The 576,716-nt window shown below is 34.6% G+C and overlaps 2 protein-coding genes and 1 pseudogene across 3 annotated transcripts; all 3 read left to right on the top strand.

Moving 5' to 3' along the window:
- Positions 1 to 135,835: 135,835 nt before the first annotated feature.
- SPOCK3 (SPARC (osteonectin), cwcv and kazal like domains proteoglycan 3) lies at positions 135,836 to 457,017 on the top strand. The gene is made up of 9 exons (XM_064585249.1): positions 135,836 to 135,875; positions 187,493 to 187,607; positions 276,203 to 276,326; positions 295,968 to 296,082; positions 400,935 to 401,054; positions 444,656 to 444,877; positions 449,613 to 449,675; positions 452,511 to 452,648; positions 455,404 to 457,017. Exons 2-9 carry the CDS (start codon positions 187,525 to 187,527, stop codon positions 455,571 to 455,573), a joined length of 1,035 nt encoding a protein of 344 aa, XP_064441319.1. The 5' UTR covers positions 135,836 to 135,875; positions 187,493 to 187,524; the 3' UTR covers positions 455,574 to 457,017.
- Positions 193,107 to 195,072, top strand: LOC135362887 (probable ATP-dependent RNA helicase DDX43; annotated as a pseudogene).
- Positions 377,920 to 379,520, top strand: LOC123848109 (quinone oxidoreductase-like). 2 transcript variants are annotated; one of them, XM_064585248.1, is made up of 2 exons: positions 377,920 to 378,069; positions 378,223 to 379,520. In XM_064585248.1, the coding sequence occupies exons 1-2, from the start codon at positions 377,959 to 377,961 to the stop codon at positions 378,949 to 378,951; spliced, it is 840 nt and encodes a 279-aa protein (XP_064441318.1). In that variant the 5' UTR covers positions 377,920 to 377,958; the 3' UTR covers positions 378,952 to 379,520. The 2 variants fall into 2 exon arrangements, with proteins under 2 accessions (XP_064441318.1, XP_045736133.1); XM_045880177.3 differs by having other exon boundaries at positions 377,920 to 379,520.
- Positions 457,018 to 576,716: the final 119,699 nt, after the last annotated feature.

The raw sequence follows: 576,716 nt of genomic DNA, 5'->3' as shown, positions 1-576,716 counted from the left end.
TGTTGAAAGGAAACTTCTTAACCTGATTTTATAATAAAAATACAATGTTAAGAACAATTATTTGGAAAACACCTGTTGAAAAGATACAAATGCTCTGAGATATATACTATGTAGCCTGATATTTTATTTTGTGAATTAAGAACATAACATTTTTTAGTACCTCAAATGAAATTTAAATTACAATTTCTCACATAAACCTCTCCTCCTTTTTACTTGTAATCTTAAAATGTTTATGATATGCATTCAGTTTAGGAGAATCTAAAATACCAACGAAAGATTTTTAATCTGTAACATAAAGTTACTTAAGAAAGATAAAGAAAATAACTATGGTTTGTGGATATTTTATATTTTAAACTATGTAAAAACAGTAATGACAACAGGGCGCCTGGGTGTCTCAGTAGGTTAAGTGTCTGATCCCAGGGTCCTGGAGCCTGCTTCTCCCCCTCTCTCTCTCTCTCTCTCTCTCTCTCTGTCTCTCATGAATAAATAAATAAAATCTTAAAAAAAGAAACAGTAATGACAACAAATATGAGGCAAAAACCAAGAATTATAGTCACTTTGTATTGAGTGGTTTTACTGTTATGCTTTGCTATTTTCTTAAAGTCATTTCTAAATTTACATCTTGGAAGATACCTTGAACCAACTATCAAGGAAGCAGTATGTATACCCTTAAAATTGAAAACAGAAATGAGGCCTTTGGACATAATTTGAAATCAAGTCGTGCTCTAATTCCCGGAATATTACCATTGCATGTTATAGTGTAGTAGTATAGGATTAAAGTGCTTTGATTGTTATTATAATAAAAATTCATAGTATTTGAATCATGCAGTCTTGCTGGCAGTGCAATAGATGAACTGATGCATGTGATGGAATGTCATCTTGAAGTTTATAATTTTTATAGTGACAGTTTGTTGTTTGTTAACATTATGATAGTTTATATTTAGTGCTCTTTGGTAGAATTGTTAAAGATTCAAGGATTAAATGCTTTATTTCTTACAAGTTCAGGATCTGAGGTTTGTAATACAAGGTAGTTGAATTTAGTTATATTGAAACCATAATGTTGTGATTTATAATTGTTTGTTCACAACCTTGGGAGTTCTTCCTGCTGAAATTCAAAACTGGCCCTGCACTGGCAGGGCAAGGAGATACTTAAGAAAAAGGCAACCTACTCCAATTTGTAGGTGGCAGGTTTAACAGGCAAGGGACTGACTTATGAGGCTTGTCGCGGGTGCCCCAAGACAAGTAGATTTTTCTGTATCTGTCTGTCAGCATCTGAAAAGCTGATTTTATAGCAACAGGAAGTAGAATGGTGGTGGCCAGCAGCTAGGGCCTGGGAAATGGGGTGGTGTAGGTCAAAGGATACAAACTTTCAGTTCTAAGAAGAATGAGTTCTGAGGATCTAAGGTACAGCACGATGCCTTTAGTTAATAACATGGTATTGTTTACTTAAAAGTTGCTGAGACTAGATCTTAAGCATTCTCACAAGAACAACGTTAACTACATGGATGGATGTGTTAATTATCCTGACCTTGGTAATCATCCCACAATGTATATGTATATCAAATCATAGTGTTGTGCACTTTAAATATATACAATTACATTTGTCAATTTTCTCCAATTACTCTTTAATAAGGTTTAAAAGAAAAGGGAGGGGAAAACGTTTCTATAGATGCCTTCACTGGGTTCAGTGGTGTACAAGGTGCAGAGGGTCTCAACAGCACATTACTCTCTCAAGGCTGCATCCTTGAATGGGCTCCTAGTGTGGGAATAGTTGATAGAATGTACGTTCTAAGAACAGGGGAGGAGGGAAAGAACTTTTGATGTCCTGGTCCCGCTCTTGGTTCAATCAGTGGTCATGTCCTTTCAATGACCTCCTCCAACAAATTGACACTGAAATTGATCATGGGGGAAAGGAGATTTCTATTTTCTTCATTGTATTTAAATGAATAGTTCTGGCAATAGTATTTATGTTTCAAACTAGAGCTCCAGTTTCTTATTTAGCATTAAACAGCAGCTGATACTAGTGGGAAAAAAACAGGACATAGAACAAAAAAAAGTTCTTGTTAAATATTTAAGTTTTCTACATTTTTTGAAGAGTTATTTTTATAATATCACTTAGAACATGTGTTTAGAACATGTATTTTTAAAGTTACCACTAATGCTGTTAAATGACGTGCAGAAAATAAATACTTAAAAATATCTTCATATAGACGCAGAAAAGATTTAAGAATGATTTCAACGTTTGAATACATTATTGTACATCTATAATATGGCAATATCATAGTAATTTCAAACGCAATTCAACAAAATTGTGTTACATAAAAATAATCAAATTCTAATCAGAAAAGAAGCAAATGAAAAAGTTTGCAATCTAACTACTGTTCAGGAAAAAAGAAATAAAAGAAGATTAGGTACCATTTTGTAAGTATCAGACATGATGGCAAAATGATAGAAAAGGGAACATTTTAGTTAGGTACGATTTTATTTTCTTGTATGAAAATACTGAAAAACTTCTCCTTTTCCCATATGCCCTTAAACTTGATTAAATAAAGTCATGATATGTAAGGTTAAAGGTAGTTGTTTATTACTATTGTTATATTGTTAATAGATGCAACCATATAATTAATGGTTGCAATAGCTATAAATGAATTGGCTGTTTATTTTTAATTAGAGCTTTTTGGAATTTTACAGGAAATAAATTTACCTGTAAAATTGTAAAATAACCTCGTTATGACTCAATGTCACACAGAATGACATCCGTCTTTGCACAAGCATAGGACGAAATTACACGTGTAAAAAGCTCATTTTATGCCAAGAGTAAAAATTAGAAATAAGAATTCTCACATATTAGTGGCTGAGTTTATTTCAAAAAGCTACAGAAGAAGGGCAGAGCTATTTCCCTAGCATGGAACTGAGAGCCACAGGAGCAAATTTGCCATTTACTATGTTATCACTGAGCATAAACTGATACTATGCCATCTATGAAAAACCTAAATGATTCAAGTACATGCTGCTGAGAGCACTAAAATTACTATGAATTAACACCTGGAGGTTACATGTAGGTTATACTTCAGCATTTTCATTCACAGGCGGGGGTAATGGCCAAACTAAACATTTTTTTTTTTTTAAAGATTTTATTTATTTATTTGAGAGAGAGAATGAGAGACAGAGAGCACGAGAGGGAGGAGGGTCAGAGGGAGAAGCAGACCCCCCGCCGAGCAGGGAGCCCGATGCGGGACTTGATCCCGGGACTCCAGGATCATGACCTGAGCCGGAGGCAGTCGCTTAACCAACTGAGCCACCCAGGCGCCCAATAAATAAAATCTTCAAAAAAATAAAAAAGAAGTACTCTATTTACTAAATTCTAACTATGAACATTTCTAACTTTTAGAAAGACAATCCTGAAACTAAAATGAATTTTTAAATAGCTGTGTAGGTTAATATAGCAATTTTTTTTTTGTTTCATTTTTGTTTAAAAAAACTGTTATCAAATAAATAGAAAGGTAGGAACAATCCTAATATGATTTAAAGAGACTATTCAATCTATCTTAACTGTATACAAAGCTGGTTTAATTAAGTGTACTAAGTTGCCTGTTAAGATTTATAGTTAAGGGGCGCCTGGGTGGCTCAGTCATTAAGCATCTGCCTTCGGCTCAGGTCATGATCCTAGAGTCCTGGGATCAAGCCCCGCATTGGGCTCACTGCTCAGTGGGAAGCCTGCTTCTCGCTCTCCCACTCCCCCTACTTGTGTTCCCTCTCTCACTGTGTCTCTCTCTGTCAAATAAATAAATAAAATCTTAAAAAAAAAAGATTTATAGTTAAACCCCCATTCATTAATTGTCCATTAAGAGACCATTCAAATAAGTATAAAAATACAGTATATATACTTGGTCTTTGACATAATCTAAGATAATATTAGCAATTGGCTCATTAGATTACATGGACAAATATTTGCATTTTATTTGAAGAAAGATAATTTGAAATTAGCTATCTCATCTAGGGAAAACAGAGTTGTTCTCCTTTGCTCAAATAATTATCTATTTTAAGTGAAGAGATAATCAACATCAGAAAGTGTAGTGTCTCCCTTACTAGAGGGTTAGGCATGAAAGCGGACATGATTCCAAGGGGCTTCTTGGACTACATATAATACTATATTTGTGTGTGTGTGTGTGTGTGTGTAGCCAAGTTTATAAAAATGAGAAATAATTTATAAGAAAAAGTAGAGTTTATTTTGTGCTATTTTCTGAAATACTGATGAAACATGAATGAGTTTATTCAGAGATTCCTAGATTCTATTATTCAGAGATTCTTATGGATATCTGTTTCTAAAACAGATATGTTTCTTCTTATGCACCTGTTTCTGAAAGTTCTTCTTAAGTTCTGTATTAACATCTTAGGACAATCAAAGCCTGATGTTATTGATCTGATTGATTGCTGGTCCGAATACATTCAACCAAAGTCAAGCTAGAAAATGCTTCAATACACCATAACAGCAAGGACCTTATTATAGTCCATAAACATAGTGGAGATGTCATTTATTTAGTTCAATACAACATAATCTTGCTGTTGAGTATTGTCAGGTTAAATCTAGCTGCTGTAATGCATGTATTATAGGATTACTGTCATTTTGCAGCCAGACTCCCTGAGACTGAACCCTGACTTTACCACTTATTGATAGATTAGTTTGAACTTTGAATCTGCCACTTACCACTAAGTGACGCTGCAAATTATCTTCTGTCCACATTTTCTGGCTCTGTAAAAGGGGGATGATATTAACCTACTGCATGCTGTTGTATTGGAAGGTTATATATTGATACATAGAAGTTCTTAGTTCACATTGGCATGTGCTAAGTACATGATACATGTTAATTATAATTATTTCTATTGTCAACAATACCTTGGTATTTAAGTTTATAATTTAAGTTGAACTCTTAAGAAAAATTACTCACTGTTCAACAGCTGAACTTACATTTAGAGTAAGCATTTTGTCTAAAATATGTATGATTTGGAATTTTCCAACAAATCACAGGCATCTATGCAATAACACAAATTTTATCAGATATTAAGAGCAAAAATATGTATAAATTAAAAGCATTTTGCACTTACCTACATGCCCTAGAGATAATCACTAACATTTCTAAGACTCAGCTAGCTAGAAAATGAGAACAATATTTTGTCTTTCAGGAAATCAGAGGATTATTATAAATATCAAATGATCAAATGCACATGTAAACCTTTGGAAAATAATAAATTGCTAAAGCATGGTATCATTTCTAAGACAAACAATTTTCTTCCATTTATAAATTTGTCTCTCTTTCCTAAATATACACATTTACTTTTCAATATTTGTAAAATTTATAATAATCATTGAGACTAAAAATAAATCAAAAAAATGAGGAAAAGACTGCTTTGTTTTTAAATAATTATGCATGCCATTTTTAGCCCTCCACCCTAGTCATGTCGTCTCCTCCCTGAAGAATCTTTGGAATAGTTGAAGAGATTGACATGTTGAAGAATGATTAGAATGTATTGTGACAATGGAAGTAAGATAAGCACATGCAAATTATATCTGTAGAAGTAGGTGATTCAATAAAGCCCTCACAGAGTCCATGACACCTAATCTGGGTTTTGATGGATTAATAGAGTTTGCCATTTGGACAAGTGGAAGAAAGCATATGGAACAGGGACCTGCATACACAAAGCTATGGAGGTATGAAAAGGCACAGCATGTGTCATAACTGCAAGAAATTAAGTATGGCATAAGTGAAGAGTGAATGATAGGGAATCATGGGAGATGAAACAAAAGTATTAGGACTAGACTTAAAGGTATTTCTAAAACCTGCTAAACATCTTGTCCTTTATAGACAATGGAGGGTTCCCACAATTACCACTTAGCAGTGGCTGCTTGACTGATTTTTATGGTGTCCAAAGGGTCAGAGTAAGACCTTTGCAGATCTTAATCCCTGAATGGCCTCCTTTATTTCCCCATATGCAATTAAAAATAAAAATGAGAGTGTGGAATTAGGTATAAGGAATTTCAGTGAAGTTCTGCCTCCCCCCATGATATCTGCTTTGATTTAATTATTTCAGAAAAATTAAAAATGCAAAATTTTTAATTTTTAAAATTTTTAAAATTTTTAAAATTTTTAAAATTTTTATTGTGTTGATACCTCTAGTTTTCTAGGGTTCTAAGTGCATGCTTTATCTCAGGTAATAAATTATTAGTCTTTCATGTAATGGCTTGTGAATGCATTCACATCTTATAATCTGCCTACTTAGTGAGAATGAAGACTGGTGTAATTTTGTATCCTAAACTGGGCAATAAGAAATCTCTAAAAAAGAGGGAAAAAAAGGGAATATTTTGAACATAAGGACTTACATAGACTTGAAAGTTTTCCTTCTAGCCTCCAAGGACAGAAAACACAATTTAATTGCCACATTATATCAGATTGCAAACTTAAAAATGTTTGCATTAAGTTTCTTCGAAATAACATTTTTCTTTAAAATTCATATGCCTTTTGAGTTCCATTCTGGTACAAATGACAAACACTACCCATGCATCAAAACCCAGATTAAGTATCATAAATCAATCACTATTTCAATTTAAAAATAATATTTTCAAATACCTATTGCTTGGAAAATGAATGTGTTGGGAGTTTAGAAAGAAACCACTACTTTTCCAGTGACAATGAGCATCCTACAGAATGTCATCCAATACATGGACTTCCATCTGGTGAGCACAATGTTAACCAAAGCTAATTTCACTTTCTCCTTATTGAAACTAAATTGCTGATGAACTTCTGGTTTCAGTTGTAGCTGTAATAGTTGTTTCACAGCAAATGAGAGAGAATAATCTGAATCTAACACTTCTTATGCTGTTATTGGTATGTTAAAATGTCAAAGAGGAAATTTAGTTGCTAGTGATTCATATGTAGAATACAAATGAATATTAACTAGTGTATATCATTTTTAAAAATTGTAATGTATAGGCTGTTGTGTTTAATGTTTCAAGCTTTTAATACATCTGCCTTGTTAGGATACTGCTTTAGATTCTTATTACTTGTAACTGCTATAGGAAAGAAATTTTCTTGGCAAAATAGCAATAAAATAATCACTATTCATTTTAATAGGTAAAGTTATGCTAAATTTATATAAATATTTTATCATATTTTCAAGAAAATCTAAATTGTCATTTGACTTACAAGCATGAAGTAATAAATATATTTTTCCATTTCCAAAAATGTGCTTAGTTCAAAAAGGTATAAGAAGAAAAAAATTTATATAGATTCCAGGTAAATTTGGAAAATAAAGTTCAGAATTTGGAAATAAAGTTCAAAAGTAACATATTACTTTGGGCAAATATCTTAAATTCTGGTAGGACTCAGAGGTAACCTGTCTCACTCTGAAGCCCAAGATCTTAGTCACTGTTCTCTACTGACTTCCTGAAATAGGTTGAATTTCCTGAAAAGTAAATGACTTGAGTCTCTAACCATTTGGAACAAAATAATAGCTCCAAGATAAAATACCTACATTTCGTATTATTCCTGCTCATAGAAAGGAACAACTATACATATAACAGCAAACGACAAATAATTGAAAAAAATGTTACCTCTGTTGCTATAACATTTTAATTTCACTTAACATTCAATAATCTCTATGAGATTGCCCCTCACCATTTTTTTTTCCCCTACTGTGTGTTAGGCAATGGTGATTCAAAGACAAATATTTAAGAGCTCTGCCTTCTTTCTTCTTTTTGGTCTAGAAATGTCTCATTGTGGAGGTTCCTGTGGTGTATTAGGAAATGAGAATGTGTTTATTTGGTGCTTAAGGATTGAAGTGTGGGGTAGCATTTAAGTTAGAGGGAGCAGTGAATAAGAGCATAAAAACTCCAGGAAAGTTCAGAAGGTCATTTACAAATCAGGCGTCCTATGCTTCATATTAAGATGTGTTTGCATTCCTTCATCATAAATTAAATGAAAGCAGCATGGCTCAAATTTTACTGGTTAGGAGATGCAATCTAGAACTTAACTTTTATTATGTAGTAAAATATGAGTGATCCCAAACTGATAAATATATATTAACTTACTGAAATAGATTTACATTTATATTAGCCATTGTTCAAAAATGTCTAAAATGCTTCACAATATTTAAAATGACATATTAAAATAAATATTTTTAATAGGGCTATAGTGGGTGATAACTGAGTAATTTTGCTCATTGATTTTTATATTATGCTCATCACTAATTAAAGTATTTAAAGGTTCATATAAAAAAATCACATGCAACCAAATACCTACCACATAGTATAATAATTGAAAGATAATTATTACTTTTATTTTCTTATATTAGTTATAGATTTCTTTATTAGAAAGCAAACCAGGGCGCCTGGGTGGCTCAGTTGGTTAAGCAACTGCCTTCGGCTCAGGTCGTGATCCTGGAGTCCCGGGATCCAGTCCCGCATCGGGCTCCCTGCTCAGCGGGGGGTCTGCTTCTCCCTCTGACCCTCTTCCCTCTCGTGCTCTCTGTCTCAAATAAATAAATAAAATCTTTTAAAAAAAATATAAAAAAAAGAAAGCAAACCAATAGTGTATTAATATATACTTTATTGCATTCATATCCTTTTAAAATACATTCATAACACTATCACTCCAAAAGGGCTAGTACTTAAAAATTCATTTACTTCTATGATCAGGTCTTGATTTCTTTCGTCAAAGTAATAGTACCAGTTTACTCTGAAAGATCATAAGCAAATAATAGTGTATATCTAAGTAGTAAATCAGATCAATCAAGATTGTTGGCTGTGTATTTTCAGAAAATTTTATTTCAGAAAATAAAAATAACTTGAAGACAAAACCCATGGAATATTTTTGAATTGATAGCTGACCCCTTGGTTATTTTATTTTGATAATTTTCAGCCATACAACTAGCTCATTAGACTAAAAACCTGCCAAGAAGTCAAGCATAGGAATAGAACAAAATATATTGTAACTTAAAAAAGAAGAGAACGTTGTTAATATAAATGTTTGAGTTTTAAAATTGAATTTGATTATGTTGAATTGATGCAATATTCCTTTTAATCAAATAAGATCCCACATTTCCCTTGAAATATATTTGATTATTTACTATTTTTTTAAGAGGGAGAGAGAGAGAAAAAAAAATTATGTGATGGGGGAGGGGCAGAGGGTGAGGGAGGGAGAGAATCTTAAGCAGGCTCCATACCCAGCACAGAGCCCAACTCGGGACTTGCTCTCATGACCCTGAGATCATGACCTGAACAGAAATCAAGAGTTGGATGCTTAATTGAGCCACCCAGATGCCCCTTCACTGAAATATTTATTTTTCCTCAAATCTTATTAGTTACCAAAGCAAACATCTACTTTTGTTGAGGAAAGTGACGTGTTCCATTCCCCTTGATGAACTTTTTGAACACAATCATTTTATCTTTTTATGTTGTGTTTATATATTTTCAATCAACTGTTACCTAGTAGAAATAATTTAATTTTGTTTGCAGAAACAAATACCTTTTTTTCTGAATAAGTATTCAACTTGTATGTGGAACATATATAAACATATTTTAAAATACTTTTTAGAATTATAGGTACATAATGTAAACTTCCAACAGGTAGGAAGCTTAAATAAGTAGAAAAATAAAAACATTTTCTAAAGTATTTAAAATAACTAAAGCTGAAAAAAAAGTGCCATTTTTTCCCTTTTTTTTTCTCTTTAAAAACTGTTTTCATTAAGATCAGGCTAAGGTGCAAAAAAAAAAAAAAAGAAAAAAGAAAAAGAAAAGAAACCCAGGGGCACCTGGGTAGCACAGTCGGTTAAGTGACCAGCTCTTGTTGGCTCAGGTCATGGAATTGAGCCTTGTGTAGGGCTCCCCGTGCAGAGTCTGCTTGAGATTCTCTCTCTCTCTTCTTCCCTCCCTCTGCACCCTCTCTCTCAAAATAAATATATCTTTGAAAAAAAGACATCCGAAAAAACAGTGATTTTAAACAGAAGATTATTTCTCTCACACAGTCAACCAAGGACAGTCATGGTACCTGCACACTGAAGAACAAACTCTTCTTTCCTTCTTCCTTCTTTTCTCAGGGAAACCTTTCCATAAATATCCAAGCAGATTTCCTTTAGGTTTCAGTGACCAATATGGGGTCACAAATTTTTGCCATGGTTGCAGGGTCTATTAGTTTTGTCACTTATCTAACTAATATTTAATTAGTATTTCACCTTGATTGTGAAATGTGCTCTACCAGAAAAGAAGATATTTGGCAGTCTGCATGAATGACATCCAAGAGTATTTACCACCATTAGGTTACACAATTAAAAGAAAAATGAAATGTTTACTTATTTAATTTAAAAAACATTTCTCTAGAAAGCTCATCTGGCAGTTAATTAAAAAATGGAAGTGTTTTGCTTCTTTGATGTTGGATTTCTAATAAATACAAATTCTTTGTAGCTTTATATTATTGTAGTAGTGCTTTTCCTAAATGTTATTAATAACTAACGGTATATAGTTTCCACATATAATAATAAAAAAATGCAAATAATCTGTAATACCTGAAAAAATGTCTCTCTTATGAAATCACTATTTAATTTGATCAAATATTCTATAACTTATTCACATTAAAATAATAATATATCTTGCTTTTTACATTCAAGGATATAATTTTAATTTTCTTCTTTGTGCTTTTTCCTATAATTTCTAAATTTTCTATAATACATTATCTTTAAACATATAATTTGCATTTTGTGTAAAAATACATATTATTCAACTTATAAAAGCATTTAAAAAACAGGTAAGAATATAATTAGTGGTTATTCTTTGGGTGATGATGTTATGAGTAATTTCTTTTTTACTCTCTTCGCTTTTTCAAATTTTCTAAAATTAAAAATTATCTTTATTATAATTAGATTGCACTGATTTTTGAAAATAATGCAAATCAATTTAAAATGGTGCTGGAACAATTGGACGTCCATATACAAAACTATAAACTCAGCCTTCACATCATATTTTATACAAAAATTAGCTCAAAACGGATCACAAACCCAAATGTAAACATAGAACTAGAAAACTTTTAAAAGAAGACATAGGAGAAAGTCTTTCTCATCTATATTTTTTGTTTAATTATATATACATTGATAGTAATTTTGATATAACAAAACTATTATTTTGCAAATTTTATAGAGAAAAAGAGCAAATATAAGAAACTTAAAAATCTCAAATGAAATGTTGAAGGGAGAGAAAAAAAATCGTAATATTAAAAAACTTTCAAATACACGCCAAATGGCTTGGTATTTCTCTTCAGCTATACCTTAATATTGCTGCCTCTGGTTTTGAACTAAGAATGTTTGAATAACAAACACACGAAAAAAGGCAATCTCCCTAGTTTTATTCATTAAATGCTTGTGAGACTGTTTCAGGAAGCGTTCTTTCATCAAAACTGTAAAAAGACATTATTTCATAGGCAGGAGGGAAACATGCATATCCCTACCTTTCACAGTTGATATTGACAGTATGCTCCCCCCACCTGCCCCCATGGAGGCTTGAGGGTTTTTTTAAAGAAAAAAAGTCATACACGTAAAATGATTTTTCATTTCTTAGAATCTCACATTCTAAATTTTTGGAAGAGTAGCAATAATGTTTCACAAAGGTTTACCCAAGGTCTATTAATTTCAACTATTAATCTTTTTGTGTGCAGTGCTTTGAACCTTAGCTACATAATGAAATCACCTAGAGAGCTTACAAAACACTGTAGTCTGTGTCACATCCCCAGAGATTCCAATTAATTATTCTAGTAAATGATCTAGGAGTTACAATTTTTAGGAACTCCTCCAGTTATTCTAACATGAAGCCAAGGTCGAGAATTATTGTTACAACACCTGTTTTTTGACAGTATGCTTTTTAAGCCAAGTATAAAAAATAGAAGAGAGTGTTACAAAAATGGATCTCATTGCAAATAATGAAAATTAGACTATTTGAACTGGTTTGTGGCATAAATGGTAGGATTCATGCGGTATCTCCAAATGCCCCAATGCATTGGTGGGAAAAAACCTCAGGTATATGTGCTTTTTTTTTTTTTTTTTGTAATAGACAATGTCATGTTTATTTAAAATACGAAGCATTAACTACAACCACCGACATCAGTAACAAAAATTCCTTGTTAAAAACAAGTGAACTAAAAACCTTCCAAAATTGCATTTGATTCTTGAAAGTCTATTTTTAGTGAATACCAGCATGGCACTTCATTCACATCAAATAAAAGTCCGATAACATTTCTAACTGCCCACAAAACATGGACCCTTCCCCCAGGAATTCAATCTTATCACAACGTGTTTCAAAGAGCTCACTGGGAAGATTTATTTTATTTTATTTTATTTTATTTTATTTTATTTTATTTTATTTTATTTTATTTTATTTTATTTTTCAGTATAGTCAACACACAATGTTACATTCGTTTCAGGTGTACAGCTTAGTGATTTGACAATTTTATGCATTAAGCTATGTTCACCATAAGTCACATCACTATTACAATATCATTGACTGTATTACTTACTCTATGCTTTTCATCCCTGGACTAACTCATTCCATAATTGGAAGCCTGCATCTCCTTTTCCCCTTCACTCATTTTGTCCAACCCCACCCTCCTTCCCTCTGGCAAATATCAGTTTGTTCTCTGTATTTATAGGTCTGATTCTGCTCTTCATTTGTTTATTCATTTATCTGTTTGTTTAGATTCCACTATGAGTGGTATCATATGGTATTTGTCTTTCTCTGACTGACTTATTTCACTTAGCATAATACCCTCTAGGTTCATCCATATTGTCTCAAATGGCACAATCTCATCCTTTCTTATGGTTGCCTAATACTTCCTTATCCTTATCCATTCGTCTATTGATGGACATTTAGGTTGTTTTCATATCTTGGCTATTGTAAATAATGCTGTAGTAAACATAGGGGTACCTATATCTTTTCAAATTAGTATTTGTGTTTCTGTGGGTAAATACCCAATAGTGGAATTATTGGGTCATATGGTATATTTATTTTTAATTCTTAGAGGAACCTCCATGCTGTTCTCCACAGTGGTTCTACCAAGTTACATTCTGACCAACAGGGCACAAGGGTTCCTTTTTTCCCACATCCTTGCCAACATTTGTCATTTTTATTTTAGCCATTCTGACTGGTGTAAGGTAATATTTTATTGCACATGAAAAGATGCTCAACCTCACTAATCATCAGGGAAATGCAAATCAAAACCACAGTGAGATATCAAGTGTGCTTTTATGTTATCTGCTAACTAATTAACATGGTCACTTTCGCAAATCTGACTATATTTTATGTGCTTTGGATAAAGTGTCATGTATACAATATTTTTTTCTTTCTCATATTTACATATCTATATCTTATATCCATCTACATCCATATCTATATATATCTATTGGTTAAAACTATACCAAAATGATAACATGATTCTATTCATATAGCTTTAGTCAGAATGCTATTTGATTAGCATACATAATGGATTGCAGTTGTTTTATAACTGCAATTGGAACACAATTTGATGAAAATAACTTGTCTTAAGTGCACAGGCAGGATATGGCATCTAGGAAGAAAGTTTAAGACTTAATGCAATAATACTTGAGTTTTTGGATGAGGGCAACAAGTGAGTTCTCTAATAATGGTTATGAAATTATAAAATAACATTTACTCCCCCATGATTTAATAATTTATATTTATTTTTGAAGGCAAAATATATTGAATTGACCAAAAGATCAATAAATTCTGGCCTATACACTAAATAAAGTTCACAAGTTTGAACAAAGGTGAAGAAAAGTAATTATATTCTCATGAGTCTATGATAATGATATAGGGAATTGAGAAATTGTGCTAAAGAAGTCATACTTAAATCATATCAATTGCATTTATTCTGGAAATGTCTGCAGGTACAACTCTAAATTTTTTTAGTCGAGATCATTAAAAGATATTCTAGTTTAAATGTCATTTTACCATATTGCTAAGTTTGAGTATGTCACATAACTACCTGGTAAAATGTTTGGTTTTAATTTCCAAAATGGGTGAAATAACGCTGCATTGGTCGTCATTGTCGGAGAAAAAAAAATTAACTGAATTCCTCTTCTGTTATAATTCAGAAAATGTGCTTTTAATATGAATATTATGCAAGAATACATTTCCATATTCCATTCATTACATACATTTATACAAATATGTCTACTAATTAGATAATATTACTCTTGCAAAACCAGGCAAGCATTCGTTTATTTCCAGTAATAGTTTTGGATTTCAAGTTAAGAAGTACATCAGATTCATTAAGGAAAATATGAGAGGTTTTGTGATCAGTTTTCATATTTATTTTTTTCTCAACTCTCATTTATTTTGTAGACATTTTGGATGCAGATTGTTTACTATACATTGCTCTTTTAAATGACCAAGAAAGATAGTATCCTCTTCATACAAAATGACTTTTAATCCATTAAAATGCTATAACACAGTATAGTCATTATATTCATCGTACTATTAGAAAAGAGAATTAGAAAAGAGTTTTGATTTTTCAGATCTTTTATGTTCTTACTTAATTCTTAAAATGCATTTTTATTTTCCCTCTCTTGGGCTTCTTTTTATACCTTTCTCTTCCAAGAACTTGCATTCTCTCTCCTTTTCCTCTCTCTCCTTGCTTTTCTCTTCATAGTGCCACCGAGGAGAAATTGCCAGTATCCCAAGGAGGAAGTTTTATTCAGCTCAATTGTCTCAAAGTTTGATAAGAAGCTTTAATAAACTGTGCAGCAAAGTTAAAATTAAGTTGTTTCATTATCGCTGGTGTGTCTGTGCAGAGCCACCGTAGGGTGGCTTTCGCAGAAGGACTGTTTTGGATGAAGTACCGTACAGTATACTCTGAAATAGGATCCATTTGATATCTTGTCAATTAAAAGTTCCAGGTACTTTTACTCTTTTTTTTTTTTTTTTTTTTTTTTTTTTTTAAAGATTTTATTTATTTATTTGAGAGAGAGAATGAGATAGAGAGAGAGCATGAGAGGGGGGAGGGTCAGAGGGAGAAGCAGACCCCCCGCCAAGCAGGGAGCCCGACGCGGGACTCGATCCAGGGACTCCAGGATCATGACCTGAGCCGAAAGCAGTCGCTTAACCAACTGAGCCACCCAGGCGCCCCTGGGTACTTTTACTCTTAATAAAATCAATATTATTATGTTTCATATGAAGTGACTTATAACTCAACAGAACTTCCAACTTGTTTTCTCTATTTCCAAGGTTAGAAATTCAAAGTTGCTGTTGTGGGATCCTGGGTGGTGCTGAAATCAGCAACTCTAGAAGGCAGCTTGCATCATTTGACCTCTGCTTTGTAGGATCTGCTGATTATCTGATGACCTTATTATCCATAGCTGTTATCGGTTGTAATATTATATGTGTGTTATTACAGTAAAAATGCTTAAGTATAAAATCTATGAAAAAGATATTTGTGGGGAATACTCTGTGGTGTATCTAGTGACTGACTCCATTGCCTTTTCAGTTTAGCATCCCCTGCTGTATTTTGCAGTTTGTAATTTCAGCCTGTGGGTTTAGTTGTTAATGAGATTGAATATGGCATCCTTAAACAACATAAAGAGCATATTTCATAGTTGCATTGTACCTGTTTCAGTAAAATTGACTAGATTCATTCTTCGTACTATTCCTATGTGTTTAGGCAAGGAGGAGATAACATTGTATTTCTTTGAATACATAGAAATTTCTAAGCGGATCACCCATTTTAAGCAGGATTTCAATCCATCAAGTAGATGAATCCCCTTTTACTTCCTCCTTTGCATCCTGAATTTTCAGACAGGCAGTGATTATTGGAAAAGCTTCATTGTATTTAACTAATGTACAGATGAACAAATACCATGTGCTGGTACTGATTTTGCTTTCTGAAGAACTATAGAAATAGTCTTCCTTGGCCATATAATAATCACACAAATATATGAAGGCATTTATTATATCTTCTTTTTTCCAAGACAAACATTTACTCTTAAAGATATACCTTCCATACATTGTATATTATGCATGGTCTTTTTTTTTTTTTTTTTTTGGCATTCTTAGTAGTTATGCAGTCATTGTTATCCTTTGTAAAATTTCTCTATAGAGAAAATATTTCTTTTTAAAGCAAAGCTATACAAATACTCAGGGTTTAGAATAGAATATATAGTAAGTACAGAAAAGCACAGAGAAGAAAAAATATTGCCTATGATTTCATCATCCTGTGATAACCATGATTATTTGTATTGACACTTAAAGTTATCATTTTTAAAAATTTCATACAGGGACACCTGGGTGGCTCAATCGGTTAAGTGTCTGCCTTCGGCACAGGTCATGATCCCAGGGTCCTGGGATCAAGCCCCGTATCAGGCTCCCTGCTAAGCAGAAGCCTGCTTCTCCCTCTCCCTCTGCAGCTCCCCCTGCTTGTGCTCTCTCTCTCTCTGTGTCAAATAAATAAATAAAATCTTAAAAAAAAAAATACATACTATAATTGGTTGGGTTCCCAGGAAGCAGACTCAGAGATCTGAAAGTGGGAATTCCGTTTATTGGGTAGTGTTTTTAGTAACATCACCTGTCAGGGATGAAGGAAGCACGGCTGGGCGGAGAGGGAAGCTGGCCTGGAATGAACTTGCAACAGAAGCCTCAGTCAATAGTTTGAGGAACCGTGGAGCTAAATGGCCCTTAAGGATTAAGCCACGTGAGGCAAGGGGGCCAAGACTTTGCTCCGGTGCATTGATTGGTTTTTGAATATGGACTGGCTCTAGGGATGGGATGTAACAGCCAGTTAGGCAGCTGCCTTGCATGGAAAGCAGCGTCTGCAGAGGGACTGACCTGCGGCCATCTTCAGCTAACACCTCGCAGCTGGGTAATCAGGGCCTGTGTCCTGAAGAGGCACGTAGGCAGCCGCACCAACTACACGTGCCCACAAAAATATTTAGCATTTTGAGGATCATAATTCATACTCTTCTTTGAAATTTTGTAAACCTAAAAATGATTTCTGTGATCGTATGTCTTTACAATTTCAGGCCACAGTAGATCTCATGCTGCACTCGTATAACTTGAATGCATTTTGAGCTTTTATGATCTGTGTTTCTGAAGATTCTGTACAAGTAATGATTATTTCATGTATTCAAAAATCTACCTAAGGGCAACACAATACGAATTATGAGATCTTCTCCATAAAAAGTGAAGGATGTTTTTAGCTACTACCTAATATGTTTTTCTGGGCCTTCTTAAATTAAGACGCAAGTTTTAGGGCTATATTTTATAGTCCTGATTAAATAGGATTGAAATCTATTACTTTTGATCCAACTTACTACATTAGAGTCATTAATTATTTGAGTTCAATTTTGTGAGCTAAGTATGTGGCTGTCCAAAGTCTGTACTTGAATGGGCTGCAATCTTGGCTGTGAGATTTAAAGTGTGGTTCTTGGAGATTGAGCTGGGCAAAGGTAGAGTCAGTCACTGAGATGCAAGGCATGGACCCATAAGAGACCGAAAAGAAGGCCCAATTTATTTATTTCTGATTTATAGAGAAAAATGCAAATAAAAACAATCACAAAAAATACTGTCTTCCTTAATTATTGGCTTTATTATGTAAATATTATATACAAGGTCCTAATAGTAGATATATTCTGACATTGTATCAACTAAATGCAAATTTTGGTACTTCTGCATCTATTTGGAAATTTGGTCATCTTAGAGATGGGTGTGAACTGATTTGCTTAGAAACATCCATGAATGCTCACTTTTTTAAGAAGCTGTAAGGTGCAACGAGGTGTGAGTTTATTATTTTCTCCAGAAACTTTTGAGACATCTTCTATAACCAAATTACCAGACAGGACTAACACTTAGCAGGGTCCCAGGCCATTTCAGGGATTCTAGTTTGGTTTTGGGGATTTTGACAGGGATTGCCACAGAAATATATTTTTTTTGTTATGTTTTTTAATGCTAAGTAATGAGGAGTTCAATTTGCATTAATAAAGACCCAGTGGATCTCATCTTAGCCCCATTTTGATATTCTTATTTTCAAGAACAAAATATATTTTTCTAGATAGTTGGCTATAAATATTCATGATCTGATTCCAGTTATATTAGAGGGAATTTGGAGAAGCCATCCACATAGATTTTCAAAAATGTATAATGTAAAATAAAATAAGCAAAACACAAATGACTATAAGACATATTCTTTATTGAGACAGCCTGTATCAGCAACTTAGTGAAAGAGTTGCCAAGAGCCCTGCAAAGCCACTCAAAGATCTTCCTGCTGGCTGAGAAAGCCAGGTGTTAGCATTAGACTCCGGACTTTCGCAGTTTGCATCAGCCCTTTGTGGATGGTAATGGGAGAGCAATGTTTGTTTTAAGGATCAAGATGCTTCTTTGCAAAGGCCCTAAACGGGGGCTCACCTCATTTAGCATGCTTATATCTCAAGCATATCATTGAAATATAACATATAATTAGGTGAACTTCGGAATGGAAATAGTCAATTTGTGAATGAAAACTTATGTTCATCCTTGTTCTTAATTATTTTACTTCTATATAAATGACTTATAAAAATGTATTGCCACTTTGGTTTGTTGCTTTTTTTTTCTGATTACAAGCAATTAAGACATTAGAGTACAACCTTCAAATGATTTTAAAGAGATTTAACTTTCAAGTGTTTATATAGAAATATAAAATTAATGAACTATAGATTTCTCATACGTGAATTCCCCAAAATTTTTTTTCACTTTCTTTGTAAGTTCACTTACCTTATGAGTAGTAGTGGAAGATTTTGCGTATCATAAATTAAAGTATGTAACTTTAAATTACATTCTAAATTTTAAAACCGTTAGGTCTGTTTTGCCTTTAGTATCATTTTTAACAGCCCTGAGTATATTCCTAGATCTGTGATGTTGAAATCAATGAATTTATAAAGTTGGACACAATTCTGCCCTTCAGATAGATTTGTAACTTAATTCTACCCTTCTTAATGGTAAATTGGCAGTATGCTTGAAAGCCTTAAAAAAATGTGTCTAACATTTCATCCTAAGGTTCAAGGTTCCAGATTGGATAAATTGTCATGTTTGTACAGTGAGCTTACCCAACTGTAGCAGACATACCTTAAGGTAACCGCTAATCAGTCACACCCTTGTATAATCCCCGCCCCGTGAGTACAGGTGGACACTGATGCGCTCTGGCTAATAATATTTGGAAAAGGTGGTAGAATGTCACTCCTGTGAGTAGGGTACATTTTGTGGCAACGGTGATTAGTCACTCTTGTGATTACCTTACATCATAGGAGACTCCATCTTAGCTGACTGTAGGGGGAATTTTACCCACCTTGAGGAAGTAAGATGCCAGGTTGTGAGAGGGCCTCTGAGTATCACTGCAGATCATGCCAACAGCCAGTGAATAAGCAATGACTTCCCCAGTCCTACAATAGCAAGGAACTGAATTCTGCCAGCCACCATTTAAGTTTGGAAGAGGATCCTGAACACCAGAAAGGATGCAGCTGGCTGATACCATGATCAGAGCATTTTGAAACCCTGACTTGAGGACCCAACTAAACTGTGCCCAGACTTCTAACACATGGATACTATAGGATTAATAAATGCTTATTGTTTTAACCTGCTAAGCTTGCGGGTAATGTATTAATCAGTAATAGATAACTAATATACCAAAGAAATTAATTATAGCAGTTTTATACAGTTCAAAAAGAAAAGAAACAAAACACAAGGAACTGAAAAAATAATAGCATATACTCTAGTATCTATCCATATATTAGAGTGCTCAGTTATTAAAGAAATGATATTGTAGTTCGGTATATTTTTAATTGATTAAAAAGAGGCTGCAAACAGTATGACATAATTTTTTTCTTAGGCAAAAATAGTAGATACACATACATTAAAAATGATAGAATATACAGTAATGTGGAGAATAGGTTTATGGTCATTTAAAATTCCATTTAGATGGGCGCCTGGGTGGCTCAGATGGTTAAGCGTCTGCCTTCGGCTCAGGTCATGATCCCAGGATCCTGGGATCAAGTCCCACATCGGGCTCCTGGCTCAGCGGGGAGCCTGCTTCTCCCTCTGACTCTCTCCCCTCTCATGCTGTTTGTCTCTCGCTCGGTCTCTAAAAAATAAATAAAATCTTAAAATAAAATAAAATAAGATAAAATTCCGTTTAGCTTATGAATATTTTTATTTTTATTTATTTTTTAAAAAGATTTTACTTATTTATTTGTCAGAGAGACAAAGAGAACACAAGCAGGGGGAGTGGCAGGCAGAGGCAGAGGCAGAAGCAGGCTTCCTGCTTGGGGAAGAATGATGCGATGCGGGGCTTGATCCCAGGACCGTGGGATCATGACCTGACTGAAGGCAGACACTTAACCAACTGAGCCACCCAGGAACCTCTAGCTTATGAATATTTTAAACATTTATATAATAATAAGATTGCCATTTGGGTAAATTCTTGGGAATGGGTTTACTGGATCATATGGTAAGTATATTATTAACTATGTAAGAAACTGGCTAACCATTTCCAGAGCAGCTTTGGTATGTTGTGCTTTAATTTCACCTAATTCAAAATATATTTTTTTTAATTTCCCTTATGATTTTCTTTTTAAATCATGTGTAAATGGAACATGCACAATTAGACATGCATTATTCATCTTTGAATATTTGGGGATATTTTCTATATGTCTTTCTGTTACTGATTTCTAATTTAATCTGTTATGTTCAGAGAAAATATTTTGTATGATTTCAATTGTCTTAAAGTTATTGAAACACATTTTATAGGTCTAAGATATGGTATATCTTGGTAAATCTCTTTGCACTGGAAAACTAAATATATCTTGCTATTTTGGGGTGGAATTTTCTAATAATATGCTAAAGTGATTGATAGTGTTTCAGCCCATGACCCAGAGCAGTCTTTTTTCCGTGCCTCACCCTTGCATGGCGACCCAAATCTACCTTATATTTGTACAGTATCTAAGGTGAAATAAAGTGTGTTGCGTGGCCTTGCCTGCTAAGAGTCATCTGTGTCATCTCCATGTAGGAACCAAGGTGCAAGTAGGTTTCTTGTCCCTATATCAATGGCAAATGAGTTTTTCCTACTGTCAGTTTAAGGTGGGTAGGCTGGTTTCTTTCTCCCCTTCCAAAGACATCAGTTCTTAGTCTGGTGTCAGGTCAGGGACTGGTTGGAGGGAGTGGAATTCCCAGCCTTTCCTTCAGTAGAGGTCATCTCATGTCCTTGTTCAGAAAGAATATGATCTGACACAGAACCATGTTTCATAGTCCCTTCCAGCAGCAGAAAGCTCTTTCCTTGTATGAGCACAGGATATAGAGCATGGGCAATCATTGTGGCAGTCCCCTAGTGGTAGTCAGTCCACACCTGTAGTCATGCAGAATCTGGAGCTCACATGTGCTTCCCTGGGTGTTCTTCCTTCATCATCAAATTTTGTTGGCCTTTCATGAAGCATCAGTCAAGGGCTCTCTTAGGACTCCCTCTGCTCCCTCAGTCTCTTTTGCGTGCAGTCAGTGAGGTCCTGGGGAAAGAGCTGGTGAGTAGATGTGGAATCATCTTGTTTCTGGGACTCTTACTGGTTTGAAACATGCTAATCTTCACTCAATCATTCAAAGTTTGTTAAAATTTATGTTGTCTTCTTTTTACCCACTTTTATGCTAGCTTCTCTTCTTTCCATGCTGTCAAAGGTAGAACTGACAAAGTATCTTGTCTTTCCTTGAAGAGGCTTATTATTATGGAATGCAGTTCTCCTGGTTGCCTTACAATCTCAGAACTCTCTGATGGATTAAAGTGCTTGATTTTATAGATTATATGTCTTATTATTATGGCAGTGACAGTGTTCCCTTGTGGCTTTCTACATTCTAAGCTGTAGTGGAAATTTATCTCATTTGTCAAAGATTGTCTGATACAAGGAAAAATGGATCTGCCTCCTTTATTATGGCTGCAGAGTACTCCATCATTTGGATATACCATCAGTTCTTTAATCAGTGAAATATTACTAGACGTTATAGGTGTTTTTCAGATCTTTCTTTTTTGTTATAAACAATGCTGTGATTAATTGTTTTATGCATTCTTTAATACTTTTATTGAACAGTAAGATACTATGTACTATTGAACAATAAGATACTATGTATTAATTTTTCATTTCATTTCATTTCAAATCTCTTGATTGTGAACTTCCATCTTTATATATATTATTCTGATCAATAAAAAGTAAATCCCTTTTTATCAAATGATCAATCAAATGAAATGGGCATGAGTTTTATATAATGCTGCTTTGTGAACATTTCCATGAATCACTCTGATATATTAATTACTTACATGAATATCACAATACCGTAATGAGAACATTACATTTAATTCCACTATATATTTCTGAGTAGTTTTATAGAGGATTGCTTGAATGAAAATAACAACCCTAACTAAATGATTATTTTATAAAACAAAAGTCACTTTTTTTCTTTTGTAATTTTTTTCTTTTTTTTTTTTGAATTTATTTATTTATTTAATTGACAGAGAGAGATAGCAAGAGAGGGAATACAAGCAGGGGGAGTGGGAGAGGGAGAAGCAAGTTTCCCGCCCAGCAGGGAGCCCAATGCGGGGCTCATCCTAGGACCCTGGGATCATGACTTGAGACAAAGGCAGTCACTTAAGCAACTGAGCCACTCAGGCACCCCTAATTCTTTTTTTTTAAAGACTTTATTTATTTATTTGAGAGAGAGAGGGAGAGAGAGCACGAAAGAGCAAAAACAAGGGGGAGGGGCGGAGAGAGGGGAAGCAGGCTCCCCACTGAGCAAGGAGCCCAATGCAGGGCTCCTTCCCAGGACCACGAGACCAAGACCTGAGCAGAAGGCTGATGCTTAACTGACTGAGCCACCCAGGCATCCCGACAAATTCTTGATTTATTTTCATATCAGCTAAATTTCCTACCTAGCATCACCAAGAGATACAAACAGAGCCTTATATTAGAATTTAGGGTTATATATATATTTTTAAAGATTTTATTTATTTATTTGAGAGAGAGAATGCACATGAGAGGGGGGAGGGTCAGAGGGAGAAGCAGACACCCTTCTGAGCAGGGAGTCTGATGCAGGACTCAATTCTGGGACTCCAGGATCATGACCTGAGCCAAAGACAGTCGCTTAACCAACTGAGCCACCTAGGCACCCTAGAATTTAGGGATATTCAACTACCAGTCCAGTTCCATTTCCTCACCTTTTCCTAATACAACTTCTTTTGTACCAAGAATCCTGTTTTCCTTAATTAAAAATGAAAGTTATCTGTAATTCTTGGAGAATTATTGAATGTTCTGAAAATCCCACATGGATAAATATTTTCATCCCTGTGGGAAGAACTGAGAAAACATTCCTTCCTTGGAAACTTTTTTTCCCAGGATTTATTTATTTATTTGAGAGAGAGAGAGAGCAGACACAGTGGGGGTGAGGGGCAGAGTGAGAAGGAGAGAATCTCAAGCGGACTCCCCGCTGAGCGTGGAGCCTGATTTGAAGCTCGATCTCAAGATCCTGAGATCATGACCTGAACTTAAATCAAGAGTCTGACGCTTAACTGACTGAGCCACGTATGTGCCCCTTCCTTAGAAACTTTTAAAAACATATTTAAAAAAACCCCAGCATCATAGATAGCCAAGTACACATGCACAACACTTAGAGGATACCCACTTGGCCAAATAGACCAACCAACTCAAATGTTATGAACAGTGGAGTGGAGGAGCAAGTGACTATATGGAAACTTTACTGAACTGTTTATTTGCATGATGAATATTCATTTTTATTGTTCTAAAACATATGGAAATCCTGGAAAACCTTGGAATTACCTTAGCAAAAAAGCATAAATGTTCAATCTATACATATCTTGCTTAACTCTGTGCTGGGTTCCAGGTTTTAGTACAATTTGGAAATAAAACCTAATACACTTGAAACATTAATATGAAAATAATTTCAAGGACTATATATATGCATATATTGTATTTATTACATATATATGTGTTAAATACATATGTATGTATTTAAATATTTGGGTCACAGGGACTAAGTTTAGGCTGGAATGGAAAGTAGACTATGAATAAGTGTGAATGAAAAAATGGAATATTTAAGGTGTTAGTTTATGGAAAACATGAACACATTAGTTTCATGATTAGGGAAGTAATATCATGAGAAAAGCGTTTAAGAAAGAGCAGTCTGAAAATCAAGGAGCAAGAACAAAATGAGGGAGGCCACCTGGCAAATTGTTGTTGGGTAAAAATAAATCCTGGAACCTTAAAGTTTCTTTCTAGAAAGAAATGGCAAAACGTTGTGCCATTGAGTATGGAAGGTGAAACAGCAGTTGGAGCATGGTGTCCTAGATGAATGGTAAGGTCACCATTATAACTGAGGTGTCATTTCATGAATGTTTTAGGGGAATGAGATGATCTCTGCAACTCTGTGAACTGCATTTTTTTGTAACCTATTTTATAATTGTATATTTTATATCCTACAACTGGAGTACTATCTTGAATGGAAATTTCTTTTAAATATGAACAACTATTAATGAAACATGAAAAATGTAAAGCTGGGATATCTATTTTAAATCTAAAATAAACATTTGAATTTTTTATATTTATATCTTATTTTTTTTAAAGATTTTATTTATTTATTTGACAGAGAGAGAGACAGCGAGAGAGAGAACACAAGCAGGGGGAGTGGGGGAGGGAGAAGCAGGTCTCCTGCGGAGCAGGGAGCCTGATGCAGGGCTCAATCCCAGGACTCTGGGATCATGACCTGAGCCGAAGGCAGACGCTTAACGACTGAGCCACCCAGGCGCCCCTATATCTTATTTTTGTTTTGCATTTATATTTTCATATGAACATAAGTTGAGTTGTAATATCCAGGTCTAAAATTTATAATTAATTGTTTCATGTGATTTTTATTTTACTGAAGGATGCTTATCTTAAAGAGAAGTTCTATATGCTATGGGAGTTTTCTAAATTATTCTCCCATATTTTTTCCTTTTTCCAATATCAATATCATATATTTTTATATTTTTAAAGAACTATTGTAAGATAAATCTGAGCAAATGGGAGGAGTGTGGGGTATATGTTATTTTTGAGGATGTACATATGTAATTTGGAAGTAGTAAAAATCATTTAGCTGTCCCTTTACTCTAATTAATACAGTAGTGTTGGTTAGTGTATATGCATCCAAATCTGGGAGAAAGGTGAGGGAAAGGAAAGATATGACATTTTCCTTTTTTAAAATTTTTTTTAAAGATTTATTTTTTAATTTATTTAATTGAGAGAGGGAGGGAGTAAGGGAGAGAGCAGGAAGGGCAGGGGAGGCAGAGGGAGAAGCAGACTCCCTGCTGAGCAGGGAGCCCAATGGATGCAGAGCTCCATCCCAGGACTCTGGGATCATGACTTGAGCTGAAGGCAGATGTTTAACTGACTGAGCCACCCAGGCGCCCCAACATTTTCATTATTATTTGAAAAAGGATTTTATTTTAAAAAGTTAATGGCTAAAAGCACTATTTTAAAATGATTGATTTTCCAAAAGCTGAACGCAGTATTAGTTAAATGTATTTAGATTTATCCTCAATCACCACTAAAAGTTTTTTCCTACACTAAGTGTTGTCAGGATCTAAATTCCAGTTTGTGTGAAGGGGCAGCTGTTACAATGGAGGACTGCCCCTTCCACACTACTGGTTTAAGCTGAAATACGGAGGGCTTCAATTTACCCTGGTTTTTCATGTTTTCTGTTATAGGTGTGACTTCACTGAATACTGTATTTTTTTAATCAGCCCAATTATTAGTAGGAGCAGGACCCACACAACAGATGGCATTTACACAGGGAATCTTGACTCATGGCCATGGCAGAGCTCTGAATACTTTAGAGTTGGTTCAGTGGTGGAAAAAGAGATGGGGAGGGAGGAAGGGCGGAGAAAGGGAACGTGAATTAAGGGAGAGGGCTGGAGAGAAAGAGTCACTGTTGTCACATGTCTGGGTCGAGGTGAGGCACCTGCTTCCAGGAGTATGAGTGCTCTTGGAAGCCTGGATGAGATGGCTGATTCATTTATCAAGTGTAGAGGATGTTACAGTAAAAAATGAATGTGTGATATACTTGTCAGCTGAGTTTAGCCAGTCTGTTAATATTTAATTAAAAGTGTTTTCCATTCTTCCGCCAACATTTCATGTCCTGATGAAAGTCCAATGCCTTAAGAAGGTTCTTAAGATTGCTGTGCATTTCCAAGAACCTGACATTGTCACGACCACTGCTGCATTTTAGTCTCTGCTTTCTGCTGAATTCATTTAACCTATTCACCTAGAGACAGAACCTAGACCTTTGATTTCTAAGGTGCCACAATGCATAAAGCAAACAAAATATCACTCACACAGGGTTGGTGAATGTAGCGAACTTGTTGAAAATATGGAGGGTTTGTATAACACAGGTTCAAACAATTTAAAATTGAGTGTCAGACATCCCTGTTTTAAAAATAACTTCTATTTCCTTTTCTGCCGAACAAGTGTCCAGACTCAACTCTGTCCCTTCAACACCAGATTGCCATGTATTCCATATATAAAGGATGTTAACGATAGATTTTATTTTTTCCCTAGAAAAACTAAAATAACGAATTCTCTCAGCTTCCAAATGAAGAAAATTTTCAGGATTTTTTTCAAATCAGACTGTTCTCTTCCTAGGATGAAATCTGGTGACATCTGTTTTATCCCCCCCCCCTTTTTTTAGAATTGTGAATTGTGATATAATGGCTAAGAGAGTCAGTCAGCCTGGTGTATTATTCTGGTCTTGGTTTGGCAATGCTAATACTCCTTTGTCTAATCTGTAAAATGGAGATAATAGGAAAATCCGTTTTATAGGGTGGTTATGAGGCTTACCTGAGTTAATTCTGGTAACATACCTACAGTGGTGTGTGTTTGGTGTGAATGCTTAGTAAAAATGACCTGTTCCTAAATCCTGCATGAATATAGTTTTGGCTGGATACTGAAGAATGTCAGTTATGATAGGAGGGGATGCTACACAGTGAGTTAGGAACATTTGAAACACAGATAACCGATGTTCGTGCTGTTGGCCTTCTGACTTTGTGAGTTGAAATATGCCACCTAAAACTGAATTGGCTATTTCCAGATTAAGTCTAGTGATATATTCTCTGTCAGACTAAAAGAATAGCTAATGTCCAGATATATGCATGATGATTCTTTCAAGAAAATAGGCATACGAGTGAAAGGGGATGAATTTCCAAGTCCCTCCAAATTGAAGTCTCTCTTTAAGAGATATATTCAATGTGCACATAAAAAGGCTAATCTTTTTCAGTGTATATATATTTAACAAGAACAAATTAGAATTTAAGCAAATTACCTTCACAACCCTTTTGATTTATGTAAACCATCTTGGTAACTCATGAACCATTTGGGCTGCAAATAAATGATCCTGGTATGATATTCAAAGAGGTTTTTCAGTCAGTGTTTTATGACAAACTCTAATAAAAGTTTCTATGTCTAGATATTTCTTCTATATCTTTTTTTTTTTTTAATGGGCCCTGAGGGTAATATTAGGTTGATTCTGGTTAGCTTTTTTGGCTGAAGACTATTTGCTGGCACTATTCTCATAGGTTTTTAGATAATCTCTTATTTACAGTCTGGTAAATTGTATGCTTCTCTTCATTACATTTTTCAAAGGATAACTTTTATCATTCCGAGAATTCATTTCTTTTAGGCAAACTATAGTTTTATATGGCTATTATATGCTAAAATTCTTTGTGGAATAATAAAATCCTAACATCAATGAATATTACAAGTCTTCTATTCTCTTTCTTCCTATTTTGTTTTGTTCAGACTCCTTTATCACAAAAGCACTTCAGTATCACATTTTATTCATAGTTTATAAGAAGATAATTCATTAGAAATTCTTGCTATGCATTATGTTTTTTTAAAAAAAAGTATCATTTTTTCATGCTGAGTGTTTTGACCTAAATTTTCCCTGGAAATCATTTCATATTTTCATACTTTGTTGAACTTTTTTTTTGACTTATCATGAAGAAATCTCTTTTAAGAAGTTTAAAGGGATATTTTGGGAAGGAGATTATTTTGGCTAGCTCTTGATGTATAACAAACTATCTCAAAACTCAGGGCTTAAAACAATGATCACTTATTCTTCAAATGTCTGTGGCTTAGCTGGGCTGAGCTCAGCTCAGCTGAACACTTTCTTCAGGCTATTGTGGCTGGGAGACTCTTCTTGTCACTGTAATTCTGTGGGCTGGTTGGAGTTGCTCTGTTCCATATACTTTATTTTTTCTTAGACCCCCAAGAACAGCCAAGGCCAGTTTTAATCATTGGGATGACCAAGAAACAAAAGGACAATTAGAAACCTGCACAGCTTCATTGATTCTGTGCTCAGAACAGGCAAACTATCACTTTCACTTCATGCTATTTGTCAAATCAAGTCACATGACAAAGCCTGAAGTTAAGGGATAGGCATCTCCTTTTGTCAATTATAAAGCCACAAAAAGGATGTGGATACAAGAACATGTGGACAATTGAGATCAAGGACACAATCTACCAAAAAATAAGAAAGGAAACCAGAACTTTGTTTTATGGGTACTTGTCAGGTGTACTTTTCATATTTGTAGCTTTTCACCAATCACTTCTGACTTCTTTCAAATATCCTTGAACATGAGCATGAAGAGTAGCTTTTTTTTTTCCCCCTTTATTTTGGCTGCAGAGAACTCCTCCTGACATTCTTTTGCTCATACATAAATGTGAGAGGATTGGGTGGGGCCATGTGGGGATAGTGTTAGTTCTGGCCTCACATTATTATGCTTAAATATGAATATTTCCTATTCTGCTGGAAAAGTGGCAGGTATTATAGTCTGTGGTTGTATTTTGAGGTTTAGGAAACTAAACATGGATTCAAACTTGATAACTAAGGAGAATATAACTAAGGAAGACTGTGCAATGTATTCTCTAATAATTTGTTAAAGACAAATTTCTAGAACTCTGTGATTGTAACTCTGCACAGTAAGTTATTTAGGAAGTCATGAAAGGATAGGATAAATCAAGTAGATTAACTATTACGAAGTTCTAATTTTTTGCCATTTTAAAATATATCCAATAGATCTTTATTGAGCATCTGATACACATGTCCTGGGGATACCATGGTGGACATAATAAACAGTAACAGGACCTCACGGTACTTACATTCTAGTGGGGGAAGACAAATATAAGCAAAAATGAATTTAACTTGGGTGATTATTGCAATGAAAAAAATAAAAGACGAAGTTACCGAAAGGAAGAAGGCATGCCGTATTGTATTGTAGCTTCTGAGTATAGCTTAGAAAAAAAAGGAGCAAAGGAGCCATATGTATATTTCATTGAATAGCTTTTTAGTTAGAAGGCAAAAGCAAGTGAAAAAGCACTCAGTTGGGAGTATGGAAATTTGAATTACTCCAAGGAGGTCTTGTGGCTGGAAAGAAGGAAGCAGCAGAAGAAATTGAAGGAGATAAAGTCAAAGAGATATTAAGGAGCTAGATCAGAATATAACCTTATAGCCAAGGCAAGCATTTTGGATCCCATTATCTTGGAGAGATGGGAAGCTCTTGGAAGATTTTAAATGGAAGAATCATTTGATCGAATTGTTTGCAAAACAAACTAAAGAGTAGAAGCTTGGAGTCAAGCTAGAAAATTCTACTAATGGTCTTATAGATGGTATCTTTGTATCAAAAGAGATCGTGAGAAATGGTCAGACTTGGAATATATTTTGGCAGAGGAGTCACAGGATTTGCTGATAGATTTGATGTAAGCCTGGGAAGAATGGAACCAGAATGACCCACGGCTTTTTGTCCCATGCATTTAAAAAAATGGAAGCTGCCTTTTAAAAAAGATGGGGAAGTTGCTGCAGGAGCAGGCTTCCAGGGAAGGTCAAGTTTTATGTTGTGCATGTTAAGTCTAAGATTTCTTACAGGCATCCAAATGTGTCAGCAGGCATTTAGATACAAGTACTCATCTGGAGTAAATAGGGCCAATATATAAATTTATATAGTTCTAAGTTCATATTTAAGGAAATACATCTAGTTGAGGCCACTTTTAGTGAATGAAAATACTGTGCATCAGTGCATGATGGATTGGTCCTTTTCAACATGATCCAAATTATAGTAAAAATTTAAATGACAGCAGAATAATTTTAATTTAAGTTAGACAATTTGTACATATGGCTGAAAATTTATCTGTAGCACATGCTTTTAAAACCAAAATATCTTCTCTTATATGGATGTTCTCAAAATGTTAAGCCATGTCTTCCTGAATTCAATTTGAAATGTATTAAATACCTGGATTGTTGGGCTCGTAGTCATATTCTTAACTATTTTTCCTGTAGCTATTGAATATAAAAAAAATCACTAACCAGGTTATTGATCTTTAAAATATAAATGCTGAAATGTCAAGATGCCCCATTATTCCATGCATAAAAATGAGACCCTGACATAGAGGCAGCAATAATTCTTGCTTAATAGAACCTACTTCCATATTATAGGAACACAATCTCAAGGTTCCCTTTATTTTATGCTTTCTCCTCACAGATAATAATTCTTGAGCCCCTGATTGTGGCTTGATACTAACTCTAGGCTACTGTTCATACACATATCCCATGGTCCTGTCTGGCCACTACAGCTTCTACTTTTGTGGGCATTCCTTAATGTTCAGCTGCTCCTACTGTCAGTAAATACAACCTGGAACTGGAACACCCTCAGTTCTGCTCCTCGGTCTTAATCGCAGATGCTTAGTTTATTTTGCAAGGTTGGATGAAGTATATTCCTTTCTTCTCTGAATGCTTCCCACTCAGAAGCATCTCAGCTCAGTGTATTTTAGACCCTGAGTGGTTACTGTTTTTTCCTATCTTCTCTTCTTTTCTCTCTAAGATGCTCCTAAGGAAGGCTATGTTGAGGTGAAACAACTCTGTGGCAGTTCTACTCAGAAGGCCCATCCTACTGTAATTGGGTCCCACTGGTCAACTTAATCGCTCTGTGTGGGGTGGGGTCACTCCCAGGAAATCCGTGTTCCCTTCTTGTAATATATCTTCCTTTGGAGCATTAACTCCTCTCCCCTCTCTTCATCCCATGCCAATTTTATGAGCCATTGTGTGAGTTATTTAATTCTTTCCATGATATTCTGAGTGTCTTTCCAATAAATCTTACCAGCTTCCATGTAAATCAGTAGATGCAAATAAATTTTAAAAGAAGGTAAAATATGTCTCTTAAGTTCTCGTCACAGACATATTGAAAATTTGGTTCTGGCATAACGAGGACACCCGCCTCTTGCATATTGTGAATGAAAAGATCTTGGCTACTACAATGTACTATCGTTCTGATATGCACATAACAAAATGTGTAATGTCCATTTCTTTCTAAGGTTAAACGTACATTAAGTGAAATCAATACAGATTATCATGGCTGTTCATTAAATTTTTATATTAAGATTATAAGAAATCCATGCATAATAAATTAGATAAAGAAAATAGAACAGTCATGAATGAAAAAAAGTTATTTGATTATAAAAAATATTTCCTCTGGGAAATCATTTTAACAACTCAAAGAGGTTTCTGGGATCAAAATTGCTCAGGGACAGAATGGAAAGTAGATTTATATTTGTGTGCCTGCTCTGATAAATTTTTAGAGCCTGCCTCTGATGTTATTTTGAGCATTGCAAACTGGGTACAAGCTCTGCAGCAGAGTCGAGGCACATTGGCTATAGCTAGCATGAGCATGGGAGAGTGGAAGCTCAGTTCTATGCATTTTCCACTTTGGCCTGTAGGGAAGAAAATGAGGAAAATGAATTTCAGTAACAATGAATGGACTCATAATATCTAATCAGGGCCTATCATCAGCATAAGTGCTGGGACTCTATGCTCCTTGTGTTCCTTTTTTCAGAATTTCAGGGAGTTTAATAAGCTGTCTTATACAAATACCAGCAGTATAAATCAGTCATTTAAAAACATCTCACTCATGTAATCTCTAAAATAAGTAACTGAACAATAAGTAACTAGTCACAAAACTTTTAAATTGTCATTGAAATTTTTAAAATCAAGTATAATTAAATAAGACATAATGTAAAACATATTATTAAGATTAATACTTAAAAATAAAACTCAACTTTATAGAAAATTTTAACATTTGGAGAATTTTCTATTGGACTGAATAATATAACAACTAGTAAAATAACAACTATATCAACCATTCTGTGTTGATTCAAAGAGGAACATATATTACTAACGTGTTCCAATAACTATTAATATTTAAAGTAAGAAAGGATTTGGAACTGAGACTGTCAATGAGATGTATGGGAGTGTTTAGTGACTTGATTAAAAGTAATTTCAGGGGCACCTGGGTGGCTCAGTCAGTTAAGCCTCTGACTACTGATTTCAGCTCAGGTCATGATCTCAGGGTCATGAGATCGAGCCCCAAGTGGGGCTCTGTGCTCAGTGGGGAGTCTGCTTGGGATTCTTTCTCTTCCTCTCCCCACTTGTTTTCCCTTTCTAAAAATAAATAAATAGCTCTTTAAAAAAGAATAATTTCATTGATGACAATATTTTGAATTGTCCTTTTGACTTCTATTTAGGTTTTCTCTATCTTGAGGCAATGCTCAATCTATAGTAAGACTCTAGATAAATGAAAATTGTTTAAATAGAAGAATATTATTGTTTCAATGGCAGAATGGTCAATGTGAATGTTGTGGTGTGAACCCCTCATCGCAGATACTAGCTCAGGTAGAATCGCCTTGAGAATAGAAGTTTAAAGATGTGGAAATCGATTTCTGTAAAAACATCCATGGCATTAGACCTCTTGGTAAATTTTTGTGGTGAGCTCTGGGCTGGGACACTAGCAGGAGAGCCTCTACCACAGGGGTGGGTAGCTGCTAATTATAGCACCGTGGCTCAAGGCTTGGAACCTGGATCTCAGTTGCTTGGGTTCAAACCCCTGCCTTGCACTTAACAACTGTATGACCTTTGGTGAGTTACTGAAACTTCCTGTGCCTCTGTTTCTTCGTCTGTAATATGAAGATTGAGAAATAGAAAAGCAGTCTTGATATTTAGGATCCTAATTTTAGGCCTTGGTGTTTTCCTATTGAAAATAAAGAAAAAAATCTCACAGAACACCAACATAGTCATTCTATGACCATACCGAGTTAAGGCAAAACAAGAGGTTGATTATTTTGTCCAAGGGCATACAAAAGACAAAGTCACCTTGTAAAACAACACCTGCTGAAATGAGTGAGTGCTACTTCATTAGCCTCATTGTAGTCTGTTCTCCTTCTAAAAAAGCTTCTTAATATACCCAATAATAGAATGATCCCTGCTTGCTGACAGCACCCAAAAGTGAACCATTGGTTCTGGAACCCTCTTCTAAAATCCCCTCACCAAAGCCCAAATCCTAAAATCAGTCTGTCACTCTTTGAGGTATGCCATGGATCTTCATGGGTCTCACTTCCTGCAAGAAGAATTAAACCAAACTTGTATAACTACAGGTGCTTCCCCCTTGTAGTCTTTGACAAGAGAATGAGGGTTGGTTCCATCTGAGGGCTGTGAGGGGAGGATATGCTTCAGTTTTTTCTCCTTGGCTTGTAGATGTCTGTCTCCTCACCTGGTCTTCACATGGTCTTCCCTCTGTGTTTCTGTGTCCAAATTTCCCCTTTTTATGAGGATACCTATCAGATTGGTTTGAGGTCCACCTTCATGACCTCAATTTAACCTGATCACTTCTGTAAAAATCTTAACTTCAAACAAGTTCACACTACGTGGTACTGGGGGTTAGGATTTCAACATATGAGTTTTTTTGGGGGGCAAACAATTCATAACAATTATTATATGCATTTATTTTATATTTTAAAGTTTATTTATTTATTATTATTTTTTTTAGTAATCTCCACACCCATGATGGGGCTTGAATTCACAACCCCATTCTCCCGAGGACCTCTGCCTGCCTCCATGTCCGCTTCCCAGCAGGGGAGGCCAGGGACCCAACCCCTCCCTGACACAGTGTACCTGAATGGTGGTGCCAGTCCATGAGCATTAGGGGAAGGCTGGGTGTAGGCAGTGTTGACTGCTTCAGCCCACCCAAGCCAGCTAGGATTTGATTAAAAAAAAAAAAAATAAGAGTCACATACTCTTCTGACTGAGCCAGCCAGCCACCCCTTACTATGTGCATTAAAAAAAATATCCTAGAATGTAAAAGCTGTGACTATACTCTCAGAAACAGGAAGAAAAAAAATCAAAGAATTATTTTAACCATAACTTTCATTTGACTGAGGTGGTTCTTTTAAAGGGCAGTCTGCTTGGGAGTTTACCATGTTGTAAAGTTACTGTGACTTATTGGTTTAATAAGAAGTGGTACCATTGATACTACAACTGGGATTCAGTCTCAATTATGGGAAATGACAATTTAATAGTTCTAAAAACAGCTCCCTTTTATAATTATAGAGAATTTCCTGAGTGGTTTTGGAAGTTCTTTAAGTCATTCATGTTTTCTCATGAGGTCTGCTTAAATATGTGGTTACTACATCATTTTGAGCATCCCCAGCAATTCTGCAGGTGGTAGGCAAAAAAGCATGTTTAATACATATAGCAAGTGGCAGCTGTGTTCTACTTTAGAACAAGCAAACTGAATCATATTTACCACTGGAATCTGACTTTCATTAGATTTGTCCTCGATCAATGGGGCTTAAAACTTCAAGGAGTCCTTTGAGAATATATAACACAAAAAAGCTTGGTCTCTCAACAGGAAAGGGCTCTGTGTGTGTGTGTGTGTGTTTGTGTGTAAACACAAATTTTGTGTAAATGTCAAACCAGTTGAAGGTGCTTCAAAGCTTATTTACAAGCCCACCTCCCCCAGGGCCCTACTCTAAAACCTTTTTTTTTTTTTTTTTTTTTTTTGTGAGGCAGTTTCTGCTGAAGGTTTCTTGTTTGCTTTAGCCTCATCTCCAAATTTGGCATTTTTATTGGCTTCTAGAGCCTCAGTTCAATCCCACAGGCTCTGGGCTCATCTCCTTCATCTTGGTTCCTTGTCAGCGCTCAGTACCTCATATCTGACCTCACTGGTCCTTGGGAACTTCTCTGAATGCCACACTTCATGCGCTGCCCTCCTCCTTCTTTCATTGTGGAATATGAGAAATCAGTCATTGTAAATCCCTGTGCATCTTGGCAAACTACTGCCTAAATTATCTATTTTCTTTGGGAATCTTACTTGATTTTTTTTCAAAAATTTAGAGTACAATTTGTAGTGCATTTTTTAAATTTTTATTGTTATGTTAATCACCATACATCACATCATTAGTTTTTGATGTAGTGTTCCATGATTCATTGTTTGCGTATAACACCCAGTGCTCCATGCAGAACGTGCCCTCATTAATACTCATCACCAGGCTAACCCATCCCCCCACCCCCTCCCCTCTAGAACCCTCAGTTTGTTTCTCAGAGTCCATCTGTAGTGCATTTTTAACAAGCATGTTTGCTCATACCCTGGTTCCCTGACACATAGACTGTGTCTTTAAAATCCATTTTCTCTCATATGTAGAATCACATGTATCATTAAAGTCCTACACTTTTTTTTTCAAAATTTTATTTAAATTCAAGTTAGTTCATATATAGTGTTAAGTCCTACACTTTTTATTAACCTTTGAAAAACTTAAAATTTGCGATTTGTTGTATGAATAAAACAATTCCTGAGTAATGGGAATACCATATTGGACAAATCATATAAAAATACATCATATACATATATAGCATCTTATGACTACTTTGAAAAATCAGTATCATATAAGTATATGTTTTATTTGGATTGGCTCTTTTTCATTATGTTCTTTCCTAAAGAACTGACAAATAAAATCCTGTTGTATTATTTCCAAAGCTATTAAAAGTACATCTATGTACTTAAGTGTTGAAAATTGCAAAATATGCAATATTGTCTTTACTTCAGCCCTTCCTTCTGCCTGGAGTGTCTGGTTTATCTCCTTTTCCTTCAAGATGAAGCTCCATCCATAAAGTATTTCCTGAACCTAATATGGTTCTCTGAATCTGAGTACTTTTGTTTCTGCAATTATCTCATTACATTATAATCACTAAGTTTTTTTCTTTCTTTTTTATCAGCCTCTCTCAGTGTACTCAGATTTCTGAAGTCAGAGATGGTTATTGTTTGTTGGCCCAGCATGGACAGAGTGCCCTTTACTTAGCAGGCACTCAATAAATGCCTGTTGAGTTAACAAAAAGAGGCCTAAGTCAGTAGAGAAATAATTGGAGCAGGGGTTAGGGCACTCTTCAGATTATGACAGATGTTTCTTTTTGTCATTGTCACTATAGAATAATTTTAGAAGATCATATGAAGAAATTCAGTAACAGTATCTAATAAACATCCTTTAGATTTGGAGCATTGGCTGCAAACACTTCTTTCAAGAAATTTACAAGGTAGTTGGAAATACAGGCTTAAAATACCAGAAAGAAAAGTTACAAAATGCAAAAGAACTTAAAAATATGTAAGGCAATGTTGTGCAAGATATTTACATATATATTGAGAAGCTGTAATAACAGTGATTGGACCCACTGTAATAGAAAGAGCAGAAAATAATAAAAAGTAAAAATACAGAGATATTTCAGTTTTGGTACTGCCACTTCAGATCATCAAATGGAGTGCCACTTATGCATAGATAAACAAAGTGCTTATGGGCAACCATTCACTGTCTTTCATCCTCATGAATGAAAGCAGGAAGTCACAAAAATATAACTAAGGCAAATGAAACATAAACAGGGATTACAGCCCTGGATTGCAGATACCTGGTGCTAATGAATGGTAGAGATGGAAAAAAAAAAAAAAAGAAAGAAAATATGGGATTTGCATACGGTTCTGTGAATTTGCAGTCTAATTAACGTAAAGAATATGAAAAAAAGTAAGAGGCATGGATTCATTCTTTTGATCAATTTTGTCAGATTTTTCGTATTTAGTATATGAAAACTTATTTAAAACAACTTACTCTTGAGAAAGTATGAGTTCTGAAATCTTGCCACATTTCCTGAAGTCTTCGATGAAATGTCAACCAGAGACTTCTTTCCCAAATGAAATGCTCTTATAATTTCAGTTTTTATCAACCTATGCATATTGTGCACACTTTTAAATTTATAACTGGGCATTAAGAATTAAAATAAATCATTTGTCAAATAGATGAACTCTCCTTTCCCAACTTCTCTACTTAATAAGTCAGATTTTTATTTATAGAAAAGTATTTTAATGGAGAAACATAGGGAGTTGGATGACTTGGTCTGTCAAATCATCTGTTCTCGATATAGTTTAAAAAAATGCTTGGAGTTAATCTCCAGTGGATAATTTCTGTTTCTTTGTTCCTTATTGCTTGCAAGTTTCTCTTTTTTGTCCTCTTCCTCCCATCCCACTTGCCTCTCTTTGAAAATCATGAACACTTAGAGCTGACTTGATTTGTTTCCAGCTATCAGTCAGACCTCCTGTACTGTCTTGTGATTTTCTAACACAGGAAATTGCATAATCCAAAGCTTGAACTTGGCACAGCTTCAGTGGTTGAAATTGGACTCGTCTTCACTTCGGGGGCTCTTGTTAACTCCACGTTCTGAAATGTGATGTTCCTTCTGGGGTGTTTGCAGGTTTCAGATGATTTTATAAATTTATCATTTTATCAAGTTTCTTATAAAATGATAAACATAAAATTGATACAGAACAGTAGCTTAAATCTATATTGGTAGCTCTATTGTCAGAATTCAAAGATAAGCTGTACCACTTCCTTGTTGTGTGACGTTAGCAAAATATTATTAGCTGTGTGTGCCTCAGTTTTCTCATCAGTAAAACTGGGATAATTAGGGACTCAGTGGGGATTTAATGAGTTAATAGAAGTAAAGTGCTTAGATCAGTGTCTTTCCATTGAAATTAATCAGTACATGTTTGCTCTCATCATGATCTCAGCTTGAAAAAGTGTGTAACATATCATGGGCATATATAGCAAATACTGGTTGAATGAATGAATGAATGAATGAATGAAATGTTTCAACTCAGTATTCCCATAAACACCTGTGCATTTTTAGAGCTTTCTCTTTGACTTACTTAAAGATATTAGATGTACAAAAACTGTCTTAGAGTTTGTAAAATTCAGGGTGATTTATTTTGGCATTTTATGTAGGTCAAATCAATTAGACAATATCCTTTATTTATATTTAAAATAGTAAAACAGTAGCTTTCACAAATGATGACCCTAGGTATAAACATGAGGAGTGACTAGTCTTTTGGATTGGATTTCAGCAACTTTACCACTATTTTACTGCTATTATATATACTACCTATTTAACATTATTTACATGTGTGTTAAAGGAGCAATATGGGCAGTACCCTGGACTCCCAATGCCCAAGATATTATATTTATGGATATATACACAAAACTAAAGCTATTTATTGATGAAATAAATCTATTATTCTCAATCACGTGATACTGGAATAAATGTTCCCTGTCTGCATCCTTTCCTTCACTGAATTATTCACATTAAATCAAATGATCTTGTTTTTCATTAGACTCAATTTAATCCTGTTGTACCTTCTCAATATACATATCTTCTGTCATAGAAAATGGGGTTTCATATTTTTTAGCCTGGACTCTTACACAAAAAATATTCTATTTTTTCTCTTCTCTTCATAATAGTGGGAAATACCTTACCCTCTAAGTTGATAATTTATTACAATTTTCCAAAACTATTTTAACAGGCAGATGAAGTTTGACTCAAGGTAATTATATTGAATTGTGACGCACTTGCAGAAATAAGTCCCTGCTTTTGAATCATATGTAATAATTAGGAATTGCCCATGGCAGCTGGTGAAGGAGGAATTTTGCTGAAAATCACTTCCTAGTCTCACTACAAAACTCAGTCGGCTTTCATAATGGCAAAGGGACTACTCCCTGGATCCCCACTCAATTCAAAATCATTTATAACAAATTCAAGTTCAATACTGTGACCATTGCTTTTTGTATACCTATTTCTCAAATTATTGATGATCCATTATATTTCTTTATAATCTGTTATCATTCTTAATCAGGAAAGATATAGAAAAGGGGTACTAAATACCAAGATGGAATTTGCAGGGAAAAGATAAGTGAAATGTTACTGAAGGAGTTTAGGCTGGTCCAGCAAGAAATAAATAAAATGAGATGTCATGTGAGGGCATTTGCTTTGGGAGTATTCTGTAGACTCATGGAAATGTACAGGAATTTGATTTTTTATTGCTTCTTCAAACATATGTAGAACATGGAACTCCATTTTAAGTATAATTCATTATGAAAAAAGTCTGTTTTTATGATTGAAATCTTTGGGAAATACTCAGAATAGACCTGCTTTATACTTTATTCCACTATGGAACCATGGCACAAAAAGACTTGAGTAAACCACTGCCATTTTCAAAATCCCGTGCATACATATTTAACAGTTTTCAAAAGAAATATGTAAGCTGCTCTTCTCCTACTGAGGAATGAAATTAATGATTGGTGGTCTGCATTTCAACAGACCATTTACCTTCCATTCTCATAAATATTAGCTATCTGACAGGACACTATTAACTAGTCCCTAGGAAACTAATTGCTGAAGAGGCTTACAGGTGGTTTTATAACTAGAGTTATAAAAATGCAGAGATTCTGACAGTAAGAGCACATGAACTCTTGAGAGCTTAGCAAGAAAATCAACATTTTCCTGCCCCTGAGAGATGGATCATAGTACCAGTGTCATCGACAGATCAGTTTACCTTTTAGTGCAGTACAAAGAGAGAGGGTTGTAGGCTGTCAAACATTTCAGCAAGTAGGAAAAATTGTAGAGCCTTGAGGTAAAGTTGAAAAGAATTGTGCCCGTTGGATTCTGTGGAACACTCAGTTATGTTTTAATTTCTTAGAATTTAGTAGGCATTGATTTCTTAATTAATTAATTAATTTATTTATTTTTTGATTTCTTAATTTAAAAGACATTTCTAATGATGTAATGTATGGGGATTAACATAAGAATAAAAAAAAGACATTTCATCTGACATGTTCTATTTTTGTCTGGAGAATATTGAAATAGGGCAAATATTTTCAATTCTCTACAATATTAAAATATTTTGGGTTCCATAAAATACAAAGTTTTATAACAGTAACATTGTTTCCCTCATTTTTTTTTTTTTCTCCACAGAATGCCCACTTGAGTTATGAGTTACTTTGTTTGCTTTGGTTGTCTGTGTTGAATAGTAATTTGCTTTTTGTCTTAGAATGTGTTGCCTTCTCAGTAATGGCATGTAAACCGTATAAATTTTCATAAATCAGTTTCCAGAATTCATTGTTTTTACTCTTTGCTTTCATTGCTTTTGTTAATGATGCCAATTATTGGATAAAAATAACTACAGAAAATTTAGCCCTCCTCGAGGCCCCTCAATCTTGAATCTCTATGAATACCTATTTTCCTGACTATTCTCAAATAGGTCCTTTCCTAAAGGAATGCACAGGCATCTTCTCAATTATATCTCTATCCACTGACATTTAGATTTTTCTTGATCTCTGATAACTCCCACTTGTATGCATGCAATATTTTTGGATCTATAATATTTTGTTGTACTTGACATGTTTTTATGTTATTACATTTTCTCATATTTAATATGTAGAGGATTACCTAAAATTTAGGTTTATTAAAAAAACAACAATTTTTAATTGCGAGATTCAGATCGACTAGTACAAAAACTGTATTTAAAGGAAAAATATAATTCGGGTGCGTGGGTGGTTCAGTCAGTTAAGCATCCGACTCTTGATTTCGGCTCAGGTCATGATCTCAGGGTCTTGAGAAACAATCTGAGAGTTCAGAATAAAAATATTTTGATGACCTTTACCTCAGTTGTATTTTTAAAAACATCTTAGGTGATACCTACCTTTATCAAACATTTGGAAAATAAATTCAGGCACAAAGAGTTGATAATATTTGTAGATATAATTTTACTATCCATTTTGTTTCTCCTATACTTGTTCAAGGGAAGAGTTTATTTGAATTGAACTGTGTGAAAAGTAGAATATTCTTTGACTATTGTTAATAACTATTACACATCACATTCTGAAAGAAAATCACCTGGGAGTTGGTTCATATCCTAGAAGCTCTCAGAGGTTATTTACTTGGTTCAAATAGAATAGTAGCCTGGTAAGGAGAGTGATCTCCTGTGTATAATAACACATCCTAACAAAACTCCACTATACATCAGAATGAAAACAAGAAGGGTGATAGATTGTAGCTGACGAGCTGGTGATGACACCCACTGTATCTCTTACAAATGTGTATGTGCAATCTCATTTGTTGACTATGCTTTGTATTTTGTTTTAACATATTTTTAGTATTGGAAAGTATTTTTAAATGATTGTGTTAAAAAGCACAACAAAGACCATTCTTAGAGGTGTTGACATGATGAGGGCTCTCTATCTCTGTGATCTGATGCCAATGACTATAGTGTGTTCCCCATTTCCATACTTATAAAAGCAAAACCAAAAAAACCTATTTTATGGCAGTGTTAAAAAATATGATAAGCTACAACTGGGTAATCTTAGAATTATTTTCTGTGTTCCTATAGTCCTCTTTTCTATATTCTCCTCTATCTATAACCAATCATGTTGGCCTCAAATAGCTGTGTTAGGATTTGGATGTAAAATGCTGTTAGGATATAGTGATTTTACACTTAATTATACAGCACCACAGAGTATTTGCCATTTTTAAGTAAATATTGTAAAAGATTGAAAGGAGGATTTGGATTCTTAAGGATAAAAAAATACACAATGACTTGCACATGTGGCTTATTAAAAACTTACTTCAAGAAAACTTGTTAGTGCTTGGAATTGTGTGACACAGAAAAATGTAGGCAGACTGAATTGTAGATGTTCAGTATTTGGTGAAGTATCAAAGAATATAAAATAAACTTTTGTATGTATATAATCAAGATAGTTCTCTAGGGAAATGTTTCTAGAATTGTTCTTTTCAGAACTCTAGATTAGTAGTATTTTTACTGATGTAGCATAAAAAAATGGTTAAAAAATTCAACCTATTAAATTTATTATGTGATTCTCAAAAACCTTCACTATGTGAAAGTGCTTGGCAAAATGTTCAGGAAATAGGACATAATATGTGACATTTCCCAAACATTCACACCAGAAACAGCACTCCCCCCTTTTTTTTCTGCTGACCAATCAACGGAGTTATTAAAAGTTTAGAATTTTATGAGTGTATTATTTTTCAGGGACATTTCTAAATACTATTTGAAATTTAATTTTATTCCTTTGCATGGGTGCAATTTAAATAATAAAGTCTGAAATTGCTTTAGATCTTTATTTGCTTCATATTTTTAACTCCCCTCTCCCTGAGTCATGCTATTACATGGTACTTAATGTTTATTGAACTCAGGAAATCTAACCTACCACTCTTTGTAAAGTTGGGTTGTTCTCAGAGATATAACAGCTAACTAAACTTTGTAAATTTGTATTTCCCCTTCTTTTTATCTCTATCTTTCTTTGGCTCATATTTTATTTCATAAGTTATTAAAGCAGAATTTGAAAAAAAAAAAAGTACAGACAGGGGTGCCTGGGTGGCTCAGTCTGTTAAGCACCTGCCTTCGGCTCAGGTCATGATCCCAGTGTCCTAGGATCGAGCCCCGCATTGGGCTCCCAGCTCAGCGGGGAGCCTGCTTCCCCCTCTCCCTCTGCCTGCTGCTCTGCCTACTTGTGCTTTCTCTTTCTCCCTCTCTGACAAATAAATAAATAAAATCTTAAAAAAAAAATGACTTGATGTTAAAAAAAAAAATACAAACAGATTTTGAAGGTGTGGTTCTGGAAATTACATTCTCTGCACCACCACTGCTCTCCCAGAATAATGCAGTGACAAATGTTTGCAAATAATTTCTTTGCTGGAGATCCTACATTTTTTTTTTAAGATTTTATTTATTTATTTGAGAGAGAGAATGAGAGAGAGCACATGAGAGGGGGGAGGGTCAGAGGGAGAAGCAGACTCCCTGCCGAGCAGGGAGCCCTATGCGGGACTTGATCCAGGGACCCCAGGATCATGACCTGAGCCGAAGGCAGTCGCTTAACCAACTGAGCCACCCAGGCGCCCGAGATCCTACATTTTACTCTCAGAATCTCCGATTAACATACAGCCCTGTGATGTTTAATAAAAAACTACAAAACATTTTCAATGAGTGCTTTGAATAAAAAAAAACAGTGTTTGGACAAATTCCAGTTCAAGTAGTTATATTCTCCTTCCCTAAATCTTACCCTATAATTTTCATTTTTGAATCATGGAAGAGTCTTAACAGTTGGGATCATTTAAGTCTGTGCTTCAGTTTTAAGCTCTTTAGATATTTTGGATGGGAAACTCTGGGTACTATCAATGCTTAAAATGACATCAGGTTGTTGGTAATGCTTTAGGGCATATTTCTAAGACATTCCTTTAAACGGAGTAGAGAAATTATGCAGACATTAGTGAGTTACATTATCTTATTTTCATGTTTTTACTTTTAACTAGATCCTATATTTTATATTCTTTATAAGGAAAAAAAAAACACCTCTTTTGTACCTCATCGTTTTTCCCTATGAAGTTGCTATTACACATCTCATATGCCTGAACTACAAAAAGGGGGCTGATGCACTGTATGATGAACACCACCCACCCAGCAAGCGACTGTTCAGAGGAAGTAAAGTTGCACATGTGAATTTATAAGTGCAGATATTTAAGTTATTATAATATAAACAGGAGGTAATTTAGAAGAAAAGAGTTACTAACTTTGTTTTTATAAATGGAAGTTGGAAAAGTGAGGGGACAGAGTCACTATGATTGCACTCTGATTTCTCATTAACTATCACTATCTGCACTGTACAATATGGTGATTATTGAGAGCCCGAAATGTGGCAGTGTAAGTTGAGATTATGCTGTAAATATGTAATAGAAAATAGATTTAAAGACTTAGTGTTAAATTAATGTAAAATATATCAATTCTTACATTGATTAGATATTACGTATTTTGAATCTATTGTATTAAGTAGAATATATTATTAAAATTCATTTCACCTGGATTATTTTGTTTCTGTTTTTTACTTTTTATATGTGGTTACTAGAAAATCTAAAATTGTGTACGTGGTTTACATAATATTTTTATTAAATAGGGATGCTCTATATCTTCTAAATATTGCAGTCATATTTTCTCTGCCATTTTAGTTTAATTTTTTTGAACTTTTCAAGTCTTTTGTATTTGCTTGTTAATGATTCCCTATTTATTTATTTTTTTATTATTTTAAATATTTTATTTATTTATTTGACAGAGAGACACAGTGAGACAGGGAACACAAGCAGGGGGAGTGGGAGAGGGAGAAGCAGGCTTCCCGTGGAGCAGGGAGCCCAATGTGGGGCTCGATCCCAGGACCCCTGGATCATGACCTGAGCTGAAGGCAGACGCTTAACGACTGAGCCACCCAGGTGCCCCAACAATTCCCTATTTAATACCTCCTGCCCAGTGATTTAAAATTTATTCTGTGAAAGTGGTAAAACTCAAGTGAATTAATAGCGTGTTCTAGGAGCACTAGACTTTTATGAATTTAAAAGAGATAGTTTTTGAATTGCTTTACGCAGCAATTTTTATTGCATCTCATGTGTTATGTTTTCTTCTAAGCTTTTGTTATAACTTCAGTTAAAACATTTGGGAATATGGCTTTGTTTTATTTTCTGCATTTTAAGGGACTAGACACATGATGAAATTCTGGAATAAATTATATAATATTACGAGACACACCATATAATTTCCTGTTCTGAGGGTGATAGCCACTTACTTGGATGGACAGTTTAACACAGGTAGTATGTTAAAATAATTTCAAGGCAAAACATTAGAATAATTGAACACTGCTCTTCCTCCCATCACCACAACTACCAAGCACAAAAGAAAGCAGGAGAAATCAGATAGCACGTTATTGTCTCTGGTTTGCTAGATGTTAGTAATTTCACCTAAGATTCATGCAATCATATTTCAGAGCTGTTATTCTGCAGGGCTTGTTTCTCAATCATTGACTCCAATAAAAATGGTATCCTATAGAGATGTCCTCAAAATCTGCACCAGTTTTAGAACATGAAGAAGATTGATTTATTGAATAGACACAGGAAAGATAGAAATTTTCAATTTTTGTTGGATCCCACATATTCATAGGCATGGAGGATTTTTGAAGAGGTCATGACAGGATTGTAGTACTAAAAATGAATGTTGAACAGACTTTTTTATTCCCCTCTTCTATTGGGGTAATTTGTTTCTTTTGTTCAGTTGCTTAATTCAATGAGAGCTGCATATAAACTGAGAACTCAAATACTCTTTTAGCATGGTAGATAGGTATTATTTTTTCTTTCCTCTAACTCTCTCATGTTGGAACAAAACCCCCATTTCTCTTGTTGCTACACCAGATTCATTTCACATATATGATTTCTGGTGGAGCATTTGTGTGTTCGTAGGACATGACCCTGATCCCAAGATAGGCACCTGACCCATTTGGGCTGTTCAAACTTTTTGGGGGGAATTATGGAGTTGAAGCCAAAGAGAATATAACTTTAGTCTCTCCCTAGATGCACCTATTCATAATTTTTTTTTTTGTTACAATGATCACTTTGTGAAATGCATATAGTAAAATACTAGGGATTGCAAAGAAAACAAATTGTATTGAAATAACAGTTTTCAAAATATGAAAGAAAACCTCAAATTTGATATACTATTACATGTGATTCTTATCAGAGAAAAAGCACTGGCATCGGGGGATTGGGGCAGAAAATGAGATTGAAAGCAGAGATGAGAAATGGAGAGATGGAGTTTTGACAGCGATTAAAACACTGGTTCTAGTTTTTCCCTGAAACCCAGACATATTGCTGTCATTCCCCAACACCCCAACTTGTAAATTCTATTTGTGAGTTGATGACTTTGAAAAAAAAAAAGCTCCTTTGTGCTTTGATACTGTGTCATTTGAATGCTAATGCTATATTATGTCTGTGTTATATTACAGACATTAAACGTGTTAGGAAAGTTGTTGCTAAAATTTAGAGTCACAAAGTCAAAGATCACACTATACTTCCTGACACTAAGATTTTTAAGATAATGGCATATAATACTGTCCACTAGAACCTTCTGTGATGATGAGAATATTTCATATCTTCACTCTCCAATACTGTAGCCCCTAGCAATGTGTGGTTATTGAGCACCGGAATGTCACTAGTGCGGCTGAGGAGCTTAATTTTTAAATTTTTGTTTTATTTTAATTAATTTGAATTTGACCTCAAATAGTTGCCTATGGGACAGCAGAGGCTATAAAGCGATCTAATTTATATAATCTAACAGTTTCCTAAGCAGAAATGTCTCAAATTATGCCAAAAGTTGCTCCAGTTACTGTCCCATGGACATTCCATTTATTTTGGGTTTTTTTTAGAGGGTTGCTAAATGCGTTGTAGGAAGACAGCCTCAGGTAATGGACAGACCCTTGGCTTAGAAGTCAGATAGATGATCTGTGAGTCAGTCTAAGCCTAGTCACATACTGTGTGTGAGTTAGTAACCTTAGAGAAATTATCAGACCTAACTGGACATCAGTTTCATCATCTGTAGAATGGGGATTATAATATCCCTCTCATGATGTGATGTGAGAATAAAATTAAATATATTGAGAATATAGTTTTAGAAGGAGTTTAGCACAGTGCCAATCACTGTTGTCAATCAGTAAATGTTTGATATTGTTGGTTTTTTGTTTTTTGTTTCTTTTACTTTGGATAATTGTTATAATATCCAGATAGATGAGTTTATTTTAGTTTATGCTAGAGAAATGATAAACAATAAAACCTGCCTTTACCAGAAGATTGAATTTTGTCTCAATATACTTGATATATTTTGAAAAGCATACCCTGGTCAAAATATTAAGGGATAAGATACCCTGAAACTCTGGTCACTGTAATATTTTGGAAGTATGTGATGCTTCATTTAATCATTATGTTGAGATGTTTCTACATTTTGAAAACAGAATTTATACTCTCAAAGTGGAAATTCTGTTCTTAGCTCTCAACAACTGCTCATAATTATATTCTATTTGAATCAAAGTGTACAGTGATTATTAAAGAAGTTTGAATTTCAGTTTTGTCCAAGTTTAGATGATTTTAAAGTGTTCAAGTGATGGTTTTATCACACAGATGTGTCTGATGTCTGTTACTGAACTGTCAGGGAAATGAGCCTTGAATGATTCTATTCAACAGTCCTGATTATTATACTCTCCATATTCAATAAGTTGAGAAGAAGTTACTCCATGGTTCATTATTATATATATAAAATATTAGCATTGGCCATATTCTCCTATAATGTTACTAACGTTTATCATTTTGGTAGTCTCTATTTATATAATATAGATATATATGTACACTATATATATACACTGAAATTTATATTTATCTAGCAAATGTGCCACAAGCAGTTTTCTGGAACATTTATATTAATAGCATACCTTAGCTGATATCTCAAGTTGTGAAATTATTTATGGGTGTCCTGTAACTAATAACTTTAGGATATATAGCTCTATATTTTACAGTGATGTAAAATATTTGTATTCTTATCTTAAAATACTTGATCTCACATTCTTTAAATTGTATTGCTCCTCTTTATTGATTTGTACTTGGGACTCTATTATGTATTATATTTTAAGTTCTAAGTAAAAATTAGAGAAACCAATTATTGTGTTTTCTATAAAAAAAAAGAATTATTACTAGGGCCCCTCTCTACTACCAAAGTTGAAAGCCACCCTGCAACTAATTTTAACTGAAGTTATTATCTGTGGATGGTTTATTAGCATAGCATAGCACCGGATTTATACTACTATTGAATATGACAATATTTTCAGCTTCAGAGGAAAGATATTTAAGGACTGGTTTCACTCTTTTTAATTCCCTCCTATATAAAAACTAAGAATGTGGAAGAGAGATTGCTCTATAAACAAAAAGCTAGTCCAGGCAACCTTAGGCATGGCAGAATTGCACTCTGTTTCCGGCGGCTCTCTCTTGCCTGTATAGTCTCGTCCAAAGTCAGAAGACTATGTAAAACCTTGGCTTCTGACTTTTTCAATGTGATGGAAAGCACTGAGTCTCAGCTTGGCAACATATTGTAATCACCTAGAAAGCACTACCAAAAATTAATGCCTGGAACCCACTACAGAGATTCTGATTTAATTCACTGTGGGTGTGGCCTGGGCATTGAGAATCTTTTTTTTTTTTAATATCTCCAGATGATTCTAATAGGCAGCATGATTTGAGAACAACCACAGTAAGCATCCTAGTCTAATTGATCATGCTTTACCAGACGATGGGCTCAGTGTTACCTTCAGCTGCTTCAGATGAAAAGATAACACAAGGCATTCAGTTCCTTTGAATTTTTTACTCTTAGCATGGTACTCTTAAAATAAATGGCATACTTATCACCCTTAGTAATTTGGACATCCATGTTGATGATCTGGATTCCTTGAATTCATTGTTTCTCTTTTTCTTTTCTGGACATAATGAATGCACCGGCATTGGCCATGGTACTAACTACTCGTCATGAAGACCACACTTGGGAAAATCCCACCTCTGGGAGCACTAATTCCATATTTGCATTCTGACAAAACCAGATGGGCCCCTAGACAGTCTTACTCTCTCACTTTGTGGACCAAACATAAAATCTTTACATCTTCAGCAATATAAAATATTTATTTCTTGTTACACATGCAAGGCTATATTCATTTGTCGCCACCCCAAGAATCTGTGTTCTTCTCTTTTCCTACTATCTCTGTTTATCCTTTTCAGTACCGTCAAAGCCAGTTTGCTCCTGTCAGACAGATCAGCCTTTTGCTCTGTGTCTCACCCATTCCACCGTCTTCAGAATATCTCTTACTCCAGTCACTTCTAATTTCAACTTCTCCTCCTTCCATCATTCCTGGTGGTGCAAATTTCTTTTGAAAAATCTGTGTCTACTTCTTTGTGACCTAAATGCCATCTATTCCCTCAATAATTTTTCTGCCAAGCTCTTCTAAAATTTGAATTGTGCTCATTTGTATATTTTAAAAATCATTTGTCAATAGGCTTATCATAGCCTAAAAACTGGCTTTCAAACTAATCACCCTTCTAACACTTCTCTCTAAAAACTTTTAATAAATTCCTTATTCCCAAATTCAAGGATATGATTTCAGGGCTTATACAGTCTAGGAAAATGGAACAAAAGGCTTTATTCCATTCATGCATTACTTTGAACAGTTATAGAATATCTACTTCATAGATGTCTCTTGAGAGAGAAAATCGGTAATAATTAAGAGAACAATTGAGCTAATATTTATTGAGCTGTTATTGTCTATGAGACACTTTGCCCAGATCATCCCATTTAATCCTCATTACAGCCATTTAAATGAAACACCTGAAACTTAGACAAGGCAAGGAACCTGCCCGAAGTCACAAAACAAGAAAGTGGCCAAGCTCAAATTCAAATCCAGGTCTTTCTGATTGCAGAATTCAAGCTTTTGGCTTAGCTATATCTATACCTATAACGATAGCTAAATGTGGAATGTTCCCTACAATTAAGGAGCTATACTTTAATAATAATAATATTTAATATTTGGTTAGCATTTTACAATAATGTTGTCTTTACACGTGTAGTTTTATTTGACTTCCCCACCCAAAAAAAGCCACTATGTGTCCCGCAATAGTAGCAGCCGTGTGTTCATGAATAAACACTAACAGACATAATAAACATTTAACATTTCCACTTGACTTGAAAATGTTAGTGTATAAATCAGCTATTGAAAATTATGCCTTGGGGCGCCTGGGTGGCTCAGCCGTTAAGCGTCTGCCTTTGGCTCAGGTCATGATCTCAGGGTCCTGGGATCGAGCCCCGCATCCGGCTCCCTGCTCCGCGGGAAGCCTGCTTCTCCCTCTCCTACTCCCCTTGCTTGTGTTCCCTCTCTCACTGTGTCTCTCTCTGTCAAATAAATAAAATCTTTAAAAAAAAAAAAAAGAAAGAAAATTATGCCTTAATAAGCAATGCAATTGAATAGAAGAATCTATAATTTTTCTTCAAAACTTAATAATTAACCGTAGTCCATTAACATGCTTCTTTTGACAGATCGTCCCCTTATGATGGTGTCACAGGAATCTTTAATTGTGTGCAACTGAACAGTTTTTAACAAGAAGGATGGTTCTCTATAGCAAATAGGGATTGCTGAGAAAAAAAAATAATAAAAAAAGTGAGTAAATGTATTCAGCATGAGAGCAAAGATCATGCCTAACTTATTTTCTGTTGTGTTCTCAGTACTCAGGAAAAAATTTGATCTTAGTTGATAAATATTTGCTGTAGAGAAGAATGATTAGAGAATTAATGCAAGAACTGGATGAGATGCAATAGTAATTGCTTTCCAGTATCTTCTAGACCAAAAGCAGTCATTGCTCTCACAGTCATATGGCCTAGAGTTCTTTTTGATTTAATTTTCAATATGCATTTTTAATGCTTAGTGAATTGAAAAAGACATATCCAGATATTCCTTTTTATAAAATAGGTGTTCAAAAGAAGTACCCAAATTAAATTAATCCTGTCTTCAAAGTGAAAGAAAATGTTTATTTGGAACTGTTATATAGCATATTTTAATTATTTTTAGGTGTCCTTTGTTTCTTAAATGCTGTTCTACATTTTTTTAACTTTTCAGAACAAATATATTTGCCTTATTCGCTTTGTCTTGCAAATTTTTTTTAAATTTGCATGAATAACTTTATGAAATTAATTTGCATGAATAACTTTATGAAATTAATTTATTCAGTTTGGTTTTGAAGAAGACACAATATTCAAAGGCAAATACAGTTTACTAAGTGATTTCAAAATCTGAAGTAAAAAAACACACATATCCCTAGAGGCTCTTGCTTTGTGTCTATACATACAAGTGTGTACATGAGACTGCAAGCCGGTGCTGTATTTATAGGGGGCTTACAGAGACAGCAGGGTAACAGGACTCTAGTCAGAGAATCATTTACTTCTATGGAGAAGATTATCTTGTCTATAGTCCTCATTTTAATGATAAAACAGTTAGGAGGTAGTAGAGTAATACCTTCGGGTGACCGGCTAAAGTCAATTAGGTTTATTGCTTCATAATACTTAAATTTAGGATGCCTCATTTGTAAACCCTGAGAGTTATCCTGTCTCTGAAGGACCAGGTAATGATAGAACACACCTTTAGAAAAGGGTTTCTCAATCTCGTCTCTGTTGAGTTATCTGGTCAAATGCTTCTTTGTTGTGAGGAGCTATTTCAGGGCCTTTTAGGACATTTAGCAGTGCCTCTGGACTGTAGCTGCTAGATGTGAGTAGCAACGCCCCTGCCCAGGCTGCGACAATCAAAGCTGTCTCCAGATATTGCCAAATGTCCTCTTGAGGCAAAATCACTGTTGGGGAACCATCAGATCCCTGCTGAGAGTGATGAAATAGGGAAATGAGGCTTTTGCATCCAAAATTGCACTGCAATTGCTATTTTCAAGACCACCGTGACCTGCAGGTTGCAGTGGTCATTGTTTGGACCTCAGGATATTGATCTATCTGCTGCATTATCGGTTGATCTTGCTTCCTGCTTATAAAGGCCTTTGTTCACTTGACTTCCAGGAAACCACACTCTTGATTGTCCTCAGCCCTCACTGGCATCACTCAGATCCCTTTCCTGATTCCTTCTTTTCCTTGGCCTTTAAACATCAGAGTAACACACAGACTCCCTCCTCACAACTCTTCTCTTTTCACACGTTTCCTTGGTGATCTTATCGAGTCCCATGACTTTTCAAAAGCATTTACATGCTTCCCACATTTATGTCTTCAGATCTTACTACTGACTCATATATCTAATAGTTTAATGATTCCTCTGCCTGATTATGTAATAAGCATCTCAAAATTAATTATGTCCAAAGCAGAAATACGGGTGTTCCCATCCAACCAATCTACTTCTTCCAGGCTTCCCCATGTCAGTAAATGACAACCCTGTTCTTTGATTCACTCAGATAAAACAAACAAGCTTGGACTCAACTTTGACTCCTCCTTTCTTTCTTTAATATTGCGCATTCAATCCATCAGGAAATCATGTTTGCTGTACCTCCAAATAAAGGCAGAATTCATCAATTTCGCTACAGCTCTACCACTACCACCCTGGCTATGTTATCATCTATCACTTGGATTAATTCAGTATCTCACAATTTGTTGCCATGCAATTTTTTCTCAACAGCACTTTGATGTTTTTAAAATTTAAATGATCTTATATCAGTGCTTTGCTCCAAACCGTTCAGTGATTTCCTGCTTGATTGAGAGTCTTTAGTATGCTTGATAACTCTGCCCTTTGTGGCTTCTGGTTAACTCTGACCTCTTCTCTTTCCAATATCGACTTCCACTTTCTGCTCCAGCGTACCTGTGTTTCCCTTTCCCTAAGATTCTTTTCTTTTAAAAAAAAGATTTTTTTTTTTTAATTTATTTGAGAGAGAGCCCATCTGTGTGTGTGCACAAGTGGGGGGAGGGGCAGACGGAGCGGGAGAAACGGACTCCTTGCTGAGTGTGGCTCTGGACCCGGCACTAGAGGGAGGGCTCCATGAGGGGCTTGACCTGGGGACTCCTACCTGGGGACTCCACCCTGGGATCCATGAGGGTCTCAATGAGAGGCTCCACCAGGGGTTCCACACCAGGACCCTGAGATCATGACCTGAGCCCAAGCAGACACTTAACTGACTGAGCTGTCTGATGCCCCCCTCCAAGATTCCTTTTCCCCATATCTGCATGGCTATCTTCCTCATATTTCTTTCAAGGAGACTTTCCCTGACCACTGTGTTTAATATTATAACCTCCCACTTTTTCCTTATCTCTGTTCCCTTCTTATTTTTATATAGTTTATCACCTATCATCACTGACACTATGTACTAATATTTTCTTTCCCCTACTTTTATATCTTATGCTCCCTTATTATACCCAACCTAGAGCATTTGCCTGGCCAACTGTGTACTTTTAAATATTTGCAGAATGAGCAAATGCATATATGAAATGTAAGCACTATTGAGCAGTTACATATTTTTTTTTTCAGTAGACATTAAGCATTTGGAATTATTTGAGGTTGTTAGTGCATAATTTCACAGAACATGTTTCCTATGTTTGGGTAATTGACTGTGCATTATAATGTAAAGGGTATTTTTAGTCTAGTTGAGTAGCTATTTCTATTAAAGCACAAAGGTAATTGTTAGGGTGCTCTTTAGCAGCTTATTAATAGGAAAAAGTAGAGACTGTTCTCGGCAGTTCTACAGTTTTCTGAATTGAGGCTATTGTAGATATCACTGAAAGACGAGGAAGAGCTAAAAACAGGAGGAAGGGAAGGTTCAACACAAAAAATGTGAAGCAAGTGAGTAGCAAGTAATGTTCTGAGGCACAAATACTCTGACTCAGTTGTATTCCAGTGCCTCCCACAGTACCTGGAGTGTGGCACATGCTCAATATTATTAAATGAGTGATTTGTTGGGTAAATATCTTCAGTGACTTTGAACCATCATGAACTGTCTTACGCATCTGGCTGGCCTCATATTAACTCTCATGTACCACCTCCCTACCCTTGTCAGACCTCTCATTTTGTTGGTTAAATACCTAATTCTTTTGTAGAAAGGAATTATGCACATAAACTAAAGGTTTATTTATACTATTTGGCCTATTTTACGTTGAAAAAGTTTTGTTCTTTTGGGCACTGGGGTTGTGGTGCCTGAGCTAGGGGTATGTTCCAGTGTGAAAACTGATGTTTTGGATTTTTTTTTTTTTTTTTTTTTGTATTACCATATTTCATGGTATCCAAGATGTCAACTATCATAAACCAACTCAAGTTCAGAGATGATAAAATGTAAACAATGGTAGCTGGTAATTGTAGGACACAATTATTTCATACATTCTCAACTCAATGAAGCTAAAGTTATATTTCAAACAATAAAATAGAGTAATGGTTTCTTACCTACTGCCTGCATTGTGTTGTTGAGGACGGGAGGGAACTCAAAATAATAACCATTACTATGTGCCAGATACATGTTGAGGGCTTAACTTTTCTATCACTTGATTCCTAACAAGTTATATAATAACAGATAAAATATCAGAAATTCAGAAACTGAGATCCAAACCCCCATCTCTCTGAATTCACAATCTACAATCTTTCCACTTTACAAGTTACATGGAGATGTCTGAAGGGTAAAAGTATCTTTGGCACCTTGCTCAGTTTGCCTGTGATTCTGCAAAAAATTGGGAGAGTTGCTTGGTCTATTGGACACAACTAATTTTGTGTTTTATTTGTATGCATTATTTGTTAACTTATCAAAGTAACAGAAGCACAGAGTTTTAAAGACTCAAATATGCTCAAGGTACATAACAAAACATATGTTTCTGCTCCTTTTGCTTCTCCCTGATGCAACCATGATCTACTTTTTAAACCATTATTCTGGCATTTACACATATCTGTATTTCTAAATAAGTGTGAAAACAGGTAACTCTTGATTCACCAATTTGTGATATTATGTATTGACTTCCTGTTGTCATAAATGAGTATTTGATTGTTTTGTATAGTCTACACCTTTGCTGCCATCCTCCATTCTCCAATATATTCAGTCAAAATTTTTATTAAAAAAGTTTTATATTATTATTCCTGTGCTTCTACTGTTCATATCTGAGTACTATTGTATGCTGTGATCGTTTTTCATTTTTTACTTTTTCTCCTAAAATTAATAATTAGGCAATTCATTTTCATTTGCTTGGTTTTCTTTGTATCTATTGCTAATGTCCCCCACACCTTCCAATAAACTCTTTGTACAATTTTCATCAAGGCAAATCACATAAGATAATCTGTCAATTCCATTCTTTTCTTCAAAACATCTCTCCTAAAAATAATCATATTTTTTTTCTTTCTGAGTCCTGTTGTGTGACTGGCATTTGGGACATTTTTTATTAGCATATTAGAATTATTTTGCTTCTTTCTGTTGCTGATTTTTTTTTCTCATGTCTTGATCTTTCTCAATTTACTCACTTGTTATGAGAATGAGTAGCTTCCAATACTTTCATTATGTTAAAACCATGGTGATGGCATGCCCATTGATTAAGTCTTACTGGATTAACTGCTTATGCCTGATAAATAGTTGGCACCCTGGGATCTCATTTTATTGCCATTTTGGAGATTGTCTTGACCTCTTTCTTGATGAATCGCTAGTTTTCTTTATCTTGTGCTTGCCTTTTTTTTCTTGTATTGCTTAGATGCCTCTTCCAATAGCTTCCTGTGAAAGACTATATTAAAAGGAAAATTTTGAGACTTTGTATGTCTGAAGATACATTATATTCTTCTCACATACTTGGTTGATAGTTTGGCTGAGTAAAAAATTCTAGATTGGAAATAATTTCCATTCAGAAAATTGGAGGTTGTGTTTCATTGACATCTTTCTTCCAGTGTTGCTGTTTGAGAAAGCCAAAGTTATTTCAAGTTGTCCTTTGCAAATAAGCTATTTTTTCCCTCTCTCTAAGATCGTCAGATCTTTTCTAATACACTTACAACCATTCTCTACCCATACAACCATTCTGTTTTCACTTTCAGTGCAGTATTCAATAAATTACATGAGCTATTCAACACTTTATTATAAAATGAGCTTTGTTTTAGATGACTGCCCAACTGTTGGCTAAGGTAAGTCTTCTGAGCATGTTTAAAGTAGGCTAGGCTAAGCTGTGATGTTTGGTAGGTTATACGAATAGCATTTTCAACTTAACGACATTTTCAATTTATGATGGGTGTATCAGAATCTAATCCCATCATAAGTCAAAGAACATCTGTGTTCGTATAAAATAACTTGGCTTTAGTTTTGTTAGGATACAAACTCTCTCAACTGTGCCTGATATCTTTTCTCACTTCCCATGCACAGATCCTCTGTTTAACTCTTTTCAGTGACTAAAACTTCATACCTTTTCCAAAGTTGGGAGAGTAGTGTTAATCTAGAGATTAAATTGTTCTCAAACATGTTTAACTCAATCATCTTTATTTTAATAACTCCCTTTATCCCAAGTTCCAAATGTGCCTAGTGCTGCTGATTACTGAGCTTTTGTAGATTCTGTAGTCTCTGTCAGTTTGGTCTCAGCTTTCCTGTCATGGATTTCAATTTGCCCCTCATCTGTCTTCATCCTAGCTCACAAGGTTTTGTCACTATGTTTCCTCCTCTGGTTTTTCCGGCTTTGGGACTTACAACTTAAAAACATTCTATCTACTGTATTGTTGGTGGGGTTTGGGGAGCAAAACTGCATATGTTCCAGAACTAAAAACTGATTTTCAATCTTAAAAACTCTTGGGCTCATAAGAAGTTGAATCTTAAGGTTGAAAATCATAAAAATAAAGGCATGAATTGACTTATGTAATAATACTAATGAAAGCAAAAGCAGCTAACACTTAAGAATATGTGTTTCGGATCAAGTGCACTTTACATGCTTTATCTCATTTCAACCTCAGAACATCTATTAGAGATAAGTACTATTAATAGCCCATTTGCAAAAGAGGAAGCTGAATTTGCCCTACTTCACAGATCTAGTATAAGGCAGAGCTCAAATTCAAACTTAGAACTCTGGTTCTAGACTTATAGCTATCCCTTTGTCATATGTCCTCACCAAATTATCATACTGAAAGGAAAGAGTTGGATTCACTTGGGGCATTATGAGCCCTAAACATTTGGATTCTGTAGTGGCTTGATAGAAGAAGCTAAAATGATTTTGATTCTGATTAAAAATGGAGGCAGTATAATTTATTACTTACTGATGTAGAAGAGAAGCAGATAGTGCATATTAGTAAGATCAACCTATATAGTAAATGTGGTTACTTAATGTTTCTTAATTTTACATTATAGTTAATGTAGAAAACTGTACCTATGTATTATCAGTAAATTGAAGTATTATCAGTTCTCTGTCAGTTACCTGTTATAGCTATACATTATTAGGTTAAAAAAAGGATCGATTTGAAGAAGAAGAATAAATGATTTGCTATGTATTATTTAAGTGCAGCCAAGCTATATGCATCATAAGACTAGTTAGATATAAATTGCATTTGTTAAGGTAAATGTGTATAACATTTTTTAATAAAATTAATCTTCCAGAATATTTACACTTGTCACCAACAATGTTCTGGAAGATTTATTGTCTTTAATGCATTTGTTGGAGCATATACACTCATTCAGTATTATCCAGGGTGCTTTGTGCTACAAGCAACTGAAAACCAAACTCAAATTCGAAGTAGATTGATTCATCATCTCACATAAAGAAATCAAAGGGAAGATGGCTCATTTGGTTAATTCAGCTCAGTATATATCTGAGCACCCAGATTCTATCTACTATATTCTGCTATTCTGTGTGGCAACTTTACAGACTTGTATATATCATGATTGCAGACAAGTCCAGGTATCATATCAAGATATGAAGATGCCTAGGGGAGTATGAAGGGCTATCTATTTGTTTCTCTTGATAAGAATGAGGAAATTGTCCCAGAAAACCCTAGCACAAAATTGGTTCACATGGCCACAACTGGGGCATATGACCTTTCCTAACATAAAAATTGGTTAGGGTAATGTAAGTTAACTTGGAATAACAATCTGAAATATCATGCATATAAGGAATAATGGATATGTTATCTGAATTTCCTTTTTAAAATTGAAGTATAATTAACATACAGTGTTATATTAGTTTCAGGTATACAGCATATATTTTTAAAGATTTTATTTATTTATTTACTTGAGAGAGAGAGAGAGAGAGAGAGAGAGAGAGAGAGAGAGAGAGAGAAAACAGCTTGAGAGGGGAGAGGGTTGGAGGGAGAAGCAGCTCCCTGATGAGCCGGCAGCCTGATGTGGGACTCGATCCCAGGACTCCAGGATCATGACCTGAGCTGAAGGCAGTAGCTTAACCAACTGAGCCACCCAGGTGCCCCTCAGGTATACAGCATTTTGATTCAACAATTCTATTACTTAGGGCTCACCACGATAAGTGTAGTCACCACCTGCCCTGTACAATATTATTACAATATTATTGACTATATTCCCTATGCTGTACTTTTCATCTCTATGTCTTATTTATTTTATAACTGGAAGTTTTTACTTCTTAATCTTCTTTATCTAGTTCACCTACCCTGCAACCACCACAGTTTGTTCTTTGTATTTAAGAGTCTGTTTTTTTCCTTCTTCTCTCTTTGCTTCTTCATTTGTTCATTTGTTTTGTTTTTCAGAATCCACATATAAGTGAAATCATATGGTATTTGTCTTTTTCTGACTTATTTCACTTAGCATAATATCTTCTAGGTCCATCCATGTTGTTGCAAATGGCAAAATCTCATCCTTTTTATCGCTGAAATATTATTTTATTATGTATGCAATATATATATGTATATATATGCCATATGTATATGTTACATCTTCTTTATCCATTCATTTATCAGTGTACACTTGGGTTGCTTCCATATTTCGGCTATTATAAATAATAGTGCAATAGACATAGGGGGTCTCTATATTTTTTCAAATTAGTGTTTTTGTTTTGTTTGGGTAAACACCTCGAAGTGAATTGCTGGGACATACAGTATTTCTAGTTTTAAATTTTTGAGGAGACTTCAGAGACTTCATATTATTTTTTACAGTGGATGCACCAATTTACATTCCCACCAACAATGTATGAGGGTTCCTTTTTCTCTACATTTTCACCAACATTTTTCATTTCTTGTCTTTTTGGTTCTGGCCATTCTAACAGGTGTAAGGTGATATCTTATTGTGATTTTTATTTGCATTTCCTTGATGGTTAGTGATGTAGAGTACTTTTTCAGGTGTCTGTTGGTGAATTGCCTTTTAAACATTTAAGTGAAATAAATTCACTCAATGAAATTTTTTAGAATTACTTAAAATTTCACAAAAAAATGCTTGTGAAAATATGTCATTGCTGATTGTATTAAGAAAACTTTTAATTTGATGGTATTATTTTGAAAATCCCTATGATCATAGTCTCCATTTTCACATTTAAAGAGAAATAAAAGCAATTTTTTACATTACAAATATATGAAGAACTTGATGATTAACTATTATGCAACATGTCTTCTTTCTTGGTTCAAATGTCTCTATTCTATACAAATGTAACCTGCAGAGTGGCAATAATTTTAAGTGAAAGTTTTTCTGGAGTTACTTTCTGTTCTTTCCACCAGAATTATTTTGTTTCTTACAGAAATTTACGCCGTATTTAGAAACACATTTATACGTGTATCCTTTTCTATTTCTTTCTTCTTTCAGTGTAGCTCACTCATGCTTATGTATCAGTTGAGTGAATAACACTCAATTATAGATGAATAAATTATTTTGTAAGCACTTTCTGAAAAATTGCTTAATACAATAATGTCTTTAGATTTACACACTCAGCTTTATATCCGATTTCTTATGTGGTTCTAAATGGATCATTAGATGAATGTAGCTATTATATGGTCTTACAAATGAAGCATGGATTTAGAATTTAAGGACTTCTGCTAGAATCCCTTATATTATAGAAAAGTAACTTAGTAGTAAGGTCTTTTTAAAAGTCATCCTGTTAAGTGAAATTTTCCCCCACTCTTACCTTCTAACAGAATTTTTTTATGCTGTAATGTTGACCATTTTTGTTGTTGAAAATTTAATGAAGTAATTAAAGTATAAGTCATATTAATTGAATATCATAGATCTATATTAATTTACTCCAGTCCTGTGATTTTGTTTTTGTTTCTCTTTGCATGACTGACTATTGTAAATATTTGGAAGAGAAAATATGTGAGATAAGAATTTCCTTCCAGTATGTTTCTTCATTTTTTCATTTGTTCTTTTCTTTTTTGAAAAAGCAATAACATTTCCAAGAGTGTCTTATCAATGCAAATATACTTTTTCTTAAGGTAACTCTTTTTTTAAGATTTATTTATTTGAGAGAGAGAGGGAGAATGCAAGCGGGGGGAGGGACAGGAGAGAGAGAGAGAGAATCCCCAAGCGGACACTAGGCTGAGTTCAGAGTCCCACCTGGGGCTTGATCCCAGGACCCTGAGATCATGACCTGAGCTGAAACAAAGAGTCAGAAGCTTAAGTGACTAAACCACCCAGACGGCCCTTAAGGTAACTCTCTATTATGGGTGGGGATACAGCAAAAAGCAACCACTTATTTATTCCAGTATTATGCTTTTGTGATATGATCCTATGCATATTTTTATTTACTGTGTGTACAACACTGTTTTTCTCACTAAACCCTTACAGAGTAATCCTGGATTATGGCAATGTAAGCAGTCTTTTCTTCCAGTGAAATAATGTTATTAAATATCGAGTCTGGAAGAAGAGATGAATGAAATCCTGAATCTAAGTATTGCTTTTCAATTACCTCCCAAAGGCTCTGTGTCTCTTCAAAGACAAAATTAATCTTCAGTAAAATTTTGCTCTTTGTATAAACAATTACTAAAGTAATAAGAATGTTAAAGAATCTCATTCACACATAGAAATTCAGTAAATAGGTCTACACATTAAAGGAAAAATTACTAGATATAAGAAACTCTCAGATTAACACTTGAATGTTTTTATTGTTTCCTCACTTCCCTTCTCCTCCTGCCCCCAACTTCCCTCTTTGTCATTCCTGATTCTGTTAGGTCTGCAGATACTGCAGAATGGTAACTGCAGAATGGTGAAGAAAACAGGCATGGCCTTCAAGGAGCTTGCATTCGAATTGCCTAAAAAATCACTTGAAAATGGTGACTTCTCAATGAAAGGGTCCTGGGATAATTGGTCACGTATTGAAAGATAAATTTAGAATACGTTTAATGTCAAAACTAATATTAAAATAAATTTGAGATTTTTTAAAACGTTAAATATTAAAGTGAGATATCAAAAATGTCTTAGAAAAAATGGGTATTTGAATTTTGGATCTCGTAATAAAGAAGAATCACCTTAGCTTAAAACTAATAGAAGATTCACATCAGAACAGATGGATAAATTTGAATACATAAATATGTATTAAAACTATTTTGTATCAAAATATGCATATTTTAATATACAGTGTAAAAAACTGAACATACTTAAATAAAAATATTTTAGTAGATATTTTTACTGTTTATATATATATTTAAAATTGTATCCCACTCCCTTTTCTGTATTTTACATAATATCTACTTTGGCCATGGCTTAACTGTATAATCAAAAAATAAACAAAAAATTTTGAGTCCTTTTTGAAAAGGATGATAGCTAAGAATGAGGTCAGGCTACAGTATTTGATAACTAAGATAGCCAAATTAAAAATTCATTTCAGATTTTAAATAGCATATACTCAAAAATCAAATTCAATCTAAAAATTGAATCAATAAAAAGTAATACTATTTTTCAATTTTTAAGTGAAAGTAATGGGTTTTAAAACCTATTTTATCCTCCTTCATACTAAAATTTTAAAAAGATGTTAAGCTAAGAGTAACAATATCAAACCTATTATATTCTATTAATTCATGTCCTTTTTTTCACTTGATGCCATGGATGAGAAATACTCAGAAAAAAATCGCTGTAAGAATATTCATGATTCTTATTTTTACTAAGCTTATTTATGTATATATATATTTATGTACATATGCATGTATTTGCTTCAAGATGTTTTAGAGGGGATACAAGTTTCTTCTCTGCTCTGTCTAGATTAGCTTCAGAGAAACACACACCTAACAAGGAGGAAGGAGAATGAAAGGCTCATTTATGGACAGTTCTGTACTATACATAAAAATTACTTATATTATGTATTTGGCAAAATAGCCTCCCTGTGAGTCCAGAATAATAATGCTGGATTGTTATATAATCAAAATTGTTAATTCTATGGATGTGAGAATTGAGATGCCAAGATATTAAATGACTTGATCAAGGCTATTCATTCAGCACACAATTACTGAACACATGCCCTGTGCCAGCCACCTTCCTCAGTAATGGAAACCTACCATTAACAGAACATGAAACTTTCTACTCTCCTGGAACTTACATTCTAATGGAAATGGCTCAATTTTCCTAAATGCTATTCCCATACACATACCATTGTATGGCACTCCTTTAGCAATTGAAAATTTTATGAATATGAGTAAGCATTCATGTTTGGAATTTTAAAAAAATCATAAATGAGATATTTCTCAGCTTTTTTGCTATTCAGATTATCTCCAGCAATTCTAAATATGCCAGAAGTACCAGAGATTCAGCAAAAATAACTCTACAATACTAATCATAAAAAAATTTGAAAATGTTTTGATTGATAGATATTTTTCATTGAAATCAATACTGGTGGTTAAAATGAATGTTAGGAAATATGATTGAAATATACAGAATCTTTGATATGATAATAAATTTCACTTTCTCTCTTGACTACCTACCTTACTTGAATGCTTTTATTGTCACATTTATTTTATAATTTTATAGAAATATACGTTATTGTTGTACAAGGTCCACAGAAAAGCCTTAAGAAGAAATTTAAAAGCACTTATACTCTCAGAACTAGGAAGTAAGTGGGAAGTTATCCTGTGGTTCATATCTTCATTTTTCTAGGATATATTTATGATCTATAGATTATGTTCTCTGCATATCGAGTATTTTTAGATGATACAGAGTTCAATTTTCTTATTAATTATGCAACCAACATTCACATATTATGTTTGTTTTAGCTTTAAAAATATTACTAATATTAACATAGACTGATCAATTGAACATAGCCTCATATATGTACAATTGAAATATAACTATAAAATATATACAGAAATAGAAAATTTATAATAGAAAACTCATAAAATACATACTTTATAATTTTAATATATTAAAATTTCCATTTATTGGCATTGTTGTCTAGTTAAAGTTTCCAATGAGCAAGTATTATAGAATAGCAAAGTTTAATCCATATTAACTTAATTTCATGTGCAGCTTTTACTGATATTTTGGCAAATATATCACTGAATAACATCAGCATTAAAGTTTTATGCCTTTGTTCTCAAAAGTTAGCAAAAGAATAAAAAAATCTATAAAAGTTGAATATTCTCATCACTCAACACCTACTCACATGGAAATGTGACTGTAGAATAAGGAGAGAATATGAAAAATTAGCTGGCTCTACATTACTAGGTATAAAAGGAATTAGTATTGCTCAATGCATTTATATAAATATCCCCAAATATAGGCACCTCAGAAAAGTTCAGAGCCCTGTGATACAACATTATGGAATCTTTAACTGAAAAATGAGTCTACTGTAAAATGTGAAAAAATATATAAAATATGATTTATATTCTATTGACAATTTACTATTCTTTAAAGTGTTTACTTTTAGGGATCCTGGGTGGTGTAGTCAATTGAGCATTCAGCTCTTGGTTTTGGCTCAGGTTGTGATCTCATGGTCATGAGATCCAGCCCCTGGCTAGCTCCGAGCTCAGGGTGGTGCGTGCTTGAAATTCTCTGTCCCTCTCCCTCTGCCCCTCGCACTCGTGCTCGTGCTCTCTCTAAAATAAATAAATAAATCTTAAAAATAAAATAAAATAAAATGTGTACTTCTATGAAGACATGACATTGATGGATGCCTCCCTCCCTGACAACTTCCCAGCCCTATTCTGCCAAATGTGAAGATGTGGTTGCTCAATCAATACAAACACTTCCACAGCACATCGTTCCTTGTTTACTTGATATTTTTACATTGCTGATTTTATAGTGGTATTTCCATTATTAAATGGTAGTTTGGAAACCAGACAGCAAATGAGTGTGTACTATTTTCAAGAATGTAATTCCGAGTGTGAGAATACACACACACACACACACACACACACTCAGGTGTCTTCTATTCATAGATAGTGATAGAACAGTGGTTCTGAAACTTTAGCTTGCATGAGAATCTTGTGGGGACTTTGAAAATCCCTGGGCCCTACCACCACAGTTTCTCAACTTCCTGGTTTGGGGTGTGGTTACGATTTGCTCATCTAACAATATTCCAGGTAATGCTGATGCTGTTAGTTTTGTAGTCCACATTTTGAGAACCAGTGCTTTAGAGGGAAAAATATTGGGCATAAAGACATTTGGACAGTAGCTGGAGGGTGGCATAGTCCTTTTGTTCCTTGTGTATTTGTTGTTCAGGAGGATTTTTTAAAAATTTACATTTAAAAAATTGTTTATTCCTATAATACATTGAAAAAATATGGTTGCTCTTTTTTGCTTATTGAAAGATCAAATCAGAGGTGGGATGACACCTAAACCAGCATTATGCACATGGGAAAATGATTTTTTTTCATACAGTCATTCCCTTGACAAGTATTTATTCATCAGTAAATCATTAAAATTGATGTTGGAGTCTCTGGTAGATTAAAACAGCCTAACTTAATTTCACACACATGCATACAAACACACATATTTTATATGGGAAAACAAAGATATTGATGTGTCTAGGTTGGGAAAAAAAAAAAGTTGTGAAATATTGCCTGTGTGCCTGGCTTTTGAATTGCTGTGAATTTCTGGTCAATTCTCAATGACATGACTCACACAGTATCTTGGTAGAATGTTATTAAGTTGCTAAGACAAGCCACCTCTCTCCAGTGATGCTGCTGAAAGATGAGGAAGATTACAACTACTTGTGATTGAAACTGATTGAAAATTATTATCTTCCACTGAGGAAAATCCCAAGCTATTCTTATTGATCTGTGTACTTTCTATGAAAAAAAATGGTGAGAACAGGAATTATTTTTTTTCCTTCAGTGTGCACCAAATTTTGAAATTGAACATGTTCATATTTTTAAAATTTCCAAATCTTTAGTATATTTTGAATATTAATGGATATTAAGCCCTGAAACAAGATATTTTCATATATGCATTGTTAGCCCTTGTAGATTAAGTGATAGAATGAATGGCCTTTTCACTTTTCTTCTAGATTTGAGGCAACAAATGCCCTTAAAAATATTCCCTTATGGGGCGTCTGGGTGGCTCAGTTGGTTAAGCGACTGCCTTCGGCTCAGGTCATGATCCTGGAGTCCCTGGATCGAGTCCTGCATCGGGCTCCCTGCTCAGTGAGGAGCCTGCTTCTGCCTCTGACCCTCCCCCCGCTCATGTGCGCTCTCTCTCTCTCTCATTCTCTCTGTCTCAAATAAATAAAAATAAAAAAAAAAATCTTAAAAAAAAAATATTCCCTTATGTTCTACTCACAAGCAGAAAGTCAAAACAGTGTTGGGGTCAATCTTTTTCACTTTATGGATCTGTAAACTCTAAATAGAACTAGGCATAAGGTATTAAATAATGCTGACCAAAGCACTAGGATAAAGTCAATAAATGAAATGGAGAAATAATCCAAGTTACTAAGGTAGACTTGCTTAATAGGTGTATTCTTTCATATTACTTCTAAGGAAGTCTAATATAATGAGACCAAGTGGACAATATAATAACAACTGAAAGAATATATGCAAAACATAGAATGTTCTAATTAATGGTAAATATAATTTTCAAGTACCTTTGAATACTTTGATAAACTTTGAGATAGATTTTTAGCTTTAAAATGGAAATTAAAGTTTGTGATACTTGGAAATTAAAGTTTGTGATACAATGGAAATTAGAGTTTGTGAAACCAAAAAATTTTAATGTGACATATATTTATAAAAGCTATAATATGAATAACCACTCAGATTTAATTTTCATGCTCTTAAAATAACATAGGAATAGAAAAATGACAACAAACAAAAATTAAATGGAGAGACCAGGTCATTAATATCTGCACGTCTTACCACCTCTTCTCTCCACCAAATATCTTAGTCTCTTTCTTCAGGAAAATTTAAATACAAAGTGTACAAACCATCAAAATTATAAGGCAAGGTATAACAAAGGTAGCATACACTGGAATCTTGATTTTTTTATGTTAATTAATCTTATTTTAAAGTAGAAAAATTGGTTATTTTTAAATTTAACTATTAATGCTGTCAAGTAGATTTTTGAGTAAGTATACCTATTTATCTCATAGTTTTAAACAGAGATAAGAATTTTAAACACTGGCTTACTGAGAGGGCTTGGACTCACGAGAGTGACCCCATAAAATGCTGTGTCCATCTGTTATGTCTCCTCTTGCAGGATCAACCACAGGTATTATCTAGAAGGCAAGGAAAAACAAAACAAAACAAAATTCAAATTCTTGATTATGTTAACATTGAACCCAACTAACGTAAAATAATTCCTGTGAGTAAAAATAGAATAGACTTTACTTCACTTTTCTCAAATCAGGCAGCCCTAGCAGTAAATTAAAACCATGGTAACTCAGGCTCTGTTCTTAAAGTCATACACACAACTTTAATATGCCCTAAAAAAAAGGAAGTTGCCTAGTGTATCATTTCCAATGTTCTGTAACAAATTGTCTCAAACTTAGTGGGATAAGGCAACACAAATTTATTATGTTACATTTCTGGAAGTCGAAGTCTGAATGGTTTTACAAGGTTAAAATCAAGGACTATGTTTTATCTGGATGCTGTAGAGGAGTATCTATTCCTTGCTAGGGGCTGCCTTCATTCCTTCATTTGTGGACCTATCACTCTGACCTCTGCCTGTGTAACCACATGTTATTTTACTCTGACCTTCCTACTTCCCTCTTACAGTGATTCTTTCCCTCTTACAGTGATTCTTTCCCTCTTACAGTGATTCTTCTGATTATATTGGGCTTATCTAGGTATTCCAGGACAATCTTCCCATCTCAAAATCCTGAACTTAATCACATCTGCAAAAGCCCGTTTGCATTATAATGTAACATACTCCAAGGATTAGAATGTAAACATCTTTGAGGGGCCAATATTTTTCTTACCATAGATAGGAACAAAATTTTTACGTAATAAAAACGCTTAGTTTCTGTGGTAAGTTAAATGGTGTTCCCCTAAAAGGTATACCCATGTCAAATCTCTGGAAACTGGGAATGTCATCTTATTTGGAAGAAAGGATCTTTGCAGATTTTAAGTCAAAAATCTTGAGAAAACTCCTTACACCTTCCCCTGTCCTTGAAATGTACCTTTGAACTACTATTCCCATGCTAACAGCCCTTTCAAGGATGCAGTTTTGTGAGAGTAAGGTGTTCTTGAGACTATTGAGTAAGGTGTTGTTGAGAACAAGATTTTGGGGGCACCTGGGTGGCTCAGTCAGTTAAGCGTCTGCCTTCAGCTCAGGTCATGATCTCCAGGTCCTGAGATCCAGCCCTGCCCTGGGCTCCCTGCTCAGCGGGCAGCCTGCTTCTCTCTCTCTCCCTCTGCCGCTCCCCAATGCTCATTATCATTCTCTCTCTCAAATAAATAAATACAATCTTTTTTTTTTTTTAAGATTTTATTTATTTGACAGAGAGATACACAGCGAGAGGGGAACACAAGCAGGGGAAGTGGGAGAGGGAGAAGCAGGCTTCCCGTGGAACAGGGAGCTCGATGTGGGGCTTGATCCCAGGACCCTGGGATCAGGACCTGAGCCGAAGGCAGATGCTTAACGACTGAGCTACCCAGGCGCCCCAAATAAATAAAATCTTAAAAAAGAGAGAGAGAGCAAGATTTTGTTAAGAATAAATAACTAAACCCAGTTAAGTCCTCTATATAAACATTTTTTTTTTTTTTTTAATAAGTAGAGCCTGATGCAGAGCTCCATCTCACAACCCTGAGATTGTGACTTGAGGGGAAATCAAGAGTCCGATGCTTAACTGACTGAGCCACCCAGGCGCCCCTAAACTTTTCAGATCCTACTGGGTGGGTGTGGAAATGTTCTTGTCTTGGGGCCACTCAAGACAAACCTCATACGTAAGTTCCCTTGTTTATTAAAACTGCCACCTATCAATCTGGAATCATCTGCTTCTTTCTTTGGTCTTTCCCAGCCCTCTGTGTATGGAGGCCAGTTTCAGATTTCACCCGGGGAACTTCCAAGGTTGCAAACCAACATTATAGCAGTCATAGGAAAATAACATAGTCTCTAAATGTAAAAGTTTTTGAAAGACATACTTCACATTCTAGGAATTTTTCAAAAGAAGATTAAAAACAACTTTAATAGTCACAAAATTCATATACTGTACATTTATAATCTTAAAGATATTCATATGTTAACACATCTTTAAAAGACTGTATAGAAAGGATGCCTGGGTGGCTCAGCCCGTTAAGTGTCCGACTGAGTTTCAGCTCAGGTTATGATTTCGAGAGATCAAGCCTTGTGTTGGGCTCTCCGCTCAATGTGGAATCTGCTTGAGATTCTCTCTCCCTCTCCCTCTCATTTTCTCTCTCTCTCTCTCTAAAATAAATAAATCTTAAAAAAAAAAAAGACTGTATAGAAATATCATGCCTTGAGATATATCCAAAGGGGATTTCTCATTTGTGATCATAGAAAGATAAATACTTATTTCTGATATGAAATGTTTCAGGAGTTGAGTAAAATTTTACAAAATTGAAAAAAGATTTACTGTAGATTTTTGTTGTGGATTAAGCAAAGCAAACCTATAAATCCCTTTCTTTCATACTGGTTGACTAAAAATAATTTGTAAGAAAAGGAAGAGATTGTATATGACATTGTTACTCTGGGTACCAAATATAAACTTTTATTTTTTATTTTATTTTTAAATATTTTATTTATTTATTTGACAGAGAGAGACACAACGAGAGAGGGAACACAAGCAGCGGGAGTGGGAGAGGGAGAAGCAGGCCTCCCGCTGAACAGGGAGCCCGATGCAGGGCTCAATCCCAGGACCCCGGGATCATGAGCCGAAGGCAGATGCTTAACTACTCAGCCACCCAGGCGCCCCAGATATAAACTTTTAAATAAATTCACAATACAATGAGTATTTAAGAGGATAGTTGATAGAAGAAGTCATTCTTTATCGGTGCCATTATTTATGTTTCTCATTTTTTACAAATTTTCTTAGAGAGATGCTAGATGGAAAAGTAAATTTCAAATGTTATAACACCTTGGCTTCATTAAAATTTTCTAATGAGAAACCTTATACTTACAGATGTACTAAATATTATAGGAATACAAATTGCAGATGATTTTTCTTAGTTTTTGAGATTAATAGTACTTATACTTTGTGGGCTCTTTTTTTATTATGTTTTTATTATTTCTTTTGAATGCATATCTTATTTTTTACCCAAGCCTGAATAACATCTAAATTGTTTCCAACCCAGAATAGTCAGATGGTGTAAAGGAGTGCAAGAACCATACATAAAGTGTGTAAAGCAGAATGGCCTGCAGTTGTCATTGGAGTTAATGTCATAGAACTGTTATCTGAACCACTTCTTGTTTTTATGCCATGGTTTAGAATGTTTTTATATTTGGTTTGGTTCATTGGTATTTATTTAATTAATTTATTTATTTTTAAGATTTTATTTATTTATTTGACAGAGAGAGAGATAGTGAGAGCAGGAACACAAGCAGTAGGGAGTGGGAGAGGGAGAAACAAGCTTCCTGGTGAACGGAGAGCCCGATGTAGGTCTCTATCCCAGGACTCTGGGATCATGACCTGAGCCGGAGGCAGATGCCTAACTGACTGAGCCACCCAGGTGTCCCTATTTATTTTTTTTTAATAATTTAATTTTCAATGTACTGGGGAAAAAAACAAACTTTAGCCACAAATAATGAAGATAAATGGCTCTATCACCCACCCTGAGATCTTGTGCAAGTCTCGTGTGTGTGTGTGTATGTGTGTGCATGTAATTGATTTATGGCATTTGCCAATACTCTGGGTCTTAGATTTATTCAAATAATATTACTTTAGGATATACACTCCTTTGGGGGTTTGTTGATTTTTGTCCATCATCAGTTCCAGAGTCTCAAAACTGTGCATGGCAACAGTGTGTTTGCTTTAGTGAACAGGTGTTAATGACAGCTATAACCTGCTTATACCTTGAGATCTATCCAAAGGGGATTTCTCATTTGTGATCATTGAAAGATAAATACTTATTTCTGATATGAAATGTTTCAGGAGTTGGGTAAAATTTCACAGAATTGAAAAAAGATGTACCGTAGATTTTTGTTGTAGATTAAACAGAACAAACCTATAAATCCCTTTCTTTCATACCGGTTGACTAAAAATAATTTGTAAGAAATGGAAGAGATTATATATGACATTGTTACTAAATATTACTAAATATTTCTACCTATGGTTAAAACATCTTTTTAAAAAAATTTTTTTATTGTTATGTTAATCACCATACATTACATCATTAGTTTTTGTTGTAGTGTTCCATGATTCATTGGTTGTGCATAACACCCAGTGCTCCATGCAGAATGTGCCATCTTTAATACCCACCACCAGGCTAACCCATCCTCCCACCCCCCTCCCCTCTAGAACCCTCATTTTGTTTTTCAGAGTCCATCATCTCTCATGGTTCAGCTCCCGCTCTGATTTCCCCCCCTTCCCCTCCTGCTATTTTCTTCTTCTTCTTTTTTTAACATATAATGTATTATTTGTTTCAGAGGTACAGATCTGTGATTCAACAGTCTTGCACAATTCACAGTGCTCAGCAATGTACATACCCTCCCCAATGTCCATCACCTAGCCACCCCATCCCTCCCACCCCCCTCCACTCCAGCAACCCTGTTTGTTTCCTGAGATTAAGAATTCCTCATATCAGTGAGGTCATATGATACATGTCTTTCTCTGATTGACTTATTTCGCTCAGCATAACACCCTCCAGTTGATCCACGTTGTTGCAAATGGCAAGATTTCATTCCTTTTGATGGCTGCATAATATTCCATTGTGTATATATATATATATATATATATATATATATATATATATATACACACCACATCTTTTTTATCCATTCATCTGTCAATTTTTTTTTGAAAGGTCAGAATTTTTTTTTATTATTATATTAACCACCATACATTACATCATTAGTTTTTGATGTAGTGTTCTATGATTCATTATTTGCATGTAATACTCAGTGCTCCATGCAGAATGTGCCCTCTTTAATACCCATCACCAGGCTAACACATCCTCCCACCCCCCTCCCCTCTAGAACCCTCAGTTTGTTTTTCAGAGTCCATCATCTCTCATGGTTCGTCTCCCCCTCTGATTTCCCCCCCTTCATTCTTCTCTTGCTATCTTCTTTTTTTTTCTTAACATATACTGCATTATTTGTTTCAGAGGTACAGATCTGAGATTCAATAGTCTTGCACAATTCACAGCGCCCACCAGAGCACATACCCTCCCCAGTGTCTATCACCCAGTCACCCCATCCCCTCACCCCACCCCCCACTCCAGCAACCCTCAGTTTGTAAAACATCTTTTAAATAAAGATTAAATTTTATTATTTTAAACAACACTGGGATCTAAAATTTCCTAATGACATGTTTATAATACAGTATTCTATAATTCAATCATTTTCTTATAAATCATATTTTTATTGACTGCAAGACACACTGATTTAAAGTAGCATATATATATATTTATATATATATAAAAGAATAGTGATTTTACACAGATTAATGTAACATTTAATTGCAAATTTATGGTGGAAAGATATTTAAAGTGTAAACCCATCCAAATTACATACCTCTTTTATTTGAAGCTCATGAAATTTGCCTTAGGTTAAAATATTGATAATTAGTGTGAACCATCAGAAATTTGTGGTATTATGTGTAAGGGTTTGACATCATTGTTTTCTCTATACTGACTTTACCTCTTATTTCTCATATTCTGATGTTGTTTAGTAGTAGTGTATTAGATGTTTTTTCCCTAGTAAATGATAAAAGGTCCCAAATTTTGATGTCTAATTAAAATAAATTTAACTTTGCTAGTTAAAAACTAGAACAATCTAATATTAACTTTATTTTTGAAAATCATATTTGGAATTATACTTTATCCTTAGATTAACTCCAGACATCACTGAAACAACCCATCATGACTAGATGACTTCCAAATTTTCAATATGGAAGCCCAGATGGTAATGAAACCGAAGCCTCACAATTTTAGGTTAAGAAATCTCAGCACAAATTTTAAATAATATCTATTCTGAATGTCTGTGCCATTTAAAAGTCAACAGTTTCCCTTTTTTCATTATGGCAAATTTATATTTTATTTTTTATTTAGATTCTTTTATTTTTTATTTAGAAATATGGACTTCTAAGTTTGCAAATTCTCAAGTCCGTATTTTAAGTGTGTTTATTGACTGTGTTTTATGATTCTACATAGCAGTCTGTTCTCTAACTATTGTATTTTTAAAATATCATTGTACTTGGAATAACAGAGAAAGGAAGAGGTATTGCATGAAAAAGGGAAGGGAAGGAAAGGTAGAAGGAAGAAAAGAAAGAATGCTTGGAATTACAAATGGAATAGATCAGAGATGTAGAAGGAAGAGGGATTGCTCAACCACTAAATGGAATAGGATGAAAAAGATGACATAGAACGCTGGCAAGGAGGAGCTGCAGGAACTAAGGAGAGCTGTGCTTGCCTCTGTCAGTGAGCAGATGATTGTGGAGACAGGGAAACCAACAAGAGTGCATTCTCAGCCATGTTACTGAGGGGTGATTCTAGTGAGTCTGGAGTCAGCATGCGGGCGCTTAATCCTGGTAGGAAACAGTTGTATTTTTCAAACTCAGGCCTACATTAGAATCATAGGATGGGTTAGTTAAAACACGGTTTGCTGGGGCCTGCCCCCAGTTTCTAAGTCAGTAGGTCTGGGGTGAGACTTGAGAATTTGTATTTCCAACATCATCCTGGGTAATGCTGATCACACTGATCTGAATCAATCCTTTGAAAATCACCGCTATGTGGGATTTGCACTCACATGACCCTCCTGCTCTGTTAGTGCTTAGGGGACTGATGACAGGGGAAGACAGCCACCAAATAATGGGTATGGATCAGGGATGCAATAGGCTCTCAGGGTCATTGCTCAAGAACTCATTTAACCCTTCAGTCTGGTGCCCTGTTGCCCACAAGAATCCAGGGAAGCCCAGACATCACACTTGAGTCCTACATTTAGGATGGGTCTGAGGGATGACTGCTGGGTTGTAGTATGGAGTAGATGGAGTAGATGCTCCTGGTAGATCTGGTGGAAGAGATAAACTACATATGCAGGGTGGGCTTCAGATTCTCTCCTGGACATGGCAGTCGGGAGTAGAACAAGTATCATATAGAAATGCACTATTGGCACAGAATATAGGAGCCAGAGGGATGGATTTTGAGAATATCAAGGCCACTACTTTGTCCCACAGTGTGGTGAATGCTGTTGCCCCAAGAATTCACGTGGAGAAAAATCAGAAGAGGAGTGAGATGTACAACGGGAGATGTGACAAAGAGTTTCAGTAAGATAAGGGATAAAAAGTCTAGGTTTGGCAATAAGGGAACTAATGTTAGAAGAATTTTGGTAAAGTGATCCTGTGGTCCTGGTAGTAGCAAGATGGCTTTGGGCTTACGAGGGAATGGACGGAGAAGCACAGAGCTTTTCAATTGCTTGAGTATGCAGGGGACAAGCTAGAAGATCTGAATACTTTTTGCAATTTATGGATGGAAAAGAAGCTTGAGCATTTTTATCTGCTGAGAAAGATCTAGTAAAGTGAGTCTGAAGACACAAGATGAAAGGGGTAATTAATTCCAGAAGAGGAAGGGGATAATTGATTTTGTAAGTTTCTTTAGGAAATCGGAGGGGTTCTGTGTTCAGAGCATCAAGGAGCTATTAAATGTCACATGCTATTTCTAAGGTCTTTCTTGGGATTATTGTTATAAGTATGTGGTAATTTATTTTGATATTTTCATTTTGTCTCAGCTATAATGAGAAATTAAATTTGGAGGAGTTAAGTGCAAATTTTTATTTCTTCTCAGCTTATACTCAAGGTATTGCTATTTATCATCACTTTCTTTTTGTATACTTCCATTAGGTGAATAATTGGTCACCAACTAAGAAATTTCCCAACACAGACTTTTTGGTTGTTTGCTTTTGTTCTTTGCCTTTTAGGTGGCTTACTTGATTTATTTTTTTCCTATAATATAAAAAGTAGTCTTGGAAGTACCTCAAAGTAAAACGATCAGTTTGATTCAATTAAGTGTGTGTGTTTTGTTTGTATGTTTGTTTTTGCTTTTGTCTTTTGTTTTGGTATCCTCTATTTAAGTTAGGATACCAAACTTTAAAAAAAAAAAAAGTATCTGCTTACATATTTCATGTAAAAGAAAGTGTTAAAACTTGATTGTGGATCAAATCTTAGTTCTGCCCTTCAGGAACACTTCTTTGGAAAACTTTATATCATATCTCCTTTTAAGCTGATTTTTTTCCCCTAGAACATATATAACAAATAAATAAATTCTGTTCAGCTACTTGACCATTCTGTAGATGGTTCATATAAGTCTGAACAATCTATCAGCTGGGCATGTCCTGGGTGTAACTTGCAGGACAAGGGTGGAGTTGCCAGAAAAAGAGAGAAAGGGATATTTGGACCCAGACACAGGGAAAGGTTTTTGTTTTGTTTTGTTTTTCCCACCCGAAACAGTGTGAGACTCTGTAAGGAGGGAGAAGTCAAGGATGAAAGAGAAGCCAGGGGCTGAAAATGGAAGTTGAAGTAGGATTCCAATGCTTGGCACAGGTAAAAGCCAAGAGATTTTGCTGATTTTATTGCAATTGTGGCTTTTTTCATAAGTCATATGCTAACTAGGACTTGGTTGGAAGGATGAGCGATAGGCACGCTTAGGCTAACTGGGGTATAGGGGTCTTGAGAAGGAGATTGCTAGTCATTTGAAGACTGTGTTTTTGAGTATTGCAAGAGTTGAAACATCAAGCTTGTCAATGTGTCAGCAATAAGGGTTCTTTGCAGGCTCTCTATCAGACTGGATTGACTGGGTTTGCCTTAGGTGCCAATCATTGTGCTTAAGTGGGGTTGGGAGATAGAAGCTTGGGCAAAAACTTTTGCCTGTGTTATCTACTAATATTTTCACCTTCTTTGTTTGTTTGCTTGTTTTTTATTTATTTATTTATTTATTTATTTATTAAGATTTTATTTATTTATTTAATTGACAGAAAGAGAGAGAGAGACAGTGTGAGGGGGAACACAAGTAGGGGGAGTGGGAGAGGGAGAAGCAGGCTTCCGGCTGAGCAGGGAGCCCGATGCGGGGCTCAATCCCAGGACCCCAGGATCATGACCTGAGCCGAAGGCAGTCACTTAACCAACTGAGCCACCCAGGCGCCCCTGTTTGCTTGTTTTTTAGCTAAGTATTTAGTAACTAACGATAATTCTGCATTTCCAATCTTCTGCTATGGTTAGATTATTTTGACTAAGTTACTGCCAATGATATATAAATAGAAATAAGGTGTACAACTTCAGGGTTGAGCTCTGTAATGGAAAGAGGATCCTGCCCTCCACTTCTCTTTTCCTTTCCTCCCTCTAACTGAAAATCAGAAGTAATAATTGTGAGAGCATCTTAGACCATGAAATGAAGCCAATATAGTGACGATGACAGGGCAATATGTTAGAAGCAGCATAAGACATCAATGCTGCCCCACTGACATACCAATTCTCTCTTGCCTACTCAGTCATGAGATAAGGTGAAAGAGATAAGGTGGTTTTGTATTTTTGTTTTGTTTTGTTTTGAAGTACTACATTTTGTTTTTTTGTTACAGCGGTGTATATCCTCATCAGTACATTTCTCAAGATGTGTCATCAATTCATTCAACAAGTACTTATTCAATACTACATGCCTACCCCTTTTCTAGCAACAGTAAATAAGAGCACAAAGAAAATCCCTACTTTCACAGAGGGTACTTTCTAGTTAAGAAACTAGCCAGTAAAAGGATAAATTTTGTGAAATACATAGTTTTTAATTGAGTAGTATGGATAAAATATAGTAGGAGTAAGAGAATATTATGAAAAACTATACGTTAACAAATTGGAAAATGTAGAAGAAATGCATAAATTCCTAGGAATATATAAACTACCCAAACTAACAGGAAGAAATAGAAAATTTGAACAAATCAATTACCAACATTAAAATTGAATCAGTAATCAAAAAACTCCCAACAAACAAAAGTCCAGGACCAGATGGCTTCACAGGTGAATTCCACCAAATATTTAAAGAAGAGTTAATGGCTATTCTTTTCAAACTATTTCAAAAAATAGGAAAGGAAGGAAAAGGGGCACCTGGGTGGCTCAGTCGGTTAAGCATCTGCCTTGGCTCAGGTCATGATCCCAGGGTCCTGGGATCCAGCCCCAGTGGGCTTCCTGATCAGCGGGAGCCTGCTTCTCCCTCTCCTGCTGCCCCCCCCCCCCGCTTGCTTGCTCTCTCTTGCTCTTTCTCTCAAATGAATAAATAAAATATTTAAAAAAAGAAAATAAAAGGAAGGAAAACTTCAGATTCATTCTAAGCAGCCAGCATTATCTTGATACCACCCGGATAAAGACACCAGTAAAAAAGAGAACTACAGGCCAATATCCCTGATAAGTAGAGATGCAAAAATCCTCAATTAAATACTAGCAAAGTGAATTCAACAATAAATTAAAAAAAGCATTCACCTTGATCAAGTGGGATTTATTGCCAATTTGCAAGGTTGTTCAGTATTCACAAATCAATCGACATGATACACTGCACTGATAAAAGAAAGGATAAGAACCATAGGATCCTCTCAGTTAATGCGGAGAAAGCAATTGACAAAGTAAAACATCCACTGATGATAAAAACTCTCAACAAAGTAGGTTCAGAGGGAACATACCTCAATATAAAAAAGGCCATATATGAAAAAATGACAACTAACATCATACTCAATGAGGAAAAACTGAGAGCTTTTCCCCTAAGGTCAGGAAAAAGACAAGGATGTCCACTCTCACCACTTTTATTCAAAATAGTATTGGAAGTCCTAGCCACAGCAATCAGAAAACAAAAAGAAGTAAAAGTCATCCCAATCAGTACGGAAGAAACAAGGCTTTCACTATTGGTAGATGACATGATACTATATATAGAAAACCCAAAAGACTCCACCAAAAAACTGCTAGAACTGATAAAATGAATTCAGTAAAGTCATAGGAAACAAAATCAATGTACAGACATCTGTTGCATTTCTATATACCAATACTAAAGGAGCAGAAAGAGAAATTAAGAAAACAATACCATTTACAATTGCACCAAGAATAATAAGATGGGAACATTAGTCACACATACAATGGAATATCAGTCATAAAAAGAATGAAATCTTGCCATTTGCAATGACATGGATGGAGCTAGAGAGTATAATCCTAAGCGAAATAAGTCACAGAAAGACAAATACCACATGACTTCACTCATATGTGGAATTTAAGAAACAAAACAAACAAGCAAAGGGAAGAAAAAGAGACAAACCAAGAAACAGACTCTTAATTATAGAGAACAAATTGATGATTACCAGAAGGAGGTTGGGTTAAATAGGTGATGGGGATTAAGGAGTGAGTGCACTTGTCATGATGAGTACAGGTGATGTACGGAATTGTTGGATCACTCTTTTGTACACCTGAAACTAAAATAACACTATGTGTTAACTAACTGGAATTAAAGTAAAAACTTAAAAGAACAAAACAAACAAACAAAAAGACAAAAAACCCAAACAAACAAATAAACAAAAAAATATAGTAGGAAAAGGGGAGGGATAAATGCTAAATGGGAATTAACTTTAAGATAACATCAACAGAAAAGACCTGACTGAAACAAGTGATTTTAGAGTTAAATCCTGAAGTAAGTAAGAAAGCAGCCATGCAGATATGGGATAAGGAGAGAACATTCTAGGCAGAGGCTTGATGAGTGCAAAGACTATGAGACCATACTGTGCCTGATATAGTAGGGAGTGAGTGAAGGAGGGAGAGTCATGAGAGATGGGATTAGTGTAATAAGGGGGCCAGGTATTGTAAAATCATGTTACGGACTATGGATGAAATGTGGAAACAATGGAGGGCTCCAGTGGATGACATAATTCAATTTATATTTTAAGAGGATTACTCTGACAGATTTGCAGAAAATAGAAAGTTTCAAGAAAAAAGCAGGCAAACCATTTAAGAATCTACTGTAATAACACAGGTGTGAGATGATGCTAAATGGACAGGATGTATTTTAAAGGTAGAGCCAGCCAAATGGGGGACATGAGAGAAATGGTTCATGAAAGATGTTTTCAAAGTCTGTGTTATGGGGCACCTGGGTGGCTCAGTTGGTTAAGTGTCTGCCTTCGGCTCAGGTCATGATCCCAGAGTCCTGGGATCAAGCCCTGCATCAGGCTCCCTACTCATCGGGGAGACACCCCCACCCCACTTGTGCTCTCTGGCTCTCTCTCTGTCAAATAAATAAGTCATTAAAAAAAAGACTATATTATGACTAACTCTAAGAATAGAGTTGACATTAACTGAGATGATTAAGGAAAAAAAAAAGTGATGACAAGAAAAGCTGATTGGGGGTGGGAGCCAGGCAATAGTGAAGTTCTGGACATGTTGAGTTGGGACGCCTGTTGGATATCTCAGTGGAGAGGCTGAGTACAGAACGGTATATGTGTCTGGAATGTAGGGGGAATCTGAGATGGAGAAATATTTTAAGAAGTCTTCAGCATGTAGACTATATTTTAATCATAAGTCTGGAGGAAGTCCCTGGAGATTGAAAGGTAGAAAGGAAAGATATGCAAGGACCAATCCTGAGGCTTCAGGCTATTCCAACATTCAAGGTCAGAGAGATGAGCAGGAAGCAACAAAAGAGAATGAAGAAAGTGGGTAGAAAGGTAAGATGAAAACCAGGTGAGTGTGGTATCCAGGATTCTCTGAGGAGAAAATGTAAAACATGTCTTTCTGGAGCTCTTCTTTCCAGGCTCTGGTTATAGCAAAAGACACAATTGACATGGATAGTATGTTCTATCAGACATGCCACAAGTTAATGGGACCATCAACCCAGTTTAGAATGTCAGAGGTGGATGAAATCGTATATAACTAAGCCTAGAATCATAAAACAACTTGATTTAGGCAGAGAGTTGACAATTTTGAAGCATGACTAAGTCCAGCCTGGAGTGTAGAATATCAAAATTCCCGCAGATCTGTATGTTTTAACCTTTAATTCAACGACATTTGACACCCTGCTTGGAAATGTAAAGAACCTAACCTGAATAGCTCATCAGATAGAACGCCACACCACCATCTTCAAGAGATTAGTTGTGAGAGAAAATTTAAGCCATGATACCTCCCCTTATGAAATGATGCTGGGCCCTTAACAATACGCAGGTACTGATGATGGTCATTAGCCTGTGAATTCCCATGTCATTCATGTGTAAAATTCATAACAAGCAATTTTCCTATCTTTACATTGAAATAATATTTACCACTTTAAATGCTATTTACCTTTTGTATGTTACTGTGTTTTGCCCCCCTCATTTAAAGCCATGTATCTTAAAGACTGGAATAATGTTTTTAAACTTTTTATACTGCCTTCTTCACCCCTTCTCCTTCTTTTTGCTTTCATAAAACTAGTCTTAATGAGAACATTTTTTAAAAACTTTTGTTGTTGTTGTTACCATCCTTTTACTTCTTAAAACTCTAAACATATTTTTGCTAATTATTTGGTAACATAGTCTCTAGCTCTGTTTACCATTATTCTAAGGCTGGTACTGTTATTATTTTGAATACAAGATAAAGATGTTTGGAAAAAACACTGCAATAGTGGGTAAGTTTTAATGAGTTGATTATTGTTCTTTAGCACTACTGATGTGAAGATATTGATAATGTATTCCTCTTTTTTAATGTTCTTTAGAAATTCTAAATGAGTTTTGCAATAATTATGAATCTCATCCAAATACCTCATCACTATATTTACTTCATCCTTCAAATGCCAGCTAAAAGGATGATTGATATGTATGAATATTATGTCAGTGGTGCATTTCATTTGTCTGAATCAGTGACAATCTCACAATGTTTTTATCCTACGCTAGTTTTATAATGTTCATTGAGGTATTCAGTTTCTAAAGGAAGCAATAGTGACCCCCCTCCAATGTATACGGAGGAAAAAGTTAATGAATGGCCCTTTAAATTCATTTAATAGGCAGTGTACTAGCTAAACAAACATGCTCTTGAAAATTATTAATTATTAATTAATTAATAATTAATGATGAGTACGGGAGATGCATAGAATTGTTGAATCACTCTTTTGTACACCTGAAACTAAAATAACACTTTATGTTAACTAACTGGGATTAAAGTAAAAACTTAACAAAACAAACAAAAAATTATTAATTATTATTAATTATTGAAAATTATTAATGGGGAACCTGAAATAACAGTTCATAGGTTTGTTTTTGTATTATTTTGCATTTATTTGTGGTTATGTAATCAATTTTACATTTTATTCATACTATTTATTCATAATTGTCATAATATTTTTGTTAAGGATATATGAATGAATATGCTAAAATTGCCCATGTTAATATTTCATAGGGTGTGACTTCTTTGTTCCCTCAATTCGTGAGAAATTTCACATTAACTGCAACAGGATTGCCATTTCAAATCATTCTTATGGCTTCCTATAGTCAAAATGAAATAGTCCCTTTGGAACAGCAAACTATCACTGCTGTGTCACTGTTCTCGAAAGAGGAGAAATTGTGGAGTGAGTAGGTGAACATGAATCCTACTGATAACATCTACCCAAGACTATAAAATTTTGTGACTCAATCAGAGAATGCAAGGAATCCTGTCAGATAGAATTTTGCCCTCTACTATCTCTTTCAATATTCTCTTTTTAACCTCTTACTATTGCTTTTTATCATTTTATTTATTTTTTAAAGATTTTATTTATTATTTATTAAATTCTATTAACCCATTCAACTACTAGATTACCATATTGTACGTAATGAAGACAGATAGAGAGAGAGAGTGCAAGTGTGGAGGAGGGTCAGGGAGAGAGGGAGAAGCAGACTTTCCGTTGAGCAGAGAGCCAATGTGGGACTTGATCCCAGGACCCTGAGATCATGACGTGAGCCACTTAACCAATGGAGCCATCCAGGCACCCCTCTTATCATTTGATTTATCTCCAATGTACAAAAATTAATCTCAACCACATCTTTTTTTTTTTTTTTTTAAATTAAAATCTGAAAAGAAATCTCTATGAAGGGACGCCTGGGTGGCTCAGTTGGTTAAGCGACTGCCTTCGGCTCAGGTCATGATCCTGGAGCCCGGGATGGAGTCCCACATCGGGCTCCCTGCTCAGCGGGGAGTCTGCTTCTCCCTCTGACTCTCTTCCCTCTCATGCTCTCTGTCTCTCATTCTCTCTCTTGCAAATAAATAAAATCTTAAAAAAAAAAAAAGATTAAAAAAAAAAAAGAAATCTCTATGAGGCACTAACAGATTCTGGCATCTCTAAGCCACCACTATCACATAAAACTCAAGGGAAAAGACACTGGGGTCCTGACAGAAAGCAGGATGAGACTTGGCTAAAAGAAATTTCTGTGAGGAAGTTATTATTATTACCCATCCTGTGATCTGATGGGAGAAATATAAGCTATTTACATGAAAGGAATGAGCTTCTTTAACCTAGAGAGGTCTTGTGCAGTAAATGTCAATATTCCAAAAACCACTTTAGGCATTCATATATTTATACAAATTGTATATTCTTAAAATATATTCTTAGATTTAGATATGAGGGTCTTTGATTCACTATTAAATTTATTTAAATTTAAAAAATCCAACTTTGTTGAACTAGTCAATATAATAGTATGGATTTTGGACCTGCATGAGGAGTACCATTAATTCTGTGGAGAGAGGAGTTTTAATTTTGAAAAAAAAAATGAGATTTGTCGGGGCACCTGGGTGGCTCAGTTGGTTAAGCGTCTGCCTTCGGCTCAGGTCATGATCTCAGGGTCCTGGGATCGAGCCCCACATTGGGCTCCCTGCTCTGCAGGAAGCCTGCTTCTCCCTCTGCCCCTCACCCTGCTTGCGTTCCCTCTCTCGCTGTCTCTCTCTCTCTGTCAATTAAATAAATGAACAAAATCTTTAAAAAAAATGAGATTTGTTACAGAATTGCATATTTATTACAGAAGTAATCCTCGTATAAACTAAGATGTTACACAATGCTGAAATTAATTCAATGGTAACATTAAGGTTAATAATTCTATACTCTATAGGGCATGACTTAACATAAATGAACTCTTTCATTCATGTGAGGATAATAATTTTTGACATTTAATTTAAAAAAATGAACTGGTGTTAAAATGAATGCAGTTATGACCATTTAAAACTGTGTTCTCTATTACATCATAGGATAATACCCATTAAAATGTATAGCTAATACTAAATTAAGTCACAAATTCTAAATACCAGGGCAAAAAAGAAATCTTTTTTTTTAAGAATTATTTATTTGAGAGAGACAGAGAGAGTGAGAGAGTAGGGGGAAAGGCAGAAGGAGAGGGAGAGAAGAGGGAGAGGGAGAGAAGCAGACTCCCCACAGTTTGGGGAGCCCAACACGGGGCTCTATCCCAGGACCCTGAGATCATGACCTGAGTCAAAATCAAGAGTTGGATGCTTAACCGACTGAGGCACTCAGGCATCCCCCGCAAAATCTTCTGCATTATTTCTTGACTAGGTGTGTTAACACAAATTACTATGTACAATACTAAGTATAAACCTTGAGAGTGATTAAATTACTTGTTTTCAAAAATCACTTTAACAGTGTCTGATTGCCAATTCATCACTTTAATATGATAGAAACATAAATGTAGTCTTCCTTTATTTTACAAAGGCTCTTTGGACATAGGTATTAATAATAACTATAATATCTAAAATTTTCATAACTACCTATTATCAGATACTGTGCTATGCTCCTTCCAAATATTAACTAATTTGATCCCCCACAACTAACTTCTAAGAAAAAATATCATCATCATTTTATACTTAAGAAAACTGAAGCACAGCTGTAAATTACTTTTCCAAAGTCACTCACAGCTAGAAACTGATAGAACAGGAATCTAAACTAAGGTAGCCTGGCTCCAGAGTCATTCTTGTTAATCACAATGCTATTGTGCCTTTAAAATTAGATGTAATTTTGAAACTTTCATTTTAATGTGTACAGAAATCTATGCACTCATGCTCGTGACCCTCGTTTATAGAAACACAAAGCCTACCATGTAAAAAATTGAGGTGTGTACTTTTTAAACCTAAGATAGTTCCATGGAAATCATTTAACTTTTTATTTTTATGTAGGTGTTTCATCAGCAAGTAATTTTTCTTTAGTTTTCTTTTCTTTTCTTTCTTTTTTTGTTTTCAACAACACCTTTGGGGCATTGGTAAAAAGAGCAAGTTTACTTGATGGTAATGGTTATCATACGAGATCACAATCCACATGCCTTCAGGGCTCAGGCAGGTAATGAAAATGATTAAATATATAAGACAATAGGGAATAATGGATCCACTGGTAAATTACACACAGAACAGTCCCTTTCTACACACTTCAAATTCACTGTTTTTTCACTGAACAACAAGTCTATGACTGATGTCAGCCTCAGGCCTTCATGTTTGCTGCATATTTCTGCTCTAGAATTATGTAAGTATTCCTCATGATGGTTTAAATGACTTCGATAGAAATTATTTTAGATATGACTATTTGGTTAGATCTCAAGGTGTAACATCAACAGGCATTTCCTTTGTTATTCTTTCTGACAAATTTCAGTAACCTTTATTTTCAGATGGTAAAAGTAATTTTTAAGGAATATGAGAAGGAAAACCTTCCAAAAGACTCTTCTTTCTAAGGCCCAGGAATGTTCCACTCTAAAACATCTGATCTAGCATGCATTTATTAGGAATTCTTTCAGATGCTCCTGCTGTCTTTTCACCAAAGTCCTCTCCTGTATTTACAATCATTCTTGGGTCATGTCTTTTATGTGTGAGTGTTGGTTAAAACACTGTCTTCCACTGATTTTGGAGCCTACATCCCCACAAAACCAATAGAAATGTTACCTCCTTTTAACTCCAGGATTGCCATTACAAATCATTCTTGTGACCCTCCATAGTAGAAATGAAATGGGGCTTTTTTTCCCCCTTCTTCTAGTTCAGAACATAAAATTGCAGTGAACTAGCTTTTGTGTATTATAGTTATTTATGAACTGGAGCTGTGGTGAACTTTGCTATTCAGTTCTGACTGCTGGCTGTGTGGATTAATCCACAGGACTGAGATTGATGGCAGAAAGACCAGTTAGAGCCTATAATAATCTAAGCATAGGTAAGAAGGACTGGGACTGAGGAGATAATAGAAAAGGAGTGATAAAAATTGGAAAGTTGGTGTGGATTATTTTAAATCCTTCTCCTAGATTTGCTGTTGACCTTCGAGTATTTAAGAAGGAAGTAAGAAAACAGCCCAAAGAAACCAGCATTTCTGTTTCCAGGGTTTCTGTTTCCTGAGCAATGAATGCCAAGTTGTCCTTTTTTTTTTTTTTTTTTTTTTTTCCTGAAGGGAAAAGAACTTAACATACTTGTAAAACAGGACGTAATGCCACTTTGATGAAGCTTTTTCAAGAATAACTAGTACATGAAACATGAGCAATTTGTCTATTTAAGATTTAACTGGGATGGCACCTGGTGTTCAGAAGGATTCATTGACATGAATTTTAAAGTTGAAAATGCTACATAAGCAATCATAAAATATAGACAGTCAAAATAAATGAGACAGTCTCTTAAGGCATAAACTATTCACAGGAAATTTCAACCCTAAAACTATGCAACCTTTTAAAGTGAGTAATATGGGTATTTCTAGGTCTCATTAGAATGAATTTATTTAATTAAGAACAAACTTTAGTGATAGGCATTCTTTGAAATCTAATAGTGCAGTAACCAAAAGAAAAGCAAGGAAATAATTATGTTGGATTTATAGGTGATTATGGAGATCCTCTGATAAGAATGCTTTTAAAGAAGTGTGATTCTCATTATGTCATATAAGGTTTAAATCCCTTTTAACAGCTGGATCTAGCCAGTTCGTATTTTGGATTAATTATAATCATATACATGCAAAAAAAAATACATCACATCCGGATATATTATTGCTCAGCAAAATTCAGAAAGGCTGGCAAATAGGAGACGGTACATTTTAGTTAAGACTTGATTCTCCACTAGTTTCAAATGCTTATACAGTGAGACCAGGAATTTCTCTGAAATTTCTATATTGGCAGCTCCAGAAATCTCTGTATGCTTTACAACCCAGTTCTTCGGGTGGCAGGACTGTACTTTGATCTCCAGCATGTGCCTGGGGTTTCCACTTTCTCAGAGAGCCCTCCCACTCTCTGCTCTGCCCCAGACTTCAGTTAGTTGCTGCTTTGCCCTTGATGGAAGCCTTGGGCACCTCTGGTGGGACTCCGTCCACCTTCCTGTTGTGACCTAAGCTTTTGGCCAGCTCTAGACTTCTAACACTCTGTGGGGGTCCTGTATACCCCCGGGGTGTTTCTCTCAGCTTGGTGGTCTATCTGGTACAGCCTTCTCTGCTTTGCACACTTGAGGCCGATCTTTCAGCACTCTGGCCCCGCTCTCAGCCTTCTCCATGATGACACTGTATATTCAGTAAAGGGCCTGTGGGAAAGAATTGGCAGTCTGACGCGGACGCACATTGTGACTGGGGTATTTCAGAATTCTACTCCCTAATCCCAGCCGCACAAGTGGCAGTTTAAATTGTGACAGGTTCTGCTATCTGTGTTCTTTTTTATGGCAGGTTTTGCTCTTGCATTCACATGGCCCTAGAGTTCAGGATAGCTATGGGTCACTTCTGCCCTAGGAAATATTTGTCCCCATGTGGAACTTAGTACCTTGAGCTTTCTTTAAATCCTTAACTCCATGAATGGGCTTTATTTATTTATTTTTTCTTAAAGATTTTATTTATTTATTCATGAGAAACAGAGAGAGGGAAAGAGAGGCAGAGGCAGAGGGAGAGGGAGAAGCAGGCTCTCTGCGGAACAGGGAGCCTGATGCGGGACTTGATCCCAGGACCCCAGGATCATGACCTGAGCCGAAGGCAGATGCTTAACTGACTGAGCCATCCCATGAATGGGCTTTAAAACACATATGTTTTTATAGGTTATCCCATTTGTTCTCATGAGCTGTAATTGTAAGTAGTTCTGGGAAGACATATTTACATTGTTCCAATTACTAGAAAATTAAAATTAATATTGTAATAAATTTTATTATAAACATCTTTTGATATATTTGTGTGTGTGTGTGTGTGTGTGTGTAAATACCTCTTGGGTATATCTTTAGGAATGGAATTCTGGACCATAGACTATATGTAGGTCATACATATTAATTTTACATGTATCTTATACTCCATGAGATATTGTTATTGCTCTTAGTTATGATTTACTTATATTTGCCCACATATTTTTTTCTTTCCATTACTCTATTCCTAAATGATTTTAGGGTTTTTTTTTCTGTTATCATCTCTTTGTATTGAAAGAACTACTTTTAGGGGCGCTAAAAGCCACTTTTAGGGTGGCTCAGTTGGTTGGGCGACTGCCTTCGGCTCAGGTCATGATCCTGGAGTCCCTGGATCGAGTCCCGCATCGGGCTCCCTGCTCGGCAGGGAGCCTGCTTCTCCCTCTGACCTTCCCCTCTCTCATGTGCTCTCTCTCTCATTCTCTCTGTCTCAAATAAAAAAATAAAATCTTTAAAAAAAAAAAAAGAAAGAACTACTTTTAGTAATTATTTCAAATGAGAGTCTACTGCTGATGAATTCATTCAGTTTTACTTTTGTTCCCAATATTTATTTTTATTCTTCAGTCCAAAAGATATGGGTATAGAATACTACTTGGCAGTCATGTTCTTCCTGGAATTTAAAGGTTATTCCATTGTCTTCTGGCTTTCATCATTTCAGTTGATAAATAGTTAACTGTCAATTTTATTGTTGTTCTGTGAAGGCTAAACTTCTCCCAGTGCAACCCCCCAGCTGCTTTTCAGTTTTTAATTTCTTTTTATCTTATATTTACTATGCTCAGGTATCTTATGCTTGTTTGCTTATTTGTGTTTCACTACCTGGCATCTATAATAATTCTTGAATCTACAGATGATACATTTTACCAGTTTAAGAAAAATCTCAGCCATTTTTTCTTCAAGTATTATGTTAGCATCACCTTCTCTCTTCTGTTTTTCTTCAGTTACAATTACAGCAGTTAGACCTTATTCTCTGTACACACATTTTATCTTATTCTTCATTCTTTTTTTTCACTTAAAAAAAGATTCTTCTGGTGCTTTATTCTGGATATTTTTTTCCTGAACTTTATTCTAATCATCTATTCTTCTTTACCGAATCCATGAATCAGTAATCTTTTTTTGTAAAAGGCTAGATAGTAAATATCTTTTTTTTTAAATTTTTTTAAAAGATTTTATTTATTTATTTGAGACAGAGAGAATGAGAGACAGAGAGCATGAGAGAGGGGAGGGTCAGAGGGAGAAGCAGACTCCCTGCCGAGCAGGGAACCCGATGCGGGACTCGATCCTGGGACTCCAGGATCATGACCTGAGCCGAAGGCAGTCGCTTAACCAACTGAGCCACCCAGGCGCCCTAGATAGTAAATATTTTATGCTTTGTAGGATATACAGGTTAGAAAACTCTGCATTATAATACAGAAAGAGTCATAGACGTTATGTAACCAGGTGGATATGACCATGTTCCTATAAAATATTAGCTATCAAGTATGCCATATTTGGACCATAGTCTGTAATTTGACAATCCCATGTCTAATATAACCTATAGAGCCCATAATTTCAATGACTATATTTCTTGTATCTAGAGTTTATATTTGACCATTTTTATAGTCTCTAGTTCTCTAGTGAAGTTTAACATAATACCAAATATTTTCTAGCACACTAATTGTTATTTTAACATTTGTGTCTAATAATTTCAACATCTGAATCAACTCTGAGTCTAATTCTATTGCTTGTTTTTTTCTCTTAACCATATCTCTTGCTGTGTCTGTTAACTTTTTAGGAAGCTGAAGTCTTAATAGGAAAAACTGTAAAGGCTCTAGATGAGACATTATCTTCAGCATGTAGTTAGCATAGGGACATATCCAGGTTAAGCTAGATCAAGATTGAGTTTTAGAGCTTTTAAGACCTGCTGTATTTCTACTTCTCCCTTATTCCCACGGTTATTTATTTTCAGAACTCCCAAGTGAAAGTCCTGGGAATTTACTAGAAACCCTATTCAGTGGCAAGCCCTACATGCCACATTTTTTCTCCCCTGTACTTTGTGACTACTGAAAACTACATTTAAGTCTTCACTTCTTTAGTATTGGGTTCTGTATGGCTTTTCTGTACCTTCACAGCTTATGAATTGGTGAGGGCCTAGAGGAGATATGCAGTGCTCACTTACTTGGTCTTTCTTTCTCAAAGAGATCTTGTTACTCTATCCTGGCCGTCTTAGAAGCCCTGGACTTCTGGATTTCACCAACCAGTTTTAAGAAATGGGGAGAAACTCTGTTTAGGTTTTCCATCTCTTAGCAGCCATTCTGCTTAGCTTCTCAGCTTCTCTTTCTCATCTTAGAAATGGATATATGTCTTGTAGTGAAGAGTGGCATAGGGTATCAGGTTCTCCTCGGTGAGTTTCTCTTCTCCTGGGATCATGGCCTTTCAAGTACTGACTTACTTGCTAGCTTTTGAATGCCTTTAGATAGATGTTTGATTTTTGTTGTTTGTTTGCTTGTTTGATTAATTTCCAGATTCTCTGTTTTTTTGTTTTGTTTTGAGGGGACATTTTAGTCTGCTATAAGCTAGTCCACCATTATAGGGGAATGAAAATTTACCTATTACATTTTTAATCTCTTGAAAATAATTCAACATGATATTTTCCCCTCTTTTTATCACTCTGTGCAGTTTATTTTCAGTTTGCTGTATCAGAGTCATGCTCTGCATTTTTCTTCTCTGCTCTGTGCCTGAGCAGGTCCCTCAAACTATATTACCTACACTCCCTTGCTGCCTGGCTTCCTATTGGGTTTGGAGAGTGGGAAGCACCAACCGGGAATCAAAGCAGGCTAGCTGAGAGGCTGAAACATCCATTCCCTTTCTTCATGGAAAGCATTCTCAACCTTTGGCCACAGGTACTGTGGGGAGGCTGCTCCTACATAGGTCTAGTTTCCATTTGGTTAGAGTGTCATCATGCTCTGCCCCTTTCATGTATTTAGGCCTAAGTGTAGATGATGGGGTTTCTTGCTGTTGCTTAAAACTTGATGTTCAGCTTGACCTTGGATATCCCCTTAATCCTATCAATTACCCTTTTAACATCCCCTTAGTTAAGGTTTTATCAGTTAATCTTTTGACTATGCCATCTGCTCAGACCCTGACTGATACACATTCACATTCCTCATTGGGGTAATTTAGAGGGTCTTTTGAGGATATAGAGCTAGGATGCTTAAGTTTTTGTCCCAAACTATGGACTTTTAACTAATGCAGGCTTGTATTCAACAGAGTAGAACCTAAAAGATAATAAAGAGTAATAATTTCATAAAAAGAACTCCCGAAATGCAAGTGTGCATTAATGGAAATTGTACAGCTACAAGACACAGGATTAAAAAACAAAATGTTAGTTATTAAGTAGAACAAGATACATAGTTGTTAAGTAAGATTCCAAGTGGCAATGTACTACAAAGATAAGTCAGTAATTAAAATGCATTGGCCTGGACTAAAATGGGGTGGAAAAAGCTTGACTGGCTTTAGTTTGTCAGTGTCATTGACTTCGAGTATTTTTCATTACTACAACAATTAGTCTAAGATTTGCAGTTCTTCCCTTGACATGCTGACCTTTTCACATTGATTCTTTTCACCTGCTGCTAAGATACAAAATCAATATAATCAAGCAGGCAAATCACTTGATACTGAAATTGCCTGATAATAGAGGAGAAAATCTAGTTACCCAGTGTCCTTGGATGTGCTTATACACGTATAAAGACAGGCACATAGACCTACTTTAAAGTAGGCCTGATTTACACTCACATCCTAACAGAGGACCTTTATTTTTAAAGAAGTGCTATTGAACAGAAGCCAGTGAGCAGACATGTCAGGTTCATTTTTGATGCCATCCGTCCTTGATGACATCATATGGTATTTCTTTTTCTTTTACTTGTAGAGTAGTTTTGTTAGATTTCCTCCAATCCCCATTTTTCTCCTAGTTCTGCATTTCATCTGACATAGAGCTAGTTGAAACCAGATCTGCAATGAAAAATTTTAAAGGGGTGATGCAAAGAGATGGTGGACCCTGGTCATTTTTTTTCCTTTTCCATCTCTTCGCTCCTGTGGGGGACATGCTGGTTATTTGAAGTATTAACAGCAGCCCCATCAAGCCCTGTGTTTTTCCTGCCAGAGACCTGGATCTTGTTCACAAAAATCCAAAGCAAATGGTTTTCTCAGTAGGGGTACCCTGACAGAATTCCTTAAATCATAGTACATTAGCCATCATAGCCATCAATTTATCAGTTAGCTTTAATATACTACTAAACAATCTATATAAAAAAAACTGACTAGAGTACTTGTAAAATCTGTGAAAAATCATATTTATTTATTTATTTATTTATTTATTTATTTATTTATTTATTTATGTCCAGTTAGCCAGCATATAATACATTAGTTCAACGATTCATTAGTTGCATATAACACCCAGTGCTCATCACAACATGTGCCCTCCTTAATACCCATCACCCGGTTACCCCATCCCCCCACCCTCCTCCTTTCTGTAACCCTCAGTTTGTTTCCTGGAGTCCAGAGTCTCTCATGGTTTGTCTCCCTCTCTGATTTCTTCCCATTCAGTTTTCCCTCCCTTCCCCTGTGGTCCTCCGTGCTATTCCTTATGTTCCACATAAAAATCATTATTAGAACACTAATGCTCTATTTAGAAAGTCTTTTCTTTTACCATTTTACCTCCTGAGAGAGAAAATCCTATAGGGATTCCTATGACTTAGGTATTTGCTGGAAATTATATTTTATTTAGGTGTGTTATGTGTTAATCATTTTCAAGAGTGATAAAACATATATGCTGATTTAAGATGCTAGTGCATTTCCTTTTGAATATTTCATCAAAGAAAAACTTTTTAAAGTTACTTTTTAAAATAGTGGTGATATATTTTATAATCCTTTACTATGAATCCAGGAATCAACCTGGTAACAGGATAATTTAAAAAATTTACAACACATTTTTCCCTTTGGAAGCAATCTTCGCATAACTCATATATGATAATGATATTACATATTCTCAACATGTAATGCATTAACGTTAACTGATGATAAGTTGAGATATTCATTCTTAATGTCTGGTTGGAAACTAGTCCCAGCTTTTAAAAACTGCTGTTTAGCAAATTAAACAAGTCTTATATATTTTTATAGCTTATCTGTAATTCATTCCATGAATAGGGCAGATGGGGCTAGTTGGAATCATCATCTCAACTAGTGCCTTATATTTGCTGAGATTGGGTCTCATGACTGTAATATAAAAATGCATTCTGACTAAAGACCAGTTGTTTATCTCAACTTTTAGTGGAAAAAAAGTGATTAGTGTTGGTGTTTAAATTATGAAAACATTTCAGAATTGAACTGCAATTGAAAAATATATTCTTTTATTAACTTTATTTTTTAAGAGTAGTTGAAGCTTCACAGAAGAAATAGGAGGTAGATAGAGATTTCCCATCATTGCCCACTGCCACATGTGCATGGCCTCCTGCATTATGTTAATTTGTTAATTAACAAATTATGTGCATTTATTAATAAGGATGAACCTACATTGAACTTCAAAATCACCCACAGTTCAGAATTAACCTTAGGGTTCACGCTTATTGTATATTCTGTGGGTTTAGATAATCCTATAATGACACATACCCATCTTTCTAATATCACACAGAGTAGTTTCACTGCCCTAAATGTTCTCTGTGCTCTGTGTATTTATCCTTCCTTCTGCCTCCAAACCCATGACAACCACTGATGTTTTTACTATCTCCATATTTTTTTTTTCTTTTTCCAGAAGCATATAGTTGTAATCATACGTATATGGCCTTTTCAGACTGGCTTCTTTCACTTAGTAATATGTATTTAAGGTTCCTCCATATCTTTTCATGGCTTGAAAATTGATTTCTTTTAGCACTGAATAAAATTCCCTTGTCTGGATGTACCATAGTTATTTTTCCATTTACCTACTACCAAAGATGATAGATAAAAAACTGATGGGCATCTTGGTTGTTACCAAATTTTGGCAATTATGAATAAAACTGCTTTAAAGATCCATGTGTACGTTTTTATGTGGACATGTTTACAACTTTTTTGAGTAAATGCCAGGAAGAGTGATTGCTGGATCAAATGGTATGTTTAGTTTTGTAAGAACTTGTCAAACTATCTTCCAACATCAGCACTGTATGGAAATTCCTATTGCTTCACATCCTCAACAGCAATTGGTGTTATCAGTGTTCCAGACTTTAGTAATTCTATTTAGTATTCTATCTATTCTAATTCTATTCTATTTAGTAATTCTAAGGTCTATTGTGTGGTATCTTATGCATTTTCCTGATGGCATATGATGTGGAATAATTTTTTCATATGCTTATTTGATATTTGTATATATTTTAAGGTCTTTGGCCCATTATTTCATTGGGTTGTTTTCTTAATTTTATAGTTTCATGAGTTCTTTGCGTATTTTGGATAACACTCTTTTGTCAGATGTATTTTTTGCAAATATTTCCTTCTGGTCTATGACTTGTCTTCTAATTCTCTTGACATTGTCTTTCATTGAACAGAAGCTTTTAATTTTAATGAAGTTCAGCTTGACAATTATTTCTTTCATGGGTTTTGTCTCGTGTTGTATCAAAAAGGCATCACCATACCCAAGATTATGTAGACATTCTCCTATGCTGTCTTCTAGGAGTTCCATAACCCATTTTTTTTCTTTGTTTAAGAATCATTCTAAGTACATATTCTATATAACCACTTTTTAAAATATATCATATAAGAGAAAAATAAATGACACATTGTTTTTATATTGGATTATATTTAGATTTTTTTTGACTGTGAAAGTAGCCAGTGTCTTATGAAATAAAATATATTTGCATGACATTCTGAAACATGGTTATTATAACTATTTAGCATAGATACTATTGATAATTAAAAATTTTTCAGTGAAAAAAATTATCTCACCTAATACAGTAAGTTATGTAGTACCATTGATGACACTGATAGATTCATCTTCACTTGTGGGAATAATTACTAATAATTCATAATCCTATATTAAAGGATTATTTAGCTACTTTATTAAAAGCATCCTGGAATTTTGTGCTATATTTTACAAGTTCCTTCTCCTGCCTCTCTATCAATGCCTTCATTCATTCACTCAGAAAATATTTATTAAGTACTTTCATAGACACAATAGAGGTTCAATGGATATTTGTATTATGGATAAATGATTAAATAGAATGCAAATGAGAGTGATATACATTTTTGATGAATACTTATCTATTACCTTTTATTTTTTTGGCTCACTGATCCTCTATTTATGAAGAGTCTTTCATTTGTTAGCTCTTACTCTGGAATATTTACCTATAAGTTTTAGACACAGGATTCATATAAATAAGAGATAAGTATTCTTTCTGTACATGGGTACTTTTTAAATAAAGTAAGATTTTAAAAGACATTTTTGTGCCCAGATCCCTTTCTATCCTAAAAGGGAAGACAGATAAGGTGGCAGGAGTTTGTGGAACATCTCTTATTTCTTTCTGTTTGTTTGCTTGTTTTCTCTGAGAAATAGGGAAAATAAGAAGGCATAAGCTCAGTAAGGATAGGAGAGGATGTATTGTTAATTTGAGGAGAAGAGGTCTGGCCTGGTCTTCCAGAAATGTAGAAGAGTGAATGAAACAGGAAAAAGATACTGGGTACCATTAAAGTTCCACGTGTGGTGAGACGGTGAGATTCAAATCACGACACAACTCACGTGGTAATGTGTTTTTCTCTAGCTGCATGAAGCTTTGTGAGTTCAGACCCCAAGGAGGAGGAAATTTGGCTTAGACTACGATTGTGACTTATCCAAGCACATAGTTTGAAGGGAGCATAGCATAATGGAGTTATGGGTACATGCCTGAAAGAAATGAAAACTTACCATGGAATTTAAGCTAGTAATAAGAGAAAGGAAGGCATAAGAATGGGGTCATAAAGAACATTGAAAATATAGTAGAAATGATGGATTGAAGGTACAAGTGGGTCTGAGGCATTTTTGGAATTAGACTACTAGAGGAAGCAAGCTGGAAAATAGGAGATAGTGGTTGGTGAGTGGGATATTTCAGCTGAGTTTTTAAAGCAGTGACAATTATTGGTAATTAAAAACATAGGCATGATTATGTGAGGAGCTGAAGTATGTGGAGGGCAAACCCATTGAAGAAAAGGACATCAAGGAGCTGAGTGAGACACCAAGATCAAAAGTCATCAATATAGATAATAAAATTATCAAGGATTTTGAATAGAGTTATTGCAGTTATAAGTTTTCAAGGAATAAGAGGAATCACAAAAGAGGAAGAAAAAGATTATAATTATGGAGGAAGATAGTGAGTGTAACAAGGATGGGTAATTCCTGAAGATTATTATCAAAACCATGAAATTTTAAGAAGGAGGAGGGAGAGAGAGCATGATCTTAGCAATGATTAATAGGTCTTGTGACAATTCCTGAAACTCCAGAGGAACAACTACCCTCCTCATTCACCTCCCCTGACCTTCCCCCTGCCATCCAGGCTTTTGTGGGAAGAGTACAATGGAAGAAATAGCCACCACTGGAGAAGACTTTAGGGGAAGCAATATCCTCAGTGGAGAGACAGTTTTAAATAGGGAAAAATATTAATAAGAATGTTGAGCTAGGGGTTAAAAATATAGGCAGTTTTACCAAAGCTTGATCATGAATTTTGAACATCACTATGCAACAGTTTCAGGAGATATATGTAGGGGCATTACATAACAGAATGGGAATTTGAGACTAATGTCAACATATTTAGGGGTTAAATCCTAGAAAGTTATTATGTAAATGTAAGAAACTGAAGATTTGCTTAGTGTTGCAACATGCTCTGTTTCTCAGAAATAACTTTTAGAAATAGATTCCACTGGTTACTTGTTTGGAAATAATTTGGTTTGGGAATAAAATGATCTGATTGATGAATATTTTGCTTAACTGAGATCATCTCTTCATAAATTAACAAACATTTAAATAATTAGTATAAATAAAATAGAAACATTAAAACTTTTGAGAATTTTTTCATCTTTCTTTGAGTACATTTAATGCTTTGAGTTTATATTTATATCTTTTTTAATATATTCTAATTATTACTGCAGACTTTTGATGCAGAAGGATTGGGATGGATGGGTGGAGTGATAAGGTTGAATTGACATTAACTCTTTATTAAATCTAAGAAATAATTTTCTGAGACAATGAGGTAGTGTTTGTGTGTGTTTGTAAGAGAGAGAGAGACAGAGACAGAGACAGACAGAGACACAGAGAAAGAAGTAGAGAGGGGGAGAAGTGGAGGGAGATATAGCGCAGATATTTTTCATGATATTTTTTCATCACTGAGTTAAGCAAGCAGTGAGAAAATCACTTTTAGCAATAAAGAAGAGAAGATTGGCAGCTACTGAGTAGAAGAAGCTGGTTAAAAGGGATCAGTAGTCAGAGAAAGAGAGAGAACATCTAACAATAGCTACCTAAGTTAAATGGCATTTGAAATTACTGAGATATGAGACCTTGGTAAAAGTACACCTTGGATCACATTATTTATTGATGGAAATAAAATATTTTATAAGAAGTAAGTTGATAGTGGGAATTTGGGATTCACTACTTTGAAGAGGACAGGCTTATGTTTCAGTAGCACAAGCATAAATTGATACAAAATGTGAGAATAAATGAACTTCTGAACACATTATAAGACAAAAAGTAAGGATTGGGTGATATTAGTTTATACTTATTTTGAGAGCTCAAACCAAACTACATAACTGAGTGCTGTGTAGAAAGAAATTAATATGTATGTCAAATTGTTCTTCAATTTTGGTAGGATCTTCAACTATTTTCCAAAGTGATTTTGAATATACTATCTAATATCATTTTCTCTGTGAAGTAATATGTGAATTATTCAAAAAGGAAAAAAAAATAAACCAAGAGAAGAAAAAATTGTGGGCACTGGCAAAAATCACTGATGTGATTTGAATTGAAGTCCATTAAATGCCATTCAACATTTTTCTACATTAAAAGAAAAAAGTAGAAAGATACAACAATTTTTAATGACCCGTCCTTTTTTCAACACTCTTTGTTGGTTTTAGGGGGCAAGGAAAAGGACAAACTCTGATCAAAAGAAGCTTTAAACTCATTGTGTAATGAATAAGATAACATAATTTTGTGTGTGTACTACCAATTCCTGAGCCTTTACAAGTTCTTGTAAGTCACATAGGCTTGCTTTACATTCACTTCCACTCTGCAGGATTAAGATTCCCTATTCCTCTGATCTGCTAAGTCATATCACATACGCATCTAATTTTCAACAACAGAAATTCTGTTGATATGTCTTTTTTGTTCTGATCGGCATTATATGTGTCCTTGTATGCTTATATTTTTGTGCCTTTACAATCACTTTAGTAGGAAATCAGGAAATACATGCTATGTTAAGTTTGCAATATTTAATTCCAAGTACTTTTTAAATATATAAATAAAAATGAATTAAAAATCATAAACCTATTTACTGACAAATGAGGGAAACATTGAAATGTTGCAATCTGTCTTGGTTTCAATACGTTAACTAAGATTCATATTTATAATTGTTTATGTTAATTATGGCAAGCACAATGAAAATAAATGGGGAAAATTCTCTAAAAAGAATCAAAACCAATTATTATATTTTTACTCTTTCAGAAAATAATTATTATAGATATTCTATGTGAAGAACTTTACTTGGTGATTTGGAGATTATAAAGATGGATTAGACAGTGATCCCTGACTTTGAGGGGCATTGAACTTAGTAAAAGAAATAATCCATGAGATAAATAATCATAAGATTTGATAGAAGAGGCCCCATGCATCAAAGAGTTATGGTAAAATGTCCTGGGTATTTAGAAAAAAAGAAAGAGTGGAGTCTTTTTTCTGAGGGATTTGAAAAGCCTCTATGGAAAAATTGGAATGAGGTTGGTCATTAAAGTATGGCTAAAATATGGAGTTGGTGACAGTAGTGAGAGTAAGAATGGACCTACCAAGAAAGAGACAGGAACATGAACAAATTAAAATTCTGGAACAGGAGGCTCAACTGAGTCAGAGGGTTGGAGATGTAAAGCTGAATGAAAGATGATATGGGAAATTGCTTAAACTTGGATATTTCCTTCTGTAGGCAGTGAGGAGCTTTAAAGATTTAAACAAGGCAATGAGATGATAAGAGTGGTTCATCAAGGGGTGCCTGGGTGACTCAGTTTGTTAAGCGCCTGCCTTTGGCTCAGATCATGATCCCAGGGTTCTGGGATTGAGCCCCACGTCAGGCTCTCTGCTCATTGGGGAGCCTTCTTTTCCCTGTCCCTCTGCTTGCCTCTCTCTTTCTCTCTCTCTCTGTCAAATAAATAAATAAAATCTTAAAAAAGAAGAGTGGTGCATCAAGATTAGTCCTGTAACTGTTGAATGTTTTATTAAGTGGGGAATTATTATCCAAAAAGTTGAAAGTAAAAATTTCTTTAAATAAATATATTTAATAAATAAATTTATTTATTTAAATACATAACAATTTGTATCCTCTTACCTGGAACAGAAGCCAGTGAGCCATTAACTGGTAGGAACAGTTAAATAGTAATTGAGACAAATTTCCTGGAGACTGAGTGAAGACTAGCGTAAGAATGCAGAAACTCCTGTGGGTAGGCTATCTTAGTGAGAACCAACACTATGATGTGTTTTACTTATACACCCAGAGCATTCTCTGTAACAAAGACTAGTCTCAAGGGGAAAAGTTTTTACAAAAGGCCATTTCTAGGGCTCTAGAATAAGGACATAGTTCTTACTAAAGGATACTCTAGCTTTCCTATTACTCCTGAAAGGAGAAGAAAAACAACCACTGGAGAAACATTTATGAAAGTCACAGGCTAGAGATACAGGCACGTTAAAAGACTAAGATTTCATCTTAAGGTAATAGAGTACCTCCCCTCACTGACATCTTGCCAAGACACCAATGAGGATGATACAATAGTAATTCATTATAATGGAAAGAGATGCAAGACATAGACTCTGAGGAGGTGTATTGAGGGAAACCCATAGTCAAGAGGAGAAAGAACAAGAGGGACACTAGAAGAGAAGTACCACTGATATGCAAGAAAAGAAAAAAAAAGAGTTATTTAGATGCCCACATAAAACTAGAGAGGGCAGAAAAAGAGGTGTTAAAGAACAAATGCAGCAAATAGAAATAATTAGGATAAATAAAATAGAAACATTAAAACTGTTTTGAGAATATTTCATCTTTATTAGCTATAAATTATAGCTTTTGAGTTGGCATGTATACATCCTATTAATTCTGTTTCTTTGAAGAACTCTAAAACACTGTTTATTCATAGATGACAATATTGTATAAGTAGAAAATCCCAATAAATTGACAAGAAAATTTCCAGCACTATAAGCAAAGGTACAGGACAATATAGCTTACAAGAATAATACACAAAAGTTAGTTGTTTTCCCATATACCTCAACAAACAATTAGAATTTGACTTTAAAGAAACAAAGTCATTTACAGTATCACCAACCAAATGAAACACTTCAGTGTAAATCTAACAAAATATTTACAGAATCTATCTAAGTGAAAGGGATACAACTTAAATGAAAGAAAGAAAGTGATCTAAGTAAATGGAGAAATATGCCAGGTATATAGGTAGGAAGACTCAATATTATTTACATGTAATTCTTCCCAGTTTTAACTATAGATTCAGTGTAATCCCAATCAAAATCAGGGCAAGCTACTTTTTAAAATAGACTTCATTTTTTGGAGAAGTTTTAGGTTCCCAGCAAAATTTAGTAGAAGATACTGAGACTTCCCATATACCCTTTACCCTCACACATGCAGAGCCTCCCCCATTATCAAAATCCTAGACCAGAATGGCACATTTGTTATAATTGATGAACATACATTGACTCATCATAATTACCTAAAATCCATAGTTTACACTTCTGATGTTTTACATTCTATAGGTGTGGACAAATGTAAAAGTAACCTGTGTCTACCATTATGTTATACAGAATAATTTCAATGACCTAAAAATTCTCTGTGTTTTGCCTATTCATCCCCCCTTTCCACTAACCCTGGTTACCCACCGACATTCCTTACTAATTCTATCATTTTTTTTCCAGAATGTCCTATTGTTGGAATCATATAGTACATAGCCTTTTCAGATTGGCTTCTTTCACTTAGTAACATGCATTTAAGATTCTTCCATGTATTTTTTTTTTTAAGATTTTATTTATTTGACAGAGAAAGACACAGCAAGAGAGGGAACACAAGCAGGGGGAGTGGGAGAGGGAGAAGCAGGCTTCCCATGGAGCAGGGAGCCCGATGTGGGGCTTGATCCCAGGACCCTGGGATCATGAACTGAGCCAAAGACAGATGCTTAATGACTGAGCCACCAGGCGCCCTGTTCCATGTATTTTTATAGCTTGATAACTCATTTCTTTTTAGTGCTAAATAATAGTTACCTGGATATACCACAGTTTATCTATTCAGCTACTGGAGGACATCTTGGTTGGTTCTAAGTTGTGGCAATTATGAATAGATTTTCCATAAACATCCATGTGTAGTTTTTTCTGTGGATATAAATTTTCAACTCATTTGGGTACCAAGGAGAGTGGTTGCTGGATTATAGGTAAGAATGTATTTAGTTTTGTATAAAACTGCCAAATTATCTTCCAAAGTGTCTATACCATTTTGCATTTCCATCAGCAATGGATTAGAGTTCCTTTTGCTTCACATTCTTGCTGGCAGTTGATGTTGTCAGTGTTTTGGGTTTTGGTCACTCTAATGTGTGTAGTGCTATGTTGTTTTAATTTGCAATTCTCTGAATACATATGATGTGGAGCAGTTTTTCATATGCTTATTTTCCAACTATGTACCTTCTATAGTGATGTGTCTATTCAGAGCTTTTGCCCATTTTTAAATCAGGTTGTTTCTTTTCTTTCTTTTTTTTTTATTATGTTAATCACCATACATTACATCATTTTTTTTTTTTTTAACATATAATGTATTATTTGTTTCAGAGGTACAGGTCTGTGATTCAACATTCTTACACAATTCACAGTGCTCACCATAGCACATACGTTCCCCAGTGTCTATCACCCAGCTACCCCATCCCTCCCACCCCCCACCACTCCAGCAACCTTAGTTTGTTTCCTGAGATTAAGAATTCCTCATGTCAGTGAGATCATATGCTACATGTCTTTCTCTGATTGACTTATTTCACTCAGCATAATACCCTCCAGTTCCATACGCGTCATTGCAAATGGCAAGATTTCATTCCTTTTGATGGCTGCATAATATTCCATTGTGTGTATATACCACATCTTCTTTATCCATTCATCTGTCAATGGACATGTTGGCTCTTTCCATAGTTTGGCTATTGTGGACATTACTGCTATAAACATCGGGGTGCACATACCCCTTCAGATCCCACATTTGTATCTTTGGGGTAAATACCCAATAGAACAATTGCTGGGTCGTATGGTAGCTCTATTTTCAATTTTTTGAGGAACCTCCGTACTGTTTTCCAGAATGGCTGCACCAGCTTGCATTTCCACCAACAGTGCAGGAGGGTTCCCCTTTCTCCGCATCCCTGCCAACATCTGTCATTTCCTGACTTGTTGATTTTAGCCATTCTCACTGGTGTCTCATTGAGGTTTGATTTGGATTTCCCTGATGCAAGCAATGTTGAGCACTTTTTCATGTGTCTGTTGGCCATTTGGATGTCTTCTTTGGAAAAATGTCTGTTCATGTCTTCTACCTAGAGCAATCTACACATTTAATGCAATCACTATCAAAATACCATCAACTTTTTTCACAGAAATGGAACAAATAATCCTAAAATTTGTATGGAACCAGAAAAGACCCTGAATAGCCAGAGGAATGTTGAAAAAGAAAAGCAAAGCTGGCGGCATCACAATTCCGGACTTCAAGCTCTATTACAAAGCTGTCATCATCAAGACAGCATGGTACTGGCACAAAAACAGACATATAGATCAATGGAACAGAATAGAGAGCTCAGAAATGGACCCTCAACTCTATGGTTAACTAATCTTCAACAAAGCAGGAAAGAATGTCCAGTGGAAAAAAGACAGCCTCTTCAACAAATGGTGTTGGGAATATTGGACAGCCACATGCAGAAGAATGAAACTGGACCATTTCCTTACACCACACACAAAAATAGACTCAAAATGGTTGAAAGACCTAAATGTGAGACAGGAGTCCATCAAAATCCTAAAGGAGAACACAGGCAGCAACCTCTTCGACCTCAGCCACAGCAACTTCTTCCTAGAAACATCGCCAAAGGCAAGGGAAGCAAGGGCAAAAATGAACTATTGGGACTGCATCAAAATCAAAAAGCTTTTGCACAGCAGAAGAAACAGTCAACAAAACCAAAAGACAACCAACAGAGTGGGAGAAGATATTTGCAAATGACATATCAGATAACAGGCTAATATCCAAAACCTATAAAGAACTTAGCAAACTCAACACCCAAAGAACAAATGATCCAACCAAGAAATAAATCAGGTTGTTTCTTACTGAATTTTATGAGGTTTTTTCTTTTCTTTTCTTTTCTTTTCTTTTCTTTTCTTTTCTTTTCTTTTCTTTCCTTTTTCTCCTTTCTTTTTCTTTCTTTCTTTCTTTCTTTCTTTCTTTCTTTCTTTCTTTTTTCTTTTCTTTTTTTTTTCTTTTGATATGTTTTGGATATAGTTTTTTTGTCAGATATGTGTTTTGCAAGTATTTTCTCCCAGGCTGTGGCTTGTTTTCTCATTTTCCTAAGAAAACTCTTTTTTACTATATAGAAAAACTGATTCTAAACTTCTAAACTTAATATAGAAAGATAAAACACTTAGAAGAATTAACACAATACTGAAGAAGGAAAACAAACTTGGAAGACTTACACTACCATATTAGAGGAATTACTATATAACTACTGTAATGAAGACAGTATGATATTGGCAAAAACAATACATATATAGGTGTCTTCATCCACTTAGCTGCTATAACAAAATACCACAGACTGGGTAGATTATAAACAACAGAAATTTATTTTGCCAGTTCTGGAGGCTGGAAGTCCAAGATCAAGCTACCATTCTGGTGAGCACCCACTTCCAGGTTCATAGCTGGTGCCTTCTCACCATGTCCTCGCATAATGGAAGAAGGCAAAGGATCTTTCTGGACCCTCTTTTATGAGGCACTAATCCTATTGATGAGGGCTCCACTTTTTTGACCTAAGCAACTCCCAATATTCTACCTTCTAATGCCATAATTTTGGGGGGTTAAGATTTCAACATATGAATTTTGGGGATAACAATCATTCAGACCATTGCAATAGGTCAAGGAAACAGAAGAGTCTAGAAATAGATCAAAACAAATATATCAACTGATCTATGACAAAGGAGCTGAGTCAATTTAATGGAGAAAAGAATAGTATTTTCAACAAATAATGCTGGAACAATTGGAGGTCTAATTGAAAACAAACAAACAAACAAAAAAAAAGATTTAAATACAGACTTTTCACAGAAGTTACTTAAAATGGATCATAGGCCTAAGTGCAAAAGCACAACTATAAATCTTCTTAAAGGAAGCATAGGGAAAAATACATTACTTTGGGCTTGGGGATCAGGTTTTAGATACAACACTGAAAACATAATCTGTGAAAGAAATAAAATGATAAAGTGGACTTTATTAAAGCTAAAAAACATTTGCCCTGTCAAACTCACTACTAAGAGAAAGAAAGATAAGCCACAAATTAGTAGAAAACATTTGCAAAACGTATATCTACTAAAGGACTTGTATCCATAATTAACAAAGGGCTATTAAAACTCAACAATAAGAAAACAGATCCATTTAAAAATGGACAAAAATATGAACAGACACTTCACCAAAATGATGAAGAGATGCCAATTAATCATATGATAAGAAGCTCAACATCATTTGTCAGTAGGTAATTTAAAATTAAATGAACAATTAAATACCATCTATATACCTGTTAAAATGGCTAAAATTTGAAACAAACTGACTTCAACTGTTGGTAAGGGTGCAGAGCAATAATAATTCTCATTCATTTGCTGTTGGGAATGCAAAATGTTACAGCTACTTTGAAAGACAGTTGGGCACTTCTTACTAAGTGAATCTTACCAGTATCCATCAATTACATCCTCAGGTATTTACTCAGCTTATTTAAAAACTTATATCCACAAAAACATTGTACATGAATGTTTATGGCAGCTTTATTCATAATCATCAAAAGCCAGAAGTAACCAAGATGTCCTTCAATAGATGAATGTATAAATAATGTACACATATATAGTGGAATATTACTCAGCAATAAAAGGAAATGAATGATCAAACCAAGAAAAGACATAGGTGATTTGAAATGCCTAGTGCTAAGGCTCTGTAAGATGTTATTAATAGGGGAAACTGGATGTGGGGTATACAGGAACAATCTTTGCTATATTTTCAATTTTCTATAAATCTAATACTGTTTTGTAATAGAAATTTCATTTTAAAAGTTAAACGTATTAGAGGCTATCTCAGTATATTTTGGAATCATGAGTTAAGGCTAGCCAAGGAAATTTCATGATGTATTGTCCTCTGTTTCCCTCAAAATCAAAAGAAGAAAGTAAAAACAGAAATTAAAGTAGTATCAGGTTCTTGGAATCATCATGTTATTGAAATCCCCATGTTTCCTAGGCTCATCTGGTGAATTAAGTGGAGAAAACTCATGTAGTTATTAAAGTATAAGTTTTAAAATTGTCAGCTCTTCATGGTGTCATGATAGCTTATCCTTCTAAGCAGAATTCTTAGAAGCAGAACTATCTTAACTGCTGAGAGGCTTTTTTTTTTTTTTTTATATTTGGTAAGATCAACAAAAATTCCCTGGTTTCAAATATGGTAAGTTGAATTACCTGATAATTACACATATATTAATATTACACAGACAAAATTTAAATACATACGTCTTATGTCTTCATTATGTACAATATGGTAATCTAGTAGTTGAATGGATTAATAGAATTTAATCTTTGAATTCCTGTAATCATATGCTACAGCGATTTAGAATGTTGATCCTCCAGATTCATATTTCAGGGCGATAAAAATTGCTAATTGTTGCTTTTACTCTATATTGCTTGTGTTCTGTCAAACACAATAGTTTACTTGATTCAGTTTATATTTGAAATTTAAAATGAATGATGACATGATATCTTGCAAGTCAATCATTTAAGTTGATTATGACATCTGTGTTTGAATTTTTTATGGATTCTTAAAAAGAAGTGTTTTCATTTCTATGGAATTTTAAGGAATTTTGTTAGATTTTTTTTCTTTTTATTTACTGCACTAATCCTATAGCTGTCATTAAGCAGAATCTAGGAGCTGACAGTTTTATTGTGACTATTGATTACATATATTTTTTCTGATTTTTAAAATTTATCCTATGAGCATCATATTCCAAACCCAGATTTTGCATTTATATTAACAATATTTGAAGAAAATACATATTTACAAACTATTTTGTTACTAGAAGCTTTAGGGTTAGACTTCCTTTTCAGTATGGGGTGTTACGTTTTTTACTAATTTTCCAAATAGATATTTGTGGAAAAGAGTTGAGGAGATATTGAAAAAGTGATAATATCTTGGTTAGTCTGTTTATAATTACATTTGCATATACTTTATAGCTTAAGAAATTTATCACAATTGTTTTGTGTTTTTTTTTTTTTTTCACAGAAGCCATAGATCAAACTCTTACTTATTTTTAGACTATGGTAAATAAATATACATCATTTTGCTTGTGTAAATAATCAAAATAAGTCAATCAGAGAAAGACATCTATCATATGACCTCACTGATATGAGGAATTCTTAATCTCAGGAAACAAATTGAGGGTTGCTGGAGTGGTGGGAGTTGGGAGAGATGGGGTGCCTGGGTGATAGATATTGGGGAGGGTATGTGCTATGGTGAGCGCTGTGAATTGTGTAAGACTATTGAATCACAGACCTGTACCTCTGAAACAAATAATACATTGTATGTTAAAAAAAAAAAAAGAAGATAGCAGGAGGGGAAGAATGAAGAGGGGGAATCGGAGGGGGAGACGAACCATGAGAGACTATGGACTCTGAAAAACAAACTGAGGGTTCTAGAGGGGAGGGGGGTGGCGGATGGGTTAGCCTGGTGATGGGTATTAAGGAGGGCACGTTCTGCATGGAACACTGGGTGTTATACGCAAACAATGAATCATGGAACACTACATCTAAAACTAATGATGTAATGTATGGGGATTAACATAACAATAAAAAATTTTTTAAAAAATAATGATGTAATGTATGGTAATTAACATAACATAATAAAAATAAATAAATGGAAGTGGGCAAAAAAAAAATCACTTATAATTTACTATGAGGAAAGTAGAAGTAAAGAATTCCCCTTTTATAGAAACTGTAATCTCTGATCTTAAGGGGTTTCCCCCTTAGTATCATAAGCAGATCCTTTTTGATGTGCCTTCTGGATCATTTCCTTCTAATTTCCCTATGTAATAGTCCCAGCCTCCTCCCTGATCCTTATATACTCCTGGTAAGCATTCTCTTTTTATTTTAATGGCTTCCAATGAATTACCTCTTCTCAAAATTACTGCATTGATCTGGCTTGATAAAATCCATTTGAAACTTGCAGTGATTTGGTTTTGATCTTCTTTTTAATTTAGGTAGCTCTTAATTCTTTATGGAAATTGAGAACAGTGATAGCTCAGAGAATAAATTACCAGAATATTCTAAACACTAACTTTAGCCAGGTCTTTCAATGTCTTTGTCACTATTTTTGTAAACTTCCTGTTCTGTTCTGTGCAGTTGGTAAATTTCTGCATCTTTTTTACTTCATTTCTCTATACACTGAGGGAGATGCTGATAAGCAGTAAAATGTCCAACAATGAAGAATAATGGAGAGAATTTTTCATTCAAAAGCTTGAGTAATCCATAAATTAATAGCCAACTCCTAAAATTATTACCTTTACCAACCCTGAAGATTTCTCCAATCTACAATGGGTCTCTTTTTCAATTTGCATAGTCCTCATAGTGTCAAGTAAACAATAAGAGTTTTTCTTGTTTGTGAATTCCATTTTTTACCTTGCCAAATCATTTGTAAGTTTTATAAAATCTTACATATAAATGATAGAACTATTCCAAAAAAATATTGATTGGTGGTTATGATTCTGCTCAATTATTTCAGTATTTTTCTACTATCAACATCATAATCCTAAGTTATTAAATCTTAAAAATTTGAGATGTTGCCTATCACAAGGGAAAAATGTATTATTTACTTTGCTTTATTGCACCTGCCATACTGTATCATAATCGTATTAAAAATCTTAGATGGGATACTTTTTGTTTGTTTTGGTGACTGAGTCCAATTTGTATTGTGAATAATTAGTGAATATTATAAGCAATTAAAATAATATATTCCTTATTTTTATGTCTGTTCTATTTTATTACATCCTAAAGCCCAAATAAATAAATATGTAATATAATTTCAGGTATAAATGCTATCTGGAAAATGAAATCAGTCTAAATGGATAGAGAGTGATGGGGCAATTTCAGTAAGGGTGAGAGAATGCATATTCTGAGATAGTGAGTTCTGATAGATGAGTGTAAAGCTCTGGAATAGGGACAATTATGATTTGTTCACAAGTGTCGCTAGCGTGGATGAAAAAGAGAATGAATAGAGATAAGCTCCAAAAGGAAGGCAAGGGGCAGACTATTTAGGACCTTGTAAAACAGATGTTGACCATTCATGCAAACCATTGAATAATAAAATGGAAATGAAAACTCCTTGGGCCCAGCTCCCAGTTCTCAAATAACATCAGGGACAATTTCTGGTGAATAGGAATAATTTATAAATGAAATGTTTAGGACTTCATAAATCAGTAACAATAAATAAAAGGGGGAATAATCCTTGAGAATCATTCCAAGCACACCTCCTTCCCCTCCTGCTACCATTGCTGTTTCTGCCCCTTCTTTTCCTTCTTCTCCTCCTCCTGCTTCTTCTTCTTCTTTAAGTAAGGAGATGAAAGCTCTTGAGGTTATTTTTGCTTACTCATAGGTCCCTAAATTCAGTGCACTTTCCAATTTACAACTACAAACTCAAAAAGGAAATTTGTAGTTGGAAAATTCTTTTTAGGACCTAAACCTCATATGATCCCACTCAACACCTCAAAACCCCTCAGATAAGCAAGTCTTCCAATGAACAATTTTTATTTTCATGTATGTTGCTTTTCTAATGTAGCATACATATCTTCAGGTTTTTCTACTATCCAGGACTTGAGGCACTGAATATCAATTATTCATTTTAAACATATTTTTGCGGAGGTCCGGGTGGTTAGAATAGAATAAAAAGCTTGAAACTTAGATACTTATACTTTTTTATATTTTTGATGTCTGAGGACTTTGTCTTAATCTATGACAATGCAGTTCAAGAACATAAAGCATTTGACTAAATATTGAAGATCTGTTCTAAGTCAGCAATCCCATATCTGATGAGTGCACATGGGAGCCTACTGCCATTATACAAACAGAAGTCTGCCCAGCATTCCCAAGCCCCTTGCCCTGTTCTTATTTTTCATACTTCTCATAACATCCTAACATATACCCAACGTAATACTGTAATTAATCTATTGGAAAAAAATTGTAGTCTCTTTCACTCCCATCATAATATACTCTCCACAAAGGTAAGAAGTTTTGTCTGTATCATTCCATGATGTACACCCTTTCAAAAAAAAAAAAAAGTCCTGGCATTCAGTAGTTAATAAACATTTGGATGAATAAAAAGTGAACATTTACATGAAATTATTGCTTGAGTTTTCAAATAATAGCGAAAAAGAACTTTGCATATTATATAGATATAATTCCAGTAAATAAATATATTAGTAGAATCTATAACATTTTATATTTTATATTGTAGTGGTGAAGTATTCGTTCATTAAAACACTATACATCAATGATAAGTAATAAAAAACAATTGTATATCGTGGAATGTGCATATCGTCACATTTAGAAATGTGACAGCATGCATAGCCCTGAATAATGAAAATTCTACATCTATACCAACACTTGGCATTATCAATGTAAATATAAAATAAATAAAAGCCAGTATACTGGGCTTCCAATATTATATCATGTGGTTTGTATTTTCCTGACTTGATAACTTTGAGACTTTTAAAAAATTGTTTTTTTGCCACTGGTGTTTCTGTTCTCTGAAATGTCTATTTATATGACTTTTACTTATTTTCTGGTTTTGTTCAGTTGCCACTTTTAAAAAATTCTATGTATTTTTGTTGTTGCTCTTGATTTTATATGTTGCAAATAATTTCTTTTGCTTGGTGGCTGCTTTTTATACTTTTATTAATGGGTGACTTTGATGACATAGCTTTGAATTTTTAATGTGTTTAAATTAGTAAATATACCCTCTTTCTTTTTTTTTCTGTTTTTTTTGTTGTTTTTTCTTTCTGATTAAAGAAACCTTGCCTAATTTTCAGGTCACAGTGATAGTGTTCTAAATGCAGTACAAAAATTTTCAATATTCTGTGTTTAATTTTAAGGTTTAGAAAGTATTTTTGTGTATGTAAAGTATGAGATCATGATCCAATTTGATTTACTTCTTTATGGATAACCTGTTCTGACAGACCATTTTCATAATAATGTATTGAAAAGCAATCTTCAATGAATAATCTGTCTTACAAAAAGTTTCCTTATATGCATACATCTGTTTCTGGGCTCTCTCATCTCTTTGAATTATCTGTTCACACTAACATCAAAGTACCTAATTACTGTGCGTTTATAAGTCTTTATAACAAATCTTGGTATCCATCAAGACAAATCATTCCCACTTTGTTCTTAGATATTCTTGATTTTTCTACTTCCAAAAGATTTTTGGTATCAAACTGTCAAATTTCATCAATAGATCATGTTGGGGTTTTAGAAATTGAACTATCAATTTAGAAAGAAATGATACGTTACTTCAAGTTTTATTTCATCTTCTTCTATAAATATAATGTAGTTATCCATCTATCGGGGTTTTCTGAGTGGCTTCTAGTTTACTAATTGTCTAAGTGTTTTAGTGTCTCTAATCAGTTATTTAACATATTCTAGGGCACCTGAGTGGCTCAGTCAGTTAAGCATCTGCCTTCGGCTCAGGTCATGATCTTGGGGTCCTGGGGTCGAGCCCCCCGTGAGGCTCCCTGCTCGGCGGGGAGCCTGCTTCTTCCTTTCTGTCTGCCTGCAGCTCCCCCAGCGTGTACTCTCTCTTTATCTCTCTGTCAATAAATAAAATCTTAAAAAAAATAACATATTCTATTAGATTTTAATGTTTACATTTATTTAACTTATTTCAAGAAATTCTATTGGTTCTTTTTCAATTCTTTGTAACATAGTCCTTTGTTGCTTGCTTTTTTGTATAATTATTTATCTTGATGTCTTTAATACATAAATATTTTGTATTATTAATCTCATAACTTAATGTTTGAAACTTTGGGTCAGGAAGACTTACTCTTTTATTAGTTATTAATTATGTTTTCTTTGTCTTAGACTTGTTTGGCTTGTTTCTTCATTTTTTTAAATATAATTATGAATTTGTTAAACTTAGTCTCAGGAATACTGAGGAACTTGCCTTGGTCATGCTTTTATCTTAAAGAAGATTTGCTGCAGATTCACTATCTAAGTCTACTTTAATTGGCTATCTCAGTTTAGAGGTTCCTAGAAAGTGTTGGTTGTGTGTATTAATGCATGGGGTGCATAGGGCCCATGTAAGAGAAGAATCTATGGTTACAAATTACAACAGAGAGTATTATTATTATTGCTGTTTTTAATTTTTTTCATAAAGAGGATTTATTGGTTCTTTCTTGCCTGTAACTGGGGTTTTTATAGCTCAACCCTTTATAATATGTAACTACTCATTTTAAGTATCTTGACTTTTTAAAAATTTTTATTTATTTATTTATTTTTAAGATTTTATTTATTTATTTGACAGAGAGAGAGAGAGAGAGACAGCGAGAGAGGGAACACAAGCAGGGGGAGTGTCAGAGGGAGAAGCAGCTTCATGCGGAGCAGGGAGCCGGGTGCAGGGCTCGATCCCGGGACTCTGGGATCATGACCTCAGCAGAAGGCAGACACTCAATGACTGAGCCACCCAGGTGCCCCAGTATCTTGACTTTTTTTTAGAGCCTCTAACTCAACTGCTCTAAATAATGCAAACACAGAGTTTAGACTACTATACTCCTATGTGGCTAAAAAAATTCTGAGATTCTAGGTTACCAATACTTGTCAGCTCTTCCAAAGTAGCCTAAATTTTGTGTTTCTTTCAGTGTATTGATTTAACATCATATGTGTATATGTGTGTGTGTGTGTGTGTGTGTGTATTTGCCTTTGGAGATTTCTTGCAAGCTCAGTAATACATTCAACAATATGTTTCCTACAGTTTATCCATCAACCAGATATTTTATAGAAGCAAGATCTCTCAGACCATCTAGTCTTTTCATGGGTATATGCAGGTTTTATGATGTTAATTCCTGTTATCTCTAAAGCTGATTGCTCATAATTGGTATTTGATGAATAATATTTACTGTAACAGGCTAAGTTAAAATTTGTAAACATTTTCACTAACTTTTTGTAAAAAAATTTTAATTCCTTCTTTTCCCTCTTTCTCTATTATTTTATTCTTATTCAACTTCCCTCTTACCATCTTACTATCCTCTTACCATCTTACTATTCTCATTAGAGGGATAATTTTCTATAATTTAATTTTATAATTATTCAGCAAAATATGAGGTTAAAAATTGTTTCTTCTAGAACATAAGTAAGGAGAAATGGATAGTTAGAAGATTTTCACTATCTTTATTCTTTAGAATTTCATTATTATTTGTCCATAGTATCACAAAAAAATTATGTTATTTTATGTCTTTTATGTTATTCTCTATGATTCATAAGACTGCATGTGTTTCTGATGGAAGCATTGTGTATAACCCACAAAACTTTGTGTCCACTATTCCATTAAACAAAACTACATCCTAGTGAGGGATGTGAATTTCATACTTCTAATAATATATGAATAGAAATAGTATTAATATTTAAGTATCAGTATTTAGTCTAGAGAGTGATTTTACATTTTAAATAATCCTGTGAGGTAGATATTGATATCAATATTTGACAAATGAAGAAATCAAACCCCAAGAGTCAATATAAGCTTATCACATAATTAATAATTAACAAAGGTGTAATTCCATGGTAACTTTCAATATCTCTGATCCTGCAGACATTTAACACTTGATTATCAAATAATAACTTAGTATCTGATTAGTGCTTGTAATCAGTTCATTGCCATAATACACTATTTGTTTGTGATATTACATAGGTATTTAACATTTCAGTAATTTACTATGAGTGGAATACATTTTTTGTCGTTGTTGTTTGAGGCAAAAGAAAATGAGAAAGGCTTTCCAGGTCAGTCCCTTAGGGGACAGTTGTAGCAGTTTAGTGTGAAATGCTTGAAACACATGATGTTTTTTACTGTCACATTTTATTCTTGTAAGTGTTTGTCCAAGTATGAAGTAATAGGAATCAGAGGCATTTTTATGTGGTTGAAAATTGGCTGATTTTTTTAGTTGTTAAAGTGTTAAAGGCAGTGATTCTTGGTCTCTGAAATATGTCCTCATTTCTACTTTAACCTTTTTTTATTATTTAGACCTGAATTATTTGTTGTAACAATGTAAATTTTGAGGTTATTACTTTTGGATTTTAAAACAGTCGAGTTACTTATACTTGGTAGTGAAATTCTTTTAAAAAGATCCATATCTTCTTATAATTCCTCAGAAATTAAAAAATATTATGTGACAAAATGTATTTACAGAGACTTCATCAAAGAGGAGATATGGATAGCAAATAAGCATATGGAAAATTGATTGGCTTTATTAGTCATTATAGAAATTCAAATTAAAACTAAAATGAAATACCATTATATACCATTGAATACAATTAAATACCATTAAATGTCATTATAATTAAAGCAGCAAGGAAAAAAATAATAATCCCAAGTGCTGATGAAGATGCAAAACAATTGAAACTTTTATACATTGCTGGTGGGAATATAAAATGGTTCAACCAATATGGAAAACAATTTGTCAGTTTCTAATGAAGTTAAACCTACACTTATGTGACTCAGCCATCCTACTCTAAAGTATTTATCCTGCAGAAATGAAGACAATTGTCTACACAAAAATGTGTCAAAATATGCATAGCAGTTTATTTATAATTATCCCAAATTGAAAACTACCCAAATGTCCCTCAGCTGATGAATGGATATATAAGTTGTGGCATACACATACGATTGAATATTAGTTGTATCAATAAAAAGAAAATAAAAGAGTGGCTCCTGACACATACAATAATATGGATGACCCCTAAAAGTATGCCAAGAGAAAGATGCCAGAATTGAAAGTTTACATATTCTATGATTCCATTTAAATAACATTTTGGAAAAGACAAAACTATAAGGGCAGAACACAGGTCAAGGGTCACCAAGACTTGGGGAAAGAAGATTGACTACAAAGGGCTATGAGAGGACACTTTCAGGTGACAGACTGCTCTGTATCTTGATTGTGGTATTATTTGCATATTTGCATACACTTGATAAAACTCATTCATCTATAAACTTAAAAGAGTGAACATTAGGCATGTAAATTATGTTTCGATAAATCTGACAAAAAATATTCATGATTTTATTTTTTCAAAAGTCTTATTTGTGGATTTAAAAATTCCCAAATATACTGAATGAGTGGAATTAAGTATTATGGGCTGAAGCTGCCAAGACCTCAATTTTAGACTTTGTTTAAAAGGCATGTAAAAAAAAAATAATAGTAATAAATAAACGGCATGCAAATTTTGCAAGAAAATAAAAAGGGTGCCTGGATGGCTCAGTTGGTTAAGCATCAGACTCTTGGTTTCATCTCAGGTCATGATCTCGAGATCCTGAGATCCAGCCCCAGCCCTGGGTAGGCCCTGTGGGGAGCCCGCTTGAAGATTCTCTCCATCTTGCCCCTCCCCAACATGTGTGTGTGCTGGCGCACTCTCCTTGTCTCTCAAATAAGTAAATAAATCCTTTAAAAAAAAAAGAATGTAAATTTTCAAAAGTAACCAATCAAAAAATAACTTCTGCATCATGTAAGGGTTAAAGAAATTAGAAAACAAACACACAAAACAAAACAAATTTGATTATTGTTTCATTCAGTAAACATTTGTTGAGGATTTACAAGGCCAGATACTGCTCTAGGCCCTGTAGATACAGACAAAAGGCACACTGACCGCCCTCAAGGAATTCATTATTTAGTTGGGGGCACAACTAAATAAACAGTTAAAATACAATGTGATTAAAACCATTCACCATAAAGAAGCCCCTTTACTTCAGTCTTGGAAACGGAAGATGTTACTATATGATTTTGAAGAACTCTTTAGTCAAATACATCTGAGTTCAAATCTGAGCTCTATCACTTGTCTAAAATTGTATCATTAAGTAAATTACTCATCACTCTAAGCCTCAGTTCCTTTGTCTATAAAATGGGGAGAATAACAATTACCAGTTCACTAATGCATAGTCTTTTTTATTTTTATTGAAACATAATCGACATACAATAGTATATTAGTTTCATGCCTACAGCACACTGATTAGATACTTGTATGCATTGCAAGATGGTTACCACAAGTCTAGTTGCCATATGTCACCATATGAAATTAATACAATAGTATCAACTGTGTTCCATGCTGTGCTTTATATCCCCATGACTTATTTATTTTATAACTGGAAGTTGGTACCTCTTGATCCCCTTCACCCATCCCAACTCCCTTCCCCTCTGACAATCACCACTCTGCTCCTGTATCTATGAGTCTGGATGTTTTCTTCTGTTTGTTGTTATTGTTGTTTTTTGATATGTGTATATGTTCCACATGTAAGTGAAATCACGTGATATTTGTCCCTATCTGACATATTTCAAAAGGCCCATCCATGCTGTTACAAGTGGCAGGATTTTGTTTAATTTTTATGCCTGTAGTGTGTGTGTGTATGTATATATACATACATATATATCTATCTATCTCACATTTTCCTTGTCCATTCATCTATCAGTGGACGCTTAGGTTGGTTCCATATCTTGGCTATTGTAAATAATGCTGAGATGAACATAGCGATTCTTATATCTTTTTGAATTAATGCTTGTTTTCTTTGGATAGCTATACAGAAGTATAATTGCTGCATCATATGGTAGTTCTAAATTGATTTTTTAAAAATCAGAAAAAATAAATATTGACAAACTAAAATTCAAAAAGTAAGATGAAACTCATGAGGCCTTAACTCGTCCCTTCCTGTGGAAAGCCTTCCCTAGACATCCTATCTGAAATTGCAGCATCCCAGATATTTCTTATGTCCTTTCTGGCTTTTTTGTCTGCTTTACCAAATATGCTACCTCAAATATTATGCAAAAGAGCAGGGGCAGGGGGGAGGGGCAGAAGGAGAATTAGGCTCCCCGCTGAGCAAGGAACCCACCCTGGAGCTCTATCCCAGGACTCCGAGATTATGACCTGAGCCAAAGGCAGATGCTTAACTGAGCCACCCAGATGCCCTTCAAATATTGTGTTTTAAAGTTATTTTAATCTTTATTGTAAATTACATATGAGAAGGTTTTATTTATTATACTTATATAACACCAGCACCTAATAACTAAGCATAAGTTTAATATGTATTTATTGAATGAATTAACAAATTCTTGAACACAATTAATAAGCTTGGTTTTTGACATACAAACAATAACTACAAAAAGAAACAATTCACCCTTTAGTGCATAGCAACATATTTAAATGACCAAAACTAAACCACATATTTACAACCTGCTTAATACAACTGCAAGAACTGTGAAGGTATGAATCATTATCAAATGTAATTAACAGCTACTATAAAATGAATTTTTAAAAAAATGCAAAGAGTTATAATGCCTGAACTGACCTTAAAAATGCAAATGATTCATTCAGATAATATAAATATTTCAAAGGTCTTATTTGCAAGACAGCCTATGTGGTTTCCTTCATGGTTAGAAAAATTTTTTAAAGTTTGCTGGCCTTTCCTCAGCAGAGTTCTGAGGTAAGATGAAGCTCTAAAATCTTTTTTTTTTTTAAGATTTTATTTATTTGACAGAGAGAGACACAGCAAGAGAGGGAACACAAGCAGGGGGAGAGGGAGAGGGAGAAGCAGGCTTCCCACGGAGCAGGGAGCCCGATTCAGGGCTGGATCCCAGGACCCCATGATCATGACCTGAGCCAAAGGCAGACGCTTAACAACTGAGCCACCCAGGCACCCCAAAGCTCTAAAATCTTAAAGCAGTGACTCTCAAAGTGAGATCACAGACAGGAGAATCAGTATCACCTGGAAGCTTACAAGAAATGTAAATTCTCAAGCCCCACCCAAGATCAATTTTTTATTTTATTTATTTTATTTTATTTTATTTGAAAGAGTGAGTGAGAGAGAGAGAGAGCACAAGCAGGGGAAGGGGCAGAGGGAGAGGGAGAAGCAGACTCCCCTGCTGAGCAGAGAGCCTGATGTGGGGCTCCATCCCAGGACCTCGGGATCATGACCAGAGCAGAAGGCAGACACTTAACTGACTGAGCCACCCAGGTGCTCTCCAAGACCAGTTTAATCTGAACCACTGAGTGTTGGTTCCAGGAATTTATTCTAAAAGTCCTCCAGGTGATTTCATTTGAACTAAAGTTTGTGACTGTCTTAAGGGATCCATTACATGTTCATCTTTCTGTAACACATTTCGAATGGTACTAGTTATATGTGATCCTTAGGCGAAATTAAGAAAATAGTCATTTTTCTTTTTGCTTCTGAAATATTTCTTCTGGAATAATTTGCCTTCCTTTTGAATGACATCATTCAAAAATCCCCTTAGTGTCTGTGTGTTGGTAGTATATACTATTAGCTTTTGATTCCATAAAAACCCAACAGAAAAAAGAAAAAAAGAAAAGAAAAGAAAAAGAATCTATATTTACATCACTGATTTTATTAAGAGCAGTTGTGATAGCTAAAAATATAAACCTTTTATTTGGATTATAAATAAGCAATGTTCTGAAGCAGTGTGTTCCAGGATTCCATCATGAAATGCCATTTTAGCTCCCTAGTATGTAGAAAGTAAACGAAACATGAAAAAATGAAGTATCTTCCGTGTCAATAATGGTGTTTACTTTATATATGATAACTTGAAATAAAGTCAATAACCTGGGGCAATTTACGGCAGGAGCAGTCTCAGATGGCATGTAATCACCATTGAACAGTTCTAAATGAGACTGAATGGTTCCCAACATTTATTTTGTGAGAAATGTTGTAAGATTTGTTTAAGCACCTAAGGGAAAAGGAACAGAGGTGTTCTTGGGATAAGATTTGTGGATGAAATAGGTTCTGTTGCCACTAATAGTAGAAAAAGTAAATTTCCTATCAGTGGTTTTTGCAGTAACCTTAATATATTTATTGCAAAAGTCAGAAGAATTACACTCTGTATTTTTTTTTAAAGATTTTATTTATTTATTTGACAGAGAGAGACACGGCGAGAGAGGGAACACAAGCAGGGGGAGTGGGAGAGGGAGAAGCAGGCTCCCCGCAGAGCAGGGAGCCCGATGCGGGACTCGATCCCAGGACCCTGGGATCATGACCTGAGCCGAAGGCAGTCGCTTAATGGACTGAGCCACCCAGGCGCCCTACACTCTGTATTTTGAGAGGGTAGTGATGCTACATTTTTAAAAAAATATTACATCATAATATAATGGTTAGGAAAGCAGAAACTGAGGATCTTCTGCCTAAATCCAGATTCTGGCTCTGAAATCAAGCTCTGTGATCTTGGGCATGTTACTTATTTAATCTTTATGTTGCGATTTTCTCATCCATAGAACGGACATAATAGTAACACTATACCTTCTAGGTTTGTTATGATTATTAAATGAGTTAAGATATTAAGTTACTTCAAATACCCTTGGATCAGAGTGTGCATTATGTAAGTAATAAACAAAATGATGTGCAGATAAGTTACCTAGATAAATTTAAGAAAACGTTTCTTAACTATATACCTATATATGTAGGTAGGTCAAATATATTCTGTCCTTTTTGCATCATTATTGTAATCTGGGTAGTTTATTTCAACAATGAACATTTATTAGTAAGCACCCACAATATGTATCAATTTCTGAAGTCGTTAAAAGTCATACCTGAAATAGTTTCTATTTGTTATATATTCCCTAATTCAGTGATCAAATATTTCTTAATCAACTATTTGTGTATGACATTGTGCTAGGGAATGTAGAAGATATGAAAATAATGAAAAGTTGTTAGTCTTCAGGAGCTTTTCGATTCGGTAAATTAGGTACAGACACAGTATAGCAGATCACTAGCACATGTGGAAGGTGAGTCCTTCCATCTTGAACAGGAAAAATAGTGACGATTTTAATGACATTTCCTCAGAGCTTGGGAGGATAAAGGACAATCGAGTCTTACAAAAATCCTGTGAAATAAAAAGATGATTGTTATTCCCATTTAATAGTTGTGAGAATGACAAATCAGAAATTGTAAGGTAACTTTCCAAGTTACAGAGCCTGTCACAGTTGACAAAACTTAGAACTGTATTCAGACTTATTTGATTCCAAAGCAGATCCTTTTTTGTCTACTTCATATAAAATCAGTTTCAACTTCCACAATAGTATCCTTTTGTTTTAACCTCTGTTATATCTTACTGGTTGATTTTAGTGATTGGAGAGTACTGAGTCCTTAGGTCTCACTTCAGTAAATGAATGTATTATATGTAACCATGATGTAATTAATGTTGCTCGTTTTGCAATAGCAAAATAAGAACTGAAATTAAATTCTTCTGATGTACTATTATGGCAGAAAAATATGAACAAAGAAAACCAAGAATTTGCATGCATTTCTATTACTCTTTTTGATTATCACTATTTTTCTGAAATTAATCTTAATATACATTTGTTAATGGCTTTTCACGTTATTTACGCAGACTCATTAGTACTCTGCTGAATTACATAACCCAGTTTGACTAGAGGGTTTCAAGTGGACAATTTCGCTAGCAAAAGTCCTAAGCTAGGCCTGCCCTTAATACAAGTATACTACAGTGAATCTGAAATGAAGGGCTGGTCTTGTTGTATTAACAAAATGGTGATATAGTACTTCCCAAAGTTTAACAGTCTCTGCATACAGAGACCGGGTTGTATACTTGGCTATTTTGCAGATGGGGGTACTGAGAAAGAAACTGCCAGTCTGCTTCATCCAAGCACAGTCAGGAGCACTGATAGTTGAACTGATTGGGTTTATTGATCATCATAGCAAGGGAGAATACACACCATGGGAAAATGTTGGGTATTTTAGTGAGAGGGTGTCATAAAGATACTGATCAGGATTTGGCTTTGATTGGGTAATCTTAGAAAGGGTCTAAGGAAGTGGAGATTCACTTTGGATTGGGTCCTGTCAGGAAGTGGGGGCGACTCTATGGTCTATCTCAACAGATCTTACCTACAGGGAGAGTAGTCTAGAGGGAGGATAAAGCTGTAATTAGAAAGGAAGTAGCAGTCATTCATTTAGCAGAAGAGGAGGATATTTTGTATTTTGTAGTTTGTACAGTGACTTTGAGGAAAATGTTTTATGAGATTGTTAATATCCAACAGAAAAATATGCCTTAGCTGTAAGTCAGAAAAGTATACAATAATATTGAGACCAAGTCAGGTAATTTCTGGATGTTAGGACTGTCTTTTCTTTCTTTCCCCTTCCTTCCTCCCTTCCTTCCTTCCTTCCTTCCTTCCTTCCTTCCTTCCTTCCTTCCTTCCTTCCTCCCTCCCTCCCTCCCCCCCCTCCCTCCCTCCCTTCCTTCCTTCCTCTCCCTCTCTCTTCCTTTCTCTCTCTCTCTCTCAATGGAAAAAAAAAAAGCCCTGCTAGCCTGGCACTCTTTTGGGCTTGGTGTTGCTACTGTTAAGAACTCATTATAGGGCAATAGAGGCCACTGCTCCCTCAACCTCACCAAGAGGTGAGAACAAAAAAGTCTTAAGCCATATTCTGCCAAATTTACCAAATTCATTTTAGTCAGCAGGCACGAAAACTGTCATATGACCTGCTCATATGTACTTAGAAACCCTTGCATCCTCAATCCTCAGAATCTAACAACTCCTTACGGGAGAGGTTCCCACTTAGAAGAACACAGTGATGTAAAGCACAGCTCAGAAAACTTTTTTCTGTGAAGGGCCAGATAGTAGATATATTAGGTTTTCTGTACTATGTGGTCTCTGTCACAACAACTAAACTCTGCTGTTGAAGTCCCCAAAGAAGCCGGAAGACAATATGTAAACCAATGAGCTGTGTTCCAATATAACTTTATTTACAAAACAGTCAGGGGGCCTTTTTCTGGCCTGTGGACTGTAGTTTTCAGACCCTGATGAGAAGGTGAGATCAGCCCATCTTCTGGTCATATGGGGCAACTTCCTCTGTGAAAAGAGATACAGAACCAAACAGATCTCACAAGAGCTTTAGGACTCATGGACTTTCTTTCTTCCTTTTTTTAAAAAATCTACTTTTTTTTTTAAGATTTACTTATTTATTTAAGAGAGAGGGAGAGAGAGAGAGAGAAAGAGAATGAGTGGGGGGAGGGGCAAAGGAAGAGGGAATTAGAGAACCCATAAGCAGACTGCGCTGAGCACAGAGCCGGATGAAGGGCTTCATCCCAGGACCCTGAGATCATGACCTAGGCCCAAACCAAGAGTTGGATGCTTAACTGCCTGAGTCACCCCAGGCTCCGCTCTTTAAAAAAAAAAAAAGATTTATTTATTTAGTTTTGAGAGAGAGTGAGCAGGGGGGAGGGGTAGAGGGAGAGAGAAATGCAAGCAGACTGCACCGAGCACAGGAGCCTGATGTGGGGGTGGATCCCATGACCCCAGACCACGACCTGAGCCAAAACCAAGAGTAGGACCCTCAATCAACCTGACCTGTAGCACCCAGGCACCCCAGGGCTCATGTACTTACTATCTGGCATATGAATATCATATGGTAAATTAATGAACTATCTTATGTAGATTTGCATCCCAAAATCTGCAGTGAGTCCACAGCTGTCCCTACAATGTTGATTCTTGTTTAGGGCAATTCAAATTCTAATTAATCACCCCCAGAGTTTATACAAAATTAAGTTATCTGTGATTCAGACTATTCTTACCAAAGTACTTTAAATTAAATTACATTCAGATGATTTATCTATTAGACTTTTGTTTGTTAGGATAGAAATTCCCTCTGGTACCTTAAGTATTAGATATTGAATATGGAGATGCATGTATTGATAAGAAAGACACACAGGGAATTCATGGGAGGAGCAAGAACCATACTACATTTCGTCTTTAGGAAGGGTGGTTGGAAAGGAATGTCATTCAGGATGAGACAGGAGCTGTTCAATTTCTGTTTTGTTTTGTTTTTCTATCTTTTAATATGACTCAGTTCTGCTCTTTCTCTGATCCCACTGCTTTATTCAGTACATATCCTTTTGCTTTCAAAACTTCATATTAGTCATTTGTTTTACTTATGCATCCTTTTGGCTTTCTCTTTACTTTGGCTCTATCACTGCCTCTCCCTTCAGGTATTCCCACTGGTGTTCCTGCTTCCAAATATTTAGTTCTCCATACAGTTCCCATTCACATTCTCCAGAGGGAGAGTTAATTGACAGAACATGAAATTGTGGTGTAAGAACTTTTCTGCTCTTGTTTGTTTTTTAAACAAAAGTTTTTTGGGGAGTGGGGGCTCTATATAGTATAATGTCTTTTTTTCCATATTAACTAGACATTAACATTTTACATATTAATATACCAAATTCCATGTATGAGTGAGTGAGTGAGTGAGTGAGTGAATGAATGAACTACACGTTGAAGCTATGAAAGTATTAACTTTCATTGTCAGGGGAGTGCTGACAATTTTTAATTTAAAATTATTTGGGAATCCAAAAGAAAACAGCAAAGATTTATTCATTTGAGAGCTCATTAAATGCCAGAAACTGAGCTTGGTATATTTTCATGTTCCGTTATTTAATATCCACAAAAGCCCTGTAAGGGTGATATCATCCAGAGTTTTTCATTTGAAGAAATTGAAGCTAAAATCGTGTAGCTTTTTTAGTATACTTCATTAGTTAATTGTGGAACTAGACATTTTATCCATGGCTATATTATTCCTAAACTTCCTGCTGTACCATGTTGCCCAAAAGCCAGAATAGTGGCAGGAACAGGGATTTATGGAGTGAGCTTCCAAGTGCCTAGAATATAGGGTATCATCATCAAGACAAGAAGTGGCATAGAATACAGCAATCACAATGACTCCTTTCGATTTTCTTTGTGGGTGCTTCCGCCTATCCTTACTGACGGGAAGTAATCGCAACTTGTTTTTCAGTGTCAGTAGGTGGAGGTAAATGTTATGGTTTTATTTCCAAAATCGGAGACAAAATTGCTTGGCAGATGATAGATTTTTGCCATTTCACTTACGCTTCTATATCTCACACTTAACTCAATCCCCTCAAGCTGCCCTATGGATTTTCAAACACTCTGCTTAGACTTCTTTCCAGGGCTCTGCTCGCCTAAAATGACTTATAAAATTCCCTTGCCTTTATTTATTTATTTATTTATTTATTTATTTATTTATTTATTTATTAAATTTTTTAATTCTTATGTTAATCCCCATACATTACATCATTAATTTTAGATGAAGTGTTCCATGATTCATTGTTTGTGCATAGCACCCAGTGCTCCATGCAGAATGTGCCCTCCTCAATACCCACCATCAGGCCAGAATCTAGTACTACTAACATTACTGTAGTTGCTTTTTAGGAATGACTGATTGTATGCACTCAGGGGACATTTGCAATATAAAAGGAGAGTTTATCAATCCAAATAACAAATTACTGGGAGTGTTAGAAACTTGTTTGCAGGTGGCATTCCCAGGGTCACTTGACCTCGTTAAACTATCTCTCACTTCCGTAGCTCCTAGTACAACAGAACATATGTCACTACATTGGGACGACACTGGTGGGAAACTGCCCCTTCCCACTTAAGAATGTGGAATATCTTACCATAAGAAATTGACTATTAGGGACAAATATGGTTATATCTAAGGGTGAAAACATGAATAATCAGGTTGAAGAAATTGTAGGAGTGGAGAACATTTGTAAAAAGAGAATTTGCCATCGATGCATTTGCAAGAGCCCTTCTAAGTGAGGGATTACCTGCTCCCCCCAGAGAGATTTTCTTACCTTCTTGGTTATAGTGATTTTTAACTGTTCACTGCTTTTTCAATTGTCTGAACCCTTTTATCTTTATAGCACGTATATCCTACTACCTGAAGCTGATAAACACAGTTCTGATCTAATTTAATACCTGCATTAGAGTACGTTTTAGATGTCATATCACTGTCCATGAACAGCTATGCTAATGTATGAAGGAGCTCAGCACTGCTCGAAACACATTGCTGTTGCCAACACCATAAAATCCTATTTACTTTTGCTTAAAAGTGTTTGATATTGAATTTGCTTTCCCCTGGACTGTAATTAACAACATTCTCAGCTGCTTACAAGATTCAATTGACTGGCAATATTAATCACACAACACAGAGAAACTGGCTATTGCATTTGATTCTTTTTCTTATGTGTTCTTGGCATCTAATCACTGATTAAAACTAAGGAAATGGCTCTTTTCACCATGCTCTGTGGACATTTATTTTCTCGGTTTGTTTAGTCTATAAAGATTCCCCTCCCTTTTCCCTCCATGTTGGATCTTGCTTCTAAATTTCTATAGACATGGAATAAAAACCAAGAAACAGTATTTCTTGTCAAGAGGAACAGTTTATTCCAGATAATTGAATCCAAGAATGTTCAAAGAAAACACAGCAAGGAACATAAATTAGGTTCCATCAAGGGATATAGGTCGTTCCTCATGAATGGATACTGACAAAACAATTTTGTGTAAAGCTTTGAAAAGTCATTAATAGTTTTGAAACTTTTGAAAACTAGCACATTTTGTAGAAGAAAGCAACAAGGTTTAGTTTTGTGTTTTTAAAATGTACTTCAGACACTCACAAATGTTTCATCTTTATATTTGACAGTATTTTTGAACTTGCACCTAAGATTTCTGCATACATACTCTTATGAAAACTAGGGTAGATTTTTCTTTTTTTCTTTTTTTTCCCTCACCTTTGCCCAAATGCCATTTGGAGAAACAAAGAATACAGTGTAAATATCAAAATAAAATAAATTAAAAAAAGGTATCTTTCCAATGATTATAGAATCTCTTTATTATTCATAAACATTTTATAGAACTGTAATATGTAATAGCACCAGAGTCAGACTCTAAACTCCAGGAAGACAATGACACTTTATTTTATTCACTGATTTTACCTTCTTCTTTAGAACTGGAGAATAATAAATAAATCAGTGAACACAAATAATTTAGGAATTCCAACCTAAATTATTTTGCTCACTGATTTATTTATTATTAGGTTGGAATTCCTAAATTATTTTGCATGGCAGATTGCTACTTGCATTTGGAAATTAATTAACAAAATTAAAACTTAGGAAATGGAAGCATAATAAAAATGATTACGAGAATGGACTCCAGAAGCAGATGGTTTGGGTTTGTCCCTGGCTGGGAGACTGGTCTCATAGCCTTTCTTCAACTGTAAATTGAGGTAAAGAATTATACCTATATCACGGGGTAATTACAATGTTTAAAGAGTGACTGGTATAGAGTAATTACTTTATTAGAAATTGTGGTGAATTTATTGTTATTATTCTATGATTCTGGACTCTGTGTAGGTATTAAGGACTCATGCAAATATACCAATGTCATAATGTTTCTAGAAGCCATGTGACAACCTTAAGACATTTAGACTGGCTTTGAATCTGCAAGTAAAGGAAAAAATATATATCCTGCAGTAGCAAATCTGGTTATGAATTTGCCTATCTGCTTAGCCACTGTATCTATCTACCCACCCCATCACCATTCCTTTCTGACATACCTGATCCTCCTACACCCGTATACACACACACACACACACACACACACTTATGATTAAGTGATTCTGGCACACATAGATACACACTTACATTATGATCCCATATTCTGAAACTACTTTCAGTTTTCCGACTTTTCTGTGCTTTCTTGTATCTACCTGCATGTCTTTTAATTTGCTGGTGCTTCTGCGTGATACATTTCCATTTGCCCTTTTTCTTTTCTTTCTTTTTTTTTAAGATTTTATTTATTTATCAGAGAGAGAGGCACAGAGGCAGGCAGAGGGAGAAGCAGGCTCCTTGTTCAGCAAGGAGCCCGATGTGGGACTCGATCCCAGGATGCTGGGATCATGACCTGAGCTGAAGGCAGACGCTTAACCGACTGAGCCACCCAGGCATCCCTCCATTTGCCCTTTTTCAAGCTGCAGTTCTCAGGCTATGTACTCTGACCCTGATTATATCAGGATGAAACAGATTTAACACTTTGTATATATTATGTTCCTACCATGACTGTGTCTTTATAGACTGTAAATTACATGAGAAGAGAGACTATATCTATGTGTTTTCATCTTCTAGTGGCCCATCTACCATGTACCATGTACCATCTACCATGGTACCTGGCACATAAAAAGTGTTACATGAACATTTGCCTAAAAACACCTTCCCTCCCTCTCTCTCTCCCTCTCTTATCTCCTTACTTCCTTATTTCTTTCCATTTTTTTCCTCTCTTCCTTTTATAAATGGATTCAATACAATAATTAAGTGTAATAAAAGATGAAACCAAATATATGAAATATATTACAGTGGTTACTAATATTAATCTTTTCTTACATGCTATTTAAAACTTACTTAAATTTGGGCCTTATTGAAGGACAAATGAGGAGCCCAGATCACCAATAAAACTAGACATTATATGTTAAACATTACCATTGAGCCATATTAAAAAGTTGTTCGTTTTTGTGTACATTCAGAAAAAGGAAAAAGGAAGCAGAATTGTATGTTCTATATCTCAGATGTGTAAAACTTTCTCTTAAACTTAAAACACCTGTAATATAGTATTTCTTGCTTTACATCAGATTATTCTAAGTGGAATCTTGTTCTCTTAAAAATATTCTGGTGATTTGAGCTACAAGATGCAATTAGGTGAGAACATCTTGTGCATTTCCTTATGAATTTCATTTTTGTAGTCCTCACTTGGGCAATAGCTTTTTGTGTTTTTTTAAGGATGAGATAGTATTAGTGCAAAATAGTAATCAATGTAGGATTATTTGCAAATCTGAAGAATTGTGAGAAGTGTATGTGTTTGTACATACATACATGCATACTTCTTGAGAATTATTCTCCTTTCAAATTGATTTTTGTCAAATCGTAACATAAGTACAGAGGATTATCATATTTTATTATTTAAAGTGCATATATTATTTAATGGTTTGCTTAATATATAATGAAGCAGGTGAATTTCAACCATACAACTTTTTGTTTTTTTGAGTTTGATGGGTGTATTTTAATGCAATTTCCTGAATATCAACTCAGTTTCATGCATACTTTTACATGTAAGTGTCAGATTTTACTTCAGTCTCTTATGTGTGGACTTGATATAACTATGGTAATTTGATTTTTGCTGGTAGGGTGCTAAAAGGGTGTAAAATAGCAATCTAAGTTATTAAAAAGACTATAAATTTAAAGGTTGTAATTTTGGGCTGCTGCTATCTGAAGTCACCCTTTTCTGACTTCCTAATTATATATTTTATCTATTAGAGTGCTTAGTGGAAAAAAAGTCTCACAGTGAGGCATGAACTCACTTAATTAGTGGACACCTCATAAAAGCAGTTTGTGCTGTTCTAAAAATTTGTTTTCTATAGATTGCTTATCGTAGAAGAGTCTATTAGCAGTCATGCAGATTATAATTTTTGTATTGGTTTCTATCATGTGTAGTTTAAGGGTGATTTAAAGTTTTCTATTGTGTGTAGTTTATTATAATTAGAGCTATAAAATACACGACTCTTTATAAGATCACCTGTGTCATAAAATTTTACTGTGATTTATTTTAATGTAAGTTTTAATGTGCAAACACATTTTCCCATGATTACATTTGTTGGTAGTTCTTGCTTTTTGAAAACTATAGTCTAAGGCAAGAGAGAATGAACTGATGTGTGTCCTAAATCACATGCAAATTAGAAGCAAAATATTATTGATTTTATCTCTCCTTTGTCATAAGGAAAATATTATTGTAATGTAATTTTTTACAACTACCAAATTAGATAAAAATTTTCAGACATTTGGAGTTGTGGCATTTTATTATTCACTGGATTCACACCATTTTATCAGAAAAAAACTGCAAACCTAGATGCATGAAGTTTGGGTGACATATGTCTAACTGCATCCCCCGTATTATATCAATCAGTGCTGTGCAAGGTATGGTCCACAGATGGATGCTGGTCTACAGCCTGTGTGGAAGGGGTACAGAAATTGGGAGTAAGGATTGAAAAAAATGCCATAGCAATTTGAGAGGAAAACAAATTATATTAACTCTAATAGTAATGAATTTGGGTTCATATTTTATGTGTCTGTTTTTATTTCATTTTTCAAGTAATTCATCTTATTCTCTTTTACAAAAGGCTTGTTCTGCAGTAGACTTGGAAAAATAAAACTGATTCTTTACCACAGATAGTTTTTGAAGCGCTGCTCTATAGTGAGCAGGCATGTACAGTGAGGTTACTGAATTCTGAAATTAAAGAACGAATGAGATTTGAAGAACCTTTTCTTGAAAATGCTGACACTAGAATACTGAAGTGTCAAATGAAGAAAAGAGTTTCCAGCACCCCACTGGGGTATAGAACCTCAAGACTGCCCCCAGTGATGCCCATACCTGGTATTTGAGCTGGACTTAGTGACTCACTTCCAAGAAGTAAAATAGTACAATAGTGAACGCCATTCTGAAATTAGCTTTAAAGAGGCCACCTTCTCTATTAGACATCTCTCGCTGAAGCACTCGGTCCAAAAGTTAGGAAAGAAAGAAAACTTGGCAAAAAACTGCATGAAAGTTCGGATGATCCTCCCTTGGTCAGACCTTCAGAAGAGAATGCAGCCCTGGTTGGCATCCTGACTGCAGCCTTGTGAGAGATTCTTGACCTTTGGAAACTGTCGGAATAAACAGCCACTAAACTGTGGCATAATTTAGTATGCAGCCAGAGACAGCCAATATGGCCTTGTTTAAGAAGAGGGGAGGAGGTGTTTCATCTACTACCAGTGCACAGGGAAGCAAGTGGATTCCTGGGGACTGTTTTTTAGCCGCCATCGTCCATATAATCTTTGACTACTGACTGTAACTATCCGGTATATTGGGCTATTTTTTAAAAACTACTGTGTTGACTTTTTGATGGTATTATTGTTACATCAGTGTTTTAAGACATCTGAAATCTAAAACTTAAATATTGGGACAAACCCCAAGATATATACATAGCACTATTTTTTTTTTTTTTTTAAAGATTCCATTCATTCATCTGAGAGAGAGAGAATGAGAGACAGAGAGCACGAGAGGGAAGAGGGCAGAGGGAGAAGCAGACCCCCTGCCGAGCAGGGAGCCCGATGCGGGACTCGATCCTGGGACTCCAGGATCATGACCCGAGCCGAAGGCAGTCGCTTAACCAACTGAGCCACCCAGGCGCCCCCATAGCACTAAATTTTTAAATTGAACAAAGCTTCATTTTTTTAGAAAGTTTTCTTTCTCTGTAATGCTGAGAAGGGAAGAGAAGATAATAGTCACAAGGCAAAGCTGGTAGGGCCAGATAAGTCATACTTTAGATCCAAGATTTTGCAAACCAGTGAGCTATGAAAGTAAACACTCTTACTATGGATAATAGCCACTATGCATTAGAATCTCCATGTATATATGAGGAAATCAAGTGATAATAATAATAGTAAAACCAAGTAACAAAAATTGCCTTCAAAACAAAAATGAAAATTCAAAGTGAGAAAAACAGCTTCCAATTTGTGTTTAAAAATAGATATTTTCAAAAAGGTATTCACAGGTATTAACCATGATAAAGGGCCCAGTTGAAGTAACTGGAGTTAACTTCTAAATATATTCTTCCTACTACTTAGTCTGAAGAGCTTATTTTTTTGCTGTGAGAGAGGAAGAAAAGCACAGAAATAGATTCTTGATTCAATAATGAAATAACTAACACATTTTGTTTCTTAAGACAGCACATTCTAAAAATAATAGTTTGCTTTCATTTATGATTAACTTTTCTTTTTTTACACAGTATTTAGCTTATATTTTGAATAGTACTACATTTTCATTGACTAAATATGCTAAGGATTTATATCAGACTGATAATATGTGTTTAACATTTTCATATTATATAAATTTATTTTTATTTACATTGTTACAATGTTTAACATTTTCATATTATATAAATTTATTTTTATTTACATTTTTTAAAGGTTTTATTTATTTATTTGACAGAGAGAAACACAGCTAGAGAGGGAACACAAGCAGGGGGAGTGGGAGAGAGAGAAGCAGGCTTCCTGCGGATCAGGGATCCTGATGAGGGCCTCTATCCCAGGACCCTGGGATCATGACTTGAGCCGAAGGCAGACGCTCAACGACTGAGCCAACCAGGTGCTCCTTATTTACATTTGATATGATGAACAATTGTCATATTTGTGCTATATTCAATATTTAGTTAAGTAGTTTTTTTAGTTACAAATTATGAGCACTCAAAGTGCTGTTATAAATACAAAAAGGATATGAAATAAATAGGAAAATAATACTTTATTATTTGCACTATTGGCTACTGTTTTACTATTAATATTTTACAATTTGCTCCAATAAGTACAATAACTATAGTTTTGATTTACTAATCTGAGAAGTGTTCTAGAATTAGAAACACTTTCATGATACCTACAGGCATTTTACCTTAATTTATCCCTTGGTTTCCACTTTAAATTGAGGATCATGATGTCATATAGAATACCACATTTGTAACCTGCTCCTAAAACAATTTTTTAATATAACATATCATAAAGATTTTGAGAATCATATTATTACTTGATTCTAAATTATATGCCTTGATTTCTTGTGCTGAAAATATGGCCCACTCACCTGTAGATTATATCCAAAGCTAGAGGATATATTTATGGCCAGAAGGAGGAAATGAAATACTTGAAAATTTATAAGCTTTAAGATTTGAGGATTGAATCACATAGATCTGGAACATTAAACACCGTAAACACTTTTTCTTCCCTCAAAAAATTTTGTTTCCCTATGCGGAAATAGGTATTCCATTGAATATTGTTTTCTCATTTTTAAATAAATGTTCTTTTATGGGGGGCAGCACCGTATAGGATAGTAGTACAAGGGTCTTTCTCAGTATAAGACCAGCGTGGCAGGACTTCCAACTTTTTGGCCTACGGTCTCAGTCGTAACTACTCCACTCTGCTATGGTAGGCATCCGAGCAGACGTAGACAAGGTGTAAAAAGATCGTTGTGGCTGTGTTCCAGCAACACTTCAGTTATAAAACAGGTGGGGCCTGGCCCATGGGCCATAGTTGCTGATTTGTGGTATGGAGAAATGTTTAAGCCTACAGGGCCTGGGCCCTACCTCTGGGGTTCAAATCCTACCTCTACTTCTAACCTGCTATGTAAGCTTGAGTAGATTACTTAGTCTCTCTCTGCTTCATTTTCCTCATCTATAAAATAGGAGTGATATTAGAAACACTTACCTCTTACAGATGCTTATAGAACAGCTGCCGGTATGGGGTAAGAGAACAGTGACTTCAAGTCACTGTTTTACTCTATTTCTTTGTTTGTTAGTGTCCTTATAGTTATAATGAAGTTTCCCAATATTTTTTTTTTAAGATTTATTTATTTATTTATTTGAGAGAGAGAGAGAATGAGAGAGAGAGAGCATGAGGGGGGCAGGATCAGAGGGAGAAGCAGACTCCCCGCCGAGCAAGGAGCCCGATGTGGGACTCGATCCCAGGAGCCCGGGATCATGACCTGAGCCAAAGGCAGTCGCTTAACCAACTGAGCCACCCAGGCGCCCAAAGTTTCCCAATATTTTAAAGTCCTTATTTTATTTATTAAGACAATGTATTTTTTGTGTCTTTCGCTGATATTAAGGAATTACAAGTTTTGTATATCAATGTAAAAGTGACCATATATATTCTGAGGGAGTTTAACTTCAATTTGCAGAGAGGTTCAGAGACAATTGAGGAATTCGCTCAATGGCACTGCCCTTTTGCACAATTCATTTTATTTAGGTGTCTAATCTGTGGTGAGTCAGGGAGCATAAAGTGCTTTCTAAAAAATAAAGGGCTCATCAAAGTGTTATAAATGAATTCTTTCAGGGTCCTACGACATCACTTGGAAAAATGAGTGGTACTTGGGTAATAAATGGGACATTTGGGGGCCTGAAGCAGATAGTTTGTCTCGAATAGATAATTCCTTTATATCTAGACAAAACTTATTTACTCTATCTTGTGATCTAATCATGTGTTAAGTATTTCTGTACAGCGAGCTTTCCCCTTTTGTGAAATAGACTGGCCTATTAGACGAGGCATTCTTCCTATCATACGGTGAAATGTGTAAATGAGTTTGTCATAATATATAACATATTTCCAAAAAAAAAAAAGCAGATTTCCATTGCTATTTTTTAGCTTATAAAACTAGCAGCGCCTCATGATTTGGCTTAGCTATTGAAACACAGGAAGCAGGTGGCTCAGTTGGTTAAGTGACTGCCTTCGACTCAGGTCATGATCCTGGAGTCCCTGGATCGAGTCCCGCATCGGGCTCCCTGCTCTGCGGGGAGTCTGCTTCTCACTCTGACCCTCCCCCTCTCTCATGAGCTCTCTCTCTCTCTCTCTTATTCTCTCTCTCTCAAATAAATAAATAAAATCTTAAAAAAAAAAGAAACACAGCAAGCAATAAGACTTAATGTTAGTAGGGAAATTCTGAAGTTTTGTACAAGAAGGTTTGGGGAACATAATCACAAAATACAGAAATCCTAGAAAATTTAACTTTCTACTCCTCAACATAGATTCACATGAGTATCATCATAGGGTCTTTACTTTTGTGTACATATAAAAAGGCTAACCAAGTTTTTGTCAATAATTGAAGCAATAGCTTATTATATTTACCTTTGCTTTGATTCTAGAGATTTGAATCAAAAAACAAAATTGTTGTCGAAAGGTTAAAAGTTAGGGATCTTTCTGTCTTTTATATTTCCCCTAAATATAAACCTTTTACTGATTTACTTGCTCCTCGGGAATAAATGGAATCTTTTGAGTGTGGGAATTCTGGCCCAGACTCTCCTCCCGTGAAGAGGACTAGGGCCCAGAAACATTCTCCCTAATTCCCTATATGTTTGTGTCCTCTGAGCCTGAATTTCTCCAACTACGGGCATTTCTTGCACTTGTTTTCTCAATCCCAGGTTGGCTTATTTTTTATCTAAACCGAAGTTTGAGAACAACAAATATTCACACAAAGCTTTTTGAGACAAAAGGAATTGTGCCTGAATGAACACCTACATGAAAATACTTTTATCTCTTATTCTGGCAAAATTCCTAGATTTAATGAGGTGAAACCATTTTCAGAAAAAAAAAAAAAGAAGTCTAGTGATGTGAGAACACAAAGAAAAATATCTAAAAATAGTTGATAGGCTAATTACTTTGCTTTTCTAAACTGTGTCAGATCTCCACAATGGCCAGACATTGACATTGCTCTTGACTTATCCAAAAGAACTAGGTTCATGGTTTACATTATGATTATAAATTTTTAGATAGCTATGGCCCCAAACTAACCTAACATGAGCATGTTATTCTTTATTTCCCCCAAGATTTATATTTCTTATTTGTAAAGCAATCTTAGAAAATGGCATACTTCAAATGAGATAACAGTGGTTACTTTTTTTTATTAAGTTTTTAATTTTAATTCCAGTATAGTTAACAAACAGTGTTATATTAGTTTCAGGTGTACAATATAGTGATTCAACAACTCTATACATTACTCAGTGCTCATCATGATGTGCACTCTTAATCCCCTTCACCTATTTCCCCCCTCCACCTCCCCTTTGGTAACCATCAGTTTGTTCTCTGTAGTTAAGTGTCTGTTTCTTAATTTGTCTTTCTTTTTTTTTTTCCTTTGTTCATTTGTTTTGAATCTTAAATTCTACATATGAGTGAAATTGTATGATATTTGTCTTTCTCTTATTGACCTATTTGCTTCACATTATACTCTCTAGCTCCATCTGTGTTGTTGCAAATGCATGATTTAATTCTTTTTTTATGACTGACCAGTATTCCATTGTATATATATATTCCACATCTTCTTTATTCATTCATCTATCAGTGGACACTTGGGTTGCTTCCATAATTTGGCTATTGTAGATAATACTGCAGTAAACATAGGGGTGCATATATCTTCTCAAATTAGTTTTGTATTATTTGGGTAAATACCCAGTAGTGCAATTACTGGATTGTAGGGTAGTTCTCTTTTTAAATCTTTCCACAGTGGCTGCACCAGTTTGCATGCCCACCAACAGTGTATGAGGATGCCCTTATCTTCACATCTTTCATATCTTCTCCAACACTTGTTGTTTTTTGTGTTTTTGATTTTAGCCATTCTGACAGTTGTGATGATTGTGTTATTCTGAAGGAAGTTATTTAAATATGGTTGAGGCTATATTTTGCCTCTATCTATCTATCTATCTATCTATCTATCTATCTATCTATATCATCTATCTATCATCTATCTATCTATCTCCACTTAATTCCTGCTCATCTGTACAGATGCTGGGTATTTCAAACACTGTGTGTTGTATCAAACATGTTGTTTTCACATTGTTGAGCTTCAGTGCTAATGATGTCAGCCTCACCTTTATTCCTTCTTCTACTTTTATTTGGTATTTATATGGATGGAGTAGCTACGGCAGTGAAAACTTACCCACACCTTCTTGGGGGATGTCACTGATAGCTGTACCACTTCAGAAGAGTCTGAAGTGGTAGCAGAAAATTTGCCTTCTTGCATTAACTACAATTATAAATGGTAGGCTTTAAAAAAGTTCACTGCATCTCATGTTCAATATTTTGGAGGGTGTTCACTTTCAAAAATGTTATGAGGAGTTCATAGTTCTTTCTAAGCAACCAGAAAAACTAAAGGACTTTGTTAGCAGTAATGAAAGGTTGTCCAATGGTGATGTTGCTCAGAGATACTAACAGAGATGAACCTGGTGCTTCCAATCAGCAAGTGTGCGTTAGCAGCTCCTTTATGTCAGATGTTGTGCAGATATTTACGTTTTTTTTAATAACTAATCCCCCCAGCACCTTTGTCAGATAGGCAGGTATTTTTTTTTTCCCAACTTTAGTCACAGGATCTGAGGTTTACATCATTTTCTTTCTTTTTTTTAAGATTTATTTATTTATTTATTTGAAAGAGTGAGAGAGTGAGCAAGTGAACATGGGCAGCGGGGAGGGGCAGAGAGAGGGGCAGAGGGAGAGGGAGAAGCAGACTCCCCGCAGAGCAGGGAGCCAGACGCGAGACTCATCCCAGGACCCTGGGATCATGACCTGAACTGAAGGTGAAGGTGACGCTTAACTGACTGAGCCACGCAGGTGCCCCAGTTTACATCATTTTCTAAAGTAATACAGCTAATAGGTGGTAAAGTTAGACTTAAATTTAAGTTCTCCAAATCCACCACTCATTCTGTCTAGTTTAGTTTAGTTTTGTTTTGTGTTTTGTCTTGTTTTGTTTTGTTATGCTTCAAGGAGAAATTCCAACTCCTCTCTATGCTTTGAATGAGTGCTAGTCATCATCCCCACATAGTTAAGATGTAATTTTAAAAAATAAAAGTTATTAAATGAGTGTATTGTGGTCCTCAGCCAAAGTTTTGAGACTGGAGTGGAGGAATTTAATTTGAAAGCTTAATTTCCCAAGAATTCTATCATTCTATAATTTTTTACAAAGATATTTTAAAGAGAGCCTAAGCAATCAGTATTTATTTAATTATCCAGTGATGTTTTCTTCCCTTCATCTGATCCTAGGTAATTTATTGCATAACCTGTCAGTGTAGACTACCATAACATGCCACTGTCTTAACATAACCTTATCTCAACCTAAATAAAAGATTGACAGAGATGATTTCTGAAGTTTTTTTTTTTCTTTTTCTTTTTCTTTCATTTAAAATTGTTAAGGTGGGAATGCAGAATGTGGTGATGAGTGATTAGTCACAATAAGGAAAAGCTTTTGCTTTTTAAAAATTTAAAATTTTTGAATAAGTAAGTTAGGAAGTGTATTTATTTCCATAATTAAAAGGTGCTACATTTTCTTCTTTGTATAAAAGGGGGTTTTAGCAAAGAGGTTAGAAAGAAGATTCAGAGAATCTCTACTTGACTTTTTTAGATGCCCTGGGTTCTGTAGATTTCTAATGCCCTGACTTCAGTGGGTTTAAGAGTGTGGAGTTAGAAAACGTTTAGTCAAGGAGCCTCACCATGATGTACTACTCTTTCTTACTATAGTGAAAATAGCTTATTAATTTCAACAGTTAAGTGTGTTTTATTGACCATAAAATATGATATAGCTTATTAATTTGAACAGTTAAATTTGTTTTATCTACCATAAAATATGATATGTATGCAGTTCATCTACAAGGCTTTTAGGGTGGTAAACCAGTAAATACAATAGATTGAGTCAATGTGTTTTGCTTTTTAAAAAAATTTTCTCAATATGCATTGCCTCATCTTAGTGTTGTATAGTTGTATTTACTAAATGTATATATAGTAAATATATTGTAATGATTCTTTTCCATATCAAAGATTTAAACTTTAGACAAGATTTAATTAGGTGTGAATTTTTTTCAAACTTCCAATTGCATTTTGATGAACTCCTTAAATATCCAATTATCATGTGACAGATTTACATAAAGTCAATTTATACTATATGAGCTAGATCAGACTCACTTGGTATTTTTGCTGCTGTATTGATGGTTCCATTTACTATTTTACTAGTGGAAAATGAAGTTGTGTAACTGGAAACTGGTAAGATACTTTTATAGCTTATTAGCTTAGGGTAATTATCTCCATGTTCTCTTGCACATTGAATTGCAATTGAAAGTATTACATTATAATATTTAGGTGAAATGGCAACCAAATATAATTAAATTATTATAGTAAACATTGACTTGCAATGAAAATGAACACATTTATTGAAAAACATTTCTATAACATGTAAACAGTATGTTCCCTTTTGATAACTATTGTTTTTCTCTTGTTCCTTTTTTTATTTTTATTTATTTATTTATTTATTTTATAATTTGCTGCTTGCCATTATAGGAAGTAGAGGTTTGTATTCAGCTTCTGTATTTCATATTTTATTCTAGATTTTATATGAATCTTTACAATTTAATTACTCATATACACTCAATTCACATTATTTTCCTCCTCAGGATGATTATTTCCACACTTGGAGTCCAGGAAAGGCCTTCGATCAGGGTAAGAATCTAATTATTTTAAAATAAAAATGTTCACATGTTTATAATCACTATACTTTCAACATGATATTTATTGTTTGTTAGATTCTTAAAATACTAAGTAGGAGAGCTTAGATAATGGAAAAATCATATAATAATTAGTTGCATTACAGAATATGTAGTCAGTAATAAGTGAATTAGATATCGTGATTATATCAGAACGTCTTTCATTCTTAGATACGTATATTAGATTACTGATTTGGCTTCTGAACTTTATCGTGCCCATTATTTTTAGCTGATACAAGTCACTTCATTCAGTATTCAAATATACTCAAGCACATTCAGTAGGACATAGATTTATTTGTGCAAAATTTTAAAACAAATGACTTTGCAATCTGTGTTTCAATTAATAAAAACATTCATTTAAAACAGCACTGACTGGAAGTTAGACTCAGCTAGGGTCTTAGTAAGACCCAAAAGGGAAAGTCATATGTAAAACAGGTTCTCCTGCCTCCATACACAGTTTGTACTTCTGGTTATGTACTTGAGAAGGAAAAGCGGGAAAGATGCATGGGGAAGGAAGATGTGGAACAGAAACATCAAGTGCAATGCAATCATAATGATATAAATGATTAAACAGTTTTGTTTGCTAAATTCTACACTATTAGAACCAGAGACTCTTCCTTTTTAAGTCTGGTACAAAAGAAATTTCTACTTTACATTGACTATAATAACCTTACAAAAGATATTACTTCCTGAAGTAGAACCATTTAAAAATAGAAATTATTTTTAAGAATGAGTTGTAATATGTTATGAAGGGAATCTTAGGGAATTTTGCTATGTCTCCAAATTTTTGACTTAATATGTGCAATGAATGCTACAACAGCTAATTTCTCTGAGTGAGAACCAACCTGGATGGACCTAGCTGGGGACATTGATATTAGCCTGTCGTCTGAAACAGTCATTCACATCCAATCCCCCCTTTAATATTATTTCTTTTTTGCTGTACTTCATGTGATTTCACTATTATTATCTAGAGTATTTATTTGTGGAATCTGTATTTTATAATTCTAATTTTTTTTATTTCACTAATAATATAAGTCAAGCCAAATGTACTAAAAGACAAGCAATAAAAAAATGACATACAGACTGAGATATATTTGTGAACTTTCTTGGGAAATAAATTTTTATGATGGATTCATAAACCTTGAAAAAATCAGAATTATCCATGAAATGGATGTTAACACTTAAATTTGCCATACTTGGTGCATCCAATTACAATAAAGATGGTTTGGGCTTTGTGTGTGTGTGTGATAATTTGTTGAACTACAATTTATCTCCTGTTAAAAAAATGAAGAAAAAAAGGTTGCAGTAAAGAGGCTTCCAAACCCTGGTAAGATTGGCTTAGTTTAATTTTCAAAGAGGTTTTTAATATACTAATTTGTCAAAAATATATTTATCAGACAGAGAGAAGCTCGTGACATAATAATAGCTAATAGAGTGCTCTATATCCAGTCACTATTCTAAGTATTCAATACATGAATTCATTTAATCTTTGCAATAACCTTGTCAAATAAATGAGTAAGGTGAAGCACTTAAGAAGCTTAAGCTCCTACTCAAGGTCATATTCCTGCAAAGTGGCAGAGTCAGGATTTAGATCCAGGCAATCTGACCCCTGAACCCCATTTCCTAACTACTATGTGACACTCTTGCTCATATGATAGCATTAAAATGAAATAATGACATACTAGTGGTATTTTGAAGTCTATGTTTTAAAAATAAATATTTGCAGACGAACATAAGAGGCTATGGACTCTGAGAAACAAACTGAGGGTTCTAGAGGGGAGGGTTCTAGAGGGGTGGGGGGATGGGTTAGGCCAGTGATGGGTATTAAAGAGGGCACGTTCTGCATGGAGCACTGGGTGTTATGCACAAACAATGAATCATGGAACAGTACATCAAGAACTAATGATGTGATGTATGGTGATTAACATAACATAATAAAATTAAAATAAATAAATAAATAAATAAATAAATAAATAAATAAATAAATAAATATTTGCTTAAGTGAGTATTAGAAATAGAGCTAGTAGCTGTGTTTCTATGTTTTAAATAATATTTTGTAGATTATCAGACCCAGGGTTTTGGTTGATTGAACATACGTAGTTGATAAACGTATATGGGAAAATTTAGTATCAACAGATAAAAAAGGAAAATGGAAAAAAATAGACTGAGATACATGTATTTGTTTTGTATTTGTTTTGACTTTGAGTCATATTAACTAATCCATTGGTAGACCATACTGAGGAGTGAGAAAAATTATCCTGTTCTCATCTAGCTCTGAATAAGATAGACAGTGTGCATCACTTGGATAGAAGAGACTTGAGATATGCTAATTTCTCATGTTTCTTGTTTTTTTTATGAAGGAAGAATCTTCTGTTAAGTACCGTTTTCAAAATCAGATTGAACTTTTAAGCATAAAATAATTTATGATTTTTTAGAAGTATTTATAATTTTTAATGTATTTTTATGGTATATGGACATCCATATCACATATCAATATAAATTGATTTTCTGCAGTTTTTTTGGGGGGGTGTTTGCATATTTCTTGAAAGGAATGAAGAAAAAGTTACTTTAGTATTACATTTTTTTAGCATTACATTTTTTATGCTGATATTTATACCATTTTACCATATACATTTCAAGTTATGTCTTACTTTGTTTTCTACAGAATGGTCCACAAAATATGCAGAAATTAAAGTACTACTAATGAAAATATTAATATTTTTATGACAGAAAAGGTGCAATTTCTCATCACCAAACCCTTTGTATGTGTATGCATAAATATGCACATGCATACATAGATAAGCATATACATAATTTGCACATGCATAGACACACATATTTGCATGTATAAGCTTTCTTCTAGGTAAAACTCAACTGATTATTCATATATAGCTTATCTACCTTGTGGCTTAACTGTGACAAATTTTTCATCTTGCGAGTTTCTTTTCATAAATCAGAATGTTTCTATATTGTTTTTGTTTTTTGTTTTACCAGTAAAATAGTAAGAGTTTTGGGAAAATATAATAGTTTTAAATAAATTTCAGTAAAACCATTTTGATGATGGTAAAATCTGCTTTATAATAAAGGAAAGCATACTGATGCCCAAAATAAATTTGTTTGTATTTCTCCACGTAGAATTTTCTGTGCCATTACTTCTGTTCATTAGTGTGGCTAATCATGAGTTGACACAACAGAAATTGACTGAAAAAGAGTTTTAATGAGGACATGCATCTTCTTGAATATGACATGAAAACTTAATGTTTACTACGACAAACTTAGAGGGGAAATGCATGGATGAACCTAGAGTGGTAGCATGATAAAATTTTAAACAATTTAATAAAGACTTTAAATAGATAAGCTGTAGCTTAAAGAAAAAAGAAAACAACACTTTTTTTTTTCCTTTTCATTTCATTAACCCTGCCTTGTTTTTGGTCATGGATTAATTTGGGTTAATAATAGCTAAGTCACCGAAATTTTTAGCAGGAATTCCTGTCAGTTGTTTAGAGAATCCACAGGTACTAAAGTGCTATCTGTACAAGGAATCCCTTTTATTCAAAAATTCTTTTTCTCCAGGATATGATATTCAGGTAGCCTGAGATGAAATAGTTGGAAGCAAAATGTGTTTTGCATACATTTCCCTCATTTTACTATCCAATCCAGCTTGGAGTTGTTCCCCTTGGTATCCTCCATGGCAGTGAATTACAATCAATAGATTAATAACAAAGAAGCTGAATTTAAATAGATGCAGAGATTTCAAGACAAATCCGTTTCACATTATTGATGTGTTTCTCCTGCTCAGGCGGATTTCTGAGGTGTGGAAAGAGGGGCAAGGATTGTGCCTGTGGCTTAGATCAGGATCCTTCAGCCATTTCATAGCAAACCAGTCAGGGGCTCTCTTCTTAAATCTGGACCTCTGTGTGCGAAGGGCAGCCTAAATTCTTCTGGCTCATCAGTGGCATGTAATTCAACAAAATTTCCTCAAGAACTGGTGTGCTAGGAGACCATTGCTAAACTCAAACTGCTGAGTCTAGGCAGGAGAGAGAGACGTGGGCACATGTGCACCTGTGCACATTATATCAATAATATCGATATATTGGTAATATTACCACCACTATCTCTCTCCATTCTTGCAAAGATTAGTGGAGAGTGAGAACAAAGACTGAGATCTTTGAAAGGACAGTGGGATGCTAAGCCATATGCTTATACATTGTTTCTCTCTTTTCAGGATCAGTTTGTAGAGCTTCATTTGATTTCCATAAATTTTCTCATCCTTTGCAAAACATCTCACATATACCAATAGTCAGATCCTGATGTCCCATTGCAATCAGTCTCTGGCTACAAAGGAAGAACTGTTGAGATTTCCTCTGGAGCTTTTATTCCCTTCAGTGAACAGAGCTGTTCATTGTATGATGGCTATAATTATTTTTGAAACTGAAAAAAACTAGTGTGTGAGAAAACACCCCCCCCAACTTATCTTTCCCTTCGTAAGCTACACTACCATACTTTTTAAGGTAGAGTATATGTGTATTGCAAAATGGAGGTAGTGCCTCTCTCCCAGATGACTTTAATTTTCACTTGTTTACATGAGGGTCTTTTTTTTTTTTCCATGTTCTTAGATGGTATTTATTGATAGTAGCCTCAAACAATAGATAGATCTGATCCATGCCTTACAATAGAGGCATGGTTGTGCCATAATGCTGCTTTGTGTCAGGGCTTGGGGCCTTTTGGCATTTTTTCTAGTGGAAAAATTGGTGTTCTTAGAATTAAAATTCAGTGTTGACAACACACAAAGATAATTATATGGTCACAATATTTTCTAAAAATGTCTTCAATCATTTAAAATGTGAATTCTGAACCATAATTTGATCTGAATCATTATTTGATCAACTCACAAGACTTGATTTAGTATTTTTGTATCGTTTTGGACAAATTACTTGTTGGGTATTTAAGTGCTAATAGCCATGTCAGTTTGCATTATACATTAGTTATATCATCCATGGTGGCAACTTTGGCTCATAGAAGCCCTCTAGAAAACCTGAAAAAAAAATTCAACCTAGAAATGAACAATGCATGTTCATTTATTCCATGTCAGGTTTAGTACATAAGAACTACATAGGGCTTATAAATGAGAAATGTATTTTCTCTTCCTATCCAATTCTGATTTTTTTATACAAGAATGGTATTTAACCTGTTTTACCCCCAAAATCTAGGAAAATAAATATAAGATTTTCCATAAAATGTAGGAATCAGGAATCTTACATTGCTCTATTCTATGTCAGTGCTATTTTCTCCATTGAATAATAAACATTGCATAAAGGTTTGCATTTTTAATTTACAAGATAAAATCAAGATTAATAATGCTTCATTTGGTTCATATCACAGTAACCTACATACATGTGCAAGAAGGTAAATTATATTTATTTCTTTTCAATGGCCTTATGTTACTAAATTGTGAATCAAATTTATAGAGCAAGAGATTGATTACATATACCTCAAAGGTGTTCAGATTTTAAGAAATAAGATTCTTATCTCAGACTATGTTAACCTAACATAGTAGTAAGTATTGTGAAGATTGAAAAAAAGAGTAGATATATAGGAAGTCCTATTTTTTAATAGGAAACCTCCATTGATTAGAGAGGTGATCAGTCCTGCCTACACATGAAATTTACTAAGCATTCACGTAAAAAGCAGTTGCTAATCTGGGGTAGATTCTGGGCACTTTGTGTATGTCTTTGTGTGTATGTGTGTGTATATGTGTGTGTGTTTTAATTTTTAAGAGTTATAATAAAATATACATAACACAAAATTTCCTATTTTGACCATTTTTATGTGTACAGGTCAGTGGTATTAATTCACATTTTTGTGAAATTACCACCACTATCTCTCTCCAGAACTCTTTATCTTCCCAAACTAAAATGCTATACCCATTAAACCCAGTTTCCCCTCTTCCCAGTTTGCGGCACGCAGCATTCTACCTCCCACCTCTATGAATTTGACTATTCTAAGTATATTATATAAGAGGAATCATACAGAATTTGTCCTTTTGCGACTGACTTACTTCACTTAGCCTTATCACCACAGGGCTCATCCGTGTTGTAGAATGTGTCAGAATTCCCTTCTTTTTAAGGGTTATATCATATTCTATTGTATGGATACACTACATTTTTTTTCCATTCATACACTGATGGATACTTGGGTTGCTTCCACATTTTCGTCATTGTAAAAATGTAACTATGAATATTGACATGCAGATATTTATTTGAATCTTTGCTTTCATTTCTTTTAAATATGTACTCATAAGTGGAATTGTTAGATCATATAGTAATTCTATGTTTAATTATTTGAGGAACCACCATATCATTCTCCATAATGGCTGTATCATTTTACTTTGCCACCAGCAATACGGAAGAGTTCCAATTTCTCCACATCGTTACAATATTTGTCATTTTGGTGTGTGTGTGTGTGTGTGTGTGTGTTTTGATAATATCCATCCTGATGGGTGTGAATGTGTTTGTTTTTTAAACTCTACAGTTTATTATTTTATGCAGATACAGTTGAAAATCACAGGGTATAAGCAATGACTTATCAAAATAATTCTCCTCAGTGATTCTGTTTTGGAATACAAATAGGTGTTTTTTTGTTTTTTTTTTTTTTTTTTTTTCAAAACAACCACAAATGTCAGAGAATTTTAAATTACTTAGTCACATTTTCAGATCTGATGCCAGAAGTCCCCCAAAGATAAAATCATCATTTCCATTGAAGAATACTTCCTGTGTGTCAGGTATTATAAATAACACAATCATTGGGCTAAATTAAAAAGTAAATATATTCCTTAATTTGCAGAGGAAACTGAAACTGAGAGGTGTTAATAAAGGTGACAAAGCTAATAAGTGTTGTAGTTGGGTTTGAAATCTTGTTATTAGTGGATTAGAAGTTCATTTGCTCTTTCATTATGCAATATGGCTTTAGATTTAGCTCATCTGTATGCACATTTTTGGTCTGTGTCTCTATTCAGAGATACATTTTTTTCATGAAAAGACATGGTAGGAATGACACAGGGGAACATAGGTAGCTAAAAGGTTAACCATCAGGTACACATTGGATCACATTTAGGACCACTACCAAGGAAAGGAGGTGTTTGTAACTTGTATTCTAATTTTCAGAATGGAGGAATATAGATTTTTAAACTCAGTTATATAATTGTTATCTAATAAGTACAAGGGTTGTTGCATTGAGGTGTATTTCCATCACTTGGGAATAACTTAACAGCATATCTGTAGGACAAGAATGTGTTCCAAAGATGTACAAAAGCTTCTGAGGAATACCTTCTTGGAAGTTACTTTTCACTGAAGTATCCTGAACACAATTCTCAACCCACTCTTTTATATGAAATGTGGAAAAGAAATACACGTTTTTAGTATATTAAATTATTGGCATTGAAACTTAGAGGCAACTTTGGCCTAGCCACTTATACTGTTTCCAATGTGCAGGCTTAAATTTCTACTTGGATATGCTATTCCACCTTCACATAGCACTTATTACTTGAAAACTGCTTCTTAAATTAAAATAAAATCTGTTTCCTTGTGTCCAATTCTTGCTCTTACACCCTTGATCAGGAGTGAGTAAATTCATCCTTCTACATGAAAATTATGTGAATATTTGAAAGTAGCTAGTATGGTACTCTTTCTAGAAGATTTTTAATTAATTAATTAATTTTAAAATTAATGAAAGATTTTGATTAGATACTCTGCTGCTCATCATATAGATACTGGAATATCTCAGCACAATCTCTTCTAGTTCTAACATTTCACACTTTTTTTTACATAGATTGGTAATTTTGCTATTTAGCTCTAGATTTTTTTTCTCTCCTCTTAGCATATTTCTTGATAATTCTACCAGGTTCTCCTCTTCTGTGCTTTAATATTGCATTGCGATAGCTAAAATAAATGGTTGATAGGCAGGATAGTTGAGTGGGCATTTGATTAGATCATCTAGACATGAATTTAAATCACAATTATGGCAAAATAGGCTATATTACCTTATGCAAGTAATTTAACCATTCTAAAGTTCTTTTCTCTTCAATAAAATATGAGTAGATTCCTAATTTACAAAGTTGTGTAACTGAACAAAAAAGTATGTAAAACCTATGCATACAATAATATGTGAAATGTTCAGTATTTTTCCTTCTCTCTCATATTTCTTCTGAAGACAATTAGTAAACTTTCACTACTTTTATGTATTTGAAAACAATGTTTTTGTCCTGACATAATAATTTGTTCCTTCTATACAATATTTCAATAATCAGAGTGGCCATGTTAATTATTGGACTTAATACTGTTAAACAGTAGTTATTTTGAGAGTTTTTATGAAAAATTATATTCCTTGACACATTTGAAGGAATTTGTAATTTTCAAGACTTTGGGTTAAATAAACTGTTACTTTATTATATTAAGTAACATACATTACAATTTTGTAATTAATACAATGAAATGTCTTAGATTTTTTTTTTTAAAGATTTTATTTATTTATTTATTTGAGAGAGAGAGAGAGAGAGAGAAACAGCATGAGAGGGGATAGGGTCAGAGGGAGAAGCAGGCTCTCTGACGAGCCGGGAGCCCGATGTGGGACTCGATCCTAGGACCCTGGGATCATGACCTGAGCCGAAGGCAGTCGCTTAACCAACTGAACCACAGAGGCGCCCTGAAATGTCTTAGGTTTATAAGTAACACATATGGTATGGTAAAAAAGAATACCAGTGTTGGAGTCAATAAGTCAGGTTTTGTTTTTCTAGTTTTTCCAGTTGTTAACATAAAACTCAATTTTATACAATTTAAAAAACAGACTTTTTAAAAGAGTAATATCAGAAAGTCTCCCCAGCTTTATTACTTTTCTTTTTTTAACTTTAAGTAATAAGAATATTACTAAGGCTCTTTTTTTTTTTCTTAAAGATTTTATTTATTTATTTGACAGAGAGGGGATACAAGCAGAGGAAGTGGGGGAGGGAGAAGCAGGCTTCCCACGGAGCAGGGAGCCAGATGCAGGCTCGATCCCAGGACCCTGGGATCATGACCTGAGCCGAAGGCAGACGCTTAACGACTGAGCCACTCAGGCACCCCACAAAGGCTCTTTTTAATAAACTTTCTTTTTCAGAGCCATTTTAAATTGATAGCAAAATTGAGCAGAAGGTACAGAGATTCCCACACACATGCACACACACATGCACTGTCTCCCCCATTATCAACATATCCCACCAGAATGATGAACGTAAACAGACACATCTTCATCACCCAGTGTCCCTCGTTTACATCATATTCACTCTTGGTGTTATACATTCTATAGGTTTGGACAAATGTATAAAGACACGAATCTATCATTATGGGATCATACAGAGTACATTTACTGCCTTGCCTATTCATCCCTCCCTTCCCCTAACCCCTGGTAATCACGGATATTTTTACTGTCTCTATAGTTTTGCCTAATACAGGATGTTATATAGTTGGAATCATGCAATGTGTAAGCTTTTCAGACTGACTTCATTCACTTCCAGTATGCATTTAAGTTTCTTCCATGTATTTCCATGGATTGGTAACTCATTTCATTTTAACATTGAATAATATTCCATTATCTGGATGACCACAGTTTATTTATTCATGCACCTACTGAAGGACTTCTTAGTTTTTCCTAAGTTTAGCAATTATGAATAAAGCTGCTATAAACAACTGTGTGCAGGTTTTTTTTGTGGACATAAGTTTTCAACTTAATTGGATAAATACCAAGAAGTGTGATTGCTGAAACATATGGTAAGAGTATGTTTATTTATGTTAAGAAACCACCAAAAGTGTCTTCCAAAGTGGCTGTACCATTTTGCATTCCCTTTAGCAGTAAATGAGAATTCCAGTTGCTCCACATCCTCACACCATTTATTTGCATAATTTATTTGCCCCTTAGGTATTTCATTTGGTAACCCTTTCAAAGCACCTGGAAATAAATGATTACTTTTTTTCTATTTTATCTAGAAAATCTGTGTACATGTTCAGAACCAATTGATTATTTTTGATTATATGATACCCTATGTCTTTTTAATCTTAAGAATTTATTATTTTACTTTTTGGAAGGGGCTTTAAGTATGAAAAGATCTAAATATGGATAATTTTTCTTCCTACATATTGATTTCTAATATGATGGTAGATCAGGGATATTACAATCAAGCCACTCATCAAACTCAGGTGTGGAGTATTTTGTATACATAGTCCCATACCCTCCCTACCCATTGCATCATTAGCTCAGGGCGTGGATCCCTGCACTTTCTACTCTTCACAAACTCTCCAACAAATGCATCTGTCCTAGACCGTTTCGAGCTTCAGTTAAAAAAAAAAAAAAGTTGCATAACTCCTTATTCTATTGTTTTTGTTCTTTTAACTCAATGCTCTGCAAGCAGCAAATACACCTGTCATTTGGCATATTTATTACTACATTTGATATAACTAATTGAAGGACTGAATAAAAGTCTAGAGTGGAAGAATGGAATTTTGAGTATGATTTTGTTTCATTCAAATACAAGCAGATGAATTTATTTGATATAGTGCTTATTTTTGAGGAAGCTATGCTTTATTGTACTTAAGTTATAATTTACATTTACTCTTTTGTTTATTGACGGTAATTTGACTTTTTAATGGAGGAGCATTTTCCTAGCATTTTCGTGTACATTGTTTCATTTGACCTTCACACACACAAAATCTTTCAAAGTTTGTAAGGGGAGTAATATTGTTGCTAAATGCAACATGAAGAAACTGGGAATAATTCGGGTTTTGATTTGCTCAGGTTCCACAAATATTGATAAATACAATTAAAATTAGTATTCAGATCTCCCAGATACTAATCTTGTTGATTTCCAAGATATCATACAGTTTCTGTTAATTTATTGTTTAATTGCAAAACAACTTATTTATTTAGCTCATTTTGTTAAGCATAATTTTCAAGAGTCCAAAAAAAAGCTGTCATTTGTTGAATACTTACTACATACCATAAGCATTTAGCTTTTATCTCACTCAGTTTTCAATACCACCTTTGATTTTTATTGCTTTTATTTTGCTCCCATTTTTATTCCTTTCATTGTTCCCATTACAATGAGAAGGAAAATTGATGTTCAGTGAAGGCAAATAATTTGCCTATGATCATGCAGCTATTTGGAGTAAGAACCAGAATTCATATCTATTTCATTTGATCCCAAATTCTGAGCCTTCTCCAGATCATGACCTGGGTCAACATTTATGCTGGGGACTTGCTATTTCCATGATCATTCATTGCAACTTCAAGTTAGACTTCTTAAGGAAGCTGCTGTTGCTACTAGAAAAAGGATGGAATTCTTTCCACTTACTGTAACTTTGTATAAAATTTAATCAAAAGCATTTGCCTTCTAATTTCTGATCTTTAAAGTGAGAAGTTTGCAGAGAATGATTTTTAGGCTTCCTTTTATCCCCTAAGTTTTATCTTTCTAGTGCTCTGTAAGCCCTGTGAATGGCATGCTAATGAATAAATCTTTGAATATAAATGTTGACATGTTGTAACACTTAATTCTGCCAATAATTTTTATTCATATTATTTTAAAAAGATCAGTAGTTTGTCATTAGAAGGATGAGTTTAGTTTTCAAGAGAACTTTGCGGAAGCAACATTTTAAAATAATATTTGGAGAAAACTTGGTTAGCAACTTAATTTATCAAATTGATTTTAAAATACTTTATCATCATACATATAGCTGGCTAATTATCAGTTAGTATGTATTAGGCCTGTAATATTTTACAATGTTCTTATATGTTTCATATGATTCAGTTTCATATGATTGGAAGAATGGGGCTTGCTGTTGCTAAATTTGCAGTAACTCAATCTGTTAACGGACTTGCCCAAAGTTACATTAAAGAACTATAATGCTAACTATTTATCTTAAATGGCACATCTAGAACTAGACTTTATGTCATTTATCACCTACTCGTGTGCCATCTCACTATACTATATTCTCCACAATTACTACCTGCTACCTTTAACCGTCATCATAAAGACAAGCTAATTATGGCTCTATTGCAGTGGAGTTGGTTGTATATCCAGTTAAGAATAGAACATTTAAATAAATTTAATGCAAGATGGGCAACAATGTGTTTATAATTCCAAACTTTTATGCAGGACAAGAGGTAACACTACTTTAGGAAAACTTTGTGGGCATGGGAATCAGAGAGCACTAGGTTTGAGTCTGGGCTATACTATTTGTATTAGCCCTTCAAACTTGGAAAAATTAATTAACCCAAGGCCAAAGGTAATATTTGCAGATTAACATTTAACTTAAGCCCTGAAGGCTTTCAAGAGATAGTTAATAAAGAGGCAGGGGAAGAGGAGATGTAGGAAAACTCATAGGCTGTCATTTAGGCTCAAAGCATCTTAATTATTTACACAACGTTGTCATATTTTTTTCACACATTTTAAAAATGTTCTCTCAAGAACACTTAAACTATGCACAAAAGCTTTTATCCTAAAATGTTGAGAATTCCTATCAAAAAAAAGAGACAAACCAAAAACCAGACTCTTAACTATAGAGAACAAATAGATGGTTACCTGAGGGAAGGTGGGTGGGGGGATGGGTTAAAGAGGTGATGGGGATTAAGGAGTACACTTGTCATGATGAGCACAAGGTGATGTATGGAATTGTTGAATCACTATATTATACACTTGAAGCTAATATAACACTCAGTTAACTATACTTAAAGTATTAATTAAAGAATTAAAAAAAGAATTCCTATCAAAAAAGGAACTAATGAACATATAGATTTCCACTTAGTTTTGACACTCTATACTGTAAATTTTGTGTAAATTTTGAGCATTATTTTTTAGTAAATGGAGGTGCATCTATGCACAAAATTGTATTCCTTAACCATTTTAAATTGAAAGCATTAGGACTAAAATAGACATTAATTATATATATATGTCTAATTTTATATGTATACACATATATGTGTGTATATATATATGTAGTCCGCTAAGTGTTAGTCCTGAAATTAAACTGTTTCCATTAATTAAGTTCTAATTATTAGATTTTGATCACTATTGTCTCTTATAAGGTAAAAATCAGTATTATGGGTTGAATTATGTCCCCCCAAAAGATATATGTTGAAGTCCTAACCCCTCACACATGTATTTGTGACCTTATTTGAAAATAGAGTCAGGTGCCTGGGTGGCTCAGATGGTTGGACATCTGCCTTCAACTTAGATCATGATCCCAGTGGGTTCAAGCCCTGCATCAGGCTCCCTGCTTGGCGGGGAGCCTGCTTCTCCCTCTCCCTCTGCTGCTCCCCCTGTTTGTGCTTTTTCACTCTCTCTCTTAAATAAAGAAAATCTTAAAAAAAAAAAAAGAAAATAGAGTCTTTATAGATACAATCAAATTAAGATGAGATGATACTAATTTAGAATAAGCTGTAATCCAGTATGGCTGGTGTTTTTATATAAAAAAGAGCAATGTAACAGATGGACACATAGGAGAAGGCCATGTGACCACGGAGGCAGAGATTAGAGTTATGCTGCCACAAACCAAGGAACACCAAGGATTGCCAACAGTCATCAGAAGCTAGGAGAGAGGCATGGAATAGATTCTCTTTCTGAGTACGCAAGAAGGGACCAATACTTCTGACACCTTGATTGCAGGCTTCAAGCTCTCAGAAATGTGAGAGGATAAATTTCTCTCTTCTTAAGCCACCCAGTTTGCAGTACTTTGTTATGACAGCTCAAGGAAATCAATACAGTCAGTGTTATCAAAATGATGTTTAAATAATTCCTATAGGGCTCCTGGGTGGCTTAGTCAGTTAAGCATCTGCCTTCGGCTCAGGTCATGATCTCAGAGTCCTGGGATCTATCCCCACATCTGGCTCCCCACTCAGCAGGGAGTCTGCTTCTCCCTCTCCCTCTGTTGCTCCCCCTGCTTGTGCTCTCTTTCTCTCTCAAACAAATAAAATCTTAAAAAAATAATTCCTATAATTACTAAATTGATTTCATTTCATAAGCATAAGAGCTGATGTACAAATAGAGACTGTCTTCCTTTGATCTAAATATTGAAAATAGTATATATTCATTATAACTTTTAACTCATGAATTTTTGAGTATATAAAATTTTATATAATGTGTGTGTGTGTGTGTGTGTTGGATGAATGTTCTTGCTTAAGCAGCATCTGTTTTTCTGTCTTCAACAACCTGATTTTCTCTTGGAAAAACATACCTCACTACACAGGTTTTTATAGGTCGATGTCACCCAAAACCTGGAAGTGCTTATGTGACCTACATCTGAATAAATAGGGTCTCCCTGGTCCCTCTTCTCAGCAAATAGTTTAGGGATGAGAACATGACCCAAATCAGGCCACTTAGATTTGGGAGATATACAGGGGAATTATAGGAAAGAGAAATTCTCTTTTTGCAGGCGTAGCTATATAATATGACACAAGCCTGGAAATACCCAGAGTGATTTTGACAAGACCCCAAGCACAGAAGTTCAGTGTTAAAAATGAAGCAAGTAGAACTCATCCTGAATATGGTTTGGGGCATGTCTGAAATGGGCTGCAACCATAGGTTCCTTTAACTTTTCTTTCTTTGGTTAAGCCGATTTTAATCAATTTCTCTTATGTCCAACTAAAGGATCCACACTATATAGAAACTAATACCTGGAACTGACTTGTAAGAAATCCTAAATGTAGGGCGCCTGGGTGGCTCAGTTGGTTAAGCGACTGCCTTAGGCTCAGGTCATGATCCTGGAGTCCCGGGATCGAGTCCCGCATTGGGCTGCTCGGCAGGGAGTCTGCTTCTCCCTCTGACCCTCCCCCTCTCATGCTCTCTCTCTCTCTTATTCTCTCTCTCAAATAAATAAATAAAATCTTAAAAAAAAAAAGAAATCCTAAATATAGTTGGTTGAGTAGGGACCAGGGCAGAGAGGATACCTAATCTTGTATAAGAGGTAGTCACACCATCTTTATTATAGGGATACCGTGGCTATTACGTGGTCTGTTGAATCTGGAGTCTCATGACCTGTACCTATTGAAGCTGGTCCTTTCTTGGACCTGTGAGTTACTTGTGCTTTTTCCTGGAATTTCTATATGTTGATAACATATTTGACTGCATATTTCCCAAAGCTTTACTTCATTTCTGTGGCTGCTCTTGTCATTGCATCAGCAGCTAAAAAAAAAAAGGACATGAAAAGCTTTTGGCCTTCATAAAACCTAAAAGTTCACTTTATGGAATTATATTTGGATAGAGGTTCAGGAAAATATTCAATTTAAGTTCTATCAGATTAAATAGTTGATATGAACCAGACTTTCTTCAAAGGTCAGAGCAACTTCCTCTCAATTAGTTGTTCTAGGTGACACATTAATCTATAGCAGATTCCTGGTTTCTCTTCCATTGGGCCCTTGTGATGGAGAGTTTGAGGGTCTCCTGGGAGCTTGTGCTGTAACAGTGTGCATTCGGAGCCTGACTTCTGAAAGTAGTGAACTCATCTGAGCTATTATGCTGAAAATGCCTTGAGATGTTTCAAAAAGTCCTTGAAGAAGATTGGACAGTGTTACTGTAAAATCTTTGATTTGGATAATGTGGATGAACCACAAGCAAATATCCTTGCTTTTCCCTGTTTTGAGAATGACAAAAAATTGCCTCAGTGGAGAGAGAACTAAGCAGCAACAGTCTCCAATTCCCAACCCAAAGATCTCTTCTCTAAGAAATGCCTAATTTATGAACTTAAGTCATCAGCCTGTATTACCTCTTGGTAAATCAAGCTCTTTCAGGCAGTAAGAATAGAATAAGGAACTGGATCCAAAATCTCATCCAGAGAGAAACAAACATTGAATGTGATCTCTGAGACTGGGATCCCAAAATATGGAGGCAATATGGACCTCTCAAAATGCTCTGGTTGTTGGCATAAGAGGATAACTGGGCAACCATTCCTCTGATCCACCGTTTTTTTTTTTTTTTTTTTTAATTTAAAACCATAAAAATCTGGAAAGTTATACTGATTTTTATTAGACTCTAGAATGATACAAACTGTGTATGACTCTATAAATGTGCTTGGCCATTAGTTGTATATTTTCATTGTAATGGCTTATACTTGGTAGAGAAGAGTAAAAAAGCAAATTCAGTTTAAGAATAGAAGTTTTATATTTCAGGACTTGTTTGGAAGGCATTATCACAAGTCTTTTATTTGAGAGCCCACTTAATAACCAGCTGAAACCATCCCAAATAACTGTATCAGCAAGAGTATTTTAAGGTCATTTTTTGTATTTTCTTCTGCACCTGGCTTAGAGTAGGACTGAAAATTATTTCTGGTTGAAGCTGGGACTCGGCACAAGACTGCGATAGGGATAAAAATAAAGAAATGAGGTCAAGGAAGATGAGTGGCATGCTTGAAGAAGAAACTCTCAAACTTTGGGTGCTTTCCACTTAATTTAGAACACAGAAGAAAAGCAGATAAAGTCAACTGTGAAGCTGGACAATCAGTCCTAAATATACAGGGAAATTCGATATTTTGGCATATCATAAGGTGTACTAAACAGAACTCAATAGTTGAGGCAGTTTGTCTGTCTTATTAGGAATGTCATCTTCTATCAGTGGGTATCAGAAGGGCAATTCTGATTGAAATTTTTTTGACAAGATATGTTAAATGGTATTTCATAAATATTTAAAATATGAAAGTGAAAAACAGGATTATCTTATTGGGAGTTTCATTCAACAGAAGGTCAAATATAATCCTATCTTTAATGATTTTATTTAAACTGTGGTGAGGAATTTAATTCAGTTCTAACCTGTAAGAGATGGGGGAACGGGAGGTTATTTAGATAGATGCCTTCAAAAGAATTACCTATACAGAATGATGTGGAGTTGCAGAAATCTGGAAGAAAAAAAAAGTTGTATTTGCAGAACTCCTGATAGTATGCACATGTTTAAAGACAGGAAATCTAACCCATGGGGAAGAGAATGAATATTTAGCTAAACTAGAACAGGTTCAGTTCTAGAGCCAGGAAACTAGGAAGAGTCTCAGAATAAGGATCCTGGCAGGGAAAAAAGATGAAGAACTAATTACCAGAACAAAGGAAATTACAGACTAGGTCTCAGGGTCAGAGAGCAGGGTGATATCACATGAGAGACACATGATCAGAGGTGGGTTTGAGGAAGTAGTTATATATGGTTATCCATCTGAGAATGTTAAACTGGACCTCTAGGGAAGCAGGTCCTATAGGGACTTCTATTGAGCTAGCTGGAAGGTGACATTTCTATTTCATACCCTAGGATATATTTTTCATTATCTCTTACATAATTTCATCTGCTAATTGTGATACTTAAACATGCCCCGCTTCAGTCCAAATATGGAGTCACACTTAGGTGTCATGATAACCATATAGAAATAATGAAAGGCATAAGGCAAAAAATCAAACACCCAAACAAACAAAAATGTACTGATATAGCAAGTCTATGAGGGATTTACAATCTATAGAAACAAATGGCAAGTTTTTTTGTGTTTTTTTTTGTCCTTTTGTCCTTAACCCCCAAAACTTTACCCATATTTGTAATTTTTTTTTTCTATTTGGAGATAACCTGTGCTGAAGTTGACACTCAACCCTCTCTCACTAATCACTAATTTGTTTATTTTTTAACCTACACTGAATGGGTTCCTACAGAGTTTTAAACTGATTTATGGAAACAGTATATTTTATCAATGAGTAGATGTTAATTTGAAAATTAATACATTACTCAAAGTATGCTTAAGTACAAATGTATTTGTTGACAAAATAGTTGTTTAATATATGAAGTTTCAAGATTTAAAAATTCTATATGGAGATAAATTACCTTTTTATTCAAGTATCCTGACATTTTTTTCACCCTGAAAACTACATTACTGTTGATTAGTTTAAAATGTCTATGCCTTTACAATAAATTTAACACTGCTTTATATGCAGTATATTTAAGTCCAATATTTTTTCTAGCTAGAGCATTATTAGTTTAAGTTAAATTGAAATTCTCACCAGATTTAAATCTCACAGGCCATATTTTATTTTTATTAAAAAGTTTCCTATTGACAGTGCACATGTGAGAGCTATAGTTTTAATCACAGAACATGACTTAAGTCTTGCTGAGCTGATAAAAACTGAATCACCATGCTGCCAAGTTAGGTTCCATATTGCAGCCCTGTTTTTAATTAGATGGTTAAATTGCTGTCAGACGGTGCTTTTAAACCTTATCTTCACCTTTCCATTAAGCAAAGGACATTCAGTATCTCATACAGAGAAATACAGGAATGATCTTTTTTTTTTTTTTTTTAAATTGGTTATTCCTTTTCCATACCTACTTTCTTTGGTTTTAGCAATTTCTTTTTTTCATGTTTTGTTGTTGTTGTTGTTGTTGTTGTTTTTGGATAAAGCTTGAGTATTTGGACTCAAATTTCAGTCCTAATTTCAGTTTATTATCTTTTCAAGAATGACTTTCGGGACATGAAAAATTAATAAATATTATTTTATATGTGGATTATTTTGTCTATTAATCCTTGGTTGACTATACTTAAATAGCCTTCTAGAATTCAAGAGAATTCAGAGGTTTTTCAGAATCTGGAAATCATTTAGTTCCCATATTCAGATTCTTTCTTAAAATTATCTCTTATTATATGACATTTCAGAAAGAAGGTAGCGGTTACTTCTAATACTATTTATTTTCTTATATGTAACTTTTGGTGGATGGAAGGGAATTATGAAGTTCAGTCGTGTATAGTTCAGTAGCATATAAATGAAATTAATAATTAAGAATATGTATAAGACACTTTTATTGAGCTAAAACAGCTGATGAATTGGAAATGCAATTATTGGAAAAAAACAAAAAATTGATTATAATTTTATAGAGGACAGACTTCAGTTAAGTAAATTTGAATGGCAAATTAAAATAGTTACTAATAGCAACGACCTTAAATTCACTTTAAATTCATATAAATTTTTTTGGTAACATGGACAAAAGTAGGCAAGGAGTATTCCTTTAGCATCCTTGGTAATATTGTGCTGTTGTGTTGAGAATTACTCTGAGACTCCCCATGGATGGAGCGAGGGCCTACATGCCATATGTTTACTGATTCAGCATAATCTTTTCAGTTATTAAGGGTTTGTTTCTTCCCACTCAATTTCACTTTCACTTTCGTATCTGAAAATGAGCAATAATTCTTCCCTCATAAGTCTTGTGAGAGGATTAAATCATATGTATGAAGGTTTGAGGACTGTACTTAGCCCATAAAAACACTTTATTATTAATAATACTAATAATAATATAATTACAATATGATGGCTAATTATATAATTATAATGGCTAATAACATATATCAGTAGGTAATTATAGCTCTTGACTTATATTTCCAAGTACAACTATACCTTTTTTTCTAAACATAATGCTACCTTGAGCATTTATTTAAAAATATAAACCCTTAAAAATGCCCAAAGGCAAATTACTTTAGCACTAGGCAAGAATTCTTTTTAGTTTTAAAAAGTCATGTATTAATGCTTAGCAGTCCAGATTTCCTACTGCTAAATTAGTAGTAATGTTTATTATGATGATGATGTCATGATACCATGATATTATGACTAACATATCCTGCCAATGACTCTGAACTAAATTAAATCACAGTGGCAATAATGGGCAATCCTGCTGAGTATCTCTGCTAAGCACGGACAATTAAGAAAGAAAATCATTAGTTGTAATTGGAGAATTCATGTTTGTATGTGGTAGTTTTTCACAGGAAACTAAAGAAGATGAATCCAAATAAGCCCAAAATAATACAATAATCAGTCCTCATTGCCTCATTAGCATCTTAAGAGATAATGACAATTGAGCCCTTTAGTGTGTTTTCCAGAACCTAATTAAAAATGCAATTTATAATTCTTAGAATTGAATATGGAAAAAATATTTGTCAGAATGTGACTTAAGTTGAGCTCTTCTAAACTTTTTTGGGGTTTTTTCTATGATAATTAATATAATTCAGATGAAATAAACTCATGTCTCTTACACTATTTTCCTTTTTAAAGCTTGGATGTTTTAGCTGTAAACACACAAGTATGTTTGTATATGGTAAGGTCTCCACAATCAGCAAGCATTAACTTAGCATGTAGTAATTGCTAAGGGTGATGTAAAATACTTTTCATGATCTTAGGAATTGCACAAATCACTATATGGCTTTACTGATGAAGAAGCCAATATTCACTGGTGGTGTAATATGTGAGCTGATTAACTTTTAGCCCTGTGTACCAGCTTTTTCGATGGCTGGAGAGCCTCCAAGCTTCCTCGGTTTTTTATTTTTCCTCCCATTACTAGCCTATTTGCTATGCCTGGAAGCATTGCCACCTCCATTTTTGCCTATAACACTCCAACCAATAATTGAACATCTTTATATTAAATAATTAAATCACATATAAAAATTAGACTCTTTACGTCTGCCTCACATACCCCCCCAAAAAATGCCTTAAAGTCTTGATTAATGAATGGTATTTACATTATTGATTTCTCAGACTTGTAAGTTTAGCCTGTTTTTCAGCCCTTTCCTCTTCACTCAGATTCACTATTAATTTGTTGAAGTAATTTAGCAGTTTCTCACTCTATAGTAAATTTATATAAATTTTGATTTTTTTTAAATTATTTTTAGAGAGGGAGAGTGAGAAAGCAGGGGAGGAGGGGCAGAGGGAGAGAGAATCTTAAAGTTTCCATGTAGAGCCCAAGGTGGGGCTCAAGCTCACAACCTGGAGACCTGAGCCAAAATCAAGAGTCCTATGCTTAACCGACTGAGCCACCCAGTCACCCCAATTTTGATCTTTTAGTGTCAAGTAAGATAAACCAGCCCTGGCTAAGTTAAGCAAAAAGGTAATGGCTAAAGGGACTCTGAATAATCTAAGTAAGAGCTAAGATCGTCAACCTTTGGCGTGGTCCATATTCAAAATCCTGAGAAAGTAGATCTCACTGGCAGAGGTTAGGTCAGATATTCAGTTTGTGAGTCAGGTAGTTTCAGTTCACCCATTGGAATAGAAGCCACACTGACGAGGGGCAGATCCTCCAAGGAAGAGAAAGGTGGTACAAAAAGGAGAGGGAATGATTGCTGTCAGATGAATAAAATCAATGTCTTTATTTTTTTTTCCTTTCTTTCTCCATTCTTGGGTAATAATATTCTACTTCAGATCTAATCTTCTTTGTCTCTAGCTTTTTTTTTTTGCTCAAATCTATAATCCACAGGAGGGGACCAGATATCCTCAGACTAAAATTACAGTTCTGTGAAACAACTGCTTCCTCCTCTTCTCTGTCACACATTCTCTTGACTGTATGTGATTTTCTATTGTCACTTATCACTTATAATATTAATATCATAAAGTGTTCTTAAATACTTTGATCACAGAAACTGTGATTTTCATGACCTTATATTGTTTGTTAGAGAATAAAACACTTTAGTACAGTGAAGATATATTTGCTGAAGATCATAACAAAGCAGATTTATTCCTTTCATCCTCAGCAAATGTGAATATCCCTTTACTAAAATAGATTGTCTTAGAATAAAATAATTAAAAATATTTAAAATACAATAAATGTGTTTATTTTACTCATCTTTGTCTTTTTTTAGACTTCTAATAGAGGCAGTATCTTTTGACAGAGTAGGACTCAATAAATTTGAAAATATTATTAGACCAGGTTTTTATCAAATGAATTCTATTAATATGAATATTAAAACATATAAATAAATAAATTCATAGAGATATGAATATATAAATTCATAAGGATAAACAGATAAAGGTGAGAATTAAACTCAAATTAACTTCTTATGGTGTTTACTTTTAAAATTTATTTTGTTAATCATGCTTCAAAAATATTATAAATAAAATATGCAAGACAAAAAATAAAAAAGACATGGTCTTATTGAACACAAGACAAACATCTCATGGATGAAAATGGAGCCATGAGCCTGGTTGAAGCTGTAGGCTCCTGGACTTTAGGTCTGACATTATGCAGAGGAGGTCTGGAGTTCAACTTATTGGGTTAATGGACTAAAGGTGCCCTTGCACAGGACTTTATTTAAAAATTAGAGTTGCTATTTGAAAACAGGGGTAAAAATAGGGTTCCTTCCTACAAGTCAGGCGGTAGATGGGGAAATTCAGCATCTATTTGCAGTCATCTCATGCTTGAAGTTCAGGATGACATAAAGCTGCAATTGAAGCAAGAAAGAGACTTGTGCCCAGGATTGAACAAATTTTTCAGGGCTATAAGCTCAGGGACTAGACTAATAGTATCATTGGATGGAAGTTGGATCACCAATTTTAACTGTAGTTCTTGTTTGGGAGCCTTGAAAGTCCAAATGCAAGTAACTGCTCAAAGAATACAGGAAAGCAGGGAAGGAGATGGACAGAGGGAGAAAGAGATTGTTTCCTGACCAAAATGAACCTCAAAGTTCTAAAAGACTAAATAAATAAAGCAGAGAAACATTAACAAAGTTAACTAGCAAAATTAGAATAACTAGCAAAATTATGTTCTGAAATATATGCTTCAAAAGAATAATAAAATAAAATCTGGGAATAGACAGAATGCGAAAAGAAAAATATAAGTGAATTTGGAGGGATTACCAGAAATTGATAAACTGTGTTGGTAAGTTTGACTCTAAAAATAAAAGGTCAGAGACTAATTTTATATTGCTCAAATTTTTGAACAAAATGTTAGAAAACGGTAATTCATTTAAATGTAGGTGGTGGTTGGTAAGTGATTAAAGACTGCTAAGATCCTAGTGTTGTTTGGGAGAATAGTTAATGAAAACTTAAGTTTTTGTTAATGAAAACATAGAGTTAACTCAGTTTGTGAAGTGTGAAGTATTGCCTATTAAAGACTCCACCTATGACTCAAGCTTCCATGGCAGGGACTGTATATGCCATTTGTTTCTATCATCTGTTCATAATAATAGAACCTCATAATAGAACCTCAAGTGTCTGCTGGGCACATTGAAACTCAGACTGAAGGTTACATTTCTGAATCTCCTTGGAAGCTAAATATGGCCATATGACTAAGCTCTGGCCAAATGTAGAACTATTAAAAATGTCACATGTGACATTTGGCAATTATATGTAAATAGAACTCAAGAGGTCATCATGGACTAGGAACAGAAAGCCAGGTGCCGGGGATGGCAGAACAAGATAAGACTTCCTCAAGTCTGTGTCGCTGTGTAGCACCAAAATGGCCCAGACTGCTTGGTTTTTTATTTTATGGGAGGAAAAAGTAAGCTTATCTGTTTAAGCCGCTATTACTTTTTGTTTCAACCACACATAGGCAGACTTTTTCTTAAGTGATAAAAATTATTAGTCAGAAAAATTAAAAGAGGGGGAGAAACAAAGAGAACATAACCAGTCCCACAGAAAATAAAGAGAAAAATAGAGGCTATGGTAAATCAACATAGAATAAGAAGATAAAGAATTCAAACACGTCTATGATCACAATAACCATAAATGTATGTAACTTCACTGTCACACTGAAGAAAACAGAAAACAAAACCTGAATGTGTAAAAACAAAAACAATGCTATGTTTTAAAGCAACACAGTACTTTTTTTTATAACAGGGAGATGAACTATACATCCCAGGCCAAAAAAAAAAAAAAAAAAAAAAGGCAAAAGAAAGGACATCACTTAATAATAAAAGGAATTTTGCTCTAAGAAACATCAAGCATCAGGGTTTTGCATGCACCCAATCACATAGTCTTTACTTTAACATGCACACATTGACAGGATTGATGGGAAAATGGATGAAAGCTAAAGTATGGAAGATAAATTTAACACATTTCTACGAGAAATATCATAGAGCAAGTGGGAAACATGCCAAACCTTTAAAAGTATTTTAAAGAAATTTTTCAGGGTGTGAAGGGGTCATATAAGAAGGAAATCTGATCTATTTTATCTGACAGAGTTGTCAAAGACTTCTCTGAAGAATGACACTTTGAAAAATATGTCAAGAATAATTAAGAATTAATCAAGGTATAGCCAAGTTCCAGGCAAAGGAAACATGAAAGAAAAGGTATAGTGACTTCATGATTCGAATAGAGACTGAGAGAGAAAATGATGTAATAGGGAGTGGAAAATTCTGCACGAAAAATATTATACAAGGTCTTCTCTGATTCTCTCCAGATCACCTCATAATGTCATGCTACAGAAAGGAAAATATCCTTTAGTTTAGAAATAAAAGCCAGAAAATTTGAAGAAAAAAAAAAAAAACCTCAAATGCAAGAATTTATCTTCAATTAGTTCTGTGCATTTAAAGTAAATATAACAAATTTAAATTCAGTACAGTATGAATTATATCCATAATGCATACAACATCTAAATGTGTTGTCATGAAGTATTTTCACCTTTACCATTTATAGAAAATTTTATAGTTTAGTTTGTTTTTATGTTATCTTCAATGGTAGCAAACAGCTGATTTCAGAATTTAATGGTTCATTTGCTAGTATATATTGATATTTGCAGTGTGTTTAGAGCTATTATCAGAATTGTTCATAGGTCTAATCCAAATGTTTTTATTTGGCAAAAGGCACCACTGCAATGATCATCCTTCCCTGTCTCAGGCAGAATTTCCAGTAGTCAGAAAAATTACAGATCTTTTTCCTTGTTTTTTTTTTTTTTTTTTTTTTTTGAGAGAGAGAGAGAGAGCGCATGCAAGTGTGGAGGAGGGGCTAAGGGAGGGAGAGAGGTAGAATCTTAAGCAAGCTCCACACCCAGTGCATAGCCCAACTCAGGGCTCTAGCTCACAACCCTGAGATCATAACCTGAGCCCAAATCAAGAGTCGAATGGTTAACCAACTGAATCACCCAGGCACCCCACTGTGTTGCCATCTTTTAAGAATTTCTTTTAGATATTTCATATGATTTTTAGTAAAGATCTAGGATCCTCTAATATGAAGAATTTCTTGTGAAATAGTTATCTAACATATGACAACTAAGAAATTTTAGGAGAAAGTTTCACTGAATCACCTACATTCAAAGGCTAGATCACCCTGAGAGATCTCCCCTTCTCTGTAGCATGTAGCTAGTTAACCAGGCACAGGGCTCTACATATATTCCACATTAATTAATTTATTTATAGTCAATCTTACTTAAAAATGTAAGAAAGGTTAAAGAGATCATTGTAATTTCAAATATATGCTCGGGGGAGCTATCTGGTAAATCTTGTTTGTAGTGGTTTGGGATCACATATTCTTGGTGTGAAGTTCTGTGATAGGACAGTCTCCATGGCTGCCTCCTGCCTTTAGTTCCCACAGATCTAAGTATCTGTCCTCGAAGAGAAGCCTCTGGATGATCAAATGGGCCTCAGCCAATACTAATGTCAATAGTTTTGTTAATATTTATATACCTAGTGTTGCTAAATCAGAGCTATGTTAAAATGTCATTACTTTAATTTCTTTTTTTTTTTTAAGATTTTATTTATTTATTTGAGAGAGAGACTGAGAGAGAGAGAGCATGACAGGGGGGAGGGTCGGGAGGGTCAGAGGGAGAAGCAGACTCCCTGCCGAGCAGGGAGCCCGATGCGGGACTTGATCCAGGGACTCCAGGATCATGACCTGAGCCGAAGGCAGTCGCTTAACCAACTGAGCCACCCAGGTGCCCGTCATTCCTTTAATTTCAAAAAGACATTGGTCTACATATTATTATATTTAAGGCCATGGATGTAGTGCATTTTTATCAATTCTACTTGTTTAAGACTGCCAGTTTCATGTCAAATAGTTTCATGATAGCTGTTTTCACTGATTTATAGTTTTGGTGGGCTTGGCCTGCTGGTTATTGGGGGAGTTTGGGGCTTGATGCCAGAGTGAAACCTGGAAATAAGGAGAACTATCTAAGGAAGGATCAGTCAGTGGCTAAAAATTTATTCATATTGGCCAAAGATCAAGAGTGGCCATGGATCAAGGGTAGAAAAAAGAGGGCTGATTTTACATTTCTACCACCTACCCAGACTGTATCTGTTCCTAGAGGACTACCCACATATTTCCCCCACAGCCTTCTTATTCTTTGTCATTCAATCCAAGTTCATAACCAGCCAGCCAGAGAGCTTTTTATAACACTGGGCACCAGTCTAGGACAATAATAATTTACAGTTCTACCACTTAAAGGTAAGCACAGTTCCAAACATTTAAGAGGCAAAATAATAAAATAGGACATTCACAAACAGGATTTTTTGTAGAGGGTTGCCTAGTATCTTATTTGATAGATTATTTGGATATGCCTTAATATATTGGATTAAATTCCTACTAAAGAATATATTTCTTTATATCTTTTGTTTATATATTGTCCAATTATTATTTCAGAATTTATTTCTAGAAATGTAATTGTTGGCTTAAAAGGAATTTTTAGGCATTTCATATAAAATTTAATAGATCTTATCAAAAGAGATTTACAAATTTTTTAATGTTGATACTTTTATACTGTTTGAGCTCTTGTTCTCACTTAAAAAAGAAAAATAAATTTGAAAATAATTCTAATAATTGAAATTAGTATTTATGATATTTCTGAACTCTTAATTTTTCTTTCTCTGAGCAAACCTTTCATTTTCAGCCAGAAAATGTCAGGAAATGGATTCTGCAAAGAGGCAATTAAAGAAAGAGGGAGTTAAACAATAGAGATTATGCAGAAAGGTGTGAGAAGGTTAAGGATCCAACAAGGGATGGTGAAGCACTCAAAATAAAGTCTAGCAGTATAGAAAGTTGTCACCATTCTTAGGCCTTAAGGGACACAGGGAATCTAGTGAGACTTATAGCCCTGGAGAGATACTCTCCAACAACATGTTCAGAGGTAGAGATGTACAGATATAAAGTGACAGGGAGGGAGAAGGGAAAAAAAATCCCATATTTTTACCTACCTCTCCTTGATTCTCCTTGAGGAGAAGGAAGCTAAGATGGTAAATTTCAAAGAGGTCAGATTTACAGCATAAAGTAGGATGGGAAAGGGTCTGGATTTGCAATCACAGAATATTCAAGCACAACCCGCTATCCTTTCCCCTTGGTATATAGTCTTGTCTCTATCTTGCCCTTTTCCCCAAATGGGAAAAATACATAGTCCTGGTAACCCTGCCATACCACTATGGAGAATGTTAATTTTTTTCACTCCTTATAGAGCCAAAATTGAAATATTAACCACTACTAGTGCTCTTTATATAATGTAGCAGAGAAAACAGGAGAAGAAGAAATTACTAAGAAATATAGCTAGTTAAGTCACCACCTCTGTCATGAAGTCTAGATTAATAATTAATCATAGCTTCCTACTTCACCCCCTTACCCCTTTACTCTTTGCCAACAACTTTCAGCTGGTTGGGTATTCCTTTTCTCCCTCCTCCTCTCCTTTCCTCCCCTTCCCTTCCCTTTCCTCTCCCCTCCCCTTCCCCTCCTCCCCCTCTTCCTCCTCCTTCTCCTTCTTTTTCCTCTTCATCCTCTACTTCCTCTTCCTCCCCTCCCCCTCCCTCCCCCTTCTTCTTCTTCTTTTTCTTTTTCTTCCTCCCCTTCTTCCTCTCCTCCTCTTCCTCCTCCTCCTCCTCCTCCTCCTCCTCCTCCTCCTCCTCCTCCTCCTCCTCCTTCTTCTTCTTCTTCTTCTTCTTCTTCTTCTTCTTCTTCTTCTTCTTTCTTCTCCTTCTTCTTCCCTGGTGGAGTGACCCAAATCTTAATTCCCACAAGATCTAAATCCTTACACCATCTTTTATTTGGTACTTGCAATATACAACTGACCAGTACTATTAGACATAACAGTACTGAAAGGCACCCGAGTGGATTTTCTGGTTTTCAGACACAGTCCCCCTAGTCATAAATAAGGTCCTTTTTCTAAGTTTATGAAACATAGTCAAGCAGAAGAATTTTGGGTTCCAAGGGGCCAAATGGTCCCCCTGAAGAATGGTGCCATATTGAGGCCTCAGCAATGACTTCTGTCCCAGGCAATTTCTGCAAATGGCAGTGATAGTAGCCAAGTAAGTCTTGTGAGAGAAAGACTGTTAGTCAGCATGGACCAAACAGAAACCCACTGAGTCGACAGAACTTTCCTGTGCATAGTCTCTCTACATGTTACCATGACCATTTTGTATACATGGGATTCTTGAACAAAAACTGGGAATGATGGAGGAAAAATCTTGAGGGACTAGAGAAATGGCTGCCATACGATTGAGAGCTTCCTCAGGGTGGCATTTATATGGAACGTAAGTATCTATTACTCTGTGTCTATTCCTAGGACTACTGGTATGTCTCTTCCACTGACCTCTTGTCCACATTCATTCATTCTTGTTCTTTCCATACTCATAACCAGCCAGCCAGCATATAGCCACAGCCCACAATTCAGTATCTAATTGTAACTCAAATTATCCCTCTTCCCACATGAAGTGGATAAGGTGATGTACTGCTCTACACTGCTTAATGGAATGTACTTTTATCACTGTATTTCAAGATTATCCCTGAATAGGACCATAAGGCACTGGAATTCATTTCTGACCTATCCATAAGCCTGGGCCATACTTTTGATCTTTTTTTTTTTTCACCACATGAGGCGATAGTTGTAGGTTGAAAGAAATTTGGCACAGCAATAAGACAAAGTACCATGGGTATCTGGGTCACTCATTCACTTAGCTTATTTTGTTATCCTACTCAGACCTGCTCATATATATATATATATTTATTTATTTATTTATTTAATAATGAAATGTGGTTACACATTAGAAGTTATGCATTTATAATGGGCCAATTGGGCTACCTAGTTGTTTGGGTTCTTCTGGTCAGGTCTTGGAGATAAGCTACAGAATATTTTTCTTTTTTTTTTTTAAAGATTTTATTTATTTATTTATTTGACAGAGAGAGACACAGCGAGAGAGGGAATACAAGCAGGGGGAGTGGGAGAGGGAGAGGCAGGCTCCCCGCAGGGCAGGGAGCCCGATGCGGGGCTCGATCCCAGGACCCCGGGATCATGACCAGAGCCGAAGGCAGATGCTTAACGACTGAGCCACCCAGGCGCCCCTCTACAGAATATTTTTCAAGGGAAGAATAGTTACCACAAAAGATTTGCCTCTTGTGAAAATCCTAGAGTTTTGTAGTACGATTCTCCTATTTGATCTTATAAGGCTCAAGTAGCAATACTTCTTGCATCTTACCCTGGATCTGATACAGATCCTTCCTTTGCTCTGGGTCCTACCAAGACAGGCAGCTTTATGGGTTATTCAGTACATGGATGGGGCAGCACATTCAAATGATGTGGGGATATCACACTGTTCTCCAAACTAATAGCACTATAAACTTTACCAGTGTGACAAGTCCCAGAACTTCTACAGCATTTATTTCCTATTCTCTGGCAACTAAATGAATGATTAAGATCTAAAGGTAGTGTTAGAGTAGTCCAGGTATTATTTCTGATTTTATATGGTAAAGCCCCTCCATATAATAAGTGGGGTCCACAAAACATAAGCAGTTAAAATGTCCTTTTTGTATTATTATGGGATTAAGGAACTATCTAGGCATGTCTGCGTGTCTGGTTGCCTGGCAGCTCCATGGGTTCAATGGTGCCATCCAAAATTATCTTGATTTGGGTTACGGTTTGATGCCACCTGGCGGTGGCTGTTGGACCTGTCCCCACAGAGTTAATGGATCATTCTGGATCATGCGGTTTGCTGAGGTACTGGTACAGTGGCTGTAATTCCAGGAATCTCCCAGTTAGTTGGTGCCAGTTTTGTCATCCTGATCTGGGGAAATCGAGCTGGAGAGTAGTGGGGATATGAGAGCTCACTGCTTCCTGACATTTCCCTGCTCTGGCTTTCTTGACTAAGTTACCTTCCTTAGGTAAGGACTTTAGGCACCCACTTTTGAAAACTTAACTGGGGAGAAATAAGAGTATATTGCCTGTCACTGTTTATATCTACATTCAAAGGATGGATAGATGGGCTAACAGAGATTTTAATATAATTATTTTTCCTAATATTTTTCTCCCATTAGGACCGACTGGCAAGAAATGGCAGCAATGAAATTTGGGTGACTTTCTTTAAAAGTAAATTATGTAAGGTGACTTAGTTAAAAATTCAATGAATAAATATATGTTATTTTTTAAAATGTTTTTGGAATAACATTTGCCCTAAGAAAATTGATTTATTGTTTCAAAAACTCATTTTCCCTCTGAATATTTGTTTCAAGATGAATTTTTTTTCAAGCTCCAACATTCTTACCACTTATACTTGATGAATTGCATAGGCTTATAATATTCTATTAATCTGGTTTCTATGTAAGCCAATTTAACAAATGTATCTTCAATTATATGTTCAAGAGTAGTCATCTAGTTTAAGGAATCCAACAAATTGTGAGATATTTTCAGTTAGGATTTGGAACTGACCTTTTTTCTCTTTTTATTCTGGCTCAAAAAACTGATGCATCCCAACTTATTCCACTCCTTTTCTTCATACTACCAGAACCAGTTTTGCTTTGGTTGTTGTTTTGCTTGTATTAGTGGTTATTAGAGGTGAGATTGTTTTTTTCTAATGGGAAGTAAGGAGATGATTATTTTTATGGAAAAAAAGTTAAACAATATCATTGAAAACAATGGTCTTAAAGTTACTTTTCATACGCTTGTAAACTTGGAGAGTGGGATATGGTAGAGAAACTTTAAAACTATATTGTTATTCTTTTTGGAAACCTACAAGTACTATTCCAAAAACTTCCCTTAGAGGCTAAGTAGACATTGTATTTGCCTCAAAAGTCATTTTTACAAAATATTTTCTTACTCCATGACATGGGTCTCCATTTCTCAAAATGGCTGCATTTCCAAACTACCTGCTACCTGACCAGTAAGGTGATGCTACACATTTTAGGTTTTTGTTAGGTTGGCACCCTACTTCGATATATCAAGATCCGTGTCAGGGAGGTTATTCTAGGCTGTAGTAGCAAAGGGTCAGAAAGTTAATATCTCCATTCAATTAAAGTTTTACTTATGTAATATCCAAAAGCGTTTCCAGGTTGTAGGGGCTTGTGCTCCAATCAGTGATAAGGGACTTACACAAATGCAGCTTTGTCCTCTTCAGTATCTGATTTTCTAAAACCTTGGGAGATAATCATTTCAGTTGAAATGGAAATATACCATGGAGGATTGTGAATGAGATATTTATGGGAGAAGTCTGAAATTGGTGCACATTTCTTTCCTTTACATTTTTATGGGAGAAGCCTGAAATTGGTATACATTTCTTTCCTTTATATTCTAGATTAAATTCAGTCACATGGTTACAATTATTGAGTAGAGAAGATAAAAGAAAGTGGATGAATGATGTGTTCAGGAGAGGAAGAAATGGAATTTAGGGAATGGCTAGTATTCCTGAACATGTGTATTTTAATATTGTGTAAAAAATAACTTTTCTGTCCATAAGGACAGAGAATTGAAGAATACATGACTTTTTGTTTAATACTTTTCTATTTAAAACATTAGGATAAAAGACTAAATGCAAATTATTTAAAATAGAAAACTGTGCCCATTAGAATATATGTAAAATATGCAATAAAATTATATACTATAATATATTTATGTTATATAATTGTATACATTTAACACTCTATATAAATGATACATGATTATAAATGTTGACATGATTTATACATATTAAATATATATGTATAATAAGTAGAAAAATCACAGAAACCATACATTTGCATCATTTTACCATAACCCTGAAACTTTTCTGAAAACTTAAGCTTTTTATTCCTAAGTATATATAACAGGAGTTATTTTTTATTTTTTTAAAAGGTTTTTATTTATTTATTCATGAGAGACAGAGAGAGAGAGAGGCAGAGGGAGAAGCAGGCTCCCAAGGAGCAGAGAGCCCTATGTGGGACTCGATCCCAGGACCCTGGGATCATGACCTGAGCCGAAGGCAGACGCTTAACCATCTGAGCCACCCAGGCGCCCAACAGGAGTTATTTTTGTCTCTTCTTGTTGTTTAGGGGTTTCATTGGAGGCCTCAATGGCCATCCACAATAGAATGGGTAATAAAGACTCAGAAACTTTAAAGTCTAATCCAAGTGTAAGACTACTTATTTGGGAGGTGCAAAGAGATTATGAAATGGCTTTTGTAAACCGCAGTTTGAAATTTTAAATGGAAATGGAAGGTGATCAGAGATGGAGTTGCATTCTGCTATGAAGAGTTGTTAGTGTGATGTAGTTCCCCCTCCACTGCCGCTGATGGGGGGAAAGAGAGCTGATTCTTGTCAGTTGAAGTGGCTTCATGGCAACAACGTGGAGAGCCTTATGTCTATAGTTTATCCTGAGGGACTTGAGGACTGGTATTAACTCGGACCTGAATATTTTATTCACTGGAAGTTGCTGCTCCTGTCTTCAAAGGGTCAAACTGGGGTGGCTCTACTGAAAAAGAACAGTTCTTCCACCAAAGTTAGAGCTAATGCTTACATTTGTGGGGCACTCTGCTGACAGGGTCCATCATAAAGATATTTTAAAAGGACTAAGCGGACCACCTGAAGAGCGGGTGGGATTGAACCTGGGAGACAGATGATAGGGTTTCTGGATTCCCAGAGGTGGATGGGAGAGTCAGAAGTGGCTAGACAATGTGAAGAAATGGGCCTATCTAGGCCACCTGCAGCCACAGGTGCCCTGTTGGAGAATCTCCATGGAAACCACACCAGCATACCCTGAGGAAGAATCAGCAATTGAACATTTCTCACACATGTCGGGAGGACTGTGTCCTTTAGACCAAGGACTATAGCTGTCAGAAACACTTATTAGTGAGTCTGCGGCTGAGGTGGGGGTAACAAGAACTTCCCTTATTCCACTCCAGAATTCCAACACTGAAGTAGGACCCCAGCTAGAGAATGAATGGGACATGGAGACATTCTAAATTGTATGGTAGTTAAACTGTCAAACATTTCATTATAAAAAATGACTGAAAACACTGCCTGAGTTTTTTTTTTAACTTCCATAGTTGTGTGAGCCATTTCCTTATAATAAATCTCTTTATATATGTACATATATCTCCTATTGGTTGAGTTTCCTGGAGAATCCTGACTAATACAGAATCCTTTGCATCAGAGCGCTACTTTGGACCTCAGGTGACAAAACTGGGAGGCGATCTATTCTCCTACATTGGAAGAAAACCTACCAGCACCTTTGGCATTCATACTAGTGAAGGTACTTAGGGGAACTGAGAGACTTCCTATTTGGCATTTGAGTAGGCATTGGAAGGAGCATCAGAAATCTGATAGCTTGAAGAGGAGGCCTGGTCAAAAGAATTTAAGTGGATTTGTTACTGAGATTTAAATTCAGAGACTCTCAATAATAATTGGAAGTCATTTTAGAAGGTTACCTAAATCTATATGTAGTTGAAGTAATGTTTTATAATTTGAGTATAAATTTAAATGAGAGTTAAGTGTACCATCTTCAGACATAACAGTTACATACAATATACTCTTTTTGTTGAGATATAAATGACATACAATATTGACATAAGTTTTAAGTATACAACATGATTCAACATTTGTATATACTGTGAAATGGTCACAATAAGTCCAGTTAACATCCATCCTTATATATAGTTACAATCTTTTTTCTTGTGATGAGGACTTTTAAGATTTACTTTCTTAGCAACTTTCATATATGCATTTATTATACTATTAGCTATAGTCACCATGCTGTACATTACATCCTCATGACTTACTTATTTTAACCTGAAATTTTGTACCTTGACCCCATTCACCCATTTCCCTCCACTTCACCCTCATCCCAGCTTCTGGTAACCACCAATCTGTTCTCTGTTATCTATGAGCTTATTTTTGTTTGTTTTTAAGATTTCACATGTAAGTGAAATCATATGGTATTTGTCTTTGTCAGATTTTATTTCACTTAGCATAATGCCCTCAAGTTGCATAATTGCCCTCATGTTGTTGCAAATGTTAAGATTTCATTCTTTTTTTATGGCTGAAGAGTATTCTATTGCTCTTCAATCTATCTATCTATCATCTATCATCATCTATCTATCCTTACATTTATATATGTATATATGTGTATTTATATATGTATCTGTATATATAGATTTATATAGATCTGTATATATAGAGAGATACAGATATCTATGTGAATATCTCACATTTTCTTTATCCATTCATCCATCAGTGGACACTTAAGGTTGTTTCCATATCTTGACTATTGTAAATAATATTGCAATGAACACGGGAATGCATGTATCTTTTAGAATTAATGTCTTTGTTTTCTTTAAATACCCAGAAATAGAATTGTTAGATCATATGGTAGTCCTATTTTTAATTTTTTAAGAAATCTCCATACTGTTTTTCCATAGGGGCTGCACCAATTGCATTCCTACCAACATTGCACAAGAGTTCTCTTTTCTCCATACCCTTGCCAACATTTTTTTCATATCTTTTTGATAATGGCCATTCTAAAAGGTGTGAAATGATATCTCATTGTGATTTTGACCTGATTTCCCTGAAGAAAGTGATGTTGAGCCTCTTCTTATGTACCTGTTGACCATCTGTATATGTTCTTTGGGAAGATGTCTATTCATATCCTCTGTCCATTTTTAAATTGGATTGTTTAGGTTTTTTTTTTTACTATCAACTTGTATGAGTTCTTCATACACCCCTCAGAAATATAATTTGCAAGTATTGTTTCCACTCAGTAGGTTGCCTTTTTATTTTGTTGATGGTTTCTTTTGTTACAGAAACTTTTTTTTTTAAATTTTATTCTTATGTTAATCCCCATACATTGCATCATTAGTTTTAGATGAGGTGTTCCATGATTCATTGTTTGTGCACAACACCCAGTGGTCCATGCAGAATGTGCCCTCCTCAATACCCACCACCAGGCTAACCCATCCTCCCACCCCCCTCCCCTCTAGAACCCTCAGTTTGTTTTTCAGAGTCTATCATCTCTCATGGTTCGTCTACCCCTCCGATTTCCCCCGCTTCATTCTTCCCCTCCCGCTACCTTCTTCTTCTTCTTCTTTTTTTTTTTTTCTCAGATCTGTACCTCTGAAACAAATAATGCAATATATGTTACAGAAACTTTTTAATTTGATGTAGTCCCACTTCTTTATTTTTGCTTTTGGAATCAGATCCAAAAAATCATCACCAAGACCAGTATCAAGGAGTTTACCACCTATGTTTTATTCTAAAATTTTATGGTTTGAGGTCTTGTATTCAAATTTTTCAATCCATTTTGAATTAATTTCCATATATGGTGAAATAGTAGTCTGCTTTCATTCTTTTGCATGTGGCTGTCCAGTTTTCTCCATACCATTTATTGAAAACACTGTCCTTTCCCCATTGTACATTCTTGGCTTCTTTGTTGTAAATTAGTTGACCATATATGTGTGGATTTTTTTCTGAACTCTCTATTCTGTTCTGTGGATTTATGTGTCTGTTTTTTTTTTTTTTTTCTTTTAAGATATTATTTTTTAAAGTAATCTCTAAACCCAATGTGGGGCTTGAACTTACAACCCCAAGATCAAAGTTGCATGCTCCACTGACTGAGCCAGTCAGGTGCTCTTATGTGTCTTTTTATGCTAAAAGCATATTGTTTTGATTACTATGGCTTTGTACTATAGTTTGAAATCAAAGAGCATAATACCTCCAGTTTTGTTCTTCCTCAAGATTGCTTTGGCTGTTTGGGATTTTTTTTTTCTGGTTCCACACTAATTTTAGGATTGTTTTATTTATGTGAAAAATGCCATTGGAATTTTGATAGGGATTACATTGAAGCTATAGATTGATTTGAGTATTAGTATGGAAATTAACAATATCAGTTCTTTCAGTCCATGAGCATGGAATATCTTTCATGTATTTGCATCTTTAATTTCATCAATGTCTTATCATATTAGTGCATAGGTCTTTCACCTCCTTGGTTAAATTTATTTCTAGCTGTTTTATTCTTTTTTTATGCAAATGTAAATGAGATTGTTTTCTTAATTTCTTTATTTTTGATAGTTTGTTATTAATGTATAGAAATACAATTGATTTCTGTATATTGACTTTGTCTCCTGCAATTCATTTAGTAGTTCTAATAGTTTTTTGGTAGAGTTTTCAGGGTTTTCCATATATAATAGTATGCCATCTAAATTCCAAAACTGAAGTAGGACCATGGCTGGAGAATGAATGAGACATGGAAACATTCTGAATTGTATGATAATTAAACTGTGCTGGACGTTTCATTATATAAAAAACTACTAAAAATACTTCTTGAGTTTTATTGAAAAGAGTGAAATATTAGGTGCAAGGAGCTAATTTAACACTTTCTGAAAATTGGATAGAGAATCTGGTTGTTTCTTGCACTCTTTAATCAAGATCAATGTACAACTATATATCACATGAAAGCTGAACTAAATGAGTAAAATATATATATAATACAAATAAATAAATATATATATTTATTTATTAATTTTTATTTTATTATGATATGTTAATCACCATACATTATATTTATATATATGACATATATAATATATATGTATATATACAGATATATACATATATAATATATATATATATATATATGTAAAATCTCTTGGTCTATATTATCTGCCATGTGCCAAATGAGAAAAGTCCCTTAATGTGTCCTTTAATTAGAAAAAACAACAAAATATAACCTAATTCAGTAATTAGATAGCTGGTTAAAATAATTCAATTCAATCCCATTTGGTTATTAATATTAAGTCTCTCAGCTGCCTGCTCACTTCCTTTCTCTCTTTCCAAGATAATGCCTACCTGGGAATATGGTGGAAAGGGCATGGTGAAGGATAGATTTGACCTCATCTTAGCCCTGTTGGGTATAGACTATTACCTATGTATCTTAGCCTACAACCATCCTACTGGCCCCACTCTATAACTTACGTGGCGCAATTAACTTGGCAAGCCCTAGCAGACCTCAAGTTAATGACCATGCTGCATAAGAACTGAAGGTGGCCTTAAAGGTCCACAGGGGCCTTTTGATTGATCAAGTCTGCCAACAATAGTTACTTAGACATACCAGTGCCCCAGAATATTATAGGAGTCTTTGAAGTGGTGGTAGCGTTCAGAAGATGGGGCAGAGATTGTCAAATGATCCCATCCGCCTTCTGTTTTACTCTCATTCATCTGAGCATTGCCCAAGAGTTAGTTGGCTTGAAGGAAACCTAAAAAAAGGGAAATAAAGACTCTGATTTTCTTTTTCTTTTTTTTTGCTATCCGTCATCATTCCTCTTCCCTTTTTTCCCCTCGTTCACACCCAGAAAGAGAAAGATAGTCTCTTTTTTTTTAAGATTTTATTTATTTATTTGAGAGAGAGAGAGAATGAGAGAGAACACATGAGAGGGGGGAGGGGCAGAGGGAGAAGCAGACTCCCCGCCGAGCAGGGAGCCCGATGCGGGACTCGATCCACGGACTCCAGGATCATGACCTGAGCCGAAGGCAGTCGCCTAACCAACTGAGCCACCCAGGCGCCCAGATAGTCTCTTAATCAGTGTGGTGGGCTGCTATAATAAACCATAGGCTGGGAAGCTTATAGACATTCTGACAGTTCTGGAGCCCACAGTTGTAAGATCAGGTGCCAGCATGGCAGGGTTCTGAGGAGATCTTCTCCTGGTTTGCAGACTGTTGTCTTCTCATTATATCTTCATTGAATTCTCATGTGAAAAAGAGAGGCAGAATTTTCTGGGGTCTCTTTGATGAGGTACTAATCCCAACCATCATGATCTAATTATCCACAAAGGCCTCACCACCCAATACAGGGGTACTCCCTTATCCTTGGGGGATATGTTCTAAGACCCCCAGTGAATGCCTGCAACCATGGATAGTACCGAACCCTTTATATACTATGTTTTTTTCTATACATACATACTTATGATAAAGTTTAATTTATATATTAGACACAGGACTAGATTAACAACAATAACTACTAATAAAGTAGAACAATTATAATAATATGCCATAATTAAAGTTATGTGGATATGGTCCTTTCCTTCCCTCCCTTTTTCCAAAATATCTTATTCTACTGCACTCATCTTCTTGTGATGATGTGAGGTGATAAAATGATAAGATGAAGTGAGGTGAATGAACGATATGGCATTGTGATGTAGTTTTAGGCTACTATTGGCCTTCTGATACATGAAGGAAGACCATTGCTTCCAGACTGTGGTTGACCATGAGTAGTAGTTAACTAAAACTGCAGAAATTGAAACCATGGCTAAGAAAGGACTGCTGCACCATCACATTGCAGGTGAGGATTTCAACAAGTGAATTTTAGGGGGACACAAACATTTAGCCCGCAAGAAATGAGAAAGCTCTTCTTTCATTCCTTTGTTATTTTAGAACTTTTCTCTACTACATGGTTAGTCTAAAAGAGATCCATTCCATACCACAGGATAATCCTATGATCTTAATCTTTCAGACTCATTGTTAATATGCTAGAGTAGGGACAGCAATGGTGTGATTAGAATCTGGAAAACACTTTTCCCAAACCATTTTCTCATAAAATAATTAAATTTGTAAGTTTAAACTGAGTATTTTCTAAATTCTTCTTCTTCCATCTCACAGTGACATATCCCAGTTTCTTCATGGGAATATTAATATACAATAGAGTGGAGGTTTCCAAATATCCAAATATCCAAAAAAGCAATATTAACAGTTTTCAAATTATTTTAGCCATCATGTAAGTTTTAAGGTTGAAAAATAATATACAGCAACATTGTTTCCTTTTTACTTTGATCTTGCTTCCCCACGGATCAATCACAGAGTCCCTTAGAATTTACCATGTTTCAGTTTTGTTGTCACTGTTGCATATGGTATTATTCTAATCATGTTCTTTTTATTTTTAATAATTAGTAAGAAAAATATATTTCTAATATTTAATATCAAAGAGTACTTACAGAGTTAACATCATATCATAGCCCTTTGTATCCTCTGGTCCCATCTTTTTTTTTTTTTTTTTAAGATTTTATTTATTTATTTGACAGAGAGAGACACAGCGAGAGAGGGAACACAAGCAGAGGGAGTGAGAGAGGGAAAAGCAGGCTTCCCGCCGATGTGGGGCTCGGACCCAGGATCCTGGGATCATGACCTGAGCCGAAGGCAGACCCTTAATGACTGAGCCACTCAGGCACCCCCCCTCGTATTTGATATGGAGCCACATTTTGTAATTCTATAGTCATTTATGTGACTCACTAGATTCTAAATCAAAATCCAATGATTGTGCTCTAATGATTTGAGTCAAGCCCTATTGGATCCTATTGCATTGTCAATTTATAATCCCAAGAATATGACTAAAAAGACTTTTTTTTAGTATTTTGAATATTTGGACAAATACCTTAGGCAACAAAAATTTCCAGTGTTTTTAGATGTATAAATTAGACATTTTGTGATATTAAATTGCCAGATACGGCAAACCATTAATTTGATAGATAGTGCTAAAGATGCAGTCCTTTAGTAAATAGCAATTAGAATTTTCATTTGCACCAGAGTAAAGTACAGATTAAACTGTCTAACAAAATAAGCTGACTGAAAGGTCTGTATCAGAAAATGCACCCTCATTTGATTTAGTCATCTGAGCAACCTACAGGTTTTAATCTAATCGCACCTAAGTAGGTGGCAGTCAATGAAAGCTTCATTTAACAATAGTCAGATCAGGATTATTTTTGTGTGTGTGTGAGCCATGATATTAATTAGAAATGACAAACTGAAGGCTATGAAAGACCCATAAGGTTTACCTACCTGCCAGGGTAATTATCACCATTGCTTTACTAAGAAAGTCTGCTATTGTTGAAGCTGCAGTTCTGTTTAAGCAGCATCTGTTTGCTGAAATAAGGAATATTTAAAAAAGATTTTAAAAACTTTAATTCATAGGGGCATCTAGGTGGCTCAGTCAATTAAGTGTCTGCCTTCGGCTCAGGTCATGATCTCAGGGTCCTGGGATTGAGCCCTGAGTTGGGGTCCCAGGGAGCCTGCTTCTCCCTCCCCCTCCACCACTCTCCCCTGCTTGTACACTCTCTCTTACTCAAATAAATACAATTTTAAAAAATGTAATTTGTAAAATATGTTCTGAATATTACTATGTATATTAAAAAATATTGTTAGTTTGGGGCACCTGGGTGGCTCAGTCAGTTGAGCATCCGCCCAATTTTGTTGTTATTTGTTTGTTGTTGTTACTTGTTGTTGGTTTCACCTCAGGTAATGATCTCATGGGTGCTGAGATCCAGCCCCAGCTCAGGCTCCTCACTCAGCATGGAGTCTGCTTGGGATTCTTTCCTTCTGCCTCCCCGTCTCTCACTTGCTCACGCATGCACTTTCGCTCTCAAAAACAAAACAAAACAAAACAAAAACTCTTTAAAAAAGTGAAAAGTATTCTTAGTTAGAAATTCTATTAACTTGTTGCGTCAGTCAGTGTTACCACTGGTTCTATAAAATAGTCTTAGTTTTAAAGATTTTTGGACATGTGTAAAACTCTGTTTTTAAGATAGTTAAATTCTGGCAGTTTTATCTAAAGTCTTTTATAGACATTATAGTATCTGAAAGCAGGTTTGAGAAAATGAGACCCAGTTCTGCATTCTCTTTCCAATTATGATGTGTTTTTCATTAATTTAACCTATCTGCATTGTGCAGTATTCATTACAAAAGAATATGCTCAATTGATGGAGAATTGATTTTTAGTATCTAAATTTCAATGGTGAAATTTGTCACCTTTGATTTTTGATTGTATGCTCTGTTGCCCTTAAATATTCTCACGGAGATTAAAAAAAAAAAAAAATGCCCCAGGGGGGGAAAAAAGTAAATTGTTTCTTTATAAATGCATAACTTACATACAATAAAATGCAATAATTTAATAACTTACATACAATAAAATGCAATAATTTAAAATGTACAATTTGATACATTTTGGTGAACGCAAATAATTGAATTAACACTAGTTCAATTAAGATAAAGATAATTTCCATCACTCCAGACATTCTTCGAACTACTTACTCTACCTCACTCCTTCCAGTTTCATACCCCCGATCCAGGCAATCACTGTCTGAACTGTTCTGATTTCCTTCACTTTAGTTTAGCTCATTCTATAACTTGATGCAGATGAAACTATATTACTTGAATACTTTCATTTATGCCATGTTTTGTTTGATATAATGTTTTTGAGATTTATCTAACATTATTGCATGTTTCAGGGGTTTGTTTTGTTTGTTTGATTGCTGAGAAGAATTTTCTTTGTATGACAGCAGTCACCCATTGATGGATATTTGGGTTAGCTCTTATAACTAAATATACCATGAATATTTTTGTAATAGTTTCTTTGTGAACATTCAAAATATTCTCTTGGATAAATTCAAAGATGTAGTATTGTTTAATTATATGACAAACTGCCAAAATATTTTCCAAAGAGATTGTGCAAGATATCAATTTACTGCCTCTTATCTCTCAATTCACTTTTCATTGCCTGTTCTACAGTAATGGGACTGGATTCCGTAAGCATGGCCAATAACAAACAAAATGTTAAGCTTCATCAATATAGGGAACTTCAAGGGTCTGCAGAGTGAAGGACTTCTCTTTCTGGCTCTGGAGTACTTCTGATTCTCCTTCTATTCCAGTGATGCTTGAAGGAGAGACATGTAGCGGTGCTCCACCACAGATACATGACTAGTGTGTACAATCCCGTGGAAAGCGTGCATATCTGGTCTTAGTTAAATTAAGGAATTTAACTTGGGTACCCTAGGTACAAATCCTAGGTACACACCCCACTTACAAATGGACTCCTAATGCCCCAACTCCCCCCATGCACCTGCCTGCTGGCTTCAGCTCACTCGCTTACTGGATGAGTGTTGCCTACTTGCCATCCCAGCTGTGGTTCCCTTCCCTCCAGCCTCTGTGCACCTAGACCAGATAGGAGGGGGGAATATGTGTGGTATCGCCCACTTTGCCAGTGACTATGGGCCAACTGGCTCTGGCCCCATCAACCAAATAGACTTCTGGGCTACCCACTGCACTGCAACCTTCTCCAATGAGAACTGAATCCCAAATCTGGGGAGGAAGCACACTTTTCTAGTTTGGCTCTTCTGTTGATACTCTGTTTCATTATTAGAGTATGTTTTAGAGCTTTCTTTATTCCTTTACATTTATTCTTCTACTATAATTAGAAATTCTTTATTTTAAACTTTCCCCATTTGAGGTACTGTGTCTTTTGTCTCCTAATTGGACCTGGACTAATAATAGTGATTATACCATTCTATACTCCCACCAGCCACATGTTTGGGTTAGTTAATCTACATTCTTGCAAACACTTCTCTGTTCAGTTTTTTTATTTTAACATTTCTTATAGTGGTGAAGTGGAAACTTACTGTACTTTTAATTTTATATCAGATTGAATAGATGATTTCAGGGGACTATCTTCCGATTCACACCCAAGATTAAATGGCCATTGATACAATTCCTTGTTTATACATATACATATCTGTGTATGTGCACACAAGTGTGTAAACTATCTAATGGGAGTAGTGTTTGACACAGCATTCGGAGGAAACAAATCTGTGTTTAGAAGTCTCGTTTTTTTTTTTTTCCAGGATTAGCTTCATTGTTCTTTAAAAAGAGTTCATGTAGAAATTATCATCTTTACTTTTAAGTAGGCAAAAATAGAAGAGTAAATTTTATTTAGGAAAACAGTGAGTTAAGAGTCAGTGGTTTTTATTGGATAGAGGTAATTCTGTGTCCTAATAGAGAGGTGAGAAAAGGAGAGTGTCACTTAAAGTGGGCCAGATATCCTCCCATAGGGTGGTTAGAAGAGGTGTATAACAAATTACAAGAGATTTTGTAGGACCTTAATAGCTATCAATAAAAGTACAAATGATAATGTCAAATGTTGTGCTTTCTATATGTCTGGAAATATTTAAGGCACTGAACACACATTCAAGCAGAGTCACATGAACATTTTTTCAACTCAGGGCTAATTTTTAAAAATATTTCTTCCTTTTTGTATAACAGCTCCCAAGTAAATTAAAGTACACAATTATAGAATATGTTATTTTGTATTTTAGAATGGTCTTAGTTAAATTAAGGAATTTAACTTGGGTACCCTAGGTACAAATCCTAGGTACACACCCCACTTACAAATGGACTCCTAATGCCCCAACTCCCCCCATGCACCTGCCTGCTAGCTTCAGCTCACTCGCTTACTGGATGAGTGTTGCCTACTTGCCATCCCAGCTGTGGTTCCCTTCCCTCCAGCCTCTGTGCACCTAGACCAGATAGGAGGGGGGAATATGTGTGGTATCGCCACAGGTAAACTACAGGTAAACATTATTTCAATAAGCCAAGACATTATTGCCCCATTAGTAGGGATTTTTCTTTATGATTCTATTTAGTCACCTTCTTAGTAAGTGCTAACTGAATCATAGATATATTTAGCTCAAATATTAGAAAGAGAATCCTAAATTTAAATCTTTATGATGGGGATTCAGTATCATAATTTTTATATATCAAATAGTATTTTGAAAATGGAAATTAGTAAAAATAATGGTTTTTTACACATAATCAAGTATTCTGATGTATCTCTTTTATAAAAGAAACACTGTTAACATTTATCGCTTTAAGAAGTTTTGAAGATAATATGTTAGTAAAAGAATAATAACAGAAAAGAATGACATTTTTAAATTGTCATCAATACTTTAATACTAGAGTAGAATGAATTTTGGATGAAATTCTGTCTTGTAATAGTATCTAGAGTTTTTTATTAACTTTGAGTTATCAATGTAGTAGTCAGTTTCATTTCATACAATTGTATAAGATAGGGTATTATTGAAATAAACATTGTGATATTTTGATATATATTTATGACAAAATAAATTAATCCAGCAATCACATCGAAATCTGCTAATAGTGTAGACTTCCGCATTTAATGTTTGTAATGGGGAGACCAGAGTTAGAGTGGAAGGATTTTATAAAACTAAAGTAATATTAAGGTTTAAAACTAAGAAAAGTCACTCCAAAGACTTGCAGCCACATTTAATCACATTGAGCACCACAAAATTGGCTGTCAAAAGTCTAATTAACTATCAGGCATTAGCTCTATTTTCCATGCAGCTCACTTGCACAGCCTTTCATTATAACACCTGGCAAGTTTAAAAAAATTCCCTAGAAAACTACTTCTTCCTATAGTTTTACAACATAGAGTTTTAGTGAAATGAACTGTTGTTAAAACAACAACAAAAGCATATTCAGTGCTTCATTGTTGAACCGTGAAGGTTTTTAAAGCATGTTTGAGCTACTGGTCGCTTCATTTTATGTGAAAACACACAATTAAGCTTAAAGAGACATTTCACCAAGTGAATGCTGGTGCATACTTTGATTTCACTATTTAGTGATGTAATTTTTCCAACATTTTCCCCAAATTGAAACCCAGTCTTCAACGGCACATGATGAGTGTTTAACTTAGTTTTTGTTTTCTTGAACTTTTTTTTTCAAACAGTAAAAGAGTTCTTTATTTACTTAAGTATACTTCTGTTACTAGCTGAAATTCAAAGAGAAGGACATATTTGCTTATGTGTTTGCTATAATAGTTGGAGATAAGCATTTCACAACACAAAGTTTTGATGATAAGAAAATATTATAATATCCAGGGAGTAAAGGCTGATGGCTTACAGAGTACTACAGACTAAAAATAGACTTAATTAGTGGCAACAGAGGGCAAAATACCATGAAATAATATTTTTTATTGTGACTAGAAAAAAGTAATTATCAAATAAGAATTCCAGACACAGCTAAACTACTCTTTAAAAATGATTAGAGGGGTACTTGGGTGGCTCAGTTGGTTAAGCGTCCTGACCTTTGGCTCAGGTCATGATCTCAGAGCCCTGGGATTGAGCCGTGTCTGGCTCCGGACTCAGGGGGGAGTCTGCTTCTCGTTTTGCCTCTGCCCCTCCTCCTGTTTATGCTCTCTCTCTCTCTCACTGTCTCTGAAATAAATACAATCTTTAAAAAAATAAAAATGATTGGAAAATAAAGATACATTCAGAAAAATATATAAAAGTTATAGCACAAATTGCATATGCTAGGAGAACTATAAAACGATATGCTTCCACAAATAAAATTATACAAGAGAACCCAAAAAGGAAGTGTGAATTGCAAGAAGCAATGATGGGCAAATAAATTGGTAGATTTGATCATTTTAAATTAGCTCTGTCAGTAAAAATAGTAATAGAAATAATGACTATTTCACAGTGGTTTGTTAGTAAAGTGAGGTGTAGCTCATGGAAAATGGTGTGGAAGTTGAATATAAAAGATTTGGTGTTAACATGTTCTAAGATCTTGGTACTCTTCAGACGGAGGATAATCTCTTTTCTAGAGAAAAGTTAAAAGTATATATATAATTAACACACTATGAGGCAGGAAAGAGGAAAGAAAACTGAAGGGAAAAAAAAGAAACATTGCAGAATAGAAAGCACAAAATAGGGGCCCTGGGTGGCTCAGTCGGTTAAGCATCTGCCTTCGGCTCAGGTTATGGTCTCAGGGTCCTGGGATCAAGCCCTGAATCGCTTCTCCCTCTCCCTCTGCTGCTCCCCCTGCTTGTGCTCTCTCTCTCTGTCAAATAAATAAATAAAATCTTAAAAAAAAAAAGCACAAAATAAAGTGAGGGGAAAGAGTACAATTGCATAAAAAAAAATCACATTTGAAACAGAACAAGAGATAGGTCACCTTAGATTGGGCTTATAAATCCATCTAAGAGTTTTTAAGAGCATTCTTAAAATATAAAATTAAGCATTGAAAATAAAGGAATTCAGACAAAAGTTAACTGGGCAAATACTAATCAAAAGGAAATTAGTTATAGCAATATTAATATCAGAAAAAGTCCACAAATGGTGGAAGTGAGGAGTTGGACATTTATTCAGTTGATTCAGATTTGGTTGTCTCAGCATACCTATTCTAACAGACCAATGCTTGACCCTCTCAAAATCCTCTTTTTTTTTCTGCTCAATAGGCAGCATGGTTCCCATGCCCATCTTCACACTCAGTTCCCCTAGAATGGATTCTTACCCTTTCTCTCCTGGACTTTCGTTAGTTTCCTTGTCTTGACCAATTTTATTCAAAACATAACTAAATTTTTGTGAGTGATCTCTTTATCATAAAACCCAATTATGTCACTCTCCAAATTAAAATCATTCAATGACATGGCATTTCTAAAAGGTAGAACTCCAAAAGGTAAAAAGCTTCCATCTGCCTCCCCCATGTTTTTTCATAATACTTGCAGGCAGCATGCACATTTTATATTTCATCAATCCTAAACTATCGGTCCTTCCAGGGATAGGGCATCCTTTTTATACTTTTATGCATTTCATACTATCTCCTTATACGGAGTTTTCTTTCATTTTGCACATTGTACATGTTTCAAAACCTACCTAAATTTGTATTCATTCTAATTATCTCTCATTCACCACTATATGACTCCTTCAACTGTGTGTGTATGTATTTTCACATAGCTAAATATATATATACATTAAATATGTATATATATATATACATTAAATATGAATGTGTATAATTTCCACTTAACAATGTATTCTAATTGTTTTTTTATATATCTCTTTTCCAATTAAAATGTTGAGTCTGTTGAGGATAGGATCCATTCCATGTAGGATATCTGGTGTCAAAAATGTATGCTGAAATCCAATAACATTCACTCTTGAAAGAAGAATGTGAATTTGGAGATCATTTAGTCCAAAAGCTTGACTTTTTATAGATGAATCTATCAGGCTACATAGAAATTACTATTTTTTACTACATTTGTCTTTGAAAAATCTGAATCAATATTGGGAATGTTAAGTTTTCATTGTATTTGTCAAGTTTCTAAGAAATCTTTTCTCTGGCATTGGCTTAACTATGGTAACTGGTTCATTATTAGCCCCACTAAAAATAAAATGCAGAATTATTTAAGAGGGCTTTAGCCTAGAATCATTGGGATTTAATATTCTAAAAACCTAGGCTTTTTTTACTCTTAAACACTCTTAAATTCCAGAAGAGATTTTGTGCGGATTAGGAGTTCTGATCTTCCCTGTTAAAGCTTATTTCAGTTTTTGATACTAACAATAATACCTATTTTTGCACCTTAATGACACCACTTTTTGCCTTTTCCTCTTTTAAGACCACCTGCATGAAATATGAATACTAATGATTCCTCAGCTGCATTGGGAATTCAGCACCTTTCAGTCACAGTCCATGTTTGTTTTCTTGACCTAGCATCTGCATTACGTGTCCTTGCTTTTCGGTTACCCTGATGTAAGGACCTCTCCTCAAGAATTAGATCTTTTTTAACTGACATACCTGTCTACACTCAACGTTTGCTTCCTGCTCTCACCTACCCTTGCTGGTTCAGGTACTTCCACCATTATAAGCTGGGTCAGGCTGGATATGTCCTAGATTTCCCTGGTCTAGCAATGAGTGGGGGATTCTAGACTAAAAAACAAATATTCTGGTGAAAGAGTGAGGGAAATCTATATCACAACTGAAATGCAACTACATAACAAGTGAAAGTATAAGGCAATTGTTTGGAATTCAGCCTGCTTTTTTTTTGAAACAAAGCAAAACAAAAAACAGTATTAGTTAGGTCCCCAGGTTAGTTCACATCAATCAGAAAGATTACAAAAGATTAAGACAAAAAGAACATGGCCAAATGAATTCAAGTATGCTAGCTGAAGTCTTTCTAGGGATCATTGTACTGGATGCTTGAGAAAAACTGAAATGCACTAATATGGTAATAGAGAATAGAATAGGAGATGTTAATTTGAAAAAGATGGAAAAAAGAGGATAGCAACAGAGGGAGGTGATGAATTTATGCCAGGCTTTTTTTAAAATACAGGATTGATTCTAATCCATGGGCTTCAGCCAAGGGGAAGATGGTTGTGTTATTGTTGTGATTTCAAGAATAAAATCCCAAGCATCTGTATTTACAGTGTGTGATGTTTTATAATTTTTTAAGCTGCCAACAATGTAAGTTCTGCTCAAAAATACAGATGGTTAAAATCACATGCACAGAAAGTGATCTTTTCCTTATTGCAGATCCTATGTATCTGATTCTTCATGTTCACTTTCTATTATATTTTTCAACTCCTGACAAATACTACTACTCTTTTATTTGACCATTTATGTAGAATTTTATGCAAAATTTTATTAAATTAATTTTCATGTGCTATATTTGTTCTGATAATTTCCTCTCATTATACACTAATTTTTGAGTTCTCACTACTTTTATTAAGTAAATATAATGTAAGAAGTCCCATGGAACTTTAGAAAATTATCTAATGTAAGCTGTGTAAGGTAAATAAAACCAGAAGAAATAAGTAAAGATAACTACTAATGGTCTGCATTTGGTGTGTAACTAGATTAACTATGATAGTTTCACATGTATCATACTATTTTATTCCAAAACAAAAACACTCCCTTTTCAGAATATTATGTCCTAAGTTAAATATATTCACACTGAGTGTAAGACATATGAATATAAGATACAGTGGTAGGTATAATGACATTGCTTTTTATGCAGAATTGTTTAATTTTAATCAATATTTAAAAGTGATATTAACCATTAAAAGTCAAAATAGGGGGCACCTGGGTGACCCAGTTGGTTAAGTGTTCAACTCTTGGTTTCAGCTCAGGCCATGATCTCGGGGTCCTGGGATCGAGCCCTACATCAGGCTCCATGCTCTGCGTGGAGTCTACTTGGGATTCTCTCTCTCTCTCTCCCTCTGCCCTTCCCGCTCATGCTGCCTCTCTCTCTCTTTCAAATAAATAAAATATTAAAAAATTAAAATAGGCTAATGATTAGAAATAGCACCAAACATTTTAATGCCTTCTAAGTTATCGTATGTTTTTCTTTTATGTTGTTTAACAAGAAGTCATGCAGATCTAAAGTGCAATAGTTCAGTGAGACAGTTTTCTAATTAGTGATAATTTAAACTGTGATAATATAATGAGAATGTTCTAGGAACTTGCATTTGCATGGTGAACAAAGTATATTGAACATTTCATAAAGAATAAAATTACTATTGTTTGTCTTAAGTTTTGAAATTACTTGGAAATTAAGAGAAGCTATAATTGATCTAATCATTGATTGTCAAAAATTTTTTTCTTAGAGGAAACTTAAACATTTATGTTCCAAATAGATGCATTTGACCATTTTATTATGATGTAAGATGTCTACTAGTGAACATGTTATCAACTATATGTGTTAGTTTTTTTAATTTTAAATCTCATGAGTATTTGAAATCTCATGAGTATTTGAAATCTCAAGAGTTTTGTAGAAATATATATATATATTTTTTTTTTAAGATTTTATTTATTTATTTGACAGAGAGACACAGTGAGAGAGGGAACACAAGCAGAGGGAGTGGGAGAGGGAGAAGCAGGCTTCCCGCCGAGCAGGGAGCCTGATGCGGGGCTCGATCCCAGGACCCTGGGATCATGACCTGAGCCGAAGGCAGACGCTTAACGACTGAGCCACCCAGGTGCCCCGAAATATATATTTTTGAAGTAAAAAAATATGTAGGTTTTCTACAAGATTTATTTATTTATCTATTTTAGAAAGAGAGAGAGAGCATGAACGGGGGTCAGGGGAAGGGGAGAGAATCTCAAGCAGACTCCTCGTTGAGTCTGAAGCCTGACAAAGGCACAATCCCATGACCTCAAGATCATGACCTGAGCCAAAATCAAGAGTTGAATGCTCAACCAACTAAGCCAACCAGGAGCTCCAAAATACGTGTTTTTATATATATGCATCTATATATGCAGTTTATATCTGTATTTGATTGAAATTGGTTTTATTTATTGTTTATGAAAATGTATTAACTTTAGTTAGGTTATTGACTTAACACATTCATAAAGCTAAATTTGATTTGCACACCAGATGTTAGCTTTAGTTTACGCAGGTTTAAGATTTGAAAAACTTGGCTCAAATCCACATTTCATGTTCAGTGAAAAGTTCAGGGCTCTCCCAAATACTTCTTCATATTCTAAATACACATTTTTTCAGGTCACCTTGGCTCCATTTTTCTACATGCATTAGAATTTTATTTTCAGTTTCCATCCTGCATGGGTTTTTTTTCTCTCAGTTGTGACATGTACCCAAAGTGGACACTCAGTGCCTTTTTCTTATTTGTGCCAACTCCCTCCCTGGCTTTCTACCCACAAAAATCACAACATAATATCACCAAACATCACCAATAGTGATTACCAATAGCAGTATTATTCATAATAAACAAAAGGTAGAAACAACCAAAATTCCCCTCAACTAGTGAATGGATAAATAAAATATGGCATATCTATACAACGGAATGATATTTAGCAATATAAAGAAATGAAGTAGTGATGCATACTAGGACATGGTTGGGCCTTGAAAACATTGCCCCAAACAAAGGAAGCCAGTCACAGAAGACCACATATTGTATAATGCCATTTACACAAAATATTCACAATAGGCAAATCTATAGAAACAGAAATTATATTAGTGTGTGCTCCTATTAGAGGCTGTGAAGGAGCTGGTGGAGTATCGTTTCTTTGAGCTGATAAAAATGTTCTAAAATTGATTATGATAGTAGTTTCACAGCTGTTAATATACTGAAAACTACTGAATTTTAAACATGAAAAGAATGAATTGTATGCAAGTTATCTTATTAAAACTGTTATTTAAAATACCACCAACAAGGGGCGCCTGGGTGGCTCAGTCGTCAAGCGTCTGCCTTGGGCTCAGGTCATGATCCCAGGGTCCTGGGATCGAGCCCCGCATCGGGCTCCTCACTCCGCGGGAAGCCTGTTTCTCCCTCTCCCACTCCTGCTGCTTGTGTTCCCTCTCTCACTGTATCTCTCTCTGTCAAATAAATAAAATCTTTAAAAATAAATAAATAAAAAATAAAATAAAATAAAATACCACCAACAAGTCACACAGTCTTTGTGTTGGCATCCACCAAGAGAGTGGATGGTTTTGTCTAGAGAAATGGTGGTTCAAACATCAGGCACAATTTAAAAATGAAAATGAAACATCTCAGTTATTACCATGATGCACTCAGCCAGTTCCTAGTACAGCTGTAGACTTTTTTTGCATATCCAAAGACTTATTAATGCCCACTAACATCTTTTGGGTTTAATTCTTTATCTCTAACCACCTGCATCTATCTAGGGAAAGCAGAAGCAGAAATTATAATTCTCCACTGACAGAGGTATTACATTAACATACCCCAACTTTATTTCTGCACCTTTACTGCCTAGAAGATAGTAACAACTATAGAAAATTTTGGTCTTAAAGTTTGTTTTGTTTACACATTTTTTGTTCATAGGGGTGTATGTTTGCTTCTGAATAGAATAAATAAAACTAAACTGCAGCCGTCTATGAACTCTGAGTTAGGCAGGTAGAAATAGAAGCATCTCTTAAAAGAGGAAGAATGTGAAGAAAATTTAGAGCTGAACTGCTATGTAAATTCCTTGATCAAACTGTTTGATGAGATTAGATACCTCCATTTTGCAGAAACATATCTTAATATTTTCTGAACAATTTTTTTTTAGCTTTAGATCCAGCTAAAGATCCATGCCTAAAGATGAAATGTAGTCGCCATAAAGTATGCATTGCTCAAGATTCTCAGACTGCAGTCTGCATCAGTCACCGGAGGCTTACACACAGGTAAACATTATTAAATTAAATTCCACTGATTGAATAGTACTCTTTACCATGAATAACTGCAGAGTGTAAATATTTGGCAATATCTGCTAAGCTTTTATCCAGAGTTTTATTGAAACAATTTTAGAAGCTTGGTTAATACAATTATGATTCACTTGGGTTAAACATTGTAATCAGTCAGAATTACTATAGATTACAGAATTTAGGCATATATTATTAAATAAAGAAGATTTTGTGAAGATTGGGTTAAAGTGTTACACTTTTTCCATTTTAAAGACTAAGTATAATTTTGGTACACTCTAAATATTTATGCTTATGCCTTTTGAAAGATATTTTCCTTAGGGAAGAATTGGAAACAAAGTTAAAGGGAAAAAAATGAGAGATGTTCATAAAAAAAGATGAAAAGTCACAATATAGAAACATGGACTTAAAATCCTTGAGGACACCTTCCTTTAAGGAAGCACTCATACTCATACTCCACTCATACTGGTGGAGTCCTTGTAGTCTGGAAGCTGACACAAAATTTAAAAAGAAGAAAGGGCTTTAAGTATTTTTTTTATAATGGTATCACTGCTTCTGTCAGATATGCTCTATTTTGAAAAGGATCAGTAATTTAGAAATAGCCTGTGTAGTTTCATGCTGAGTCCTAAGGATTGAAACATGCCATAACCAAAAGTGAAATCACTGGGTAACTGACTGAAGCAAGAAGGTATATTCAATCTTTAAAAAAAAATTCTCTTTATGAGAACTCTTTTTTGTGATATCGGACCTGTATTGCTCTTACATCAAATGAGCAAGGAAATTTCGCTATTTGGGTATGTTCAGAGATTAAATGCATTTTGACTTCAGTGTACTTACTCTAAAGTATATTATTCAAACACACCAACAGAGATTAAAAACATTAGAGGATAGGAATGTAAGTAACATTTCTAGAAAATGGCAAAATTTAAATTTTGTTGACTTTTCTTATTGAATTAAAAGCACATATGCATAAAGCCTGTTATTACATGCTGAATGGAGTAGAAGAGTTTATTCCATAATGCCACATCTACAGTGGCAGATTTCAAGTGCCAAGGCAGGCTAATGCAACCAAGACAAAGAGTTTAGGAATGAGTTCACTTGGGACAAAAGAATCATGGCATACCAATAGTGTACTTGCAGAAGTAAGAGAGAGAGGAAGAAAGAGAACAACAGTTTGGGGATGTGAAGTGTAAAAGACTTCTAGGAAATAGCATTGCTATAAAGTCAATGTACTGTGGGAGGGCACAGAATGGGAAAGCAGAATTATCAGCAATATATTCCCTACTCAATCATGTCCTCTATGTTAATTTTATCAAGGGATACCAAAACTTCAGGCCAGGATTTTATTTTTCTATTTATTTCCTTAAGATTTCAAAAAGCTTCTGCATTTCTTGGATTCATATTAATTAATCATCAAAAAATTAAATATTAATATGCACATGTATGTATGAAGGGGATGGGGAAGAGTTGATTTTTACTTGAGGGATCGATACAAGGGTGGTGTTGAAAAGAATTCCTGTATAATCCCTCACCTAAATTGCAGAGACTTAGTCAATTCATTTCATATAAAAGCCAAAACTGTTTTATCACAACTTTCAGAGACCCTGGGAAGGATTTTCATCTACACACATTTAACACCTCATTGGCCATTTCACCCCTGGTCCCCTGAACCAAGTCAAAGAGCAACTGAAGAACTCAGTTAATCTCATGCTTGGGGCAGGGACTCTTTCCTTTCCACAACTGCTGAACACTGAAGCCAGGAGAGGTTAAAGTAACTGACTCAAGATCACAGAGCTGGGAATTTTCAGAGCATTGATTCCAGTCTGTATATACTGACACCAAAGTCCATGCTTTTTACAACTGTGCTGTCTCACTGCTTCTCTAAATTATTAAGAAGAAAACAAGGCATAACTGCAGACAGAAAGAAACTTCCTTAACATGATAAAGGCTCAGAACCAATAGTTAGAATATTTCTTTAATATAAACAGGTGACGTGTCTTGAATTGAGAACCATTGCCATCTCTGCCTGTGGTGTAGTAGGGGGCTGGGGCAGTGGGGGAGACTACTATGTTTTCAGTAGGTGGACTTCCAAGTGTTTTATGTAAATAGTATTTAGCCCTGTTCTATTTCTGATAGACACTATTATACAATTTGCACTCAATACACACTATATTCGATAAATAAATAACTAGTTTCCAAAGAATTGATTTTAAGATGAATATTTGGTATGTTTTATTCATTTTGAGGATGTCAGTGCATAGTGAATATTTATACAACACTTAGGGAAGGAGAGATTTACCAAGCAGTTTGATCAATAAAAGTGGCTAATGTAAATAAAGCAGGTCTTAAATCTGGGAGTTGTGTGTGTGATATGGGGATAGGGTACAGAAAAAAAGGAAAACAGTTTAATTAATCAATTCTGGCCACTTACATAGTTTAGATTAGAAATTACTACTGTTTTTATTTAAAGGAACAGCTTATTAATTCTTTTTTTCTTTTCTTGATCTCATAAAAGAGAAAATGGAATTTTCTATTTGCTCTGTAGGGAGAATCTTATTTTTCAAAGAAGTTTTCCTAATTTCCCACCCCTCCCTAGATGACACATCCATTTTCCCACTACCTTAGAACCCTGAACTCATTTTGAAATATTCATTACATTTGTAATAAGTTGTCTAACATTAATCTCCTTCAACTGACAGGAAGTTTCATGAAGGCAGTGTCTATGCCTTACTTACTACTTTATACTCAACTTGACATGCTGGCTAGTATATATTTTCTTTGGAGAATGTATTAAGATAGCTTTTATTTTTGAATAAGCTAAGAGAAGAAAATTGAGTAGTTTGATCAGTTGAACTGGTCAACCTAGATAATCTAAGTCTGACGTTTTTTTCTGTGTGCCATGTGCTTATTGATTAAAGATAGTCTGGAAAGGACGTAAGAGTCAATCAACAAACATCTTTAAATAAATTCATTGAGAAAGAAGGGTTCAAGATGGCAGTGTAGGAAAATCCTGAACTTACCTCCTTTGGTGGACACAACAAATTTACAACTACATATGCAATAATTTTCTCTGAAAAAGACCTAAAAACTGAATGAACAGAGCCTCCACAACAACGGAGAAAAGGGTACATTAGGAAACAACAAACACACACACACACACACACAACAGGAACAGCAATCCATAATCAGGATGTATTTCAAAAATACAGAACTTTTCCCTAAGAAGTGAAAGATCTATGCTCTACATCAGGCACCCCAACCCCGAGATACTTCACAGGACAGATGAGTGCCCCAAATGCCTTGCTTTCAAAACAAATGGGAATTACATCCAAGAAAACCATTTGGTTTGTCCTAGGATCCAGCACAAAATCAACTATTTGAAAGTACCTAAAACATATGTGAAGGAGATGTAACTACTGATCTTAAAGCATCTGCTGGAAAGACGATAACTTGTTGGGACTCTCTCTGAGGACAAAGTCATTGTTAGGTACCATTTTTGCAAACTCATTGCAAATGCAGGCACTGGTGGATACCATCTTAGAACTCTCCCTCTAACCTGTTAGCACCAGAGGGTATGCGCTACTGAGGGCCCCACCAACTCCCATGCTGCAGCCACACATCACATGTGGGCTCGAGTGAGAGCCATGCCCACCCCTATGTCACACAACCACATGCTACAACTGGGCCAGTGAGATCCTTGCCCACTCCCATCCTGTACTGCAGCCTCACAACAGCAGCTCACACAGGGGATGCCTCTGGCTGCCAGGGAGGATAGCACTTCTAAGCCTTACATTATCTCCTACATTAGGATATGTCCTACATTAAACCACTCCTTTGAGATGGGAAGAGGTAGCTGATTTGCCTAATACATAGAAACAAACACAGAGGGTCAGGCAAAATGAGGAAAGAGAAGACTCTTGCAAAAAACAGACAAGACAAAACCTCAGCAAAAGACATTAATGAAGCACAAATAAGCAATTTACCTGATAAAGAGTTTGAAGGAATGGTCATAAAGATGCTTCCTGAACTTGGGAGAAAAATGGATGAACACAGTGAGAACTTCAACAAAGAGATAGAAAATATAAGAAAGCACCAAACAAAAAAATATAAATTTGAAGAATACAATAACTAAACTAAAAAATTACCTTTGAGAGTCTCAACAAGAAATTGGATGAAGCAGAAGAATGGATCAGTGAGCTGGAAAACAAAGCAATGACACTCACCCAGATAGAGCAGAAAAAAGAAAAAAAAATAAAGTGAAGCTATTTTAAAGGACCTCTGACAAAGAATTAAGCAGAATAACATTTGTATTATAGGGGTGTAAAAAAGAGAAAGGAGAGAAAAGTCCAGAAAACTTATTTGAAGAAACTATGGCGGAGAACTTCCCTATCCAGGAAAGAAAACAGACATTCAGGTCCAAGAAGCCCAGAGAGTTCTAAACAAGATGAACACAAAGGGATCCACACTAAGGCACATTATAGTTAAAATGTAAAAGTTAAAGAGAAAAAAAAAAAAATCTTAAAAGCAGCAAGAGGAAAACAACTAAAAGGGAAACCCATAACACTATCAGAAAATTTTCAACACAAACTTTGCTTGCCAGAGGGAGTGGCATGATGTATTCAAAATACTGAAAGAAAAAAACAAAAAAAAAACTTTCAGCCAAGAATTCCTTACCCTGTAAGGTTATCATTCAGAATTAAATGGGGAGATTAAGAGTTTTCCAGACAAGCAAAAAGCAAAGAAGTTCATCGCCACTAAACCAGCCTTACAAGAAATGTTAAAGGGACTTCTGTGAGTAGAAAAGAAATGGCCCTAATTAATCACAAGAAAACATATGAAAGTAAAATATCTCACTGGAAACGGTGAACATATAGTAAAGACAAGTATGAAAGTTAAAGACAAAAGTAGTAAAATTAACTAAAACTACATTAACTAATTAAGGGATGTATAATATAAAAAGATCAACTTAGGGGCACCTGGGTGGCTCAGTCTGTTGGGCATCTGACTTTGGCTCAGGTCATGATCTTGGAGTTGTGGGATCAAGCCCCACATCGGGCTCTCTGCTCAGCAGGGAGTCTGCTTCTCCCTCTTGCTCTCTCTTTCTCTCTCTCTCTCAAATAAATAAGATCTATACAAAAAAAATCACTTAACCACCTGTTACATATATACAATGTTATATGTGAAACTCACAGTAACCACAAAGCAAGAACTTATAGTAAAAATACAAAAGAAAATGGTAAAAGAATCTAAACATAACACTAAAGAAAATCACCAAACCACAAAGGAAGAGACAGGAGAAAAAAGAACAGACTGCTAGAAAACAATTAACAAAATGGCAATAAGTGCATACCTATCAATAATTGTTATTAATATAAGTGGATTAAACTCGCCAATCAAAGACATAGAGGGGCTGAATGGATAAAAAACATAATCCATCGGTAGAAGACTCTACGATGGCACCGCGGAGTGGTGCAGAACCAGATGGGAGTGAAGTCGGACGTGCCGGATCTGCCTCACCGAACCACGTCAAAGCAAGAAGCAGGCACCAACGCCTCCTCGTGGGTCCTTGCTTTCCGGCGAAACTTGGCAGTGTCCCGTGCTCTGGAAGGGAGGCCGATGGAGGACCCGAATCGAAGAGGTCAGGAGGCCGGTAGGGGTGGCAGAGGTGGAGGCTGGAGGAACCCCTCTGGCCTCCAGCAACCTGTGGCTGCTGGCCTCCGAGAACCGCCGCTTTGCTTTGGACTGAATAACGTGTGGGTCGGTCCTGTGATCGGTCGTGGAGGGTCAAAAATAAAAGACATCCAAAGAAAATACAGATAATAAAAGGTCATCCAGAAGAAGTAGAGGTCAGAATCTTTGGCAACAAGGTGATGCAGGCGAAGGCCAAAACAGTGATAGATAATCTTGTTAAAAAACAAGAAAATCACAATTCAAAACTCAGAACTGATACTGTTGCATTCCAACCTTCTGTTGGAAGAGATGTAAAGACAGGTAGTAATGTTAAAGAGAATCAGCCATTGATTGGGATCAAATTTGAGAAGATGCTTTGAAATGGGGGGAAAAAGTGGGAAGACTTACCACCAATTAAGAAAAACCTTTACCTGGAGTCAGAAGCAACAAGTTCAATGTCACAAGTGCAAGTAGACACTTGGAGGAAAGAAAATTATAATGTGTGATGACTTGAAAGAAGGGGAGAAGTGTCCTATACCCAATCCTACTTGTAAATTAGAGGATGCTTTTCAGTGTTATCCTGAGGTTATGGAAAACATTAAAAAGGCAGGCTTTCAAAAGCCAACACCGATCCGGTCGCAGTCATGGCCAATAGTTTTACAAGGTGTAGATCTTATAGGAGTAGCCCCAACTGGAACTGGGAAAACACTGTCCTACTTAATGCCCGAATTTATACACTTGGATTCACAGCTTGTAATTAGTGGAAAAAGAAATGGACCCGGCCTGTTAGTCCTTACACCTACGCGCGAGTTAGCACTTCAAGTGGAAGCTGAATGTTCTAAGTATTCATATAAAGGCCTCAAAAATGTGTGTATATATGGCAGTGGAGATAGAAATGGACAAATACAAGATCTGAAAAAAGGAGTAGATATTATTATTGCAAATCCTGGAAGACTGAATGATCTACAAATGAATAACTTTGTTAACCTCAGAAATGTAACCTACTTGGTTTTAGATGAAGCTGACAAGATGCTAGATATGGGATTTGAACCCCAGATAATGAAGATTTTATTAGATGTGTGCCCAGACAAGCAGACTATTATGACAAGTGCAACGTGGCCATATGCTGTCTGTCGACTTGCACAGACTTATTTGAAAGAGCCAATGATTGTATATGTTTGTACTTTGGATCTAGTGGCAGTAAGTACTGTGAAACAAAACATAATTGTCACCACCAAAGAAGAGAAATGCTCTCATATCCAAACTTTTCTAAAAAGCAAGTCTCCCAAAGACAAAGTCATAGTGTTTGTCAGCAGAAAAGCTGTTGCTGACCACCTATCAAGTGACTTGATTCTGCGACATGTATCAGTGGAATCCCTTCATGGTAATAGGGAACAGAGTGACCGAGAGAGGGCATTAGAAAACTTTAAAACAAGTAAAGTAATAATATTGATTGCCACCAACTTGGCATCTCGGGGTCTTGACGTCCTTGATATCACACACGTCTATAATTATGATTTCCCCCAGAACATCGAAGAATATGTGCAGAGTAGGGTGCACTGCAAGAGCAGGGAGAACTGGGATATCTATTATTCTCCTCACTAGAAATGACTGGGGGGTTGCTGGAGAGTTAATTAATATTCTGGAAAGAGCACAACAGAGTATCCCAGAGGATCTTGTGGCAATGGCCAGGAGGTATGAGGTGAATAGACTGAAAAAAGAAATGGAGAAAAAATTGAGGAAACCCCAAGGAAAACCCCAGAAGTTTTATTATTAATGCCCTTGTTAAAAAGTGGTACCAGCCTCCTGAGAGGAGATCTCAAGATATATGGAAGTATGGGAAACATGCTGGCACTATGAAGAAATAAGTGATTCTTAAAATAATAGTGTTTAAAAATGTAGAATTCAGTATTTTATACTTTCTTTAATAAAATAAAAAGTATTTAAACTTGAGTTAATTTTTTTTTCATGGATATTAAGGAATGTAGCATTACATTTTTTCACTTTTTACTATCTGTATTTAAAAATGTAAATTTTATCTCCTGTAATATTGTTATATTAAGGTCAGTCTTTAAAGAGTTGAAAGCCTGTTCAGATGTCATGGAAGTGAAAGATACTATTAACAAATAAATGTTTTTTTTTATGATAAAAAGAAAAAAAAACCATAATCCATCTATTATGCTGTCTACAAGGGACTAACTTTATTTTTTTTTAAGTTTATTTAGTTAGTTAGTTAACTCATTAGTTATGTAATCTCAACACCCAGTGTGGGGCTCAAACTCATGACGCCAAGATCAAGAGTCACATGCTCTTCCAACTGAGCTGGCCAGGTGCCCCAAGACTCACTTTAGAAGTAGGGTCACACACAGACTGAAAGAGAAGGGATGGAGAAAGATATTCTATGCAAAAGGAAACAGAAAGCTGGTGTAGCTATACTCATATCAGAGAAAATGGACTAAAGACTGTATAACAGACAAAGAGGGGCATTACATGATGATAAAGAGGACAATCCAACAAGAAGATATAACAATTTTAAATATCTATGCACTTAACATAGGAACACCTAAATATATAAAGCAAATATTAATGTACCTAAAGGGGGGAATTGACAGCAATACAATAATAGTAGGAGATGTTAACATCAGAATTACATCATTTCATATATTATTCAGACAAAAACTCAATAAGGAAACATCAGACCTAAATGATACATTAGACCAGATAGACTTTATACAGAACATCCCATCCAAAAGTAGCAGAATATATATTGTTCTTAAGTGCACATGAAATATTCTCCAGGGTAGATCACAAATTGGAACACAAAATAATTCTCAATAATTTCAAGAAGGTTGAAATGATATCAAGTATCTTTTCCAACTACAGTGGAGTAAAACCTGAAATCAATTACAAATTGAAATCAGGAATAAAAACATAAAAATGTGGAGATTAAAAAATGTGCTATTGAACAACCAAAGGGTCATTGAATAAATTGGAGAAAAAGAAAAAAAAAAAAGACCTAGAGGCAAATGAAAACAAAAATAGGACATACCAAAATCTATGGGATGCAACAAATGCAGTTCTGAGAGGGAAGTTCATAGCATTAAGGCTTACTTCAAGAAAAAAGAAAAAAATCTCAAATAAAAAAATCTAACTTTACACCTAAAGGAACTAGAAGAAGAGGAACAAATGAATTCCAAAGTTAATAGAAGGAAGGAATTAATAAGGATCAGAGTAGAAATAAGTAAAATAGAGAGTAAACAGACAATAGTAAAGATCAGTAAACTAAGAACTGGTTCTTTGAACAAAATTGACAAAGAATTAGCTAGACTAACTAAGAAAAAAAACACACAGAAGGTTCAAATAAATCAAATCAGAAATAAAAGAGTAAGTTACAGTTGATACCATAGAAATACAAAGGATCATAAAAAAATACTACAAGTCTATATTAACAAATTGGACAACCTAGATGAAATAGATAAATTTCTAGAAACACATGATCCTCCAGGACTGATTTATGAAGAAATAGAAAATCTGAATAAACTAATTTCTAGTGATAGTGAATTAGTAATAAAAAATCTCCCAAGAAATGAAAGTCCAAGACCAATGGTTTCACTAGTGAATTCTGTCAAACATTCAAAAATTTAATACATTTTCTTTTCAAACTCTTCCAAACAATTAAAGAGGAAGAATACTTCCAAACTCATTTTATGAGGCTAGCCTTATCCTAATTCCAAAATCAGAGAAGGACAGTACACGCACACACACACACACACAAACACACACACATGAAGGCCAATATCTCTCATGAACATAGATGCAAAAATCCTCAACAAAATATTAGCAAACCAAATTCAACAATACTTTAAAAGGATTATGCCCCACAATCAAGTGGGATTTATTCCTGGATTGCAAGAATGGTTCAACATCCACAAATCAATCAGCATAATACTCACATTAACAAAAAAGAAGGATAAAATCATATCATTTCAGTTGATGCAGAAAAAAATTGGCAACAATCAACATTCATTTATTATAGAAACTCTCAACAAAATGTATATGTAGAGGAAATGAACTTAATAAAGGCTGTATATGACAAATCCACAACTTACATCATTCTCAATGGTGAAAAACTGAAAGTCTTTCCTTAAGATCAGTAATAAGACAAGGATTCTCATTCCTTCAACTACTTTCATTCAACATAATATTGGAAGTCCTAGCCATAGCAATAAGGCAAGAAAAAGAAGTAAAAGCCATCCAAATTAGAAGGAAATAAAACTGTCACTATTTGCAAATGATATATGATACTATATGCATAAAACTCTGAAGTTCTTACCAAGAAAATCTAGATAGCTAATAAACAAATTCAGTAAAGTTGTAGGATACAAAATCGATATACAGAAATTTATTGCATTTCTACACATTATAACAAACTATCAGAAAGAGAATTTAAGAAAACAATCCCATTTAAAATTGCATTGAAAAGAATAAAATACCTAGGTCTGAATTAAATCAAGGAGGTGAAAGACCTATACTCTGAAAACTGTAATACACTGATGAAAGAAGTGACAAAGATGAGAAAAGATGGAAAGATATCCTGTGCTCATTGACTGGAAGAATTACATTGTTAAATAGCTCATATTACCTAAAGCAATCTACAGATTCAATGAAATGCTTATGAAAATCTCACAGAAATATAACAAATAATTCTAAAATATATATGACACCACCAAAACAATCTTGAGAAAGAACAAAACTGGAGGTATTATGCTCCCTAATTTCAAATATACTGCAAAGCTATAGTAATCAAAACAGTATGTTGTGGACTCACAGATGAATGGAACAAGATTGGGAGCCCAGAAATAAACCCACACATGTATGAACAATTAATTTACAAAAAAGGAGTCAAGAGCATAAAAAAGAGAAAGGATGGTGTCTTTGATAAATGGTGCTGAGAAAACTGGATAGCCACGTGCAAAAGAAAGAAACTAGATGACTGCATTATACCACACACAAAAATTAACTCAAAATAGATTAACAACTTGAATGTAAGACATGAAATCATAAAATTCCCAGAAGAAAACATGGTGAGAAGGTCCTTGACATTCATCTTAGCAGTTTGTGGATCTGACTCCAAGGGCAGGGGAAACAAAAGCAAAAATAAAGAAATGGGACTACATCAAACTGAAAAGCTTCTACACAGCAAAGGAAATCATCATCAAAATGAAAAGGCAATCTACTGAATGGAAGAAGACATTTGCAAGTCATTTATCCTATAAGGGATTAATGTGCAAAATATATATAAAAAAACTCATACAACTAAACAATAAAAAAAACAAACTTAAAAATGGACAGAGGACCTGAATAGACATTTTTCCAAAGAAGACATCGGATGACCAACAGACACATGGCAAAATTTTCATAATCACTAATTATTAAGGAAATGTAAATCAAAATCACAATGAGATATCACCTCACACCTGTTAGAAGGGCTATTAACAAAAATACAAGAAATAGCAGGTGTTGGAGAGAATGTGGAGAAAAGGGAACCCTTATACATTGTTGGTGGGAATGTAAATTGTTGCAATCCCTATGGAAAACAGTATGGAAATTCTTCAAATTATTAAGAATATATGGAAATTCTCCAAGTAATTAAGAATAGATCTACTATATAATCCATCTATCCCACTTCTGGGTCTTTATCTGAATAGCATGAAAACACTAATTTGAAAAGATGGTTGGATGTCCATGTTCACTGCAACATTATTTACAATAACCAAGATATGGAAAAACCTAAGTATCCACTGATGGATTAATGAATAAAGAGGATATGGTACACACATACACACACACACACACACGGGAATACTATTCAGCCCTAAAGATAAATGGAATCTTGTCATTTGTCATGCATGGAACCTAAGGGTATTATGCTAAGTGAAATAAATCAGATGGTGAAAGACACTGTATGATTCACTCATATGCAGAATCTAAAAAAAATGCCACAAATGAATAAACAGAATAACACAAAAACAAACTCATAGATACAGAGACAGACTAATGATTACCTAATGGGTGAAGGGGGTATATTTTGTGGTGATGGGTGGTAACAAGACTTTTGGGGGTATTCACTTTGTAGTGTATAGAGATATCAAAGTATAATTTTGTATACCTGAAAATTATGTAATTTTATATACCAATTTGACCTCAAAAAAAAAATAAATGTATTGATTGAATGAATAAACAAATAATTGCCAACAAAAAAAGTGAGAGGAGTATATAAAGATATGAGGAAGAGGTCAGTCCCTAACAATTGGTTTTACGAACTAGTAGACCCTTGCCTTAGATATGTGAATAATAGAAACAATTGATAATGCATTAATTAACAATACTTGTCTTTGAAATCGGAGAAAAAGATTGATCGGGAGGCTCATGATGTGTTTTACACTAGCTTTGAACACTATTGCCAAAGTGGAGAGGGGTGTAAACTCTCCAAATAAACCATGTTGAAAATCACATGTTTGGCTATTTGTCTCCTAAAGACTTTTTTGTGAAGAATTGGCCTCAAACAACTGTGATACCTGCGTGCTTGTGCTGGTTTTCTGTTAGCATTATCATCACCAATTAAGACAAAATGGTTTTATGAACAATCAGAAAAACTTAGACTGCATCATGTTTTCTAAAATTTAGATGTTTGATATAAAATATATGATGGGATTGCCGGTCTTTGAAAATTACCCACTTTATATTGTTATCATGGGGAAGAGCTCTGGAGATGCTTACAGCTGAGGGTTTTTGTTTCATTGTTTTTGTACATTGTGAGCAAGAAGCCTAGTGTTTTATGCTCTCTTTGCTGCCTGTGCAGCTGCAGATAACTGACACTATTTCTAGATCCGTGTTTCAGGCCCCAGTCAATGGATGCTGCTGATATTTAAAAAAAAAAAAAAAAAGTTTTGGCATAACACGACAGAGTAAGGTTGAAGAAGTTATTGTAGGAAAAAACTAGCTATGTTAATTTCTGCTCCATTTACACCAAAGGTTGAAAAAGAATCAATAAGGAAATGCTTTGGGCCTTGTAATAAGGCATTAAATAAAAGAATGATGAAACTAATTTAAAATGCTATTTATTAAAAATAGATGTCAAAAGAATGTGAGTCCTAAAACTCCTCTATTTAAACTATGCACTGTTAGCATTCATAATTTTAATGGCCATTTTTGAAAGATCTGAATTTCTTTATGTAATTATTAAATGTATTATTATGGTATTTATATTTCCATTGCTGTAATGTTTTAATATTTATGATGGAAAGATTTAATCACAGGGCTTAATTTATAGTAAAGTCTCAAAAAGCATTGTTTTTTTTTTAAGATTTTATTTATTTATTTGAGAGAGAGAGTGAGAGAGAGAGCACAAGAGGGGGGAGCAGGAGAGGGAGAAGCAGACTCCCCGCTGAGCAGGTAGCCCAATGCGGGACTCGATCCCGGGACTCCAGGATCATGACCTGAGCCGAAGGCAGTCGCTTAACCAACTGAGCCACCCAGGAGCCCTCAAAAGTATTTGTTGAAATTGAACTCATAACTATTTTAAAATAACACTCCTTGTACTTATGTAAGATTTAGCTTATGTTGTATATGAATGCACTGGTACTTCCCTTAGGGAGAATGAAATGCAGCATTTACTACACACTTAATACGTGCAAAGATTTTTACTAATGCCTTAAATTTATATATTTTTACAACACTCTAAAAGTTTTAGACTAAAGATTATTATGCCCAATTTATAGAAACAAAAACTGAAGCTCCAAGATTCTCGGTATTCTGCTTGAGATTAATTATACAGAAAGATGCTAGTTTACTAGCTAGATTAAAGGGGCAGATTTAGGTTTGGGAATCAAGTTTATGTTTTATATATGTACATTTCTTTTTATAATTATAAATTAATTATATGTTTATGAACAGATAATTGCGTGTATCTTTATGGATTGATGTTTATATAGCATTTTTAGTACTTACTGTCCATAGATCTTTCAGTTAGTATATAGTATAGAGAGGTTTTACAACACTTTTTTAAAAATAGACTTCATTTTTTAGAGCATTTTTGGGTTTGCAGCAAAACTGAACTTACAAAAGATTTCCATATACCCTCTGTCCCCACATATGCATAACCTCCTCCATTACCAACAACTCCCACCAGGATGGTACATTTGTTATATTTGATAAACCTGCACTGACATATCACTATCATCCAAAATCCATAGTTTACATTATTTTTTAATATTAATTACATTTAAATAGAGGTCATAGTATTTTGGATAATGAATTGGTTTAACTCTTTAAAACACAAACAATACCTAAAGTTAATCATGTTTCATTATTTCTTGAACTTTTCTAATGTGTATATATAAGTGCAGAATTATACATATAGGTATAGACACACACAAACACATATATATACACCCACACATGCTTGCATATGTATGCATAACTAATTTAATCTCACAACACTGTGAGGTGAAGTGGGTTAAAGTTATTACCCCCATTTTACCAATGATAAAAGCCAAGGCACAGAATTTACATAATTTGCTCAAGTGAAAGACTTGGACATTTATCCTGGCTATTGAGGTTCCAGAATTTGTTCTTTTAATTATATTATATATTTTGGTACGTAATATTTATACTTATAAAAATGTCATATAAATGAGACAGTTCTATATATTTTATAGATGTTAAGTCATTTTATCTTACAACAACCCTATACATCTTAAAAAAAATCACTGAGTAACTCTTGCCTAATGTACAATTTCTCAGCATATTTTAATCCACATTTTTTTTTTTTGTGATGAACATGCAATTCTTAGATTCTCTGTATTCTGATATCACCTTCAAGAGGGTATCACCACATCAAAAACTAATGATGTATTGTATGGTGACTAACATAACATAATAAAATTCAAAAAAAAAAAGAGGGCATCCCTAGATACTTGAGTACTGCTCATAAGAAGAAAATTTAATTCATTAGACTAAACATTTAGATCAGTCATTATAATGTGGTCAGCTTTTATTTCAGGTGCTGTACATTGGCAAAAACAAAGAGCATGTTTCTCAAATATAAAAATAAGACAACACTGACTATATTTTTAATACACAGCACATCTTACCATTCCTATCATATTATCTCCACTCTTGTTGAAAATCAGGGGCTTGTTGATTAAAGTCCAAAATCCCCAGCATAGTCCCTTATACCCAGACCTAGGTAGCTTTATAACATCCTCTGCAACGTCCTCCTGGTGGCACATTGCAGTCTTATCACAGTAGGAAGTTCATTTGTGTAGAGTGATGTAACAGAACACAGAGGCCAGAGCCCCTCTCTGCTAGCTGTGTGATCTTGAGCAGGTTAATTGAATTCCCTGTGCTTCAGTTCTCTGTAAAGTAGGGATGAGAATAATGGTACTTTCTGAAGATGTTGATTTAACGATTAATAAGTTAATATACAAAAACAGTTTTAACAGTACCTAATGCATAGTAGGCATTGTGTAGGGGTTAGTTACTACAACTTTTTCCTAAATGGGTTATATATTTTATAATCATAGACTTTTGCTATGTCTGAGGTTTTTTCCTAGGAAATGTTCTGTCCATTTATTTCCTTGTTCTGGCAGATACTCCATATCTGAAGAGGCTCTTAGCATGATGGTTTCTAGTATGTAATTTGAAATGACTGACTGGCTTTGAAGTTGGTCTCCATCTCTTGGTAGCAAAATGATTTTGAGCCTATTAAACTCCCCAAGACTCAGTTTTCTTGTTTATAAAATAGATGATTAGTTGTATTATCTATTCCCTTTTGTTTTTGTGAAAATTAAAGACATAATTTGTGTAAAGCCCTTTGCACAATGTAAGCACTCAATAAACTTTAATTATTGAGAAATCTCTATCCAACTTTCTCCCACACATTTCCTAGCACAAGGTAGAATTAAATTCTCCTTTATCATTGTGCCCATAGCACATGAAAAACAATTTTATCTACCTTTGTTAATTTGTTTATATACTTAATGGTTTAAGGTTGAGCTGCAGTTGACATAGTATTTGAAAAAAAAAAAAGGGTGACATCTGACATTTTTTATCTACCTTTATTAATTTGTTTATATACTTAATGGTTTAAGGTTGAGCTGCAGTTGACACAATATTTGAAAAAAAAAAGGGTGACATCTGACATGACTATTGGAGGTGAAATTTCAGGTTACTTTGTTTTTCAGGTAAAAGGAGTTATATGATTTTGCCAGTTGAGAATGGAGAGAATGGGAACAATGTGTTATGTTTGTGTTCGGGAAAAATGTGAGGGACAGATGCTTCAGGGAAATAGCAAGGAAGCAAACATAACTTTGCTTTCCTGGAGGTTATTAAGGTGCTATATTTTGAACAAATTCACTACCTCTCGTGATTTTCTAGTTAATAACATTTACCACTGTCTAGAAAAGAGGGACTTCAGACCAAATAGCTCCAAAATATATGAGAAGTATTCATGTGTACTAAATTCCTCCTCTAATACTGTCATTTACAACTGGCTATGCATAAGTCCTTTCCTATCTTTCCAGATAGCTCTTATTTCCCTAGTGGGCCCAAAGACTGGTACACTTCTGCTTAGCTTAGCTGCTCCTTGTATTTGGAGGAAGGAAATGCTGAATCTGAGTGGAGATTTTTTTCTAGCATACTGGCTTTGAAGTTTGTAAAGATTTTAATTAATGTACTTCTGTGTATACTTCTCAGTCTCCTGATACCTAGATTTCAGCTGTGAGAACAGCGTTTGAATTATGCTGGTTAATAGAGAAGGGCAATATGAGCAGCCAACTGCAAGAAGCCTATACTGTAATGACACAGGGGATAGATAAAACTCAGTTGATTGCATACTATAAACAATGATCATAAGGCATTCATTTACATGTAAGCAATTTTCTCTGTGATCCAGTTCTTGCTTCATGAATGTCTGTTATGCAGGGAAAACAGTGAGAGAAAAAAAATGCAACAAAGAGTATTCAAATATTGCTTAATGGAGCATGGTTTCCAAAATAAACAAGAAGATAGTGACCTTGGAAGAAAGGAAAACCTGGATAATTTATGAAGAAGGTAACTTTTAAAGAGGTAGTTTAGATGGAACTTAATGTTTCCTACGCCAACATCTTTAAATGATGAAGACTAAAATACTCAGGTTCAAAGTCCAATTACATTACTTAGATTTCTGATTTATAGAAAGAGAGCTAATTACATAGGTTATTTTTTTCTTGTTCTTTTTATTTTATTATGTTATGTTAATCACCATACATTACATCATTAGTTTTTGATGTAGTGTTCCATGATTCATTGTTTGCATATAACACCCAGTGTTCCATGCAGTACGTGCCCTCTTTAATACCCATCACCAGGCTAACACATCCTCCCATGCCCCTCCCCTCTAGAACCCTCAGTTTGTTTCTCAGAGCCCGTAGTCTCTCATGGTTCGTCTTCCCCTCCAATTTCCCCCCCTTCATTTTTCCCTTCCTGCTATCTTCTTTTTTTTTTTTAAATGTATAATGTATTATTTGTTTCAGAGGTGCAGATCTGTGATTCAACAGTCTTGCACAATTCACAGCGCTCACCATAACACACACCCTCCCCAATGTCTTTCACCCAGCCACCCCATCCCTCCCACCCCCCACCACTCCAGCAACCCTCAGTTTGTTTCCTGAGATTAAGAATTCCTCATATCAGTGAGATCATATGATACATGTCTTTCTCTGATTGAATTATTTTGCTCAGCATAATACCCTCCAGTTCCATCCACATTGTTGCAAATGGCAAGATCTCATTCCTTTTGATGGCTGCATAATATTCCATTGTATATATACACCACATCTTCTTTATCCTTTCATCTGTCGATGGACATCTTGGCTCTTTCCATAGTTTGGCTATTATGGACATTGCTGCTGTAAACATCGGGGTGCATGTACTCCTTCGGATCCCTACATTTGTATCTTTGGGGTAAATACCCAATAGTGCAATTGCTGGGTCATATGGTAGCTCTATTTTCATAGGTTAAATAGATGCTTTTTATGTTAAAATAATATCCCATCCTTTGTCTCTAAGGAGGTTAAAATTAATTGCCTATTAAGAGCAATGATGATTCTTGCTTTTCTAAATATAAATCTGTTTCTATAGTTATAATTTACTATTTTGAATGAACAGAGAAAAGCCATGATCATTTATTAGCTAAATGTGAAAAGGTAGGAAAATATTATATAAAGATGCTATAAATGATACCAATTTTTAATATTTTATTTATTTTTAAAATTTAAAATCTTACAAAAATAACATGTGGCTAAGAAAAGAACTTGATATGATAGAAAAGGGAGTGCATACTGTATTCTTTCATTCACCGGCCACTCAGTTTCACTCCCACTCTTGCACAAATTTTCTACATGCACACATTCATACAAACATAATTATCTCCTAATGGGAGTATTTTATGTATGTTGTTGTGCTTTGTTTTATTAAACTTATTTTTCTTCATGTTTGCGATTCAGCATATGGATTTTATCATACTCCTTTAAATGGCCATAAAGATACCCATTACATATATGTACCAAAATTTATTTAAACAATGTCTGATCAATGGACATTAAGGTTATTTCTAGTTTTTCATCTTATATGCTACTTACAACACTCTTGAGCATGCATTTTTGCATATGTTTGTGTGTATATTTTTGCCTTGAATTCCTAGCAGCTGAGTTCCTAAGTAAAACAGAAAATATATTTAAATTTTGATAGATATGGTCAAATTCCCTATAAGTAGAGTGTACCAATTTCTCTGCTTCAAACAATGTATCTTGACACCTGTATGATCTCACCCTTGCCAGTAAAAAAATACTGTTTAGATATTAGTCATTTTGAATTATCAAGTGTTACAGCTTGTTCTTGACTTAAAATTGGTATATATATAAAATCACATGATCATATCAATAGATGCAGAAAAAGCATTTGGCAAAATCCAACACCCATTCATGATAAAAACTCAGTAAACTGGGAATGGGAGAGACTTCCTCTTCTTGATAAAAATATCTACAAAAAACTACAGCTAATATCATACTTATTGGTGAGAAACTCAAAGCTTGCCCTCTAAGATCAAGTACAAGGCAAGGATATCCTCTCTTAGCAATCTTTTCAACATCATATTGTAAGTTCTAGCTAATGCAGGAAAACAAGAAAAGGAAATAAAAGTACACAGATAAGGTAAAAAGAAAACTAAACTAAACTAAAGCAGAAATCAACAAGTTGGGACTACCTCAAGCTAAAAGTCCTCTGCATAGCAAATGAAACAATGAACAAAATGAAAAGGCAACCTCAGAAATGGGAGAAAATATTTACAAACCATATATCAGAAAGAGGTTTATATCCAAATATATAAAGAACTCAGACAACTCAATAACAACAATAACAAAAAATCTGATTTAAAAATGGTCAGAAGAACTGAATAGACATTTTTTCCTCAAATAAGGCATCCAAATGGCCAATGTATACAGAAAACAATGTTCAACATCACTTAAATCAATCAGGAAGTGCAAATTAAAACCACAATGAGGTATTACCTCACACCTGTTAGAATGGCTATCATCAAGAAGATAAGAGATAGTAAGCGTAAGTGAGGGTATGGAGAAAAGGGAACCCTCATGCACTGTAAATGGAAGTGTTAAAGAAGATGTAATGTATACATACACGGAATATTTTTCATCTGTGATAAAGAAGGAAATCCTGCCATTCCTGACAACATGGATGGACCTTGAAGACATCATGCTTATTGAGATGAACCAGACAGTGAAAAATAAGTATTCTATGATACCACTGATATTTGGAATCTAAAACAGCCAAACTTGTAGAAACAGAGAGTAGAACAGTGGTTACCAGGAGCTGGAGGTTGGGGAACTGGATAGATGTAGTTAAAGGGCATAAACTTGTAATTAGAAGATGCATACGATTGGAAGATTTAATGTATAGCAAAGTGATTATAGTCAACAATACTGTATTATATATTTCAAAGTTGCTAAGAAACTAGATCCTAAATGTTCTCACCACAAAAAAAGGATAAAATTATGTGACATGATAGAGGTGTTAGTTAAATCTAAAGTTATAATCATATCATAATATATAAATATATTAAATCAACCTATGGTACACCTTAAACTTACACAACGTTATATGTAAATTATAAGTCAAAATGAAAGCAAAACAAAACACACTGCCATTAACATTAGCACCTCCAAAATGAAATACTAGGGATAAATTTAACAAAATATGTACCACATTTATATAAGGATAACTACAAAACTGATGAAAAAATCAAAGAATAACTAAATAAATAAATATTCCATGTTCATGGATGAAAAATCCAGTGGTGTCAAGATGTCAGTTCTTATCAAATCCATCTATAGATTCAATGCAATCCAAATCAAAATCCCAAGAAGTTACTTGGTGGACATTGACAAACTAAATCTAAAGTTTATATGAAAAAAGCAAAAGACCCAAAATAACCAACACAATTTTGAAGAAGAACAAAGTTGGAGAACTGATACTACCTGACATCAAGATTTAGAATAAAGCTACAGTAGTCAAGATAGCATGGTACTGGAAAAAGAATATACAAATAGATAAATGAAATAGAATAGGGACGCCTGGGTGGCTCAATAGTTAAGCGTCTGCCTTCGGCTCAGGTCATGATCCCAAGGTCCTGGGATCGAGCCCCGCATCGGGCTCCCTGCTCCGTGGGGAGCCTGCTTCTCCCTCTCCCACTTCCGCTGCTTGTGTTCCCTCTCTCGCTGTCTCTCTCTGTCAAAATAAATAAAAAAAATCTTAAAAAAAAAAAGAAATAGAATAGAATGCTCAGAAAGAGACTCAGATAAATGTAGTCAACTAATCTTTGACAAAGAAGCAAAAGCAATGGAGCTAAGGTAGTCTTTTCAACAGATGGTGCTGGAACAACTGGACATCCAAATGCAAAAAAAAAAAAAAAGAATCTAAACACAGATCTTGCATCTGTCACAATAATTCACTCAAAATGGATCCCAGACCTAAATATAAAACACAAAACTATAAAATTCCTAGAAGACAACATAGGGAAAAACCTACATGACCTTAAGCATTGCTGACTTTTTATATATGACACAAAAATCACAATCCGTGAAATAAGTAATAAGCTGAACTTTATTTTTTTTTTAAGATTTTATTTATTTATTTGACAGAGAGAGACACAGCGAGAGAGGGAACACAAGCAGGGAGAGTGGGAGAGGGAGAAGCAGGCTTCCTGCTGAGCAGGGAGCCCGATGCGGGGCTCGATCCCAGGACCCTGGGATCGTGACTTGAGCCGAAGGCAGACGCTTAATGACTGAGCCACCCAGGTGCCCCATAAGCTGAACTTTATTAAAATTAAAAACTTCTGCTCTGTGAAAGACAATATGAAGAGAAGTAGAAGACAAACCACAGACCAGGAGAAAATATTTGTAAAAGACACATATGATAAAAGAATGTTATCCAAAATATACAAATAACTCTTAAAACTCAATAGCAAATGACACAACAGGATTTAAAAATGTACCAGAGACCTTAACAGATACACCTAAGAGAATATATAGGTGGGAAGTAAGCATATGAAAAGATACTCCACATTGTCTCATCAAGGGAATAAAAAATAAAATGACATGATACCACTACATATCTATTAGAATGACCAAAATTCAGAACACTGAAAACATCAAGTACAGGTCAGGTTGTGAAGCAACAGGAACACTTGTTCATTGCTAATGAGGATTTAAGACAGTTTGGTGGTTTCTTACATAAATAAACATAATCTAACCGTGTTTCAGCAATCGCACTCCTTGGTGTTTACCCAACTGAGTTGAAATCATATATCCACAAAACAGCTAAAAGTTGGGAACAACCAAGATGCCCTACAGTATGTGAATGGTAAGATAAACTGTAGTATATCCAGACAATGCAATAGTATATAGCACCAAAAAACAATGAGATATCAGCCATGAAGAGACATGGAGGAATATTAAATGCATGTTATTAAGCAAAAAAGCCAGTCAAAAAAGGCCGCATATGATTCCAACTACATGACATTCTGAAAAAAGCAAAACTACGGAGACCATAGATCAGTTACTACCAGGGACTGGGGTGAGGGCACAGGGTCAGATAAATAGATGGGACACAAAGGATTTTTAGGGCAGTGAAACTACTTTGTATGTTGACATAATGGTGGATACGTGTCATTATACATTTGTTTAAACCCAGTGAACGCATAGCACCAAAAGTGAACCATAATGTAAACTATGGAGATTGGGAAATTCTGATGTATCAGTGTAGGTTCATCAACTGTAACAAATGTACCCCTTTGTTGAGGGATGTTAATAATGGGGGAAGCTATGCATATGTAACGGCAGGGGGTATATGGGAAATCTCTGTACCTTCCTCTCAATTTTTCTGTGAACCTTAAACTGCTTTAAGGAAATAAAGTTTTAATTAAAAAATGGTATAGATAAAGTCTTATCTCTTCTTAGTTGTAAGAACAAATGTATGTGTCTTTAATAATGGATGGGTTGTGAAGATAGTGGTGTTTAATACCAATCATTCTTTCTAAGTCGTTACATGGTGAAGCACGATTCAAAAATACTGGCAAATTAAAGAAATTCGACTGTACCAATAACATTTTTGGAGCTGCAGCTTTTTATTTTTTCAGACAATAGGATAGTTTTATTATAAGATAAGGAAGTTTAAAGATTCCCCATACTGGGAAAGATGTGCTAGGTATTTAAACTATAACAAAATGTGCCTAATTTACTTATTCTCACTTATTATTTAGACCTTTTTAAAGTAGTTGATGTTTGATGGACAGGTGATGTGATGAACCTAATTACTGTTTTACATGTTTTGTTTTTGATAGTCTCATCAAATGCATTTTTCTTGTTCTAAATACTTCCCTCTCTAAGTAATCAATTTTATTTTTTAGCATTTTAGAAAATGTAATATTATTATTATTCTTAAACTTATTTCTAATGATCAATTCTGCTATGAATTCACTTAATTTTAAACATGGCATTTAAAATATTAAACCCAAACTTTCTATCACCAAGTTTTTATTAAGGAATCCAACATTTTGGATATATTGCAGCTGAACCTCATGCTAGCAAAATGTTGGTAGAGACAAAATAGTACTTTTGGATAATGGATATTAAAGGCCAGAGCATGTAAATTTTTAAAGTTAGTAAGAATCCTCTTTTCATACAGCTGACTAATGTAGATAAATAATTAGATAATTTAGAGTCATGTGCTGCTGTATTTCAGGGAATTATTTGTCTTTTTCTAGAATCCTGCTTTATTTCCTTTAAATTTCTTTAAAATATTTTCTAAAACATTTTTAATGTTGGGCTTATCTAGGGTCAAAATATGGAACTCAATACTTCCTATTTTATCTCTATTCACATTATTTTGCATATGTAATTTGTATTCATTGACATCCACCTATTGGCAGGGCCAGCTAGCCTAAAACAAAGGATCATGTTCCCCTTTTATATGGTAGATTTATTGCTGCAAAGTGGCTTCCAGGCCACATATTGCAATCCTCAGCAGCTCTTTCCACTAGGCCTTATGTGGGAGGTCATGTGACTAGTTCTTGCATGTTGAACCAGAGTAGATGGAATGTTTGTCACTTCAGAGTCCAGATTATTAAGAAATGGGTGTGGTTCAAAGAACTTGTCTACTGCGGACCTCATCTGGACATGATATAACCTTTTTGCCACATAGGTACCATTGTCATCCCAGAACATGATATACCCTAGCAATTGCACATAATTTATTCCCAAATGTAGGCACTTTGTTTACTCTTATTGATAAAATTATAGCATATAAGGAATGAGAACCACTGATGGAAGCTTTCAGATGATTAGAAAAAATTTCTCCAGACTATGGGGTCTCATTAAAGTTAGAGGCATTTTACCTACATTATAAAGAAGATTTTTGCCTATTTTATATTCAAATAGCATGTAAGTTGTATTAATTCGAGTCTTAAGTCCCAGTTGTAGGTTCAAAGAATAATTATTTAAAATGGTTATAATTTAATGACAAATATAAATAACCAATTTCTGTAGGTGCTGGACATTGTTGATCACTTTCCTAGATCCCCTTGTTTTAGCCTTGGGATCCACTGTTATCTATATAAGGTTTGTAACTAGAATGAAGTAATTTTGCATAGAAAGCTCTTTAGAGATAATTTAATTCCATCCTGTGTCCTAAGTATAAGGCAATGATTGTTATGATTAAGACAATGATAATAATGAGAATGAGGTTGAGAATCACAGAAATAACAATGCCTAAATATTCATCGCTAACAAGATTATTTGGAAATTTGTAGGCACTTCACATGTTACTTTTATTAGGTATTACTGTTATCCTCATTTTATAGATAAAGGCATTAAAACTCAGATTGTTTATAGGAATTGCAAAAGGCTACACAACTATTCAGTAATAAAGTCAAGAATTGAATTCAGGTCTATTGGATGTCAAACCGTCCATTATTTGCTGCCATACTTCATTGCATATTAACTGACTTGCCCGGAGTCACACAGCTCTCTTTTTATTAATATATTTAAGGCAAAAATCTATGTCTTCCACATACAGATATTATTATTGAGACTTGTGTGGTTATAAGAAGTGATGTCACTCTAGATGTTGTCCACTCCTAGTTAGACCATTCACAATTTCTGGTAATCATTCTCTGTTTCCTGAGTCAGATTTCATCTCTATTTCTATAAACTGCTGTTGTAAAAGTATCTACTCTTGTTAAGCTTCATATTTTACTTTTTTTTTTTTTTTATGTTCTCATTGGGTTAACTGATTGTCTTGTTCACAGAGATAATAGCAGCCATCAGATTTTGTCCCCTGGGGCCTCCTCTGACATTCAGTTTACTAACTTATAGAGTTATTAGTTTAATTAATAGTTGTGAAACACACTCAGAACAGTTTTGTTTATTATTATTGCTTTTATTACTATTTTTATTATTGGCAGCCTTCATCAGTCTTTCCTATACAACCCAAATCCGTCAACTTGTGTTCTAGACTTTAGACCTATTATTTCCTATCTCTATAATCCTTGTCCCAGTAATTATCCTTCCACATAGTATCTTAAATATTTCTATATCTAACTTAGTTTTTTGAGCATATAAACAGATTCAAGTTCGGGATGCCTGGGTGGCTCAGTCGGTTAATCATCTGCCTTCAGCTCAGGTCATGATCCCAGGATTCTGGGATCAAGTCCTGTGTCAGGCTCCTTGCTCAGAAGGGATCCTGCTTCTCCCTTTGCCTGATGCTCCCCCAGCTTGTGCTCTGTCTTTCTCTCTCTCTCTGACAAATAAATAAATAAAGTCTTTAAACAGATTCAAGGTCCTATGATCTAAAAAAACAATAAGTATGCAAAACTCCATGTCCTCTCTTTACCTTCAGTCCCCTTCTAATTCATACTATGCATTTTTACTGCCATTTGCAGGCAAATCTCTTAAAAGTATTTCATTTTTATTTCATTGTCTCTTGCTTGTTTCCTCATCTATTGCACACTATAAAAGTTCCTGCAAATTATATAATTTTTCTATAGAGACTTTTTCTTACTTGCAATTATTTCACTTACTTAACTTACAATTTTTATGCAGCTAAAGCAATGAAACTACTTTTTCATAAGGCATTGTAATTTGTATGTTGCCAAATTCATTTTGTTCTTATCTTATTAGAGCTTTCTACTATATTCATTTATTCATAATTCATTCATCATTGAATACACATATTGAGCATGTATCATGATCCCATCATTTATAAAGGCACTTGGATTACAGTGTTAAAAGGACAGAGAAAACCCCTAGTTTTGTCACTTTCACATTTTGGAGTGAAAGACTGAAACTAATGAAATAAAATAACACTCAATATACTTTAAGATGATGATGAATGAAAAGGTAAAAATAGAGCTGACAAGGGAGAGAGAAAGGGTGGTGGAAGGAAGACTTCTCAGAACAGACAATGGAAAACTTATCCAAGTGAAATCTGTGATTTTCAGATATAAGGGAAGAGTGATCCAGGCATAGGGAACAAACTTGGCATGTGCCTGTAAAACAGCAAAAAAGGCCAGTGTGGTTTGACCAGAGGTAAGATACCAGTTTTGAAAAGTAGACAGCTCTCAGATCTCATAGGGCTTTGTATGTAAAGGTTTGGATTTTATCCTAAGGATAATAGGTGAACCGTGGGAGGACTTTGGTCAAAAGAGGGATAAGAAATGATTTTCCTTTCTAAAGGATCACTACAGATGTCCTGAGAAGCAAGAGTGTACCTAGGTGCAGCTAGTTAGAAAGTGAGTCCAATAGCTCTTGGGGATAGATGCTGGTAATGCGGAGAAGTGAGAGACGGTAGTTTACAGAGCATATTTGGAAAGCAAAACTAAATGGACTTGTGGATGGACTGGATATCTTTTTATGAAGTGTGTGGTGGGGGGATGGGATTGGGGGTGTTGTGTATTGTGAAAGAAAATTGTGAATTTGTGGTACATAATTACAAATAGCCTTAGATTTGTTGCAATTACTATGTAAAATCATAGAACAGAGCCATATAGTGTTATTACATCACCCCGGATATATTCTATTATTTCTCTTCTTGGAGATTAGGGTCCCTTTAACTTCCCAGTTACCCCAGCTCAGTTGCTAGCAGTGATCACAAATTGTGAGCCTGCTTTTGTGAGGATACACAACATATGATTCATGTGCTATAAAATTATGAATGAAAGCATTAGAACCTAATCCTGATAAGGCGCAGATTTATATGCCATTTACCACAGCTAGGCTGGTGGGACACTGTGACTAGGTAATCTGTGCAATATTTGCTCCTTTGTGACTGGGATGCCTGGTGTTATAACTGGGAGTCCCACTGGAATCACATGGAACATGGGGAGGACAATTACAAGAAGTGCGCATGTATTTGTGTGTGTGTGTGTGCACGTGCATGTGCAGGTGTATGGGAGAGTAGAAACATATTCTCTGTGAGCAAAATCACTGTGGGAAATTTGAGAAAAACTTTTTCCCCAGAATTTTAAATTGTTTCCCAGAATTTTACTTTGGCTCTGAACCAGTGAGGATTTATAGGAATGCTAGGTTTAAAAGTTTGGGAAATTTGGAAAAATTAACTTTGAAGTAAAATTATTTCATTTGTAGATTCTCTCTGTGACTCAAAATCCCATACGTTTTGATGCACTCTATAGAAAAAGGAGGAAAGGCATGTTAAACTTTTAGAGCCTAGAGAAAGAAAATATAATATCAACTTAACATTTATCCATTCCTTTTGAATGATGAACCAGCACAGAAATCTTGATATTCTAGTATTTGTGAGATTAAAATTTTCCATTGAGTGATAAGAGGTATCTCCTTTTCCCATTTGGCTTCATTGAATAAATAGCTCTCATTACAAGTCTTTATATATTTTAATGTGGAAATAAAATTGTCTCTTTTTCACCTGACTATATTATTCTCATGTTAATCTAAGTGCCAGAAAATGTGGTGCATTATGATTATTTTATTCTCACACACCATATTGAAACTTCAGAGCTTTATAGAATGGTTTCCAAGTATTATTATTATTGTAGGTGTTTTTCCATTTATAAAATTATAATATTGAGCATAACGTTGTCTTGAATATTTTCTAAAAACAGAAAAATTAATACAAATTGACATGTATTCTGTAAGCAGTTTTCATTAAAGGAGTGCAACACAATGGAAAGTGCCATCCCATTTTAATAAAATGGTTTAATGCAAATACAAGTTTCTACTGGAACCTCCATGTGTCCATATCTTCCTGAAGAAGATATAACTTGTTACCACTTTGCCTGGTCAGACAAGTCTACTTATAGCAAGCTAATGATCTTTGCAAGCATTTTTTTATTATAGTTGACAATGTTACATTAATTTCAGGTATAAAACATAGAGATTCCACAGGTTTATACATTATGCTATGCTCACAGCAAGTTTAGCTACTGTTACCATACAAAGCTATTATAGTATCACTGACTCCACTTTTATGCTATGTCTTTTATACCCATAATTTATTCATTCTATAACTGGAAGCTTACATCTCTTGTTCCTTTTCATTCATTTGCCCATTCCTCTACTCCCCTCCTTGCTGGCAACCATCAGTTTGCTTTCTGTATTTATAGGTCTGATTCTGAGCTTGCTTGCTTGCTTGCTTGCTTTCTTTCTTTCTTTCTTTCTTTCTTTCTTTCTTTCTTTCCTTTCTTTCTTTCTTTCTTTCTTTCTTTCTTTCTTTCTTTCTTTCTCTCTCTCTCTCTCTCTCTCTTTCTTCCTTTCTTTCTTTCTTTCTTTCTTTCTTTCTTTCTTTCTTTCTTTCTTTCTTTCTTTCTTTCTTTCTTTCTTTCTTTCTTTCTTTCTTTCTTTCTTTCTTTCTTTCTTTCTTCCTTTCTTTCTTCCTGATTCCATATGTAAGTGAAATCATATAGTATTTGTCTTTCTCAGTCTGACTTATTTCACTTAGCATAATACCCTCTAGGTCTCTCTATGTTGTCACAAATGGCACAATCTCATCTTTTTTTATGACTGAGTAATATTCCTGTGTGTGTGTCTCTCTGTGTGTGTGTGTGTGTGTGTACCACATCTTCCTTTTCCACTCATCTATCAATGAACATTTGGGTTGCTTCCATATCTTGGCTATTGAAAATAATGCTGCAAAGACACATGTGGTGATGAGCACTGGGTGTTATAAGCAACTAATGAATCATTGACCACTATATCAAAAAAAAAAAAAAAGAAAAGAATGCTGCAATAAATATAGGGGTGCATTTATCTTTCTTGATGTTGGTTTCAATGTTGAATTCTCCTTGTGAAGGATTTATTAGGTATTTGGTTTCAAACAGTCCAGGGCTACCCTGTGAGTCAATAGGCTGGAACATGTCTATTTCTTTCCCAGTCTCAGTAGTAATTCAAAAAACTAATAAATATAAATAATAATGAAATTGTCAATTATAAAGAATATTATGCCTGAGGCTTCTCTTCTGGAAGTTAAAGTATCTATCTATATATATATATTTTTTTTTAATGTAGACAATCTTCAGTCTGTATTCTGAAAGGCTCCTAGATAACAATTACCTATTTTCTTTCAAGCTAAATGTTTCTATTCTGCTTCATTTATAAAAACAGAAATAGATGTATCCATGCAATGAACTAAAAGCTTGATAATTAAGACAAAAATTGAAGAATTCTTGTTATAAAACAAAGTTATTAGAAATGACAAACATTATTTTTTTAAATGAAACTTTAACCAAGATACTACTATAGACATTTCATAATCTATGGTTAATAGTATAGAAAATATAAAATGGGGATGCCTGGTGGCTTAGTCGGTTAAGTGTCTGACTCTTGATTTCAGCTCAGATCATGATCTCAGGGTTGTGAAATCGAGCCCTGCATTGGGCTCTGCACTTGGTGGGGAATTTGCTTGAGATTCTCTCTCTCTTTCTCCTTCTGCCCCTCCCTCTCAGTCTCTCTCTCTCTCTCTAAAATAAATAAATAAATCTTAAAAACCATGGCTGCTAAGAAACAAAAAGGAATTGTTTATGGTCTTAGAGTAGAAAAGGATCTTACATGTCTACTCCATCTTTGCACTTTGGAAATGAACTATTTTACATTGTGCCTGTTCATCAAGTTTATGCTATTTTGATGATCAGAAATCTCTCCCTCATATTGAGCTAAATCTAGCTATATACCATCTATTCTGTTGATCCTTATACCAAGACTTTTTAAAAAGGGGACATAGCTACACTTGTGGTGAGCATAGCATAATGTATAAACTTGTTGAATCACCATGTTATACACCTGAAACTAATGTAACATTGGGTGTCATTGTATATTCAGATAAAAACTTTAAAAAAATAAAAAGTAAAGAAGAGGATGTCAACAAAATAAAAAGAACTTCTCAGTATTTTATAATGAATTTAATACAAAGTGTTTTGCACTTACAAATTCAATAGTGACATTTGACCAATTTAGGAGCTTATTAAAAAAAAAAAATGCACAGCCCAGGAGGGCCAGAGCGCTACTTATGTTGGAATTGAATTATATAGTTTATCAAATTATATACTTGACTTTTTCCCATTTAGAATTATTTTCTATACTTGTAGAACAGTTTATCAGAAGATGGTGAAAGCAGTTAATTTTATTAAAAAGTATTTTAGCAACCCAGTTCTGTAGCACAGAGTGGAAATGCTACTTTGGGGCAATCTTCTTTATTTGCATCTACTGAAAAGTTCTGTCTTCTTTGTTTTGCTTTCAGTGTTTTAGATGCCAGTGACCAATTCTTCTCAGATTTTAATGGATTCTGAAAAGCCATTTAACCTTATTGTTCAATCTAGTAAATTATTAAAAGAAAGATGAATAAATTGAGAAAAATATGAGCATGATAATTTAAAATTAATTTAAATGTATTTGTAATATCAGATTTATAAGAAGAATCATTTTCTAGGTAGAAATACAGCTGCTTCAGTTAGCTTGAATTATTCTTTTTCAACATAATTGTCTGAAGACTGGTTAACATATTGCTGAAAGGAGATACTATTTCTTAGGTTTTCTGCAATTTTCCTAAGAGAAATCATCACTGCATTACAAATACCTCTGTGATGCTTGGCCTTTACTTCCTGTTGCTTTATTATATCCAATTAATGGGGAAATATATTTCCAACTCAGTCCATATTTATTAAGAACTTATAAATGTGTAAGACCTGATGCTAGCCACTGCTGGAAATCCTAATTAATAATAAAATATACTACAGTCATGGCTTCAAATAGCATTAATTTAATAGAGATATAACTGCATAATTCCACAAAGAGACAATATATGTTTAAACATAAATGTAAAGCATTTGTGAAAGAATAATTGATATATATTTTAGTTTCATACAGTCCTGTGCTATGCTATCTATGTAGAACTAAATAATGATAATGACAAAAGCAGAAACTGGCAGAGATGGAATATAATGGTCATTAAAATAATCTCTCTTCTACTATACCATTGTTATATTTTACTTTGTTGAGTATAGATTCATTCCATGTGGAAAAAAAAATCCTGAAAGCTAATGATTGTATTATTAAAATGGAAATCCATTTTATGTATTTGTACAACTCTACCTTATTATTTATACTTACTGAACAATTACCCCAGGAAAGGACTTGGGAAAGAGGGGTCAATAAATTATAAATATTGCCAGTTATCTTTATCAATAATTGACCACTATCCTGGTTCCTAGGAATGCATTATTTGAGTACAGATATGGGATCCCTAACCATAGGGATATCACATTTTTAATAAAATGTCTAAAAGTAAATATAACTTAAGTTTTACATCTTACATCTCTACTCATTTTTATAGTTCTTCTAGATTGTGAATGGAAATGTAATCATAATAATTCCAAACTCCATTTTCTCCAATTAGTATAATTCAGAGTTTATGTAAAGTCATTTATTTGGATGAACGTAAAAGTTGATATTTTCATTGATAAGGGTGATTATTTAATGTGTTTACTATTACGTGGGGTTACAAAAAAAGGTGTTTTGATTTTTCCACATAAATGGGAGAAAAAAAACAAATACCAAATCATGGAAAGACAGTTTTATATTATCAGTAAAATGTGTATTAAGGACATGGAACATCCTTCACTGCAGTGAGGTCTTAGTTGACCTGATGAAGCAAATTCAAGGTGATGATAATGGAAGAAGGCTAAAGAAGATAGTCCTACATTTGTTTGTTTATTCCTTCATTCACTCATTTGTTCATTTATTCATCCAGCCATTATTTATTATCTGAAATATGCCAGTACTTCTTGGCATGACATATGCACTAAAAGCAATATGTATTTTGCCCTTGTGAAAGCTAAAATTTAATATGATATTTCTAGAATAAAGAATGGGTATGTGAATACAGTATGAGATCATTGCTATGATCAAGATGGAATTGGTATGATACCCTAATTGATAGAGGTGTCAGACTTCTTGAAGGCATAACATCAAGGCATGGACATGGAGGATTAAATGGAGACCATCAGACAAAGTGCAGGAAAAAGAGTGAGGCAGAAGAAACAGTATATGCGAAGGCCCTGAGGAAGGACAGAATGTGACATGTTTGAAAAATTAAAGGGAAGGGAGTGGAATTCTCATGGACTAGGATAGTAACCAGACATACCTGGAGAGAAGTAGATACATCAGTGATGTATTTTGAAGACTGAAACAACAGGGCTCACTGATTAATTGCACATGAAGAGTGAAGGCAAGGTAATAATCAACAATGATTTCCAATTTATTGGTTAATTATCTGGGTAGATTGTGACATCATTGTAAACATCAGATAAGCCTAGAAAGGGAGAAGGAACAATAATCTGTAGCTTCATCTTGAACATGTTAAATTTAAAAGGTCAATGAGATATCCAGTAGAGATGTGCAATAAGCAGTGAGTTTCACAAAGTCAGAGAAGTTTGGCGTAGAGTTAGACTTCAACATATGAATTATATTATAACTCACAGAAATGGATAAGAGACAGCCTGAAGACAAAGAAGAAAAGAGAATAGAGCCCTGGGAAATTTCAGTCTTTAGAGGCAGGCATTGAGGAAGAGTCTACCAAAGAGAACTGAGAAGGAGCAACTAATGAAGTAGGAAGAAAAGCAGGAGCCCATGGTGAAACAGAAGCCCAGAGAGACATTTTTAGAGGGAGGAAACTGTTGACCATGTCCCTTCTGCAGAGAGGATGAATGAGATATTTATAGGAAGGTAACTACTGAATTTGACAATTCGGGTTTGGAATTCATAGCAAACTAGGCACGAGCAGGCAGGAAAATAAGGAAATTGAAAATATATTCTGGGGAGAAAATAATGGGAAAGTCTCATTAAAGACCAAGGGGTTTTTGTACTGTTTTGTTTTGGTTCATTTTTAGGGTAGGAGCTTACCATCAGAAGCCTCTTTGGTATCAGTGGGGAGTTCAGTAGACGAGGAGAGATTTTTGGTTTAGGAGAAAGAGAATCAGAGTCTTTGAGAGAGTGAGAAGTGAGAGATCCTATCTACCTGTGGGTGGGTGGAGGTTATTCTGTGTTGGAAAAAGGGACATTTCCTTAGTCTTATCAGAAACGAAAAAGAGAATGTGTGAATTGTGAAAGTATTTTCCCCAACAACTTCCCTGTTCTAAAAGGAAATAAGTAGGTCATTACAATTCTTAGCATACAGTAAGTATTATTAGGTTTCTTGTTGCTATTTGAACAAGGATACATTACCATGTTTCAAGATAAAATATACTAAAGTATATACAGGGGACAGTCTCCCTCCCAACCTGTTATATACCACTTAGTTCCCTTTCCTAGACTCAAATGATGTTTTCAAAATTTTCTGAATATTTCCAGAAAGATTTTATTTGCCCATAAATGGATGCATTTTTTTATATTTTCTTTTTCCCTTTAATTTCCCATTATCTTCACTGTATGTGTGTATGTGAATGTGTGTGAGTTTACTTAATAAAGTATTTCAAGATCATTTTGAGTAAATGGAGCTTCTTTTTTTTTACACCTACATTACATAGATTTTACTATTTTTAAACTGCTTGTAAATGTGATAATTTGTATACAGTGTATAACTCTAAGTTTGGCACATGTTGGGTATACCATAAATGTCAGTCTCCTTCCTTTTCCCTGTATTTTGGAGACATTATGAGACTGCAACCCCAAACCAGAGGCATGTCATAAATTAATTTATCTTGGTTATTCAGCTCTGCCCTTAATTCTTTGTTCTAATAACTGAGCTCATGTGCTATTCTCAACATCAAGTCTTGCCCCATTTCTTCTAAGCCTGTCCCTATATGACTCATGAGGACTTGTTCTGCTTTTTATCATCCTTTTCCCCCACTGGAACTGAACCTCTCTTTGTCCTTGCCTAGTCCTGTCTTTGGCAGGACTCTTTGGTTGAGATAGGTTCCAGAGATTCTTCCAGATATATATATATACTGTGTCCCTTCTGCAGAGAGGATGAGTGAGATATTTAGATATTTATAGAAACATAACTATTGAATTTGACAATTTGGGGTTGGAATTCATAACAGAATAGATACGGGCATGCAAGAAAATAAGGAAATTAAAAATATGTTCCGGGGAGGAAATAATGGGAAAGTTTCATTAAAGACCAAGGGGTTTTTGTATGCTTTGTTTTGGTTCATTTTTAGGGTAGGAGCTTACCATCAGAAGTCTGGTATCGATGGGGAGTTCGGTATACTGGGAGAGATTTAATAATAGTATATATTATTAATAATATATATACATTTAATAATATATATATGTAATTTTTAAAAAGGCAGTGGAAAAAAGAAGTAAGACTTTTGGAGAATAAGGTTCAATTGTCTTAACTTGAGAAACTGCCACTCCTAATATTATAATGTGGTTCTTGGTCCAGCATTAGTGAAAACATTCTTATGATATACTTGATGATAGACTAAATCAGAAACCCTGGATCAATATCTGCTTCCTCTATAATGGAAGACTTGTCCTTTGTTTCAAAAAAGTCAATGTAGACTTTTAAGCAGATTTGTAGCAACAACTTTGAATCATGACTAGACGTGAGTCAAAAGCTTGTGTTACTAATAGGAATCTAAAATCTTTGAGTATATGCATTTGCAGTTTTGCCAAGAGAGAGAAAATTGATGTAATGCTGTACTGATTCAAATCTATTTTACATCCTTCTTCTTAAAGAGAAGAGCTTTGGCAGCCTTCCCAACTAATGGAAGATTTCCAAAGCAAAAGTTAGTAACTATCAGGTTCCGGCTTCACTATCAATGGAACAATCACTTAAGAAGCATTAAGTTTAAATGACTTACTCCAGAATTTTCATTCAGACTTATCTGATACCCAAACTCTCCAAATATCCTTGAAAGTATGTATTATGAAATTGAAAACAGGAGCATTCAGAATCAATCCATTGCACATAACTATGAAAGTAATAGGAAAAAAAAACACTAGAATTTCTGTAATTTAAAATGATAGTTATTTTAAAGATTGGCTAAGAAAAATTATAGTATTGTTGGAGAATGCTATGCTTATAAACTTTGACAAGTCATCCTTGCTTCCCTATTTAATAATATCATAATGAATGTTTTAAAGTATTCATGAGATTTACAAACCTTTATACATTTGTGGTCCTTATCATTCTATCTAAATTTTCATAACTGAGATTACATATAAATAACTGTGAGTTAGTTTAACTGACTCCACAAAAATAAGACGTTTTAAAACAAATGAATCAACCCCTAACTTGTATACTTCTATTAAATATGTGATTATAAAGAGGTTAAAAACCTATAATGGAAAAAATCCTCAGATTTTAATAAAAGGTATGTTTTGAGTAAAATGTCTGAAAATAACAACGGTAACAATCCATATTTAGTGCATTTAAAAAATAGAGAAACATCATCAGATACCTTGTATTATTGTGAAAATAAATTAAGTTGTCAAAAAGACTCATAAGAAGACTTTGGCCTGAATTCCTGCTTTGCTTCTTTTTTTTTTTTTTCATATACTTTTTAAGTTTTATTGTGGCATCATGCAAGCTCACTTTTCCAATAAAATTCTGCATGCATTTTATAGAGAACTTATTACTGCATCTTGGCTTACTTTCTAACCTGATTGGAAAGCTCTTGAGGCAAAGAACACCTGTATCTGTCACTCTTCACTATCACCTTATTCCTAAGAACATCAAAGTCTGTTAAATAACCACAAACAATCCAACTCTCCATACATATCTCACCAACACCAATCCCTTTCCGGTCCACTTCAGAGCCGGTCTGCTTTACTTCTTATTAACGCTCTGAACCTGGGCATACTGCTCAATCTTTGTGAATCTCAGTTTCCTGACATAGAAAAATTGGCTAATTTTTAAGAATAGTTTAAAATTAACTTTATGAGACAAATGTTGTAAGAAGAGAATGCGATAACATATTTACAATATCTGGGACATCTTCTGTGAATATTAGCTTTCTAAAAATAGCAAGTGTAGAGATAGTAAAATGAGTGGTTAAAACATTTAGTGTTTAATGGCTAGAGTGAGTTCTCAAACCTAGAAATAATAGCACCAGTCTGGTCCTTCAATAAATATTTATTAAGCGGCTCTTCGTTTTTTGTTCCTTACTAGACAGTACAGGGATACAAACTAGTTTTATGGATAAAAAGGAAGTAAAGAAGGAGGACAGACTGTGTTTGTGAGGTGGAGGGAGAAGCTGTCAGATTTAAATAAGGTGACAAGGAGTGGCTGCAGTAAGAAGATAATAACCTACAGGCAGTGAGAGGTTGAGTCATGTTGTGTAGCTAAATCATAATCTGAATATCAAATTCTAAGGTAGGAGTGAGTGTTCCGGCAGCCACAAAATTCACAGTCATATTAGATTAAACTTTGCTTAAGCTTTTCAACTATGCTGACACCAGGGTGAAATGGCAAAGGCAGGAGCATGGAGACAAACTGCTGTGATTCAGGCGGCAGGTGATGATGGTTTAGGCTGAGATTATAGCAGTATAGGGTGGAAAAAGGGATTAAGCTCTGGAAATATTTCTATTATAAAGCCAGGGGGGTTTACATGGGGTATAAGAGAAAGGTTGAACGTGGGGTATGATAGAAAGAGAGGAGGCAGTGATCGCCTACAAAAATTTGGCTTGGGCTACTAGAAGAATGAAATTGCTGTTAATGAGAGAGGAAGAAAATAGTAGGAACTGTTTTTTGTTTAGTGTTTTTTTTTTTTTTTTTTTTGGTCAGAGAGCAGGATGTTATATGTGGGGGATGAACAGCTCACTTTAGGACATATTAAGACCGAGATATCTAAGCAATTGGACACATAAATCTGGCATTTAGGGTGGAGATTTATAAGAAAATTGTGTATAAGTGCATGTAATTGAATAATAACAGTATAGGGTATATAGATAAAAGTTCCAAGTTTAGAGCAATGAGGAGGTCCAGTATTGATAGGTGGGCACAAAGTTGAAGACCCTGGGATACTGGGAAGGAGTAGCCATTAAGGTCATATGAAAACCAAGGAGCAAGGTGTGATCAAATCTAAGTGTTTCAGGGAGTAGTTTACTACTATCAAATGTATCAAATGTTCCTGAATGTCAGGTCAAGGACTGAGAATTTACCATTTGTGTTTTAGTAATGTGAAAATCATTTGTAAACTTGACAACAGTATTTTGGTGTGGTGAAGGTTCAAGAAAGCTTGGTGAGAAAGACATTAGAGTGTAACTAGTTTGAGGAATTTTGCTATAAAGAAAAGGAGAAATGGTACACATGTTATGATTTATTATTAGCTTTTAAAACAGTAGTTATAAAGATTAGTTTGTAAATATGTTTTAATTAATCTAAGTAAATAATATTCAAATAGATACAGATGATTTGATTGTAAATGAGTTTTGCATGTTTTTGCAAATTATCTGAAGCATTTTGATGTTGTTTTAACATTAATAATTTAAAAGCTAGAATTACAGCCCCACCACCTGCACCGAACTCCAAGTTCCATAATCTTAGTATGCTTGAAAGCATTTCATAACTAAAAAGTAGATCTTGGTGGATATTTGATTATTGTTTTTAGTGGAGTTGTCATGGCTCATGTAAAAATTAATATTTATTCACAATAATCTTACCAATTTTAAAATTATATTAAAGAATTGCTTAGGCTTTGTTGGGTTTCTTCAAAATGACTTTTCAGATCTGTCTCCTGAAGAAGACAAGCTGGTAGGCTCTGACTTTGATAATACTTTTCAGTTTGCTATTTACCCCATGAATACTTCTTAGGCAGTAGCTTCATATTTTAAAGAACTGTTAAATGTATAAATATAAATAAGCAATCAGGTATATTCATCAGGAGTATTTCTCAGCTATCCTGAAGTATTTTTATAATTAGAGTATTTAAATATATATTTATATGTTTTATATATTCCAAAGACTTGTGTTATAATTTTCCTTGGTAAAAGTTGTTTTGTTTACTCTCAAAATTTAAAAATAACTTACATTTCCATTGAAGTTATCCTTTTTCACTCTTAAGTCCATCTTTTTCAGTGGTAATTAAATAAACTGGTGATCAAACGACTTTTATTCTATCTTATTGTCCTATGATGATATATTTAAGACAAATATATATTTTGCATGAAATTTAATCCAGGAAAATGGACAACTATTTTCCCTTAGATTGCATTTTATTCATATTTTTATTAAGCTATTTGATAATGTTTAGGAATTTAATTTAAATAACTTCTTCCTGTGACAACAACCTGTAATGAAGTAAATTACTACTTTCTACATGGCAAAGAAGTGTCCCCCCCCAACCCCACCATAACAAGTTCTTTACACTGCGGAAATCTTGAGTGTATTTTGGAGACACTTCTTAAATCACAGTTATTGTGTCATGGAAATAATAACATGTATATCTAGAGATGCCTACGCGTGTTTGTTTAAAATAGGGAAAATAGGGGCACCTGGCTCATTCAGTCAGAAGAGCATGTGACTCTTGGTCTTCGGGTCATGAGTTTGAGCCCCATGTTGGGTGTAGAGATTACTTAAATGAATAAATAAATCAAAACTTAAAAAAAATAAAATAAAACAGGGAAAACATACTCTTTTCAGGCAGAGTTTACTCAAGCAACTGAATTATTTTTAGTGTGATTGAAATCAAGTGTAAGGTGATTAATTTATGCATATATCACATATTTAGCATTTAGTTATTTTATATATTAAAATTATTCTACATATTTTCATATATTTTGAAGTATTTCATATAATTTAATATATTGCTAAGACTTTCATGTAATTGTTCCATTGTTGATCAACAATTAAAAAAGTAATAAAAGTCCATGTGTGCTTACTTCAAAATAATGTTGAGGCTTAACTGGGCAACATTTGGTATGTATCAAATAGGTTACATTTTTGAAATAGGATTAAAGAGCTTTTTTTATTAAATATAATCGATATACAATATCCTATTAGTTTCAGGTGTATACCATAGTAATGCAATATTTTTATACATTATGAAATGATCCCCACAATAAGTCTAGTTACCATCTGTCACCATACAAAATTATTACAGTATTATTGACTGTGTTCTTTATGCTGTGTTCCCCATGACTTATTTGTATTATAGCTGGAAGTTTGAAACTCTTAATCCTTTTTATTTTAATACTGTTTTAGAATTTTAAGAGCTATCAATATGGAAAAATAATCATTTATGCTTTTGTTTTTCCCTCTCAAAGTGTTAAAAAATGGTTGATGTTCTTTTGATTTGTCAGTTTTTCTTTATGACGTGCTTGTTAAAACGGGGAGCTAACTTGAGACGGAGTAATCTGAAGCTGCCAACACTGCTGTTTAGAATGTCATCATTTTACATTGTAATGTCGCTGTGTGATGAAGACCAGCTGGTGCATTTAAGTTGCGTATTGGAAAATTTCATCTGATTCGTTATTGTGATTTGTGGTTTTGTACAGAAACGCTTAATCATTCTTATGTAGCAAGCACTTCTGAAGCTGCTGAAGGGTTTCTCTTTAGCTGAGTAATGTATGTTATCAATCTGCCAGTTTGGAAGAGTTTCCAAACTTGTATTATCAATGTTTTTTTTGCACAGGAAGTGATGTACCGCAGAGGCTGAATTTATAGTAATGGTTTACAATGGACTAATGAGCATTACTGAGTACTTTGTGATGATATTATTATATAACTTAGCTTAGAGTAATTATTGTGTACCTATCCAGTCGTAATTCTCTCTTGCACCATCTCAAGATCCAACAGGGAATCACTTGTTTTCTTGCAAAGTTGCATTCCTTTATTCTAAAGATATTGAGCCTTCATAATTTGGCATGTTTCTTTAGAAGTAATAACTTACCATTAGTAATTAGTAATCACATAGATTAATTCTGCTTTTGTTACATTCAAAAATTGCTTTAACATTTGTGTTCAGTTGTAAGCTGAAGCTACTGATTTTAGTATGTTTCAGGAAAATACATGTAAAATATAGTGCTTTTACTGTATTGATGAAGTGTTAGATTAACTAAAAGGGTTATATTTTTAACCATTTCATGTTTTGGGTTATATCTTTTTTCAGACTCACTTCTAGCAGTTCTGGGCAAATGAAAGGGATTCACAGAAAATCAAGAATGAATAAAAAATTCATAGAAAATCAAGAATAAAAAAAAGCATTCATTGAATGCTTTAAAATATCTTTCATTATTGGGGCGCTGGGGTGGCTCTATCAGTTGAGTGTCTGACTTTTGGTTTTAGCTCAGGTCATGCTCTTGGGGTCATGTGGTCCTTCTGCCCCCCCCCCCCGCTCTCTCTCTCTCAAATAAATAAATAAATCCTTTAAAAATATATCTTTTGTTATTAGTTAAGAGAAACTGTTCTTGTGAAAAGAGAAAATGTATGGCTAAAAAAATGTATCCTTTTTTTACTAATTGGGAGAAATAGGGACACGTTAGACACATGAATGAAAATACAAAATGTCAGGTAATCTCCAAATACCTGTTAAAGACATTTTTTTTTCTCTCTTTTCCTCACATCTGCCTCCTAAAATTATCATGCACTTTAAAAAACAAAATCTTTTTTATTAATCTGCTAAACATTACCAAAATGTTACTAAGGCAGAAGGACACAGAAGACAAAATAAAAATCCACATTAGTGAAATCCTTGACCCATTTATGAAAACTCTGGGGAAACTATCTGTAGGAATATTTATGTATCAGAAAACCTTTGGATCTTTTACCCTTCTCTGTGTCACATCTTATAGACGCCTCTAGATCTTTTGTTCTGAATTGTGTGCATTGCACACTGAAATCCAATGCTAGAAAATCTCTATACCCATGATCTATTTCAACTTTTCTTTCTTAGTTTAAGAATTTATATGACTAAAGCTGGGATTGTAGCAAATTACTTTGATATATTTTATAGGATTAGGACTATGTAACTTTTTTGACATACTACAAGTTCTCAAGTTCTATATTACTCTGTTTTCTGATATCTTATCCCTGGAATCTATAGTTATCAGTAGACTTTTGTGAGCATGGCAAGAATTTAAGAGACTGTGATAGTACATTGATATTGCAGTTTCACAGGGATTAAAAAGAAGTGCAGACAGTCTATAAATAAGTCCAAACCCTAAATGTCAAAAGGAAGGGCTTAATGAATGTCAGGCTGAAGGTCTGTGTAACTGCCAACTGACCAGAAAATGAAAATTCTCATATAGACATGAAAAAAGTCAATGAACTCAAACCAGAATCTAGCAAGATGATGAAGATATACTAGGCAACTGTTTTCACATATTAGAACAAGCCTGTATTGGACTCTAGCCCCTGAGAGAAGTGGGATCACATCTGCTGGACATCAGACAACTGTACAGATAAACCCCAGAGCAGACGGGTCTGGCCAGGCTGGGGAGGCGGAGCTCAGAGTCTGGGGCTGAAGGGAACTGCATAGGGATATATTCTCATCTTTGGCCAGATGCACAAGATTAGCAAGTTTAGAGCAAGATGTGTCTCATAGGGAGCTGTGAGCTGAGTGGGGATTCTGGAGGTTGTACCATGCTGATAGATATCCATAAGTCAGAGCACAAAGATTTTTCTGTGGGATCTGTGGTAGTTCAGCTGACACTCTAGGTGAGTCAGGCTTTGGAACTAGGGCTAATTTAACTTTTGCTATGTTATTCATGAGCTCCTGGGGATCTCTCAAACCCTTCTAGGGTTCAGTGAGGTCAAACTATTCAATAGTAATAATAATAATTCTGCTGCTGATGTCAATAAGTTATTTGTACCCCTACCTTTTTTTCCCACTTTGTTAACATCTGCAGTTATATTGTTAAAGCATGGTGAATAAAACTTCAGGTATTTTTAGCATGAATAAAGACAGTAGTGACAAACTATGGTAGTAGTTATTTTATTCTTCACTGCCTTGAAATTGAAGTAGAAAATGACAGTTTCACTTAAGAGTATCCTTGATGAAGTAGTAAAATGTGTTATTTTTGTTAGCCTCAAACTGGAGATTTTTTTTAAGTGATCTGTGTGATGAAATTGGAAATATGCATTAAAAACTTTCTGCTGCAAAATGAAGCAAAAAGGCTGTCTCAAAGGAAAGCACTTACATGATAAGTGGCAAAAAGAACTAACTACTTTTTTTTTCACAGAATGACAATTTTATATGAAATAATGTCTAACAGAATGCTATGGTTATTCTGACTTGGGTATTTGAAAGATGTATTCTTAATAATGAATAAAATGTACTTGTTACATTAAAGGAGGCACCTGACAGAAACAGCTGACAGGAAAAAAAATTGAATTAATAATGGCAAACGTTTTCCAAAATTGGTGAAATGCAAAACTTACAAATTCAAAAAGTCCAGAAAGTGTCCAGTAAGAGAATTATACATTCCATAAGGGGGAACAATGATATCAAAAATGACTAACTTGTCATCAGAAACGATGGAGGTATGAAGACAATGGAATGACATGTTTCAAGTGCTCAAAAGGAAAAAAAATGTCAAACCAGAAAGAGCCTACAAAATTAAAGATGAAATAAAGACATTTTCAGAAAAACAAGAACAGAAAATTCTTTGCCTACAGATCTTTCCCTATAAAAAATCCCTAAAGGACCTTCTTCAAGTTGAAAGGAATTCAACTACATTAAATAAGATCTGAAGGAGGGAATAGAGCACACTTGTATGTTACCTACACAGATAGATTCATGTATGTAAATGTATATGTTTTCTTAATGTGTTTAAAAAGACATGAGTTGGGGCATCTAGGTGGCTCAGTCAGTTAAGCATCTGCATTAGGCTCAGGTCATGATCCTGGGGTGCTGGGGTGAAGTCCCACCTCGAGTCCCAGGTAGGGCTCCCTGCTCACCGGGATGTCTGCTTCTCCGTCTCCCTCTGCCCCTCCTCTGCTTGTGCTCACTCTCTCTCTCTCAAATAAATAAGTAAAATCTTACAAAATTAAAGACATATGAGTTTAAAATACAAATTACAATGTTCATATGTAATTATGCATGTGTGTACGTGAATAAAATTTTGGTACATATTATTCCCTATACCTATTTACATATATATTCATTTAGTTATAGGTATTTTGGGATTTAAAGTTTGCCTACTGAATACTATGTGATGGCATAGAATAAAAATATATGATGAGGACATTAGCTGAAATTGTGTGTGCTTGAATTATTTTAAATTATTATGATTTTGTGTTCATTCTGAGTTGTCATTTTTCTAAGGGTTCATCTGATATATAGAAGCAACTATATAGTTGAGACTTCAGAGATCCGATGTCTAAACACCTTTAAATGCCATAGTATTGTTACAGGTTAATCTGTTATACTTTAACTTTGCATTCCTATTTTTAGTTAGCTTTTCTTATTCCTCTGAAAATATTGAATAATGAATACTGATAGGACGAAAGGAAATGTTTATGCACAGGCAAGTTCTTAGGATAAATTTAAATTATTTAGGAAATAGTATGTTTAAGATGGCAAGCTTATGTTTATTTTTAATTCATTTATTCATTCAAAATTTATTGACAACCTAGTACATATTAACTATAATAGAACATAGTGCTCTGCTCTCAAAGAGTATCCAATCTAATTTAGGCATAGAAAATAAGGATAAAGTGGGTTCATTATTATGTAAAGGTGAGTGCAGATGTTGTGGAAACAGAGAGGAACATAACTCATGGACATAATTTTCCATCCTGAGAATCTTATGACAAGAACATTCATTCATAATCTAAATTATATTATTAATCAAGATGTTTTATCCAATGACTCATGATATCTAATATTTAATATAATAATGATCTATCTCTCTCATTTATGTTTTTGAAAGTCAGGAGAAACAATCTGATATTGGGATAAAAAACAGGTTTCAAAGTGTGCCCCATTGTATTCATATTCATGTCCTTTCACAGAAAAATGGAGAATGTTTGCCAAGGGCTTCGTATCAAAAGGAAATCAAAATTTTGTGTCCAGAATATTTAATAGCACATTTTAATTTGTTTTTTAAAAACTGAATTTAAAAAATGTCAGTTTTACATGATTCTTAGCTATTCAGTATTATCTCTTAGGGTTTAAGTTAATGAATTTGAATACCAGTTTTTTTGGCTGTTTAAAAATCTTAGTGTTTTGATGCTAACACTAAATCTGTTTAATATATTTTACCACCAACAATGATGATTCATGTTTAAAATTCTGATAAGATACAATGTTAACTTCTTATAAGGAGTAAAAAAGACATGTTTGTGTCATCCTGGTGATGTTGACATCTCAATTTCCAAATAACAAGAAAGCAAAATAAATATCCTTGTTTACCCGTTTCTATTTATCTCTCCAAATCATCTGTATTTTTACACCTTTCAAAAATATCAACAAGATGGTCCTGCCTAACTATTTTTAGTAATGATAGTAAAGGGACAGGATGAAAAATTATAATCAGGGAGAGGTCTGGGAGGTCTTATTTCAAAGGGGCACAGAAGTAGTAGAGCTAAGATTTGGAAGAGTCAGTAATTAAGATTTGATAGTGCACGTTGCTCGGACAAGAGGCAGGGACATATTGGAGAGATTTAACTGCAGCAAAGTGGAGGCAAATTGTACCTGTCATGAAATAGGCATAAATGACCGAATGACCAAAGGAATGTTATCTATTCAATTATGGGCCTAAATAGGCTATACTAAATAACATATAGCAAATTTTGAAGCTAGCCACACTGAGATGCTTCCATGTTGGAATTCTCATGCTGGAATGAACTGGTGTCTTCTATTTAAAAATGAGACTATAGTCATTGGAGTCCTGTGGAATTTCATCTGGTGATTCAACATGACATTTCCCACAGTTAGATTTTGACGATGATTTGTTTTTTGATTGGGAATAGAGTATGTCATTTTCAACAGCTACCTAGGGCTGGCCCTCTGTTTCTGTGAGATTCCAGGATCTATGGAAGTCCTAAAAATATTTTCTTATGTAATTATCTGACCTTGGAGCATTTTAATGCAGTCCAAGATAATATCTTTTCATTTATATACAAATTCAAAGAAAATAGGTTTCCATCATAACATTTTTCTTCTTACCTACCGTTTCCTACATCAGTCCTCCCTAATGCATTTCTAGTTGGAAGTGACATTGTGTTACCTGTAACAGATTCTCTAATGCTGCCGAGCATCATGATACAAACACTGACCTGAAAAAGTCGTGGTCTAGCAAGTAGTAGATGATGGCAAGAACGATGAAATGCCTAACAATTAACACTAATTGCAAGCTGACAAGTTAGCCTGCCACATTTTCATAGATGCTAGAAGAAGACACAAGACTACTGGGTCAGAGACAACAGATGGTTTTTACTCACAGTGATAGCAGTAGCTAGAGTAGTACCATTGGTGTAGGTTCCCTGAGCCTTAATTTCCACAGAGTGACATAACAAGGACCATGTGACACCTTTATACACAGTAGTTTCTATTACAGGAGAGGAAACCTCAGTATCTTAGAATGAGTGAGGTAGACAGAACAATGGCTTTCTAAAGATATCTATAGTCTTAATCCAAGAACATGTGGCTATTTCACATTCCATATGAAAGAGGAATTAAGGTAGGAGATGGAATTAAATTTGCTAATCAGCTGACCTTATGATAGGATGAATTTCCTAGATTATTCATGTGGGCCCAGTGTAGTCATGAGGGTCCTTAAGTGGGGGAGAGGGAGGCAGAAAAGTCAAATTCAGAAGTTATATGATGTCAGAAAGACTGCTGGCCATGGCTGGCTTTGAAGAGGGAAGGGCCACAAACCAATGAATGTGGACAGCCCCTAGAAGCTGGAAGGACAAGGAAAGAAATTTTCTCCTAGAGCCTCCAGAAGGAAAGTTCTGTCGACTGTTGACTTCAGCTCAGTGAGACCCATCTCAGATTTCTGACATCCAGAAATGTAGCCACTTATGTTTCTGGTAATTTGTTATAGGAGTAACAGAAAACTAGTATGTGAAGACTGTTATGAAATATGCACATTTTCCCCAGAGTGGAAGAATTTTAGGAAGTGTTTAATTTCTTTATTTCTTTCAAGGTCCCTTTCAATCTCTTCTTAAAATACCTTATTTTCTTAGCATCTCTGATAAATCCATATAGGGATTCTATTCTGTTAATATGTTCTGGGACACATGCAATGAGGGACATATAATTGAGTTAGGAGCCAGTTACTTTTGCTTAGATCAGTGGTAGTTCTGACCTTTGAGCCCAATAATAAACAAAACAAATAGATAAGATTTTATTTGATAGTCGAATTGGTGAAACAGTCCCTATTGGTAATATTAGCAAGACACACATACAATTCTTTCTATAGAACAGAAAATCTACCGAGAAATTTATTGAAAACATTTTATTACAGAATAGAGATCAGCATAAAACTACAGAAGATGTCAAATGTCTGAAGAAAGAATGATATTCCTAAACAAACTAAAGAGCTCAAAATAACCTGCTACTTATCACCATCATATGCTGAGAAATAATGGTCTACCTTAACATATTCATATGCGTGCTGCCAGATTAAGAGCTGTTCTGGTATTATCTACCAGATTGTATGTTGATAGAGTGCAATACAATGTCAGTTTCACTGTAGTTTGTGTTGTTTATTATTTAGACGGCTCCATCTAAGTCCAACCAGGAGCGATCTCATGTTCACCAAACCAGGTAATGACATTAATTCCTAAGTGTATACAGGACGTGGGGCAGCAAACAGTTCTCAAATAGTAATGTAGTGCTCAAGAGCAATCATACAATTGAGATAAAAACTCTAAGTGAGACATTTTATAATGAAAAACCTATATTGTTTACTGGCAATTATTTTGTAATAATGAGAATAACCACAACATGCAATGTTACATATACGGACGAACTTCCTTCATGCACAAAGAAATTATATGACATAGGAACCATCACAACTTCCATTTTCTTGGTGAAGATGCTCAGGGTCAGAGCAGCTGGCAAGGGAGGAAGATGATTCTGACTGCCATCACTTTTACCCAAGGGTTTATTTTCTTAACAATTATTTTATACTTGAAATGATGGTTGTAATTTTTTCTTCTCCTTGATTTTTTTGTCGTTGTTTTTATTAATTGCAAGTATAGGAACTCTCTGAAATTATCTTTTGAAAGTTTGGGGGAAATTATCTTTTATAAAGACTAAGGAATAACTCCCGAAACTCCAAAAGAAAAATTGATCCAAGCTTCAAGGATAAACAAGCCAAGTATTTGAATGATATCAGAAATGCCATTGTTTTTTTTTTAATTTTTGTATTGTTATGTTAATCCCCATACATTACATTATTAGTTTTAGATGTAGCGTTCCACGATTCATTGTTTGTGCACAACACCCAGTGCTCCATGCAGAACGTGCCCTCTTTAATACCCATCACCAAGCTAACCCATCCTTCCACCCCCCTCCCCTCTAGAACCCTCAGTTTGTGTCCCCCCCCTTCATTCTTCCCCTCCTGCTATCTTCTTCTTTTTTTTTTCCTTAACATAGAACTGCCATTGTTTTTGCACATCTGCTTCAATTTGCTTTCTCAAAAGAGAATGGCATTTCTCTTTCTCTTCTTATGACTACAAGGTTTACATAGGATGTCAAGAGGCCAGCTGAATAGATCAAATGGGAGTACATATATTTTATTTGTTTATTTATTTATTTATTTATTTATTTATTTATTTATTTATTGTTCAGTTTTTATTTCATAATGATAAACTTAACTTTGCAATCCAGTTAGACTTGAAAGGGGTAAGGAAAATATGAAACTCACAAAACTGCAGAAAGAGCACAAACATTACTTGGTATTTTAAGACGAGGGTGAAAGGGTGCTCTCCTGAGCTACAGAAGGAATGGTCTGGTGGTTAAGATAAAACACAAGTCAAATTTATTAGATTTGTCAGCAATGGTGATCTTCCTGCTGGTCTTGCCATTCCTGGATCCAAAGTATTCTATGGCTTCAACAATATTCATGCCCTCTTTCACCTTGCCAAAGACCTCATGCTTGCCATCCGGCCACTCCGTCTTTTTTTTTTTTTTTTTAAGATTTTTATTTATTTATTTGACAGAGATAGAGAGCACAAGTAGGCAGAGAGGCAGGCAGAGGGAGAGGGAGAAGCAGACTCTCCACTGAGCAGGGAGCCTGACGCGGGGCTTGATCCCAGGACCCTGGGATCATGACCTGAGCCGAAGGCAGACGCTTAACCGACTGAGCCACCCAGGCGCCCCTGGCCACTCAGTCTTGACAGTGCAGACGACAAAGTGGGAACCATTTGTGTTGGGTCCAGCATTTGCCACGGACAAGATGCCAGGACTCTTGTGCTTCAGGATGAAATTCTCATCACCAAATTTCTCCGCATAGATGGACTTAGAATGGGAAATCAACACTCTGGCACATAAACCTTAGAATAATCTTGTAAAGCTGGAAACTTTATAACCAAATTATTTCTTCCCACTGCTCAGTGTGTGAAAGTCTGCTGCTGTCTTTGAAACTTTGTCTGCAAACAGCTGGAAGGAGACCTAGCCCAAGGGCTCCTCCTCTACACAATGTCCAAGCGCACATGGTTGACCATGGCTGGGTAGTGCCGTTGGCTCTGGGCTAGCAGCGTCAGAAAAGCCTCATGTATTTGTGTTTTATTTTCATATACTCCTGCTAAGTTACTCTCCAAAAGTTTTCTTCAATTAATACATCAGTCATAAAATTGTGAGAAGACCCAATTCTGTATATGTTCATTTATTTCTTTAATTTTATTTACTTAGTTTTTTTTTAGAGAGAGGGTAGGGAGGAGGGGCAGGGGGAGAGGGAGCGAGAGAATCTTAAGCAGGTTTCATGCCCAGTGTGAAGCACAATGTAGGCTGGATCTCACAACACTGAGATCGTGACCTGAGCCAAAATTAGGAGTCAGATGCTTAACTGACTGAGTCAACCAGGCGCCCCTGTACATCTTCATCTAGATTTCATGTTTACATTTAAAATTTGTGTAAATTTCTATGGGTGAAATATTTATGCATCCATGTTTAAATATTTTGTGTTTATTTTTATTTCATGGTTGCAATTCACATATGTAATATTTTTAATTTTAAAATATTTATATTTAAAATGTGAATTTCATAGGTGCAAATGTTATCCGTTTAATTTGTGTTTCACTGATGTTGAATTTATTTTCTTTTTATCTTTTTTTTTACTATTTCTATTTTTCCTTATTGCTTGACTATATCACTTGCCTATCTTTGTATTTTTGTTAATTTTTAAAATTTATACTGGATACTCTATTCATTATTTCAATACATGCAAAACTCTAAATCTAGAACTGCCAGATTAATCATTCTTTGGAACAAGATTGGACATTTCTATCCCAGTTTTACAAACTTTGTTGAATCCAATTTCCTTATATGCAAAGAATTCATCTCTCAGCCCTTCAGTCACTCTACCATATCGACTCCAGCCTCATTCCAACTATTCTGTCCCTAGATCACTACAAAACTGACTGGACTAGATTTCTTAGAACCTGATCATTCCCGTGCCTGCCCTCGTGCTGTTACTTGCACATAAATATTCACACACGACTCTCCAGTTACCAGTGTTTATCCTATTCTGGATGCAAGCACAATTTGTCACCCTCTGATCCAAGCATTGATTTAGCTGACCTAGCTAACTAGATAGGACCTCTTTTGTCTTTACAATTCCAAATGCAATTGTCATACTCAGTGAAGAGGTTGACCTGACAGAGAAGTTCTTTTATTTCTATGGCATTGTTTGAGTAGATGTCCTCCCTTATCAAAGTCTCTGCCAAAGCTCTTAGGATTGATTATTTTATACTCTGGGGTAATGAATATTCTGAGATAACAGACTCATATATCCATCCTTCTAAGTAAATCCCAAGTGCTTTATATTCAGTGAATTTTTTATGATGTTTCCCACTTCATTATTTCTCCCTGTACTATATCTCATAGAAATTTATATGCCTCTTTGTGGTTTTTCACTATTATATGAGTCGTACCTGCCATCTGCTAGGGTCTGCAACTCTCCTTTTTTTTTTTTTTATTTTTGTATTCTTCATATCCAACTTACACAAAGCCTTGCTTTGATGTTAACATGTAAAAAAAAAAAAAAGAATTAATAGAAAGTGTTAAAAGAGTAATCCTTGAGTTATCAAGGGATTTCACTTTTCAAATCAAACGTTTCATATTGCTTGATAATCTTACAATGAGTATGTACTACTTTCATAATCAGAAAAATAAATGAATTACATGTGAATTTTTAGATTTGTATCCTAGGAGTAACTTTATGAGAGTATTCCAAAATCAATAAATCTAATTAGACTAAAATGTTTCAATTATTATTCTAGTATGTTTTTATTGTGCTTCATTTTGAAGACAACCACAAAGGGGAAATAGAATTTTTAAAGTCTTTTTGTGCTTGCTCCCTTAATTAAAGTCTGTATTTACTTTTTATCATGACCATTTCTTCCATTTTATGATACATTATATATGGCATACTTATAAAATAGATGTAGTGTAATTGTGATAGTGCTACTCATAATAAATAATATCTCTAGATCTATAAGGTCTAAAAACTATATTATATTATTAAATAAAGATGGTGTTTCATATTTTTATCTAATTATGTTTCTCTCTTATTTTTCCTCATTCTCTGATAATTCAGTCTGCTTACTTCCCCAGTTAACCTATTTTTCTCATTTCTCTCATAAGCATTAATTAATTGGAAAAAGTCATAGGCTCTATTTTTCTAACTTACTCATATCTTCCTTGATCACTGTTTATTTCCTTTTCTATTTTTTGCTTCATTAATTTAACAAGAACCAGGTAAACAGTGTCAAATGAGCAAACTATACTTGCAATGAGCACATTTCACACATTCTAAAATCATTAAAAAGTAATTAATGCGGTGCTTAAAGCATCAGTTGGATGCTTGTCAAATTTTCTAAATGAAAATTAATCTCTTTGTAACTAGTTATGATTGAATATAAGATATTATCAAAGACTTAAGTAACATTACTTAAGCTTGTCATTCTCCTCCCTTTCCCCAACTTATTTAATGACTTTAAGTTCAAAATAGGAGAGAGGACATTTTTCTCTTGGTCATCCCTTTCATGTGCCTGTGTGAGTGTCCATCATAAGCATATGTTGAAGGAATGAGTTTCTCAGTTCTAGGGATAGAACAGTAAACAAAATAGTGATGTATCCCAGCCTTCATGGACTTTACCTTCTAACAGGAGAAAGAAAATAAGCAAAATAAATAAATCTTCACCTAAATATTACCTTCTCGATTTGGACTTCCATAATTACTTTATTTCAGTTGCAACCTTCTTCCATGTCCCACTGTACCCCTTCTCTCCATTCCTGATTATTCTCCATAGCACTCTATACCTTCTCTATATTGTGTTATGTAATTAAGGTAATAGAGGAAAATAATGACAGCAATTACTTGTTTGAAAAAGCATCGTGGGGTCAGGGGCAAGAATTGAGGCAGAGACACTTGTTAGGAAAGCTACGGCAATAATCCAGATGAGAGATGATGATAGCTTGGTCCAGTTTAGTGGTAGGGGATTATGATAAGTGGCTGAGTTTGGAAGATATCTTGAAGAAAGAGCCAAAGACGTTTGCTTCAGGTGGTGAGAAGTACAAACAAGTCAATGATGACTCCAAAGGTTTTGCTTAAGGGATTAGAATGATAGAGTTGCAATTAATTGGGGTGGGGAAGACTGAATGAGAAACACATTTAAGGGTGAAGAAATCAGGAGTTCAGGTGAGGCCATGTATTTCTGTATGATTTTGTCCTTTAGAGAGAACAAAGGGTAATAGTCTAGGAAAATACTGTATGATTTCAGGACCCACTTGCTTTATTTATTTATTTTTATTTTTATTTTTTTAAGATTTTATTTATTTATTTGAGAGAGAGAGAGAGAGAAAGCACATGAGAGGGGGGAGGGTCAGAGGGAGAAGCAGACTCCCTGCCGAGCAGGGAGCCTGATGCGGGACTCGATCCCGGGACTCCCGGATCATGACCTGAGCCGAAGGCAGTCGCTTAACCGACTAAGCCACCCAGGTGTCCCTATTTATTTATTTATTTTAAAAAGATTATTTATTTATTTGAGAGAGAGAGAGCATGGGGGGCAGGGGCAGAGGGAGAGAGAAACTCAAGCAAACTCCATGCTGAGTGTGGAGCCCAACATGGGGCTCCATCTCAGGACCCAGAGAGCACAACCTGAGGCAGAACCAAGCCAGCCACTTAACCAACTGTGCCACTGAAGTGCCCCCACTCCTGCATTTAATAGTCTGTTAGTTTAAATTGAGATTAACTATTCAGACTATTTTCTTTCAAACGTATACACCTGAATGGGTACAAGGGCAGAGCTGGGGTTTTGCTAACTATGATGAAGTGAAAGAGTAGAGAGTGATTGTAGTAATCCTCATGGACTCTAAACTGGGTGGGTAGGGAAGGGAAGACATAAGCAGGGTGAGGAAGACTGAGAAGAGGGTGGTGGGGTCAAAATTGCTGGAGTTGGGATACAAGAGAGGGGCTTGGATTTGAAATTATTGGTAATGGGTGGTAACAGTTGTAGTAACACAAACTCTTGTATAACTAAAGAAGTGAATGGCTGAGGTTGGGTAGAAGAAGGATCACTGTCTCAAGGGTATTGAAAGTGCCATCTATATGGCTATTACAATCACCAAAAATAGTTGGCTTGAGTGACATGTACCAGAAGCAAAGGCCATTGAGAAATAATTAGGATACAAGGTCCACAGATGACTGTACGAAGCAAGCAAGGATGGTAAAATCTGGTGATGTGAGATTCAGAACTTGGTGTTTTTAGGGGGAAGTGACAAAGAATGAGGAGCAAGGAAGACATCTATATTGCTTATGGTGGGAGTCACATAAGAGAATAAAAAAGTTTGAGAGGGCTGAAGAAGCAGTGTCTTTAGGGAACATGCAAGTTTGCTTAGTGCAAGAATGTGAAGGAAATTATATATATATTTTTAAAAGCCTATCTATTACTAATTTATATCTGCATGTTTTTGGAAATATTTGGGAACTATGCTATGGGCTACTCAAATGTACTGAAAAGCATAGAGGTCCATCTATGATGTGGCAGTGAAGCCTTTTGAGTCCTTGCTGAAATGGCTTATCAGCGGTATAGCAGGCAAGCCAAGGAAGTGAATGAGAATACTTGAATAGAGGAAATATAAGAATTATGACAGTTCATTATTCTTTCAAAAATTCATATTCTTTTCCAGACAGGGAAGATCATATATTTTTTTTTCTGCTCAAAATCACAAATATTGGGGCGCCTGGGTGGCTCAGTCAGTTAAGCGTCTGCCTTCTGCTCAGGTCATGATCCTAAGGTCTGGGATTAAGCGCCATGTCAGGCTTTCTGCTCAAGGGGGAGCCTGCTTCTCCCTCTCCCTATGCCTGCCACTCCCCCTGCTTTTCCTCTCTTTCTCTCTCTGTGTCAAATAAATAAATAAAATCTTTTTTAAAAAAAATCACATATATTAACAAAGGCTTTTGCATGTCAATATTTAAAAATATTTTTCATGATAAATTATGGGAATTCTATATGTGAGTGATTTTACTTAATAGTTGTGCAGACCAAAATCCTGGTTCAAGAGTTCACACTAAGGAAATATTACTGTGAACATACACTTGGTAAATGTAAACTGTAACTATCAAGAAGTAGTAAAGACACCTAGGATGAACCTTAAAAATTATGCTGAGAGAAGCCAGATTCGAAAGATCATATACTGTACCATTCCATTTATGTCAAATGTCTAGAAAAGGAAAATCTACAGAGATGGGAAGTACATGATTAGTTGCCTGAGGCTGGGATAGCGAATGACTACAATGGCCACTAGGAATTATTTGGAATTATAGAAATGTTCTGAAATTGGACTACAGTGATGGTTGCCTAATTCTGCAAATTTACTAAAAATCATTGAATTGTGCAATTAAAGGGCCCATGGGTGGCTCAGTTGGTTAGGTATCTGCTTTTGGCTCAGGTCGTGATCCTGGGTCCTGAGATCAAGCCCTGCATCGGGCTCCCTGCTCAGAAGGGAGACTGTTTCTCCCTCTGTCTCCATCCCTCTCACCCTCCCCCACACCCCGCCCATGCTCTCTCTCTCAAATAAATAAAATCTTTTTAAAAATTGCGCAGTTAGAGGCGCCTGGGTGGCTTAGTCGTTAAGCGTCTGCCTTCGGCTCAGGTCATGATCCCAGGGTCCTGGAATCGAGCCCCACATCGGGCTCCCTGCTCCGCGGGAAGCCTGCTTCTCCCTCTCCCACTCCCTCTGCTTGTGTTCCCTCTCTCGCTGTGTCTCTCTCTGTCAAATAAATAAAACCTTTAAAAAGTTGTGCAGTTAAATTAATGAATTTTTAGGTATGTATATAATACCTCAATAAAACCTTTTCTTAAAAAAAGCCATAGAGTATTTTAAAATAACATATAAGTAACAAAACCAGACCAAAAAATAAATATAGTGCTCGTGAGTTTTAGTAAGAAAGGTTACTATGGTTATTTTCTCTTTGTCAGTGATTTTGTAATTGAAATAGTAATACATTATATCCTTTGATTCAATAATCTCCTTTCTTAGAATATTTTCTGAGAAAATTATTCAAAAGAGGGAAAGCTATGTGTACAACTTTGCTTGCAAAAGCCTTTTCCTCTCTAACAGTAGTATTATAAATGAATAAGGATAGAAGTACAGTATCATAATGGATGAACATTCAGTAGATTATGCAATATTTGTAGTGTGGAGTGTTTGCAACATGATCGCACTAACAATTTAGAAAACATATATGCAGTAGTGGGAAATGTGGCATGCCCAGTATGTTTAACTATGAAAATATGTTCATGGGCACAACAAGTCAAAAGTTAAAAGCTTTGAAAATTATTGGGGAATTGAGGGGCTATTGGTTGATTCATTTATATAATTGAAATATCATAATTTCAATTTAAAATGGTGCAAAGTAAAAGGAGATGAAAATATTCATGTTATATAAATAACAGCTCATTTCAAAAGTGCAAATAATATTAGGAGGTAAAAGAAGGAGTAATTCTGATTTCTTAAAAAATTTGTTCTTCAAGGTAGAATATCAGGTACGCTATTCAATGGTATTTTATTTTATTTTATTTATTTATTTATTTAACAGTTTTCTTCTTTTAAAGATTTTATTTATTCATTTGACAGAGAGAGAGACCGTGAGAGAGGGAACACAAGCGGGGGAGTAGGAGAGAGAGAAGCAGGTTCCCTGCTGAGCAGGGAGCCCAATGCTGGGCTGGATCTCAGGATCCTGGGATCATGACCTGAGCCGAAGGCAGATGCTTAACAACTGAGCCATCCAGGTGCCCCTTCAGTGGTATTTTAAAATAAATTTTAAGTACACTTGGTATATTTATATAACCTTATTGATCACAGATTAAGAAAATTATTGTGCACTTTAGAGCAGAATATTTGGGGATTTTTCAAAGGTGATACTGACTGGTTGGTATTAAACTTTCACTTGTTTCTTCAACAACTATTTATTGTCCATCTACTATGTGCCAGGTACTGTTGCAGGTGCTTAGGGGAAGTCTATGAACACAACAGACACAAAGATTCCTGTCCATGTGGCACTTACATTACCAGGTAGAGGGAAAAACTAATCATTTAAGATAATAAATAGAGGGAATATTTTTTAAAGGGCTAAGTGCTATAAAAAATGAGGATAAGGTAAGAGGGATCTGGCATGGCAAGGAGAAGGGGAAGTATCAGATTGCAGCAGTAAGAGGGATGTCCAAAAAAGCTTCATTGTGAAGGTGGTAATTGAGCAAAGATTTGAAGTAGTGAGAAGCTATCAGCTTCTCTGTTGAAGAGTATTTCAGGCAGAGAGAAAAGCTAGAGCAACGGACTTATGGCAGCACGTGTTGACAGGAACATGCCAGCTTGCTCTGGAACATCAAGGAAGCCAATGTGACTGGAACAGAGTGAACCTGGGGCATCAAAGTGGATCAGCTCAGAGAAGTAAGAGAAGGTCTGATTATGTAAGACCTTGTATGCTCTGTAACAATGTTGGCTTTCATTCTGAATGAAGTGGGGAGGCATCACAGGGTTCTGAGCAGAGTATACAGCCTAAGAAATTCTGCAGTAATACAAACTTGGCTCTGGTGAAGGTGATGCCATGAAATGGGAGGAACCGGTTAAGTTTTAGATGTGTGCTAAAGCACATGCAACAGGATTTACAAACTGGTGGAATTCATGGTGTGAGAAGATGATACTGAGGTTTTTTCTTAGGTATCTTTAGTTGTCATCACCTGGGAGGAGAAAGCTGAAAGAGGAGCAATACCAGAAGAAAGGACAGAATTCAGTTTTTAACATGCTGAGTTTGAGATTCCTATTTGTTATCTAGGTGAAATGTCCTGCTAGGCATTTAGGTGTATGAATCTGAAGTTCAGGGTAGAGATCTAGGCTAAAAGATATACATTGGACAGGTCTCAGCAGATAAATGGCTCTTTAAGGCCACTGAACTGAATGAGATCACCTAGGAGTGAGGGAAATAGAGAAGAAAAGAGTTCTGAGGAGAGGACCCTGGGGCAAACTCAGCATTTGAATATATGAGGAAGAAGAGGAGAAACAATTAAAAGAGACAGGGAAAGAGAGTCTAGCTTTCTGGAAGTCAAGAGAAGTGGTTGCACCAGGGAGAAGCACTGATCATCTTTGTTAACACTGCTGAAAAATCAGGTTAAAATGAGTGAGAATTGACCGCTGGACTTAGCAATCTGGAGATCAGTATCAGTAAAGTACCTATAATTTACTGTCCAAACTGGAACACATTTACAAGTGAAACCAAATCAAGTAGGTGTGTCCTGGATAAATGGGGCATATGGTTATCATGGTTATTGGTGGGCCTGACCACCAAAATAAAAGAAGCTTTGGTGGAGTAGTAAGGGCTAAAACCCTTCAGAAATGCATTTTGGAGAGAATAGAGGGCTCTTCCTCCTGGAATACTTCAGAACAATTCAGCCCTATAGCCTTTGGGAAACTCAGTATATGATAGGTGTTCACATCAGGTAGGCAAGCTGTGAAGGCCCAGAAAGAGGTATCAGTTCCATGCAGGATGAAGAGGGCATTCACATGGGATCATGACTTTGTGGGAGGTTCTGAAGCCTGAGCGGGAGGAATAGGGTATATTTACCCGGGAACATGTCCTGTAGGTGTCCGCTATTCCTATGGAGTGATGACCTGCAGGATAACAAAGCCCAAAAGGGTGAAGATAGCTTTTTTTTTTTTTTTAAAGATTTTATTTATTTATTCATGAGAGACAGAGAGAGAGAGAGAGGCAGAGGGAGAAGCAGGCTCCCAAGGAGCAGGGAGCCCGATGCAGGACTCGATCCCAGGACGCTGGGATCATGACCTGAGCCGAAGGCAGACGCTTAACCATCTGAGCCACCCAGGCGCCCCTGAAGATGGCTTTAAAACATATTAGTGGTCAGCTGGAGTGAGAAGGGGATCAACAAGGGACACAGGGTGGTTAGAGCAAGGTGGGGAAGTGTGGATAGCCATGCATTTATGAGGGACTAGAGCAAGAAGAATATGTGTGAGGTTGGAGGCAGAGTCTGTGATGAAAAAAATGATTACATTCAGGGACATTTGTCTTATAGATAATATGGGGTGAGGTTAATTTCTGTTAGAAATTTACACTCTGTTAGAGAGTTATAAATATAGAAAGGGAAAAAATCAGAATAAATCCTGAAGTGTTGGATTAGAATCGAGTATCATTGTAATTCATAGTTTTGAATACCTATAGATAGTAATAAAAATAAATATGGATTTAAATGTGGAGATAAGAGATATAGATATAGATATATATGTTATATGGTGTCATATATATTTATATATATATATAAAAAAATATATATATATATATATTTTCTAGCTCTGTTCACTGAGAGGGCCTGGGACAGTGCCACCTTCATTGTAATAAGCAAATCTTGCACCTAGGTATTGATTTCTGAATATCATCCTCTGCTAAATATCAAGCCTCCTTGCAGTAATGGTTGATTCCAAGCAGGAACAAAGAACAAGATGAGCCTGAAACATTTTATTGTGCCAGAAAGCAAGGAAGTAGGATTAAAGAATGGTGGAGGTGTGTCAAAAGGAGACAGAAGCCACATTGAAGGGCCTGTGACAGGCCCAGTCTGCGACAATTTGAGCATGCTCATAGTGCTAAATTATAACCTGAAGAATAAAATCATAAATCATGAGAACACAATAATATAAATGAATTGAATAAATGCAATTTTGATGAGGAAGTGGTTATTTACATAATCTCAAAGAATTTTCACCACAAATGTTCAAGTGAACAACTTAAAATCACTATTAATGGAACAAATTGAAATCATGGGCTGTATAATATGATTTTGCAATACTCCTGCCAAAGTTGCATAAGTTAAATCTAATCATGAGGAAACATCAGGTAAACCCAAATTGAAAACATTCTACAACATTCTTGGCCTATAAAGTTCAAAGATGTAAAAATTATGAAAGCCCAGAAAAGACTGAAGAACTGTTCCAGATTGAAGGAGACATTTTTTTTTTAAATGTCAACCAAATGCAAGAAAATATAATTCTGGATTGCATTCATTTGCTGAAAAGGATATTATTGGGACAATTACCAAAACTTGAGTAGGTTTTGGGAGTAGGTGGGAGTAATATGTCAATATTAATTTTCTCATTCAGATGATTGCATTGTTGTTAGGTAGAAGACATGTCTTTGTAGCAAACACACACAAAAGTATTAGCAGAGTTATGGGGTATCATGTCAGCAACTGATATTTATACCTTTGTACAATCTCCCCTATTTGATATAGGAAAAAGGTTCTTCGACTTTAGAATACTTTCTAGAAAAGAATAGTGAATTGAATTGTCTTTGTGACAACTCTAATATCAGTTACTTATACCTATATACAATAAATCCATACATTTTTGGTGTTAAATAAAAAAAAAACTTCCATGCTTTTATTTTATACCATTTTTATTTTAACTATACATAAGTTAGATTTAAGTGGTAAAATACTTGTGAAGTATAAGGAAAAGTGCACTACCATTATTTAGTGCTAAGACTACCCTTCTTTGTTAATCTGAAGATTAATGACATGTTTTTAATTGATAATTTAAAAATAAGAAAGTGAAATTTCTATGCACAATATATGACCACATTAATAATTGTCAAAGCAAGACACAGGAAATAAGAATGTACCATTGATTAACACTGAAATAGTTCAAAATATCTAACATAAGCAAAAAAAAAGCTCCTGATATACATTTCAAATTAACTTTGATAAGTACTTTTTCCCCAATTTTGTCTCTTTTCACCTAATTGTCAAAAATTGAGAAATTGAGGTTGATTTTAGCCTAATGTTTCTGTGATTTCATGATGTGTCTTTTTGTAAAATTTTAACATAGTTTTTCACTAAATAATATTATTGAGATTCAATACACTCTGACCTTTAATTATTATAAATCTTTCTAACTGGTTCTATGCTTGGAGATCAGCCCCCACGGGTCAAAAAATATAGGTCTCTATTACTAGTAGATGTGACTGGCTGGCATTTAATTCATTTCAGATGTTAATGTCATGCCCTTGAATGGCAAACTTGAAAGAAAATCAAGTAGCACTTTTTTAGTTTTTTTTTTTTTCCTTTTTAAAAAAAAGTAATCTGTACACCCAATGTGGGCCTTCATCTTTTTTTAAAGTTTTCTTAAAATCACACCCATACGGGATTCCTGGGAGGCTCAGTCAGTTAGGCATCTGCCTTCAGCTCAGGTCATGATTCCCAGGGTCCTGGGATGGAGCCCAGGTCAGGCTCTCTGGGGGGTGGTCTGCTTCTCCTTCTGCCCCTTCCCCACCGTGTGTGTGTGTGTGTGTGTGCACGTGTGCACGCTTTCTCTCAAATAAAATCTTATTTAAAAATCACACCCATACAGACACACACACACACACACTCATAAACTATTTAAATGGAATGCAATCAATATTTTCTTCTTCCATATGGGAAAAAAAAGGAAATTGTGCACATATTTTTCTCCCAAACTAACTGATATAAACAGCTTCCACATGTCAAAGTTTTACATAATGATGATTCTAAAATGGCTTAAAATTGCAACAAGTCACTTTCATTAAGCCATGAATATTGAATAGCAATTATTGCTTAATAGGCTTTTTATAAGACACTATTTACAGTACAGCTGCTAAGTTGCTATAAATTCTGCTTGAATGTATCATGCAAATATCAACACCTGTGAAACCTTCAATGTATTAAGTCAGATTCCATAGGGTATTCTTAGTCTAATCTTTTCTGCTTTTGAGTTTTTGCTTATTTACATTCTTTTTTTTTTTTTTTTTTTTTTTACATTTTGCCTCAATAGAATAGCATCCATTTATTGCATAAAAATTACATAGTTTTGGGGCACCTGGGTGGCTCAGTCGTTAAGTGTCTGCCTTTGGCTCAGGTCATGATCCCAGGGTCCTGGGATTGAGCCCCTCATCGGGGTCCCTGCTCAGCGGGAAGCCTGCTTCTCCCTCTCCCACTCCCCCTGCTTGTGTTCCTTCTCTCGCTGTGTCTCTCTGTCAAATAAATAATCTCGCTGTGTCTCTCTGTCAAATAAATAATCTTTAAAAAAAATTACATAGTTTTCTATGAATCCTGGGGGTTGTTTTGAGGGAAAAGATTTCTCAATATTTCAGAGATCATTATCCCCTTTACCTTAGCAGGACAATTCATTAATAAAAAATTTATTTCAAGAAATAACAAAACGAATCTAAATTCAAACTATCGATTTGTTAGCTACATTTTAATGTGTGGTAGTTTTGTTAGAAAGGCTAAAGAAGATAAGATTTAAACATTTTATAAAATATCTTAAACATGTCAAATGGTTGTATTAGTTATCTGTTTCTGTACAGCAAATTATTTGAAAATTGAGTGGCAGAAAACCACAAACATTCTCTGATTTAAGATCTCATTAGGTTGCATTCAAGCTGCTGCCCTGAGTTGGAATCATTTCAAGACTTGCCTGGGGCTGAAAGATCTACTTCCAAGCTCATCCATGTGTTTCTTGGCAGGCTTCAGCAACTCATTGGCTATTCGACCAAAGACCTCCGTTCTTATGATGCCATGTGAGCCTCACCATAGGACTGACTACTTACAACATGGCAGCTTGCTCCTCTAGCACGAGGGATCCAAGAGAGAGCAAGAGAAAGGGAGCACCTAAGACAGAGGGCAACCATGCTCTTCTTGTAACTTAATCTCTTCACTTCTATTATGATCTCTGTATTAGACACAAGTCAATGAGTTTAGCCCACACTGAAGGGGAGGCACTACAGGAGGGTACGAACCAGGAAACCAGGAGGCAGAGATCATTGAGGAATATCTTAGAGGCTGCCTACCCACAGAGAGTGAAATGTTAAAAGGATAATAGGTATTACAGTTCTTTCCCCGCTTGGTGGTGGTTCATCTTTCAGGCTATGGAAAGAGTAATGCTACAACTGGCAAAGAGTGAAAAAGTTGTAACATATATGGAATCAACCCCCTTCAAATGTTTCTGTGTTTTGTGCTGGACTTAGTAAATGACTTTTCTCTTAACTTCACTTTTGCTAATTCCAGGACAAAATCACAACAAAAAAGAAGATATTTTTCTGGTTCTTTCGTTCACAGATTATGATTTTATTCTGTCCCCATGGAGATTGATCAGGTGTCTACATTCTCTGGAGGCATAAATTTGTTGCCTAGCTTCTGTCTGTTGTCCATCCTGAATCCATTTTAACTGTGACCAAGCATGACTGCAGGGCCCACATCTACTTGTGTAGGACCACCAGGTGACTGTTTTGAGGGTGGGTAAGGGAGGCTATAATGGCTGAATCTAGCCCAGATCATCTGACTGTTTGGAAAAAAAAAATAAATGTAATCTGGACACACACTCAAAAGATTATTCCTATAGATTATTGTAACAGTCAGCAGGATAACTGAGTCACCAGAAGGAAAATTTTGCTTTCTGGAAAATCATTCCTAAGTTGTTTGAGCAATAGTAGAAAAGATGTTATTGACCATTCTGACCACTCTCTATGCATGACACATACAAGTGGCCATTGCATTGTTCTCCATTTTTCTATTTTTTTTTTATTAATCTTGTTTTAAATGTCTTTCCTTTAGAACTACAGAAAATGTAAAATTTTTGCATCAATAAATCACATACTCTTTTTATATTACCAAATAAAATCTGGAAAAAAAGCAAAATCAACTAAGGGATTTTACCTTATGTGTTCGTAGTTCATTGTAATTTCAATAATTGATAGCCTTCTAGCAGCAATGGCTTTTACAAGAGAGAATAAATTGTATTTACCAATTTTATTGGTAATATATTTGTTGGAACATCCCTTTTCCTTATTAAACATAAAAATAAAATGTCTTATTATTTACAATATTGTGAACAAGATTCAGGTGTGGGATACTTTTAAAAATTGAGGGAATCATATAACAGTAATTTAGAAATCAATTGTCATTTATTGAGCTCCTAATATAGTACTAGAGCCCCCCCCCAGCCACAAAAAGCACATTTTATCCAGTAAATAACTCCTCTTCCTTCAGATCCTAGCTTAGATATCATTTTCTGCCATCGAAATATGTATTTCCTTCTTGCACTATCACAGTCACAATTTTGCTTTTATTTGTCCTTAATTATGTGTTTACTTATTAGAGAGAGAGGAGGAGGGGCAGAGGGAGAGAGAGAGAATCTTAAGCAGGCTTTATGCCCAGGGCAGAAATGTCGTGGGCCTCCATCTCATGACCCGGAGATCATGACCTGAGCTGAAATCAAAAGTCAGATGCCCAACCAACTGAGCTACCCAGGCACCCCTATTTGGCCTTTTTTTTAAAGTTCACAATTGCTTCCCACTTTACTGTTATCTTCCTAAGGAGAAAGTTCTCATGATTTTTTTATTGCTTCATTACTGTTTTTGTGCTTATGTTGACCTTTTTCATTTCTCATCATCTTCCATAGTTCACTTTTCATAATATTTATTGAAAAAAAAATGAATGAAGAAAAGAAAGAATCCATATTATGGGTGTGCAATCAACTCTCCACCACATTCTCCAAGCAAGTTTTTGCAATCTATTTTCATTGCTCCTTAAGTGTAGCAAACTATAATTTTCAATGATCTTAAATTACTAAAATCTGTCCTGTCTGAGGGTAAGTTTGGAATCAGAAAAGATCCAGGTTCTATGCTTTACTAAGATTTGATAGGATATGCCATTTAACTATAGAGAGCCTTTATCCCTACTTTATCATACAGATTATAATACACGTATTATATGGTTCTTAGAATGTAACAAGAATTTCTCTCTCTTTCTGTGTGTGTGAGTATGTGTGTGTGACTTTCTTTACCTAATCATACATATAGTAGACACTCAAAATGTTGGTGCCCTTTCTTTTGATCAGAGATATTTGTTATTGTACATTAACACATCCTTTCTTGGAACTCTTTCCTTCCTTGACATTTGCAGTATTATATGATATGATTACTATTTTTAACTAGTGTGTGGCTAGTATTCTATTTGTTGACTAACTATTGATTATGTCTTCTCTATTCTCTTCATTTTCTTCTATTTTTCTCCTGCCTCCTATGTATATATTCACAACCATGATCAAATCCCTTCATGAAATTTCTAAGATTCTGTGTGGTAACCCTGGGGGAAAGTGACTTCAGCAGTTTCTAAATTTCTAAGTTTCTAGAAATGTCTTATCTTTTACTCTTATTTGTTACTCACCACTTGATGCTTATTGCAGTTATTTTCCATGCACATATGCTGTGGGATAATCCCTATGGCTTTGACTTTGTTAAGCACTTTTGCTTATCAAGTTCTTATAGTTTATACAGCTTATACTAAAAAAAAATAACCTTTTGTGGTGAGCAGTTCAAAGTGGTATCCACTAGTTATTCATGCTATGTTCTTTAACAATAGTTAAATTCAGATAAAAATAATTAGTATAAAAAAGTAATTAGAAAAGTCCAAAAGGGGGCGCCTGGGTGGCTCAGTTGGTTGAGCGACTGCCTTCGGCTCAGGTCATGATCCTGGAGTCCCGGGATCGAGTCCCGCATCGGGCTCCCTGCTCGGCAGGGAGTCTGCTTCGTCCTCTGACCCTATCCCCTCTCATGTGTTCTCTCTCTCTCAAATAAATAAATAAAATCTTTAAAAAAAAAAAGAAAAAAAAAGTCCAAAAGGTATAGATATCAAACAATATTCTTATAAATAATCTATTATCAAAGAAAAACATCACAATTAAGGTTAGAAAATATTTCAAACTCTAGTAAAATACCAAATGTCAAAATATAAAAACTTCTGGGATCTAGCTAAATCTGTGCTAGTAGGGAATATATAGCCTTAAAAATGGATTCATTAGAAAATAAGAAAGGTTGAAAGTCAAAAGTCTATGTGAGTGCTGTGAATTGTGTAAGACTGTTGAATCACAGACCTTACCTCTGCATTTGTTGGAATTCAATACCCATCAATACTTATTCATGATTAAAAACTCTAACCAAACTGAAAATGGAGGGAAATTCCTTTAACCTGAACTTTCCAATCCTAATTTTCTTGTATAAATTCAGTTAAATCCTGTTCCATCCTTTTAGTAAGTTATCATGATCTCTTTTATTATACACCATATGTAACCTATCAGAAAATCCTGTTAGCTCAAACTCAAAATATATTGGAATGCAACTACTTCTCACCATCTCTGCTGCTAGAACTTGTGTCCAGGCCACCATCAGTTCATGCCTGCATTAATGGAATTGCTTTCTAACTATGTGTCTTCCTGTTTCACCCTTGGCTTGTTTCAGTGCATTCTTTGCACAGCTGAAAGAGTGACCCTTTTCAACTCCTCACATTGATTCTTGTGTTCAAACTCTTTAATGAAACTCCTTATCACTCAGGGTAAAAGCCAGAATGGTTGGTATGACCTGGTCAAGAGCTATGCAGAGCCTGGGGTTTTACCCTACTTGGACGCTATAGTTAGCCAGTGACTGTGTTGTGGATGCCGGCAGAAGACATGCGAACATGCGACTCATCTTTTGGTGACATAAAACTTTATTACAGCAAAAACAATAGCAAATTAGATTTGCTGAGACAGAGGGGGAGGGAAGGAGAGAGAGAAAGAAACAATTTTCTGAAAGGAATCTAACTTCAGTCAGGGAGTGATTCTTGGTGGAAGTGACACTAGAGCTGAGATCTGGAGGATTTGGCGGAGACTTATAAAAATAGATTAATGCATCTTTTATGGCTGAGTAATGTAATACCCCATATATGTGTGTGTGTGTGTGTGCATGTGTGTGTGTGTATATAACATTGTTTATAAGTCAGACAGAAAATAATGAAGAATGGCCTGGCTGGGGCACCAAGAGCCAGGGGAGAGCAGGGTGAAGGGGAGCTGCAGGGTGAAGGGAAGCTGCAGAGATGTGAGAGGCAGACATGCTGTATCTTCCAGGTGGGGCGAAGGCCTTTGTTGTTTATCCAAATGGAAAACATTTAAAGTTATGTTTTTTGTTTTTGTTGTTTGGTTGTTTTGTTTTTTAAGTAGCTTCCACAAACAATGTGGGGCTTGAACTCATGACCCTGAGATCAAGAGTCGCACGCTCTACCGACTGAGCCAGCCAGGCACCCTGTTTTGCTATTTTTTAGCTAGAGAGTGACACAATTGGATTTCATTTTGAAAATCTCTTCTGACTTCCATGTAGAAAGAGGAGCTAGAAGATATTGAGAACTTGTTAATGTTGTTTGTAATATCATAATTGTAATATTATATTAATGAAGTTTATTTATATCTGAAGTTTGAGTAAAATTTGGCAGTCACATTTACGTTTTGTTTTGCAGAGAGCATTTTTTTAGCAAGTTTATCAATAAATGGAGTTGTCAGTGCTTTTGTACTTTTTGTACTTGTCAGTGCTTTTTCTAACAAGTATAAATGGCTTCTTATCTTTATTATGATATCAACACCAACTCCCTCACATGAAGAGTGGAGGGGCACTAGGCACACGGAAAGTCTTCTCTATGTTTGCAGTGAGACAGTTCTTAATACATTGCTTTAAAAGCCCTGTACTTTTTAATATACACAGATAAAAAAGCAGAGTAAATAAATTAAAAATGATCAAAAAAAAGCATCTCTCTACTGCAATCTATCTATCATCTATCTATCTATCTATCTATCTATCTATCTATCTATCTATCATCTATCATCTGCCATCATCATTTATCCATCCATTCATCCAACCATTGATCCCTCTGTAAGTCAAATAAACTATTTTATGAGGAAGTTAAATTAATTTTAGAAATTTAACATACTTATTTCAGTGAGAAACCAATCAGTTAATGTCCACTGGAGTTGACATTTTAGTAACAAAAGTCTTCCAACATTACCTTTTACTTATAAAGCAACTTCAGAGGAATTCATCTATGGCTGGATTTTCTGAAAGAAACTATATTTAAAAATGACACTCTAGTGATGTACTGAACATAGTAAAAAAGATAAAATAAATATTTCAATATGTATTGGCTTAATCGTATTGTTGCTTATAGTTTTGCTGTTAACAAAATTAGTCTGAACTTGACTGAAATTATGTGAGGAATACCTGAACCCTTTGTAAGAAAAGTGCTCTTCAGAATATGACTCAAGAGTAATATTCAAAAGTTTGCACTTTAGGAATTTTCTTGATAAAAGAAAAGGTTTGTTGTGTCTTATTGCATAAACTGTGGATTTATTAAGCATTGATAAGTTAAACAATGTGATGGGTTAATATATTTTCAAGTTTATTTTTGTGGTTCAGGGATATGTGTGAACCCCTAAAAAATGCATGTCATATGCAATTTTCCAAAGTAGTAATGGCAGTGAATGTGAAATGTGAGTTTCTGCCACTACTTAGGAAATATCACAATTCATTATCCTGCTCTATACCTCTATATCCACACACTTTAAATGTGTAAAATGTGTATGAGAAATGCCAAAAAAGGAAGAGAATAAAAGACCTAAGAGACAGACAGAAATCCAGAAGCCCCAGTAATAATGGAGTTGGATCAAATACCCCTAGAGTTTTCTGAGTAAGGTCTATTGAGAACCCAATACTGGCTCCTTCTGCTCTTTTAAGGAATTTAGAACATTTAATTGTATCACCTGTAGCAAATTCAGCATCAGAAAATATACCACAAGTGGTTAATGTAAGGAAATAAACTTTACAGTGACAATAAACACAAGGCATAAATTTAATGTTCTAAATGAAACTAGCAGTATATAGAAAAGAGATACTAATTACTGCCAATTATTCATTTTTTAAATAAATATTTTTTGTGTGTGTACTTATACATCAGGGAGTATTCTAGTCACAGGGAATATAGAACTGAATAAAATATGCAGAAATCTCTGCTCTGAGGGAGCTTATACCCTAGTGGGGATAGACTGAGGATAAACAAAGTTAAAATTTGTGGATGGATATTAAATATCAGGTAAGCTAATGCAATGTAAGCTAATGCAATATAAGTTGTTTTTTACGTACAGCAATGGATTGCTTTAAGATGATATTACAATTGCAGGGCAGGGGAATACAAAAGTATCCAATTTATGTGATTATAGAAAATCCTGTGTGTGTGTGTATGCATCATATCTACAAGAAAGGTAGATAGAGTAAGACATTAATAGAATCCCTAAAACAGCCCATTTACTCTCTTTGGCAGGTGACAAGCTGACATATTTATATCTTTAGTGCAAATCTAATTAGGGACTTTAAAAAGTGATCTTAACTAAATCTTATCAAATATATGATATTTGGGGGCAAAAAAAATCTTATGGAAGCATATCTTATAGAATAATGCATGTTAACTTTCTTGTCTATACTTCATCTTATGATCTCTTGACAGGAAATGCAAATGTTTTCCATAAGTGCCTTCTATGTTAATCTAAGTGTCTGACCTTTTCATAATGCAGTAATTTTTTTAGAGTCTTTTCTCTTTGATTTATCTTCTCTGAAGAAAGGCTGCTTTTCTTTCTTTTTTTTTTTTTTCATTTTTATGGTGCCAGCAGAATTATTAAAGAGCTGTCAATTGAACTGTGGCTGTCACTGTCCCTTTTTACAAGGAGAGAATATTAAATAGGACCATGTCAATTATGTAAGAATAGCTCCTTTCTACATAAAATAAATATACTTGTTGCTATAATAATAAATACAATAATTAATGTTGATTTTTAAAAAAAACCTGCAGGGGCACCTGGATGACTCAGTTGGTTAAGCATCTGACTCTTGATTTCAGCTCAGCTCATGATCTCAGGATTGTGAGATTGAGCACCAGAGTCAAGCTCTGTGCTGGGTGTGGAGCCTGCTTGAGATTCTCTCTCCCTCTCCTTCTGTTCCTCCCCCTCAAACAAATAAAAATTTAAAAACTTAAAAACCTACACAAATATAGCATAAATAGTAAATGATGTATGTTGACAGTTTTTAAATATGTAAGCATTTATTACTTTGTGTTTATGGCTCAATCTTTACCTTCCTTCTCCCTCCCCTCTACTCTGTTCTGAGAAAAATAAATCACATATTTCCTCCATAATTATATCACAAACTACTTTACTTTTGAAAGGGCAGTCATGTTCTAGCAAAAAAAAAAATGCTAATGAAAGTCACTCCAATTTATCTAGCAGTAAAAATATTGTTTTTAAAAAGTGTGTAGAATTAAGGAATAAGAGAGCTAGCAATTTGTTAGGAAATGTCCCCAAACAGTGTAATTATAACTGAGCATAATGGTCCATATTCCTTGCTGAAATCTTTTAGTTTGCCGTTTTTTTGTTTTTGTTTTTGTTTTTTAAAGATTTTTATTTATTTATCAGAGAGAGAGAGAGACAGAGGCAGGCAGAGGGAGAAGCAGGCTTCTTGCTCAGCAAGGAGCCCGATGCGGGACTCGATCCCAGGACCCTGGGATCATGCCCTGAGCCGAAGGCAGTCGCTTAACCGACTGAGCCACTCAGGCGTCCCTAGTTTGCCGTTTTTTAAATGAAAAGTTCTTAACATACTGTTGATGTTGGTCAGCAATCCCTGTGCATCTGCAATGTGGACATAGTTAGGAAAGATTATTTTTCTCCCTCTATTGATTGATGTGCACCTTATACATTAAGCAATTTCAAATATTGAAATCTTTTGAGAGTTATGTTCTTACATAGACTAATAAGTCAAGCTGAGTGTGGTTTGGGGGATCAGCTTGAAAGAAAAAAACATATTCTTATGGAGTTCCTTATTTTCCAATTGAGCAAGGGAAGTGGTATAAATCTTACTATTGTATTTAAATGAAGCAACACATCCTAAGAGCTCTTTGGAACTGAACAGATATTTGAAAAGAAACAGTTCTTGATTTTATGAAGAAACTACATAGAAATGGCAGATTTCTAAAGGAAAAACTGACCAGGATTCACAACCTCACTGTAAGGATTTTCAAACTATTGAAATATCTTTGTTCCTTCAGTTTATCTTATTAAAATCTTCTAGGGAAGACCCTACCTCAGAAAGAAGACAAAAAACAAGTTAAGAGTGACTTAATTATATTTTGGTTGGCAATCATAGTGCATCTATAACGCGGACACAATTAGGAAAGGAAAGATCCAACTCCACACTTTGACATTTCTGGGAATAAAACTAAGATTTAGAAAATGCACAAAAATCTATCGACTGCTATTGAATCTATCCTTCCTGAATTGGAAAGGATTAGAAAATCACTTCTAAGCCCGTGTTCTCAGAGCCCCATCCCATCCATTCAAACCAGAACAACCATGCACGTATATTTTAAACATAAAACTAACATTTTTAAAAATTTAACAACAGATTGGTCAAGATAAAGAAAAATCAAACATTATTGAGATAAGTGAATCTTTACCAGAAGTTTGTAAATTCTACTCTTCCATAGTATATAAATCTTAAATAGAAGATAATTGTTCCTTAGCATTTGTTCCTTTATATCTAATTCCTTGCTTATCCTTCTCAAAATTTTGATTTTGGAATTACTTTTTTAAAGTTGTATTCAACACAAATAGAAAAATGGTAAGGGAAAATAGAAATTAACAATAGAAGGAAATAAAACCAAAATTATAAAGAAAATTATATTTACTTTCACTGGTCATCACAGCAATTTATGACACAACACTGCTATACCATTTCACCAAGAATCTTTAAACAAATTATATAAGGTCATTTATCATTCAAATGATGCAGGCAAAAATTTTTATTGGAACTTAACTTGCAATTGTGAAATATTTATTGGAGATGCATGTGACCCTGTCTGCACAAAGAATTTCAGCTCACCAACATCAATTTATTTCATAATATAAGAATCTCTTCTTTCAGAATTTTTTAACTTGATGGCGATGAATGCCTTGGAGGCTGTGGAGTTACTGCAAGGCTTATACATATTACATAGACAACACAAAATATTTGCATCATTTTTCCAAAAAAATATGACTAACAAAATTAAAAATTGCTTTATGTCATTATATAATTTCTTAATGAACCCAAGTATGACCTCTATCAAATGGTAATCCAAGGAGGTTTTTGTTCGTTGGTTTGTTTTTGTTTTAATTTTATGGGCTACTTTTACTGGTCAAGGTTGCAAAGCACTCTTATGAAAGAATGTCTTTGGTACCTTCCTGTACTATGTCTGCACATAATGAATCCCACAGTGTCTATCTGAACTTCTTATTAGGCATTCTTTTCATGACTTGCAGCTATGAAAAACATATTGGATCTTTCTTTAGGGAACTCACCACCCACTGCCACAGGCCACCTTACACCTATTTTGAGGGATTTAAGCACTATAAAGCTTGAAATGAAATCATTCTAAATTTTTCTCCTTTCACATCTGATCAAAATGTTCAATCTAGAGACAGATTAGAAACTTCACAGCAATATGAATGATGTGGACAAAAAGAAGATTTTGACAAGTATAATGAAATCATCAACCAGACAGCAGAGAAGGAAGAATTTGAACATCAGAAGAAAGAACTGGAGGAAGTCTGCAAAACCATCATTACCAAGCTATACCAGAGTTCAGGAGGAGGCATATCAGGAGGAATGCCTAGGGGCTTCCAGTGCTGTAGCTCCCTCAGCTGGTGGTGCCTCGTCTGGGCTCACCATTGAAGAGGTTGGTTAAGTTAACCTTGAGCATCGATTTAGCATTGTTCCACACAAAACATTGAAGGACCCATATTTTTAGCAAATTGCGGGGCATTATCAACATTGAGCTGCTATAGTAGCTTATTCTTGATACTTGAATATAGATATATATAAACAGGGAAAGGAAAGAACATTGCACTTTATAAGCAAGATATTGTAAGTAAAAAATGTAATGTCTTAACTGAACTGTATTTCAAATTGGATAAAAAATTGTACATGTATGTTCAATAGGGCTATTGCCCCTTTAAATATAATCCAAGAGGGTATTTTTGCAGAATTTGAGGGAGCAGTTCATTAGTTACTAAATTATTATTATTATTATTTTAAAGATTTATTTATTTATTTGAGAGAGAGCATGGGTTGTGGGGGTCAGAGGGAAGGGAGAGAGAAACTTAAGCAGACTCTGGTCTGAGCACGGAGCCTGAGGCTTGATCTTACGACACTGACATCACAACCTGAGCTGAAACCAAGCGCCCAACGCTTAACCGACTGCGCCACCCAGGTGTCCCTATTAGTTACTAAATTATTAAAATAGAAGTTGAGAATTTTTTTTTTTTTGGTCTGAAAATAATTGTGACATAAATGCCTGTCCTTAGTTTCTTCTGATGCCACTTAGTGGAAGAGGTCAGAGGTCACAGGGAGATGGCAGAAGGTAAAATATCTCTTACCAGCAGTTGGACTGCATGGAAGTGAAGGCAGCGTTTTAAAATTCTGTCAAGGACAGAAGTCTGAAAACTACGTTCAAATAGTTCATTAGAGAAAACAGATCTCAAAACCTTTCCACAAAGTTATTTCAAATGATATCTGGAGAATGTATCCTGAAGCAAATGCCAAAGGTGACAATTTTCTGTTAAAAGATGTATAATTTTCCTCATATCCTCGAAAAACCTGAAGTTCTGCAGATGTGACCATGCATGCTGTGTGACTCTAAGTATGCTGACAGGATCCTAAGAACCCACAGGGTTCTCATGGTTATTGAATACAAAACTCAATGAATAATTCATAAACCACATTTTAATTTCTTCTCATGTTCTATATTTAGTAAAGCTTCACCAATTACTCAACATCTGCATTTCATTCTAATCTAAGGGTTTGTAAAATTTAACTTCACCAAAGGGATTATTATATCATAATTGATTTTCTCTTGATGACAATGATAGAGATGCTGTTTGAACAATAATCTTCCCATAAAAAAAAAAAAAAAAAAAAAACTAACCTTTGAAAGGAAATCTGTCTCCGAATCGTTCACTCAAGTGGTTGTGTAAATTGATGTGTGGAACTTTGAGAAGAAAAGTGTTTTATGATTTCTCAGTAGGATTGAGACATACTTGCACACTTGCTTAAAGTGAATTGTAAAAAATAACTTTAATGCTTTAGTGTGATTTATATTAATTATCCTAAAATAGAATGGATTTTTAAACTCTAATCTTGCATATTAAGAAATTCACAAGCATAATATTGACTTCAACATATATTTTACTGAGAATGGTATTTCTGCTTTCTTTATTTCTTACACTTTTAAGTCCAAGATTGCAGTTCTATACTTGGGGAACGTAAAGAAGTTAATAATTATTTTTTAAAAATAAATTGTCCTTAGAGGGATGCCTGAGTGGCTCAGTCGATTAAGTGTCTGCCTTCAGCTCATGTCATGATCCCAGGATTCTGGGATCGAGTCCCGAGTCGGACTCCTTGCTCAGTGGGGAGCCTGCTTCTTCCCCTGCTTGTGCACTCCCTGTCTCTCTGAAAAATAAATGAATGAAATCTATAAATAAATAAATAAATAAATAAATAAATAAATAAACAAACAAACAAACAAACAAATAAATAAAAATAAATTGTACTTAGAATGGTGGAATTGATGTCTGACTTGAAATTGAGGAGACTAGGAATTACTTTCTATCCTTTTCTTTTTTACTATGTTAAAATGAGATGTGTTTTAGATATTAATATGTATATATTCTTTTAAATATCTATTATTTATGGCTATATTATGTTTAACAGCTTTACCCTCAAATTCAGTGGTATGACACAATAAAAATTAGTATATTATATACATATGAAACCAAGAGGAGTATTCCTTGGTGAGGGGAGGCGGTCTTCCTTCTGTTGATGTAGGGACAAGACCCTTAACTGTAAGCAAGTTTATAGAGTTCCTTTTTCTACAAAAGCCATAGTAGTACATAAACATGGATCTATATTTATATCCATGAAGTTTGTGGGACAGGATTACTATAAGGGTATATTTGGTCTGTCATTGGGAAGTGATTAAAGGAATTCAGGAATACTGAAAATTTTCACCAAAGGACATATATGCAAAGAACAAAATATAAATAAATTAATACTTATCCCATGTTGGGGCTTCAGCATAAAACCCCAGTGCTTGCCAATCTGCCATGCTACAATCCATGGCACACTTCTTTACCTAAACTTGGATGTTTGGATAATATACCAAAAGGATTAAAATAAGTCAAAGGCTTCTTTGACTATTTGCACCCAAATCCTAAGTAATTCAAGTTTGATTTTTATCAAACCACTATAAGCAAAATAAGCAAACACAAACCCAAGAAAATAAACTTCCACAAGAAACACAGAGTACACAAATATTATTTGATCTAGTCTACAGCTATGGGGCACCTGGAGATTCAGTCAGTTGAGCATCCAACTCTTGGTTTTGGCTCAGGTCCTGATCTCTGGGTGTTGAGATTGAGCTCCATGCAGTGGCAGGCTCTGCACTCAGCAGGGAGTCTCCTTGGGATTCTCTCTTTCCCTCTCCCTCTGCCCCTCCCCTTGCTCTCTCTCTCTCTCTCTCAAATAAATAAATAAAATCTTAACAAAATAAAAAAAATAAAGTCTACAGCTGCATTGCAGTAGATTAGGTTACCCATTTAAACATCTCTTCAATATAGAAAGACACTGGCCAACTTTCAGGAGAGCTTCTTAACTTAGCCTTGTGATCCCACAGCTAAGGATTCACTAACATTTTATTCAGCCCAGCAATTCCACTCCCCAGCCTTTGGTCAGTATTGTAACAGTAAACATGATAAATCATTAGCCAGCATTCTACTCCTTGCAGGCAGTGCTAATGGGGGACTTGGGAAATATAGAGTGCTCTTTGTCTACTACATGTTTTATTGCCTTTAAATGGTCAAAGGGAAAAAAAAAAAAAACTGTCAGCAGGGCAAGAGAGACTGTGGCAAAGTATTTTTCAAAGAAAATTAGCATGAGATTATAGATTAAATAGATTCTAGTCTAAAAAGTTGAGAGAAGCAAAAAAAGGCAATAAATTCACCATGTTTTTAAGAGTCAAAGAATCGTTGAAAAGAAGACGCCTGTATAAATCACTTCTTCATACAGTTGTGAAGAGCCAAGTTGTTCATTTCCTGATGCTTACTTCCTACATGAGTAATGGAGAGCATGTTTAAAAAAAAGTCCTTGATAGACTGAAGTTGCTGAGGGAAATAATATAAAATGCCCTTGTCATGTTTCTTTATGCTATAGAGTAGAATAATTGTTAGGAAAAATAAGACTCTTGTTTGAATTCAGAGCCAATTCTATTATTTTATTCTATTCAAGTTCACTGGCTTTTAATATAGCCAGCCATAATGACTTTTAACAAGGACTTACTTTACAAATTATATATAACAAGTTTAACTAGTAAGACAATAAAGCTATAGAATTCTGCTTCTTAAGTAGACATTGAGCTAAGATAAGAAAATAGGAACCATCCTTTGTGGTCAACCAGGGAGCCCTGTCCTCCCTCTCCTCCTCCTTCCCATCCTCCCTCCTTCCTCCTGCTTTTTTGCTTTCTTTTTGTTTGCTTTCCTTTACTTACCCTTTCAGTGATACTTACTGAGTACTTACTTTGTGCCAATCTCAGGGAAGCACACCTGAGGAAGAATGAGGAGTTGTGTTTAAAAGGTGAAAAGATTCGTGGAGAGGGAAGAGAGCTTGTGGAAAATTTTGGAAAAGATTAGCAGAACACAAAAATGGAAAATCATCTGGAACATAGAACAAAGCCTATGGAGCACACTTTCTGAACTAGATTCATGGTATAATGTAAAGGCTTCTCTCCTGTAAACACTGGATGCCATGGAGACTATATTTTTCCCTATCACATGACACTTAGTCCATCTACCTACTATTATCTTTCAACTTGCCCCCAGTGACCATTACTCTTAAATGCCAAAGAACTAAAAGAAGTCCCCATTGCCTTTATCACTTGTTCTTCTACCAAATTGAGGGTCAGATGAGGTACACTGATATGATTGTTGTTTTTATTGTTCATCCATAAAAATGGCAACTTTATCATTTTTCCACTCTTCACAACTCTAACACTCAGTTTCCCTAAAAATAGTCAAGTAAGATGGTATAATGCACTGAGACATAAGAGGAGTTTAAAGTACATGGATTGGGAAGCCCAGAACTGTTCTCTCCTGATGGAAGTAAAAGTGAGATCTGGCTGTGTTTCTATGGTTGAGACTAAGTACATACTTGCAGAGTAGCACAGCCTTGTAATAGCTGAAGGACAATACGTAAGTCCCAAGATATTGCCATGGACCATACGTTCCTCTTTTAGATGTACAGGGGCTCATTAGAGTAATTGTAGCACAAAATACGCTCTCACTGTAGATTTCTGCATAGGATTGAGTAAGACCTTTCTCCAAACCAGAGACTTCATTACTATAGCTCCTTTCTTGTGAGAAAGATAAAATCTCTCTTCTTCTAAGTATCCTTTCCGTAATATGCTGAATGGTTGTCCCAAAGATATGTCCACATCCTAATTTCCAGAATCTGTGAGTATTATCTTATATGACAAAAGAGTGAATATTACCTTATATGGCAAAAAGTGTGATTAAATTAAAGATCTTGAGAGGAGGAGGTCATCTTGGGTTGTTGGAGTGGACCTTAAATGCAATCACAATGTGTCCTTTTAAAAGAGAGACAGAGGGAGTTTTGACACAGACACAAAGGGGGTGGGGGGAGCAAGACAGTGTGAAGATGGAGCAGAGAGAGAGATGGGTCACAAGGCAAGGAATGACAGCCATCACCTAGAGCTTCCCAAGAAATTTAGTTCTGCCAGTGTCTTGATTTTAGTCCAGGGAAACTGATTTTGGACTTTTGACACCCATAACTATGAGAGATTAAACTTCTGGGTTTTTTTGTTGTTGTTTTGTTTGTTTGTTTTTAAATATTTTATTTATTTATTTGACAGAGAGAGAGCGAGAGAGGGAACATAAGCAGGGAGAGTGGGAGAGGGAGAAGCAGGCTTCCTGCGGAGCAGGGAGCCAGATGGGGGACTCGATCCCAGGACCCCGGGATCATGACCTGAGCCGAAGGCAGATGCTTAACGACTGAGCTACCCAGGGTCCCTAAACTTCTGTTGTTTTAAACCAGAAAGTTTTTGGTAATGTGTTCCAGCAAACTTAGGAAGCAAATACATCCTCAAATTTTGGAAACGCTATTTCTGGAAGCATGATCTAACCAAAAGAAAATCAGGAACGTGAGTAAGCAAATAGCACATAGGTCAAAATGCTTGGTATGGTGACTCCAGAGGATGCTGTGCTTAAATTTGATTTATATACAATCCCATGCTGTGATTGGGATGATCTCTGTTTCTGCTCAATTGCTCACTTGTGAATGGAGGGACTCAATGGAAGTTAAAAGTATTTTTAGGCCACAAAAAGTAGGCCTTTGCTAAAACTGGCTCCTTGTCTCCCAAACTCAGAGATAGAAGAAATAGCAGAAGTAGGATAGGAGTAGATATCAGGCATAAGTATGTCTCCTGATGGTTTGCAGATGTCATGGGGGCAAAATAGAGATTCAGAACTAGAGGAGAATAAGTAATTCTGGGTTAAATGAGAAAGATAAGAATATGGATGGCTGTTAGAATATAATTGATAAGTAAATAAAAGGTATAAGTTACAAAGGGAGTACATAGGATACCAAAGAGGTGGTAAAAGTGTGCTTAGAGAGTCATAAAATATTTTATGACCTCAAACATGAGTAGGAAGTTGGCCATATAAGCTCTAAATTGTCCTTATTACTTGTTGGACTATAGGAAAATCCTTACTGCCAGCTATGCTCATCTTTTTGTCTCCAAACACATTGTGAGCTCTATGCATTCAATGACTCACCCACCTGGTACCGTCAGATTGTAAAATACTTTCTGGACACATTATCGGGTATATTCATGAGAAAATCAATAAACAATATTTAGAAGGGTGCGTAGCTACTATTTATAGGTTAGAAGATGACAGGTTATCAGGTGAGCTAGTGATAGGGTTGTAATAATGCCTAATTCAGTTCCTAGGACGTGGTCAGTAGCTGTAACTGTAACTAATAACATATATTTTTTAAGATTTTATTTATTTATTTGAGACAGAGAGAATGAGAGACAGAGAGCATGAGAGGGAGGAAGGCCAGAGGGAGAAGCAGACTCCCTGCTGAGCAGGGAGCCCGATGCGGGACTCGATCCCGGGACTCCAGGATCATGACCTGAGCCGAAGGCAGTCGCTTAACCAACTGAGCCACCCAGGCGCCCAGTAACTAATAACATATTTTAAATAAGAATAATAAAACTAAAAGGTCTTTCTGATAACATTTTAGATATTGTACACATTGTTGAGATGTTGCTTGAAGAAAATGTCCTTGTCTGGCATATCTGATTCTATTCCTTATTACATCAGAAGGATGCTTAGAAGTATATGTTTTCAAAAAAAAAAAAAAGTATATGCTTTCAGGACAGGAATTGAATAAAACCTGGTAGAGAGAAAAATACTATGGAGTCAAAAACTCCCAACTTTCTTTTTTTTAAATTTTTTATTATGTTATGTTAATCACCATACATTATATCATTAGTTTTTGATGTAGTGTTCCGTGATTCATTGTTTGTGTATAACGCCCAGTGCTCCATGCAGTACGTGCCCTCTTTAATACCCATCACCAGGCTAACCCCTCTCCTCACCCCTCGCCCCTCTAGAACCCTCAGTTTGTTTCTTAGAGTCCATAGCCCCAACTTTCTTTTTAATTTTATTAATTAGCTTACTTGAAAAATAAGAGCTAATGTAAGAGCTGATGCACAGTGAAGGTTTTGTACTCTTAACCTTTCTCTCAGCCTATAAATCAGACTCAAGCACAACATGGTAGCTTCTTTCTCCTTTCTTACTTCTCTAACTTTCCTTTTCCAATGAAGCAGTAAGCAAAGCGGAGGTCAATAGCAATGACTTTCATAAAGACAACACATGAAGTAAAAACTGTTTTCCTTCCTTGAACTTTGAATGAACTTTAGGGACTGGTTTCTTAAATAAAATGTGGTATTTAATTGTTGAAAGCTTCTGCAAAACTGTCAGGTCTATTTGTTGAAGAGTAGCTAAAAATATTTCCTTCTGTTTAGAAAAACAAATAAAATCAAAAGAATTTTTCATAATCGAGACACATTTTAGTGTTGAGTTGCATAAATTCTTTATGTATTTTGGATTTTAACCGTTTAGTGGATATGTCATTTGCAAATACCTTCTCCCATTCAGTAAGCTGCCTTTTTGTTTTGTTGATGGTTTCCTTTGCTCTGAAGAAGCTTACTGTTTTGATGTAGTCTCAATAGTTTATTTTTGCTTTTGTTCCCCTTGCCTCAGAAGATATACCTAGAAAAATGTGGTTATGACCGAAGTCTGAGAAATTACTATGTTCTCTTCTAGGATTTTTATGGCTTCAAGTCTCATATTTATGTCTCTTATCCATTTTGAGTTTATTTGTGTGTATGGTGTCAGAAAGTGGTCCAGTTTCATTCTTTTGTATGCAGTTATCCAGTTTTCCCAGCACTATTTATTGAAAAAAATTGTCTTTTCTTGAATGTATATTCTTGCTTCCTTTGACATGGATTCATTGACCATATAAGTGTGGGTTTATGTCTGGACCTTCTATTCTGTTCCATTGACCCACATATCTATTTCTGTGCCAGTACCATACTGTTTTGATTACTATAGTTTTGTAGTATTTCTTGAAATCTGGAATTGTGATAGCTCCAGCCTTGTTATTCTTTCTCAAGATTGCCTTGGCTATTTCAGGTCTCGAGTGGTTCCATCCAAATTTTAGTATTATTTGTTCTAGTCCTGTGAAAAATGCTGTTGGTATTTTGATAGGGATTGCATTGGATCTGTAGATGCTTTGGGTAGTAAGGGCATTTTAACAATATTAATTCTTCCAATTCATGGGCATGGAATCAAAAAGACATAATAAGTCTTGGTGAGAAGGTGGAGAAGAAATAACAAGTATTGGTGAGAATGTGGAGAAAAAGGAACCCTTGTGCATAGTTGGTAGAAATGTAAATTGGTGCAACTACTATGGAAAAGAGTATGGAGGTTCCCCAAAAAATTAAAAATAGAAATACCATATGATCCAGTAATTACACTATGAATTATTTACCCAAAGAAAATAAAAACACTAATTTAAAAAGATGTATGCACCCATATGTTTATTGCAGCATTATTTACAATAGCCAAGATATGCAAGCAATGTGTCCATAGAAGAATGGATAAGGAAAATATGGCTTATATGTATAGGAATACTGGTCAGCCACAAAAAAGAATGAAATCTTGCCATATGTAGTGGAATATTATGCAGCCATTGAAAGGATGAAATCTTGCCTTTGTAACAACATGGACAGATCTAGAGAATCTAAGTGAATTAAGGCGGACTGAGAAAGACAAATACTATATGATTTCACTCATACATGGAATCTAAAACCCAAAACAAATAGATATGCAAACAAAGAAAAAACAGAGTCTGACCTTTTTTAAATATGAAGAACAAGCTGATGGTTGCCAGAAGGAGGGAAGGTGGGGAGATGGGCAAAATGGGTGAAGAGAAGTGGAAGACACAGGCTTCCCATTATGGAATGAATAAGTGATAGGAATAAAGAGCACAACATAGGGAATTCAGTCAATGATACTGTAGTAGTGTTATATGTTGACACATGGTAGCTACACTTGCAGTGAGTATAGCATAATGTATAAACATATTGAATCACTATGTTGTACAACTGAAACTAATGTAACATTGTGTTTCAACTATACTCAAAAACAAATTAAAAAGAACAAAAAAAGACATATTTGATCACACAGACTATTTTCTCATGTCTCTTGGTAAATGTTGTATTATTAGTCATTTTATTTTAGTAGATATTTTTCTCTTTTTAAGTTGCATATCTGCCATTGTTATTTTAAAAATGTGAATATGTTCTTTCCAAATATAAAATCTCCTTGATCTTTAAGAGCCACCCCTTCTTGTGAACTAAATCTTAGTTCAGACTTTGCTCGGTGTAGGCATTGTAGAACTATTTCATGTTAAAGTAATAATTAGTTAATGTTTAAAAGCTCACTTTATTTATGAACATTAATAATTGAAAAAACAAAGAATTTCTGAATTATTATTTTAAATATAGGAAGCTAGACTTCATAAACATTCTCATGTCTGGAATGAAATTACACCTGTCTATGCAAATTAAATAGAACCAATTCATGTATTAGTAAATTAATATTTGTATTGATTCCCTAAATCAGAATCACATGTATGGTGATATATTATTTATTGCACTCTATATAAATTTCAGTTTTAATCAGACAGATATGTACTCTAGACAACACATATTGGTGTAGATCCTTTTTTAAGTAAAATTTGAAGTAATTGTCATTTTTCACCTGGTAAGTAAAACAGATATAGAAATTTATGAAATATGGGATGTGGTTTTCCATGACATTTAAAACTTTATATATACATTATAGCAAGGAAAACATTAGTGATAAAGTAAAAAATTGAACACTTGAAGTCCATATCTGTAATTATAAGCACTAGAAATTTGAGCAAGATAATTAAGCTCCCTCCACCTCTCTATTTCTAGCTTCAGAATTTAAAAAATAACACATATTGTATATGATTGCTAAAATAATATATATTACTGCAATATATGAGTCTAGCACGTAGTAGACTATCAACACACATGAAAATCTAAACTTTAATTTGTGTAAATACTTGACTCAGTTCCTAAAATATTGTTTGATGAAATTTTATTGGCTTGAAAACAAAAAGCAACTTTCCAGTTCTTCTTCCAATGAATACATTTATACATACTTGTTAATTAGATAATTGGTTTATCATATGTAAGATCATGAATTCTCAATCTGTTGGTCTGTATTTTGCTGGAAGTAGATTTATGGACATTTCTAATCCATAATAACTCCATCAATGACTAAATTTTACACAGTCAACATCCTTTGCAGTTGAATATACTTTTTCAAAGCTAAATAAAGAGGGCTTTAGTAATTAAAATAATGTTTGAAATTAATTATGTGGAAACAGTAAGGACTACAATCTGAATTTGGCATCATCTACATTTTATACATTTTAAACCTTTATTACTCATTCAGTCCATTGGGGATCAGATTGAGAAAGAGATTATAAGTGTCATTTATAGTAATGTCTATATTGAAATTTGAAGTTATTCATTGATGTCTTTAATAATTGTAAATATGCTCACTGTTTAATGAAAAAAATATTTATTTGATGGACTGTATCATTCAATTATCATAACTTGTCCATGATTCAAATCTCACAATGATAACATAGCTTTAAAATAAGGTCAGGGAAACATTCTTTGACAGAAAATTAGCCTCACTAATTGGCTTATTGTGTTAGCAAAACCTACGTTCAAATATACTGGTTATTGAAATAGACCTCACTTAAATTGTATTCTACTTAAGTAGCAATATAACTCTACAATATTATTTTAACATTTGATCAAAGAAAGTGTGGAACATTATAAATTATCCACATCTCTTTAAAGTCTAAATTCTGATGTTCAATTTTATTACTCTGTAAAAAAAATATGCTTCCTAAATCACTAATTACTTTTATTTCCTGGCAACAGTACTGTATGATTTAAGTTGACTTGGTAAATACAGTTCATGATAAGAATTTATTACTAAAATCAATTTTTAGAATGCATTCAATTTATGCTTAGAATAGTTTTTAAAGATACATTTTATTAATTACTCATATTATTGAATTTTGAAATACATCTACAAGTGAGCTTTTTCTATGAATCTTAGTTCTTTGTAATATATAAGGAACAAGTAGAGTTTCTGTTCATATTGCAGAATAAATTATGCCAATTTATTTTTAATATTTGTAGTTTAGTAGCTATAGTTAATAATGTTTCCAATATAAAGAAATGTTTGTTTTGTATTTGTAGAATGTCTTTTTACTTAAAATTAAAATTGATTGTTTATGCCTTGATTCATTGCTTAAACTACCGTCATCACAGTACAAAAATCATGGGAAACAAATAGTGGCTACTACAGTTTTAATAAGTTCTGTATAAGGCTTTTGAACTTTTGCCCCAAAAGATAATTTCCTGCACCTTGCTAATACCATCTGTCCTTTTCTAAGACCCATGGCAAAAAAAAAAAAAAAAAAGTAATAAGAGCAGCCTTGTTTCTTGAAGTGTTATGGCCAATTGGAAATGAATCATAAGTTGTTAGTTGTGTCTTAAGAAAGAATTCTTGGGGCGCCTGGGTGGCTCAGTCGGTTAAGCGACTGCCTTCAGCTCAGGTCATGATCCTGGAGTCCCCCGATCGAGTCCCGCATCGGGCTCCCTGCTCGGCAGGGAGTCTGCTTCTCCCTCTGCCCTCTTCCCTCTCGTGCTCTCTCTCATTCTCTCTCTCTCAAATAAATAAATAAAATCTTAAAAAAAAAAAAAAAGAAAGAAAGAAAGAAAGAATTCTTCCACAAGTCTGGCAGAACTTGAAAAGCTGACTGCCCAAAGGAATTGAAATGTTAGGTGTATTAACCAGACAAGAAGTACATCACATCAGGCTGTCCTCAGCTGGGATATTCACAGAATATCTGTGTTCACTTGAATGTTGTTTTATCAGATTAAAATAAAATTCTTTTGTTGAAGCAAAGTTAATATAAGTGCACATAGAAAGAAGCAAATACACTTAAGGAATTAAGTCTTATATATGAATGATTCCCCTCCTAAGGTAAATATATAATAAATAAATTGACTTTTTTTCTGTTTGCATATTTATGGCCTAAAGAAATGAGAATTTATTATGTGTGATGTCAGATTTAAAAACCTGACTTTTAGAAAAATATATAATTATTTATAGTATAAATATATATATTTTTTATTTTTATGATTTATTGATGATGCTGTTTGATATTATAATACAAATATTATTTAATTCTTCGGTATACCTCCATAGTAATTATGTCTCTTTAAGCAAAGCCATATTGTATCTTCCCTCTCGTTAGTTATCACAAGACTGGGCTTCCTCTTTTCATTTGCTACCTTGAGATAGCTGAAGTTTGCACCTTCAGCATTCCAATCTGTCTCTTGCCCCACTCAACATCATCCTTCACACCATAATGATATATTTGTTTCACTTGGTAACACTGTCAAGTTCTAAAATCATAACATATGGCATGTATGTACTGTGTTTCTAATTTTTGAGTATCTTTGTATAAGTAATTTTATTAAAGATTTATAGACTCATGGAATGCTCAGGATCAAATGATCCAAACTGATGAAGCCTAGCATTGTATAAGGGAAGAAATTAAGACCCAGGGAGGTTACTGACTTGTCAAGACTGATTAATGACATGGTCATGTATAAAAATTAAATCAAACTGGAATGAGATTTTTTTTTTCCTGCTAACCATTTCGGTAACATCTTTGTGCTCTTTCCAAAATCAATGTAAATCTTAAAACATGGACATGGTACTCAAATTATATTGTTAAAATGCACAACATGATTAACTAAACAGAAAACCAAATAGACCATAATTAAATAAATAGATGTAACAGTAATTAACATTGTAGTTATTAGAAAAATAAGGGACTGTTGAGCTTTCATGTGTGACTGCTGCTTCAGTCTTAACCCTGAAGACCAGAGTGAAAGATACATCAGGAGCACAGGAGACAGCTCAGGTAATAAGAAGATGCTACAACGCAACTGCCTCAAAATAAGTCATGTAAAGGAGCCCTAGCAATAGTATAAATTCTTTTGAGTAGTTTAATTTTCCACCTCCTAGAAACATAATAACAGGCATATTGGTATGAAGCTAACTTAGTGCCTGAATGGTGGAATATTTAAATAAGAAGATTTTGAGAAAAATCCTTGACTTTATTTGTCATAGATTATCATTTAATTGCTTCAATTCTTTGGCTTCAAAAATACAATTTTTTTTTTGCTCTTTAAGGGAAAGGATTATGACCATATATAGGTTGCCACTGTAAGTCAATAAATAAATTTTTAACTCAAGTCTTCAAAATTGAAGTATGTAGTTTTGAAAAATAGTTCTCTTAAAGGTAGACCTTTAAGAAGTTTATTCTAGCAGAGTTCCTATTGGAAGAGTGGTTTCTAAATAATTTCAGAATTTTGCAACCAGCTTGAATTTTGTACTTCATTAAGGGGGGAAATTTTATTGCCCCCTTTGATAATAATTCAAAATAATTAACTGCTAATGGCTTTTGGTATATCAAAAAATTAGACTTACTTTCAAATGTTAACAATCTTTTACATTTAGAATACTCAGAATAATATGCCTAGTGATGCTTTTGCTTATGCTAGTTTCTTACCTGTCATTCCTCCTGCCACAGATGCCAGACACTCAATTCTGATAGCCTGAGCCAGCTCTGCCTTTTCCTAAGCCCTTCACTTTGCCCATCTTGGACTTCCTTGACTGTCTCTCACTTAGAAGCACAATTGTTCTTCCTTAAATAGGACCTTCAAAATGTAATTAAAAATCAAACAAAAAAAGAAAATCTCCACTACATGTAATTATATATGTTTATGTATTACATAAACTACATAGATATTAAATATTATATATGTTTATGTATTACATACACTACATAGATATTAAATTAAACCTTAGACATTTTCAGTTATAACCTCATCTACTTCACTAATTTTCATAAGAGCAAGGCAAATATTTTAATAGACAAGATTGTGAGTAATGTTAATTCTGAGGAGCATTCCTGATACCAAATCAAACAAATTCTGAATCACATGATAACTTTGATGAAATAGACTCTGGGATGCAAAAATGTCTTCCATGGTGGATGGAATGAGTAGAGATACCACATAGAGCTAGTCGACAGGTGGGGCAATGAGAAGTGTTAAGGCGCAGCAAGATATTTGCAAAGCCTTGCCCAACTCCTGCCTTTAGAAATGATCAGCATTTGGATTTCCCTGATGCTGAGCGATATTGAAAATAGAGCTACCATATGACCCAGCAATTGCACTACTGGGTATTTACCCCAAAGATACAAAAGTAGGGATCCGAAGGGCTACGTGCACCCCGATGTTTATAGCAGCAATGTCCACAATAGCCAAACTGTGGAAAGAGTCAAGATGTCCATCGACAGATGAATGGATAAAGAAGAGGTGGTATATATATACAATGGAATATTATGCAGCCATCAAAAGGAATGAGATCTTGCCATTTGCAACGACGTGGATGGAACTGGAGGGTATTATGTTGAGTGAAATAAGTCAAACAGAGAAAGACATGTATCATATGATCTCACTGATATGAGGAATTCTTAATCGCAGGAAACAAACTGAGTGTTGTTGGAGTGGGGGGTGGGGTGGGAGGGATGGGGTGACTGGGTGATGGACACTGGGGAGGGTGTGTGCTCTGGTAAGCGCTGTGAATTGTGCAAGACTGTTGAATCTCAGATCTGTACCTCTGAAACAAATAATGCAATATATGTTAAGAAAAAAAAAAAAGAAGAAGAAGAAGGTAGCGGGAGGGGAAGAATGAAGCGGGGGAAATTGGAGGGGTAGACGAACCATGAGAGACAATAGACTCTGAAAAACAAACTGAGGGTTCTAGAGGGGAGGGGGGTGGGAGGATGGGTTAGCCTGGTGGTGGGTATTGAGGAGGGCACATTCTGCATGGAGCACTGGGTGTTGTGCACAAACGATGAATCATGGAACACTTCATCTAAAACTAATGATGTAATGTATGGGGATTAACATAAGAATAAAATTTAAAAAAAAGTAAAAAAAAAAAAAAAAGAAATGATCAGCATTACTCAGAATCCTAAAGCCTCTGTTAATGATAGTTTATTTTTCCTCCAGTGTCTACCATGTTATACTGTTTATTTTGCTTTCACATGTAACTCTTTTATTTTTTCAATTATAGATGTTTTGATTTTTGAAATAAAGAAAGCACATGTCTTATTTGTGTATACCTGGTGACTCCAGTTAGTACATTGTTAATCAACTTATGAATTTGTAGAAGTATTTGTTTTGTCAAATAAGATTCCTAAAAATTCATTTGTATTTATACCTTAATTCTAACATGAATACATGGCTAGAAAAAGTATATTCCATATTGCCCTTTATGTGCTTAAATGTAAGTTGTCTTTCTACAGAAAACGAAATAATTAATTTTCTTCATGTGTAAATTACATCAGTCTGAGATGATTTAAGAACACATACAAACTGTAATATTTAGAATTTCAGATTTCAAATTTAGGCTCAAATTTTCTAGACTATTTTGTTAAGTGTAAAGTCTATTCTATAAAGACTATCTTATGATGACAAAATGCTAAGCACTTTCTTTTGGATTTACGGAATATAATAAAATGTTCATGATTCACAGTTCATTCTCCAGGTGTTATGGTATAAATAGTATATATTAAAATATGAATATTGGTTAGCTTACCCTCATCTAATGCATTTATTTAAAAATAAACATAAGTAAATACTGGTTTGGGACATGGTATAGTTTGGCATCAACTCATTCAAAATGCTGGTACAAATAAATATATGCAATATTATAATGTTTATAATGTTGATGATACTTCAGCAAATTCTAACTAGGATGAAGTCTAAATAAAAATACCATTTTTATTGGTGTACTTTAGGAATTGGAAAGCAATGTTGGCTTTGAAGAGAATAAGGATAACTAAAGTGGTTGTTTTATATAAATATGGTATATATATATATATGTATCCCAAAGCATACAGCTTCTTCTAATAAAATGCTTTCTAATACTTTCTAATAAAATACTTTCTATTGATGAGGAAACTGAACTTGGTAATAATTTCTCCTAAGGTATCTGATTGCATAATTTTATGCCTTTTTTGATTATACAATGTGAAAGAACAATGCAAATAGAATATATATATTTTTTATTTCCCTCTGCTCTCCATTTCTACAATTTATAAGTCTGAAGTGTTATAGAGTAATGTTCCAAGTTTTCTAATTATTGTTTTAATTCCCATTAGAATTTTGTGCCAGTTATTTAATTAGTAATAGCAGCATGGTTATTTTTCCCATTTTATTCTTATGACATGAACTCTGTGGCCAGACAAAATTTTAAAGTAGTCTTTGGGCAAAATTTACAAAATTGACATTAAGAGAAGTGTTAAGAGCTATGATAGTTTCATGAAAAATTTTTGAGAGAAGCAGGGTTGGGGGGAGAAGAAGAGAGAATAAAAAACCTTTTTCTCAATGTCCCTCCAAATTTTATTAAAATTTCAAACACAGTTTGAACTTCTTCCCCTATAATAAAAATATTACTATATTTCTTAATAGTATTTCAGGATTACTTTTTTGTAGGTTTGACTTATTCATGAAAAAAATGAAAAGCAAATAGAAGCAAATGTTTCTAGTAAAACATCTTTTCTCATCACAGTAGACACATCAAATTACTCTCTCTACAAACAATTTTAATGAATGAGTACTGATTTATTAAAGAATTTCTAAATATTAAATGTTTTTGAATAGATTCCCTATTATTTTGCTTCTTATTTTTTAGCCCTTTACCCTCTGTATGTAAACCGTTCACCTAAATAGGCAGAGCAATAAGCAGTTTAATCAAAGTGGAAAAACAAATAATTCTAAGGGTAGGTAACAGAAAAGAATGGGTTTTCCCAAGTTATTCTAGATCAAAGCCTCAAAATGGATCTATTTGAGTTATTTCTACACAATAAAAAGAGGGCTGGCTATCACTAAACCTACTAATTTGGCTTTCTAAATTTTAATCATTGCTGGAAAAGTTCTTTATTGCTGTTTTCTCTTAAAATAAGCTTCTCTTATTTTCAGGTACATTGGGTATACCTGGGGAATTAGGTGTTCTTTTCAGTTACTCTTCTTAATGGAATAGTTCTTTATTGCCAAGCAATTGTTGCTTCTGTTTCGGGAATTATCAAAAATACATCACAGCTACAAATTAAAACAAAAAATCTGTATCATTAAACATAACTATGTGACCAGCAGAATATTTCAAAAGAATATATTCTTATTTTATTATGGGAATATCTTGATATATGAAATAAAATATTATAATGAAGAATACCATATTGATTAATGCATTGAAAATGAGCATGGAGTTTACGGTTTATAATTTGCCTTCAAGAGTTGGAATGACATAAAGAAAAGGCATGGCATTAATATCAATTTATGTATTTTAAAAAATTCACTAAGTATGGTTATTGTTGTTGTTTTAACAGCATGAAAGATGCAGGAGTAGGCCATAAGCAAAGGAGGGGTCCCGTATCATCCACCTGCAAGCAGTGCCCAGTGGTCTATACCAACCCTGTGTGTGGTTCAGATGGTCATACCTACTCTTCTCAGGTAAAGACAATTTAGTCATTTCATATGAAACATGTAATGTGTATTTACTATTAAATGAATAAAATTATTAGTTCTCCCATGTAGTCATCCAAATAATTTATTTAGCTTTTAAAACAATGCAAATAATCTCACTGGTTTGGAATCTGATTTAATGTGTATTGGTTTCTCTTATATCAGAATTTTTAAAATTTGAAATACTAAAGTTGTGAACACTCTGAACAGTTAAAAGCAACATTTTCTTTGTTGCTGCTATGAAAGAGGTCAGAAATGTAACCATGTCATAGCATAATGTTAACAATTATTATCATTATAACAGCAATAGCAGCTACCATCTGTCATTATCATTACTTCTTTTATCTCATATGTTATTTCCTAGAGTATTACTAAAAAGCCTCCAAAAATTCCTTTTAACAAATGAGAAAACCAAAGATCAGAAAGATATAGCAAATGTCACATATTTACTGACATTGAAATCAAGATGTGTTGCCATCTCTGATTTTGTGTCTCTATTCTCTCCTCTACATTATTCTGCCTCTTTTTGGTGTCCCATATTATTCAGTTATATAGATTTTTAAGAACTTTACCTAATAAGACATTGATAAATTTTCTTTGATTATGTGACAGAAAGGAATGTAGTCTCACAAGCTCTTACATGAAATTTTGGGGCCAGATAAATTTATGAAATTAGATTTTTAAAAATTATATCTTTTTTTTAAAAGATAATGTAACATATTGTACTCTGTCCCCATTGGGACATTTCCCTTTTATTAAACATATTAATATCTTACTAAGGAACTAGATGAATATTCACATTAAATAGAATACATGAAAACTACAAAATAACTTTACTTCAGTTCATATCTGAGTTTCCTTACTGCAAGGGGAGTTCCAAAAAATTTTAGTTACCTGAACATTTTGTTTTGTAGATACCTCTTTATGAACCATCCCTTCTCCTAGTAAATATGTCCTCACAAGCTACACTTGCACTTATAATCACTAATCTTAACAATAGCACTGCAATGATAAGATAGATTCATCCAGTCAATAAATATATGCATAGTACTTATTTGGTGCTAAGTACTGTGTTATCTTGGTGAAGCTGCGATGTGATAATTTGCTGAGGTTTTAAAGGTGTGTATTGCTAGGAGAGAATGGAGACTGTTACTGGTCATTTCCATATAACCTTGATCTTGATGAATTTACCATGGTCCAGAATCTCAGCTTTGACAGTTAAGAAAATTCATGCTTTTGGCACAAGGGAGAATGAATCTATCTCATATTATCAAATCCTACATGATAATGTGTAAATCATGATACTGATTTATTCAATGACGACAAAGTTGCAGATTGTAATATTCAAATTGGTGGGTAGAGCTACATGGCAAGCAAATTTTAATCTTAATTGTACTTAATTGTACTCAATTAAGATTGTACATTCATTGCTGAACAGGTTGAATCAAGGGAGAGACTGTAATTTTTACTGGCATCTAGCTAGGATAAGCCTGTCTTTTTCAACATTAGAATCTCAGATCTGTACCTCTGAAACAAATAATGCAATATATGTTAAGAAAAAAAAAGAAGAAGAAGAAGAAGGTAGCGGGAGGGGAAGAATGAAGCGGGGGAAATCGGAGGGGTAGACGAACCATGAGAGACGATGGACTCTGAAAAACAAACAGGGTTCTAGAGGGGAGGGGGGTGGGAGGATGGGTTAGCCTGGTGGTGGGTATTGAGGAGGGCACATTCTGCATGGAGCACTGGGTGTTATGCACAAACAATGAATCATGGAACACTTCATCTAAAATTAATGATGTAATGTATGGGGATTAACAGAAGAATTAAAAAATAAAAAAGAAAAAAAAAAGAAAACCTTCCTTCTATCTCCGAAAAAAAAAAAAAGGAAAAAAAAATGGAAAAAAAAAAGAAGGGTATGTGCTGGAGGTACTAGTATGTTTGTGTCCAGAGTGTCCCTGGGAACGTGCTAATGTTAGTCTACCACCTGTTTGTTTGGGGCTCTCTTAAGGATGTTCCTAGTAGGTGATCAGTTCTGTTCGAATTTATTTTCACAGAACACAAACATAATCATGAGTGATTTCTTCCTTTTGGAACCAGACAGGAGGCTTTGTTTGATGATTTTGGAGAAATGCAATCATATTCCCACCCAAGATTAAATATACCTATCATAAGTAGATTAATTCACATATATTTCCAATTCCATGGGGTTTCCCCATTCTTCTTTGTACTAAGCATCCTCGAAGCGCCCCCCAACTTACAAATCATATGGTTTTATGAATACTGTTAATAAAGCCATTCTAAGTAATCCATTGAATTGTAACCATTCTGAGTAATCCATTGAATAATAAACCATTGCATTATTATTTTAATATTTCTTTGCATATGTATCACTTTCAATGCATGCCTTGACAAAAAAGATGTGGAAAGTACGTGGTTCAAATGAATATGAACTTTTAGTAAATCCCAAATCACCATCCTCATTTCTACTGATTCTAATTTAACTTGGTGAGTTTTCCACTTTAGACCACCAATACTAATCTTAGAGCAGTGAGGCTGAGCTGTATAAAACAATGCAAACTAAATGGAGATCTTAGCCCAATAAGAACTTATATTAAACAATCCTTAATAATACTTTTTTAAAAGTTTATAGGATTGGAAATTCAAAATAAGGCCCTTATCATTTTTTTTTCCCTTTTCTCTAAAACAAAGTATTGCCCTAGGCTATTTAGATATTGGATCAAGAACAAAGACCACAGAAACAGATGCCTTCTTGAAATGGTAATTTTATTATTTCTCTAGCATCTACTTACCAGAGATGAAAACAGAAGATTGGTGCAGGGGTCACAGATACTTATTTTGGCTCTTGGCTCACTCAACTTTGTCAATAGGCTTAGCAAATTCTGACAGGGGGAGATTTAAACAGCTTTGGGGGACTCATGGGCATTTGAATTCACAGGAATGGTGAACTCCAAATTCTAGGTTTAGTATGGTCCTTGAAACTCCTTACCTGAGGTTTCCAATCCCTCAGCTAAGTATTCCTGATATGTTAAATACTGGCCAGAAGCCGGGTACTATCGGCCCAGAGTGTGGGACCTTACATCCAGGATGGAAGCCCAGTCTTGCTCTCCTGGTCTTCCTAACATTTTTCTATATTTTGGTTCCCTTGCATATACAGTTGTTTGTTTGTTTTACTACTACAAATAATCTTCCTTCAGGTTCTATTTTAGCTCCACAATGTTTCCTCATTACCTTCAGCTCAATTTATGGAGAGGAAATTAGAAATCATGTTTCCACTGTACAACTTAATTGGAGATGAGGTCATTACAAAGTATAACAGGTGCAGGAGTTGAGGGATGGGGTAAGAAAAAAGTTATCACAAGGTATCCAAAGGAAGGCTTTAGTCAAATGCCCTAAGATATAATTTTGGAAAGTACATCTCATTACACAGTGTGACCAATTTGGAATAATTATTTTATTGGAGTTCAAGCTCTGAACTTGTCAGCTTGTCTAGAAATCCTCAGCAGAGTATTTTAAAAATGTATACACAAGAAGGCAAAGGAAAGGATGAAAGATTGTGAAAAAATTGATTTACTTGGAAAAATATTGGGACTTTTGTGATTTTTTTGTGAGAACTATTTTTGTAACATCTGATTTTTACCTGTTAAGAAAAACAATTGACACTTTTTATAGAATCCTAGTTAATCTTTCTTTTTAAAGAACAAATGTTTTCTGAATTCTTTTAAATTCAGCAATGCCAGAAAAATAAAAATATAAGTCTGTTCAAGGTTATTTGAGAGGTAATTGTTCCTGAAATTGACACAAAAGATAAAGGTCTTGGTTTCTTTACTTCAGGCAAAGTCTATTTTGATTGTGTTGCTTTATTAAGAACTAGGAATTGTTCTCCAATATAGTATCCATATTAGACCTTGGATATATTTGTCACTGACTGGTGTGAATTGGATACTACATTTGCTGGGAAGAAGTCAATAAGTAGTATTAGTGTTTTAGAACTCAGCATGGCATTGATAATATAAACTCCCTGGGGACAACACACTGGATGATTTTGAACTTTTTTTTTTTTTTTTTCATATTTAGTCATGCACTGCTTGGCAATTGAGCTTAATACTGGTGAATTCTTTAGGAACTAACACTGTTTATAAGAAATTGTGCGTGTGTGTGTGTTTTGAGGGAAGGCAAGTAGAAAGCTTAACCATTTTATAGTGGAGCTTCCAACTTTGGCTACAGACATGCTATTTAAATTGTTTTGGGATGGGATCCTGTGAATCTGAATTTTAAAACCTCCTTGGGTGATTTTTATGTGTGGGCATAGTTGAGAACCACTGTTGCATCCCTTCAGATTATTGCATCCCTACAGATTACTTTTTGAATTCTTATTTTTTTAAATAAACTAGACCAACAATAACATTAATGGGGAAGCATTTACTTTTTGTTGCATCTTGAAAAAAATCCCATTTTGTTTCAACATATTACTGTTATGTCTTATTTTTCTTTATTTTGTCCATATTTGAGGTATTCTATTACTTTCTCTTAATAATAGTTGCTAATTCTAGTAGTCCTCTGTACATTTTAAAAGATAACAAATTTCTTGACACCTCACCATTTTGATGTGTTGCATCTATTAATATTTAGTATTTAATTGTACTGTACCTTCCTCTGAATACTTTGTCTAAGCTGAGATAATTTTATGTTGGAAGATCAACCTTCAGAAACAGATGTACACTGTTTCTATTTGAACTGCTTTTCGGTGTAGGCTAGGTTGTATTTTCGGCTTAGGTATGCCAACTTGATCAAGATTCTAACTACAGCATGTTAACAGAATCATTGACTGGGAGAAGCTCTTAATAGACCACTGAACATTAGAGGACATAATATGACTGAACTTTATCATAAAATCTCAGATTTGAAAGGAACTCAATAAGACATCTAGTACAAACTTCTACACAGTATGCAGGTGCCTGATAAGATACCATGTTCTGTGAGATAAATGTCTGTATTTGTGGGGAGTTCTAAAGCTTTCCCGTCCTTACATTGATTTGGCTTCCAACACTCCCCCACATTGATCCGGCTTCCAACACTCCCCATTCTTACCACATCAGCATATATCGAAGCACAAAATGCAAACTCTGTTGTCTTCAGTTGTTGGGAAATAAGTGAATTCCTAAATTTTCACTTAAAATGGAGCAAGAGTCTAAAAGATAACCTCATGGGTAGAATATTATTTAATTTTTACAAAACTCAATTCCCAGTTTTTTAGAATTTTTTGTACATGTTTATTTAGATATGAACTTTGTAAAGAATATTCGTCTTCATTGGATCTGAGACATTCAACATTGTTTTCAGGGAAACCCAACCCTGTATTATGCACTGATACTTAAGCATATTAAGTCATATTTAGTTAAATTATATAATTATGATATTAACTTATTGGAACAGACTTTAGGAACAAAAAAAGTGAAGTGGTGGTAAGCATAAAACTCAGCTTACAGAAATGAGGAAGTTTGGAGTCATTTATTAGTGTTCAGTGTTTAGCATGCTATGGACATCAATTTTTTCCCTGGAGGTCAATTGAGGGTGAACTTCCAATGTAATTTTGTTAACCAAAAAAATATTCATTCAGGAGAAACTAACTAATATGTTCTTCTTCTGTAAATATTACATGTTTGGGTTAAATATCATTACCAAATAAAGGTGAAATATAATTTCTTAATCAGCTGAATATGAACAAGTTATTTAGAAATAATCACTGAGTTTTCATAAGGAAATTTCATAAGGAAAATATTGAGTAAAAATAAATTCTAATTATTTTGTTCTTCAATCCTGGATTTATTTTCTTCTCAGAATATTCTACATGTATGGAATATAAAGTGTTGAGCATTTAGCATTTTATATATACTCATTCATATTATTAGTGTATTTAAATGCACACAGAAAGGTAAGGGAAATAATTTATAGTGATGAATGATTTTTGTTTTCCAAAAAGAAAAAGGAAAATTAAGAAAATTAGGTTTAAACATGAAAACCACGTGCCATGTCTATAAAAGGATTGTTAGAGCAAACTAACTGCTTCTATTGTTAAATATTCAGACAATTCTTCCACCTTCTCAGTTATAAATAATGCAATATGTTATTGCTATGGCAATGGACATTTTTGCCTTGCTTCTAAATTGTTTAACTCACTAAATCATTTTTCTGCAACTTGTATTATATTGAAGAAATTTAACTTCATTTTTATTTTCTACTACAATATACTTTAATACTATAATTATCTTTGGAAGGTGACTTGTTGAAGTTAAGCGAGCACACTGTATTTTTGAATGTTAGTGCTCTAATCTCTCTCCATACTCCAAATATCTGCCCCTTTTTCTCCAGGAGATTGCTCTATTGATTATGTTATACCTCTCTTTCTTTAACCTTAACGTAGACATAGGCACACTTGCTTGGCTTGTTTAAGACTCTTGAGTTATATATGTTGGTAGCTGCCATTCAATGAGTGTAGGATAAAGTTTTAACTAACTTTTAAATTTACATTTTGATGTGTTTTTGAGATTATAACCTTTTTATTTTTGTGTTAGTGACTGTGCTAAATTGGCCTTTCACAAAACTCAAGTGATATTATAGGTTTTTTTGTAATTTTACTAATTTATTTAATTATTTTTAACACCTTAGGAAGATGAAAAGTTGTCAAATCTATGTCTGTTTCACACATTTGTCTTTGAAATATTGATAATCAATAAATCTAAATCTAAAAGATTTTGATCCAATGGTGTATGCCTGCCATATCCTTTTCAGTGACTACATGGGCAAATTTGTATTTTCCCACAATACTCTATGATCACTGTATGTCGTAATATCATTTAATTTCCCTCCACCCTAAATGTGCTCTACCAAGGAAATTAGCCTTATTATGTGAATTAGCAATGGATTAAATATGCTATTGCATCTGAAGCAAGTCAATTAAACAAAAGCGAACTGAAACTGGGAGGCAAGAAATTATAATATAGAAACTAGGAGGAAAAAAAATACTATCAATAGCTAGAATCAGGAAATTTGAAGATGAACACCTTGCAAAAGAATGTTACAGTAGGTTTTACATGAAAATATTGTGATGTATACGAATTAGAAGATTCTACTTGTTTGTCTAATGATTTTAGTATTTTACTTTTTTTTATTTTTATTTTTTTAAGATTTACGCCCAGTAAAAATGAAGCGGAAAGTATCTGTCATTGAGAACTAAGAATATGAAAAGTAGCCTATTTCTCTCTGAAGTAGCCTTGGGTAATAAGGCTATTATTATGGTATAATATTTATACCTTTGAACCTGTTCTTTATGCATCTGGGTTTTTGGATTACACTACCTCCAAGCAGAGGTCAGGAAAGCTCCAGTATAAGAAGTAAAATTTAAGGGATTTCATGTAGGCAGTGTTCTTGATATTTGGAACCCCAACATAAATTCTTTCTGTAGAAAAGTATTGGTAATTCAAGTTCCTAAGGATTCCCCAGATTTTATTTTGCAGACTCTTTGCTCACACATAAGTAAATAAATATTATAAATGGAAGTGACATGCTTATATAACAGAAATAAACTAATAAACAAAATGAGAAAAGACAACACGAGCAAGAGTGAACAATGCCAAAAACAATAATAGCATAACCATATTTAAGTTTCAGATATCTAAAATACTAAAATCGGGGCACCTGGGTGGCTCAGTCGTTAAACATCTGCTTTCGGCTCAGGTCATGATCCCAGGGTCCTGGGATCGAGCCCCACATTGGGCTCCCTGCTCCGTGGGGAGCCTGCTTCTCCCTCTCCCACTCCCCCTGCTTGTGTTCCCTCTCTCACTGTGTCTCTTTCTGTCAAATAAATAAATAAAATCTTAAAAAAAAAATAGAAAAAATACTAAAATCATTAGACAAACAAGTAGGTATATTGAAACATACAAATACTATGTAAAATATTTTTAATGCGTGAAATGTTTAAAGACTTAAAGTGATTTTGAAATATACAAACAAAACCAATATAATTTCAAAAAATGCTAAATTTGTAAAAGAACCAAATATAATTTATTCAATTAAAATAAAACTTTTTAATTAAAATTAAATGGATATGGGGCGCCTGGGTGGCTCAGCCGTTAAGTGTCTGCCTTCGGCTCAGGTCATGATCCCAGGTCCTGGGATCGAGCCCCACATCAGGCTCCCTGCTCCACGGGAAGCCTGCTTCTCCCTCTCCCACTCCCCCTGCTTGTGTTCCCTCTCTCACTGTGTCTCTCTCTGTCAAATAAATAAATAAAATCTTAAAAAAAAAAAAAAAAACTAAATGGATAGATTAAATATCAGATTAGATGAAGAGAATTAATGACCTACAGTATATGTGTGTATGTGAATATAGACCTATATGTATAAAACAGAAAATATATGTAACAAGAATAAACTGTTATATATGTAATTATATATGTTTGTGTGTATTTCAGAAAAACAGCTCACATATTTCAGAAAATACTTCAGAAAAATGATCCAAAAAGGGAAATAAAGAATAGAAAGTAGAATGAAAAGGTATAAAAAAATTGTTCTGAAATATAAAAGGAGAAACCAGAAATAATAAGGTGGAGAAGGATAGTAAAAGAAAAACTGAACATTTTCCACAAATGTTGAAAGGCATGAATTCACTATACAGGAAGTACAATGTGCACAAGATAAATAAGATAAATAAGAAGAAATTTAAATCTAGACACATTGTAGTGAAATGACAGATTAATAAAATAAAATCTAACCAGACCAAAAAAGTTTAAAATATTATATCATTACACCAACAAAAATTATCTCAAAGGATTAATGGGATTTTAAAAATACACTTAAAATATTGAAAGAAAATTTTTAAAATTTCAAAACAAGTACTTCAGGAGAAAATATTGTCCAAATTTTCTACACAAAAATCCTTGAAAAGATTGTACAGAACAAAATAGCCTAGGCCTCTGATTGCAAGATATGCAGAAATATGAGCGACCCATGGAGACTTACCTCCAAACAATACCCCATTTCTCATTTCCACATCTTTTTGGCTTCCAGAGAATTTACCTATAAATACACCACTCCATCAACCATTCCAACTAACATGATCAACAGATGCTGGGACCAGATCCACTCAGTTTGTCTCATGCAGCATTTATTTAAGGCTAGCAGCAAGGAAGCTCCAAGCAGAAGAATGAAACCAATCTACATACAATATTTGCCTCAGCAATGTCTCCCTTCCTGCTCTGGGGTCCTTGCCCAACCACCTGAACAAGCCCCATAAATCATCAAGGTTTACCTTAGAAATCTAGGTGGCTTTTGCCTCAATTTTCTCTCTTAGTCTTTGTACTTGGCTTGAGGATCTAATCCGGGTATAGCAGGATGCTTTAGTGATTGCACAGACTCCCACTTGAGTTGAGGGTGACCTGAATGCCTTCTAGGAACAATGTGGTATCATTGATCACTTAAGATTCTTTCTGATCGGGTACTTTGTGCTATAGAAAGAAATTCCTGCAAGGTGCTCATAAAAAATGAGTCCAGATTGCCACTTGGAACTGAATCACTAAGTATAGATTCATTGAGGAGAGATGTCAGTTTCCTGAGAGCTACCTGATCTACCGGTGTTGCTTCCTAAACGTGAAGTTCTCTTAGACCACTGCTGAAGTGCAAATCACCATCTTTTCTGTACGGAGGCATATTTATGCCTGGATTCCATTTAAGAGAACTGTCCCAGCAGTGCACATGGTGTCCTGGAAACAAAATATTATTAAAACTGCTGTGACCTGTAATTAAGAACTACATTTTTTCCAGGGACACAGGTTGATAGTACATCAAATGTGACCTTCCAGCCCACCGGAAGATGCTTGATTTTCCAATTGAATTAGAATAATTGAGTCTACTCCTTGTTTTTGGAGTGATGCTGGAAAGCAGTCTGTTCAACCTGTCCTATTTTTCGAAGCAACCAACTGGTGGCACTGAGCCATCTCACTGAATGACTGAGAATGGAGATGAGAAAGATTTCGGGAGGTATTGGCAGGTGCTTTGCTTGGGAGGTTCAGGAGCTGGTGCCATTCCTTTATCTTTCTGATAGACTTTTCATTTAGGTGAAGCAGAGTAGAGAAGGAAATGTCTAGGGAAAGGAAAATCCAGCAGTTAAGTTTAAGCATATGCAACCCTTTGGGAAAACCATACAAGGGCACATTCCTTGAGGAGGAAAGAAATAAGGGTGGTTCTGAAAGACAAAAGATCATTAATTTCTCTCCCTCCGCCATTTCTCTCAGGGTCTAAGGTGTTCCCTCCCTTTGTGCTGAGGTTGTTGCTCTCCCTCCATAAACACAAAATTAGTGTGCCCCATTACAGAAAGTAAAATGCCCCATTTCTTCCTCTCAACCCCTAAACTCTATACGTAAATATTTCACCTATAGGAGTCCAGTCCAGCAGGGACAAAGGAAGTTAAAGAGAGACACATTGTGTTCCCAACTTCTAGCTGCATGGACTACCGTCAGGGGACTTACTGAGCAGTGTGATCCAGGACCATGTTAATCCAACAAGACAATCCAGGTGGCTGAGTCAGAATTAAGCTTGAATTTCCAAGGTCCCCTTTGGACAAGCTGTCATCTGCAGGGGTACAGCAACGAGGCCAGCCTGAGGTTGCTATTAGAAGAAGGAAAGAAAAAGCCTGAATATCTGAAAAAGGTATCTATAACCTCTTTTCATCCTGTTAATTAGTAAGGGACCTGCTGAGAGGGTAAGTTTCCTTTCTGGAGACAGCAAAATTCAGTGACCAAACTGCTTTGCTAAAGTGAGGGAGGCAGAGTCAGAAACCTTTTTGAGATTTTTGAAGAGACCATACCAATGCTTACAATATCAGATGCCCAAGGACAGTAAAGGGACATGGAAGGTCTGTTAGTTACCTTACTTGTCAGCCTGTTTAGTAACTTTATGATAAAAGCTGCACTGTTGTCAGGCTACAAATAGTCCAAAAAGTCAAACGTATGACGCATGTTGGTTTCACAGGACAAAATGACATAGCCAGAGTCAGCAGATGGAACTGGAATAGGAACAGCATGACCTGAAAAAAGTACCAACAGAGACTTATAGCTGAAAGGGTTCTTTAAGGTAGTGGGGCCCGAAAGGTCAGGAGTATGACACAGCTTGTTGGACACCTTCTAAATAAGCCTGTTAATTTGGCTGATATAAAGGAAGAAGTAAAATATCCAAGGGAGGAGTATACTCTTTTCAATACCCCAAAAGCCCAGTTAGGTGCTGGGACTGCTTTTTGGCAGTGATGACCAAAGAGATAACAGTTTTCCTTCACTATCGGTGAGACTGAGCATTGTGAATCCACCCAAAGAGTCCTAAAAAAACTTTACTTAGCAAATGGGCTTCTGAATTTTGTCAGGAGTTCATTCAGCCATTCTTGCTGACAGAAGTATAATAATATTGCAGTCAGAGTCTTTGGGAACGGAAGCTTCTGACGTTCCAAAAACAGGACATCATCTGTACAGGGAACATTAGAGTTTATAAGTATGCATTGGTGGCAAATGGCAAGAAGTTTTTCCCACTAGAAAATTGTTGGCTTTTGGATCTCTCTTGACACTTATCAGACAGCAAAGTATAAACATATAGCACATCAACACCTACTACACATTCAGATGTAGAAGCAACAGCAACATGCTCTGGATTGGTCCAATAATCCCCACAAGAAAGGTCATGTTGGCTTACCTTCCATATTGTAAGTATGCCCAAACCCCATCAGTTGAATCTAAGTTCACCTTCCCCAACAGAACCAGGCGTGACGGATGGTGCTTGCATCCAACATAGCCACAAAATTTTGAATCTCTCACCTACCCCAAAGTTCTTCAGTACATTTGGATGAGTGTGCATGGCCTCTGTCTCATTTGGAAATAGAGAAACCTTGACCCTAATATCAAGATAACACTACATTCCTCCTCCTGCCTGGAGGCTAGTGAGCAATAACCAAAGCACTATTTGAACAGTTTCAGCCAATCCTACTTCTTGCTGCTCAGGCTCAGAACTTTCAATAGCAGATAGAACAGTGGCTGATCCTTCTTCCACTTCTGGTTCATGACTCAGGTGAGAGCATTCAGAACATTTGCTACTGGATCATGGACAATCTTCTCATATCTTCTGATCTGGTCCATGGGGCTTGGTGTCCTTTCACTTCCAGAAAGCCATATCTCTGTAAGCATCCTATCCTCATTGCCAAAAGAACTGTGAAAGGTCTGAGATTTTTACCCTACATGCAAATACATGCCATAGTTTATGAATACTGGCAGAAGACCTAAGACTCGGGTCAGAAACAAAGCAACTTATTACTTATGACACAAGGAGAACAATGTTTATATTTGCATCAATTCTCCTTTCCCTGTAAGTCCCACAGGACAATGCAGAGTACCCCAGTTGGATGTTCCACACACATTGGGTTTGTATCACAGCTAAAGAAATCTGGATATTTCACAATGGGCTGCAAACAAGCCTGCTCAAACTTTGCTTATTGGGAGACATTATTTTAATTTTACTGGGAAACAAACAAATCTGCCCTTTCTTCCAGATAGGAGGCAGAATTATCTCTACCTTGCAAGGATATTACCATACAAACAAAATTGAAGATACAATACCAAACAAAAGGCTATCAAATGCTCCTAAGATGTACAGAAACACAGGAGATCTGTAGGGACTTGTCTTCCAAGACTACAAAATAGTAGGATAGCTCTACGGTGTCAGAAAAACTAGATTTCCCAATAAAAGTCATAGAAGATGAAGAGGATTACTACAAAATGATTATCATGTTAATTCATCTAGAAAATCTAATAGAATAAATTCAATCTTGTATGTATATAATAAAATGGTTTCAAGATCTGTAAAGCAGTTTCTACAGGGAGACATTATCAAATCTCACTCACACATCATAAGATTCCAGGACTCTTCTCTTAGTAATTAGTGGAGCAGCTACAGGGGAAAAAAAAAAAGTTGGATTCCTTTCTTCCCCTCCTTGGCCCAAAGGTAGTGGATCCATTGCACAGTGGTGGATAGACAAAGTTTGAACTTTGTAATATGGCATGGAAGTGTGAGGTATTTACTGGGGAATGTTCCTGGAATTTCTATGCTGAAGAGATGGCTAGAAAGCTGTGAGATTATTCTCTTGGGCAATTAAGAAAATAGAGTGATCATATAAGTAAATCTATGTTTCTGATTGTTGGAGAAAGTACTTACAAACATGGAAAATGGGAGGCTGGAAAGAATCCTGAGATGTTGGATTGGAATTGGAGGTATCAGTATGTACTCATGTTGAGTTGTGGTTTTTTGTTGTTGTTTTTTTAGTCTTAAAAATGTATAGATTTTATTATATATTTTATATATTTTAAGATATATCTTAAAGTATATGTAGAGAGACACACTTGGAATTAGTTATTGATATATTTGTATGCGTGTGTATCCTAGAAAGATACTTGTTTATTTATAATATTTAAGAAATTATTAACTTCTGAAAGGTTAACTAGTTTGCTTCCACTATCTATGTCTCACCTTATCCTTGTTGTTTTTTCCTTTTTATATTCACCTTTCCTATATAAACTCATCCCTCATAATGTTTTGATCACCCCAGTTAGCAAGTCCATCCTCTTTTCCATAGTCAACATTGCCAGGATTCTTCATTTCCAAAGGTGTATGATGAGCTGTGGTCTTAGATGCACATGTATTCCTGTAGTGAGTCAACAGGGGGCATTCTGGGAGTAATGTCTCCCAGGTTACTCCCTCAGGTTTACTCAAGAGGAATACTTTACACAGTGGAAAAACTAAGTTTTATGTGATTCTATCTTTTTGTCAAAACTAAGTGCACCACTGTTTCCCTATCTTTCCCTTCCAGCACATTCCAATTATCACTGCTACCAGTGCATGAAACTGTTTAGGGGCTATAGACCATTAGTACATAATTTTAAATAGGTTCTTGGTATTTATTAAGCATAATAAACAAAAAATTTCCTCAAGCTTTATGTTCATTGAAATAGTTAATATAAAAATTTAAGTGTGTTAACCCCGTAGACGTTGAAATGTATGCCCAAGCTACCACACCTTAGTATTTTTGTGTTTGTATAATTGTTAAAGTCATTGAAAACTTTGAGGTCTTCAAGGTCTTTTCTCTTATTAGCTAAATTCAACTTTCTGTCCTGAATCTTTCATCTCCTTGTGTGTTCTTTTAAAATACATCCCTTGTTACTTATTGCCGTTCTTTTAATTTGTTTTTTATTTTTTTATTTTTTTAAGATTTATTTGAGAGAGAGAGAGAGGGAATGCTCCAGTGGGAGGGGCAGAGGGAGAGAATCTTCAAGCAGACTCCCTACTGAGCACAGAGCCCCACACTGGGCTCAATCCCATGACCCATGAGCTGAAATCAAACAGTCAGATGCTCAACTCACTGAGTCACCCAGGTGCTATTCTTTTAAAAAAATTCACTGCTGTTTATATCTGTAAAAATAATTTCTTATATATAACTCTAATTTTTTGGAGTACTTAGTATTATGACCTTCTATTTTCATCCATTTCTTAATTATTTTTCACTACCTTGCACCCTTCTGGGAAAGTTTGAGTTGTTATCTGTCAATGCCCATATTTTATACTAACATAAATAATGAAAATAAAAATCAAAGTAAGTTAAAATGACTTCATTAATGTCATGTATATATTATATCCATCATCAAACAATGTGGTTTTTTTTAAAGATTTTATTTATTTATTTTCACAGAGAGAAAGAGAGAGAGTGAGAGCAAGAACACAAGCAGTGGGAGTGGAGGGGGGGAGGCAGGCTCCCTGCGGAGCAGAGAGCCCGACGTGGGGCTCGATCCCAGGACCCTGGGATCATGACCTGAGCTGAAGGCAGACACTTAATGGCTGAGACACCCAGGTGCCCCAAACAATGTATTTTTGTAGGCTTTGTTTTAATTGAAACTTTTACTCATAATTGAAAGCGACATTTGTCTGGAATAATCTAAACAACAATTTTGGTTTGATGAAAAATTTAGTACAACCTATGAAAAGGAAATAATTATAAAATAAACACACTGTGTTTTTTATTCTTAAAATTTTTAAATTTATTACCAGATTTTGCAGTTTAAGATACCTGTTTACAATGACAGCCTAACAAGGAGGAAAATGCATATATGAACACTGCATTGTGCACACAGATCACAAAATCAGAGACACTTAATAACATATGATCTTGTAAGTCAACCAAATCAGTCAGTCATATAAACAACAGTAAGGTTTTTTGTATGCATATATTCACATCTCAGCTGAGGTGAGGGAATACACAATCCTAACATTCTAGGACTACATTGGATTTAACTGAGTTTAAGGCAGAATTTAATATAGCCATCCCATGTACATACCTCAGGTACTCTTCAGAGAGAAACCATCTGAAACACAGTACTGCATCAGTTCTGAGTCCATAATCCATGTGTCAAGTTGCTTTCTCCTTGGTATGTTCTCATGTTGCACTGTAAGATATTGTTAGGTCTGTGGCAAATGAGAAATTTCTTTTGATATTTTGAGATGTGTTTAATTTGGGGAGAAAAGTAAAATATACGTAAAAATAATTCTTGTTTGGAAAATCAGAGATATATTGATTCAAAAAAATAATATACATTTGTTGCTTATTTTTTCCTGACTGCTCTCCTTAGTCAGATAGTTTAGTTGCCAACCAGTGCACTGTTTTACTGGATCATGACTACATGACAGGGATTATAAATTTTTGAACCTGGGTTAAAGAGTCCTTACCATCCTCATGTCATCTCATCTCAGCTTAAATTCAACTAGTCTTAATAATACTCAATTTCTAGACGTCTGATAGAAACATTTTGAAGTGTAAGGGGAAACTGACTTGCATATTTAACCTTAAAGATTGCTTAAATTAAGGACTTTAATGTTCTCAGGACTCTGTTGGTCCTTTCCTCATTTTAATTTTCTTTAATAGTATCTGTGCTCACATCTCTAGTGTTGTTGCTGTAAAGGATCTACTTCTCTCTCCTCAGATCTGAATAAAAATGTAGGAAGATGAGTTTAACCTGCCTCATGTCACAGGACTTTGACCCTGTGGTAAGAGGTATGCTATAACATTGGTATGTAAAATTTAGTTTCCCAAAATACAATTTCTGGTGAGAAAAGGAGACATTTGTCCAATATAAAGGGGGTGTTATTTATTAATGAAAAGTAGAGTGACAAACAGAGAAAACAATGGGGTAGTGTCCACTTTAGTGCATAGGGTTGCCAAAGGTTTTTGCTATGCTTAACTCCCTGCTTGTTATTTATGCTACAATAATAACATGAGTATGTAATTGGTAAATCCCAACATATGAATGGATTCAAGTCTAAATCACGTCTTTTTTTTCTCCTCGGGTTGTCTTTACATGGGAAACACCAGAGTGGGGATCAGAAAAACTCAAGTGAAGGACATGTACTTGCAGAAGTGTTAGCTACAGCAGACTATGAGAAATTCTATACATGAGAGCTCAGATCATGTCTAAGATATTGGTTGTCTAAGGTATTAAAGATGTATAATGTGATATATTAGTCCAAGGTAGATTGAAACAAACCCTAAAAAACGTGATTCATAATATTCCAAATTCCCAATTTATTTTTTCACTTGAATCAAAATTTTTATCACTACAATAAGAAGCAGAACATTGTTGCTATTTTTAGCTACTGCTAATTATATACTTGTTCTACATGAGAAGCACTATAAAATAGTGCTCAAATCCCATTTTAGCCATGCATTTTTGATCAGTTGCATAAAGTTTTCTAACTTCATTTGAAATACTTATTTAAAAAAAATATACCTATCTTACCTCATTGATCAAAATATAATGCATCAAACAGTGTAGGGATACCTCAGTGAAAGTCATCATTTATAAGCTGTGTATTTTGTTGTTTTAGCTGATTTGTCTTGTCTGTTTTTGTTTTTGTTTTTTTTCCTGGATAATTTAAGTACTTGTAGCTGGTAGTTTATTTATGCCATTTTTTTTTTTATCTTATTGCATTACTTTAATGAATGACCAAGAAAAAATTCCTAAGGAAATATGGAAGGGATCCTGAGAGTTTAGTTAATTATTCATTGTCCAGAGCTAAATCAGGACACTAGTGACATTTGAGGTCAGATAATGCTTTATTTTGGGGGGCTGACCTGTGTCTTGAAAGATGTTTAGCAGCATTTCTGGCTTCTAGTAAATGTCAGCAGCAATCCTTCCTTCACAATTCTAACAACCAAAAATGTTTCCAAATGTCCCCTGGGGGCAAAATCACCCCAACTGAGAACCTCTGATTTAAGCCATCCAACAAGGCCACGGTGATTGCATTATCTTAAAAATCTGTAATAATAGCCCGTCCCAGCATTTATTACCCTATTACGTGGGGTCTTTTCTATGAGCAAACCAGACCTCTCCTATAGTAAGATCATATTTTCTTCTTTGATCCTGTGATTAAACAAATGACTTTAACTTACTTTCCCTGACAAGTGTCAGCTTTGCCCATTGAAAAATCATTTTGCGGTCTTGCTTTTCACAGTAACTCCTAACTGAAGTATTCTCAATGCTAAGGGTCTTAGATAATCAGGAATGCATTAATCATGTCTTTCTCTACAGAATTTCCATTTTTTGGTAATTATAAACTAATGAGCATGCCCTTTATGTGATATTTTAGTTCACTTATACCTTTATAAATATTTCAGCTTTGTGATAATTAAGTAAATTGAACATCATCAATTAGAAATTCAATCAGTGGGTGTAGCTAAAAAATATTTTAAAATAGTACTTTTAATGTCCTAATATTCTTTGAATAAAATTCTTCATGACGATGCTTTTGAAAAGCAATGCATAAGTAAATAAAACTAAATGGTTTTCTAATTATAGGGAGTAGATTCTTATACCTATAAACATGGGGTGGATTTGCTATCCTTCTGATTCTGTTGGTCTTTACAGAAATGTACACAGAAAAAAAAGAGTTTGGTAGAACCATTCTGAAAAAGAAATTGTTTTATTTATAAAGTAATCCTTTTCTAAGCTACAATTTCATCACATGCAAATTTTAGGCAGCTTAGAAAATTTTTGTTATGTCAAAGAAAGTTATCTAAGAGGTGAAACTTTTTAAACTCGCAAGTCATGCATTTTTGTTGTTCATTCAGTTATTTTCAGGCTTTCATTTTCTTTGAATAAAAAAAATCACTTTTAAAATAAACCACATTTAGAATGTAAATGAGTATGGCATAACACATCTTTGAAGGGAGATAACGTATTATCAAATTTTAAAATTTAATATTAGCTATAATTAATATTGACTTTTGGCTTTGTCTGTTCACATACCATTTACGATTGTTCTTGAACTTTTCTTAAATTATGTCATGAGCCAGAATTTTCATATGACCAGATCCAGGGTTCTGAAATATTAAGTTAGAAGAAGTTAGAGTAAAAAATATTACATCTGAGCTTTCAAAGTTTTATATAACTTATCTGGCTTTCATTAAAGTGCTCATAATTTCTTACCTATTTCTACTTTTCATGAGCCATTAGGCATTTTAATTACATTTAAAATGTATTGTGATTTTACAAGTCAAAATCATTTCCTTCAATTACTGAAACATTGAATAATAATAAAAAAATGATTTTTTGAAAGAGTTTATTCCTCTAAAAAGGCCCACCAAGCCACTACATATATATTCTAAGTGTAATAATTTTAACTCATTTGTTGAAAGGCTAGTTATGAATTTTGTCTGTCCATTAGAGAGTTATTTGACAAAGAAAAAATGTTGTACAGATATGAGTAATCTGATTAGTCATTGGGTATATTCAGTGCTTCTTGGTATCAGCCAGAGCTGAATTAAATTAGTCACTGGTGCATTTGTCGATTGGAGCCAGAAAGTCTGCCCTAATATTTAATTTTAAAATAATTTGCACTGAGTAAATTCATGGACGTAGCCACTAAAGAAATCACATTACTTCAGAATTAGCAAGATCTATTTCTTTTAGAGTAGGAAGGTAATTATTGCCTCTTAAAAGATGGAGTAGGTTTACAATTTTTAAGTCATGTCAAATTGTGCAGTTCTGAAATATTAACAATGAGTTAAGGATAATCAGGCTTAAAATGCTACAAAGAGTAATGTTTACAAAGAAAATCAAAACAAAACTAAGCTAAACTAAAGAAAACAAAACGAAACTTCATGTGCCATAATAATTTTGACTGACTAATTTCATTCAGACTCTGTTAACATCTGAGAGCCCAGTTCGTGGTAGCCACTGCGCTAGGAAAACCGCCTGTTTAATTCTTAAAACTCTGTAGATTCAGTGTTATTATTCCAATGATCCATATGAGAAAATCAAGGCTGAGAACATTTAAGAAACTAACTCCAAATGCCACATTTAGGAATTAGTACTCATAGAGTTGAAATCAGGTGTAATGCTCTTCCTTCCATACTAGTCATCTGTCTTTTCCATAGCATGTGTAATAGAATCACCAGTGTGCTATTGTCCCTTTCTTTACTTTGTATTGAGATAACTAAATGTATCTAAATAACTATTTTTTTCTCTTTGTATACAGTGCAAACTAGAGTATCAGGCATGTGTCTTAGGAAAACAGATCTCAGTCAAATGTGAAAGACGTTGCCCATGTCCTTCAGATAAGTCCACAAGTACAAGCAGAAATGTTAAGAGAGGTAAGTGATGAAAATTTATTTATAGATTTGCATTTGTTTTTGCTATTAAAATGTTTTGCAATAAATGTTGTCATTAAATACAAAATGAAATTTACTACCTAACAGTAATTACATTGTAAATGAAGGTTTTTTTTAAGTCTCAAGTATTATAGCAAGTAATATTTTTCTACAGATTTCTATTTATCTTGATAGTAACAGTTGGATGTTTCTTTTCTACATGTTCACTACATATAGGAAATCTAAAGCAATGCCTTCTATAAATTATTGTGTCTAAAATGTGTTTGACATTCCTTTTTATTCTTTTGGAGCTAGTCAGTGGTAAAGTAGTAAGTAATAGAGTAGTTTGATCAGATGTGAAACTAGTTAGTTAGTACAATCCTTTTAAAATAAAAATGTCTACCCCATATATTGTATGTGTGTGTGTGTGTGTCTATGTGTAAAATTTCATAATAGAATGATTTCATAAATTAAACTTTCTTTTGATTAAGCCTGGAGTCCTTATATCTTTCTTTTTATTGGTTTGATGTCTACTAATAAAATAATGAAATACACTTAACTCCCTATGTGTTATTGTACACGATTTGATCTTTTGTAGATTATTTATTGTAGTTTACACAGTATTACTTACATGTTTGATATACTGTTTATGCCTTTAAAAATATCTCTATGGCTGTTTCATTTCCTCACGGCTATAGATAAGGAAGGAAATGTAGGGAATAGATGTTCCTTTAGGTCAAAGACTATTTTATAGAGCATCATCATCATTTATCATATATTTTGCAACCATATGAATCTTGTAATTTAATAGTTATTATTGTGGGTTCTCAACACAAGAATTGAGTTTTGTTGTCTTTTCTTATGAAAAATAACAAATAACTGATTTGCAGATGGGAAAAATCTTAGTGAATATGAAGTTCATTTGATATTAAGTATGTATTTTGTTAAGCATGGTATACTTGGTATTCCATGTTATAGTGCTATGATAAATATTTAGTACAGATAAAGGTTTTCTTTTAAGTTTTTATTTAAATTCCAGTTAGTAAACATACGTGTAATATTAGTTTCTGGTGTACAATATAATGATTATAAAAGTTTTGAACTTTAACTATACCACATAGATTGGTCTTTACTCATTAATATTTCAGATAATTTAAAAATGAAAACCTATGTTATCATATTACCTTTAATAAGGCAACTAAGTCAACTTTAATACTCAAAAATAAATTGACGTGCAAATTCATGGTGAGCTAGTGCTCGAACATTAGGCAATGTGCATGCACAAAGACAACATGTGATGGAAGAAAAGGTCTAAGCTGCCTTCCAAGAGCCCTGTTCTTTAAGCCTCACATTTGTTCCTTATGCCTATGTCCAGCTTCAGAGCTTGCTTCCTTCTGAATTCCCCACCCCACCATTTCCCCAATCCACTCTTCTAGCATAGTCCAAATTAGGATATTCGGCATTACCTTGAATATATTAATCAGCCCCCATATAATTAAGAGCTAATTACAGTTTTCCTTCAACTGAACTACTTTAATATCTCTGCCTTCCTCATACCCACTCCCTATTTATATAATCGAATACATTTTCCTCTGAAAATCATTTCAGGTGCAAAGTAAATCCTACCTTCGTATTCAACATCCATGTCTCATTCTTTTCATTGGAGGCTATTAAGAACAGTTGAAAAGGAATATCATAATTAGCGTATTCCTCTAATACATCACACTCTTCAACAAGGTTTCCCTTCAATAAGATTCCCTGCTTTTGAACTTACTTTTGAATGAGAAGATATGTTTGATGTTGATCAATTTATCCTATCCTCCCACAAACTGCAAAAGGAACTTAATATCCTTTAAATATGGAAGGTAACACATTTGAGAAGAGGATTCCTTGTGAGTAAACAATGATTATGTTTCACGTTGCTCAGATTCTCTGGATGACGTTTATATTAGTATGTCCAGAAGGAAACTTTTCTTAAAGTCATATCGTCAGGGGACAAAGATCATTTGTGTTCCATAGTGTGTGGAAAGAGAGGTAAGAAGAATTTAAAATAATCCTGTTTTGATGGATTGTCAGGGCAAAGTGAGTACAGGATTTTTCTAGCTGCTGTGGAAAAGCAGTACAGAAAATTGTGAATGTCATTTCTACTCAGTGCCAAAGGCCAAGAGACATGGGAAATGTAAAACTTAGTTCAGTATCATTTCTAATCTTTCAACTGTCATTTATATTAGAAGCATACTTTTGATAGACTGACTTTGGCAGTGAAGGAAATTCTGTTTAATAGCATCTCTGTTTTAGAAAAATGAGGAAGAAATTACCCACAATGAAATAGTTTTTAAATCTTTCTGACTTCCTACATTTGAGATCAAATTGACATCATATTATGTTTTTACTATATTAAAGCAGAATAAATTCTTCAAAGCTACTTATAATCTATAAAAACTAATAAATTGCATTTCCTTTATGAAGTCAAAAAAATTAATTTCTCCTCTGTTCTCCTAATGTATTCAATAGTGGATATGCACAAATTGGTCCAAGTATATACAGTCAAGTAACAAAAATAAAAAAAATAGCTTACATTTTTGAAATTCCAGATTCTGAATTTACATAGGTAAATAAGTATACCGTACCCTCTTCAATTGTTAACTTAACGATACATTTTTCTGTTTTTCAAACTCATAAAATCAAGATTACAAAGGCCATATGCTTCTAGGTTCCTATAGGGTATTACTTTCTTCACCCTAGTCACCATTTTTTTTTAACGTTTATCATTTGGTCACAAACACAGAATGATTATTTGGAAGGTTAATCAACTTCATTCAAAGACTATTGACATTTCAGATGAATTTTAAAGCTAATATATTTTATATAGCCAGGTTAATATGAAATTCATGGTTGTGATCATGGTCTAGGAAGAGATCATTTTCCATAGAATTTGCATATAATATATAATGCAATCCTAAATCTTAGGAGGGATTTGCAGGACCAAAGATCAAGAGCAATGGAAAGGACCTTAGAAAGTGTTTATTTTGTAGTTGGTAAATCCAAATTCAGAGGAATATACCCTAGAAGTATCTTAGATGATCTAAGTATGTATGTAAACACAGTAAACTTTAGACCTATGATATTCCATGTTTTCCATTAGGTTATTCACTTGACTGGCTAGATTCAGAAGACCCTTTAAATGACATTTCTTTTTAGTTTCAAATTTGAGTATTCTAATCTCCCAAATACTTTTTTTTAAATAATTATGTGTCTATATAGCTATTATGGTTTTGTATTTCTAATCTCTTAAAAATTTTATTAATTTTAAATAATATCACTTTAATGCCCTTTACCCTCACCCCAACATGCATCTAAACACACACACCTTCATAAATTGAAATATTGAGTTGGAGTGGAGACAGAAAGAGAAATGGAAGAGAACCCATAAAATATTTCAATATTATCAAAAAGGTAAAAGAAAAGAAGTGTTGATGAGGATGTGGAGGAAAGGCAACCCTTATACATTGTTGATGGCAATGTAAATTGGCACAGCCATTGTGGAAAATAATATGAGCTTCCTCCAAACACTAAAAAAGAACTACCATATGATCGGCAATACCACTTTTGGGTATATATCCAAGAAAATGAAATCAGTATTTCAAAGAGATGTCTATATTACCATTCTCACTACAACATTATTTACAAGATATGGGAACAACCTAAGTATTCATTGATGGATGAATAGAGAAATTGTGATATGTAATATTCCATTCAAGTATATACTAAAACAGAAGATTCTGCCAAATGCAGCAACATGGATGTACCTGGACAACATAAGTTGTCCATATGCTAAGTGACATAAGCCAGAAGAAGAAAGAGAAAACCTGCATGATCTCTCTTATATGGAGAATCTTAAAAAAAGTTGAATACATAGAACCAGAGAGTAGAAAAGTGGTTACCAAGGGTTAGGAGATGTGGGAAGTGGGGGAGAGGCCGGTCAAAGGGTGTAAAATCATGGTTATGAAGGTTGAATAAGGCTAGAGATCCAAGGTTCCGCATGACTACTGGTTAATAACACCATTTTGAATACTAGAGACTTGCTGAGAGAATAGATGTCAGGAGTTCTCACCATACACAACACACACACAAAATGGTAACTATGTGAGGAGGTGACATGTAAATTAGCTTGACTGGGTGATTTATAGAATGCTAATAAAAAAATACCAGTTTGGGTTTTTTGGTCTTGTGGTTCATAGTTTCCATTACATCCTCACCTGCATTTTTTTGTACAACTTAAGTTTCCTTTTATCAAAAATTGGGACTCTTGTAACTCAATCTATTTCTCTTTTAGCTTCATTCTCTAAGAGTATCAGAATTAGATGCTCATTCACTGTAACTATTAGCCTGCATACTAGACTTGCTTTCTTCAGTTTTGATTGTAAATGTGTGTGTGTGTGTGTTTGTGTGTGTGTAACTCTTTTACAGAACTTCTTTCTGTTTTATGTGGTGTTATCCTGTGGGGTAGCATAATTTATTGGCTAAAAGTATAGATTGTAGAATAGTTCTGCACTGGGTGTGTAACCTTTGGCATCATATTTAAATTTATGTGTCTCAGTTTTTTCATCTGTAAAATAGGATATATATAAATTGTAAAGATTTATGGGTGTATTTCCTCAAATTAAACCATCTTTGAATCTTTATATCATTTTAATTGATGACACTTGTTAAATGCTGTTGAATTCTAATAAAGTATATAATTTTTCATACATTGTCATTTTAAATTTTATTTTTTATGCTTTTTTTATCAGATTGGGTACAAAATGCTTGGAGAGTTTTCATTTCTTTAGTTAATAGTATTTATACACTGGAAATTAACTGCATTGAAAGTTTGTCATAACTCAGCGGTTGAATTCTGTCGCCTAGGAGCTATTATTGGTTATTTTCTTTGATAAATCTTTCACATTCTTTTCATAGCTACTGGTCTTTGCAGTGTGTGTGTGTGTGTGTGTGTGTGCGCATGTATCTTTTTCATACAATTATGCTAATTTATGCTTTCTCAAATAAATATCTGCTTATTTAGATTTTAAATGTATTAACCTAATTGTCCAGGATACTGTTTTTGTTAACTAAAAACACCCTCTCTGGTCATTTAAGATCTTCAGGAAAATTATATTTTTAACTACAACTCCAAACACATTTGTTAACACCTATACCTTCATTCCTTCATTGTTTTTGCGATTATAATTTTGTGGAGTTTATTTAAAGATTCTTGAATTCTTCAGTACTTGCTTTTGCTACTTAGTTTATATCAGAATTTGTGTGTATTAGTGTTAAGTTGGCACTATAGGACTAGAAAGTTAGAAGAAAGCAGTTTTGATTCATATGTTGTTGCCGAAGGCAACGTAAAAACATATTTTTCAAACATTGAGCCTTGGTATCAGCCACACATTTTTAAGCACAATGGGTTTAACAACAAAGTACAAGGACACTCTGCTTGCTTTTATTCTTGCTTAGGACCCACATCAGGCACAAGGTAAAGAAGACATTGTTCCGAGTCCCTCTTGTATCAGAGATCATTATGCCCATGAAAGTCACGTGTGGAGTCACAGATCATCCAACAACAGAAACAAAAAGAGCTCTTCTTTTAATGAAAGATACCTCATCCAAGACTGATTAAAATGTTTTTAAATACATGTGGGGAGCTATAGATTTATAAAGTCTTCAGTTGTCTCTTGACATGCTAAACTAGAAAGTTTGATAGGTTTTATCCACAAAAAGACAAAATATGAGGATGAGTTCTGTGTCTGACACAGTCATTTTTTCTCTATTCACTTCATTGCTCTGGATCATGTGGAGCCCTCTTAAGAAACATAATTTACTTAATTATTGTGCTATGATTATAACTGAATTTAGTTAAAAAAAGAACATTGAGTAAGAACTTATTTATGCTTTCTTCCAATTGGCAAAAAAAATATAGTTTTACCATTTATTTCTCAGATGGACTTTAAAAAGTCCCCTTTATCGTGGAATGAATTTTCAGTAGGAAACAGTTTAACATCAGTGTATTAATATGCTCTTAGAACACACAAACTTCTCCATGAAAAATAATATTCATAAATGGTAAGTTCTTCCATAATTTTACTTTCTTAGATTCATAGAAAAATAAAATTAAATAAAATTACTGGGTAGTGTTAAATGATAATTTATAATAAAAATGAAGCTTAATCTTTTGGAATATTTAAAAGATGTTTCTGGATTAAAATTGATATTTCTTAAAAAACAGAACATAACCCAGAAAGAGACTTTTTAAAGTTTATTTTTAATTGAAATGTATGTGATACATAACACTATAAATTTAAGGTGTATACATGTTAATTTGATACATTTATATATTGTAACATTATTGATATTGTAGTGATAATTTGTACCTATCATGTTACATAATTATCGTTTCTTTTCAGTGGTTAGAATAATTAAGTTCTATGGACATTTGATGATTATAATACAATATTGTTCTCTATTCACTATACTGTAAATTAGGTCTCTAAGACTTATTTACTATTCATTGCAAGTTTGTCCCCCTGAACAACACATATCCTATAACCCCAGCTGGTAACCACCATTTTACTCTGTTTGCTTTTCGATTTCACAAATGACTGATAACATACAGTATTTGTCTTCCTCTGTCTGACTTATATCACTTAGCATAAAATGCACTCAAGCTCCATTCATGTCGTCACATATGGCAGGATGCCCTTCTTTCTTATGGCTGGAAAATATTCTATTGTGTATATATATATACACCACTTCTTTTTTATAGTATAGTTGACAATGTGACATTAGTTTCAGGTGTACATCTCTATAGGTTAGGCTCTGCTCAACAAAAGAATGTAGCTACCTTCTGTCATCATGTAACACCATTACAATATCACTTACTGTTTTTGGAAAGGGATGGTTTTAAACGTGGAGATAGCTGTAGCTCTTCCCTGAAGTATTTTTTTTGTGTGTTGCTATTTAGGTGATTGATTTCAAATTGTACACAAATACTTTATTTTCTGCATAAAATTATTATAGGATTAATCTTTATCTTCCCTATAAATTATAGTTAAAAATTTTGTATCTTAAGTTTATGAAGCTGTATGTTATCAGGTATAAAAGCAAGGAAAGCCCTGTATTAGTTCTTAGGCCTCCAAAGGACTATTTATACATAGTCTTTGTTTCACTCCTTTCAAGGGTATATCTAATTCATTATTTGAAAATAATTCTTTACAACATATAATATAAGAACGCTTTTTAAAAGCAGGAGTGATAGTCACAATTTTTAACAAGTATGGAATGGGCCCCAACAAATCAGAACTGATACAAGTCCAATCAGAATCAATGTCCACTGTGATATGGTTTGCCTTCACTTATAGTTGAACATTAGAGACAACCAAAAGATGAAGCCAGACACTGCACATTTCTGGATTCAAAATGGATATGTTGAGATTGTTAAGAGTTTGATTATCAGCCAACACTTTTGCTGACATTTGCATGGTAAAATGAGTACATTTCTGTGTGTGTGTGTGTGTGTGTGTACATTTCTTGAAAGAACAAATAAAAATGCACCAAATAGAGGGATACTGTTATCCAAACTGTCTCCACACTTGAACCTTTATTATGCTGGTCTCATCTTCTTTGTAGTTTAGAGACTTAAACCCTAACCCAGAAACCACATTCCATTCAAGCTTAGTTCAAGGAAGAAAATAAATAATAATTGCGTAATCACAAATAAAGATATAAAATACTACTACTTCCAGTAATACACTACTACTTCCAGTAATACACATGCCCACTGTCCCCCGTCCACATAATATGTATCTAAAAAATTGTAATCTGCCCAATATTAAACAGTGTTGTTCTCCACCAATATTGAAGATAATGTAAGATTATGAGATATTGCTATTCCACTTCTAATATAGAATGATAATTTTTCTAAATGTGGAAGTGAGGTCAATTTTTTTGTATTTAGAACTCCTGAAAAATTCTTTTGTAAGTAAAGAAACCATAAAATATATTTAAAGTTAGCATCACATATTCTGAATAGTTCTTTGGAATAACATTTCAGAGTTTAAATTATAGTTTCTTTATGTAGCTTGCTAGCTTTTTCCAAAACTTTCAATGAGTCCCCAGGATCCTGATGATAATTTTAAGCCTCAAAATAAAAAAGGAAAGCAAAGTCAATGAAGTATTTATATAGTCCAAAAAAACTGATGTGGTATTTTGGAAGATAAGAAAAAAATAGACCATCAACTTTAGATATATATTTTTTTTATAGAAGAAAGCATGAAGCCATATTGAATTAACCCCCCCAAATGAGAATATATTCTTTTTCTCTAGATTATATTTAGAATAAGTAATTTAGTTGAACTAAAGACACTGTGTGTATTACTCTATATTTCTTTATTTGCTGATACTATTAATATTTTTGGTGAATTACTATTAGTGAATTTACTGAATATATTACTTTTTATCTTAGAAATAGAATAGGTTCTGTTAGTTACATATCAAATTACCTACTTTGCAAGTGTCTAAAATGAGAAAAGAAAAAAAATAATGCTACTGTGTGATGGATGTTTCTGTTCATAAATATGCCTACGTATTTTTTCAATTTCAAAATGCTTACAAAATTAAAATTATATTTCATTGTATTCTATATACCTCCACAACTAATTTTAAAAGCATATTTTGAAGTTTTTCATGGTTTTTCTGTTTTTTTTTTATTACAATGTATCTTTTCACTATTAGTTTGTTTAGTTTATTTGGAAATCATAGTTTAAAAGAACATGAATAATGAATAACAAAGAAATATTTTGAGTAAATGTTTGGACAAACCAGTCTACAAAGATTTTCAGTGAGTTCAACATGTAGAGGAGAGGTTATATTTGGATTTTAAACATTGAAATAAGGATGTGTGAAGATTAAACATGAGAGTTCAAGAATGGAAAAGCAAGAGCAGTTGGAGGTTTGCAATAATTGAGGTGTGAGAGGATAGTGATTAAAGTATTAAGAATAAGAAGCAGGTGATGGATTCAAGAAATATTTTAGAATCAAAATGATTAGGAACTTGTTGACTGATTGAATTTAGAGAAGGTGATGTGGCCAGCAGTCAATGACAACTCCTGAGAAGATTATGATCATAAAACCAAGATGGAAATTTGTAAAAATATCGAGTTTAGAAGGGAAAATCAGTTAGTCCAATATTAGACAGTATGTTTAAAGAGTCTAGGGTCCATCCAAATGTAGACACATTTGTGTTTACACATCTGAGGCAAGAGATCTGGTTTGGAAGAAACACTGGAGACCTATTGAGGTGTAAAAAGTGAGAGGTCTGGAAAAGACTGATAAGCACAGGCCCATAAGAGAAAGAGGAATCTATGCAAGGTTTAATGAGATGGGAATGAGAATCAGGAAAGAACAGTGTACCATAAACTGAAGGATTCTGCCTTGGAAGAGATAGTGAACTTGACTCCCAAATTTAGGAGGAATGTTCTGTGATATGAAGCTTGAGAAACGATCACAGATTTTGGCAATTAGAATACCAGTAGTGGTTGTAGAAAGATCAACTTCAGCATGTGCCAGTTAAATGAAACAATGCAAACAAATCACTTGGTGTATACAATTAGTATTCAATAAATATTTGTTCCTTTTACTACTACTCATTTCCAATTCCCAACATATAATCCATTCCAGCCAATCTGGTGGGATTGAGAGAACACAACAAATATGTAGAATATAAAGCAAAAGGGTAAAAATAATATATATCTGACATCTATTATGTGCAAGATACTTTGCCTCTGTCATTTCATTCACTCCTCACAACATGTAGGTATTATTGGTATACAAGTTGGACACAAGAGGAAACTGAAGGTCATAAAGTTAATGGATAAATACAGCATACCTCATTTTATTGCAGTTTGCTTTATTGTGCTTTGCACATATTATGGTTTTTAGATGGAAGGTTTGTGGCAGCCCTGCATTGAGCAAGTCTGCTGGTGCTAGTTTTCTAAAATCATTTGTTCACTTCAAGTCTCTATGTCACATTTTGGTCATTCTCATAATATTTCAAAGTTTTTTATTATTGTTATATTTGTTGTGATTTGTGTGCAGTGGTCTTTGATATTACTAAGGCAATTATTTTGGGGTACCACAAACTGCATCCATATACAATGGTGAACTTAATTGATAAATGTGTATGTTCTGACTGCTCCATTGGTTGCCTCCTGTCTCTCTCTCCTTGAGCCTCCTTCTCTTTCCCTAGACACGGCAATGTTGAAATTAGGCTAATTAATAACTCTATGATGGCCTCTAAGTGTTCAAGTAAAAGGAAGTAAAGGAAGTGTCACATGTCTCTTACTTTAAATCAAAAGCTAGAAATGATTAAGCATCTTGAAGAAGGCATGTTGAGAGCCAAGACAGGCCAAAAGCCAGACCTTTTGCACCAGTTAGCCAAGTTGTGAATGCAAAGGAAAAGTTCTTGAAGGAAATTAAATGTGCTATTCCAGTGAATACATGAATGATAAAAAAGCAAAACAACCATATTGCTCATAGGAAGAAAGTTTGAGTGGTCTGGATAGAAGATCAGGGTAGTCACAACATTCCCTTAAACCAAAGCCTAATCCAGAGCAATGCCTTAATTCTCTTCAATTCTATGAAGGCTGAAAGAGGTGAGGAGTTGTTGGACTCTAGGAGAGGTTGGTTCATGAGGTTTATGGAAAAAAGCCATCTCCATAACAGGAAAGTGCAAGGTAAAGCACTTGCTGATGTAGAAGCTGAGGCAAGTTATCCAGAAAAGCTAGCTCAAATAACTAATGAAGGTGGCTACACTAAGCAACAGATTCTCAGTATAGATGAAACAGCCTTCTATGGGAAGAAGATGGCACCTAAGACTTTCATAGCTGGAGAGGAGAAGACAGTGCCTGGCTTCAAAGCTTCAAAAGACAGACTGACTCTCTTGTTAGGGGCTAATGCATCCGATGACTTTAAATAAGCAGAGACTTTGAAGCCTATGCTCATTGACCATTTCAAAAATCACAGTGCCCTTAAGAATTATGCTAACCTACTCTGTCTGTGTTCTATGAATGGAATAGCAAAGCCTGGATGATAACATATTTGTTTACAACATGTTTATTGAATATTTTAAGCCCATTGTGGAAACCTACCACTGAGAAGAAAAGATTCCTTTCCAAATATGACCACTCATTGACAATGCACCTGATCACCCAAGAGCTTTAATGGAGGGGCACCTGGGTGGCTCAGTCCTTAAGCATCTGCCTTCAGCTCAGGTCATGATCCCAGGGTCCTGGGATTGAGCCCCACATCGGGCTCCCTGCTCAGCAGAGAGCTTGCTTCTCCCTCTCCCACTCCCCCCTGCTTGTGTTCCCTCTCTCGCTTTCTCTGTCAAATAAATAAATAAATAAATCTTAAAAAAAAAAAGAGCTCTAATGGAGACAATGAGATTAATGTTTTCATGCCTTCTAACACTAATTCTGCAGCCCATGGGTCATGAAGTAATTTTGACTTTCAAGTCTTATTTTTTTAAGAAATGCATTTCATAAGGCCACAGCTTCCATAGATGGTGATTTCTCTCATGGATCTGGGCAAAGTAAATTGAAAATCTTCTGGAGAGGACTCATCTTTCTAGATGCCATTAAGAACTTTTGTAATTCATGAGGTCAAAATATCAACATGAACAGGAATTTGAAAGAAGTTGATTCCAATCCTCATAGATGACGTAGAAGGGTTCAAACTTCAATGGGGAAGTAAGTGCAGAGAAATAACAAGAGAACTAGAATTAGAAGTGGAGCCTGACGATGTAACTGAATTGCTGAAATCTCATAATCCTACTTGAATGGATGGGAGTTGCTTCTTACGGCTGAGTAAAGAAAATGATTTCTTGAGGTGGAAACTACTCCTGGTGAAGAGGCTGTGAATATTGTTGAAATGACAACAAAGAATCTAGAATATTACATAAACTTAGTTGATAAAGCAGCGGTAGGATTTTAGAGGATTGACTTCAAGTTTGAAAGAAGTTCTACTGTGGGTAAAATGCTATCAAACAGCATTGCATCCTACAGAGAGACTGTTTGTGAAAGATAGAGTCAATCGATGTGGTAAACTTCTGTGTTGTGTTAAGGAATTGCCACAGACTCCCCAACCTTTGGTAATCATCACCCCAATCAATCAGCAGCCATCAACATTGAGGTAAGACCCTCCACCAATAGAAAGATTATGATTCACTGAAAGCTCAGATGATGGCTAGCAATTTTTAACAATAAAGTACATTGTTTTTTAGATATACCATTACATACTTAATAGACAATAGTATAGTACAAATATACCTTATTACATGTGTACTAGGAAACCAAAAAATTGATTTGACTCACTTTATGACAATATTTGCTTTTTTACAATGGTCTGGAACCAAACCTGCAATATCTCCAAGGTATGCCTATAGTTACCAGGTGTTTTTTCTGTTTCCTAAATCGACACTCTGCATATTTCTAAGAATAAAGAGACTAATTTCAACACAGGTTTGCCACCTTTGTAAACTTTGAATAAATCCCCTAAATTTGTTGGGCTTAACTTTTGTCAATTTAGAGGTAAAAGGAATGGCCTAATATAATTTAGCCCTCATTAGTACATGCTTGACACTTCAAACATTATTTCATTTAATCTTCACAAAATCCTATGAAGTGGATTATATTTGAATCCTCACTTTAAAGATGATTAATTTGAATCACGGAGAAGTAACCAGTCTAAAATCACATAGCTACTAAATGTCAGAGTGAGGAATTGAAGCTATGCCTCCTGACCCTTAACTACACTGTCATTACTGGAGGCTATTAAGGTCTCTCGTCTAGTATGGTCATATGTCATATGCTTTATCAATAACAGTATATATTTTGGATTATATGTGTAAATAACTTATAGTATTTGTATTATGTTATAGTTACCAAGAAGAAATAAAGAGTGACCTTTGTTTTCATAGTGAATTGAGTACAAGCAAATGTTTCTGTATACGTTTAAAAGAAGCAATGTTTAAATCATTTTAGGTTGCTTGTTAAAAGTCTAAAATTTTATTGCCTCACTTCACCTACAGTCATAGCCATCTGCTTATAGTGTATATTTTCTGAAGCCGAATTTTCATAAAATTTTATATAATAAACATTCTTAAAGACCAACCAGGAAACATACATCATTTAGTTTTTTTTCTTTTTCTTAGATGTTTTGTTTGTACTTTCTTTGGAAACATTTTTAATGCTTCCAGGGAGATGTGGGAAGATAGATATTTTAGCAATACACAACTTACTTAATGTATTACTAATAACTCTCTTTTGTGCATTTTATTCTAAAGTGTATTCATGCCAATTTCCTACTAATTGGCAAAATAATTACTGTTTCTACTATTTTTACAGAATTACTAATATCAGTAATATACTTATATTAAATATAAAATCACTGATCATAATTATATTACCAGAAATAAAAATGTGCTCAAGAATTTCAATGTATGATTTTCTCCAAATCATTTTTAATAATGAAAGTGTGCTTTATCTCTGAACAAAAATGACTGGATGAGAACTTTTACATTATGATGTGCTATTAAATGGAGTGTGGCAACACTTTACTTGATATTCACTGTCCTTTTCAGTTTTTCATTATTTTTTCCTGTTTATTCTCATGAAAAAGTTGATAGGAGATAGCACTTACTTGGCTTAAATTTACATTAAATTTTCCTTAAAATGTATTTATTTGTTCTTAACTTAGGTTTTCTGAAAGAAAGAGCTCTGATTTTTTTCATGAAAATCTTTACTGAAAATGTGACAGTTCTATCACTATAAAAGAAATATTTTAACTCTAATAGCAGAACTCATCCCAAACAGAATTAGCAAAGAATGCTTAATAATACCAAAGAAAATAGCTACAAAAAAAGCTATTTTTTGAATCACAACAAATAAGCTTAAAATATTTATGGAAGATTTATAACTCCTGTTTCTATAAGATGATAGTTTTGATGCTTCAAAATAATTCATGCACCTTGTAAAATACTAATGAGTACAAATCAAGATATAATGAGAACAACTGTTCCCTGCCCCAGCCCTTGAAAATCCTGTTCTACTGATTAGAATCACTTTGGCATTTAGTTCTTTTATTTGTTCCTATCATTATTCTGATATATGTATCCTTCACTGATGCTATACCAGTCATAGGCAATATCTACTGTCTTTTATGAAAGGTAAAGTTTTAGCCTATTTCACTACCCCAACTGCCACATCCCAATGATGACACTAAAATATTATTACGGTTATTCTATTGGTGGTTTTGTAACTTTAACTAATACATGTAAACTTGTTTCTTGTTCCATCAACTTCAGAAAAGTGTCACTGGACTCCCTAAATTCCACCACTTCTACTAATTCACCTCAGCTTCTTTCATCTGTATATATTTGTTTATTACATTTAAATACTGTTTTTAAGAATGTGTTCTCTGATTTGTCTACAGCTTGGTTCTAAATGTTGAAAATCAACAAATACTGTTCATATTATTATGTCTGTAAATAATTTTCACCACAGTGTGATCTACTATGCTATAGATACATGCCCACCACACTACCTAATACTATAAGCCTCGTGCCACTAAAACGAGAATGTCAAAATCAAAAGGATTATTTTTCAACACTAACAGTTGCTTAAAATAATCCCAAGTTGTAGTTAACTTTATAATGTTTTAGTTAACTTTAACACAACCCTCTTTCATGAAGCTTCTGAATAACTTTCTTTTTCTTCCTGGTAAAAGAACAAAATTGTAAGGTAATGCCTCTTGGGTTTCCAGTGGTGTTGGAAAGCAATTCTCCATGGTGTTTTTACAAGTCTTGAACAATCTTTTCAAGGTAACATCCTTAGACCCTAGATATAGGGTCCCTGGTCCCTCCAGGTTAGTGGGAAAAATTATTTAATTACAGGATAGTAAAGCCCCCTGCTTCTGTGAGATTTGCTTACATTCACAGATGCATTGTGGGCACTGTTCCACTGAGCCTCTATGGGACTCGTGGGGGGTGGTCAATGAGAACCACGTGAAGAAAAAACTCATGTGTCCTGCTGTTCCATGAGAAATAAACTGTCTAAATTGCTTTAGAATTATTTCAATCACTTACTAAATTTATGGTAATGTGGCAAGCAACACTCCAGTTTCTTGAAACTACTCGCCCTCTATTTGGCACTTGTCTATTCTGTCATTCTGCTCCAATCTAGACCTGCTGTTGTCTAAGCCTGCAGTAAAACCCCATCTGTAACTCTTAGAACACGTATTCCTACTCCATATCCACAATTGTTTGGATTGAATATCTTCCTTTTTCTCATGTTGTCTCCTTTGGTTTTCTTGACTAGATCATTTAATTTTTTTTACGTTTTTTATTTATTTAAGTAATCTCTACACTCCAAGTGGAACTTGAACTCACAACCCCAAGATCAAGAGTCCCACACTCTTCCAACTGAGACACCTAGGTGCTCCTCCTTTAATATTTCCTTAAAAGGGATGTGTAGATACTAGACTTTTTGAGAACGTCAATATCAGAAAAGTCCTTATTTTGATTTTAGGATTGGTAAATAATATAGCTGAGAAAAAAATACTGGATAAAATATTATATTCCCTCAGAAATTAAGGGCATTGGTTTTTGTTGTATAATTTCTAGTGTTGGTAAGAATATTTTTTACATTATTTCAAATGATATATTAATAACTGAAAAGAATATTGTAATTATTAAAGTGTTATATCAATAACATTAATGGTATGCTTGTAGACTAAAGAACTTGTACCTACCAGAAAATCCAGAGCTAAATATTAAACTAAATAGGGGTCTATCTTAAATATGTTTTGATCATACATAGTTTCTGCCTCTTTCTCTTTTAAAGATGCCAGGGCATCACAGAAAAGTGTCATTGATTACCAAAAGTTATGACCAATATATTATAAATTAATGTTATATGTCATTAATGATTTACATACTGTAATTATGACAAATATCTCCATATGTCCTTTAAAAAACTTTGTATAGCAGTCACTCCTCTATCAGATAATTTTCTTATAGATTTTAGCCACATTTAAATATAGCAATCAATGATTGAGTACACAATTGTTTAAGAAAAAATGCTCACCATTTGGACATATTAGCAAAAACTTCTAAGATTCTAGTCTATTTATAAAAAGTGTTGAGACAATTACTTAATTAGGTCAAGCAAAATAATTTTTATTAAAATCCTACAACTTTGGGCATTACTTCTTTCAAGAAGATATTAAATTTGCATCTGGCCTAATTTCTGTCATTTTGCATATATCTCACGTACCAGATCAAGATCTATAATTTGCATTTCTAAGAAATTGTGATCATTATAAAGTCTTCTATTTAAAAATTAAATGTCCAGGGACTCAGTTAATCCTAATGCTTAAACTCTCAGGTGTTGTGGTCAGACATCTATATGCTTACATTAGTGATCTTGCCACTGACTTGAAGTTTGACTTCGAGAAAATTAGTGTGCTTATTGTTACTGGGAATTCATTGCTTCTAAGCCCTCTCAGTGGATAAAGCTAGGACATACTTACATATATACTAACCTGTATTTCATGATTAATTTTATGTGCCAACCTGACTCAGCCACGAGATGCCCAGACATTTGTTTAGACTTCTCAGTGTCTATAATTGTGTGTGCCACTCTTTATCACGAATCAGTCTATTATCTATTTCTATCTATCTATCTATCTATCTATCTATCTATCATCATCTATCTATCTAATCTATCATTTCTCTATCATCTATTCATCTATCATCTATCATCTATCATCATCTATCATCTATCTATCTATCTATCTATCTATCTATCTATCTATCATCTATCTATCATCTATCTATCATCTATTTACCTACCTACCTACCATGTATAGATATCTGTATCTATATACACATATTTAGATCATTGGGTAAATATCTAGGAGCATGGCTGCTGGGTTAGAGAGTAAGTCTGTACTTAGTTTTATAAGAAACTGCCATACTGGGGCACCTGGGTGGCTCAGTTGGTTAAGCGTCTGCCTTTGGCTTGGGTCATGATCCCGGGGACCTGGGACTCTGGGATTGAGTCCCACATTGGGCTCATTTCTCCACGGGAAGTCTGCTTCTCCCTCTCCCTCTGCCCGTCCCCCTGCCTGTGCTCTCTCTGTCTCTCTCTCTCAAATGAATAAATAAAATCTTAAAAACAAAACAAAACAAAAAAACTGTCATACTGTCTTTCAAAGTGACTGCATCATTTTGTTTTGTTTTGTTTTATTTTATTTTGTTTTTTTAAGGTCAATCATTTTTTTCTTCCAAATTTTTATTTAAATTCTAGTTAGTTAATATATAGAATAATATTGGTTTTAGGAGTAGAATTTAGGGATTCATCGTATAACACCAAGTGCTCATAATAACAAGTGCCCTCCTTAATACCATCACTCATTTAGCCTATCCCACCTACCTCTCTCCATCAACCCTCAGTTTATTCTCCATCATTGAGTCTCTTCCCTCTCTTTTTTTCCTTTCCCATATGTTCATCTGTTTTTTTTCCCTAAATTCCACACGAGTGAAATGATATGGTATTTGTCTTTCTCTGACTTATTTCGCTTAGCATAATACACTCTAGCTCCATCCATATTGTTGCAAATGGCAAAATTTCATTCTTTTTGATGGCTGAGTAATATTCCATTGTGTATATATGCCACATCCTCTTTATCCATTCATCAGTTGACGGATGCTTGGACTCTTTCCATAATTTGGCTATTATTGATAATGCTGCTATAAATACCAGGGTACATGTACCCCTCCAAATGAATATTTTTGTACCCTTTGATTAAATACCTAGTAGTGCAATAGCAGGGTTGTAGGGTAGTTCTATTCTTAACCTTTTGAGGAAACTCCATACTGTTTTCCAGAATGGCTACACCACTTTGCATTCAACCAACAGGGTAAGAGGGTTCCCCTTTTTCTGCATCCTCACTAACATCTGTTGTTTCCCAAGTTGTTAATTTTAGCCATTTGACAGGTGTGAAGTGGTATCTCATCACGGTTTTGATCTGTATTTCCCTGATGATAAGTGATCTTGAGAATTTTTTCATGTGTCTATTGGCCATTTGTATGTCTTTGGAGAAATGTTTGTTCATGTCTTCTGCTCATTTCTTAACTGGATGATTTGTTTTTTGGATGTTGAGTTTGAAATGTTCTTCATAGATTTTTGGATATTAACCCTTTATTGGGTATGTCATTTGCAAATATCTTCTCCCATTTCATAGGCTGCCTTTTAGTTTTGTTGATTGTTTCCTTCACTAAGCAGAAATTTTTTCTTTTGATGAAATCCTTAATGTTCATTTTTGCTTTTGATTCCCTTGTCTCTGGAGACGTGTCTAGTAAGAAGTTGCTACAGTCGAGATAAAGGAGGTTGCTGCCTACTCTCCTCTAGGATTTTGATGGATTCCTGTCTCACATTTAGGTTTTTCATCCATTGAATTTGTTTTTGTGTATGGTGTAAGGAAGTGGTCCAGTTCCATTCTACTGTATCATTTTCCATTCCTACCAGCAGTGAGTAAGAATTCCTGTTGCTCTTTATCCTTGCAAGCACTTGCTATTACTTGCTTTTGAATTTTGATAGGTGTTTAGTGACATTTCACTGTTGTTTTATTTTGTATTTCCATAATGACAAATGATGTTGAGTACCTTTCTATATGTTTATTTGCCATCTATAGTCTTTTGTGGTGAATAATCTGTTCCTATCTCTTGTCTGCTTTTTAATTGAGTTGAATTTTAAGAGTTCTTTGTATATTCTAGATACAAGTTCCTTGTCAGATATGTAACTTGAAAATATGTTTCTCCTATGGTGTCCCTGGGTGGCTCAGTCGTTAAGCATCTGCCTTTGGCTCTGGTCATGATCCCAGGGTCCTGTGATTGAGCCCCGCATCGAACTCCCTGCTCAGCAGGAAGCCTGCTTCTCCCTCTCCCACTCCCCCTGCTTGTGTCCCTGCTCTCGCTGTCTCTCTCTCTGTCAAATAAATAAATAAAATCTTTAAAAAAAAATATGTTTCTCCTAGTCTGTGGCTTTTCTTTTCATTTCATTCTCTTAAAAGTGACTTTTGGAAGTCAAATTTTTAAAATTTAATAAAACCAAATTATCTGTTTCTCTTTCTTTTACATGTCATGCTTTTGATGTTGTATATAAAAATTCAACCCAAGGTTACACAAGTTTGTTTGTTTTTTTCCAGAATCTTTATAGTTTTGCATTTTACATTTAGGATTCTGATATATTGTAAATTAATTTTGTGTATGGTGTGGAGTCTGTTTTCTTTTTTCTTTGAATATGGATATCCAATTATTAAAACAATTCTCCATTGAATTGCCCTTGCATCTCTGTCAATAGTCAGTTGACTATATTTGTAAGGGTCTATTTCTGAGTTCTCTATTATGTTTCCCTGATCAAAGCATCTATTTTTTTTCCCAACCCCATGTTGTCTCAATTACCATGACTTTTAGTAAATTTTGAAATTCAGTAATATGAGTTCTCTCACTTTATTCTTTGTCAGAATTGCATTGGGTATTCTAGCACCTTCACCTTTTAATATACATTTTAGAATCAGTTCATCAATATCTACAAAAACCTTGCTGGAGATTTGATTGATTGTGGTGAATCTATAGAAAATTGCAAAGAATTACCATCTTAGCCAAACTGAGTCTTCCAATCCATGAACATGTGATATCTCTCCATTTACTTGGATTTCCTTGGATTCTGTCATCAGTATTTTATAGTTTTCTACATACACGAATCCTGCACATATTAAGTAAAATTGACTACTAATTTGGGAAGATGTCATTGTAAGTGGTATGTATATATTTTTTTTCTTTTTGATTTCCAGTTGTTCATTGTTTTGTTAGTATTTAGGAAGATGATTGACTTTTGCATATTGACCGGCAAACACATTATATTATCTTACTAGTTTCAGGAGAGGTTTTTTGTTTGTTTGTTTGTTTATTTGTTTGTTTTTTGATAGATGTTTTATTAGAGTCTTTTATGTAGCCAGTCATTGTTGTCCGTGAATAAAGACAGTTTTATTTTTCTGTTTCCCATACACATATTTTTTACTTCTTATTCTTGTCTTACTGCACTAGCTACGACTTCCAGTGTGCTGGTGAATACAAGTGGTAAGAGAGACTATCTTTCATTGTTTCCAATCCTGGGCAGAAATTATACAGTGTAGCATCATTAAATGTGTTAGCTATAATTTATAATATAATGAACATATATATATATATACATATAATATAATGAATATATACCTTATTCAGAATGAAAAATTTCCCTTTATTTTTAGTTTTTATAAAAAATGGATTTTAACTTAACTCAATTATTTTTAGGCATCATTGATATGATCACTTTTTTTCCTTAAGTCTGATTGATTTATGAACATTTAATCAGCCTTACTTCTGGGAATTAATCCTATCTGTGATATATCAGCTCATTTTTACATATTGCTGAATTCAATTTACCAGTTTTTTTCTTCAATAACATTTTTATTTTGTTACAGTTTTAATAAAGTAGTAGTAAACAATTGAATTCTTTAATTTACCAATTTTTACTAGGATTTTTTGCATATATATTCAAGATGGGTTTCAGTTTGTAATTTTCTTCTAATGTTTTATCTTGTTTTGGTATTAGGGTAATGATTGTCTTATGAACTGCATTGGAAAGTTTTTAATTCTCTTCAAATGTCTGGAAGAGATTAGGTAAAATTGGTAATTTTTTTCCCTTAAATGATAGAAATTACCAGTGAAAATATCTGGACCTGATATTCTATTTTTACAATGCTTTATTAATAATTCAATTTCCTTGACAGAAATAGAGCTATTGAGGTTATAGCTTTCTTTTTGGATGAGTTTCATTATTCTTTCAAGGAATTGGTCTGTTTTTTCCAAATTATCAAATGTATGAACACAAAGCTGTTGATAGCATTCTATTATTATCCTTTTAATGTCTATGAAAGCAGTAAAGACCTTTCTTTCTTTACTAATATTGCTAATTTTTGCCTTTTTTCTTGATTAGCCCATCTAGATATTTATCAATTTTATTAATTTTCTTATTGATTTACTGTTTTTAGTTCCAATGAGTTCTGCTTTTGTTGTTCTTGTTGTTTTGCTTGTCATGGTTTAATTTCCTCCTGTTACTCCAATTTTGTTTTGTTTTGTTTTGTTTTAAGGTGGAAACAGGTTATTTTCTTTCCTAATATATGCATTTACTGTAATAAATTTTTCTCTAAGCACTTCTCCAGAAGCATTCCACAACGTTCAATAAGTTATATTTTCATTTTCATTTTTCTCAAAGTAACTTTTAGTTGTTCTTGAGACTTCTTTGACTCATTGCTTACAAGTATATTATTTAGTTATTGAGTATTTGGGAATTTCTAGCTATCTTTCTGTTACTGATTTCTAGTTTAATTCTTTTGTGTTCTGAAAATATACTTTGTAAGATTTATGTTTTATTACATTTATTAAAATGTGTCTTACAGCCCAGAATATGGTGAATGTCCCATGCACACTTTAGAAGAATGTGAATTTTAGATAGAGTATTCTATTAATATCAATTATATTGAGAGGATTAATAGAGTTGTATTTAGGTCATCTAAATCTTTACTGATTTTTCCCCCACTTTATCTTTCAATTACTGATAAAGGAGTGAAGTCTTCCAGGATAATAGTGGGCTTGTACATTTCTTTTTTCAGTTCTATCAGTTTACCTCACATATTTTTATATTCTCTTGTTAGGTACATATATTATTAGGAATAATATGCCTTTTTTGAGAATTGATCTTTTTATCATGATTTCATATAACCTTTGAGTTTCTGGTAACTTTAGTTGTCCTGAAGTTTGATATGTCCTGAAACTAAGATTGCACTCTACCTTTCTTTTGATTAGTGTTAGCATAACACTTTGGCATATTTTTTGAAGTGGGCTTCCTATACAGAGCATATCTGTTGGTCTTGTTTTCGTTTTTATCCAATCTGAGACTCCCTTTTCTTAAGTTCTGTGTTTTAACTATTTATTTATTTATTTACTTACTTACTTATTTATTTTAGCCACCCAGGTGCATTTAACTATTTGTTTTTAAAGTGATTAGTCATCTAGTTGGATTAAAATCTATCATCACTACATCAAAAACTAATGATGTAATGTATGGTGATTAACATAGCATAATAAAAAAACAATCTATCATCTATAGAGTCACCTGGGTGGCTCAGTTGGTTAAGCAGTTGACTCTTGATTTTGGCTCACGTCATGAGCTCAGGGTCATGGGATCCAGCCCCCAGTCCAGCTCCTTGCTCGTTGCAGTCTGCTTGGTATTCTCTTCTTCTTCCCCTCACTCTACACTCTCTCTCCCTAAAATAAATAAATAAATCTTAAAAAACTAAAATCTATCATCTTTAAATATTTTCTTTTGGTTGCATTTATTTTTCATTTCTTTTTTTAAATATTTTTCTGTTTCATTTGGTTTTTAATTAGCATTAATATGATTCAATTTCATGTTTTCTTTTGACATGTCACTTATACTTCTTTTATGGACTTTTTAAGACATTGACCTAAATACATGTTTCAATAATTTGAGTCTACTTTTAAATTATATTGTGGCAATTCATGTGCATTGTTAAGTACTTAATAGAAAAGTGTTCTCAATTCTTCCCTCCTATTTGTTGTGACATTAAATTTATTCATTTCACTTATCCATATTCTATGAATACCCAATACATTGTTACTTTTATTACTTTAAACAGATGACTAAATTCTGGGAATAAATTGCTTCAGTTTTTATTTGTCTGAGAGAGTCTTTATTTCTTCTTTACTTTTGAAGGATAATTTCCCTGGTTATAGAATTCAAGTTTGGAAGTTTTTTTTCTTTGAATATTTTAAAGATTTTCTCCATTGTTTGCTTGTTTCTTGTGAGAACTCAGCTATAATTCTTATCTTTATTTCTCTGTAGGTGAGCTCTCCTTACCCAGCTTTCTTTGACATTCTTCGATATTTTAGTTTCAATGTGATATATGCTGGTTTTTATTTTGTTTTGTATGTTTGTTTTACTTGATTTCCCTGAACCTCTTGATCTGTGGTTTGGTATCTGTCATTAATTTTGAAAAGTCTTGACTACTATTGCTTTAAGTATTTTGCTTTCCTGTTCTCTCCTTCTTCTGGTTTTCTGGTTAAGCAAATATTACATCTTTTGATATCACCCCATGGTTCTTGGATGTTCTGGGTGTGTGGGGTTTTTTGTTTGTTTGTTTGTTTGTTTTTCTTGGCTTTTATTCTCTTTTGTTTTTTCTGTTAACATTTTACTTTGGAGATTTTCTTTTGACCTATCTTCAAACTCATTGATTTTTTTTACTTGACTGTCTCAAGCTTACTGATGAGACTGTTGAAAGCATTCTTTATTCCTGTTACTGTGATATATTTTTTTCTACTATTTCAATTCTTATATTTTCTTTCTCTATGCTTATATTAACCACCTACTTTTTTATATTTCCTTTTTCATTATACCTTTTAACATATTAAATGATATATCAATAACAGTTAAAATATTAATAAAGGTTATGTTAAGTTCCCTATCTGATCATTTCAATATCTAATCAAATGATAGGGGCTCTAATGATGGGTTGCTTTGTCTTTTGAGACTGCTTCTTATTTTAACTTTATCACATGTTGCAATTTTTGTTGAAAGCTAGAAAGGATATATAATGTAGTAAGCTCTGAGGTAAATAAGTCTTTAGTGTGAAGATTATGGCTGGGATGTGAGCTTTGTTCCATGCTTTTGGTAGCTATAGGCTTAAGAGCTTTCAAACCCTTGTGTCATTGTTTTGTACTTTCCTCTTGGTTTCAGAGCTTCTTTTTGTACTACTCTCAGAGAGAGTCAGCATCTGGCATCTTTTTCACCTGTTATTTATTTTTATTACTATTGGAGTCCTGCAAGATTGCTGGTGGGATGTGGGAGAGTGAGAATTTTCAATGTTTTGGATTGTCTTTGTCTTTTAGTGGAACTGTTTCTTGTGTAAGTGGTCTTTGAAGTGATTCAAAGTGATTGGTCCCTCTACCAAGTATAAAAAAAATTTTCCCACCCTGACACCTATTCCCTTCTGCAACTGCGGGGTTACCAGTCTCATTCCCTAAAACTCTATTCCCTGCCAATTACAGCATTTATTTATCTGTTGACTGATTGATTTTCTTCCTTATGTAAAATTGGAAGCTTGAAGGAGGCTGGGGTTGGGGGAATTCCCTTCCCCTACCTGGAATAAGGCTCTGGCAAAATATTTTCCCTTGGAAAGTGGATTTCTATTATTTCAAAATGTTTGTTCTTTTCTTCTCAAACCAGAGCCACAAAGTGATATCCCCTTGGGTTCCTAGAAGGAAAGCCCATGAAAGTTTGGGAGTTCCCTATGACTGCAGCCCCCAGGAGTCTCTCATCTTCATGCTAGTCATCACTCAGCTTTTAGCATTTTATCAAAATTTACCATTTATGTGAACTTGTCAGTTTATGCCTCCAGCAGCTTCTGCTCCAAGCAAGCACATTCCAGTTGTATCTCTCCTCTAGCTGGAGTATATCAGAATTCCCTTCCTCAAGTTGGGATAGTGTATCAGCCTTATCCTCTGCTGAAGTCCTTTTCCCTGATCCCTGAAGACTAGAACTTTGTTAGGATAAAGGGCTAAGAAGACTTCATGATGGTTACTTTTCCCTTCCTACTATCAGGGCTATGTGGAATGTTTTCTTAATCCTCTCCATGAGAACATTGTGGAGTTCCTGGGGGGGGGGGGCGGAAAGTATGCAAAAGCGTGAGCTGCTCCCCCTTTGGCTTTAGCCTCCAGTAGCTTCTCACTCAAGCTAGTCCATGCTCAGCCTCCAGCAATAAATCAAAATTACTATTTAAGTACTTATACGTGTTTGTGGCATCCATCAGCTTATGTATGAACAAAGAAGTCTCCGGTGCTGTATCTCTAGATTTTCTTGACCCCTATATTTGAGTGGTGGTTTGCCCTGTAACTTCAATCCTCTGAAGAGTCCAAGAAAAGTTAAGTGATGTTCAGATTCTTCAGGTTTTTGTTTGGTTGGTTGGTTGGTTTTTGTATAGAGACAGGAATAATGCCTTTCAATTCCTTTACATGTTGGATCTGAAATCTGAAGTCTCTAAAAACACTTTTAAAATATAAATCACACAATTGTTAATGTACTATAAATTACCATATAATTTGAGTATGATGTTCATCAGTTGTCTTTTGAATAAAAAAATAACACCATGACTTAATAATAAAAAAAGATATGGTGATAGTTCCTTCCTATAAATAGTATATATGTTTGAATGTATTCATCTTCTGACCCAGATTTTCTGGAAACTAGTATCACAAGTGTGCAAAAATACGGTTTGAGGGTTTACTTTGTAGCTCCACAAGAGAGGAGAGACAAAGATCTTTATTTTGCTGGTTTACTAGATGGCCTTACACTTACTACTATAAGATTTTTGACTATATAATTTGGCATGTGTTTAATTCCGATTGCTTTTGGTCCAAAGACCGAACTATCAGCATTTTACATTTTGTAAAATGAACAGTACTGTTCTTTTAACTATTCCTGCTGAATCTGCAAGATCAAGCACCAGCAAGGCCTCCCAGGCATTTGTCAGTAGTTGCTCAGTTGAGTCCAATTGAGAGCTCTGCTCCATTAGCGTGGGAGCAGCTTTGTAATTTTCTGAATAATTAATGGAAACACCAACTCACAGTTCTCTCCTCTAACTGAAATGTTTGTTTTAATTGATTTTCTTAGCACACAGTTCTTAAAAACTTTATTAAAAAAAAACAAAAAACAGGGGCGCCTGGGTGGCTCAGTCGTTAAGCATCTGCCTTCGGCTCTGGTCATGATCCCAGGGTCCTGGGATCCAGCCCCACATCGGGCTCCCTGCTCGACGGGGAGTCTGCTTCTCCCTCTCCCACTCCCCCTGCTTGTGTTCTCTCTCTCGCTGTGTCTCTCTCTGTCAAATAAAAAAATCTTAAAAAAAAATGAGATTATTTAAAAAAAATTAAAAATTAAAAAAGTTAAAAAAAATTTTAAAAACTTAGGCTCAATTATCAAAACTATAAATTTCGCTAAAGCCAGTAATGAGTAAACAAAATCACACCAGGACATCATAGCATAGGAAAGATAAGAGTAGAGACATTTTGTATAGCATCTTTTTTGGCCAGAGACCATTTTGTTTGGTTTAGATAGGTCTTGATTCCAAATAATATGAGCAATTTACACTTAGAATAGTGTTATTGTTTAGCTTTGCTTTGTAGGATTAAAGAAATAAAACTGTTTGACTTTACGAGCAAGGGTATCTTTTTTTTCTGATTTGTAAATAGATAAAAGGATGAATAAGTTTATAACCTAGATAACTATTTCCCAGGGGGATTTGAGTTTTCTTAGACTTACTATATTTGAATATTATTATCATCCCCTTATACATATCTGGATGTACATTTTTTTTCATTTTCCAAGTTTTTATTTAAATTTCAGTTAACATACAGTGTAATACTAGTTTCAGGTGTAGAATTTAGTGATTCATCACTTACCTACAACGCCCAGTGCTCATCACAAGTGCCCTCTTTAATCCCCGTCACTCATTTAGCCCATCCCCCCCCACCACCACCCCTCCAGCAACCCAGTTTATTCTCTATAGTGAATCTCTTTTATGGTTTGCCTCTCTTTTTATTTTCACCCTATGTTCATTTGTTTTGTTTCTTAAATTCCACATGACTGGATGTACATTTTAAGAAAATTTAACTTCATAAACAAAGGTTATTCCAGATGATACTCAATGTATGATTTAATTCAGAATTTTGCTTCCAGAATGTTTAACTTCAAGATTAAGAAAAAATTATGTAGTAGTTGGTAGTAACTAATTTTCTTAAAATTACAAGTAAAATGCAAATAAAACTGTTCAATTCCTCAAATAATATATTTTGTAAATGATGTCAGGTGTTTCCTAATCAAACAAAGAAACTATACCATATACATATATCATATACATATAAAATTTAAAAATGTAAAACATTTATTTTTACTGGTGTATCTATTTAGCAGTTTTGAATATTTTTGCCTTAACATAAAGCTTTTCTCAATTTTAGTTTTTTTTCTTTTATGAATTAGTCCGTGGTACTTAAGATTATTGATATTAGCATTAAAAGCATTGTAATACATTTATGCTCTAATTTATATTTTTTATTATATGGCTATTATTAATATTATTAATGTCTACATATAAGTATTTTACTTTTGTTTACCTTTAATATCAGTGTATGCAATTCATTTGCTTAATCTTTAAAACCATTAAGCATTTTTCTTTATATTAATTAAATTAATTACATTAATTTGCATTAATTAAATTAAATTAATTAATTAAATTAATGATTTCATCTTATGTATGTTCATTGATCAGTAATCACTTAACCATGAGCCAGTGCCTTTTTGAAAATCATGACATTTCATTTCCAATGTACTATATAAATATATATACACCATTTATCTTAAAATGTGGCTATGTAGTAAACAATTAAAGTACCCTTGTAATAATTATAGTAGCTCAGGGGCGCCTGGGTGGCTCAGTCAGTTGAGCATCAGACTCTTTGTTTTGGCTCAGGTCATGCTCTCAGGGTGGTGAGATCAAGCCCTGTGTTGGGCTCCATGCTCAGCAAGAAGACTGCTTGAGATTCTCTCTCTCCCTCTCCTCTGTCCCCCTCTGCTCACACTTGCACACACTCTCTCTCTCTCTCTCAAATAAATAAATAAATAAATATTTTTAAAAATTATTATAGTAGCTTAAACATTGTCACTCAGATGTCCTTTTGTACTATCTTGAAATATATTTTTCTGTTATATCCTGTTAACTTAAATAATATTTTATTTTCCTCACCAATATTAAACTTTCTTCTTTTCTCTACCTCTTTCTCATGTATATTAAAGCTATATGTACTGGAGACAGGAAAATCCTTTTTAACAATATATCAGGGAAATTAATTTCTTTATCGTTATAGTTATTATTATTGTGATCTTCATCCAGAATGTCAGAGGACAGGGTGATTTGAAACAGGAGTGTAGGCTATGTTATTCCACAGAATCTCATTGAGTAATTCCACTCCACATTCTCCAAGTTATGAGTTAAAATAATACCTTTAGCAACTGTCTCCTTTTTAGTTCTCAGAAGAAGCTTTTAACTAATGTTAATGGTGCAGAAAGTGGTGTTTAACTTTGTTCACTCTTTATAACTCCATAGTCTTGGTCCACATTATATAGAATTGAGGAGTACATCATATTTATTCAGAAGCTCAGTAGTGTGTGGGGTAAATACACTTGCTTTAATGGCAGAATCCTGTATTTTATCTTGAGGTATGATCAATCTAAAGATAATATGCACATGCAATATGGAGTTGCTGATTTAATAATAAGAGTTAATGAACATTAGAAATTTTTCATAGAGGAATTTATTTATATCTGTGAGTATTTTATCAGATAATTTCTGACCATATATAAAACACTTTTCAGAAATATATACTAAAATTTATCAATTTTCATAGAAATTTTAAACTGCACTCCTTGTTTGACACAGCAAGAGAGGGAACAGAAGCAGGGGGAGTAGGAGAGGGAGAAGCAGGCTTCCTGCTGAGCAGGGAGCCCGATGTGGGGCTCGATCCCAGGACCCTGGGATCATGACCTGAGCCGAAGGCAGACGCTTAACCATCTGAGCCACCCAGGCACCCCAAGACAGCTGCTTATTGAGATGCATTTTATATATTTATCTTTTTCCATAAAATTCTAATTTAAAGAATAGAAAAAGATGTAACAGGGAATTACTAGCCAAAACAAATCTGGTGTGTCTGTATAATTGCCACATGAAAAAAAAATTAAAGAAAACAAACAAACAAAAAATTGCTTGTGTGAAGAAAATTCAGATACTAAATATAAACGGTTAAAAGAACCATAAAGAGGAATTTGTAAATTTCTGTACATTTAGCAAAATAGCATGAAAATATACAAAATGAAAGAATTTTGACAAGTATTATGAAAATGATTACATAGTGATTTTACACTTCCTAATAATCAGAGAAATAAAAAATTAGAATATAGACTGTTTGCAAATCACTTAATAATTTTAATGTCAATGATATATATAAAAAACCACATCCACAAGCCAATATCAACAAAATATGCACTTTTCTAGCATTCCTGGAACATTTATTAAAAGTGACCTCATTTTTATCCACGAAATAAGTCTCAAAAATTTCAAAGTACAGTCTATTCTCATTATTTATGGCAGTCATGTTCTATAAATGTCTGCAGATACTGAATTAGTGAATACTGAACCATTGTTCCGAAGGGAAACAGAGGAGGGTTCATACCAAGCTCTGGTTACAACATTTTTGTCAACTAATCAACATATAACCTTGTTTTATGTGTGTTTCTTTAGGAAAAAAAAAAACTTATTTAATATATATTATTGATTTATTGATGTTGAACTCACATCCACCAGCCCTGTAATTCATGTATGAATGAAGCTTATCTAACACCTATTTTCTCCATAAGGCACATCACAGTATTCTTGTGCTCAGGACCACTAGACAGAACTTCAGCACTATGCTTTGGGACCATTTTAAACAGTGAAATCACCAACAAAAAGCAAAGTAATACAAAAACATGGAACTAACCAGACCACGAAAAAGACATTTATTAACAGTATGAGAACTGAAATAGGAAGCCAGAGCATCTCCCTAGTCAATCTCAATTAGGAATGTGCATGCTAGGTGACTCAAATTTTTTCTCACTCTGCATACATCCGTGAGTGACCTTGAAAGAACCATGAGTATTGATTTAGCAAGTAAACAAATTTGCAAATACAGAATCTGCCAATAAAGAATATTATTATAATTTAGATATGTGGTCTGAATATAATGGACTTATTAATCAAACCATAAATAAAAATATAGATAAATCATGGCTTAAATAATGAATATTAGAAAATCCTTATATATCATTTAATTTGCAGGATGAATTTACAGCAGAACTCAGAGGGATATTTATAAATTTAAATACGTATTTTGGAAAAGAAAAAAGGCTAAAAGCAAAGGGGCAAAAGATGGAATTTTAATTATTTTTAAAAAAAATGGTAAAACCAATGAATATAAAAGGAAGGGAAACAACAAAACTTAATGAATTATAAAAAATAGATAAAATAGTATTGAAAAACAAAAAGCTAGTTTTTTAGACTAATCACATAAAGTATTATAATCTTCATCACGTTACATTTGAAAATGTACCTGAAGTGGATAAATTCATAAGAAAATATAATTACTGTCACAAAAAGGATTAACAAAAATGGGATAGAGCTATAATACTAAATAAACTGAATCAGTGGTAAAAATACTCATAAAGAAAATACCATTCAGAAACTGTTTTACCAAACACTCAAAATGCAAGAAACATCTAATTCCAATCTTACCCACAATATTCCAGAGATATCCCCCTTAAAAGAGGAATCCCTCCTCAATTCTTCATGTGATGCAAGACTTAGTTTCAAAACTAGGCATATTGTGAATAAAAAAAATCAGTTGTAAATGTCAATGCAAAATTTCCAAACAAAATATTAGCAAACTCTTTGAGGTAATAACATATATGGCACAGCAAGTATATTTTGAATTTATCCCAGGAATTCAAGACAAACTTAATATATTCATTTTTCTCTACCTGACAGAAACACGGTTAAGAAGACTCCCAAGTTTTATATATCCTGCAATTCCTGACTTTGGAAAGTGGTTTAAATAGCTAGCACTGTATGTTATTCTTGCACGTCTTGATAGAAATAAATCTCTGTAGATGTGCATTTAGAAGGGGCAGGGAATGTTGCTCTGTGTAGACTCTCATCAATTACTGCTCCATTAATAACTGCTTCCTTCCAGATTTTGTAACTAAAATCAGAACTACATGTAGAATAAAGATAACACTCTCTCTCTGACCTACATTTGTTCAATCATGTAACTCTAACAAATGAACCTAGAAGCATCTTTTGGAAACTAAACTCTCGTAAGTAAAAGACATTTTGCATTGGGATTTAGCTTCTGATATATAAGGCAGGATCACAATTAATGGAAAAAGAGAGCTCACCAAACCAGACAATATCTGGACCACCAATTATATTTTGGAGAAAAAAAAAAGTAATTTTTATTTCCTACTATTAAACAAAATTAATGATGGATGAAATAAATATATAAACAAACATTTTAAATGAGAAGAAAATATAGGTAAATTTCAAGCTAGATATATATTTTTAAAGATAAAAACAATTAAAGAAATGAAGACATTGTTACATTTACCAGGTAATTGTACTGGATCAAATTACTTAAACAATTTCATTGGCAAATAAATATACTGTAAGGAATATCAACAACAGATATTGTAGACTAAGATTTAATATTTTCAGTATATTAAGGATCACACCATAATAGAAAACTATCAAATTCTAATGAAAAAATAACCAAAGGATTTATTCAGAAATTTGTCCAGAAATTTCATCCAGAAACCTGTTCAATTTCATCAATAATCCAACAAATCGAGTAAGAATATGATATGGTTTTTGGACTCTCAAATTAATAAAACCATAATTATAAAATAATAATGCCTAGGCTTGGAAAGGTATTGAGAATGAGAACTGACAGAGAGAGGGTACTATGAAAGTACAAAACTTCGGAAAACCAAGTCACATCAGAGGACTTAAAAAACTCTTAGTATTTGACTTAGTATTACCACTTCTGAGCATATATTTATAATGATGGTAAAGTCACAAAATTATTATTGAACCCAAGTGTTCATTGATGAAAAAAAATATGACATAGGAAATTGGAGAAAATCTAAATGTCCAATAACATGGGGATGGATAAATAAAGCATGTGTAGTTTTTAATGAGGCCATTAAGGTAAGCTTTAAGAATATTAAATGCTATATTTTTAAAAAGTGCCTAAGACTCCAATTATGTTACTACATCCATATCAATATTTATTTTTCCAGAAAAAAGAAATTTCTTAGAATATTATGCATATTAATCAACAAATCTTCTACTCTAAGACAAAAGAGTATTTTTCTTCTTTATACATTTATACTTTATCTAAATTTTCTGAATTACCAAGTATTTTTATTTGGAACAAAGGGATACAAACTAATGAGTTAAATTATTTTTAATGTCTTAATAAAGTCAACAGTAGACTGCTAATTCTGTGCTTTCAGAGTAGACAAAATTTTCTGATCAAATGAAGAGAAATTTATTATAAATATTCCTGATTTTTTTAAGTAAAATAAGAATTGAAATAAGATGTACTACACTATAAATCATATAATTCTCTATGAGTGGTATATTTCATTAAATTATTTCACACACTTCTTAAACAACACTGTACATACAGCTATAATTTTTGAAGTTGTTTTCTTAATATACTCATTCTCCTAGGAATTTGTCTTATATCTATGAATAGTCTACATTTGTCTCACTTAGCTACAATTATTCATCTGATTAGTTAATAAAGAAAAATTATAACAAGGATTTTAATAATTAAAAATATTTTACAGTTATTTAGAGGTAAGGCTTTATTACATTTTATAATTTGATATTTTGGAATCTTATGAGATAGGAGATAAACCCCAAAGTTGTTTTTTTTAATTATTAAATGAACAAAAGCGCAAATAATGTATTTAAATTGACTAATGCTATATGACTAAGTAATTGTAAAATAAATGTAGCTGCATGTCCTATTCCTAGCCACAGGAACATGCATTAAAATGGAACAATACAAATTATGCAAAATTATACTATTTGTGGCCACCAGTTGCAAATGATAATATAAATGGAATCACCAGGTGAACTAAGTCCTGTTGTAGATGAGAGATGGCTATTGAAAGCTCTCAAAAAAGGGGCGCCTGGGTGGTTCAGATGGTTAGGTGTTTGCCTTCAGCTCAGGTCATGATCCCGGGGTCCTGGGATTGAGCCCCACATCGGGCTCCTGGCTCAGCGGGGAGCCTGCCCCTCCCTCTCCCTCTGCCTCTACTCCTGCTCGTACTCTTTCTCTCTCTATCTGTGTCTCAAATGAATAAATAAAATCTTAAAAAAAAAAAAAGAAAGCTCTTAAAAGAAAGGTAAAGAAATGATATAAAGATCTGGTTCAACACTCATTTCATTTGCTTTTCCTGCTAGATACAGGGAAACCAGCATCACCCACAATCAGGAAGGAAAGTTATTTAGGTACTACTTATTTTTTTAAGAGAGAGCATGAGCGTTCTTAGGGGTAGGGGCAGAGGAGAGGGACAGAGAGAATCTTAAGCAGGCACCACACCCAGTGTAGAGCCCCATGCAGGACTCAATTTCAGGACCCTGAGATCATGACCTGAGCCAAAATCAAGAGCCAGATGCTTAACCGACTGAGCCACTCAGACACCCATAGGTACTATTAATATAAGCATTTTACAGACGTATAATGGCTACTTAGGGAGGTTAAGCAATTTCTTCAATAACCTCCCTGAACAGCCATTATACGTCTGTAAAATGCTTATATTAATAGTACCTAGGGGCGCCTGGGTGGCTCAGTTTTTAATGTTTCAAGTTAATATTATTTTCTTATATAAGATGTAGAGTTCATGACTCAACTGATTTATAACCAAATTGGCTATTTTCTCTTAATTCTTATTTCTCTTAACTCTCAAAATATCATATTGTTTGTCCATGAACTTGACAGGTGTATCCTCTTCATGTTATTTTCCATTTAATTATCTACATTCAAGTATTTTTCATAGTCTTACTGCTTTTTTTGCCTTTCTAAGACTCTTAACTTTGTTACTTTCAAATATCCCATGCCACAAAAGACATATTGTGTGCATGGAGTAGGAAATCTACCTCCTACCTGCTTTTTCTAAATTTAATCATTGTACTCATTTTCTAAGCTTCTATTTCTGGCTTTCGAGGGAGCCTGATCCGATTCCAACCTCCTTACTGCATGAACTCCTGAAGTTACACACAAGGTGCAGTTTAAGTTACTGTGTTAAAACAACACTGCTGACTTACAGAAGGAAGGAGAAAACTTAATTTGATTAAGCACAATATGTTGAACAAAGGCCATCATTTCCAGCTAGTTAGGGCATACAATGTAAATGTCTTGGGGGGGGAAAGGGGACAGAATTTCATCTGGGAATTATTGACATGGAGTTAATGAATCCACAGATGAAGCAATTTCTTATAGTTTGTAGAAACAAAAGGCAGAGTGTCAAGGGGAATCCCATACCAGATGAGTGTTGAAAATGTTGGTAGCCACTGCCAAAACACTCACCTTTGTGCAGACTTTCCTGAAGTGTTTCTTGTAATGCATATTGCAAGGAAAATTTTCAATTGGGAAAGTCTGCACAAAGGAGAGTGAATTTTTATCCCACAGAAAGATATTTACAACAGCCTCTCAGAAACTCCAGTGCAGAAGCGAAGTGTGGTTCGGTGGTCAGTGCTGCTAGAAAGTACCATGGATTAGAGCACCATGTTGGAGAAAAGCCACAACATAAATTGCAGAGAAAAGGAAGTGGGGATCCCACACTATAAGGAACGTTTATTTAACTTTATTTAATCACAAACAAACTTATTGCTTAAGGCAATTTTGGCATAATTTTTAAACATCTATTGAAGAAGGATTTTGCCATTTTAAAAGTGCTGACCTAGCCTTTTCAAGTGGAATTCAATAAAGTAGGATTTGCTTTTCCTGAAGTATATCCAGGAGAAAAATGTATTTGGTATTGCTAGTAGAGGATGTTGAGAAATGTGTAGGGAACAGAAGGTTGAGAGAGGGAGAGAAAGGCTGGCTCTAACTTTAATCTGAACTACCTGAGGGAAAGACTATTCCTTTATTCCTTGACGGAGTACCTTTGGGACATTGTCTTATCCAGGTATTTAGTTTTATTATTCGTGTTTCGGTGATCATTTCTGTGGGACTAATTCAAAGCAACCAAATTTATTGCCTAATGCATTTCTCAAAAGACTGTGTATAAACAGTTTCCTAGTGTATTTTGAATCAGTCAATGACTTTTGGATAATCCCAATGGTTATTTCATTCTCAGCGTAAGGAGAACTGATTACTCCAGCTACTTGCCCAGGGAACTGAAACCCATAATTGCCATTTGAGACCCTTACCATTAAAATATTTATCTGTAATTATATCCAAAAGAATCATTTTATTCCAGGCTTTATATTATTCCTAGAAATGACTGAGAATCACCTAACTCATATTATAGAAGAATTCTGACATTTATAATGCAATTAATTTAAACATGGAGCTATATTTTCTTTTTTTTTTTTTTAAGATTTTATTTATTTATTTGACAGAGAGAGAGACAGCGAGAGAGGGAACACAAGCAAGGGAGTGTGAGAGGCAGAAGCAGGCTTCCCGCGGAGCAGGGAGCCAGATGCGGGGCTCGATCCCAGGACCCTGGGATCATGACCTGAGCCGAAGGCAGACACTTAATGACTGAGCCACCCAGGCACCCCTATATTTTCTATATTTATATGAATTGTGCATGTGTGCATTGAGAATGAGGAATGTAAGAGGGTCTTTGATAACCTCAGGTACTCCCGACCAGGTACTTACTGAAACCCTTAGTCATATGGTAAAGAGTAGCATCTCTGAGCTGCTCCTTATCTTCTGTCTTTCTGATTCTGTATTATTGAGTAAGCTTCTTTTATATATACCAGCTTTTTGATAGATTGCTTGCACACTTCTATCAGAAACTTTATACAATTTAGAGAGACTTAGCAGTTTTTCTGTTTGCAGTGCTTAGACTTCAATAGTAGTCTTATTAACTATTTAAGGTCTACTTTTCTCACTCCCAGGAATTATTTCTACAACATAGTGAATGCAGTTGCTCCCTAAATAACAGACCCCCCCAAATAGCCCCCCCTCCCTCTCTCCCCCCTTCCCTCCCTCTCCTCCTCCCCTTTCTTTATTTAAAGTGGTGAGCTGTGTTCCATGTTTTTCTCTAGTGGTAGTTTGAAAACTATTGTTGTCAAATTTCTCCAGTCATAGAAATACTGCCTGGCAGATTATACTTGAAAATGTCTCCACCATAGGGAAGAAGTGATTGGCATTAGGATAGCTAACAAAGAAAATATCTTAATGTGAACAACACCGTCATAGCCGTGTGTGCATCCGTGCTAGTAAGTTACTCAAGGCATAATCTTCCCTATAACCTTCCTTAGAGGGTCCTAGAGGTTCACTGCCAATAGGTTGCTCTATTTGATTTACCACTTCTTAAGGTTATATACCTAATTTATGAGGACACAGAAAATCTGTCACCCATTGATACCTAACTGAATAGATTGCGATTTTATTAGAATCTCTTATGTTCCATCGGTATCTTTTATAAGGTAAATTCTAACCACCTTGTTTAGTCTAAATAGACTTGCTCTTCTTGACAGGTACTGGTACCGACACTAATGCATGTATAATGCTGTTTCTTGGTAAGTTACTTTAAAAAAACAGGCACTTCTGCTATTGTTGGCTGTATAGGTTTTTACTAGACTAAGTGCCTTTGGAGAGTGACATTTGCAAATTGGGTGCCCTGTCTCTGAAGGTGTATCCTGGTTAGTACCAGGAAACTCCTGAGTACTAATTATACTTAAAATAGTCCCCTTCTGATCATTCACAATGGGTAACTTACCCAACTCATAGCAACAATTATATTCCAGTTGGTTCTAAGGGGTGTGAATTTTTAACAAAAAAAGTTCATATTACTAACATATGTATGTGATTAAAGATATTAAAATGTTCAGAACCAAAAGTAGTCACTGTTTATCTTACATTGTTTTATTGTTTGTCAAATATTACATGGGCTTTCCCAGACTAGCCTATTTTCTTTGCAGTTATTGACTAAAGAAAGGTAAGTACATTTGTGCATTTTTATTTATTTTTTTATTTTTATTTATTTTTTATTTTTTTAGATTTTATTTATTTGCGAGACAGAGAATGAGAGACAGAGAGCATGAGAGGGAGGAGGGTCAGAGCGAGAAGCAGACTCCCCGCTGAGCAGGGAGCCCGATGCGAGACTCGATCCCGGGACTCCAGGATCATGACCTGAGCCGAAGGCAGTCGCTTAACCAACTGAGCCACCCAGGCGCCCCATTTGTGCATTTTTAAACTCAAGTTGATTTAATAGAAACTAATGCTCCCACAGAGTAGATGTGGTTAAGATATAAATCTCTGTCATAGATAATATTGGTGGCTATTTTTCATATCTGATACCAACCCAGATCTTCTATATGTATATGTATATGTGTATGTGACATCATATATATATATCTATAGTGTGTGCACATACATAGATACATATATAAATCTGTTAATGTTAATAATTTTAAAAAGGGCACCAGAGATCAGAGAGGAAATAATGTACTTCTATATTTCATATTTGTTCTATTTTAAATAAATTATTAATTTTTCCTTGTGCAATATATCTCTTGGTAGTCCTCTGTCTTCTTATAAAATGTCTAAATTATTCTATTTTCCATTTAAGTAGATGGCCCCTTATTTCACATATATTATACTTCATTATCAATATAAAATATTTGCAGGGAGTTTAAGTCTACCTCTATTTTATAATCATTTAAAAAATCTTTTATTGAATGTTAAGTGGTGTTACTAGATATAGTTTTGAGAAAGATAAAGATTTTTTTTTCTTCTCCAAGAATTCATAGGCTATGCAATCAGTACATAGATACTATGAGAAGTAAAGACAAATAAGCGTCATCAAAAAGATGCAGAATAATTTCTGTGGCAGTTCTGAAGAAATTAGGGTGGGATAAATAGAACAGTTAGCATTTGACATAGACCAAAGATGATATATGACAGAGCAAGGAACCGGACCAAATTTATAGCAATAAGATTTCACAAGGAATTCAGTAGAATAGGGAGCCTCCTAAATTCTGGGTAGGATGTTCATAATTGATCCTTTCAGACTTTGCCTTCCAAATGTCAGCTACTATATATTTGGCATTAAATTGGACCTGCAGTGGCCAGTGGGTGTAATGGAAGAAATGACATTCAATTAAAAGATATCTATCAGGTGTTTGGCATACACAGGTGTTCTGCTAAGTGCTACAGGCATATAATTATAGGCATATAATTTCCATATGCTCCATTGTTATGAAATCAGTATTGTTGATGCCAGAATTAAAATATGCTGGCTAACGATGCTGTTACTCCTCGGTTAGTTCTATTTATGGACTGCAGGTTGAAGAGATATATTCCGTTGTAATATCATTCCCAAGGTACATATAAAAGGAGAACATAGTTGTAACAAAATAGGATGATACAGATCACTCTACTTGGTAAAATGGGCTAAAGCCCAGCCGTATAACAAATCCCTGAAGGACTGTGGTTGACATATCTGGCAGACAACTCCCACAGTACGCTTCTTCCTCTGCATATGAATAGATTACCTAAAAGATTTTATGTGTGGAGCTACTAACCATAAAAGGAAGGATAGTAATTTTAGCTGTGACACTTCTCCAGAAAATTATTTTTTTCTTAATCTATCAAACTACCTATGATAGGAAATTCAAATTCAACTTTTCAATTTTCTCCCAAGTTTTATCTCAGCTGCAGAAAAAAAGATGACTCTGAGACTCCTGTTTATGATTATTTCTTGGACAAGTTTGGGTCTGAGGCATTCTGGACCTCAGTAATGAATGGAGAGAAAACCTAGTTTCATTCCAGACATAGGAAATATTGAAGCTGGAGCAACAGGAGTTTCTAGCTGGCTCCTGTAGATGCTCTAAAAATCTGTATCCAGAAGCCTCCTTCTTCTCCCTAGCTGCACCACCTATTTGGTATCGACTTCTGTACCCATCAGTGTGAACTCAGTGCAGAGGTGGGGCCTGAGCCTGGGGACAGTGATACAGAGGCCATGTTTCCCAGGGAACTCAATGCAGTTCCTGCTGACCTCTGAGTAGAGGACCTGCCATCTGCATGAGTAAGCTGAAAAACCAGAGGAGAGAAATTAAATTCTTAAAACTTTTAAAGACAGGCTTCTGTGTGATATAATTTACCCATTTTAGGGTCAGAACAAGAAATCAATGCATCTGATTGATTTATTTTACCCTTGAAACCTGCCCAGATGTGGCTTCCAGATGATTTAGTGCTTTTTATTTGTTAGTACAGCAGGCATAGGAATCTTGCCATGGACTTGTAGTTGGAAAATCAAGCTGTGCAAGAGAAATGGTGTTACAGTGTGTATGTGAATTCAGTTCAGTTATTTCTCATTGACATAATAATGGGCAAGTTACTCTTTCTAATATGTTCAAGTCTCTTTTCCCCTAGAAGGTAAATTTGATGAGGAATGACACTATGTCCTCCTTGTCCCTGTAACCCCTACCTCTAGAAGAGTATTTCTCCAGAAAAGCAGGATCAGTAACACCTTGGATATTGTTAGAAACTTGTTAGGATCAGAAGTGTAAATTTTCATGCCCCTCCCCTTACCTACTATATCAGAAACCCTGGAAGTGGGGATACAGCAATTTTTGTTATAATAAACCCTACAGGTAATTCTGATGCAAGATATTTCTGGCAGATAGTAGACACATATCAAGATGGTTTAAAGGGTGAAACGTAATGATAACATGAGAGAGTGAACATTTCTCTTTTGTAAAAACACACGCCAAACATTGACAAAAGTTATTTCTCTTACAGCATGAATTTTTATAAGGTAAATACGGAATAACTTGACTGAGTTATGAAAAACACAGTTTGCACTACATGGAAAATGCTGGTTAAAATTTCAGAGCAATCAGGAGTTACCTCTAAGCCTGTGTTACCAGTGAAGATCTGTTGCTCAGGGCAAGGATGCAGTTGCTTTGTACCTGTAGGTGCCTATTTGGCTTCTGTTTTATTCTTTCATATATGAGTGATTGTTGTCAGCTATAACTTATTTTGATTTTGCATATGTGTGTTTTTAACTTAAAAAAAATATTTTTCATTTCTTAAACAAAGGCACAGTTTGTAAAGACTTGTGTGAAAAACACTGAGCTGATGGACCCGCTGGTGATGGAAGAACAAACTGTCCTAGCTCTTGGTGATCAATAGCAACCTTGCCCATTCTTTAGATGCTGCTCAGTAATCATCCATGTATTTTTGTCAGTCTGTCAAGGAACTTATTAACTATACTCAGTTTGCGGTATCCTCTTTATTATTGTAATTGCAACTGGAAAATGAATTTGCTGTATCTGACACTCTAACCCTCTCTACCTTCACTTCTCACCTTCCCATTTAAATAATGGACTCAACATCAACACCATAATTTGATAACATAATTTTTTAGGAATTAAATTCTTAAGTTATAACAAAGTAGCATATAATATTCTAAATAGATTAGACAGTCTAAAAATATTATTGACAGAAATTTTGAAATCAATCATAGCTGATGGCAAGGCCAAGCATCTTTTATAACTTTTTCTAATAGAGGCGAGAATCCAATTTTTTGAAACTATTAGGTATTTCTTAATTATTCTGCTCAATGAACAGAGCTGAGCAAATAGTACCAAACATAATGTTTGTTAGTTAAATCAGGACTTAGACAATTGAAAATAGATTATATTTGTATTCCAAATCAAATCACATATTTATTCAGGGCATACGGTGTACAGATTACCATGTTAAAGTGCTGGTAGGAAATATAATGAGTATCAGAAACCTCTTCTGACCCTAAGAATTGGTATAAAACATGAATTCAAATACATTGCAAATTCTAAGATCCTATGCATTGCTAATATAGGACAGTTCTATTTTTTTTAAGTTTATTTATTTAAGCAATTAAGTTTATTTATTTAGCACCCAACATGGGTGGCTTGAACTCATGACCCCAAGATAGAGAGTCACACACTCTACCGGCTGAGCCAGGATACACTCTACCGGTGCTCCAGGACAGTTCTGTTTTTCTTTGGGGAGGGAGGGTTTATTTATGTATAATTTCAATGTGTCCATAATGGTTGGCATGCCAGTAAATACCAAATATATTGAATTAGGCTTTATTAAATTGTCTTTTGTAGGTTAAAATCATAGAATATTAGCAATTTCTTATGGTACAGCATAATATTGTTTTAAAAGATTGCTTTACATTTTTTGAAATTCTGTTCTTTATGTTTGGCTAATGTTGCTATGAATTCTTTCTCTGGGTAACTTTGAGGAGTCTGCATAATTTCTGTTTGGTTGCATTCCCCATCCCATAATGTTCTTTGAAAACATAGGAGTGAAGATTTGAGGGAGACTTTTAGTGCCTGGTTGCATCACAAATTAATAGTATTGGGTGGCTTTGAAGAGTTGTTTAAACTTCAAAAATATATAGTCCTCTAAGAGAATAGTTTATCAAATAAGAGGAGCCCAACACATAGGGGACATTTTATACTGCTTAATATTTAAGTTTTACCTATATGTTATAAAATTGATATAAACAATTTAGGAAGTGGTCTTATGCTCATTTTTACAGTAAAATAATTATTCAACTATGTTACATTTGACTTTGAATTTCACATATTGCCAGCATTATTTCAGTTCCTCTTTTAGTCATTGTTTTGTGAATTGAATAAATTAAAATATGCAGTTTAATTTTTAGAAATACTAGCAACCTATTTTAATATTCAACTTGATAAAATCATCACTGCATGATGGGATTTGAGACTTTTGTTTTGAGAATTTGTGACTTTAGAGGTTGTCTAGGTTCTTTATTTTGTAAAAGAAAAAAAAAGTTATAAAAGTAAAAAGTAAATAACTAGCCCAGAGGTTGAGTTTAGAACCCAAACCTCCTCTCATGTGGTCCAAAGAAAGTTCCATTAATTCAGATTTTAGAAGCAGACCATATACTTCTTTATAGTTACATTTTATAATCCACCATAAAATTTAATGATGACAATTTTAACTACATTTTGAATGCTTTGTTTACTTTATTCAGTTTTGTACAATTCTTCTATACATTGCATACTCTTTCCCTTACAATCTCTGCTAACTTCCTTTTCCCTAACATAAATTCCAAATTATTTAGCTTCATATTCAAGGTCCTTCAAAATCCAGACCCCACCTATCTTGCAACATTATTGCATAGAAATTTCATTCCATTCAAATTTGCTTATCGTTATTAAAACAGCAAATAAACCAAATGAGATACCACCTCACACCCGTTAGGGTGACTACTGTCAATAAAACATAAAGTAACTAATGTTGATGAGAATGTGCAGAAATTGGAAATTGTTAATGAGAATGTGAAGTGGTGCAGCTGCTGTGGAAAACAGTATGGCAGTTCCTCAAAAGATTACAAATGGAATTACTATATGAGCCAGCAATTTCACTACTGGACATATATCCAAAAGAATTGAAAGCAGAGTCTCAAAGAGGTACCTGTGTTCATAACATCATTTACAATGGCCAAAAGGTGGAAGCAACTCACATCTATTCACAGATGGATGAATAAACAAAATGTGGTTTTTACAAATAATAAAATGTTACCTATCCTTTAAAAAGGAGCTTATGACACAGGCTACGATACAGATGAACATTAAAGATATTATGCTAAGTGAAATAGCCTATCACTCCACTTACATGAGATACCTAGAGCAGTCAAACTCATAGAGACAGAAAGCAGAATAGTGGTTGCCGGGAAATGAAGGAAGGTGGGAATGGAGAGTTGTTTAACGGGTACAGAGTTTTAGTTTCATAAGGTGAAAAATTTTGAAGTTCTGTGTCACAATGTAAATGTATCCAACACTACTTAACTGTATGCTTAAAAATCATTACGATAGTTAATTTTAACTTTTGCATATTTTACCACAATTTTTAAAAAAGCAAATGAATGGATAACTTTTTAATGTTGTTCCTATATCTAAAGTAAGACCTCTTTAAATTTCCTGCTCTTTCATGAAGCTTTCCCTGAGAAAACAAATACTGAATGATTTTCCTCTAATTGTGTACTTTTTCAGTGGTCTCTCCATGTAGTGTACATAACCCAGGGTGCATAAAACAATCCACTGTAGTACATAAAAAACAGATTTGAAATTTCATTATTTATTTTTGCTAAAGGAAGCAATTAATATATTTTAATATGTAATATACAGAAGTACATGCACATATGCATAACTTATAAACACATATATAGAAATAGGCAGAATGCATACAGAAAACTTTACTGATGAGGATACTAGATAAATAACAGCTCTCTAAGACTGGTTGTTTATACTGTGTCTTTGGCTTACTTTGGAAAGTACATGTCACGCTTCCATAGTTAAATTATAGTCTCCTCAATGACAAGGCTTGTGTTTTAGATACTTATACATTTCTAATTCTATAACTGTGTTACTTATGAATTTAAGAAAAATGTTAATACATGTTGGCCTCTTATACCATTTCTTGAGTACTCAAAAAAAAAAAAAAGAAATCTAATCATGTCCATGCTATTGGCAAATATAGAAGACAAAACAATGACATACTTTACCTTCTAGAAGATAATGACTAACAAAAATAATAAGCATGTGATGATCCATGTCATGCGTATGGATCAAATGATCCATATAATGGTATGGAAATAAGATGTTGGCCTTGGAACCAAGGGAGTGACAAAAGTGGAGGTAAACAGTAGCCTGCAGGGAAGCATTGCACCATGAACCATGCATATGTCTTCCTCAAACATTGCCAGCATGCTGATTCCTGGGATCCCATCCAGGCTCACTAGCACAAGCGTCTCCTACTTAAAGCTCTGCACCAAGTTGCAGCTAGTCTAGCCACATTCAATTAGAACATAGGCAGAGTTCAAATGTCAGGCTACTTTTGATCATCTGGCTGTTTTTGAAGTACCTGTTTCAGGGAGTCAGCCTGGAACACTCAAAGCACATGACAGCTCACCAAGCAGTTCAAATCAAAGTGCTTTCCTAGTACCTTCAGCCAAGGATTTTTATTGACCATTTCTCTGTTGTATTTTATGTCTCAGAGCATTTCAAAACATCATTCTGTAACAAAAAGAATTCTGTCTGCCTTAGGGCCAACTAATTCAGGATTCTGCAAACTGACAGAAAGGAAATGGCATGCCAGTATTTTAACATTTTTCCCCTTTTCCACAAGTGTTAATAACAAGTTCTCTTGTTCCTTTCCCCAGTCAATACCGTACATCTATGCTGTAGTCATTTGAAGAGCTAATTGATAAAAAAACTCTACTCTCTATTCCAGCAGTTTGTACCTTGCAAATTTCAATTTTAATTGAAACAAATAACTGAAGGATATATAAAATTAAATGTTGATTTCTTCTCTGTATTTATGGGTCTGTTTCTGCTTTTTGTTTGTCCGTTTGCTTTGTTTTTAGATTCCAAATATAAATGAAATCATGGTATTTGTCTTTCTCTATCTTATTTCACTTAGCATAATACTCTGTAGGTCCATCCATGTTGTCTCAAATGGCAAGATCTCAGGCTTTCAGTTATGGAACGAATAAGTCACAGGGATGAAAGGCACAGCATTGGTAGTATAGTGAATGCAATTGTAATAGCTTTGTGTGATGAAGGTGGTAACTACACCTGTGGTGAGCATAGCATAATGTATAGAGTTTTCCAATCACTATGTTGTACACCTGAAACTAATGTAACATTGTATGTCAACTATACTTCAGTAAAATAAAATTTAAAAATTAAAAATTAAATGCCAGTCAAAGGGATGGCTACTGTAATTAGTATGGCAGTTATAATGTACTGTTAGCGTATTGAAGTTTAGATTTCTATGCACAATTTTTTTTTTCCTTTTTTTCTTTTTGAGAGAGTGCATGCACATGCAAGTGGGGGGGGAGGGACAGAGGGAGAGGGAAAGACGGAATCTTAAGCAGACTCCCCACCAAGCACAGAGCCTGGTGTAGGGTTTGATCTTACAACCCTGAGATCATGACCTGAGTGGAAATCAAGAGTTGGATGCTTACCCCACTGAGCCACCCAGGTGTCCCTCTACGCACAATATTTTTGAACAATTCCATAAGAGCACTACCATCTAATAGTCTAAACTAATTGTAAGAGCTATTGTGTGTAGGTTATAGGAAATTTGATTGTGATTTGATTCAGGTTATGAATCAGATGGCTCCTGGCTTTGATTTTAGTAGTTTCATGAAAATGTTCACAGAATTTAGATATTACAAATATTTCCCAAATTTGGCTGCATAATTAGAAATCACTGAATCATTATGTGATTGACATATGAATCATCAAAGCTTTATAGATATTGTTTTTGTTTTTCTGTTTGTTTTGTTGCATATAGAGGAATTGTTGCTTATCAGTGTTTTTTGAAGCTAAGCTATACAGTGATGGCTGGTGTTTAATTATTAAAATAATCCTGAGAATTAGAATTCCAAACTGTAAAAAAGTAAGCATAAATCATAATTTAAAAATCTAGGATCCTCCTCTTATATTGTGGCTTAATTTCAATGCTCTGCTTTCTTCCAAGTCCAAAACAATGTGAGGGTAATGAGCATAATCTCAAGTTGCTGTTTGCTTCTTCAAAGCACCCTCTTTAAGGATAAATATCTGCATTTTCTTGAAGAGAACAGCAATGTTATTTTCCATCAGACTTTCAAATTTAGTGTGTTTAAACCATAATTCTTTAAGTTACTAGAGACCCTGAAATACTGAATCCCTCCAAAAGCTTTAATCTGTATGTTACTGGTTCGAAGAAGGAAATTTAGTAAATTTTTCAACAAGCTTCCATATCCTAGATATCTGATTGAATAAAAATTAACAATCTCTAACTTGCCTCAGATCCTCTATTGTCTATGAAATGGTAAATGAATAGTGCCTAGCTTGAAAAAGAAACATATCTTCCTTCCTTCATTATATTATAATGAATTTTGCAGTATGAAATGCCATATCAGTTTCCATTTTGATATAAATGAATGCTTGATACTTTTTCTTCTTTTTTTTTTCTATGTGATCATTTATGGCTACTGAGATTAACTTTTTTGTGTATAAATCAAACTTCTCAAATTGCTTACTCATAAGGCACTACTTACCTACTATTAAAGGATTGATTTGATCTAATATATTTTGTGATTTAACCAAATTTTATGAAAACTTACCTGGGTGGATATTTTTTAGTATGTTATTAATTGGCAAATTCAGATTAGAATCAATTTTCTCTTTAAAATCATCCATTGTTGCGTTTCATAAATATGTATACAGGTTATGCACAATAAAGTCTATAATATTGTTAGATTATTTATTTTTTTTTAAAGATTTTATTTATTTATATGACAGAGAGAGATAGCAAGAACAGAACACAAGCAGGGGGAGTGGGAGAGGGAGAAGCAGGCTTCCCGCCGAGCAGGGAGCCCGATGTGGGACTCGATCCCAGGACCCTGGGATCATGACCTGAGCCGAAGGCAGATGCTTAACGACTGAGCCACCCAGGCACCCTAGATTATTGATAATTTAAAAATTGCCTTGCAAATTACCATGCACATAAGAAATTACACCAAAGTGATTAAAATATAAATAAAAAATAAAAGTTGCACTCTATAGCATTAAACAACTATGACTTACTTACAGCATTACAGTATACCAATTTCAGGTATGTGAAGGAAAATGAGCTAATGAGAAAAAAAAACAGGTCTTAAACTATTTTACCAATTATCTGAAAAAAATATGTTAATGATACTCAGTTCTGTGTCTAAAATATTAATCACAATATTTTTTCATGCAAATTGGATGAATTATGTATGTTTTCCCAACCTTTATTTTTTGTGGTTTGTTCTTAGGATGTTTGGATGATGATATTCATAATTAAAATTATGATCTATAATAATCTGTGATAATTCAAAATAAATATGATAACATTACTTGCAATTTTGCCATGCATCTTTTATAGAATGAACCAACATGAACCTGTAATTCATAAGATAAGAAGTAAAAACACGGGCGCCTGGGTGGCTCAGTTGGTTAAGCGACTGCCTTCCACTCAGGTCATGATCCTGGAGTCCCGGGATCGAGTCCCGCATCGGGCTCCCTGCTCAGCGGGGAGTCTGCTTCTCCCTCTGACCCTCCTCCCTCTCATGCTCTCTGTATCTCATTCTCTCTGTCTCAAATAAATAAATAAAATAAAATCTTAGAAGTAAAAACACACGAGACATTTTTATTATATCGCTATACGTTTAGTACAGTAACATTCCTTATCTTCTCTCCTAATCGTAGTCCCTGGCAAATATTCCAGGTCAGAATATACTATTATACAATGAAAGTTATTGTATCTAAGAGCTATGTTTTTGGTCCTATTGTTTTTTAAAAAATCACCTAGTTAATAACTTAATGGAAAAAATTTAAAGCAGCGGCATTTTGGATTGAGTCTGAAGTTGTTGAACCATTACTTGGTAGCTGTGCAAGAAGTTGGCTGGCCACTTGCAAATAGAGCTCACAATCCTGCTTCCCAAACTCTGGTAAATTTATTTATTTTGTCCTCCTAAAAACTTATTTTAAAAATAGAAACCATTACAAAATTCCTTCAATTCCATATACAGTACTCAGGAAGTTTTGTTTTGTTTTGTTTTTTACATGAGAACACATGAGATTATCAGTTTTGGCATGAAGCAAAATATTAAATGTAAATTAAATCCAAGATTAGATTATTTTTTACAAGGCAGAAATTATCAAGGGACATATGGTTTCCTGCTGAAATTTCATATGTGCACTATCCATTTCTTATGTTAATAAGCATTTATTAAATGATACATTTTAGGACACTATATTTTTTACACAGTTCAGACATAAATTAGTAATTAGTGAGTGATTTCAACATTTTAGAATTTTAATTTTCATAGTTAATTTATTCTTTTTTTTAAAGATTTATTCATTTATTTTAGAAAGAAAGAGAGTTCACGGGGGGGAGGGGCAGAGGGAGAGAGAATCCTGAAGCGGGGAGCCTGATGGGAGCACGATCCTAGGACCCTGAGATCATGACCAGAGCCGAAATCAAGAGCTGGCTGCTCAACCGACTAAGCCACCCAGGTGCCCCTAGTTAATTTATTCTTATCTATTATATTTGAAATATTAATTACTTAATGATGTTATTACATTACTGAATAAGGTAGGCTAGGAAATAAATTTTTATATTTAACATAATTCTTTTGAATTATAATAAATTCAATAACATTGTCTATGAATTTTTTCATACTAAGCTACAGCTATCAAGAAATCTCTTACCCCTGGTAATAGCACATGAATTATATTTTACCCCAAAAATCCAGGGATCAAAGTAAAGAACAATGGTAAATAAGCTTGAAAGAGATGTCACTAGGTGGATAGCAATTTCAGTGGTATTTTGAGTACATATAGCCAGAAAACATTAATAATTGCCATTCTGTATATACTGTAAAAGTCAGGGTTCTCCAGAAAAACAGAACTGAGACAGAAAGAATGAGAGAGAGAGATTCTAATTATTTGGCTTACACCATTGTGAAGAAGAGCCTTGGCAAGCCCAAATCTGCAAGGTAGGCTGGCAAGCTGGAAACATGGGAAAGAATAGCAGCTTGATTTCAAAGGCAGTCTGTTAGCAGAATTCTCTCTTCTTCTTGGTAGATCAGTTTTTTCCAAATAAAGTCTTCAATTGATTGCACGAGGCCCACCCATATTGTGGAGAGTAATCTGTTCTACTCAAAGTCTACTTACTTATTATTAAAGGTTTATTTATTTTAAAGAGAGTGAGAGCATGCACAGAGTGGGAGGATGGGGCAGAGGGAGAGAATCTCAAGCAGACTCCCTGCTGAGTGTGGAGCTCAGTGCAGGGCTCTATCTCACAACCCATGAGATCATGACCTGAGCCTAAACCAAGTTGGATGCTTAACCGACTGAGTCACCCAGGCTCCCCAAAGTCTACTGACTTAAATGTTCCTCTTATCTAAAAAAGTACCTTTGCATCAACATCTAGGATAACATTTGACCAAAATTCTAAGTATAGTGACCTAGCTAAGTTGATATATAAACTTAACCATCATATATACTATGTGCTATTTTCTAAAGTCATTACAAAAATACTATAAAATAGGCATATTACACACTATTTATATATGAGGAAAAAGTGGTGAATATAAGTCAAACAACTAGTAGATGACAATGGTGGATTTTGAACTTGGGTTCTTATTTTATAACTTTTTTTTTTTTTTTAATCCAGAGAAACAGAATATCAATAAGCTTTTGCTATTAAGTTAACCTCCCAAAATTTAGTGCCTTAAAGACACTTCTGGTCTGGGCTGGATCAGCTGCATTCTGTTAGCCTACATTGTGTCTTTGTTCAGCTGGTTGCTCAGCTGAGGCTGAAGAGTCTAGAATGGCCACATTCACATACCTGGCCGTTGGCTCAATGCTTCCTGGGTTGATGAGGATACCCAGGCCATGTGTCTTTCCTCATCTGGCAGACTAACTCAGACTTTCCCTCATGGTGATCTCAGAGTTTCAAGCCCCAACCTGTAAAAGTTCTTTAAGCCTCTGTTTGTGTTACCTTTTGCAACGTCCCATTGGCCAAAGCAAGTCACATTGCTGACTCAAGCAAAAGGTGGAGGGAAATGGACACCATATTAGTGATTCTATCATTGAATAATAAATTATCACAAATTTAGTGGCTTAAAACAACATGTATTTATTATCTCTCAGTTTCCATGGATTAGGAGCGCAGACAATTCTCAGGTAGATCTTTTGCTCAGGGATTCATAAAACTGCAATCAAGTATGGGCCAGGGATAGGGTTTTATATGAGGGTTAGGAGTCTCTTCCACACTCACCTGAATGTTGGCAGAACATTAAATACCTTAACTATACCTACCTCCAAGATCCCTTCACCTTTGCCATATAATGCAGCCTAATCATGAGAGAAATATCCCATGATAGTCGCTGGTCCTGCCAGTGCTCAAGGGGAGATAATATAGGTGATGTAGAACAGAGACTGGCAATTATGGTGGTTATCTTAGACTTTTGTCTAACATAGATGGGAGGATGTGCAATATCATATTGCAATAGTATGCATGCAAAAAGGGGAACATTTGCTGATATTTTTAAAATCTCCCACAATAAAAAATTACACAAATTAAGGAAGGGAATATTACAACCCTACTCAAAAATGGGAGACATATAATTACAAACTAGGAAGCACAGGAAAGCTCAATAGGTTTAAGTTTAGAAGTGGAGTGGTACCTTGGGTGCTGTGGAATTGCTTTGCTTTTGCTTATATCTACATTTAATACCCTTCTTATTTTGTGCCATCCTACTGCTATGACACAAATATCTGGCACACCACACCCTACTAATCTGGAAGTGATTGGAGAAAATAGGATTTGATAACTGACCTTGAGTTAAATAGCTACAGCTCCATGTTTAAAAACCTGTTTTATCCAGATTTCTGTATGTTTGCATTGGTCTCTAATAATTGAAGAGGTGAACTCTAGACATCATATTTAAGTTTGTCTCTAACATTTATCCTCTGAATGTTAGCATCTACTGGTTCTTCTTTTTCATTCAGTAGGTTATCTTTTTTTTTTTTTTTTGAGAGTACTCAAAGAATCATTTTTTAAAATTTTATTTATTTACTTATTTTTATGTAGGCTCCATGCCCAGTGTGGAGCCCAATGTGGGGCTTAAATTCACAACCCCGAGATTAAGACCTGACCTGAAATCAAGAGTCAGATGCTTACCCGACTGAACCACCCAGGCATCCCTCAAAGAATCATTTTAAAATTAATAGAAAATTTCTGCTTCTGGGAAGCTATGCTAGACACATTTTTCCCCAGTCCTTCTGTTAAGTACAATTGGAAACCTAGAAAGTATGTATAAAACAAAATAGGAAGACTCTGAAACCTGGAGAGAAGGTAGATTAGCTAGTGACCTCAGGAACCAAGGAATGACATCTAAGTGAGTTCCTTGGGTTTTCTTTTGGCTTAATATACCCAAAACTTGGGTATACCAATGGGTACAGACCAAAAAAAAAAGTCCTAACAAAAGCCTTTTCTCTCTCTAGCCAAAAAATAATGAAAGGATCAACCTAGGAAGACTAAAAACTTTTAGGCAATAATTGCTCTACTGCAGCTAAATAAGATAGAAAAAATTATAGTCAACCATCACTCTTCACCTATCACCTGCCAGGGGGCTGTCAGAGAAGCAGAGTAGGGAAGTGTGACTTTCATCCTTACTGGGTGGAAATGATCCCACACCCTCAATCTTCAACTGAGATGTCAGTGCAGACATGCAGTGAGCCTAGACTTCTACTCCCACCTGGAAATAATGAAGCACACTCCCTATTTCCCACTGAAGTGGTATAAGAGGAAGCATGGGTAAAGTCAACTTTCATGATCACCCAATGGTAATGAGACCCCTCCACACTATTTTCAGTAGAAGCCAGATGAGCTACAGTAATGAGGCACTTGTACTACTCATTAGTGATGGCCAACTAGGGAATAGGAACTCCCATACCTATTCAACATAACCAGGCAGCATAGACCCTCCGTGACACACAGATTGATAAAGCTGAACTTCTGACACCATCTGGTATGAGACAGTGACTCCCTTATTTCCCCTGCCAGACTAGTGTCAGAAGTAGTTAGCTAAAACAGAAAATTAAGATCATACCCACTGCTGATGTTATTATTTTATAAAACTAATACCCAAATGTCAAGATTTTCATAGAAAACTGTTCATCATTCCAACAACCAGGGAGATATCCAACTGAATGAAAAAGAACCAATAGATGTTAACATTGAGAGAATAGATATGTTAGAATTATATGACAAATATTTTAATCCAGCCATAATAAAAAATACTTCAGTGATCAATTACAAACATATTTGAAACAAAAAATAATAAAGTTTTAGCAAGGAAATGGAATATCTCAGGGAAAGAGAAGATATAAAAAAATGGAAATTCTTGAATTGAAAAACACAAAAACCAAAATAAAAACTTCAGTGAATTGATTCAATGCATAGTGTAGGAAACAGAGGGAAGACTCTGTGACCTTGAAGGTATAACAATAAAAAATATGCAATATAAACAGAAAATATACACAAAAATAAATAAAAGGAGAGAAGAGATCCCTCAGCACCTGCAAGATTATAACAAAAGATCTAACATTTGTGTCATTGAGTCTTGGAAGGAATGGGAAAATCAGATAGGGGGCTGAAAAAGTACTCAAAGAGAGAACAATGGAAAACTTCTTAAATTTGGCAAAAGACATCAACCAGCAGATTCAAGAAGCTGAGCAAATCTCAAACAGGATAAACCTAAATAAATCCATACCTAGATACATCATAGTCAACTTCTGAAAACTAAAGACAAAATAAAAATCTTTAAAGCAATAAGAGGCAGGCTATATTTACCTAGAGTGGAAAACCAATTTGAAGGACAGTGGATTTCTCATCAGAAATAATGGGGCCAGAAGGAAGTGACACAATGTATTTCATGTGCTGAAAGAAAAGAACTGTCAACCCAGAATCTTTTGTCAAATTAAAATACTCTTTGGCAACAAAAGAGTAATCAAATTCTCAGACAAAAACAAAACAAAACAAAACAAAAAAACACCAGAAAATTTATACCCACCAAATCTTCCCTAAAAGAATGGCTATTGGGAGATCTCAAAATAGAACAAAAATGATAAAAGAAAGAAACTCAGAGCTTCAGAAAGAAAAAAAAAAAGTACATGGTAAAGAAAAATATGAGTAAGTACAAAAACTTTCCTTCTCCTATTGAGTTTTCTCAATTATATCTGATGGTTGGAGCAAATATAAGTAATGTGATCCTAAATGTTTATAGAAAACATATACAAGACAATTATATTGTAAATGGCATAAAGGGACAGAAAAGGTTATATGGTTTCTATAGTTCACTCAAGCTGACAAAATAACACCACCAGTAGATTGTGATGTTACAGGTATATAATGTAATATCTAGAGGGACCACTTAAAAGAAGCTATGCAGAGATACACTCAAGAATGCTATCAGAAAATGACCAAAGGACATGAAGGAGCATTTCACTAAAGAGGATATACAGATGATAATAAGCACATAAAAAGATATTTAGATTGAATGGAGCACTGGGTGTTATATGCAAACAATGAATCATGGAACACTACATCAAAAACTAATGATGTAATGTATGGTGATTAACATAACATAATAAAACTAAATTAAAAAATATATTTAGTATCACTAGCCATTAAGGAAATAGAAATCAAAATCACAATGAGATATCATTACATATCACAATGCTAAAATAAGAAATAGTGACAACTTTAAGTACTATTGAGGATGTGGAGAAACTGGATCACTCATGTGTTGCTGGTGGGAATGAAAATGATACAGCCACAGTGGAAAACAATTTGGCAGTTTCTTAAAAGCTAAACACATAGCTACTATATGATCCAACAATTATAAATTCCTGGGTAATTACACAGAGAAACGAAAATTTATGTTCATACAAAAACTAGTGCATGAATGTTTATGTCAGCTTTATCTGTAAGTCAAAAACTAGAAACAGCCCAAATGTACTTCAAAGGATGAATGTTTAAATAAACTGTTTCATCCATACCATGAATTAAAACTCAGTAATAAAAAAGGAATACATTGTTGAAACATGTAACGATCTGCATGAATCTCTAGAATAGTATGCCCAGTGAAAAAAGCCAGTCTCAAAAGATTATACACCATATGATTCTGTTGGCATGGAATTTTTAAATGACAAAATTATACAAATAAAGAAGAGATTAGTGGTTGCCAGAGGTTAGGCAGGGGGTGGGGTTAAGAGGGAAGTGGCCATGACAATAAGAGAAAATATGAAGGATCCTTATGGTCATGTCAGTGTTCGGAATCTTGATGATACAACCAGGATATTGACATTGATATATTGTATTATAGTTTTGCAAGATGTTACCATTTGGGGAAATGGGGTAAAATGTACACAGAACTTTATTATTTCTTACAGTTGCATAAGAATCTAAGACTATTTCAAAGAGTTAAAAAAAACAATGATGATGTTTAAATAAAACACCCTCTGAGGATCGTGGAAAATACTGAGAGATAAAATTTCCATTCAGTATTTTGAAATTATCTGACAGAGAAAGAAATATATAAATATATATTTATAAATATGTAAGTTTAATAATAAATGTAATTTATAATTATATAAATAAATAATAAATGTATATAATAAATATAAATTATGATATATAAATATTATAAATATAATTTATAATTATAAATATATTAAGTTATAAATAAATAGATTTAGTCAAAATATATTGGCAGGCTCAATCTGGAATTGTTCATAAGGGCACTGGTACTGTTAAGGTCTAATGATGAAGGCCTGTGGGTCTGACTTCACAAGATTCAGAAAGGAGAGCTGAAACTGAGCCACCTGACTTGAGCCAGTTAGCTAAAGGCTCAGAGTTTTTAAAGGGCGGTAAGCAAAACTCCTCTCAACCTCTTAGAGAAGCAGTAATAATGGACAAAGTCCTCACTGGGTATTGAGTAAATGAACAGTCATCAGGAAGATATTAGATATTCTCTAACGCTGTAGGGTAGATACTGGTTTCAAGCAAAATAGCATGAAAAGTGAGAACTAGGGAATTCCACAGGGCCCTAGAAGAAGCGAAGACAAAACTCACCCACCAAGGATACTTTTTTTTAAAGATTTTATTTATTTATTTTACACAGAGAGCATGGGCAGGAAGGAGGAACAAGGGGAGAGGGAGAAGCAGGCTTTCCACTGAGCAGGGAGCCCGACATGGGGCTTGATCCCAGGACCCTGGAATCATGACCTGAGCTGAAGGCAGACGCTTAACTGACTGAGCCACCCAGGTTCCCCCCAAGGATCCTATCATCACCCAAGAAACATGGAAAACAAAACCATGGGAAACAAACTTCACTGAAGTAGATTCAGAGGGAAAAAAAAAATTCAAACCACTTAAGGAAAAGGATATGTTAACAGATTCAACTGAAATAGTAAATTTCTTCCCAAGATCTAGAAATAATACCATATGGAGGTTTTAACATAAGTTCATTGTAGTTGCATCTTTTTTTTTTTTTTTTAAGATTTATTTATTTATTTTAGAGAAAGAGTGCATGGGGTGGGGTGGGGGGAGGGCAGAGAGAGAGGCAGAGCCCTTCTTAAGCAGACTCCACACTCAGCATGTAGCCTGACTCCTGGCTAGATCTCACAACTCTGAGATCACAACCTGAGCCAAAACCAAGAGTCAGACACTTAACTGACTGTGCCACCCAGGTGCCCCCACTGTATTGCATCTTATGTGAAGTTAGAGAAAGATCATGAAAAAATGGGCAACCAATATATTTATAATGTTATTTTTAATCTTTAAAAGAACCCTCAATGAAATGATTAAATGCTGTTAATCTTGGGATCCAAATATATGAATGCTTGTTATGTTTTGCTTACAGTAGTTTGTGCTTTAAACTTTTAGAAAAAAAAAGCAAAACTCAAAAAAATGAGAAGTACTGGAATTAGATGGAGTACCTGACTTAGGGCATAGTGGGCCCTTGATTCAGCTGCTTTTCTTTATTAGATACAGACAACTTGAGAGCAGAAGAACCAAGAATACGACTTACAATAAAATGTCACTATGCTCTGGTTGATAGACTTAACATAACAATACACTTTATTGAAGGCATCTCGAAGGTCTCACTATGAAACAGAGCTTTTTTTGCAGGACTATTTATATTGTATCAACAAATTCCTCTGGCAATGAATAAAAAGGACCTACAAAGGATAAACAATGTTTAAAATCCACAAAAGCATAGCTCATTAAAGCTGAAATCTAAAACTCCATGCAAGAAAACTAACAAATTATTTAAGAAATGGTTTGGCAGAAAGGGAACAGTGGAAGTTTCCATACAGAGAAATGGAAAATGAAGGCTTAGTTTCACATTGGCTATTCCCTATTTGGCCCTTTTTGAATAGTTAAGACATAACATAAAAAATAACCTCAAATGCTTAAATATATATATAAATAATTTGTTTTGTTTCCTTAGATAACTTTTTTTTTAACTTTATTCAAATTCCAGTTAGTTAACTAACAGTGTAATATTAGTTTCAGGTGTACAATATAGTGATTCAGCACTTACATACGACATCCAATAAGTGAACCCCTTATTCCCCATCACCTATTTCACCCATCCCCCCACCCACCTCCTCTCTGGTAATCATCTGTTTGTTTTCTATAGTTAAGAGTCCGTTTCTTGGTTTTCCTCTTTTTTTCCCCTAAGATCCTTTGTTTCTTAAATTCCACATCCTTAGATAACTTTTCTTTAAATATCCTTGATCCGGGGTGCCTGGGTGGCTCAGTCAATTAAGCGTCTACCTTTGGCTCAGCTCATGATCCTGCAGTCCTGGGATTAAGCCCCTCATTGGGCCCCCTACTCACCCGGAGGTCTGCTTCTCCTTCTCCCTCTGCCTGCTCCTCCCCCTGCTCGCTCTCTCTCTCTCTCTCTCTCTCACTTGCTCTCTCTCAAATAAATAAATAAAATCTTAAATTAGTTAATTAATTAGTTAATATACTTGATCTTTCCAACAAAATGCTGATGCCATTGTTGACATTAGAAATATTCTGGGCTTCATGAATTCAGAAAATGAAACATACAGAGGGGTTTTTTGAACAATATAAATAATATTTAACAGAAATTCAAACTACAGGGAGAGAGAATCTCGGTATCAATGATTTGTAGTACCTTATGCCCTAAGATGTAAATTAGCATAGCCAATTAGTTCAGAAGACTTTACTCTTCTATGGCTACCAACAATTTTATAGATAAATGCATAACATCATTATTGTTGACCATACTTACATAAATATAATAGCAAATTAAGAGAAAAGCATTTTTATTGTTAATCTGTTTATACATTGAAAATTCAGATTTGCCATATTTTTTTTTTAAAGATTTTATTTATTTATTTGAAAGAGAGAGAATGAAAGACAGAGAGCATGAGAGGGAGGAGGGTCAGAGGGAGAAGCAGACTCCCTGCCGAGCAGGGAGCCCGATGCGGGACTCGATCCCGGGACTCCAGGATCGTGACCTGAGCCGAAGGCAGTCGCTTAACCAACTGAGCCACCCAGGCACCCCCAGATTTGCCATATTAATGGTAAATCTTCACAGGTCTAAATCAGAAAGAATAAAACTGTCCAAATCCTCCCAGAAGAAGCTTGAGATATTAAACAAAATAGAAGTGTGTTTATAGAACTATTCAGCATAGTAGAGGTGCTGATTGATAGAAGCACAAATTTTCCTAATTAACAGAATGATAAAGAGAGAAGGAAGAGATAGAATGAGAGAATAGTTCGATTCCCTAATAAAAAACGTTCTCAAGCTAAATATAGAATTCTGTAGTCATATATCTTTGGAAACAAGGGATTCATTACCCAAAACATTTTTTGTTTGATTATGTGTTTGTTTTTTTCTTGTCTAATTTCTAATACCTTCTAGCAAAGCAGGTATTTTTAACATACTCTTGGATAAAAGATGCTGAAGAGAGCCTCTTAGACTTATATGAGAAAATAGGACTTGGGCTTCTACTTAGGATGTAGAAAGTCCCAAAAGAAAGTTGACCCCACTTGAGTATTCCCACTTGAACACAGAGAAAAAACCTAGTAATCTAAAAATTTATATTTTTTTCTTTAGCTCATCAGAAAGCTATAGTAGTAGGATAGTCAAACTGAATTCCAAAGAGAGACAAGATCTCTCTACTGAGGACAGACCACATGAACTGTTTGAGGTCATGTGAGAAAAAAGTAGCTGCTTTCCAAGCAATAAAAAAAGCCAGGAGATTTTCTGAGTTACTAAAGCTCAAGTATGGGAATATGGTCAGTGTGAGACACTTGGGAGCTCCAGACATAACAGGGGTTTACATTTGCTGCTAAGTTCTTTTTTTTTTTTTTTTTTAAGATTTTATTTATTTATTTGACAGAGAGAGAGATAGTGAGAGCAGGAACACAAGCAGAGGGAGTGGGAGAGGGAGAAGCAGGCTTCCTGCAGAGCAGGGAGCCTGATGCGGGGCTCGATCCCAGGACCCTGGGATCATGACCTGAGCCGAAGGCAGACGCTTAACGACTGAGCCACCCAGGCGCCCCTGTTGCTAAGTTCTTTTCCATGGGCTTTCACTGGTGCTCAGGAGATAGATTTGGGGCAGGGCAAAGATCTGAGACCCTGAATGGTGCAGTTGTTAAGCCTCTGGGAGAGGGGCAACAAACCCTCTCATCCCTAATGAGATCCCTTGGTTTGGGGGGAGGGAGGAGTAAAAGCAAAACTCCTTTGCTCTAGGGCACAGATTGCAAACCATTTTGACCCCTAGCCAGTTTCCTTCTATAGCTGAAGTAGAAGCAAAATCTTTTTTTGGGAGGAAAGGCAGGACCCCTCCAGAGCAGGGGAACAAGTAGAACTGAATTACCTATAGAACAGGGCAGGTAACACTCACATACACAGGAACAATCACAATCACAGAGAGAAGACAGAGTTTGGCCACAGCTGAGAAGAGAGACAGTGCTCAAAAGGACACACCAAAAGGCCTAAGAGATATAACTAATAAGCCATTGTTGGAGATAGAATGGTATCATAAAATGATTCAATTCAAAAGACAGGGAAAAAAGGAATGGGAAATAGATGGGGCAAACAGAACGCAGCTAGCAATATCTGAGGTTTAAATTCAATCATATCAATACATACAATAAATGTGAATGTCATGCAAAATGTGTACATATTTAACAATAGAACTTTAATACACATGAAGCAAAAATTGATAACACTGATAAGAAAAATAAACAAAGAGTAAGTCTTATGGTTGAAGAATTCAATATTTGTCTCTCCATAATCAACAGAACAAGCAATCAGAAAATCAGTAAGGTTATATAAGACCTGAATAACACTATTAACCAACTTGAAGTAATTGACGTTTTTCAAACATACCACCCAACAAAAGCACAGTGCACATTCTTCTCAAGTGAACATGGAACATTCACCCAGGTAACTTGTATTCTGGATCCTTAAACAAATTTGAACAGAATTGAAATCATATAATGTATATTATCTAACAGCAAAGTAATTTAAACTAGAAATGGATAGCAGGATGATGTATGGGCCATTTCACAAATATTTGGAAATTAACACACTTCTAAATAAGTCATGAGTCAAAGTGATAGTCACAAGTGAAATTAAAACATATTTTGAATTAAACAAAAATTAAAATGGTGTCAAAACTTTTTGGACACCATTAAAGCAATGGTATAGTAATTTATAGATTTAATTTATATAGATTTAATTTAATTAATATAAATTTATAGATTTAATTTATATAGATTTAATTTAATTAATATAAATTAATTTTATAGATTTAATTTATAGAATCAAAGGTTTATATCAAAAAATAAGACAAGAGTCAAATCAATATTCTTTTTTTTTTTTAAAGATTTTATTTATTTGACAGAGAGAGATACAGCGAGAGAGGGAACACAAGCAGGGGGAGTGGGAGAGGGAGAAGCAGGCTTCCCGCGGAGCGGGGAGCCCGATGCAGGGCTCGATCCCAGGACCCTGGGACCATGACCTGAGCCGAAGGCAGACGCCTAACGACTGAGCCACCCAGGCGCCCCTCAAATCAATATTCTAAGCTTCTACTTTAAGAACCTAGAAAAAGAAGAGCAAATTAAATACAAAATAAGCAAACAGGAAAGAATATTAAAGATAAGAGCTGAAATAAAAACAAAAAAAGAGAGGACATTAAAGAAATCAAAATATAGGGTTTTTTTAAGATTTTATTTATTTATTTGACAGAGAGAGAGAGAGAGTGAGAGAGAGAGAGCACAAGCAGGGGGAGTGGCAGGCAGAGGGAGAGGGAGAAGCAGGCTTCCCATTGAGCAAGGAGCCCGACACGGGGCTTGATCCCAAGACCCTGGGATCATGACCTGAGCTGAAGGCAGATGCTTAACCGACTGAGCCACCCAGGCACCCCAAAAAGATGGTTTCTTTAAAAGGTCAAGATAATAGATAAAACTCTACACAGACTGGTCAAGAAAATAAGAGAGGAGACAAACACTACTTTAGACAATATTTAAAAGGATAATGAGCATGTTGTGAAGAACTCATGCCAATGAATATGATAACTTAAATGAAATAGACAATTATTTCAAAGACACAGACTATCAAAATTTAATATAGAAGAAATGCATACCCTAAATAGCCTTCTATCTTTTCCCCCTTATATATGTAAAGGTAATTTAATTTATAATTAAAAATGTCACCATAAAGCAAACTCCAGGCACAGATGACTTCATCAGCAAATTTTAACAAACATTTAAGGAAGAAATTTTATCCCAAATTATCCAGATCATGGAAGAAGAAACACATTCCAACTCACTTCATGAGGTTTAACATTATCTTGATAAAATTTAGTGCATTAAATGGAAATGACAAAACATCATGAGAAAGGTCAAAGATATAAATAAATAGAGATATGTAACATGTTAGTGGGTTTAAAGACTTCATATTGCTAAACTGCTATTTCTCTACTAAATTATTCAGTAGATTCCACAGAATAGCTAAATGCCCACAGTTTTTGTTTACTTGTTTTGGTTTTGTTTCAGTTTTGTTCTAGTAGAAGTTTACAAACTGATTCTAAAACATGTGAAAAAACAAAGCAGCTAGAACAGCCAAAACAATTTTGAAAGTTAAAAAAAAAAAAAAGTTGAAGGACTCTCACAACCTGATTTCAAGATTTGAGTTAGCTTTTAATTATATCTGTGCAAACCGATAAGAAATTACGAAAGAAATACTTTTTTTCTTGAGGAAATTCCCTAGCTTTTTTCACATATTAGTCTTTCTCTGGTCCTAGCCTGTTTATCACAGTTTCCCTATAACTTAGAAAATATGCTTATCAAATCTGAATATCAAACAAGACTGAGAAGAATGGATTCTTCTATAATGGTACACTGAGACTCAGACTTGTTAAACCAAGCCATGGAGTAACTTTGAAGGAACAAGTTTTAAATGAATAGAAACATTTAAAGACTTGCATTTAGATTCCTAAAAAAAATAAAAATAAAAATTATTTCATAAACAACATAATAAGAATGACCTACCTGATTGGAAACAATTCATGTGAAAAGTGAATTTATTTTAGTTTCCAACATGCTAGATAGAGACACCTGTGTGGGTTACTATTAATGTATTAATGCAAACTTGTGTAACGGGAGTATCCAGATAGAGATGTAAACCCTAGAACAGACAGGGTGGTGATAAATAATTATCTCAAGTAAAAAAAAGAATGATTTAAAGAGTTAAGATATTTAATCTGAAGAAAGTGAAACGTTTCCGGTTCAGAGAGGTGAGCATTTTAAAATTTGAAGGGTTGCCACAGGAAAGATAAATGAGATTTTTAAAGTTGTCATAATACAAATTTTCAAAAGACACAGATGACATGACCAATAACACAACTCCTACCTGTTTAAAGAACTTGAATTTGCAGCAATAACAGACTGTCTGCCAAGCAGGGGTCTTCTACAGGAGACTTTTTGTCCCCCTGTGTCAGACCTTCTGTAAGAAAATGTTTCTGTTTTGAGAACAGTAATAGGTTAGGGTATCATTCCAGAGTGCCAGTACTTTGAAAATCACTTTCTTCTTAGCAAATAACTAAATAAATAATTGAATACAATTATTCTCTTTACTTATTTTTTTTTTTCTTATTTTTTTCTTTACTCAGTTTAAAATATTGATAAATCAAGAGAAAGGAGTCGTCGTGCACTGTTGGTGGGAATGCAAACTGATGAACACCCACTGTGGAAAACAATATAGAGGTTCCTCAAAAAATTAAAAATAGAACTACCACATGATACAGTAATCACACTGGGTATTTACCCAAACAATACAAAAGAATACAAAAATACTATTTTGAAAGGATATATGTACCCATATTTTTACTACAGCATTATTTACAATAGCCAAATTATGGAAGGAGCCCAAGTGTCCATTGATAGATTAATGGATAATATCCCATCATGTATTTTTATGACTGAATAATATTCCATTCTGTATATATTTTCAGCCATAAAAATGAATGAAATCTTGTCATTTGAAACAGCCTGGATGGAGTTAGAAAGTATAATGCTAAGCAAAATAAGTCAGAGAAAGACGAATACCATATGATTTCACTAGTATGTGGAATTTAAGAAACAAAACAAGCAAATAAAGGATGGGGGGAAGAGATAAACCAAAAAATAGACTCTTAACCATAGAGTTAGTAACAAACTGATCGTTACCAGAGGGGAGGTATATAGGTGGGATGGGGGAATAGGTGAAGGGGGTTAACAGTATACTTATCATGATGAACACTGGTAATGTATAGAATTGCTGAATCACTATATTGTACACCTGAAACTAATATATTACTCTATGTTAACTATACTGGAATTAAAATTAAAAAAACAATAAAATATTGATAAATTAAAAACAAAATTCAAAGTTAGAAGGAAATAAAGGGAGCTTAAAATAGTCCCTTTTCCTTAAACATATAACATATTGAGTCCTGTTTACAAAAAGAAACAAAATGTTAATGACTACATGCATGGTCTGCCATCTGACTACTTATGAATGTTGTCATTCTTTACAAAGGTGGTCTTTAGAATTATCTGCTAAACTCTAAATAAGATAAACTCAACTTAAATTTATAAGTCTTGTTTATATTGAGCCATATTAATCTGATGTAAATTATACAATCTATATCAACAAGATCTGATCTAATCCATGTTTTGGGGTTTGTGTACATTTGCCTATGCCTTCAGATATGGTGAGAGTATATCATTTATTTCAAGTTCTTTGTTTGGAAACTGGCTACATTAAAAAAACAGGATCACTTAAGTAAATTGTCTCATAATTTATTTGCCTTAAGTAAACACCTTTACACCATTTTCAAAGTGCTAGAACAAACAATCCTAAAATTTGTATGGAAACAGAAAAGACCTCGAATCGCCAAGGAAATGTTGAAAAAGAAAAACAAAGCTGGGGACATCACGTTGCCTGATTTCAAGCTATAATACAAAGCTTGAAATCACCAAGACAGCTTGGTACTGGCACAGAAAGAGACACATAGACCAATGGAACAGAATAGAGAGCCCAGAAATGGACCCTCAACTCTATGGTCAACTAATCTTCAACAAATCTTCAACATTGGAAAGAATGTCCAATGGAAAAAAGACAGTCTCCTCAATAAATGGTGCTGGGAAAATTGGACAGCTATATACAGAAGAATGAAATTCAATATTTCAGATAAAAATATTCTTTAATAGGAAAACATAGTAATTGTAATGTCAGTCGTCTCAGTGCAAGTATGACATCTCAGAACATTTCTCCCTATTATTTAAAGCAAGGTACATTTTTCTTGGGAGATTCTAGCCTTTTAGGAAAAGCTTGAATAAAGTGAAGATCAATGGTCAAAAGAAATACTTGCTTCTTTGAAACCTGTTACTTGTAAATTCAGCAGTAAGAGCACTATACACATGATATCCTATAAGCTTTAGGCATTTTTGTTCTTAATGTGTACAAATGAAAATGAAAAGAGAATTTGCCCATATAAATGTTTATTTTGCCCTGCCATGATGTGAAACAATCACTTTCCCACTATCACAATATCAAGGAAGAAGGTTTTTACCCTAGAAATTTGATTAAAACTGATGATAAGAATAATCTGTTTGCCTTGGGAGATAATATCATACTATTACAGATCCCTGGTGTAAAGCAGTAACAGAGAAAAATTCTTGCCCACATAATATGAAAAGTAATACAATATTATCTAATTCCTATATATTACTGATAATAAATATTTTTCTTCTCTGGAAATTGTCAACCAAAAAGTATAAATTCTAGCTAACCTCTGTTTTAAAATAGATGCAATTTATTAATTAAATACAAAGGGAATTTTGAAAAATTTTGTAAATCAAAATTATATACACATAAATCTATCTTAAAAATCATAAATTTTGTTACAAAATTCATAAACTATGACTAATCACTCTATTTTTTAATTTATGAAGAACCAAACAATATCCACTCAGTTCTACAAGATTTAGAATATATGTAAGGAAAAGATTACAGGGCATATCAACCAATAATCTTTAAAAAGCTGAAATCATTATACTGAAATATATGCTAAAATTAATTAAGCTATGACTATTTTAAAAATAAGGAAAATTGGGGCACCTGGGTGGCTCAGTCGTTAAGTGTCTGCCTTCAGCTCAGGTCATGATCCCAGGGTCCTGGGATCGAGTCCCACATCGGGCTCCCTGCTTGGCAGGAAGCCTGCTTCTCCCTCTCCCACTCCCCCTGCTTGTGTTCCTGCTCTCGCTATCTCTCTGTCAAATAAATAAATAAAAATCTTTAAAAATAAAAAAAATTAAAAAAATAAGGAAAATAATTAGACTGTTGAGAATTGTACTGTTTATGTATTTCTCTAAAGTGCCATTCATTTTTTTTTTTAAGATTTTATTTATTTATTCATGAGAGACAGAGAGAGAGAGAGAGAGAGGCAGAGGGAGAAGCAGGCTCCCAAGGAGCAGAGAGCCAGATGCGGGACTCGATCCCAGGACCCTGGGATCATGACCTGAGCCGAAGGCAGACACTTAACCATCTGAGCCACTCAGGCGCCCTAAAGTGCCATTCATTTTAAATAACAATAATTTAGATTCAATTGGGAAATGTAAATCTTACATTTATGGGCTACTAAAGTTTTTCTCTTCTCAAAAAGAGAGATGCTCTGTGATAGATGAAAAGTGTTTAGCAATGTATCTTTGAATTATTTGCATTTTGTCATAGAATTTCTTTTCTAGTAGGAGGGAAGTATATATAAGGGCAGTTATTCTCATGCTCAGATTTGAAGTTCATGGCAGGAACAAAATGGTGTAATGTATGAGGAAATAGTTGGTTTCAACAAGCTCTACAGATTTACTGCTATTCAGAGCAAGTAATGTAGCTGGTAAACAAGCTAGCCACCATGTATACATTTTTATGATTTCAAAATGATGTGGTTCTTGTTTTTCCTGCTGTTTTCTCTGCATACTGACGTGAAACCCTATATTTTTTATAGTAAAGCTGAGTGATAACTGAAGGTAGCTCTATTTTGCAAAAAGTAACTGGAATATATAACTTTTTACCATAAACAAAATATAACTTGCTACCAGAGAATCCAAGCACATGGCACAATGTAAGTGTGTATTAAATGCAGTTAAATTTCATTTAACTGAGTGAACAATTCTTATGGCTTGTCATCACTTGGATACTCATCTCCTACCAACAGTGTTCCCAGACATTTTACATACCTTGTTATATAAACACAAGTTTCTTAATTACATCTCATTATCTCCTTTTCAAAGGGCAGAAGGTGATCTTGGGGAGTGGATATATCATAATTAAATTACTATTCAAAGATTAAACATTTAAGGAAATCTCTGTTTAGAATTAACAGAGATTAACTTCTTTAACCACAGATAGTATTACTTGGTAGTATTGATAGTATTACTTCTTTAACCACAGATAAATTAATCCCAATTTTCAGAATACATGCTCCAGAAAAACTCCAATATTGGTAAAATTAAAACTAAATAGAAAACACTAACAAGGACTCAGGGATGGCTCAGTTGTTTAAGCATCCACCTTTGGCTCAGGTCATGATCTCAGGGTCCTGGGATCAAGCCCTGAGTCAGGCTCCCTTCTCAGTGGGGAGTCTGCTCCTCCACCTTCCTCTCCCTCTGCCCCTCTCCCCCTGCTCGTGCTCTCGTTGTCTCTTTCAAAACAAATAAATAAAAATCTTTAAAAAGAAAAGAAAACACCATCATAAAAGTAAAGCTTGATTGAATATGTAGATTGTTGACTACTTCAGGTCTGCATTTTCCTTTAAGCTCTAGATAGATAAACAAATAAATAAAGCAAAATAATGTTGTACTTTATTTTTTAATAAGCCCAGCAAATTTTAGATTTGATTTTAGCCTCATCCTTATTGAATCTCTGTAGGCAAGCAACACTGGAAATTTTGATTTTCCGGTCAGGCCATTTGCCCTCCTCCTGATCTAGCTCTCCCTAAAACACGGAGGTTGCTATGACGTGTAGGATAATATAAGACTTACAGAAAAGGAAGGGGAAAAAAAAAAAAAAGGAAAGTCACAAAGACAATTATATTCCTATTAAGGTATGGTGCTCCCAGTGACAGGGACATTCTTATGTAATCCAGGTTCAGATATAAATTGGAAAACATAATTTAGTGAGTCTAAAATTGAATATACCTTTGATCCACTAACTTTATTCCTTGAAAATTATCTTCGGTATATAATCAAAGAGTCCTCCACAAAAATACTAGTCAGAGATAAGATGATGATAGCACAGAACAACTAGTTTGATCATTCTCTATATTGACATGATGTCTCTTTCTTGATATTTGAAGAATGAATGATTTTTTTTGACTTGGCAATCCATTACATTATCACATTTCAATGAATCAAAGATGCACAATTGATGTATCATTATTTTATATGATGCTAAGGAAGTTACTCATTTTACTTTTAAAGTGCCCTCAATAGCCAATTTTTAAAACCTATTTTTTATGAGAGAACAGGTATATTTTATAATTGAGGTCATACAATAATACAAATAGAGTACAAAATATAACTCAGTATAAGTTTCTGTTTCATAGACTATTCTTATAGGGAAACATTACTTTTTTGCAAGTTGTGAAAGACTTTTATTTGACAAGTCTATCTTTAAAGATAAGTAGAGATAAACTTTGTAGTAAAGCAGCTTAACAATAATAGGGTCCTAATACCTTTACTTTTTATTTCAAAAAACACAGTGGAAAAACACTGGAAGCCATGATAAAAAGACAAAGTCAAATATAATATTACTTGAGACTTTTATCAAGTAGATGATTTGCTTAGGTCCCTTTTAGTCATATAATAGTGACCATTTTTATTTCCATGGGTCAAAAATATTTGAAATCTTTAGCTTTCTTATGAGCATAAAAATGTAATGCCCAGCACAAGCTCTGAATAAATGAAATATTTCAAGACCAGAAAATTATTCCATAGTTCTATGTAATTAAATTGATTACATTCTTATAGGGAGACTGATATTCCTAATTTGGTATTTTCCTAGAATAGGTTTAAATTACTCAGTTTCCCATTGGTAATACAGCTTTAGTAAAGTGTATCAATTAGGATAATTTTCCCTGCAAGGATAGAAGTCCAATTCAACTACATATAAAATAATGGGATTTGTGATCTCCTGTAGTATGTATAGAGGTGGGTGCTCCAGGATTCATGAATTCGGTAATTATTGTCATTAAAGGCCCAGGTTTTTTCCATCTTTCTACTCTTGTATCTTCAATATTCTTCTCAAGATGATGTACAACAAAATATGGATTCCCCCCAGGTTCAGGAATCATGAGTAGAAGTAGCAGTGACTAGTAGAAGATCTGTTTCTTCCTTATGTCTTCTCTTCCACCCCCCAGCAAAGAAACTTGTCACAGAGGGGCGCCTGGGTGGCTCAGTTGGTTAAGCGACTGCCTTCGGCTCAGGTCATGATCCTGGAGTCCCTGGATCGAGTCCCGCATCGGGCTCCCTGCTCGGCAGGGAGCCTGCTTCTCCCTCTGACCCTCCCCCCTCTCATGTGCTCTCTCTCTCTCATTCTCTCTGTCTCAAATAAATAAATAAAATCTTAAAAAAAAAAAAGAAAAGAAAAGAAACTTGTCACAGAAACTCCCTAGTAGACTTGCTATCATGTCTTTGATCAGAGCTGGGTCATATGCTCATTCAGAAACATGTCACCAGCAAATTACCTTAGACCAGTCTGATATGATCATATTGGAGAGAAAAGGTAAACTCTGGAATAAGATCCAGGCTCTGCAAGTGAGGAAGAAAGGAAAAGCAGCTATTGGGCTGACAGCCATCAAAATTTATCAACTCACTTCCTATTCCAGGGCTCTGTTTTTCAGTTTCAAATAGGGATAATCTATTTGACGTATTGTAGGGGTTTTGAGGAATTTGGGGCACATCAAGGAAACATATATGACAACGAGAGGTAGTGACAGACAAGCTTTACTGACAAGCAAGCAAGTAGCATTTGCACAGTATCGTATGAGAGGGAAACTCCCTCACAGCATGACTGTCAATAGGCCTAAGCTCCAGGGGCCACCATCTAGAAAAGAAGAAGGGCAAGGGAACTGCAGAGGAGAGGGGCGTTGGAGAGGTGGCTTCTGTGTCTAGGCGGTATCACTCAGTAGCATATTGGGGAATCTCAAGATCAGAGAACTCTGAAGGGCAGCAGCAGATTCAGACCTAGTAACAGCAAGGCCCTCGTTTATCAATAGGTAACAGCTACTGGGTGAGGTTTAATGGAGTATGCAAAGAAAGTAGGCTCTAAGGGAACAAAATTGGCTTGTTTGGGTTATTTTTAAAATAATTGGATGTATAAAAAAATTTGGGTCTGGTGTCAGCAGACTTTTGAGGTAACAGGTCTCAGCCTGCAGTGGAGATATCAAGACCCAAGGGGCCAATAAGCAGAAGTAATCTTTGGCTTATTTATATAAGACCTATCTCATAAAGTCATTGTGTTGGGGTCAAATGAATGAAGGATGTAGATGCAATGGATATTCACGATGGCAACAATGGATATTCACATTTTTAAAAATGATTTTATTTATTTGAGAGAGAGAGACCATGAGTTGGGGCGGGGGGGGTGGTGGGCAGAGGGAGAAGGAGACTCCCTGCTGAGTAGGGAGCTCGATATGGGGCCTCAATCCCAGGACCGGGGGATCATGACCTGAGCCACCAGGTGCCCTGGATATTCACATTCTTAAACTGGTAAAAGTTAGCTTGTCTGCTCATTGCATTTTACACCACTACTACCAATGTTTTCTGGCCCTTAAATCAAGTGTTCCTAAAGAATGGGCCAGATAATTTTCCTCAGTCAGGGCATGCTGAAAATAAAATGATGGGTCCCAGTCAGAGTATGTTAATCATTGCAATAAGACAGTTCCTAAATCTCACTGACTTCACACAATTAAAGCGTGTTTCTTGCTAACAGAACAATCTAGTCAAGTATATGTACATCACTCAAACCTTTCATGTGACTAATGCACCCACGGTCTTTTCATCTGGTATCTCTGCTTCAGAGTCCTCTATTAGATCCTCTGGATTTGGTCAGAAGATGAGAGAAGATAGTATAGAAAAGATAGAACTGCTCTCAATTGCGTCAGCTTGGAAGTGGTTATCACTTTGATTTATGTTCCACTGGTGAAAATGGAAGAGTTAAAAAAAAACAGAAAACAAAAAACAAAACTTCAAATGTTTATATTATCTTCCCCGCAACGTTCTTAAATATGTTATAAATGGAATCACCTTATCTAGAAAGTACAAGGATGTCACAGTACAAAATTTGAAGGAGCAGTGAGTCAAATCCTGAATATCAAATCTTTCACCAGTATTTTGTACTGTCAGCAGCATTTGCGTGGGGCTGCATAAGTATCCTTTTTAGTTAGTTATTTGCCAGTATAAACTTGTTTTTTGCTTATTTATTTTTACTGTTTTTTAATCATTAATATAGAAAAAGAAAAATGTGAGTTCTCTCACTTTTAAAAAAAATATATTAACAAACAAATGAAAATGTACCAGAATAGATCAGATTTTTTTTAAGTATCTTGGGGTGCCTGGGTGGTGCAGTTGGTTAAGTGTCGGACTCTTGGTTTCAGCTCAGGTTGTGATCTCAGGGTCATGAGAGTGAGCCCCACGTTGGGCTCCATGCTCAGCACAGACGCTGATTGAGATTCTCCCTCCTTCTCCCTTTGCCTTGCCCACTTGTGTGGATGTGTGCAGGCACCGTCTAAGTATCTCTACTTTTATATTGGGGGTTAAAGGTCCCAGACTATTTCACTGTATTAGTTGGACTGCAAAAAGACATTTTTGTACTTAAGGAAAAAAAAAAAAGATGGTAATTTCAAGAATAAACGTTTTCAATTGTTATCAGGATTTCTACCCAATCATGTTTGACAGAAACACTGATATATGGTATGCTATTGAAGAGGATTGTTATGATATCCAAGAAACAACCTAGCTGCTGGTTCTCATCATGACAGAGTAGACATCTCATGAATGCCTAAAACAAACAAACAAACAAAACAAAAACAAAACAAAACAAAAACTCTTGAAGAAATTATGAAATTGCTTCTGAATCTATACAATTTAAGGCCTGAAAATCTCAGAGATATTTAATAATAGCTAAACTGTACTGAGTGTTATGATGGTCAAATAGTGTTCAAAGTGTTTTGTTTGTGAAAATTCCTTTAATTCCTGTAATGACTATCTGATAACTACTGATACACACTTTCAGGTAAGAAAATTGAGAGACAGAAAGAAAGCAGTTTTTCAAATTTATTCCGTTGGTTAGTGGAAGAGCAAGAATAAGAAGTTAGACTATCTAATTTCAGAGCAATTACTCTGAAATTGCTTGTACCATATATGGTACATTATTATGTATATGTATTATGTATATGTATTATGTATATACTCTGAAATTGCTTGTACCATATATGGTATATATATTTTTTTCAAACATTCAGTGCTATCAGTTTATTATAAATAAGCAACAGCAGATGTAATTGCTGAATAGAATCCATTGTATGGATATACAATATTTTTTTTAATCCATTTACCAGGAAATGGATGTTTGGATTCATTCCACTTTGGGGCTATTATCAATAATGCTGCTGTGGACATTTCTATACAAGTCCTTGGAATGACTAATATGTTTTCATTTCTCTAGGAGTGGAATTGCATGATCATATGGTAAATTTACATAGCTTTTTAAGAAATTACCAAACTGTTTTCCAAAGCATCTTCACCATTTTACATTTCCATGAGCAATGTATGAGAGTTCCAGTTTTATCAACACTTGTCTGTTTTTTATAAACATTCTAGTGTCTGTGAAGTGGTATCTCATTGTACTTTTAATTTACATTTATGAGTAATAATGTTGGGCATCTTAATATGTGCTTATTGTCCACTCATATAGCTTCTTTAAGAAAACACGTACTCCAACCCTTTGCCAATTTTTAATTGGATGATTTGTCACCTTATTATTGATTTGTAAGATTTCTTTATATTTTCTAGTTACCTGTATCAGAGAAAAGCTTTACAAACATTTTTTCTCAGTCTGTGACCTATCTTTTCCTATTCTTGATGGTGTCTTTTGAAGTTTAACAATTTTTAACTTTTTTTAAAAAAATTATTGTTATGTTAATGTTATGTTAATCACCATACATTACATCATTAGTTTTTGATGTAGTGTTCCATGATTCATTGTTTGCATATAACACCCAGTGCTCCATTCAGTACACGCCCTCTTTAATACCCATCACCAGGCTAACCCATCCTCCCACCCCCCTCCCCTCTAGAACCCTCAATTTGTTTCTCAGAGTCCATAGTCTCTCATGGTTCCTCTCCCCCACCGATTTACCCTCCTTCATTTCTCCCTTCCTACTATCTTCTTTTTTTTTTTAACATATAATGTATTATTTTTTTCAGAGATTTAGGTCTGTGATTCAACAGTCTTACAAAATTCACAGCACTCATGACATCTAATTTATCAATCATTTCTTTTGTTGCTAGTGGTTTTGATTTTGTAGCTAAGACGTAATTACTTAACCAAAGGTCACAAAGATTTATGCCTGTCTTTTTTTCCCCCCAAGTGCTTTATAGTTTTAGTTCTTAAATTTGCGTGCATGGTCCATTTTAAGTAAATGTTTGTGTTTGGTGTGAGATGGCATCTTTGTCAAAAATCAATTGACCACAGAAATGCAAATCAAAACCACAGTGATATCACCTTACACTAATCAGAATGGCTAGAATCAAAAAGATAAGAACTAACAACTGTTGGCAAGAATGTAGAGAAAAAGAACCTTTACTGGGGGGAATATAAATTAGTATATCCACTGTGGAAAACAGTATGGAGGTTCCTCAAAAATTAAAAAAAAATAAAATTAAAAATAGAAATGCCATACGATCCAATAATTCCACTACTGGGTATTTACCCAAAGAAAACAAAACCCTAATTTGAAAATATATATACACCCCTTTGTTCATTGCACAATTATTTACAATAGCCAAGATATGGAAGCAACCTAAGGTTCCATTGATAGATGAATGGATAAAGAAAAGATAGTGGATACGGAATGGAATATTAACCATAAGAGAGGATGAAATCTTATTGTTTGTGACAACATGGATAGACCTAGAGGGTATTATACTAAATGAAATAAGTCAGACAGAGAAAGACAAATACCATATGATTTCATTTATGTGAAATCTATAAAATAAAACAAATTAATAAAAAAAAGTGGAATCAGACCTATAAATATAAAGAGAACAAACCCATGTTTGCCAGATGGAAGAGGGGTGGAGGATTAGCAAAATGGGTGAAGGGGAGTAGGAGATACAGGCTTCCAGTTATGGAATGAATAAGTCATGGGAATAAAAGGCAAAACATAAGGAGTATAGTCAATGATATTGAAGTATCATTGTATAGTGACAGATGGTAGTTACACTTGTGGTGAGCATAGCATAATGTATAGAGTTTTGAATCACTATGTATATATGGAGCTAATGTAACATTGTGTATCAACTATACTCAAAAGAAAATTAATTTTAAATATATGGATTTATATAGTAGCATATATAAGTTCTTATATCTGGACTCTCACTTTTGTTCCCAAGATCTAAAATGTCTATATCAGTACTACACTGTTTTGATTGCTGTAGCTTTGTAGTAAATTTTGAATTCAGGATATGTAAGCCTTTTAATTTTGTTTTCTTTCAACATCGTTTTGGCTATTCTAGGTCCTTTGTATTTGTATATAAATTTTAGAACCTGCTTGCCTGTTTCTGAAAAAGAGCCTATTGTTTTTTTGATAGGTATTTCAGAGGATCTATACACAAATTTGTAGAGAATTGCCATCTTTATAGTGTTGAGTTCGAATCAGTGACTTGGAATATCTCTCAATTTGTCTAGAGCTTCAATTTCTTTTACGAGTATTTTGTAGTGTCAGTGTTTTGTTAAATTTATTCATAAATATTTCATTATTTTGGTACTTTTGTGAATGGAATTGTTTTCTTGATTACACTTTTAGATTGTCCATAGTTAGTAGTGTAGAATTATCATGGATTTTTGTATATTGATTTTGTGTCCTTATGACCTTGTAGTTGTGTGTCTTTGTGTCTGTGTGTATATGTGTGTGTATGTGTGTTCCTTAGGACATTTTATAAACAGGATCACATTGTCTGCAAATAAAGACAGTTTTACTTTGTTCCTTTCCAATCCTGATACCTTTATTTTTTTCTTGATTCATTTTTCTGGCTAAAAGCTCTCACACAATGTTGTGTTATGTGGTAAGAGCCGACATCCTCACATTGTTCTTTATTTTAGGGGGCAAGCATTCAGATTTTCCCCTTCAATTTTGATGTTAGTTGCAAGTTTTTTGGAGATACTCTTTATCGAGTTGAAGAAGTTCTCTCACTCATTGTTGAGTTTTTATTATGAATGAATGTATATTGAATTTTTAATGTTTTCACATGATTATTTTGTATTTATTGAAATCATTGTGTGTTTTTTTTCCCTTAATGAATGTAATTTTAAACTAATGACAATTAAAGATAAATGAGGATTTGTCTTTTATTCTTTTATATTTTGCAAATGCTGCTAGTTTCATGGTATGCTAAAGGTCAATGGGAAATTCACCATTAAGTATGCAATGAGTGGGGGTGCCTGGGTGGCACAGTCATTAAGCGTCTGCCTTCAGCTCAGGTCATGATCCCAGGGTCCTGGGATCGAGCCCCGCATCGGGCTCCCTGCTCGGCGGGAAGCCTGCTTCTCCTTCTCCCACTTCCCCTGCTTGTGTTCCCTCTCTCACTGTGTCTGTCTCTGTCAAATAAATAAATAGAATCTTAAAAAAAAAAGTATGCAATGACTATTAATGGAATTTTATACCTCAAATTATAATAAGGCCTAGAGACTTTTTAAAAGCAATTCATGTCCTAGTTCAATAATTTTCTTTTATAAGTCTTTTTCAGTTATAAAAACAGGAATTCACAGGGTTCTATTTTAAATCCTGTTGATTGAAAACCATTTTAAGAATCCTATCTATAGTTGCAATAAGATTTAAACTAAGCTGGCATGTTTTTAAATTAATTTTAGCATGAATATAAGTTTATATATTTACAACAGAATCTTTAAAAGAAGTATAAGTCTCAGGTCCAATTTTTAATAGCAGCTTTCAGCTTTCGGTATGATAAGTGAAGTATGTGTCTATTTTAATTGGTAACAAGAGAGAGGGATAGAGGAATTTAATGAATACGATGATTCAAATTTATATTATGTACAAAGCAGTACAACCAAGAACTTATGACCCAGATAAAGTTCTACATAATTTTTTTAAAAATGTAAGTTAAACCTAATCCCGCCAAGAGAAAAAAATGAAATTTTTTCTTTTTAAAAATATAGTTAATTATTTCATAACTGTGATCAAAGTGTCTTCACTACTGTTCTAGTTAAGGCATTAGTATACTACACTAAACAATCCCATAATTAGATTTAACATATAATGAGTGCCTTTCTAATTATAGGCACTTTATTGAGAGATTTAAAAGGTTTGACTAGTTTTCAAAGCAATTATCTAGCAAAAAGTATTTATTAACTGTAATCTTGAAAACTATTTAACTCTTTGTGCTTTGTCTTTTTTAGTAAGCTACTTCATGAGATTGCTGAAATTATTAAAATTTTAGAGTTTATAGCAAGACCAGATATATTACACACACTAATTAAATATTCTCATTTTCTATCTTATAGAAAATAGTGTGTAGGTCAATTACTGTTCTATTTTCTTAATCTGCTCTTAAAATGCCCTCTCTGCCCTTTAAGCTGTTTGTTAAGCTATTTTTTAAAATATTTTTTTTTTTTAAGATTTATTTATTTATTTGAGAGAGAGAGAGCACAAGCAGGGAGAGCAGGCAGAGGGAGAGGGAGAAGCAGGGAGCCCGATGCGGGGCTCGATCCCAGGACCTTGGGACCATGACCTGAGCCAAAGGCAGCTGCTTAACGTACTGAGCCACCAGGTGCCCCTAAGCTGTTTTATTTCTTGTATTCCATTTTGTTTGACATTAATATTGTTATTCTGGTTTACTTTTGATTTGAATTGCCTGTTTTTCTTTTTGTATTCCTTAATTTTATATTCCTTAATCTTTCTTAGAGCTTCTCTCTCCAGATATAATGGCTCCAATCTCAGTACGGATAGGGAGGTTTTGACAAGGGGCCAATCAGGAAGAGATGATGTGTTTATATTAATTATAATCTGTTTTTCACCCATATTAGACTCTGTTTCCACCCTGATGTTACCCTGTGACCCTGAACTTCTGCTACTACTATTCTGGGTACAAATCTGCATGAGTCACTCATATTTATGACATTTTATGAGTGAAGACACTGAATGGCCCTGTTTGGATTGCCTTTCCAAGGATATCTGTATGGTGAACAGCCTTTGAAAATGGAGAGAGAGAGTGTCTCTCTTCAAAGCAAAAGCAGGTTTGCTTATAGTCTTGAAAGATAAGAGTTAATGTTCCCACCCTGGGAAAGGGAAGGTTTGCTTATAGTCCATTATAAAAGATGCAGGTGTTCTCAGCTCAGGGCTCCTATCCTGTAATGCAACACCCTGTGTATGCAGCTATCACCTGCTCTGGTTATGTCACTGAGTCCTTGCCATGTTGCCCTGTGTGAACCAAGACTTGGGGAAATAGCAAGAAAATTATTATTCTCTGGCTACTCCTATTGCTGTGTAATAAACCAACCTCTGTTTCTGGCCCAGAGTCTAGGTCTTCTGTCACTGTCCATAAAATTGTGAGGAGCTACTATGTAAGTAGGGTAAAGACCCTTCTTGGTTCTTGACACTGTTCTTCTCTCATAAAGTGTTGAAAGCATAGGAAATTATCCAGCCAGTACAATATCGAGATACAGGAGCATTAGACTTCCCAGCTAGAACTGGAGCCGAGTCCTCCAAGCTAAAGTTTCTGCTTACACCAAACACAGAGGCCTTCTGTCTTCTATATCTTGGACAGTGTTTTTCTTCATGGTTTTCATCCATGGGTGTTTCTGACTTCTGTAGTTTCTCCAGGTTTGGTTTGGGAAAAGAAATAAGGATTATGTGCTTTTTCAACATCTTGTCAGACCGTGTAGAATTTCTATGATTTAAAATTAGTTATGCATTCATCTCAACATAAAGTGTTTGATTCGTATATAATTTCCTTTCCAATCAACACAGTGATATTATGTGGCTCCAGAGGAAGCCTGCCCTCTCAGAGTGAGAAAGAGAGAGAGAAAAAAAAAAACACACATTTGGCAGACTGGAAAATTGCAGCCTTACAAAGTATACAGGATGCTTTATAAAAATGCTACTTGATGGCAATGAAATTAATTAAAAATCTGCAGGGCCAAGATGTACACACACATAAGAATCATTTTGGCACGAATTAACAGAATGAATAATGAAGTTTATAGCACCAATTACACAGGATATATAAAGAAATTTGAGACAGCCTCGAGGAAAAACACATATTAAAAATTGCATATGCATACACAGTTAAAATCACATCTATGAACAAAGACAATGCATATTTCAAAGCTAGAAAAGAGATTGAAGGGTAATTTTTAGAAAAATATAGGGTATTTATGTGAAAATGGCTTTAAATGGCTTGAAATGAATTATTTTTATTTCTGAAGAGGAGAGAAAAGGACAATATGAGCTACAATTAAAGCAGAAATTAAGGTTTTTTCTAGATAATTATTTTATCTTCATGGAAGAATTATTAAATAGTTCCTGCCAGATTATGCAATGATTTTTTAATCCTTTATTATTGTAGGGATGCTGCAGCATAATATTAAGAAGACCATGAGTTGTAAGGCTTAAGTAACTGGTTATGATGCATAGTTATAGAATTTAGCTAATTGTGTAGATTTGGGTTAACTATGTAAATACTCTGGCCTCATTTTTCTCATCCTTAAAATGGCGATGATGCCTCTCAGTGCTGATTAGGTGAGATAATTATATTGAAGGCTTATTATAAGGTTCAGCATGTGTTAGAAACTTAAAGATGTGCACATCTCTTTATTAGGTCATATTCTATATACGTAAGTGTTTATGGAAGAACATCTGATTAATTCAGTTTTGCAGCCATACCAAATTGCACAGTTTTTCATTACTAGCAAAGTCAGTATCTAAACTACATTCAGTATCATGATACATTAACTTTTTTAAAGATTTATTTATTTATTTGAGAGAGGGAGAGAGGATCTCCAGCAGACTCCCACTGAGCCTGGAGCCCGATGCAGGGCTCGATCTCAGGACCCTGAGATCATGACCTGAGCCAAAATCAAGACTTGGTCATTTACAGACTGAGCCACCCATTACATTAATTTTTTATATTTGCTTTTTGTGATTCAACAGTTCTGTGGTCATAGGCCATTTTGTCCTGATAGTTGGTAGGTGCAGTATCTGTTTAGTGATACTGTGACAACAGAGCGAAGAAAAATACCACATACATGAAGTGTTATTATTATTATTCTAATTTATCCCAGTCTTATTTTTGGATATGGTCTTTGCTGATAATAATTCTTTACTGGAAGACATTATTATTTGAAAGAGTGAATATTTGAGAATAAACTTCGAATTGTTACATAATATTATTTTTAGAGTTACTGTTCAATTTGAAGTAAGCAGAGCATTGATGTCGTTTCATACACATTCTTCAGTGCCTACCTTTTTGTTGAATCATTCATTTACTGGCTGTTTCACTTCCATCTTCAGATTACGTCAGATTAGATTCTCAGAGTGTGACTGATATTTTATGTAAGAATATATTTCAGACACCTTCTAAATCTTCCCTGAGTATATATTGTGTATTCTGTCCATACAGCCATGTTGTCTTTGTCCTGTGGACTGTTAGTGGTCTTCCCAGTTGTGATAAGACACTGAGATTAAATTTACTTTATAAAAATATAATTTAAATCATTTGAAGATTTATGATACATTAATCATGGACAGAATGTGTATATGGAACATTAATTTGACGTCATGAGAATAAACAGCTGTATTTCCTTGATTTGATAAGTATTATTAATTATCTAATGAAATGAAATCATTGGAATAGAAAATTCGTTATGTTTTATTAAAGAAAGAACTCAAAATGCTTATATTTATTAATTTTAAAGTATACCACCTCTCCCTGTAGCCCCCAACCAGTTGTGCCTTTAAAAAAAAAGCATATGATCAATAAATTAAAGAAAATATAATAGGGCTCCTGGGTGGCTCAGTCGTTAAGTGTCTGCCTTCGGCTCAGGTCATGATCCCAGGGTCCTGGGATTGAGCCCCGCATCAGGCTCCCTGCTCGGCAGGAAGCCCGCTTCTCCCTCTCCCACTCCCCCTGCTTGTGTTCTCTCTCTGGCTGTGTCTCTCTCTGTCGAATAAATAAATGATATCTTTAAAAAAAAGAAAATATAATAGTGTTACTCTATATGTATTTGCAAGTGGGAACTTTTAAAATAGAAACACTTTAATATTTTTAAATAAAAAATTGAATTCATTCCAGTGAAGAATTATGATCTGATGGGAGCGTACCTCAAAATAAAAAAAAAAATCATTTTAATATCATACTTTTGACATATTACTTTGAATATATTAGTTAAACTAATACAAAGAGAAATACAAAGTAAATAGAAACACTATTTCTAGGAATAGAACATATCACCGAAGTCTTTCAAGTTCATTCAGTTGTAATCTCTTCCTGCATTGAAAGTGAAAATGTTTATGTTGAATTTTCTAAATGTGACGATTTCTATCAAGTGAAATCTCTAATCATTGCCATAACTTTTCTTGAGTGAATACCACACGTACCAATTCATTTTACTTTTCTCTGAGTGAAATATAAATATTAACTTTACTTTTCCTATAAGGCTGATTAACTTAAAATTAAATTTTATTTAAATAGATTTATTAGAATATTAAATACCTAGTGAAAAGTAGGACATTGATATTGATAATATTGATATTAATATTAAGTGTTACATGTCATGCACTGGGTCATAGAAAATCATATTCATCATGGAAGAAACTACTTGTTTAATTTTGTGCATTATGATGATTTGGGTGAGACACTGAGCTACTTAAGAATAAGAGTTCATTAATTCTATGTGCTGAAGGGGGAGAAATCAGAGGTGGAGACGAACCATGAGAGACTATGGACTCTGAGAAACAAACTAAGGGTTCTAGAGGGGAGGGGGTGGAGGGATAGGTTAGCCTGGTGATGGGTATTAAAGAGGGCACGTATTGAATGCAGCACTGGGTGTTATACACAAACAATGAATCAGGGAACATTGCATCAAAAACTAATGATATAATGTATGGTGATTAACATAACATAATAAAGTAAAATTAAAAAAAAAAGAATAGGAGTTCAGATGAACATAGGGGAAGAAAAAAGGGAGGAGCAAACCATAGAAACAGACTCTTAACTATAGAAAACAAACTGAGGGTTACTGGAGGGGAGGTCAGTGGGAGATGGGTTAAATAGGTGATGGGTATTAAGAAGGGCACTTGTTGTGATGAGCACTGGGTGTTGTATGTAAGTGATGAATCACTAAATTCTACACCTGAAACTAATATTACACTGTATGTTAACTAATTGGAATTTAAATAAAAACTTGGAAAAAAAAGAGTTCAATTTTCAGTGAATTTGTTAAATTATGGATGTTGCATAGAAAAATGATTACTATGGGGACATTGATTGGAAACTTTAATTAATTAATATTATGAAATGGTCATTTCTAGATCTTTTTAAATGTTCCAATTGAATATTTTTTAAATGGCAAATAAAATAAACAAAACAGACCTTTTTTTTTTTTTTTTTTTTTAATTTTTCTAGACAGATAGCGTGCATGCATGTGCTAGCGGAGAGGGGGAGGGACCAAGGGAGAGAATCTATGCTGAACCTAGAGCCTGACATGGGGCTTGATCTCACAACCCCAATATCATGACCTGAGCCAAAATCAAGAGTCAGATGCTTAACTTATTGAGCCACCCATGCACCCCCAAACAGATCTTTAATTCAGAAAGTTGACTATAGCTTATTATCTTTGTGCAATTTGAATAAAATAAGTGCTAGATACTCTTATTACCCAATCTGGGAAATCTCAATCAAAATGATAAAATTAAAACATTTTTCTAAATTTTTGTTTTCTCCAAGCAGTGATCAGAAAAATGAAGAGAATCTTTGAACTGATATGTTTTTAAAGCTTAAATTTGACATGATATATAAAATATATTTTTGGCCAAAATATGAATAATTATATGACTTTTAATAAGGTTAGAATGTTGCAAATAATAGCAATTCTTTCCAATCATTGCCTTGGGATAGCTGTGTTAAGCTCAACATTACACTCCATATTACTAACTTTAATAATCACAGATCTCTTACCTTATTGACCCCTTGGTAGCATTTTATACAATAACTCCACCAGTCTCCTACCTGAATCATCCCATGCTCTCTAATCATGGTACAAGTAAAGTAGAAATCAATACCTAAGATTATATTACAATCCCCTACATGTTTAAACATTTTAAAAAAATGCTTTTACTGCTATATAATATACATTATAAATCAATTTATATTGATAAAATTAAATATACATTATATAGCAGTAAATCACAATGGAAGTAAAAACATTATGAAACTAGAAGGTAATAAAAATAATAAATATCATAGTTTATGGGATGAAGTGAAGTCAATTCTTAGAAATCTTTAGCTTGAGGTACTTATATCAAAAAAGAAGAAAATGAGAATTATCAATGATCAAACCATCTATCTCAAGAAATTAAAAGAAAAGAGCACATTAAACCCAGAGAAGAAGGAAGAAATAATAAAGACATGAGCATAAATTAATAAAAATGAAAATTAAAAATTGAGATCACAGGAGTTGGGTATTTGCTAATATTAAAACAAATGAAAACCTGAAAATGAAAGAGTGAATAAAGAATATCATGAATAAAAGAGGAGGCATTATAACATAGCCAACAGAAATTAAAAACATAATAAAGGGAACATCTTTCAATTAATACATTTGAATATCATTAAATAAATTAAAGTGGACAAATACTGAAGCAACAATAAACTCTTACTTAAATTGATAAAAAAAATAGAAAATTTAAACAATCTAATCAAAAGAAGATTTAGGCCCAGATATTTAAGGAAAAATAAAAATAATACTAACTTTATTTACACTTTTGGATAAGGCAAAAAAAAAAAAAAATAGCAGTCCCCAGTTTATTTTATGTGTCCAGCATTAGCTTGATAAAAAAGTATGACAAGGAAATTAATGAGCTCGTCTCATTCATAACAGTAATTGGAAAATGCCTAATAAATAATAAAATTAGTCTAATATGTATGTTTTAGAAAGTATAGTATATCAGAACAAAGTTGAATGAATTCCAGGAAATAAAAGGAGCTTTAACATTAGAAAATCAGTTTTGTTTATAACACTAAAAAAAAAAAAAAAAAAAAAAAAGGAATCTGGGTGAGCCTTCGCAGGTTTTGCTTCCCCACTCTAGAACCGGATCACCATGGCGACTGGACAGAAGTTGATGAGAGCGATTCGAGTTTTTGAATTTGGTGGCCCAGAAGTGCTGAAACTCCAGTCGGATATTGCAGTACCAATTCCAAAAGACCATCAGGTTGTGATCAAAGTCCACGCGTGTGGTGTAAACCCAGTGGAAACATATATTCGTTCTGGTACTTACAGCAGAAAACCACTCTTACCCTATACTCCTGGTTCAGATGTGGTTGGCATAATAGAAGCCATTGGAGATAATGTATCCACTTTCAAGAAAGGTGACAGAGTTTTCACTACCAGCACCATCTCTGGGGGCTCCGCCGAGTATGCTCTCGCAGCAGATGACAGTGTTTACACACTGCCAGAAAAACTGGACTTTCAGCAAGGAGCTGCCATCGGTATTCCATATTTTACTGCTTATCGAGCTCTGCTCCACAGTGCCCGTGTGAAAGCAGGAGAAAGTGTGCTGGTTCATGGGGCTAGCAGAGGAGTTGGACTAGCAGCATGCCAAATTGCCAGAGCTTATGGCTTAAAGGTTTTGGGCACAGCCAGTACTGAGGAAGGACAAAACATTGTTTGGCAAAATGGAGCCCACGAAGTGTTCAGTCACAGAGAACTTAATTATATTGATAAAATTAAGAAATCTGTTGGTGAAAAAGAAATTGATGTGATCATTGAAATGTTAGCTAATGTAAATCTTAGTAATGATTTGAATCTTCTGTCATATGGAGGACGAGTAATAATTGTTGGCAGCAGAGGTCCTATTGAAATAAACCCACAGGACACCATGGCAAAGGAATCTAGTATAACTGGAGTTGCTTTCTATTCATCAACTAAGGAGGAATTTAGGCAATTTGCAGCCGCCCTTCAAGATGGAATGGAAATTGGTTGGTTGAGACCTGTAACAGGTTCTCGGTATTCACTGGAGAAGGTGGCCCAGGCTCACGAAAATATCATCCATAACAGTGGGGCTAGTGGGAAAATGATTCTTCTCTTAGAATGATTAATTCTTTCATGTATTTCCTATGCAATTAGAGGTTTCCTGTCCCAGTTTTACTTACACTACCTTTGCTCTAATCAGCATTCGTTTGATTCAGTGAGTTTCTTATATTAAAAAACAAGATTTATCTTTAGAGATGTGGGCATTGGAGTACAATTTATTTTATAGCTCACAATATTCTTTATGCCTCCCACCTACCTCTAATCAAGGAGTCATCACAGTAGGAAATAGAATGTCAGTAGTCATTTGGCATTGGGTGTGTTACAGAAACTCCCAGTACTTGATCATTAATTCCATACCTTTGGCTAAAACAAGCTAATTCAAAATAAGTCTGTGTGATTTCCAAGCCTACTTTTCCTTGTAAAGGTTCTTTAGTATCTGATTAACTCAGAACAGTATTGGACTCTGAAGATTTTCTGGACTAAATAAGACCCCTTTTCTAAGCTAATCTCATCTGGATCTACAAATCTCTTGCAAGGGCAAGATAAACAATGTCCAGAGAAATTTGTTTTTTAACAAATAGTTTTCCACTATTTCCCCAATATTAGAACATCCACTGTGTTGATGGTTGATTACTCATTATCCATATATTCTTTTTTTAATTGTACATTTAGTGCCACTTTTTTTTTTTATTTTATTTTGTTATGCTGTGTTAATCACCAGACATTACATCATTGGTTTTTGATGTGGTGTTCCATGGTTCATTGTTTGTGTGTAACACCCAATGCTCCATTCAATGCATGCCCTCTTTAATGTCCATCACCGGGCTGACCCGTCCCCTTACCCCCCTCCGCTCTAGAACCCTCAGTTTGTTTCTCAGAGTCCATGGTCTCTCGTGGTTCGTCTCCCCCTCTGATTTCCCCCCCTTCATTATCCATTTATTCTGTGAAGAGAGCAGCCTTATTTTTGGTATAATATGATAGGCAGTTACATAGTCTCCTGATAGATACTTCCTGATGATTTGATTTTCAAAATAGATTTAGAATTATCTGTGCAATGGGAGTCCTATGTTTTTATTTAAATTACTAAACAAATTTGGCACATTAAGAGGGATCTTCTTTTGTCTTCATTACATGATAACCTGCAGTAAATTCTTTTTTTTTTAAAGATTTTATTTATTTATTTGAGAGAGAGAGAACGAGAGAGAGCACATGAGAGGGGGGAGGGTCAGAGGGAGAAGCAGACTCCCTGCCGAGCAGGGAGCCGGACGCGGGACTCGATCCAGGGACTCCAGGATCATGACCTGAGCCGATGGCAGTCGCCTAACTGACTGAGCCACCCAGGCGCCCCACCTGCAGTAAATTCTGTAGAAAAATAAAACCTGTGTTTATCTATTTCGTCTTTATATTGTACTTGCCTTACATCTCTTTTACGTAGTTCCTAATGGTTAATTTCTAACAGTGTTCTGTGCTGGATGTCCTTATCAAAACTAAATAAAGGGATGATTACTTAGAAAAAAAAATTAAAAATCATATGTTTAAAATTATTTAATCAATTTTAATGTCCATTCCTGACAAAAAGTTTCAGAAATTAGTGATCAAGTAAAAAAACTTCCTTAATCAGATAAATTCTTCTACAAAAATGTCTATAGCAAATATGGTTAATGGTAAAATCTTGAACACATTGTTTTTGAGACAGGGTCCATGACAAGGATTCCTGGTATGATGATTTACATTCAGTATTTTATCCAACTGTCCTAGAAGTACAGTAAATCCACAAAATTAAATAAAAGGAGTAATAAGAATGCAAGAAATTAAACTACTTTTATTCACAGACAATGTGAATATATATTAAAATCCAAAGGAATCTGGAAGTAAACTTTTAGAATAAATAAGTGAATTTGAAAAAGACTGCTTATGTAATTTCATTATAAAGCTAATTTTATTTTTATTTATAAGAAATAAAGGGAAAATAAAAGTTTAAGTGTTATCACTTAAATAGTATCAAGAAATATCAGACTTAGAAATGAATTTTATTAAAAATACACAAGACCAGAGGTTCTAGGTGTCTCATTTTGTTGGGCTTCCAACTCTTGATTTTGGCTCACGTCATGATCTTGGGGTCGTGAGATTGAGCCTTGTGTTGCCCTCTGCACTCGATGGGAGTCTGCTTGAGATGCTCTCCCTCTGCCCCTAACCCCTAAATAAATAAATCTTAAAATACACACACACACACACACACAAGACCACTACAGAGAAAACATAAAATATTGAAAGCAAGAAAACTTAAATAACTAGGGGTATGTACTATGTCTATGAATAGAAAGCATCAAAATTGATCTTTGGGAACAAAACAAACAAAGAAAAAAGAGACAAATGAAAAACAGACTCAATTATAGAGAACAAACTGATGGTTATCAGAGGGGAGGTGGGTGGGGGGATGGGTGAAATAGGTGATGTGGATTAAGGGTACACTTATCATGATGAGCACTGAGTAATGTATAGAATTGCTGAGTTACTATGTTGTACACCCAAAACTAATATAACACTGTATGTTAAGTATACTGGAATTAAAATTTTAAAAATTGATCTTTGAAATAAATGATATCCTAGTCAAAATCCTAGGTGAGCTTTTGTGGAAATTAACAAACTGTTTTTAAAATTTATATGAACTGTATTGGACCAAGAATAGTCAAGTAACTGAAGCAAACAAGAATCACATGTATGAAAATACTTCTAAAAAATTAGATAGTGTGAAGCTTTAAGCAATTATAGAAGCCATGGTAAGCATTTGATTAAAATTTTTCTTTGGATTTTTTTTAAGATTTTATTTATTTATTTGACAGAGAGAGAGAGAGAGAGCACAGTAGGCAGAGAGGCAGGCAGAGAGAGAGGGAGAAGGCTGAGCAGGTGAGCCCCACACAGGGCTCAATCCCAGGACCCTGGGATCATGACCTGAGCCAAAGGCAGACGCTTAACTGACTGAGCCACCCAGGCACCCCATGCTATTGGATTTTTTAAATTAGGACAAATAGGGTGCCTGGATAGCTCAGATAGTTAAGCGTCTGCCTTCGGCTCAGGTCATGATCTCAGGGTCCTGGGATTGAGTCCCACATCGGGCTCCCTGCTCCTTGGGAGCCTGCTTCTCCCTCTGCCTCTCTCTCTCTCTCTGTCTCTCATGAATAAATAAATAAAATCTTTAAAATATATATATATAAATAAATAAATAGATAAATTAGAAAAAATATATTAGAGGGTATTTCCGTGGTACTCTGATCAAATGAAAGATTTTGTTTAAAAAGACAATGAAATTTTCAGAATTAGAAGCTAAATAAGAGAAACCTCTCCATACTTTCAAATATATATATATATATATGTATGTATATATGTTTTATATACTCGCATATGAATTAAAGTCATGACTGATAAAATTGCAGTAGTTACCCATATTAGGAAAAGGCCAGGGCAGGGGATTATTTGGCTAATTTTATAGTATGGACACATGTTTGTTTTATCGGTGTTCAGATATGATTGCAGAGTAGTCTCAATTTTTATCTTGCTCCCTCATGGTCACAGAGTGGCCTTGTCTGGTGGTGTTCTGTTCTGTGAAATAGCCCAGCTTAGCTATGAGGCCAGACTGACTCCAAATATCACTAAGGCGTCAGCATCAGCACCCAGCTATCTCTGGCTCTCAGGGACTGCTTTTCTCTTCCTCACATACAATATCAACTGTTCACTACATCAATATAGTGAGATCATGTTATTAGCTCTATTGTAAGATTAAGCATTAAAACGTCAGGGACGGGTGTCTGGGTGGTTCAGTTGGTTAAGTGTCAGACTCTTGATGTAGGCTCAGGTCATGATCTCGGGGTCATGAGATCAAGCCCAGGGTGGAGCTCCACAGTCAGCAGGGAGTCTGCTTGAGATTCTCTCCCTCTGCCCCCCCACCCCCTCCCCAAAAATAAAAATAAATAAAAATAAAACCTAAAGTAATGCAGGATTTGAACCCTAACTCTCTGACTCAAAGCATATTCCTTTTCAATCCCTTCACATTGGTCCATAGTGACTATAATAAACATAAATACCTCTTAAAATGCTCTGTGAAATTCTTTATTATCTTTTGTTCCCATATTAGCCAGAGTATAATGAGCATGGAACAGAGGAGATGACTAAAGATTAGCAATAAGAACCTAGAAAGAAGATTAATTTAATTACTATTGTAATGGAACTAATGTGAGTTAGCTCCTTGGAGAGTTACAGGTAACGATTACACCAAGTGCAGTTGTCACACAAAGGAAACTTTATTTACCACAAATAAGGAGATCATGGGAATGATTTCCAAAGCCACGACTCCCTGAGTGGGAATGAGTGGGTTCCTTTTATTTAGAGTTAGGATGAATATTCAGGAAGGGGTCTTGTTGTCACATGTAAAGTGGACATAAGGTTGCAGCAGGTAGGTATACTTAGAAAATGTCCCAAACATATATCCTACCATATGTTGATGAAGCTTCTGCTCCTCCTTGGGTGGAGATTTTAACTCAACATTATAATGAAGCAGAGGTAACTGACACAAGGGGAGGGGGCCATGGGCTTGCTTCCAGAGCCAGTATAAACTGGATGGGGCCTTGGGCTCCCTACCTCAGGTAAGGAATGCAGGGTCTTGCTTATGTTTGAAACAACACTGGGAGAGTTTTACCATTGATTTCTTGTCTCTGATGGGGTTAGCTATTTCCAGGCCCTGTAGAGACTGTGAGCTTTTGCATTCCCTTTGTTTCCTTAGAATCCTTAACTACCGAGGTTTTTGCATTTCTTTGTAGTTCTCACACCTCCTAGGAAGTTGCACAAGAAGTGTGCTTGAGAAAGTAGGGGAAAGACCACAGAAAGTAGCTGGGGGTCTAAAATGACTTTTCAGGTGTCAATGAAAGCTGTATCTTGTCTTTCTTTTTTGGGGGACCCCTAACTCTTTTTGCTTACCGTATTGCTTAAGCAGTAAAAAGAAGTAACACTACAGTATATAATCTATTTAACAAAAGATCTTCACGTTTTCTGATCAGTTGTTGATAATGACACCTTATATTATTAGCTGGAGTGAGAGAAGTGAAAGGATCAAAAGAAGGAAAGAAAGAGGAAAGAGGGGGGAGATCAGGCAGGTGAGTAGGCAAGGAATGGAAGAAAGAAAAAAGTACACATTTTTCCCAGGCACAGCAGTCTGCTAATGTTCATCCATTTATCTTTCACTATTGAAGATCATCGTAAATGAGGGATATGTAACAAAATTCTTCTATGAACTGTCTTATACTTCATGTAAATGCATTTCAATTCTCACGTTTTCTTCACTCTAGTTTTTTAAACTCGCAAACTGTATCAAAGCAAATTTATATCTATTTACTAACAACAGATATTTGTTAAAAAGGTCATTGAAATCAATAGTCTATTGTACCGATTTTTATGTTAAAGAGAGAGCAAAATGACTTTGTTCTATTTGAGAAATAATGAGATTTTCATGTCATCAAACAGAAATACTTTTAGTCCCAATGGAACCCATTTTGCTCCTGTCTGTAAATGAGGACTTTATAGACAGGGCTCAGTTAGAAATGCATGAACCACTCTAGCTATTTCAAGGTAATTTAATATATTGCCATACAACTGAAAGTGTTGAAGAAGCAAAGTCAAAGAAGGCAGATACTCGGATTTCATGTTTTTGCTAGCCAGTAGGGAGTGAGACAATAGATACCAAAATAAACTAGAGATGAGTGATTTTTAGGAAATGAAAATCCAGAGGGGCAGCTGTAAAATTTCACATGTAACAATGCTCTTAAGCTGGCTTGCTCCTGCTAGAGAAATAAAAATACCGATACTGTTCCACTTCTGAATTCAAAATACAGCGTGAGTCTCGGCTGAGTGGAATCTACTATGGAAACATGCTGGTAGGGATTCCGGAAATGTAGTTCAAAGTCTTACTGCTCTGCAACACACTAGAAAACATAGAAGGGGGGGGAACAATGGTCCTGAGTTACCGGCAGTTACTATGGCATTGTGATTTTCTCAAGACTAAGATAGAAAATCATAAGAAAATTCTATCAACTTCCCGGGGCACCTGGGTGGCTCAGTCAGTTAAGCATCTGCCTTCAGCTTAGGTCATGATCTTGGGGTTCTGGGATCAAGCCTGGCATTGGGCTCCCTGCTTAGCAGGGAGGCTGCTTCTCCCTCTGCCCTTCCGCCTCTTCATGATCTCTCTCTCTCAAATAAATAAAATCTTAAAAAAAAAAAAGAAAATTCTATTAACTTCCATGGAAAGAAAATTTTAGAGCAGAGGAAATATTGTAAAACTCAAATGCTATCTGGGACCAAGAGTTAGAAAGGGAAGGAATGCAAATAGCAAGAAGGATTTTTTTTTCTTTCTTATTGGATGAATAAAAGGGTTGAAATAGGTGATCATTAATTTTAATTTTTTTTTTCATGTAATGTGTCCTACTCAAACTGTAGTATTGGGAAAAGAAACTAACAGAAAGGCAAGTTTAATCAAAATATATCGTTAAGTACAGTGTTCACTCTGCTCATTAGCATCAGTAGTCCTAGGTTCACAGTGATATTCAAAATAATGATACCAATAGGTTTTACCTGTTACATGTTTACTTTGCTTTAAGAAAGGGTAAAGGGCAAACAACAACACAGCATGCATAACGACAGCATGATGGAGCTTTCCAGGCATGACTTCTGTTACTGTCACTCTACCTGGAACATGCAATAAACCCAAATGATGAAGATGACAGAGCATGATCCATCTTACCTCAAGAATCCATCTGCAATGATTTTCTTTTAGTTTTTATGCATAATCACAGCCTTGAGAGTTTTGTAACTCCTTTTCCATTCTCCAAGCCATTGGTGTCACCTCACTATAGGTTGCTTATTACTTGAAACAACAATGAACTATAGATGCTTGGTCTGGCACATGGTCCTTGGCTGGATTCTCATTAATTTTTAAATCTGATATAGATATACTACTAAAACTTCCTTGAGTTAACATTGCAAGTGTTTGAAACTTAATCATAATAATGTATACTTTAAGACAAATAAATCATAATAAAAATGTTAATAATCCAATCATATTTTTAAATTTTAATAATTTTTTTCATACCTGATATAATATATTCACATATTTGATATGTATGGGAGTAATGATGTTTAAGGTTTTTAAAATATTTTATCTTATAAGAAATATTTTCATGGAAGTCATGCAAATAGCCTTTCAGTTTCACCATTGTATAACTTAGCTCATTTGCATGCAAAATAGAAGCATCATCCCCCATCTGGTGGAAACTCCTCTTAATTGTAGGTAAATTGCCTAAGAAATAAACAATCTCCAAGGAGATGACCTTGTTAAAACAAAATTATTCACTTATGGTGAACTGCAAAAAAGAAGCTATAAAATGTGTAGCATTACTGCTGATAATCAAAAGACAAGTTATTTATTACTGAGGTCACAACAAAAACTGGAGACTCTAAAGTACTTTAAGACACTAATATAAGGACATTTTCTAATTTGTGGATTCAAATTAAAATGTGACAGGCATTTAACTGTTCTATATTGCTTATGTATATAATATTTAAGTAGAAGGAAAGTAGTAATTAAGAAAAATATACCTACACCTTAACAATATTGCATAATTTAACCATTTTTATCAACATTATTTTTAAATAACACCGCTTTCTACAATTCCTGATTACCTTTGAGTCTAGCACAAGCAGTATAAATTTATTAACCTTTTATTGTGCTTTTCTATGAACAGCAATTACATTCTAATACAATATTAGCTTATATCTTTTAGTATATGTGAAAGAAAATTGGCTACACCATTTAAATAGTGTTTATTGTAGGGGATTTTCTGAAATATGTAGTGTTTTATAAATTTAAAAATTCTTCCATTTGTTTCAGATTTATATATGTTGCTCTTGAAAAGCCAGTCAGGTTTTATTATTTCAGATGATTGCCGAGTATACCAACCTTTGCGGTTATGACTTCATTTTTACCTTACAGTAATTCTCTTAATGGCTACTAGAATTGATTGCAATAGTAGGCATGCCTTCTATTAATATTATGCAAGAGTAAAAGCAGTTCTTGGCAGGTTCCTGAATGGAATTCATCTGTTTAAATATGCATTTTTTTTATTACTGTCTAACCTTCTACAACCTTTAATGTCTATCTTTGCCATTAAAGATTAATACACCAGTCTATCAGATAAAATAATAATCCAAATGGATCTGCATTACTTCACCTCACCTATTAAGTCAGATGAAACTATATTTTTACTCTTTGTAGATGTATATGTCACAATAAATCACCATCCAGTAGGGAAGAAAACCTAGTATAATGTAATACTATGTTTGCAAAATATATGGATTGTCAAATATACTTTATGAATATCCAAAATTTTCCAGACCTACAAAAGGAGAATCCCTAAAGAAAATTAACAAAAAGGAATAGCACTATAGTTTCCATTGATTTAGCCATTTGTCCATCCATCCAACCAATAATTTTTAAAGTTCTATTTGTTATCCTATTTATTAATTATGCTGTGCAGAAGATTAGGTATTCGTGAAAAAAGATAGGTGTAGTTTCTTTTTTTTTTTTTTAAGATTTTATTTATTTATTTGACAGAGAGAGACACAGCGAGAGAGGGAACACAAGCAGGGGGAGCGGGAGAGGGAGAAGCAGGCTTCCCACTGAGCAGGGAGCCCGATGCGGGGCTCGATCCCAGGACCCTGGGATCATGACCTGAGCCGAAGGCAGACACTTAACCGACTGAGCCACCCAGGCGCCCCAAGGTGTAGTTTCATTTACCTTGTGCTAAGTATCCATTTCTATCTATGTATGTCTCTATCTATCTCTATATAGATACCTATATCTATGTACCTATATGTAGGTAGAGATAGATATAGGTATAGATATCGACATACATCTCCATAGATCATTACTGCCCAGAAGAAAATACAGTTCTGTAAAAAGTAAATAAATAAATAATTTTTTGATAATGCTATGTATTTTATCACTCAGAGATGCATATTTGTTGAAAGCATTTAATAAAACTCTTCATAAACTATGCAGAAAATAAATATGTTTAAAAATTTTTGCAGCTCTGTCTGTGTTTATTAAGCATTTTTTCAATGTGGAATCCTTTTTCATGAAACAAAATGTAACAGAAAACGTGATCTGTGAGGCATGTGGAAAACGCTGTGGCGGAAGAGACTGTTAAATCAGTGTATTTTTCTCATGCTGGCAGTGATTAGAAACCAACTTGGAAACAGATGGGAAATGCATGCTCTCTTTTTCATCACTTTCTTCAATATACAATTATGAGTGATACTTAATGATACTTAATGTTTAAAAGGCAGAGATGTAGAGAGATTTTAAATATACCTGAAAACATACATTTGAGAAGAGATTTTTAACCTCCGCCCTGTACGTTGTAGGTGATTTGAGTTACATTCTGTGACACTGTGAATAGTGTGACATCAGCTCAATGCATGTCTCCTGTTACTGAATTATGTCCCTCAAAATTCATGAATGTAGAAGTGCTAATTCCCAGTACCTCAGAATATGACTATTTGGAGAGAGAATCTTTCAAGAGGTGATTAAAGCAAAGTAAGGTCATATTAGTGGGCCCTAATCCTATGTGACAAATATCCTTAAACAAAGAGAAGATGAGGACAGAGTTGACACAGATTGGGGAATGACCATGGAGGACACAGTTAGAAGACAGCCATCTGCAAGCCAAGGAGAGATGCCTTAGAAGGAACCAAACCCGTCAACACCTTGATTTGGACTTCTATCTTCCAAAACTGTGAGAAAATAAATCTCTGTTGTTTAAGCCACCCAGTCTATAGTATTCTGTTATGACATCCCTGGAAAACTAATAGACCTACTAAGCATTTTCTTTAGGTCATATGGTCCAGTGGGTTCCTCAAACCCAACAGAAGGTAACAATGTGGTGCTGCACTCACCCCTCACCAGTGAAAATAATCTTAAAGCCCCCTTCTTTCACAGAAGCTGTTGGTGAAACCAATCTTCCTTTCGTTTTTTTTTTTTTTTTAAAGATTTTATTTATTTGAGAGAGAGAATGAGAGAGAGCACATGAGAGGGGGGAGGGTCAGAGGGAGAAGCAGACTCCCTGCTCAGCAAGGAGCCTGATGTGGGACTCGATTCCGGGACTCCAGGATCATGACCTGAGCCGAAGGCAGCCGCTTAACCAACTGAGCCACCCAGGCGCCCCAATCACGTTTTTGGTTTTTTTTTTAAAGATTCTTTTATTTATTTATTTGACAGAGACACAGCGAGAGAGGAAACACAAGCAGGGGGAGTGGGAGAGGGAGAAGCAGGCTCCCCGCTGGGCAGGGAGCCCGATGCGGGGCTTGATCCCAGGATCCTGGGATCATGACCTGAGCCAAAGGCAGACGCTTAACGACTGAGCCACCCAGGCGCCCTAGTTAATCACGTTGAATAAAAGAATAGAAATAATCCTTTGCATATTTAGATGAGTTAGATAAATACTCATTGTTCCTTCCATAAATATCAATGAATAACTCTGGGCATGGGATAATAATAGCCTTTCTGGTTATATGATCATAAATGTGTAATGTTTAAATTAAAGCTGTAGTGTAATGTTCCATTAATAGAAAATATCTGCTAAAAAATAGAAGATATCAGCAGGTATTTGAAGTCTCAAATACATCGATTCAAAACCTTTAGTTTAAAAAGTGTTGACACGACTTGATATTTATTCTCCTCCTCACCTAACAGAAATGGATTTATCTCTGTTGTGTACAACATTAAATATTCCAACAAAGTTTGTCATCTTTAAGACGTTTGCCTAGAATGCTACTGTGTCTCTTGATTCTGTCCCTTGTTGCTCCTGCTATTCAGAGAGCCCTTTTTAAAACCTCAAATGCCACTGATGTCAGCAGGTAATGAATCATGTATTACTAATGCCCAAATGCCTGCTTGGAGACTCATCCATTCAACCTGTGCCCTCTAATGTCTGAACAGAATGCCTCTCGGAATAAAACACCTCAATCCTTAGGCTGCTTCTCAAAAAGAAAATTACTTATGAATCAGAAAGTTTCACATACACTTGTGAACATCAATATTCTTTAATGGCTATAGAAATCGTAGCTCATGTTTTAATAAAACTGTGTGATTTATAACAATGCTGAAGACTCATGGTTTCACTTCCATAATTTATCACTTACAAATTTTAGTACAACTTTAATGCACCCCACACACAGACTGAAATAATCCTCGGTAAGGAATTACTCTCTAAGATGTATGCGAGTGTGTGCTACGGTATGTGTTTATATTTGTCAGAGAGGATTTGGAGGGCAATTTACCTGATTTTGTACTTTTGTGTGGCAGAGACATGAGTATTGTATTATAATAAGATCTACTCCAAATCCTTTTGTCCCTCTATGACAATGCCTGGAGGAATTTTTAACTGAGCTTTTTTTTTTTTTTTTTAAAGATTTTATTTATTTATTTGTCAGAGAGAGAGAAAGAGAGAGAGAGAACAATCAGGGGGAGCAGCAGATAGAGGGAGAGGAAGAAGCAGGCTCCCCGCTGAGCAAGGAGCCCGATGTAGGACCCGACCCCAGGACCCTGGGATCATGACCCGAGCTGAAGGTAGACGCTTAACCAACTGAGCTACCCAGGCATCCCTTAACTGAGCTTTTTAATAAAGGCATGGTTTAAAATTGGACTCTGCTTTGGAATGAGACTTATCTGCATTTTATTGTATAATTAGGTAATTGTGTGTGTGTATGTGTGTGTACATTTCCATTTACATGTATGTTCTGCTTTAAATTTCAGTTCCTCTTTATTTCAGGCAAAGCTTCTAGATTTTCTTTAATGAGGCATCCTCCTTTGTTTTCAAAATGTCAGAGACATGTTGATCTTTTCCTACATCCATGCTATTCTTGTCCTTCCTATCTTTCTTAACAACTTTAGTCTCTGCTTTTGAATTTTCTCATACAGTCTTGAACTTGAGTCTTGAATGAAACATTCTGAAACACCCACAAAATTTCCAGCATCATTTACTTATTAGTCAGGAAATGTTCTCTTTTTCTCTAATTTGTATGTTCTTCGTGTTTCATGTATGTATTGTCTCCCTCAAGGCAGTGATGTGTATATTTTTACATTCTGCCTTGGGAATAACTTTCTCATCAGACTTCATGTTGAAAACATAATTCACAATGAAGAAACTGCCACTTACTTTGAAACTTAATGACCATATTCCTAAGGGTATTTAGGGATCTAACTTTCCTTCACTACGTGAGGTCAGTTCTGTAGACTATATACATGCTATATTCATTTTGAGTTGGACAAATGAATGTAACTCATTCATACATACAAATATGTAACTCAAGCCATTTTTGTGCTGGGGAACTTCTCCAACCTTCATTAAGTTTGTATAAATCACTATCTATCAATACTACTTAATTTCTCAAAAATTGAAATATAAATAAATAAAAACTAAAACGGTGTACATTTTAAATATGTTTAAAATGGTTTGTGAGGTTAAAAGTTTCTATTTTACAGAGATCAGTTTCTGTATGTCCCAAGAGTCTTTAAATGTTCATATTCTATGACCCCATAACTCCATTTCTAAGATTTTTCAAAGAGACAGCAATAATTGTTGAATAAAGGTTTGTCCTAGTTCTTTTTATATACACATAAGTTGGAATTTTGTATTCCTTATATACAATATTTATTTGTGGGAATTTTTAACAAGTTATATATTCAAATAATGGTATTTTTACATCTACCATATCTTTTGCTGTCAGATGTTTTTATAACCTGAGAAAACTATCACTTTATAATGTAAAACAAAGGAGTAATATTAAAAATTATTTGTCTGAAAAAAATAAAAATAAAAATTATTTGTCTGACATGGCCCAAGTTATGCAAAATTTACATAGCAGATAAGCAAAGTAAATATTGAACATTGGATACCTATTAGTGAGGGTGTTAAATATATAGTTTTATGTTTATTCTTATTAATATACATTATAAAATGTATATGTTTATAAAATTGGCGTCTCTTACATTGGTAAAGAGAAAAAATGGATTTTTAATTCTGCTGTAAAAATAACTTTTTTAAAAAAGTAAAAAAATTTTAAAAAGTAAAAAAAAAATCATCATCATGTAGTGTGAACTGTAGTTTAAATTCTCTAACAACTAGATAGTTCATAAATGGCTTTTCAAATATAGCATGAAACAGTCATTATGGGTGATTGGAGCCTAGAAAGCAATGATGGAGATTCTTAAAAGAATATAAGCTAAAAGTCTTACTTACACACACACAAAAAGCTGAAAGATTTTTTCAAGATTATGCAATTTCATTTTATTTACATATTTGAAGGCATCTTGGTCAATGTGGACTGAAAAAGAAAAGATCAAATAAAGCAAATATACAAGGCTTGTGGTAAAGCCATTCAGAAATGTGGAAAGCTGAGCTATTTATTCATCAAATATTTATTAATCACTTCTTTATGTGCTGGCACAGCTAGATATAAAAAGTAAAGATAATTCTGGGGCCCCTGGGTAACTCAGTAGGTTAAGCGTCTGCCTTCTGTTCAGGTCATGATCTCAGGGTCCTGGGATCAAGCCCCACGTCAGGCTCCCTGCTCAGTGGGGAGCTTGCTTCTCCCTCCACTTCTTCCCCTGCTTGTGCTCTCTTGTAGTCTCTCTCTGTCAAACAAATAAATTTTATTAAAAAAAAAGGATAATTCAAGAATATTTTATCCATACCCAAATAATTAAAAGTGGAAGTTCAATAAGAAATAAACTCTCCCTCCTCCTTTTTTTTTTTTTTAAGATTTTATTTATTTGACAGAAAGACGGAACACAGGCAGGGGGGTGGGAGAGGGAGGGGCAGGCTTCCCGCTGAGCAGGGAGCCTGATGCGGGGCTTGATCCCAGGATCCTGGGATCATGACCTGAGCCGAAGGCACACGCTTAACTGACTCAGCCACCCAGGTGCCCCTCCCTCTTCCTCTTTAAGCTGAAGTAACCATTATGCTCTGCAGAACCTTGTCTCTTAACGTTGTCTTTTTCGTCTCCGGGACGTTATGGCCTATGGAATGGGAGTACAGGAGTGGATGTTGAGAGGCAAGTTGGTTGGACTTTTCTTTGTGTGGACTTGGTCTTGTAAATAAATATTCACGTGAAGCCAGACTTAAGCCCTTTTCCCTATAGAATAGTTGTTTTCTGCAGGTTTTCACTGTAGCACATTCACATATCAATCTAGTCCCATGGAGGATGTGATCAGAATCTCTATACTTTAAAATGCTTAGAAGGGGTAATGGCAAATATATTTATCAGCAGTGAGGTGTGGTGATATTTCATTCTTCACTTCATAGCAAATCAGAGACTTAGGAAAATCTCTTCGTAACCCAAAGCTCATGGTGGGTGGGGAGGGGGCGGTGGGAAGACACCAAATATGTTTGAATACTTTGTGTAATTATTTTTTAACATTTAGCAAAAATAAATGATGATTTGAGAAAAACTGCTTAAAACCTTATGAGTCGAGCCTAATAGAGACAGACAGTAGCCAGTGTGCTAAACCAACTATTGAAACAAAACTGGTAACATTCTCCTAAGTTAGAACACAATTACAAGGTGGATCTCACTACCCCAATCTGAACCTTCCAGAGCCTCTCTTCCTTCACGTCTGTGTTTAGATCTGAGCTTCTTATTACATAACATTGTTTTGATGAACAACTCATAGTGACAGACATCAGTGTTCTTTCTTTAATAAATGATGATCTTATTAATTACATATATGTTACAATGTAAGCATATCCAGAGTATTTAGCATTTTTTTGTAAAAGGAAGAATGTGTTACCTATTGAGGTAAGAGCGCATGAAAGTGTTTGAGACTTGAGAAAGTATTTATTGCCCCTAAAATACAAAATGAAAAGAAAAATGAATAATCAAAATTAAATGTTTAATAGTTCTAAACATGTCAACTTCATTAATTTTTAAATTTTATATTTATAAAATTAATTAAGGGGCAGCTGGGTGGCTCAGCCAGTTAAGCATCTTTGGCTCAAATTATGATCTCAGGGTCCTGGGATCAAGCCCCCCCCCATGTGGGGCTCCCTGCTCAGCTGGGAGTCTGCTTCTCTCTCTCCCTCCCTCTACCCCTCCCCCACTTGTTCTTGCTCTCTTTCTCTCTCTCTCAAATAAACAGATAAAAATCTTTAAAATAAATAAATTAAATTAAACTATAGGAAGTGTGTGGTTTTTGATTTGGCAAGAATTCTCACTTTGCCCAATGCTTTCAGATAAATCATTGCCAATTTTAAATTAAATGAGTTAATTGTTGGCAAAAGAAAATTAACTTGCGCAATTATAAAAAACATTTTCAAAGACTTTATATCTAAAATATTATCTTTAATGTATGCTGTTAGTTAGGGCCTCTAAAAGTAAAATATCTTGGACTTCTGGAAAGCACTGAAATGTTACTAGTATCTTTCCATCAATTCTCACTCTATGTAATTTTCTCTTAGTAATATCAAGAACCTGGAATGTTGAATACACAGTAGCCTTGTGTAGACCTGTCACTGATACATTGTTTATTGCTAAGGAAGAGATGCTACTTGAACATAATAGAAATTGTTCTGAATTAGGAGCACCAGTTTTGCCACCAAATACTATGATTTTAAATGAGGTAACAAATTCTCTAAGCCAATAGATGTTATAAAGAAACTAGTACCTCAATGTCTGATTTAATGAGTAGGATCAATAAATGTTAACTGTCCTCCCTCAGCTCTTATGCCCACAGTGTGCATTTAGAATTGTCCAGCAGTTTCCATGAAGGAGAGAGACAGTGCAGGGAGCGGAAGGACCCTCTACTACTGATTTTTAAGCGTGGGGTTAAAAAGGCAAAAGGCATGGAAGGGATTATAATGGAAATCAACAAGCAACCTCCTGCCCCACTTCTCATCCCATCCCTGGGTCACAGAGCTAATCATTTTTAAGTCTTGCTGGTTTTCCCCATCTGGTGATTAGCTCATTTGTGAAATAGCTATTTATCAACTTCAAACATTACCTTTAGATTCTCTGCTTTGATAAATGAGAATATATTTCACTTCCCTCCCACTTTCCAAAATAATTACATGGCTATTCTTAGTTTTCCACTGATTACAATTGAAAAAGCAAAAACAGGGCGTGGGTGGCTCAGTTGGTTAAGTGACTGCCTTCGGCTCAGGTCATGATCCTGGAGTCCCTGGATCGAGTCCCACATCGGGCTCCCTGCTCGGCAGGGAATCTGCTTCTCCCTCTGACCCTCCCCCCTCTCATGTGCTCTCTCTCATTCTCTCTCTCTCAAATAAATAAATAAAATCTTTAAAAAAAAGAAAAAGAAAAAACATTAGTTAAAAAAACAAAAACAAAAACAAAAAACATTTAACCATATGTTTCCAATTCCCTAGGTATCTTTTGCCTCCTCTTTTGTAAAACGAGGGCTGAACATTCACATGGTTCCTTCTATGTGTCTTCACTTCACTTCCCTATTTCAGGTGGCTATCATTGCCAAAGTTGTTAACACGAATTATATTGAATAACCATTGTTAGGTCTTCTGTAAATTCTTTATAAGGTGACTCGATTTGTATATCAAAAGTTTTTACAGTATCATGATGATGTAAATATTGTTCACTCAAATTGATAATTTATGCTAGAATTATATCTGTAAAAATAACATTTCTTCTATTTCAATGGAGAATATTACTAGCATCGCTTTTAAATGTATTCTACCATTTCACATCCCAGCTGCCTTTATTATGACTGATAACTTTTTACAAGTTGTCAATTAGAAACTATTTTGTCAAATCACACTCTCCCTCTAGCTGTCCATCAGCTTTGTTCCATCTTTAGATGCCCTTACACAGGTAGTTTCAGCAGTGTGCTTCTAAGTTTTCTTGAGTGGAGTGCCTCTTTTGTGAATCTCATGTCTTTTTCTTAATCTCCTTTCATTTTGTTGCAGCCCATTCTCATGGTGGCATGGAATGCAAAAATCTCTGAGTTCTTGTATATCTGAAAATGTCTTTATTATGTCCTATTTTCTTAATAATAATGGATATGGGATGCTAGATTAAAATTCATTGTCCTTAGAATTTTGAAGGCTTGCTTCAAATTCTTCTATAATCCATTATTGCTAAGATTTTTGGAATACTGATTCTTTGCCTTTGATAGTAATCTTTTGTTTGCTTTTTGTTTGATTGTTTATTTTTGTTTTCTTCCTGAAAGCTCTTATAATCTTTTTATATTTCATATTTTAAAAGATGTCTTAGTGTGTGTATATGTGTATGTTTAATTCATTCAGTTAAGAGCTCAGTGGTCCCCCTTTCTCTGAAAACCTCTCTTTCTGTTATAGGAAGTATTTTCTATATTTTAAGATGATTTTTGTCAATTTCAAATTTTTCTTTCTCTCTTAATAATTTCTGTAAGTTGAGTATTGAGCTAAATCTCCATGTCTCCTATTGTTTCTTTTATGTTCTTCCTCTCTCATCTCCCTCTATTGTTTTCATTTTACATTCTATAAATTTTTATTGGTTTTATCTCCACCCATTCTATTACATATTTTGTCTTGCCAAATATGTGATTATGTGTGTGTGTGTACACAAGTATAAATACATGCATAACTTTTCCAAGACCTCTTTCTTTTTCACTTGTTTGCTTTATATAATACCTGCTCTAATTAATAATTTGACAATAATTATTAATAATTAATAATCTGACACAATTGAAGAAGCTTGCATTGAAATTTAGCTTTTTTATTCAAATTTAGTTTAAAGCCATATTTATTACATAATGATTTTTTATTCTGTTATTTATTTCTGACTACAGATACAAAGAGATCAATGAGTACCAAGCACTGCTTTAGTTCACTATTGGCTATAAAATTTAGAGCAGTCATTTAACTTCTATATCCCAGTTTCCATAGTTACAAAAAAGCCATAATAATCCTTAATCTAATCTTCCAGACTTGATATTAAAATCAAATGTAAAGCCTCATTAAAGGCATTTCATGCTGTGTAAGTGCAAGATATTATCTCTAGAAAAAGAATCCATGTAGTAGAACTGTTGGAAAATATGAAGAAAAGACATTAATTGACTTCTTGAAAAGAGCAGTTGTAAATCACTGATGACTTGTAGACACTTCAAGGGTGAGATCTGACTGGTTCTGTTCCAGTTGGAACCTGTCTGCAACAAAAATTTGGTAGCCAGTGAAGTAGAAATGTCATCCTATAAATAAAGCTATGTTTCTATATTGTTTAAGCTAAGCATTTCTTTTGTGTGTGTGTGACAAGGACACTTTGACTCATGATATATAAAAAATAATGGCACCATTGCAGCCTCCCTAAAAAAATAGGAAGAAGAAGAATAGGCAAGTATTATTGAATAATCTCCACTTGGGGCTCTTGTTAACTACTGCAGAATGTGTGGTAGCATAAACTGTAGCTTATTGTTCAGTAAGATCTCTGTGATATTTGTATTTGGCATTAAAAATTGGACTTGAGGGTACATGATTCCTTTAAAGTCGAGAGATGTATTTATATAGGTTTTGTGTTATTGTCTTCTAAAAATGTGTTCTGCTAACATCATATATCTTTGCCATGATGATCATCTCACATCACTGCCAACATAACTTACTGAAATGGAAATGTATAAGCTTTAAGTAAAGCAATGCTTGACTTGTTTGTCCTAGGTTCTTGTTCTTGCTGTTTTTATTACTGGTTTGCAATAAGGATTAAAACCTTGGACTCAGAATTCCATATTTTTTGAATTCATAACTTGGCTCTGCCACTTACCTGTCTGACCTCAGGCAAATTAGTTCTACAGCTCTCAATGCCTCAATTTCTTAACACTTAAATGGATATAATACTAGTTTAATCTTCATAAAGTTTCTATAAGGATTAAACATGTTAATATATGTAATTATAACAGTAAGTATGCATTGCTAGCTGTTATTATCAGTATTATTATAATTATCACTGTAGGATTCTTAATTCCTAAAATATTTAATTACAGTAAAGGCATGACCTCATATTGAAACTTAAGCTAAGGTGTGTGTGACACACAATAAATATATGTAATGTTCATATTTAGATAAATTAAAAAAATCTGTACTAACACTTTGTTAATGATATAATAAATGCTGTATTTACTAATGCAAGAAAAGAAAATATGTGCCAATCTGTTCAACAGACTTAAATCATTCTTCAGCAGATATTCTATTGGATAAAATTTTGCTTTTTGCTGGGTGTGGTTTTGGGGAAAAAAACATAAGATGGATAAAGGAAATAACTAAAATTCATTTTTAGATGTTCATTTGCTTAAAGTAGGTAATGCCTTAACATGCCTTAACTCTTAAAAGAATAAAAAAACATGCTTTAACTCTTAAAAGTATAAGTGTACATATATTGATATCACTGGGCAATTTATATCCCCCCAACCCAATTCTCATTACAGAGGTGACAATGTTTCAATCTCTTATGTGTATTTCCAAAGATACTGTAAGGAGTATAAACAAACACATTTTTCCTCCCTTTTTACCAATGCAAGCATAGTTAACACATTCTTTCCTCCTTATCTTTTTTTCACCAAAAGCTATATTGTGTGTTGAAGTCTATATCAGTACATAATAAGCTTCTAAACTTTATTAAGGACTTATATAGGCTTCACTGGATAGATGTACCTGACTAATCTCGCCAGGCCACAGCTGAGGGACAGTTTTGTTGTGAACGTACTTGCTGTTATAAAAGTGCTGAATAAATAATATTTGTACAATTTAAATTAGTTGGTATATATATAGTATACTGTATGATCATTTTTAAGAAAAGGAATTGCTAGGTCGTGGGTTAATGCATGCCAATTAATTTTTTAAAGAAATTTTAGTTTTAAATTTATTTTTGAATATTAATACAGGTATATAACACACAACTCAAAGGGGAAAAAATGAATGGTAAAAAAAAAAGACTATCTCATACTACTTTCATATTCATCCAGTTCCTCAAACTGGAGATAATTAGTCTTATCCGCTTTATATATATCCTTCCAGAGATACGTGATGCGTATATGTGTATGTAGAAGAATTTCTCTTTTTCAGGTCGGCTTTTGTCTTCTATAGCATAACAGTTTATAACTTCGGAAGATTCTTGCCTAGATGTTTGTGTAAACATAGATACCAGGCTATATTAGGAGCACACTATGTATATTGCCTCATCACTCGGTCTCAGCCATTGTTCTTATCAGAAAATAAGCTATAGTGAAAGTCCCAGAAAACATGTTTTCTGGGACTTTCACTATAGCTTATTATTTTCCCTGGATGAAAGAATAGTGATGAATTCTGTACGTTGCTCTGTCCTCGACCAAGGATTTGCAAACTACTACCATCTGCCTCTACACTGGGAACACGATATGCATTCTGGATTCCTCTTTACTATCTTCCGAAAAATTACTTTCACTTCTCTCTTAAATCTTTTATTTCCTGTGTCTCAGCCATCCTCTTTCTTGGTTCTCTCTCTGCTGTATCACATCCTTCAGTAGCTTCCTAAAGAAACGTTATGGGGGTGGTTAGTTTTTTAATCCTGTATATTAAAACATCCCTTTAGCTTATTCTCTCACCTGATTTTTCTAGATACAGAATTCTTAGTTTAAAATATGAAGCAATTTTTCAATTGTCTTTTTGATCGCCAATGTTGCTAATGAAAAAATGAAGATGTCCTGATACCTTATTCTTTGTATATGATAACTTTTGTTACCCTCCCCCCTGGCAACTTATGGGATCTTCTTTTATGCCTCTACTGTTCTAAAATATCAAAATGCTTTGCTGCTATGGATCAGCCACCCTATTGGGTACTTTGAAAGTCCTAGTAATCGAATTTGATTCCCTTTAATACTAAGAAATGATCTTAAATTACATTGCATTATATCATACTATATTACACATGTTATGTATAATACATATAGCGATATAATGTATATAGTTTATATTAAATGTACTGTAACATTTATAAATCAGCATGTAAGTTTTTTTTTTTTAAACAAAATGAACAAGAGTACTATCAAAGAGTGCTTGTCAGTTCAGGAATTTGCATATATGCTACATACAGAGGAGTAAGCCCCACAGTATTGATGCTCTCTAAACAATGGAAATAAGTATTTCTTATATTTTCAAAATATTTTGGCAACAAAGGACTAAATTTGACATGCCACATTTTAGCATTAATCTCTCACACACATACACACAGATACATATATATATATAATATATTCTACTACTCTTTATTGTAGAGACTATTCTAGAGAATATAATTATTGGTAGGTAACAATAGTTTTTTAAAAGAGGAATTAATTTAAGTTCCAAATGTCAAAGTTTGCTAACACCTTATTCTTAAAACAGAAATTTATATTATTTTCTTAAATATTTTACAATCGTTCTTAATGTCAAATAAGATAGCTTTTCCTTTTCTATGCCTAAAAAAATATATAGGTTTAAAGCAAATAGAGACAGCATATATTTATAATTGATAATTCCTATGTGGATTTAATATACTAATGCAGATTTATAAAATCATAACAGTAATAGCTATTGCCGATAATAAATGTGTAAGTATTCATTTTGGATTTTCAACCCTTTATTTCCCCAGATCATCTACCTTCTTACCATAACAAAAGTGTTCCGCACAAATAGTATGACTAAATATATGTGATATTAACAATAAGAACATTCCATCAAGTGCTATATTCCACTGAGGAGTGGAGGTAGATTTCTACTAATAGTTTTCCTTATTGAACAAAATGTACAATGTTACTATATTACATCTAGTTATATTTGAAACATATATTTATTTATTTTCATTTTAAAAAGCTGAAACACACTTAAAATTGTATTACATATTTTTTTGTTATTGGAATAATTTGAGAACTAACATTGGCATTATGCTAAGTTATTATTAAAGATTTGTGTTGTTTCTCTTTGTTTTCAGCGTGCAGTGACCTGGAATTCAGAGAAGTGGCAAACAGATTGCGGGACTGGTTCAAGGCCCTTCATGAAAGTGGAAGCCAAAACAAGAAGACAAAAGCACTACTGAGGCCCGAGAGAAGCAGTAAGATTTCTAAATTTCATATGTGACCTTGTCGTTGATATGGGACTTTATTTCCAATGAATCATTTAAATCAAAGCACATATTTCAAAATGTATTCTTTGCTGAGGTGCTGAACAAAAATCAGAACATTGTGACTACTTCCAAACACACTCATAGTATTTTGCAAGGAAATAAAACATTGTGACAACTCTGGTTGGTAGAAAAAGAAATATCCCCTCAGAGACAACATTAACTTGAAGTGAAAGTGTAGGAATATTTTTCAGTGTTTTGATAGCAGTGGGAAAGAATAAAACAACACAGGAAATAAAGGTAAGATTAGTAGAGTACTTGAGATTTTTACAGACACAATTAAGCCCCCATACCCCGCCCCCCCCGCCCAGGTTATCCTTTTCATGATGGCTTTGCAGATATTTCTACTTTGATTCAGCAAAGCCAGTAGACAAAAAAGATGCTTTCAACGACATAGTGCAAATCAAATTCATAAAAAAAGAAGAAAATAAGAGTTGTTTGAAGATTATATGATTCTTTTATCATCTGTATAATTTCCTGAGTGTTTTCTAATTCCTTAGAAGTAGAAAATGGCAATTGAAGTAAAACACTTGTTATGAAAATTTTATGAACTTTTTATGTTTTTTCATGTATGAAAATATTTATTACACATTTAATACATGTATAAGGAAGATATTGAAATATGAGCTTAATTTGGAGAGCTTTCAAAGATTTAAGTATTTGCTCTAAAATGCAAGAAGAGGTGGTAGAGCAGTAATGAGAAGCAACATCTTGTAGTTGACAAAGTCCCAAGTGTGTGCCCTTCTTTGCTCATTGTGACATGACCCATTCACTCTACCTTGCAATCCTCAATTACCACTTTCTAACAAAATCACTTCATAGATGGGCACAGTTATCCATAATCTATATTTCCCAAAACACCTCATTTCTTTTTCTTCTCATCAAGGGAATTTCTACAATCCCAACCTTTTGTATTTATGAATCTTATGAATGGTCTTAAATAATTTAATAATTCTTTTTAATTGAACTAATTCAGCTATCATTGATAGACATAATAATTATCTTTGAATGCGTGATGACTATGTATATATGTTTCTTCTTATGAACTTCAGAAAGAAATTATAGTATTGTCCCTACCCTTTAGGAGTATTTCTCAGGTTTGTCTTTGGAATTATTGATTACATTTTTGGCAGATGTTATATTTTTTGATGCCTTGAATGTAATTAAAATGACTAATCTTACTTAGTAGAGACAATAGAGTATATTTGTCCCTGTATTCATAAAGCAAATATATCTGAGGTGGGGCAAAAGTTTGTTCCAGACCCTTACATATGATATTTTAAAATTCATATCTACACCTATCTTACCAATTCCCATATTTGAATATTTTTATTTCTTGATCTCAAATTTCTTCTTTGAACTTGAATTTAGACTAGTGATTTCTCCCATATTTGGAGATGGATAAAAGGAGAGCTTGTAGAACACTCAGCACAGTGCCTAGTTAATTGTACATATTCATAAATATCATTTCCCTTTCTGGGTTCTTCTTTCAAGAAATGAGGCACTCTTAATATAGTAGGTTATTTACAAGAAACCTTAAGTAGTTGAGTATCTTTGGAAAGTAAATGAAAAACTGGGCATAGGATTATTTATACTACTTGAAATGGTCAGAGGCCAACTAGAAGTACATTTCCAAAAGGAAATAATCCATTAGAACAGGTAAGACAAATCACCTCAAGAAAGGTGGCTGACTCCCTCAATTCCTCAGATCTGTGTATCATCTGAGGGTTATTTATTTATTTATTTATTTATTTATTTATTTATTTTTATTTGAGAGAGAGAGAGAGAGGGATGGAACATGAAGGGGGGGGGGATGAGAGGGAGAAGCAGACTGCCTACTGAGCAGGGAGTCCTATGCAGGACTTGATCCTGGGACTCCAGGATCATGACCTGAGCCAAAGGCAGTCACTTAACCAACTGAGCCACCCAGGTGCCCCCTGAGTGACTTCTTTCCTGACTCCATCATATTTAATTTGTGAACCAACCCACAATATTATATTCCCTGATTTCTTTCTATTTTTATTTTTCCTTCATAGCATTTCTCACTATCTACTATAGTAATAAACTACTTGTTTATTTAGTTTATTGTCTCTCTCTCTCTCTCTCTCTCTCTCTGTCACACACACACACACACACACACACACACTAGATAACTGTGAACTTAGTGAAAGCTGAGATCTTTATATATAACACTGTATTATTGGAGTACAGAATAGTTTGACACATAGTACTCCTAAATAAAAATAAGTAGTATTACTGAATGGAATAAACAAAGCAGCGATCAAAATACTGCATTATCTGGATATACCACAATTTAATCAATAATTTTTCTCCTAAGAATGATTGTTTATGATTTCCATTATTTTCTCCATGACAACCAATTCTGCAATTGATAGTTATGCTTTTATTTCTAAGAAAGATTCCAAGAAGTGGAAGTGATGGGTCAAAATGCATGCATTTCAAATGATAAATGATAATAGATGTTTCAGGCTCCTTTGCAAAAATCTTAAGGTATTTTTAATTTCTAACAGCAAAACATGAGAGTTAACTTTTGTCTTCATTCTTGGCAGCAAAAATATTACCATTCCTTTTAACTTTTCCATTCTGGTGAGCATGCTATTATAATTCATTGTTAATCTAATTTTCATTCCATTTATTAGCAGTGAATTTGAACACAAATATATTAGTGGGGGGAACTTTTATACAGCAAAACAAAATAAAATGACTCTTTCAGCTTGGCTACTCTAATGAAATACTAGAGACTAGGTGGATTAAACAATAGACATTTCTCAAATTATGGAGGCTGGGAAGTCCTACTTAATGGGACTGGCAGATTGGATTCCTGGCGAAGACTATTTTCCTGCTTGTAGACAGACATCTTTTCCCATGGCAGAGTCAGAGAGAGATCTCTCTGGGGTCTCTTCTTATTTAGGCACCAATCCCCTCATGTAGGCTCTACCTTCATGACCTAACTATGTCCTTTTTCAAACGCCATCAAATTGGGGGATAGGACTTCATCATAAGAACTTTGGGAGGATACGATTCAGTACATAGCACAAAACAAAACAGCACACAAACACAAACACACACAAAACCACTAGTTATATCAACTTATATGTTCAATTCTAAGAAAGGTATATTGATGTCTTCCATTATAATTGTATTTAATAGTTTCTTCTAGTATTTTGGGGAGTTTTTGCTATATGTGTTTGCTATTCTATTTTTTAGAATGTATAGATTTATTTCTGTTCTAACCATTAATAAATTATGCTCCTTATCACTTTATTTTATGACATTATATTCTATTTACTTCTTTTTTCCACATATTTCACCTAATCTCATAGTAATACTATCATTCCTACATTTAATTTTATTACATTTGCCTGATATACTTGCTAACACTTTATTACCAATTTTTCTTTATTACTTAGACCTAAATGTCTTTCTTGTAAGTATCCATAGTTGAGCTTTCAGTTTTCAATATGACAGTGAGAAAACTTTTGATTCTTTTATAATCAAGTTATAATATTAAAGTCAACATAAAGCACAGAAAAATATTCTGATAAAACACAGAATGTTTGCCATTTAAGAGATTACCCAGGAGACAAAGAAAACCTTATTTTCACAATTTCTAATTAAGAACAGACCAATAATGCAAGAAAATTTTGTCATCTTAAAAGAGAGACAAAACAAATTTTAGTTTTGCATCTGTATAATATTTGATACTAATTTAAAAAAAAATCTTATATAATAAACCTTTCAAATATTAGTGAGCACTGACCATGACAATATTTTGGGGGATTGTTTTATAATTTTTGTATTTATGTAGATTTTGTCATGCATTTTTGGAACAATGAGTCATTTTATTTTAGGATAAAACTATGTTTTTAACAAAGACATATCTTGCATACCTTGCATATCAAGTTGCTTGTATCATTATTTTTTCCTAGTAGAGTATTACTTATATAGATATTACAATTTTAAATTACAGTAATTTTTATTTTATATAGAAAACTATGAGGTAGATATTTTTAAACTCTTATGCATTAGCATTTTGCAGTAATTTTTGAGGAATGTCCGTACTGTTTCCACAGTGATGGTAGCAATTTACATTCTTACCAACAGTATACTAGAGTTCTTTTTGTCTACATCCTCACCAACACTTGTTGTTTCTTGTCTTTTTTTTTATTTTAGCCTTACTTACAGGTGTGAGGTGATATCTCATTGTGGTTTTGATTTGCATTTCCTTGATGATGAGTGATGTTGAACATCTTTCATGTATCTATGGCCATCTGTATGTCTTCTTTGGAAAAAATGTCTATTCATGTCCTTTGCCCATTTGTTAATCAGGCTGCTTGTTTTATTTGGTGTTGAGTGTATAAGTTCTTTATATATTTTGGATATTAGCCTTCTACCAGATATGTCATTTGCAAATATCTTCTATTCAGTAAGTTACCTCTTTGTTGATGATTTCCTTTGCTGTGCAAAAGCTTTTATTTTCATGTAGTCTCAATAGTTTATTTTGCCTTTGTTTTTCATGCCTTAGGAGACATATCTAGAAAATGTTGCTATGGCCAGTATCAGAGAAATTACTGCCTATGTTGTCTTATAGGATTTTCAGGTTTCATGTCTTTAATCCATTTTGAGTTTATTTTTTGTATCTGATGCTAAAAGGTGATCCAGTTTCATTCTTTTGCATGTAGTTGTAGTTTTCCCAGCACTATTTATTAAAGAAATGGTCTTTTTAAAACATTAAATTTATTAAGAGGTTATTTTTTTATTTCTAGAAATTTGAGTATAATATGTAATTTATATAAGCACTTATTATTCCTAAGCCAATCACAATAGAAATTTCTTTTTTTTAAAAGATTTTATTTATTTATTTGACAGAGAGAGACACAGTGAGAGAGGGAACACAAGCAGGGGGAGTGGGAGAGGGAGAAGCAGGCTTCCCGCTGAGCAGGGAGCCCGATGCGGGGCTCTATCCCAGGACCCTGGGATCATGACTTGAGCCAAAGGCAGACGCTTAATGACTGAGCCAAACAGGTGCCCCAACAATAGAAATTTCTTAAGAGATTTTATAATCTAATTTGGTAATAACATCTGAAGATAGGGGAAAACACACACACACACACACACATACATCCATGCACACTCATGCATACACATGGACATGTGTAGAGTTTAAAGCTTTGGCATTTTAGTCTTGAGTCATGTACATGCATAGAAATATAAAACTCACTGGTTTATATCAAAGAACTGTCTCTCATCCTTGCCTCACATTTACATTTTTATAAAGATTATGTTTATGGAGGATGGAATAAGTTGTGGTTATATAGTTAAATATGAGAACTGATGCTCTACCAATATTTAGAGAGGACATCTTTAACATTGTTTTCATTCTGATGTGCACTGTTATGGAAACTGTGGATGAAATTTTGCTTGAGGGACTGAGGAGAGTCCAGTTGTCCATCTGGGCATTTCCAAAGCCCATCTCAGAAGACAAAATGTCCATCCTGTTTCCAATTAATTCTTTTGGCTTCAGATGGTTGCTCTTGGGGTCTCTGGATCCCTTGAAAGCCCCTGATGGGGCAGAGTCCTAAAGTTTGACTGGTAGCAGGAGTTTGAGGGGCAGGACTAAGAAGAGAAAAGCCTCCATGAATACCAGGGTGAAGACCATGGGATCCAAGGGATGTTAGCACTCCAAGTCTCAGCACTATTAAAAAAAAAAAAAAAAAAAGCCAAATAAATGCAAATCTGGACTAGGTGAAGAAAGACTTTGGCATGAGAGAAAAGAAAGAAAAAAGGGGTAAGGGTGTTGAATGAAGACAGATGAAAAGATTTTAGGGAGCTGAAAGGAAGGTTGAAAGTGATAAAACAAAACAAAACAACAAAAGGTGGAGGAAGAACAAGAACTGATGGGAAGGCAGAGTTCTTAGATGCACCAGTGTAAGGAGATCCCAAGTTTTGCGAAACTTCATTGTAGTGTCAAATTATCCTTAAATAAATTTTGCCACTTGTAGAGATATTGGAAGGAAATAATGCCAATAAGAGTCCTACTCAACAGAAAAAGTCAGGAATTAAATTCCCACTCAAGAAAAGCCAAGAAGACTTAGGTCTAGGAAGATTCTCACTCAAACAGAAACAACAGGGAAAAGTACTGCTTAACAGAATCAAAGTAGCTTCTTATAGTACTATAATAGACAAATATCCCATAGCTCTGGGTTAGGAATTGTGACTTACCATAGTTCCCTAGCCGGGAACGACACAAAGTGTTTGAGAAGCCTCCATGAATACCTGAAGACAGTGGGATCCAAAGGGTACTCAGCACTTCAAGCCACAGCACCATAAAATATCAAATAAATACAAATCCAGATTAAGTAAAGAAAGACTATTCAAAAAGACTATTGGGGTATGGAAAATGCTTCAACCTCAAGATTTGCAAACATGTCAAATCAAACAAGAAAAGTCTTTTTTTTAGGGTTTTATTTAAATTCAAGTTAGTTAACATATAGTATATTATTAGTTTCAGGGGTGGAATTTAGTGATTCATCAGTTACATATAACACCCAGTGCTCATTACAAGTGTCTTCCTTAATACCCATCACCCAATTTTCCCAACTCCATTTGTTGAAGAGACTGTCTTTTTTTCCACTGGATATTCTTTCCTGCTTTGTCAAAGATTAGTTGGCCAAATAGCTGAGGGTCCATTTCTGGGTTCTCTATTCTGTTCTATTGATCTATGTATCTGTTTTTGTGCCAGTACCATATTATTTTGATGATTACAGCTTGAAGTATCGAATTGTGATGCCCTTAGCTTTGGTTTTCTTTTTCAACATTACTTTGGCTATTCAGGGTTTTTTTTTGGTTCCATACAAATGTTAGAATCGTTTGTTCCAGCTCTGTGAAAAATGCTAGTGTTATTTTGATAGGGATTGCATTGAATGTGTAGAAAGCTTTGGGTAGGATATACATTTTAACAATATTTGCTCTTCCAATCCATGAGCATGGAATGTTTTTCCATTTATTTATCTCTTTCTCAATTTCTTTCATAAGCGTTCTATAGTTGTCAGAGTACACCTGTTTGGTTAGGTTTACTCCAAGGTAACTTATGGTTATAGGCACAGTTGTAAATGGGATTGATTCCTTGGTTTCTCTTTCTGCTGCTTCATTATTGATGTACAGAAATGCAACAGATTTTTGTGCATTGATTTTATATCCTCAGACTTTGCTGAATTCTTGTATCAGTTCTGGCAAGTTTTTAGTGGAGTCTTTCAGGTTTTGTACATAGAGTATCATGTCAACAAAAGAAAACTGGAGTAACCATACTTCTATCAGACAAACTAGATTTTAAACCAAAGACTGTAACAAGAGATGAAGAAGGACACTATGTTGTAATATAAGTGTCTATCCAACAAGAAGATCTAACAATTGTAAATATTTATGCCCCTAACTTGGGAGTAGCCAAATATATAAATCAGTTAATAAGAAACTTAAAGAAATTCATTGATAATAATACAATAATAGTAGGGGAATTTAATACCCCATTCACAGCAATGGGCAGATCATCTAAGCAGAAGATCAACAAGGAAACAAGGGCTTTGAATGACACACTGGATCAGATGGACTTAACAGATATATTCAGAGCATTTCATCCCAAAGCAGCAGAATACGCATTCTTTCGAGTGCACATGGAACATTCTCCAGAACAGATCACATACTGGGTCATAAATCAAGCCTCTAATGGTACCAGATTAAGATCATACCATGCATATTTTCAGACCACAATGCTAGGAAACTTGAAATCAACCACAAGAAAATATTTGGAAAGATCACAAATACATGGAGGTTAAAGAATATCCTACTAAAGAATGAATGGGTTAACCAGGAAATTAAAGAAGAGTTAAAAAAAAAAAAATACATGGAAGCAAGTGAAAATGAAAACACTACAATCCAAAACCTTTGGGATGCAGCAAAGGCAAGCCTAAGAGGGCAGTATATAGCAATACAGGTCTTCCTCAAGAAACAAGAGAAGTCTCAAATACACAACTTAATCTTACACCTGGAAAAATAACAACAAATAAATCCTAATTCTGTCAAGAGAAGGGAAATAACAAATATTAGAGCAGAAATAAATGATATAGAAATAAAAAAAAATTAGAACACATCAGTGAAACTAGAAGCTGGTTCTTTGAAAGAATTAACAAAATTGATAAACCCCTGGCCAGACTTATCAAAAAGAAAAAAGAAGGGACCCAAATAAATAAAATCATGAATGAAAGAGGAGAGATCACAACACCACAGAAATACAAACAATTATAATAGAATATTATGAGCAATTATATGCCAACAAATTAGGCAATCTGGAAGAAATGAATAAATTCCTAGAAACATATAAACTACCAAAAGTGAAGCAGGAAGAAATAGAAAATCTGAACAGACCCATAACCAGAAAAGAAATAGAATCACTAATCAAGAATCTCCCAACAAACAAGAGGCCAGGGCTGGATGTCTTCCTTGTGAAATTCTACCAAACATTTAAGAATTAATACCAGCCACTGTGGAAAACAATATGGAGGTTCCTCAAAAAGATAAAAATAGAGCTACCCCATGATCCAGCAACTGCACTACTAGAAATTTCTCCAAAGGATACGAAAATAGTGATTCAAAAGGGCACATGCACCCCAATATTTATAGCAGCAATGTCCGCAATAGCCAAACTATGGAAAAAGCCCAGATGTCCATCAACAGATGAATAGATAAAGAAGATGTGGTGTATACACCACACACACACACACACACACACACACACACACACACACACACACACACACACACACAATGGAATACTACTAAGCCATTAAAAATGAAATCTTGCCATTTGCAACAATGTGGATGGAACTAGAGGATATTATGCTAAGTGAAATAAGTAGTCAATCAGAGAAAGATAAATACTATATGATTTCACTCATATGTGGAATTTAAGAAACAAAACAGATGATCATAAGGGAAGATAAAGACAGATAAAATAAGATAAAAACAGAGAAGGAGGCAAACCATGAGACTCTTAACTGTAGGGAACAAACCGAAGGTTGCTGGAGGGGACGGAGGTAGGGTGATGGGGTAATTAGGTGATGGGCATTAAGGAGAGCATTTGATGTAATAAGCACTGGGTGTTACATGCAACTAATGAATCCCTAAATTCTACCCCTGAAAATTGATAATACACTGTATGTTAACTAAATTGAATTTAAATTAAAAAAATAAAAATAAAATAAAATAAAGAATTAATATCCATTCTTCTGAAACTGTTCCAAAAAAATAGAAAGAACACTTCAAAACTCATTCTATGAGGCTAGCGTTACCTTGATCCCAAAACCAAAGATCCCACTAAAAAGAATTACAGACCAATATCTCTGATGAACATGGATACAAAAATTCTCGACAAGATACTATCTAATCGAATCCAACAGTGTATTAAAAGGATTATTCACCACGAACAAGTGGGATTTATTCCTTAGCTGCAGGGGTGGTTTAATATCTGCAGATCAATTGATGTGATACACCACATTAATAAATGAAAGGATAAGAACCATATAATCCTCTCAATAGACACAGAACAAGCATTTGACAAAATATAGCATCCTTTCTTGATAAAAACCCTCAAGAAAGTAGGGATAGAAGGAACATATCTCCACATCATAAAGTCCATATATGAAAACCCACAGCTAATATCATCCTCAATGGGGAAAAACTGAGAGCTTTTCCCTTAAGGTCAGGAACATGATAGGGATATCCACTCTCATCACTGTTGTTTGACATATACTAGAAATCCTAGCCTCACAATCAAACAACAAAAAGAAATAAAAGTCATCCACATCGACAAGGAAGAAGTCAAAGTTTCACTCTTTGCAGAAAAATCTTTCTTTTACAGGAAGGAGTAAGCAGGGCCAGCAATACTTTTGTGGATGAGGAAGCTAAATGTGTGAGGTAAGCAGGTAGCAAAATTTGGGCAGGAAATAATATTTCTGTGCTCAGCAGATTCTCAGAACATCAGTTAAGGAGGGGTTTTGTGTACCTTAGTGCTTTAGTCCTTGCTCAAACATGTGGAAAAGCCGAAGTTTAGGGGTCTGGAGGAGGAGAAAAGCATGGCTAAAGTTTGGACAAGCCAAAGTTCAGTGACTAAGTAATAGGCAATTGTGAGCACTTGGTCAAATTTTATTCCTAAGTATAAATGACTCATTTATCTACCAAGCAAGAATATGAGACCCTTAAGCCTCTTATTTCACTCATAATTTCCATCCTTTTATATCTTTGGTCTGTGTTTTGATACATTCCTTGCACTTGATTGTTTAGGCCTCTGATATGATGCTTCACAGTGGCAATTCTCTCTACAGTTCACCCACAGAATTACTGGGCTGGGAAATTATGTTTTTCAGTCTAGAAAGTATTTTTGTACATTTTTTTAATGTGCGTACTCTAAAATTGTATGTGTGTATGTGTGTGTGTGTTAAATTTAAGTAGATGGTCTCTTCTCTTATTTATTCAACTCAACATGAAATTGATTTTTCTTTCTCTGGCTACTTGAGCCTTTAGTTTGTGGTATTTTCCCTTTGTTTATTCACTAAGCTCCAGTCTATTTGGTGACATCCCTTTATTAGCAATAGTCCCAAATGGGATGGAAAACAGTCTCATACTGGCTTTACCTCAAAGCATTTGAAAGGCCACTGGTTCTGAGCTGTGGAGAAAATTACCTTATTCTTGTATCTCTTAGACTGTCCCAGCCTCCCTTATGAAAACTAACTCCCAATATAGTAAGTTGATATTGACCTTCTCCCCAGGAGTCTGTAGTTTTCGGTGAGTCAGGTTATTTTTAGGGTCTCTCACTTCCTATTCTCCACCCTCGATCCACATTCTATTCTCCATCACCCACCTAGCCCATGGGAAGAGAGAGCTCAATAGCAATTTGCACCCATTTTTATTTAGACTCCAACACTCATTTGACTGAAGAGAGTGATAGTGGATTGAAGTTAATCATGGAGAAGGAGCTTGCTGCATTTGGGTGGTCAGAACACCTTTCTTATACTTAATCAACCGACTTCAAATTTAAAATAGAAAGAGTAACAAATCTGAAGAACAATTTAGAGAAGAATTCTTGTTTGTATTTAAATATCAAAATAGTAATGCTAAGGGAAATACATAAGAAAGAACCACAATGTATATTTTTCTGGTCATGCAAAGAAGAATGTTTAAATACCAATATTTATTGTTTAATGTATTACCTTTGAGATAGATATTTGGCTTTTGATGGATCTGTATCTATAGTGACATTTAAGTTGATGTAATTTAAAACAAAATGGTCAATTTGTACTTTACTATCTGGAAATATCATAGTTTACTTTCTATGTTATTAGAATATTTGTGAATAGAATATGTATTTCTTATAAAATAATTCTCGAGAAATACATCTGTTTGATTTAACTTGTAGTAAAAAAGTTAATGAATGAGTTCAAGAGGCAAGTTTGAGTTGGCACAGAACTGGTTGGCATGCAGAAAGAAAGTGGACAAGGGATGTTAGCCCATGTCTTCTTTGCCAGTACTTTCTATCCTTAAATAATCTGAAAAATTCAAAATTCTACTCACTTCATACAAAGACTTAGATATGTGCTTCTTCCAACCAAACACATAGAACAACAAAGGCTCATAGGAACAATACAGAAAAATCTGGCTCTTACATATTGTCTAAAAGAAGAGCCAGGGCGCCTGGGTGGCTCAGTCAGTTAAGCGTCTGCCTTCAGCTCAGGTCGTGATCCCAGGGTCCTGGGAACAAGTCCGGCGTTGGGCTCCCTGCTCAGTGGGGAGCCTGCTTCTCCCTCTCACTCTCCTGCTCCCCCTACTTGTGCTCTCTTTCTCTCTTTCTTTCTCTCTCTCTCAAATAAATGAATAAAATCTTTGGGGAAAAAAAAAGAAAAGAAGAGCCAATGCCTTATCAAACATTGTTGAACATGAATGCGTATGTTAGGTTGGACCAAATGAAATTACTAATTTTGGAATTACAAAACAATAGTCTCAAATATTTCTTAATAAAATAAAAAAAAATTTAATAAAAATCATCTGAAAATTCACTACTTTACCCTATTTTTACTCATATTAGTCATCTCTTTTATATGTAGGTTAATCTGCCTACTTTAATAGTCTAAATTATTTTCTTTCCCCAAATAATGTAAAACTTTTATCTCTTTAATTTTTCTGCAGTGCTATAATGAGCAAAAATACAAATTAAGCCACAATATCTTGTGTTTTCCTTTATCATAGTCTCATAAGCCAGCCTCATTATATATGAACTACAGAGCTGCTAATGATCCTGAAGCTGAATACAGAATATGTTATATGTTCTCTAGCTTCATTTTTTTTTTCCTATTCAGAAGCCAGACTGCTAAAAACAATTAATACAAATTGTTCTTGTGGTTTAACCATTGCTTGCTGACCTCTCTGTGGGTTCTAAGAGGTATTATGGGATTTTGATTAATGCAGTTCCTCATAATAGAGATACTTGCTTCATATTTGCTGTTTTATTTTTTTGAGGGGGGTGCGGAGTCCAAGAACACTTCACCCTGTTCTCTGTACTCTCCCACTTCATTCTGCTTGTTGCTTAAATATCTGGCATCAGAGGTTCTCCCTTCTACAACCTATGAAATCACAGCACCAGCATGAGCATTTGCCTGAGTATTACGCTGCTTTTCTTTTCTTTATAGCAAATACATTTATTCCAAATAAGCATAAGTTCTATGAGGCCAGGAATTTTCTGCTGTGAAGTCTCCAGCTAGTAGAAATGGCCCCTGGCACATAATAGGGACTCAGGGACTAAGACTAATAAAGTAGCCTGGAGCTGCTTTCTCATTGCTGAATGACACGCAGGTTCCAGGAGGACAAATCTTTGACAGTAGGAGGATTGAACAAAAAGAGTCAAGATTTGATGAAACTTAAATGGGAAGATATTCTACTTCTTTTTATAAGGCAATGAGCCTTGAATGTGCACTATGACTTCGTAAAAAAGGGGAAACTTGTTAGCCTCATATGCTAGCCATCAAATTAATAGTGTCATACTTTTTACATTAAACATCTTTTTACACTGTCAGAAATATTTTACGGTATGGTGAAAAATAGTAGGGTTTTTTCTTTTCTTTTTTTTTTTTTTTTAAAGATTTTATTTATTTATTTGACAGGGAGAGAAAGACACAGAGAGAGAGGAAACACAAGCAGGGGGAGTGGGAGAGGGAGAAGCAGACTTCCCGCGGAGCAGAGAGCCTGATGTAGGGCTCGATTCCAGGACCCTGGGACCATGACCTGAGCCGAAGGCAGACGCTTAACGACTGAGCCACCCAGGCACCCTAGGGTTTTTTCTTAGAGGTTATTTTAGTAGTTGTTCTCCATTTTCTAACACAATAGGATATTAACTTGAGTTTTAAACTGACCAAATTTTATTACAACCATTACATGAAACATAGTATTGCCATTCCCTAAAAAGAATTGATTGTTCATCTGAATATTGGATAGTGTAAATATTTCATAGTTAAATGTCTTCAGTTGACAAAGATCAATAATGTTATAGCTTTTTAAGAAATTAAGCAAGCTGGTAAAGTTTGCCATTATTTTTTAACAATCTATATCTATTTTACATACAAAATCAAGTTTCTTGGGGCTTCTGGTTGGCTCAGTTGGTTAAGCATCAGACTCTTGTTCTCAGGTCAGGTCTTAAACTCAGAGTCAGGAGTTCAAGACCCACATTGGGCTCCACAATGGACATGGAGACTACTTAAAAAAAAAAAAAAAAAGTCAAGTTTCTTGGGTATATTTTGTTTAGCTCTATTTTAGGACTATCACTGTCCAATGAGCAATTATTATAGAAAAGCAACCAGATAGTAAAAACTTAAGATGTATTTTATGATGAGAAGGTAAAGGAAATCGAGCTATTTGGCCTCTGATTCTATTATCTTTATACTTGTTTGAGTCTTTTTTCAGTAAGTATATGTTGTAATTACATAATGTAATCTATACTGGATATATTTTATTTTATTATTTAAATCTCTAAAAATTTAAGAACAGAAATATTGTACACAGTTTTTTTTCCTAATATGGTTGCATTTGAGTATGGGTGTGGGGGGGTATCCTTCTTTGAAAGAGACATTGTATTAATCTTATTTTTGTCAATTTGGAAAGCTTCAGGACATCAGAATCCTATGCAAAAACCTAGGATAACAGTCTAACTCATATTAAGATAATGTCTCATTTTTTGCTTTCCTAGGTATCAAATGCTCTCCTCAGTCAGAGAAAATGACAGAATTACTTAAACCCCCAGCATAAATGAATACATTTTAATTTCTTACCAAGACATTGCTCACTTTATGTCATGCTGTCTTCCCATTGAGAGGAAGATTGAATTTGAAATCAGATGACATAAAAACAATGCTCTTTTTAATGCAATTAAGAGCTTTTTAGGTACAGCCTGGAACTTTATCTTTTGAAAACAAAGATTTGTAAAGTTGGTAGATAAATTTTCTTTTTTTATATCAAGTAGTAAAATGAAAGATCCAGATCATTGCTTATTTTGTTTGTTCTAATTATTGAGACAGCTGGCATTTTCTTCTTTAATTTGGTAGAAACAATAACTCTCTCTACATAAAATTTAATTATACACTTTGGTATTACTATGGTATTATTTTAACATATAGATAATTTTATAGAAATTTATTTCATATTTAGTTAAATTAATATAATTCTATATAAATTAAAATTGTAACTATAAAATAAAGATGTTAAGTGAATGAATATTGTAATAAAATCTTTTTGTTACAATTGTGTCCTGGAAAATATTCCAGTTGGATTTGTTAAGCACCAAACTTTTGGTGAGCCTCTAGTCTTTAGGAACTATGTATCCAAAAGAATTACAATTAACATTAGAAATTTTGGAATCATTAACAGGTGGTTGCTTCTTACAGGGTAAGTGAAATATTGACAAGTTGATTACATTTTGTTTCAATAAAATGAATACATTCATTTCAAAATATAATCATGTCGGGGTGTTCAAAACATATTTAACCAGTAATTTGAACTATTAGAACCAAGTCAAAAATGAAACACTTTCTTCCCAAATAGACTACAACAAAGAGATATAAAAAAAAAAAAAAATCTGTGCAGAAAAATAAAGCATAATATTAATACAAACATTTCATATACATTCAGTCTTTTATAACATAAGCGTTATTTCTACTGAATTTTACTCCAGTGCCAGTTAAGGAACACTCAAATACCTGGAATGTGTGCATAATAGGTGTCTTAAAAGCATCAGGACCTGATAATTAAACAAAGGGGGAAAGTATAATTAAAAGGAAATAAAATTGTTCAAAAGGATAACTCTCTGGGGTTATTTAATGTGGAAACAAATAGTTCTATACACCACAGCAGTCCTTGGACCATATGCTAGCCAATAAAAAAAGCAGTTAATTTTATGATGATTCCTTTGAGACATTAATGAGGGTTAAATTATTTTAACATATCACAGATAAGAACATATATACAACGTTTTTCTTCTATTTCTTTTTTTTAGATACTATATATTTTAATTACACATACAATACATGATTTTTTTTAAATGACTTGTGAAGGTATATTAAAAGAGTTAATATCCTTTCATCAACCCAATCCATTCCTTCCATCATGAAGTAAAAAATTATTAGGAGCTTAATACATTTGGTTTTCCAATCCTGCTTTATTCTCATACAACATATATTCACATAAAATTTTTTATATAAATGAGATCATACTATATACAGTATACAGCAGTAATTATTATTACTAGGCAGCCATTATTAACTTTTTAATCCTTTATTGTATTGCAAGTATTTTCTCACTACATCTTCTCTATTTTGATTTCAGAATTCTTAGTTTGTGTTCCTTAAAAAAGTTCTCTCATAAAAAAATTGCCCTGGATATCTTCTAATATATATATTTTTGCATTTGAATCTGTAAGCTATCCACATTCCTAAATGTGAGACCGGATTCTGGCAATAGATCCTGTTTCCTCACTGAATTAAAATAATATCTTTGCAATTATTTAATCTATGCTTATGTCTGTATTTTCTGTTTAAGTTCCCTGTATATTTTTTGTTGGTTCTTTCTGTTATTCATTGCTATTATGATTTTGTTATGTTCTGATATACTTTGTCTGATTTCAGTTCTTTCAAATTTTTTATGATCTGTTTTATGACTCAGAATATGTTTCATATGCACTTGAAAGTAACTAGTATTCTGCTACTATTTGTTAGAGTGTTTTATCAATATAAAGCATTTCAAGTTTGTTGATAATGTTGTTCAGATTTTCTAATACCCTTACTGTTTTTCTCTCTACCTATTCTATTGATTATTTGTAGAGTAGTGTTGAGGTCTCCAGATAAAATTGGGAATTTGTCTATTCCTCCAGTCAGTTCTGTTAGTTTTTTTCTCATGAATTTAAAACTTCATTTAAAATACAAATACATTCAGGGTTGTTACGTCTTATTGAAATATTTATCATTGGGTGCCTGGGTGGCTCAGTCGTTAAGCGTCTGCCTTCGGCTCAGGTCATGGTCCCAGAATCCTGGGATTGAGTCCCACATCGGGCTCCCTGCTCGGCAAGAAGCCTGCTTCTCCCTCTCCCATTCCCCCTGCTTGTGTTCCTGCTCTCGCTATCTCTCTCTGTCAAATAAATAAATAAAATCTTTAAAAAAAAAAAAAAGAAAAGAAATATTTATCATTATGCAATGTCTCTTTCTATTGTGGTAACATTCTTTATTCTGAAGTCAAATATATTATTTATTATTTATTATTGTCAGTCTGGCTTTTTTTCCCATTAGTGTTTGCCTGGTATATTTCTCCAGCCTGTTAATTTTAACCTACCATGCCACTTTATTTAAAATGGTTTGCTTGAGAACAATATATAGTTAGAGTCTGGGGTATTTTTTGTATTTTGATACTTTTTTGTATTTTAATTGATATGCTTAGATTACTTACGTTTAATATAATTAATGATATGGTTTCATTATAATGTACTTTCTTACTAGGAGTTTTCTCTTTTCCATCTCTTCTTTGCCCATTTTCCTTCTTTTTTTAAAAAAATATTTTATTTATTTATTTGAGAGAGAGAGACTGAGAGAGAGAGCACATGAGAGGGGGGAGGGTTGGGAGGGTCAGAGGGAGAAGCAGACTCCCTGCCGAGCAGGGAGCCCGATGCGGACTTGATCCAGGGACTCCAGGATCATGACCTGAGCCGAAGGCAGTCGCTTAACCAACTGAGCCACCCAGGCGCCCCCCATTTTTCCTTCTTATGATGCTTTATTTTGGACCAAGTAAGTACTTTTATGATTTCATTTTATTTCTACTTTTGGTTTATTATTTTTACCTCCTCATGAAAGCTTTTTAATGGTTACACTAGGATTTACAAGATACAAATTTATTGCAGTCTACCTTCAAATAATATTTTCCATTTTATATATGTATTAGAAGTACTTACAATTCTCAGTTTATCCCATCTTTTGTGCTATTTTGACATATGTTTTGCTTTTATATATGCTACAAACACATATTGCTAATAACTTTGGATTAGACATTCCATGGTTTTTATTTATTTTTTATTGTAGTCTAATCAACATATCATGCTATATTAGTTCCTAGTTAGACCATATTGATTCAACAATTCTATACATTATTCAGTTCTCACCATGATAAGTGCTGTCACCATCTGTCACCATACAGCATTACAATATTATTGACCATATTCCCTCTGCTGTACTTTTCATCTCTGTGACTTATTTATTTTATAAGTGGAATTTGTACTTCTCAATCCCCTTTATCTATTTCACCCATCCGCCCAACCACCTCCCCTCTGGCAACCACCAGGTCTCTGTATTTAAGAGTTTGTATTGTTTATTTGTTTGTTTCTCAGTATGGAGTTTCCTCCAAAAATTAAAAACAGAAGCACCATATGATCTAGTACTTCCACTGCTGGGTATTTACATATAGAAATTGAAAACACTAATTTGAAAAGATATATGCACCCCTATGTTTATTGCAGTATTATTTACAACAGCTAAGAATTGGAAGCAATCCAGCGTCCATTGATAGATTAATGCATAAAGAAGATATAGGATATATATGCAATGGAATATTACTCAAATTTTAAAAAGAATGAGATCTTGTCATTTGTGACAACATGGATGGGTCTAGAGGGCATTATGCTAAGTGATATAAGTCAGACAGAGAAAGACAAATGCCATGTGATTTTACTTAATATGTGGAATCTAAAAAACAAAACAAATGAACATAGACATTTAATTATCTTTAAAAACTTTTGAAATAAAAAAAATACAGATTTCATATGCATCTTCTTCTATGAGACTTCCAGAATTCGTCAGGGTTTTTTGGTTTGTTTGTTTCTAACAACCCAAATTTCTGCCTAGTATCATATGTATTCTGCCTAAAGAATTTTTCTTAACATTTCTTATAGTTCACATCTGCTTTAAGTAAACTTTCTCCCATTTTTGTTTGCTTAAAGGTATTTCTCCTTTTTTCAAAGATAGTTTCTCTGGATAAAGAATTTTTGGCCTAGAGTGCTGTTTTTCTTTCAGCACGTTACAGACGTCTTTCCATCTTATTCTGGCTTGTATGGTTTCAGTTTAGTAGTCTGCTATCAATCTCTTCTTTGTTCCTCTATAGGAAGATTCATTTGCCTCTAGCTGCTTTAAAGATTTCCCTCCTTATTAATTGGTCTTGAGCAGTTTGACTCTGGTGTGTGTAGGTTTTGTTCCTTTCTTTGTTTACGTTGTTGGTACTTACCCGGTTTGGAGTTAAGATTCTTGTCTCTGTGATTTAATGTACTTCACTAATTTTGGAAAATTCTCTATTAAGTCTTGAAATATTTCTTCTACCCTATTTTCTCTTTCTTCTACAATTTCAATTACTTTTCTGTTGGAATGTTTAATAATGATCTGAAGCTCTTGTATGTTCTGTTTTTCTCCTCTTCTGCTCCTCCCTTTCCTCTTCCTTTGTCTTTTCCTTCTCCCTCCCCTTCTCCTGGCATATCTGTTTTTTATTGTTTCCATCTACAGTTCCAATGCAAATTTTGCCTTTATACTTTAACCTTTAATCTATTAGTCATAACAATTTCAAATTATTTCTCTAATAGTTACTACATCTGTCATATCTGAGTTTGATTCTATTATTTGTCTCTTGGCAATTTTTTAAAAATCTTTTTCCTTTTTCATTTGCATGTCTCTATTTCTTTGCTTAAAATTGGACATATTATATAGGACAGTAGAGACTGAGATAAATAGTATTTATGCCTAAAAATAAAGATGCCTCTTTTTCTTTTTTTACTTGGCCTTTAGTATGATGATTTAGTCATTCTAATCATATATAGAACTAGGTTTTGGTTTTGGTTTATTATTGTTACCCTCAGTGCAGCTCAAGGCTTCAAATGCCTCTGTGTTGCCTTGTGCTTACTGTGAGGCTGAGTTGCTGTACTCTTTCTCCACATGCTTCTTCATATTTTTCCTTTGCAACTGAGTCTTAGAGAGGATCCTTCGCCACGATCTCCCCCCTCTACTATTGGTAGACTTTTGGTACTTGTTACTCAACACTTGGCACCTAGATAGTAGGAGTATTCCTTTGTATTCTTGTTAAGGTATAGCTTCAGGCAGGTGATGCGTACCTGGGTCTCAGAGGTGGAATCTTCCCAGAGATCCTGTCCCTCCTTCAGCGCAGGGGTTCCCTAATGATCTATACTCAGGACACTGTCCTGCCTCTTATTCAGAGACAGCTGTTTGTTTGTCTTTTCCAGTATTCTGGGTGCAATATATCCTCACCTATATCCACAGGGTGACAGAGTATTCCTCTTTTCCCTAGTACTTAAGGCTTTGTTCCATAAGGAATACTGAGAAAAAAGATATGTTTGGGCATTCATACCTTTCTCACAGCAGCTTCTGTTTCTTAGGTGGCTTTATGAGCTCTCTTACCCTACCCTAAATCTTTGAGAACACTTGCTGAGGTTTTTGGTATATGTGCTGCCAAAGCGAGCACTTGCTGAGGCTTGTGGAATAAAATCTGTCAATAGTTATGGATTCCTCTGCCTTTTGTGGCTTCTAGGGGTTGTTTAATGTCATGCTAACTTCTACTTAGGCTTTAACAATTCATTGAAGATTCTAGCTGAATTCTCTTTTTTAGCTCATATAGTGCTCCATGGCTATCTCAATGCAATAACTCAGTGCTCACACCGCATTTCTTCTTCGAGACAGATGCCTGGTTTTAGATTCTGAGTTATTGCATTGCCCAGAGACACAGAGTCCCTGATGGATTCCAAATAATTGTGGTTTTATAGATTATTCATATTTTTATTGTTAGGGTAAGAGTAATACTTTTCTCAACTTTCACCCTAGGTGAAACCAGGGAGTCCTTGCCTTCATTCCAAAAGATTATTTTCACTGGATGGAGATTTTTTTAAAGTGTATTTAAATTTTTTTTTCTTTCCTCATTTAAAGATATTATTCGACCCTTGGACTTCACAATTAAAGCCTGATGAGATGCCAGGCTTTAACTGAATCACTGTTTAATTATGATATGTCATTTTCTTCCTGCTGATTTCAAGTTTATGTTTAGGTCTTAAGTGTTTGACTAGAAATGGCCTTTTTTGTGTTAATTTTGCTTGAGAATTATTGTAATTTTTAATCTGTAAATTTAGACATTTAAGCAAAATTTCTACCATTATTTCCTCAAATTATTATTATTACTAGTAGTAGTAGTAGTAGTAGTAGTAGTAGTAGTAGTAGTAGTAGTATTTGCACCATTATCATTCTTTTCTGGGGCTTCAATTACATGTGCTGTACTCCATGTATTATCCATCTATTTCCTTAGGCACTGTCCATTTCTTTCCTTGCTTTTCCTCACATTATATCATTGCAATTGATCCATATTCAAGTTAAGGTTTTTTTTCTGTGAACTCATTTCTGCTGTTGAATCCATCTAGTGATTTTTTTTTTTATGTTTTGTAGGTTGCTTTGTTATTTTGTTGTTGAATTTCCACTTAGTTCTTTCTTACAATTTTTATTTCTCTATTAATAGTTCCTATTGTTGTAATTATTAACAGCATATTTTCTTCTCTTCCTTAAAGATAGCTATTTTAGTTGCTTTAGAATCTTGTCTGCTAATTCCAACAACTAGATCTCATTTCAGATGCATTCTCAATTGGTTGCCTTTTCTTTTAAGAACATGTCCAATTTCCCTGGTGCTTCACATGTCTCATAATTCTGGATGGTGTTCCAGATGTTATGGATACTAAATTATGGAATGCTTTTTTATGTTATTTTAGTCCAATGAGCATTTTTAATTTTAGCAGATGATTAATTTTGTTGGAATCAAAATGAAAACTCTATTTCTTGGATTCCAGCTCTAATCTCAATTCAGATGTGTAGTCTCTAGTGAAGGTGATTGGAGTCCACAGTGTGCATATGTGATTGCTGGGTCATCATAATCTAAGGCAGAAAGTACTTGGCTCTCTGGATCTTTTCCTGCCTGGATTTCTCTCTTGATTTTCAATGGCTATACACAATTTTCTAATTTTCCAGGCTAGAATGTCTGAATCATTTTTCCACCAGTGTCCCTCCTGCTTTTTTTTTTTTTTTTTTTAAGATTTTGTTTATTTATTTGCCAGAGAGAGAGAGCACAAGCAGGGGGAGCAGCAGCAGAGGGAGAGGGAGAAGCAGGCTCCCCAATGAGCAGGGAGCCCTACATGGGGCTCAATCCCAGAGTCCTGGGATCATGACCTGAGCAGAAGGCAGATGCTTAACCGACTGAGCCACCCAGGCACCCCTCCCTCCTGCCTTCTCCTATGCCAACTCTATTTGCTCCCAGGCGAAAAAAAAAGAGCAAAAATTGAGAATTCACTCCATATAGCCTCCCTTTTCAAAATGTGGGCTATCCACCAGAATCTGCCAATTTCTTAATCACTCTTCAGTTCCTTCCTGTTTTTGTTCTTTTTTAATTATGTGCGCAGTTTAATGATTTATGAGTAGGAGCATCAGTCCAGTAAATGTTACTCAGCCATTACTAGAAACAGAATCTAAAATAACTATTTAAATGACAAGTTGGGGAGAGGATTTTTGTCTTATCTGTCTTTGAATCTAGAAGACCTAGGAACATAGCATGTATCGAAGCCAGTATGGGCTAAAATGCTACTTTACTTCTAATTACTTACTCATGTGTGCTTCCACTCCTTTCCCAAATCTAGCAGTCTTTTAATTAATTTATTTATTTTTGGTATTATGGTACTTTTTAACAGTTTAAACCTTCATGAGTGAGCACAGTCCTTCTATCATTTTGAATATGTTTTGAAATCCACATTTCCTGAGTTTTTGCTTTCATTTGAATGGTTTTACATTGTTTTATATTAATCACAGTTATGCTAATATATTTGCTGACTAAGCAAATGCAGTTGTTAATATAGGCTCGCTATTTCATAAAATTAGGAAGTGAACTGCTTTGTGTCTACTTTCTAGAAGTGGATAACCTCATTTTCTACAGTAGCATAAACATTCAGGGAATAATGAGAGATGTTTTTCAGTTATAAAGACGACATCTGATAGCTTTTGCCTTTCAGAAATTTGTGGCATATCTTTGAAGAGAATAGACATCACTAGATGTTTCTTAAGTGATTTTAGATGTTTCATGGGGATTATGGTGCTCTCCAAAGGATTATAAGAATTGGTGAGTATGGGAGGAAAAAGGGGCAGGATGAGCAAATAGGTTCTACCCATTGGTGAGTACAATGTGGTGGTTTGCACCTAGACTGTTGTAATCTAGTACCAGTCCCATGGGATTCAGTCACAAAAAGCAATCATTTACATTATTTTATTTAGTCACTACAACAACCTTGCAAAGTGGATTTATTTGTGCCTCTTTATAGTTGAAGAAGGTTAAGAGATAAAAACCTAAAGTCACATAACTAATAAGTGGTAAAGGGATTTGAATATAGATTTTATGGACTCTGAACTTATAAACTTATGTTCTTTGACTCATCATGTAATCTTCCAAAGGATCTCTCAGAATTCAAGTAATATTAAATCAGTTCAAGTATGTAAGTCATTTGGATTCTGATAACTGCCTCTGATCTACTTGTATACACAAACACATTTGCACAAAGAAGATAGTTTCCTATTTAATTTTGTCTAAAGATTTTAGCAATATTTTTAAAAATTACTATTTTTGGCCTTTATAATTATATTTTTGAAGGAATTTTTTGTTTCCTTTTTTGTAAACATAAATAACTTAATACAGAGTGGGATTGATACACATATTTAAAGCTTTCTTGAATTAAGTTATATTGATAAACTATATACCAACTCTCCAGAGAAAGATTTTTGCTTATTAAATTCCTCCTATGTTAAATTACTTATATTTATTAGTCTTAGCAATAAGTGTTGAAAATTTCAAAAATTTACCCGGTTCTAGTATCTTGAGATTTTATTTTTAAAACCATATTTAAAATATTCATACATTTCATAATTAACAAAAAATGTTTCTTTTAGTGCCTCTCATTTTTCACAATAAAGATATATGCCCATAAAGATATTTTAAATAGATGACTTTCATAAATAAACCATTTATTTCCATGATAATTGTCTATTTCTTTGAAGATTTCCTTATGCTAAATATTCAATAAGTCATGGAATATATAAGTGGTTGAAAAATTCAGGTGGTGCTACATAGTGATTTTTTTTTTCTTTTCCCAAGTGAAGGATAATCTCTTATCTTTCTAGCACTGTTCATGATTATACATGGGATATTGGTCTTTGTGTTCAAGTGAGTTCTTGAGTGAGTGTTGTGTCTGTTTCCCTTCCTAGACTCCTTTTTTGAGCTAATAATGAACCACTGTACTGTTTTGGGTTATCTTTCCCTAAATGCATTTACTACCTCGAAACAAACTTAACCTTTTATTGTCCAAAGTTTTTAATGTTATCTAAGAAGATGATAAATTTACTAGCTAGTCTTCCAGGTTTCTTTTTAAATAATAAAAATTTTCTCATGAAACAAGCAGAAAATTCCTCATCTACCTTACCTTTTACATTTTTCCCCCTACATCTAATATCCCTCCAACAGAAAGTACTGTTATTGGTTTTTTGTTTTTTTTTTCATTTTCAAATCTCACCTCTGGTGTTACATCCTTCTACTTTAATTTGCTGACACCTCTTACTATTTTCTTTGCTCGTATATAGCACCTACTCTAGAACTCAGCTTTTTATGTTTTATGTTGTTTTTTGAGTGTATATTTGTATGATCCATATTTTGTCTTCTTTATATATATGTGTGTGTATCCCACCTTTATACTATCTGATATGTACTTACCAGTTAATTCATTTAATCGCCATTTATGAAATACTTTTGAATGCATGTTATTTGCCAAACATTGCCTCAGGCATTTAGGATATAGCAGTGAATAAAAAGACCCATTTACTTCATGAGCCACTCCTTCTGAATCTCCTTTTCTCATCATTCCTCATCTATTTGATAACTAACATTGGTAGTCCCTAAGGCAATATTTATCTTCTAGATGTGATAATTAATTTTATGATTTTGTTCATTATCCTATTTAAAATATAAAATATACACAGATGATTACCAAAATTGTATTGTTAACGCTGATATTCAGAATCCTATATTCAACTTCCCATTAAAATCTTCCCTGAAAGTTTAACAAGCATCTCAATCTTAACATGGCCAAAGTCCAATTTAGATGCCCCATATAAATCTGTTTTTGTGTCTTCCTCAAATCAGTAAATGTTAAGTTCATTATTTCAGTAGATCAAGCCATCAATTGAGAGCCATCCTTGAGAAAAAGAATAGAGACATCTGGGAAGATCTCTCAGTAAAAGCCGAAGTCTTTATTGTGACTTGTGTGAGTGAGTAGACCATTAATCCTCATCTCTTACAATTTTTTCTCATTTATTCAATTCCAGTCATATTTGTCCTTTCTCTTTACAATGACATCAAGCATGGTTTGACCTTAGATCCTTTTTGCTTGCTATTTCTTCTACCTGGAATGCCTTTCACTTCCACACCCCAGATTACTCATACCTTCACTTCATTGATATTTCTGCTAAAATATTCTGCCTTTAGAGACAGTGTGGTAGGAAGAATTCTAAAGATAACACTTCTAAGATCCACATCCCTGGTTATTCAAACAAACACTGATCTACGTTGTGCAGATGTAAGTCATTTGCCCCTAAAATATTGATCCAAAGAGGATCTAAAAGAGTAAATGCAGCAAAGATGGCAACAACATTTATGAAAGGGTTTCATTGGAAAGAACTCTACTATGATTTCACTGCTCCTCTAAGAAGATGAAGCTGCTTCCCTTTATTTCAAGTTGAGAGACAGATTTCAACAGAACTACTGTTCTGTATGTGTTTCCAGACATGTGTAATAGCCTGAATTTCACCAGGAAAGTCTATAAGTCAGAAATAGCCATGAGCTGCTTATTTGTTTGGTGTCAAAGCAAAGGAAAATTACTGCTACTTTGGAATTGTATTTCTGGACAGGAAGTGCAAAGATATTTACTGTGGACAATATTTGAGTCATATGAGTGAGAAACAATGTAAATTCTTCCCATAAGAGCTGTTTTGCATACTGAATTAACCCTGACAGAAAAATGGATCACCAGATATCCAGGGACTAAGAGGTGAGGCCAACCAAAAGAAAATATCACATATCACATGAAATACAGTTGGATATTCAATGGGGACCCATGGAACCCCCCCCCGCAAAAAAAAAGGATCTAGGAGAAGAAAAATAGATTTAAAAACATAATAGGCTTATACAGCATAACTACCTTCCTAACTACTCATGAATTCGGTAAGAACCTCTCTGCCCACACTTATGTATCCTTTATCCATTCACTCCAAAACTGAAGGTCATCATAAAGAAGATGGGAAAGAGGAGTTAGAAGAAAAATAGAGGATTAAGGAAACATCATACTCCCCTTACTTGACTTTGCATCCGCAAAATCCCCAGCTAGGGAGAGGCAGAATCATTTTGGAGCTGTGACCATTACATGAAATTAGACATTTTAAATGCCAATTAACCCACATTTGTTGCAGTCTGTTAATAATATAGTAGTTATTAAATAGTAACCTTAAAGGGACAATGCAATTTTTTTGTTAACTGAAGCTGAGTTGAAGAAATTACGGGAACACCTAAGTTTTCCAGAGGAGTTCTTCAGAGAAAACCCACCAATGAACAAACGTACATGAGAGGAAAAAAAAAAAAAAGGTGGATTCAGATCATATCCTATAAGCACTAACTTGTCCAAGATGTGTGTGTATGTGCATTATGTAATCAATGTGCTAGTTAAAATACAATGTCTGTGTACCTGTGCTTATACTTACGTAGTATAATACTCAAAAATGTAGATGGACTGGTCATATAGATCATGAATTATGAGTCATGTTGGTTAAATATAAGTGAATGAGCACCAGAAGATGACTAGTGTGGACTAAATTAAAAAAAATAGCTGGCAAACAAATTTTTTTTATTATGTTATGTTAATCACCATACATTACATCATTAGTTTTTGATGTAGTGTTCCATGATTCATTGTTTGTGTATAACACCCAGTGCTCCATGCAGTACATGCCCTCTTTAATACCCATCACCAGGCTAACCCATCCCCCCACCCCCCTCCCCTCTAGAACCCTCAGTTTGTTTCTCAGAGTCCATAGTCTCTCATGGTTCACCTCCCCCTCCGATTTCCCCCCCTTCATTTTTCCCTTCCTACTATCTTCTTTTTTTTTTTTAACATATAATGTATTATTTGTTTCAGAGGTACAGCTCTATGATTCAACAGTCTTACACAATTCACAGCACTCACCCAAGCAAATACCCTCCCCAGTGTCTATCACCCCGCCACCTCATCCCTTCCACCCCCCACCACTCCAGCAACCTTCAGTTTGTTTCCTGAGATTAAGAATTCCTCATATCAGTGAGATCATATGATACATGTCTTTCTCTGTTTGATTTATTTCACTCAGCATAATACCCTCCAGTTCCATCCACGTCATTGCAAATGGCAAGATTTCATTCCTTTTGATGGCTGCATAATATTCCATTGTGTGTGTGTGTGTGTGTGTGTGTGTGTGTGTGTGTGTGTGTGTGTATATATATATATATATATATATATATATATATACACCACACCTTCTTTATCCATTCATCTGTCAATGGGCATCTTGGCTCTTTCCATAGTTTGGCTATTATGGACATTGCTGCTATAAACATCGGGGTGCATGTACTCCTTCGGGTCCCCACATTTGTATCTTTGGGGTAAATACCCAGTAGTGCAATTGCTGGGTCATAGGGGAGCTCTATTTTCAACTTTTTGAGGAACCTCCATACTGTTTTCCAGAGTGGCTGCACCAGCTTGCTTTCCCACCAACAGTGTAGGAGGGTTCCCCTTTCTCCTCATCCCCACCAACATCTATCGTTTCCTGACTTGTTAATTTTAGCCATTCTGACTGGTGTGAGGTTGGTATCTCATTGAGGTTTTGATTTGGATTTCCCTGATGCCGAGGACTGTTGAGCACTTTTTCATGGGTCTGTTGGCCATTTGGATGTCTTCTTTGGAAAAATGTCTGTTCATGTCTTCTGCCCATTTCTTGATTGGATCATTTGTTCTTTGGGTGTTGAGTTTGATAAGTTCTTTATAGATTTTGGATACTAGCCTTTTATCTGATATGTCATTTGCAAATATCTTCTCCCATTCTGTTGGTTGTCTTTTGGTTTTGCTGACTGTTTCTTTTGCTGTGCAAAAGCTTTTTATCTTGATGAAGTCCCAATAGTTCATTTTTGCCCTTGCTTCCCTTGCCTTTGGTGATGTTTCTAGGAAGAAGTTGCTGTGGCTGAGGTCAAAGAGGTTGCTGCCTGTGTTCTCCTCTAGGATTTTGATGGACTCCTGTCTCACATTTAGGTCTTTCAACCATTTGAGTCTATTTTTGTGTGTGGTATAAGGAAATGGTCCAGTTTCATTCTTCCGCATGTGGCTGTCCAATTTTCCCAACACCATTTGTTGAAAAGACTGTCTTTTTTCCATTGGACATTCTTTCCTGCTTTGTTGAAGATTAGTTGACCCTAAAGTTGAGGGTCCATTTCTGGGCTCTCTACTGTGTTCCACTGATCTATGTGTCTGTTTTGTGCCAGTACCATACTGTCTTGATGACTACAGCTTTATAATAGAGCTTGAAGTCTGGAATGTTAACAAGACCAATATTTAAGGTATTGGTAAAGGGATAATAAATGAAGAAGACAAAAAATTGAATGAAAAAATAGGAGAGAATGTGGTAAAATGTCTTAAGAGTTAAGCATTATCTTCTACAAGCTCAACTGTGATTTATTTTCAACACAATGCAATGTAGTTTTAAATCCTAGAATCCTATTATTGATTGCTTAAAAAAATCTAAGTTATAAAAACATATGTAATTGGAAAACACTGTGAAACAAAATATTACTTTTTTTTGGTAATCTTTTATAGTCTCATGATAAAAATTTTAGTTTAAATGTTGAAAGTATTTTAAGATAATGACAACTTATTTACAATATAGATAAATTACAAAGGTTTTACTTAAATTTACTTTAAATATCCCAAATATCAGTAAAATAAAGGGAGACAAATACCTTATGGTCTCATTTATATATGAAATCTAAAAAAAAAAAAAAGACAACAGCAACAAAACAAACAAACAAAAAACCTCATAGCTACAGAGAATAGAGAGGTGGTTCCCAGAGGTGAGAAATTGGCAGGGGGTGGGGCATGTAGAAAATGAGTAAAACTGGTCAAAAGGTAAAAACTTCCAGTTATAAGATAAACAAAATCTGGGGATGTAATGTACAGCATGATGATTCTGGTTAACAATACTGTATTATATATTTGAAGGTTGCTAAGAGAGTAGATCTTAAAAGTTCTCATCATAAGAAAAGAATTCTTAAGTATGTTAGGTGGTGGTTTAACTAAACTTATTGTGGTAATCATTTTGCAATATATACATATATCAAATTACTATGCTGTATACCTTCGACTAAAACAATGTTTTAAATCAATTATGTGTTTCTCAATAAAACTGGGGGAAAAGGAAGTAAATGAGTTGATCTCTGTCATTGTAAATGTAGTTCCCATCCTTGTCAATGTATAAATGCAATTTTATGCTTTTTAAGTTGTTTGCATATAATATTCTTTCTACATTGATTTCATCCATTTATTTATTTATTTATTTTAAGATTTTATTTATTTATTTGAGAGAGAGAGAAAGCACAAGCATAAGCAGGGTCAGAGGGAGAAGCAGACTCCTTGCTAAGCAGGGAGCCTGAAGCAGGCTTGATCCCAGGACTCTGAGATCATGACCTGAGCTGAAGGCAGACACTTAACAGACTGAGCCACCCAGGTTCCCCACATATTTATTATTTTTAATATCAGTGAAAATATGTATATCCCAAACATTGCATTAAATACAGATTGAGCTCTGGGTTACCTCTACTTAGAAAATTATCATAACATTTTGTGAAAATAATAATATTCAAGAGAGGACAACTTTATAAAAACAAAGATCTAAGAAGTAACTCTAATTAAGTCAAGGGATGTCAAAGTCCTTAAGTTCACCACATGTAGAATCATACCCAACAATGTGAATCCACTCTTAATTTTTACACAACTGTATATTATTTCCAAATTTGTAATAAGGTAATTTTAAGCAATAATCAAGGGGCTTTTTTTTAGTATTTCATTGTATCAAATTCCTAATATATTTCAGTTTATAAATTTAGATTGTTCCTTAGTTATTTTTTTCTCTCTCATCTTACATTGATAAACTAGCAGATTTGATCATATTTGATGACTATCAGAGAGCATTCCATATATAGATCTTCTATACACACACACACACACACACACTGAGTCTTAATATCCATTCTTAGGGTGTCACATTATAATACACAACAATATAGACACATTCAGAATAGTGAAGAAAAAAATATAAAATGTGGCATTTTTTAATTGAAATACTGAAAGCAAGCTTTTAAAATATTTTATGTACTTTCTGCTCATTTAAAATTCTGCTGTATCATTTGTAGCATTACATCCACCTAACCACTAGAATGTGTTCTAACGTTCTAAAATGTGAGCAAAAGTAAGGGTCAATAATAATTTAAGTTTATTTATGAATAAGTTTTAAATATGCAGTGTTACCTTTAACCAGTTTTTAAGTTAACTATAAAATAAAATGGGATCATTTATAATAATTCATACCTATACTAATTTTGTATGATTTTCTACAAAATCTTGGGAATTATTGGATTGATTCTTGATTGCAGCTCTCACAGGTCTTTATCATTGAGAACCTGAGAGGAAGGTGGATATACTGGGTTAGTGGAAAATTCCCTTTTGGATGTGGTTTTCACATTGAGAATGTGCAGCTTCAGGAACAATAATTTTGGGGTTGACTGGATTAAAAAATGGGACAAGCAGCAGCTGGAGGGCAGAGTGACGAGGCTGTGTGCTTTCTCCTGAGTTCTCTAATGGGGAAAACGTCTGGGTGAGCCAAGCAGAGAGACTAAAGTTGGGTATCTACTTCAGCCCCATTCCCTTCCTTTGAAGGAGCTGTCATTGCCAGCATGACACTGCAATCACTGGGCTCAATGCAGCACCTATGCCGTATGTTCTATAATGTGTCAACATGTGGCTCTACAGTGTGTGCAAAGCACAAGGGAACATGCAAGGACATGAAAAACACACTTTACTCTTGGCTGACATTTCACTGTAGTTCTCTTTCTCCCAGAAGTGAAGTAGAGATGGCCTCAGCATTTATTTTGTCCAGATAGAAGAGTAGATAAAAGAAAATCCCAAAACATAATTTACCTTAAATAAAAATCAGTCTGCATAAATGGAAAGCCTAATACCAGAAAACTTATAGAGGAAAATATAAGAATAAATATGTGTAAACTTTGGTTAAAAGAGATTTCTTAGATATGACACATTAAGAGGAAAAAATAAATCGAACTTCATCTCCCTCTCTTTCTCTCTCTCTATATACATATTTATAAATATATTTAAAAGATACTGCTTTAAAATTAAAAGACAAGCCACAAACTGAGAGAAAATATTGGCAAAATATATCTAGTAAAGATCTTACATGCAAAAAATATAAATAATACTGAAATCTCAATAATGGTCAAACAACTTACCTGAAAAATGGGTAAAAGATTTGTACACTTCCACAAAGATTTATAATTTAAATTAATATATGAAAAGAAGATTAACATCCGTCATTATTAGGAAAATGCTGAATTAAATCACAGTGAGATACCTCTTATATACTTATTAGAGTGGCAATAAACAGATAAATAGCATTACCAATAAGTGCTGGTGAGGATGGAAGCAATTGGATCTCTCCTAGATGGCTAAGGGAAATTCAAAATGATGTAGACTCTTTGTTTTTGTTGTAGTTGTTTTTTTTATTTCTTTTAATTTAAATTCAATTAACTAACATATAATGTATTATTGGCTTCAGAGGTAGAGGTCAGTGATTCATCAGTCTTATATAATACCCAGTGCTCATTACAACACGTGCCTTCCTTAATGTAGACTCTTTGAAAAACAGTTTTATAAAATGAAACATTAACTTACCATATGACCCAGAAATCTCATGTGAAGGTATTTATCTTAGAGAAATTTATAACATATGCTCACATAAAATATGTATGTGGATATTTATAGCAATTTTACTTATAATTACAAAACTGGTGACAACCCAAATGTCCTTCAGCTGGTGAACTGATAAACAAAAGATTGTCTCTCTATATAGTGAATAAGATACACATTGGTGTTGGGGCTAAAAAATTCCAGAATAAAGGTCTGTTCTGTGCCTGCCATACAAAGCTTAAAAGCGATCCTTAAAAGAATCGAGTTGATGCCAGGTTATTTAATTTCATGCCAGAACAAAATAGAACACTGAAGAGAAATACCACAAAATATAGCAACCAATAACTTAAAATTCACAATGTTCAGCGCCAATTAAAATTGACCAAGCATGCCAAGAAGTGTAAAAATATGCTCCATAATTTGGAGAAATCATAATCTTGAAAATATACCCAGAAATTACAATGATGATGGGTTTAGTATACATGGATTGTAAAAGTAACTATTAAAATATTATTAATATGCACAGTAGTATGAAGGCAAATATGAATATCAATTACAAGAGAGGATATGAATAAAACATCCAAATAGGATATCTAGAGATGAAATACACAATAAATGAAATAAAAACATGCTGAATAAGATTAAAAGCACAATGAACAGAGCAGGAAAAAAAGAAAATAAACAAACATGGACCTGAAGATATATGATAGAAACTGTCCAAAATAAAGCACATAGAAGAAAACAGAAACTGAAAAAAAAAAGTCTGTGTGAAGTGTGAGGGATAATGTCAAGGGCATTAACATATGAGCAATTGATGTCTTCAAAGGATACTAAAAGTGTAGGAGATCAGAAAATTATATGAAGAAATGATAATAATAGCTAAAAATTTTCTGAATTTTATTAATATTTTAAACCCACACATGCAGAAATACAATAAACATCAAACAAGAGAAACAAAGAAAACCAAGCTAAAGTATACCATAACTAAATTGCTAAAAGTCAGCACTGAAAAGCAAATCTTAAAAGCAACCACACACACACACACACACACACACACACACACACACACACAAATTGTTTGGAGGAGCAAAGATCATCATGTCAGCTTGCTTCTCCTCAGACACTATGAAGACCACAATACAGTAGAATATTTTGAGTGTTATTAGAAAAAAAAAAAATCTCTGGCAGAAACGTTTTTCAAAAATTAAGCCAAAAAAAAAAAATAATGTTTTCAGGTGCCTGGGTGGCTCAGTCAGTTAAGCATTTGCCTTCAGCTCAGGTCATGGTCTCAGGATCCTGGGATCGAGTCCAGCATTGGGCTCTCTGCTCAGCAGGGAGTCTGATTCTCCCTCTCATTCGCCCTTCGTACTCTCTCTCTCTCTCTCAAATAAATAAAATCTTAAAAAAAAAAAAAGTTTTTCCTCAAGGATTTTGGTGGTTTCCTGTCTCACTTTTAGGTCTTTCATCCATTTTGAGTCTATTTTTGTGTGTGGTGTAAGGAAATGGTCCAGTTTCATTCTTCTGCGTGTGGCTGTCCAATTTTCCCAACACCATTTGTTGAAGAGACTGTCTTTTTTCCATTGGACATTCTTTCCTGCTTTGTCAAAGATTAGTTGACCATAGAGCTGAGGGTACATTTCTGGGCTCTCTATTCTGTTCCACTGATCTATGTGTCTGTTTTTGTGCCAGTACCATACTCTCTTGATGATGACAGCTTTGTAATAGAGCTTGAAGTCCGGAGTTGTGATGCCGCCAGCTTTGCTTTTCTTTTTCAATATTCCTCTGGCTATTCGGGGTCTTTTCTGATTCCATACAAATTTTAGGATTATTTGTTCCATTTCTTTGAAAAAAGTTGATAGTATTTTGATAGAGATTGTATTAAATGTGTAGATTGCTCTAGGTAGCATAGAGATTTTCACAATATTTCTTCTTCCAATCCATGAGCATGGAATATTTTTCCATTTCTTTGTGTCTTCCTCAATTTCTTTTATGAGTATTCTATAGTTTTCTGAGTACAGATCCTTTGCCTCTTTGTTAGATTTATTCCTAGGTATCTTATGGTTTTGGGTGCAATTATAAATGGGATCGACTCCTTAATTTCTCTTTCTTCTATTTTGTTGTTGGTGTATAGAAATGCAACTGACTTCTGTGCATTGATTTTATATCCTGCCACTTTACTGAATTCCTGTATGAGTTCTAGCAGTTGTGAGATGGAGTCTTTTGGGTTTTCCACATAACATATCATATCATCTGCAAAAAGTGAGAGTTTCACTTCTTTGCCAATTCGGATGCATTTTATTTTTGTTGTCTGATTGCTGAGGTTAGGATTTCTAGTATATGTTGAACAGCAATGGTGATAGTGGACATCCCTGCCATGTTCCTGACCTTAGGGGAAAAGCTCTCAGTTTTTCCCCATTGAGAATGATATTTGCTGTGGGTTTTTCATAGATGGCTTTTATGATATTGAGGTATGTACCGTCTATCCCTACACTGTGAAGAGTTTTAATCAAGAAAGGATGCTATACTTTGTCAAATGCTTTTTCTGCATCTATTGAGAAGATCATATGGTTCTTCTCCTTTCTTTTGTTAATGTAGTGTTTCACATTGATTGATTTGAGGATGTTGAACCAACCTTGCAGCCCAGGAATAAATCCCACTTGGTCGTGGTGAATAATCCGTTTAATGTACTGTTGGATCCTATTGGCTAATATTTTGGTGAGAATTTTTGCATCCATATTCATCAGGGATATTGGTCTGTAATTCTCCTTTTTGATGGGGTCTTTGTCTGGTTTGGGGATCAAGGTAATGCTGGCCTCATTAAACGAGTTTGGAAGTTTTCCTTCCATTTCTATTTTTTGGAACAGTTTCAGAAGAATAGGTATTAATTCTTATTTAAATGTTTGGTAGAATTCCTCTGGGAAGCCATCTGGCCCTGGGCTCTTGTTTGTTGGGAGATTTTTGATGACTGCTTCAATTTCCTTAGTGGTTATCAGTCTGTTCAGATTTTCTATTTCTTCCTGGTTCAGTTTTGGTAGTTTATACATCTCTGGAATGCATCCATTTCTTCCAGATTGTCTAATTTGTTGGCATATAGTTGCTTATAATAAGTTCTTATAATTGTTTGTATTTCTTCTGTGTTCATTGTTATCTCTCCTCTTTCATTCAGGATTTTATTTATTTGGGTCTTTTTTCTTTTTGATAAGTCTGGCCAGGGGTTTATCAATTTTATTAATTCTTTCAAAGAACCAGCTCCTAGTTTCGTTGATCTATTCTACTGTTCTTTTGGTCTCTATTTCATTGATTTCTGCCCTGAACTTTGTTATTTCTCTTCTCCTGCTGGGGTTAGGCTTTATTTGCTGTTCTTTCTCTAGCTCCTTTAGGTGTAAGGTTAGGTTATATATTTGAAACCTTTCTTGTTTCTTGAGAAAGGCTTGTATTACTATATACTTCCCTCTTAGGACTGCCTTTGCTGCATCCCAAAGATTTTCCATGAATTTTTTAAATTCTTCTTTAATTTCCTGGTTGACCCATTCATTCTTTATTAGGATGCTCTTTAGCCTCCATGTACTTGAGTTCTTTCCAACTTTCCTCCACAACCTCTTCAACCTCAGCCACAGCAACTTCTTCCTAGACACATTGTCAAAGGCAAGGGAAGCAAGGGCAAAAATGAACTACTAGGACTCCATCAAGATAAAAAGCTTTTGCACAGCAAAAGAAACAATCAATAAAACCAAAAGACAACCGACAGAAGGGAGAAGATATTTGCTAATGACATATCATTTGTATCCAAAACCTATAAAGAACTTACCAAACTCAACACCTAAGGAGCAAATAATCCAATCAAGAAATGGGCAGAGACATGAACAGACATTTCTGCAAAGAAGACAACCAAATGGCCAACAGACCCATGAAAATGTGCTCAACATCACTCAGCATCTAGGAAATATAAATCAAAACCACAATGAGATACTACTTCATACCAGTCAGAATGGCTAAAATTCACACGTCAGGAAACAACAGATGTTGGGAAGGATGCGGAGAAAGGGGAACCCTCCGACACTGTTGGTGGGAATGCAAGCTCGTGCAGCCACTTTGGAAAACAACATGGAGGTTCCTCAAAAAGTTGAAAATAGAGCTACCCTACGACCCAGCAATTGCACTACTGGGTATTTACCCCAAAGATACAAATGTAGTGATCCAAAGGAACACTGGCACCCTAGTGTTTATAGCAGCAATGTCCACAATAGCCAAACCATGGAAAGAGCCTAGATGTCCATCAACAGATGAATGGATAAAGAAGACGTGGTGTATATATATACAATGGAATATTATGCAGCCATCAAAAAATGAAATCTTGCCATTTGCAATGATGTGGATGGAACTAGAGGGTATTATGCTGAGTGAAATAAGTCAATCAGAGAAAGATAAGTATCATATGATCTCACTGATATGAGGAATTTGAGAAACAAGACAGAGGATCGTAGGGGAAGGGAGGGAAAAATGAAACAAGATGAAACCAGAGAGAGAGACAAACCATAAGAGACTCTTAATCTCAGAAAACAAATTGAGGGTTGCTGGAGTGGAGGGGTGTGGGTGGCTGGGTGATGGACATTGGTGAGGGTATGTGTTGTGGTAAGTGCTGTGTATTGTGTAAGAGTGATGAATCACAGACCTGTACCCTGAAACAAATAATACATTGTATGTTAATAATTTAAAAAAAATAGTCTTCAATAATCCAAAGCTGAGAGATTTCAAGAAATGGTAAAGGAATTTCATGACACAAAAGGTAATGATACCACACAGAAATTTGAATCTACATTTAGGAATGTAGAAAGCCAGAAATACGTAACATGGGGGTAAATATATGTGACAACATAAGAAATCTGTTTTTGGTCTCTGCTTCCTGGTCCTGATGTGGAGCTCCTAAACTCTTATAAAATTTCCTGGGTGATGAGGATGATAGGAGCATCTTACATAGAGTGCCTATATCCCTTGGAATTCCTGGGTGATATGAACATATTTTGTCCTAATGAGGTGACACTTGGTGGGCTCCTAGAAAACTTCTTAGGATGATGGCTGGTTACCATAAAGACAAGCAGTGATTAGAAATTTGGCACTTTCAGCCCCACACTCCATCCTCTGGTGAGGGAAGAGAGGCTGAAGATTGAGTTAATTGATCATGCCTACTTGACAAAGGCTCTATAAAAATCCCTAAACTAAGAGGTGTGGAGAGCTTCTGAGTTGGTGAATGTATCCATGTGCAGACAGGGTAGCACACCACAACTCCAAGGGAACAGAAGCTCCTGCACTTGAGGGGTGCCTGGGAGGCTCAGTCGTTAAGCGTCTGCCTTCGGCTCAGGTCATGGTCCCAGGGTCCTGGGATCGAGCCCCGCTTTGGGCTCCCTGCTCAGCGGGGAGTCTGCTTCTCCCTCTCCCACTCCCCCTGCTTGTGTTCCCTCTCTCACTGTGTCTCTCTCTGTCAAATAAATAAATAAAATCTTAAAAAAAAAAAAAAGAAGCTCCTGCACTTGGGACCCTTCCATATTTTAGCCTATGTACCACTTCGTCTGGCTGTTTATTTCTATTCTTTGTAATTTCCTTTATAAACATAAGTTAAAGTGTTTCCCTAAGTTCTGTGAACTGTTACAAATTATGGAGCCTAAGGAAAGGGTCCTGGGAACCTCTAATCTTTAGCCAAGTTGGCAGAAGTGTGGATACACTGGGAATCCACTACTTGCTATTGGTGTCTGCCTGAAGGGGTACTCTGTGGGACTGAGATTTTAACCCACTGGATTTGCACTAACTGAATAAATAAAGTCAAAATTGAATTAAATTATAAGGCACCCAGTTTGTTTCCACAGAGTATTGGAGAATTGCTTTGTGTGGAAAACTCACATATTTGGTGTCAGAAGTGTTATGCATAGACAAAAAAAAAAAATTCATTTAAAATAATAGAGATTTTTTTCTCATTTTTTAATCTCTTAGAAAAGTTAATACATTGTTTAGAGCAAACATCATAAAAACATACAGTGGAGTTTACAACATATGTAGAATCAAAATGGGTAACACTAATAGCAAAAAATGTGAGAAGGTAAAGGATTTAAGTACACTTGGACAAATTTCTTACCACATAGGTGAAGTGGTACAATATTATTTGAAGGTATACTGTGGTAAATTAATGGGGCAACTAGCAAAAAACAAAATATAGTTCATAAACTACATTAGTTTTCTATTATGAATGTAACAAATTACCACAAAATTTAGTAGTTTAAGCAACACAAATTTATTATTTTATAGTTCTGTAGATCAAAAGTCCAACACAGGACTCACCCCACACTAAAATCAGGGTGTTTGAAGGACTACATGCCTTGCTAGAAACTCTAGGAGAGAATCCATTTCTTTTCTTTTTTTTTTTTTTTAAGATTTTATTTATTTGAGAGAGAGAGAGAGAGCATGAACAGGGGGAAGAGTGGGGGAGAAGCAGACTCCCCACTGAACAAGGAGCCTGATGGAGGGCTCAATCCCAAGACCCAGGATCATGGCCTGAGCCAAAGGCAGACGCTAAACCTACTGAGCCACCCAGGCACTATGAGAGGATCCAGTTCTATAAGCAGCTGGGTTGTTGTCAAAATTCAATTCCTTGGGGCACCTGGATGGCTGAGTCAGTTAAGCATCTGACTCTTGATTTCAGCTTAGGTCATGATCTCAGGGTTGTGGGATATGCCTCAAGGCCATCTCTGCACTCAATGCAGAGTTTGCTGGAGATTTTCTCTCTGCTCCTCCAACCTCTGCTTGCTCTCTAAATAAATAAAGTCTTTAAAAAAATTCAGTTCCTAGCAATTATAGGACTGAGTATTCTGATCCTTCTTGGCTAGTCCCAGATGCAAGACACCACCCACATTGCTAGGATTATGGTCTCCGTCCACCTTCAAAGCCATGTTTTTTTTCTGTCTCATTTCTGCCTATTAGCTGAGAAAAGTTCCTCAGTCTTAAGGTTTTATGTAATTAAATTTGGTTTATCCAGATAATCCACAATAATCTCCCAATTTTAAAGTCAACTGATTAACAAACTTAATTCCATCTGCAAATTTAAGTCCCTTTAGTGATGTAATATCACAAAAATCCAGGGATTAGAATGTGGACATCTTTGAGGGGCTATTATTTCGCCTACCACATAAACTAATAGTAGAGATTAAATGGAAATAATAAAAATATAAAAGCAACATATTTAATCAAGAACAGGAAAGGAGAAATAACAAATAATAAAGAGGACAAATAAAATAACACCAACATGAAGTTGTTTATTTATTTATTTATTTAGTTAGTTAGTTAGTTATTATTTAATTAGTTAGTTTAGAGAGAGAGAGAGAGAGCATGGACAAATGGGGGGAGGGGCAGAAGGAGAATCCACAAGCAGATTCCCTGATGAGTGCAGAGCCTGACTTAGTGCTCAATCAAAGAACCCTGAGATAAGAGCTGAAACCAAGAGTTGGTTGCTTAACCAACTGAGCCACCCAGGCTCCCCAACACCAACATGAAGTTCTAAACACAACCATATCTATATAATATTAAATGCATGTGGTCTAAACACTTTAATCAAAAGGCAGAGATTTTCAGATTTGGAAAAAAATGTAAGACTCAATGCTATGCTCTCTCTAAGAAACTCTTAGTATAGGGGTGCCTGGGTGGCACAGATAGTTGAATGCCAGACTATTGGTTTCAGCTCAGGTCCTGATCTCAGGGTCCTGAGATTGAGCCCCACATGGGGCTCTGCAGTCAGCGTGGAGTCTGCTTGAGATTCTCTCTCCCTCTTCCTTTGCCCCTCCCACTCATGCTCTCTCTCTAAAATAAATAAATAAATATTAAAAGAAAGAAACTCAGTATAAAAATACAAATTATTTAAAAGTATAATAATAGGAATTCTAGTTATAAAAAAGTTGGAGTGGCTATATTTATGTAAGACAAAATGGACTTCAGAAATTGGGTGAAAGCTATAAGTTTTTATTGTGGTGACAGAAGTGAGCTTTCTACCTAGATCTAGAGATTTTTTTTTTTTTCATGTTACACTGATCTGATGCATAAGTCAAGAGTATTACGTATATACATAATACATACAATGAATAATAATGCATATATGTATTATATTTGTATTATGTATATATATAGTGACTATGATAGTGTTATCCAAGAACTCTCAAACTCATCAAATAGTACGTATTGCTCTAAAAGTTCAAGATAAAAGAGAAGACAACTCTTCCCAATTAATTTCATTTTATACTTGTAGCATCAACTAAATTGAATCATATTGAAAGTATATATTTAATTTAGAATATTAAAATAATTTTTTGTCTTGTCCTTTTCTGTTACTTATGATTCTGATGACTCTTGTAACACAGTTTTGTGTATAAATATATTATTCAAATAGCACAAACTCACTGTATTTTTGATCTTCAAGGTAACATAGAGATCATGTTTGAAAAATCCCCACATTATCTAGATGTTGACATTAAAGTCTAGATAAAATAACTTAACCAAGAAAGGTAGTGCCATGACCCAAGCCAGTGACCTGAATACAAATCAGATACCTCGATGTTCTGGATCTAAAACATTATTACACTTCATCAAATTTATCATTCACCACACATGCACTCTGTAAGAATTTCATTTCTCTTTAACATAAAAGGTAAACTCTTAGTTCTATTGTGTTTAAAATTTATTAAACATCTGTTCATGTAATATTTTCAGAAATATTATTTTATGTTGATGTCTGCATTGTAGAATAAGTTCTCAAAGTAGAGCTACAAAAAATATTGAGAGGTTAAGCCTAGTTTTCTTTCACTATTGAAAAAATAAGAAGGATGAAGGTGTTGGAATTGACAAGGATGTTTACATAATACATCATAAAAGCTGGGCAGAGATAATTTTAAAATGTATGTTTTACAAACTCTTAACTATAGAAGACAAACAAATGGTTACCAGAGGGGAGATGCATGGGGAGATGGGTGAAATAGGTGAAGGGGATTAAGAGTACACTTACCATCATGAGCACTGAGTAAAAATGTATAGAATTATTGAATTACTATATTGTACACCTGAACCTAATTTAATACTGTATATTAAATATACTGGAATTAAAATAAAATTTAAAAATTAAATTAAAATAAAATAAAATTTATATTTTAAAGATTGATGATTGGTCAAAGGAAACTTAACCAGTTGGGAAGATGTGATATAAAGAATCCCCAAAAATCTCTCATATGGGCTATTCCAGTTACTCCCTTCTGGTCTCCCAATTTCCACACTTGCTCCCATATAATTCACATGGCAGACAGTGTTTCCTTTTAAAACAAAAATCAGATGGTATCACCCCTTGCTTTTAACATTTCAGTCATTCCTTATTGTACTGAAAGAGTCCAGAGTATGTTTGCTGGAATCTAATGCTCTATTATCTCTCCACTGATTCTTCATCATCTGTCTCTAAACAGGAGACATGAGATGGTGAATCTCTAGTTGCTGGCCTTCTGCTCACTTTCTCTGGACATTTTCTTATATTTCATCTACCTCTGCATCCCTAACACTGAAAGTGAGTCTTCAGGGTTTGGTTGAATCCCAGAGTAGTCTTTGCCTTTTATCTGCACAGCTGTTACACCCACTTTGTGTAACAAAGTGCCCTTTTCCACTTTGACCAGGACTAGTCAAAATGTAGATAAGCAGATACTCACCTGTAAATCAGATGTCATCTCTCCTTCTTGCAGACACTTGTAGACTTTACAAGGGTTCTCAATGAGACCTTCACACTAAACACTGGGAAACAAGCTAGTTGAGTTCTCCATTCTCAATAAGCAGATGAAGGCTGAAGATAGCGTCTCTTAAGTAACTATGAATGTTCACCAAAGGGTGACAGCTCTTCTCTCTGCTTCCCATATATTTTATTCATAAAGGCAGTATAACACCATGGGTTTCTCCATTGTGCCAGAAAATGACATGGGAGGGAGGATGTGGTTCAAAGGCATACCAGGAATCTCACACCAAGAATTCCATTCCCTTGAATAGTTTTGCAGTTTATAGTATATTTGTTTTTGATAGGTGCCTTTCTTCATGTAATTCCTGAGCATTTGACAATTTCTGGTAGTAAGGAACAGGTTCAACTAATTTTTCAAGCCATGCTGCTTTAAAAGTAAGCTCCATGAGAATAAGGGCCTTATCTATATTTTCAATCCTGTATTCCCAGAACCAAGGTTAAGACCTGAAAAGTAAATAGGAAATGAGAAATTCATGTATGCTTTATGTTTATTTGTTTGAGTGGGAGAATTCTGTTTTGATTCTACAATTTTAAAAAGAAAATGCAAACAATGAAAAAAATCACTAAATTTCTTTCTCTATGCTTTTATGAAAGTGCCACAAACACCTCTTTTACCTTTGTATACCCATTGCCCAGCATGATGATGCATAGATAGAAAGCAAAATATGTTTTGACACATTAATAAAATAAATTCCAAAAAGGTGGTTAAAGTTAGAATTTCTTAAGTCCAAAAATCTCCTAGTCGGTACTTATTTAATTTTAATACTAAATATCTTAAAAATGCTAAATAGGATTTAAAAATTAAATCCTACATATGTATATCTTTATTTTCAATTATTTATACACCTTGGAGTGTAAAAAGTATTTATCAAAATAGATTGTGTACTAGAATATAAAATTAACCGCATGTGAGAATTTCATTCATAAATGGTTAAACTACTCTTCAACCCCTGGTGTTGAAGATTAAATTCTTTGGATATTCAGTTTTCAGAAAGTCTCCACAACTCCAAACACATCCTATTTTTCACACCAGTTAACTGAGTTATCATCTTACTGTCACTTGTAATGAATGGAAAATAGCAAATAAAACAGCAACTGGTCTACTGAAATACCTATTAAAGCTAGTTTAAGCCTGACAAAGAAGAATAGTTGAAAGTAAATTTTTAAATTATGCTTCAAAACACTGACATCTCATGTAATGCTATTTAGGACACAGAGCTTTAGTGGGGCCTGTGGCTTATCCAAAGAAACCCACACTTTGATTGTTTGTACCTTGGGTGCAAACCCATTCTGTCATCCCTCTATATCTGTGCCCATCCAGTGCTCTCTGCTGTCTCCCATTACAGCTTATTTGTAATTGTGAAAATTACCTTGAAGGAAACAGAAGACAGAGTATCTGTGTAAATTACATGATGGTTATTCTTTCTCAGGATACGTATTCCTTGTGAAATACCATAATCACCATGGTTCCACAAAGATATAGAGCATTAATGATGTTATTTATTATGTGTTCATTTTACTTTTGTTAAAATTTTACTTTTTGTAAAATTTCTTTGGATGAAGATGAATTGTATTTCTTTATTAAAGGACATTATTATTCAGTAATGCCTATATACATATAAAAAGGCATTCATCATGACAACCTATTTATTAAGAAAAAGTTTGAACACTAAAAAGAATGGAAATGTATCTAATATAATTACAATAACAAGTGCCATTGAGTGAATGCATAATTAGTACTAGCTGCTTTATATTCTGGCTAATTAATCCTCGTAACTATCCTGAAAGGTAGGTATTACCATCCCCACTTTACTTTGAAATGAATTACCCAAGATGAGTTTAAACCCTTATTCCAGACTGTTGGGTAGGTGCTCTGGCAGGAATCAACTATTATGTTCCTTTATATTGCTTGCTGCTAATTGTGACTTTTAGATTTAGCTAATTATTTTATATCTTTGCTTTTAGGATTTGATACCAGTATTTTGCCAATTTGCAAGGATTCACTTGGCTGGATGTTTAATAGACTTGACACAAACTATGACCTGTTACTGGACCAGTCAGAGCTCGGAAGCATTTACCTTGATAAGAATGAACAGTGTACCAAGGCATTCTTCAATTCTTGTGACACATACAAGGACAGTTTGATATCTAACAATGAATGGTGCTACTGCTTCCAGAGACAGCAAGGTAAAAGATGAGACACCTACTGATGCAGATAGTTGACCTGCATGTCAAATTTTATCTATCTCTCCATGATTTAAAAAAAATAGTACATTTTACCCCATTCTTTTTAGTAGATATTTTTCTCATTAGAGTGTTTAATAAAAGAGCAAATAAGCAGCATGTTAAACAATATAACTCTGCTAGGGATACAAAACAGGCTAAACAAGATGAAAAATAGTAATTAATATTTCATATTAATGCACTTCATTATAGTTTCCATTATGAACCACCAAGAAGCACATAGAGATATGAGAACATAGATATTAAAAGTAATCATTAAAATTAATTTGCTATCTGCTTTGCCCATGGTGTAAAATAAATGTTTTTTTTTTAACACTATACTGTGGAGTTTTAATGTTCTATTTTGTGATCTTATTAAATGAGCTGAATGAACCATTGCATTCACCATAAAGTTATTTTTACTCATTTGATTTTAAAATGACTTAGCCTTTCAAACTTTTAAAAATAACTTAGCTTTGTAAAAATTCACTAGCATAGAAAGTATCTTGATTCTCTGGAAGAGGCAAGATAACTGGAAGTGTTGGGATGATGCTAGTTCTTTTGGCATCATTCTTTACTGGAAATGCAATGTAACGTTGAAACCATGCTTACATAATCAATCATGGTGATTAGAATTAAGTAGCTAAGGGAAAAAGATCCAAAAAACTCACATTACGATAAAGTTTGCAGAAACTAAGGAAACAATAGTATGCATAATTTTGATGCTAATCTTAAAGAACAAACTGGGAATTAGTCTAATGTGATACACCTGCTATTATTACTTCATTTTAAAATTCTTTATGGCTAAGAGAATGTACAAGCTACATTAAACTGTATTAGTTATTCTCAGCTTTTCATATGAAAAACTAACACCTTATGTGTTAGTTTTAATCTTTAGATTAAAGTCTTTAAGACTTTAAATCTTAATTACTTCTCCACATAGTAATAGTTTAGTAACTAGGGATGAAATGATTATCCATAAATTGATTAGCAGTGAGTCAACGGCAGGATCTGTAGAGTAGTTTAACTACTTACAAATTACTTTAAACAAGGTTTAAAACTTAGATTTTCTTTATTAAAATACTTTGAATCCTACACACACACACACACACACACACACTGTTGATTTTACTAACGCGTATTTGCTTACTAGGTAACTGCCTCTTCTAAAAACCTACATGTTAGTTTTATTTATTTGTTATTTTATTTATTTATTTTTTAAAGATTTTATTTATTCGACAGAGACACAGCAAGAGAGGGAACACAAGCAGGGGGAGTGGGAGAGGGAGAAGCAGGCTTCCCGCCGAGCAGGGAGCCTGATGCGGGGCTCGATCCCAGGACCCTGGGATCATGACCTCAGTCAAAGGCAGACGCCTAACAACTGAGCCACCCAGGCACCCCGACATGTTAGTTTTAATAACTAGTGTACATTTAAATCATTTAAAAAATAGAAAAGCAAATCCCAGTAAACCACTATAAAAAGGTATGTGGTCTTTTTATTATGTTATTTCAGTTATTTTTTTTTTTTAGTGTTATGATGGCATATTTAGTGTTTATCCACGAAAATTTAAAAATATTATGAAAAATTCTGGAAGTTTCTTCCACAGAAATAAATACTTTCATCTTGAAACATTTCTGGATTTTGCAGCAATATTTGTAGAACTGATTAAAAGTCCTCAAAGAAAAATTTTGCTTTATATACTTTTCATTTATTAAGTAGTATTCACCCAAAGTGTTAAAATATTTATAGCCATGTGAAGATCTCTGAAATCATTTAATACATGGCAGAAATAAGCAAGTAAAAGAATTTATACATCTTCCTCAAAGGTTAGGAGAATTTGGTTAATTATGTTTACTACTTTAATATACTAGAAAATGTTACAAAAGCTCTATCAAGGTAACTGACAAGAATAAAAATAAGAATTGTCTCATTAAGTAATTTCATGAAAAAGAATAACCATTTATTTAAAACATGTTTTCAAATGTTTCACCTTATAAAAGAATGTGGTTTTCCTTATTATTCAATAAAACAACAAATTCTTTAGCTGTAATTGGAATAAAATATAATATATTTGCCTATATGTTAGAGTAATATGTATAATATATATATAATATATAAGTAATAGTTATAGATACATAAATATCTTTGCAAGTGATTTTAAATGATAGTTGAAATCTTAATTAAGCACTCCAAGTATACCTAAGTTAAAGGCCAGACAGAGCTGCCTTATAAATAATAGGAAAACTATTTCAAAATCAAATATTATGTGTAGATGAACAGCTGAATCTGTCATGATTTCTCTTGAAAAATTTTTTTTTTTAAGAGAGAGAGAGAAAGTACGAGTGGGGTGAGTGGCAGAGGGAGGGACAGAGGAAGGAGGAGGGGGAGAATCTTAAGCAATCTCCTTACCTAGTGAGGAGCCTGACAGGGACACAGGGCTCTATCTCATAACCCTGAGATCATGACCTGAGCTGAAATCAAGAGTCAGATGCTTAACCAACTGAGCCTCCCAGGCACCCTTCTCTTGAAATTTTAAAATGTTCCTACATACATTGCTTGTAGGTACTCATGTTTATTCTGTGAGGTTATTAATCAAGAGTCAGATTCAAACATACTTGGATTTTCAGGCAATGTCATAGCAAACATATAGAAATATTATTTTTACTTTGCAATAACTAGCCCATAGCAATTAGAAAAACTGCTTTCAATATAATATTGAAACTTCAGCTCAAATTATTCCTCTGGGTTCTAAATATTATATTTAGAGGGCAATAAATTTTTAAGTGTCTAGTCTGTAATCTCATACTATGTAACTTGATTCCTATTACTTTAATACGTAGCATAAGAGACCCATTATTATTAGGAAAAACAAAAAGATAAATTGGATCAATTTCAAAATGAAGGAGAACAATAAGCTAATTATTTAGACTTTTCAAAAAAAAATTACTTTTTTTTGAAAGATCAGGTTCTTTTTAATTTCTAGAAATAAAAATAAAATCCAAAATGCTAAAAGAATAATTTAACAAATATCCATATACCCATCACCCAGAAATAAAAATTGTCAACATTTTATAATATTAATGTCAAGATTTTTTAATTAAAAGCATTATAAAGTTGAAATCTCTTTTGCATTCCATGCCCAATCCAATCTCCTCTCTCACTCTGCTCTGGTAGGCACCATCAAATCTAGTTTCCAATCCACTATTTGTACATTTACATGAACACATTTGTTTTGATGAACAATTCACACTATTGTGTTTATTATAAAATATGCATAGGGTGTCATACTGCTTGTACCATTTTGCAACTTGCTTTTCTCCTCCCAAATATCACTATGTTTTTTTTAAATAAGTTTTTCTATTTTAATTGCAGTATAGTTAACATATAGTATTATATTAGTTTTAGGTGTACAATATAGTGATTCATCAATTCTATACATTACTGAGGGCTCATCATGACAAGTGTACTCTTTAGTCCCCACCCCCTATTTTCCCCATCCTTCCACCCACCTCCCCTCTGGTAATGCTCAGTTTGTTCTCTGTAGTTAAGAGTCTGTTTCTTAGTTTGTCTCTCTCTCTCTCAAAAAAAAAAATTATGTTTTCTTCAGATTTTAGAGTTCCCAAGGAAAAAGACTTGATCTTATAAATTTTAACTATAAAATATATATTAAGCACTTTGTCTCATTTCCTCATTACACTTTGTTACTTGCATGCAAATTTAATAACTGAATATTGTGAAATTGGTGTAATAATTTTTAAATAATTTGTTAGCTATACCCTGCCTTTTCCCTAAAAAGTTGTAGTATGGGAAAATAGGAACTAGTTTATTGGTTTGCTGTTTCAATAATTTATGATGCATTTTTATATAGCAGGTTTTTAGAAAATGAGCTAAAATACATTGAACTGTTTGAATATTATTAATTAGAAAATATATTTATTATATAAGAATATATATAATAATACAAGTCAAGATATATCGTTTCTATTTAGAATTTTATATTTCTCTGAAAATATTTTCCTTTAGGTGGTTGATTTTGAAAATAAAGTCATACTTATTTCTAAATTTGTTTATTTTTTAAAAGACAGCATATTAGAAATTATGGTATATTATGTCTTGTTTCGAAATTGTATACATACTTAAAGTATCTGAATGAAACTAAAAAACCAAAGCCTGTCAGCATTATTCAGTATCAAAATTTATTTTTTAGATTACTTTTTTAATGTAAAGCTATTTCTCTGTATCCATAGAGACTTTTAAATGAGGGAAAAACATAATCAGTTAATTGTTTGGGCACTAATCCATCAGTTGGATTTACATTGCTGATTTGATTGATTCTTTAAAAATAAATGGTAAGAACCATTTTTCATCATATAAGTATTTCTTACCATTCTTTCTTTCTTTTTTTTTTTTTAATCCAATTTGGTCTCTCTGCAGAAAATCAAGATAATCTAATATCAGTAATTAGGAAAGCCATTCTCTCTCTCTATCTCTGTCCCTCTGTCTCTGCCTCTTTCTTTCTTTCTCAGCATATCCAGATAGATACACATATATGTATCAATATGTATGCTCTATAAAATAAATTAATATATAATGTGTCTTTTTAAGCCATGTAAAGACCAACTTAAGTTTGATAACATAGAAATTATACTTTTTTGTTTAACTATAATCCTTGAAGTAACATTTTTAATGTCATTGCAGACCCACCTTGCCAGACGGAGCTCAGCAATATTCAGAAGCGACAAGGGGTAAAGAAACTCCTAGGTGAGTAATAGATCATTCTTCTGAAGCCTTTATTGCTTACATAAATAACCCCAGGGAAACAGCAACATAAAATCAATATTAACCCAACAAAGATAGACTACACTAAATTTCAGTAACAAAATTTATGAAGTTTTTGAAAGCCATTAAACTTACTTTTATTATCTTACCTATTGAAAGATATTATGTGTTTTATTACCCTAATATAATGTTCATTTTGAAAGTTATTAAGTGAAAAAGAGATTTAAACAATGCTAAAGTTAAAGCATCAGCAGAAACTTTAATTCTAAATTTATTGTAAACGATTCAAGAATAATGACATGCATATATATATGTAGAGAGAGAGACAGAGACAGAGACAGAGAGAGACAAAGAGAGAGAAATGGGTGAAAGATGGGTAAAAGCATGCCCTGAGTACCTCAGGTAAATTTGGACAGACTTTTTAATGTTTTTCATCAGCACATTTTACTAACTTACTTTTAGCAAGTAAATATATGTATTAGATAGTTGATCGATAGATAACAAATTTCACCCAAAGCCTTGAAATATTAAAATAATCAAGAGATTATTAAACTATTATGCATGATTATTTTGTTTATTCTTCTAGAAATACAATTTTTAAATAAACTCTTGTTCAAATAATTTTAAAGAAATTTTACAAAGATTAGTTTGCATGCATAGTTTGCATACATCCTTTATTCAGCCTCCCCCAAAGTCACCATCTTATTATGTATCAAACAACCATTGTCTCTTTGTCAGTTCTAAGAAATTAATGTTACTATGATTCTATTAATTAAGACTTACACTTTATTTGGATTTCACCAGTTTTCCCACTGATGTCCTTTTTCTATTTTATGATCCAATGCAGAATACCACATATGTGATCTTTTTCCCATATATATTAATGCCCTTGAGTATTTAATGGCACATAATTTTATAATGTTTTTGAATCTTATTATTATGACATGCTATCTTTGTAATTACAATATTGTGTGTTTAGATGAGTTTTTTTATTTTACTTGAAAATCCATAGTTCAAAATGAAAAGCCTAATTGTTGTTGTAATAAAGATTTTTAGATGTGAGGAATTACTAATGATAAAACTACAATGTGTCATGTTTCTTTTAGCTCTGTTACAAAATGCATGCCATACCACAGCCCAACAGTGAAATAATGCATTCATGCATAGGTTTCTTTGTTTCCACAAAGCAAAATTTATCCATGTACAATGGGAGAAGCTGTTGAAATTCAGTTGAAAAATATTTTAGATTTGATCAAGGATTAAAATTCAAGATTTGATTATTTGAAGTTACAAAAAATGAAAACATACTTAGTGCCCATTTGGGAGGAGTCACTTCTATTCTTTTTATATAATAAACATGGAAGTTATAATTAGAAACCACTGAATGCCAGAAATGTTTCTTTTAATTTGAGCAGAATAATGGCACTTATCTGAAAATTGACCAGTTGTTATACAGGAGTAGGGTGCCACCTGTCCCCATTTGTGGGACCAGTCTTGGTTGATGTCTGTAGTTCTAGTATGATTCTTAACAGTGCTCTCTTTCATTTTCAAAGGATACTGGCATAAAGTATAAATTAAATGGTCACACTAACTATACATCATAATGCTTTTATGTCAAATATATTCAAATTATGGTAGCTTTTTAAGAGGTAGAGAAAGAATGGTGAAAATTGCTCTAATTTTGGTGGTCTTAAATCCATGGAAGATTTTCCATATTGGTAATACTCTACTTCATTCAAAGACCAAATCTTTCAAAAGATTTACAATTTTAAAATTAAATTGATTATATATCAGAATTTTGGAACTTTTAAAGAGATAAAATTATGATCCCATATGGTTATGAAACTAAATGAATTGAAAGAATTTCATGTTTTATTGATTTATCCTGCAGTTTTTTTTTTTTCCTTTCACTAGATAAATATAGCGTTATATATATATTGGTCACTGAGGAAAAAAAATAATGGTCAGGAAAGACAAGAAAATTTTCTACTTTCCTAAACCTTACATTGTTGTGTTGATGTAAACATTGAAGAAAGTGAATTCACTTCTAAATTATCAATTAAATGTTTATCATTAGCGATGTGCCAGATACTATGTTAGATATTGTAAATGTGAAAATAAATGTCTATCATTCCCACTAGACTGACTTTAAGAGTTGTTAATATAACAATCAAAACCAAAAGAACCTAGAATTCCCAATATAGAGGATATCACAGTGTAGCGGTGGAAACAAGCAGTGATAAACTATACAAACACACACACACACACACACGCCATCGGAAGTATAACAGAAATCCTCCAGGTTAAGAGAAGTCTTCACATTATGGGTCATATATAAGTCAAGTCTTAAAATGTAGGAGGGAGGGAAGGAGGAGGGATTACAGATGAGAAAAAGATAAATGAAAAGATGAAGCACTATTGAATTTGGGGAAAACAGCCTGATGTGGATGGAACGAGCTTGGAATATATGAACAAAAATTTGGGGAAATGAAAGTAAAAAGTTGGCAGCGATGACGGTAAAAGGTGTGGTATGCCATGCTGAGTGGTCTGGATGATTTAATACACATGGCATTAACTAGGTTCTAATCCTCTATTATGCCTCTGAGAACATATTGCAGAATTTGCTTAACAAAAGAGACATAATGGCCTGCTCCATGACAGCAGTGACCTTACCTATCTTGTTCAACATGAATCACTAGTTCTCAACCTGGAGTGGGAACTCCATGCATGTAAGTCTTGAGTGAATTAATGCATAATTGGTGACCATCAAAAAGGAGTGCAACTTATTTATAATGTGTGTGTGTGTGCGCTTCACAGGACAGTACACCCCCCTATGTGATGAAGATGGTTACTACAAGCCAACACAATGCCATGGCAGTGTTGGACAGTGCTGGTGTGTTGACAGATATGGAAATGAAGTAATGGGATCCAGAACAAATGGTGTTGCAGATTGTGGTAAGAAGGGTTGTTTATTTAATCATTTTTCAAGCACAGGATAAGTTCTTAAGAATCTCATTCATTTGTTCAAGCTCTCAATGAAGACATACTCTACGCAAATAATATTAAATATATTGGGGGGAGGGATGGCAAAAATTGTCATTTATAGCATATGAAAAACTTGCATAAATAATATATGGAATGGCACAACTTGGGTATTTTAAGATGGGTTCTTTTCACTACTCCAAACACAGAAAGTATGTTAAGTACATCCTGTTTTCTTCTCAAGTAAGGCAGACCCTTGTCATCCACTCTATTCCAGGTCAGCTAACCCTAGCGTGTGCTTTGTCCCCATATAGCACCCTTTTTTCTGTATACCTTTGGAGAAATTGATTTAGGACGTATGCAGGCAAACTCACAAAAGAAAGGCTAACATTTTAAAAGTAAAGGACCATCAGTTGAAGCTATCTGAGCATATTTCTTTATATTTGGGTGGAAAAAAACATAGTTTAAATGTTTGAATGGTAATTATAATTAATATTCTAATTATTTTTATGAATATGATGTTTATGTATAGACCTAAAAATAATATTACAGTTAAATTGAGCATCACATACATGTATTTTAAAGTTGTAAATGTGGTATCTTTTATTTCATAAAATATTTTTTCAGAATGCAAATATTAAATGAGTATTTTTGTTTGTACAATGGTGGTTTTCATTACAAAAGCCACTTAGCTGTACACACACAAAAACACAACATGCACACTCACATGCTCATGTACACACATATGTACTAGGAATTAATGGATTATGTCTCAATTAATATACATAACCAAAAATGAGAATAAAGTACTTGGTCAATCTTATATTTTAGATAATGTTTAGTTGTCTCCTTTATACAATTTTTAAAAAAATATTTTATTTATTTATTTGAGAGAGAGAGTAGAAGCAGGGTGGGGAGGAGCAGAGGGAGAGGCAGACTCCCCACTGAGCAAGGATCCCAACGCCAGGCTTGATCCAAGGACGCTGGGATCATGACCTGAGCCGAAAGCAGACACTTAACTGAGTGAGCCACCCAGGTGCCCTCTTTAAGGCAATTTTTAAACTGACAGACTGTGATTGCTTAAAAATATAAATGCTAAACTATATAAAGGTAATCTCATCTAGTGCTTAAATGCCTCTTCTGCATTTAGTTATTCCATAACATTTTTAGTAGATTGGTTTTGGTTTTCTAGCCAGTGTTATTAGATTTAAGTAGGATGAAATAGTATTCAGTACATGCTTAACATAACTTTAACACATAAAGAACGTATCTTTCTAATATATAATTTAAAATGCCTGCATTATTAATTACAACAATTATCAGTGATGCCTGTGATGGATAAAGAATTTTAACTTTTTTAATGTTGTAAATAAAAGTTATATTGGAAATGAATTCAATGAGTGAAGAGGGAAATTTTGAGAACATAACTTAAGTTTTCTTAGCATGTTGAAATTATTAAGAAGAAACATGATGTAGGAGGATAGAAATAACATTGTCCTCATATAAAATATGGATTTCAGTGTGTTGTATTATGATATCAATTTATAAACATCGGATTACATTTATAGGATTTGTTTTAATTAGCTACCAAAAACTTATAAGACTAAAATATTAGAAAGGGTAGAAGATAAATACACACTAACATTTGAGGAGTTGAAAAATAAATATAATGAGATATATGTGCATTATGGCCTCCATAAATAGTAATGAATGTATTTCTAAATATTTTTTAAAGTACTGACTTAGCTATGTTAGTTTTCTATTGCTGTTGTAATAAATTTCCATAAATTTATTGGCTTAAACCACACAGATGTATTACCTTACAGTTTTATATGTCAGAAGTCGAACATGGGTCTTCTTGAACTAAACATCATCTGCATACTTTCTAGAGGCTCTAGAGGAGAATCTGCCTTTTCCAGCTTCTGTAGGTTGCTCACATTTCTTGGCTCATGGACCCTTTCCTCCAACTTCAAAGCGAACAATGCTGCATCTCTTTGACTCTTTGTAGTCACATCTCCCTCTGACTCTATCTGGGAAAGGTTCTTTGATTTTAAGGATGCATGTGATCATCTGAGCCCACCCAGATAATCCAGGATAATCTCTCCATCTCACGGTCCTTAATTTAATCACATCTGCAAAGCCCTTTTACCATTTAACATCACATTCACAGTTTCAGCAATCAGGAAGTGATGATCTTCAGGGAACAATTATTTGCCTACTACTCTAATAGAAGAAATTTAAATTTTTTTGTAAATTTCAACATTTCACATGGACTTCTATAAAAACTGAGCTGAGATCAATATTACTGAACTGAAAATATTGCATATCAGATCTCATTGGTTCTGCTTTTTAGCACACAAACTTCCACAAATGATAAAGAATGGATTTTTCCTTATCTTTGTTAAATAAGTTAGAGAGAAAAGTAAAATTTTATTAATTTGCTTAATTTATTTAAAGATTTTATTTATTTATTTGTCAGAGAGAGAGAGAGCGCATAAGCAGGGAGAACGGTAGGCAGAGGGAGAAGTAGGAGTCGGTAGGCGTTGGTGTGGGACTCAGTCCCAGGACCCTGGGATAATGACCTGAGCTGAAGGCAGACACATAACTGACTGAGACACCCAGCATCCCTAATTTGCTTAATTTTCATCATAATTTTATATCCCCCAGAAATTATCCCACTACTCAGGCAAATAACATTAATAACATTAATGCTTACTTTTTCCCTAAGCTATTGATTTTGAGATCTCTGGAGATTTTGCAAGTGGAGATTTCCATGAATGGACTGATGACGAAGATGATGAAGATGATATTATGAATGATGAGGATGAAATTGAAGATGATGATGAGGATGAAGGGGATGATGATGATGATGGTGATGACCATGATGGATACATCTGATTGATGAGAGCTGAGATCAATATATTCTACATTTCTATTATTTACAAAGTGGTAACCTATTGGAATGACCTTCTTGTCCCAAAACAAAATGATTCTAAAACTCACATATATTTTGTATAATTATTTCAAATATTGGAGCTAATGTCATAGAACTTCATGTTTAAATTAGAATCATTTACTTTGATTTTTGATATGCCTTAGAGAACAAGAAAATGCATATGGAGTCTAGCCAGACAAAAGAAAGTTAGGAAGAACTACTGACATAAACAAAAAGTTTTCACAAGAACAAACTATATATATCTCCCACAAACAAAACAACAACCAGGGCTTGAGGTTGTATATGTTATTTTTCTGAGAGAGATTCTAAGTTGAATTTACAATAACTTATTAGTGGCCTGGGTCCCAAGGATTTTATAAAAATAATCATGACCTTAACTGCTATTCCAAGTAGCATCTTCCCAAACGTACAGTGAGTGAGGGGATACCACAGGGTAAGAAAAACAGTGACAAGTGTAGAGTCCTTCATCGTGTTTACATTAATAGTGATGCTTTCAATTATGACATTACTCTGGATATGCTAGGATATTTTACAAAATGGCAAGTACAGAAAACCATGGATTCTGAAAGTTAAAACCTTAGTTGTCCTTTCTAATTTTTATTTTAATTCAGATAGCATTCTCATGTAGATTTTTTTTATATTCTTAAACAGCATGATTTCTTTACCTTTCTAGATTTCTTTATCTTTCTGACCAGCAATTTAGGGTGCAAAATTTAAAGTAAGAAGACAAAAGGAAAGATTCATTTGAATCCACATTTTCACAAGAGGTTTGTCATTTGCCTCAATACAAATTTAAAAATCTTAATTCTTATTTTATTTCCTATTTTAGATAAAAATTTGCATTTAATCCTAGAATTATGCCATTTTTATTACTAGTGTCGCAACTTAGAGACTGTATTGTATGGTGCCTTGCAAAATAGAAATAGAAAGGTTTTAGCATGCATACCAATATAGGATATTAGGCAATATATAAGCACACCTAATTAACAAATTAATACCAGTAAAGGTACTGCTGCTGGAATGAAGAAATGGAATATGTTTCTTTCTTTTTTCTGTTGTTACATAATTGCCATGTGGACTTGTTTATGATTATTGTGTAGAGTAGCATTTAAGATTTACCTGTAACAAAAATTACTTTAAGTGCTGTATTTAAGTTAGCATGTTAATTAATTGTGTAGACATTTTGGCAAACCATCACTTTTAAGTATATCAGACCTATGGTTTTGTGCCCATAATACAAATGGAAAACCCTATTGAATGTTGCACATTGGTATCATAATTTAAACAGTGGGTCAACTCTTCTCCCAATATACAATTCATTAAAAGTAAAATTGGTGAATTATTTCCATTTGATTTATACACACTAAAAAATAAACTTTAATGTTGACTTTATGTAATATTTAAAGTACAATGCATTTTCTTTTTTTTACTGTTTATGTATAGTTTACAAAATAAAGAATCTTGTAACCAAATTAAACTGTTCCTTAATGATTTTCTGGGTTATAGATAAAAGCATGAAGGGTTCTTAATATTTTCCTTGATTTTTAAAATGAATACATCACAAACTAGCTAGGAAAGTTTTTTGAAAATTTTGAATTTCAAAATCAGAGTTCTTGGCATTTTGGATATTGTTTTCCCGTATATGTTAAAAAATGATTTTTGTATGTTCATTTGATTTTTTCATTTGACATAGAATTGCAAAGTTTTTGTTGAGGGTGTTATTTTTAAACCCATTTTTGTGATATCATAATTAAAATATTGAGCTAAATTTCTATAGTGACAGCCTTTTTGAAGAGTGATAGAATAACCTTATCTACTTAACAAATGTATAAGAATTTTAAAATATAAGTTGTAGATGGTTGGAAGAGGACAAAAAACCTACAAATTCTAAATAGAAGTTTAGTAAATGGATTTAAAGTAGCAAATATAGTGGCCTTGAAATTAGATATTTTTTTTAAATTAAGCTATTTTTTAATTATCTTTCAGGCTTCCAGGAAAGCAACCAATTCAACAGTAAATATAAAATTGAAAATATTTACCTTATTAAACTTTATATAAAGTACATGTTTGTGTACAATATATATTTGTATATATGTGTATAAAATTCTATCTGTGATGTATATTAGGTCTCTTGAGCATCCCTTAATTCATTTTGTATATTTTAATTCAATACAACTATATTATTTATTTATTCCAAAAATATCAATATTGAGCACTGACTCTAACCCAGGCACTCTTCTAGGCACTGTAGATTCACTGGTGAACAAAATCATTATGAAATTAACATTCTAATGTGGAAGATAGGTGATACATTTAGCCCCAGCCCATAACATAATGTAATTGCATTCAGTACTGGAAAAAAATCAAACAAGCTATTTCTTAGATTTCACTTGGCTAAAAAATGGTGTATTTTGAACCCTTAAAAAGAATCCTTGATACAAAATCAAAATTTTAAAGGAGCATTTTTGGTTAAAAAGAATCAAACTACTGTAACATTTGTGCTTCTGTGTATGAGAGGCAGGACCCATGTAAGTTAAAAATTACAAGACAGTCTGAATCACAACAAACTAAAATTTAAACTCATTAAAAGAAAAAAATAGAAACATATAAATAAAATGTCAAAAGTTCCCGGCATGTCAAAAATCTAATGTGGAAATTCATAAATGCTTTTTGTTGTGCATACCTGGCATAAAAATGTGGATATGTTACCTAACACTATCCAGGGAACAAGCTGAATTAAAAACAAATGTAAAACATTTTAACGTTTATCAAAAGGACATGTAGCCTAAAGCAAACCTTGTATTTCTGCCAACCTTTTAACAAAATAAAGTCAATTAAGCCAAAAAATCAAAATCACTAGAATTTTCTAATTAATTAATAAAACAGATACATACTGAGTTCTTTATTTTGAGTATAAATATTTACATATTTTCATTTTATATGAAACTCAAAAAGATGTGAAAAGTAACTCACAAAATAAACATTGATTCATACGACCTGCTCATAGCTTATTTAGAGTGGATTTAGAAAGTTTTATAAGAAAACATTTGATTTGAAATGAACATTTTGATGACATGTTTTGTATACAATGATACTGTGACTGTAGGCAATAGGTCATTCGGGGCTCTATGCTTAGTTTATTTGTGAGACCACTAATAACTGGGGAAAAAATGGAGAAAGAAAATCAAACCAAACAGAACTGTCATGAGTAATGCACTTGCTTTGTCTGATACATAAATGTATGTGCATGTACACATGTACATACACACAATTAATAAAATTTTTGTCTTGGATTTAAAAAACAATGGCTAGATCAATTCACATTTATTTCTCTTTTGCTTGTTCATGATAAATGAAATATAGTGGAGCATACCAGATTTCTCAGATGAAGTAAGAAAATGCTAAAATCTATCATACCAACAATGGTACAAGTATATAAATGAATAATAATATGAGCTCCCTGCAGGCTATTTTTTTAAACATTTTAACTGATATTTAAAAAAACATAACTGATACTGAGGTTAATGAAAAAAGCATTTTCATTCATACTGGTACACATTTTGATATGAAATAATATCAGCTTTTTACTTCTATGTTTTAAAAATATTTTAAAAATTGTAACTTGACTTCATGTAATTTTATCAATGATTGAGTCAATGAACACTTTAAAGAGAACATCATAATGTTAGCTATAAACAATACTCATTCCCTCCTGGGGCAAAGCAATTTGGAATAGTCTTTTTAAATAATCCCTATTTTCTCTCCTCAGTTGTATTTGAATTTCTGCCATCTTTGTACTACCTAATGCCTGTTTTACCTTATTTGCTGTATGTTTCAATAAAAAGCTTAACAAGTAAATGAATATAAATCAGTACATCATGAAACACGAATTAAAATGACAAATTGAAAAATTATAGGTGAAAAAAAACAAAAAATTTCATCAACCTGTACACCCCGTCATACCCATATTCAATTCTTTCAGAGATATCCTTGGGAAATTTGTTTTTAATATATATATTTTCAATTTTTTTTTAATTTTACTTTATTTTATTATGTTATGTTAGTCACCATACAGTACATCATTAGTTTTTGATGCACTGTTCCATGATTCATTGTTTTCGTATAACACCCAGTGCTCCATGCAATACCTGCCCTCCTTAATACCCATCACCAGGCTAACCCATCCCCCCACCCCCCTCCCCTCTAAAACCTTCAGTTTGTTTCTCGGAGTCCATAGTCTCTCATGGTTCAACTCCCCCTCCGATTTCCCCCCCTTCATTTTTCCCTTCCTTCTCCTAATGTCCTCCATGCTATTCCTTATGTTCCACAAATAAGTGAAACCATATGATAATTGACATTCTCTGCTTGACTTATCTCACTTAGCATAATCTCCTCCAGTCCCAACCAAGTTCCTGTAAAAATTGAGTATTCATCCCTTCTGATGGCTGAGTAATATTCCATGGTATATATGGACCACATCTTCTTTATCCATTCACCTGTTGAAGGTCATCTCGGCCCTTTCCACAGTTTGGCTATTGTGGACATTGCTGCTACGAACATTTGGGTGCATATGGCCCTTCTTTTCACTATATCTGTGTCTTTGGGGTAAATATCCAGTAGTGCAATTGCTGGGTCATAGGGTAGCTCTATTTTTAATTTTATAAGGAACATCCACACTGTTTTCCAAACTGGCTGTACCAACTTGCATTCCCACCAACAGTGTAAAAGGGTTCCCCTTTCTCCACAATCTCTCCAACATTTGTTGTTTCTTGCCTTGTCAACTTTTGCCATTCTAAGGTGTAAGTTGGTATCTCAGTGTGGTTTTGATTTGAATTTCCCTGATGGCTAATGATGATGAACAGTTTTTCATGTGTCTGTTAGCCATTTGTGTGTCTTCTTTGGAGAAGGGTCTGTTCATATCTTCTGCCCATTATTTGACTTGATTATTTGTTTTTAGGGTGTTGAATTTGAGAAGTTCTTTATAGATCTTGGAAATCAGCGCTCTATCTGTAGTGTCATTTGCAAATATCTTCTCCCGTTCTGTGGGTTGCCTCTTTGTTCTGTTGACTGTTTCCTTTGCTGTGCAGAAGTTTTTTATCTTGATGAAGTCCCAAAAGTTTATTCTTGCTTTTGTTTCCCTAGCCTTTGGAGATGTATCTTGAAAGAAGTTCCTGTGGCCGATGTCGAAAAGATTACTGCTTATAATCTCCTCTAGGATTTTGATGGATTCCTGTCTCACATTGAGGTCTTTCATCCATTTTGAGTTTATCTTTGTGTATGGTGCTAGAGAATGGTTGAGTTTCATTCTTCTGCATGTGGCTGTCCAATTTTCCCAGTACCATTTATTGAAGAGACTGTCTTTTTTCCATTGCATATTTTTTCCTGCTTTGTCGAAGATTATTTGACCATAACGTTGAGGGTCCATATCTGGGCTCTCTGTTCTGTTTCATGGGTCTATAGGTCTGTTTTTGTGCCAGTACCATGCTGTCTTGGTGATCACTGCTTTGTAATATAGCTTGAAATCAGGCAACATGATGCCCCCAGCTTTGTTTTTCTTTTTCAACATTCCCTTGGAGATTTGGGGTCTTTTCTGATTCCATACAAATTTTAGGATTATTTGTTCCAGCACATGGAAAGTTCCATGTGTGCTTGAGAAGAATGAGTATTCTTTTGTTTTAAGGTGGAATGTTCTGTATATATCTATGAGGTCCATCTGGCCCAGTGCGTCATTCAAAGCTCTTGTTTCTTTGTTGATTTTCTGCTTAGATGATCTGTGTATTGCTGAGAGTGGAGTATTGATGTCTCCTACAATTAACGATTATTATCAATATGTCTTTTTATTTTGATTAACAGTTGGCTTATGTAGTTGGCTGCTCCCATGTTGGGCGTGTAGATATTTACAACTGTTAGATCTTCTTGTTGGATAGACCCTTTAAGAATGATATAGTGTCCTTCTGTGTCTCTAACTACAGACTTTAGTTTAAAATCTAATTTGTCTGATATAAGAATTGCTACCCCAGCTTTCTTTTGAGGTCCATTGGCATGAAAGATGGTTCTCTATCCTTTCACTTTCTGTCTGGATGTATCTTTAGTTTCAAAATGAGTCTCTCGTAGACAGCATATGGGTGGGTCCTGTCTTTTTATCCAATCTGCAACCCTGTGCTGTTTTATGGGAGCACTTAGGCCATTCACATTGAAAGTGATTAATGAAAGATATGAATTGATTGTCATCATGTTGCCTGTGAAGTCCTTGTTTCTATAGATTGTCTCTGTAAATTTCTGTTCTATATCACTCTTGGGGTCTTTCTCCTTTTATAGAACCCCCCTTAATATTTCTTGCAGGGCCAGCTTGGTGGTCACATATTCTTTCAGTTTCTGCCAGTCTTGGAAGCTCTGCATCTCCCCAGCCATTCTAAATGACAGCTTTGTCAGATAAAGTATTCCTGGCTGCATGTTCTTCTTGTTTAGTACCCTGAATATGTCTTGCCAGCCCTTTCTGGCTTGCCAGGTCTCTGTGGATAGGTCTGATGTTATTCTGATGTTCCTCCCTCTGTACATAAGGAATCTCTTCCCCCTAACTGCCCTTAAGATGGTTTCCTTGGTTCTAAGATTTGTGAGTTTTACTATTACATGCTGGGGCATTGGCCTATTTTCCTTGATCTTGGGAGGGGTCCTCTCTGCCTCTAGGACATGAATGTTTGTTTCATTCCCCAGATTAGGGAAGTTCTCATCTATGATTTGCTCAAGTATATCTTCTAGTTCTCTCTCTCTCTCTCCACTCCCTCAGGGATCCCAATAAATCTGACACTGGAACATTTCATGGCGTCACTTATTTCTCTAATTCTGTTTTCATGGATTTTGAGCTGTTTCTTCCAGGCCTTCTCTTTTTCTTTCTTTTCTATCAATTGGTCTTCTAGATTACTAATTCATTCTTCTGCCTCATTTACCCTAGCTGTTAGAGTATCTAGATTATACTGGATCCCATCAATAGCATTTTTAAGTTCTGCCAGTTCAGCTTTCATTTCTGCCCTTAGAGACTCTATGTTGCCATTAATTGATTTCTCCATTCTAGCTATCCTCTTCATAACTGTTACCCTGAAGTCCATTTCTGACATCTTGGTTATATCTGTATCCATTTGTAAATCTGTGGCAGAAGTTACAGTCTCTGAGTCTTTCCTATTTTGGGGGTTCCTCCTCCTAGTCATTCTGTTGATGGGTGGTTGAGGGAGTGTACAGAGTCCAAATTGTTGACCACAACCCAAGCAAGATGCACCTGTTTTCTAGGGACTTTAGGGTTGATGGCCTCTTGTTCTCCCAACCTGTCTTCTGGAGGAAGGCCCTGCCACGCTGTTACTCAGGCAACCCTGTTTGGGCAGAGTTGTCCTGCCCCCTGTGGGGGGAGGATGGGCTCAGTGAAAACTGGTTTTTTGTTCTCAGGTGGCTTTTCCTAGTGGTTTTCCGTGTCTCTTCTGAGAGTCAGAGCAGAAGAGACCGTTTCCAACCCTCTGCCTGAGAGAAGAGAGATTGCAATCTTTTTTTCAGTGAGCTCTCCAGGCCACACTATCTCTGTTTCTGTCTATGCTGCTAAAAACTGCAGCATCCTGGGTTGTGTGGCCCTCAGCTTCCAGGTCCAGGCACGTCTCTACCAGACTGGTCTGCGAGTCTGTGCCTGGTCCCCAGTGCAGAAGGCTTTTGCACACCAGCGGTGAAGGATCCTGAAGTCTTCCTCCTCCTTCCATTTATCTTCTGATATGTGCCCGTGGAATCATGGCTCACCGCTTCATACCTTGAAACCAACCACCTGTGATATTCTGTTTGTAGAGATCCAGTTATATCTTCTTACATCTCAGGCTGATTTCGTGGGTGTTCAGAGTAGTCTGGTAGATATTCAGCTCAATTCAGGGGACCAGTTGGAATAGAGTCCCCTACTCCTCCACCATCTTTTCCTAGTCTTCTAGTCCAAAAGGCATCTTTTAAAAAAATCTCCTTCTAGTTCAGTCCTTCTTGGTGTCTGTTGTCCAGGAGAGTGCTTCAGCCTCTTTTCTGGTTTCTGGGATTTTCACAATGGTTTCTTGTCTATGGATAGTTGCCAGTTGTTCTTGTGACAGGGACTGAAGCTGAATTACTACAAAATCTTCTTAATTGCTAGGCTTGCTCATTTCTGATCCATTCTCCACACAGTGCAATATACACTGCACTCTGAAGCAGACAGATCTTTCACTGAGACACATTGGACAACATTCACCCGCAGATCAAGATGCCATTTTTAATATATCTTTTAATGATGAATCACCCTCTCAATCTTTAAACACATAAATACACACACACACACACACACACATACCTAGGTTTGAAATCTATGTCTCACATTCCTTATCAGTCAAATGTGGCTTAATGTAATTAATCCAAGAAAATTGGTGTGAATATTATATGAATAACACATTTAAAGCAGGAGCATCATGTCTGTCGTATAGTAGATGCCCATTAAATGTTATTTTTTTTCTGTCAAGTCTTTAAAATAGGATAAGAATAGATGTATTGAAGTTTTGAAAATATACTGACAAAATTAGTTTCTCCTTTTAAAGCTTTTCCCACATCCATTTAAACAGATAATCCAGTTTACAATATCTTCATATACTAAATAGGGGTAATAAATAGTGCTTACATACATCACAAGGTCATTGTGAGGATGAAAATCAATTACTGCATGGTATCTGGAACACAGTAAATGCCAAATAAATGTGATTATTACCATTGTTATAGGCTCATGGCATAGCAAGATCACATTATTTTTTTTTTAAATAAATCCCAAACCCAAATATTTTAGCTAGTTGGCTTTCCTAAGTATTTCTTCATTTTCCATGAGTAATATTGACTAGCATCTGTGTACATTTACTGTGTGTACCATACATTAAATGCTAAATACATTAAATCCATACAATAAGCTAGAAGAAGGGTATACAGTTTTATATTAGAGGTAAAGTATCATAGAAATCACTAGTACTCACTGTACCCAATTCTCCTCTCCTTCCGGTGTACATGAGGCATCTTCCTTCTTTTTTTTTTTTTTTCCCTCACAGTCGAGTTGGAGCCATGTGACTAGTTCTGACCAACTGACAGTGAACCGCAGTCACCTGTGGTGCTTAACAGGACAGGTGTCGTCTACTTTACAGGCAGTTGAGATTACACAGTGATGGAGCTATAACTTCAGCCCGTGTTTCCCATTTTCACTGGTCATTTTCTCATGTCATGCTACTTTCCACGTTTCAATCAGTAATAATTATACAAACTACTGCCTTATTCTTATACAACGTATAACATATTTGTAAACATCTCAAATCCCTCTAAAGTGAAGCAGAGCATTGATAAGTTAATTCAGTTGATCAATGACACGTATTTGTATGGCATATAGCACTACAGGAAATGCAGCTTCTACAGTCAGAATTCCTGAGCTCATTCTGGTGTTGCTGAGTGACACTGGGCAAGCTATTAACTTTGCTGTATCTCACTTTCTTCACCTGTAAAATAATAATAGCGTTGGAATATACCTGATAAAACTATGATGGAGCTTTAGTGAGAATCCTAGTAAAACACCTAGTTCTAAAAAGTTAGTTACATAAAAAAAAGAGTATGTAGAATGGTAAAAAGCATGGATACCATAGCCTAACTGCCAGGTCTTGAATCCTGTTCCACCACTCACTAGCTGGGTGATCTTAGGCAAGCTATTTGACACCTGTGGCTCAGTTTTCTCATCAGTGAAATAGCTATGATATTAATTCTCACCTCAAAGGGTTTTGAAGGAAGGTTACATGCTGTAACACTTTTAGAAGCATTCAGAACAGTGTTTGGCACTTAGTAAGCACTAAATAATAGTTACTACCAAGAAGAGGAGAAAGAAGAAAATAAAATCAATATATTAGCTGCTATTTTTAGATCTATCACATTTTGTTTTAAGATGGGAATACAGAGATTGTTGTTCTTGTTTTCTCTTCTAGGAGCCTCTAGTCCAGAAAAATTAGGTGACCCCTGAACAGGACTGAGGACATCAGTATGGAAACTAAATCACAAATTTGGGTAGCATCAGCTCAGTGCAGTCCAATATTAACTTGCTTTTTTTATTTCATCATGCCTTTTCTTAAAATGTACTTTTTGTTTAAAGACTAACCTTTCTGAAACATTCATTATGTGGAGTTTAAGATGTTCTTCTTTTTTTAAAGGATATTATTTCTTTTTATTTATTTATTTATTTATTATTTTTTTAAAGGATATTATTTCTTTTTTTAAGATTTTATTTATTTATTTGAAAAAGAGAGAGAGTGAGAGAGCACAAGCAGGGGGTGGGGCAGAGGGAGAGGGAGAAGCAGGCTCCCGGCGGAGCTGGGAACCTGATGCAGGGCTTGATCCCAGGACCTGGAGCTATATTTGTATCAGCCTCATAACTATAGGAGCAATGAGTGTCTGTATCAATTCAGTTTAGTTTCTAAAATTTGTGATCATTTGAATAAATGTATATTTTCATGTCAGTGTATGTGTGTCTCTGGTCTTATTTATTTATTTTGATCGAGGCTTCCTGGAAGGACTATTTAAAATAAAACTGCATCCTGACAACTTAAAGTGAGGAGGAACAGAAGATAATTAATAAGGTTAAGTATTTCCTACATTAATTACTATATAGCCTTGGAATTTATGGATTTAGCATTCAACATTTGAAGTATTCCACATGCAGGCATTTTTAACTGGAATCCCTCATGCTCCTAGGCAAGTAAGAATACATAGCTCTTGACTAGTAACAAAGCCTGGCATTCACCCACCATCCAATATCGAAGTAGTTTTACAAGAGCTATCTCTTCTGTTTTGAGGAATTCTCACGTATGTTTTAATCCCACTTTATGAAAAAAAAATCAAACTGTAGGGTGTCAAGGAAACTTTAGCAAATAACCCTAAAGAATGTTGAGTGTGTACCAACCACCTGCCAATAGTGGCTAGTTGTGTTCATAATTATCCCTAATAGGAAGTGACTTCACGACTGGCATTAGCTGGATAATAACTTATTCTCTAGTCTGATTATGGAGAAGTTGTGCCAAAATCTGGTCTAGAATCTTGCAAAAGAAAAGCACAATTGATACAGCAACTCAGTCATATTCTTCCAGAGGTGGCTGCAACCTGAGCCTCTTTAATGCCAGGAAAGACACTATCATGTGTTGCAAAAACAACCTCACTCTGCCCATGTAGTGCCTCAGGCACACTATTTTTAGGGCTGGATTTGATGGAGCTCCACTCAAAAGAGTTGTTTGTTTAAAACATAGTCTAGGATATACTGTAAGGGAAAGCTCTCAGTGTTTATAAATATCAGTCTCTATTTTAATTCTTCATGCTAAAGGGAAAAAAAAGACAAATAATGAAGTCAAAATGAAAATTAAATTTTTATAATAGCTGTTGTATTATATTGCAGTAGTACTTAGTTAAAAATATAACATCTCTACTAATCACTTTCAAAGGACATTCCTAAGGCATTATTTATGCATGTTATTATGGATGTGGCTACTTCCAGATTTATAATATGAATCTTTCATGTCTCTCATTTCTTTGACTCCTCTTTCTGACATCTGGGAATGAATATGATACATTAAAAAAAAAAAAAAAAACACAAGTCAGTGCATTTTACATTGGTCAGCGCCCAGACAAGAAGAGGTTAATATTAATAGATACAATTAATCTGGAATAATTATATTGCATTGTCATGATTCTTATAATCTCTGTGCCCCAATAGCATATATCTTCAAACAAATGACCCGTATAAATGGAACTCTACATGCAGAACACATGCCCTTAAAAAGCAAGTCTTTGTGGGAAGGAATTCAGTGAATATTGACATCCCTTTAAGAGAAAGAGAAAGTAGGGCGCCTGGGTGGCTCAGTCGGTTAAGCGACTGCCTTCGGCTCAGGTCATGATCCTGGAGTCCCGGGATCGAGTCCCGCATCGCGCTCCCTGCTCGGCAGGGAGTCTGCTTCTCCCTCTGACCCTCCCCCCTCTCATGTGCTCTCTCTCTCAAATAAATAAATAAAATCTTAAAAAAAAAAAAAAAAAAAAAGAGAAAGAGAAAGTAGCTGAGTCCCTGGGGCCAGACATGAGCAACAAAGGGAAGTTCTCAACAGTTACCAAAATAAATAAAATCAAAGTCATGTGATTAATATATTAATGAGCCTTCTTTTTTCTTTTTCAACTTTAGCCAAAATATGGCCCTCACCATCCAAAAAACTCACTTTTTGCCAAAATGTTTCATGTCAGTCATACATCTCTAGCCAGATGGCTATTCTGTGATACTAGACAAAATGCAAGGTAAATAAAATTGTGAAAATTTGTTTTTGAATTGATCACCACCCTGGGACACCTGGGTGACTCAGTTGGTTAAAGTTTGCCTTCGGCTCACGTCTTGATCCAAGGGTCCTGGGATGGAGTTCCACATTAGACTCCCTGCACAGTGGGGAGCCTGCTTCTCCCTCTGCTCTGCCTGCCGCTCTCCCTGCTTGTGGGCTCTCTCTCTCTCTCACAAATAAATAAATAAAATCTTTAAAAATAATAGTTGATCACCACCCACTTCTTGCCATTACCACATAGCGGCATGGCAGCTGGTGCAGGCATGCTGACCGGGTGAAGCCTTGATTTCAGAAGCTTCAGCAGCAATAACAACCCCTTAGCCTTTCTTTTCATCAGCAGAGAGGCAAAACGGCTAGAGATTATTTTGTCTCGTGGGGAAGGGCTACATGGGGAAGCCCTCCATGGATATTAGCAACAGGCAGCAAGATAATTGATTGTTCTGCCTCATCCTCTCTCATACATCTTGAACCATGCTGATTCATTCTTTTCTTCAAGTTCCAGTGCCTCAGAAATGGCTGAAGGTTGACATACTTCCCTCTCATTTGCCTTTATCGTCTCTTTTATCTACTCCAATGTCTTGGCAAAATGTTAAAAAACATAAGTCAGTTTCCAAAGTGTGTGCATACACATATGGATACACATGAATACAGGCCTACACACACAAACACACACAACTTTTCTCACACTCACACTAAAGAGGAAGAAAACACACACTTTTTTTTTTTTTAAAGATTTTATTTATTTATTTGAGAGAGAGAGAATGACATAGAGATAGCATGAGAGGGGGGAGGGTCAGAGGGAGAAGCAGACCCACTGCCGAGCAGGGAGCCTGACGTGGGACTCGATCCCGGGACTCCAGGATCACGACCTGAGCCGAAGGCAGTCGCTTAACCAACTGAGCCACCCAGACGCCCCACACACTTTTTTTTTAAGATTTTATTTATTTTATTTGAGAGAGAGTGAGTGAGGGGAGGGGCAGGGGAGAGGGAGAGAATTTCAAGTAGACTCTGCACTAAGCTGAGCCCTGAGCCCTATGCTGGGCTTGATCTCACAATCCTGAGATCATGACCTGAGCCGAAATCAAGAGTCTGACCCTTAACCGGCTAAGCCACCCAGGTACCTTTTTTTTTTTTAATCAGGGAACTTACTTTGAAACATTTTTGAGTTCTCATTTCTCCTTTCACAACATGCATAATGAGCAACATATCGGAATATGATTACACTTGGAAAGATGTTTATCGATTTTAACATGTTAAAAACTAATTATGCTATAGGTTCTATCAAAGTTGTGCTGGTACTGATGTAGCCTTTAATGATGTCTTCTTTGCATGAACAGACCATAAACAAATTGCTGCTGCCTTACAAGCACATTAATTTCTAATGTAGGAGGAAGCTTCTTTTTTGACAGAACTGAGCTTGCAGTCCAAGCATTACCACCTGCTTAATCATAAAAGCACATGATGTGATATAATTGAGTTCTAAGTTAACTCCTTTATAAAATTAATGAGAAGGTAAGTGATTGGGTATTAAAGTAAAATACTGAGTGATTATTTTATATTCCTACACAAATGCCTATGAAGTAAAACTATTAGTAGATTATCTACTAAGCCTATGTAACAGTCATTCTGCAATAATAATGTGAATTGTCTGACTCCAAAATAACTCACTTTATAAGGACAAGTGTTTAGCTGAAACTCTTGGTGTACTTAACCAAAGTAATAGTGAACTTGAAGTCTATTTACTTGGAGAAGAACATTTGGCAAATGTATGAAAAATAGTATTTAATAATTTTTTTAGGGAAGGTAGAGCCCTGGTTATGGCAGGAAAAGAGAAAATTTTCTTTTTTTTAAGATTTTATTTATTTATTTGACACAGAGAGAGAGCACGAGCAGGGTGAGGGGCTGAGAGAGAGGTAGGCTCTCTGCTGAACAGGGAGCCCGACATGGGGCTTGATCCCAGGACCTTGGGATCATGACCTAAGCTGAAGGCAGATGCTTAACTGACTGAGCCACCCAGGTGTCCCGAAAAGAGAAAATTTTCAAGCAAATAAAATAAATTAAATCTTAGCTCAAGTCTCATCTTAGCTATGAAGTCTATCCCAAGAATTGCTACCTCTTTTAGACTGAGTTAATCTGCTCCCTATCTGTTTTTCCACAGTAAGTTATAACACTCCTGTCTCACAGAACTTACTATATTGGAATGTAACTATTATTGGCACATCGATCTCTCAAGCCCACTAAGACATGATAGTGGCTTGCTCTTTTTAGATCCCAGCAATAAACTCAACTATAATTGATGCTTAAAACTTGTTAGGGAGGGAGTGAGATTGTTAGGCAGAAAGCAAACAGCTCAAACTGCAGAAGGGATAACAGAAGAGAGGATACGGTGGGATTGAGCTAAAGCGTGGGATGGGTGGAGGAGGCTGGCAATTGAATCAATTATAGAAAGGAAAGTCTGATCGTTGCTGGGTTTTGGAAGTACTTTTGCAGAGAGCTGTTGTAAAGATGGTCCAAGTTTTGAGAGTTAGAAAAATTTTAAAGAGAAGCAGAATTTGTTAAAAATGCAAGTGTGCTTTGCAAAATAAGGACTGTTAATGGCCATTCCATAGAGTTTTTGTAAATATAATTATATACTCCATGGGACACACTAAATCCTAAAAAGGTCTACTCCAAAACATTTTGATAAATTCAAATATGTCTTAATGCTAATTCACTGGAAAAACCAAGAGTCAGTCCCACATGGATGTTCCTGCACCTGTTGATAGCTATGACACTTTTTATTCATTACATGACTCAAGGATAAAAATCTGATCATTGGCCTCAGGGCCATTCCCTTATCCTCAGAAACCTAATGAACAGGAATTGAACTAAGACAAACCATTTATCTCAAGGAAATATTACAGTTTTGCCTATATTATTTTCACATGACTAAAGAGTCCTAAGGCAAGATAACTTCTGAAAGAATATTCTATTTGATTATTAGGATTGAAAGTGAAAGCAATCTCAAACTATTATGAACAAAATGAGAAGCTATTGCATCTTCTAATGAGAGATCCATGGTGTGACAGCCTACAGGCACAGCTTAATCTAAATATTTAACTATCTATTAGGGCCCTGTTTCTCTCTCCTTCACTTTGCTTTCCTTTATATTTACTTGGTGATAAAGTGAGGTTGCCTTGTGTTGTTGCAAATATTAACAGTTCTAGCTAACAGTTCTTGGTTAGCTTAATAACCAAGCAGTAAGAGAGAGCCTTTTCCCCAGTAAGGTTCTAAAACAAACAAACAAACAAACAAACAAACAAACAAAAACACACAAGAATTAACCCTGATTGGCCTTGGTTGGGTGCTGTGTGATTTTTGAAGCTATCACTTAGACCTGGGCAGTGTAGCTTTCTCTTTGATTCTGCCTCAATGATGTGTTCAACTGTGGCACCAGAGAATGTGATCAGCCCATCTACATGGATGGAAAGTAACCGATTCTCCAAAAAGAGAAGAAATGACTCTGTAATAATGAAAGTTTTGCTTGCCTGGAGAATAGGGAGATTGCAGATACTAAAAAAAGAGGTAAGACACAAAACAAAATTCTGAGTTGTCTCTTTCCATGAAACTTTAGAGTACATGGGGCGCCTGGGTGGCTCAGATGGTTAAGTGTCTGCCTTCGGCTCAGGTCATGATCCCAGGGTCCTGGGATCGAGCCCCGCATCGGGCTCCCTGCTTAGCGGGGAGTCTGCTTCTCCCTCTCCCTCTGCCTGCTGCTTCCCCTGCTTGTGCTCTCGCTCTCTCTCTCTAATAAAAAAAAAAATAAAAGATCTTAAAAAAAAAAAGAAACTTTAGAGTACAATGGAAATGTATAAGACATTATTATAGCTAATTCCTATTGGCTTTGTGTTCTTGCCTATTTGTACACCCCTCCGCATGCAGCAGCACATTCCTGGGTCCTGGACTTTTGAATCCTCCTCCCAACTCTTGCCATTATGGACTCCTCAACATTATGCCAAATTGCCTACCATAATGTAAAATTCTATAACATGCAACATATTCTATTCATGAGACTGTGAGGAAACAGGCACTTGGACACATCGCTGGTAGGAATACAAACTGGTAAAACCTTTCTGATGGGAATTTTGCAATACCTAACAAAATACATATATACTTACTGTCTAACCAGCAATCCTACTTCTAATAATCTACCCTGAAGACAACTTCCAAAAATCCAAAAATACATATGTACAAGATTATTTATAATCGCAAAACACTGAAACAATCTAAATGCTTGTACATAGGAGAACGGGTGAATGAACTATGGTACATCCACACACTGGGGTACTTTGCAGGTTTAAAAAAATGAATGAGAGAGATATCTTTGAAGTTATGTGAAGTGATTTCCAAGATGTATTTTTAAGTGAAAAAAAAAAAGAATATTTGCAGTCTCAGTATCTCACACAGGTATTTATTTTAATTACATAGGGTAAAAAGTAGTAACTTCATAGTGGATAAATATGGCAGACACCATCTCAGCTATAAAGACATGGTTGAGGGCGCCTGGGTGGCTCAGTTGGTTAAGTGACTGCCTTCGGCTCAGGTCATGATCCTGGAGTCCCGGGATCGAGTCCCGCATCGGGCTCCCTGCTTGGCGGGGAGTCTGCTTCTCCCTCTGACCCTCCCCCGTCTCATGTGCTCTCTGTCTCTTTCATTCTCTCTGTCTCAAATAAATAAATAAAATCTTAAAAAAAAAAATTAAAAAAAAAAAAAGACATGGTTGATATTCCCAGTAGTATGATATTATAAATCCCCTGATATAAACCATGGAGAAGGGCACCATATTGCTTCTGTGATCTTTTTGCAAACATGTATAATGACAATTTAATCACAGGGAAACATCAAACAATTTGAATGAGAAGTATTCTATAAAATAACTGGCCTGGACTCTTCAAGATCCTTAAGGTCGTGGAAGACAAAGAAAGATGTGAAACTGTAAGAGATTGAAAGAAGCTAATGAAACATGACAACTAAATCCAATAAGAGATGTGAATTAAATTCTGGACCAGAGAAAGTTTATTAGTAGGAAAAATCGCAAAATTGGAATAGTTACAGATTACTTAATAGTATTGCATTGATGTTCATTTTCTGGTTTGGATCCTTTTACTATGATTAAGTAAACTAAGAAGCTGAAGGAAGGGCACAAGGGAGCTCACTACACTCTTCTGTAACTTTTCTATAAGTTTAAAATCATTTCAAAATAAAAAGTCAAAGAGAGTAAAAAAAAAAAAAATCTACAGAATTTGTATGTAAGTTGATCATGAACATCTCAGAATTGTCCATAGTCTCTTGGAGCCATTGACTTTCTTCAACAACCCAGGTAACGAAGTGTGTCAGCTTTCTATGGCTGCCAGAATAAATTATTATCAATCAAGTGGCTTAAACAACCGAGATGTATCGTCTCGCAATTCTGGAGACCAGAAGTTAGAGATCGAGGTTATCTGCAGTGTTGGTTCCTTCTGAGGGTTGTTAGAGAAAGGTCTTTCCTGGCCTGTCTCCCAGCTTCTGAAAGTTCTTTCGTGACAACATAACTCCAGTCTTCACGTAGTATTATCCTTCTGTTCATGTCTGTGTTCAAATGTTCCCCCCACTTTTTTAAAAGATTTTATTTATTTATTCATGAGAGACAGAGAGAGAGGCAGAAGGAGAAGCAGGCTTCCTGCTGAGCAGGGAGCCCGATGAGGGACGCGATCCCAGGACCCTGAGATCACGACCCGAGCCAAAGGCAGACGCTTAACCGACTGACGCATCCCAAAATGTCCCTTTTTATAAGAATATCAGTTTTACCGGTTTAGGGCCCCACCCTACTTTAGGCTGACCTCATCTTAACCAAACCGCTGTAACAATACAATTTCCACTAAGATCATATTCTGAAGTAGTGGGAGTTTGAACAATAAACAGTGAGGGGAAGACACAATACAACCTATAGCACAAAGACGTCTCTAGTCCAAAATCCTCCACCCCCAGACCCCACCTACTCTGAGGATTTTGTCAGAGGTGCCTGGGTGGCTCAGTCATTAAGCATCTGCCTTCTGCTCAGGTCATGATCCCAGGGTCCTGGGATCGAGCCCCACATGGGGCTCCCTGCTCAGCGGGAAGCCTGCTTCTCCCTCTCCCACTCCCCCTGCTTGTATTCCCTCTCTCGCTGTGTCTCTGTCAAGTAAATAAAATCTTTAAAAAAAAAAAAAAAAAAGAAGGATTTTGTCAGAGCAGATTATGTTCATTTGTAATTGTGTGCAAATATTTCAAAATGTTAATGATAAATCATGGTATTATACAAAAGAATCATCTTATACAATAAATCATGAGGCCTGTCTTCAAGATCTCACTGTCATTTACAAACAGTGTGTACCTAGAGTGTGGTAATTAATACTTCCTTGTATTATCTGAAAAATAGTTTTCTCTAATATAAACTAATGAGAGATGAGTCTCTGTTGCTTGCAGGTAACAGTCTTGGCGATGATGAGAACAGCTGATGTTATTTTTGGGAACTATTAAATATCTGGACACGTTCTGTCATATGTTAAACATTCCCATAAAACTACTCTTAGGAAAATACTGTGATCTTTGCAGGGAGAAGGAAAATGAGTTAGAACAAATAAACAGATCCAAAATATAGAAGAATTAAATATGTTAAAAAGACATAAAATTAGTAGGGCAAGAATCCATTAATCAAATAATTAGTAAGCCTTCTGGGAGAAAATGTAGGATCCACACCTTAACTCAGACATATAGCTAGATAAGTTAATAAATGTTAAACATTTAAAAAATGAAATCATAAAAGTTCTAGAAGAAAAATTTAGGTTTATTTATATGACCTTTGCACAGAAGAAGACCTTCCAAGGTCTTGATATTTCCTGATATTTCAAAGTCAGAAACTCTAAAGAAAAGATTGATCCATATCATTATATTAAAATACTATAATTGTATGACATGTAATACTGTTATGAAATATAATACTGTTAACCTATTTTAAACTCAAACAACAGGGGTGCCTGGGTGGCTCAGTTGGTTAAGCATCTGCCTTTGGCTCAGGTCATGATCTCAGGGTCCTGGGATCTAACCCTGCATCGGGCTCCCTGCTCAGCGGGGAGTCTGCTTCTGCCTCTCCTCACCACTCTTGCTCCCTCTCTCTCTCAAATAAATACATAACATCTTTTTAAAAAATTTCAAAAATGAACTCAAGCAACAAATTTTAACAAATATTTGCAGCAAAAAAATTGACATAGGGCTAATATTCTAATTAAATAAATATATTTGATTATCTAATAGACACTTTTCAGTGATTCTATTTTTAAAACGAAACACACATACACACACACACCCCTATAATAGCGATAAGATTCCAGTAAAGTGAGGCTCCTCCACTATAAAGGTAGGATAAAAAATAATTAAGAACAATTTGGTAACTTTCACCTATCCAATATGTATCATGAAAATTATTTAAATATTTCTGAAGAATTTCTCTATAGTATAATCAATATTGTGCAATTTGTAATGCAGATAACCAAAAACAATCTCAATGTCCTAATACAGAGAAAGCATTAAATCAGTTCTGTTGCCACAGGAATAGACAAAAAACAAATATCATGTAACCAATATAAAAGGGGGCTTTAGAAAAATACCTGATGACATGTATAATTGTTCATAATAGAAAAAAATGAAATAAATACATATCAATATATATAAAAAGTACTATCTTTCTATATAATATATAAAATATTTTATGTATATATGTAGAACAAATGCACATTTTTCTATATATATGTATGTAGAGTATATAACTTTTCACTGTGTAGAATATATAAATAATTATTCCATATATAAACAAATACATATACACACACATATATTTATAAGATTATAGTACATAAATATATATATACACATATACAAGAATATGTATGAGTATAAATCATGAAAAATATTCTGTATACATATAATATACATAAAAAAACATATATATATTTGTATGCATAGATATCTATAGACAGTACCATTTAATTCACTTACTATATAGAATAATTATATGTGTGTTGATAGTGGTGAAATTTTAAATAATTTTTCTTTTCCATTTTGCATTATTCTGTACTACTTAATGTATTCTTAATTTCTATTAATAGCTTCTAAATTTACTAATTTTTTTTTTCTAATTTTAGACTGTGTAAAAGACCAGATATGCAGAGCTATAGATTTGCTACTTTACTGCAGTTGGTTGTTTCTTTCTGTAGTTGTTATGTAAGTGGAGTGTGTCTGCTGAAGAATAGCAGATAACCATTCTGTTTGTTTTTAACCATAGTCCCTTTTGAACATTTTAATGTACCAGGTTCACTCACATATAAAAGACAGCCAGTCACATGGAAAATAAGTTTTCCTTTGTAATTCCTCATGCCTGCGCCCCCTGACTCTTGATTTCTCAACATGCTGATGTATATGGTTCTCGTCCCATACCTCAGTCTACCATTTTGATTATTTTGACATTTTATGCCATTTTGACATGTGATTTAGCTTTCTGCTTCCTTTGGTTTTTAGTTTTGCTTATTCCTTTTCTACTGCTCTCTTTTTCCATCGTGGTGAAAAGCTCTACTTTTTGCCACAGACAGGTTAACCAGACCACTTAAAATATATTTTAAACACCCTCTTTAATACCTAACAAAAAATAATAAAAACATTTTACTTCTCTATTTTCATTTAGCTGAATTAGTTATGCTATAAAAATATTTATCAAAAGATCTATAAATTGGTTAAAATAGCATATGTTGTTGAATAGATGATTTCTATGACTTCTGATACAGTTTATTTTATAACTTTGGTCTCTGATGCTAATTTCAGCAGATTTTATATAGCACATTGATACATACAAGAATACAAATAAGTTCTTAAAATATATATTTTCACAGGAATTTTGTAGTGAATCAGTTGGGAAAGAAGAGAACATTTTGGAATATTTATTATCTACCTTACTAAAAATTTACAAAGACTTCTAATACAGGGGACACATTCCAGCTTTTTTCAATCTCTGGATTAAAATGTAGCAATTAGAGTAGCTTTTTGTGAATTTAAAACTGCCTTATTCCAAAGCTGTGGATGACATTGATGGCAATTCCCATTATTTTGCTTCCTTTGAAAACAAAGCATCCAGTGTGCTGAAGGTATGAGATCTAGAAAACTGGAAAAAGACTGAGAATATGACAGCATCTTTTTTTTTTTTAATTTATAAGTTCTCTGTGATCAGATGCTACCTAAAATTTTGTTAGAGTTTCCTGGAGTCACAACTCTTATTTTGTAAAATGTACTCTTAAATCTGTGATGGTGATGACACTTCTCTAAACTTACTATTCAAGATCCAGAGGAAAGAAAATTAAGATTCCTTTGGCAACCTCTCTTCTTGTTATTTTTTAAGACTACAGTCTCTCATTTTTCATCATAGATTAAAGTGATAAAATGATTGTATAGGGCAATTAATAATGATAATATGTCACGGAAGTGGCAATGATAATAATTTGCTATGAAAACAGAAGACACAATGACCTTTTTCCCAAAGACTTAATTTACCCCAGCTGAATCACTTTCTCTATATCCTGAAGTAGGAAACTTGAAATTGTATTAAAGGTAAATTACTTGGAATTGCTCATAAGGCAGTGAATAAAAACAGAAGCAGCATAAGAAAACCAGACCTTTCCTGTGGCCCTCCTGTCCTCTGTTCACACAGTATCTTCCATGGTTCTGTCCCTTAACACCTTTTATCAAGATTGTTGTAACTGTCTCCTAACAGACCATTGTTCTTGCAGACTCCCCTGGTCCCAACTCCTACCAGAAGCTTCTTCAGACAGCTGCAACATACTCTTACAGTATTGGCCTCTTGACTTGGAATCATTTAACAATTCCCAATCACTTCCAAACCCCTGAGGATGGCTCCTCCACTTTACCCAGGCATCTACCCAACTATATGTCTGTTCAGAGACTCCATGTTCCAGTTGAGTCAGAATAAATTACTATGACCTCATTTACCTCTGTGCCATCGCATAATATCTGAAATAGTCTTTTCTCCTCCCCACCTGTATAATTCTAACTCATCCGTTTAGTCTATATACAATTCAGGGTTGAATTCAGTCCACCAGGATATAATGTCCATCCTTGAAGAGCCTGTTCCCATGGGAGGATTATGCATGTCCACCCAGCTTAACCCAAATGAAGCTTTGTGACTTGCTTTGCCTACTGGGATATATGCAGAAGTGGCATGAAGCTTAAGGTCAACATGTGTACTTCATTTTCCTTTTCTTGTGCCATGAAACTGAGAATAATGCAGATAAAAGCTGCTCTATCAGCTTGTATATCTGAATGAAGATGCTGTAGAGCAGACCTACAACTGACCCATGATAGGCAATGCTGAAGTTCCTAAGATTTTATAGTCCTTTGTTATCATAGCATAAACTAACCTGTCATGACTGATGCATTATCTGTTTCTACATTGTAATTGCTAGCTTTATTGTTGTTTTTGATTATGTTTCTCTCACTAGCCTTTGAAGTCTTCAAAGAAAGGCACTGCAATTTTCAACTTTTTTTTCCTTTAGCAAATAACAAAATGCATTATACATAAAAGGAAGGAGATAATTATCTGTTGATAGAAGAAATAAGAATGAAGATTTGTTGTAAAAATATGTCAACTATCCCATGGTATCTCTAGGATGCAGATAAAGGCATAAACAATTACAGACTTAAGCAATACATCTACATTTTGATCCTCTGCGACTAGTTTATTTAGATTGGACAGAATCTAAGTAAACAGATATAAGCACACACATTTGTTTCCATTTCTTCAACAATGACATATTATGTGACTAGCACGTGTTTGGTACATGCTAGGCATTTCAGTACTGTGAAACAATCCTGCCCTCAAGCAGTGGAGGATCCTACAGAAACATGAGATATGGCAGTGTATAAATAAAGCACTCAATAATAGGTAAGATTTAATTAGGTACAAAGAGCAAGGCAGGCATTTTTGGTAGAGGAAGGAGGCAGCATAAATGTAGAATCTAGAATCAAGAGAAAGCATGGAGAATGAAGGAGAACATTATAGTGGATGAATGGAATGTAAGGCAATGAGTGGTAAGAACAGAACTAGAGGAATAGTAAGGCTAGATCATGATGCACTGACATGCTACCTTAGGCAGTTTAAACTTTATCACAAGGCCTCTGAGTAATGCATTGAAAAAATTCTATTAAAGAAATGACAAGAGCAAATTTGTGATATGGAAGTTGCAGTCTACAAGCATGTAGAGAATAGATGAAGGTGGCAAGGTTGGTGAAAACTAAAGACATGGCCAAAGATTTTTAAATGGTGGCCTTGTATAAAAAAGATGAGCTGGGACAAGCGTGTTTTCTTCCTCATAAATTTGGGAGATTAAAAGAATTTATCAACTACTGTGCAAGCTAATGATGGAAGGTGATGATAGCAACCAAACTCATGAGCAGACAGGCTCAGTGATGATTAGAGACAAAAATATATCTGCTGGAGTAAGGAGAAACTGACAATGAATGATTCATGTCAATCATGGAGCATTAGAGTGGAAATGCAAATCTGGTGCTTAGGTGTCTAAATCTGCCTCGGCTCCGGCTTTAGCTCCTATGAGCTCTGCCTCTACCATAGGTTTTCTTTTGGCTTCAAGCAACATGTCCATCTCCTATATTGCTCCCCATAAAGTTATTCATCCATTTTGGAACTTGAGAGTTTTCTGTTCTTTATAAATAGAAGATCTTAACAGGCAGTAGACTGAGAGTCATATGTTATCAATAATAGCTCACATGAACTTTGTATAAGCAATCATACAGGAGAAGGTATGGCCTTTGTGATATAAACCTTACCAGGGACAATGAAATGACCAAAAGGAGCAGGCAATTTTTTTTTTTTAAGTTACATGTTCTGAAAAAAATATATACTTCAGCTATTGGGAAATTAATCAATATGTCCCTGTATTTCAGTATAGGGGAATAATTCAAATTGCACAGCTTGTAAAAAGTACCTTGGGATATTTTCAGATGAAAGATGTTATCTTAATATAAAAGGCTATTTTTCACTCCTTGGTATTATATATTTCTCTTTTAATAAGTTTATCCGCTTCAGGGCAATAACATTTTGTTACATGTTGCAAAGTGCTTTGATGTGTATCAAGATTCCTGTTGTTTTTTCAACATTTTATCTTATTTGAGATCACATTGCACACAGTTATTTTGGGCCTGGGGGAAAAAGGGTCTTGGGTGACAGATGACAAATTGAAGTATTTGACAATCTTCTTGCAGTTTTTGGTCCCACTGGGATCTGATGTCAGTAAAATTGTGATGATCCAATTCATGGCACAGTGAGCTACATCAGCAGAACAACCTCAGGTCACCTGGGAAGTGTAGTTGCAAGTCAGTGATACATTAAAAATATATTTTTTTCTATTTACTGTGATAACATGGGATAAGGATCTGATGAAGGTATAAAGGGTAAAAGGAGGGGATCTTTTCTGCAAAGCTTCATGATCTAGGTCAGGCTAGGGGCAGTCACAGTGGTTGTTACTCCCAAAGGACAAAGTAGTCCAAAGGTTAAGCACTAGAATAGAAATAAGAACATCTGTTCTCACATTTGGCTATAGGAATCTCACCATTGATCTTTAGTTTCTCTATTTTTTATTTTTTTTAATTTTTATTTATTTATTTATTTTAAAGATTTTATTTATTTATTTGACAGAGATAGACACAGCGAGAGAGGGGACACAAGCAGGGGGGTGGGAGAGGGAGAAGCAGGCTTCCCAGCCCAATCCCGGGACACTGGGATCATGACCTGAGCTGAAGGCAGACGCTTAACGACTGAGCCACCCAGGCGCCCCTCTCTATTTTTTAAATAAAACCATAGTCCTTCTTTCATATTTCAGAAATTCCTGTGATTATGACTGAAACAAATGGAGATATTGCTTAGAGTTAAGTGGAAGAGTATTGTAATAACTATGGAAATCTCCGAAATAAGAGGTTACCATCTCTTCAAGTATATTTGACAGGATGTGCCAGACCTAGATTATGAGATACTAAATTTCAAGTGACTGGCTATTACTTCAGAGAATCACTTGTCACACATTTTTTTTTTTTAAGATTTCATTTATTTATTTGAGAGAGAGCGAGTGAGTGAGAGAGAGAGAGCACAAGTGGTGGAGGGAGAGGGAGAAGCAGGCTCTCCACTGAGCAGGGAGTCCGACGCAAGGCTTGATCCCAGGACCCTGGGACCATGACCCGAGCTGAAGGCAGACGCTCCCATGGACTGAGCCACCCAGGCGCCCCTTGTCACACATTTCTAAACACACATCTAAACAGCACAATTCTAAACACATATATAAATATAAACACTGAAACTGTATAGCAAATGTTGATTATTCAGATGTTCTTAAGAGAACACATATATAAAATATATTACATATACTAATTTACACAATATATTAATTAATATATTATCACAATATATTATTTTATTATATATCAACATATAATATGTATGTATATTAATATATTCTGTATTATATGTGATTATATATTAATTAATATATTATCTAATATATATTAGATAATCGTAAAAATGAAAAATAGGCTATTTTAATAGGTATTAATTTATTGATTTTAAAGGATCATTTCTTTATAATTTGATGCAAAATATTATAAATTATAAATTATAAAATTCCAGTAGCAAACTGGTAAATTCTGGAAAATATTTGTGGACTCAGACTATCGTAAAGAGTATTTTTTAAAAAGATTTTTTTATTTATTTGAGAGAGAGAGCAAGAGCATGCACATGAGTGGGGAGAGGGGCAAAGGAAGAGAATCTCAAGGAGACTCCCTGCTGAGCTCAGAGCTTACCTGCGGCTGGATCCAGGAGGGACTCAATCCCACGACTGGGAGATCATGACCGGAGCCAAAACCAAGAGTCAGGTGCATAACTAACTGAGCCAACCCAGGCATCCCCTAGAGAGTATTTGTAATGAACACTGCTAATGTTTGATTTGATGGCCTTCATCTGACTGACATACCTATACAGAGTAACAATTCTTTTAATATGTTTGCAAGTAAATCTTGCTAATTTTGCTGGGAGCCAGTCAGTCTTCTCAGATATGTCTATTTACTTTTTAATCACTTTATTGTCTGCTAATTTTAACTTTCTCTCCAAATTTGGGGAAGCACTTTACCTTTCACTCTGTGTATTACCAAAAGTTACAATGAGCAAAAGGATTGTGAGCATTCTCTGTACATCCATGGAGATGGTATAATATCTCTCTATGATACAGTTACTGCAAGCTCTCTTGCTTTTCTCTGCCTCAAGTGGAATAGCATTTAAACAACTAGGAAGAGGAATTATCCAAACTTGCCTTAAAATTAGAATGTCAAGTCTGTTTGTTTAGAATATGTGCTGTACAATATGGTGGGTTATTCTAGAATATATGTTGTCCATTTTTTTAAGGTTTTATTTTAATTCTAGTTAACATACAGTGTAATATTAGTTTCAGGTGTCTAATTTAGTGATTCAAAACTTCCATACATCACCCGGTACTACTCATCACAAGTGCACTTCTCAATCGCCATCACCTGTTTAATCCTCCCTCCACCTGGTAAGCATTAGCTTGTTCTCTATCATTAAGAGTCTGTTTCTTGGTTTGCCTCTCTCCACCCTCCCTTTGCTTGTTTGTTTTGTTTCTTAAATTCCACATATGAGTGAAACTGTATGGTATTTGTCTTTCTCTGACTGACTTATTTCGCTTAGCATTATACTCTCTAGCTCCACCCACATCGTAAATGGCAAGATTCATCACTAGTCAATGTAGCTAGTGAGCACCTGAAAAGAGGCTAGTGCATCCAAGAAACAATTGAATTTTAAAATTTTGATTACTTTAAATTTTAATACTGAAGCTGTGTGAAACATTTTCCTGCTAAACACAACTTTAGTGTTTTCACAGAGTACATCTCACTTTAAATGTGCATTGTGTAAGTATGTTGCATTGTAGTGCATGTTTGGGACATATATGTCATTTCCAGCTTGCATGATTAAGTGTAGGAAAATATATAAATTTTAAACAAAGAAATAATCCTGATTCAAAAATCAAATGGAGATACAGAAGCTAGTACTGTTATCAGAAAAGTGGAGAGAGAAAGAATATGCTTTGTATATTTCATGATTAAAAAGACAATTATAATCCAGTAGAGCAGAACAGAATAGAAAAGTTGTGTGTTGTATAAAACAAATATGTTAAAACTGACAAAAGGGACAATATTAAGAGATATTTTCAGTAAGAGATAGATAATGGATTTGACAAGGATTTTCCTCTCAACACTCAAAAAACTATCAAGACTAGTCTAGAATCAAAATTAATTTTAACAACAGTAATTTCTCTGACATTGGTTATAGCAGGGATGTCTTCTAAGGCAAAGGAAACAAAAGCAAAAATAAACTATCAGGACTACAACAAAATATAAATCTTTAGCATAATAATAGAAACCATCAACAAAACAAAAGTCAACTTACTGAATGGGAGAAGATATTTGCAAATGATATATCATTTGAAGGGTTAATATCCAAAATATATAAAGAATGTATACAACTCAACACACAAAAAAATGGTCTGATTAAAAAATGGGCAAAGGACTTGAATAGATTTTTTCCAAAGAAGACATACAGATGGTGAGTAGACATATGAGAAGATGTTCAACATCACTCATCATCAGGGAACTGCAAATCAAATCCAGAACAAGAGATCACCTTGCACCTGTCAGAATGGCTAAAATAAAGAAGACAAGAAATAACAAGTGTTAGCAAAGATGGGAAGAAAAAGGGACCCTTGTGCACTATTGGTGGGAATGTAAATTGGTTCAGCCGCTGTGGAAAACAGAATGAAGTTTCCTTAAAAAATGTACTTATTGTGGTACCTGGGTGGCTCAGCTGGTTAAGTGTCTGCCTTTGGCTCAAGTCACGATCTCAGGGTCCTGGGATCAAGTCCTGCACTGGGCTCCTTGTTCAGTGGGGAGCCTGCTTCTCTGTCTCCCACTCCCCTTGCTTGTGCTTTCTCTCTCTCTCTTTGTCAAATAAATAAATAAAATCTTTTTTTAAAAAATGTACTTATTTTATTTGAAAAATCAAGCTGTGTATAATAATTGGCATGTTGTATTGATAAAGTGTTTCTATGACAAGAAATGGATTAGGAGCATCAATAAAACTGCAAATATTATATATAATAAAGTATGAAAAAGTTAAGCTCCATATTTTGGGTAGCAGATAAATTATAGCAAACATGCCAAAGTTTAACATTTTTATTCACATAAAGGCAGCCTGAAATACAATTCTACCTTTCTTTTAAAAGATGTATTTATTTATTTGAGAGAGAAAAGGGAGAGAGCGAGCACAAGTGGGGGGAGGCGCAGAAGGAGAGACAGAATCTCAAGCAGACTCCCTGCTGAGTGTAGAGCCTGACACAGGGCATGATCCCAGGACCCTGAGATCATGACCTGAGTTGAAATCAAGAGTCAGACACTTAACCGACTGAGGGCCCCTAAAATACAATTATTTTTAAGATTCCTGAATGGTCCATATTATTTGAGTGTTAGATAATATTTTCTAATTTTATATTGATAAAAGTAAGGTACAAATATAATAAATAAATCAAGGTTCTAATAGCCATCAGGAGGAAATTAAGAAACATATGGATAGCCATACCTGCATTGTCACAGAACATCAAATTATGCTTGTCTGCTGAGATTCATGTTTCCCATTTCAAAATGATAACTTGCCTTCTAACACTTTAATTAATGTGGAATTTGGAATTTTGGCAAAAGGAAGATCAAATTAATTATTTTTTAGTTGTTTAATTTATATATGTTTTCCCTGATGAGCCTGTGGATTCATTCATTAACTCAAAAGTATTTGGAAATCTATTCTTCAAATCTCTTCCCACTCCAAATTTAGTGACATCACATTGGAAGCTTGAAATTGGTCATAATTGGAGTATTCATGCCATGTTAATGGCAGAAGCTACAAATCATCATTTTCTTTTTCTTCACTGATAGCTTATTGTAAATTACTTATCAGAACTGCCCAGTGAAGGTATCGACTCTTCCAGAATACTACTTTGTGCAACCCTCTCTCTAAGAATGACTATTAATCCCCATCTTGAAAATTAAATAGGCTCAGGGGGCTTTAGTACTTTAAGAATAACATGCACAAACCCAGAAGACTAATAAAAGGCTCACTACTAGTCTCTTTATTCTTTCCAGTGGTCCATGGAAATCAAAGGATTGAAATAATCTTCATGTATCTTTTAAGAGTTACTCAGACACAAATGCCATTCTCTATCAACAAGAGCACTAGGACATTCTCCTCTCATTTATTCCGTATCTCTATGTTGAGGCTAACTCCCGCAGCTGAAATGTTACTCCTCCCTCGTGATCTCTAGTTAATTCCTAGATCTTCATGCTTCCTGATTCAGCTCAAGAGTCCAGATTGAATTGAAGACTCTCTTGGCTTCCATAGCACCCCAAGCTTACCTCTACCATGGCATTTAGTGGATGTTTATCCTATGGAAGAGAGCAATGATGTTTGTTTGTTTGTTTGTTTTTTTCCTACCTTCCCCACAAGACAGTATGAACCTGGACAGCCAAAATGTGTCATTTACAATTTCATATTCCCATGGAATAGTATATTGTGTGGCGCAAGTTGAGCACTAATAAATGCTTGTTGGATTATTAAGCTGCCTAGTAAAGCCCTGGATTTGGACAGTTTGTTTAAACAAGGCCTTCTTCATACTATCTTCAGGCTCTCTGTAAATTATAATGACTGCCTCCATTCCCCAGATTTTACTGGAGGTAATCTCAGTGCAATTCTTTTAGCCAGTTTTCATCCATTTAATGATAAAATGCCAAAAGTGACATATTCAGCTCAATAGCTGGCAATTTGATACAGAGTTTAAGACTGATTTTTTTCCTTTTGAGGAGAATGTATCTCTAAATACCTTCATATGAAACTAAAAACATACAGTCAATTCAAAATTGGCATATTTTATTTTTCTGACAAGGATATAAACATTCAATCAATAGTACAATCATTAGCATGCAAGATTAGTCATTTTGGAATTAATTGTATAACATATAAAATAATGAGAATCTGTCCATCAGAGGCATATTTCCTTCAGGTTAAATACAGACTTGTCTCAGTGAGGAGGGTTTTAGGTTTTTGTGATCAGCTCTATTACTACGTATGGATGCATTTTAAAATTTGATTATTCTCTTTCATAGGATAAGTGAATATTTATTACACCCATAGGAGAAATCATTTCTAAATTATGTGAGAGCTTCTAGATAGAGGTCCTGCTGATCACTAGGACTTTTCACCTGCTTTGCCGTGAGAAGTGACAAATTAATGAAGGTCTTCTTATGAGATGTTTCTACTGAGTGCTCTATACACTAAGCAAGTTAATTTCTTTGTGTTACCTTAATGTAGAAGAAAAGATAATTCCCAAATTACACAGATATGGAAAGAAGGACTGTATGTCCACAAGCAGCAGACTTTACTTGCTCTGAGAAACTTGCCTTTGGGGAAGGTGCACACACGTATGTGTGTGTGTGTGTGTGTGTGTGTGTAAGACAGAAGAGGGAAAATGTCTAGAACAGAATGTCACATACAGTACTAGAATAAGAATTAAGAGGCCCAAAATTTAATCAAAGATTCACCACAACTTGTCTGCTTTTCTGCACACTGCGAGGTCCACAATGATTTCCAAATTTGGTATGCACTTTGAAATTGAAGTGTTCTGACAGAGTTACACCGATCATACACTGCTGACTGATGTTCATGCACATGTTATCATCCATCCACAGGACCCGGGCTTCGGTATCAGTGCTCCCTGCCCACATCCACTTCCCCATGTGTTCATTTCAATGTCTTCATTTTTTTTTAAATTTTATTATGTTATGTTAGTCACCATACAATACATCATTAGTTTTTGATGTGGTGATCTGCGATCCATTGTTTTCGTATAACACCCAGTGTTCCATGCAGTACGTGCCCTCCTTCATACCCATCACAGGGCTAACCAATCCCCCCTCCCCCCTCCCTTCTAAAACCCTGTTTGATTCTAAGAGTCCATAGTCTCTCATGGTTCATCTCTCCCTCCAATTTCCCTCCCTTCATTTTTCCCTTCCTTCTCCTAATGTCCTCCATGCTATTCCTTATGTTTCACAAATAAGTGAAACGATATGATAATTGACTTTCTCTGCTTGACTTATTTCACTTAGCATAATCTCCTCCAGTCCCATCCATGTTGATGTAAAAGTTGGGTATTCATCTTCAATGTCTTTAAATGTGTTTCCCTCTTTCTTTCTTCCCGTTTTCTTGCCTTTCCTTCAAAAATATTTCTTTAGTACCTATTATGACCAAGTCTTTCACTATGTAATAGGACTATAAAGGCAATCCAAATCAGTTTTGTTCCTGCTATCACAGAGCTTAGAATCTTGTGACTCAAATGGATATTAAGCAGATGATTCCTCAAATAAAGCATACAGCATTTCCTCCTTATCCGTAGTTTCACTTTCCATGATTTCAGTTACCCGTCGTCAGTCAGTTGCTGTTGGAAGAAGATGATCCTCCTTCTATTTATTGTCAGGTCAATAATAGCCTAACAGTATGTTACACTGCCTATGTCATCCACCTCACTTAATCTCATCACATAGGCATTTTATTATCTAACATTATCATCATAAGAAGAGCAAGTATGGCACAATAAAATATTTTGAGAGAGAGACTGGGACCACATACACATAATTATTACAGCATATTGTTATAATTGTTCTATTTTATAGTAAATTATTGTTAATATTGTACTGTGCCTACTGTATAAATTGAACATTATACATATGTATTCATAGGAAAAACACAGTTTATAAGTTTATATAGGGTTTGAAATTATCCATAGCTTCAGGCATCCTTTGGGGGTCTTGGAATGTATCCCCTGTAGATAAGGGGGGCTACTGTAATTATAAAATAAGATAGGTATTATAAAAGAGAGATACAGATGTTGTAAAAAATATGTAACTCTGAGAAAACTATTCCACTCTAGAGATTCTAGAAAATGTCTTCCCTCACAGTCATTTGATCTGAGATTAAAAGATAAGTCAGATCTAATTAAGTAAAGAACAGGGAAAAGAAAACTTCTTGGTAGAGCCCAGGCATGTGCAGATTATGAAGTACAAGAAAGCATAATGTGCTCAAGGACATGAGAAAAGTTTAGTTGAGACTGGCTTAGAGAATGAAGGACGCATCAGTATAAGTTAAGGCTGGAAAGGGAAGCAGAACTCACTCTTTAATATCTCATACACTGTGTTAGGGATGTATGTGGCTTTATGGAATATATATGTATATACACATATATATGTAAATATATATATTTGTAATGTATATATTTGTATATATGTAAATATGCATATATATTACATATATATATAAAATTGCAGACTACATTGAAGATATGCATATTTAATTTATTAGCAATGGGAAAATATTAAAGATTTAAGATTTTCCAAGAAAAGATTTCCACAAGAAAACATTTACATTTTTAAAAAGACCACACTCACTATGGTTTGGAGAAAGATTGAGTACATGTATGGAAACCAAAAAGGAACTATCTGTAACCACTTACAGGAGAAATGACATCAGCTTGGATTAATATGGCAATGCTAAAGATGGACATAAACTGACATATTGGAATAAAGAAATATAATCAATAAGAAATACATATAGGGAATGGGAGTTAAGATATCAAGTTGTGATCATTTATTTAGAGTAATATTACCTTTTTTCCCTAAGCTATAGAAAGATCTAATAAAAGAAGTTAAGGCAGGATTATTATATTAGATGATTTAGCAATAGAATCCCTAAAAGTGACAGGAAAAAAGGAAAGTATTCCATTATTTTTTAAAAAATTGGAAATGTTGTGGAGAAGAGTTTGGCAAACATTGATGGCAAATATATATTTAAGCTTGTTATTTATAAAATAAAGATATTTGATTTTTACCTGATAAAAATGTATTTTTTGTCTATTATAATCAAGTAAAAATTCAATCTAGAAAGAATATCATAAACATGTATTTAAAGACTTATTGGAGCTCATATATATGAGTGTTTTCTAAAGTATAATCTGTAATGTGGCTTTGATGAAGGTCAAGCAAATCACTGTTTATTCCTCTTTAGAGGAAGAAATGCTTTGATTTGTGAATTGATAGCCTCTGCATTAATCTCAACAATGCAGGATGGACCATAAGACAATTTTATTAAGATAGGAGGCTTTTATTTAAGAGTGAGAAGAATAAATTACATAGAAAATAGTACATTAGATGACTGTATCAAGATCACCCCAAAGTCATAGAATTTAAGTGCACCAATCAAAATTTCCTTACATTTTTTTAATGTATCAGACAGGTTTATCACAAGCATAGCCATGAAGAAACTAGAACAAAGGCAGAATTGGGGTCTTTTTCCCCTTATCTACCACCCAGAGAAATAAAAAGAAAGAGGAAGAAAGAAGAGGGTGAGACCTATTGTTTGGTACTTAGCCTTCTTGTCATTGATTAACAAAGAAAAAGTAACAGCCCCAACAACAAGGGATGTAGCAAGAACAATTCTCTTTGAATTCAGAGGCAAAAATTACCTATGGAGCTTCATTAAAATTACTTTGTAATTCACTTAAGTGATTCTATTACTGACACAGAAGCTTTGACAACCAGAAATATATGATAGACATCAGAATCTCTCTGAAGTTGGAGCCCAGTGCTCGACACTAATACTGTCCCGTGGGTGTACCTTCCCCACTTCTTGTGCTCTTGGTCTTTTGTCAGACCAGGTGGCTGTCACTTACTCATGCAAACAGTTCGACCTAGGGACCTACTTCAGTCTTCATCTGGTGCTTCAACTAGGGAATCATTCTGCCTAACAGCACTCTGCCCTTCTCAGTGATTTATATAGCTGACCTAAAATTTGAACTCCATACACATGTTATCACTTAAATATGCCTATGTAAGCAGGAAGTGTGCTTACCACTAACTGGTATGGCTGGTTAGAGGGAGAGATTACCAGTGAGTTTTATATCCCCGAATTCTCCCTCATCACATTACCCCACTCGCCATTAACAGGATACCAAAAGAAATATGTTACAGATAGGATCAATGTTTTCACTGTAAGACTGAGACTACTTGGATCTTTTTTCTTTTTTAAGCCCTTGCGACTGCAGTCCTTTAATCATCATGGCACTTACCCAATTTCACATCCTTTAGGCCATATCCACCATGGCTGCAACCTTCTCGGTCTTACAAAAATCCCAGGGGGAAGGTAACATTCTTATTAAAATGGACTACCACTTGCTGAATCAACTGTCTGCTTTTCTAAGCATTTGCTGTTTATACATAAGACATGCCATATTTCTTTGAATATGTGAGGCGTATAATTGGCAGCAGATTTTTTATTACCAGCCATTTGATTCATTTTTTGTTAACTTTAGATGTACATACATTATTTCTCAAGGCTGACTGGGAGGAGCATGAATGACAAATGAATGACTTGACATTCATTACTGGAGAGATCTGCTTCCATTTGGGCAATCTTAAAGAGATACAATGTAGATTACTTAAAGTTTGAAAATAAATCTTACCTTTATACATATATATATACATATGTGTATATATATATGTATACGCACACACACACACACATATATAGATGCTGATTATAAATTAATTCATATATATATATATTTTTATTCTTATGTTAATCCCCATACATTACATCATTAGTTTTAGATGAAGTGTTCCATGATTCATTGTTTGTGCACAACACCCAGTACTCCATGCAGAATGTGCCCTCCTCAATACCCACCACCAGGCTAACCCATCCTCCCACCCCCCTCCCCTCTAGAACCCTGTTTGTTTTTCAGAGTCCATCGTCTCTCATGGTTCGTCTACCCCTCTGATTTCCCCCGCTTCATTCTTCCCCTCCCGCTACCTTCTTCTTCTTCTTCTTTTTTTTTTTCTTAACATATATTGCATTATTTGTTTCAGAGGTACAGATCTGAGATTCAACAGTCTTGCACAATTCACAGCGCTTACCAGAGCACATACCCTCCCCAGTGTCTATCACCCAGTCACCCCATCCCTCCCACCCCACCCCCCACTCCAACAACCCTCAGTTTGATTCCTGCGATTAAGAATTCCTCATATCAGTGAGATCATATGATACGTCTTTCTCTTTTTGACTTATTTCACTCAACATAATACCCTCCAGTTCCATCCACGTCGTTGCACATGGCAAGATCTCATTCCTTTTGATGGCTGCATAATATTCCATTGTATATATATACCACCTCTTCTTTATCCATTCATCTGTCGATGGACATCTTGGCTCTTTCCACAGTTTGGCTATTATGGACATTGCTGCTATAAACATCGGGGTGCACGTACCCCTTCGGATCCCTACTTTTGTATCTTTGGGGTAAATACCCAGTAGTGCAATTGCTGGATCATATGGTAGCTCTATTTTCAACTTTTTGAGGAACCTCCATACAGTTTTCCAGAGTGGCTGCACCAGCTTGCATTCCCACCAACAGTGTAGGAGGGTTCCCCTTTCTCCGCATCCCCGCCAACATCTGTCATTTCCTGACTTGTTAATTTTAGCCATTCTGACTGGTGTGAGGTGGTATCTCATTGAGGTTTTGATTTGGATTTCCCTGATGCTGAGCAATATTGAGCACTTTTTCATGTGTCTGTTGGCCATTTGGATGTCTTCTTTGGAAAAATGTCTGTTCATGTCTTCTGCCGATTTCTTGATTGGATTCTTTGTTCTTTGGGTGTTGAGTTTGATGAGTTCTTTATAGATTTTGGATACTAGCCCTTTATCTGATATGTCATTTGCAAATATCTTCTCCCATTCTGTCAGTTGTCTTTTGGTTTTGTTGACGGTTTCCTTTGCTTTGCAAAAGCTTTTTATCTTGATGAAGTCCCAATAGTTCATTTTTGCCCTTGCTTCCCTTGCCTTTGGCAATGTTTCTAGGAAGAAGTTGCTACGGCTGAGGTCAAAGAGGTTGCTGCCTGTGTTCTCCTTTAGGATTTTGATGGACTCCTGTCTCACATTGAGGTCTTTCAACCATTTAGAGTCTATTTTTGTGTGTGGTGTAAGGAAATGGTCCAGTTTCATTCTTCTGCATGTGGCTATCCAATTTTCCCAACACCATTTGTTGAAGAGACTGTCTTTGTTCCATTGGATAGTCTTTCCTGCTTTGTTGAAGATTAGTTGACCATAGAGTTGAGGGTCCATTTCTGGGCTCTCTATTCTGTTCCATTGATCTATGTGTCTGTTTTTGTGCCCGTACCATGCCGTCTTGATGATGACAGCTTTGTAATAGAGCTGGAAGTCCGGAAATTCATATATATTTTAACAAAATTTATTTCCATTCTCATTAATTTTGGTTAAATAAACAATAGCCTTTAATGGTTGTAATCTGATAGGACAACACAATTATCTTTCCAAGCAAAATGAGGACTGGTTTAAGCATTTAACTACCTTGGAAAAATATTCAATGTAATTTTAGCCAGACACAGAGCACAGTGACTAGGTTAAATTATAATTCTTTCTATCTCCATGGTATCTATAATCAATTATATTTTTCTTGCTATCTGTATATATATTTATACATGTACAAAATTTGTGTACTTAAATAATAATAGAAGTAAATTGGACTAAGTTTCCTAGAGTCATTGTGCGTGCCTTCTGTCTTTAGAAATTAGTTTTTAGTGCTCTGTATATGTGTGTGTGTATACGTATGTGTGAGTTTAAGAGTGAGGACAGAGGAAAGAGAGAGAAAGGTTAGGATAGAAAACTTTGATGAGTAGAGAATAAAAATGTATACACTGTGAAACTAATGGAGAGAGAACAGTACAAATCACCAATTATTGTACCTTTACTATACGTGAAAATTGTTATGTCCACATATGCTGTCTTATTTGACCTCATCACAACCTATGATTGATTCCACATTTTACACATTTATGAGCAAACTGAGGCTCATAGAGTATCTTTCTAGGCGATGGAATGAATATTGAGGTAGGATTTAAACCCACATTTGCCTGTCTGCCTGATTCTGTAACCCATTATATGTATTCTATATCATATTACCAGTTTTAAGGAAATGAGGCAAGCTACATTTTATTATCTTGGCATGATACCGCAAATTCAAAAACATACTTGTTAATAGTAATATACATTTCATTTCAGATCAATCTGAACAGAAAAGGAAAAAAATCAGTGTGCCTATTTTTTTCAAGTTTCTTCAGGGAAAAAGATAATACTATGTCATGAGAAAAAGTATAGGCTGTTTGTAGGCTATTTGGGCCAGCAACTATTTCCAGGAATTTTCTCTTCTTCTTTTTTTAATTATGGCTTTTCATTAATAAAACAATGAATTTAACACAATTAGGAAAAACAAATTTGAAATGACAGCTTGTTTCTACCAAGAATATCAGAACAAAAATGGAATCAATGAGAAGTGTAAAGATTGAGGTGCTTTTAAGAATATTTTAGGTTTGCAAATAATAACTAATCTGCTTTGTAAAAATTAAGGATGTATTTTTATTCTGAAAAAGAATATACTTTTCCAGAACAAAAGATGTCCTTAAATTTAGGGTTCTAACAATTTCTTCTTTTTATTGAGCAGACCTAAAATGTTGAAATATTTGTTTCTTTTATAAATGTGAAAACATTTGAGTGCATTTAATATTTTAAAGCGCATTTCTATTGTTTGTACAAGAATGTAATCATTCAGTCTAGGGTAATAAAAAGCAAACAAGACTATAGCCTTGAGGGCAATAACTTTGAAGAATATTACAAATTTAATTTAAAATAATGGTGCTATATTTCTTATTGACATTATTTTATAAGCATTCAATGTGAGTGATCCTTCTTCCAAGTCCTTTGCTAGTTATTGACCTTCCATTTTATTTGTGTGCTTAAACCCTTACTACCAAAGAAGATGGCTTAGTTTTCCATGAATTCACTAAGATATGAGAAAAATTGGCATTGAAAGTCACTACTGTATTTTGTAAAAAAATGAAGGAACATACTAACCCATCAGTGACCCATGCTTTCCAAACTAATATGCCTTTGAAGCATATAAAAAACACACTGAGTTGTTTGAATACTATGTCCATAAAAGACATAACTATTTAGTTTAACACTTTTGCAAAATTTTCTGGAATTGTAGAACCAAGGAGATTTTTATGTCTATGAATCATTCTAAAAAACATTTATGAGTCTGACAACATAAATCTAGAAGAGCAACCCAGGTTGAAACAGTTGAAATACTAAAAATTCTGCAAAGACCAGAGAGTGAGAGGTAGAATTGAGGTCAGCTTTACAGGTCTGTCTTTGCAGCTGAGTCCAGAGAAGGTGGTATTGCAAATGGACAAGTAACTGGGAAGGAGGTAAGAGGTGATGGGAGAGTAGATGGGATCCCTGGGAAGAGCCCCAGAAAAGTGAGGGAGTTTGGTATGTTCCCCTCCAAAATGGGAGGGGATGAGGTTGTAGATAAGAACATATTCTTGTTTCAAATCAAAAATGGGTAAGAACTGCAAATCTTTAAACATATTCTATGAATATGTATATATTCATAGTATACATATACATATACATATACAGTATAAGGTCCTTGGCATTGAAGAAACTATCCTACTACATGACTATTCTCTATCCTCTTTTCTTTCTATGCTCAACTTTTCCCTTGCTGGTTTTAGGTTTGGGGGTTTGTTGGTCGCTTTTCTTTTCTTCTTTTCTTTTCTTTCTTTTATTCTCTTTTCTTCTCTTCTCTTCTCTTCTCTTTTCTCCTTTTCTTTTCTTTTCTTCTTTTCTTCCTGTTTCTTTCTTAAGATTCAAGGAATCTTAAATCTAATTACCTGAGAAATTACAGGCTACTATATATCCCAGGCATGAGGAATCAGAGAAGTACGATATTGTGTTACTCCATTACTTTCCCCCCACCACATTTGTGTACAATCTCAGAGATATTCTGAGTCAAGATTTGTGATAGCTAGATGCCTGTGAAGGCATCTTTCTGGGTTGCACTTGTTGAATTTGGAGGGGAAGAGTGCTCTCAAATGTCAATATCCAGTCTCAAATTAGAGAAAAGCAAACTTCTTTCTCATGTAATCAGAAAACTTAACTGTTCAGTGGGAATGGTTTATTTATTTTTAATTTTTCAGCTCAAATTTCTAGACACATATCCCCACTTCACCCTAATATATTTTTTTAAGATTTATATACTTATTTTGGGGGGGCAGAGGGAGAGGGAGAGAGAATCTTTTTTTTTTTTTTTTTTTATTCTTATGTTAATCCCCTTACATTACAACATTAGTTTTAGATGAAGTGTTCCATGATTCATTGTTTGTGCACAACACCCAGTGCTCCATGCAGAATGTGCCCCCCTAAATACCCACCACCAGGCTAACCCATCCTCCCACCCCCCTCCCCTCTAGAACCCTGTTTGTTTTTCAGAGTCCATCGTCTCTCATGGTTCGTCTACCCCTCCGATTTCCCCCGCTTCATTCTTCCCCTCCTGCTACCTTCTTCTTCTTCTTCTTCTTTTTTTTTTTCTTAACATATATTGCATTATTTGTTTCAGAGGTACAGATCTGAGATTCAACAGTCATGCACAATTCACAGCGCTTACCAGAGCACATACACTCCCCAGTGTCTATCACCCAGTCACCCCATCCCTCCCACCCCACCCCCCACTCCAACAACACTCAGTTTGTTTCCTGCGATTAAGAATTCCTCATATCAGTGAGATCATATGATACATGTCTTTCTCTGTTTGACTTATTTCACTCAACATAATACCCTCCAGTTCCATCCACGTTGTTGCAAATGGCAATATCTCATTCCTTTTGATGGCTGCATAATATTCCATTGTATATATATACCACCTCTTCTTTATCCATTCATCTGTCGATGGACATCTTGGCTCTTTCCACAGTTTGGCTATTGTGGACATTGCTGCTATAAACATCGGGGTGCACGTACCCCTTCGGATCCCTACTTTTGTATCTTTGGGGTAAATACCCAGTAGTGCAATTGCTGGATCATATGGTAGCTCTATTTTCAACTTTTTGAGGAACCTCCATACAGTTTTCCAGAGTGGCTGCACCAGTTTGCATTCCCACCAACAGTGTAGGAGGGTTCCCCTTTCTCCGCATCCCCGCCAACATCTGTCGTTTCCTGACTTGTTAATTTTAGCCATTCTGACTGGTGTGAGGTGATACCTCATTGAGGTTTTGATTTGGATTTCCCTGATGCCGAGCGATATTGAGCACTTTTTCATGTGTCTGTTGGCCATTTGGATGTCTTCTTTGGAAAAATGTCTGTTCATGTCTTCTGCCGATTTCTTGATTGGATTCTTTGTTCTTTGGGTGTTGAGTTTGATGAGTTCTTTATAGATTTTGGATACTAGCCCTTTATCTGATATGTCATTTGCAAATATCTTCGAGGGAGAGAGAATCTTAAGCAGACTCCACACTGAGCATGGATCCCCAGGCTGGGCTCCATGCGGGTTTTGAACTCACCACCCTGAGATCACCACCTGGGTGGAAACCAAGAGTCAGATGCTTAACCTACTGCACCACCCAGGACTCCCATCCTAATATGTTTATTTTTTTTCTTCTTTTTTTAGCCCCTTTTTTTTTTAGGCTGTGGACTGAAAAAAAAAAAAGTTTTGCTTTCAATTTGGTTATTTTTTTTTAATTTTAATTCCAGTATAGTTAACATACAGTATTATATTAGTTTCAGGTGTACAATATACCGATTCAACAATTCTATATATTACTCAGTGCTCATCAAGATAAATGTATTCTTAATTCCCACCACCTATTTCATCCATCCCCCCACCGACCTCCCCTCTGCTAACCATCTGTTTGTTCTTTGTAGTTAAGAGTCTGTTCTTTTGTCTCTTTTTTCTTTGTTCATTTGTTTTGTTTCTGAAATTCCACATATGAGTGAAATCATATGGTATCTATCTTTCTCTGAATTATTTCGCTTAGCATTATATACTCTAGCTCCATCTATGTTGCTATAAACGGCACTTTGGTTATGTTTTGCTCCCTTTATCATGTGGTTATGTATGAATTCTTTTTCCTATTCTAGCCTTCCAAAGAAAACATCTAACATGAAACTTTTAATTTTGATTTCTTAATCCTCTGTTACACTAAATTCCTTCTTTTAACATGCGATTTTTACCCTACCTTAAACAAACTTGAAGTGGGTCTGTAAATTTCTTGACATAGCATACAAAATTTCACTTGGTGTTTATATGATGGCTATGAATTAGTTCACTTGGTTTCAGGTAATAGCACACCTATTTTTTTAAATCCAATTAAATATGAATTTGGTTCTAACTGCCTGATTGATAGAACATCTAGTTTCATATATTTAGTGGTTCCTCTTCATATATAGAAGTTAAGTTGCAGAGAAGACAATCCTTAGGAATTTCTTTTAGAATATTAACATTTTATAGAATGCTTGAGAGGGCAACAGGAACAGACAACAGGATGAATTTTCAATTTGACTCCCTGGGTGGACCATCAAAGGAGTTATTGACTCCAAATTGAGAAACTGCCACTCCAGTTGCTTGTTTTAGGACCACACCCTGCTGCCTCTCAGGAATTCTCCACATTCAGGAAGCTTCTGCCAGTGCTTCCAGCTATAAAACTCTCATCTTACACATCAAAAAAAAAAAAAAAAAAGTGGGTGCCCACAATAGGCCCCTGCTAATAATGCAGTAAAATGATTAAATGCCTGTAGTTAGAGTTGGACTTGCATCATGAGTAACAGAAGCTTTGGTAGCACTGCTTCTGCCCCAGTTTCTACCTCCACACCATCTTAGGTGACTGCATCTAATTGGCTAATAATAGGAACCTCATTCTGAGCTCCATGTGGAATTAGCGTTCAACAGGTTTCCGTATAGGAAGGTACACTCAGAGGAGTCTGGTATATATGCTGAACTTCAAACCACCATATCCATCATATTCTCCCCCTCTTTCTTATACTGTTCAAGAATCTTGCAGATGATGGCAATCAAAAAAAATTGTCAAAGACCTCTGGTCAGTTTTGTATAGTCCCTGATGAAATATTCACTTCCAAGCCTGTGTGGACAGCGCCCCTATGCCATGTTTTAGAGAGTCACTTACTCCAATGGGCTTTACTTTCAAGTCCCAAGTATATGTGCAATTGCTCTCATCAGTAGACCTGCCATCTCAGGATTTGGTCACCAGTACCTGGGGACTACTCAACTGTCTTCCATGGCTCTGGGACCCTCTTTCCATGAGTTTTTATCCAACTCTTGATTCAAAATATAAAACCTTTCTTTCCCTTCCACTCTGAGACAATTTAAGTTAATCTTCTTTTGAAGACTGAAACTATTAGCAGCCCCAAATTCAGAAAACCAAAATATTCCTCTCTACTGAAAAAAAATATATTACAATTTAATTTATACTGCTTCTTTTCTGAAAATGAAGTGAAGTGGAAAGACAAGATAATAATCAATTTGCAATAACTCATACTGTTAGAGTTCTATGTGCATCTTGAGGGTGGAGCAGTTGGGGAATAGCCATGGCTTTCTTTGGATTATTGAACAGAGTCTGTGAATGTCATATATTAAACCCACTGCTCTAGATAACCCAGGTCATATCTATGAATGTTCTTTATGTTTCTTTCCCTGTCTCTAGGTTCTGCCAAAGGCATCTCATACACGACTGGCACTTCTTTTATTATATAGCCTCTATCATTCATTCCAGTCTTAAATTGACAAACTCCCTTTTATCCTTTGGCCTGTTGGTGCTGCTGGTTGCAAAAACTTCACTTAGGGCTCAATCTTTCCATGTGCCCATAAACTTCAAATTCCTGATTTCTTATAATTTCTTCAACTTCCTTTTCTGGAACTCAGATTCCACATCTCCCACCCAGACTCAGATCCTGAAAGCCCAGACATGGGCAACATCCCTCTTCCCATTGTTACTGCCAATAATTTTCTGCTTGCTTGAATGGGAGAAAAAAAATGTAAACTGCAGCTAAATATATTATGTATATGAGACCACAGCATTTAAAATTAATATCTATCAAATACAAATACTAGATTCATTATATGAAATTGATTCAACTTTATTTTATATTTATATATGATAATATGTTTAAAACTTAGCTTAAAATTATCATTGTACTATGTTATTAACATATGATTTTGACATTAAAAAATCTATTTAAAATATTTAAGGAATAGGGGATATTGCCATAGTAGCTGTGAGACTGAATGGTAAGGAATAACATGCCCAAGACTGTTCCCCTGCAAATCGGCCTTCCAGAAAAGAAGTTCTTCTCCTGTAATGCTCCCATAAACCAGCTATGGCAGAGTGCTTAAAGCATTCAATAGTAACCAAACATAAGGTGTGGAATTTACCCTCTGATCATGCAAGGGGAGGATTTTGTCCTTTTCCAACTTGAAGGCTGATATGGCAAATCCTAACAGTAGCTTGCAATGTAACACAGCTACAACTGCCAAGCTTAGATCCAGATCCTCTAATAATTGCTGGTGAAGGTCTAGCAGCCCGCTTTCACTGTGAACATTGACGTGGCATGTTCTGTGATGCCATATTGTTATAATATCCTGGACCTTCATCTCACCAGAAGTTGGACGAGTACATTTCTAGGCATAAGATTCTACTTCTACCATGTCTCTAATTCTTTGGGTTTGATAAGCAAAGGTCTGAAATGATATGTTTTCAACTTATTAGAGGAGCTATGTTTTCTTCCAAATCTACTAACTGATCGGGATACTTTCTCTGCTTGAATCAAAATTATTTGTTGTCATATACTTAAATTTTTCCTTTTTTTTAGTGTTTGAAATGAAATAAATAACTTGAATTTGAACAGAATAAAAGTAGAAGAATAAGTAATACAGAGCAGAGGGCGCCTGGGTGGCTCAGATGGTTAAGCGTCTGCCTTGGGCTCAGGTCATGATCCCAGGGTTCTGGGATAGAGTACCGCATAGGGCTCCCTGCTAGGCGGGGAGCCTGCTTCTCCCTCTGCCTCTGCCTCTCTCTCTCTCTCTCTGACTTTCATGAATAAATAAATAAAACATTAAATAAAAATACAGAGCAGAAAACCTTCCCATATACACTTGTTTACATACCTGCTGTTGTCTTAAATTATGATTATCCTCATTGTTTTACATACTTAAAATTCTTTCTCCTTTCCTCTGAGATTTCATACTCAGTGGATACACACACTATAAGATTCAAGGAGGCATCTTATTATATATTGGGTGAATTTTCCATCTACTTTATCAACTGGACTTTGTTTGCAGAAAGATTGTGTCTCTCATTGGAAGGTAGAGACAAGGGTTTAGTTCAACATGAAAGAAAAAGAAAAGGTTTGGCATTAAGAGTTATTTGGAGTAGAGATTTGATGCTCTTGAGAATAATATTTTATTAAATGTCCTTATGTTAAATGACATTAAGCAGATACTATTGGGTAGTTGATTTCAAATTGTTCAATAAGAGGGAGAATTCTGTTAGAAGAGATTTTAGTGAGCAAGTGGGATTTTTGTATGCTTTGCTCACTTTCTTCTGCCTAGCAGGACCAAGGTGAATTGAATTGTGGTCTAATGATGTGGCTTGTTTATTGTGCCCTCATGGGGGCACCTTTGAACCTTTGCCTCTTTAAGAAAGAACACTGTCAATCCATCTTGATTCATAGGTCTCCTTGGGAAATGAACATTTCTTTGTGGCTGAAAGGCTCAAAAAACATACAATTCAGATGACTGCTATCTGAACTACACATCTTTCCTTCCCTTCAGGTTATTATCTGTAGTAATATTTATTACAACTACATGCTTTCTGTCAGTTGATATTTTGCCATTATTGGCTTAAGCCGATAGAAATCTCAGCATTGCTCCTTTTCTTTGTATGCAGAACAACTGGGGATTAAAAGATGTAAACTAACAGTGTATTAAGTAGACTCTCCTAGCAATGCAGAAGGATTTTGAATAAGCTGAATTTGAAGCTTTATTTTTTTCTTTGCTGTTACTCTATAAACCTTATATTTTAAATTAATTTGTGGCAATTCTTTATTCATATATTTATACACATGTATAATTTATGTTTGTTTATATATGTATAATTTACATATGTATATACTCATATACATTTATTTTATTTGTTTTTTTTTAAAGATTTTATTTATTTATTTGACAGAGAGAGAGACAGCGAGAGAGGGAATACAAGCAGGGGGAGTGGGAGGAGGAAGCAGGCTTCCTGCGGAGCAGGGAGCCGGATGCAGGGCTCAATCCCAGGACCCTGGGATCATGACCTGAGCCAAAGGCAGATGCTTAACGACTGAGCCACCCAGGCGCCCTACTCATATACATTTAAAAATCAACTTTATTGAGGTATAATTTACACTTAACAAAATGAACCACATTTAACTGTACATTTGAATGAGATTTGAAAAATTTGTATACCTGTGTAGTCACAAGAACAATAAATACACAGAATATTTGTATTACCCTCAAATTTCCTGCATGGTTCTTCCCAGTCACCTATCCACACATCTAGCCTCAGCTACTACTAGTCTCTCTCACTAAAGATTACTTTGTATTTTCTATAATTTCATGTGGAATATATGTATTCTTTGTGTGAGTGAGCTGTCTCTCAGTTTAATGGTTTTTTTGAGCTTCATCCATGTTATTACTTGATTATTAGTTAATTTCTTTTTATTGGTGAGTAGTATTCCAACATAACTATGTACCACATCTTGTTAAAGGACATTGAGGTTGTTTCTACTATTTACCTATTATGTTAAAAAGCTGCTATAAACACTCTTGTGGAAATATATTTACATTTTTCTTGGGTAAATTTCTAGGAATGGGAGTGCTATGTGAAGTGTATGTTTAACTTTTAAGAAACCGCCAAACTGTTTCTAAAATGATTGTGCCATTTTATATCACACCAGCAATATAAGAGAATCCCAGTTTAGAGTCCTAAAGTGAACACTTATAGTGAAATATAATATCTACATTAAAAAATATACAAATCATAGACCTACAGCTCTTTAGGAAATCTTCCTCAGGCCTTTTTCTAGTCAATACAGTGCACTGGCAATCATTATTCTGACTTTGATTGCCTTTGAAGAGTTTGGTCCAATTTGAAGTATACATAAATAGAATCACACACTGAGTTATGTTTTCATGTCTATCTTATTTTTCTCAGTTCTGTGTTTTTGAGATTCACATAGACATGTTGCATACTACAGTAGTTTATTTTTTCATTGCTGTGTAATATTCTTTTGTGTAAACATAATATAGTTTCATTTTTATTCTACTATTGATGGAGATTTATTTGGTTTGGTTTTCTTTTGCCCAATTTGTGACTATTACAAATAATGTTATTATATACACCGTGGATCAGGTCTTTTGGTGCATATATGTGCATTTTTAAATTATTTTAATGAGGATACAACTAGCAGTAGAATATTGGGTTTTAGAATAAGGACTATTCAGTTTTAGTAGATACCACTAATTTTTCAATTGTACCAACTTACAAAACCAATAATAGTTTGTGAAAATCAACCTACATGTATACTTGCCAGAATTTGATGTTATCAATATTCTTTTTTATAGTTTTGGATATTCTGGTCTATAAGAATTAATTTTATCTAATTGTTTTTATTATATTTTCATTCATTTAATCATTATTATATATCTTCTTTGTGGAGATACTGCTCAAGTCATTTGCCCATTAGTTTATTAAGTTTTTTCTCTCTTTTTTCTTTAATTTTTTTAAAAGATTTTATTTATTTATTTGACAGAGAGAGACAACGAGAGAGGGGATACAAGCAGGGGGAGTAAGAGAGGGAAAATCAGGCTTCCCTCTGAGCAGGGAGCCCGATGCGGGGCTTGATACCACTATTGACTATTAATCATGAGGTTAATTGCACATTTTTGTAGACACTATATACCAGGTTAAGGAATTTTCAATCAATTTCTACTTTCCTAAGAGGCATTATTTTAAATAGATATTAACATATATCAAGTGCTTTTTCTACATCTATTGTGTTAACCATTTGTTGTATATCTTTATTGTGTTAAATAAGTGAATTATATTAAATGATTTCCAAATGTTCAACCAACCAAATCTTCCTATAATAAACTCAATTTTATTCTGTACATTAATTTTTTTATATTATTGGATCTAATATTGTTTGTACCCAGATTTTTGTGTTTAGGTTATGAATGAGTTTGACTCACTTTTCTTTTCTTAGAATGTTCTTGTGAGGTTTTGACATAAAACTAACAGTAACATCACAATTTAAAATGTTACCCACTTTAACATTCCATAGGAGAGTCTTTAAATTTAATGTTATATTTTTTAAAGACTTTATTCGTTTATTTGACAGAGAGAGAGAGTGAGTACAAGTTGGGGGAGCAGCAGAGAGAGAGAGGGAGAAGTAGGCTCCCTGCTGAGCAGGGATGTGGGGCTCCATCCCAAGACCCTAAGATCATGTCCTGAACCAAAGGCAAATGCTTAACCAACTAAGCCACCCAGGTGCCCCTTAATGTTATTTTTTAAATAAATGTTTCACATAATTCAGCATATATAATAATTCATCTGAAGATAGAGTTTTCTTGGTGGAAATATTTTCAAAAGTTATAAAGCTCCTTGTGTCCTTTTGGACAAATGGTCTTTTGCAAAATAAAAAAAATGTAGCCATTTCATATAATTATTAAAATTATTAACAAAATTATTCACAATACACTATTGTTATCTTTTAAATGCCTATACAATTTAGAGCCATGTTTCTTGTTGTATTTCATGTATATGTATCACTCCACAGACACTACTGCTATCTTTGTAAGCAGCCAATGTGACTTTGGATTTTCTCTCATATTTACAGTTTCCAAAATTCTTCATATTTTATAATAAAATGCTTCCATCTGGGAACATTTCAACATGCCCAAGAAACTCCTTATAGTATATTATGGGTCTATATCTGCTCACCACAAAACCTGTTAATTTTTAACCATCTGAAAAAAAATTATTTTACCTCCCTTTCTGAAGGTTAACTTGGCCAAATTTAGAATTTTATATTCACTAGTACTTTGATGACATCATGTCATTGTCTTTGGACTTCCATAATTTTTTATTGGAAATCAGTTGTTAGCTTAGTGTTACAATGATGGCAATATGAGATTTTTCTCTCTTGACTGCTTTAGATTTTATTTATTTATTTTAAAGAGAGAGAGATGGGGGAGGGGCAGAGGGAGAGGGAGAGAGTCTCGAGCAGACTCTGCACTAAGCACGGAGACTGATGTGGCTTGATCCCATGCCCCTGAGATCACGACCTGAGCGGAAATCAGGAGTCAGACTTTTAACCAACTGAGCCACCCAGGTGCCCCTCTGACTGCTTTAAAGTTTTTTCTCTTTGTCTTTCATTTTCAGAAGTTTTATCATAGTGTTTGTAAGTATATCTGTGATAATTTTAGATCTCTGGTCTGTTGTCTTTCACTGGTTTTGGAAATCTTTCAGTCAGCTATTCTTCAAATATTGCTCTGCCCCATTTTCTCTCCTTTACTCCTGTCATTCTAATTACAAGAATGTTAGGTCTTTTGACATTGCCTCATTTTTTCACTTTTTTCCTCCATATTTTTTTTCTTTTTCTGTTTCAATATGAATCACTAATTTTCTATTCCAATATTAGTATTCTGCACTTAAACTCAAAAATATAGTTCTTAATGTTAATTACTGCATTTCTTGTTATTGAATTATTATTTTTGTATATTACAGTTTACTGGTGAAATTCTCCATCTTTTCATGTACTTCCTTTAATTATCTTTGTCCTTTTAAAGTCCTTGTGTGATTAATCTATATCACTTTCAGGGTTGTTTCTTTTCCACTTTGTGTTTGGTTAATGATTCAAATCAGAATTTTAAGAAATAATTTCTAAATTCTTTGATACTCTTCTAAGCAAGAAATGATACTTCTGTACCTCTATTTGAAACTGAATAGAATTAGTGACTCACTTATATTCAATAAAATACAGTGGAATTGACACTGTGTAGAACTTGAAAACTAGGTTTGAAATGGTGATAAAGCTTCTATCTGGTTTTCTCAGAATAAAACTTATCTTCAAACTTTCAGCCACCACGTAAACATGTCAAACATCCCAAGACCATCATACACCAAGAAAAATAGATCACATGAAAAGACTCATTGTGAACTCTGAATTAGGGTTGGGACAAGGGATAAGAGGCAAGAGAGGTGTCTAGGCAAACAAATTAAGAAAGCATTCACTCTTAGGGTCCTGCAAATGGAGATTAGGTCTTATAAAGAAGTGCCTTAAATTTCTGTTCTAGGGGCGCCTGGGTGGCTCAGTCGGTTAAGTGTCTGCCTTCGGCTCAGGTCATGATCCCAGGGTCCTGGGATCGAGTCCCACATTGGGCTCCCTGCTCCGTGGGAGCTTGCTTCTCCCTCTCCCACTCCTCCTGCTTGTGTTCCCTCTCTCACTGTGTCTCTCTCTATCAAATAAATAAAATCTTTAAAAAAAAAAAATTCTGTTCTAGATGTCTTACAATTTAAAAATATATATATATATATTTATTTGAGAGAGAACAAGTAGTGGAGAGGGGCAGAGGGAGAGGCAGACTCTCCGCTGAGCAGGGAGCTTGACGTGGGACTCAATCCCAGAATGCTGGGATCATGAGCTGAGCCAAAGGCAGACGCTGACTGAGCCACCCAGGTGCCCTAGATGTCTTACCCTTATTTAAGGAAATTTAAAGGAACACTCACTCTCAGAGCCTTGGAAGTGACCCTGAACTTACATGACCCTGAGACTAAGTGCATCCTTAAATTTTATATGCTCTCTCTGGGCCCAGTCTATCTGAAGAGAGAGAGATACACAGCCAGCCCCCAATTGCTTTAGCCCATACTCCTGCAGCTCCATCAATAGTCCAACTGCAATTGTGTAAAAGACCTTAATGTTAGAAGTTCTTACATCAAGTGCTGACCCACAGAAACATTATGGATAATAAAATACCTGTGGTTGTTTTAAGCCACCCATTTGAGATAATCTGTTAAGTCATAATTGATAACCAAACAGTTCTATTTGCATTCCTGATAGCTTCTGGTTGAATATTAGACATTGTATATGAATCCATTCAGGGTCTTAAGATCATGTTTTCTTCCTCCAGAGAAAATTTAATTTTTCTGAAAAACCAAAGTTCGAAATCAAAAGAGTGATAGGAATAATTTAAGACTGAATTTCAATTTCATCTATTCTTATTTGCAGGTAATCTAGGAGTCTTAATGGAAAAAAAAAATAGTAGAGGAAGTTTCAATTGGCTCTCCATCGATTGAGCTCTCCTGCCTTCAGTGCTTCTGATTCTCAGGCCTTTAGACCCAGACTGGAATCTACACCATTGACTCTCTGACTCTGAGGACTTCAAGTATGACACCAGCTTTCCTGCATCTTTAGCTTGCAGACAGCAGATCAGCAGATCATGGGACTTCTCAGCCTCCATAACTGCATACCTTCTAATAAATCTTTAATCTTTTATAAATTAGATATAATATATGTACTATAATAATAAATTATATTTTTATATATATTTTATATATAATCTACATATTATAATAAATGTATATAAATATAATAAATCTATAATATATATAAATATATATAATCTTTAATAAATCTTTTAATCTAATAAACCTTGCCTAATACACCTTTTCTTCTGAAATATCCTAAGCTCTATTTTTGTGTGTGTGTTCTTGGGTCTGTGAGATGTCTAGAGCTCAGGCATCTTGTTTAATCTCTTAGCAGGGTATTTCTACTGTGTTTCTTTTGACCCGAGCAATTTGAGATTCACCAAATGCCTTAAGGACAAACCTGATCAAAATATCCAGTTCACTTCTCCGATGATCTGTCTTGTCTACAGTTTTGTCCAAAATCTGCCTTCTAGGAGCTCCTAAATTTCCATTTTTGCCTCTTCCTAGCAAAGTTGCTACCAAATCAGTGTCAGTTTCAGTTAGGGATCTCAGGCCTTAAACAGGTAATGGCAAATGCACCACCGGGGAGAAAAAGTGTCAGTAATATGGATCTCATATAAATGAGTTTACATTTTCTGTTAAATCTTTTTTCCTAATCATGCCAGGTCTTAGCTGCCTCAGTTGGCCTACAGTGTAACCAAAAAGCTGTTTTTATAATTCATCCAATTTCTATACTTTTTGGTGAGCTATAAATAGAAATCGGTTGAAGCCTCTTTGCAGTTTGACACAATGGAAAATTGATTTCTATTGATTAATCTATGCAGATATTTTCTAATGCATTCTAATTCAATTCAAATAATAAATATATATTTTCAAATACTTACTATATAGATGTCATTTTTATAGCATTGACAAAATATATTCTCTTTCTCTAAAGACTTTAAGCTTTAGGGATGGTTTTGAGCCATATTGCCATAAACTCTAATCCCAGGTAGAGTAGTATCTATTAAAGGAAAATATTAATGATAGTTTTGGTATTTTCTCAGTGCCATACTACTCTGAGTTTTACCTCCTGCTCTAAGAGCTACCTCCCCCACACATTCTAAATATTAAAGTCCTGTAGTCATCTGTTTGTAACCTATGTCTGAGTGAGGCAGCCATGCTTCCATCTGTTATATTTCTTGTATGATGGCTGTTGCCCTCATTATAGGTTATTGCACGTCTCCAGGGGTTGGAATCTCTTTGCCTTTGAGCCATTTTCTAACAAAATAAAAATGGCTTGCATTTCCTCCTGTCATTGCACAGGCCGTATTGTAAAGATTGCCTCAATTACAGCATCACTTATGTTATCTTAAGCAGAATTGATTTTGTTTTCATGTTATAGGGATGGAAGTTGGCTTAGTAAAAGCTTTTGTAAGTACTATGTTGCTGTACCTGAATCTTCACATTATTCTGATTTTGCATAATGATAATGACATTATTTAGTATTTATTTTGGATATTTAGACAGAAAAACCTTTTGAGATACAATCTACCATCTGTATACTATAGGAAGAAGACATTCTTTAGGGTTCGTTATCACAAAATTAAAATAACAGGGAAGTTCTTTCAATTTAGCATTAAGACCCTAGTTTCATTTATCTTCTATTATCTTGGTCAAAGCCAGCAATTTTTATAGTAGAATAAAATAAATCTTTCACTCATCTTTTATACCTTTGTAGATAATGTGAGAGGCATATTATCAGTTTCTGAACATTTTCCAATTCATCTTTCTTTTTCTTCACAAAGATACAGCTAAAGTATTTTTAACTTGCTAAAAGCCTAATGCCAGATCCTGGATACTGTTAAAATCTGATAACATCAATATGCACCTTTACTATCAGCTTTAGCTCTCGATTTTTCTATTTGGTTATTTCTGGATTAACTCTAAATTGAGTGTAGGTATTTCCTCATCAATTTTAGGGAAAATGGCATTTATCAATTAAAAATGTGGAGAAACAGAAAGTATAGAATAATGAATAAAACACAAACTAAAATCGAAGAATTGTAGGCTCTACTTCTAGTTCTACAATTTAACATATGATCATGAAGAGTCATTTCATCTGCCATTTCATTTTTAATGTAGGTAGAATATATCTGATAAGCTTTGTTTCGTTCCCTTCCCATGCAAAGATTTTATGACAGTTGGCATAGTCCTGGTTACATTTAAACCATCTCAGACAAATGTTTTGTTATCCGATTATTTTTCCATCTCAGAGCACACATTTTTCTTCAGATGTTTGTACATTTACAAAATCATTTTGTTAATTTATTTAAATTCTAAATTTTTCTTTTCTTTTCTTTTTACCAGACTTAATGTTCTTGAAGTTTTTACATTAGGATCTATATTCCAAACCTTTTACAATTTTTGTTATTTTTCTTTAAAATGTGTATAATCCTCTGATTCCTAGGTTCATGTAAACATGTCTCAACTTTCTTCTATCTTTGGAGAATTCAATCTTGTACAAGGGAATATTTTGTAAGTGAGGTAGATTAACTTCTGAGTAAAGTTATCACTTTTAAAGTTCAGAAAAGAAAGCCCAAATTTCAAATCACCTCCATTCTAGATGTTGAATGTAGATGTTACAGATACAGAGAAGTATTTAATTTAGTGTTAAAAAAGGTAGTAAGTGGAATGAAAACCATATAATAGGCATATTTACTTTTTACACAAAGCTAAATACTAGGCAGAACTTAAGTAGTAACAGCTAATGTATCACTGATGGTGTATGTAAGTGGTTATATTTTTGGTCAATATAATAAATCTAAATAGCCCCCCCACCAAAGTTTTGGTCTCTAGCCATAAAGAATGTACTGAAAAAATGACTAATTCAAGGAATTTTCAAGTAAAATTTTAGAAATATGGAAATAATCAAAGAAAATATCTGTATAATATTGCCATAGCTAAATAAATACTAAATATATTATCAGACTAGTAATGTGCCACTCTTCTGGATAAAAAATCCAAGGAGAGCCCCTAGCAGACATAACCATTCTAAAAACAAAAGTTTTTTATTAATTTTTACATTGTTCTAATGTTGAAGATACTATTAAATTAAAAAAGCCCCCATGTTTTCATTATTTATCTAGTTCTCTCTCTCTCTATATATATGTGTCTATCATCTATCATCTATCTATCTATCTATCTATCTATCTATCTATCTATCTATCTATCTATCTATCTATCATCTATTTATCTATCATCTATCTTAAAAAGATACAGACTTCCAACTATCTCTATCACAGGTTACCTAGCCAAGTACCCAAACACATTCTTCCTTATCACCCAGTTTGACAAATATTCTTCCAGGATTTTCTCCAAATAATACTACCAATCAACTACTAACTGGCCAAATTACTTTATGTCTTTAAGTTCTGCTTCTTCTTGAGTAATATATACACCTTATGGGACTTAATTGAGGATCCAATTAGTGAAACATGTAGAATGCTAGTTATAATGACTTTTTTTCTCTTGTCTTGCTTTTTAGTAATTTTAATATATTGTTTTCCAATATTTTGCTCCTCCAAATAATGCCTCATTGAATATGTTTGCATATATATCTTTATATATTTGCACAATTTTAACTTTAATAACTATTTTCAAATTACTTTTTAAAATTATCATAAGTTAAATTTTTACCAATAGTGCATATTTTGTCATCATTCAACATCTTAATCTTTTAAAACACTCTTCCAATGGATAAAATATATATATATAATTAGTATTTTTACATTTCCTTGACCAATCTAGGAAATAGTTATCTTGTAATATTCATATGCATTTATTAATTGTATTGTCTATCCTTTTTTATTTTATTTTTTGCTTTTTTATTGTTGTGGTATAAGCAATTGACATATAACATTATATAATTGACATATTATATATCCTTTTTATTATTATTATGTAGGAGCCATTTGTATATTAGGGATATTAGCAATTGGTTAATTTTTCATGTTGTAAATATTTTCCCCAATTTTTCATTTTTATTTTGAAAATATTATGTCCTATTTTTACAGATTTAAGAGTAACTTTCATGCTGTTTGTTCTGTCCTTTTTGTTGTTCTTTGTAATTTCTGAGTTTCTGGTCTTGCTCATGAAGACCTCCTCTTTTTCTTGATTAGGATGGGTGTAAGTATTCGTAGTTCATTCATGTATCTTCCACAATCTATAACAGTGAAACTGATTTTCTTTATGTTCCTAGTAAACCAGAACAGCACTTTCCCCTTCAGACTTCCATTAGGACTGTGGATGGAAGTGGATGTTCCTGCAATAACAGTCAACCTTTGATAGGGAAAAAGTGTGGAAGTAATGGTGATTGCTTTGTAGAAACAGAAGCTTTTGTAGAAATCATCATTTTTAAGAGAGAACGTACACTGATGGGAAAGAGTTCTGTTCCAATGCATTTTAGATAGACAATTTTAAAGATATAATTTTTGCTTAAATCACATGAGACTGAGAACTTAGTAGTTAATACATTTTAAAACAATTTGGTCTTAATCTGAACTCAATCTTCACTCCTCCCCAGTCTTCACTACTATATTATTCCTATTATTCCAGTTTCACTTTTCATTTTCCCTTCCATAAAGATAATGGGGAAGAGAAATATATGTTGTCACTACCATTTTAAATAATTTATTGATCAGATTTCTTGTGAATTATTTAAGTAACATAAAGTGCCTAAGTGTATATGCATCTGTATCAATAACAACATGGGGAAAGCTATATCTCAATGATAAGGAAATAAATTCATATTAGAACAATGAAAAATTAATCTGTCAGATTGACAAAATTAATCATAAAATCCACAGTTGTCAATGATGGTAGGGAATAGACATTCTTAAGCATTGGGAATATAAATCATTATACTATCAGAGAGCAATTGAGAAATATTAAAATATTCATACTCTTTAATCAGAGCAATTTCACTTCTAAGAATTTATCCCAAAGAAATAATTAGAGATAGCATCAAACACACACATATTATGTTTAACAATAAAGTATTCTAAACAACCTAAAATCTATCCTCATCACTTATTGCTATGTAACAAATCACCTCAAAACACAATGACTTAAGTCAGTAACCACTATTTTATTATATCTCATCATTCTGGGGGTTGACCTGGATTCATTCAAGCATTTCTCACTCGGCATCTCTTATATGGTGACATTCAGATTGTGACTAGTACTAAAACCATCTAAAGACTCCTACATATGTCTGGCATGCATGGGAAGCCTCATAGAGAGAGGGATGGTCTTCTCAGCCAGTTCTTTCATTTATTTGTGGCTTCTTTATGTGATGTCTCTAGGTAAGCAGCTTCTGGGTAGCCATACTTCTAACATGTGACTCAAGACTCCAAAACAACCATGCAGAGAGAGCCAGAGAGAGAAAGAGAGAGGTTTTTCTTTCCTTTGCTCATTTGTTTTGTTTCTTAAATTTTACATACTAATGAGATCATATGGTGTATGGCTTTTTCTGACTGACTGACTTCACTTAGCATTATATGCTCTCCCTCTATCCATGTTGTCACAAATGGCAGGATTTCATTCTTTTTTATGGCTTAATAATATTCGTGTGTGTGTGTGTGTGTACTATATATATATATATATATATATATATATATATATACACCACATCTTCTTCATCCATTCATCTATCAACGGACACTTGGGCTGCTTACATAGTGTGACTATTGTAAATAATGCTGCAATAAACATCGGGGTCAAAGTGTCCCTTCAAATTAGTATTTTTGTATTTTTTTTAGTAAATAGTAGTGTAGTTACTGGATTGCAGGTTAGTCTTATTTTTAACTTTTTGAGGAAACTCCACACTGTTTTCCACAGTGGCTGTACCAGTCTACACTTCCACCAACAGTGCAAGAGGGCTCTTTTTTGTCCACATTCTTGCCAACACTTGTTTCTTATGTTTTTAATTTTAGCCATTCTGACAGATGTGAGGTGATATCTCATTGTAATTTTGATTTGCATTTACAGATGATGAGCCGTGTTGAGCATCTTTTCATGATGTCTTCTTTGGAGAAATGTCTGTTCATGTCTTCTACCCATTTTTTTTTTTCAGGGTTTTATTTATTTTTGTATCTTATTATATTATGTTATGTTAATAACCATATATTACATCATTAGTTTTTGATGTAATGTTCCATGCTTCATTGTTTGTGCATAACACCCAGTGCTCCATTCAATATGTGCCCTCTTTAATACCCATCACCAGGCTAACCCATCCTCCCACTCCCCTCCTCTCTAGTACCCTGTTTGTTTCTCAGAGTCCATAGTTTCTCATGGTTCATCTCCCCCTCCAATTCCCCCCATTTTTAAATTGGATTATTTGTTTTGGGGTATTGAGTTGAATAAGTTCTCTATATATTTTGGATACTAACCCTTCAATGGATATGTCATTTGCAAATGTCTTCTCTCAGTCAGTAGGCTGTCTTTTAGTTTTGTTGATTGTTTCTTCTGCTGTGCAGAAACTTTTTATTTTGATGTAGTCCCAATAGTTTATTTTTGCTTTTATTTTCTTTTATTTTCCTTCCTTTATTTCAGGAGACATATCTATAAAAAATTTGCTATGGCCATGTCAGAGGAATTACTGCCTGTGCTCTGTTCAAGGATTTTTATAGTTTCAGGTCTCACCCTTAGGTCTTTAATCCATTTTGAGCTTATTTTTGTGTATGGTGAAAGAAAGTGGTTCAGTTGCATTCTTTTACATTTGGCTGTGCAGTTTTCCCAGCATCATTTGCTGAAGACACTGTCTTTTTCCCATTGGATATTCATTCCTCCTTTGTCAAAGAGTAATTGACCATATAATTGTGGGTTTATCTCTGGGCTTTCTAGTGTATTCCATTGATAAAGTAAGATTAAAAAGCAGAATATGAAAAACACAAACAGGGGCTACTGGGTGGCTCAGTTGGTTAAGTGTCTGTCTTCAGCTCAGGTCATGATCCTAGGGTCTTGGGATGGAGCCCCACATTGGGCTCTCTGTGCAGCAGGGAGCCTGCTTCTCCCTCTCCCTCTGCCTGACTCTCAGCTTGCTTGTGCTCTCTCTCTCTCAAATAAATAAATTAATAAACTCTTAAAAAAGAAAAACATAGACAAGTAAAGGTATCTTAACATTAAAAAGTTAATTAAATAAGAAAATAGGAAAATATGGGGTGCCTGGGTGCCTCAGTTGTTAAGTGTCTGCCTTCAGCTCAGGTCATGATCCCGGAGTCCTGGGATCGAGCCCCGCATTGGGCTCCCTGTTCGGCGGGAAGCCTGCTTCTCCCTCTCTCACTCCCCCTGCTTGTGTTCCCGCTCTCACTGTGTCTCTCTCTATCAAATAAATAAAATCTTTAAAAAAAAAAAAAAGAAAATAGGAAAATGTGGGAGAGTTATAATTAAATTATAGAAACAAATCCAAATATATCTAAACAGAAATTGATAACATGCAAAAATGGATTCAAGTATTTGTTTAAAAACTTCATTGCATGCTTTTTGCAAGTAATACACTAAAGTTTTAATGACATGGAAAGTTGCAAAGTATATATACACATATTTACACATGCATACATATACATACATGCACACACATATACACATCTACATATAAAAAGAAAGTTGCAAAAGCTATATAAATGTAAGACAAACACTAGACTATAAGAAAAATGAATCATTATTAGGGATAGAGAATATTTCTAATTTTATTTTATTTATTTTTTTAAAGATTTGCTTATTTATTTGAGTGAGAGAGAGAGAGAGAGCACTTGCAAGCAGGGGGAAGGGCAGAAGGAGACTCCTCACTGAGCATGGAGTCCGACCCAGGGCTCGATCCCAGGATCCTGACTGAGATCACGACCTGAGCTGAAATGAAGAGTAAGCTGCTTAACAGACTGAGCCACCCAGACATCACTCTAATTTTAAAAGCATCAAGTGAAGCAGAAGATTTAGCAATTTAAGGCATGTATATTCCTAATAGCATATAGAATAAAAATGATTAGACTAGAGAGATAAATTTAGAAATGTACCTCTATGTAGGTTACTTTACCATAACTCTTTTCATTATTGATAGGTCAAGAAACAAAACCAATCAGTAGTTACAGAAAATTTGGACACAATTCACAAGCTTAATCTAATGAACATACATTAGGTATTAATATAAGTTATTAGAGAGTACGTGTTCTTAAGAACATTTAGAGCATCTATAAAATTAATAATACCATTAATTAATTAATTAATTTATTATTATTAATAATAAATAATACCATAAATCACTAAGTAAATCTCAACAAAGTTCAAAGAACAGTTTTCATACAGACAGTGGTAATTTTCAAAATATTTAACAACATTTGGCTGATCAATTTAAAAAGATCTTTGAGGCACCTGGGTGGCTCAGTTAGTTAAGCGTCTGCCTTCAGCTCAGGTCATGATTTCAGGGGCCTGGGACTGAGCCCCACATCGGGCTCTCTGCTTAGCGAGGAGTCTGCTTCTCCCTCTCCCTCTGGGATTCCCCCCACTGTGCTCTCTGGCTCTATCTCTCTGTCAAATAAATAAATAAAATCTTAAAAAATAAAAAAATAAAATAAAATAAAAAGGTCCTTGACCACTCAGATTGAATGCTTGGCTAATAATATACGTGCAGCCTGTCATGTACTCCCAGTTGAATATCAGCCCTAATAGGGCTATGTTCTTTGACTATTAGGTTATTACATTAATAATAATAAAGAAACACTTGTATATTTGGGAACACAAGCATATTTCTAAATAATTAATTATTCAAAGAAAAAATATGAGATTCAGTAATTACTTAGAACAACAGGGTAAGATTAAAATTCTGTAACAAAATTTGGTAGGCAAAGGGCATCTGCTTCTATTTATAATGAAGTAGCTTGTGACAGACACAGTGACTCTTTCCTCTTCCAAACGCTTTCTTCACTTTGTGTTTGGGACAACACTCTTACCTAGGTGTTTTGTTTTTATTCCTGTAATTGCTTTACCTCAGTCTTACTTTCTAGATCTTTCACTATATTCCCTACACACTGGAATTCCCCAGAGATTTATTCTTAAGCCTCATTTCTTTCTTAACGATATTCTCCCCTTGGTGATTTCATCCAGCCTCAAAATATTAAATATTATCTATGGACTAGACTCCCCAATTTATACCTTTAGCCACCTTTTCTACCCTGAACACCGGATCAGCACCTCAACTATCTACTCGGTATCTTCTCATGAATTGTCTAAATCTAATACTTCTTAAACCTAACACACTTTTAAGTGAGCTTCTCATATTCAGTTGCCAAACTGTTACTGCTACAGTCTTCCAGACTCAGTAAACAGCAACATTTAACTAGTAGCTCATGTTATGGTATTCTGCTCTCCTCTTTCTCAGCATATCCTGTGGGTTTTACCTTCAAAATCTGTCCAAAATCTAACAAATTTTATCCACTTCCACTGCACTACTTTTGTTTAATCTCTTATTCTATCTCACATAGATCGTTGTAGGAGCTTCATATCTATTCTTACTTCTTTTTTCTTTTTAAGATTTTTATTTATTTATTTATTTGACAGAGAGAGACACAGCGAGAGAGGTAACACAAGCGGGGGGAGCAGGAGAGGGAGAAGCAGGCTTCCCGCTGAGCAGGGAGCCCAAGGTGTGGCTTGATCCCAGGACTCTGGGATCATGACCTGAGCTGAAGGCAGACGCTTAAGGACTGAGCCACCCAGGCACCCTTATTCTCCTTACTTCGGCCATTGTCCCTTTTCATCTATCTTCAATAAAACACCTAGAGTGATTTGATTAATCTTAGTTAAATTAATGTCATTCTTCCTTAGTCATGCAAATAACTGTCTATTAGTAAAAGCTCAAGCCTTCAAATGACCCACAAAGAATTTGTAATTGTGTTCTCAACACACCCCTATCTTCTCCCTGACCTCATTTTATACTATTCCTTTCATTCACTCCTCCCAGTATTGTTAACCTCTCTGCACTTCCTTGAACCCATCAAGCAACTTTTTCCTTAGGGCCTTTGCTTTTGAATACTTTCTTCCAAATGTCCTTGCCCTTATCTTTTTTTTATGTCTTTACTCAAGTGTCAATCAGTAAGAGGATTTCTCTGGCCACACTGTATAAAATTTCTTCTCCCCTTTCCATTTCATCATCCATGGAATTTCATGCCTTATTTTCCTCATAAACCCTTAAACAAGATTAGTATGTTTATTATTAATCTTTGTTTCTATTTGGTAAATAATAAACTCCACGAGGATAGATTTCTCTCTGTGTCATTCTTTGATGTATTTGCAAATTATAGAACTGTATCTGACCATATTAGGTATTTAATGGCACTCAAGAACTATCTGGCAACTGAATGTGTCACCAGCTAGACCCCAAGACCAGTCCTTTACTTCCCACCTGCTTGTACTCACTAAACTTTGTCTTACATTTTTCCTCTTCCTTCTGGTTTAACTCTTAACTCAGGCAAATGAAACCTGAAACCACCCCTCAGGTGATGATGACTACCCTGAAAGAACCTCTTGCTGGCCCAGATGCCCTAGACCTTTTGAGCTAAAACCCTGACTCACGCCTGAACAGTTGGACGGTGGAGTGACTTCTGGAATGACCTATCATTACCTTTATCCCATTATAATACTAAAATCTCTGCCCAAGGAGGAGCTTCACCCTCATTTACATGACATACACTGTTTGTATAAGCATGTTTCCTTAAAGCATAGGCATGACCTTATGCCTGCTTCTAGCTAGGATGACAAGCCTTCCCTATCTAAATACTCATCCTAACTCTAAATGAAAGGAATCCACTCACCCTTTCTTGGGGACTCATGGCTTTGGAAGCCATTCCTGGTAAGCTCCCTGTTTGCTGCAAATAAAAGTTTTCTTTGTGAGTGAGACAACTCAACCTGGTGCAGTTTCTGAATCACCAAGGAGGGAACTCAGTTTGGTTCAGTTACAAATGGATGATAGAATGAATGAATGATGCAGTGCAGGAAGAGGGAGAATGATTCAAGCAGGGATGTCTCAGTAGTATGAATGAATATAACCATAGAAATTGGTAAATTTAGGTAAAACAAAGAGACCTGTTCTTGATAAAGCAACAAATATTATACTAAAGTTTTAATTTCAAACTATGTTTAATAGATTAATTGGATTTACCATATTTTATCTCCATTAATAGAAACTTTAATTAAAGCCCTACAATATAAAATACATGTTTGAATTTGTATATGCAGTTTTATTTGGTGGGACAATTATTTCTGCAATAATTTGACTTAGTGTGGACTTCATTCTTAATATCTAAATACTGATGAATTAATATTTGGATCTATTTCACCAGTCATTTGTGGGTGCTATTCTCAAAATTTACAAAAAAAAAAAAAAAAAATATTCTAGTACTTGCATAAGCACCAAAGAGTCGCATAATTGGAGACATGCTTTAAAGAATGGAAAGTTCATACCTAAAATAGTTACTTAGAAAATAAATGGATTTGCTCCAAATTTAGGTTAGGACTACACACCAAATACAGCTTAAGATTGACATGTGGAGCTGAGGGCCAAGGTTAGTCACACCTGGAACCACTCCAATAGCCCTAAGAACAGCAGGACAATACATCTAACTAAAAGCCCTACCATGGAAGCCAGCTGTTGGAATTTCACATGAATCAACTCGAGGCTGCATTTGTTAAATGGTTTTAACAAAAATATTAGATCCATCTTTTCTGAGAAAGAACTTGGGGAAAAGTGATAATTAAAATCTCAATACTAGCAAGGTTTAATTTGTCAATTAAATCTTTTAGACAGAGTCCAACAATAAATGATTTCTGGTTTGTGTTATTTCAGATCAAAAAGATCAGCTACATGACAGTTTAAGAATAACAGTTAAAAGAGAGACAACCATTTATTTTTACTAAACTAGAAAAAAAAAAAAAAGCATACTAACCCATAGTTTTAGTTTTTAAGAATTATCAAGAACTCATTCATCTGACCTCATTGCTGCTTGGTTTTAATATTCTATTTTTCTCAGCAATATTATAAACTAGCATCACACAAAGCTGACTTCTAAACATTAATCATCATTGACTAGCATTGACTGTCTGCAGGCAGAACCGAAAGTGTTCACAATCATCCTTGTGAATTAGTCATTGGTCATGAAGTAATTTAATTCAGCCAAAGTCAGGTTCCTTTGATATCACTTTTTTTTTTTTTGACTGACAAAATAGTGAGATAGAAGTAACATATAAGTACTTATACCCATATTGTCCCTGTCTTATCATCGGTGCTCTGTAAGCACAGCATGAGACAGGAATTCAAAGGCACATGATTTATTGTAGAGGTTGTTTTCATGATTTCTTTAGGGAAAGAAAAAGAGAAGAAAGAAAGAAAGAAAGAAAGAAAGAAAGAAAGAAAGAAAGAAAGAAAGAAAGAAAGAAAGAAAGAAAGAAAGAAAGAAAGAAAGAAGAAAGAAAGAAGAAAGAAAGAAAGAAAGAAAGAAAGAAAGAAAGAAAGAAAGAAAGAAAGAAAGAAAGAAAGAAGAAAGAAAGAAAGAAAGAAAGAAAAAGAAAAGAAGAGAAAGAAACCTGTTAAGGGAGTGAGAAAAGCAAGATAGGGAAAGAGAACCAGCTAAACAAGATAGTGGCCTCAATTCTAGCATTGGACTGACTCGTGGGAATAGGGATGGGTTTCTAAAGCTCAAATTACAACAAAGACTTGTCCCAAATTTAGTCAAGGGGTTTGAGTTTATATCCCTTTAATCAGTCAGACAAGAGATACTCTGTAATTGAAAGCTATAACTTCCCAGGTGTTTCTGGTGCTGTTTGATCCTTTTCAGCCAAGGGGAGTTGTTCCAAGAAGGTCATAGATAGAAACCATTAGCCATTGCACTGGCAGCCAATAAGGAATTGATGCACCAACTGGAAAATAGGAACTGGAAAGTACATCAACAGCATCTATAAGTATTTTACTTCTTGCACTAATGTTAGATTCACTACAGCTGGGCAGAGTGTTCAAAATTTCTTTTTGGGAGTATTGGGCTTAGTGGACTAAGCTATAGCACAAATGCTAAAGTTGGTCTTAAGACTAATAGCTTATATTTATCATCTCCTCTACTACTTATTTTATTTTCCCCTCACCCTTGGCTAGCACTTCTATCATCAAGGTGCCTTCCCTGGTAGTATGACCCAGACCTATATCCTAGAGAGGTCTGAGCTTCTGGTTTCCCTGTTTTTATTTGGTTGTGGTCACTGTGTTTGCAAATTTACATTTAACAGTGGATATAGGAGTAGCAAGAGATGCTCAGTGGATCATATGAATTCAAACACTCCTCCCTGATCCCATTATGGAGCACCAGTAGTCCTACATCCTCATGATATTCAGTTTCCATTACCCCTGCAAGTGTTGTAACTCCTTTTTTGTGCTTTCTGGGCTACTGCCATGAAGAATCTAAATTATCTAGTGTTACTTAAACTATTAAGCTATTGATTTAAAATTATTGAGACTCACCATATGCCTTGATGGAATTTCCCTTTCTCTGGAAACCAGGCCCTCTCAATACATTAAATTTAAAATTTTGGGATGAGAAGTACAAATTTCCACAAGGAATTAGAAGTTGGAGCCACTTGTACTGCTAGCCCTTGGTTGCCAGAATCATGTATTCTTCCAATAGGGGACAAAGAATGATATGATCATAGAAAACAAAACAAAACAACGGAACGATACAATGGTCGTTGGCCTACTCTATATTCCCTATCTTGAAAGATCTCCTATTCTCCAAGATATCATTTCCAAGTTGGTTATTCAGCTATGTCAACAGTCCTGTTCACCACTTTATTAAGCCAGCCAAGCTATTTCTGGGTGGTATATTTTATAACAGGACCACATAGTTATGTGGCCACCACATCACTGTTATGATGTTATGTGGGCTCCAGTGTTGGTAGTAAAGATACTCTGTAAGCTTTTGAAAGGAGTGTTGGCAGAGGCACTGCAGTGAGCTATGTATCTATATCCCAAGAGTAGATACCAGTCTTGGTTAGGAGGAATCACTGATATTTCTTGAATGGGAAGGGTTACATGTAATTAACTTACCATCAGAAGGGCCTATTTGTCTCTTTGAGAAATGGTACTATACCTGGGATTCAACCTCAATATCTCATGATGACAAGATAAATATTCAGCAGGGGCAGTGAATAGATAAGATTTGATGAGAAAAATCCACAGTGTCAGGCCCATGAATATACAATATCTCTGTCACATGGTTACTCCATTCATGAGCTTACTCCATAAATGCTGTGGAAGCTGAGAATAGAAACTGGCTGCTATCTACTGACTGAGTCATCCTGTCACATTGATGTTTAGTCTTCTAGAATGAATAATCTCTGGAGGGAATTAAAAATCTCATGTAAAATCATTCCACTTTGTACCCAATTCTATAGATTTATTCAGATGCCTCTCTCCCAGACCTCCAGGTTCCAACTAATCTTAAAATCTCACCCTTTATAGGTCTCAAAACAATCATCTAAACTATCAGATACTATTAAGTATTACTCTTTCTCTACATACCTACCTCAGGTTTTCTCTCACTCTCCAAGTGGATGGACCATATATACTACCTGAGCTCTGCTCCATTGAGATGATTTCTACACTAATTTGTCCCTAAAGTAAAGGATTATTTTGTACACAAATTTTGGCAAGAGACAGTTTGAGGTTTTACCGAATGCTACAAAGTGGCCATTCTGGTTTTACCAGGTCTTATGCTCATGGTTCTTGAATCCCAATAATTTTCTGGGCAATGTTTCTGAATTGGTGGTCTAAACTTTGTGTATCTATCTAGAATCTATAAATTTCCATAGATTTTCAACTCATTTTATTTTTGATTGGTAAGAAAACCTTTTATATGTACTTTAGTCAGAGCAGCCTGGTTCAGATGAAAATTTGCAGTTTCTAAAGTATTTTTATATATTTATATGATATTTCTAAAATAAATCTATATTGTTTACAGTATAAGATACTAGTTCTTATAGTATCTTATTTATTGTGAACTCTAACTTTTTGATAGCATTTATTTTAGAAGGCATTAAGAAATCAAATAATTCATGTACTTGCTCATTTTTAAATGATACCTGATGAGTTTGAGGCTTGTTTCTATATTATTTCAAAGAAGTAAATCATTTAAAAATAAAAACTGTTACTAGTGTATATATTTACTGTTTTATTTCAGGCAATTTGGCATGCCTTAAAAAGTGTCATTGTTCAGTTCCATCTAGCCTTTGGTAAGGAAATGGATTCTATAGGAGAGACTAGACTACTTATTTTAGTGAACTCTGATATTTTCCCTTTATATGTTTAATATAAAAGGCACCATACCAAACATATTAAGTCAGATTTTGGTGTTTGAGTGTCCAAAAGTTCTGTTTTGACTATGAACAATTCTTTATTGTAGATTTGCAATCATGTGGTTTCCCTTCATGGATTTAAAGAGTTATTGTATTAAGAGTATTGCAGGCACCTGGGTGACTCAGTCAGTTAAGCATTTGCCTTCAGCTCAGGTCATGATCACAGGGTCCTGCATCAATTCCCTCACCTGGGGTCTTGGGACCGAGTCCTGCATCGGGCTCCCTGCTCCATGGGGAGCCTGCTTCTCCCTCTGCCTCTCTCTCTCTCTCTCTGTCTCTCATGAATAAATAAATAAAATATTTTTTTAAAAAGAGTACTGAACCAGAACATAGTAATATGAAAAGGTAAAAGTAACAATGATTCATAATTTGTTAATTAGTAAAAAAATATATATTGGGTGGTTTCTGTTAGGAATATGAAATTTTACTCTATGTAGTAACATCTGATTTAAAGATGACGTTAGTAGAAAATCTCAGGATATTTTAACTAATTCAAATGAAATTTGATCTTTTTGGAAGGAAGCAGGTTAAACTTTAGCTACTGGATCAAAAATAGCCTCATTAAATGTGTATCAATTTGCTGAGATAACAATCTTAGTACATGGCCTAATCTCTTCATGTTCGTACAAAATATTTTTGATAATTTGAATTCCTTTGTCTTCTATTTCAATCAATCTGCTTATATCTGTAGTCTTTTGACCATAAGATTCTGGAACAATAGCTAATTTTTTGGTAATTAATCAAGTTAGCATAATATAGGTATATAGTGTAGACTCAAAATAAAAAGGAGCCACTTATGTCAGGGACCAAATGGAGTTGACCAAAGAGGGCACACTAAAGAAAATGAAACTTAACCTTACCTAATATAAGTTGTAGGAATTTACAGATTTCCTCAGAAATCGGTAGATTCCAGCCAATCCCCAAACACTATGTCTATTCACATCTTTTCTGGACCTCCTTGTTCCCCTGACTCAGCTACGCTGATCCAGATAAGGAAGATGACCATTAGGCAACCAATCAGCTGAAAAAGTCAAAATATTTAAAATTTATCCCCTTACTCCTTAGTCTATGAGCAACTCAGAACTCATCATTTTGTAGTCCTGAGTTTCCCAGACTGCAGGTCAAAACCCTTGCAATAAATTAATCTTACTGCTTTGTTTATTCAGTGTGCAGAGTTGTTTGTTTTAAAGATTTATTTATCTGAGAGAGAGAGCAAGCAAGAGAACATGCACGTGTACATGAGCCAGAGGAGGGGCAGAGGGAGAGAGAATTTCCAGTACACTCCAAGCTGAGGTGGAGCCCCATGCAGGGCTCAATCTCATGACCCTGAGATCATGACCAGAGCTGAAATCAAGAGTCAGACATTTAACACTGATCCACCCAAGCATCCTCAGAGTTTGGTTTTTGATGTTGATATCTAGAGATCCACAATAATCTAATTGTGCCTAAGGTTGCAGTATATTTTCTATAAAAGTAGGGTTGTTTTTTTTTAATATTTGTAGTAATGTGTCAGTGAAAATAAAGAAGTATTCTTATAATGAAACCAAGATAATCAGAGTTTGGTGCGTTGTAAAGGACATAGGATAGGTGAGAAACTCCTAATAACTGAGTGGCTCCAGTAAAGCAAGGTAAATAAAATTTATTTCCCCTCTAGTCATCTACAATTTCCTAGACTATGGGTTTGTCTTTTTTAAAAAATTATTTTTCTTAATAATCCAAGACCACAATGACATATTACCTCACATCTGTTATGAAGGCTATTATTAAAAAAAAAAAAAAGGAAGATACCAAATGTTGGTGAAAGTATGGGGGAAAGGGAACCTTGGCACACTGTTGGTGTGGATGTCAAGTGGTACAGCAATTATGGAAAACAGTATGAAGATTCCACAAAAACTTAAAAATAGGACTATAATATGATCCCGCAATTTCACTTCTGTGAATATATCTAAAGGCATTGAAGAGATATCAGCACTCCCATGTTCATTGCAACATAATTCACAAGCCAAGATATGAAAACAACCTAGTGTCCACCAACAGTTAAGTAGACAAATATATACACAATGGAATATTATTCAGCCTTAGAAAAGAAGGAAATTCTGCCATTTGTGACAATATGGATGGACGTGGAGGGCGCTATGCTAATGAAATAAGTCAGACACAGAAAGACTATGTGATCTCACTTGTATGTGGAGTTTAAAATAGTCAAACTCCTAGAAACAAAGAGGAGAATGATGATTCTCAGGGGCTGTGGGGAGGGAGAAATGGAAAGGTGACAATTAAAGGGTACAAAGTTTCATTTATTCAAGATAGTAAGATAAACAAGTTCTGGAGCTCATAGTGCCTATACCTAACAATACTGTATCACATATTTAAAATTTGCTAATAGGGTGGCATGTTCTTATTACACTAAATAATAATCATAATCATAATCATAATCATAATATAGGGGAGGTAGAATGAAACTTTGGTAAATGATGGATATGTTTATGGCCTTGATATTGATGATGGCTTCAGACCTTGCCAGTAATGATGGTTTCATGGATATATATACTACTCTCCAAACTTACTGAGTTATATACATTAAATATGTACAGCTTTTTAGAAGTCATTCATACCTCAATGAAGTGTTATGGAAAAAAAAAAGCCATTCATAAAGGGCCACACATTGTACGATTTCATTCATATGAAATGTCTAGAGAAGGCAAATCTACAAAGAAAGAATGTAAATTAGTGGTTGCCAGAGGCTGGGGAAGATCAGGAATGAGGGTGATGGCAAAAGAATTTTCTTTTGAGGATAATGAAAATGTTCTAAAATAGTTTGTGAGAATGGATGCACAATTCTGTGAATATAGAATGGTACACTTTAAATGGATAAATGTTATGGTGTATGAATTGTATCAAAATAAAGTTGTTAAATGAATTCTACTTCTATCTCACATTATTTGAAATAAAACATGAAGTTTACAATTTTTTTCCAAATTACAAGAATGGCTTTAAAGTAGCACCTTAAAATGGGGTGCCTGGGTGGCTCAGTCAGTTAAGTGTCCAACTCTTGATTTCAGCTCAGGTCATGATCTCAGAATTGTGAGATCGAGCCCACTTAGAGCCCCATGGCAGACTCCATGCTCAGCGTGGAGTCCGCTTAAGATTCTCTCTCCCTCTCCCTTTCCCCCTCCCCCTGCTCTCTCTCTATATAAAATAAATAAATAAATCTCTAAAAAATTAAGTAGCACCTTAAATTGTTATAAACTTTAAACTCACATAATATTTCTAGAGCTATTACGTTTATATTCAAAATGTATAGTATTTCTAGATTAGCTTGTTCTCAAAATAAATTCACTAACTGTTCCTTACAAATTAAGGAAATAAAATTGTCAATTAGTTATATAAAATTATATTATAAATTAAATTATATGACTGTTGGGGCGCCTGGGTGGCTCAGTCGTTAAGCGTCTGCCTTCGGCTCAGGTCATGGGATCGAGCCCCGCATCGGGCTCCCTGCTTGGCAGGAAGCCTGCTTCTCCCTCTCCCTCTCCCCCCTGCTTGTGTTCCCTCTCTCGCTGTGTCTCTCCCTGTCAAATAAATAAATAAAATCTTAAAAAAAAAAAATTATATGACTGTAGTTAGAATTTTTTAAACAATTAAAGTTATAATTGTTTAATTAAATATTTTTTATAATTAAAGGCTGATATTGGAATATTAGTCATTAATGATTTTGTTTATTATGCTATTGACCAAATAAAAGGAAGCTCTGTGTTCCCATATGTAAGTACTAAAAATCTCTGTATGCAAACTTTAAGTCAAAAGACTAAAGAAAGAAAACCACTAAAATTGGAGATGATAGTCACATTAGCTAAAATTGGTGCATTTATTTAATTTCCACAAGTATATAATTATTACTTTAAAAATGCTTTTTCTGAACTTTCTCTGAACATTGTATTTCTTCATATAGTTTTGAGCATTTAATCCTTTCTCACTTTTACCTGTGTTAGAGTTATAGTCATATTTAGCTTAGTTCTTGAAACATAGGAAGTATATTTACTAGTAAATATGGATATTTATGATTTCAATGTCAGGTTCAGAAGGAAGAATGTCTGACTAAATTAACTGACATTATAATAGTACCAACATTTTTATAGAACTTTCTAATTTTCAAAGTGCTTTCATGTGTATTATCATTATTTTAATAATTATTTTGAGCACTATTATGTGTCAAGTCCTGTTCCACACCCTAATGAAATTATTAATGAATCAAACAGAAAAATATATCTGCACTTGTGCGTTATCTGCTTACATTCTAATGAGGAAGGAAACTGACAACAAGTAATAAAATAAAATATATTTTATATCATATATTGACAAGTATAATGGAGAAAAAATAAAGCAGAGGAGGGAGATAAGGAGTGTGGGGATGGTTGCAATTGTAAATATGGTGGTCAGGTAAAGACTTTATGAGGTTGCAATATATAAATAAAATACTGAAGGAAGAGGAGTACCAGTCTCTAGTTGAATAGCATTCCAGGCAATGGGAATAGCAAGTTAAAATAACCCGAGGTGAGAGTAAACCTGATACATTGGAAATAAATCATATAGATCCTTATTTAGAAGTTTATATAAAGGCTTAGGCAGAGCCAAATAGTGTAGGCCACTATAAAAGATGCATCATCCTCTGTAACTGCATAGGAAGCCGGGGGAGAATTTGAGCAGTTAAGTGTCAAGGTCCAATTTAAACTATAGGTGAGTTTGGAGATGAGTTAAAAGTTTATGTAATAATGTAAGATAAAAAGGATAATGGCTTGGATACAAGTGGTGTCAGTAGAGGTAGAGATATTATTTGAAAGAAAACCCAATATGATTGGCTCCTGGATTGGACGGGTGTGAATGAAAGAGATTAATCAAGAATGACTCTCGAACTTTGACCACAGCAACTGAAAGATTAAGTGTGGCCAAGAACTGAGAAAAGGAAATCTGCAGGACATACAGATTTTGGGTAGACAGATAAGAAATTAATTTTGAATGTGTTAGGCTGAGATATCAATTAAACATGTAAGTGGATACTTTGAGAAGAAGTAGAAATGCTTGCCTGGAACTCTGTGGAGATGATCAGGCTGAAAATATAACTTGGCAATTCATTAGCATATAAATGGCAGTTAAAGCTTTGGGGTGGGATGAGTTTACTATAGAAGAACGAATAGGAGTGCCTGGGTGGCTCAGTTGGCTAAGCGTGGACTCTGTTTCTGCTCAGGTCATGGTCTCAGGCTTGTGAGATCCAGACTGCCCTCGGGCTCTGTGCTCAGTGAGGAGTCTGCTTGAAGATTCTCTCCTTCTGCCCCTTTCCCCCGCTGACCTTCCCAAATAAATAAATAAATCTTTAGAAGAACAAATAGGTAGAAAAGGATAGAAGTCTGAGAACTGAGATTTGGACACTTCAGTATTTAGCAGATGGGGAGGGGGTGATGGTAAGAAAGAACAAGTCGAAGAGCCAGAGAAGGAGGGATCTTGTATAGGAACAATCAGAAGAGTAGATTTCCTGGAATCAAAGTGGAAAAATATTTCAAAGAGGAAAAGATCAAACATGAATGTGAATGAAGATTCAAGTAAATTGAAGATGGATCATTTCATTTATCAATGGTGATTTTGCAAGTCACTTCAGTGGCAAGATCTGAGTGGAATAGGTTCAAGAGTAAATAAGAAAGAAAGTAATTGAAGACAGTGAAAAATGATAGCTTTTTAGGGAAGGGGAGAGAAAAGGGACAAGGATGTGGGTTTTAATAGATAGTCATGAAATGAGTGGTGGTCTTGGGGCATAGGGGCTGATAGGTTGTGTATATATGGTGGTAAAAGATCGTGGGAATCTCTTTGATTATTTGTATTTTCCCAGTGAATCAAATGCCAAATGTCTGAGGGTGAGGATGGGGTTGAAGGTGCTAGAGGTTTGAGAAGAGAGACATATGAAATCATCATCCATAAAGGTGGGGGGGTGAATGGTCTAGGAGCTTGCAGTAAATTATTGGACAGTGATAATGGTTGATTCAAGGCTAGAGGTCCTGCATTTATAGTGAAATAGCATATTTGTATACTTCTCTCCAATTATATTTGATTGCATACATGTAGGCATGGGCTGGGAGAAGAATCCATTTTATGCGTATCTTTGGCTGGCATGAGACAGAGACAGGAACCTAAAGCAAAATAGTTCCCAGTGTATGAGAGGGGTTTTGGAATTTAATTCTTTATATAGGAGAGTGAGACTATGAGGGAACAGTGAAAATATATTAGCATCAATGATTTATACATACCAATGGGGTCCAAAGTTCATAAATAATTATGCATATGTGAGGGAGTATGTATAATTTCTATTTTTAAATGACAGTAAAACTAGGGACAGAAATTTTAGATGAGATGTCTGGGCAGCTAGCTCATGTCAAGGACAAAACTGAAGACACTTTGACCCACACTCACTGTTTTTCCACAAGGTTAAGGCTAATTCCTCTGCAATAATAATACAAATGCCTTCTGAAAATATTTGACTTTAAAGATCACCACTTTGAAATCTTCTAATGATAAACCCAGGCACTATTTTAGTAAACACCTACTTTTGAGCAGACATCTCTTGATTGATAATCTCTCAGATGAATGCCTTTATACCCAATCCTAAATGTCTATGAACTTTTTACCTTATTCTAAACATGGCAAAAAAAATAAAAGCACTAGACTTTTAAAAATGTGACCTTGTTTGGCTTATATTGAGCATATTATCAATGTCTCATGCCAACTAAACTTGCTTTACTAACCTCATGTTTCTCTTTAACCATCTGGTCATTTAAAAAATCAGATTTGTCACTGGTAAAATGCAATGCTGATTTATTGTTATACATGAACATTTGTTTGACTTATATTTATCCAATCCCACAAACTCAAAACTGAATGACAGTAAGGACTTATAAGGATTTGTTAGCTAAAATAGAATTAGCCTTTTGTGCTATCTATTCCTTGCCCAATGGCCAGAGATAGATTGGTCTAGAGTGGAAAGGAGTATGTATCCACTGAAACTAATTGGAAAATGGGACAGCAAGAGAGGGAAAAAAATGTAATAATTTAAAATGGTTCCACATGGTAGTTTTTATAAGAACCACTGTTCCAGGAACCTCTCCATGCCTCAAGCTTATAGCCTGGCACAATATCATTTGTGATTAACCATGGGGAATCTTCATTATCAACATGTTTTAAAAATAATAATTTGATATAATAGTCATCATTTTATTACAAATGCAAAATTTAATTATGCTTTCTCAAGTTATCTTCTATAGTATGTTATGGTAAAAACCATACAGAACCTGAGATTTTATAGCTAAATTTCCAGTGTGGCTTTGTGTCCAATAGTTTTCATCCCTTGGGTAAGTCATTTTACGTCTGAGCCTCAATTTACTCATCTATACAATACAATTTTAATTATAGTAAGAGTAGGCATACCTATCGCCCAAGGTTGTTTAAAGAATCAAATAAAGTAATTTATACCAAAGAGAATCTGGGAAAACCTATATTCAATGAATTATTCCTATGTTAAGTGTGTATCATATACACATGAGGTAAATTACCTTCATTTCTTTATATGTGAAACTTACTGGTGACAATTAATAGGTCAAAGATTATAAAATAAAGAGGTCCATGGCTGTCTGGTAAGATGATGGGCATTTTCCACTGCAGTTTGTAAGCTATGACAGTAATTTGGTGACAAGGATACTTCTGTGGGTCTTCTTGTTCCATGCTTGGATGCATTCTGTCTGTGATTAAGCCCCTGTTGTTCCCAGAATTTAAGCTTTTGAAGGGCATGCTTGGTGTTGGTGTGTACTGCTAACTGGATATATGCAATCAGATAACTGCAAACATGTACCCACTTCGGGTTTAGCTGGAAGAGCCATTAAGAGTGGTCAACAGGTTGATTTTTAAAGCTTCAGATGTAGAATTAGAATTCTTATGAAACCATAAGAAAGTATTTAAAGCAATGGCTGTCCATGAAAAAAATGAAGATCAATTATGTTAATTATGTGAATATTCTAGGTAATTCAAAGTCCATTTTGAAGTTTAGATTAAGCTCTTCAATTTAGCTGTCTAAAGCGTTATGAGGATGCATGCTTTCCCTCCTTTTATGTTAAGTAGAACTAAACAGAAGGATATGTTAGTATTTAGTTATTTTTCATAATATTCATAAATATTATGTTAGAACCTCAAATTACAGCACATATTTAAACTATTTTTTAATTCATAAATAAAAGTGTATCTAAAGATTAAATGATTTATTATTTGACTATTACCCAATATCCAAGATATCTATAACCATTATGCTTCATATTTCCTTCATTACAATGTAAAATAAATTGGAAAATTATGTCCTTCAATTTTGTCCCATCAAAAGTCATAAGTTTATTTATATCTATACATCTAAATAATTCCAATTGTTGGTATTTTTTAGGAGAAAACTGAACATATAATTTCAGATTTATATTTAGCTATGCTTGCATAATAATTTAAAATGTTTTTTAAAAAGTCATAGCAATATAAATGCCTACAAGTAGGAATTTGATATAGAATACTACAGAAAAACAGTATCTATGTATGTATCTACAAACACACACTGGCACACTGATCAGAAATAATAAAAGTGGCTTTTTTTCTGGATAGTGGAATCACAGGAAGTGTTAAAAATTTTCTGTGTGCCTTGCAATAAGTTATAAATTTTCTTCTTATATGTATAACTTTTATAATTAAAAAAAGACATTATTCAGAAAAAAAATCAATGTTTAACTGTAAAAGAATACTTAGATAGCTCTCCCCAGAATTTTTTTTTTTATTCTACAAAATTTCATTATTCAAAGCTTGGACTAGAACATTAAGTACCAGGCCATTTCCTAAGAGCTATCAGAAGAAAAGTATGTTTAGCAAAATTACTTCCATTCCAAGTAATCATACAAGCCAAAGAAAAGGAATTTTCTTTGGTTTCCCATCATCACAACTGTAAATTAAATTCTCTTTTCCTTTTGTTTCTTTTTTTAGATATCTGTTTTGTTTCTGTGTAGCTTAGAAGAAGATTGTTTTGTGTGAATGTCTCATCTCTATCGGAACTCTAAGAAATTAAAGGAAGAATCGGTAAAGTTGGCACAAAAACAAATGAAATTCATTCCTTTAGTCCTTTTGTTGACTGTAATTGTCTAGCCCATCTATATTTTTCTTGTTCTTATGCTGAAATTCTTCACCTTCCCAGTTTTTATTGCCTCTGCTACCTGTGAGACAGATTGTCCTTCTTAGACCCTCATTGTGAGGAGAAAAGGATTTGCTATCATAGGTAATAGTACCAGCAGGAAAGTTGCTTTCATTTCTGCTGAAGTGTTTCTGAATCTGAGGTAAAGGAAATGATGGCTCTCTTGTTCTAGTGCTTTGCTTTATTTCTTTTCTTTCTCCTTGATTAAAAATAAAGTTCTATAAGTGGCTACTTAGTTCTTTAAGTAGTTACTTTCCTACTGATCCTCAAATGGGAGTCTTCAACAGTGTAATCTCTCTGTGGGTAATGTAACACCAACATACATAGAGATGGCCCTGATTTACAAAGGTTTGAATTACAAGGTTTCAACTTTATATGGTGTAAAAGGGATATGGATTCAGTAGAAAATGCATTTCAAATTTTGACTTTTGCTCTTTTCTGGGGCCAGTGCTGTGCAGTATGATTCTCTCATGACGCTGAGCCGTGGCAGAGAGCTGTAGCTCCCAGTCGGGCATGGGGATCATGAGGGTGAACAACTGACACATTTACAACCATTCTGTACCCATACAGTCATTCTGTTTTTCACTTTCAGTATAGTATTCAATAAATTGCATAAGACATTTAACATTTTATTATGAAATAAGCTTTGTGTTAAATGATTTTGCCCGACTGTAGGCTACGAAACTGTTCTGAGCACGTTTAAGGCAGGTTAGGCTAAACTATGATGTTCAGTAGGTTATGTGTATTAGATCCATTTTCAACTTACAGTATTTTCATTTTACAATGGGTTTATTGAAATGTAACCCTGTCATAGTCAAGGAAGATCTGTAGATAGATAAATGTAGGTAGATGATAGATGATAGATAGATAGATAGATAGATAGATAGATAGATAGATAGACATGCCGATATAGGGATAGGGATAGCGAAAGCTATATCACACACCTATACAAACACACATGTACACACACCCTAGAGATGGACTTTACTAGCAAAGATCTCAACTTGAAATTATTTAATGTACCATTTTCCAAAATATGCACTGCTAAAAACTGCACAGAAAAATGGTAGCTGAAAAGATCCACTGACACAATAATAGACATAAGAAATCAACAAGATGATGGGTGTAAGTTTAATATATAAAGAGAAAACCAGAATAAAATAATACAACAGCATTCTTATGTATCAACAAAAAACAAACAAAATGCCCAAAACCGTACTGAAGTTACAGACCTGTGTAGAAAGGGAGATGTGTCAATGAGGCTTCTTGTTCAACTGTAGACTCCAACAGTTACAAGGATTGAAACAATAAAAACCCTGATAGCAACAGAATGCCTAGAAGACCACACCCCACATATCCCCCCACTTCCCTGCCCATAATTGGGGGTGGGCTGAACACATACTGATCCCTCCCCTATGATCACATGCTCTCTGCCTGCTCACTTGCACGTACCCCGTGAACCTCTCCCTATGAAACTCTAGTTGTTTATCTTGTAGGTGGAGAGGTCAGTTGTTAGGGCAACTGAATTTCTTCAGCAACACTGCTGGCAAATCCAGCCAGGAGCTGTGCTTCTGATTTGTCCAGTCCCCTTGGGATTCTCTGGGTTGGAACATTTGGCCATAGTAGTGTGCTAAGGCTTACCCATTTTTTTTCCCTGAGTTAACAGCTATGATAGATCATTCAGTAACATGTATTTAGGGAACTTCAGGATTTGTATAAGATTATTAGTTGTAATATTCTACATAGAATAAGTAATAAGCTGCTAATAAAAATTAGCAATAGTTTTTTGGGGGGGAACTAAGAAAACAGCATAGTAGGAGGACCCTTGGCCCATCTCATCCTTCAAACATAACTAGATAAGTATCACATCATTCTTAAAATGCAAGAAATCAACCTGAGGACTGACAAAACAGACTCTATAACTAGAGAGAGAGAAGAAGCCACATCAAGGAAGGTAGGAAGTGTGGAGATGTGGTTTGGTACTGAGGGGGGCAAGGAGGGAGCTCTAGTCATGGAAAGAGCTAAGAGAGAGTGGAGCACACAGAAATACACACAAGGAGAACACTACCCCAAAGCTATTGGCAGCAAAAACAAGAGGGGCTGATTTTCATGAGTTTTTGCAACCAGAGGGATTGGAAGACTGGAGTTTCAAAGGTGAGTGGGCTTGGCTGGAATAGAGACCTGAGGGCGCTGCCCTATTTGTGGAAAGAAGGCAGGCAAAGAACTCCTGGGTAGATAGCACAATCTGAGGATTGCCTAGAAGGTGCATGGGGAGAGACTGTTCACACTTCTTGGAGGACTTCTGTGAGAGGTGATGTTCAGAGTCACCTCTCAGGGAACAAAAGAGCTAGTGGGTACCATTTCCCCCCCAGCCCCTCAATATCAGTGCAGAGCCACCTGCCAAGGGCAGCTTGGCCCAACACTGGCTGCCTAGCTTGCTTGTTCTAAGTCCTACAACCCTGTCCTCTGGCACAACTGCTCTTCTTGGTCAAATCTGCAATAGCCCCAGGGTGGCAAAACCCTCCCCCCAGAAGACCAGTGCAGACCGCAGAGCACACCATGTCCCTAAAGCCTGGTGTTTTAAAAGTCAGTAGGCTTTGGTGGGATAGAGCCCAGATGGCACATTGCTGCTCCTGGAGAGCAGGCAGGCAAACAACCAGAGGCAGATGTGTGAAAACAGTGATCAGAAATTAGCCTGGGACTCACAGTGGGGAGATCATTCACTCTTCTTGGACTATTTCCCTGAGAGCAACAAGCACAGAGACCCCTCTCAGGGAACAAAGGAGCAGGCTGGTGCCATTTCCCTCCCCTGTTCCTCAGCATAAACACAGAACCACCTTCAGTAAACCACATAGCTGCCTAACCTGCTTACACCAAGTCCTGCCCCCTTGTGCTCTGCAGGTGCTGCTTTTCTCAGGCAAGTATGCCTAAGAACCAGCGCAGCGGGACCCATCCCCAGAAGGCCAGCACAAACCCGCACACACACCACACCTCCCAACTAGAGAGTTCTGCAAGGCTTTAGTTCTAGTGGAAGTAGCACCAGGTCTCATTTAAAAAGCAGACAGAGCACACCTAGTTAAAACTCCCCACACTCCAGGGGTGCCTGGGTGGCTCAGATGGTTAAGCGTCAGCCTTCGGCTCAGGTCATGATCACAGGGTCCTGGGATTGAGCCCCGCATCGGGCTCCCTGCTCAGCAGGGAGCCTGCTTCTCCCTCTCCCACTCCCCCTGCTTGTGTTCCCTCTCTCACTGTGTCTCTCTCTGTCAAATAAATAAAATCTTTAAAAAACAAAACAAAACAAAACAAAACAAAACAAAAATCTCCCCACACTCCAGCCAAGGTCCAAACACTGCCCACTGCAAGTAAGGAGAGCATCTGGGCTCTCCCAGCCCAGATGACTGGGCTGAAGGATAGAGCAGCCAAAACACAGCAGCAGAGGGCATGCAGCACACACCAGAGACACTCCCTGAAGTGCCAGGCCCAGGATCACTATATGAGCTATTATTCTTCATAAAGTAATTACTCTCAGGAGCAGGAAATATAACAGGTTTTTCTAACACAGAGAAGAAGACAGAGGCATAGACAAAATGCCAAGATAGAAGAATTCATCCCAAATGAAACAACAAGATAAAGTCATGGCCAGAGATCTAATTGAAACAGATATAAGTAATATGCCTGATGGAGAATCTAAAGCAACAATCATAAGGATACTCATTTGGGTTGAGAAAAGAAAGGAAGACTTCAGGGAGACCCTTACTGCAGAGATAAAAGAGTTAAAAAACAATCAGTCAAAAATGACTGAGCTTTGAAACAGACTGGATAAAATGAACATAAGGATGGAAGAAACAGAAGAATGAGTAAGTGATATAGAAGATAAAATAATGGAAAATAATGAAGCTGAACAAAAGAGAGAAAAAATAATTATGGAAGATGAAAATAACTTCGGGAACTAAGTGATTCCATCAAACCTAATAAAATTCATATTATTGGAGTCCCTGAAGAAAAAGAGAGAGAAAAGAGGGCAAAAAATTTATTTGAGGAAATAATAGCTGAAAACTTCCCTAATCTGGGGAAGGAAACAGACATCCAAATCCAAAAGACCCAGAGAATTCCCATCAAAATAGACAAAAACAGGCCAACACCAAGACATGTTGTAATTAAGTTTGCAAAATACAGCAATAAATAAAAAAATCCCAACAGCAGTAAGACAAAAGAAGTCCCTATCTTACAAGAGAAGACCCATAAGGCTAACTGCAGATCTCAGCCTTCAGCTCAGGTCATGATCCCAGGGTTCTGGGATGGAGCCCCGCATCGGGGTCCCTGCTCAGCGGGAAGCCTGCTTCTCCCTCTCCCACTCCCCCTCCTTGTGTTCCCTCTCTCGCTGTGTCTCTCTCTCTCAAGTAAATAAAATCTTAAAAAAAAAAAAAAAACAAGGCCCATCTATCTATATGCTGCCTACATGAGACCCATGTTAGAACTAAAGACACCCGCAGATTGAAAACGAAGGGATAGAGAAACACTTATCATGCAAATGGATGTCAAAAGAAAGGGTAACAATACTTATATTGAACAAACTAAACTTTAAAACAAAGACTGTAGGGGCACCTGGGTGGCTCAGTTGGTTAAGCATATGCTTTCGGCTCAGGTCATGATCTCAGGGTCCTGGGATCAAGCCCTGTGTCAGCTTTCTGCTCAGAGGGGAGTCTGCTTCTCCCTCACCCTCTGCCCCTCCTCCTCTCTCTCAAATAAATAAATAAAATCTTTAAAAAATTAAAAAAAAAATAAAACAAAGACTGTAAAAACAGATGAAGGGTACTCTACTATAATAAAGGGGAAAATCCAACAAGAAGATCTAAAAATTATAGATATTTATGCCCATAACTTGGGAGCACCCAAATATAAAACAATTAATAAATATAAAGGAACTAATTGATAATAATACAATAATGGTAGGGGACTTTAACACCCTACTTAAATCAATGGACAGATCATGTAAGCAGAAGATCAACAAGGAAACAGTGGTTTTGAATGACACACTGGACCAGATGGACTTAACAGATATATTCAGAACATTTCATCCTAAGCAGCAGAATACACATTCTTTTCAAGTACACATGAGATATTCTCCAGAATAGATCACATAGTGGGTCACAAATCAGGCCCCAACAAGTACAAAAAAAATAAAAAATAAAAATCATTCCATATTTTCTGACCACAATGCTATGAAACTTGAAATCAACCAAAAGACAAAAATTGGAAAGACCAAAAATACATGGAGGTTAAACAACGTGCTAGTAAAAAATGAATGGGCCAACGAGGAAATCAAAGAAGAAATTTTAGAAAAGTTCATGAAAACAAATGAAAATGAAAACACAACAGTCCAAAACCTCTGGGATGCAGCAAAAGTGGTCATAAGAGGGAAGTATATAGCAATCAGACTTTCTTCAAGAAGCAAGAAAGATCTCAAATAAGTAACCTAACACCTAAAGGAGCTGCGAAAGAACAATAAATGCAGTGTAAAGCCAGTAGAAGAAGGGAAATAATAAAGATTAGAGCAGAAATAAATGATATAGAAACAAAAAGCCCAGTAGAACAGATAAACTAAACTAGGGGCTGGTTGTTTGCAAAAATTAATAAAATTGACAAATCCCTAGACAGTCTTATCTAAAAGAAAATAGAAAGGACCCCAAGAAATAAAATCACAAACGAGAAAGGAGAAATAACAACCAACACCACAGGAATACAATTATAAGAGACTATTATGAAAAACTATATGCCAATAAATTGGATAAACTGGAAGAGATGGATAAATTCCTAGAAATGTATAAACTGCCAACACTGAAACAGGAAGAAGTAGAAAACTTGAACAGATGATAACTAGCCAAGATATTGAATCAGGAATCAAAAATCTCCCAAGAAACAAAAGTCCAGGGCTAAATAGCTTCACAGGGGAATTCTATTGAACATTTAAAGAAGAGTTAATGCCTAGTCTTCTCAGACTATTCTAAAAAATAGAAATGGAGGGAAAACTTCCACATTCATTCTATTAGACCAGCATTCCCTAATACCAAAACCAAAAACTCTACTAAAAATTAGAACCACTTGCCAATATCCCTAATGAACATGGATGCAAAAATTCTCAGCAAATCGAATCCAACAGTACAGGAAAAGAATCATTCGCCACGATCAATAGGATTTATTCCTGGGCTGCAAGGGTGGTTCAATATTTACAAATCAATCAATGTGATACACCACATTAATAAAAGAAAGGATAAAAACCAAACGATACTCTCAATGGAGACAGAAAATGCATTTGACAAAGTACACCATCCATAATAAGAACCCTCAACAAAGTAGTGATAGAGGGAACATACCTCAACATAATAAACACCATATATGAAAAACCCACAGCTAATATCATCCTCAATGGGGAAAAACTGACAGCTTTTCCTCTATGGTCAGGAACAAGACAGGGATATCCACTCTCACCACTGTTTTGTTTTTTTTTGTTTTTTTTTTAAGATTTTATTTATTTATTTGAGAGAGAGAGAATGAGAGACAGAGAGCGTGAGAGGGAGGAGGGTCAGAGGGAGAAGCAGACTCCCTGCCGAGCAGGGAGCCCGATGCAGGACTCGATCCCGGGACTCCAGGATCATGACCTGAGCTGAAGGCAGTCGCTTAACCAACTGAGCCACCCAGGCGCTCTCCACTCTCACCACTGTTACTTAACATAGTCCTGGAATCCTAGCCACAGCAATCAGACAACACAGGGGAATAAAAAGCATTCAAATGAGCAAGGAAGAAATAAAACTTTCAGTATTTGCAGATTTAGAAAACCTAAAAGGCTTCACTAAAAAATTGCTACAAGTAGTACACAAATTCAGTAAAGTTGCAGGATACAAAATCAATGTACAGAAATCTGTTGCATTTCTATACACTAATAATGAAGCAGCAAAAAGAGAAATCAAAGAATCAATCCCATTGACAATTGCACCAAAAAACATAAAATTCCTAGGAATAAACCAAACCAAAGAAGTAAAAGATCTGTACTCTGAAAATTGTAAAACATGGATGAAAGAAACTGAAGATAACACAAAGAAATGGAAAAACATTCCAGGCTCATTGATTGGCAGAACAAATATTGTTTAATGTCTATATTACCCAAAGCAATCTACACATTTAATGAAATCCCTATCAAAATACCAACACTTTTCCCAGAGCTAGAACAAACAATCCTAAAATTTGTATGGAACTACAAAAGACCCCAAATAGCCAAAGCAATCTTGAAAAGAAACGCAAAGCTGGAGGCATCACAATTCTGGACTTCAAGTTCTATTACAAAGCTGTAGTGATGAAGACAGTATGGTGCTGGCACAAAACAGACACATAAATCAATGGAACAGAATAGGAAACCCAGAAATGAACCCACAATTACATGGTTAATTAATCTTCAACAAAGCAGAAAAGAATATCCAATGGAAAAAAGACAGTCTCTTCAACAAATGGTGTTGGGAAAACTGGACAGCTACATGCAAAAGAATGAAACTGGACCACTTTCTTACACTATGCACAAAAATAAATTCAAAATGGATTATAGACCTAAATGTGAGACAGGAAATTTTTAAAATCCTAGAGGAGAAGATGACAGTAACCTTTTGACATTGGCCATAGCAACTTCTTACTAAATATGCCTCCTGAAGCAAGGGAGACTAAAGCAAAAATAAACTATTGGGACTTCATCAAAATAAAAAAACTTCTGCACAGCAAAGGAAACAATCAACAAAACTAAAAGGCAATCTACGGAATGGGAGAAGGTATTTGGGAGAAGGATTACATATCTGATAAAGGGTTAATATCCAAAATCTATAAAGAACTTATTAATCTCAACACCCACAAAACAATAATTCAATTAAGAAATGGACAGAAAACATGAACAGACTTTTATCCAAAGAAGATATGCAGCTAGCCAACAGACAAATGAAAAGATGCTCAACATCACTCATCGTCAGGGAAATACAAATCAAAACTACATTGAGATATCACCTCACACCAGTCAGAATGGCTAAAATTAACAACATAAGAAACAACAGGTGTTGGTGAGGACAAGGAGAGAGGGGAAGCTTCTTACACTGTTGGTGGGAATGCAAACTGGTGCAGCCATTCTGGAAAACAGTATGGCGGTTCCACAAAAAGTTAAAAATAGATCTAGGCTATGATCCAGCAACTGCATTACTATGTATTTACCCAAAGGATACGAAAATAGTAATTCGAAGGGATACATGCACCCTGATGTTTATAGCAGCGTTACCAACAATAGCCAAATTATGGGAAGAGCCCAAATGTCCATCAACTAATGAATAGATAAAGAAGAAGTGATCACTCAACCATTAAAAAGTATGAAATCTTGCCATTTGTAATGACGTGGATGGAGCTGGAGTGTATTATGCTCAGCGATATAAGTCAAAGAAAGACAAATACCATATGATTTCACTCGTATGTGGAATTTAAGAAACAAAACAAATGAACATGGGGGAAAAAGAAGAGAGGAAAACTAAGAAACAGACTCTTAACTGTAGAGAACAAACTGATGGTTATGGGAGGGGAGGGGGGGATGGGCTAAATGAGTAACGGGGATTAAGGAGGGCACTTGTGATGAGCACCAGGTGTTGTATGTAAGTGTTGAATCACTAAAATCTACACCTGAAAATAATATTACACTGTATGCTAACTAAATGGAATTTAAATAAAATCTCGGAAAGAAAAAAATTAGTAGTAGCTTCAATAAATCAAATTTCTGTCATGTAAACAATGACTATTAGGAGACAGTTCTTCATAGATTTCTTATATTTCTGCATGTTTTTAAGAAAATACATTAACTGCCTTTGTTTCATATTATTTTTTTCTAGGATTTTTGTGTAGTGAACTGTCTTAGAAGATAGAGATAGTGTCTCTCTCCAGAACAAAAGTCAGGCATGCTTACGGTCCATTAGAAAAGATTGAGGTTTCTAAGTTCAGTGTTCCTTTCCTGTAGCCCAACCCACTACAGGTACAGGAGTTGTCTGCATATTTTTGAAATGCCGTGTGAATATTGGGGAGTAGGAAACAGGCACAAGAGAATGTTACAGATATGCTGGCCATTGCAACTGCTGAGATTGGAAGCATCCTTTGTCTCTGACCCAGGAGTCTCATGTCTTATGTCTTCAGCACTTACAAAACTTTGGCAGGCTGATATGTAACTTGCAAACAGTGTAAAATCTCAGATCCTTCAAATCTTGACATGACTTATATAGAAGAAAACAAAATGAAAATTAGAGTCAGAGATATTAATAAGAACAAATCTGTGAAATAAGCACTTAATATGCAATATAATTGTTTATATAAAGTTTTAAAGTAGCCAAAACTTACTATATATGTTTTATTTGCATATATACATATATAGTGAATGTATAAAATTACTCATGCATGTGCTAGACACCCAAGGCCACATACAGATAGAGCAGGATCAGAAAAGAATACCTAGGAAATTTTTAATGCAGTTTTTAATAGTTTGTAACAGTTTTTAAGAAAGAACAAATCTGGAGGACTTTGGTTTCTTGTCTGACATATAAAGAGATGGGAAGCCGTCATTCCTACCCTCACAACAGGAAAAAAGCTGAACAAATGGAAAATCAACAACTCTTCTCAGGAAATTGAGGTCACAGGAGAAACTGCCGCCACAAGAATTGGAGAAACAGGTGAATAGAGAATCGCAGTTTATTTGGAATAGAAGCCCAGGAGCAGAGCCTGTTGCTGGAGACAGCACTAGAAGGAACACTCAAACTCTAATTGATGGATTTCTGGATGCTTAGTGATCTGGAGAGTTAAGATCTGGGGAGGGTAGTCTTGGGGAGTGAGTCTTTAGGAGGGTTCAAAATACCTATTCGAATGGCCAAAATCTGAAACACTGGCAACACCAAATGGAGAAGATGGAGTAAGAGCTCTCATTCATTGCTGGTAGGAATGCAGTATGGGATAGCCACTTTAGAAGACAGTTCAGTGCTTTCTTACAAAACTAAACATATTCTTACCATATGATCCAGCAACTGGGCTCCTTGGTATTCACCCAAAGGGCTTAAAAACATTTCCACACAAAAAGCTGCCCATGGATATTTATAGCAGCTTTATTCATAATTGCAAAAATTTGGAAGCAATCTTGATGTCCTTCTGTAGTGAATGGATAAATAAACTATGCATCCAGACAATGGAAGATTATTCAATGTTAAAAAGAAATGAGCTCTTAAGCTACGAAAACGTATGTTGGAAATGTAGGTGCATATTACTAAGTGAAAGATGCCAATCTGAAAAGGCTTCAAACTGTATGATTCTAGACATTCTAGAAACAGGAAAACTAAGGAGACAGTAAAAGATCAATGGGCTGCCAGGATGGAGGGTGGTACGAAGAGTCAGAGCACAGGGAATTTTCAGGACGGTGAAAGTATTCTAATACCATAACAGTGGATATATGCCATTCCATATTTGTCCAAACCCATCAAATCTACAACACCAAGAGTGAACCCTAATGTAAACTATGGACTTTGGATATTTATGATGTGTCAAAATAGTTTCATCAGTTGTAAAAGTGCACCATTCTGGCAGGGGATGTTGATAATGAGGGAGGCTATGCATGTGTGGGGCAGGAGAACTCTGAGAACTGTATGCTTTCCACTCGACCTGCTGGGCACCTAAAACCGTCCTAACTAATAACATCTTTTAAAAACAAACAAACTGAAGCCTTGGGAGCTGGGATGGCTCTTCATAGACGTGAGGGGATGTATTTTTGAACATTCCCCAATGACAAGTATTGGTCACAGACAGTCTCTGAGAAATTGTCTAATTTGGGGCAAAGCAGTGTCCTTTCACCACTGACAGTTGTAAGGGGGGCTAAGTTGTGGGCATAGCCTTTCTAGCTGGGGTGTGAGTGCTTCAGTGTTTCTAAGAGGCACAGCATAGCTGCCATTACAGTGGGTTTTCTTTATTTTAGGAAGAGCTTTGGAGTAATAGAAGCCTCGAGGATCTTCAACTGGTATTCCACAAGAAAAATAAAACTTAACATGTACATAATATTGTTGTCCATTCCACAAGTATTTATTGAGCCTGACAGACATTGTGCTGCACAATTTATGTTGAAATCAATATTCACTCTGGGTATTACAACTATCTTTGTTACATTAGAACTTAATTGGGATAAAATAGCTTCGATGATGAGCTAAAAAAATGTTCTGTATATACTAATGACACCTTTTTACTTAATATTAATGAAAAGATGTAAATATAATTACCAGGAGAATTTTTCTAGTGGTTTCATTAATCACTTTTAGCTTTATATTCATGTATTTTAAAGGTAGTCATTTTATTTAAAAAGTCACATATTCTTTCTAACTAAATTTTCCTGTTATCTTTTGTCGTTGCTTTGTTGTCAGGAGGACCATGTTGACCTATGGACTTGTATTCTCAAAAAAAAAAAAAAGGTGAGGGGGCTGGGAGAGGCACTATTTTCAGCTCAGTTGGCAGGTCATTACTTTACTTTTGGGAATCAGACCTTGCTGGGGCGACAAATCCTTTCCTTTTTATTGTACTTGATACCAGGCTGGGTTTGTTCTTCATCTGGTACTGTGATATACTGTCCTGCTGACTCTGCAGCAGCTGTTACTGCTTTAAGAGAGAGCAATTGTGTATTTAATCTCTGTGTGTTCAATTGTGTACTTGGCATGTCCACAGTCAGGGATACTTAAAGATATATTTTGGAGTTGTGGCTTTGGAATTTTGAAATGTTTTTAGGTAGTACCCACCAATTTATTTAGCCTTTTCTTTTTTTTTTTAAGACTTTATTTACTTATTTGACAGAGAGAGACCCAGTGAGAGAGGGAATACAAGCAGGGGGAGTAGGAGAGGGAGAAGCAGGCCTCCCACTGAGCAAGGAGCCTGATGCAGGGCTCGATCCCAGAACCCTGGGATCATGACCCGAGCTGAAGGTAGACACAACGACTGAGCCACCCAGGCACCCCGTATTTAGCCTTTTCTTGATGTTACCCCAGATTTGAAAGGATTTTGTTTAATTTGTGTTTAGTTTATTATGAACTAATGATAGAGATATGGATTTCATGCAAACTTCATGGATATTTTTATTCTGAAATTACCTCCCCTAAGGGATGATGAAACTCTTCTTTTAAAATATTCTGGTTGAGGGGCGCCTGGGTGGCTCAGATGCTTAAGTGTCTGCCTTCGGCTCAAGTCATGATCCCAAGGTCCTGGGATCGAGCCCCATATCAGGCTCCTGACTCAGCGGGGAGTCTGCTTCTTCCTCTCCCTGTGCCTCTCCCACTGCTCATGCTCTTTCTCTCTCTGTATCTCTGTGTCTCAAATGAATAAATAAAACCTTTAAAAAATAAAATAAATTTAAAACATTCTGGTTGAAGTAATTGATTTTTTTTAAAAAATGGGATCTTATTAGTCTAGAAGAGAGGGGAAGTTGAGATAAATCTCTGAATATGACCAGGAACATTGTGTCTATGTTGGCAAGCAAGGTTCACTTTCCAATTTGTCTAAATAGAGTAATGGGTGTAGCAGGAGGAATTTAGTTCAGGTTCTACTCAGAAATTCATTATTGTAATTTTTTAATAATACTCAATATAAAATCTTCAAACTATATGAAAATCTGTGTTAAAAAGGAAACCTCATGATACCCCCTCAGCAATTTTTAGGGTTATTTACTATTAAAAATTTGGTCTGTATCAATATACATTTGATAAGGCATATATGTGAGTATGTTTGTCAATGTATTTTCTGATTTAGAATGGGATATATAATTTTCTTCTTCAACTCAAAATTTTCATTTTACATTATATTGTGATCTCATATCCACATTCTTTTAAATAACTGCATAATATTTTACATTATGATTTATAACTTCCTTATTGGTTGTTTCATTAATTTATTCAATATTTGTATACTACTTTATACTCAGCACTGAAAAAATAGTAAACAAGATAGAAAACCCTCTGCCTTCACATAGTTTCTATAAAGGGAAGATATATGACAAATAACTTTTAAAATATTTATTTATTAATGGACATAAATGTTTTTAATTTTCCCCAATTACAAACAATGCTACAATGAATAAAATTATCCATTTCATCAACATGTATGAAAATACCTGTAATACAAATTCTTAGAGGTAGAATTGCTGGGAATATACATTTTAGAGATAAAATATTTTTTAGGGAAAAATCAAATAACATCTTCGTTAATGCATTTTCAAAGAATTTTTTAAAAACTTTTGCCTTTGAAGAGATGTTTTAATGTATAATTTGTTTAGTGGTAGTCAGTTTCTTGATAGTATTTCCCCCCCCCCCCGGGATAACAGTTTAGTAAGAACATCTTTCATGTTTTTAAATGGTAAATAAGTATAAACTTGAAAGTACTACTCTTAAATTATTTTAATGTAAAGTTTAATGACAAACAGATTTCACTTGATGTAAATTCATGTGAGTTAGCCTGAAAAAGGGTATAAATTAGTACATTTCAAAAATGAAAATACTGTAAGATTTAGCAACATATTTTGAAGGGCAAAGAGCTCATCAGTAACTTTATTGACAAGGAACACAAGATCTGGTTATAGTTAGTCCTTAAATCAAAATTGTCTTTTCTTAGATTGCAGTCTAAGATCTGAATCACTTCAAATAAAGTCAGCAAGTTAGTATCAATGCTTTGTGGTTTTTAGAGCACTAAAATGGATGACTATAAATAGATTAGTAATAATAAAATTTCAAAAAAGAATGACTGGTAATTTCATACTGGCAGACAGAGGGCATGAGGAAAGCACTTATTATTTCCTAAATGCTCCCCACTAGTCTAAAACTTGAAATTCACTTTGCACTATAAGATACGACTTTTATTTAATGATGATTTTCAAAGATGAGGCATTTTCTTTAACTACCCATATATTATGTAATATGTAGATGTTTCTATTACTTTGAAAATAATATCAAATACCAGGTCATTTTTAGGAGAATAGATTTTGATGGATGGAAAAAATGAAAAATAAGAGAGCTGTGAATACTTAAGCTGACACAAGAAACACTGGAGTCTGAAGTCACCATCCAACTCTGACCTTGTTACTCTCCTCAGATTCCGTTTATCAGTCTTCTGTTGCCAGTTTCTACCTACTCCCAACTCCTAAAACCCTTCCCATGTTCCTTCTGGAAGCCATAGTCCATCATCAGCAAAACTCCCTGTATCTTGAAACACGTTTCTGAATTTTCCAGTCTCATGCTCCAATGGACGAAATACAAAGAACACAGCTTGTCTTATAGCCTTTGTAGGAGGTACCTCATTCTCCTAGAGAGAGGGTGAAAGTCATCCCTATACTTCATTCTCTCCTTGCTAAAAACCTTCAGCATTAACTATCATGTTATGAGATTATACCACATAGTACAGTTTTATTTTGAATTCCCATTCCCAAATAAACTTGTCCTGTATCCTACTTCAGCCTAAGTTGTTCTATGGCAACACATACTCATGATATCATTGTAAATAACTTCAAATTCTGTATAGTCCAAAATTTATGTATCTGCTATATTCTATCAGTACCTCCTATTTTTTCCCCTCCTTTACTCAATTACCTTGGCTCAGACAATTTTTATTTAAACTGGAAATCTCAATTTTATTGTCATAATTCTATGCACTGCCCCTCACTCCCTTTACATCTTCTCTCCTCTCCCTACTAACTTCAAAGTTATGTTCAATCATCACAATCAGTCCCTTGCATGTTGTTGATTCCCTTGCCTCACCTGCTCCCTTGTCCTCAAATTCAAAAGCTTTGTTACTCCCAATTTCCACATAACCTATGCCTGCTCCCATGTGGCTAAATCTGGTTGGAGTTTGCAACAATTCTCACTTTAAGTTTATGTCCGTGGCCTCAAGTGGCCCTAATGCAACCATACTGTACTTCCCCAGTCAATATTTTTTCATACTCTCAGGTGATAATTTTACTCTCTTCTCTTCTCAAGCTTATGAGACCTTCTCCATCATCCTCACTCTCAGATTGTGATGTTATTTTGGGTTCACAGAAAGTTAAAGTAACCATAAGAGATGGAAACTCTAAGAAAAAACAACAACAAAATTCTAGAAATCAAAAACACAGTAACAGGAGTGAAGAATAATTTCAGTATACTTATCAGTAGACGACATAGCCAAGGAAACAATCAGAGATCTTACAGGTAAGTCAATACAAATTTCCCGAACTAGAGGCAATGAGAAAAAGAAAATAAATAATGGAGAGAAAAAACAAACAAATAAACAGAACAAAGCATCCAAGAAGTATAGGATGGCTCTGATAAAGTTGTCCTTCCCCCACACCCCAGAAGATGTAGGGAAATGTTCTGAGTTTATTTCATAAGGGCTACTTTTTCTCTTCTCTTGCCAGAGACAATAGAATCATTCGCAGCTTTTTATCCTGAGATTCTAGTAAGGTTCCTGGACTTAACACTCGCCAAAGTGTGGGGGCCCTCTTCTCTCCAGCTATTCCACACTCAGCGTCCAGAAACTTAGCAAAATGACCCCTTAAGTGTTCCTCCCGGTTTAAGCGCCAGCAGCTCCTGTTCGGTACGCAGACCTCAGCTGCATCTCTCTGAATGAGGCTTTCTGGATTTCGGGGTGGTACTTTGTTCTGACACCTCATTTTACTGTTCAGTCTAAGAAAAAGCATTGATTTTCAGTTTATTCAGCTTTTTCTTGTAACAAGGAAAAGGAACATTTACTTCCAAGTTCTTTACGTGTCGGAACTGAAACCAGAAGTCCGATACTTTTTTTTTTTTCTTTCTCTATACATATTTAATCAAAAGTAATTTTTTTAACCAACATGGCAAATATTGGGTGAGTTTCTAATTACCTTCAGAAAACGTGGCCTTTTTCCTGAAGCCTATCTAATTTCTGAAATAATTTTTTACTGTTGGCATTTTTTATGACATAATTACATGAGTTTATTATTGCTGTTGTAATACATTGCCACAAAGTAGGTGGCTTAAACAATGCAAATTTATTATCTTATAATTGTGTGGGTCAGAAGTCTGGCTGAAAGACTTCTCACTAGGCTGAAATCAACGTGTTGCCAATGCTGCATGCATTCCTTTCTGGAGGCTCTAGGGAGAATCTGTTCCCTTGCTTTTCCCTATTTTTTGAGGTTAATCACATTCAATGTCTCATGGTCCCTTTCCTTCATCTTCAAAACCAGCAATGATGAATTGAGTTCTCCTCACAACACATCTATGTTCCCTCTTCCTCTTATGGATCCTTGTTGATAGCATTGGATCCATCTGCATAATTAAAGATAATCACCTCATCTAAACTTCATTAGTAATCTTAATTCTATCTGCAACATTAATTCCCCTTTACATGCAAGGTAAAATCTTCACAGGTTCCAGGGATTAGGATGTAGATATCATTGAAAGGCCATTATTCTGTCTACCACATATATAAATAAATTTTAATTATTTAGGAATAATGAAAGGAAACTGCAGTGAGAACAACCATCATAAGAGGGGCTATTTTAAAATGTTTCTAAGGCTGCTCTGACCTGTTCTCATAAAAAATAATTTAACTCTTTACATCAGTTCTTTTTATTTTTATAACTTTTGCTCATTTAACTGAAATGACAATATCATTGAAAAAACTGTGATCCTTGGATTGCCAATTTTCTTTTTTTCTAAACAATTTCAGTGAATTACAAAAAAGAACACTTTACAGTGGATTCAGGATGGGGCTCAAATTCCAGCAATACAAAATATTTATTTAGGCACTATTTCCTTGCTAAGATCTAGATTTTTAACCTAAAGGTAACAAAACATTCCTCTGAGGGTATCATGCCATATGGATAAGAAGAATTTAGATGTTGGCTCTCATCCTCCATATATAATAAAATAATTATATTCTTTGATTTTGATGTGGGCACGTAAGATATATCTTTCTACATAATTATTTTCTACAAATGTGTTTCAGGTTTATTAATTCTGATAGTTTGTCTTGTGGAAGTTGTGTAAGCTGTGCAGTTGTATGGTAATGAAAAGTCAAATCTCTGAGGACCTTGTTCTGTGATATGTGAAAGAAAAGCAGATGCCCCCCAAATCTACAGTGTTTTGGCACTTTTAGTCCTTTTCCAATATTCAGAGGTGAATTAGCTGTGTGGCCATGGTAACTTTTCCACACTTCCCTTCAACCATGTAATAGTGCAAGGTGACATTGATACCCACTCCTATGTACTGAAGACATGAAAAATTACAACTCTTAATATGAAGGGAAAGTATAAAATAGGAATATTTATTATAAAAATATATTTTTAAATTATATAACAAATATTGGGTAAATTTTAAGTGTTACAGTTAATTGTTTTCTACAACTGACACTATCATATTTATATTTCTAAAAAAACGCCCAAAATGTTGAAATTGATACTTACTAGACAAAGATAAACTTACTTTGTTAATACTTTGTGGACTATAGATAAATAATTTACTACATACAAATATGGGTTAATTCAATCATTCATTAAGAATATTTATCTTGTATTCTAAGCACAAAAAAAAATCATCATTCATTGAGTTTGAATTCTAATGAATGGTTAATTTTAAAACTTCATACAATATTAACAATGATATGTAAAAGAAATATTCAATCATTGCTATTGCTTTTCTATACTTATATTTGCAAACTGATTTGAAATTAAATGTGTCAAATATCAAAGTTAAAATTTACAGTGAGTGGATTTTCCTTCCTGTAATGAGAACTTTGCTCCTATTAGACCAGTCATCCTATAGAAAACATCTATGACTTGTGAAAAAATTATGAAAAACTAACCTTCTGAAAGCATTGGGGTTTGACCAAAGCACACCAAATAAAACCAATGAAATTAAATGGGGTCCTCCCCTGCCATTCAATTAGGGAGAAAATGAATTTGGAGTTTGAGATAAGCCAGCTTAACTGCTTGCTAAAGCAAAAAATATAAAAAAATAAAATAAAATAAAATGATATAAAATAATAAATAAAATGAATTTCAGTACAAAAGAAACAAAAGATCCTTCAGATAAAGGTTTCACACCCCAGTGCCTCCACAATAGCATATCATCTACTAATGTCCAGAATAGGCTTTGGAATTACTAGCCATAAAGATTAACAGGAAAATGTAAGTCATACATAAAAGAAAAGCCAATCAATGGAAACTGAAACTGAATGACACTGATACTGAATTTAAAGCACCTATAATAACTGCTCAAAGATGTATAGGTTAATGGACTTGTAATATATTTTTAAAAGAAATATCAAAAAAAGAAAAAAGAAAGAAAGAAAGAAAGAAAGAAAGAAGAAAGAAAGAAACTACAAAAAGAACCAGGTAGAAATATAAGACATAGTGCTGTATCAGAAATAGAAATAGTATCAGACAGAGTTAAGAGCAATTAAGAGATGACAGAAGACGAGTCAAATTGATAAATAGAAATCATTCAGTTGGGAAAAAAGAAAGAAGAGAAAAGTTTTAAAAATGAACAGAGTTCAGGGGCACCTGAGTGGCTCAGTCAGTTAAGTGTTTGACTCTTGGTTTGGCTCAAGTTGTGATCTCGCAGTTATGGGATGGAGCCCCGCATCAGGCTCTGTGCTGAACACAGTGTCTGCTTCCACTTCTCTCTCCCTCTTGCTCTCTCTCTCTTTCTCTCAAATAAATAAATAAAATCTTTTAAGAAAAACTATGAAAATGAGCAGAGTTCAGTTCTGTGGCTATAGGACGACATCAAATGGTAATTGGAATGCTACAAAGAGAAAAAAAAATGAAAAAAATACTTGAAATGAAAATATTTGAAAATTACCCATACTTGGCTAACTGAATCTTGCCAAGAAACAGACGAGTGAGTTTGGGAGTGAATTCTCCCACCAGTGAATCTTTTTGGTAAGTCTATAGTCCCAACCAACAGCTAAACTAGTTACAAGAGAGACCTTGAGGGAGAAGCATCAACTATGCAATGTCTGGATCTCTAACACTTTAAAAATAATAAATGTTTGGGTTTTTAAGGTGAAAAAATTGGGGGGAAATTCATTACATGCAATATATGACTAATGTATGTAATAAAATTGAAAGTAAAAGGATGGTGTGCTACAGCAAGTTCATATAATTTCCCAGATCCACTCAGCCATGGATTTTCTGCTTGACGTTACTGATGGATCACTGGGAACATCATGTAACACCAACAACATTCTTTAGCTCACAGAAGGTATGATTTAATCTTAATCATGCATTTTGTGATGAATTCTGTTTCGTCATCATTCCAATATTATATTTCTTAATATTATATTATTTTAGTTCTTATGAAATTTTTATTTACAGGCTCATTTTGTCAGAGAGGATTTATTCATTTTTGTGATTTTTTTGGTTATGTAGTTGGCTACCCAGGCTTTTATTCCTACATTTCAACACAAAACTGTCAGGGGTATTTCAGAGCTGTGCATGGATCTCATTTGATGCATTATTTTGTTTCTGGTCTGTAGATTCTATCTGCATCTTCTTCTGGGCCTTTGTCTCAATTGAGATTTCACAGTGCCTGAGTTTAAGTACTGAACATAATTCCAGTTTCCTATTTCTCATGGAGCACTCTCTCTGCTTTACAGCACCTGAATTCAACACTACTTTTGCAGTTTCTCAGAGTGGCCACATACTGTAGCTCCTAAACCAGGCTGCTTTTAGGAATAAGAAAGGGCACTATTAATAACTGTGTTTAAAAAAAAAAGTGTAAAAGTAAACTGTACCAAGTAAGCCAGAGTCCATAGATAAGCATAACTAGCACATGGTTTCAAAACCTCATTCTGCATCTATTCATTCCATCTACTTTTGTTTTCCTTTCCATGATTTTCTTCCATTCCTATATATAGGAATTGACAAGGTCATATAAAACTTGACTGAACTTGAAGTTAAACTACTTCTCAATCTCACCTTATAGCTTCAAATTTTATGTGCTCTCTATTATTGCACTAGACTCAGACTGGGTTTCACACATTGCCATATACATTTCTAAGGTCCACATTTAGCAATTCCTGCCATAGGGTGTTAGGAATTAGCCATTAGTACCTTCAAATCATAATTCATATCATTAAAATATAGTTTAATAGAATTTGTCTATAGTGGTATCTTCCTATCTCTACTTTCGAATTTGTGATTTTGATTTTGATTTAATTTCCATCAGTTTGGAATTCAAGAACCTGAGTGTAAATCTAAGGAATTGTCATTTAAATTCTGTTTCTGCTTTTTTTCTCCTTTTTTGATCACTTGTGTGATTATGTGATTTTATTACATTATAATGCAACTGCCTAGACAGACATTATCATGGGGTTATTTCCATATCACACTATTTATCTACATATAACTATATAGTTATCTCTATCTATCATCTATCTATCCATCTATCTGTTTTTGAGAACATATTATCTGTCAGCTTTACTACAGGACTTTCAAGGGCAGTAACCATATATTACTATTACTTTTAATTTCTCCATAGAGCCTTTGCATTTTAGTCATTTTAAGGACTTATTAAAGAGAAAAAAATTGAATTGCCACAATAATATAAAATCCATGAATACTTCTTAGATTAATGTCGTGAAGACCCATTAATCCTGCTTTATAAAATAACATTAAGAATCGTCTCAAAAAATATTAAGACTTCATGGTATATAAAACATTTTAAGTAACGACTGAATTAACTCTTCTTTTTAACTCCAGATTTCCTGAAACTGACATAAGCATTAACGCTTGCATTTTGGCAGGCAGTTAACAATTTGCATATTAGTTAAATCTGGTAAAGTTTATTCCTTCTTACTTTAATTAAGCCAGTTCCTTCTATAGATAGAACACAAGTCAGGGGTCTGGTTTTTCTATATAGTGGTATCTTTCATAAAAATCAACAGAGGGCAGAAAATAGCAAGATGTTTTGGAAGGTTCTTAATTCTCAACAAATGAGAATTTCTAGCAAAATACTCATTTTAGATAAAACTGAAAATGACATTAAAAGTGACATTATTAAAAAAAAGGAACAGAAGAAACTCTGATAGAGAAATTGTTGAATTATTTTGTCAATCTCAGTGAAAGACTACTAAATGTTTAATGGCATTGAAACGAGGATTAGCTTAGAATGAGATTGTTCCAGCAGGATCAATGCTTCCAGGGAATACTTAATGTACTTTTAAAATGTCATGTAGGTGGGATTTCCATAGATAGAGATATTAGACACACATATAGATATTAACTAATGTTTGCTTTGCTTTGACAGTTATTTATTACGGCAAGTCTATGACAGGACCCAGTATAATAGATTAAAACACTTTATACAGCCAATGAGAGTCAAGTTAACCAGTTGCCAATGGGTTTTTAATTGGAAAATTGCTGACTAGACTCTGGCATGTTAATTTTTTAAATTATTGCTTTTCTATATGAGAAAATTTCAGTCAATTGAAGATATGAAAAAGAAGCAGATATTTTCCATCTTCCGTATTTTGTAATTACATAAAAAGGATAGTCAGATATTTTACAATTAGGCCAAGGTAAGACGCTTTATCCCCAGAAAAACAAGCAGTATCATGCAACTCTGTTCCTTTGTTCACATGGAGCTTTACAATTTCCTGTAAACCAAGTTTAACTCTATTCCTTTGCTATGAGTCTCATGTCTGTGAATGAGCTAGTAATAATAATATCCAGGAGCCTAGTTTAAAATGTTCCATCTAGAAAACTGTGGTGAATGCCCCTAGAGTTTTATGTAGTAAAAAAAATAATAAATAAATAAATAAATAAATAAATAAATAAATAAATAAATAATTTTTTAAAATCCTTCATTCGAAATCACAAGCTCTTGCCTATTTAATAAACTGCATTGTATCCTTCTTGGTAATGAATCCTTTAGTGTTGCAAGCTATTGTTCTTGTCAAAACCCTAATAAAACTTCAAACAAACCAAGTGAATTAGGAGAAATCTTGACAAGTAAAGGAATCCATTTTCTTTGCTATGGTGGAGCTCTAGATAACAATTATCGACAGAAACGTGTTCATTCCAGACTGTGTGACCACAGCTAATTGCATTTTCCTTTCTTATATACATGTAATCATTTCACAATTATTCTGTTTCTTTTTTTTTTAAATGAAGTTTTATACAGAGTATAGAAGCTAATGCACACACTGAGGTCTCAGAAGCTGGAACAGGATAGTCAGTCTATTAAAATGACCATATCACAAACCTTTAGCAAAGTTCTTCATATTTCAGGCTTACTAGCTCCTCATCGACTATATAAGGTTTAATAATGCAAGACCCAAAATAAAACAGAAGCTGAGAACCCACTGCTTGTTTTGATTTGAAGAATTTTTTTTATCAAAACAGCATTTTAAATATTTAACAAGGAATGATGAAACCACTGAAACCCTCTAGCTCTTCTGGGCTATAACTGTCCATTTCTGCTAGTTAGTTTTATTTTTAGCATTGGCTTGCAAACACCATTTCAGAATGAATATGCTTGTCTATTAAAGACAACTCATTCTCTGAATGGTCTCTGAGACAGGATCCAGGGCACTCTTCTGTTCTTGACATCATTAGACACGGCAAAAAAACTAACAAAGCACTCCTTGGATGATAACTTATTCTTGGCCTATGGATTGATCAGATCTGTTTTTACATGGAAGTTACTGAGGATGAATGTGCGTGATTCTATTCACCTAGCAAATTCAGGGTACCTATACACTTTGTTCAAGATTCCCAAGAAAGGGCAAAGGCAAACCATATTAACAAATATTTCAAAATAGTCTTCTGAACAGCTAGACTTGACAATATGGAAAACACGAAGCTAGATAATACCTAGAGCCCAGGATCACTGCAAGTCCCAATGCCAGTTTTGCTCCTCCTACACACTGGCCACCTAACAAAAGGTATCAGATCTTTAGTGCCTACCATGGTTCCCAGAACATAGCAAATGCTAAATTAATATTGTTGAATGCAAAAGTGAGTATCACTCTCATGACAATGAAAGACAAGTCCAAGTCTACAGCAAAGAGTCAAAGAAGAGGGAAAAAAAAATGCTTGTCTGCTCATCTGCTAAGGCTCATCCCTATAAAATGTGAAAGAGTTAGTGGTCTTGATTTTGCATTAAACACACACACACACACACACACACAAAGAAAAAAACCAACAACAAAAATGTTTTTCATGGGAATACGGTGAGGGGAGGCATCTTAGTCCATTCTGGGCTGCTATACCAACAAAGCACAGACTGGGTAGCTTATAAACAACAGAAATTTATTTCTCAGAATTCTGGAGGCTTGAGGTCCGAGGTCCAAGAGCAGAGTGCCAGTATGGTTGGGTGAGGGCCCAACACGGTCAGTTGCACACCTTCTTATATACTTTATGGGATAGAGGGGTGTAGAAGCTCTGGGATCTCCTATAAGAGCACTAATCCCGTTCTTAAGGGCTCCAGTATCATGATTCAAGCACCTTCTAAAGGCCCCACCTCCTAATACTATCACATGAACCCCAGGATTTTAACATATGAATTTTGGGAGGACACAAACATAGCAGGAGGGAATGTGAAAGTTTTGGGGTCATACTTTTTAGTTATTGTTCTTTTTCCTCCTATTTAATGGGATGAATTTAAAAGCAAGATATGTGGTCAACCAGGACTATTTCTTATTTTTTAATTAATACACTTTACTTGTTAGAGTATTTTCATGTTTGCAGCAAAATTAAGTTGAAAATATAGAGAGTTTCCACATATTCCTCTCATAATCTCTCTCACCATAAGCATCTTCCACCAGTGTGGTACATTTGCTATAATCTATGAACCAAACATCAACACATAATTATTAACTAAAGTCCATAGTCTACGTTCATGCTAACCTTTTTGTTGTGCACTCTGTGCATTTTGATAAATGCATAATAGCTTGTATCCACTATTATCTATGGTTTGGAAATTAGGTTTTTTTGTAGATAGTCTTTATCAAGCTGAGAAATTTCCCTTCTATTCCTGGTTTAATGAGAAGTTTAATCATGGATGGGTGCTGAATTTTGTCAAATGTTTTTTCTGCATCTATTTGCAAAATCATGTAATTTTTAGCCTATTGATGTGATGGGTTATATTACTTAATTTTTGAATGTCAAAGCAGCTTTGCACACCTGGGATAAATCGCACTTGGTTGTGTTGTATAATTATTTTTGACATTGTTGGATTCCACTTGCTAGTATTTTCATGAGGAGTTTTGAATCCATGTTCATGAGAGATACTGGTCTATAGTTTTCTTGTAACATCTTTGTATAATTTTGCTATTAGGGCAATGCTGTCCTCACAAAACTAGTTATACAGTATTCCATCTGCTTTATCCACTGAAAGAAATTGTAAAAAGTTGTTATAATTTCTTCCTTAAATATTTGGTAGAATTCACCAGTGAACCCATCTGGGTCAGATGCTTTTTGTTTTGGAATGTTATTATTTATTCAAATTCTATAATAGATACGGGCCTATTCAGATTGTTGATTTATTCTTGTGTGAGTTTTGGGAAATTATGTCTTTGAAGGAATTGGTCCATATTATGTAGGTTATCAAATTTGGGGTATAGAGCTGTTCATAGTATTCTTTCTTTTATTATCTTTTAAAGCCCAGGGAATCTTTGGTTTCAAGATATCTTGCTTATTTTTGGTTTTCTATAGTTTGAAAATGATATTCTTAGTCAATATTGTATCAACTATTTCTTCTTTTACTTTTTCTCTTTCTTCTCTTTCATTTAGTCTCTGATATGCCCGGTAGGTTAGGTTCTAATTAACTGCTTTCCCTTAGGCCTGGCCTTGTTAAGAAGGGTGGAGTATTCTGTTGTATTTCAAAATGTTTTTTTTCCCTCCTTGTGTAAAAAGTATGAATAAATTTTTCACCTATCTTTGATGTGGGAAGCTGTTTGAGCCCCTAGAGATATGTCCCATAATATTATGGGGGCATCCCTATGTTGGATCCTTCCAGAGTTTTTAACTCTCAGACTTGTCCACACTTGGTTTCCAGCAATTCATAAATTGCGATTCAGATTTTCTTACCCTGGCATTGGTTCTTGTAGTTTCCACTTACGAGTCTCTGTCCAGATATTTCCCTTCTCCTGTGTGGAATGCCAGAGTGAAATGGAGCTGTGTATTTTCCTTCATTCAGGTTAGGTAAGCACTGGTAAAATCCCAATAGGTTAGTCTCTGCTAAAGCAGTTTCTCTTGAAGACAGGTCTTGTTAAGAAGAACAAAATGCTCTAGCATATTTCAAAATGACAGTTTCCCCCCTCTTTCTGCCAGAATCATGAGAGGATTTTTCTCCAATCTCACTGTGAGAAATCAGTGCTTCCAGAGATACCACTCAAAAAATGTGTGTCTTTCCCTAAGACTGGAACCCCTTAAGTTTTTAACTCTCAAACTTGTCTACACTGAGCATCCAGCAATTCATCATTCACAACTTCAGTTTTCCTAATGGGTATCACTTCTTCTAGAAGTTTTAGGCTCGTAATTTTCTGCTCAGATAAGTTGTAATTCTTTGTATCTGCCTGTCTCTCTTTCCAATTTTGGAGGCAGCTATGTTCCTCATGAAAGAAGGAGTAAAAGAGAATGTTGTACCATAAGAGAGATTCAAGGGCTTCTTCTGAAAGCTTTACTTTAACCTTCCCAGGAGTTGGGTCAGTCTTGTCTTTAAGTTAAGAAAGCTTACCAAAGCTTTGGTGTGACACTTCTCCCTTGATTATAGTTAAAAAATATATTGGGAGCCAGACATGAAGGATTGCCCCACCCTAAGCTTGTGTTCTCCTGATGACTGTCAATTTTACTTCCTTTAGTCTGACTATAATGATACAGCCTTTCTTACAGGTGAGAATATTCTTAACATGTGCATAAACTCTTAGTCGGTGACTAGAGTCTTCTAAGTGGTTAAATTTGCTTTCCTTGATTTTTATGTAGTTTTGATTTTTCAATGTTCTGATGATTGCTACCCGAATCTCTATAAATTGATCATTATGTTTGAATGATTTTCTCTCAAGGATTTTTTAAGGGCAGTTGGGCAATTTTAGCACAAGATATTCTTGGATTCCCCCATTCCTTAATATAATCAAACAGTATCCTATTTTATTTTTTTAGCAATGCTGGTATCCAGAAAGTTATCCCTGCTTTTCAAAGGAGTAAACAGTTGTACCGATATACTTAGCTGTTCTAGATCATAAAGGAGCATGATAGCATTGCAAAATAATGATACTCAAATATGAAAATCTCAAGCAAATAAGCAAGTGAATGAGAAGCCCATGTAAGGGTAGAAGCAAAAGTAAAATTTCTTGATACTAATAAAAATTGGACATTAGATTTTGACTTGATTTATTGGTTATACTTCCTTCTTATATAATAGTGTGATAGACCAAGGTGTTTACTAGTTGATAGGGCTTTTTCAATGACAGTTTTATAATAATAATTTTTAAAGCTTTACAAATATAGTTTTGTTAGAGTTAGTTCAACGTCATCCTCTTTATGCCCAGGAACTGTACATAGTAAGTAAAAGCTGAGTAGAAATATGTACAAATAATACAGGGAACCTTGAAAACATAAATATGTAGGCAGGATGTTATGAACTCCATGGTAGACGAATGTATGTTAAAAACCGGTTGTCTTGGAGATGAGATATTCAGGGCCACAAAGGAAGACAATTCAGACCGCTTATTTAGTGAGGCCTTACAAACAATACTATTGTGAAATGACACAACCTGTAAATAATGCTTCATTGCTAAGAACTATATGAGTGTCTCCATTGAATTTTTGTTTATGTAGCCTATTGTTACTCAAGATATTGAACCACTTTGAAATTTTCATGTTACTCTTGTTTAATATAGAAATTGATAAGCATTATATTAGATAACTTTATAAGGCACCTAAAATATGTTAGTAGATTATGTTAGTAGATTGAAGAACACTTCTATTTTCACCTGACTCATTCTTCTCAAAAAGGTTGACATTTTTATGTTAGGATTTAAATGATGAACTGAGACCAGGATCTTTTTAGAATTTCTCTTCCCTTGGCTGATAACAAACACAGGCAACAGTGTTAGACAACTGCAAACAACCCAGAAGTCCTAACTTCTCTTGTCAAACAATAGTTAACCCACTGATTCCAGATATAGGAAAGAGCCTTCCCTCTTAAAGAGAATGTAACTTGCAAAGGCAAAGTTCATTTTGCATTACCTGACAAAGCTCAACATACACTACCTACCTGTTTACCCATTTCTTCAGAGGTTTTTATCCTAGCTTCATGGCCATAATAAAGGGAAATCTTAATTTCTTCAGATTACTGTTTTTAACAATTCTCAGAAGAATTATATTATTGCCACTTCTCATTTGGGAATCTGACTTGGAGTCACAAAGTTGGAAAATAGGTAAACCAAGATTCCAACCCAGGCATTCTGGCTCCGGAGGACTCCCCATCTCCCATGAACAGACAAACACATACAACCCTTTCTATTTTTATTCTCTTAAACATGTAAACTCTTTTTTTCCTAAAGATTTTATTTATTTGACAGAGACACAGCGAGAGAGGGAACATAAGCAGGGGGGGCTGGGAGAGGGAGAAAACAGGCTTCCTGCGGAACAGGGAGCCCGATGCAGGGCTCTATCCCAGGACCCTGGGATCATGACCTGAGCTGAGGGCAGACGCTTAATTGACTGAGCCACCAGGCACCCTTTAAGTTCTTCACTTTCAAACTCATTAGTTAAGGAAATTATAAAGACCTTCATGTTGCGTCCTTCCTTAATCTTTTCATTGAAGAGAAAACAATAATTTTCCATTTAAAAGTTACATATATAGTAAAATGGATTTATATTATTTTCTCATTATAAATGGGTTTAATGTTATGTATTTATAAATGGATGTAGTTTTTTTTTTTTTAAATCTATTCGGTTAGTATACTAAAACCTTAACTACTTAAGTAGCTTTTCTATACAGTATTTTATTGTCAGTTGAGTGGATGATTCTTACCTGGCATAAACATAATGCTTGCATGTTGTTGCTTCAAATAGAACTGAATTTAAAAATGATCTCAATTATCCCGTGCCCACTTGACACTCATCAAATTCAGAGATAGAATAAAAGGAAAACAAGTAACTGAACTGTATTAAGAATCTGAAATTTCATTGCTTTCTGTTAAAAATTAAGGGGAATGTGGGACACCTAGGTGGTGCAGTTGGCTAAGAGTGGGACTCTTGCTTTCAGCTCAGGTCGTGATCTCATAATCCTGAGATCCACTGTGTTTCAGGCTCTACCCTCATGGCGGAGTCTGCGTGAGATTCTCTCTCCCTCTCCTTCTGCCCCTCCCACTCATGTTCTCTCTCTAAAATAAATAAATAAATCTTTAAACAAAAACAAAAAAAATGAGGGGAATGTATATGAAATAGTGTTTATAATTTAAAAAAAAATATATATATATAGTGATCTGGAAGTCTAGAAAAATGACAAATACAAAAGTTCTTTCTGATGTGAATGAGTTATGGAGAATACTGTTTGATATTAATCACAGAACTTCAATTGTGAAGCCGTTTCTCTGTGATTATTCTATGTTATAGTAAGATGAGTAATACTATTTTATTATTTAAAATTAATTGACTTTTGGGCACAGAAATAATAAATGAGGAGGACTTTTCCTGGAAACAAAAAGTAAACAACTAGAGGGATTTTATGTAGTACATAAATTGATTTATCCTTTGTGTCTGTATTCATTATTCCTCTCTGCTATTTTATCCTCTCCCATTCTATTTCACAACAATATTTATGTATAATCTTAAAGATTTGTCTTTCTGCTATCCATCTGCTAGCCAGTTGTCTAACATAAAATCAGCATCTTCAGAAATGTTAATGGCAACAAAATGGTCCAATATTCCTTTGCCTTCATAGCTACTGAAAGAACATTCATCAGCCCATCTCTCTATGTGCACATTAAAAAAAAATTTAAAAGCTTGCTATGTGATCTCTACAAATCTGGTCTTTTGGCACAAGGTTCATGATAGTAAAAAAAAATGTAGCATTTGAATATTGCCACTGTGAAAATAGTCTCCAATTTTTATTAAAATTTCAAGTTACTTTTAAGCTTTTGGATAATGAAAGATTCACAGTGAAGATGTCTATAATTTTGTTGGTAATGAAGGAAATTACAATGATATTAAAATCATTATTCTACCTGTACAAACAATGGAAATTCCCCAAATTTAAAAAGATAGTAGAAAGCCCCCTAAATTTAATTGAAATAGAAATGTGTAAATGCAATCACACACAATAGACATACTGCATGACATTACTGAATGATAAATTTTAAAATGTAAACTCTTTAATAGATTAAATGAGCTACCAAAATATTTGATAAATCTCAGTACCCTTTACTAATGAAGTTAAAATAATAGGTAAAAGTTGTTTTATAACACATGTACATATGTCAAATTAAAAATATTATTAAGAAAAGTACGTGTGACATTCTCATTAAAATTACAAACAAAATGATTCTACTTCTGCCATTATTTGTTATTGTTTATGTATTTCTGACCAGTGCACTCTGATATGGAATAAAAACAAGAGATTTAATTAAAGACCAAAGAAAAGAAAACATGAACACATGACTTGATCGATACCTAAAAAATGCAAATATTTATATTGACATTTACAAGGGATTTTATCACAAAATGAGGATTAGTTGTTAGGTGCTTACTGTTTCCAAATACCATACAGTTTCCTGATATCAAGTATAATGTTTCAACAGTAAAAGTTACACAGTAGCTATTTATGACTTAACTGATATATCTTAGCATACTATATTCTTAAAAAAAACCCTCCATGAATTATAAGTATCCATATGTAAAAAAATATATCTTAATAAGTGATGAATTTAAGTAAATTTGAATTTAGTTAACACAGAACTATATTTATATAAACACAGAATTTATATAAACTAAATTTATATAAACACAGAACTCTCTGGCCATATCCTTCTCATTTCAATACTCTGATCCTAATAAAATTGGAAAATGTTCATTCTGCAAATAATATTAAACTAAATGAATGTATTAATTCAGGAATAAAAGGGAAAGAAACAAACAGTTCATGGCAAATCTTGCAAAGGTACCGTTTGTTGTTGACCAGATTTCAATTGAATTTGACATTATTCATGTTGCATATAAGTGGAAGTTCAAAAAAAAGCTCCATGTTAACATTCCTAGAAAAAAAATAATAAATGAGATGGGTTCTATCAAAAACATTAAAAAAAAAAAGCGCAAGCATTCTATCATTATATCAGTGTACTATAAAAACATCTTCACCCCCCCCCCCCGACCCAGGGGTTATATTCAAAATATTTAACCACCTATAGGGCATGGACACTGACAAATGGAAACATGGTGGCAATAAAGCTAGAGCAAGATCCTGGAATGCCCACTGGGCCAAGGTAGATGCGGGGTCGGGGCACAAGGGGATGGTGGTTGTGGTATGCATATTCAGCCCTGATAGCCAACAGGTGAGTGCCCATCAAAGAATCTACCAGTTTTTCCTGACTTTCTAACACTCCCTTTGTCTGAAAATGAAGAATATAGAAAACTGTTCAAGGTGCTCTCTTTTAATTCAAAAACCAAAAAAAATAAAAAAAGAAAATAATAATAATTAGGTAATTAATAATAATGAGAATTAGTTTTTCTGAATCCCACTAAAATTTTTCCATTTGCCAACAACTCTCATTAGTATTCTAGAAAAAATAGTTAACTATATGGTAACAGTCCAAACTCTTTGATAGGTTCACTAAAATATCTGAAATTATTAGTGGATGTTAGGTTTTGTAAACATTTTATATAATACATAGCTAAATGCATTAATTTACATGACAGGGGAAATTTTGCATTGTTAATATGTAATTTTGTGCAAGACATATTCACCCTATTTGTAGGAAGATTTTCAAATTGCAATATTTTAATTATAGTGACTAAGACTATTTTCCTTTATTTGAAGATGGCAATCAGTTTAATTCATTCTTGCTGAGCAAGTTGTAAAAATAGATTTGGAATTATCTATGATTTAAAGTAATATTCTTCAGAAATTGTTCTCATTACAAAAATGGTTGAACAGATTTTACTTAGATATTCCAAGATGGTAAATTATCATATTATTATTAAATATGGCTTCAGTCCTCCAAAAGTTATCACTAAAGATAACTACTTTAAATTTGCAGGGAAAGAGAATAATAATGGAAAGACACTCTATCAAAAAATCTAACAATGTTTGTATCATTATTTAGCATTAGCATACCATTCATTAAGTTTTTTAAAAGTATCTCATTTCCAGTCCTAACCCACTGGGGGGAAATTAAAAGCTTTCCTCTTAAAACTTAAAAATTTGCAATTAATTTGAAGGGATAAATATGAATTTGAATATATATCATATAATTTTCATCTATATTTAATCACACAGAGGCAAATTAGTTTCCTTAAAATAATCTATAACTGTTTGGCCTAATTGTTTATATAATTAAATAAATTTAAATATTTATATATGTGTGTATATATGTATATGTGTCAAATGCATGCATATTGACATATATCTAATATGTATTAAATATATTAGTTATATAAATTATATAAAAGTATTTTAATAATAAAGCAAATAAATCATACTTAATTTTAAGTATATACATCTTTATACTTAGATACATACATATTTAAAACTGACACAGACTACGTTATTAAAAGTCCTTCATTATGATTCTATTTACATAAAGTTCAAAAGCATGCAAAACTGTTCAATGATGTTAGAATATGGTGTCTGTCCCTGGGGTGCAGAAGGAAGGGGTCAGTAGCTGACTGAAAAAGACTACAAAGAGCTCTGGGATTCTGATTATATTGTGTTTGTGTATACATTACATAGGTACTTATACTTTGTGAAAAATCCCTGAAATGCATAAACACAATTTATGTTATTTATGTATGCAGGTATGTATTTCCATATAAAAAGTACCAGCCAGTAGTAACCAGGACTCCCTTTTCTGTTGGTAGCATGGAACACTCTGAAATGCCCTGCAGAACTCACTGTCAGCTGTGTGCTATTTCCCCTGGTCATTGGATCATAAGGAACAATGCCAGATCAAGACCCAGGAGGTCTCATACCTTTGAAGTCTTCCACTTTGAAGCAGAATGAAGGACTGAAAGCAATGTGATTGATTTTTTTATTTTTTTTAATTTTTATTATTATTTATTTATTTTATTATTATTTTTTTTTTAGAGACTGGAGGGGATGGGAGAAGACCAGAGAGAGAGAGAGAGAATCCCAAGCAGGCTTCACACTCAGCATGGAGCCTGAGGTGGGGCTTGATATCACAACCCTGAGGTCATGACCTGAGATGAAATCAAGAGTTGGATACTTAACTGACTGAGCCACCCAAGAGCCCCAATGTGTTTGATATCTATAAATAGTCTGAGCAATCCATTAGGTGGGCAATAAAAGGACATATAAAAACTTGAGACAAGATGATCTAAAATATTATCTATACCATAATTAGAATAATCATTCTTTCATTCAATAAAACCTTACTGAATGCCCACTGTATTTAAGCACTGGTAATAAAATAGGGCATAAAATTCTACAAATATGAAGCTTATATTCAGATGGAACATTCTACTCAATAGACAAAATTAAGACTAATTTTGAACTAACTCTAAAATGTTATACAAAAAAAGGGGGTGCCTGGGTAGCTCAATTGGTTGTGTCCAACTCTTGATTTTGGCTCAGGTCATAATCTCAGGGTCCTGAGGTCGATCCCTGCCTTGGGCTCTTCTGTGTTGGGCGTGGAGCCAGCTTAGGACTCTCTCTTGCCCTCTCCCTCTGTCCCTCCCCCCACCCCTGCTCTCGCACAAGCACGCACATGCTCTCTCTTAAAAACCATTATATAAAAAAGAAACAAAGCTACAATTATAAATTACAATCAAGAATAAAGGTAAATCATCCATTTTTCTAATTTTTTTCTGTTAAATAGTTTATCCGAAGTGTGGTCTAAATATAGGTATCCACAGCACTTTAGCAACTTTCATGGAACTGTGGAGGTAGTCCACAGAGATAAAATATGCAGTTTCCATGGTCATCTAGAGGGTCAGCCTTTTTCTTCTGCTGCAGTTAGTTTGCAAATCTTCATGTTTGAGAAAACAAAACCAAAACAAAACAAAACTCATTTTCTGTGCTTCTATTCCAGAATCCTGAAATTTGCTTGAAAAAAACCTACAAATGGAAGATGGTTCATAAGTTAACTACCACTTCATGCTTGTATTAATTTTCTATTGCTGACATAGAAATTATGTCAACTACCACAGATTTAGTGTTTTAAACAATACCAATCTATTATGCTAAATTCTATAGATTAGAAACCAACATAGTTCTCACTGGGGCAAAAATCAAGGTGTCATCAAGACTGTGTTCTTTTCTGGAAGCTCTAGGAAATATGTTTTCTTGCCTTTTCCACCTTGCAAAGACTGCTCACAGCACTTGCTTCTGATCCCTTTCTCCATCTTCAATTCCCAATGTTGCAACAATCCATAATCACATCTCTAACTGACTCAAGCCAGGAAAAGTTCTTTACTTTGAAGGCCCCATATGATTACATTAAGCCCACCTAGATCTTTAACCTATAATCACATCTGTGAAGCCCCTTTTGCCATGGTAGGTAACACACTCACAGATTCCAGGGTGTAGGGCATGGTCCACAATGTTCTTCAACCATCATAGGGTTCTCTCTATGACTCAATAATTTTAATTTAACTTTCTTTCTTTCTTTCTCTTTTTCTTTTTCTTTCTTTCTCTTTCTTTCTTTCTTTTTCTTTCTTTCTTTCTTTCTTTCTTTCTTTCTTTCTTTCTTTCTTTCTTTCTTTCTTTCTTTCTTTTTCTTTCTTTCTTTCTTTCTTTCTTTCTTTCTTTCTTTCTTTCTTTCCTTTTTTTCTTTCTCTTTCTTTTTTTTGTGTGACTTTGTTCTCTATTTTTTAAATTTTTTTATTATTATGTTATGTTAATCACCATACATTACATCATTAGTTTTTGATGTAGTGTTCCATGATTCACTGTTTGCATATAACACCCAGTGCTCCATGCAGAACTTGTCCTTGTTCTTTATAGCACTTTTAGGTTCACCACAAATTGAGGGAAGGTACAGAAATTTCCCAGATACTTTCTGCTCCTACACATGCATAGCTTCCCCCATTATCAACACTCCCCTCCCCCCAGAGTGGTACATTTGTTACAACTGATAGACTTACACTGACACGTTATCATCCAGATTCTGTAATTTATATTAGAATTCACTCTTTAGATTGTACGTTCTTATGAATTTGGATAAATATATGATGGCATATATCCATCATTATAGTATCATACAGAGTACTTTCACTCCCCTAAAATCTTCTATGCTCCATTTATTCATCTCTCAACCCTAAACCCTGCCAACCACGGATTTTTTTTTTTTTGTCTCCATAGTTTTGCCTTTTCCAGAACATTATATAGTTGGAATCATATAGTAGATAGCCTTTTCAAATTAACTTCTTTCATTTAGTAGTATGAATTCAAAGTCCCTCCATAACTTTTCATGACTTGATAGCTTATTTTCTTTTTAGCACTAAATAATCTTATATCACAGCTTATCCATTCACCTAGTGAAAGATATCTTGGCTGCTTCCAAGTTTTGGCAATTATGAATAAAGTTGTTATAAATATCCATGGGTAGATTTTTGTATGGACAAAAGTTTTCAGTTTCTTTGGATGAGTACCAAGGAGCATGATTTCTGGCTCATATGATGAAGATATGTTTAATTTTATAAGAAGCTGTTAATTTGTTTTCTAAAGTGGCTGTACTGGGCCACCTGGGTGGCTCAGTCCATTAAGCACCCAACTCTTGATTTCCTCTCAGGTCATGATCTCATGGTGGTAAGACTGAGGCCTGCCTTGGGCTCTGCACTCTGAGGGGAATCTGCTTGAGATTTCCCCACTCCCTCTGCCCCTCCCCACCCCTCAGATAAATAAATAAATCTTTAAAGTAGCTGTACCATTTTTGTAATCCCACCAACAATGAATGAGAATTCCTGTTGCTCCACATTGTCACAGCATTTGGCATTGTCAGTGTTCTGGATTTTGATCATGCTAATATGTTTATAGTGATATCTCATTGTTTTAATTTGCATTTCCCTGATGACATGTAATGTGGAACATCTTTTCTTAGGCTTATTTGCCATCTATATATCTAGTTTGGTGAGTTGTCTGTTAAGGTCTTTGACCCATTTTTTTTTTTTTTTTTTTTTTTTAGGCAAACTGGGTTGTTTGCTTTCTTATTGTTAGGTTTTAAGTGATTTTGTATATTTTAGATAACAGTCTTTTATCAGATATGGCTTTTGAAGATAGTTTCTCCCTGTCTGTGATTTGTCTTTTTATTCTCTTGACTGTGTCTTTTGCACATAGGAAATTTTTAATTTTAATAAAGTCCAGCATATAAGTTACTACTTTTATGGATCTTACCTTTGGTGATGTATCTAAAACTTCACGTTCTCCTCTTCTGAAAGTCACCTAGATTTTCTCCTGTTATCTTCTAGGAGTTTTATGGTTTTGCATTTTATATTTTGGCCTGTGATCCATTTTGAGTTGATTTTTGTAAAGAGTATCAGGTCTGTGTCTAGTTTCATTTTCTTTTGCATGTGGATGTCCAGTTGTTCCAGCACCATTTGTTGAAAAGACTGTCTTTTCTTTGTTGTATTGCCTTTGTTCATTTGTCAAATACCAATCGACTATATTTATATAGCCTATGTCAGGGCTTTTTGTTCTGTTCTACTGATCTACTTGTCTATTCTTTAACTAATGTAGATATATAGCAATTTTTGAAATCAGGTAATGTCAGTCTTCTAACTTTGTTCTTCTCCCTTAATATTTTTTGGTTATTCTGGTTCTTTTGTTTTTCCATATAAACTTTAAAACCAGTTTGTTACATTATCAATTTTTAATTTCTAAGTGATTCATGCCTCATTTACTCTGGTTGTTTAACATTTTCATAGTATCTCAATACAATTTCGTCATAATTTTTTATGCATATAGCAGAACCAATTCCATGAGATGTTAATTCCTTTTATTTCAAACTCAATGTTTCTATGTAACTTCATCTAGCACCTTAGCAACAAAACATTTTTACCCCTCTTTTTCTATCAGTTCAGTGTTTGCCTTGTTCTGATACCTTCCCATTCCAACCACCACAAGTATCCTGCTTCATTGTTTTCTCTCCTATTTATATTTTTAAATTTCTTTTTCTCTATTCACTGGCCATTCCCTCAAACTATAAATATTCAGATTTCCCCATCTTAACACTAAATATTAAAAAAAAAAGGAAAAAGGAAATAAAAGAAACTTACCAACCTATGCAATTTTACTAGAAATATAACTAGTCTAATTGAATTATGTTTTTTTAAATACTTGTACAGAAAATAATTCATACACAAAACTCCAGTTGATTCACCAGAAAGCAAGGAAGGAGGGGACCCTAATGAAGTCATTCTCTATATTCTGTCACTAAAAGATAGTGCACTTCAGTTAACATAGACAACAACTCCATTCTTTGGTTTCATACTTAGTAGATTAATAAGTGTTAGCTTTTTAATCATATTGATTAAAAATATTGATAAGAACTATTTGCTACTTATTAATCATAAAAATTGTCCTATTTTCATTTGCACTCAAGAATATCCAAAATGTATAAACAAATACTAAACTATTTTCACTTGTGTGGCTGGAACAACTGTGAGTTTGGCTAAAATCTAAGTTTCTTTTTTTTTTTTTAATAAAATCTAACTTTCTTAATAATAAGAAAGGCTATACCATTAGAGCTTTGAAAAAGTATTATTTGTACATATACATAAAGAGATTTATCTATTAAAGAGTTCATGTAATATTTATGAGAAATAGAAGTTTTATTGGATAAATTATTTGTTTTAGATTAAAATGAAGTCTGTATCTTCTCCCTGATTTTATCACAATGGGAAAATAATGTTAGGCTATATTTCAGTTTGCACAAGATCTGCATTTAATTTCTCATAATTCAAAGTCTTTTAACTTCCAACACTGCTTCTTATGAACCAATAGCTCTAAGGTAATTTATCATTGATTTTATAAATTGTTTAAATTATAAAAAATAGCTTTATGCTTAATTAAATTAAAAATTAATACTTGATGTATTTTAAATGGCTTAAAAGATTTTTCTTATGACATCTGATAATGTAAGAAATCACTAGAAATTACTGTTTTGGCTTAAATGATAATTTTCAGATTTTGATCAAATTTAAGAACTTAGATTAATATAAATGTGCATTTTTTTTGAGAGGGAGAGAGAAAGAGAGAGAGGAGAAGTAGAGGGAGAGGGAGATAATTTTTTTTTTTAAGATTTATTTATTTATTTTAGACAAAGAGAATGAGAGAGAGCACAAGAAAGCAGGGTGAGGGGCAGAAGGAGAGAGAGAGAATCCTGAAGCAGACTCCCTGCCCAGTGTGGAGCCCAATGTGGGGTTCAATCCCAGAACCATGAGATCCTTACCTGACTTGGCTGCTTAACTGACTAAGCCACCCAGGTGCCCCGGGAGAGAATCTTAAGCAGGCTCCACAACGTGGCTCTATCTCACAACCCTGAGATCATGACCTGAGCTGAAATCATGGGTCAGACGCTTAACCAACTGAACCACCCGGGTGCTGCATAACTTAGTTTAATATTTAATTGGAATTAATTAATAAATTTTCCTTGGATACCTATAAAATTTCTAAGTTAGAAAAAAAAACACATGTATCATTAACTAACCATAAGTTAAATTATGATTTTTTATTTTTATAGAAAATAACTAAAAATTAAAAGAATGTTTGCACACACACACCCATATTATCATCCAAAATTTGTTAAACTGTTATTAAATATATTCTATAGGGAAAAAATATAGCTAGATATGCATTTCTTCCTTCAGTTTTATCTTGTGCACAAACAAAATTTCAAGTAAGTAAATATTTTAAATGATTTCTGGGAAGAGGAAACATGGAACCAACCATACAAAGTAGTTTGTTATTTTTTCTTAAGAGATTTTTTACATGCATACAGATTTATTTTATATAATGATAAATTTAGTTATAATTTAATTCCAAAATGGTGGGCTAGTTTTAATTTTATTATTGATTTTCACATTACATATTCATTAATTTAAAATATTTATAAAAAATTAAAAAGATAATAGAAGACAAATTCAAGATCACAGCAAAAATGTCAAAGATATGAGGAAGGTACACTTGGATTCCCTGGTTGGTTATGCTTATGAATCGTGAATATAAAGGGAAAAGTAAATTGTATTGAAGTTGTTTAAATAGAAGTCAATATTAATGGAGTTATTCGTGAAGGAGATTTATGAATAATTTACCAAATATTACTACGAGGATATATGAAAAGCAGAATTCGTGTTTTCTTTCTGTAAAATGATAGAATAATTCTGTGTCCAGATAAGTAGCTTCTCTGTATTACCAAATTATATACTTAATTCTCTGAAGTTATTGGTATAATTTTGATAAAATTTTCTTATTTTTGAAAAAGAATTAAGTTCCTAATATTAATTGTTATTTATTGTTGTGTGTTTTCTTTTTTGTTCTTTGCTGTGTGTTTTCAAAATAGCTCCTATAACCAGTTCTTTTTTTAGCTACTATAACTCTGTTAATATTTGTCTCTTTTGAGAGCCCCTCTTGGTATTTTGTTTTTTTCCAATCCAGGTCCCAAATTCCAAAATAAATCAAACTGAAAAAGCTTTGTAAAATAACTATTTTTGGGTTCTCTGGAATATTCACTAGGTAACATTAAGTTCTGTCCTTCTCCATATAAAAGGAACATACCAGAAACAAGTAGAATTCTTTGGCACTATTTAAACTTTAATTAACTCAATAATACCATGAGAGCTCTTTAGTTGATCATATTTGAAATATAAAAATTTGCCTCAAAAGTGAGTTTCAGTTGCCTTAAGTTATGTATGTATAAATAAAAATTAACATTTCAATGATTGTGTATAACTCAAGAACATACTCATTTTCATATTCAAAGACTGGTTAGAAAAATCATTTTACCAAAAGATGTATTTCTAGATTACTAGGCTTCAATTCACTTGTCAAATATGCTAAGTCCTTATCACATACTTTGTGATATAATTCAAGAAACCCTGAAGATTTTCAGTTTCCCTACTTCATACAGTATTATTTACCCCTAGAGTAATCACTGAGCACTTCATTATAAATTTTGTGTTACCTTCAAGAGATAATTCCAATCTTATAATTCTGATTTTGGCTAAGGAACTTTCATCTTTTGGGTGAACATCAGTAAATATGTGCACCGAGCCTCAACGAAGATAGCACTAGAAGCTCTCAAAAACTAAAGCAACAATAAAACTCTAGACGGTTGAGCCTAACATCTCTATCTCACAACTGAAGAGATTTAAAGACATCTTTGAATCATAAAAATCTATTTTACTTAGAGGCCTCAGTCCAGGGCTCTTAAGAAATTTCCAGTCAGTTTTTGAGGGGACATAATCCTCATCCAAGAACATTGATCAAGATGATGACAGCATAAGGGAGACAGTTTCTATATAAGATGCAGAAAAAAGGTCCAACTGATTAGTCACTGATTGTCATATTTTAATCTGCTTACATTTGTTCTTTTCTTTCATCATTATTTTCTTTCCTCTTCACTTACTTAAGGATTTGGATTATTAATAGACATTCAAACCTCTTATCTGTGATGTCTGTAAGTTTCTTATCCTTAATTCTGCTTTGTGTGTGTTTTTGAATAAAATATACATCCCCTATAATTACTGTTTATAACTTACATTCCTTTGGCTGGCAACTAGCTTGTTCTGGTTCCTAGTGTGTTGCAGTACGAATGATGATTTTCTGTGTAATTTGAATCAAACGCTAAGTGCTTTTTAGGTGACAAAGAAAACAGTGAGTCAGATGGCCAGAAAAATAAAACTCCCACTGAACCTAGATGTGAAGGTATCTGTCTCAACAATAATAAAACCTGGCAACGTTTCCTAGGAGTTGTTCTTTGTAGTCAAACTTTCACAGAAATAGTTTGCGCACTCTTAGCTCCTGCTAAATCATAAAATATGATTTCCCAAATCGTATCATTCTCTTAGTATTGTTCTATGTTTCTATGCTGAAATATGTCATCTTCAAAGTCTGAAATATTGCTGCTGGACATTGTCCTTTCATGGAATCCAACAAATGATTTTCAAGCAAGTGTAATAAAAAAATCTGAAACTAGTAGATGTTGGAAAAACTACTAGCAGAGCCGTTTCATGTATCTACAACACAGCAAAAAGTAGAGAAGTTTTAAATTTGATTATATTCATAGACAACAATGTTGTAATCTCCATTTTGGGTTGACAAGTGACTAAAAGCAGGGAGGGGCTGAGAGCTTAAACCAATGCAATTTTCCTCCTCGATGAAAAATACAACTGTCAGGAAAATTTCCTATTGCTGTATGAAGACTGAGAAAAGTGAAAGATATCTTAGAATCTTCTCTATGATAAACTTATACCCTGAAGATAAAATGTAAATCAACTAAAACACCTGAATTATCAAGACAAACATAACAACCTGTTGATCAAAACTTGGTTCAAGATTTTATCTCACTATGACCATTAGTCACAAACTGTTATGTCTTACACACTGCCAAGTAATTCTCAACATTGCAAAACTTGTATTAAAATCCATCACCCAACCAGATCCTAAAAAAACCCATCATTCTCTACTTTCCCTTTTGGAGGTGCTGTTAAAATTCTGCCAAAGTATTTTTCTTTCCTTTCAATAAATCCAACAAAGTAAGCTTTGCTAACTCTACAGGTGTTTTTTGATGGTGTTTCCCTAAGCTGAAAGTTGACAAAAGCTAAAAACACACAAATCAATAGTTGATCTGTAGGATAGCAAAACATGCCCAGAAATAGAATTGAGAAACAGTTCTTTCCACGATAGAAAAAATAACAATAAAATGCTTAGAAACAACGTCCACCACAAAGGCACAGGACCTATATAGATAAAGCAATCAAATCATATTGAAAGACGTAATACAAAATGTCAACAGGATAAAAAAATACACCACATATTTGAATGGGATGATTTCACAGAATAAAACTATCAATTTCTTACACTGTTGGTGGGAATGCAAACTGGTAGAGCCATTGTGGAAAGCAGTATGGAGGTTCCTCAAGAAGTTAAAAATAGAACTACCCAAAGACCCAGTAATCGCACTACTATTTATCCCCAAAACACAAAAACACTAGTTAAAAGGGGTGCATGCACCCCTATGTTTATTGCAGCATTATTTATAATAGCCAAACTATGTAAGCAGCCCAAATGTTCCTCGATTAATGAATGGATTAAGAAGATGTGGAAATATATACAACAGAATATTATTCAACCATAAAAAAGAATGAAATTTTGCCATTTGCAATGACACAGATGGAAGTAAAGAGTCTAATGCCATGCGAAATAAGTCAGTCAAGGAAAGACAAACACTATATGATTTCACTCATATGTGGAATTTAAGAAACAAAACAAAGAGGTAAAGGAGCAAAGGGGTAAAAAGAGAGAGAGGCAAACCAAGACACAGACTCAACGATAGAGAACAAACTGATGGTTACCAGAGGGGAGGGGTGTGGGGGGGTGGGGTTGAAATAGGTGATGGGGATTAAGGAGTGCACTTGTGATGAACACTGGGTAATGTATGGAAGTGATGAATCACTACATTGTATACTTGAAACTAATATTATACTGTATATTAACTAATCAGACTTTAAATGAAAACTAAAAAAAATAATGAAATAAAATAAAGTCTTAAAAAATAAAAACTTAAAAAATATCAATTTCTCACAAATTACCAAAAATTCATCAGTCTTTTTTAATTCTAGCTGGAAGTTAGTTGAAAAATATAAAAGGAAAAAGGGAAAAACTGTGAGGTACATTTTTCTTACTAGATATTAGCATACTACAAAGGCACAGTTATTAAATCCAGATCTATTGTGCTGGATATGGGAAAAAGAGTAATCTCACAAATTACTAGTGGATATGTATATTGTTACAATATACTATTTGAATAGCAATATGTATATTGTTATAATTTCCTGTTTGGAAAGTAATGGGTAAATATCTATTAAAATTAAAAATACATATACACTGTGGCTCAGCAATTCTCCTGGAAATCTTTCTCACAGAAATAAAATCATAATGGTCATAAGAACATACTTCTTGCAAGGATTTTCATAGCAGCAAAAACTAGCAAACCTAGGTATGTGCAAATAAGCAATGCTTAAACAAATGAAATCTAACCAGAATACCATATAGCCATTGAAAAGAATATGTTAGAACAGCACTTCTCAAAGAAAGAAGCTTGTTCCATGAAACCCTGATGAGTATATATAATATAGGTAGATAAATAGATATCATATCATCCTGTAATGCAATAACCAAAATATCTTTTATATGTGTATTAACGCATGCACACACACAAGTATGTTTGTGTATAGTTATTGGAGAATGGATAAAAATTATGTTGGGTTTTTATGTGGGTTTATGAATATGAAGGGAACCTGTTGTGTATGAAGGTGGAGAATAAAGAGGAAAGGGAGGAAAGATACTTTAAAAGAACATGAAATTTACAATATATGTGTTTATGTAAACATACATGTGTATGTGTTCAATATTTATACAAATAAATTAAAATCTTTCCTAAACTGAGAAAAAAAAAAAACAAAACATATTTAAAAAGCAAACATTATTTTAATTATCTCAACCCCCATCCCACTCCCAAACTCGCAGGTAAATAAGACTATTTGAGAGCTTTCTCTATATGAGTTTCTTTGTTTGTTCTTTTGTTTTGTGTGCTTGGTTTGAGTGTTATCCAATGAGGATTTTACCAGTGGATTGTAAATATCCCAAAGCAGAGATTTTTATTTGCAACTATACATGCATTCTTGAAAAAAAAAAAAATTCTTACTTTTTTGCCTAGGAATTTTGAGGGATGGAACTGGGAATTGACATCTGGCTTCTGGACATTATTTGTTGAGACATGAGCTGTCTGGCAGAGGTGTTAAAAGTGAGGTTAGGCCAGTGTGTATTAGGAAAGCAAACCCTGCCAAAAGAATACTGGGATATGAAATGGTAATTTAGATAGTATTATTGATAGTTGATGTGCATGTGCACGGATATATAACAAGCTTCTTTATATTTCCCAGCATCCCTTGCAATTATTTTGGGACCAGGCAATGAATCTAGTCAATGAACATGAAGCAGACACAATATGTGTCTCTCTCGGGCTGAAATGACATGCCTGCTTCATTCTTCTCTACCATAGTAAACTTGGAAGACATGCATTTGTTCCAGATGAAACAAATACAAGATAAAGATGACTGTGCAAACCAAAGGTGTGCAAATTTGACCTTACTAAGTGTGACTAAGATAAAAGTTGCTATCTTGAAATGGGGTGCTTCTTTTAAAAACAATAGATTTTTAGAGGCAATAAGTGAAAAAGAAACTGATTTGGGAAGATAGAAGATGACGTAGTCAAAAACATTAGAGAAATTATCAACTGAAATATCTTTAAAAGCAAATATGTGTAGTAACTTGGAAAAAATAAGATTAGTAATGAAACATTTCTTGTCTGTGTTTGGTATGTTATTACAAGAAAAGGAAAGATTTCAGGAAGGAATAAACTTTGTTCTTTTTGTTTCTTTTTTGTTTTTTACTTTTAGGCCCAAAGAATAATAGAAGACATTAAAGCAGTAAAAATGGCTCGATTGAATTAAAGTGCTTCCAGAAAAAAAATCAAATTTAAAGTGTGGCAGACACTAAAATCTCAAGTGACACAGAGCAAAGTTCGATTCAATGTTTAGCTTTCTCATACAAACTGAAGAATCTCAACAAAACCAGGCTTAGGGTAAGAATGTTTAGTATGCGAGGGCGCCTGCGTGGCTCAGTTGGTTAAGCGACTGCCTTCAGCTCAGGTCATGATCCTGGAGTCCCTGGATCGAGTCCCGCATCGGGCTCCCTGCTCGGTGGGGAGTCTGCTTCTCCTTCTGACCCTCCCCCTCTCATGCTCTCTGTCTCCCATTCTCTCTCTCAGATAAATAAATAAAATCTTTAAAAGAAAAAAGAAAATCTTCCCTGGAAGCTAGAGATAGTGTCTCCATCTGGGTCAAAGGGCATTTGTTTCCTGACCAATATAATAAACATAGAGAACTTTATTATCGGGCGCCTGGGTGGCTCAGTTGGTTAAGCGACTGCCTTCCGCTCAGGTCATGATCCTGGAGTCCCGGGATCGAGTCCCGCATCGGGCTCCCTGCTCGGCAGGGAGTCTGCTTCTCCCTCTGACCCTCCTCCCTCTCATGCTCTCTGTCTCTCATTCTCTCTCTCTCAAATAAATAAATAAAATCTTTAAAAAAAAAAATTAAAAAAAAAAAAAGAATGTTTAGTATGCGGACAAAGAAGCAAAGGATTCATGCATAAGTTTTGATTGGCAAGGCATATGAGCCTTTTTCAGGAGGCTGGCCACCTGGGAAGAAGGGGTACTCTTGTCCAAAAGCCAACTCCGAGCATTCTGCCTGGGCCAGAGATTTTTAAAGGGGTTTAATCAGAAGGGAGTGCTGTGGTCTGTGACATTTCTTGGTTAGTGCAGACTTGACAATGTCAGCTACAGAGTTGTCTTGGTGCCTGGAGATTGTGCAAGAAGTTCTAGTTCCTTGGTGCCCAGGTGGTGTTGAGCAAGAAGGTCTGGTTCCTTGGTACTTGGGGATTGTGCAAGAGTACTCTGTTCTTTCTGCAAGGGAGGGCAAGGTCTACGGATGTGCAAAGGGAGGTCAGCAAAATCATTTGTGTGGCCTTAAAAAAGAAAAACACTTTGCTAAGAGATTGCTGGACTAATCGGAAAGCCAAGGTGGTTTCAAACAGACTTGCTGATCTCTGTAGCCTGGGAATGTTCTGGTCCTTCACTCCCCAAGGCCAGTGGTCAGCAAATCTCAAGGAAAGTAAATTAGATTTTTTTTTTTTAAGATTTATTTGAGAGAGAAAGAGAGAGAGTGAGTGAGCAAGGGGAGGGGCAGGGTGAGAGGGAGAGAGAGTCTTAAGCAGACTCCGAACTGAGTGCTGAACTAGGAGCCCAACACTGGCTTGATCTAGGACCCTGTTACCATGACCTGAGCTGAAATCAAGAGTCGGATG

This window comes from Mirounga angustirostris, unplaced genomic scaffold, assembly GCF_029215605.1.
Source record: "Mirounga angustirostris isolate CCGP_5_RB_7025 unplaced genomic scaffold, mMirAng1.0.hap1 SCAF_2, whole genome shotgun sequence".
NCBI lineage: Eukaryota > Metazoa > Chordata > Mammalia > Carnivora > Phocidae > Mirounga > Mirounga angustirostris.
The sequence above is the reverse complement of the archived record's forward strand: the minus strand, read 5'-3'. Positions and strand labels throughout refer to the sequence as shown.

Bases quoted from the DNA above. Each gene is read 5' to 3' on its own strand.
- SPOCK3 (XM_064585249.1), top strand. From the start codon at position 187,525: ATGAAATGTAGTCGCCATAAAGTATGCATTGCTCAAGATTCTCAGACT. The intron at 449,676-452,510 runs GTGAGTAATAGA...TGCGCTTCACAG, and splicing joins AGGGGTAAAGAAACTCCTAG to GACAGTACACCCCCCTATGT. The intron at 452,649-455,403 runs GTAAGAAGGGTT...TTTTTCCCTAAG, and splicing joins AAATGGTGTTGCAGATTGTG to CTATTGATTTTGAGATCTCT.
- LOC123848109 (XM_045880177.3), top strand. From the start codon at position 377,959: ATGGCGACTGGACAGAAGTTGATGAGAGCGATTCGAGTTTTTGAATTT.